At 40.8% G+C, this 551,671-nt stretch overlaps 14 protein-coding genes, 1 long non-coding RNA gene and 1 pseudogene across 20 annotated transcripts; 9 read left to right on the top strand and 7 right to left on the bottom strand.

The window, feature by feature from the left end:
- Window positions 1-907: 907 nt before the first annotated feature.
- LOC146683250 (catenin beta-1-like) lies at window positions 908-12,076 on the top strand. Of its 3 annotated transcripts, none has more exons than XM_085445358.1 (17): window positions 908-1,048; window positions 2,036-2,085; window positions 2,821-3,030; window positions 3,649-3,899; window positions 4,009-4,247; window positions 6,440-6,641; window positions 6,755-6,899; window positions 7,058-7,161; window positions 7,286-7,420; window positions 7,535-7,738; window positions 7,849-8,007; window positions 8,126-8,245; window positions 8,601-8,751; window positions 8,843-8,964; window positions 9,109-9,169; window positions 10,805-11,000; window positions 11,101-12,076. In XM_085445358.1, exons 2-16 carry the CDS (start codon window positions 2,073-2,075, stop codon window positions 10,993-10,995), a joined length of 2,307 nt encoding a protein of 768 aa, XP_085301484.1. In that variant the 5' UTR covers window positions 908-1,048; window positions 2,036-2,072; the 3' UTR covers window positions 10,996-11,000; window positions 11,101-12,076. The 3 variants fall into 3 exon arrangements, with proteins under 3 accessions (XP_085301484.1, XP_085301485.1, XP_085301482.1); XM_085445359.1 differs by having other exon boundaries at window positions 2,036-2,716; XM_085445356.1 differs by having other exon boundaries at window positions 2,036-3,030.
- Window positions 12,077-18,252: 6,176 nt separating this feature from the next.
- On the bottom strand, window positions 18,253-19,667 carry LOC146683249 (uncharacterized). Its single transcript, XM_085445541.1, has 3 exons — window positions 19,512-19,667; window positions 18,968-19,063; window positions 18,253-18,879 (listed from the first exon to the last, which is right to left on the bottom strand). The coding sequence occupies exons 1-3, from the start codon at window positions 19,665-19,667 to the stop codon at window positions 18,253-18,255; spliced, it is 879 nt and encodes a 292-aa protein (XP_085301667.1).
- A 3,887-nt stretch (window positions 19,668-23,554) lies between these two features.
- Window positions 23,555-24,645, top strand: LOC146683248 (uncharacterized). The gene is made up of 3 exons (XM_085445645.1): window positions 23,555-23,749; window positions 23,858-23,950; window positions 24,031-24,645. Exons 1-3 carry the CDS (start codon window positions 23,555-23,557, stop codon window positions 24,643-24,645), a joined length of 903 nt encoding a protein of 300 aa, XP_085301771.1.
- A 12,990-nt stretch (window positions 24,646-37,635) lies between these two features.
- On the top strand, window positions 37,636-51,158 carry ndrg1a (N-myc downstream regulated 1a). The gene is made up of 16 exons (XM_085447132.1): window positions 37,636-37,787; window positions 41,656-41,730; window positions 42,241-42,276; window positions 44,710-44,815; window positions 45,224-45,344; window positions 45,639-45,701; window positions 45,805-45,865; window positions 46,333-46,419; window positions 46,547-46,603; window positions 46,744-46,847; window positions 47,068-47,124; window positions 47,219-47,270; window positions 47,664-47,711; window positions 48,111-48,146; window positions 48,489-48,540; window positions 49,712-51,158. Exons 2-16 carry the CDS (start codon window positions 41,674-41,676, stop codon window positions 49,999-50,001), a joined length of 1,227 nt encoding a protein of 408 aa, XP_085303258.1. The 5' UTR covers window positions 37,636-37,787; window positions 41,656-41,673; the 3' UTR covers window positions 50,002-51,158.
- ccn4a (cellular communication network factor 4a) lies at window positions 50,439-57,740 on the bottom strand. Its single transcript, XM_085447133.1, has 5 exons — window positions 57,396-57,740; window positions 54,494-54,782; window positions 53,268-53,522; window positions 52,022-52,215; window positions 50,439-51,935 (listed from the first exon to the last, which is right to left on the bottom strand). Exons 1-5 carry the CDS (start codon window positions 57,441-57,443, stop codon window positions 51,636-51,638), a joined length of 1,086 nt encoding a protein of 361 aa, XP_085303259.1. The 5' UTR covers window positions 57,444-57,740; the 3' UTR covers window positions 50,439-51,635.
- An 18,150-nt stretch (window positions 57,741-75,890) lies between these two features.
- sla1a (Src like adaptor 1a) lies at window positions 75,891-81,847 on the top strand. The gene is made up of 8 exons (XM_085446466.1): window positions 75,891-76,084; window positions 76,485-76,581; window positions 76,925-77,024; window positions 77,228-77,314; window positions 77,571-77,674; window positions 78,231-78,362; window positions 78,844-78,973; window positions 80,472-81,847. The coding sequence occupies exons 2-8, from the start codon at window positions 76,509-76,511 to the stop codon at window positions 80,671-80,673; spliced, it is 828 nt and encodes a 275-aa protein (XP_085302592.1). The 5' UTR covers window positions 75,891-76,084; window positions 76,485-76,508; the 3' UTR covers window positions 80,674-81,847.
- A 9,750-nt stretch (window positions 81,848-91,597) lies between these two features.
- Window positions 91,598-94,968, top strand: abitram (actin binding transcription modulator). Its single transcript, XM_085445222.1, has 6 exons — window positions 91,598-91,775; window positions 91,965-92,016; window positions 93,342-93,471; window positions 93,551-93,627; window positions 93,706-93,775; window positions 94,032-94,968. Exons 1-6 carry the CDS (start codon window positions 91,694-91,696, stop codon window positions 94,167-94,169), a joined length of 549 nt encoding a protein of 182 aa, XP_085301348.1. The 5' UTR covers window positions 91,598-91,693; the 3' UTR covers window positions 94,170-94,968.
- On the bottom strand, window positions 94,515-151,248 carry ctnnal1 (catenin (cadherin-associated protein), alpha-like 1). 4 transcript variants are annotated; one of them, XM_085445219.1, is made up of 20 exons: window positions 150,825-151,246; window positions 118,709-118,898; window positions 112,872-113,059; window positions 110,447-110,566; window positions 108,969-109,058; window positions 108,540-108,710; window positions 107,773-107,973; window positions 105,037-105,123; window positions 104,602-104,760; window positions 103,685-103,777; window positions 102,582-102,732; window positions 101,954-101,991; window positions 101,813-101,863; window positions 101,293-101,447; window positions 99,694-99,742; window positions 99,091-99,147; window positions 97,678-97,797; window positions 96,892-96,975; window positions 96,628-96,689; window positions 94,515-96,062 (listed from the first exon to the last, which is right to left on the bottom strand). In XM_085445219.1, exons 1-20 carry the CDS (start codon window positions 150,918-150,920, stop codon window positions 95,837-95,839), a joined length of 2,388 nt encoding a protein of 795 aa, XP_085301345.1. In that variant the 5' UTR covers window positions 150,921-151,246; the 3' UTR covers window positions 94,515-95,836. The 4 variants fall into 4 exon arrangements, 3 of the variants coding, with proteins under 3 accessions (XP_085301345.1, XP_085301346.1, XP_085301347.1); XM_085445220.1 differs by lacking the exon at window positions 150,825-151,246 and adding an exon at window positions 121,579-122,839; XR_014917375.1 differs by having other exon boundaries at window positions 96,000-96,062; window positions 96,380-96,689; window positions 150,825-151,248.
- A 5,890-nt stretch (window positions 151,249-157,138) lies between these two features.
- Window positions 157,139-190,778, top strand: elp2 (elongator acetyltransferase complex subunit 2). Its single transcript, XM_085446151.1, has 22 exons — window positions 157,139-157,278; window positions 157,406-157,484; window positions 157,857-157,930; window positions 158,144-158,288; window positions 160,088-160,165; window positions 160,555-160,619; window positions 160,741-160,807; window positions 163,998-164,144; window positions 164,399-164,494; window positions 165,456-165,556; window positions 171,971-172,102; window positions 172,584-172,733; window positions 174,774-174,965; window positions 175,172-175,241; window positions 175,389-175,484; window positions 177,899-177,956; window positions 178,896-178,968; window positions 182,650-182,842; window positions 188,165-188,286; window positions 188,393-188,532; window positions 188,967-189,077; window positions 189,982-190,778. Exons 1-22 carry the CDS (start codon window positions 157,147-157,149, stop codon window positions 190,175-190,177), a joined length of 2,517 nt encoding a protein of 838 aa, XP_085302277.1. The 5' UTR covers window positions 157,139-157,146; the 3' UTR covers window positions 190,178-190,778.
- A 9,111-nt stretch (window positions 190,779-199,889) lies between these two features.
- LOC146683241 (uncharacterized) lies at window positions 199,890-200,536 on the top strand (annotated as a pseudogene).
- A 487-nt stretch (window positions 200,537-201,023) lies between these two features.
- Window positions 201,024-421,913, bottom strand: gabbr2 (gamma-aminobutyric acid (GABA) B receptor, 2). The gene is made up of 19 exons (XM_085445503.1): window positions 420,831-421,913; window positions 369,677-369,814; window positions 316,504-316,674; window positions 307,773-307,874; window positions 293,434-293,499; window positions 292,932-293,120; window positions 289,467-289,709; window positions 277,618-277,678; window positions 262,520-262,600; window positions 261,687-261,837; window positions 259,644-259,776; window positions 257,692-257,799; window positions 253,116-253,238; window positions 217,342-217,452; window positions 213,287-213,511; window positions 212,893-213,075; window positions 212,402-212,531; window positions 207,614-207,731; window positions 201,024-204,818 (listed from the first exon to the last, which is right to left on the bottom strand). The coding sequence occupies exons 1-19, from the start codon at window positions 421,143-421,145 to the stop codon at window positions 204,653-204,655; spliced, it is 2,814 nt and encodes a 937-aa protein (XP_085301629.1). The 5' UTR covers window positions 421,146-421,913; the 3' UTR covers window positions 201,024-204,652.
- Window positions 421,914-448,308: 26,395 nt separating this feature from the next.
- galnt12 (UDP-N-acetyl-alpha-D-galactosamine:polypeptide N-acetylgalactosaminyltransferase 12) lies at window positions 448,309-467,124 on the bottom strand. The gene is made up of 10 exons (XM_085446181.1): window positions 466,222-467,124; window positions 465,703-465,872; window positions 463,714-463,903; window positions 463,217-463,402; window positions 462,885-463,002; window positions 462,243-462,419; window positions 458,892-459,023; window positions 458,694-458,807; window positions 455,979-456,134; window positions 448,309-451,830 (listed from the first exon to the last, which is right to left on the bottom strand). Exons 1-10 carry the CDS (start codon window positions 466,566-466,568, stop codon window positions 451,693-451,695), a joined length of 1,728 nt encoding a protein of 575 aa, XP_085302307.1. The 5' UTR covers window positions 466,569-467,124; the 3' UTR covers window positions 448,309-451,692.
- Window positions 467,125-470,631: 3,507 nt separating this feature from the next.
- On the bottom strand, window positions 470,632-488,421 carry galnt4 (polypeptide N-acetylgalactosaminyltransferase 4). The gene is made up of 11 exons (XM_085445934.1): window positions 488,237-488,421; window positions 484,951-485,403; window positions 482,944-483,113; window positions 481,468-481,657; window positions 481,137-481,322; window positions 479,605-479,722; window positions 476,311-476,487; window positions 474,698-474,829; window positions 473,669-473,779; window positions 472,324-472,476; window positions 470,632-472,241 (listed from the first exon to the last, which is right to left on the bottom strand). The coding sequence occupies exons 2-11, from the start codon at window positions 485,334-485,336 to the stop codon at window positions 472,110-472,112; spliced, it is 1,755 nt and encodes a 584-aa protein (XP_085302060.1). The 5' UTR covers window positions 485,337-485,403; window positions 488,237-488,421; the 3' UTR covers window positions 470,632-472,109.
- A 25,509-nt stretch (window positions 488,422-513,930) lies between these two features.
- On the bottom strand, window positions 513,931-517,302 carry LOC146683237 (uncharacterized). Its single transcript, XR_014917569.1, has 3 exons — window positions 516,832-517,302; window positions 515,986-516,028; window positions 513,931-515,602 (listed from the first exon to the last, which is right to left on the bottom strand). It is a non-coding gene; the product is annotated as an uncharacterized LOC146683237 (long non-coding RNA).
- A 1,127-nt stretch (window positions 517,303-518,429) lies between these two features.
- rmp24 (ribonuclease MRP subunit p24) lies at window positions 518,430-540,375 on the top strand. Its single transcript, XM_085445836.1, has 5 exons — window positions 518,430-518,767; window positions 524,562-524,584; window positions 525,692-525,912; window positions 538,687-538,880; window positions 539,184-540,375. Exons 1-5 carry the CDS (start codon window positions 518,673-518,675, stop codon window positions 539,368-539,370), a joined length of 720 nt encoding a protein of 239 aa, XP_085301962.1. The 5' UTR covers window positions 518,430-518,672; the 3' UTR covers window positions 539,371-540,375.
- A 970-nt stretch (window positions 540,376-541,345) lies between these two features.
- Window positions 541,346-549,696, top strand: rp9 (RP9 pre-mRNA splicing factor). The gene is made up of 6 exons (XM_085446516.1): window positions 541,346-541,663; window positions 541,868-541,898; window positions 542,011-542,140; window positions 544,868-544,959; window positions 545,377-545,438; window positions 548,425-549,696. The coding sequence occupies exons 1-6, from the start codon at window positions 541,518-541,520 to the stop codon at window positions 548,633-548,635; spliced, it is 672 nt and encodes a 223-aa protein (XP_085302642.1). The 5' UTR covers window positions 541,346-541,517; the 3' UTR covers window positions 548,636-549,696.
- Window positions 549,697-551,671: the final 1,975 nt, after the last annotated feature.

Below are 551,671 nucleotides of genomic sequence, written 5' to 3'. Positions count from 1 at the left end.
TCATATCAACAGCCTCTCTCATTTTATGACTCTTAAATGGGGGAAATTGAGCTCTGCAGTCGATTAACTGTAATTCTTTTGATGCTTGTGTGTATGCAATCCTAAGAAGCTTAAGCACAGGCAGGAATGTATTAAAAGCATAAGTGAATGTTTGACTATTAGACTGATACACTGCCTGTGCATACCAAATACATATACAGCTGCCCAGAATAAAATGCACATATTAGCAATGTTCCGATAATTTCAAAATAATCAAAATATTAAATGATCCTAAGACTTGTAAACCTCATGTATCAGTTCAAGATCACTTAATGCCTCCTGGAAAGTACAATGTGGTCGATTTAATTATGTAATTATTATAGGAATTTTATATAGCGTGTAGCTGACTCTGTCCCTCCATCCCCTCTCCTATCCACCCTCCTCTTCTTCCATTAACTACTGCAGTCAAGCATTTGCAAAATCCCTCTTTAACTGTATACAGGTGTAGAAAGTGCTCGGACCATGCTTGCCAAAACTGCGACTTAATTCACTCATTAAGTAAATGAACGTAGAGTCCTATTAGCGGAAATGTTTGTGCCTTTTTCATTTGCTGCATGTTAATCAAAGCGCTCTGTCATATTAGCACCCGCTGAATCTCATTCCTGTCTAATGAAGGCACCTCGCCTTCCCCTCCACTACCCCACCGCCGCTTCCCACATGAAAAACTCTCATTACCTTGCTATAAGACCTAAGAGCCAACACAGCCCTTGTTCTTAAAACAAAAAGACACCACTACCTGGCTATTACGGTAAAACTGTGATTTTTGATGCTACAACTTTGTTTAAATCCGAGGCCCTAGTTTTCCAAGTGCGGAAGAATACTGTATTTCTCCGTTCGCCATCTTGATGTTTGATTGCACTGGCGGAAGCAACATCTTCGGCGGCGCAGCAGCGGGTGTGGTTCGGACTTCTACGGGTGGTTCACCTAGCAGCCCTTCTCCTATTTTCAGCTAAGAGAAAGGGGATTTCTTTTCTCCTGACAAGAACCACGGAGGTGCCGCTCGATTCTGGTAAATATGCTACGCTTATTACCACTTTTATACAATATCGTACAGTGCGTCAGGTTATGGTTTAGCAAAGAAAATCGTCTTTGGCTAGGGAGGGGGCTCCGGTGGGGTTTTCTGATTTGGCTGGCAGCACAGCAGGTTTTGTACGGTGGCGCTTGGAACTACTTTTCATACGTCCTGGCTAGCTGTGCTTATCAAATCAGAAATTTAAAAATGGGAGCGTGCTTGAAAGTCGGGATTGTACTAATGGATTTGTTTGTGAAAAATAACGGCTATCAATATTGGTTGCTTCTCAGGACGGCTCATGCGCATTTTTAGACAGTGGTCAAATTCCTAAACAGTGTTTGTTTATGTTAGCTAACTAGCGGATAGGTTAGCTGCGCACGTTAGGCTAGCATAACGAGCTTTCAAGGTAAGCTAGCCAACCTGTTAGCTAATAGGGGTGGCTAATACACGCTAGTCCTTGAATTGTGTACAAATAAAATATATTTGGTGATTGGTGAGACCATCCATTTAGGGTTTTTTTTTTTTCTCGATTAGTTGTGATTAGCCAGCTTGTTACGCTTGTAGTTGGACCCACCATGAGAGGAGGAGTCATTGAAGTGATTGCGGGGCGGAGGGGGGGGGGGTAGTTTCTCTCATTGGAAACCCAAGCTGCGAGGTCGGAACTTGGCCGTGGTAGGGGGAGGGGGAGAAATATGCCTTTGATGTTCTTTGCCGCTGAATGGTGAATTGTGTTCGTGCTGGCCTGGAAATACCCACCGCTTTACTCACTCGTTTGGAGGTGGAGGCTCGGCATTTCCCCTCAAAGCTAAGATAGCAAACCAAACAAGCATCTCGATCACTTATACAGGTAGAGCAGTAGACTGTGACTTTAATATTGAGTGGTCGCTGGAGAAACCCAGAGCTTGACGGTTTGGTTTTGCCAGAAATGAAGTTGAGTTTGAGTTGGTAGTTTTTCCTGAGTGTGCGAAACATTTTTTTTTACAGGTATATCTGCTGTGCGGGCTGAGGGCAGGCAAGAACAATGGCTACCCAGTGTAAGTATGGAGAACTGATCATTTTCAAGACTTTTGTTTTAAGATCTCAGTATAAAGCTCATTTGAGAAAAGGAGAAGCATGACCAGATTTCACGGTATCTTAAATAATTTGTTTTTAGGTTTTTCTTTCATCTAGTTTTCTTTCAGTAAACTAAGTGTGTGTGTGTGTGTGTGTGTGTGTGTGTGTGTGTGTACACATATTTTAATTTGTAAAATATGTGTACACACACACACGTAGAAAAATATTTGGTATACACATCCAGAAATGCATATACTATTATATATTGTACATATATTTATTAGTTTCAGATGTAGCCATTCTTGTATTTTGCTTGTTTACATTATTGTATTTTGCACAACTCTGTTGCTTGTGAAGCTCGCACACAAGAATTTCACTCACATGTGCTGTACCAATGTACCTGCACATGTGATGTGACAATAAAAGTGATTTGATTTGATTTAAATGCACCTTAAGTTGGTATGACGAGAAATGTTAAAATTACCAGCAAAGTACCCTAGAGTATCACATGTAGAGAGAGATATTTCTTTTTGGTTTCAGTTAAACAAATGTATACTTGTCAATTTAATTTTCCCGCTCTTTATTTTCCTACAACAAACTTCCATAAATAAGGTTGGTGAAAGATCTTATTTGAAAACTATGCTTAAAGTTGGTGAAGTAAATATTTTTTCTCATGTATTCCTTCTTGTGTCTCACTTTGTCCTTTTTTTGCACAGCTGATTTGATGGAGTTGGACATGGCAATAGGTGACAGCAAGGTTGTTGTAAGTCAGTGGCAGCAGCAGTCCTATCTGGACTCAGGCATTCAGTCTGGCGTCACAACCACAGCACCATCCCTGAGCGGTAAAGGGAACCCAGATGCTGAAGAGGATGATCCAACTCTTTATGACTGGGAGTTCAACCAGCCTTTCACTCCAGAGGCTACAGGTATGAGATACTAATGTAGGCACAGGAGCCAAAATATTATATCCACTCAAATGTTCACTCATTTGTACTCAGGAAATATGTTAGTCAATATGGTGAATGTAAGATAAAATGGAAACATAAAGACAAACAATTTTGAGAAGAGTCAAATGATGCTAAGACGGCTGTAGTGATCCTGAGTCATAAAGGCTTATCCTGTAGTGAGTACCAACAGACAATGATTCGAGGAAGGACCAACTACAAGCTCACGCTGTGGCAAGTCTGATTCATGCCAACTACAACTTGGAAATTACAGGACTTAAAGGATTATGAACTGTCTTGGTATCAGATATCAAAGGACACCTTCAGAGGTCTTTTGGTGTCCATGCCTGAGGCTCTGAGCTGGTTTGGTTATGTGGCATGTACTGTTAGGCACTGATTGGGTTTCGCGTGGTGCTTTTACTCTTGTGTATTGTGAAATTACTACTCTTTTAAAAAATTGATCAGGAATAAATTAATTTAATAAAAATTCATTTAAAATAAAAACGGCAGGCTTGATTGTACATGATTGAAATGCTAAAAGAAAAACTGTTCTTTATATTTCTGTAGCGTAATTGTATTGTAATTTTCCATTTCTGTCAGACATTGAGGGCTATGCCATGACCCGGGCCCAGCGTGTACGCGCTGCCATGTTCCCTGAGACTTTGGAGGAGGGCATCCAGATCCCACCTACTCAGCTGGATGCAGCCCATCCAACTGCTGTGCAGCGTCTTGCAGAGCCATCGCAAATGCTAAAGCATGCTGTAGTTAACCTCATTAACTATCAAGATGATGCTGAGCTGGCCACTCGTGCGATCCCTGAGCTCACTAAACTGCTTAATGATGAGGACCAGGTATGCTTAACATGTTAATAAAATCAGATGCCGACAAGGTAACTTCTGATATCGTTGTAGTTGGTAGCAATACAGCTGGCATCACTAACAAACATATTCTTTGTCCTAGGTTGTTGTGAATAAAGCAGCTGTAATGGTGCATCAGTTGTCAAAGAAAGAGGCATCTCGCCATGCCCTTATGCGTTCACCACAAATGGTTTCAGCAGTTGTTCGCGCCATGCAAAATAGTGGTGATGTGGAGACTGCTCGTTGTTCTGCTGGCACCTTACACAACCTTTCCCACCATCGAGAGGGTCTCCTTGCTATCTTCAAATCTGGAGGCATCCCTGCCCTGGTCAAGATGCTGAGGTAAGAAATGGGATTTTAGTGACAAAATCAAAATTGTAATATGTGCTGCAGCCAGCCCCTTCAACCTTTAGTACAGATTATGTAATGGAGAATGTCAATGAGACATTTGGTGACTAGAATACAGAACACCTGACTGAAGCAATTTCCACACTTGGCATTGCAGTCCTGAACTTTACAGACATTTACAGGTTGAGGTGCATGTGTGAATGCAAATGTAGTGGCATCAGATGTTAGGTCGTTAATCTACTATCTCCCTTGGACTTATTCTGTGCAATGTCCAGTTGTGCAAATGTGAGATTGGTAGAGGCTAGCTAATAGTTTAACAATGAGGTTTTCCAATTGTCAAATTAAGTACAGAGCATTTTTCTGTACTTTTATTCCTCTTGAAATTGAGTAAATGTTCAATTCACAGCTAGTAGGTTTTCTTTATACTTTTCTTACTTCTTACTTTTCTGCTTGATGTGTCCAACTTGCCTAATTTGATGTTTCTGGTCGCGTTTGCTATATGTGAGAAAAGACACTCTAGGATGGTGTTCCAGTGCCCAGTCCAGGATGTTCAGCATTGTATAGAACATTTCTTTAAATCTTTGGTTGCCCTTTTATTATAATTTCCTGCTATTAAGGTATTGGCAAGTGCTTAATTCATCATTTATATAACATTACTCCTACTTAACATGGCATTTATAAATATACATATATTATGACTGATTAAAAGCAGCGATTGCTGTATAGTGTACATTAACAGATGGGTAGTACTTGTATGTATCAGTACAATTACATCTGTATTTATAAATTACATTCTAAGGAGATGTAGTGATATATAAATGATGGATTTAGTGATCCCTAATACCTTACTAATGCTTAGTAGTGAGACATTACAAAGTGCTACCCAATGTGCTATGTAGTGCTGCTTTATAGCTTGTAATGTCTGCTTGGTATAGTTTTAGATGATTACTTCAGTCCTGTACGACTAAAGTTATTTGCAGAATATCTTTATTTTAAGATCATCTGTTCTCAGATGCTTGAGCTTTCCACAGTCTGCTGTGCAAGTCTGTACAATGCAACAGTGTGTTCTGCTGTAAGTCTTATCAATTATGACCAAGCAAATACACTGAAAATGTTGACACTATTATAATTTTCCATAACTATGTACAGTTTAGCACGCGTACTTTGATGTGGGCTAAACAGATTGACAAATGTTGGTTGTGTTACAATATAGCCAATCCAGACATTCACAACCAGACAAATTTCAAAAGAAAAGGTCCTGCAACTCAGTTGAAATGTCTGCCCTCCTTCCTTTCTTTTAGTGTTTGCGTTTCTTCATGAAAAGCCTAAACACACAGCCAAAACAGTTGGATCTCTGGCAAGTTACAGCCTGTTGGATGGCGCACATGTGTTTGAATTTGTTCCTGGAATCATATTACTAATGGTTTAAGTGAAAGATGGAGCAGTACATCAAGAAGAAAGGAACTGCCACCTTTTTGTAAAACTGCTGAATAAACTTGCATATAGGTACCATTTTAAAGTTTTTAGGGCTTTAATGGTTTGACCGTGAGGTTTTTATCCATTTTGCAGTGAGCATTTCTCTGTACTGCTTTTATTGCTCTTGAAATTATGTAAATGTTGCCTTGAGATTGGATGAGAGATGAGAACAGAAAGGGAAAAGTGATGTACTGGTTCAGTTCTCTTAAGTATCAGCATTAATTTGCAAATGGCTTTACAGTAGATGTGAGTCCTGGTAAAATAATGTTGTTGGTTTTTTTTTTTTTTTTTTTTTTTTTTTTTTTTTTTTTTGTGCTGAGTCATTTCCAATTGCTAAACTTAACTGGACAATTAATAGGCTTTGGAGACTTAATAAAACTGCTGTTGAATTGCACTATTAATGGTTGTATAATCTTTGGAAGTTATAGTTAAAACAATTTTGATTATTCATAAAATGTGGTCTTGCATCTGTTGCTTATGCAAACAACTCAAAATGTGTAATGGCACTTGGTGTATCTTATTTTTTTCTTTTAATTTTTTTGTTTTTATTGGCATCTAAGCCGAGTCATAATGCCCTGTGTATGACAAACTTGCACTCTGTGTGTGTGAATGTGTGGCATGCTTGTTTGCATTTTACTGTTACGTAGATTCTTTAAAGATGAGTCAACTTTTCCATAACTACTTTTCCTTTATTTTCCCCTCCCCTTTAGTTCACCGGTGGACAGCGTTTTGTTCTATGCTATCACCACACTCCACAACCTGTTGTTGCATCAGGAAGGGGCAAAAATGGCAGTGCGCCTAGCTGGAGGATTGCAGAAGATGGTGGCACTGTTGTCCAACACTAATGTCAAGTTTCTGGCCATCACTACTGACTGCCTGCAGATCTTGGCATATGGCAATCAGGAAAGCAAGGTATTGGAGCTCTGACTAATTTATCAACTTGAGTACATTGTCTTCGTACTTGTCTGCTAAAACAACCAGCAGTTTGTATGCCAGTATAAACATAAACTTGTCTTTATTCTTAGCTGATCATTCTGGCCAGCGGTGGACCCCAGGCTCTGGTCAACATCATGAGGACTTTCACATATGAGAAACTGCTGTGGACCACAAGCAGGGTGCTCAAGGTTCTCTCAGTCTGCTCAAGCAACAAGCCTGCCATTGTAGAGGCTGGTATGTAAAAAATAAATACAAATTAAAAATGTATGCTGTATTTAAATCATTGCAGTACAACTGTGGGCATTATTACAGGTCTCGCTTGTTTACTGTTATGCTTTTCTTCAGTGCAGAAGGGCTTCTAATAGTAAAATGTTGTCTGACCTTGTTTGTAGGAGGCATGCAGGCTTTGGGACTTCATCTGACAGACCCCAGCCAGCGTCTGGTCCAGAACTGCCTCTGGACTCTGAGGAATCTTTCAGATGCTGCCACTAAACAGGTAAACATACAAGGGTCGCCTCCTTAAAAGAATCCCACTTAATGTAACTTCTTGAATAAAACTCATAAATTCTGATAGTCTACTTTATTTAGATGTCTTTTCTGTCCTGTCCTCTGCTCTCTAGGAGGGGATGGAAGGTCTCTTGGGCACTCTAGTCCAGCTGCTGGGCAGTGATGACATCAATGTCGTAACATGTGCCGCAGGCATCCTCTCCAACCTAACCTGCAACAATTATAGTAACAAACTCATGGTCTGTCAGGTAAGTAAACGCACAGCTTCTTAGAAAATATAAAAATGCTGTGGTGTGGAAATGAATTTAAAAAAGAAAAAATCTTTATCTGGCACTAACCCCCCCCCCCCCCCCCCATGTTAGGTTGGTGGCATTGAGGCTTTAGTGCGAACAGTACTTCGAGCTGGTGACAGAGAGGACATCACAGAGCCTGCGGTCTGTGCACTTCGTCACCTGACTTCCCGCCATCAGGATGCTGAGATGGCCCAGAATGCTGTTCGCCTTCACTATGGCCTGCCTGTGGTGGTCAAATTGCTGCACCCTCCATCCCACTGGCCTTTAATCAAGGTTGTTATTCCTTTACTTTTACATATTTCCAGATGACTGGTAAAATCACTCTCAGAATTCATGAAGATATATTCCAACTCTAAATATGCCAAATATTCCTTCCCTTATAGGCCACAGTTGGTCTGATTCGCAACCTGGCTCTCTGCCCAGCCAACCACAGTGCTTTGCGGGAGCAAGGCGCTATCCCTCGACTGGTACAGCTGCTTGTCAGAGCTCATCAGGACACCCAGAGGCGCACTAGCATGGGAGGCAACCAGCAGCAGTTTGTGGTGTGTAACAAGCTAGATGTTTTCTTTATCTGAACATCAAGAATGTGGTGTTTTTTTTTTTTTTGGTTTTTTTTTCTCCCTTTCTCCCTTTCATCTCATGAAAACTTGAATCATACAGGAGGGTGTGCGCATGGAGGAAATAGTGGAAGGTTGCACAGGAGCTCTGCACATCTTGGCCCGAGATGTGCACAACAGAATCGTCATCAGAGGGCTCAACACCATTCCACTTTTTGTCCAGGTGAGGATAAAACCCCAACTTCCAGTTCCACGCCCAGTGTTTTGTTTTGTTTTTAAAAATCAATCTTAAGTTTGTTTGTGACACTTAAAAATTTCCAAAATACTTATTTTGAACCTGATGCCAGATTTAATTTTTTTTAATTTAAAAAAAAAAAGAAGCTGGGACAGGGTTTTTTTTTTTTGTCGTTTGTTTTTTTTTTGTTGTTTGTTTTTTAACACTTATCATTGCTATAATCCCTTATTTCGGTCCCTATAGTCTCATTAGTTTGTTTGTTTTTTTTGTTTTTTGCACCATTTGTCCACTACTTACACTAATTGTATTAACTATGTTGTTCATTGTCTGCTTTTGTTTTCAGTTGCTTTATTCTCCAGTGGAGAATATCCAGCGTGTGGCAGCAGGTGTGCTGTGTGAACTGGCCCAGGATAAAGAAGCTGCTGAGGCAATCGAAGCTGAAGGAGCCACTGCACCTCTCACTGAGCTGCTGCACTCCCGTAATGAGGGAGTTGGTGAGTGTGCAAGGAACAAAATACAAACTGTACACATTTTTGCTAGTGGTAGCTTGAAATCTCTGACTGTTGCTGTGCATTCTTCTTGTAGCAACCTATGCTGCAGCTGTCCTGTTCCGCATGTCTGAGGATAAGCCCCAGGACTACAAGAAACGCCTTTCTGTGGAGCTGACCAGCTCTTTGTTCAGAACTGAGCCTATGGCCTGGAATGATGTACGTGCACATTAATATCTTTAACTTTTGCATTTTTCCCCATTGAAACAAGAAAATGAGGCAATTTATGATCAATTTGCCTTAATCTATTTTGCTGGTTTACCTCAAATTGTACAACTCACTCAATTCTTAATCTTTCTATAGACCGGAGACCTGGGATTGGATATAGGTGCACAGGGAGACCCTCTTGCTTATAGGCAGGATGGTGAGTACTTCATTTTTGTTCATTTATGTGTTTATTTCTTATGTGCAGCTCTGTAAGTTGACTTAAAAAATTAATTGCACAACTTGCTGTGATAGCAATTTTTTTTTCTTCCAAAACGTAATCTTATAATTGCAGCATGCATGTGCATATTGAAATTCTACTTGTACTATTTGCTTAACTAAAAATGTAATTGTTATTTCTAACCATTGGTTATTTCTAGAAATGCTTACCCAGTATTAGTGGCACTCAAACCTGGACTAAGAAAATAGTTTTTGTTCTTTGTTTGTTTTTTGTAAACGGACCAAAAGCAATAAGATTGCATAATAACTGTTCTTGTAAACGATCAAAAATGATTTGACCCCCCCGTTTCTGTTTTTTGCTTTTGTGCAATGCATATATGCTTGAGGTGTGTCAGTAAAATTTGAAGGGCAGAAAAGATAAAGTGCTTTGACAGAAGTTCAAAACAAGATTATTTAAATGCACAATTTAACAAGTGACACATGACAAAAAAAGCTGATAAGAAACAAGGTGGCCTTAAAGTAGCATGAGATTTATCACACATACCCATGCTAGAGTATTGTTTGGACTGCTCATGCTGTTTGCAAATGATACTTAATCTCACTGAGAATTTTAAATAAAAAAAAAAAGGTGTGTATATAATCCCCTTGATAGGTGGTTGCCCAGCAGGTTGATGGCATCACATCTGGGGAATAAATCAGATGTTATTTTGTATCTACAAAATAAAAATAAATTGCTTTTATAAGGTGTTACTGGTGCATAAATGCTTAAATTGGTCATTTTATCCCATTGCAGGGTCCTTGCTGGGCAGCATGATGCTGTAATATTTGATAGTTATAACTTGCGTTTGCTCAGCTCCTGATCTAACAAGAGTTGGTGGACAAAGAAATAAATACATTTTTAATGTATTATAAGATTTGCTTATGTCCCACAGTGCCATTTAACCACATCTACCAAATCGTGTTAAATAAGTTGTATAAAAGAGGGACGTGACCTCTGTGATGTCAGCCGCTGGTTTGTTAAGCCCCACTCTGCAGTAACTGAGTATTTATACAATTGCCAGGTGATAATTGAGGGTTATATCTGACTAAAGCTGCACGGTCTGCATATTCCAGACCAGGGAGCAACATAGTATTATAGGACCTATCTGTGGTTAAATCGCCTTATAGCTAAATAGTGTAACACAAACCTTAAATTAGTGTTTCACGTTTTAGCCGTTAAAATCTGCTTTGACGTGAGTGGGGAAACGAGGGGCTACCTTTAATTTGAGCCCTCTGTGACTAGTAAGTGTGCCTGGCACTGATCAGTCTTCAAAGTAAACAAGACACTATCAAGAACTTAATTGTTACTGCACTAATATTTAGATTTTTGGTTTGCAGACACTGCATAAAGGCTTTTATTAATTTGAAGTGTGACTATACACTACAACCCACAATTTTTTATTTTTAATGATCAAAATGATTTGTGCATCACTTCATCATTTGTTCAAGATCACATGCTGATATTTACCACTGTTGGCTGTTCATTTTGCTGTTTAAGAGTAAAACGACTAAACTGCAGTGTGTTTATACTTTGGACCCGTTATCACTTACTGTACTTTTCTCTTTTGCTTTTCAGATGCAGCCTACCGGGCCTACCCACCAGCTTACGGTCAGGATACCCTGTTAGACCCTATGATGGAAGGTGCTGACTACCATGCTGACACTCTGCCCGACCTGGGTCACCACACTGATCCATTGCCAGACCTCGGCCACACCCAGGACCTAATGGACAGCAACCAGCTGGCCTGGTTTGACACAGACCTGTAGAATTGGTAAGTTGGACTTGATTATCAGTTAGCAGTAAAGCTTCTTCTTATATCACCAGGACGATATTAATATGTCATCTTTGTCCTATGCTTCTTTTTTTTGCAGTTGTATTCTGATAGAACCTGCATTGTGATTGGCCTGTATTTTCTGAAGCAGCATTATGATTGGCCTGTGTGTTAAAGGTAAAGAGAGGAGTAAGGGGTATTAGAAAGTGCCTGACACAAGAAAACTAAGATGGTTGCCACAGGAATGTTTAAGCAAGTTGAAAGTGTGTGTGTGTGGGGGGGGGTGGAGAAGGGTTAAAGGATCAGATGTGGAATCACTCATTGGAGGTCTTGGAGCAGGTTACCATTATGGATGAGTGCAACAGAGATGGATTTTAAAGTTTGAAACACAATTGTTTTAGCCTTGCCTGTATTATCAGTTTTTTTTTGTTTTGTTTTTTTAAATTTTGTTTCTATTTTTCTTATACATTTTTTATTTCTTTTTTGTATTACTCATTCTGTTATGGTACTGACCCAGCTTGCCTTCACTAGCCATGTTCATTTCCTTTTCAATGCTAATCATTTGTAATTTTTTTTTTTTTTTTTTTTTAAACGTATATTACATGTAGTGTTAAGTTATAGTGATATTATACAATGTTCCTTTGGTTTATGGTCGAATGTGTAGAACACTAATAATCAGTTGAATTGTACTCTGACTTAAAGTGTAACATTGTGTAGTTTTTTTTATAAGCTCGAAAATGGAGAATTATGCATTCTTTATGTGCTTGTTTAAGCATAAAATATGTCGGTGTCACAAATGTTCTAAAGAGGGATGCGGGTGAAATTGAGGGTGGGTTGGGGATAAATTTAGAGACAAGTGTTTTATATACAGTATCACTGGTAGGTTAACAACTATTTTGTATGCTATCATTGGTTGTCTGATAGAAAAGTTTAACGCTATCGTTGGTGGTCTTATAAAACCTGGTTTTATGTGCTATCAAAGGTAGCTAGGTTGATGAACAGTTGTAGTCCTGCTGTGCTTATTTTGGAGACGAGGTTGTGACACGGCTGAACAATAAAATTACATTTTATTTCAACTGGTGTCTGTTCAGTTTCTTTACTTAAAGTTTAGAGCATGTTTTTTGTCAATTGTTAAGACTACCATCGTCAAATGATGTCCGTTGGATAATCACAGTAATCAGCACTTATTTGCAAATGTGTTTTTTTTTTTTTTTTTTTTTTTTTTTTTAGATGCAGATGTGCTAACGTCTGGCCCACATTGAATTTAAAGGTGCACTATGTTATAAGCAGTACTATAGATTATCAAAAATCCCTTTTGAATGCACATTCATGAGAATTGAGGCTATTACCCTACTGTAGTATTAGCGGTTGCTAATATTGTTGGTTAAAGATGGTCCCTTTTTCATTAAAAGAGCTGAAATGAAGTTTGGTTTTTTGTTTTTTTCTCTCTCCCCCCTCTTGTGCGTTTCACTTGTTAGTTGGTATATAACACAATTGATGAGCTCATGTTGTCAGCCTGTAAAAGCAGCCCTCGCATATATTAAACGGCAAAGGTAGGACAGTTATCACAATAGAAACTATCTTTTCACATGCAGCCAACAATTTTGTAAGAGCACTGATGAGTTGAAAAGCAAAGAAAACCAAAGTATCAATATAAACTGGTCACAGAGTAAGACATGACAAAGCCCTGCTCAGTGAGCAGTTTAAGGTGGATTATGGAGGAAAGATGTTTGAAGTTCACTTCTCAATAGGAAGGGTGATGCTTTCTGTGAGCTTTTGACACTGAAGAAAACTAACAAAGGAGCGACTTAATGGTCTGCTTTAGTGGTTTGAACATAGTTGTTAAAGAATAATGCACTGTGCTTTTTATACTCTGACTAAAGTCAGTGTTTTTTAAGTCTGTCTTTACGAACCCTGAAGTAGCCAAACGTTGAATTGAAATTGTATTGTAATGTGTATTCCATGTTAATGGAAATGTACTGATAGTGAGAACGTCTGAATCCTTGGGTGGGGTCATCTACATAATCAAAGGCTTAACTTCTGAAGTGGCAGCTGTGCTAAAGCTCCAACGCCCAAAAACGGGAAGAACCCAATCTACATATCAAATGTGCCCCTAGACAAAGCATGTATATACTGACTGCATCACCTAAAACTGGACAGATTATAAAGTTCCACTATATGTTTAATTCATAGTTCTCTCTTGTGAAAGCTTAACTTTATTTATGTAGTGCATGTTTTCCTTATGAATTACATTTCAGCTGCAAAAATGTTCTCTATGTTACATTCCACTGATTAAAAAATGACAGTGGGCATCTTTTTAAATCATGAACACCAAGATAGCTCACTTGTACTTCCTGACCCTGCTGTGATTTGTGGAAACTGTGGGAACCTGTTGACATCAACTACAAAACACTTTATCAGCAAGATGAGTATACTGCCTGGACTGTGGATCTAAGCAGTGCTGCCAGTGACTTCGCAGAGCAAAGGCCAGAAATGTGAAGCTCTGACGGCTTTTGTCTTTGCTTTTCTAAAGGATTGAAACATCGTTAAATTTATATGTTGAAAATACGCACTCGTACTGTAATATGCGTGTGATATATGTAGACCCTGGCCCACTGAAAACGATTGATGAGTGAGCTTGTTATACGGCGACCACGTCCAGGCAGTCTGTGAGGACCTGTTAATGGACGTCTTTCTTTTGTCCTATATGGTTACAAACATTACACTTGTCTTTGTTACTTTTGAGAGGCTAAATCTGTTTTGAGGTCATTACCTAAGCAACTTTGTCCATTTCACCGACCCCTGCTGTCTATGGTGCTGCTTGAAAGCTGGAGTGATGATATTGATATTAATTATTCCTATACAATGTTATTTTTTGCACTTACACACTGTGTGTGTCTGCATGTTTGTGTGACAGGGAGAGAGAAAATGTAACATAGCGTGTTTGCTCAGGTACTATGTGGCAGTAACAACCCAAAAAATCAGCCATGGGGTTTATTGCAGAGTTGTTAACCCTGTGACAATAATAGATCTAGTCAAGTGGCTCATTATGGCTTTGTCACTTGTTTTGTTTATGTTAAATGTTGATGCATTTTTTTAAACCACCACACTGGCTTTTTCCAACGTGCATATTAAGTAAATATAAAATATGAACAGAACAGAGACTTGTTCTTTTATAATTAATGGAGGTGGAACTCCAATCACATCATTTCTATTTACAAGTAACTTAAATTGACAAAAAAAAAACATGGGAATGTTGAGCTGTCTCCAAGCTTTAATATCCCCCTGTTGTTCCAAAGGACATACGCACAGTTTACTGCGTAAGGTCCACATCAGCACACTGAGCAAGGTTGTAATTGCAGTACTCTGTGGAATTACACTCTTCAAGAAACATGATGCAGATAAGGAAGTTTGGAGCTCTGGTGTATCAGCTAAGTCTGCTCAGAGAGAGCACCCCCCCCACCTGGAAGCCTTCCAAAATGCTGCAGGCTCGATGCAAACTTTAACTCTGGTGGGAGTTAAAAGAAACTTTTAATTATCTCAGTTATCTTTAAGAACTATTTCAAGGCTTTCATTTTCAGTCTGGTATTTTGTAGTAGACAAGATGAAGCTGCTAATCTCTGATAATGCGTCTTAGAGTCTCTATCTGTTTATCTATTTTTTTATACTATATTAACTCTTATTTAAACTGCTTAAAAAACAACAAAACCAAGACCTGGTTGTATTAGCTGAAGTATACTGGATCTCCCCCCCCGCCCCCCAGGTATAGTGCTCCCAAAAATCACTGGAGAGAGCTGTGGGAAACTTGACTCCAGTCACTCCTAGTCAGATCACAGCAAAGATCACAGCATTGTTACTTCAAAGCAAGCTCTGTTCGAGGCCCACACACAGACAAGTCGGGGCAGCGTGGCGCTTCATCTGGGACTCTGAGGAGCCTCTGCTCCTTCAAACTTCAGCCGGGAAAGTTTGCTGAGGGAATAAGGTTCACTTATTCCCTCAGCAGATGGAAGGACACAACAAGGAACCCATTGCTGTGAAGCTGTGGAGCCCACCAAGGGGACGCCTGTGCCCGGACCCTTCCCCCTCCATTGCCCTCTGCATTTCTCCAACCCACACACAGCAGTTACCTCTGAAAATTTGCTAAAAGTAATAAGTAGCTCTCTGATTATATAAGTCAGTTTCATCCAGTGTAATACAACAAGTTAACACTTTCATCTATTCCTAAAAGATACCTCAATTTTTCTCCACAATTTGACAATCATCCTTGTGGCCTTCAGGAGTCCAAAGTCAATTCAGTCATTCAGACTAGAGTGTTTTTGCACCACAAACCGGTTTATGTCCGACAATACTTTCAGGGACCGGCCTTTAAGGTGTCGCGGATAAATACAACAAAATAAAACCAGTACTGGTGATACCAAGATAGATAAAACCTGTCTTTGGATCAATAAATATTTCTTCTTTATTAAAAAATAGTATGGTTATTTCATTTTGTTAGTTAGTTTTGGGCTTAAAAAGTGTGAGTTTACCAGCGTTATCCAACTTCAAACACACACAGAAGGTCCTTTTTTAATTATTGAGTACCAAAAAGAATTAAAAAATAATAATAATTAAATAAATATTTAGATATGTTATTGATGAATAGAATTGGAAATAAGTTCTCAAATATTGTAAAAATGAAATTAATTCATATTTAATCATTTCTATATTTAATTAGTTATTTTCAATTTTAATTTATTAATGGCACATTTAGTATTTAATGATGTATTTATTTATATTCTTTTGGCACTTGTGGCCCTCCATACTGTTCACGCCTGCACTCAGCCCACTTTGATGGACCAACTCTGAGCCGCTAATCAGCCAGTCTGTCATCATTGGACTAATGCCTGGTACCTGCTGTGTCTCCTCTCTTGAGTCTTGTAATCAGTCTAAATCCTTGTGATGTCTGTTTTCAAAAAAATAAAATTTGGGGGTGGGGTGCATGTTGTCACTCTGTCAGCAAAATAAAAGGATTTATATGCTGAGAAGCCTAAGATATTGTGTATTTTTTTCCTGCATTTTAAAGTGTAGTCATAAGCACACCTTCCAGGTATCCGTGATGCAGAGAGTCAAGGTCAAAGGGATAACTGTAGGAGGAAGTATGTGAATTGTGCATGCTGTATAGAGAAGCTGAAGTATGTAATAATGATAAAGAGTGAGGGAATTGCAGACAAACACTAAAGAGACTAAAGCATCCTGGGTAATTGTTAGTACAGAGTTGTATAGCTGCTGTGTGGATTGGTGAAATAAGGGGCGCGGGCTCTGGGGAAGACACTGGGCTCAGGGTACACAGGTATCCTCTTGAGACTCTGGATTAGCTGAACCCCTGCTGTGTAGACTAAGGTTTTCCACTTATAGTCTGCAGGAGGAAGGGCCAGGAGACTTCCCTTTGTTGGGACCTGTGTGTAGGATGCATAAGGCTGCTGCTCCACTCTGAGGGGAACACTGGAGCGAAGACAAGCTCTGGTGTCCTGAGCAGAGTCGTTGGAGAAAAGGACCACTGAACTGAACAGATAGCTCTGGGAGTCCAGAGAGCTTAGTGGTGCTGCAATGGTTGGCAGAAGAATGATGCATGTGTGGCCCTGCCAAGAGGTGACTTCTTTTTTGAAATTAAGACAAACACTGCATTTGGAAATCTACAGTTGCTGTTACAAGCAGCTTTATTAACTATGCAAAAAAATATCAATGAATTTTTTTTTTTAAAAAACAAAAAACAAAAACCCCCAACAAAAAAAACAGGTTGGTTCGACTAAAAAGTTCAGTTAAGAAACAAGGAGACAGACAGAGGTTGCAGCACAGTGTGGAGCACTATTCAGTTACTACACTCTAATTCTGTGATCCCACTCTACTGCACACAATTCAGCTACTTCATTTACTTCAGTACTACTCCCAGAGAAGCTCCCAGGTAACCTACAAGGGACAGCATGACCAGGGTTAAAATATCACTGGCACAATCACTAAAATAACACAGAAAAAAAGGAAAAAGAAACAGTTAAAAAAAATTCCAGTGGAAAATATTCGACACTTGACTGGAATTTCAAAAGAAACAACAGTTAGAATCATGCACAGCATTAACACAACAAACATGAAAAAAAAAATTGAATTTGAATTGCATTAATGCATCAAACATGTTCAATAATTAACAAACTCCCCATAGTTCAGGCAGCTACAGGTCAAGACTCCCGAGTGCTTTAACATTGATCTGTATAAATACAAACACAATGGTACGTTACTGACACTAGTTTGTCTTGTTTTTTTTCCTTAAAGTTTATGACATACCTTCAAGAAAATCATACAGCCCCCAAGTTATCAGTTAATCACCTATAGTGACTCATGTAGCCTTAGAAGAGACATTTACTGCACATAGCTTAGAGGACTGTGTTGAATCAACCCGTACGCTGAGCAAGACAAAAGCCTGCTACACCTGGTGGATGGCCTTTTGTTACCCAAGCACCTTCCCTTTAATACGCCCACTATTCTCAATCACTATTCTCCATAGGACATTCTAGGGAGCTGGGCATTCCCGTACACTACACATGCCATGTTCAAAACAATGGTTTACAATTCCCCTAATAATTATACTTTGTAACTTGTACAGTGAAGAACAAAAAAATATAGTAAGACAACATAGTATTTACAATACAGTAAAATATGCCCGCTACCACAATGTCCAGCTAGCTTATCCTGCCTTTTCCTGAGAATTGTACCCACAATCCTCTGCATCAGGTACACATACATCAAGAGAGGCAGAGTTCAGGGCACAATCTTGAGAATGTAATGATTTCATAAGGGCAGAAAGATCTAAACACAGACTGGAGCAGTTCAAAGGATTTTTTACAACATGGAAATTTGGCAAAGGGGTTACCTTCAGAGCTACAAGGCTCACAGATGACGGGGCTGGCAGGGAAGAAATCCAAGGTTTCTGAATCAAAGTCGAATTAAGTCGAAGTGGGTACTGGGTAAATCCTACTGAGCAGACAACACACCAGGAGCTTCCTGGAGACGAGAAGTTGCCTGTTTTCTGTCCCTGTCCTAGCTTCAAACGTGACCGCTAGAGAGGGCAGAACAACCTAGTGAAAATCAAGGGGAGAAACTGTTTCTTAAATATTCCAGGTGAGTGGTTTGCTGGTAACCGCAAATCCAGAGGCATCTACAAATGACTGAGCACAGAAGAGGAGAGATGTAGGGAGGGAGAAACAGAGGGTGGGGAGAAGGATTACAACCAAAAACCTCGAGCATCATGCATGAATGCTGGTACAGATGTTGCATAACTGCCATGTGGGGTGGCGTAATAAGAGGCACTGGGTCTGGGGAAGGCTGTGGGCTCAGGGTAAGTAGGCATCGTCTTGATGGGGTGAACAGCTCCACATCCAAAATAACCTCTGCCATCAGCTAAGTAGATGGGGGAAGTTACAGCTGCAGCTTTTAGGGCGAGAGACTCCCGAGAGTCGCAGCTGAAGCTTCTCTTTGTTCCAGCTTGTTTGGACGGTGTATAATAAGGCGGCTGTTCCACTCTGAGAGGAACACCAGAGAGAGGAGAAGCTCCGGGGTTCTGAGCAGAGTGTTCATCAGTTTTTAGGAGGGAATCAATGGAGAAAGGACCTCTGAACTTCACCTCACGCTGGATACGAACAGATCTGCGAGCTTCAAGTTCATGGGAGCTGGGAGTTGCGCAATGCTGCGATTGTTTGCTCAGGTTCTCCTTTTGCATCTTGCAGGCCAGTTCGGGGAAGAGCTGCAGGATGCCTCTAAAGTGCCGGCGCATCATCTTCGCTGTGATCTGAGTCAAGTCCAACTTCCAGTAGTTTCTCTTACTATTGAGTGAATATGGCACAATTGGAACCTGAAAAAAATATCTCAGTCAACTGAACAGAAACTTGCTTCTCGAAGTAGTTCTTACAACATCATTTATTAAATATGTAAAATCTTACCTTGACAAAACATTTGTTTGTTGATAAACAAACTCTGACGTTGTTCTCAATAGATTTTTGATCCTCAGAGAAGAACAGGGTCAGCTTGTCCATCAGCTGCACATACATCACAATGCAGGTTAGTGCTTGACATGTGAAAGACATTACTGTTGAGCATAGCAATTTCAAATCCCCACTATCTTATGTTTTTAGATTCTCCTCATGAGGTATTTAGAAAAAAAATGACCTTTCCTGTCTGACTGATTGGGAGGGAAAAAAAGCCAATCCACGACCTCTCGTCTGTTTTATTTACATGCAGCTTTATTGCTACTCTTTGCCTATTTCCAGTTCTACTTTCATTTTGAAGCAAACAAATTTCTGGTCTAGTTTCTTGCCATTGCACTCTCTTTTTTATAGCATTTCCTACTGCTGGTTGCAAGCAACCACCCTTCTGTTTCCTGCTTACATCAGCACACACAGGCCGTGTACAGCAGCAATCAACATGATAGCGAAGAAAAAAAGGGTGCAGAGTGCAAATAGCTTTGTAATTCTGAATCTTTGTTACCTGAGTAAAGGTGAGCATCTTGTCTGGAGCATCATGAAGAACAATGGCAATCTTAGCCAGGTAGGTGGTGGTGTTGCTGAGCAGAGCCTTCTGAGCACTGCTGGCCGGATCCGAGAGAGACAACGGACTGCCCAAGTTCCCTGTCTGGTTCTCCATCTCGTTTGCTGGAGAGTAAAGCTCTGCACAGGAGAGTGTTGTCGCAGTCCTCACTTGGTGATGATGTGTCCCTGAAGTGGTCAGCCCAGGCTATATGTCTTGCTGGAACAATTCATTAGGGTGTTCCTGACGATCGCCTTTTCATGTGAAGATGAGTCGTTAATGTTGGAGGAGCAGCCACTGCGGTAATCCTAAATGTGAATAAGGCCATCAGGTTGTCCATGTTCACGCTTTAGGAGATTTCTTAATTTTCTTACTGATTTGAGGCCTTCTTGTTCAAGACATCAAGTAGAGACCGTCTATGATGGATGTTTGAATCAAAGTTTGCTGAAGGCTACATCTTTAGAGGCTTAAACAACCCTCCTTGTTAACAAATATAAAAATCACTGGAAGACCGAGGCTGTGTGGGTGAGGTGATATCGCTGTCACTGCTATTCATTAGTTAAAATGGCTCACTATCACAAACAGTGTGTCTAATTTGAATGTGACTAGAAAGAGTATAAAGTTACATTCCAGCGGTTTACGACTCGGGTGGGAAGAAAGTCTGGGCCTCTGACACATTTAGGTCAGTGCACTCAAAAGATTTCTTCAGCACTAACACAGTTTTTATTTCTACATGAATTCATGTTAGATGACAAAGATTATGTTAACGCTATTAAATAACTTTTCTTAATACTAATAATTATAACAGTCATCTGCTTATCCCTATTGTCACTGTGTGAGAGGGGTGCTACTTCCAGGGCAGTTTCCATACCTTTACAGAGCCGAGACAAGGAGACAGACAACATTTCACACTATTTTTCACCAATCTTGAACTAACAAATAACCTATTATACATGTCAACACAACACAGACTGCCTTAAGGTTTTAACCTGGAACCTTCCCAACATGTGGCAACAGTGCTAAATGGTGCACTGCTGTGCAATCCATTCAATTTATTATCTTTGACATTTAGAATATTATCTAATATAATATTTCTCTCTCCTCCTGTCATTGTCCCCAAACCTCATCACCATAGAGACTACACCATAGAAACAAAAGTTAAAACAAATTAAACATTCAAAATTCACAAAGAAAGACTCATAATACCCCGAACTACACCTAAATAAATTAAAGGTGGAGTATTAAAAATTATGTTACAGTCAGTAGATGCAGACTGTGTGGAGTGGAGAATAGAGGACGCAAATACAGACAAAACAAAGTGTAGAAACAAACTTAAAATTAACTGAAAGCGAGCCATTTATTAAAGGCTGGTTTTAGCTGCATGAAACAAGTTGCAAAGGCAAAACTAAACACTTAGTTCACCCAGTTTAGGTTAAGGCGAAACATAAAAAACCATGAACATGGAAATCCTGACAGGAAAAACCTGAAATGTGACGACTTAGCATGAATACATGAAAACCCTGGAGAGCATGGCAGAATAGCAGGACAAACAGACAAGGACTAAATACACACATTTAGGTGATCAGGGGAAGTGGAAAGACACGGTGGAAACAGCTGATTAGCTTGAACATAATGATGCCACAGTGGAAGTGAAACTAGAAACTGAACATGGAAACACCAGATTCTTCACAATAAAACAGGAAACATAATGAGAGGCAGACAACATGGAACACGCAGACATGAAACACATGGCAGACTAAAACATGCACTATAAACACACAGAGGAAACAACGGTACTGGAGATGAGACAGACATACAGTAACCAAAACAGAACATAGCTGCGGAAAAACACACATGACGGGCGGAAAGGAGCACGAGGGAAAACATGTAAACAAGAGGAGAAGATGGGAGACAACGACATTACTGAAACACATGAAGGGCACGGAAGACAAACACAAGGGGTGAAGACACAAGGAGAATCTAATAGATAATAAAGTATAACAGGGCAAGGAAGGCAAAATAGAAATGAGCTTAGATTACTAAATGAGACTTATACATAAACAATGAATATCAAAATATAAGAAAACGTAATACACTGGGTCAAATGACCCAGGACCGTGACACAGTCTAAGTTTGTGTTAATATGATTTAATAATTGATCAACACAGTGATTTACTTGGCCTTTCAGAGACCTTGTAATAGCTGGATGAATATATGTTAGTTGAAATTAATCAACACCCCAGAAACAGCACTAATAAAGGTTACAAGTTATATTCCTATGGGCTTTAACAGTGGACTCAACTTTGTGCTTGTCCTGTTAGACCTCAGTGCAGCACTTGATTCCACCAATCACAAAGATTTGGTGCAGCGATTAGGACACACTGTGGGTGTTAAAAGAAATGTGGTAGTCACAAAGTTCCCCAGAGTTTTGTCCTTTTTAGCTTCTTTCTGTTATTGCTATAATAAATAAAGCTACATTTAATTGAATATGGTAAAAGTAGCTCCTGGATAAACATTTTCACCTAAATTCAGATCTAAATTCAGTGTATATTTATTCAAATTAACCACAATCAGCACCTTGGCTGGGTTGTGTGGACAAGGATGTATGACTATGAAATACCTGAAACAATGACCTCAGGTTATACCAGTGAAGATGAGTCTGTCTTAAAAACCTTCTTCGTTATTAATAAAGGAATAACTCTAAGAAATGTCATGAATTAGTCAGCTGAGAATTTGCACTTTGTATTAGTAGAAACCCTTTTTTATTGCTCTTTCACAACAGAAGGACATATTTTATTGCCTCTTATTGTTTCCCCCAATGCTTCAGTCCCTCTCTGAATAACTGTATCAGAATTGGTCTGTGTATGATGCTGTATGATGTGTAAGCTTGTTTTCTCCAAATTATCTTTTTTATCTTTTCTAAAATACATGTGGAAATCTTGAGGGTCAGCAGGGTTTTACAGATCCCTTGGTGAGTCTGTTCCTTGGACCAGACCCCAGAGCAGCTGAATAGCACACCTTTAATCAGAGACAAGTGAAAACACATGGGTCAGGGTTGCAGCCTTACAACCATCCACCAGAGTAAAGCTGTAATCCTGCTTTCAGTGCAGGTTATGGGTGGAGGAATCTGAAAAGGGGTCGTTGATTTAAATAACGACTGTGGAGCAAAAGGCTGCTGGTTTGACTTTAAATGAGAGGTGCAGTAAATTGTACTGTTAGCATGTGAATAGATTGCTTATTGGTTTGACAACTTTACTCGATTATGTATTCTGTGTAATTGAACCACCAGCGTGCATGTGGTGTGTCTCAAATCAACTTTAGAAACTAAACTAAGTGTAAGGAGAAACGACTATAGGTGAGGGGAAGATTTTCTGAAATTAACCTTCAGCTGCTGGAAGGCTGTTCCTCTACGTTGAAACAACTTTCAAAGTGAGTTCTGTGCTGCTAGGTTTGTATTTAATTAAAAGGTTGGCTACTTCTGAGGCGACGCAACGTGGCGAAGACAAAAAGAGTGTTACAATCTAACCAGAGCATTTCAATGCAGTTTCTGTTCACAATTTAATTTACTCAACACATTTTTGCCAGGTTTTAAGTTCATGTTACTGGACACTTAAGTCATAGCAAAATTAAACATTCCTCAAAACAAGACAAATTACTTCAAGTTAGTTTTTTCTTATCAAGAAGAATTTGAGTTATTTGCACAATTTCAGTGCTACACTAATGGCAAAAAATTGTGTTTTCCTTTTAGTCTAATTTTGCTGATTTGGTTGAGGTCTGAAGTTTTAACAGTTCTGTAAATGAAAAGTTTAGTATTAAATGTTTATGAATGTTTCAATGAAGTTTAATAAACTTCATTGAAACATTCAGCATGGAGCCAGACTCCAGCACTTGTGGACCTGGTTTATCATCTTATAAAAAACATGCTCATTTGCCTGAAGTTGTCCACCCTGAAATCCCCTTTTTGTTCCAGAGCTGACCGCTTCAGGTGCAAACTGGTAAAGTTTATGACGACACTGAAAGGGACTCGACTTGACTCTCCAAAGAAGATGCAGGACAAAGATGAGAAGTCTGGAGATGACAAATCTCTGACTGATCTATCTAACCCTCTGAGTGCGTTCTGTAGCAAAAATACCACTTACCTGGCTAAGCTTGCCATCCTTCTCCAGTATTCTCCACATAAGATGCTGACTTTTACTCAGGTAAGAAATAAGTGTGGTGTTTATTGTTGCTGCTGTTATGATAAATGCAAACACCCAATATGAAACACAAGTTTCCATTTTAAAGCCTTCCACTTGATGTTCTTATAGATGAAAAACAAGATTTCAGTGATTGATAAGGATGAAAGGAATGCTTACAACAACATCAGTTGGTATTTAACAGGTTACAAATGTTTCGTCAAGGTAAGCATCTTTTCCAAAATTTATTTAAATCAAACACACAAAGGGCTGTAAATATAACTCGTGTACTGTTTGCTTTTCAGATTCTAGTTCCGGGCACAATGAATCGTGAGCTTGTGTACTGGATGCTGGACTGCAGGGAGATAACAACAGAGATGGTGCATGAACACTTCTTGGAAATTCTCCATCTCTTCCCTGTTCTGGTCTCCAGACTGGAGACCAAGAACCTGAGCTGTCCGCCTAGGCCTCTCCACTCTCTAGAGCCCGCACCACGCAGTACTGCTCAGATCAAACCTGAGGTGAAGTTTAATGGCCCTTTCTCTATTGACTCAATCCTGAAGAGAGACTTCACCTCTGCTCAAGCCTACACTCCCACACTCAGTCTGCCAGTCCGGGTGGAGCACTTTACTCAGCCTACACAGCGACGAACTGGGACAAAAAGGTGCTTCGGCTGGGACACAGATCAGCATCTCATCCTACAAGCTTCAGCTGGATGTTCTCCTGTCTGCACGGGAGGGGGCAGCACACACCACTGGGCCACTGCTGATGGAACTACTACACCCGTCAAACGGATACCTGTGTATTCTGTTCCCTCGCTCCAGGTTCACCCGGGAGCTGTCCCTTTGTTTACCAGCCCGCAGAGCAGTGGCCTCACTTACGCCCTTCCAGCACTTACCCCCGGTGTTCCCCGTTTTTGATAGTTAAAAAAAAATCTTCCTATTAAAATACACTTTCATGTTTTGAAGGGGATATGCTAGTTTATTGGAAAAAACAGAAATATGGCTTTATATCAAAGTGGGCATGTAGTTTAATGTCGAGTGTTTGTAATATGTCTTTATTTTTGGCTGTAGACTTTTTAGTTGTAGATAATTGATGGTTTAGGGAAAATACTGATGTTTCCTGGAGTTAAAAAAAAAAAAAATTGTGGCTTATCACGGTTTTTTGTGATTGCGGCCACTACGTTTTATACATGTCTGAAGTCACTACAGACTGACCACAAGGGGGCAGTAGAGTTTTACTTTGAACTCCCAAACGCACTACCTTGTATTAAAATCAACACAATTAAGTGGGGGGTTTTTTTTTATACCTATATATTTGTCCATTTTGTGGTGTTTAATGCAGTTTTGCTGACCATTACAACAGTCTTTATTACACTACAGAAGATATTCTAACAGAATGCATAGACAATGCTTTGTTAGGTTGTGAAAAATTTAATGTCTGTAAGTGGGGAAAAATCTAGATACAATGAATCATGCAAGATATCAGGTCTTTCATTTGTTCCCAGAGGTTGCATAGTTGGTTGAGTTGGGCAAATATGCAGCGCATGAAATCTGTTTGCTTTTCTATTTTCAGCACACATGACCTGCACCTTGCTGAACCATAACCTAGCCGGCAATGTGATTAGCATGGTTAACACTGGAGGTTGCTAGAGTAGTATGCTTTGAAATGTTTTTGTTTTTTTTAAGAGGGAAAAAGACCATAACGTGAAAGCATGTGCCCTGTGCAGTCATGTCAGTAGCCAGCAATCAGGTCACTGAGGTCTGGGACTGAGAAGCTCTCGTTTAGCCGAGCGCATGCTTAGGTCAGTTTGGACTTGTGAATTAGCGTCCACGTCAGGCAAGAGTTCTGGAATGGGCCAAAAGGGCAGGTGCAGCCCCTTGCATCTGCACTCTGAAAATGCATTACATTGCAGCAGGTGTCCATGTGTCAGATGTCAAGCTTTCTACCTTTTAATGGAGGGAACTTGAGAAAAACAGTGTTTTGGTCACAAATCACCGAAACATAATTAATGCATACAACATGATGCAAGCAGCTTGCATACTTTTCAGTGCGGTAAGGAAAGAGATCCACCCTTTGCCATTATTCACCCTGACCCTGCAGCTTCAAACAGGCTGTGGGCTGCAGAGTGGATTTTAGTTCAGACATGTACAATAGAACATAAAAAGCAAAGAATCAGGGATTATGAGTGTCCTACTCTACATTGTTTTGACACAAACCGTGCAGTACAAATGCTCAAGGGTACACAATCCTTGTACTAGTGATTGAAACTGAAGGTCAAGCAGGACAGTATTTCAGTCTCCACCACCATGTCCTACTGTAAGGACACCAAGTCGTGCAGATTATGCAAGTCATGAGCCCAGGCAGGACGGGTGCTGCGTGACCCTCTCAAACGCGATGCTTCCAAACAGCTTTTTTTGGGAACAGGTGAAGCGTGACTGTAAAAGGATGTGCAAGCAGTTGAGATTGCCAGAAATGTTTTGAGTTTTAACTGAAGAAAGCCCACATGGAACCATGAAGGTAGTGAAGGTGGTGTTTTTATTTCGACATTTAGGTTTTTGCTGTAAACTATGACAGAACACAAGAATTGTGCAGATTCCTGACACAGCAAACATTTAATATCAGGTCAACAATAAAAAACTGCATCCTCTTCAAATGAAGAACATTTACGACATAGCCTTTAAAGTAAAACAGTAAACAAGTATTTGTCCTCTTCCTGATTTTGATTTAGTTTTTTGCATATTTGTCACAATTTTAAAATGAAAAAAGCAATCCAAACCTAACTGGCCCTGTGTTAAAAAGTACTGTCCCCCTGTTAAACGATGAATGATGAAATGATGATTAATCACATTTCTTGGAATGCAAGAAACCGATTTCACTGGAAAACACGCAGTCTTGATTACTGCCAAATCTGATAGAACCTGTCTGACAAAGCATGACAAAAGATCTCAAAAAGCAACACATCAAACTTGATCTAAACAAACTCAATCATTGACATCTATGAAAAGGGTTATAAAGCCTTTGGAACTCCAGTGAACCAGAGTGAGAGCCATTATTCACCAATGGAAAAAACTTGGAATGGTGGTGAATCTTCCTGGGATTAGCCGGCCTGCTAAATTACTCCAAGAGCACATTGAATACTCATCCATGAGGTCACAAAAGAAGCCAGGACAACACCTCAGTTAAGGTCAGTGCTCATGATTCATCAATAAGAAACAGACTGGGCAAAAAATAACAATAATGGGAGAATTCCATTATTTGTTTGCCAAAAAACATCTTGATGAACACCAAGACTCTTTACTTTGTGGAGAGACAAAAGCTGAACCTTTTGGAAGGTTTGAGTCTCGTTACATCTGAAATAAAACTAACACAGCATTTCATGAAAAGAACATCACGGTGGTCGTGTGAGGGTCTGGAGCTGCTTTGCTGCTTCAGGATGACTTGCAGTAATTGATGGTACCATGAATATCTGACTATGGATTCATACCCTGAATGCCAATAGCACCTTGGTCATGCAGCAGGAAAGTGATCTGAAACGCACCAGCAAGTCCACCTCTCAAGAGCTCAGCGCTAACAAAACAAAGGTTTTGGAGTGGCCTAGTCAAAGGCCAGATTTAAAAGCAATCAAAATGCTTTAATATGACCTTAAACAGATGTTCATGCACCAAACCCTGCAATGTAGCTGCAAAGAAGAGTGGACCAGAATTCCTCCACAGCGATGTGAAACATCGGTGTCAGTCATCACAGATGTTGGATTGCAGTTCTTGCTGCCAAGGCTGGCGCAACCAGTTATTACTCTTCGGGTTCAATAAGTTAATGAAAGCATCATTTCAAAATTGCATTTTTTATTACTAAGGTTGCCTTTGTCTAATTTTTAAATAGGTATGTTGATATGAAACTTGAGAAATATTAAATAAAATACTAATCAGGAAGGGCATTATGTACTTTTTCACACCTTTGTATCTCCATCCTGAATCATCAGCTTGGCAAGAACTCTGTTTTAGGGCTTACGCAGCGCTTTTGAATTACAAACTTATCAGATGGACTGAATGATCAACTAATACCCCCTACTTGGGGAATTTCTAGCAGATATCATCGGAGCATGTGAGTCGAGGGCAAACTGAGGGAGGTCTGTCATGAGACAAGAATTTAGCGAACAGAGGCACAAGGAAGAGGAGTTGGCTGAGCTCAGCATTTGGCAGTGAATGCCCACAACAGAACCTCCACCCTGTGGGATTACTAGTGGACGACCTAGATTGCGACACAGTCCTCCATCTTTTTTTTTTTGCCCTCGCTCCCTCCTCTGACTGGTCAACAGAGATTACACTCAGAGAATGAGCCTGGCAGTCAGACAGAATCACTAAGCATGTGACTGAGTGACACACAGAGGGACGGGAGACAAAACAGCATTTCTCTTTCTTCACTGCCTCACATCTCTTCCCTAATTTATGCTTCATTTTGTGCACTTTGTGTTTTTAAGCTCCGGATTTTACAACAACAGACAAAGTTTCATATGAATATCAAACAAAAAAAACAAAACAAAATACAAAAGGAGTGGCAAGATTTGTTATAAGTGCACAGTGAGAGGAAACTGGAGCTCGTCAGCCCGTCGACTGTGAAAGATTAACTTGCAGGTTTCTGTTTACTGATTGAGTAAACTGGTTCAAGCTTTAATCCCCTGAACGGTATATCGTGCAGAGAATCCTCACCGGCATATTAAACTAGTACTGATACGTTGATCTCTGGGTGTCGAGGACTTCCTTACTTTACACTAATGTAACATATCGGATCACACACACATACCAATCCCACCAAGCTGTGAAGATTTGTTTCACTAACAAAACCAAACTGCATGTCTGTGTGTGTGAGGATGCACCGGATTAATCTCCACACGGTTTTTCTGCCGCTTGTTTACAAGTAGGCCAGGACACATGGCCGCTCCACTAGGGGAAAATGAGCTAATATTAGCCCTCATACATCCACATCCTCTCATAAGACTGCCTGCCTCTAGTGTATTACACAAATATTTTACTGTCATTATTGCTTAATGCCTTAGTTTTTCCATTAAAGACTACTAAACCTACTTAACTGGGCAGATCAGTCACACCATTCAAATGGCTCTGTAATAGTCAGCTGTTTGTTTTTATTTTGGGGGTTTTCACTGGTTTGTCTGTAATAGTGTGTCAAACTAATTTTTCACTGTGGGCCAACTACAACCCAAGCAGGTCGGACCAATTCATTTCACTTCAGCTCACTTTATTTCATTTATATAGCAACAAATCACAACTGTAACCTCAAAGCCAGCAAAACCCCCCTTTCTGTAAGTTTAAAGACATTAACTAATTGCTGAGTTAATATTATTTTTTATTAGTTAATACTAGTTTCTCTAGATAATAAAGAAATGCTTCTTTAGTAAATGAAAGACATGTACCAGCACTATAGTGTTGTGAGAAATAATTAAAAAAAAATACAGAAATGTTATTGTTTTCTGTTACTTATTACTTCAGTGTAGTATCAATGTAGCAAAAGCTGTAAAAGAAAATACAGTGCAATGCAATGCAAAGGGGCAAGACTGGAGTTTTTGCAGGGTTGATTCTGGACCCTGGGCCTTATTTTTGACACCCATGGTTTATAATAATAAATCATATAGCATCTTTACATGAGATAGGCTGTTTCAAAGTTGAGGTTAGGTGAGGCTACATTACACCCCTGTCACTATCACTGATTTCACACGTGTGGGACTAAAAAACCCTCGAGGTTTGCGTCGCCTTTTCCTGGAGCTTCGCCCCTTTTCGAACCTCTCTGAAGTTTAGCAGAGAGCAGCTGATGAGTCCTCTGAACCTGCTCGTCGTCCCGACTAAGCAGCTACTGAGGTTTCCTGAAGGTGTGTCACTCTGACGTAAGAGGATAAATATGCACAACGTAGACATCCTTTCACAGCGCTGGGCAGTCACGTCGCACTCGTCTTCCTCGTCTGGGGTCACGCCTAGCTCCGCCCACAGCAGCTGGCGTCACCCTCGAAGCACTTTGTCATCCTGTCGGATCAGCCCGCGGAGATGCGCTGCAGACAGGGTAGAAAACAAAACAAAACACCCATATGCGGATATTTTGGTCATGCCCCTGTTTAACCTGTGACTGTTTGTTTATGTTGTGCACTGATTCTTGTGAAAGTGAAGCAAGCACAAGCTTTGTTTGTATGGACTACACAGAATTACGCAGACGTTTAAAAAGATGTAAACAATAGGCCTTAACCTACATTTTATTAAAATAAATATTCCTAATCTTTCATTTTTCTGTGTGAATTGTGTGAAAAGCGGTGACCAAATGCAGTGTTTAGCACTACAGGAAGTTGTGAAAGTCTTGAGTAGTGCTTTATTTCTTGTCTTGAGCAATAGTTCTTCAGGATTTCTGAAGGTCTTTCAAAGTTTTTTATTTCGACATTGGCTGCTTTTCAGTCCCGTCCTTGTACCTGACCATTTCAGAGGTATGTTGTTTTTGTTTGGTAAGCCAATCGACCCTGACCTTTGAACCATTCAAGCATGAAAAGGGCACCCAACTCAAGGAACCAACCAGCATTGTGATACACACGACAACATAACAAGCAAAAGACAAGTTTTAAACTGTATTTTCAGAAACGTTTTTCTACTAATCTGTTTTTTTGTTGACAAAAATGAGAAATGTATTGTTTAAGAGGCATAAAATAGTATTTTTGCAACCAGCAAGATGATCCTTAAAGAGCTGTTAGCCAAAAACAACAACAACATAAAAAAAACCCCCAAACTTGGCATGATGTGGAGTTTGTGCTTAAATAATGAGGAAACTAGACAGGTGGAGGACAAAAGAAGAATTGTTAGGCCTGAAAAACTACCTACAACAGATGAACAGTATCTGAAAGTCATGTCCTTAAGAAAGTGGGAAAAAAATCCAACAAACATCTGACATGGGACCTAAGAAATGCCGTTCACATGAGCCAACTGCTGTTCACTGAAGCCCCATTTCTTAGGGTCTTTGACCTACAATAAAAGTGCCCACTGTGGTTGTGATTTTGAGCTACATAAATAAAATGGTCTCAGTGGACGGCTGTAAAGATGCCATTCTTGAGGAAGGGAAACAGGGAATAAAGGCAGAGGTATTCCACATTATACAAGAACTGGACTGAAAATCAGTGGCAACAGATCTGATTGGGTGATGAATCCAAATTTGACATTTTTCCTTGAAATCATTACATGCATAACTTCATGGCTTCATGAGTGTGGTAAAAAAAAAAAGTTACAGCATTATGTTGTTCAAACACAAGTTCCTTTTATTCATGTTAATGATTTTCATGTCTTCAGTCAGACTTGCACACAGCAGCAGTGGAGAGTGCCACGGTGGGTGGGCAAGTGGGTCAAGTCACATATTATGTGAGTTCAAAGTTTTCTCATGAACACATGGGGGACGTGCTATACGGACACGTTTGTGTTAGTGTTACTGCTTTTCAGGACTTTTCTCCTCTTTACTTTTTCAGTTTCAGTTTAGTCGTTGAGGCCTGACTTTACAGTTTGGTGGATCCAGTGCAGAAGTAAAGCATGACTCCATGGGTCTTTGTTTTTAAAAAAATTTGACTTATCAGAGAAAAGGCTCTGGGGAGGACACCTGTTGCAAGGGGCATATTAGCAGAAAAACCAATGTCCCCATTGTCTCAGGAGCTTGGAAAGAAAGTCCAACTGGTGCCAGCTGGTGGAGAGCTCTCCACCAGTTGCTCTTAGAACTGAAGAAGCTTCTCGGATGAGAGGTGAAATGTCTTCAAGAAACTTAAAGAAGTCCAGACGCTTTTCTTTCCAATCTCCTTAAACTACAGTGACCTGGATAACCGAGAACCTTCAGACAAAGTCCCCATTCCATGTGCTAATTGCACGTTCAAGTCCTTTGCACCTCATAGTACTTTTAAAATAACTTTTATCAACAGTACTGAGCATAGCACTGACCTTTGATTTACAGCGGTCATATTTTGGCAATACATGACATGCTTTTTTCAAGGGCGGTGTTTGTTTATCCTCACCGTGTGCCTAACAAGGGATCATTAACATCTGGGCTATTTGGGTCACCTCCTCATTCTCCTTGGTTTACCCACTCCAGAACTGACAATCATTGATCTGAAAACATGGCAGACAATTTTCTCCTTCAAGTAGTCATGTGTAATTTAGCCAGCGCCGAGTTAATCAATTGTAAATTTTCCATTACGCGTGAGGGCACGTGCTTAACCAAAACAACCTTCAGACACAGAGCCATGCAAGAGTCTCCTTTTAAAGGTTTGCCATCAACTTTTAAGTACCCTGTAAAGCTGTTTGGCTAGTTGGGAAATATATTCTTTGTTTTCATGCCGCAAGATGGGTGAGAGTGTCATTGCATCTCTTGTAGATGTTTTTTTAAATATATATCAAAGCAGCCAGACATTTCGCCCGGCTTTGTCAGAAGATAACAAAATCCCCGCATGTTTCTTAAAGAGGAGTCGAAATTTCCTGCAATTGCCACTGGTTGCCTGACAAGACTAGACTAGCCTTAAAGGTGTGAGTTGGAAGACCACTTTGGGTTTAGCTTTTACATCCTATACAGCCTTGAAACTATATAGCCATGTCCACTATTTCCAGTGGTGGTAGATAGTGAACACGGCTCTGACTTTTGACATGAGGTGAATGAGGTGCGTTCTCTAAATAGTCACAATTTTGAGTCAGTGCAGTCCATAATTTCTTTAATTCCCACACCAGTGACCCTCACCTACTTTCCATTCTACTGATGCCTATATCAACAGCTACACCCATCCATCCTTTCCTTATCTATATTGCTGGACACCACCTTAACCACAACCCAGTTATCCAAGCAGCCGTGCACTCTGTTTATATATAAACACAGTTTTCCTGTTGCGCATCAACTTTTCCTGTGTGAAGGGCAAGTTAGAGCTGAAACCCACCCGCAACACAGCAGGGGCTGTTATCACAGTCTCCCCTCAGTATGCCACAGACCACAGACCCTCCCATTAAAAGATATTACTCCAGCCATTACCTCCAACAATACTTGCAAACTTACTAAGTAATTAAATTGTGCAGTGGAATGAATATCTGCCCAACAGTCCGCATGCATCCCTTTAGTGGGGTGCAGTCTTGCCTGCCAGCTAATATCCTGGCATTCTGACCTCACATATTTTACTCAGGAACCAAAACACAGGCTGGTTAAGGTGCAGTTTCCACTTTAGCGAGCGGTCCAACTTTGTCAGTCGAGGCTGATCTGTGGCTGTTGCTGGAATGTGATGCTGCTGCCAAGATTCACTGTAAAAAAAAAAAATAGAAGAAGAATTAGGTGGGATTTCCACATTCCTGAAAAAGTTACATTTGTGGGAGAGACGCCATGTAATAGAGCGCAAGAGGCAACAGAGACGCTTTAAAGGGGTTGCACCAATCCTAAGCCTGTACACAACTGCGATTTAAGTGTGGCACTGTGTGAAAACCCACTGAGAGTGTTACTGCAGCTTTGTTTAGCTGTGTCATCAGTACTGGCATGTTTACTGTGTCTAAACTTGGTGCTGGCGATAAAGATATTAGGCCTATGATGGAGAGCTTGACGAACAGTGACTGTGGCTTTGAGGGGATTAGGGTTAGCTCAATTACGCTCACTGTTTGCATCTTGTTCTGTATGAACCGAGTGTACTCAGGTACGTGCTTGTGCTTCATATAAACGATTTTTAAACGAGCTGCATAGTTGGGTAGCCACTGTTTTGCCTTTTGTTAATAATTTAATGAAATTATGGTTGACTTTAAAGGGCAGTGCACATAACTGGTTATTTGTTAAACTTGATATGTTACCAGTCTTGTGCTTTCGGCTTGTGTAGATAAAAGCCAAAGGTTGCTGATTCCATTTTTAAGAGTGGGACAAACATTGTGGTTTGTCCCACTCCTTTGAGAATGAGTCAGCTGACTGTCTGGTTGTGACTTTCTCTATGTGACTAAACTACTTTCAACAATGTCTGACAAACGGCTTTCGTGTAAGAAGACTGCTCCTTCTCTCTCTTAAGCTGCAATAAAATTAGCTGACAATTATAAATACCTGAAGACAAAGGCATACTTCAGTGGGCAAGGTTTAACTTTTGCCCCCAGGAGGTCACAGGCAGAGACAAACAGTGCTATTAGGATGTTAATGTTCCCTGATTCTATATATCAGGAACGTTTGCCTTGGTTAGTCACTCAGTAACAACCTTATCAACATCAAGAGGACGGTCTTATCAGAGCACTTACTGCACCTTATTGAGACAATCAATATTGAATACAGGTCAGGCTCAAATTTATGATTCAAGAGATGAGAACATGACTACTGATAACATCTCTTTACAATCAAATAAAATGCAACAGTTTGTTTTGTTTGTTGGCGTGTGATGTGTGATAGCAATTGCACAAATTCACTAAACATGTGGATGCTCTCTTTAAAGGACTAAAACGATAACCACACAAAGCAAGTCTGCTCATTTTTTACACTTAAATGCTTCAAATCTTTAAACAAATGTTAATATTAGACAGGGAGCGATTGTGTCAATTATCATGGAAGCTGAGTTCAGTTTCACTAAACACATCCAGACTTGATTACTGTCATACCTGTTGAATCAACAAATCACTTGAAAAGCATCTGTGTGACTAAGTAAGGTACGCTGTAAGATCTGAAAAAGCAACACAAAGCCATTTCCAAGTTCCTGGGACTCCAGTGAACCACAGTGAGAACCATTATCCACCAGTGGCGAAACGTTGGAACAGTGGTGAATCTTGTGGGAGTTGACAGCCTACCGGTTACTCTAAGAGTGCATTGATGACTCATCCAGAAGGTCACAAAAGAGCCAAGAACAACATCTAAAGAACAGTAAAGGTCAGAGTTCATGATTCAAAAATAAGAAAGATACTGGGCAAAAGTGGCATCCACGAGAGAGAACAAGGTGACCAAGAAGGACACAAAGGCTCGTCTCAAATCTCTCCCCAAAAAAGTGGAAAAGCCTGTGCAGATGTGCAGATGAGACAAAAGTTTAACTTTTTGTGAGATTCAAGTCCTCTTACACCTGGCATAAAACTAACACAGCAATTCATGAAAAGAACATCATAACAGCTAAACATGGTGGTGGTATATGCAGCTATTAGTTCATGCCCTGAATTCAAAAGCACTTGATCTGATGATCAGTAATCTGAAACTCAGCCTCAAGTCCACTCAAAAGCAGTGAGTGTGGCCTATTCAAAGTCTAGATTTAAACCAAATTTAAACGCTTTGCTATGACCATTAACAGGATGTTTATGATCAGAAATCCTAAAGTGTGGCTAAAATAAAACAACTATGCAAAGAAAAGTGGACCAAATATGAACTGAAATGTGCAAATACGTACTTTAATGGCAGTGTATGTCAGTCATTTCCCTGTGTCTTCAGTCTTTATGCTAAGCTACCAAAGTGATCGTAGCTTCAAATGCAGAACATTTGAAGTGGAATCTTTTCATTTTTTATTTCAGGTGTATTTTCCACAAATATTGAACTATTCTTTTAAAGCTCTCCTTGACCCACGAGAGGCAAAGGTAGCCAGCACACTGCGTTTAATGATTCATCTGCACCCTACTGGTAACTTTGAAAAGTCACTTTTCCACTTTGATCATTTTCGAAAAAGTTTATAAACATTTACCGCTCGAGTCCACACCCATTATTCTCCAAAATATAATGCATTACTCACACATTCACAGTCTCTTACTACGTGACCTACAAACACATGTCATGTGTGTCTGAATCACCTTTTTTTTTTCAGGCTTGTTGCATCATCTCAATTTTCATGACCAGTTGAATCTAGCTCAGAGTCATGCAAACAACCTGGTTTAGGTGTGCGAAATGAATAAAGCAGAGGAAAAACAGATGTGAGGAAACAGCCTACAGTCATGCTGTATATGGTGTAAATACACTTCTGCTGACCAACAGCTGTCAGGGCGATCTTTGACTTTCAGTACAGAAAGCTAACTTTCTGCTCTGTTTGCACTGAACAGCAGCCATGAACTGAGAGATCAAGTACTCTTCAACCCGTTGACCCATTAAAGCCTTGCAAAAAGACAGAGGGCACAAAACAGATTTCCCCTATGACACCACTGTATAGTCCTACTGTATTAGAAATAGAGCTAAAAGTAAAAGAGAAACAAGAATGGAAAGATCTAACGTCCTTGAGTGCTCCTTTGTTTACGTTATTTATTCCCATATCAGTCTTTTGCTTTATGACAGGCCTTACACTCTGTCTCCTTAGACTATCTCAAGTTTTATTGTTCTTTCCTCAACACTGTGTAAAAAGAATGAACGAACACAAACTCACTCAACACAAACAGCAAAATGGAAAGAGAGTGAACCTGACTGTTAAAACAAGTGGGTTTTTTTTTTGGTTTTTTTTTAAAACATTCATCTTAATTACCTTAATTCTTCCAAACAACCCGTGGATGGTTGCAGGATGTGCTGGAAGAGTTTTATTTCATTTATATTGCCAAAAGAAGTCACCAGCTGCTCCCACAAACACAGCCAGGTGAAAGTCCACTGGTTTTATCGTGTACCGAGACACCACGACCTACATATGCTGCACTAAATCGCTCACAGCAGTCTTTCAAAGGTTGTCAGTGCTTCAAAATAATAAGTGGGATGAAGATACAGAACTAGGAAGATGCTCCACAAATACAGGAAATGCTGCATTCTGTTTATACACATTAAGGTGTCGGGTATATATTTTGCTTGTTTGAACTATGCCCATCAGCACTTTTGGTGGTGTCTTGCAGTGTAAGTGACTGACCTGAAATTAGCATAGTGCTCATATTTTTCCCCCCTCCAATGCGCCTATTATCCGATGTGTTCCTATTGAGGGCCTCACATTACAAGTCCACAGTAGTGCTATTGTATCCTGACAAGGACCTTTCACACAGTCATTGCCAATACTAGCACTTATTAGCAGATCCACAGTATAGCAGTCACAGTTTTGCAGATGTGGAAATTTCCACACACGAAAAAAGACCCCTCCACGTTTAACTATGCTCCATGAATGAAAAACCTTTAAAGACAGACTTCACACCAGATGTGTCTGAAATCATTTGTATCGGGGGCTTAAAAGATGTTTCACGCAGTTTCTTGAAGTAACATCTCCACATCTACTCACACAGAAAAAAAAAACACATCCTCCACCATGCTATTGATTATATAGGACAGACCAGCTTTGATTAGTCAATATCCATGCGTTATCAAGGAAAGGCGTTATGATCTAACGCGAGGGAAGGGCTTCCCTTTGTACAGACTTATCTCCTCTTGGCCTCAAATCAAGGTTGCAGGCCTGGCTACCTTCCTAACTCGGCAGACAATGGCTCAGACACATCTTAAAAAACGGTCACATGCTGCGACTGCAAGAATGTGGAAACACTCGCTTAGTTACAGCAGAGATAATTTGTAGGTTGGTCTAAGAAAAATAAAAAATAAAATATAAGCATGCATGTTAGAGTCTTTGCACAGCGGAGAAAAGGGGCACACTTGACAGAACTATTAAAGGACAACGTGGGTCTTTAGAAGTTGCAATGCACGTAGTAAGAATGTATACAAAGGACAGATCAGAGGGAGATAAAATATCACACAGTCACTTTAACATTTGAGCTGCGGGGTAGCCCCCCAAATTCCTAAAAATAGGAAGGCAAAAGTCCTAAAATAAAGTCGGCTGTCACCGGGGATAAATCGGGTGGGCGTTCTTTTTTCGTGCATCTCACCCGAGAGTCACAGCTTCCTGGTCATGCAACCGCTGGAAAGCTGCATTCTCAAATCCCACAGCTGGTGTTGCCCAATAGAGGCGGCGGTGGGGAAAGTGGGCCGGGCTGCACGCCCCCAAGCTTTATAAAATTCCCTCATACATCCGCCTGGCGCAACACGTAAACAAAGCAACGCTGCTGTTTCAAAGAGAAAGAAGGAGAGAGAGAGAGAGATTGCAAAAGTTTTGAGGACTTTTTTTCTCCATCTCTTCAGGAAGTTTTCATTTCAGGACAATCATCTGCTAAACCAACAGGTAGGTTTCTTTTTGGAATTATGAACTCTACTATGAACTCCTTTTTTATGGGTTCCAAGGAATTGTGCGCTCACTTCCTACTCAGTTTCCCCGTTATTGACGTTGTCTGTGCGCAACCGCTGAAACACAACTAAAATAAGAAACTAAGGCTGCATTATTTCTTTCCTTTTTCTAACCCCTTTATAGAAACTGGAACCACATTTTTATTTTTGCACATTTAAAAAATGCTTTCTATTACATGTCCACGTGCATTTTCCGAGAGAGCTTTCTCGCACTTTTGGGCATGTTTCTCAAAAAAAGATCAAATAATCTGTGGAATGTGTTTCATAGCAAGGAAGGTGCCATGTGTGCAAAGTGTAAAAGATCTTCGCAGATCAACGTTCATGTCACACGTGACACTGGTGGCACGCGAGCACACGGGAAACATGCAGTTTTATGTCAAATGTTGCACTCATCGTGAGGCCAGATAGTTGCATAACAAATCCTCTTTGCTTTCTAGCCTTGGTATTAATGTAACAAACAAACAAACAAACAAACATGCACGAGGGTGGGGGCTGGAGGAGGGAGAGAGACTGGGCTGTGGCTGATGCTGATCGAAGTATTAAACATTTTCTTTATTGACTTAAGGTATTAACAGCAAGTGTTCCAAAATGCATAAATAAATAAATCTTTGCTAGAAAAACAAGACTGCTCCCCATCAGATCTGCGTGACCCCTCCTCACCAACTTCACTATAGAGAGGAAGACGCCCACAATTTGCTATCTCTTACAGTGAAAATGTAGGTCTGTATGAGCTTAGTCCAGCAGGCCTGCTGCTGCTCTGCTGATATTCCAGAACCAGGGATTTGACAGATTAAGCGAGTTCCCAAAGATTAGGGAAGCAATCATTGTTTCTGCAGATGGATGCAGCAGGCTCGTGGATTTAAAAGTATATGGAGGCAGAGGAGTGAAGGGATGACCTGCCCTTGATTCTGGCTCTCTGAAATTGAGACTCTGTCCAAATCTAATCACTACATATGCTTCTTTCTGTCAGTGAACAAAGAGAGTTTGAGCCCATGCTTGTTTTGTAACTTGGATGTTGTGGCTTAAAGCAGCGCACCCCATCTCCTGGATTTACTGTGGAAAACAAGCGCTGATGTTTTACGTAGACCTGAGCCAGAGTTGTTGTTTTCCTCTAAAGCTCAAACCGCAGCATCTCATTGTCAGGTGATATTTTTTAATATTCAGAAAGCCAACAACTGCCCTAATCAGTCATCGAAACCAGTCGGTGTCGAAGCTTGAAAAACTAAAACCTTGACATGAAGTCAAACTGTCAACAAATAAAAATGCTTCAAATAATTTCGAGTTTGTGGTTTTTTTTGGGGTTTTTTTTTCTGAGCTACACTTTTAGGATCATCTCTTAGAAACGTATATCCTCCCACTGTTTCCTGTTTAAGATTGCATAACAGTCTCACTTCTGCCAAGCCAAAGCTGTTTCAGTTACTGCTTTTGTTTCGTTTCTTTCCTTCTGCAATGACATTTTTCTAACAGGAGCCTTTGCATGCAGGGACAACTGCTGCCACTGGCACCTCTTTGTGCTGAGGCCGGTTTTAAAGAAGGCACCGAAGGCAAATTCCTGTGAGGGAACACGCTCATCTTAAAATCTGAGAATAGTCTTTTACCCAATGTGGCCAAATTTGAGGAAGCGATTGTGCTCGGTGTGCCACAATATTAAGAGCAGCAGAGCAGCCTTGCGTTCAGTGTTATTCACTCCATCTCATGTTATTCATCGACATTATAAATACATTTTAAGTGTAATGGGCCACTGTTGAATATTTATCTCTTTCCATGACAGTCGTTTGAAATCATTTCATAAAACATGTCACAGCAGCAGCACTCCTATCGTGTTGCTTAGGCTCAGACTCTGGCGTGGGTAAACTAACACTTCCCCTTTCTGCACTCCTCTCAAAGAGGTGAAACATTAGCTCAGCTTGGCTAACACCACAGGTGTAAACAGCAGGTGACCTAGTTGTCTTAGCCTGCTGCTCTGTCAGAGCTTCTCTCTGATGTCGACATGCTGGCAGGTAGTGACTGGTAGCCAAGCTTGAAAAGAGATGCGTGCTTTTATTTCATTAATTTAGTTTCTGTTGTTTTCCATTTGGTCCCACGTTGTCATTTACTCACCAAAGTGAGTAAATCAAAGTACAGCACACCTGTAAGTCCCATAAGATTTACAAAAAGAAAAAGAGACACCAGATATGATAAATGTTGCTTTTCCATATGGGTGAACTTACTTGTCTGGTTTTATTTTTTGCTGTTTGCAAAAAAAGGCTTAAAAACAGAAAACAGGCCGAGAGGTTTGCTCATGTTGACATGGGAAATTACATCCCCCCCCCTCCATTTTTTTTCAAATTATATAATCAAAAATGGCCTGAGCATTTTCTTTTTCTTTCGATATTATGAAAATCATAAACATGGTTTCTGTTACATGGCTGTGGAATCTCAGCGGGGGCTGCTCTCTTGTCCTCTTCAACAAAGCTCCTGCAGTGTAACCGCAGCCATGTTTTTGGAAGGGCCGCAGTGAACAAACGAACCTGTTGTTTGATACTCCTCTTCCTCTGCGGCGCTGTGAGAGCTGCCTGGCGCTGGTGTGTGTTCTCCTCATCAGAGAAACACAGGCATACAGGTGTTTGTGTGTACCCAGGGCGTATTCTGCCAGACACCCATATCTGAAACATGAGTTGCTTCCTCTAAATGGCAAACTTGCTCTGATGAGCACTCTGCAATTCTGAAGGTTGATTAAGTTTTTTTTTTTCTATTTTCTATTTTTGCTGGCACAAAAGACATTGTCAAAGCCTGGAAATGGCAAACGGAGAGACTTCACCCAAACAGAAACCAAGATAAACACAGAAAGTGACAGGAAGCGCAAGCAGGGCGCTGAAAAGAAGCTGGGAAGTTTAGATGGGAACCAGGGTGTCAGTTGCTTCCTGTATATGGATGTGTGTCTTGGTCATCATGGCCCCCCCGCTTCAGCTGTGGGAGAGAAGTGGGCAAGCCCCTGGCCTGCTGCGGCCAGTGGACAAAGGGCTCTCTTAACTGGCTAATTTGATTTGCATGCAGAGTCACAGCCTACATGCTCTATTCCAACACAGCATCATGATCTGCACAGCCTGGCTTCTCTTCCAGTTTTCTGCCCCTCTGTACAACTCTTCATCTTTCTTTTCCTTTTAATGTTGTCATTAAGCCCCACTTTGATGTTATTTTATGAAATGTCTTCCCAATCCCGAAACCTGGATTTAGGGAGGGTCTTTTTCAGCTCTAAGTTCAGTGGATAATTAACTTGAGTCCAATCTTCAAAGTGCATGTGTAGTAGATCTTTTTTTTTCTTTTAAATCTTTCAGCAGGGTGAGAATTACCCAAAAATCACACTTCCTCTTCCCCTCACAGCCAAACCTTGCTTTGTGCCTGTCAGCCACCTTGCGCACTGTCTTTCAGGTTATCCACGTGTTTCTCATGTAGGTGGTTCGCAGGTGTGGTCCGTTATGTGAGCCGCATGTTACTGCAGATAACTGCTGCAAGCCTCTGCATGTTGCGAGTGTGTCTTGGACTATATTAAACTTAAGCCCTCTTTACTTTCGTGTGGAGAAACACACCCAGCCAAAGTTCAAGCAGGCCTCATTCTATTGTCTGCAACTCCTCAATTCTGACAAAAGTCTCCCAGCAGTCCCCTTAAAGACGCTTAGGAGCAAAAGAAAGGGACAAATCTGTACTTTAACAGGCCTTTAATCACTCTTTTATTTTAAAATACAGTAATGCATATAAAAACCTTGATCCTCGTACACAGAAATATGCTGAACCAGTCATTAACTAATTGCTCCGATCTCTCCCAGGCTCTGCAGCTCTTTGAAATGGATGATATCCAGGTTGTTGAGTCCAAACCCCTGCTGGTTGACAGGGAGCTGCCGGTATGTTTTGTGCAAAGTTTTGTTTAACGGTGACTCTCAGATAAATCTTAAGCTGTTGGAGTTCTATGCTGTCAAGCTTTGTATGCTTTTTGCTGATTTATTTGTGCCTCTTAGCTTGACTTTTCTTTAGATATAACTTTTGGGATATTGGTGCTTTTATATGAGAACGTAATCACTGAACACTTCATAAATTTCTATACACAGATTTCCAAAATATGCACAGTAAAAGACAATTAAGCTGTCTGTGGTCGGCTGTGTGTTAGAAAAATGGAACTAGTGCAATAAGAAAATCATGCATATGCACCAGAATACCACAGTATGATTCGCTTTCACATAATTTCACAGAATGTTCTTCATGTTTGATGCATTATGTTGACTGTGCAGTCAAAATTATACTTGATTCAGGTTGGGTTCAGTGATGGGAACCGACTTTGGGATATTAGATTATAGCTTGTTGCACCGTAATCATGTTATCTTTTATGTTTTCATTCCTCTTTTCTCTCTTTCCAGGGCTTGAGAGAGGCTGTGCAGCAGCTTGTAACCAAGGTATGTTTGCATAAACACACATTAAACACTTTATCATTCTGACAAGTTGCAACATTTTGTTTTAGCAGTTAAATCCACTGCTTGGTATCTCATAACTTTACCTTGAATAGTACCATCTAGTGGCTGATAAAATGAAATACTTTGATAATTATTAACATAGCTGTGGCACTACCTCATTGACCTTTTATCTGCTGTGATTTTATTAGGACAGAAACCTAATTAGGGTTCCACTAACTGAGTCAGCTACAGGAAGTGATGAAATGCATGTTGAACTGGATTTGATGATGCAGCCTATCGGGAGAAACTGCATGTGTTTTGGTGCTGCTGAGTCTGGGGGCGATCCTAACACCCTGTACAGAGCTCCTTATAGTCAGAAAACATTTGCTGCCTCTTGAATCTGTGTTGTTTTTAAATAACAGTAGGTGTGAGAAGTGCATTGGTTTCAACTTAAAAAAATCTTTTCTTCAAACTTCATGCGAATTTAAGGGTTTTGTGCTCAGGCAGTGTGTGGATGGGGTTCTTTTACTGAGAGTCTGAGCTCCATCAGAGTCCTTCTGACTTTCTTTGCTGTGACACTGACAGATTGGTTGACCTAAAGTATCCAGGGCAAGTGTTTGATGTCTCTGTGGGGACTAAGCTTCCAACAGTCAGTCGCGCAGGATTAGTTGGCTCTGATGATATTCCCTGATTTTTATTAGCGAATGCATTCATGACACCTGGACACACACACACATACACAAAAAAGAAATTCCACTGTAAGTTTCACAGATGTGCGTGTGTGCTTATGAACACTCTGTACACACAGACACATGCTCGCTGCCTTGCAGGATTATCTCCACTGCGTAGTCTCCACGTTTGAGTGTGCCCTGCAAAGCGTGGGTGGAGCGAGCTGTGGTGAATCCTGTACATTACATTTCGTAAATAGGTTTTACCTCCTTGCTGGATGTTCCTGACAAGTAGATCCCATGCAGTTAGAACTGGTTTGGGGGTAAAAAACAAACTACCTAATAGGTTGTCTCGTGACATACCCTTGACCTGCTGATGGATCACCATAGAGCTGCTGTTGGTTAATAATAAACCTTCATATAAACAGTTTAAGTTTAAAATTAGTAGAAATAAAGAAATGAATGACAATGTAAAAGCAATTTTTAGCTAATAATCACTCTACATATTTAGATTTTATAGAAAAAAACTTTTTTTAAAGGAGTTAAATGTTTTTTTTTAGTCTAGTTCTTAAAACTGATTTATTCATGGATTATGGCAGTATTTATATTTGGAGAAATTTTTAAAACTTCGTTTCACTATTTAACTAAATTTTTAATGTATTATGGGTGAGTTTTAACCAAATACCGAATGTGTAATTTAGAAACAAATCAAAGATTTTCATCAAAAGGGCTCAGTCTAGTCTCGAAAGACTGTTTGCTGCCGTATATCGTGCAGGATCTATATTTAATTACCAACACTAAGTTAAGTCTTTGTTTTTGTAAATCTTCTCCCCTAAATATTACTGAATAATAGCTGCTGCCTCATTTATTCATCATGTTTTGCCACTCATCACATGCTCATACTTATCATGTCAGCGCAGTAGCTGATGCCCCTCTCTGACATTGGCTGATCCAATTTAAGGATATCTTCATCTAGAATTAGCTTGTTTTGACCAGCCTGCAAGGCACCATGGGAGGCCAGGAGCTTAGGCCAACTGGTAAGCAGCAGGGGTATAAAATGCAGTTCTCACTGAAGGGCTGAACGACTTCAGAGGCTTACCAGCTCTTGGATCTATAGCTCAGAGAGCCACTGTAACTACAGTTTTCAGTAGCAAGCAGTGTTTAACTCTATTCCTGCAAACATGGTTCTGGAGGATCCTGATGTGGAAATGATTGTCGCTGAGATTGAAGTGAGCGTGAGTAGACTAAAAGCTTTATTAAAATGTTTGCTGTAGTTTCCAGCGGATTTGTGGGATTATGCTGCCTGCTGGACAATCGATACTAAAGTTGGAGTTGTTGCACAGGTGCTAAACGGGGAAAAAAAATATTCTTCTTTTGTGGCTCATGTGGAAAAAATGTGTTGTGTTTTACAGTGGCCAGCCTTTTGAAATGGCTTTGCTTACTTTTCAGTTGGTAAAGTAGATAGAAAACTAATATATTTAATGGAATGATAAACCTCTGTAACGAGATGCGGCATGGTTGGGTAAATTATTCCTGGTGAAGAGCCTATCATTTAGATTTTCCATCAAAAAAACAGGCTAATTATTGGAGGTTGTATTTAACAAAAGTATTTCAAATATTACTGCAACAGCTTTACGTTGTCATATTGACTATGCAGCCCTGTTGCACCAGCATCAAGGAGTAACTTTAAAGAAATATATATAAATATATTTATGTATTTTTTGTAACCTGGAGCTATAAAAGTATGGTCATGTCTGTGTATCTATAGGAGCACGATGTGGAGACTCCTAATGGAAGAATTCACTGTACAATGAAGGGGGTTCCCAAGGGGGACAGACCAGTCATTCTCACCTTCCATGACGTCGGCCTGAACTGTAAGCCTACCTCATTATTTCCTTTATCTTGGTGAAACGTGCTGTGGTACCGAAGGCCTTGTGTGTTTTGAATGATCATACCAATTAAAATGAAATTAGTTTCTCTGAACTACCTTTATATTAAGTCTATCTAAGTATCTAAGCTGGACTTATAACCCTTGTATCCACGCTATCATTTTACGCTCGGTCATGTTTGTGTATCTGTAGGAGGAGGTGTGGAGACTCCTCGTGGAGTCTTCCATGATTTCTTTTTTCTTTTTTTTGTAATGAAGTCAGATTTTGTAAGATGATTGCTCACGGCACCTCCAAACCTGAGATTTGCTCATCTATTCAGGCGGTTTGAGTTCTTCTTTCCCCCTCTATTAAGAACCACTCATCCAACTCCACCATCTTTTCACTGTTTTCCAGACAAAACCTGCTGGAACACGCTCTTCGACCATGAGGACATGGCGGAAATCATGCAGCACTTTGCTGTGTGTCACGTCGATGCCCCGGGGCAGCATGAAGGAGCAAACACCTTTTCCACTGGGTGAGCCAGATGCACACATGCATGTGCGCACACAGTCACAAACAGAGAGACACTTAATGTATGTCAAGCAGTCTGTGACCTCAGAATCAACAGGTAGATCACTGTGAATGTGCTTAAGGTGACCTAATTTGACAAGTATTATCTCTTGTTCAGCCTAATCTCTGCTTTAATGGTGAGACTTTGCCTTATGTTAAGATTAGCTGAACACAAACTGCTGTCAGGAGTTGATAACGGTAATATAAGACCATTGCTGATTAGATAGTGTCTGTAACAATACTCTTTTTGTTTCCCCAGATATGAGTACCCTTCTATGGACCAACTCGCTGAGTCTCTCCCACTGGTCTTAAAGCATTTTGGGTAAATTGAGCTCCAGTTCCCAGCCTGACACTTCACCCTTTATATTTGAGACACTTTCTAACCGGTTGTTCTAACAGTACCCCTCTACTTTTATGCACTCTAGCCTGAAAAGTGTGATTGGCATGGGCATGGGAGCCGGGGCCTACATTCTGTCCAGATTTGCTGTGAGTTTACCCCACGCTCTCTCAGTCACACTTAATATTTTCAGTATTACCGTAATCAATCTTGGATTAGCAGAGCTGGCTAATGGGTTTCTGCTCTTGGCTGATTTTTGGCAACACACTGCCGCTTATTGCTTGAGCCTGCAGAGCCATGAAAGCCTCAGGAATGTACAAGATCAGCTCACCACTAACACTGTGCTCAATAGTAAGCCCCCCTCCCCGCTGACACAAAGCTGGCAAAGATGCAACATTTAACTCTTTGCAGCCTTTACTTTAACTAGTTCTATATTGTTCAACAGGGCACGATATAACATTAAAGAGCTTTAGATTAAAACCTAACCCTCACCAAATTGGGAAACAATAAATAAATAGATGGGCTATACAAAATATTTTTTTAAATCGGTTGTGGGGCACATATTTAGCGAAATGTGTCGTGGTTTATTTCTAAAGTTCATTTATGTATCTTTTAGCTGGACTACCCAAATATGGTAGAAGGCCTTGTTCTCATCAACATCAACTCGTGTGCTGAGGGATGGATGGACTGGGCTGCACACAAGGTAATGCGCGTATAAACACACATATGAGCACCTACAACTGTTCAAACCATTTCCAAAAACTGTGGTAACTTTGACTTTTGGATTTGCAGAACCATTAAAGCTAAACATAGCTTTTTCTGTTTTTTAGATCAGTGGCTGGACTCACGCACAGCCCGACATGATCATCACCCACCTGTTTGGAAAGGTAAAGATTCAAATTCTCATTATTAAATTAATTAATATCTTCATTACGCTTAAAGTACCTCTGTAAACTGAAACTAGGATTTTAGTTAGATTCATTTGTAGGTCGTGGGTTTAACCCGTCTTTTGTTTTGGGTACCGCAGGAGGAAATTCAGCACAACCATGATCTAATTGCCACATACCGCCACCACATCATGAATGACATGAACCTGTTTAACCTGCATCTCTTTGTCAAGTCCTATGAAAGGTAAGCACAGCATCTAGTTTATGTAAATGTTTCATGATATAATCTTGGTGTTTGAGTTCATACACTCTAATGGAAAGTGTGGTGGCTCCTTAGTGTAGTGCTGTACACATTTGAGATACCGATCCCTGTGGAGTTGAGTCAGGGAGGCCATCGGGTGCAAAAATTAGGGAGCAGCCGAAAGTAGCGTGTTCTGCGCACTAACAGATGTGTCTGTCTACAGTCGAAGGGATCTGGAAATTGAGAGGCCAGTCCCTGGAAGCCATGCCAGAACCCTCAAGTAAGTTGTTCTCAAAAACGGCATCAGCTTAAATGAAACAATGTTATTTCTAACACGGAAACATTCACTGTGTGGTTGTGTGTCCTTTATCCAGGTGCCCTTCTCTGCTGGTGGTTGGCGATAGCTCTCCTGCCGTGGAGGCCGTGGTGAGTTCACATGGCTCAAGTGCTAATGATTAGACTTCCCACTGCCGTTAACACGGTTCAACTTGTGCTGGACGTGTTTTCCATTCGCTTCAGTCGTCTGCTTAAGCCCAAGAGATATGCAAGGATAAGTGCTTAAGGACAACAGTTTAGCATGTCTTAGGCAAGAACCGAATTGGAAACAGAAACGGAGTGATGCAGATCAGCTTTAATCTGTTAAAGTTAAGAGATTTGTGTGACTGCTGCTGCTTTCAGCTGCAAACAGGTCCCAAATCCAAAACGTATTTGTTAGTATATATTATCCATAGGAATAACTGGATTAAGCACACAACATTAAAAACTTGTTGGTCATCACACATCATTTGCCTAATAAATGTTTTGCGTTTGTTCCTGCAGGTTGAGTGCAACACTAAGCTGGACCCCACAAAGGCCACCCTTCTTAAGGTGAGGGCCCCACTCATTCCCTCTGTTGTGGCCTTTACCCCACACCTCCTGTCTCATCCAGATTATAACCACCTTGACGACAACTCATCTGCTGATAAGATTCCACTGGCTCAGCATTTACCTGGTGATATATTAACCAGTGGTATGACAGCTGAGCGTTTCCCCAGAGCTCACTGACCTACTTCGGCTGGCCTGTGGCGAGCTTTTTATGAACCGCATCTCAAATCAAATGGCTGTTTGACTTAAAGTGGTGCCTTTTACTGGGGTTAATGGTTCTGCGTGTTCAAATTGGACTTAATGAGCGCTGTGGGGGGTTATGGAGTGTGCACGATGCTGCACGAATACACAAGTGACAACATGCAAAATTCTAATTTTGTGTTCTTTTACTCTTCTCCCCAGATGGCCGACTGCGGTGGCATGCCCCAGGTTGACCAGGTGTGTATGTGTGAGAAAGAAAATAGGGAGGGGGAAATGACATGAGAGACATTGATGCTGTAGAACAGGCTGGACAGGGCTGGATAATCAGCACACGGGGTCAGGTGGAGGGGTGGATGGCGTAGGAGGGTGGCACTTAAGAGCATTAACAAGTACCAGACATGAACCACAGTTGTCAGGTTGTAATCCTCCAAACTGCACAGCACCTGTTCATAACAGCTGTCATATCACAAACCCTGGGAAGTAAGCTGGTGGCTGAGAGCTTGAACCTGTCAATGTTATGCAAACAAATATAATAATTACTGAAAAGAGGACTGATTATCTTTATGTTCTTCTCTGCAGCCTGGCAAGCTGACCGAGGCGTTCAAGTACTTCATTCAGGGCATGGGATACAGTAAGTATCACATACTTTCACTTTGTTTTACTGAGATATGTTCAGATTAAAGTTTCTTCTTCCAACGTGCATGAAAATAAAAACGACACAGAAAAAAATGCCTGCCATCACCGGTGCTTACAGATGTAAAAGATGTATATTCTGCCACCTTGTGGTGAGAGAAAGATCTCTTAGCCTTCGAGTTCACCTCATCCAGTGTTGAAAATCAAACACTCTGAAAACATTAATGCACTAATTAATTTTGTTAGGCTCCTCATTACGTTGCTGAGACCAGTAATATAATTTCTAGTTTAGAATAGCACATTAAACCTTACGTATTCCCACACATCAGCACAAACGGCTACCCTAAGAAGGACATGCACAAGATCTGAGCACTCGAGTGTCACATTCTTGTCTCTTTACGTGCCAAAATTTATTATTTATGATGAACTGCACTGAGAATGCCCCCTTTGAGAATTTTTGCAATTCGTCAAATGCGCTCCACAAAGTGAGTTCAACGCATGTTTGATTATTCAGATACTTTAGGATCTTGTGTAACTCTTGCAGGTGACTCAGTTGTTTGATTTCTGACTGTAATGTGATTAATGAATTTGGGAACGGGAATGCTTGACTGTACCAATGTACACACAAATATAAGGTGATTATAATAATGCCCCAACACAGCCTTCGCACCCCTTGTTTTTATGATTGATTAGGGCATGTACTCACTATGATGTAACTAATGCTCAAAGGACAGACCATATGTGCACCCACTGGCAACTTTATTATACACAGCCATTCAGCTGATTTAATAACTAATCAGCCAATCACACGGGAACAGTTCAGTTAATTTGGGCATGTAGACATGGTCAAGACAGCCTGCTGAAGGTCGAATTGAATTTGACAACTTTGCACTACTGCTCTCAAGCATAAAGTATTCGCTGTTTAGTTTAAATGGTGTCCGTGTGAACTTTCATTTGACTGACACGTTTGCATTTGCTGATGACAGTAGAACCAATTTTAATTGTCTGCATCTGTTTGGATGGCTTGCTTTCATTGTAACAACACGTGGCAATTTATATGCTCGCCATACATTTATTACAAAATTCTGCAAATCTTCTTGAAGGTTGTGATGAAAGGTAGTGAGCAATGGGAAAGTGGACGTCAGTAAATTCTTTTCCTCTTCCCTCAGTGCCTGCTGCCAGCATGACCCGCCTTGTTCGCTCCCGCACTGCCTCTGGCTCTAGCGTCACCTCGTTCGACGGCAACCGCTCCCGCTCCCACACCAGCGAGGGAAACCGCTCCCGCTCCCACACCAACGAGGGAAACCGCTCCCGCTCCCACACCAACGAGGGCAGCCGCAGCCGCAGCCACACGACTGAGAATCCGCACGGCCGCTCCCACACAGACAGCTCCATGGACACCACGGCCAACAACAACGTGGACCAAGGCGTGAGCAAGTCCGCCGAAGTGTCCTGCTAAATAACCCTCCACTCAGCAGACATCCAAACCTCTCAAGGATCCCCTTCAGTCTCTGCTGCGCTACCTCTAATTCACACCTGGCCCATCAACCTGGAATTGTTTAAAAGAGAGGGGAAAAAAAGAAATAAAAAAACGCACAATACACACTCACCTGCAGATTTCTCAGTGCAGATGAGTTGCCCTAGTTTGGAAATATGTTTGAGTAAGAAGTTGAGGTCGTGTTTATTGATTGCAAGCAGAAAATGTTTGGGGCCACAGTGTAATTGGAGGCAACGCAGCATTTGGGGACATCGAAGCAGAGAATGTCGGAGAAAGCTGTGGCTAAGAGTACACCAGCTTGTAATATATCCCTCATAATCTCGCATACAAAAAAAAACAACCTCCCCTTCATCTTTCCCTCCAACCTCATTTTTTTTGGTCCATTTTTACCCTACTGACGCAGCTTTCTCAAATTTACCCGACTGTAAATGTGTTTCCTGTTCTCACTGTAATTGTTCGATCATTTATCCGTTTATTTTTCATGTATGAGTTATTGTTCGTATGTAGGAGCAGACTTGTAGATGTGGAGAGTGAATGGGGAGGCACTACACGTATATCTTTGAAAATTGAAAGGGCAGACCTAAAGTATATCATGCACAGCAAATTGTTTGACCTTGCAAATGTCATTTATTTCCCCCCCTGTGAATTTTCTTTCCCCCAAAAGATTGTTGAAATAGCAGTTTGCAGGTGAATTTAAAATTAATCTAAATTGTATGCTTTGTCGTCAATCAAAACACTGAAAAACCAATGCTAAAGCTTCAGGATCACATGGTTTATTAATGGATCAAAAACGGTTCTCTCTTAATGATTTTTATGATGATTTCTATGCAATCAATGTGCCATGAAATTGTTCACCTTTGTTAGATTGTGCTGCTCCTGTGTGTGGATTCTTGAGTGAGTGATAAAAGAGAGGTCCACATGTAAACACGAGGATAGCCATAGAACTTACCTGATACTTTCTACTCTTTCTTCTGTATTTTACTTGCACTACAAAAACATTTGGCTCTGTAGAACACGTACATACAGCTTTGTAAATACACAACCTTCTAATGCTGTAGAAAAGCATTAAAATGACATAACCGTTTGTATTTATTAAAAAATGACAAAAAAAAGTGTAACAGCTTCCCTGATTATCCTTATTTCATATGAATATGTAGTCTTGGGGATCTTTGTTCATCTCTTAACACTTATAGGGAGAATTTAATGAAATAGATGAAGAAAAACCTACAACCTCCGTTGATATGGGAGTTTAAAGGCAGGCAAGCAATGTCCTTGTGAGACGTCGTCCAAAAAACATAGCATGCCAGTACATATGCCAAAAGCCTCATAAATAAATTAAACCTTCAGTATTTCACATGCGTTGTTGAATATTTTCATTTGCAAACACTTCTTTAAATAGTCTTCAAAAGCACACCATGCTTTATGAATACACATATGTGATATTTACAGATTTTTCCAATAGGAAAAAGAAAACAGAACAAAATCCCTTGTACATGATTGGACTAAAAAAGGAAAGGAAAAAACTGCATAGGAAATGAAAGTCAGGAAAAAGTTCTAAAGCTCTTTACAGATGGGACAAACCGACAGGTCGCTTCTTAGTTCATAACCTCTGGATAACCGTAATAATTCTCCAGGTCAGCAAAGATGTCATTGGGGCTTCTGCAGCTGAGGTTGCAGAAGCAGGCCTGAACCCACAACATCTTCCAGGTGAATCCCGTCCCGTTGGGACACTCAAACTCCACGTCAATGGTTTTGGATTTGTAGGGGATGCAGCAGCGTTCGTCGGTGCAGACGCCGCAGTATTTGGGCCGGTACGCTTTCTTGCTGGAGCAGCCGGAGATGGTGAGGTTTGTTGGCTGATCTTCCCTGTAGATATTAAGACATTTCTTCCCTGGCTGAGGGAGCAAAGAAACAGGAAGATTTTAAATATAAAAACCATTTCAGTTTGATCAGTTATTGTACGTGTTTGTGAGACTACTACCTTGATGTGTTTGGTGATGTCGACCTCGCACGGCCGCAGGTTACAGAGACGAGACTCTTTAAACAGCTCGCATCGCTCATTGGCATTGGAGATCCTCATGGACAGGCCGCGGCCGCAGGTCTTTGAGCACGGGCTCCATGAGGTAGTCTGGGTAATGCAGTTTTTGTGCCAGCTCGTGGTCTCGGCTGGGAAAACTAGACAGCAGCATAGACAGAGAGGTGTGCAACTAAATTACGTTCAGCGCCATTTCATTGTCAAAGTGCTCCAGGTCGCGACAACTCTACTCCATTTGGCAAACCAAGAGTTAAATATAGACAGTTTTAATTAAAGTTTTAATGAAATTAAAAATTCACAATATTTCAACCAATCGTTTGGTTATTAGAGACCAAAAAAAAAAGTCAAAACAAGGATTGTTTTTCCAGCTGCAGTTAAATTTAGCAGCATGGCTCCCCGGCAGACCCCAGCATAATACAGAGCAGTGATAAAAGATGTAACAGGAGTCAGCTTTATAATAACTGGATCAATAAATAAACGGATCAATTAAGGAATTTCAGGAGAACAATTCCACTCAATCAACCAATCACATATCCTCTTGTTTTAAAATTGTCTTTTAGCAACATGAATATACTTGTTTAACATTCAGATCATTCAGATCCTGCACATGTAATGTCGGAGAGAACACGAGAAGCACAGTATGACTGTCTCCCCTCGTGTCGCATCTGTTTTTAATCCAAACTGTTAAATTGTGTCTGCCTAGAAGTCTGGATCTAATTTGTTTCCTTATGCAGCACAAAGAGATCTTCATTCACATTCTTGCCTCCACTGGCTTCCACAGGAAAGGATCGATTTGTCACTCACACGCTTACGACAAACACATACTTCACGATGCGTCTGGACTACCAGCTTTACTTGCACAGCTACTTTGTGAGATGCAGTTTCAAACAGAGCAGATTCTGTTACTTCTAAAGATTTATACTGGTGTAAATAACACCACTCAATATCAGAAATATTCACGGTGTACTGTATGTATGTCTACATTTCTGTGCAAACAATACTGCCCAAGAGAGCTCCAATTAGTCATGTAAAATCCTCACATTTTTAAGAATACTGAGGGCTTCCTAGTAATTTGTTCACTATATTTGTACTTGAAGCATTCCCTTCCATTTAAATGACCTCTCAGCCATCAACTCTGAACATTAGATTTAGGGGTTAAAACATACAATATTTTTTATCCAAAGCTTCCTACCCTCGACTGCATGTCGCAGCGCTGTCTTGCGCCCTCTCCTGGGCTCGTCACAGATCCACTGCTCGCAGCACTGTCCCCGGACTTTGATTCGTCGTGGGGTCTGGCACCAAACACGGGGAGGCTGAGACTCTGTGCACAGCCCCACACAGCCAATAGCACCGTTAACACACACGCACTGGTATTTACAGTTGGGCTGGAAACTCTCCCCGTTACGGTAGATCACGCCATTGTGCTCGCAGCCGATTCCCACCATGTCTGCCAGAGAGGGATGACAAGCAGGAATATATTATAAAAGCAGGGCAAACACACAAAAGCTTGGACTTGTGCGTTGCTGCTGAACTGCGTCCGCCATTATTAGGAGGACATTTGTCTTGCAGAGCTTGGAAAATAAAAGCAATCGATAAATGAAAAATTTTGCACTTCAGAAATGTTTGAAAACTGTTATATTAGTCTCCATTTTTTATTTTCTTATTCCATCTTCAAACTGTCATCAGATCATGTGTAGGTAGGTTTTAAATGAACCTTCTATTAGAGATGGAAAATCTGTGACACCATAGGTCTGTTTTTACTATTTTTTTAGCAGCAGACATCATTTAGTGGGAGGTAAGTATTTCATTTCTCCACAGCTTATTCCAAAAAATAAAGTCCTTAAAAGTGAGCACAACAAGCAGCGAATGAACAAAAGAGAATAATTAAAAAAGGGGAAAAATGGTGTGAGTGAAACTAAAATGATAAATGGTATGAAAATAACAACACATAGACGTATTAAAATACAAAAAACATGTAATGCAATAATTACATTAGAAGCTAGTGCTGTGCAATATCTGGGATAGATTTGATCTCGACATCAGGCAACGATTAAGTCTGCACAGTCTGCAAAAATGTAGAACAAAGGCAAAATAATAAAATGAAAACATGAAAACATGAATAACACAAAAAGTTATTTGCATGTTGGAGACTTGGATATAAAACTTGCAGATATGTCCCTAGACTGAGGTCAGTAATTTTCTTCCATGTGTGCTCTGTGCTCTTTGTTGAATAATGTGCACATGCTGCCTGTGCCATGAAACCAAACCAAAAATAGCTTTTTCTAATATTCTCTACTCAAGTCTGTGCTGTGCTGCAGTTTGTGTGCAGTTTGGACAATGAACGTGACTTGCAACATTACAAAAATGAACTTTTGATGCGGTGTACAGCGGTAGTTTGTTTTGGTGAGTGACACTTACATGCACACACTCCTTTTTCGTACCTAGGCTTGTCTGAGCTGTAGTCGCAGTACAGTCCCTTGTGGTAGTCACACATGTCTGCCTCGTTGCACACCTCGCCCACCTGCCGGGCGCAGGTCTTGCAGCAGTCGCAGCCATCCATGAGGAGGCTTACACCTGGCGGGCACTTAGGGGGGGTCTCTGGACACTCGCAGGGCCACTTGCAGTACTGTGTGCGGTTGTACAGGTCTACAAATGGGGATGTGACAGCTGTGGCAGGCAGCATGGTGGTGGAATTCAGGGAGTAGGCCTGCAGAGAGGAAAGGGGAAAGAAAATGAGATTCCCAGTTCATATACTCTATATTTTATTAATCTAATATGTCCAATAGCTTTCACATCATGGATACAGCTTATGTCACATCATCAAGCCTGAGCCTTTGTTACAGTGATTGCACAAAATAAGTCATCTGCAACTACTCTTTCAACCTGTTTGTCCGGAATTTTTTTTTATTGCACAAAAGGTATTTGACCCCTTGTGTGGGGGCAATATTTTTAATGCCCTTAATCATGATTTTTTTTTTCATCTAGCCCTCTTTGGTAACCATGTCTCAGCAAGTAATGGACTTGAAAGGTTTAAAATCCCTTACTTGTACACTTCTGCTTCAGTGCTAACATGTGTTCGTGCTGTGCGATAAATTAAATAAGACTATATAAATGAATTAAACACCCAGTGGAGATAATCTTATTAAATCACCATCGCGCCCTGGTGTCTTATGTATTAACACTGGTTTCCGTTGCCATATTTCAAACAAGAACTGTGCTACTTACAGTTATAAAAATCCTGACAATGAAATGAATTTCATCTCCCTTGGCATTATGACTCTTACAATCTGCTCTGTGTAGCCAAGATCACACAGTAAAGAGCTTTGCAGCTCTTAAAAGCAGATGTTCTCACAGCAACGCTGCACATAAGGCACATTAACAGCCCAGAGCTTAGAGGTTAGCTTTGGACAGAGAATGCATGAGCCTCAACTGATGAAAGTTTGGGAATGTGAATGTTTTTTGTTATTGTTTTTTGTAAAAAATAATAGATGGTTGAGTCTGAACTGAATTCTTTTTGTTTTGAGAGCATGGTGTGCTTGAGAAAGGAGCAGGAAATGATCTCCAGGTTGTTACTTCGTGTGACAGAAACCGAAACTTCCCTCTCAGGGAAAGTGAAGTCATGTTGCATTTATGATGCAAATCGAGCAAAACTTCAAACGCAGATGAGTCAGTTTTGTAGCAATAATAAACCACAAAGGCTCTTTATGAATAAGACTTCAGCTGAAGCAGATACCGTGTCCATCCTAATTAAAAGTACAGTATGTGGTCGGGGCTGGGCGAGAAGTGAAACATATAAAATTAGCTCCAGTATTGTCTCTACAGCCATAAATACTTATAGCAGAGCTCTTAAATGGGGAGCTTGAAAGATACACGTGCGTGCACACTCTGTCCGCGGTTAACTGTGCGAAAAGATGCTTAATCATCTTAAGCACGGTGGATCCGTTTTCCTCGGCTTGTTCTCAGCACTTCAGTAGAATTATGGTCATATTAAAGATAATGCAGATGAACGACTTTTAGTCACAGTCGTGCCACAAAGCTGTTTTATCAAAAGACTTAATTTATTCTGCAGCCATGAGGCTAATTTGCAAAGTGGCATACATATTGTTCCCGCTAAGGAAATCATCACCCTGACACAGAAAAAGGAGATCATGGAAATCAAGATGTGAGTGCTTCATAAATTAATTATAAAAGCTGGGCTGGGATTGATACAAACATCTTATTGAAATCATTTATCTCTGATGAACACATTTTGCATGTAGGACATTTAACAATACCAAGACAGAGAGATTATTTAGTGAGCTATTTGTGGTTATCATCATCATCTTTTTCCCCCCTTTTTAAATGCTTTCTAACGTGACCTCAAATACTTGTCATATTTTTGTGGCAGCTGGTTACAAAGAGATTACAAGTGCTGATGACCCTGGCTCCACTCCTGGTTTAATCTCTTCTTCCTGTCAGCCTGCAGTCAGGTCAGATGACCCGCGGGGAGGTGTTGGCTTGATTTACCCTTCCTCAGAGCAGAGGAGAAAGGACTTTTCCCAGGGGAAACTGTCACTCAGGCGTTGTTGTTATTTCCCTCCAAACCACATGAGTTTATTATGCAATAATGAGAATATATTTAATACTGACTATTCACAACCACACTGTTTAGGGGTATATTTGACATTGATGCTGAATAACCCAAATCTTACAAAAACTAAGAATATCGCCGTGTTTAACGTGTTTAACACAAAATATCATTAATTTAAACACTCAGTTTCTGAGGTTAGACCACAAACTGATGTCTTTATGAGTAGAAAGGCTCTGAGGAGGCAGTGGGATACAAGAAAGCACATGAGTACCCCCAAATATCCACCAGGTGGCACTAAAATATAACCGAACGAGCCTAGACACAACTTTGAGCATCCCACAGTGCAAAATTAAAGCCAGATAACGGATAATAATAAATAAAGGATAATAGGATAATAAAGGACAACAATCAGTTTTTAAGCAGATTTTAATGGAAATATTTATTCAGCCAAAGGTTAAAAAAACTATTTTTTTCTCTTTTTTTTTTTTTTTTTTGCCATAACCTGACGAATAAATGGGGGGGGGGGGGGGGGGGGGGGGCTAAAACGGAGGAAACACTGATTTCGTTTATTACGTTTAAATGAGCTTGTCGTATAGTGTATCTCAGCCTACCTTACTAACTTTAAAATAACCCCCTATGTCTTCTGCAACTTGCATTAAACGTCTGAGTTACATGCAACCTGGACGTTAAAAGAAAGAAAGAAAAACAAAAGACAAAAAGGTACTTTGGGAAATCTGTCCTCCATCCCACCTCTTGAATCCCGGCTGCTGTTACAATCCACAACAGGAGCCAACTCATCACTGGTGAGGAACTGCACACGCATTGAATCCAGAATTAGTTCCGTCTCTCAAACGCGCCACACGCCGCTCTCCTCAGGTGTGCTACATCCTCGTCCCCTCGCTGACATCTCGGCGCCCTTCGGTTTGCGCTGACAGCCTGTTAATAAGAGTCCGGACCCGCATAGCCTGCCCTCAGGTTTCCTCTCTTCCCCTCAGCTCCACTTTCACCCGAACCTCCTCTTCTCCAGAGCGCTGGCAGCTGTGGTGGTTAGGGCGTGTCTGGAATAGTCTCTGGAAGGACTCTGACACTCCTATTACTGCTGCTTAATTTAAAGGCTCCAGATATTTCCAAGTCAGTCTGAAAAGCAGTGCGCGTATGCTTACGTAGGCTACAGAATCATTGCCCTCTACTCCACAAGTCATAATAAGTTCCTTTGAGGATTTCAGTGTAGTTAATGGGTCATTCTGCACATGCAAAATAGAGATTCAAGTTACTGTCTTTGTTGCATGTGAGTCTCCTATTAAGATAGGCCTCACATACACAGACATTACAAATACAATCATGTAGTTTACACTGAGGCCTGGACTTTGTGTAATGGTCCCGATTTGGCTTCCTCTGAACTTATTTACTTCAGCAAACATATTTGGAATTATTTATCATGCGCCTGTCATTGCATGAGAGCATTTTCTTTTAACACCACTGTAACTACAGCAGGTCGCCTACCTCTCGCCCATTGTGTCTATTTTAAGGCTCCGACTGTGCCTGGCCTCCAGATGTTTAGTTTAAATCAAATGATGTCATCTATCTCACAGTCTGCTACTTTGCTTTCCTTTCATTTTTCTGGAAATTTGAATGTGTCACATTGAGGAGATGCAGGTGAGCACCAAATGCGCCATATGGAAACTCTCTTGTATTTGAGTAATGCTGCACCTTTTACCACAGCACCTTTTGCTTTTAGTCTGCTGAGTCTCACCCAGAATAACCAAACGTCTGTGAGAATTCGACCCCACAGGCAACAGAGAGAAGGAAAGAGTGATGGATGAGAAATGAACACTTTGTCAAAGAGCAAAGTGCCCCAGGTCTGAACCCCTATTATTTACAGGCAGTCGTCTAATCCCTGTCAGAGAGCTGTCAGCTTCTGGACTGATCTGAGCAGGCTTTCCTCTTTGCCCTGACCAGGATGACCCGCCCCATCCACAGCACAATGCACTCTGTCTCTCTCTTCTTTCCTTACTCTAAAACTCAGCTTCTCTTTACTTTCCATCTCTGCTGGTCTCCCCACCTTCTCATCCTTACTCCTGCTGAAGCAGGGCTGAAGCCCGTTAACCTCCAACCTCCAATTTCAGTTGTTATCAAAGGTTTTTTCCCCATCATCTAAGATTGTGTATCTTTTCATTTCTTTCGTTTCCTAAGACATTACCTTTGTCTTTTTTTCCTCTTTGAAAGCTGTGAGGTAAAATCTTTCATGAGTAATGATGGGGGAATTCAACACTGTGAGAAACTAGTGCTGATATTAATTATTGCCTTTAGGTGGCAGTCAATTAAAGTAGACACTGTGTGGGTTCATGGTCACTTTTAGGAACCATTTTCAGCGAACGCAGCTTTTGCTCCATCCATAAAGGTCAGCTAAAAATGTACCAGAAAAAGAAAGAAAATTACATATATAAACCACACCTGCATATAAAACACAGACAGAGCCATGCTGAGGTTTTCCACTAGGTTTAGATTCTGCATTTTAAAATCAGGCTTTTATCAGTGATTTCTATCAGTGAACTATAGCAAAGCTACTGAGGCTACAGTCATGTGAGGAAAGAACGTGCACCCTCTTTCAATTCCATGGTTAATAAAACAAAATAATCCTCTGGTCCCTCTCGAAATTATTTAAATACAAACTTTATTATATATTATGTTATTTATTGAACAAAAAAGACGATGAAGAAGCAGTGTGTGACAAAGTATGTGGCATGATTCAGGACCTCGTAGAACCACTTTTCTCAGCAATAAGTTAAAGAAATCATTTCCAGTGTGACTTCGACAGTCTCTCACATCATTGAGAAATAATTTTGGTCAGTTGTTCTTTACAACGTTGCTTCAGTTTTTGAGGTTTGTGGGCATTTGTTTATGCGCAGCTCTGTCAAGGTCCCGCATCAGCGTTTGAGCAATTGGGTTGAGGTCTGCACTATGACAGGGTCATTGCAACACTTTGATTCTTTTCTTTTTCAGTTCATGGTTGATTCAGTGACAGCAAGGTGCCCGAATTATCACCCGTCCACCACCGTGCTTCACCGTTTATGTCTTGATCTTTGTACTGATGTTCTGTGTTTGTCTTTTGCTTAATGCAGCACTGTGCATTATGACCAAACACTTGGTCTCCACTTTGGTCTGGTCTGTCCAAAGGACGTTGCTCCAGAAGTGTTGTGGTTTGCTCAGATGTAGTTTTGCAAACGTAAGCACTGCTGCCAGGTTCTTTTAAGAGAGAAGATGCTTTCCTCTGCAAACACTTGCAAGCAAGCAAAACTTGTTCAGGCGTTTTCTAATCGTATTGTGATGAAGTTTAACATTAAACATGTAGATTTTAGGTGTGTTGGAGCTTCTCTTAGCGTGACACGCTCTGACCTTGAGATGAATTTGCTGGGACGACTGACAGCTATCTTCAGTATTTTCTAGTTATGAATAGTCTTTCTCACTGTATAATGACAGTGTAAAATTTCATGTGTTATTCTAGGACATTAGTTCTTAATGTCCTAATAAGGAAACCTTAGATCTGAAAAGGCGTCTTTCACTTTCACATGACTTTATCTCAACAGACGCTGTGCTAGTGGCAGAGTGTATCCTGGATAGGGTTAGAAGTCTATCACTAACGCAGTGATAACACAGGAAGACATTTACAGCCATTCACACTCACATCTACACCTACAGCCAGTTTAAAATTACCAGTTAACCTAACCTCCCTACAAACCAAGAACCTTCTTGCTGTGATACAACCACAATGCCACCTTCAGGGTCTAAACGATTTGTTCATATTTCCATTTTACTCAGTGTTCCAGCTTTCTCTGAAACACAGGAATCTAAAACCACTTGTTTAGCATCATTTAGACAATTCTGAAGTTGTACTTTTCCAAGAAATTCTTTTGATTCCTTTTTTCCCTTTCATGGCTTCCTTGTGTATAACAGTGATCTGTAAGGAACTACTGTACCATTACCCTGACGAGATCAGGACTCAGGCTTAGATGTGTACTTATGCAGTTGCATAAGAGACAAGTAGTAGAAATCATAGAACTTACAAAATCCATTATACATGGTTGTCTTAATTTCACAAGTTAATAAGGCCAAAAGCAAAACTATAGACCCCAAAAAATGCTGTTTGCTCATTGTCTTCATTAGTGCTCCTGATGCTTCTCTCTTTAATTCTCTAAAACGAACACAGGCTGCCTCTTTGAACAATGCAAAACCTCTTCTGAAACAATTCAGAGAAAGAAAACGAGCCGTAGCTTGTTCGTGCTCTCATATTTCATGTTTGCATTTGTCTTCTATTTTCGGTTCTGATATGGTAACTAACCTATAAACGGACCAACAGCAAGAATAATTAGATGTTTGAGTAGTATGAGCTCAGTAGTGTACTACTTATTTTTGCATGTTGAGGTCAATTGAACAGAAATAGCTAAAAATGAAAACCAGGTCTGAGGTGACGGCTGCTCTGTTTTCAATATAGCTCCGTGTTCTCGGCTCACTTGAATTATGGGTGTTCAATGACTCAGATGGTGCTAAGAGGCGGGGGATCTCAAACATTTTACAAGTAACAGCCTTTATTTGGGCGCAACACCCAGATCAAACCTGCATTTATAAAACTGTACAATTCTAAAAATGTGATATGTGTATTTTTGCCAAGAGCTTTGCCTTAATAAGGATAAACAACTGAAGAAAGAGCTGCTTTAAAAGCTTTATAAGTGGACGTCACCGCCTTAAAGGCTTCAGAGCAAGTCAAGCTGTTTCCTAGTGTTTCAAGTCTTTAATGTAATCTAAATGTGGCATTATTGCTTTAATCCCAACATGCATTAAGCAGGAAACAGACACATTTCTGTCACCCATTCATGCAAATTCAGTCTCAGTTTGTGTCATTGTGTATTGAAATCCTTGACAGAAACATCTCCGAACACAACTATTGCTGACCCACATTATGCCCTCTATTACTACCCCAAGTGTCATGTGGGTGAGGTAGTTCAGGTTAAAAAAAAGTGTGACAGATGACCTGATTCTAGAAACTGACCATCTACCACTCAAGTCCTGCATAGCTGGTCAAACCGAAAATCCCCTCATTAAAATCCCCTCATTAAAATCCCCTCAACTCCCAGAGAAGCCTTGAAGTCAAACCATGTTTTGGAAATCTTACAGCTTCAAAGTCAAGTGGAGTCGGTAATCCTCCTTAGAACGGGAGAATGAGTTTACAACACCTCGAGGCGAACAGACACCGCTAAGGTGATGCATAAAAAAGTTCTTTCGTGGTACAGTACATGTGTGGGAACATTTTCCTTTGTAGCTACTGGCCTCAAAATCAAAGACATACAGACTGCACTTTCAAAAAAAAAGGTTAAGAGGTCATTAAAGTTAGAGTAACTTTAGCAGCAATAAATAAAATCAAATAAGAATAAAGAGATGATCATTCTGAACAAATGTGCTTTTTAAACAACAGGCTGAGATTTTGTTTTTCTTTCCGCTGGCACTTCAAAGGTGCAATATGTACGATTATCACCTGAAGCTGTCACTATAACCACCTAGCACTATAAGTAAAAGTAACTAAGCACAAGTTATTTATATAAAGCTTTTAAAGAAAAGAACCAGTCACAAGGTGCTTTGAAATGAGAACACCTGGACTAAAGCCCGACTGAATTTATCAGCGTAGTTTCCAGTCAGTTTGGTTTTTGGCCCATAGCACCGCTTGCTGCACTTATGTTTCCTCTCTCATTGCTCTCAACATCCCCTACCCTGGGAAACAGTGAGCGATAAGGGCCCCAGCATACCCACCGCAATCGTCGCTTTGCATGCTGCACACACTCGCTGCAGTATTCTCCTGAGCGACAGGTATCAGGCAGCACTGACACAGCGCTGGTATATGAGCAGAAGGAATTTTCCACAAAGTCTCATCTTTTCAAACTGTTGCAACATCTCCCCTGTAAAGTGTGAGTCTCTGAGCTTCTGCATCGATATATCGCAAACCAACACGATCGTACAAGGTGCCAGGTTACAAAAATCGAGAGAACCAGCAGAAACAGCAGCGGCTAGCAGCAGTGGATGTCACTTCAATTTGTTATCAAGGCCCTAAAACTGATCCCTACAGCAAGCCAATATCACGTAGCTTGAATTTTGTGAACCATATGTAGGTCTTGCTTAAAGTGTACAGGGGATTTGTGTATATGTGTGTGTGTTTGCCAGAAAAAGGGCATGGCACGCCGTGCTCAGACTGGTCCAGTAATTATACTGTCTTTATATAGCTGTGGTCTGAGACTGCTGGACTGAGGAAAACATCTGCTGAGCTCCAAGAGTCTCACATAAGGTTGGGGCAGTTTAATAGGCAACGATTGCTCACGATGGAGGCATTTGTGAACACTGTTTACCGGCTAATGCGGGATAATTGACGGCTGTTGACCTTCCAAGAAAAACCAGCAGCACATGTGTACTGGTCAAATCGAAACTAAGCTCAAATTATTCCACATCCAATTCAGCTAATTAACTCTTAATTTAATGGGTGAATTGCACACACTGGTCTTATTCTCGTCAGATTGCACAACTTTATAAATGATACTGTCTTTAGTGAATTAAAATGATGAATACAGACATTTATATGAAAGCTGACTTTCCATTCATGCCTGTTTTTGTTGTTAAGTGGATAGGCTATTAAGTCACAGCTGTGCCAAAAGCATCTTTGATTTTAGATTTCGATCCAGTGCTGCTGACTCCGTATAATTGACTTCAGATGAATAGTGAAATGCTGGCCTGTATGTGCAAACACACGCTGCATTTCCACTCGTGTAACTGAGCTTTTATACAAATTCCCAAAAATCGTAATGTTGTAACTACCCGGTTAGACTATAACAGATTATTCAACATATTATAATAATCGACATGCTGCATGGAAACAAAAAGAGAAAAAAATTGTAGCTCTCAGGTTTGAGACCCATTTTAAGATTTTATTTTATTGATTGTTGATTGTTTTTTCTCTTCTCACTTAAGTATATGTTCATCACATTTAGCCCTTTTCCATTGGGGTTGTCTCAGCACGGCACGGCTCACCTCTGTTTTTAGGGTTTTCCATTAGGTGAACCATCAGGTACTTTTTTATTCAATTCAGTTTTATTTATACAGCGCCAAATCACAACAACAGTCGCCTCAAGGTGCTTTATATTAGAAGGTAGACCCTACAATAATACATACAGAGAAAAACCATCAATCATATGACCCCATATGAGCAAGCACTTTGGCGACAGTGGGAAGGAAAAACTCCCTTTTAACAGGAAGAAACCTCCGGCAGAACCAGGCTGAGGGAGGGGCGGCCGTCTGATGTGACCAGCTGGGGTGAGAGAACGAAGACAGGATAAAAGACATGCTGTGGAAGAGAGACAGAGATTAATAACAATGCAGAGAGGTCTATGAACACATAGTGAGTGAAAAAGGTGACATCATGGAAATCCCCCAGCAGCCTTCATCTATTGCAGCATAACTAAGGGAGGATTCAGGGTCACCTGACCCAACCTTAACTATATGCTTAAGCAAAAAGGAACAATTTAAGCCTAATCTTAAAAGTAGAGATAGTGTCTGTCTCCCGAATCCAAACTGGAAGCTGGTTCCACAGAAGAGGGGCCTGAAAACTGAAGTCTCTCCCTCCCATTCTACTTTTAAATACTCTAGGAACAACAGGTAAGCCTGCAGTGTGAGAGCGAAGTGCTCTGATGGGGTGATATGGTACTACAAGGTCATTAAGATAAGATGGGGACTGATTATTCAAGATCTTCAATGTGAGAAGGAGGATTTTGAATTCAATTCTGGATTTAACAGGGGGCCAATCAAGGGAAGCCAATGTAGGAGAAATATGCTCGCTCTTTCTAGTCCCTGTCAGCACTCTTGCTGTAGCATTTTGGATGAACTGAATGCTTTTCAAGGAGATTTTTTTAGTACCTACTCGGCTGGGGTTCCAAGTGATCCCAGGCGATCCGAAAACATGATGTCAGTAGACTGCATGCCACTGATTGGTGTTATGGTTCAAAAATATTGGAGATGGACACCAGAGGAAAAACCCACAATAACAACACTGGTCCGGTCGGGTTGAGTCAAACGATGATTTAATGATCACACACGTGGGAGATGGACACTGTATGCAGACAGTCTCAGATCTCATCTCAAAAAACACATCTCCATAGTTTTATGAAATCAGGGTATTAGAACGCCCCCTCATGCGTAGTGACAGGTGTAATACAATCAATGTTGACAATTTTATTTAACACAAAGAATAACATTGTCTCCTTCCCGAGGGCAGACGCTAACTGCCCCCCTCTCCTGGAACCGTCTGTACCCTGCTAAGACACAACATGGCAACTACAAGGACTCTTTCATTTATTAAGACCATCAGTGTGTATTGCTCTAAATCAAGTATATAATATTAAATGAATATTGCTGGATCAGCTACTTCTACTTAAAACATATTAAAACATGACTAAGCACAAAATCACCAAGAATGACATCTTATAAGTGCTGTGTAAGCGCGTGCGGCCTTCCAAGCTCAAAGCCTTTGCCCTCCATAGATCAGCCAGACTCGCGCTGGCTGTAGCTTTTAACCTTTAATTACCTTGAGCACAACTCTAGAATGAGCAACAAACTGCAATGTGTATGGAATGATCATGGTTACATCTGCAATGGAAAATCATGTTATTATTCTGGTACCTGTAAAAAAAGATCAAACTAAAGTTATCACCATCACTGTAATGCAAAGAATAATGTAAGATCAAAAACTTCAATTTATGCTTAATGCAAAGCTGGTTATATACTTCTAATGAACTAATAATGGCATATTAAAATATTAAATGATAATGAGAAAAACATCCCCTCCTTATTCTACATTGGCTAGTCAGTGGCGTCACTCAATGAGTCATGAGAAAGACTCCTTCCCAAAATCAAAACCCGCCATTTTTAAAATGATGTCATGGGACTTTCGACCGCATTGTTATAACGACCCTGTGCACATCAGGTGGTTCTTGACTGTAAAGGAAAACCAGCAAGACTGATCATGTCTAGCTGAGTAGGTACTAGTGGAAAATGGCTATGAGACTGTAAGGTGGACGTGGTATAAAAAGTGAAGCTAGTTAATGCAGACCTTGAAACATGCGTTCTTCATAATATCCAGTAGGAGGCAGGTCATCTGGTTGCATAACAGTCTGCGGTAAAAGAATCCTACTTCTCTTCTTGATTTAAATGTTTTCTTCACGAGTTTACGATCTCAAATGTTCATTTCGAGTCTTCTCCTTCAATACAGCACGACACTCATTTTGTAAATTATGGTCTCATTTAGTGTGAAAAAAAAGATAAAGAAGGGCATACTCTGGGGTGCAGCTTCCTTGTGATTCACACGTTGCTTTGGCGAGAGATGCTTTAATTTAAGTCAGCTCACCCTTAAAAACAAGATGGCGACAGATGAAATGGGATGTTAGACTAATGTTTTCAACAATGTTTTAAAAACGTATTTGTCTTCTTAACACTAACTTGTTAAAGCCTAAAAATACAGAGGGGGTGAATACTTTCTCGTTGCACTGTAGGTTTGCGAGACAATGTGCCTGCACCCAGCTGCTGCAGTGCTTTGTTCATTTGTTTGGTTTTTGGCCGGCAAGAGGTGGATTTAGGATGCTTTATGATGCCGACTGCTCTCAAGATCACCACTTTAAACAAAAGTCCTCTTTTATAGTATCTGTGTGTAGATCAGCAATAAGCAGCCCAGTGAGGCATACACATTTCAGCTCACTATGACTTTGGCTGCAATTCAAACCAAACACTGGCTTATGTTTCCTTTAGCTCTGTGCAGACTTTGACTTCTATGGTTGAAAAACACAAACATGATGCTGTTTTGGGATATGCCTTGGTCGTAAATGAACATTTTGTTGAAGTCTTGGCATTTCTTAACGTATGGGCCAAGCCCGCCCTTGGAATGCTTTGTCTTGGAGTGTTAATCCTGACTGATCCCTTATCTCAAAAGGGCTGGCTGGCCTCGGGATATGTGATTTTGAAGACCTCATTTGTTCTGTGCTGGTTATAGAGATCAGGCCTTTGCTTAGATTTTTCACCAGATGTCGATCTATTGATACCTCCTATGTGTGTACACACACGCGCGCGCACACAGAGTTCAGCTAACACCAAATGGGCTATAAAATGCTGTGGATTCAGTAATTCACATTTATTTGGCTATTTACCACTCACTCTGACCCTATCAAACTAATGGTTTCTGAATAATGAATGGCTTAAAATGGAAATGCATTGTGTTACTGTTGAAATGACACCATGCACTGGGTCTAACATTTGAAAGGGTTTAAAACCTGCAAAACCTCATTGCAAGGGCTCAGAGAAATTCAAAAGGTTAGAGGAATCTTGGAACCGTCGTGAGGTGAATGGATTTTCTCAAAAGCAAAGCGAAGTCGTAAACACGATTTAAAGCTGAGCACATCCCCAGAAAACCCACCACAACTCAAACCACGCTTTCAACATCTGTCTGCAGTCACAACCGAAAACCTGCAGGGACCAGTTAAAGCCGCGATGGTACAACAGCGATTCTTTTTTTGGATCCTTTTAAGACAGAGCATTACACAGCACCAGTCTATTTTTTCCTCTACCCTATTCTGGTCTGTAAAGCTGGTAATGGGAAGGAATGAGGTCCAATTAAACACGGGGTGGAAAACAACAAAAAGTGGACGTCTCTTCAGGAGTGTCAACACAGAGCCATGTAATATGTTCCTGCACAGCGGTTAATAGCTGCACACAATGTCTGCATACAGTTGTGACCTGAGGGCAGACCCTCTCCGAAGTACCTCCGAAGGTGGCTGTAGCTCAGGTGGCAGAGCAGGTCAGCCACTAATCAGAAGGTCGGTGGTTCGATCCCAGGCTGCATCCTGGCTGCATGCCAAATATCCTTGGGCAAGATACTAACCCCATGTTTGCCTACTGGTGGTGGTCAGAGGGCCCGGTGGCGCCTTTGTCCGGCAGCCTCGCCTCTGTCAGTGCGCCCCAGGGCAGCTGTGGCTACAATGTAGCTTGCTATCGCCAGTGTGTGAATGTGTGTGTGAATGGGTGGATGACTGAATGTAGTGTGAAGCGCTTTGGGGTCCTATGGACTAGAAAAGCGCTATACAAATGCAGGCCATTTGCCATTTACCATCTCAAGTGTTTTTGTTTATTACTGAAAATACCACGGCCATCTTTCTCATCTGTTTAATGTTGCAAAACCTAACTCTAAAGATACCTCATTTTGGAGGCTGATAATTATAACAGATACAATACAACCCTGTGCTCTGATTAAATAATGCAAGTGTGCGTTGGTCAGTCGCGGCTTCATATTCAGATGGCATCTAATTGTCTTTTATATTGGGCTCAAAGGCAACTTTTTAACTGTTCACAATTAGCTAATCAGCATGTGGCAATAACAGGATACTGTTAGAAACTCTAAAAAGCAGAACTAATTCAGTAATGTCAGCATAGCAATTTTCTCGATTTCTCGGTATCTAATATTAGCGACGTCAAACTACTGAACATACCAATATGAAATACGGATGTAGCCTTCTGAAAACATGTGTGTCCTTTTATTTCTAAGATAGGATTATGTTTTGTCCAGAGTTGTATAGATTCACTTTAAAGAATGCAGACTGTTAGGTTATGTCTACAAAGGCTTGAGTGTTACAAAGACTTTTATTTCATGCATATATTAGTCTGCTTTGTGCCAAGCATCACAGTCTGTCTAACATCAAGCACACCAGTGTTGTGCGTTCATATGTGGTCTATATTCTAATAGGCTGATAAGCTTTAACAGTCATGGCTGCACAGTAAGTAGAGTGTAAATTAAAGAACTGTTGGTAGTAAATTTTCACTGCTCCACTGAGGACTGTTTCTCAGAAAAGTAATAAAGCCAATAATCAGCCTGGAGTACCAGCAGGTCCTCAATGATCTGTAAAGCAGCCAGTGGAAAAAACATTTTGAGGGCTTCCTGTATTATGTAACTCTCACTTGGCTTAACTTTTCCTTCAAAAGTACAATCATCTGCTACTTATTTGCTACTCAACATAACCCCAAAAGACTCAGTGTTGTTTGTGTTCATTCATATTCCTTCTCTTTACTTGAACTAGTAAGATCACTTTCCACCAGTGATTTCACTGAACTTAAAATATGTTATTATTTGTCTTTACAAACATCACTCTCGAAAAATATACCCTTCTACCAAGATAGCAAAGATCACAGCGCTTAGATGACAAAATCTGCTCAATTATTACATTCCACACATTTGTACATCACTCAGTATATGTTTCAAGTTACTAAACACATGCTGCACATCAGATCTGGCTCTGGGGCTTTTAGGGATTTAGATGTCTTGGAAACAGCAGTGTGCCTTCAGTGGGTGGACATACTTTTGCAGGTGCACAGCGAAGACATGCGGCACGAAAACAGCCCACAGCCCTGTAATAAGTGGGTAACAGATGATGATGCAGCGATAAACTGTAAACTCCCATCTGCGTTGCTGAAGGGAGTGAGTGAGTCCACTGATGCAGACTCTCATTATGGGCTTGACAGGGCTGGCTGGCAAAGTAACCAATAGTTACCCAACCCTGCACGTGAAGACTGGCATTATCCTCACTGTGTGCATGTGTGAGTGTGCACATGAAACTGGAGGGTGTGGCTGACATAAAAATACACAGGTGACCCTAATGGAAGCACTGGTTACAGAGCTTAAAGAGCTTAAATGATGGAACACTTTTACTATTTGCAGAGCACAGCTTTAGGGATTAGAGTGCAGGTGGAACTGTTAATTTAATGGCACGATTACAGCAAGACCGCACCTCATACTTGCTTGCACAATGTCACATCTGTCCTGGAAAACCTTGGATACCCTTACTGTCTTGAAGAGATTTTATGCTGATCACTTTACTTGTTATACTCAGACAGAAACTCACCAGACACTTTATTACCGACACTTTCCTAGTGCTGAGTTGGACCACGTTTTGCCCTCAGAACTGTATTAATTCTTTATGGCACAGATTCAAAAAGCTGCTGGAAACTTACCTCAGAGATGTTGGTCCATATTTACATGATAGCATCACACAGGTCCTGCAAATGTTTTGGCTGCACATCCAGTTCCACCTCCTGTTCCACCAGTCCAAAGGTGCTCTGTTGGATTTAGATTTCGTGACTGTGGAGGGTATTTAAGTAGCTTCGTGCTCACTACTATATTGGAAGCAGCCACCACGGTCAGCAAAAATGCACAGGTAGGCCATGGTGTTTAAAAGATGCTCAGTTGGTTCCAAGCGACTGAAAGTGTGCCAAGAAAAACATCCTCTACATAATTATACCACAAACAGCAGCCTGATGATGACACTAGACAGAATGGATCCATGCTTTCATGTTGTATATGTCAAACTATGACCCTGCCACCTAAACATTATTGCAGGAGTTAAGACTCCTCAGACAAGCAACTTATAACCTCAGTTTGCTGTTCTTCACTGGGAGGAGTGGCACCTGGTGTGGTCTTCTACCGCTGTGACCCATCTGCTTCAAGGGTCGACATGCTGTTTCAGCCCTGTTTACCTTTCTCATAATGACTGGTTATTTAAGTTACTGTTGCCTTTCTTTCAGTTGGAAACAGTCTCCTCTGACCTCTGGCATCAACAAGAAATGTTCTTCCAGAGAACTGCTGCTCACTGGGTATTTTCTCTTTTTCAGAAAATTCTGAGGAAAAATTGTGTTGGAAAATCCCAGCAGATCATCAGTTTCTGAAATACTCAGACGAGCCTGTCTGACACCAACAAACACGCCACATTTAAATTCATTCTTTCCCATTCTAAAGCTAGGTTTGAACTTCAGCAGGTCACCTTGACTGACTCTGGGTGCCTAAATGTACCCAGGTGCTGCCAAGTGATTGGCTCATGAGATATTAACAAGCAGGTAACCTGGTAGCTTGTGAGTGTTAACAGAAGCGTGTTTCACTCAGCCTGTAAAATTGTTGTGAAACTTCAAGAAAATAACCTGAATGAAATATTCAGGTAACAAAGAATGAGACGAGATTTTCATAAGAAGCAGCCTGGAGTTACGATCTGTGATATGTGTCATCATGTATTTAGACCTAGGTACAAAAAACTAATAGAATACTTACAAATTACGTATTCAATTTATAAGTTTAATGTTTTTCATGACATTTACAGCAGCAGCTGTGTTTTCTGGCTATTTCCTAGATATCAATATAAGTCAAATGATGAAAGCTGAACCTTTGGATCTGAACTAGAAGCTTTTGGATGATTTTAAATACACTGGCTTCATTATTTGACACTTTGACCACATTTACTATATAAACATTTAACTATGCACAAAGTATTTACTGTATATATACGGCACATATAACAAAAAGAAAGGAAAATTGTAACTGGCACCCTATAAGAAATAAGTGAAAATGCAGTTTCACAAATCAACAAACACTTGCTGATAATGTAAAATTAAACAGGATATCAGCTGAGCTATCACACGCCATCACAAGCTGCATGCTTTTATCACTAGATATAGGCAGTGCTGACATGGAAACTGGATGGCAAGCAGGTTTGCATGCACATGCATACATTGTACAGACAGACATAGTGCGCATACACAGGCATGTGAAACCAACCCCAATAAAACTGCCTTTGCTGACCCTGCAGTAAAACTGGTTTTAGTATTTGAGTTCAGATAATACAGTTATTTTGACAAAAGGTAAAAAGGTAGCCACAGTTCTGCTTAACACAATGCCATCCACATTTCCCAGTAGTGTTTTGTCTTTATAGTGGTCACAGTTCATAGTAATGTTAGTGATGTAATTGTCATGAGTAATACTTTCCTATGGCGTCATGTCAGGCTTCATTTATTGTAGCTGACTGGACTTAATGTTTAAGGACCGGCGAGGAATTCATGTCTAAGACGTTGTTGTTGTTAATTCTCTGTGGAAGTCTGCTTCTGCTTCACTGGCAGCCAGGAGAGATTATACAGTGGGCGACTTTTCAGTTCTGTGCCCTCTTTCGTCACAAAGTCCATGATAATGATACAGTGGGTTGCAAAAACACATTTCTGCATGCAATTTTGTCCAATTATGTTGCCATTAAAATCCCCAAAACGGGTCTGCTGAAACAGACTTTGGGGAAAACTCTTGGTCAATACGATTATTTTGATTTGTTAAATTAGCAAATAGAAATAACACTGCTGCCAAAATTCAAAGGAATATCATTGGAAGTTCAGAGGAATGCATTAATAGATGGGAGAAGCAGGGAGGGACGATTACTCCCACAGACGGTTTAGTGGATAAGATGCTCCAGATGCCTGAATGACCCACATACAGTGACTACATTATATTAATAATAACAGGTTAACTGCTGAAGGATTTTAGCTTTTTTTGCACGCATAATTTGGATTTTGTTTTTTAAAACGTAAAAGTGCTACAAACATATAAAGCCTGTGGATAAAAACTGTTCTCAAAAAACATTAAAAATGTTCAGATATATTCAGAAGCAAATGTAAGCAGTTCACGCCCGTTCCTGTCAGTTCTGTGGTTTAGAGTCCAGTGGGGTCAGTTTTGCTTCTGTATTTAGATACTGCTTATTACTGTGGGAGAGCACAGCGACCACATAAACACCAAGTCTCGGTGTCCAAACAAGAGGAATGTGTATTGTTTTTTAGGAAAAAGAGGAACTGTGGAGCGATTCATTACAGCAGCGCTCACATCTTGCTTTAACAGGTTCAAGGCATCCGAGTGTGTCTTGATTTAGAGGAAAAAAAATATGATGGGAATTCCTCACAGCTAGTAATTTAGTAATTTTAGAAAGAGGGCGTGGCGGTCAATTCTCCTTGAAATGTTCAAACACATCCAGACTGCAGCACAGTAGCCTCTGGCAGCAGAGGCCAGCGTCAGCCACAGACAGACAGCTTTTGTCTTTATGAGAGTCGGAGTAAAAAAAAACAAAAATGGTGTTACTCTCTTCCCCAAACCCCCATAAAAACAGTGCTTACAAATCATCGACCATCTTCAAAGCGAAACCTCACAACTTCCCCAACACGCGTTATACACCAGCACTGGTGCATCAATCACTTGAAAACTATTTTACTTTTATCAAAGATGGGAAACTGACTGGCAGCAAAAGATAATAACACAGCCAGTGTGACACCTCTACATACAGCAGCTGTATGCAGCTTTTGAATAAAGACATGTTTTTTTATACGACCCAGATCTAAGGGTACTGATGGGCTGATATGCATATTTTAGCAAATATGCCTTTACAGCTGTGTAGAATGGTTGCACAGTAGTTAGTACTATTTCCTCACAGCAGGCGGGTGAGGGGAGGGTTCGACTCCAACATCTGGCCAGGGTCTTTCTGTGTGAAGTTTATATGTTCTCCTTGTGTCTGTGTGGGTTCTCTGGGTTCCTCCTAAAGTCATGCAGTTAGTGGGTTTAGACTAATTAGTGATTTTAAACTGACACTAAGTGTGAGTGCTATCAGACCAGTGACCTGTCCTGGATGTACCCTGCTTCTTGCCCCTTGACAGCTGGGATAGGTTCCATCCCCCTCCACCATGACGCTGAATCAGATAAATGTAAAACGTCTGGACTTCTTTAAGTTGCTTTAAGACATTTCACCTCTCATCCGAGAAGCTTCTTCAGTTCTAGGCTACAATGACCTGGATGACTGAGAACCTTCACAGACATAAATGTAAAACAATGGATTATCCGATGAATGATCTACAGGATATATTTATGACTTCACAGACAACATCTTGAAATAGGTCTTTTTATTTAAGAAATGTACAATAAAGGAAATATTTTCCCGAGCCAACTGAACCAAGGCAGTTGTCTTGGAATTTTAACTGACCTTTATGTGCTCCTGAGTGGGATGGAAGAAGTCGCCATGGAGGGGAAAACCTGGACTTCTCTGCTTAAACTGCAGCACCTGCAATACATATGAAGTGTTTCACCATCTATGTATATTTCCTCCACTGGTAACTGGGTAAGCAGGAGAAGATAAATGGTTGGATGTATGGATAAATAATAAAGAACAATGTATAAGAGATCATAGAACGCAGATCTCAGTAAAAACAGGACTGGGTTTCAAGTCATTGTTTTACAAGTAATGGAAACAATAACAGCGTTTGGTGGTGTAATGCCCACTTATAATTTCATTTCCTATGTTTTTAAATAACTGCACTAGCCCACCCACTGTTGTTAGTCTAAATGACCAAGTAAACAAATACTTAGTCTAGAAAGATCTCAAAAGGAAGACATGTGATGGAGAATGAATTGCCTTAAAGAAGAGGGGAAATAAATATCTGATCTTTAAGTAACAAAGAGGCTCATTGAAGTGAGGCTAATGTGGACAGCCCCGCTGGTTCACGTGTGTAATGTCTGATGAAAGTATGATTCACTCAAAAACACACATCGCCCTGGCACTGCAAGAGACAGCAACCAGGACCTGAAGAAGTAGAAAGTCTGTGTAATGAAAGAAAAAAGAAAAATGTTCCAGGCTTTACAGAATTATCGATTACCTTTGTGTGCTCTAATACTACTTACATCTTTTACTACTTACATCTTTTACTACTTACATCTTTTTCAGCTTCATTCATACAAATTGTTTTTTAAACTAACATTTTATATTGGTATCACTTTTCCAACTTTTTCAACATTTCTTTACACTACTTTACGCCCTGCCACGTTTATAGCGGGTAACACTCTAATAGTACAGCTATAGTTAGCTTAGTGTGAAATGTGATGCATGTCACACTGCTAAACCTTCTTCTCTATTTAGTCATCCACATATGACTGTTAATGCCTGAATAGGACAGAGATGGCATAACAGATAACTGTCCTGTGAAAGCTAAAAAAAAAAAAAAAACTACATAGAAGTGCTAAAAATTCTAAAGATAAAAGTAAATTTGGTCAGCACACAAACTACCTGGTATTTATTTTCATTCTAAGCTGGTGGAGACTTCCTTCCTGGCAACCACAGCTGTTAGAGTCCTGGAGTCTCACGGTAGCCACCAAGCCACAGTATCTGCTGCTACGCAGAACAGAACTGCGTAAAGCATGGTTTAGTCGCAGTTCAGTTGGTACATGATGTGATGCATGACTCTGTGTACTTCCTCTTAGGAATTTTATCACTCAGAGCTAACCTTATCCCCCTTTCCACCAAAAACCAAAAGGAAGGACTAACTCAGTCTTTTAAAGATTTCACTAAAGCGTAGTTTTGAAGAAGAATAATCCAGGTTTTAATATGAAAAATACAGTTACATAACCATATTTTGTACTACATTTTTAAACATTAGCTGAGATTCTAAATAGCTGTCCAGAGTTAGTTGGTTGAATTAAGGCACATAGGAGACACATACTGGGCTCTGCCAGTGCCGGGGGCCTGCCAAGCACTTTTTGGCATTTTTGTGGTACCCCACATGTTCCATTTGTGGGATCAGAAATAAAAGGATACAATACCGCAGCCTCACGTTCCCAGTTTGTCACATTGGGATGTTTGGTACCATTGTAACACATCTTCAGTGCCGCTTTTCAACATGCAGGGTAATATGAGTTCCTGCCTGAGACAAACACCTCGAGACTGCAAGAAAAACACTTGTGATGTCACAAGTGTTGCACGACTGCCAGAGAAGCTTGTGTGTATTTTTTTATATATATTTTTTTCATGTAACATGGAATATAAGCTATAGGCTATTATAAACTTTGTATATGATTTGAAAATACGGACAGTTGTTGTAAAAGCAGTGTTGCCTAACAGTCAGATGTTTCTCTCTGGATACTTAATTCCCACAGTCTACAAACAATAAGGGTAGTTTTGCTGATTCTGTCAAAGTATTCTTATTCTTCCCTTGAGGGGTTTTCAAGAAGAGAACTACACTGATATGATTTTAGCATTTTGAATACTACTGGTTTCACCTAACCAAGTTTGAAACTTCCCCATGGGGCTTGAATGATTTGAACAGATTATTACTGTCATCGTTATTTTGGGGGAAAAGCACACTCACTATTGGCGATCAGCACTGACTTTGTGAAACCAAAACATTATGAAAGAAAGCCCACCTATAAATTTAAAATGTCAACAACAAAAAACCCCAGCGGCGCTTTTGGTTTCCCTAACAGCGAGGCTGTTGTGAAGTCTCTTCTTGCATGTTTCACCGTGTTTCTCAACAACACTCTTGCCTGCTCTCTTCCTCATTTCATTACAGGAAGTGAGTTTGCAGTCAGATGCAGAGCTGTCACCCCAGTGGGTGACATATCATTCCTGTAAACTCTTGTGAAGATGGTGCCGTTCTAGTTCCAGATTCTGCTGCTGCTGTGATGCCCTGTTTGGGTCATCATCTCTCTCGCTGGCCTTGATGCCATCGGAAACAACGAGCCACAAATTTTGCAAGTAAGTGTTCACACTTTGCTGAGCTGCATCTGCTCAAGCGGACCTGTCGCTTCTTCATACTAGCCAGCTGTCTTGCTACATACTGTGACTTATAAATACAGGCAGGATCTGTCGAAATGCTTTCATGGATTAATCATAATATGCGTTATGTAAGATCATTTGAAGTTTAGGTATATGATGTGGCAATATCTAAATTCACAGTCTGTTAGTTAGTACACAAAGCTCGGTGCTGCAATGGAAAAATAGGTTCGATAACATCTAGCCTCAGCTTCCCCATTTTGCAACAAATGTGTCAGTTGAGATATAGCTCAATGGTCAGTATGTAGACTACAAGATCAAGAGCAGAGAGACGTGTACTAGTGATTCCTGTCTGTCTATTTTCTTTTTGTCCTGACTTCAGGCTGGAGTCTAGTCCATCTGGAGGATGGGGAATGTGATGCGAGGTGTGAGTGCTGAGAACAAGGTCAACACCGGAAACCCTGAAACCTCTCTGAAGGGTAAGATGTCCTTTTAGTGTATAAATAGCGCAGGCTGATAAAAACTACAGATTGGGAGCTTTCTGCACTCTTGGCAGCAACAACAGTCACTGTGATAATCCCTGACCGAAGAGACACTGATATCTTGAATACCAGAATTTACTGTTTCGCCATGTTTCATTATGCATGCCTATGATGATGTGGCAATTGAACCTAGGCAATTAAACACAAATCACGAGTACACATACATAAGAAATCACAAATCTAGTCTTAAAAACTGATTTCGGACAGTTTTAGTTATTTCTAAATCACAACGGCAACATTTGGCTGCCAGTAAAGGCTGCAAATATTACTGTTTTTGCAGGCACAGAAGACGAGGTGGTGGTGGTGCTCCAGGACTATCCTGCTCCTGAAATCAGCGAGCCGATCTACAGACTGGGAGAAAAGCTCAAAGTGGTTGCGCAGTAAGTTCATGTGCTTGCTTTTCTAATTGAAAAAAAGAAAAGAAAAGAAAAGAGAAAAGTTTTGGAGATTATGTGCAGCAAAAGGAAACCAAAGTCAAAAAGAAAGGTTTGTTTGTAATGGAGTGTTCTAAATGTGTAATTTAGAGAAGTGGCTCGGCAAAAGGTCAGTTTTTAATTCCTCTTTGCTTCTGTGTCGTTGTCAGGGAGGCTTATTGGTGGAGAGTGCGCTCTATCCAAACGGGGAAGGAGAACTACATACCCGGCAGCCATGTAGCACGAGTGTACCATGGGTAAGTAACACCTCACTGACACTATCTTCCGTTCCACTGGTCTGGTTGGTTTGCTTGAACTTGATAAAAATAGGTCCTTCTGCTTTACGAGCTGTCGTTTTAATAGAATGGGCATGACATATTGGTGATGCGCCCTATATTACAGCTGCGTTTGTGCTGATTTAATAAATATGGTGATTTATATTATTATCCCCACTAGTATTTAATCTGGAATTAAATACTCATTTGGGTTTTATTTTTCTTTTGGTTCAATCAGCTGGCTGTTTGAAGGTGTGGAGAGGCAGAAGGCGGAAGAACTGCTTCTTCTACCCGGGAACAGAGTGGGTTCTTTTCTGGTCCGAGAAAGCACAAGGGAGAGAGGTAAGAACAAGTAAACGACTACTTTCATTTGATTCCAATTCTTGGTTTCTGTGAATAAGTTAAAAGCAATCGTGAACTACCTCTGAGACTTAACTACCGACACAGGACATCAGCATAGTCACACCATTAACCGCTCAGTTAACCATAGCTGGAAAGGGGAGGAAGCAGCAAGCTGCTACTGAGGTCTAGATAAAGCAGGCCAATGACTGCTAAGCTAAGCTGAGCCAAATGCCTGCTGGTTGCATCTTTAGGCTGAATGGAAAGCAAACAGCCTATCTCCCAAAATGTCAAACTATATCTGTAAAGACACGTAAAAAGGGAAATGACTTCTAACTGGGCCAAAGTCCCATTGACCTGTGATAAATAAATAAATCCAATGACTAAACTTGACAGGAGATGGAAACTACACCACATGACTGAACTTCACGTTGCTTCTGCTTTGTCTCAAAGCCGTAGTTATTGATGTTATTGTTATTAATCATATGGTCTTGTTTCAAGATTGATGTCATTATTGAAAGCCTGTCTTCAAAGCATGCGATGCGTGTCACATCCTCAGGTCTGTATTCGCTCTCAGTGAGGCACAGGAGTGTAAAGCACTATCGTATCTTCAGACTTGACAACAGCTGGTACTACATCTCCCCACGTCTCACTTTCCAATGCCTTGAAGATATGATCAATCATTATTCTGGTGAGTAGATACGTAAATATGTTGCTTTCTCATAGACCTTTAGTTCACATGTGAGACAGTAAACAAACTCATCATGTGTAGGGGCACACACACACACATATAAGTACTAACGAACTTCAGAAACCACACACGCTTAGATGAACAAAAATACAGTTTCATGTTCTTAATATAGAAGTATTTGTTATCAGTGTTTCAGCCTCTATGTATATTTCCTCCACTGAAAGAATATTTTTGGAACACAACGGGAAATGAGATACAACTTGCATGTTTGATAAGCACTGTTGTGTACACAGTGAGGAAAAGCGGTTGTGATAATTGCTGAAGTAGTGCAATACTCTTGACACATATATAAGTTTGCTTTGTATGTTTGCTAGAGCGGTCAAGTGTTGAGTGGTTCATGCAAATTTTGCAACTTTATGTTTGTTCTTTGCTCGTCTTGCCTGGGGGCTGTATTTTACTTCCCCTATTGTTGCATTTTCAGATTCTGCAGATGGGTTATGCTGTGTGCTGACCTCGCCCTGCCTGTCTGGCACGATTCAGCCGCCAGATGCAAGTCTTGGAGCTCCACCTGTAGTGATGCGACGCAACTTTGACTGGAACAAAGTAGACAGGTACAGATGAGATTCAAATAAATATTTTGCTATGAAGGCGACAGCCATGAAGTGTGTTTATTTGAATATTTGTGAGCCAGAATTGCACAAAAGCTGCCCAGTGGAGGAGCATGTGCAGGGAAGAACTGGGGGGAAAAGTCTGTCCACTTTATTTTAAAACTGCAACATTGGGAGCTGGCCTTTGTCAGAAGATCAAGTTAGAAGCATGTTAGTGTGACAGTGCATGTTGTGTGCCCCTCCCTGAAGCTGGTTCTTCGGTCTTCCTGTTAAAAGGGAGGTTTTCCTTCCCACTGATGCCAAGTGTTGCCTCATAGAGGGTGGTCTGATTAATAAGGTTCTCTTGTATTACTGTAGGGTTTTTACCTTACTGTACAAAGTGCATTGAGGTGACTATTATGGTGATTTGGCACGATATAAATAACACTGAGCTGAACTGAACTGAATAAAATTCAAAATTGCCATCTTTGTCCCGCCTTAACGTTAAGCCTTTGAGATACAATTTTAATGCATTTTAATGAAAAACACATTTAAGCACTGTTAAAAAAAAATCTACAGCCAGCATCTAACCAACTTTGTGCAACAGTATCATGGGGATATATTTGAGCTTCAACAACAGAAAGCTCACAGTGGAGTAACAGAACAAAGCACTGTTGCCCTGGATGTTCTGTTTCTGTTAATTCACCGTAACTGTTTACACTGTTTATTCTTTATTTATTATTGTATGGAGGGCATTTGTCAGAGGCAAGATTTAGGAAAAGCAGGAAAAAAACAGCTGACACTCAGGAGCCACAATCAACATGTCCACCAGTGTCTCATCTGACAAGCTGTAATTAAATCTTTACCAAACGAACAAATACTAAAACCCATGATACAGTATTTCCTCATTATTTTCAATTTATGTTACATATTTTTCTAAGATCACAAAATTGTTTCCATTCATGTTTTTTTTTTCAAAAGTCTATTTTTCACTTTAATTTTGGTTTTCAGAAATTATTATTTTTTAATATTTAGTTTCCATTTAAGTTTTAAGTTACATTTTAAGTTTAGTTATAATAACCATGGTATGACGGTTATAAGTTTACTTTTTTTAATCTTTATTAAATATGCAAAAGATATTTTATAAAGAAATCGGTGAATCATGACACTAAACAAGAGGCAGCAATGAATATCTGAGGCAGCTGTGGAGGTGGAGCCTGGTTAACGGTTAAATGTGAAGGTCAGTGGTTCAGCCTCTGGCTCCATTTTGAAATTTCTTTGGGCGACAGACTGAACTTTGAATTGTCCCTAATGCACCTGTTTAAATGTTAGGTTAAAAGTGCTTACGTATGTGAAGAAGAAAAAATGTGTGAATGAGGCTACAGGTTAGAAAACACATTAAATGCTGAAACTGAGTAAAAAAAACAAAGAACCTGACCACTGCACTCAAATCCAGCATTTTACTGAAGGTTTGTCCTTATTCTAAGGTGGGATTAATTGTATTCTTCTCTACACTTTACAGGAACCAGCTGGTCAGCACAGACGCCTGCAACGAAAACATGGTGAGCTATGGAGTCAGGAACAGCATCGCTGCCTACCTGTCCTTTGCTGGCGATCAAGACCCTTCACGGGTGAAATCAGATAACAGGAAGAAGAAAAGCAAATCGCTGTATGTGCTTCCTGAAAATGGCCTTCCGAACACTGACTATGACGAGGACTTCTAGATGCAACAGTGAAGCTAAAAAGACCGGACTATTTTTAAGTGGAGGCCAGTAGACAACTTCCTCTGAAATCTACTAACGATTCCTTCAGAGCCAGCAGAGAACAGTACTGAGCCGAAACTATTACCCCAAAACATCGAGGCGTTTCATTGTTTCTACTTTGAGCACTTTGAAGTACTTTTAACAATAACGCAAATCGCATGACCAATTACACTTGTGAAGTAGTTGAACTGGATGACGGTGCAATTTAGATGTGAATACCCGAACGCAGGGCGGAAAAACAAAGCTTGGCATTATGGTGTGATGAGTGATGTGGGAGAGATTCTAATTATATGCATATGGCTTTTTGTGGCTTTCAAACTATTTTAAGTTTTATTACTATGGTAAAATGGTCATATTGAGACACAGGCAAACTCAGATCATTTGAATTTGGGGGCTAAATTGATGCATTGAAGATGAAGATCATATAATGAGTGTGTCTCAACCAGTGATTTATTCACACACAAATATAGGGGGGATTGAGCGAAATGTGGCTTCCTCTTATAGTTGCCATCCTACGATTTGTCATTCAATATTAATTCTCACTATGAGATTCACTACACAAGCCAGTGTCGCAGTTATCAACAACCAACCTCTAATTAATGGCTTTCATTGTGGTGTGACCCACCGATCAAGAGAGTGAGACCATGTGTATAGACAGAGGTTGTAAAAAATATAATCCGCTTTAGTAATTTGAGTGAACTGGCCCTTTAAATATCCCCAGAGGGTGGAAAATAATCACTTCTGTGAAGCACGATAAGGCTCCAAATGGTTTATCAATAATATATGCTGTGTGGGTTGTTCACAAAATAGTTTTTTTTCTTCTTCTTGTAATTTTCTTTTAGTTTATTAATGTTTCCTAAACACTGAAATGTATGTTCCTGTGTAATAATTTATCTAACTTGAGCAACTCAGGTTACAAATATCGTTACCGGGCTTGGTAACAATATTTTAGTGTTACTAGTGCAACAGGATCGTGTGAATACTGTATATAATTAATATGTACCAGTTATCATGTTTCATGTATCAATCAATTACAGGTATGGCTGTTATGGTAATAGTCTGATGCTTTTTTGCCTTATGTTTTATTTAATGTTTCATGGGAATAAAGACCAGTCAACTGCAATACTAACCATTAGAGAGGTCACAGTATTTCTGGTAAACATCGGTGTACTGCATGTTTAAATTTAAGCAGAAAAACACGCACATGATCTAAAAGTAAGACAAAAATATCCCACCAGCTGTGAAGGTGTGTGAAGCTCAGGACTCAACCCGAGGACGACTGCTGCGTATAAAAACCCCAAAAACAACAACATCAAAAAAGCATATTGTGATTCAAGGTTAGGTTTACTGTTAACGTAACAGTTCACTGAACCAAATTAGCGAATAGTCATCAATTAGTTTCATTACCAATCTCTTATCATCATGCTTGTCTGTGCACCATTTGCAACTCATGCATATATTTTGCACTTTCTGCACCAGTGCTGAAAAATGGAGAGAAAAAAGATATTAAAAAAAAAAAAAGACTGCCCCTTTTGAGAAAATGAGCTGTTAACCAAATAGAAAGGGATTTGGGCTTCCCCCTATTTAGCATGAGATTTCTTTAGGCAAATGTGAGCCCATGAGAACAAAAGTCAAAGCATCCTGTTTTTCATTCACCCTCTCAGATTTAATACTGTACCCACTGTTCATCTGATGTGGCGGCATGATGGGAAATTTCTGAGAACTTCTGAATTCTGATTTCTTCACAAACACACAGTCGGCCTATTGATATTTGCTCAACTTCCGCTATTCTGCAACGTCTTATGGAACAACTTCTTTTTAATAAGATCATATCTTACTGCAAATCTGCAATGAACCCGAGCAAAACTGCCGATGTTTTCGAGTCTGAAACTAAGAATGACGAACGCGTCCGAGGAAGCAAGCAGAAGAGCTGTCGAATCAGTCAGATGTGTGGGAAAATTTCAACTACGTGTAGTGCATTATGGCTGAAAAAGGAACAGTGTCCTAGAGGTTAAAGCACAGGTCTGCGTTTGGCCTGTGTTTGCATACAGAAAATAACAAAAATATATGAAATACTGGACTGTTTGACCTCTTTTACATTCTGAAATATTTAAAAAAAAATGATGAAATGATTTTGATGAAGAGGAAAGGGTTTAGAGAAAATGAAATGAGCCTTGGAGCATTTGCAGAGAATGTATGTTGTAGAAGAATAGTTCAGGAAATTGCTTTACGTTCCAGAACATATGCGCTACAACTTTGGCGACCTTGCCAAATTGTATTTATTTGTTTTTTTGTGAAATTTATGAGCCAACTGTGTGTAATCAGTACAGGCAAACTCAGCACGTTCTTCTCTGTTAAAGAGCAAGATCAAATAGTTCTGTTGGCTTGTTTTAAAGTCTCGTAAAATATCTGCAAGTGGGGTTACACGGTGTATGCGCGTGAGTGTGTGTGTGTTGAATGGAACAATCAGTGATGCAGACACACACGTCTGGTAGCCTACTGCTGCACCATGCAGAGACTGCTTTCCAGTCAGCGTTAGTGACTTCTCACATAAGGCCCCCTCTGCAGACCATGTGCAACCAGTTGAGAAAAGACTGGAGGCTAAAGCATAGGAAGATTGCGCGCTGAGCGACTTTGCTGTTTTGCTGTTAGTGCGCTTTGTCCACATGACACATTTTCTGCTTAAAGTTGAACAACTGAGGTGAAGAAAGCGGGTTGAAGAGTTCAACTTGGAATCAGAATGAAGGCAGAGCCATGGGAAGCATGGTCCATCAAAGGTCACTTATACATTCAAAACAAACTCTGCCTCTGATCACTCTGTTCATCCATATGCAAATCAGTGAAGATCCAACACAGAAAAAACAGCTGTTCCCTGAAACCATGCAAGCACTTACTGTAACACTAATGCAGATAAGAAAGGTGATACCCCGTCACCCTGCCAATCATCACACTTTTGTTGTACATGGTGAAAACAATTGCCCTCAGTGAGGCGCAGAGAGGAAAAAATACAGCTCAAACTTAACGTAACCAGATCCGTGCAGCTCATGCCGACTTACGAGAAACCCCCGGGTTCTGTGACTTTATGATGAGCAAAAGGGATTCAAGCTTGAGTCTCCTGTTCTCAACTTGATTTTTGTTTGATGTTGCAGTGGATGTTAGAACCAAGAAAAACACTCCAACAACGCACTCTGGCCTCTTTTCTTCTTCCTGAATGAAAACAAAAAGAGGAAGAAGAGTTGAAGCCTGCTCATAACTCGGCCTCTAAAAATGGGATCAAGGCACAGAACAAAAAGGGGGATAAGTGAAGGAAATGAAGAGATGGATGGGGATCCCTTATCCTACAGCCTGCTTTCTGTTAATCACGTTCTTCTGATCACATCACATCCTTTCCACTACCCCTAAGGCCCAGCTATAAAAACCTCTGACTTTGCCACTGCGGGACCCAGTGCTTGTTTGTGAGCTCCTAAAAATCCACATAAATGTTTCCTTTGCTTAATTAGAAATATTCTGTTTTAATTTACATTGCTGCTTTCCTTCTCCAAACTATCACTTTCATTATGGCTTATTTTTTAACTTCTATATGGTCTTAATAATCAACTTTAGGAATTTTGCTCATTTAAGTGTTGATCGTGTCATCAGAGCAGCTCTGGCTTTGACTCTCTGGCTCTGGCTTTTTCCACCACATTCCTTTTAATGCTATATCAAAGTAGGACGTGGGGAATTTGAATGCTGGGTTGTTGTCTTGAATCCTTTGTCTGCTCGTTGCATCAGTCATCATCGGTTTTTAAGTATTTTTTTTCTTTGTTTGTTTTTTTTCACCCAGGACTTGTTGCATTGCAAAGATAAGATGATCATTGTTACGCACTTCAGCTTCCTCAGTGTCGTAGCAGATCAGTGTATGGTGCAGATAGACATTAGTATGTTCATTTCCTGTCTGAAAACCTCACACTGCGAGCTGACGTTACCCTGTGCTTATTTTGGTGTGAAAAGTGGCTTCCCGCTCTAACTTTAACTCTTACCACTTCCTGCAGACATAGAATAAAAATCAGCCTAACCCTGAGTTTGAAATTGAACATTTTCTGTTTAGTTTGAGTACATACTCCAAGTATATGTTATTGCAAATGATTGGGACATATATTGTACTGCTTTGCCACTGCTGTGCCATGACACTGACCCTATGAACTGTAACTCTTTTGCTCACATTTTACAGATAACAAGGGCACTTAGTAACTTTTGCAGTATTAGTTTAAACACCTGTCTGTGGACTGATGTGGCAAATGTCACAAATGGCTGGCTTGCCTACTTCAAGATTTGGCAGGATGTGGTAGTAGAATACTGGCATTTTGGCATATTTCATTTCATGTTATTTTCACATGGTTATTAGGACAAACCCCAAATGTTTATCCCATAGGCTCAAAACAGACACGAACAAGGTAGCTGCACATTGAAAGATAATAATAAGGTTTTACTAAGAAGCCAGTGGTTCAATAATTACACTAATCAAGTGTAAATGCTTTTGACAGTTTCTCCTAATCCGGTGAAAAACCTCCTCCAAAGAGTAATGTCAACAGCACTGAGTGTTCTTCTCAGAAACAGCACATGAGAACATGGCCTTTAATGTTGAACCAGGGGCCTCAGCCAATACACACAACCAAATCCAAGGCTGTCCAGAGACCAAGAAGAAAACAAACAAGAACCGAACAGTCACTAGAGAAAAACTCCAAAGGTCCACATCTTCGCCAGGGAATGGGAAGGTCTTATGTGCGCTGCTAGGAATCTCTATCTACTTCCATTTCTGAAGCTTTTTTCACATAAATACCAAAGAATGAGGAAGTGATGTGCATGATCATTACAGAATTACTTTTTCACATGTTTAATATAGAAAGGTTACAAAAAAAGCCAAAGTAAACACAGTGACAGATGCTATTACCCACAAGCGCCATGCTGTGCACTTTCTGTGGTAATCCTGGAGGGGACGGCTTTGTAATATCATTTTCCACATAACAAAAAAAACGTTGCTTTTAACACCTTATTATCCAGACTTGAGTGACTTAGTTCACAGTTATTAGGTGCGATTGGTGTCTTTCATTCACAGCCAGTTACCACCATAACATAGCTAAACAATACAGGCACGTTTTATTTGCCAAATAAAATGTTGTGAAATCTGCAAAGCCTGCTTTAATGGGCAAAAAAACCTAAGAGGGTAAATATGATGAAAACAGCCACTTGAATCTGGGAAAAGTCAGCCTGAGGCATAAATTATTTTCTGGAAGTAGTTGAAGGATAGGTATTCGGAGAGGGGGGGGGGAAAGGATAACTCGGCTCTGCTGTCACTCAGTCGCCAGCTGAGTAAAAGCTCAGAGCATCCTTGCCTGCTGCGCTATACAGCCATTACAAGAGGTGGATGGGTCCTCTTGGAAAAAAGCTCATTTTCAGTGAGGAGATTTTCGAGCAGCTGTTTGCCACGTGGCTTCTTCTAAATAATTAACACAAGCTTTCCACAGGCACTTTCTAAATGGGAATTCAGTTGTTGGTAAACCTAAATAAGCCCAGTTGGTGACTTAATATGCAAGCATACACTGCCTTCAGCATGCTATAAAAAGTCTTGTTAAATTTTCACTGCTCTGGCAGGTGAAACCATGTGTCAAGAATTTAAACATTTAATATCTCAATACCTGTGAAAAATTGCTTAAACGTGCAAGAGGACTTTGTGTCACTCTTTCCGTTGTCTTCAGCTCCCGTTGAAGCCCATCGCTCTCTGGCAGTGAAAAGCAGGATGGCAGTTGTGAGCATATTAGCGTCAGGAACAAGTCTGACGCACTTCCTAGTCAGTGAAATGAAGAAAAATAAAAGGCAGTTAAGATGGATGGGTTTCAGGTCAGACTCTGGGCTGGAGATGAATGCTCGATTAATAAAAAATACAGAGTTGATGAGAGGGAGAAATGTCAAGACAACTACTGGGACATTAATCTATCACATAGCTTACGTGACCACTCATACTTGACATTACAATGGCACAAAAGACTGAATCATAGTTCACCTTCAGTGCAAGAGGACAGAATGCAAACAAAGTAAGCTGCAGCTTTTTTTGTCTTCACACTTCAGTGGTCACATTGAAATGACGTCACCACTGGACCAACTTCAGAAACAAATTGCCTTTGTGCTCCAATTTTTTATCAATCCAACTAGAGAGCCCTGAACAGCTCTGGAGAGATCCTGAAAGTACAGCCACTACCAGGAACACCTAATCTGCTTCTCTTAACTCATTCACTGCCAGCCATTGGCAGTGAATGAGTTAAAAGCTCGCATTTAAATATTTAAATACTGCTCTCTGCGTTTAGCGTTCTAATTCGATGCAGGTGTGAAAGTTCCTGGCAGCGGTCATGCTTTCTGAATATTACCATGTTCCTCATGCAAACTACTGCACCATCAGAGACATTTTGGGCAGCGCACATGGTGATGGAAAGTTATACAAATATCTCATATGAACCCACTTAAATATGCGGGGACAGGCGGCTGCTGAGATTCAAACTCTGAGATGTGCCTTCACACTTTCCTTTTGATTCAGCATTAGGTGCACTTCGGCACATTATTTTTTTTGCTGCTCAGAAATCCCCATTAACAGAACAAAAAGGTAAAAATTTCAAGAGCTCAAAGACATTACTGCCACTGCGAGAATGTGATTACTTTCTAAACAGCCAACCACATATTCATCCCCTCTAAAACATTTGCTTGTAAACTATCTTCCTGCTAAAGACACTGACCTGTTGACTGACACGTAAGCGCACACATACACACGCACACTTTTCAGTGCCTGTGGCTGTGCTGCTTTTGGAGAAAGACCAGAAACAACAGAAAAGCTCTGACATGGTTGTTTGCACCTTTGGCTGCTGATTACCGCACAGATAGTTCCAGGAAGAATAACATGGCTTATCACAAGTTTCTCAAAGTGATCACTCCACTCTGCAAATACAATCTCTTTATTAAAAAAATAAGAGATCTCCAGATTAAGGCGCTCTGGAGTTTCTATGGTGTTGCGTTTTAGCAGATTAACCATTTAAATCTATCAGTTGTAGAAAAGTATTCTTTTAGTTGTGATACTGACGATTCCTTGATTTAGAGCATTTCATGTATGCAGAAAGTTACACGTGACAACATTAAAACAAAAAACAGTATAACATTTACCTTTCTTATTTGTTTTCACCTTTTTTTTCACACGCAATCGTGAATCAAGGGCTTAAATGTGCATTTTGGCAGCATGTGACCCAGTCTGTTTAATGTCAGATACAGATGTGCCGTGGCGCTTTCCAGGGAAAGAAAAAAGACAGGCAGTATGTCTAAGAGCAGCATACCTCCTGTTTTCCTGGACTTTTATTGAATGATGAAAAGTGAAGAACAAACCTGGATTTCATAAAATGTCTCTCCCTGATAATGAACTGCTGGATGTCTTTCTGACGCCTTGTCTGCATGAACCACTTCCATCCCCTCCCCCATAATAATTCTTTTTAGGTAAGTGCAGAAGAAGCCAGAGTTTTGATAAGCCACGCAGGCATCACCTCCTTCTTGGTTGGAGCCCTAGTCTTCCCTTATCAGGCAGTCATCTGGCAAAGGGAACTATCTGGGGAAGGACTGCTGGAGCCAAACAGACAAATAGCCGCCCAGAGAAGAATGGCTGCTTGCTATTGCAGTAGCTGACGTGGACCTACGTGTGCATCCCACACAGAAGCCCGTGCTGCTGGAGGCCCTAGAGATGCTTGTCTAACAGCCTGCAAGTGAACCTCGACATCGACTCTGAGAGTGGAGAAGTGAGCAGTATTTTGTTCCAGTAATCAGTGTTAAATGGGATGGAAATGTACACAAACTGACAAGTACATATGGGGATAGGCAGACTGATACACAGATGCAGACACACACCACAAGGAAACATTTAAAGTGAGGTCATACAGTGCAAACCTCTTTCATTATGATATAACAATCGGAGATGAGAAGAAATTGGGCATTTTTGTGGGTTTCACAGATTGTCCTCTGATGTGACAAAAGACCGCATAACATGACAAATGCAGGGTTCATAAGGAGCAATGTTAGTTTATATTAGGTATGGATATGTTTATTGGGCATGACTCCATTTTTACTGGCTCTGCAGCCACTCTTTCTACGATAGTTTTGTCTTTTCATTGCAAATTAATTGCAGACTAGAGCATACCACAGGCGAAAGAGTAATGGAAACACTCATTAGGATGGATCTTGACAGCAAAACTTTCCAAGTCTGGGTAGTGGTGGTGAGCAGATAAATGGAAAACTCACGTTGTGAATCCAAACGTCAGCCGAGTCTCACTCTCTCTCTCCCAAGTACGTGCCCTAGATGAAGTCATCATTACTGCCCCGTGCCAATACCAGTGCCCCAAAACTGTTCTCTCAGCAGTGTCCACAGTGTACGAGTGGCATTTCATGCCAGATATGTCCAGCATGTGGATGAGAGAAGCTATTTATCAGGTCTAGAGAGGGAAACATTCCTTCATTCCTCCATCCATTTTCTCCCAGATCTCTTGATTACATAATAAGGATGCAGACTCAACATACTTATACGCCATCTGCAAGAATCATTAGAGCTACGTGAAAAGAAAAATTACGTGCAGTTCAAAGTATGGAAATTAAACAAAATGGGCCAAACTGGGAATCTGTGATGTGGCAATAGAGCAATATTATGCCTCCTGGCGCTGGTTTACATAGAAACTAATTGGTGCTGATTAAATGTGAAAATATTTATCTGGAAATAAAATAATACATTTCTTTCATATAGATGGTTATGCTTCTGGCGAGAAGTTAAGTTGCATTAACAGTACTGTACTCTGGTTGTTTGCCGTTGCCTGACATCTAGTGGGCATTGTGAAAAATCATGATGACAATAGTGTTTTCCACATGTGCAGCTCAACCTCACTTTACCACAGAATGAGCATGGTGAATGAATCTGCGATTGGATCAGCGTTTAAAAATAAGGTTGGGTTTCTCCTGGTTTTGCAATAGAAAAAATAACAAAGTGGCAGTGATTCTGACATTGGGCCCCACCTCGAGACACTTTAAGCCTTGCCTGGTCAGGCTTTATGGAGACTTGAGCTCTCGCTTTTTCAAAAATGACTACAGTACTCTGTACTGGTTTTAAATATTGAAAGGATTATGGATACAGATTGAAGATGATTACTGCTGCTGTTCTAAGAAAATTTAGTACAAAGGAATTCATGTTCAGGTGAGGGCCACAGTGCTTCTACAACAGTGGCTCTCAAGCTGATACGGCATAAAGGCATGAGGCATGGATGACCATAAAATATAAATATATATATATATATATATATATATATATATATATATATATATATATATATATATATATATATTTTTTTTTTAAGTGAAATAACATTAACCCTTACATACTGTTCTTATTGTATGCCTTCACAATATGTTTTTTTTTTTTTTTTTTTTACCCAGGTCTAAGAATTCCCTCATAATAATTGTCTATAACTAATTTCAAACTGCAGGTCTGTTTAGAATGCATTACTAGCCTGTCTGACATCAATAAATGGAGTATTAATCCTTAATTAATGTTTCCAAGAGCAGGGAGAGTTTATTTACATTAAGGTTTTACAAGAATTGTTTTTTGTCAGAAAACATCATCATGTCCTGTTTTATCTAAGACCTAAAAATACAACAGCTATAAAGATTACATGATGAGATGCAAAATCTATCTGTGTGCCAGTTGAGAACCTCAAATAACATGCATGTTTTGGACTGTGGGACGAAGCCAGAATATCTACCCAGATATGCAAAATACACACAGGCAGGATGTGAAACTGTAATGCTTTTCCTGGGAAGCAACAGTGCTGACCATCCCACTTTTGTTCTGCCCTATTTCAAGTCCTGTGTCTGTGTGGAAGCACCATCTTTCAAGGCACACTCTGACCTCTGTTTCATGGGTGGATCATATATGATCACTCTTGGCTTTTTACTAATTCACTATTCAAAGATTCCACCGTGATTCTTCAGAGACCAGCAGGTTCTTGTCTCTGAAGGAACCAATATGGCAAATGCTGTGGGAATGCATACAATTCTAATGACAGTGTCAAGATCAACCACTGTTCCATTAAAAATATGCACAGCCATAATATGTATAGTTTCACAATTTCACAAACATTCTTCTAAAATCACAATTTTCCTTGATTTGACCCACATTTGACATTTGTGTATCTAAAATTTAAGCAGGTACTGGTCAAGTTTGACTCAGAGCAGTCTTAAGGTGCAGAAATGTGCAGCTCCTGTACAACCTTATGAAATGTTTATGTATGTATGTATGTATGTATGTATGTATGTATGTATGTATGTATGTATGTATGTATGTATGTATGTATGTATGTATGTATATATATATATATATATATATATATATATATATATATATATACACACACACACACACACACACACACACACACACACTTACTTGTAAATAAATGTACTTGTGTGTTTATTCCACTATAACTTAATGTGGATTTCCCTTTTTTCTGTTGTTTAAGATTTGAACGCTTAAAGCACGTTTCCATGCATAGAAATAATAAAGACCGTTTTTTTTAAGTTTTGAAAGACCTTTTTTCTGGAGGGTTGAAGTTTTTTTGTTTTGTCTCAATCTTATATATTGTGATTAGTGAAAAGTGAGAGACTGTTCAAAAGATACTATCTGTAGTTAGTTACCAGCTCTTCTGGTGAACATATTAAACTTAATAATTTATTGTTTATTGCTGTCAATGAAGATTCACTACAAAGAAATGCGAATCGCTGTACAAAACAAAAGAACAGCCAGAATTATTTGCCTTTGGGGTTTTCGGATATATTTCAAGGACGGACTGCCCGGTGCTGCACTATTTACTGTCCGACAAGACAAGTTGACGCCAAGCTAATACCTTAAATTAATTTTCCAGTGTTATTATTTTACATGGAGAGCGTGGAACATGAAGATACCAAAGCAAATGCTCCTTCAGTTATCGACCGATATTACACACGCTGGTACAGAGCCGGTAAATAACGTCCATGTGAACGTGTCTCATCTATACTTGCTAAGTAGCTAAGCTAAGTGAGCTAACGTTAGGTGAACTTAAGTGTTCAGGGGGAGATGGCGTTAACTTTTAGTTTTAGTCTGAATAGATGGGTTTTTTTTAATTTTGCTTTTAATGTCACGAACACCTTTTTTCATTTTTTGTTTTTAGACATGAAGGGAAAGCCATGCGAGGACCATTGCATCTTACAGCATTCAAACAGGTAACAGGAGGTTGACCAAGTGACCATGAGTCACACCAATTGCTATGATTCACTGTATGTTAATGGCCCTTTTGTATGTTTGATTTGGCTAAGATTTTACGCTGGATGCTCTTCCTGACGCATGAGAGAAGACAGGTGGTGAATTAGGGAGTGAGAATAGCCATGAAAAAGATGAAGAGTGGAAAGGAAGTTGGTCCAGAAGACATACCCGTGGAGGTATGGAATTGTCTTGGACTAAGATTTGTTTGGCACGATCTTGGAAAGTCAGAGAATACCTGAGGAATACAGAAGACGTGTATTGGTACAGATTTTCAAGAACAAGTGTGAGCTTTAGTTACTGCAGAGGGGTAAAGTTGATGAGCCATACCATGAAGATATGGGAAAGATTTATTGAAGCTATGTTAAGAAGAGAGGAAGTACGCTAAGAAAGAGCACTACAGTTACAAATATGCTTTGAGAGTGATGAAGGAGTACAGGGAAGGTCAGGAGTTGGATCAAGAAAAAGAATGTGATACAGTGCCAAGAGATGAAGTGCGGTACTACATGAGGAAATCAGGGGTAGGAGAGAAGTATGTGAGAGTGGTGCAGAACATGTATGAGGACCGGGAGACAACAGTGAGGTCTTTGGTAGGACTCGCAGATGAGTTCAAGGTAGCAGTGGCATGGCATGACATCACCACTCTGAGCCCCTTCCTTGTTTGCAGTGGTAATGGACAGGTTCACAGATGAGGTCAGCCAGGGGTCTCTGTGGACTATGATGTTTGCAGACAACATTGTGCTCTATAGGGCGCAGGTGAAAGAGAACCTGATAAGGTAGACATACGCATTGGTGAGAAGAGGGATGAAAGTCAGTTGACGCGAGACTTGATATGTGTGTGAATGAAAATGAAGACAGATGGAAAGATGAACATGCAAGGAGTAGAGGTAGTGACAGTAGAAGAGTATAAATACCTGGTGTCAAAAGCAACAGACAGCACAAAAAAGAGGTGAAGAAGAGAGTGCAAGCGGGGTGGAGATGAATGTCAGAGGTGATTTGTGGCAGAGTGATAGCAGCAAGAGTGAAAGGGAATATTTTTCTGATCGTAGTGAGACCTACTATGATGTATGGTTGGAGACGGTGGCTTTGACAAAAAGACAGGAAGCTCTGAGCTGGAGGTGTTAAGATTTTCATTGGGAGTGACCTGAATAGACAAGATTAGAAATGAGTTCATTGGAGGGACAGTTCAAGTTGAGTGGTTTGAAGAAACCCCTAAAGGGAACAGCTAAAAGAAGAACAGCAGCTTTAAAAGGCGCTTGATAGATTCTTAAAATGTTTTTCTTGGCAGAATATGTGTCATCACTTTAGCAGAGACTCACCCAATTCTACAAAACGGACGCACAATCAAAAGCATCAATTACCAGATCAGTAATGGCTGCAGTCGGCTGGAAAATAAAGTCTCTGGGAAGTCCAAGCGGGTAAGTTAATAAAGCTCTGGATTTTGGTCTGTGTGCTCGTACATTTATCCTAACATTCCTTTTTTGGCCTGTACGACAGGGGGGACAGTTCCTTACTGATTTTGCACCGTTATGCAGGATAACATGCACAGATGAAACAGAGTACACAATCTACAGGTAAAAGTCTGTCTTTGACTGTTAAAGTATATATTTATCTTCCACGTGCTCATACATCTTCATCACTGGCTGTTTTAGCTGCATTCGGGGTCGTCTTCTGGAAGTCAATGAGAACATTTTAGAAACTCCGAATCTCTTGCTGGAAAAGGTAAAACCTACAATTTTACCTTACACATGTAAATGTAAAGTACATTACATGTCATCTTTAACATGTCTCCATCTGCATACTATTACTGCGTACTGTACCTTTTTTTTTCCCTGTTAAACACCCTTACATGAGTAGTTGACATTAATTTAGCATACCTGATGGTGACACGGCTTCATATGCCTATGAGGAGATTAGATAACACTAGTAAAGGTTCATAAACACATGTAACAATGCTTGGTTTGTCAAATCTCTACAGCCATCCACCGAAGGATACATCGCCGTCATCCTGCCAAAGTTTGAAGAGAGCAAGAGCATCACAGAAAATCTTCTAAACAGAGACGAGTTTGAGAACATCGTCTCCAAACGCAGCTCTGCCCAGTCCCAACCATCTTGACAGTTCCCCACATTCCTGCCTTATTCAAGCCCGTTCTATTGTGGGAGAGTTTCTTTCCCTCATGCACTTAAAAGTTAGCAGAAGACTGAAAGGCTTTTGTTTATAATGAAGCACTGTGTATCTAGGTTATTCTATATTTTTCCTTTTTTTTTTTAAAGTGTTTAACATTTTAAGGATCCAAGAAGCAGTCAGATTTCAAGTAATTTGTCTATGCTTGGATTTGCCAATTTGATAAATATAATAAGGAACTAGTAGAACGCATGAACAGTGGCTTTTATTTTCTTGTTACATACTAATCATGAGTTTGAAGTATTTCTGTCGAATATAAAGAAAGACAAACAATAATTTAAGAAAAATATTGTTTATTTTTTTGTGTCACTTTTATTAACCTTTGAATCGTCAAAAGAAACGGTGGTCCAAAACTAGATACGATTTCGTCACATCTCTGGCGACACTACGTTACCCAGCAGTCTTAGCTGCTCTCACACTGTACAGTGATTCTCTAAAGCTTCCTGTGTGGTTATACATTTCATTCATTCTAACTCCCTCTCCTAGTACCAAAGTGATTACCTCGGGATACATATGCTTCAAGTACCAAGTAATATATACCATTTAATACATAATGGTCTGTTAGGCAGCTTCACAATGATAGTCTTCATAACAAGTACACTTCAAGGTTCCACTTTACACGTGTGCCAGTTCAAACTTGTTTCATTTCTTTGAGAGAAAGTATGCCATGTAGACTGGTTCGTATAATTCTCAGGACAATATAAACAGAGGTTCGATCAAGTCGAGAAACCCGGCTTAAATAAAAGTGTCTCCATTAACACTGGAGGACTATGTTTTATATTTTATAACAGTAAGAAGACGCAAGAACAATCGTATTTGGCATTTGTTTTTGTTTTTTTTTGTTTTTTTGCATTTTCCTACTAGCATGGCACATGGGGAATGTCGTACAATAATGGCTATTAGACATCCATTGCATGTTATGTAGTGTGGTCAGCTTGTAAAACCTAATGTAAATGAGGTGCTCAATATAATGCAAGTGATCGTGGTGTACTGCTGTGGCGCGCATTACAAAGAAAGTGTCACATTACAAGGCTGTGACCACAGGAGACTCAAACACGGGGGTTTGGTAATGATGGCGTCATGCATTGTGGATCTTAATTTTACTTTTTTTTTTACATAACTTGTGCAACACAATTACAGAACACCACAAAACACAGAGGCTTGTCACACAGAGGCACATAGTGAAGATAGATGTATGGCTGAGCTGAGCATCAAGTGGAGTTCTCTCCTGACTTTTAATTAGTTTATTAATTCAGAAGCAAGAAAAAATATAAAAAAAAAAAAAATCAGGTTTGTGACAGGCCTCACTTTTTTTGAAAACTTTTTTTTGTGTGTGTGTAGTAATAACTCCATCTTGTGGACTGGGGTGGAACTGGTGCTTCAGGTGAAACGCTACCTTGGATTAAATCAACCTCAGTGGGAAAGAGAGCATAGACTTGCTTTTCCTTTTTTTTTTCCTTGTGCAAACATCATCCAGGCAGGAAATGCAAATTCCGGTTGAGCCAAGTCAACCATCTTTACCAGACTAGTACTGAATGACGGATGGGGGTGGGGACTGGGGCTATTTCTAAGATCATATTTTCTCCAGAGAGGTGAGGTCAGCTATGTGCTGCTTTATCGGGAAGAGTGGACAAAGGAAGAGATTGCCTGGGATTATTTGCTCTCAAGGAGGTTGAGACCAGCCATGTGCTGCTCCAAAGATTTAACGCCAAATCCGTTGCTGTTCTTGGTGTTGAGAGCTCCTTCCTCTTTGACAGGTGTGGATGCGTCTTGCCTTTCTCTCCAATCCTGCGGGGAACTGAGGCTGTTCCTCTCTGACTTGTACTGAAAGTAAATGACACAGGAGAGTAAAAGTGAAAAAACAAACAAACGGCAAAATACAATGGCTCGTTTCTAACTGTTTATACACACAAAGCTGGCATAATCAATATTTTTATATGAAATATTGATTGCTTGTACTGGAGTCAGTTCTTTTTATGTTGCTGTGTTTATGTTATTAAAAAAAACCAAAAAAAACTACATCACCAAGCTTTTTTTTTTCCAGATATTAGTTTAAAATCTATACCATCTCTGGATGCAACTTTAAAGCGTCTTGAGGCAACTGTTTTATAAATAAAACTGAATTTAATTGAACTCACTACCTAGCCGGTAACATAGCACTCCTTCACGCGCTGGTGTAGATGCGGTCACTTGTGGCTCTCGAAAATCATGATGTGTTGAACTTAAAGCCCAAAGAGTGGCTTCGAGTAAAAAGTTGCCAATGCCAGCTGCAGCTTTCTGCTTACAGTCTACGGTTTGATCTTGTGAATGTGCTTCAGTGGCAATCAGTCCAACAACTGACACCTTTTAGCTTCAACAAGGATTTCAGCTCAAAATCGCAGACACTTACCAACTCACTGGAGACTTTTTTGATAGACAGCAAAAAAAGGAGGCAAAGATATTGACCATCCCCTGCAAAACATAGCTAGAAATGAACACAGGCGCTGCTGTATATCTGCTGCGTGCTAAAAATAAAAGGTACATGTTTGCAAGTGTCAGCGTGCTGTGATGTTTGCATATGTATCTGGATAATAAGATCTCCAAGCTTTTTCTATACTTTCGTATATATGTTCAAGCTGCCTGTCAATAAAGTGTCCAGGTCAGTGGATGTCACCTTTCTATTGAGCTTGTTAAAGCATGGCAGGAGGGAGAGGACCACACTCAGGATGCTCCTGGTTGCCTGAATGAATGAGTCCACCTGAAAGCACAGACGTAAAATAATACATCACTAAGGGTCCACGCATAGAGATTCACTGCAGCAGCAGCACTAAACTACACTGACCCTGTAATTTAACGTTTCCTCATCCATGTCCTACCAACCCCCGTAAGACAGGCTCTCTCTACCGTTCGAGATAAATGATACGGTCGATGTGAAGGTAAAGAGATATAGAGGCGGGAGCCAATACATATAAAAGAGGCACTAATTAATCAGCCTTGAGCATGCTACTCTTCATCGTGTCCTTTTGATTCCAAACCAGCGCCTTTATTACAAGGTGAGCAAAGGCAGCTCATCCCCGTCCAAGGTGCTCATTAATTCCTCATAGACATTCATTAACCCAGCATCCTGCGTTAGATGTTCGTATTACTCAAAGATAACTGAAAGATTATTCTGAAGCCAGTAATGAACACAATTAGTCATGCCCTATTGTGTGTTCAGCGCTTTAATGATACCCATTGGTTGTTGGGGTGATAGTTGTGATAGTGTCAGAGCTTCTTCGGTCCTTCAGTGGAAACACTCTTTATCTGCTTTGTTCGATCTCTGTGATATTACTTATTTAACGTCCACCAAACCGAACAGACTTCAGGCAAAAATAAGTAATTGGTTTTCTTTTTTCCTAATAAAGAGTGCAGACACTAACAAGAAGAGAGATAAAAACACAGACAGGTGTAGTATGGTTACCTTCTGGAAGGTGGCAGCCTTGCCCTGTACAGGAGTCTTAGCCCCCATCTGCAGCTGTTGGCACAAAGCCAGCAGCTTCTCCATTTCTGTCATCACCACAGTCTTTTCCTCATCAACCAACTGGAACAGAGAGAGGTACACACAGAGGGAGGGTGGGATGTCTTTCAGAACAGAAGACACTGTTTTATAACGGCACTTCGCTGGGAGAGTTAATATGTGCAGACGTTGATAGATTTACTGAACGAGATTCACAGGGCTCGTGGTCAAATACAAATTAAGCATCGGGAAAAGGAGAAGTGGATTAAAGAAAAAGACGGTTTTTTTTTAAAAAAAAAGGGCTGCTTGATGTAATCCATCAGCAATAGCCATGATCTGCTGCTTAAGTCTGTTATCCATCCGAGTTAATCCCCAGATCGTAGTCTACACAGATACATGCCACCAATGACCCAAGACCTCAATCCCTTGTCATTCATGCCCAGCAACAACATATAAAACCTCTTAAACCTTAGTAAGAAAAAAAATGCTTAATCTCATCTGCATAATTAGAGCTACACAGATGTGCTTTGTGTGTTTGGTGCCAAAGAACTACAGGAGTGGAGGGTGAGACAGAGGGACTCCATTAGCACCAGTTTGTTTGATGTAATTAATCAGAAAGCATGAAGGAAGCTGAAGAGCCGGGCCTCCTGATTATGAATTGCTCCTGGGCGGTCGCAGTCAACCCACCTCCCCCTCCGCTCTCACCCCCCTCTGCCCATTCACATGTGCGCAAACACACGCAGCCTCGGACACACGGCGGTGACAAATGGCAGTCGTTAAAGGCTGTCAAAAGGGGCCATTTAATTAAACTTGGAGGACCTGAGGAAGAAGTTTGTTGAGAGCTAAAAGGAAGGAAAGCACCAAGGCTACTTTTGTTGAAACTGGAGTCTGAGAGGAGGACAAGAGGATGGTGAAAGTGTGTGACAGCCTTAATTTCCTGCTCTCGCTGTGTGATTTATAAGCCAGACCTGGCACCGTGGCATGCCACAACGTGTGATACGGGTGTGTATTAGTATCGGAGGGTGTGTGTGTGTGTGTGCACAGAGTTGGTTAGTATCTCCCCATTTTCAGGAGAAAATAAACAATTCTTTCATTATAGCTTTGCTATAACGATCTCCTTAGCTCTGTCTTACTACGCTGCAGCCAATCACATGCTACAAGACAAGCAAGAAAATACTGTGCATAAAGTGAACTTCTCTCCTGGTTCATACTCAACTGTATTCATTTTATTTCTACTTGGAAAAAAAACCCTTTTGTTCTTTATATTAGATTTCTTTATAAATGCCTACTGTAGAAAAAAAACATTATTTGGAATTGCATTATATGAATCGTTGTGCTTTGGTGTGTTCAAGATAGATTAATTGCATGGGAATATACCTGAGAGGAAAAAGTGCGGAGAGATGAGCACAGCTGGAGCCCCTCTTCAGAAAGAACCTTAAGAGTAGGTCAGAAAAGAGACAAAAATCAAACAACTTGCACACACACACAGAAGAAAAACTAAAGCTCTCTTAACTAAAAAGAAGCCTAGTCAGTAAATACTATGATTTTTCTTGGCTCTTCTTATCAGTGTGCCTTCCCGTCTCTTTCCCCTCTCGCTCCTCTTCCTCGCTTATCTCCCCTGCTCAACACAAATTGAATAAATCCTGTCTGACATTTCGGTCCCTGATTCTACAAATGACTGTACATTACTGGCAAAGATCCCAGTTCAATAGGAAACACTCGTACGCACAAACCTTGTTACACCATGTGCCAGAGATGGCCGGGAATCTGCCACGCTATATTCCCACTGCACTCATAAATCCCCGTAATGCCCGGTGAAATCTGCATTTCAGGGTCGTGAATGAAGGGATCCTTGCATTTACTAACCTATCGATCTGCGAGCTTCAGCGTGTATCAGGTGGAACGGGACGATAGATGCGTTCATTTACAACTTCAATAAAATAGAAGGAAAACAAACAGAGCAAGCTTAATGAAAAATACCTCAGCTTGATGAAAAAGATCTAGCGTTGTTTTCAACAGTCCCTCCCCTCTGTGGATCAATCATGCAGGAAATAATAAAGAGAAGCTCGGATTAGAAATATGCACAAGGGCAAACATCTTCCAAAGCAATCAACTCTGTTTAGAAAATATCTGTGAAAATACAGTACCGTGCAGAAGTCTTGAGACAAGCCACATTTCTTTAGAATTTGCTTCAAATGACTGAAATGTTCTTGTAAGTTTTTAAAGGTGGTCTTGAGCAATAGTTCTCCAGGCTTTCTGAAGGTCTCCAAAAGTTGGTTTTTTGGACATTGGCTGCTTTTTCACTCATTTCCAGTCCAGTCCTTGTACCGGACCATTTTCAGTACAATGTTTTTGCTGTTTATTTGTTAATGGACGTTACACTTTATGAATCATTTAAGCATAAAAAGTCACCTAAATCAAGCGATGAACCAGTGTTGCATCTGCACATAACTGACAACTTAGCAAATTGTGTTTTTAGACACTTTGTTACTAGCAGCCTGTTGGAAAATTTAAAAAAAAAAAAAAAAAGTTCCCATTTATAAGTCGAATCCAGAAAAAAAACCGTCAAAGATAACACAGTCTGACAGGCATGAAATAGCATTTTTGCACCAAGAGAAGAAATAGCACGGCTAAAAAAAAAATACTATCTACAGCAGATGAAAAGTAGCTCAAAGTCGTGTCTTTAAGAAATGGGAACAAAACACAACCCAAGACCTGAGATGCATCTGGACCTTGTTCTTGGTGGAAGTGTGTCTGTCAAGGCAATCCTTCAAGAAGGGAAAGTGGGATAAAAGACTGAGGTGTGCTAAATTACACAAGACCTCAATTGAAAAATGAGTGACAACGGGTCTTATAGTGTGGTAAATGGTAAATGGATTGGTTCTTATATAGCGCTTTTCTACTTTACTAGAGCACTCAAAGTACTTTGTATAACATTCACCCATTCACCTCCATTCATATGGCACTTTTTTCTATGCCTAAGTACTTTCTAACTTTCACGCTGCAATGAATGCATTTGGAGAACAACCTGGGATTTAGCATCGTGCTCAAACTCCTGAGCTACAGCCACCCCAAGAGAGTGATGAATCAAAATTTGAATCTAATGGCTCGAATCACTGTCCATATGTACAGAGGAAGTCAGAAGAGAGCTACAACACTGAATGTCTACATTCATCTGTAAAAACACTGCTGTTGTTGGGTTTGGGGATCTTCTTAAAACACTAAGATCAATGATTAATGGTCTTTGATCAGTCACTTGAATAAATGACGAAACATTTCTCCCACTGAAAACGCTACGTCCAGATGAACAGAATCAACCTTTTGGGAGTTATGAACACAGTTCACGTTTTTGCAGTAGCATTTGGGAAGTGTCTGAGTGGCTTCAGTTTCATTTTTCAGCACGATAATGATCACAGACACATTTTCCTAGCAAAATATAAAGAGTGGTGGCTCAAGACTTTTGCTCTGTATGTCTCTTAAGAGATTAACGGGGATGATTAAGGGGATTGACAACACTGAGCTTTAAAATAATATAAAAAAAATTTGTGTGCATGTGTCAGTGCGATACTAGAAGGCTACCTGGTGAACAGGTACATGTTGTAGGCCATACTGGCGAGGCTCTGGCTCTGCCGGACAATTTCATGCTCCTGGTCCTCCCACTTTTCCACCTCTGTGTCTACATCTGACGACAGAAGACGAAGTTCCAGACCCAGCTTGGCCATACTTGTCTGCTCCTGGGCACGCAGAAGCGCAAAAGGAAAAAATAAATAAATAAAAAATTTAAAAACCACACAAATCTTTTTGATGAAGTGTAATTGATGTCTTTTTAAAAGTGTATATTAGCCAGCAGGGTACTTTTCACTTGTTTACACACTCGGAAAGCCTGTAATCAGCATAATCCTGCTTTCTGTGGCGGTACAGCGTGTGAAAAAGTGCTGCCCAACAAAATTGCAGCACATTACCATACAAACTCGATCAATTCTTCAAGAGAGTGACACAATGTTTCCTAGAGATGAATATACTGCTGCCAAAAGATGGTACAAGATGAGACGTGATGTATTGTGCTGAAAGCCCGAGGATTTGGTGGTGTGTGCGCTACCTCTGCATCCAACTTGACAGCCTTGGCAGTCTTCATGTTCGCCAAGTGCTTCTGTGGAGAAAAAGAGAGCGGTATTAATCAGAGGATTACAAACGTTTGTATCATTGAGACATTTATGAGGATGAATGGTGTGACACTCACCCCAGGTCTAGGAAGTGACAAATAAGGCCTTTTGTCTCCTAGGAAGAAAGAGTTATTGTTGTTATAAGGACAGCGTGTAAAAGTACTTGGATCTAACTTTCAAACAAATACGTGCACACAGACTTCTGCGCAGCACACGTGAATACACTCGAGTATCTACTTTCTGTCTCTGCGTGTGTGACCGAGTGTGCAAACAGCAGAGCTCGTCAGAGCGGTTGTCCATGACTCGGACACTTCTGGTTATTGGCACAATAATAAATAGAGAAAGTGTAAAGAGGTGGAATGAATACAGGGATGTTCAATGGCATTGATGTTACTCCTTTGATAGAAAGCTTCCCACGGTCTGTGATGACTAATTTTGAAAAGATACATTCATACTGCCTGCCTTAAGTTTTATTAATACAGCTGAAAATTTCAAGAAGAAAATGATTCATCAAGGTTTCTCATAGAATTGGATCTTCTTTTCTTTCCTTTCTTTTTTTTGTCCCCCCCCCCAAAGTTAAGACACCACAGATGGCACATTGACCTCTACTCCCTTGCCCTTTATAACTCACCCATACTTGTACTCTCCTTTTACCACAACTCACCTGAATGGACACAGACAACCAATGAAGTGATTTCAACTGACCTCGCCTGCCTTCAAAGACGTCGTTGATCTCTCTCAGCAGCAGAGCCATGTCACAGAGCTGCGACTCCCAGGCCTCGCAGAACACTTCCAGGTTCTCCTTTGCAATTTTACTAGATGGGTGGAGAGCCAGCGTCTGGGCTGCTGAGATGATCTGAGCAGAAGAGTGAACAATTCTGATACATTCTACATTCATACATATGCTGCTGTTGATCTAAAATGTAAACCAAGTGCCTGTGAATGAAGCTCATAAATTGAGCTTGTATAACTGTTAAGTATTTAAGGACTTATCATCATAAAATGGGTTCAGGCAGCTAAGTACAGTTCAGCATGAGTCACGCTGAAGCGGTTTCACACATATGTAGCAATTTATATCTACACTTCTGGTCCTGACATCAAACTGACGTACGATGTTCGAAAAATTTGACAAATATGAAACATGACCACCAGCGCACTTATTCACCACCTCCCTTCCCCCAATGTCCATCCTCTACAGTGTCGTATTTAATAGCCAATTACCCTCTGGGCCACCCCCGCATTACTCTGGGTGCAGAGAGAGAGAGAGAGAGATATCACCACTACCACCATCATGCCGCACGGTTATTGATTGGCTGACCTTTGAACTTAGGAGCGGATTCATTACTGCGGAGTCATGTGGGGCCTGACATTAGCGCTGCAAGGCGGGAACATTCTACATTGCCGGATAATTACGGGCATGGATGGTTTCTAAGAGCAAACATAATTAGATCTGGGATGAGGGACTAAGTGGACAGCATGTTCTCAGCCAAGGACTGAAGATGTGGGAGGAAGACGGAGGAGATGGGAAGTTAAGCGTCTACTTTTCCTCCGTATTAAGAAGACTATTACCCATGTTTGATTTTTACACCTGAACCACAGAATGACCAGTTTGACTTAATAGACACACAATTAAAGTGCTGAATGGAACGACCCGTATCTGCAGTTTAATTAAGTCAACTTTTATTACTTACCAGACTCTTTACTCCCATCTACTGCTATTTACACATTCGGTCAAGGGCGTATATTAATAGTGCTGAATTTAATAAAGTAATTATTTATACGGATAATGTTTAGACAGATTGTGTTACCTGTGGACCAATGACATGGAAGGTCTCCTCAGCGTGTATGCAGGTGATCTCTAATGGCTCTGTGCCCGACACATGGCACAACAGCCGACACGTCTGGAGTGAAACAGATGGAAAATAAAGCTTCTGACACAAAGCATACATGAGGCAATCCCTAAAAAGAGCAGTATGTATACCCCCAGCACAAAAAGTCCACAGCTCTAAATTAAGAATGTGCAATTCTTTTTTTAAAATACTTGACATGTTTGTGTGAAGATTGTGACGATCCAGTTTTGCCCTCTCCCACAATGGTAAACAATCCTTCCAAAAAATTCCTGGCTGCAAATCTGAATCAGCTCCACTTCCATTTAATCACTTCTATTTGGACCAATCTCTTAAAATGAGGCCAACCTGGTGAAGTTTTCATGCAAATCTGTCCTTAATGTTTTTTGAGTAATTGGTAACAAACCTGTCAGATCACATGACCTTGTTGGCAGAGGAACATGCTAACGGCATGACACTCGGCGGCAAAAACGCAATCATTTGGCCAAATGATTAAAATTATAGACAAAAGTCTTGCATAAACTACCCTTTGTGCTCAAGCATTGTGGAATCTCACCTATTAGAAACAAAATCCCTTCCATTTTCACCAATAATCCACTCAAAGTCATCTTCTGAGCACCTCAATGATCAGTATTGTTTTTGATTTTTAACATTTTAAAACATTTTTTTTCTTTTAAGCACCTGTTTTTTTTAATGTGCTATTTTAATTTTTTTATTTTATGAGTATGTTTTCCTAAAAAGGCGCAGTGATTACTGTGACATCAGAAGGTAATGAACCAGATAAATACAAACATTACTACTGATTTCCATCCACAGATTCAAGTAGCCGTCACCCTCCTACTAGTTCCTCTGCTCCCTGTGCCCCTGATCCCACCTACCTCCACCAGCTGCTCCTTCTGCTCAGTGAGCGTGCGCGAATACTCTGCCACTTCCTCCAGGTTTCCCTCGGCGCCTGCTGCTTTGAGAGCCCGCAGAGGCAGCTGCTCCCCATGAACTTTCAGCAAATCTGAGGCTCGGCCCACCGCAACCTTGTGGAGCTGACGGAGTCAACAAAGGTTAAATAAAAGAGCTTTTAAAAAAAGGCACAAATGAGAATGATCATTTGAAGAGAAACGGGGACAAAAAAACCAAACAAAAAAAAGGTAAGAAGAGCAGAGGTGACACAGGCAGCAGCAGGTGGGCTGAGGTGCTGGGAAAATAAAAGCGAGGAAAGCAGCTACAGAGGCACCACCAGCAAGTCAGAGGCATTTCAGTTATGTCCGATTCTGTAACCGGGAACATCTTTTCACAGTCAGCAACAGACTGCTGCTCACCTCACGTCTGAGGTCGCTGACACTCTGGGACGTCTTCAGGATGGCCACCTCCATGTCCTTTGTGGCCTCTTTGGCGTGGACAGACTGCTGCTCCGATGACAGAAGAAGAGGAGAATAAAACATGAGACACCGTGTGCTTTTACATGCTCCATCCATTAGATAAACATGCAGCAGAAGACTAACACAAACACAAATTTACATGAGTAGAGTATGAGATATGACTGGAAAAAGAGAGGAATTGAGTGCATTAGCAGCACAGGTTTTGATATTTTAATTACATTTGTGGCTCATTATATCCTGGATATGAGGAGAGAAGAAGGCATTAGAGCGCATGATTCAGTGCAATATGAATAAAAAGATTCAAAGCAATTACATAATTGAAGTAATTCACTGCAATTTCTCCAAATTTCAGACAGAAATGCTGCTAAATGTGCTACAACAACACTGAAAAGCACAAATTAAAGATCCTAGAGTATTTGCACATCTTTCTCAGCAGTTTGAAAACATTGCAGTGTTCCAGTCCCCACACGACCTTCAGCTGCAAAGGCTTGATGAGGCAGTACTGTACAGTTTTGCAGCAGTAGCATCTCTGTGTACTCCGAGTACACTGGGAAAAAAAAAGTTTACAACTAGAAACTGCAACATAATGACTTGCGTTTCGCAAGTCCATCAATTCTGAAGGCCAAGGAGCCACCGCTGAATGAGGAGGAACACAACATTTTCTTTCACAGCTCAATGAGCCTCGGTAAAAACAGTGATTCAGGTGGGTTATTATGCTATGTTGTTCCAGGAGAGATGTGTGAAAAGAAACTGAGGAGGCAAGGTGAATGAGTAAGTGAGTTTGTAGGAGGAGGGGGGCCTAATGTTAATGTGTGTGGGTCTGCCTGTATGAGTTTCTGTCTGCGGAGCTGTGTTTAAACAGCCACACTGCATGCTGCGCAGAGATAAACACAAGATTGTTTCCACTTGAGAATACATTTATCAAAGCCTGACTATTATGTTCTTTAACAATTTCTTAATATTTTAATTTTTCAAATCTATTACATTTTGACTTCAGAATTTATCTGAGGTCACTGTGGTGGTTTAAATGTGCTTGTTTTGTCTGACTAATAGACTAAAAACAAATGCAGTGAATGTTCATACAGTACTGGCTCCAAGGAGCCAGACTGCTTTTGTAAAATGGTATTAAGCAATAGTTCTTCAAGCTTTCTGAAGTTTTTCTTTTGACATGGGCTGTTTAAAACTCATTTTCCGTCCAGTCCTTGTGCCTGACCATTTTTTTGTTTGTTAAGTCAAGAGGCCTATCAATCATTCAAACATAAAAAGGGATCAAACTACGCTTAGCAGACAACTTAGCAAAGAATCAAAGTTAAAATGCATCATCAGACACTGTTAGTAAAAGCCAGTCACCAAAACACATCATTTGTTCCCCAAAAAAATATTTCTGGACCAACCTAAAGAGCTATTAACGGAAAACTCTGCATCTCTCATAATTGTGTGCAGTGTCTCTTTAAAAAAAATGAGGAAATTGTGTGGAGGATTGGAGAAGTGTCGGGTTTTAAAAATAAAAATTAGATGAACAGTGTCTGCAGGTCAAGCAATAGGAAAAAAAACCCAACCGACACAGAACCTGTTAGTGGTAAGGTGATCTTTTCATCAGCACTGTTGGTCAAAGCCTTATCAGAATTGGTCTGAGGTTTGCCAAATTACACAAGAACTTAACTGAAAATCAGTAGCAACTGGTCTGAAGTTGGGAGAAAAGTGCAACAGTAATAGTCTACAACCATCTGCAAAACATGGTGGAGGCTCCGTCTGTCTACAATCTGATTTGATCCACCATGTAATAGCATCTGGAAAACATCATCGGTGCAGTAAAAGCATACTTAGATAGGAAAACACAGAAAGCAGCACTATCAGTCATGGATTCACCTCTCCAGAGTCTGTACCGCAACATTTTTTAAGCATCTTGGGATGTGATCATGATGACAGAGAACAGAACTAATGGCAGCCAACATCCAAAGAAGGGCTTTGAATGTTCCTCAAGTAGCCTCGACGTCTATTCCCGAAGACTATTTCAACAAATTACAAGAAAGCTGCCTAAGAGAGTTCAGAACAAAAGTCGTCATGCCAAATATTGATATTCAGGCTTATTAGAATTGTTCTCGCCTTATATTCTGCATTTCCATATATGTTTGCAGATGTTTTTTTAATTACTGCACCCATTTCCTATTTTCGTAGCAAAATATAAAGAAATTAGGGCTGCTCAAGTCTTCTGTACAGTCCTGTATATGATAAACAGCAGTCTTAAAAGGATCAGAATAAATACATATTGTATTTTCTTTGCAATAACTCAACATCAGCATCTATAGCTCCTACTCTTTGCATCTTTTTAACCTACCAATACTTGAAGCCTCTTACAGAATACTTGAAATGTGCAATTCCCTTGGATTCTTTTTCTATTTATCCCTTTGTATACTCTGTATTTATATATGTCTCTGTATTTATATATCTGTATATATGGTATATTTCTGCTCACATTCTGTAACTTCTGTCGGTGCTGTGCTATTGGAAACCGAATTTCCCGGAGGAACCCACCCGAGGGATTAATAAAGTTTTATCTAATCGAATCTGATAAGAACTTGTGGATAGTCTTTATACAGAAATGTATGGTTTTTTATGAATATTCCTGTGTCTCTGTGTACATCTGTGAAAGCCTGTCTGCATGTGCCAACATACCGCCTCAACCCAGGCGTGTACCAGCTGCTGGGTGTCCTGGCGCGCCAGCTGGCACAGTCCAAGGATGGCCTGACGCTGCTCATGACTGGTGTAGGCCGAATCAGTGAAGTCCTCTGTCCGCTCGACCAGAGCCTCCAGCTGGCTGGACATGCTCTGTGGTGACAAGGAGTATAGGTTCTCCCGCAGGCACTCCACGCCGGACTGCAGAAGGCAGGGTGGGGGGAAAGTTGGGAATTGCGGTGAATTGAAGGAGCATTTGGAGAGTAGATGAGAAGAGATTAAAAGCAGCCGGGACGATCATTAAAAGCAATAAGCATCTCAGGTCTTTTCATTAAAATACTTTCCTCTTTCTTTTATCTCAGTGGAAAAAACCCCTCCTTAAAAATGTTTTTACAAGTATTCGTTTGTTTCATCTGCACATCAGCGCACACGGAGGAGAGAGAAGATTAGTAAGCATGAGGTAGGTTTACTGGTGATTCACTCAACCGTATGAGCCAAATTACTAAATGAGTAGGTCTGCTCCTCTGTGTTGATTGTTTGAGTCACATCTGAAGCTACAGCAAACACCGTGAATGCAACAAATGCCAATTGTGCGACCACAAATCAACACTCCAAAAATCTGATGATGAGTAACTGCTGTGACGCTTAAATAGCGCTTTGCATTAACAAAAGAGGATCACTACTTAACTTCACGGGCTAACACACGTCAGCGTCATTAATCTGAAGCCTTCACCATGACTCGTGCGAAGTGTAATCTCTAAACCTACCTTAAATTCCTTGATGCCATTGTAGATGCTGGCAGGAAGGATCCTGTTCTCCCCACAGCTCCGTGCTTCAGTGACAATCTCGATGACCTGCTCCAGGGCACAGCGCATTCGGTGGAACACGGCGTCTTTGTTGATCCGCGCCGACTCACAGTCTGGGTGCCTCAGGCAAGTCTTTGGTAGGGATAAGATGTGAAATGTCAAACCTACACCCTGTCGTGCTCTTCTGAACTTCTGTCATTTTTCATGTTTTTCAACCACAGATAGTATTTTTCTTTTATGATGATGTGACTTTGGTTGGTGTTAATAATAAAGCCAAAGTGGGCCAAAAATCTTGAGTCTTGAGAAACCCGAGAAGGCTTTAAATCTTTAAGGCGAACAGAATTTATAAACCTTGCCTCGAGGCCCAGTGTTGGTGGGCCGGCGGTTTACCTTGGAGGCTGTGAGGAGCATCATGGTGCACTTCTCCAGCACTGCTCTAGCTGCTGCCATCCGGGCTTTCTTCTTCTCATCCTTCAAGTCCTGCAGCGCAAACGCACACACACACACCAGATGGCTTTGGGTGGCTTTACTTAAGTTACGGCGTCTTAGAACTCTCAGGGTGAGCAAGGGACATGAAGCATCAAAGCTATTCAACAAATCTTTCATGCTGTGTGAAGGGACGCCCAAACGAAACACAGATCCGTTTCCAAGTTACACACATGAAACTTAATAGGTGAGCTGTCATCTATCAAAAAGAGATGCTACCGGAATAGAAAAGAACATACACTGTGGCTGACCTGCCGCATCTTCTTTGTGTACTCCGCTCAGAAATAGGCAGCTTGAATTATGTAGATACTGGATTTGGAAAAGGCAGCTGAATCAACTCCTTTCTGGGCACTTCGCCATAGATTACAAAGACGGTGTGATTATCTGTCATTATTTTTGCCTCTGTGCTCGCCTGGCCTCAATAGATGAAGATGGTAGATTTTCTAAAGCAATGTGTGCGCGTGTGAGTGTTTGAGCTGGAGTTGACACTCACACACACACACACACACACACACACACACACAAAACAGGGTGGCAAATGAGGGGAGAGAGCATTAACAGCAACGAGGAGCGTTGGAGAGAGACGTGACGTGTGTGTCAAAACACGAGACCTGATGAAATTCAGAAAGAGGGATGGTCGATCCTCCCCTCCCTGTAGAGATATCGCAGCCGTTGCACTTTGCATCAACTTCTGCAGGCAAAGCGCTTTAGCTGCAGAGGCTGGATGTATGGATCAAAATAGGATTAGCACTCTCTGACAGTACAAAGTTAGCTGCCTGAAGTTGGACTGTTTTTGAAGCTTTGAGCAAAAGTTTTGTCTTGCAAATTTGGATAGCTGATAAACTGCAAAGAGAAAGGACTGCTAAAAGCACAGCTCAGACTCGTGTTGCAAACTGTATTTGAGAGATGTGAGTCATAACTGACCAGTGCATTTCTTTTATGGATTGAGACATTGGTTGGGAGAATAAATAGACACTGAAAGAGATGAAGAAACTTGATGGAAACAAAAGAAACCAGAGGAAGCCTTGTTACTCTGTAATTGTTTGATTTGCTGGGGAGTGTAAATATTTGACACGTGTGTTATTGATTTGTTCTGAGTTTGCCGGCACATTCACAGTGTAGGTACATGAGGTTTTAAAGTGCAATTTCATCGCCTGCTTTCACATTCAGAAAATCACGTTTACGAAATCAATGTTTGCAAGATTAGGCCGATATGAATAAACAAACATGTTTTTCAGTGTTGCAGAATTGAAAAGACTTCGGATACAAATTTGCAAGCGTTTTCATTTAATGAGGGATTTTTTTTTTTTTTAAGTAAACTGAGGATTTTTATCCTCTTCAAGCAAAAAGAACCAGATTGTGTTTCTTAAGATGCCACTCACATTCTGTCTGTCTCCCGTCAGGTGAGCAAACTCCACCATCTCGTTGCCAAACTGGCTGAAAATCTGAACAAATTCCTGGAAGGTGCTGACTCTTTCCAGATGATCGAGCGTTACCAGAACCTGAAAGCAGGAAGAACATCAGAGTAGCACTGGAAATGGCCACATAGTTTGGTATCATAGGCAGTATAAAACCTGGTCGTTGCTTTTGGGTTAGAAAGATGAAGCCACTGTGGAAGTGCTTTAAACCTGGATTCTACTTGAAGGCCACCGAATGGTGACCGGTTTTACAAACACATGTCACACTCTGAACGCATGACAATCATGGGTGACAGTTTAGGATCAAGTAAATAAGGACTCGGTCAAAAGGCCGAGAGGCAGGTCTGCAATCATTTGGCAACCACCAGTTGTGAACAGTGTTTATTACGTCAAGCAATAATTTTCATCCACGACCACTTTTTATGAAAAAACAAGACGATCACTTAATAAAAACAAATGCACGAGCTCAGACGCAATGTTGAAGTGTCCTGACACTTTCATCAATGAATAAAAACAAGATGAAAATGTTCTGAAAAGACAATTTCCAATCAGAACTAAGTTTGGATTGAAGGTGATCTAATCAGATGTAATCCCCTTCGTGCAGTAAGGTCAGACGCACACATTTAATCTGCTGTTGACAAACAGGGTGCGAAGGAGCCAAGCTCCTTGTTTGTCACCCACCATGTGGAGCAACTCTCACGGTAAAAACACAAAACTAAAAATAAATAGAATTCGGAGGCTTAAATTATGACTAAACCTAAATGTAATTTTAGTCAAAAGACTAAAGCTAAAGCAAAACCAAAAACAGCTGTCAAAATTAACACCAGTTGTGAAGAAAAAACAAATATTCCCCGAATAGTTGGTGAATGGTTGCTGAGGCAGTCGTGTGGAAAATGAGTGCCAAAGTCGGAGTCATGCAGGTTGGCTAGGACCTGCCTGTGAGGAAAAATAAGAAGTCCCCAGTCAGTTAGCAAATAACTTTGGTTGCTAGCATATTGATGTGGAAGAAATGGACTTCTCTACAAACACTGTCCAGCTACCCTCTGAGCTGCAGTGAAACTTCATGGTTAAAAAGGTGCAACTTTTATTTTTGAAGATGAAACCTCTCCATTTCCGATGCGTGTCCCACTTGCAGACAAACACGAAAAAACTACAGGAAACCACGGCAATCTGGTAGCAACCAAAGCAGTCACTAGGATGTCTTTGGTGTAGCACTTTCTTTTCAACCAATTTCATCCAGCAATAGTCACAAACCTTCAGGATCCACTGCCAGCAATGCCAATAATTACCAGTTGGAGAATAAAAATGTTTCCCATAACAACTGGTGGTATCATACGCAATGGCCAACAATTGAGCAATGAGTGCAAGACATCATACGAGAAACCTGAATTGAAGTTTGAGGGAAAGAATGCCTTGACATGACCTCTGTTAGAAAGTTCCTCGTGACTTTGTGGACCCAGTCACTCATTTTGGGTCATATTGAACAAAAAATTAAGTCTATTTTCAAATCTTAGTCAGTGGATACCGGAAGATTATCCATGGTAAGCTCATTGGCTATTGACAAGTGATTCCCAGTTAGCCAATGAGCAAGCTATTTCACACTCCTTGCCGCAGTCGGGTTTTTGAAACCAAATTGGCAACATTTAAAATGATCTCTGTGCTTCAGAAAACGGTAAAAAAAAAAAAAATTCATGGCAGCGACATTCATCTTTTATACTGTCTATGTTGATGAGAATATTAGTAGGGAGACTAAAAACATGATTTGCCATACTAGAGTAAATATATGCTTTTATTTCTGTCAACCTCATCCTGCCGTTTGTTGCATTGACAGTTCAATGTGATAGAAGTGTATTAGCAGTATCTTTTTTACATTGATTTGCATTACATTTATGCTAGCCAATGAGGCCATGCTAGCATACCGAGCATAAGCAGCTTTTATCCATGCCATGCAAAGAGGAGGAAGAGGTATAATTGCGTTTGCCAATAATGGAGAGCAGGGGGCTGTCGACTGTCTGTCGAAACGAGGCTAACCAGTCATGATTAGGGCCCATTTCCATTCTTGACTCATTCTACAGAGCTACATCTGTATCACATTGTCTGGCTAAGAGCATAGCCAGGTACGACAGAGAGAGACAGTCTCTGGTTCTGCGTTTTTATGTGGTTGCTAAATGTGCCGTTTCCCTTCAATTACCTCCAGAGCACTTCTTCAGAGAGCCAGTGCTTATCTGTTAGGACATAAAGGACTCAGGATGGAGTTTGCTAGTGTGTGCGCGTGCGCACGTGCATGTGTGCGTATTTCTGTGTGGACCAAAACGTGTAGAAGATAAACAAAGCAAGCAAACCCATTCATGTGGTTATATGGCTATGGCTCACGTCCGTTATGACTCACCTTGTTGCGTGATGTGATTATCTGTTTGATGACGATGCGGTCGGCCAGCACCAGGACTTTGGTGACAGAAGAGAGGAGCAATCGAGCAGCCTTCACCATCGCTGTCCTATCACTGAACACTGTGACACGTCCATCCAACTGGGAAGGCAAGGCCGAGCCAACATCTGTCAGCTGGGCTATGGCATCACCTGTGAGGGACAGCGTGGGTCATCAAGCCACAATGGTAGAACTTTAAACCATCTGAGATGATACACTGTTTGACATTACTTCACCTGCAGATAAAGATGAATGCTATATTAACTGTTATGAGTGTTCTTTTTTATTCTCATCCAAAAAAAGCCTAATTGTATGTTAAAATAAAAGTAGTTTCACTAAACTTAATCTCTAAGATCAAACACAGCTTCACACATGAAAATTAAATATAGTTTGTTTTTTTGACATCAGTTCTTTATAAGCTTGTGTATATTGTAATTATACCAACAGAGGTTTTTTTTGCTATCCACCATCTGTTTTAGAGGGGGGTTGTTTCTACACCTCGCCAAATACGTGAGCTGGAAACAAAAAGAAAACAGGTTATTTTGAAATGATCTATTGGCCGAGAAGCAGGGGGGGGAAAGAAGAAAAAAAAAAAAAGTTGTGCTCGGTACAAGTCTGCTTTTTAAATGCTTTTAATGTGTTTATGTTATGTAAGAAGTCCAGTTCTAGTTGGGCTATATCCAGCAGGGACATTTTTTGGACTTTTTAACTCTGTTTATAAAAACTGAAAAATCAGATTAGGCAGTGAAAGGTCAAGTCACACGGCCCAAAAGCTCACTTTGAAGAGGCCATGGAAACTTGGTTGGCCCTGAACACTTTCTGACTTTGTGTCAGGCTATCCAAAAAGGATCTTATCCTATTTGTGGAGTCAGGCACAGAACATGCTGCAGGGTTTACATATCCCATCTGGCCTGGAAGTACTCAGAAGGATTTGCAGGATGTGGCAGGAAGAAACACCTCTAGGGCTATTTTTCTGTTGCCTTCTGTCACTGAGATCTGGACCCAGATAGGAGGAAGAAATTGGACGGATGGCCAGTCAATTGATCATGGCCTGTTAGTTATGACACTGTTATGTTGCTCCAGTGTGTCACTCTTCACCTCTGGCAGTAAAGTCTTGGACAGACTGGAACTTAGCACATTAGCATGTCTGCTATTACAACACAGCCCCCAACTTACTGGTATGCTTCCAATGTGACTTGTTTTAAGAGTTAAAAAAAAGTAGTTAGTTCAGATAATACTAATACATAATGCTCCAACCCCCCACCCCACCCCCCAACCAGAAAATAATAATTGCTCATGTCACTAATAAATGAAGGAAACAACTGAGAAACTGACTTTATTCCAGCCTATGGTTCAGTAAGTGTTATTATCTTTATAGACCACATACAACGGACCTGATGTTGTACCCAACTTTATTACAGTTGCACAATGGTTAAAAGATTGCCGGCATCACACACCACATTGCCGGCTCCTTTAGATGATCAGACAACTATTTAGACAGATATGGCTAACAACACAAAAAGGACTCACAGCAGTGTTTCTCTTCGGCTGGGCGGTTGGTCTGTGCTTATGAGAAAGCTGCGAGCAGCTATACCAGAGGTCAAGCAATCAGCCAGTTCCGAATGGGCACACTTTGGAACAGACTGTGCACTAGAACTACCCCCAAAAGGGAAGAATGTAGAGTTATACAGAGCAGGCTGAAAACCCATTACCAAAATATCCTCTATCAAGAGGAAAATGTACAGAGTTAAGAAATCCCAGCAAGAGTTCAGAGTTCAGAAAGGAAAGGGAAGGGGATAGGTCGCTAGCAAGTGCTGCAGCTTAGCTGTCCATTATGTTTGGCTGGTCCTTTAAAAGAAGCTGCAGTGAGGAACTGATTGCATCCGACAGGCTGCTTTTCAGTGCCAGCTCTGCTAACCAGTTAAAACATTTGAGGCCCGCCTCACAAAGAATGCTGCACAACCCCCCCGTGACCACGACCAGGGTAGATAACAGAGGCCTGATCCAACTCTCGCCTCTCCATTAGCAGAATATAAATTGTGCCCGGCACAGATTTTCATAATCTTGAGTTGAAATCAAACCTATCCTACTGAGCCTTTACGTGTCAAATCTATCTGTTCATGTACAAAGCAGTTTTGCCCAACACAAAAAGTTGTGTGCCGTGTGAATGAATTCTGCTTTTTTTCCCTGAATCATCGACTCTTTATTGATAAGTGAAAACCAGACGGTGTAGTCTGTTGTATGCTGGTATATTGCCTGGATCAGGCACATTACACTTAGAATCTTATATAATCTCACTTTCAACTACATAACAACTTACAAAATTAATATGTACCCCACCACCTCAGTTGTACTGTGTGTAGTGCAGGCTAGTGCAAGTGATAACAACTATCTAAACTAAGGGTTGTGAGAACATTTGGAATCTGACATCTGACAGGAAGCCAGAGTGTGTATAGGTGCCAACATTGCTGTAGCCGTGTTTCTGTGTCATTCATATGTCATATGCTACTTAGATAAAACATTTTGATAGTTTACTTTACGCAAATTCATTCTCATCCTGATCCCATCTACCCTTCTTTGACATCTTGGGAAGAAAGGGAAAGGCAGAAATCCGGGAAATGTGAGAATGACACTAAGAAACTGAGTGAAACTGACAGAGACAGAGATCCAGCACAGATTGCCTTCACTGACCTGCCTCATTGGATCCCTGCGACGCGCCGATGATGGGTAGCATCTAATTAAACTAGTGCTTTCAGCCTGCTTTTATTTCATTCATTACAGCGCACACAAGGCTGAAGCCTGCCTGATTAAACTCTCCCTGCGGCTAGGTATTAGAGAAATGTCAATCCTTCACTAACTAGCCCTGCTTTCTCCCAGAGACTTTAACAAAATCTAAGAGAAAAGACCTTTTTTATCATCCCTCAAGACGCCTCCATTATTTTATTTTATTTTTTTAAATAGTCAGAGACTAGGAAAAAAAAGGGGGGGAAAGTTTTTTTTTTAAATCAGGGAACAATTGTACCGACTGTCAGTATAAGTATGAGGGAAAACTGTGAAAACACCTCCCTGAGAGGAAAGCAAGAACTGGAATAAATTAGTCACAGTGGGCAAGCAACACACACGCACACACAGGTGCACACATACACTTTACTTGGTTTTACCTCAGCGCACACAGCTTCACAAACACACACACACACACTTTCTCATCAGTCTATTCTCCTCCTCCCACCAGCGCTCTCTTTGTTTGAGTTTTAGCAGTCTTTACAAATCAGCACTGTGAGAGGATTAAAGCTACACAAGCTGGTTCCCACAACATAAACCTATTATCACAGCGTTGAGGCTAAATTCTTATCCGCTGCGATATTGTTTCCGGTTTGCTCTGTAGAAGGCTAAATGAGGTCCTTGTTTTGTCTGATAAGATTGCAAGAGTTGGCAGAGATGAAGAAAAGTTACACTTGCAAGTGATAACAACTATCTAAACTAAGGGTTGTGAGAACATTTGGACTGACAGGAAGCCAGAGAGTCTATATTTTTAGACAGGATCTTAAAAAGGCAATACAAAGGGAAGTGCTAAAAACAGTGGGAAAAGCAAATCTCTCACAAAAACATCACCTTGTCTTTTCCATCTTCAGTTAGAGCTAACAGTTCGCTCTTTCTTGTCTTTTAACACTGGTGGCTACTTTTTTGACCTCCTCCTAGCATCTCTCATCAAACCCCAGGTACAGGTTTCAGTGTCAACAGATATGTTATGCATTTCTAGCTTAGTCATAAAGAAATAAATAAAAAGACCGTAGCCTTGCAATGAGCAGGAAGAAAAAAATTAATAAATGAAAATGAGACTGGCAGCCTGTCCAGGGTGTACCTTGCCTTTTGCCCTATGATAGCTGGGATAGCCCCCGACCCTGATAAACATAAGCAGAAGAGGACGGATGGATGGAAAAAAAATGAGGGGTTTCCTGGTGGGTGGTAACCTGTCTTCAAACAACTGTCTGTCAGACAGACTGCTGAAGGTTTACAAACAAATGCCATTTAATTGCCAACACGTTGCAATCAGTCTGAGCTGAGGAACACGACTCGTCTGCAACCCGTCTCCTTACTACAGGAGACTCAAATCAACTTTTTCTTGGTATATTCCTACATAAAACAATAGTTGCAGATTGCGTAAGTCAGCAACTATGTCACTATTTCTGGAGGAATTTCTGTTTCAGATGTATGAGAATCAAACTGGACTCTGAATGTAAGTAATTAATGTGAATTTCTGTGTATGTAGACAGCAACAGATTTTCAAAAGATGCTACCAGACTTACAGTTTGTGCTGATTTATCACCGTAAACTGCTGTATTATAGAAAACCGACTGCATGTAACACAACCCAAACTAATACCAGACTGATAACAGACTAGCTGCGCCTGGCTGCGAGTGGTCGCAAACTTCGATCCTCTTTTCAAAGCCAATACTTTAAATGGCAAAGAGATTACAAGCTGGGGCGGTAACAAAATATTGACCATGTGCTATAGTCTCCAACCTCCATCTCAATAATGAGATGGAGGTTAAAGCAGGTTTAAATAGCATGCATATGAAATTTGCCGAAAACATCCAAACAAATCTGCTCCGATCTGCTCAGGGTTATGAAGAAATGGTTTGCACTGCATCCCGGGAGAGAGGGCAACTATTAAATGCTCAACTCAACTCCAGGACCTCATGAGCATGTTTTAGAACTTGGGCTGAAACCCTGAAATGTTCAGCATAATAACTTTATCAGAAAAATCCCATTAGGGTATCCAATATTATATAATCTGTAGTATTGCTACTACTACTAATACCACTAATCTTAATATAATGATTGTAGTGTATGTTTGTATGTCTGTGCCTTAACATAAGACACATTACATAGAATGTTTCATCCATAATAATTAAACTTCCAAGGACACCAGGATTATCCACATCGATATAGCTTTTGGGAAGAATATTTACAGAACACTTAGATCTTTACAAATGTAGAGATGTTAGTAGAGAATCTCTCTTTAGAGATGCAGCCGTGGAGAGAAATCAACACAGAAAAGGTCAATTAATATAAATCGATGGGAAAATATGATTGGTTCTTCAAACAGGTTATAAATATGTATCTGCATAACAAAGAAACTATCAATTTCTGTTTGAGGTGCTGAATATTAGGGGAACTACAACCCTTTTAATCTCACCAACAGCCTGCTGCATAAAGTCTCCTATTTCCTTCTATCAGAATCCATTATGCAGTGCTTCCCAAGCCCACATACACACGTTAATTCCCTCACTCTACACAGCACCCTTGGGTGCAGCAGCACTTTTTCATATTTTACTTCCAACCTAATAACGGCAATGTGTTTAGAGCACTCTGGAGGTCCTCTGGTGTAATACTGTTTGACAGCCAGGCTGTTCAGACTAATCGAAATTTGATAAAATTTGATAAGACTGAAGCCTGAATGTGATGCTCGATGCTTTATGAAACTGCCGTTGGTTGTCTTAACAAAACACTGATGAGAAGCCTGCAGCTTATTGGATAACCAGGTCAATACACCCTCAGTGGAAAAAACAGAGCATCATAAAGAAATGACCAAGTTTACTACAGGAAAATAAAGGATCCATCACGAAGAAGCCTTTACGATAAAAAAAAAAAAACAACCCAACAACACTTACTTTATACATCAAACACATAAAAAGGAGTGAAAGCTAGAAAACAAACACTCCACTATGTGCTACGTTTATGTGCAGCAGTTCAGTAAAAATGTCAAGTAAGAACGAGGCCCAACCAAAGATGCTCACCTGCTCTGCGAGCTTCGAAGCAGGCTTGACCCATCTCATCCTTCAGCTCCTGGTTCTCTGCGGCGATGGCCTCCCCGACTGCTACAAAACGCCCCACTGCTACACTCACCGCCTGGCCCACCCTGTGTATAGCTGCCAGGGTGCGCTCTGACTTCTTTGGCTTGTCTTTGTGGTTGATCAGAGTGGTGATCTGCAGGAACGAGTGGAGAAAGGAAAAAACAGGAAAGCAGGACAGCCTTGTTAGAAAACAGATTCGGCTGTAATTCTCGTGCTTTTGTTTAAAAAACAGTGAGGAGGGGGTGAGTCTTTGAGCAACGGGCCAGTTTTTGAGGCTGTAATATAGTTTATCCTATAGCATACACCATCTTCTATAAACAATATATAGCATCTGCCATATGTGTCTGTGGGACATGCACCCAGTACGATAGAAGACCAGTTACAAACACCAGTTTGCTCATGTTTACGCACATCTTCTGTGACCTATACACAGAAACGCGTGCACAGAGACAAGTCAGGTGGGCCCTTTAGTGGTAATTGAGAATATTAATAATAAATGAGCTGGACCAATTAGCATCCATTATTTATTGATCGCTTCTATTCTCTCCAGTTGTTACTATCATCATCATCACTTTGAGTATGTGGCTACGAATGAGGGGCACGTGTGTGTGCCAAACCATTTGGGTCAGGAAATGGCGGGTGGTGATTTTAATTGGTCTATGGCTGTAGGTGGTCCAAGTAGGGGTGGGGGGGCTTTTGTGGTAAAGTCTTTGAGGGGCTGCAGAACCTATGCTGCCTCTGCTGAGTTCAGATGGCTGAACAAACAGCATCCTGACACAGGAATGTTACGCAGCAGGTTGTGGATTTTCCTCTGCCAAAAGATTCTGAATGAGACCCTTTGAAATGTGACCTGATAGATTTAAACGACTATAACACATTTAAATATCAGATGTCTTGAAAAGCTGTTTCTTTTAATAAAAAGAAATTTAAAAAAAAAACATAAAAAAAACCCCCACAAGTGTGTCATCAGGAAAACTGTTACTTTCTTACTCGTACATTTGTAATGTAAGGTGTGAAATGCATTCGGCGTGACTGTCAACGACCAGCGCCATCTCATTCTGTGCAGGATTCTTTAATGTTTGCTCAGATTTTCCAACATTCAGTTCATCTTTTTTTTGTGTACATTGCAAATCATTTTAAAATATGTTTCATGCAGCTTTTTCTGCACAAAACACATATCTAGAACGTTCATAACCTAAACCATTGAAAAAAATACTTATGTACTTCACAAATTTACAAATATTTATCTGCATGACAAAGAAACTATACATTTCTGTGCAAGACTTATACAGAAAAACTCAGCCTTACTGTAAAATCTAAGTATCTGTGTAGATTAAACTGTGCTTTGGCAGTCCATTTCAATGGAGTGGGACAATGGAGCCCTTTCTCTTGAAGAGACACTCTTTGAAACATTGCGTGGAACATTTTTGCCATGTAACTTGTAATTTATTTTGCCGTCTTATTTTAAGATTTTATTGGTGTTCACTTCGGTGCCGATTCACCCAATGTCAATTTAGATTTGATTAACTTCAGCACCAGGAAGATAAAACAAAGAATTCTACAAGAAAATTGCCTGTAAAGACAATTTTAATGTTTTATTTTCGTTTGTGCACACTGTACACAACCTCTCATCATTTCCTTACAACAAAAAAATAGGACAAGGATGCATGTGTGTTTGTCCTTTTTTCCCCCTTTGAGTGCTGTTTACTGTTCAGTGATTTGTGTTACTTTGACCCTTTTGCACTCCAACACATTTGGGGGTTATCCTTTCATTTTAGTGTCCTCTGTGGGTTACACAAAGGTAGAAGCCGAGGTAGAACATGTCCGGTATTTCATTCAGACTTAGTGTTTCTCAGACCCTCATGATGACTTGGAAGTCTTTTGTTTGCTCGTAGAAAATACTAAAAATATATTTTACTTGAAGACGAAGTACCTTGATAATAATTATCACGATTACATTTCCACCACATAATCTTAAGCAAGGATTTTCTTCTACCTGCCCCACCGCAGGGTGGGCAGTCAGCAGCTTGAAGCGCTCCTTTGTAAACCTACAACCAGCTTTATGAGCCAAACAGCACATCCAACAAGGCCACAAAGTTGAGTAGTTTAAGCACCACAATATACAAGCAAAACACACCACAATATACAAGCAAAACACACACCACCTGGATTTGTTCAACAGAGTTATACTGGAAGGTATAAAAGGTGGTTTCTTGTCCCTCCATTGTAATGATAATAACTTATATCAACAGAAAGAGCAGATGACATAAATTTGCAGTTCTGACAATGTCAAAAATTTAGACGTAAACATTCACCAGACACTTAATTAGCTACACTGGCTCAATAATGCAAATCTAATCAGCCAATCTCAAGGCAGCAACTTGTATTTAGGCAGGTAGACATGGTAAGAAAGCAACACTGACTCAAATAACTACTCATTACAACCAAGGCAGAGGACCTTTGAATGTACAGCGTGTCAAACTTTGAAGCAGATGGGCTACAGCAGCTGGAGATTGAGACTACAATTCACACAGCCCAAAACTGGATATTAGAGGATTGAAAAAATGTTGTCTGGTCTGATGAATCTCAACATTCAAATGGAAAAGTGAGAATTTTGGCATAAACAACATGAAAGCATGAATCCATCCTGTCTTGTATCAACGGTTCAGGCTGATACAAGCGTAATGGTGCGGATCACATTTTCTTGGCACACTTTGACACCCTTGGAACCAGCTGAACATTGTTTGGGCATCAGACCCTACCCGAGTATTGTGCTGAACATGTCCATCTCTTTATAATCACAGTGTGCCCACCTTCTGATGGTTGCTTCCAGCAGGATAATACTGCATCTCAATCCAAAAGATCATCTTTGAGATTTTGTTGGAACAGGAGATTCATATCATGGATGTGCAACCGATGAATCTGCAGCAACTGTGTGATGCTATCACCTATATACACACGGGCCAAAATCTCTGAGGACTGCTTCCACTACCTTGTTGAAGCTATACAATAAGGAATTAAAGCAGTTCTGAAGGGTCCAACCCAGTACTAATAAAGTGGTCTCTGAATATATATACCGTAATTGTCGGGCTATAAGCCGCTACTTTTTGCACAAGCTTTGAACCCTGCGGCTTTTAGTCAGGTGCGGCTTTTCTATGGATTGTCCATGATTTTTGTGATATCGTAAGACGATTTGTTTTGTTTGTTCTGCTGTTGTACGGCACTACGTTGCCTGGCGGAAGGATCGGGGTTCAAGAGTGGTATGTTGGTCACATGTCCATCCGCCAGGCAACATAGTGCCGTACAAGTAGCGCGAAAAACAAACTTCAAAGTAGCGCTACGCGTTCAGCGGGAGTCGTGGATGACGAGCGGCGATAAACTTGCGAAAAGCAAGTTATGCTCAACACCACCAGTGGATTCTGACAGCGTGGAAAAGTGTGAAAACATCCACGATCACCAACGGATTTCGAAGGGCTGGACTGCTGCATGATAAAGAGGAGGACACCGCCACGGCCCTTCAGAGGGTGTTCGACTCTGACAACGAGGATTTCTTTGGTTTTGAAAGTGACAACGAAGGAAAGAAGCTGAGAGTGGATGACGAAGCCATCCTGAGCCTGTTCGTTTCCGACACTGGAGAAGAGGACTTTGGTGGTTTTAGTGCGCAGGAAGATGGTGGTGAATGACTGACTTTTCTTCTTGTTAAAGCCGTGTCACTGCACCTGAGCCTAAAAGGTAGTCCGAATCTATTTTTCTGGTGTGCTGTAGGTTACTGTTATGTACTACATTTGTTACTCATTTATGAAGCACAGCACATGTGCAAATATGTACCCATAACTTGTTTTTCAAAATATTAATAAAAGGGGTGTGTCTCCAAACAGCCATCTCTTTCCTGACAATTCGCTTTGTGCATATTCTCTTACATATGATAAGTCAACATTGAAACACCTGCGGCTTTTGGTCAGGTGCGGCTAATGTATGTACAAAACAGGATTTTCCCCTGATTTTAGCTTGTGCGGCTAATATTCAGGTGCGCTTTGTAGTCCGGGAAATACGGTACACTATTGGTTTCACATGATAAGCTGTACTGGCAGCTACAAGGCTGAAATAAATCATCTGTGCCTTGATTCTCTGTTGTTTTTCTCTACACGTACCCCTCTTTCACTTGTCACAATTTTTCCCCTCATTCTCCATCCGATGACACACTATTGTTTTCAAGCAAGATCATGACCCTGAAGCGCTCTTAAAGCCCTTCTTTTAGTCTGTCACTCGTCACTTTATATATTGCCTTAGTACAAGAGGCTCTCTTCCTGCAAGCCTAGTGTTTTTCACTGAGTCATCCACACAGAGTGGGATACTCCTAACGAAAAAAAACAGTGCTGTCTGGCTGGACATTATGCAGCCTATCAGAAGATATTAGATCACTGTGACACATGATTCACATCTACGTCATAAAGAGACTGTTGTTCAATATTAAGTGGAGTTCATGTTATACAACAGACCTAATTGTTGCTTTTGTGATGTAAAATGCATTTCTGATGACTGAAGCGTTTCACTCAGCAGGGTGCATGCATGTCTGCACAACACGGTGCGCATGCTTTTCCTAAAAGACTTGTACAAGGAAAGGGACGTGAACACACACGGCACGAATCCAAAAACAAGCTTCCGATCACAGCGAGAGCACAATGGAGGGAGCTAGACTTTCAAGTGAGAGGAGAGGAAGAGAAAGTGACGGAGGGAAACTGTGTGAAACAGACAGAGTGAAACAAAAAGAAGGTTAAAAGTGACACAGAAAGACACCTCCAGTACAGCTTCCTGTGTTAACAAAAAAGCTGCAGCTGAGGTTGAAAGAGTCGAACAAATTTAACACGGCGGGTCTCTGAGAAACAAATAGAGACGAAAAGATCTCAGCGAATCACAAAGGGAGAGTTGGATTTCCTCCATTAGGGATTACTAGGTGGGTACGTTTACTGGGCTGTGCAAACAGGAACAGAGCAGGGTGGAGAAAGCATAATATTGATACAGTGCCATCGCAGAAGAGAGGCCTCTGTGTTTGTGTGTCAGAGGAACTTGACACAAACACAGAGGGAGGAGAGTTCATGTTCATTTTACATTTATTTTTAAAAAAGATTAAATTTTCAGGTTTTTGAAAAAACTAAATGGCATTTTTTTAGGTGTTTTAACTTATAGCTACTGGAAATCCAGTGGATACTTTTGCATCCCAAATGTCACCTTCATATGACTTTATATTTAGGCCCATTTATAGAAATTACCTCTAGACCTGAGCAATACTTTCTGATGTCTTGATTTGAAGAATTAAAACTATTTTGAGGTCAAAGGTTATGATTTGACTGTATTTTACACACCTGAATACTCTCTTACAAGTTCAGCCTTCTTCACTTCACTCCTCTGACACACACGCACGCACGCTGTGTCTGAATGCCAATGAGCACTGAACCAAGCAGCATCGGGCCCAAAGCCTCCAAACCCCACTGAAGATTTACATAGTATGAAATCCAATGAATGAGCACAAACGTTGCTCTAGATCAGGGGTGCCCAATCCCGGTCCTCGAGAGCTACCGTCCTGCAGCTTTTAGATGCATCCCTACTCCAACACAGCTGAATCAAATGGTTTGATTACCTCTTCAGCATGCCATCGTGTTTGGCAAAGGCCTGATAACAAGCCATTCATTTGATTCAGCTGTGTTGGAGTAGGGATGCATCTAACGTAGCCTTAAAAAAAAGCTGCAGGATAGTAGCTCTCGAGGACTGGGATTGGGCAGCCCTGCTCTAGATGAAAAAGTCAAAAACCCTGACAGATCTGTTTATGGACGGGGATAACTGAATACCTCTGCAACCTAAAAAAACAAAATTAAAAAACCGCACATCCTCCCTCCTGTAATAGTTGAGTCCTTGCGCTTTACTGACGTGAATACTGAAGGCTTTGCTGTGGGGGAAAAACAGCTTAATCTTCCATGTGACTTGATGAATGCGTGGAGCCAGGCTGCAATGCACATGTTGCTATTTGAAGTGGTCCATTTACCCTTGGTACTCTCTTACACACAGTGTGTACAGTACACACAGAGTTCTGTATACACGTTTTCCCCTCTCACAATAACACTGGTTCGCAACCAGTTAATTCCAAACCATTTACCTCTCTTCTCTTGTGAATAATTACGATAGCAATTACAAGGTCATAAAAGAAATGATAACAGCATACACTTAGCAACACAATACACAGAGTCCACCCACTGGTAAGCAGGAAATCTAGACTAACACCTCAAGGACACAGTGACTGACTATAAATCAGAGGGTAACAAAAGCTGGGAACATTTGCGGCTGCTTCCCGTGGCTACTGACTGAATGGCAGTACTAGGTGAAAGTTTGGCATTATCTGAGTCATTCTTTTCTTTTTCTCTGCCTGTTTTTTTTCTGTTCTCATTTAGATGTATGAACGTCTAGATAAATGGGTGTTGCTGTGGAGGAGAAATCGAATTTACTCAAAACAGATCAATTCAGAGCCTCTTCTCCGATGGCAAATTTGCATCAATCTTGTCATTTAATAAAAGCAAAGGCAGCAAGATAAACGTGAGTATGAACAAGCTGATCCTACAGCCCTGATGGGGCCCTATTAAACACACATTGTTGACATTTATTACAATAATTGCTTGCTCGGCAAGTGTTGTGTTGGTCTCCTTATTCATCTAATTTATATCTGTGCTTCTAAGCTTCACTTTCCCTCCCGATAAAGGGAATTTATCTGAAGCAAAGAGACTTTTTTCTAGAGTTTAGACAGAAATAGCTACAAATCCAGCTAATGGAACTATGTGGGGGGAAAAAATACCCATCCATGTGTGGTGACAGCAGAGCTCTTTTCCCCTTTTTTGCCCCCGTAAGCATTTGCATGCATATTTGCAGATACAGGTATTTGATTTGCTGGAGAACTGCTGCATGTTTTTTTCCTCCCTTTTTGGGTACAAAAGAAGGAGGTGACAGCTCGTGAAAAGAGAAGCGGATGAGGTGGAAAGAACTAAAAAGAGAGTTTTGACATCTTGGTCATATTTAGCTGCTGAATGGATGAAAATGAGTTTTGTTGTGCTTTTTCCTTTAATCTGACTGTCTTTTTGTGTTTGTCCTTGTTGATATGTAAAGAAAAAAATACGTTCCATCTGTTAAAACTTTGGCAGCCGTCTGTTTGTGTGCGCCTAAGATTGTATCTCTCATTAAATAGACTCTACAGCCTATGGATCACTGTGAAATGGGAAAAAGAACACTTCCAGGTCTCATTTCAGCCTATTACAGCACAAAGGAATCATTGTTGCGAGGAGTACTGCACCCAAAAGGACGCCATAAGTGTTTGTGTTTTCCACTATTTTTGTTTCCCCCCCTGCTTTCCCCGTCTTTGAATATGAGCAGTGGTACCCTTGAAAAATCCAAGTTTCAGTTTGGTCTTTATTGATGCAAGGAGAGACGGGCTGGTTGTTCACCCAGGACAGCGAGAGAGAGGAAGAGAAGGAAGAAAAACACATAAGAGGAAAGGGATGAAAGTCGCAGTGAACATGCGCTTTAATGGGTGAGCAATTCCTTCCAAATTGGCCGCAAGCAGACAGGAGTTCGATGCTGCGCTGGTTGACTGCCAGACTCTAATATATGAAGAGATGAAAAGAGAGACAAGGGAGTTGGAAGTAGCGCGAACGCAGATAGATGAGGAGAGGTGAAGGGAAGAAAAGAATAAAGTCAAGGACATGTCACATCTACATCGCTCTTTACCTCGTCTTTATTTCTTCCTCAATGAATACCTACAGTCATCCTCTGTTTCACACTTCCTTCCTCTGTGACTTTAGAAGTCTTCCGTCTCCCCTTCTACCTCCATCCCTCTCTTCTTTACACTCCTGTGTGCAGCAAGTGATTTTAGTCTGTCCCTAGAGCTGCACTGCTGCAGTACATACAGTACAGTAACAGCTTGCAGTGCTTAAGCTGCATCCTTAAGGGTACACCGTACATGTGCATAACTGCACCATCCTACTCTTACTCTGCATTAACACATTACTTAGACAGCATATGCACATTCATCCCTTGTGATTTCAATGTACAAGTGATTAAACTAAGCACACACACACGCACACTGACTGGGAAAGTGGCCCATATGGATATGGACAGTGTTCAGGACAGCACCGGTCATTACTAAACACAAACACTGCTAAACAATGGCCAGTGGCCAGTTAACAGGAATATTCTGCATTAACGCGTCATGCCCACGTCTAACAAAGATATAAAAACACTAAATTTAATCCCTTACAGCTGCCTACAAATACAACAGTAAGCGCTACAGAGTCAGCTAATGCAGCAAAATTCACCTTTCGCACCAGAAGTTTTTTGTGGTGGACTTTGTTAAATTACAACCACAAGGCTGCAGTTCAATTTAGCATTAAAGCCGAGCTAAACCACATCCATATGTAGTCTCGACTAGTCATGCATTCTTCGGGAATTAGACCGCATATGCAGAGCTATTTTCATTTAGCACACTCACACACACACCTGCAGGAACCATCACACCTACTGTACCACAAGTCTGTCTGTGCTATATAACACCCTGAGGAGTGTAAATTTTAATCTTTATGCTGTTTTTAAAGCCTTATTTTGGCACCATGCCCAAACCACTTGTACTGTAAGGAAAAGTAACAGAAGCGAGGAAGAACACTGCAGCTTAAAGAAGTTAATAAGCCCTCGAATCGAGGCTGGAATATCCATCTGTCTCTCCGTCCATGGTTATTTGGTAGAGATGCATACTATATACCTGTCACTTACAGATATGCATTATTACTCTTTATAACATGTAAGTGCGTAGGGGAAGATCAGCTACAGAAACAGAGGAGAACAAAGTGACAGAAAAAGTAGGTCTTATCAGCACACACAGCTGTGCTTGCTGTAATGAACTTGCAGAGGCCACGCAGAAAGCTACAGGTTTATGACCTTGGAAATCTTTTTCGGAGACCAACTTCAGATCACTTCGATTTGGTGGCCCCATTAAAAGCTCCCGAAGCCCGAGACGGCAGCCTTCAGACCAGAACCTCAGTTTATGCCCGCTGATGCCTCCCTTGTCACAAAATGTACTTCACGGGCCGAAAGCACAAGACTGTGAGCGTGACTGTCTTTTTTTTCTTTTTTTTTTTTTTTTTTTAATGACATCAGAAACAGCAGTATGCGACATTACGTGATGGCAGAGCTTCAGTTCATCCTTTGTCATTTTTTTTTTTTTTTTTTTTAAATAAATAGGACAGGGGGAATGAATGAGAGAAAGAGGGGGAGAGAAAGAAAGAAAACCAAAGGGGAGAAGAGACGGTGAGAAGGGGGGGGGGGGAAGAGAGAGAAAAAAAAAAAAAAGAACTCCTGGGTCACCTGTATGGAGAAAAAAAACAAAACAAACAAAAAAAACAAACAGAGGAGACAGCAAACAACAAAGAGCAACATAATAATAGAGAAAACAAAGCACCATCACAATAAACTAGCTAGCCATAGATATCAATATTTACTAAATAATAAACGATATTGTGCAGCACGCAAGATAGACAGCGCACAGTGTGCTTTGAGGCAGCAGCCAAGAAAGCTTTAGTCCGCGTCTGTGAATACCCATGTGTGCATACCTGTGTGGATCAGCATGCTTGCATTCCAAAGGTTTCTCCATGTAATGATCTGCTAGGGAGTGTGGGGGGGCCACAGCCCCGTCCTCCAGGGTGTGAAGCGGGTATGGAGGAGATCAAAACTCCAGACATCCAGAGGCCCCCAGAACACAAGAGACCATGGAAGACCAACAGAGGGGCAGCCGCGCCACTGTTCCAGTAAGAGCTGAGGAGAGTCCCAGATGAGGGCTCGCCCAGCAGCCGCGGAGCAGAAGTCAGGGGGAGTTGCAGTGACGCGCCCGTGAGCTCCGCCGGCCCCCAGCTGCGCCTGAGTGACCGAGCCCCAGGCCGAGAGGCCGGGGGCACCCCACCTCCAAAGGGGCCCGAGCGAACCCCAGGCCCCAGGCCCCGACAAGCGGCCGCCAAGGAGTGAGCCGGTGTGTACCCGGACGCCCACCCCCAGACACAAAGAACCACCAACACACCGACACCTGAGGGAGTCCGCCACCGGCAGGGGAAGTGGTGGTGGGTGGAGATAGGCCTCCAAACCTTGGAGGGCCTGAGGTGTCCCCAGAGAGCGTGACTGTGTCTCTAGAGGGATCCCTACACTCCATCGATGTGGGAGCACAGGGATTCCCAGATGGCACTGAGCTCACAGAGGAACACGATTACAACAACAGGAAAAGATGAGATTTTCTGAAACAGACTGTGTTAAAACCGGCCTCTGAAGTGAGCCAAACAGAATACCAAAACATCTGGTAAAATTTCAATTCCCTCACGAATGACAAATGTAAGCCATAAAATGTCATACTAAAGATATAATAATTACAGTACAATTTTATAGAGTCAGTAAATGTTGGTAAATGTTGGTATTGGATTGCTGCCCATAGTATTTATCAAGATTTTTTACACCTGGCGCCTCGGGTCATTTTGAAGGAACAGTTCAAAATTTTGTAAAATAACTGCATCTTCCTGAACTTTTGTACTTGTACTGTTATGTTGGCAAGAAACCAGAAAAGGCCGAAGGGAAGTTGCTGGTTCTAGCAAAAGAACCGATTCTCACCTCCACAAATTGTCCTCAAAAGGTTCCAGTATTTAGATTTTTGTTATTTTCGGACAAAGCCAATGTAGCTGGTTCCCTTGCTTCCAGTGTTTATACTGAACTGAGCTGACAACCTGTCAAACTGGCTTTGAATTGAGCATTCCCTGTTGTGGTGAATACCAGGGCTCCCTCAGTGTATTTTTATATAATTCTGTTATTATTGCTCAAGCGAGCTTTAATAAGCTGGGTTTTTTTGTTTTACACAGTCGTGTTTTCTTGTTTGTCAGTCGAAATTGTTAAATCTGTAACTCACTGTGTTACTTTCCTTTGTTTGATTAAAGTCTAGACGCGAGTGACGAAGGTCACGAGTCAGAAGACGAGAACATGGCATGAACCGTAGCCCACTCGCTCATGTATGCCAACAGAGATGAAGCTGATGAGACAGACAAGCATGCGGGGACACTGATGGAGGTAGACAGGGAGAAGTGGGGGCGTAATGAGGCTTGCAGATGCAGAGGCAGGCAAACAGAAAGAAGGGCTCTTTGACAGTAAAGACAACCTGAACAGAATACAGTGTAGCAGTTGAATGAGGTTGGATTTTCATCAGACTGTACCCCATCTGAGTTGTATGAGAAAAGGGCACTCTTTGGCCTTCAAGCTCTCGCTTAGCAATGAGAGGTGACATTTGAATATGTGGACAGACAGATTGAATCCACAGCAAACATCAGCGAGAAAGGTTATCGCTGATGAATAAAAACTAGCTGCATCCCACTGCGTTTAAGCAGCTGCTCAAGAAGGACAATAGAGTATCATGTCTGCAAAGTGTGTTTGTCACAGGCTTTTATGGTTTTTTTGTCAGGGAAAAAAAAAGTGCTAATATATGATATATTCTTGTTACAAATCTTTTTTAAAAAAATCGTGAAAATGGTCTGGAGTTGAATTAAGAGTGCAGTTTTCATGTCATCTATAAGTTTCCATCACTGCAAAATGAATATAAACAGTTCATTGAATCCTTTTCTCATCGCACGCCGTTCAGATTTCCAGAAAAAAAAAAAAAAAAAAAAAATTGTCTGCACATTAAAAGAAAGCAGCTGTGAAAAATAAATCTAACCTTCTCAAATCTCTTGTTTTTTGAGGTAATTCTTACCCTTTTTTGATAATTAAAGACTGGTGTGTCTTCATCATCACTGTAAAGTAGTCAGATGGCTCCATTTCAAGACTGCACAGAAGAAAAAAGCGACATTGCTGTCTAAATGGTAGTTTTAGTGGACGCAGTTTGCCAACTTGGACTCTGATGCAAAACCTATACAGTAACCAGAGTGTACGTTGCAATTTCACTGGGCTAACTTCCACTCTCCACATGATTCAGTGAGTAAAATAACTTGTGTACAAGTGTGACTGTTGAAATGGAGCCTCTGTGTGCGCTGCAAGCAACACTGGACTTATGACATGATGAAAAGGGCGGTAAATACAATGGTGCTTAAAACACATCCCTTTCTCCTCTGACCACTGTAGCATGCTAAGGCCGCAATGTCTGCATAGCGGTAGAGGATGGCAGCTACTCGAACACAAACACACGCAGCTCGCATTCAAAAGAACACAATACATCTTTTCATTCCTCTTGCTCACGTAATTCGGTGGATAGTCGGTGGGAGGGAGACGGAGAGAGAGGGAGGGAGAGAGAAATGGAGAGAGACAAAGAGAAAGTCAGCGAGTGGGGTCAACCAAGGAGAGCAGAGGGGTGATCTGAACATAGTGTAACTGTTGGGTCAAACTCACTTCGGCTGTCTCAACTGTTCACCTCCTCCCCCAGTGTACTTGGGGGATGTAGCCTAGGAATACGTGTGCTGCGGGGGTTAGCACCCCGTACAGAACGCCCCGAGGCGGCGGCTCATCTCGTTTCCTAACCTTTTCTTCCTGACTGTCGCACTCATATGTTAGGTTGCTATGTTACATTTCAAAATGTACCAAAATTGCATTTGTTTTCTAGGATAAGCATTCGTGAAGATTAACATGATGGTTGTTCTGCATTATAGCACTTTTATGTTCCAATCGGTTATCAAAAGTATTTCTTCTTCTTTTCATCCCTTCTACATAATGACACAGCAACTGTTTGCAAATGCATTAAAAAGGAGAACTGAAATATCCTATTGGCATAAGTATGCATACATTTTACTCGCTCCTTAACGGAAGCACTTTTAGCAGTGATAAAATTTGTCAATCTCTGCAGAAATTTTTTTTTTCATGCTGACGACGAGTCTCTTGTTGGGGCACTCAGAGACATTGACAGACTTGTACCTACACTTTCTCCAGCGTCGTCTTAGCTGTGTGGGTAGGCTCGATGTAAAGCAAACTAATAAAACACCAAAGTCGCACAGCTTTTATATCCATGAGGCCTGATGGCTTTAACATGCAAGAGGAAACATGGTACTTTACAGGACATTTAATAACTTAATTAAAACATTTCCCTTTACTGTATGTGCGAAACATATGTGAACAGCAAAGGGGTACAAATACATTAGAAATTGAATCAGTATTCTGGCACATTGTGTTTTATAAACTAAACTTGTTTTTTTCGGAGCACAACAGCAAGCGCTTCATCAGCTTTTGTGTGTGAAAGGAACTCAGCCTTGGCTAGATTAGCTGACTCTGCAGGGAGCCCTTTGAATACAATAAAAAAAATGCAAATATGTTTAACTGGACAAAGAACTTGAAGCAATTAAACAAGGGGGTGAATCAATCAAAAATATTTTTAATGCTGACTACACAGATTTCTTTAAAACTTTTTTTTTGGCTCTGCCTCAAAAACAACCCCCAAAAACTACATTTATGATGTTCCATAAATCATCTTTTTTCAACTGTTCCCTTTAGTGGTCTCCTGGGCGGATCACCTACCTCCATCTCGCTCTCCCTCCTCCTCTGTCACACCAACCCTGTGCAAGTCCTCCTTCATTACATCCACAAATCATCTCTGAGGTTTTCCTCCTGCCTGGCAGGTCCATCTTCACCATCCTTCCTGTCCATATGTCCAGACCATCTCAGCCTTGCCTCTCTAGCTTTAACTCCAAACCTCTCAACCTGAGCTGTCTATCTGATGTTCATTCTGGTCACTCCCGATAAAATCCTTCTAAATCCTTCCCTAAAACCACGCATCATAACAGTCTCACTACACTCTAGTAAATCATCCCTTTCACTCCTGCTGCTATCCTTCTGTCATAAATCCCCCCTGACGCTTATCTTCACCTACTGTCTGTTGCTTTGGATGGTTGACCCCAGGTATTTAAACTCAGTCACCTTCAATACCTCTGCTCTTTGCATATTCATCTTTTTTTTAATTTTACCTGTCTGCCTTTTTTCTCACACACACACACACACACACACACACTCACGCACGCACGCACACGCACACAGATACATTCTGTCCTGCTTTTACTGACTTTCATTTCTCTTCTCTCCAGAGCATACCTCCAGCACTCCAGGTTGTCTTTTACCAGCTCCCTGCCCTCACTACAGATCACTATGCCGTGTGCAAACATCATAGTCCAATGAGACTCCTGCCTGACCTCATGTGTCAGCCTGTCCATCACCATTTCAAACAAGAAGCGTCTCAGAGCCGATCCCTGATGTCATACCACCCCCACCTTGAACACATCTGTCCCTTCTACCACAACACTCTTCACACCCTTTGATATTATTCTATCATGTTCCCAAAATTAAACAAAGCAAAAATGAAATGTTAGAATTAAACATCTTTGGATTCTCGTCTTATTTTGCAGCTGGTATGATTACGAAGAGCAAGTGGGTCCACATTGTATCAGTGTGACAGTTAATCAGATCTGTCTGGCCGCGAATATGCAGAGGAAAGCAGAGTAGCCGAATAGATTGCATGGCTGGCACACAGTAGACAAACCAATAAACTGAGCTCATATTTTCCAAGGGACCATTCACTGTCAAATAAACGACAAATATAATCCCACTTATTGCCTGGAATTATTGCTTGGCATCGATCCGCCGTGTTCTGCCACGGTTCAAGTGTTCAAAGCTGCTCTGAAACCTCTTAGAGACAGATTTCCAAATAGAGGGATGGAAGCATGGCCCGGGGTTTCCAGATTACATTTTTGTGATTGTTTCACATGAAGAAGCATTTATCTCTGGGGCTTTGCAGCAGACTGGCTTAGTGTTTGTGTGCCATTGTTGGGCAGTGCTTCCACACAGGAAGCAAGAAGCTCAGAGGAAAGCAGAAATGGGTGTGTGCTACCTGGTACTCCATCACTGCAGTCTAAAAATAATGGGAAATCTATCAAGTCTTAAGTGGGGCTCATTGAGTGGGCTGAGCACAGAGCTCTCCAGAGTCACTCTGAGGTTCAGGCAGTCTGTGAGTTGACAATTTTATTTTTTTTCCCCCCACAAACCAAAGCAAATCAAAGGTTATTAAACCAATGACCATTTTACACCTTTATTAAGCTGCTTAGTGCTAACGTGCTTCCTTGACATTTGAGTAGATGAACTACTTAACTAAGTAGAAAACAGTTTGTGCATGCACTGACAGTAACACATAGTCTATTGAAAGCAAAGCGCTGCTACAGTGTAATCAGTACGGCTGATATGAGGTGCAGGAAGTCTAGAGGAACCAGCAGCTGATAAGAGAGAATGATAAACCTGGGAGAGAAACAGATGGACAGCTGTGATGAAGAGATAGAAAGGAGAATGAAGAGGATATACAGTAAATAAGGAAAAGGGTAGAGAACTAAGGCAGGAACACAAAAGATATGACCGAGAGGAGGCACGGAGCCAAAAACTCTACATTATCTGAAAACTTTCTGAGAGATATTGCTCTTTTTCCATTAAGAGCAAGTTTAGAGAATAGAGTGTATGAGGCAGTGTGTGGAGAGTGACCTCTGATTCAGTAGTCCTTGCTGGGGGGTAGACAAACAAACCATAGCTGCGGATCAATTTTTGCTCTGTTAACCACAATCCAAGGTTAACCAAGATGGGAAGGAGAGCAGAGAAGGGAATCGATCCCTTCGGTTTGTAGAGCACTAGACCATGACACAAAGTGCTGTTGTGGTTCACGACCTTGTTTTGCTTTGAAACCCTTTACAGTCGCAGCACAATAATAGTATTTATTTTTTTTAATCTGCAAATTTATTGTCAGCTATTAATAATAATAACGTATACTTTATTGATCCCAGTGGGGAAATTCTTCTCTGCATTTAACCCATTCACTCAAGTGAAGCAGTGGGCAGCCACTGGGCGCCCGGGGAGCAGGAACGGTACCTTGCTCAGGGGTACCTCAGGGTAGCTGTTCAGGGGAATCAAACCACTAACCTTCCGATCATGAAGCCACCACTCTACCTACTGAGCTATCCCTGCCCCCTAATCACACAGCCTCACTGAAAAGTGAAACCCTTTATAATGATTTTAAAAAGCTACACGTTATGAAAAGACCCCTTGCGCTGGCTTTACTGCTGTGCACGTGGAGCCATTAGAATTTACTGCAGAGTTCGATTTGCACATTCTCCCTGTGTTTGCATGGGTTCACTCCAGGTACTCTGGCTTCCTCCCACAGTCCAAAGATTGCTCGGTGTCTTTCTGCAACAGCCTGCCAACATATGTAGGGTGTGGTCACGGGCTGACCCTAAACTGGATAAGTAGAAGAAAATCAACTGTTTGTATAGATAAAATAACTAGAAGTTTTAATATTTTCATATCAAAATTAAGAGCACTGAAGTTATAGCCACCAGTTAGTTAGCATAAAGTCTGGGAAATCGTTAGCATCACGCGCATAGCTGCAGCTATTCTAGGCTTGGGATTCGTGAGACTGCTGACTTTACAAAACTGTAATTTTAGATTAAAGTTCCTTACAGCTTCATTTGGACAAATTCACACCATCATATGTGCCACAGACTTGCAATTAGGACATCATCTCTCTTTACGGGTAGCGACGCTGGTTAACATTTAGCTCATTATCTTTACTAAGAGCAGTGTTTTGTTTTGTTTTTTTTGTGCATCTGAGTGTGTGCTATGTGTTGCAACTGCTGTATCAAGACATATTGCATATAGACATAAATTAGGATTCAAAGAATAATAATAAAAACAGTGTCAATGTAGCCATTTTTCTTTGTTCTGAGTTTTTATGCCAAGCTGAAGCTTCGGATTTGCTTTTTTTGGAATAACAGGAGGCAGTTTTATCACCTACCCTCAGTTTCAAGATTGAATCGCATACTGAATGCTGCTTACATGTGAATATGATAAATTATTCAGTAACATCTGTACAGTATTACTGAGACCATTTTCTGTCCTACGTGATGCAGAGTGGATTCAGGTTTTTGCAAGTGAAGTGTGAAAAATGTTTTGGGGGAGTCAAAAAAAGTCACCTACTGAAAAGCAGTATTCATAAAGAGTACAAAAAGTAATTTGCTAAAACCATCTGAGAGTTTATAGCTGAGAGAGAGACACTTTTATTATTGAGCAAAACACAATGCAGATGAAGTTCTTCTTTCAAAAGAATATTAAATAATGAAATCAAAACATATCTCCTTTCATATTTTATAAGAGTGGCTCCGGCCTGAATGGTGCTAAAGTATTTTTTTCTCAGCATCATAATGCTGGCACACCTGTAACAGACTACCACTTACAAATAGTATAACAAATATATTTTGGATGAATTTAAAAAAGAGAGAAAAAAAGCTTAGATTTTCCTACTTACATCAAAAAGATGGCCAAAAGCCTCATCTACTGAAAGCTTCTAGGAGGCATATCCTAGTCTCAGAGTGTAAACCATGCCGTGTCAGCTTCTAACCAACTCAAAACAGACAGAAAGAATAGCGGACAATGACGCTAATTACTTGGATCTAACTGTTTTTACATGGATCAAGCTGTTATCAAAGTAAAACCAAGACAGCCAGCCTGGCAGCACAGATATCTTTGATCTAAGCACGTTTTTGCAAAACATCCAAGATGCAATATCAAAGACATCTCTGGCTCAGGCAGCGAGGCAATGCAGATGAGATCCCACCCATTTGGAAACGTACACCATATGCAGCTAGAGATTTCTCCAGGCTACACTGAGCTCTTTGTTCCATTGAAGACCGAGGAGTTTCATAGTGACGTCCACCCCATGGCCCCAAACCCCCTCCCTACCCCACCCCAAGAAAGCCTCACCAGAGTACAGCAGTTATTTAATCTGGCAAGTCAATGTCACAAAGACGGCAAAACACTGAAGAAAAAAAAACCATCGAGACATCACTCATGATATCTAAATGTGAAGTCTTCAATCTCTTTTCACATCCAGAAGCAGGTTAGAAATTCCAGACGGTGTTGCTCAGAAGCCTTTGCTTAGACACTAAGTCTTGTTTTGTTTCGTAACATTCATTTTGGGCAAGTCATTGCATATCAAGGAGTAGTAAAAAAATATATATATATACCATTTTAGTGGATGTCTTCATTTGCAGACATGGTCCGTTGTTGGTGTGCATAAACAGACCAAAATTTCCAACTGATAAATAACTTAAACCTGCAGTCTAAAAGCTGTCTGGTATTCTGTAGCGGGTATAACAGCAGAGAAGTGGCACAAAGTCAAACATGGAAACAATTTTCTTCCTAGAAGTTAAATATTTTAGTCAATTTCACCCTACATACACCTTCAAAAGAAACATGGGGTGTAGAAATTCAAATGGACTGTGGCAAATTGTTTTCTTTGAAACCTCTGAACCCATAAAAAAAAGAAAAAAAGAAAAACCAAACACAACGTGGCCCTAAGCACTGTATCTGCTTTGTCCTTGCATCTGACTTCCCTCTAAGATTTATCTTTGTTGTTGAAACATTTGAAAGCACATGAAAAAGGCAAACTCCAACTCCTGATGAGTCTTTTATCGTAGTCCTCATTCTGCCCTTTAATTATCTCAATCAAGACCTCCTGAGCCACCACTAAAGATTGATGAGTATCTTGTGTACAAGGAAAATAAAAGTTGGAATAATAACCGTAAGCAACCTGCTAGAAATACATCTCCAGATCCATCATCAAGCAACATCTATTTAGATGAAACCACGAGTATAACCCAAAACAATCAGGGGTATTAAAGCTTATATTCTCACATCATCACAAGCTCGCAAACCAACATCCTGCGAGTAAAACAAAGACAGGAGAGTTTGCTTAGAAGTGTTGACTTATTTTTTAGCCTGGAACATTGCAGCTAATATTTGTCTTTGGGTGATTTTCTTGAATGCGGTGTTGCATGACGACGACTGCCCCCCTACGAAACCCGAAGTTATGAACAATACAACCAAAACACATGAAAGTCACCCCCCTCAGGTTGTCCTCATGCTGAGCCATGTTTAATGACTGGGTAATTGTATAAAATCCTCAACAGGAAAATCCGAACTGCTTGCCAACTTGGCCTGGAAAACATTCCATCAGTCATCATAATTGGTAATTACAAGTAATTACAAGTAATGGACAACTAATACAAGTAGTAGTGTGCAGTGAAAAGTGTGTGAAAGCGGCCTAACCAGGCTCTGTGACGGCCTCACTCAGCAACAGCATGTTCTGCAGGAGCAGGGGAAGCTGACCAAATGCACCTGTCAGAAACACTGGTCTGTTCCGAAACTAATCACGGCTTGTGAATGAAAAAGCAAAGTGACAAAGAAAAATGTGCTTCATTTCTCAGCTGCCTATTGAAGGTCAAATCTGATGAAAACCACCAAAATGATTTCCACAAGCTACCTCTGGGAATTCTGGGCTACTGCGTTTTTTGGAGGGGGGGGAGAGGGTTTGGGTCAACTTCTTACAAATTGAAAGGAAGCATTTAGAAATGCGAGTTGTCGGGTGTAGACAAAAGCCAACGCAGCTACAAACTAGCCCCAGAGCAAGAGACATTCTCGAACAGACGGAGATAAATTCCTAAGAATGTTGTCTTGAAGGTTTGACATGTGAGAAGAAAGGGACTCTAGAAAGTGAAGTACTGCATTAATAAAGCAATGAAGTGTGTCAGACCAAACATCAGAAGCCACAACACGGAACGTTATACGCTGAGCTGGAGGATTCACCGATGAATGAAGGGGGGGGGGGGGGGGGGGCAGACAAACACATGCATACCAGCCAGAATCAAGGTTTTTGCCCTTTGAGACTTTGACTTTTGACCTCAGTCGTGATGCCCTTTAAAGAACATGGAGGCACAATTTCAGACACCACACACACATGCACACACGCACATTGTGGGAGCTCGAAACTTGAGCCCTTAAAGGAATGCAGCCCCCCCTAACTGCAGGCTGTATAAAGGCCTGTGTTGTGACACACACAGACTCCCTAACACATTCTCACAGGGGCTTCGGGAACGTGCTTTCACTACATGACACATACCTATGTCTTCAAGTGGTTTGAGGTCCATCGGTGCAGAATTTAAACATCAAACGACATTAACATGAACCAGTACCTGCAACCCATAGACGAGTGTTTACTGACGATGCAGTAAACACTCTTTTCTAAAATCACTAACTCTCACACTCACATTTTAATATTAGTTTTCATATCAAGAGCTCTTTTCAGTCATTCAGATAGCAGATCCAGAGAAATGCCCAGAACAACTAGAACTTTATTTATAGGAGTAGAGTGACTTTAACTTATTTATAGGTGTTGGTCCTGGGTGTATGTGTTCTTAAGTACACATGTACACACTGGGCTATGAATCCCGGCTGACTGGCCCCAGCTGTCACCCGCTGGCTCCAGTCATCTAGAAACGGTGACAAGATGAGAACATCTTCCTCATACCAAGAGCTAGGTGTCAGAGTGTTTGCCGCACACGAACTTTACCTGGCAGGCTGCCCAGGTATATTGATAGCCACCTGAGTGTATAGGGGACTTACTTTTCATGCAACTGAGATAATGCCATCTGCCATCGATGCCTCACTGTTATTCTGAAAGTTTTGGTGCTGCTAATCAGACTGCTGTGGCGAGATTGCTGGGGTGGTCCTTGATTTCTTTTTGCTGCTTCTAGGAAAGGATGTTGTTGTACGCCACTTTTATCCACTGCACCTGTTGACAGACGTTCTGCTCTAACCAGAACATTCAGAAGCTGGTTATCCATTTCATGGGCTCCTACACAGAGCCCACAGAACAAGAACTACCATCTCCAGCTGTAGTCTAAAGTTGTACCCACACTGGTAGTGGTTCAGTCGTCGTGCATTGCTGTGAAGCTGACAGCTGGTCGCTCACAGACATCCTAGCCTCCTGGTGCCTAGGTAACCTATTAATGCATTTACTATAAGGTCATTTGTCAATCAGCAGTATGGTACATTCTCATTGGCTGACTTATAACTTGAGAAAAGTTCATCTTGGGTCCCTCCCACTTTGTGCCGCCAGTGGGTATTTTTGCTCATAGTTTCATTCACTTTATACGGTCGCCACATCACTTCCAGTGTGAACGCAGCATTAGGCAATCGCACTGGAGCTCATCAAAAGGATAAAAGTCTGCTTGAGAGGCAGGGTGTAATGGAGACCAGGGGGGTATTGTTAGTGATTAATTGTTGGATTAGGAATTTAAAATAGGGTAATAAAGAAAACACATTAGTTCTTATGGAGTCTTTTATTAGGTTATTTGACATATGATTAAATTGACAGCTTTTAACTGAAAAGAGACAGTGGGACTGGCCATTCTACCTGTGTCGGAGAAGAGCCAAAGTTAGAGCTGTTTGCAGTTAATCATTTATCAATAACCTAAACATATGTGAAATGAGAACTTGTAAAGGTACTCACCTGTCCTGGTTGCTTCTTGCAGGATGTGGAGCAAAAGAGTGAAAGTGGCTCAATCACCTGTTTAAGAGCTCTTGGAGCAGACCAATGTGCCAGGTTAGGGAGTATGGTTAAAGAGGGTTTTAATTTAGATAGAAATGGGTGAAGCTTATGTTATTGGTTTGTTTATAGTATGTGTTGGAAATATGTATATGTTTGTGATGTTCTTTAATGTTATTGTATGTTTGTTTGTGTGGAGGGTTATGTTTTCATGTTGATTAGTTAACCCCCATACTTGGGCTATTCCGGATGTTCACCTGAAAAGGTAGAGTATAAAAGGAAGCCATTTGGTTTAGTTGTAGTTAGTGTTTGTGCTGTTATCATGCTCCTTCTTTAATAAAGTGCCAATCCATGGAGGTCTTTTACTCCAGTCTCACGTCATATTATTGGACAGAACCTATGACCGCCGGCCAAAACTGACACAGGGGAATGTATTGCTTTTCCATTTCATTATAGTTAGCCCATGGAAATCTGACAATTACAAACATAGCTCAATCCTGCAAGTTAAAATTATATAAACCCATTCTTGATACAAAGTCTTTTCAAAATGTCCAAGATCCTATCTCTTTACAGCTGTGCTTTCAACATTGCATTCCTTTCAGAAAACATTTCCCCTGAAGATATGTGACGCTCAGACAAAACGTGGTAAGAATAGCATCATCTTCATCCATTCTATGTCAGAGAAAGAGACGGCCAAATCTGGCTCAGCTGGTTACATGCTATTCCCATTAGTGTTCTTCAGAATGGATGCAGTCCCGAAGATTGCGTCTCATTTTACGGTAGAGAAGAAAGAGGGAAAGATCCAAAGAAATGATTGGGCTGAGCTATTCAGCTGAGGCTATACCTGCAGCCTCTAGCTAGGTTTTCAGCAAGCTGCATAATTAATGAGGTGATATAGAGCCCCTAACTCTCTGGAGAAGTTGAGATTAATAGTTAGAAAACTGAAAGGTAAGTGGAGAGTGGTGAGAAGAAAACAGGCACAAGGCTAAAGGCAGAACTAAAGACCAAAAGAGAAAGGGGTGTGACAGGAAAACGAAATCAGGAAATTGGGCAGAGCAACAGAGGAAGGGTGGAAGACATACAAACGAGGTGCTACAGCATCTTACACACTGATACTTCCTTACAGACACACCCTGAATCACCCCACAAAGTGAGGTGATCTGGCAGTCACTCAACACGACTGCTTGAGGTTGAAGTAGTCACTAAAAGTGATATCGCACTGAATTAAAAGTGGCATGCTTGCCAATTTAGCATAAAGTGAAATTTATCATTTAAGTAATCAAAAGATTAACAAAGAAACTAAAATTAAAAAAAAAATCAATTTTTAATCAAACAGTGCAGACATTAAGTGATGGCAAAGGTGACACGGCAACTTTGAAATTGTTCTGAATTACAGAAAATGTTTGGTATTCTATGTTCCCTGTGTCCTTCACACTGTCTTTGTTCTGTCATGTCAAACCTCATCTTTTTAAAAGAGCTCATTATCGAGGGGGGGAGAAGTTCAAAGACGCTTGAAGAAAGCAATTAACACATACAAGCCAGGCTGAAGGATTCCTCGGAGGTAAAGTTAGCAATGTTGCTGATGGGGAAGGAGAGAAGAACAAACAGGAAGACTTGGACAGCTCTGGGATGAGTGTCAGAAAACCTTTATAGATAATACATGATCAAAAAGATAATTATACTTATATCCAACTAATGCTTAAAGACTGCTTCGTTTCCTAGACTTGGTTTTGTTTTTCACTTTGAGATATTTCTACATTCCTTACAATGCAAGCCAGGAGGACAGAGGTAAGAAGATCGTGACAAGGACCGGCTGATCAAGTACAGAAAGGAATAGTAACACTGACTGGTGCGATATTTTCAGTGACAGCAACCTCCACTTTCATATAAAGACGTCACCCTTACCATGAAACTATAGGATGGTGCAATGGTTTACCTGGAAACGTAGAAAGGGTTCCTGTCATAACCAGGATTTGCAGAGCTTAACCTCTAAACCCCACAGTGTGTAAAACTGTCAGGTCAATGTCATGGGCTCAAGACCAGAATGATCACAATGCTCAGCCACAGACACACAAAGAGGAAAACAACAAGAAACAAACAGCTGCCTGCCAAACAGTGGTGTGTTTACCTGCGGTTGTCCAGGCAGCAGATAATATAGATATATCATGTCATATCTCTAGCAGTACATGACAAGGCAAATAGGAGAGTGCATGCCTACAAGATTACAGTAAGAGGCCTGTCCTGTCTCACTCTTCAGTCTGCATGTCCTAACAGCATGTACAGCAACACTATATCTTACTTCTTAGCGAGCACAGTTTAAAAAACAGAGAAAGTTATTCAACCTGTATCTGTGCTATTTTAGTAAAATATTCCTTATGTACAGCTACAGAATGAGAGCCTAGGAAACGGTTGTGAGGTTTCTTAATACATATGTCCTTGTTTGTGCTTCAGCCATGTGTTTATACATCCATCTTAATCCGCAGGGTGTGAGGCTGGACAACACAAAACATCACGCCACATTAGGCATCACATCTTCACCGACAGAGAGATTTCCTCCTGTGTGCTCATACTTATGAGATGTCCCATCACTACCTCATCATCATAACTCAGAAAAATATACTGTAAGCACAGGGCGGCAATGGGCCAGACAATCACTTGATATTAAACAGGAATAATAAGCACCTAAGAGCCTCTGCAGGTCTTGGAGGATCATTCACACACAGTGCGTGAACACGGTGGCAGATCATATTAACAGTGAGCTCAGGGAAGTTGCGGTGATAACAGAATTTTAAAAAATTTATAGTAATTTGCAAAAAAGAAAAAAAAAAATGCATGGCAACATATCTTTACAAAAATAATATCCTGGTTAGTCGAGATAAGAATCCACTGACAGCAGTTTTGTTATTGTCACTTCTTCTCTCAGGAATCTGACGGCGGAAAATTGTAAAACCTTGACGGATAAAAACCAAACACTCAGTGTTACTGCAGACAACTAGGACCCAAGTTTTCACAAACTGACAAAATGAGTCTGTTCCCCATTTTCATTTGATGGTCAATGAAAGACTGAATGAAAGCAATTTGAGGCTGACTGATGATGGGAGAGGGGCTTAATCAATACTTTATCAGCCTTCAGGATATAGCCATACATCTCGGTCAGAGGCAGTGGCTTCTCCTTAGACAATTAAAAGCACCTTCTGCTATTAGCCTCACCTTTCAAATAAGTTAAATTGCAGAGCGTGAGATTGCCTTCTTGCACCATTAAATTAACTCTGCTGTTCCCTCTAGGTGACTGATCCCATTGGGCCAGGTTATTTGGAGGTTTCAGGTGCGCACACACATAAATGAAGACATACACACACACACACACACACACACACACACAGGCAAAAAAAAAGAAGCACTTTTCTCATCTGGAAGTATATTAACCGAGGAAAGGTCAACGGCTCGACATGTAAGACAGACCCTTTTATCTGCACTTAAAGAGAACAGCAATCTGTAATGACTCCCCTGATAGCAATAATGAAAAGACCGCTCGAGGGGACAAGGGGGAAACACCGATCATTTAAGCTCTGCACATGTGTGTTTACATGACACTGAGTGTGTGTTTGTGTTAGAGAAATGCAATGAAAAGTGAATATGAGTCAGGGTGGGAGGCTTAGAAGAGTGGATTTAATCATCAGAAGAGAGAATGTGGATTCTCCAAATTGACAAAGTTAGCTGCCTAATGCAACCACTTTACTAGAAAACAAGGGGAGCCGAGTGGAATTGCATCTCATTTCACTTTGATGAAACAGGCTTGTTGACTGTTTACTTCCTACTGCTGAACAAGGACATGCCAAAGAGCGTCATTTATTCAACAATAATGCGAGTCAGGCTCACTGCAATTCATATATTAGATCTTTAAACCAGCTGAGAGCCCATGTGTAGAACCAACCTGCAAAACCGCACGATCTCCCAGTTTCTTTAGAGGGGAAAAGGGTATATAGTGTAGGACTGTGCGATATGACCAAAATCTCATATCCCGATATAAGAATTCTATCGTCCCGATAACGATATAAAATCAAAATTTAACATTTTCTGTAAATTCTGTGACTCTCGGGCAGCTCAACTTTCATGAAGTGTTTCCAGCTGGGCGTCGTGTACCTGGAGTCGAGTGTTTTAACCGATACATTTAGAAATAAGTTGTAACGGCCGCAGTTTTCTTTGTGAGTATTTATTACACAGCGTGCTGTGGGGAAAAGCCTGTTCTAACGTTTGAGTCTAAGGTTTATTTTTTAGCACCTGGCGTCTCTTTTTTACTCCTCATCTGTAAATAATCTGCCTACTCTTTCACTTGATTCAGTTTATTTTGAAAAGTCTCAACAGGATCTTGAGCTTTATTGTGAAAGGTTTATGTGGAAAATAAACGAGCGGACACGCGATGGTTTTACCATCGTTGTTGTTAACGACAACGCATAAAAACAGGCGCTTGTCCGTCCGTAGTGTAGTTATATTAAATATAAGAGAAAGAGAGAACTTTAAGAAATTAATATAGCCACTACAGTGACCATCAAAACAATGAAAAAATATTGCTGTAAACTGTTTATTTTGTGACACCACGAAACAACGATAGCGTAAAATGAAACTATAGACGTTTTTATATCGTCATCCCATATATATCGTTATATTGAACAGCCCTAATATACTGTATGGAAATATGAGTGATTGGCAGTGTTGGGGAGTAACAGAATACATGTACCAGCGTTACGTATTTAAAATACACAATAAGAGTAACTGTATTCCGTTACAGTTACCCAAAAAAAGATGATAATTGGAATACAGTTACTTTGTTGAAATAAATGGATTTCACAGCGGTCTTTTCCTGTTTCATATGTTAGGCTATCCCCTCTCTAATTCTGGTAATTCCACGCATTGTCGGAATTAGAGGCTCTAATGTAAGCGTCATGTTAATCCTGGTGGCATCAGTTACACAATGGACCCAGAGCCAGCAGTGTACAGGCAGGAATGCATTTCTTACTTGGAAATTCTGACACCACTTCACATTTAAAGAAAAAAAAAGGGATGGGCCAAATCTGACCGTGCAATGCAAACTTTGTTTGCCAGCAACCAAGCTACTTTCAGCGTCAAAAGCCTCCACCTCCAACCCAAAGAAACATCTGAAAGTAAGTTCACTAGCCTACTGCAACTATTATGTTTTAGTTGTGGTAGCTACCTGGGTTATGTGCCACTTCAATGTACTATTGCTGTGTGATTTATTACTATTACTAAAAGCTACCCGCCACCAAGCTAACATTGTTAGCTGGCGTTAGTTCATAGACTGCTGACTGTTAGACTTGGATAACATTAAAAACCTGCTAGCTGCAAATAATCATGTGCAGTTCGGAAAGCAGTCTATGAACTAACCTCAGCTAACAATGTTAGCTTGGTGGCAAGTAACCTTCAGTAATAGTAATAAATCACACAGCAATAGTACATTCATGTAGTTGTAAAAAGCATGACATTATATTAAGTAATCTAAAGTATTCAGAATACGTTCCTTGCATTGAGTAACTTAACAAAATATGTTACAAACTACATTTTGGGGGCATGTATTCTGTAATCTGTAGTGGAATATATTTTACCTTCCCAACACTGGTGATTGGGAGTGTTTGTGTAAATAGCGTGGCCATTAATCAGCATCTTTCACTGATACTGACGTAACAGGAAAAAAGGTTGCTCTCAAATTGTGTTATCAGGCGTTCTGTTTTAGTCACCACCACAGTGGGTTGAACTTGGACGGGGTGACAACCTGTAGCAGCAGAACACAAAACAGACGATGACACATGAAAACCACAATCCCACCACCACAGATCTGTGTAGATTCTGTTATCCGTGAGCAGACAATCACACACATCAGAGTACACAGATACAAAGACGCTCAAACCACTGTGGAATTCCCCACCCATCTCCCACATATACAATAAAGGCACATGTTGTCCCAATCATGTTATATTTATATGCTCTGATTTATGAGTGTGTATTCACGTGAAAGCTTGGAGTGCGTTGCTATCCTCATGTGGTTTTACTTTCATGCCAGGGACCCATTTGTCTCCATTATCATCATACAACTCGAGGACGGAGATCTGTTAGGGCTCATGGCAACAGTAATGCCTCTGTCTAGATATAAAAAACAACTTCACTACCTGGACGTTTGTCATGTCACTCTACTATAGGACCAGGAACATTAGGAAGGAAATAGAGCCTCGTACCTCAGTAAAATTCAATTTCCAGTATTTCCAGAGGGCGGAACGGAAATTTGACTGATGGCCGTGCTTACGAAGCCGTTAAGTTTGGAGTATGTTTATGAAGCGTGTTTTGTCAGCTTTTTTGTTTAATGTTGAAATTTATGGCAAAATGGCAAAGCTTTGAGAAAAATCACATCCTCCGACTTTCCCCTGAGCATTTGTTTGGGTGATAAATATGCCATTTCAATCCAGGTTGAGAGCAAAAAGAACACGGGAAAGCTTTTTTCTCCCCCCCCACAGTGTTCTATAACACTTCAGAAAGCAAAACTGCAACCACCACAGAACCCCTGGAAGCATGACAAAGTCGATGCTAACAAACGCAGACAGAGAACGGATTTTCCAGGCCCAATTATAGGAGAAAATCTTTTAAGAAACTCCTGGCTCGGGCCTGAAGAAAAATGATGGAGACAGCTGAGCTATGTAATCACAAGGCCAGGGTGTCACGAGTGTTTAACGTACACCAATCTGATCAAAGTCTTAGAGATTATTCCCAAGCTCCTATTCGTTCCCACAAGTCTTTGCTTCAAAACAGCACCTTTACACTTCATCAGTGTGGACCACCATGTCCGCACCCAGACTGGGCTGCTGCGTTTTTAATAGGAAAACACACCTCAATTATAAAAGCCCAGGAACATAACTGTTTTTTCCCCCCACTAATTACCACTTCAAAACAGGAATCGGATCTCAAGGAAAAAGCATCCAGAGTATTGCTAATTGCCTTCCAGCTGGCTATAGGCCACATCACAGGTAGCACGCACACACAACAGCAGACGTGTTTGCTTTAGTTTCCCCTTCTCTCTGCATGATGGCCATTACATTTTGACCACCACCAGAGCAATTCATTAGCCTCACCATGTCCCTGAATACAAAACCGATGGCAAAGGTGAAGCAAAGCATATTACAAAATTTGTATTAACATAGGAGAATGTGTCGTTTAGAAATCAAGAAAATGCATTTTGTAGTTTGAAAAAAAGAAGTCGAAGGAGAAAAGGAAGGAACTGGTCAAAATGATAAAGAACGCGGCCCGAAAGCATCCAGGTGGTCCATTAAGAAAACAGGACTCATTTAAATTGCAGAATCTCAGACCAGCTGGAAAGTTGGGAATGACTCTGACCTACTGGTGCAAAAAAAAAAAAAAAAAAAAAAACCCCAGACAAACACAAAAAAAAAAAATGCATACACAAAATAATCAGTATGCATAAAAAGGAAAGACGTAGGTGGGACTGCGTGCATCTATCCAGTTTGTGTATATGTATGAAGTTCAAGACGGGGAGGTTTCCCTGGCCTATAATTACACCCTGGTGGGAGTGAAGCTGATAACAGAGGCCTGAGGATATCAACGTCAACAAGGCGAGAGGAGAGGAAATAAATAATTAAAAAATAAAAGGGGAGAGTAAACAACATAAAACCTTATCAAACGTAGGCTCTCAGACTGACACTGCTTTTTCATTTCCGCTTTGATAGTTATGAGATCCACACACACACACACACACACACACACACACGCGCGCGCATGCATACAACACTCCTTAAGAAGACAAGCTGCAGAGCACAGCCCTCACAGTCAGTGTTTCTAAGTACACTAATTCAATTGATGCGCATGTATGGCAATACTCATTCTCAGAAATGTCACATAACGCCGTTAACAAAGTTATCATACACACCTGAAGCCAGGTAATTTTATTATCACAGCTGGGTTAACCATCAGCCTTTCTACTGACTTTTCTCGCAAAGCGATTTCTTTTTCTCTCATTCAGTGCATACACAAAAACACACATAAACAGCAAGTGTCCAGGATTGTTTTCCTGTAATTTACGGTGAAGTTCTTGCAAATATATTAGCCGTTATTTTCCAGCGTACCTACTGTAATCTACAACAGCAGTTTCTTACTGGAAAAACTATTTAGAATACTAACAGTTGTTTTGTTGCCAATAATTTTTGCACATTCATTGTGGAATCTCAATAAGCAGTTTATTATCATACTGCAAGTCACCATCCTTACAATCAGAATAAAGTTTACGGTCCTTCTTGAATTATGACAAGACAGCAGCTTTGTTGCTTTTCTATTCACTGCATTTTAGACAGAAAATGAAGGCTAGCTGGTCACGATTACTCAAATCAGAGTCCCAATTGTTACGAACTATAACCTAGCACTGTCCTAGCGTGCACAAACACCAAAAACCACATATTTACAACCACCAGTGTCAGAATAACCATCATGACCTTTCAAAATTAATGATTTGACTTAAAAAATGTTATAATTTCATTCAATTTATCTGATTATTTACAATCTGTAAAAAAAAAAAAAAAAAAAAAAAAAAAACTACCACACCTAATGCTTGAGATTTACTAAGCAATCCATGTAAAATCCAACTAAGTGACTCCGTAAAGAAGTTCACTATAACATACGTTTTTTGTTGGGGGTTTTTATGGAAACTATTTCTAGGAAATCAGAATCATACAAACAATTTTCTACCTTCAGCAATTATTCTTTGAATCAATTGCATCTCCACAAACAGCAGAAAAGGCTGACTTAAGCCCCCAGAGGACGTCTAATTTCAAAATCTAAATTCAAATAACATCCATTGTCAGAATCAGATTGTCAAAATTATTACTTCGGTAAAATAGACTAATCATTTCATGCTCAGAATCATTTCTTTAAAAAAAATAATAATAATAAAAATAAAAGGAAAAGTTGTGCATTTTTGCACACAAAGAGGAACCTGTGTATCAGTTAACAGTGACCTTGATCTTATGACAAAACAACAACAAAATGTTACATATGGAGTTGACGGTCCTTGAAAATGTGGTTTCTTTCAGCATTGCAGAGCTCTGTTGCTATGGGGACAGGCCTTACACTGAGAAAAAAAGAAAATTAGGAAACACTGTCCTTGAGGCCCTCTATGGACTGTAATAAGCTGAATGCATATTACAGTTTACCCCTCTACAGACGGGAGCCCAGCCAATAACTCAGCAGGCAGGAGTGCACCATAAGTTTGCTGGACAGCAAATATTACACTAACACAAGGGATGGGACATTTATTGTACACTTTTGCGCATTATTACAGCAGTACTTAGTGTGAATATTGTTCCCCAAACTCCTGCTTGCACTGCCGGTATACGCTCGCACAGATTTAGCCCTGAGTTATCATACTACAATGGAAAGCACATCCCTCTAACAGATGTCCTTTTCTGATAAGTAACCCATATCTATTCGGGACAGGATGACCTTATATCTTTCAAATGAGCCTGTGCAATGAGAGGGAGGAAGCAGGTTGCCAGTGAGCACAGGAGGGGCAGGGACAGTGTCATGGGCCTCCCAGTGTGGTATTATCCAGACTCTGTTCACCCAGCAGTGAGATGCTGATTTCTCCCACTGTCTTTCAAGTGAAAACCACAACCCTGTCCTACAAAACAGGGGGATATTAGCATTTATAAGACTAGTGGTCACTTCCCTATTCAGGAGCAGACGACTTCCCCATTTTTGTGACATGCTGGAAACAAGAGCGGAAGATAGTCATGCAAATTAAAGCCTAAAATGGCCCAAACAGCCTCCAGCTTCTAACCAACATACAATAAAACGATTCATTAACTTATTGACCTAAGCTCCTTGTTTTGTTTAATCCGGGGACTGTTAAAGTGTGTAAGAGTGGAGAGTTGCTGAGGGAGTGCAGTGGCCTTAAGTGGGTCCTTCATTTTCCTGTGTTTATTGAAAAACAAAGCACGTGCTTCAAAGTGGCTCAATTAGAGAAGAGAGAGCCACAGCTCGGGAACAGCTCTGGAGTGGCGAAGGAGGACTTCAGGGAAAACTTACGGCTTCTGGGCTACTCTCTGAAGAGTGTGAAGACTTCCTGGAGAGTTTGTGATCGTCTCAAAAAGATAAAGAACCATCATCATAATTCATTTTATTGCCTTCTGGGTGTGAACAGTTTCACTACCCTGCATTATTCTAGTCTGTTATGTAATTCTGTAAATCACAAACTTCCCAAGTTACCCGTTCAGCGTATCCACAGCTTATTTTCCTCAGACTTGGCTGTGCCCACCTTTGTAACTTAAGACAACTTTGAGTATCGTTACTTTTTCCGTTTTCTACAACAGTTACAGGACTACCACAGTGTCGTAACTTGATAAACTATTCGCACGTGGGACTGCTTTTAAACGCAGCACGGGAAGGAAGCACGCACTGCAGACACAGTGCACAAATAGGTAAACAACAGAATCGGTGTCATGTGCTCGACACAGCTGTAAAGTCGAAGTGTGGTTTGAGAGCACAAGGGCTTCGAATGCGATAACTAAACGTCACGGTTTAGGTTTCCGGAGTACTCACCTGCGAAACTAAAGGAATAAGCGTCTGCTCCACCGAGCGAGTTTTGATTTCCAGACCGGAATCAAAGTTACTGTTGCCGCACGGAGATGAAGCCATTCCCGCCGAGCTTTCTCTCCCTCTCTCCCTGATTGACACACACTCTCACACACACATACACGCACACACAATGCACGCCACTAACTGAGTTTACCGACAGCCTCTGCTTTGCTGTTTCGCATTTGCAAACTGGTATAACGGACTTGGGATTACACTCCGGGGGTTTCGCAGTCGGTCGTCGAGTGGCTCTCCACGCACGCACGCAGTTTTAATCCACTCCAGCTCGGTGGTTGTGCCGCTGCGCCCGCTAATGTCCATGTACTTTACTCAACTACGGCAGGGAGCGGACTGCAGCACACCACTGTGGGCAACCACGCACAGAGCACGCACACGCAGTCGGGTTTTCACTGCTGACTGCTTAAGTGGGGAGCGCTGAGCAGTTCATCATTGCGTGCACTGCACAGTGACGAGCTATTTATGTTTTAATATACAGTACGTGTTCACGCACGTGGCAATTACACTTACGTCATTTAAGTATTAATTACATTTCAAAATGATCTATAGTGCGCCTCGTGTGCAACAGAAGGGACATTATAAAGGGAAATGTATCATTAATTGATGTAAATGTACTTTTTTTTATTGCTTTTGAAAATGAATGGAGATTTCATGGTTCTGAGCATCAGAGAGGAAGGGGCATTGCCTCCCTCACACCACAGCTCTGGTTTGATCTCTGAGACACAGAATCATATGTTATCCCCTGGAGTGTGAGAATGCCTTACTCTCCCTCTGGAAAGCCTCACCAGATATACCAATTAAAACCAGGCAGCACTAAAGCACATGGACTGGGATCTTATGAAGTTACAAATGTTTCCCTTTGTCTGTCTTGAGGGAAAACATTCATTTTCATGATGTACCATTTGATGTCCTCTAGGCTGTGAAACTAAAAAGGGATCTCGAGTGACTGCATTGGTAAGCCTGCAGTAAAGTTCTTGTGTTTTAATTCTGCCTCCTTATTTTGGTGGAAATCAGCTAAACGGCACTGAACGCCGATATTTTGTTGTCTGGATCTGCCTGAATTCCTACAATGAAAACAAGTATTTCCTACTCAGACTTTAATAAATGACTGAAAATTTAGTTATGAAAGCTTTGCATCACTAATGACAGTCATTTCAGTTAGAGGTGTTGCTGACTTCCTTTTACAACCCTTTCCCCCCCTCTGCTTTTCATTATTTGGCCATGAGAGAGAGTCAAAATATGTATCTCTACTGAACTTACCCAGATGTATCTCCCAAATGTCCAGTCCTTTTACAGATCACAGCCTATGTTTGAATTCTACAAACCTGAGGCTCTTTAAATCTTTTCTTTCACACTCCGAAATGAGGAGGAAACGTCTCATCCTTGTAATGCCTCTTCTTATTTCGTAACCTGGTGACTTGTATCCGCAGAACAGAACCGAGTGTACTTTATGGTTGCCTGTATCCGAGGCCGACCAAACGACTGCCAAAATTCTCAGTTTCCTCAAGCAGGTCCGGAAGCTATTTCTAACTTTACAAGTGCAGTCAGTGGATGACAAGTGGTGAGAAACGATTCACATTACAAACACAGCAGATGGCAGAGACCAGATACGGCTTATAAGCACCGTGGCACTGTTAGTGACGCCTTTTGCTGCCTGCTTTATCATCACCTATGGTGGCTGGCTGGCACTCTTGTGTCAGCAGTGGAGACAACTATTGTGTTTGTGTGAGTGTATGTGTCTGCCACTGTCAGGCCTAGCCAGTATTTATTTAAAGCCCCAGAGCTATGCTTTAGTCTAACCCTCCCTGTTTACATTGGTTTCACTCCACACACATACACACATATATACACAAGCAGACATGTACACACCCACACAAATACACACGTTTGCAATGCATCATTATGAAGGCATGCAAGTAGGTTGGCTGTTGTGTGGACAAGGTTCTGTTCCATCTTGATGAATGGCTCTACTACCAGCTAGATAGTATCTGTATGTTTCTTGGTAATCTGCACTGAGGCTCTTTTCCAGCTGATAAGGCGATAAACTCCACTTGGGCTCCTTTTTGCATTGTGGTGTATTAGCTCGCTTTGGCTGAAATTATGCTGGTCACAGCTTTTAAGTTCGAGTGGAAGACTGAGATAAGAAATATGATACATCCTGTAACATTTTGACTGAAATAGATTAGTTATCACCAAGACGGATAGCTTCGAGTACACAATCTCAACCAAACGCAGTTGCGTGTCTGTTCTTGTTTCTTTCCCTTTTTTGTCATCGCCACATCTGAGCTGTGACACTGACTTGTTTTTCTAAACAGCATCTCATTTGTTCTGGAATGTTCAATATTTGCTCTTTTGCCTCTAATCTCTTTGAGGCATGCTCCATTTTTGACAATTTGCCTGAAACGGCACATAAGCAGGGAGTCCCTGATGTGTATGTTCGTCTCGCACAGTCCAAGCTCATTAAATAAAAGATGCTTGTGCGTGGTGTGATTGTGTTGCTAACAGCTGCTACTGTCTCTTCCCGTGCTTTAGAAGTGCTGACTTCCCTCTCTCGCTGGATCATTCCTTCTGGTCGTACAGCTCCTGGGACGGGAACTGCTGAGGCTAAAGAGATAGTGATTTCGCAGTCTACAAGATGTAAAATGAGTGCACTCAGTCATAGTCCCCTGCTGGATAAGTAGATTGAAATTTGGGGATTTCAAAGGGAGGATTGTAGTGGAATGTTGATGGATTTTTTTTCCCCTTGCATTTTTTTAAAACAGTAGAACATTTTCAGCTGGAGGAAACAACCCATGCCTGCACGAAAGCATGCTTTTAACGCGCACGTTTGTGATCACAATCTTCCTCACACATTCGTACAACATTATTTTTCATTGTTTTTCTTAGCAGCTTAATGCAGTTTTTATGCACAGCTTAGAAATTCATGTAACCTACAGCGCGCCGATCAGATGAACTTAGGTCTTGCACGTAAAGCTGCCGTGGCCTTGACAGAGACCTGCAGCTGAACTCATCCCCTTAGCACGATACAGTGACCGCGGAGACCTCTGTGAAAGAGAGGAGTTCAGGCTGAGGTCAGGCGTCCTGTTTGGCTGTTCAGCTGGATTTGCATTGACTTTATTTAACTTACCTATGGTTATGTTACGGCTTAAAGGTTTCAGTTGTTTGTAATGTTAGATGAGTTTAATCCCAGGTGTTTATGTTAATACAAGCTGTGGTGGTCAGAGGATATTGCACTGCCTGAGTGAAAACAATATGCAGAGAATAACACACTGGCTGGAAAGACATTTTAATATGTTCAAAATAAAAAGGAGAGTTAAGTACAAGTGCTAATAAGAAGCGGGTCATGCTATCCTTCTGCCAAGGAGGCGCCCTCGGGGACAAGACAAATTTAATTGTACATAAACAAAACCAGGCAGCAGCAAAGTGGCATGCAGACACCCCGGCCCTGCAATCTCGGCTTTTCCACGTCTCTATTTCTGCTGTTACATAATCGCGGACACCTCACATAGCCTCATTATCATTCTGTTTTCATCCAGACCATCTTTTTTCCTTTCCCCCCCCCCTTTTTCTGAAGGCTGCCTCGCTTGTCAGAGATGCTTTCTGCTGTTTGAAATAACAAACACATGGGGCCGTGTGGAGATGACACACATAAATGGTTATTAGTTTAATTTGCATTCTCGCACGCAAGTGCGCACCAAGATAATCCCACTCCTTTCACCTTGAAGAAAGAGCTCGGAGAAAGTATTCACAGTAAGCTGTTGCAAAATGCTGTTATCACTTGGGAGTTTGGAATTGTAAAAGCATGACTATAGACTCATTAGGTGTGCTTTTGTAGACTCTTGCAACCACAGAGGCAAAGTATGCCTTTTTCTGGGTTTGAAAAACCAGAACACTATTTTATTAGATATTTAAAAAATATATTAGGTCTCTTCATCATCCATCAGCCCATAAGTACTCTTGTAGAATATAAAATTTAATCCAGTGATTCCATAATTTGCTATATTCTAACAAAACTATCTTCAGAGATCCTTGGTTGCACCTGTAGGTAACAAATGGTACAATAAAATGAATGAGTGGAACATTTAAAGACATTTTGTGCATTCATTCATCCTTGTGAGATTTTCACAATTTTGTAGACATTATTTAGAAGTGTGTTTATACATTTCTGTCACAATTCAGACTTTCTGAAGTAACAACAGAAAGAATAGTATTAAGTTTATCATTAATGTAACATGAAAAGTTCTATATTTAATGAAAACACAGAAAAAGTAAAGAAACCTGCATTTATATCCACAACATTTGTCATGATACAGACTCCAGACTCTGTTATATAATCATAAATCCATTACTGTGGATTTCTTATCAAACTGACCTTGCTGACATACACAGAATAGCAGGAAACAACGTTTTTATCTTCCAATCATAACCACATGATGAGGCCATCAGAACTGATGCAGAGTGCATCAGCTGGATAAATTAAAGTACTTTCTTTGTAAATTGAATTACAAGAGTTTGTACTGTGTAAAGATGTGTTCACATAACCATATACACCCCGTTTTCCACTTTATGAGAGATGAATGGGATCTTTCCTAAGTAAATCTCCCCTCTCCTCCAATGACCTGTTACATTTGATCAAATTAATCATGCATTATGTAAGCAACCACAGAGACACAAGCGGATGAGAGATAATACAGATACTTCGTCACAGATGAAGCTCTTTGGCTGCATCTGAAAATGGCTTTTCTGCCACTCATGAGCTGACACTCCAAAGATGAGAGCCATAGGGTATCCTCCACATGGCGTGCGCCCCATAGAGAGGTTGTCTCACCCTGCCAAGTCTGTCTAAATCCTGCTTCACTGTGAATGAGGAGGGACAACAATAGCAAGTCGGGCATAATCTATTTTCTGCTGAAGTGTTGGTGACAGGGTGTCTGTTTTGTCTTTGTCACACCCGTATACCGTAAGTCAGCTTGGTCAGAGGTGAGCCAACACAGGCCCAACACTCTCCCTTTCTTCATCCTTTCTCTCTTTCCTTATTATTTGGGCCTGTTCCTGTTTGTCTTTGCTACACTGTCATTTATGATATGACTTAAGGCCTCACAGTCACCATCATTTTCCCCTCTGATCCTGTCAAATAGGTGCCCCGAAAACTCCTTGTTACAAAAGTGTCAGCTGTGCAAGCCCAAAAGACCCAGGGGGCTTTTTTCTTTTTCTTTTTTTTTCATTACAAGTAAGGTTGTCTGGCTAGCAGCTAGCTCAGCTGCGATCACTCACCCTCAATATAGAGTGACAAGTAGATGATGCAGTCTGACACAGCTCTGTGCTTATGCTATGGCGTGTTGATTGTTGAGAGAGAGTTTTAATTGAGATTTTGATTGAAATGGCACTCACTTGCCCTATAAGAGCTAGCGTCTCTATAGTACATACACATATTTTATACAAATCCACAGTTGTATATATTTGTACATTGTCTGATGCAGTGTGACTGTCCTTCAGGCACAAGACAAGAGAAAATCTCCAATCATCCATCCTGCTAAAATATCTCCAAATAAGGCTCTAAATCTCCAACAGTTTTGTTTTTGTCTGGCCTTCAAAATTCCCTGTAGGGGAGATGAAACGAAATCTCCACAGAATAACAAATAATCACCTCACTGTTATCCTATTTTACTTTAATTCAGCCATGCTAGAGATCGAAGATCAAACAAATAGCTTATTATGTATACTATTTTATTAATGTTATAATATCAATACAATACAAATTAGAGCATATTATGCATAAGGTGTTACAATGAGTTATAAAATGTCCTTTGTGACTTAATAAAGGGGAAAACCCTTCCCTTCCTGTCTTAGTGATGTTTTGAGGCAGCTTCAGTGCATCTTGGCATTAATTCTTCACTTTTCGCTCCTACTACTCTAGTCAACAGTGTCGCTCGATATTCTCACTTCAGGAGTCAAAAGTTCAGGTTTTGCCTTCAAATTGTTGCGCGTCTGTAGCGTGTCTATGGATTTGTGATAGCATTACGCCATCTACTGGACTCCAATCGGTAGCGCAACTACAACTAATCCTCCCCGAGATATCTGTCACTAGTCCACAGTAAGCACCCATATTGTAATTAAAATATTAATATTATTAAAATAAGTCACGTTATAGACGTGTGTAAATTGTTTAAAAAAAAAACATTCACTGTGCTCAAAATGTGGAACCGTTGTCACAACGGTACCGTTTAGCCCCGGCCACATTTACAGTAACTCCACAACTTCAGCTTTCAAGATGGCGGCGGCCGTAATTGAAACATGCCATGTAGCTTGTTGTGCAAACAGGACGCCAAATGTTGTTTCTTGGGGTCGCGGAGGAACTATCGCTTATGGGACATGTAACTCGGTGGCTCTATACGACCCAGAGGTAGGACAGGCCGTCACTTTCTACTGAGAACCCGCTGTTAGCTGTCACAGCCAGCGACGAGCATGCTGAAGTTTTAAATGGGCCGATATTTGTTTTTATTACTCCAGTAAACTTGTTCTTTCTTTAGGAGAGGAGAGTTGTAGCTCTTCTAAACGGACACACCAGCAGAGTTAATGCGGTCCAGTGGGTTCACAGAGAGGACAGCGGTGAGTGTGGAGAGAATGGAGCTGATGGCTGTCAAACTGCTTGTGTGTGTGTGTGTGTGTGTGTGTGTGTGTGTGTTTGTTTGTTTGTTTCCGTTGTTGATCCAATGCTGCTCGTGCTGCCACAAAGGCAGCTGTTCTTTAAGAGCCTCGCAGAGGTTGCACTCGTGTTGAGCTATATTCCTGTCAGGACACTGTGCAGGTTAGTCACCTTATTCTGCAGGAAGCCTACAGCGAGCTCTTCAGAGACTCCTGGCACATTGAGAAACTATATTCCAAAAACGGTGCCATATGCTACAAGATTTATGTTTACAGTAGTTGTTACTGTGTTATGTGCGCCAAACCATCAAAACCGTGTTACTGTTATTGTCACAGCTCCAGAGGGTCATCTAGTCTCAGGAGGATCAGACAATCGGCTCATCCTCTGGGAAGCTCAACAGGATGGAAAGGTGAAGCAGCCGCAGCACATATTGCTCATACTGTTTCTTACACCTTGCCACCTCTTTAAACAGCTAGTAAAGCAAGTGCATGCTCCTTGGAGAAATGTTTGATTCCTCTCCATAATAATGGCCATACTTTCTGAAGTGATCTCCATCATGATTTGGCAGCATATAGGGTAGCACAGGTGGATTAAAAAAATAAATAAAATGTGATGTTTCCAGTTTATCCAGTCTGTTGAGTGTAAGGGCCACACTGGTCCAGTATGTGCTGCTGATGCCATCTACGTGGAGGACTCAAAGATACTGGTGGCCTCCTCAGCATCAGACTCCACAGTTAAACTCTGGCTCTGCTGTGATGCCAAACAAGGTAAGAGACAAAAAAAAGAGTGACTGATTTATTCATCAATTACAGTTGCTGTGATTCCTGAAATTGATAGTTACACTACAATTCTACTTATATTAAACTTGAATGATGTTCCCATAGAGAGGAACAGCCCCTCAGCTTGGATTTCCTGCTTAGGATGTTGAAGCAGCCCCAAGAACCCAGAGTTAATAGTCCGAGATGGCTGCAATGACCATAAACAGTAGTAAACACATAATAATATTCTGTCCTGCCACTGTTGTGTATTTGTGGCTCACTAAATAAGCCGAATAAGCTAAATACGCTTTTCCTGGAATTCATTAACTCAGGAGTAACTCCCGAGTTCCCAACAGCTAACTTCCTTTGTAACTGGAAGGCAGCATAATCACAGAAGCCCGACACAAAATCAAGAGTAATTGAATTAAAAGGAGAGAAGCTAGAAGATCTTATTTCATACAGTGGATGAACTGAGGGGCTGCGTCAAGACCAAAGATAAGCTAAATGAGGATAATTTTGAACGATGAATCATTCAAAGCTACTGCAGTTCAGTCTGAAACAATATGGAGCTGGTTAAGAGTGTGATTAGTCAGAAGTTATGTCTTCTTCTTATGAGGCATGGCTACTCTAAAGATCTATAGTTCTCTTCACATATTGTTTGATGTGTTTCAACAGAGATCCCTAAAGTGGTAGCACTGCAAAGCGTTTACCACAAAGAAAAAGCAATCATTTGTGAAGAGCTTTAAAAGAACAACATTTTTGTGTCCTTTAAGATTTCACAAGATATTAACTAAATTACATGACCTGGAAACGTAGGGGGTCTACAGCCACAAGCTAGAATGCTTCAGCATCCTTTCCCCTCTATATACCAACTATTAACTGACATATAAAATGTTAATTATTTGAGTTTATCATACTGTTTCTGATTACCTGTCTAGTAATGGCTTTCAGAGAGCATGGCAATGTTTGTAACTTGATTAGCGCTGTGCTGCAAAACTATTTAGGCTTGTCATGTATGCCACAGCACTTACAGTAGACTGTCTTCATGGTTCAGTGGACTTACTTACATTTAAGAAGAATTAGATGTATTTATTTGTAAAGCTTTACCTTCAAAGCTTCCAAACTAACTCACTCTTCTCTCTGATATAAATCTTAAAACTAAGTCACCATGTGCACAATAATTGGTTACAGGTACCGATCACCTTGCAAACTGAATGAGCCTCAGACTTTCCTAACTAGAGTCATAAATTCCCCTTGAACATCTAAAGGCTTCATTATCTGATTGTTCTTCTAAAGGGTAACGTGTATGTTTATAAACGTAGGTAAAACAACTTGCTGGTGATTTAAAAAAGAAATAAAAAGGCCAAATTTTAGATGGAATTTTTTATACCCCGTATCATACAAAGCTGTAGAATTATCCCTGGTAAAAACTGTGAGCATCTTTCGTGTTCCTGTCTGTCATCCATGATCCTTCCCTTGTTTCTAGCTGTCCCCCGTAACGTCTCCTCTTTGCTGAGAGTTCTCGTCCAGGTCTCAGTGCAGAAAAACATTAATGAAGCCTGACAGTTGTCGAGCTCAAGCGTGCGTTTTTGTGCACTAGGCATCACCTTGGGTTATATTCCCAGTTAAGAATACAGTCTATTTCAGATCGGTGCTGTTTGAAGAGCAGTGGCTCGAAATGTACTCTCTTCATCGGCGGGGGGAAAACTCTGTGTCCACATGTATAATGTCATCTGTATTATCTTAAATTATTTCCTGTTATTACATCGTGTTTAAAGTTTAATTTCATGTATGTTTCCTTTCCTCAGCTGAGTGCCTCCATAACTTGTCCTTTGGCAGCGGTTTCATGATGGATGTCTCTCTGGTACTGTTGCCAGGCAGCAGAGGTAAGCCTAAGCCGTTCATCCATAGACATCTCTTAAGTTATGAGACACACACACTCACACATACATTCTTTTTTCCTCTCTTGTCATCCATCTCAATTTACACGACTGCTTTAGAGCCTGTAACTGAACGTCATATTCAAACATTCAAAACTCTGTCTCCGTTTGAAGTGTCTCGCGTCATTTTGCCTCGCAATTTTACACGCTTTTCTGTCTGATTCATGCTGTGCTGCTTCCTTTCCATTCCGCTTCTGTTTATAAAACCTAGATGGGGATGTAAATGCATGAAGCCTGCTGTGAGAGCGAGAGTGTGTGTGTGTGTGTGTGTGTGTGTGTGTGTGTGTGTGTGTATGCGCGTGCTTTTGTGACTGTGTGAAAACTTCTTCTCACAGTTCCCATATTGGCCTGTGGGGGTGATGACTCTCGGGTGCATCTCTATGTGCAGGCCGATGGGCAGGTAAGCTCGGGTTGATATTTCTTTCAGGAAATGCTCTTTTATGTTCTTTGTGTGTACGCTTTCCTTTGAATTTCCACAGTTAGAGGGCAGTGTCTGACCCTTTTTAATCCCTCTACAATAGCTGCAGAGAGCCATGTCCCTGCAAGGACATGAAGACTGGGTTCGTGGAGTGGAGTGGGCATCTACAGGTGAGTGGTAATGTGTGTAGACTCTTTGTATCAGCTGTATAAGAAGGTTATTATCGTAGTAGAGTGTACGTGTGACACATTTAATTAAAAATCAAAGTACAGTAAGTCTTGAGCGATCTCTCACTTCATTTTATTATAATAGTTATAATAGCTGCAACAATTGATTGAAACGTTTGCAGTTATATATGTAAACACAGTATGTAAGGCAAACAAAGTCAGCCGTTGGTATGGCCACCTTTATTCTTCAACATAGGCTGAACTCTTTCGAGCTCTCTTGTAATTTCTTTATGTAGTTTTAGGAATATTTCAAAAACCTTCTTGAAGGACATTTAAAGCTCTTCTTTGGATGTTTGCCAAGGAATAACTTTGAAGACCTGGAAAACTATTGCTAAAGACGGCTTTGAAAAACTGGAAGTCTTTCTCCTTAGAAGCAAAATGTAAAGATCTGAGGGCTGACTAAAAGGTTTTGCACAAAGACACAATCATGCTGAATCAACATTCAGTAACAATCATTATTTTATCATTTTTAGTTATTAAAAATTGAATAAAATAATGTTTGTTACTGGTCAAAGAGTTCTGTGGGTAATAAATGTACTAAGCTTACTAAAAAGGGACCTGTTACGGGCACCGAACATATTAAAGAAAAAAGGACTTGATAACTTTGTGGTCTGGAGTCCCTTTATCCCTTTATTTACCCTTTTTATCTTATTTTCTTTTTTCTGTTATGGTAGTGTTTTATCTTCCAGAGCTTGAAAAGCATGCGCTTGATTTCTCACTTATCTTTAGTCGATCTTAAGAAAGCGGGATAATGCAGTTTCTGGGCTTTGAAAGAGTTAGATAACATGTTGCTGAGTAAATGCTGAGAGGTGGGAGTAGATTTCCTGTCCTGGCCTTTAACCAATTTGACAAGAAAGGCTGACATGTGGTCTTTGACCTTTGCAAATTGAAAAACAAAGAAGTGGAAAGGCAATTTTCTCCTCGCAGACCCAGAAAATGTCTAAAGCATGCATGTGGTTTCCATCTTTCCATGCCAAAGTCCAGCCTCACCATCCACTGCATTCAGACTATTTTGATAGCACCCGGTAATGCATGGATCCAATCCAGGCTCTACTAATTGTGTAACCCTCTTCAAGGGCACTTCATTACTGCACTGTTCTGACTGTGTAAAAGCTATTTCATCTCCTTAACCAACCCTCTTCACCAGTGTCTCCTTCCTACTCACAGTCTATGACCTACCTTGCTGCCAAGCTACGAGCCAAAAAAGAGAGAGAATGAAGTTTGTTTATATGAAGTATTCTCACAGGAATGACAAAAACCCTCTCTCTGCTGCGAGGGTAGTTAAATAAATCAGTCTGTTCTTTTATGATTCGACAGATGGCAAATTGGAGCAGTAGAGGAGCAGTTTATCATAGCTGTACAATATTGGGGTTCAGAACATGATTTCTAGTTTTGTATTTCTCTCTTTTAATCTGTTTTTTTTTCACTAGGTTTAATTATACGTTACTTTAAAATCAGCTTGACATCTGTCATGCACTAAAAGCTTTGTAGAAAGAAGTCTCACTTGAAAGGCTTTTAATATGTTTGCTATTTTTCCTCATAATTAAATGGTCAGAAAACATGGCCGTGTTGGCCTTTTCGCAGACTGTGCAGAAACTGCAAGATTAAGATAGTGAAAGTATCATAAATTAAAAGTCAAAGTTAAAAATGACTTTGATGCCCAGTTCTCGTTTTAAAAACACTGTTGCATAAGAAGTAGTCACCACTGCGCGTCGTTTCGGCACAGTTTGAGGCGAGTAGCAAAACAAATCATGGCTGTCGTTATCATTAGTGTCATTATGCTATGATTGACAAACTATAATGGCTTCATCCTTCTTATCCCAGCATTCTGGAGGCCTTTGGTGGTAGCAACACAGGACTTTTTTTTTTGTTATATCTGTTTATCTTGGCAGAGATAAAAATGGAACGGTGGCTACTGCACTAAAACTAAAACACCAGTGTGAGAGACGGGCACACTCAGGAATAGTGGCATGTGCTTTGTTTGCCACTTGTCGGCGCGTATTTGACCCGCACACCTGTGTTCTGACTGGCTACATCACACTCAGCAGCAATCTTCTCCTAACTAACAGATAAGTGATCAAAGTGAAATTAAACATCTAGCTGAGGCTTTAATGCTCATTACAAGGCTGAAAACTAAGGCTCAGTATTTAATTGTCCCACGTGGCTCGGCTTTGACCACTTTAAGCACGATGAGCTCTGCTTGAAACTGAGTGCTGAAGCACTCTGACTTCTGTTAGAAATCAGTGGAAGTTTTATTCAAAGGTGCTATAAATAATGATTTTAAATTTATGATGAATCAAATGACTGTCTGTGGGAAATTAGCCTACACTCTGCATAACTTTATATATTTTGTTTTAGCCACCAACAAGCTTCTGGCATAATTCTGACTGGATATTTGCCACTCTTCTGCCAAATATCCGCATTTTAACCATCTAGTTGTTGTTTTGCAGTGAAGTTGAAGAATTTGAAGGTATTCTTCCAACTTTGTTATTCCATCTCATTCATTCCATCCCGTGCATCTAATGCTACCACCACCATGCTTTCCAGTTCATGAAGGGGTTGAGCCTTGATGGTTCATGGGTTGCTTCTAACCAACTTCGTCTTATTTGAGGGTAACAGTTTGGGTCTTCTTCCAGACCTTGGCAAAGTTTTGACATGCCCAGATAAGTTGTACAGTTCTATAAACTGGTGATTGTGGAATCTGCAGCTGTTTAGAAAAGCTTCTGAAAGAGACTTGTCTAAGCCCTGACCTCAACCCTATTGAAAATCTGTGGACTACGCTTAAAAGCCGGGTCTGTGGACACCAATCTCAAATAATTTTAAATTTGTACACCCAGTTCTTGTTATTTAAAGTCACGGAAGATGTACAATTATTCCACACAGAACAGTACAAAGACGTTCAAGTATACTAATGTGTCTGATCTCTCTATGGTTTTTTGGACTGTCATTGCTTCTGTTCGCACCAAAACAATACCACTATATTTCATAATACCACACATTTCATTGAAGGATATGATCTGATTAAATAAAACGATGCAAAGTGAGGATAGATTCTGCAATAGAATATTTTAAGAGCCGACACAAAATAACTTTGTAGTGAAGGTTTTTGGGTTTTTAACTCTCACTCATTCAGGTGGGGAGCTGTTATTAGCCAGCTGTTCGCAGGACTCTCTCATCAGAGTGTGGAGGCTGTGTGCCAAGTCTGGCACAGACACCCATGCAGAGGACAATCACAGCATCATCAAAATGAAAGAGGACATTTTTGAAGTGAAGGAGAGAGGTGAGTGGGCCACCCAGGCTTGATTATAAAAGGGGCACTAATTAGCCAAATGAAGAGAGAAGGTTTTTGAAGGTTTAATGGCACATGATGGTTACAGACCTGTATGTATGTTTATACATAATTGTTTTTTTGTGTGTGGAATTTTTCAAATTTCATGCAGTTGTTCTCGTAATCAGACACTATTTCCTGTGGAGGTTTTTTTGTTGTTGTTTTTAAGCTGTTTTTTTTAGGCTTCATTTGTGTTCTTTCTACAGATAAGTCCTCGGTGTATGCTGTGTCCCTTGAAACGGTGCTGGCAGGCCATGAGAACTGGGTGTATGGGGTTCACTGGCAGCCTCCTCTCTATCAAGGTACCTTGATTAAAACCTGGGAGGAAATGCCTGCTATGACGCCCATTTTTGGGCATGCACTTGCATAAATTTGCCAGTAGGTCATTGCTACAATCTATTAGTTAGTCAAAAACACAATCAGACCATTTATTATAGATTCAGAGAAAAAAACATTTCAATCACTTACTCAATTTCCACAGCTGGTGGAAGTAAATGAATTGGCTTGGACACAAGAGGCATGTTTTTTTCCCCTTTTGTCTTTCAGTCTTGGCTTACAAAAGCCAGCGAGAGACTGTGACATTTTAAAAGGAAAAAGAAAAATAGAAGTGTTAAAAGTTATTGACTTAATTAGTCCTCAAAGGAATGACCGATGTATGCGATAAATTCTTGCTTTAAACTCTGGTTTACATATATCTTTGCTTTAGATACATCAATACAAACAATCTTTTATTTTTAATTTATAAGTCAACATAAGTTACAATAATTATGATGCAGACACATGTGTCCAAACTGAAAAACACTTCACGAAATGACAGTTGCACTCTCCCTGCAGTTTGGTGGTCTTTGCATGGAAAGCAGTCATGCCTGCAGCTATCTGTGTGTTTGGGGAGCAGAGAGCTTTTAACCACAGCACCATCATTTGTGATCTTGTCTTGTTCTTGGTGTTTGTTGTAAATAGAGAGCAGTCAGTTTGAAAAGAGCAAAACATGTTCATCAGTACTCCTTGAGTTTTTGTGCTGCACTAAAAGTAAAGAGGTCGCTGAGATGATTAAAATAAGTAGTTAAAAAAAAACATGCTATGAAAATTTGACTGTTCAAATAATTTGCACATGCGGCCGAGAACAAAGGATGTTGGGAGTAGGATGTACTTCAGCTGAAACGTGATAAAGATGGAGAAGCACTGGGCTAATGATCAACTGTTAAGCAATTTTTTGATCTCCATGCTTTTCCTGAAAATAGATCTCTTTATCTCCTCCTGCAGGTGGCGAGCTGCAACAGCGTCTCTGTTTGCTCTCCGCCTCTATGGACAAAACCATGATCCTCTGGGCTCCTGAGGAGGGTTCTGGAGTGTGGATAGAGAAGGTCAGTGTTGTGCATGCAGGTCCACAGAGCCTACACACATATACAATAAGTGAATTCAGTCATTCTTGATAGTCAGCACAGGGTTTGTTCACACATCCACGGAGACTCGCACACCCACCTCCTCAGTCTATTTTGGCCAGTTTTCCTTTCAGTTGCTTGTGACATGATCTGGAGCCTGAATCCCCCCACCCCCCACCCTGCACCCTCCGTCCACAGTATCCCTTCTCCTGCTGTCAGTGCCCTTGCGTCAGTTTCCACTCTCCCTGACATTGAAGTGTCAGGAATAGAAGTGATAGACAGTGATGAAGAGGCGCTGAGCCCAGCACTGTGAGTTTAGCAAAGCCGGTGTTGTCCTCCCCCCATCCTCCCTTCTATTACTTACTCACACTGAGCCCCCCTTTTTTAACAGCCCATTCCCTAACACATCCAACAAGAGATGGAGAGGCTGCTGGTGGAAGATGTGCCATAGCCTCTGACTGCAGCACCTTTCCTATTTTTTTCTTTTTTAATCATCAGTCTTTCTTTTTGACTCTTTACACCCACCTTTCATAATGTTCTCCTCCCTTTCTTTTTCTATCCCCTTCTGACATCATCTCTGGCCTCCTTTTCTTCCTCCCCCCTCCACCTCGTGTCTTTGGTGCCCAAACAGCTGCTGTTGTGCTAGAATGAGACTAAATTTAACTCAAGTGTGGATGGCAAAGAAAAAACAGTTCTCTGCCCATCTGCCCCACAGCTTTTTCTTTTTTTGTGCAAAGCCTATTCTCATGTGGTTCAGGGCTACCTCAGAGTACCTTCCTTCATACCTGACACTTACTGCATAGGCGTCTGATACAAACTACTGCCAAAGATATGCTCGGACGCAGAGGCATCCCAGAATGGTGGACCAAAAATGCTCTCACACACACATCGCACTCATCCAGTTGAACAGAAGTGGCTGACCTCGTCATGGCAGGCACCTCGGCTGTGATCACATTCTGCAGTAATGAATAAGATTCCACACTTGATCAGTTGCATTTTTGCACCTTTGATCTCATCGTCCACATTCAGAGCGACGAGCAACAAAGACTACAGAAAGGAGAAAATTCTAAAAGTCTAGAATCCGACAAAGGGACGATGATTACGACCTGAAGCGAGCATTGATGTCACAAATTCTTCCCAGTATGATTAGACTAAAGAATAAGCAGCGATGGGCGTCAAGTTTAGTGCAGCCAATCTCCCTCCATAGCCAGATTTTTTTCTCTTGATACCAAGAATAAAGAAATAACCCCCATACCTGAAATAAGCTTTTTGCTGAATGTAAGAGTGCATAGCATACGAGTCTCTTCCTCTCTTTGCTCTCCCCTCCATTTCTTTTTGAGATTCAAACCCTTTGAACTGACAGTTTCCCCTGCCTGCAGACGCTTTGTCACTTACACCAGAAACACACAGGTACAACAATGACACCTTGAATTGAATTAAACTCAATTTATATAATGATATGTTTTTGGGAATTAAAGGCATTTGAGTGTTTTCTCTACCCTCACAAAGGTTTTCTTTTTTGAGACTAGCATTTTTTTGGGGGGGGGGTCCCACAGAGCTAAATGACCAGCCATGTGTGCCTTAATTAGCTGTTTTTTACAAAGAAGCGCTCCACTTCTTTACGCTGATTAGAGTAATTGGTGAGATTTAATGGAGAGCAGGGCTAGCAGTGGGATGGTTGGGGCCCACCGCTGCGTAAAGCACATCTCACTAACGAGGCACACTGGTAATTAACATCTTCAACTGACCACAGTGGGCCACCACAACGCCTAGAGGGATTATCAGTTTGTGTGTGCGTGTGTGTCTGAAGATAACCTTTTATTTAGACCTTGGCGTATGTATCCTCCTCAGGGTACACTTAGTCGCATGGCAGATCACAGAAAGCAACAAAGTCCAAAGAGAGTTCTGTTTTATAGATGACGCTACAAGTAGTTCATTTCATGCAAAGTGAGTCTGTAGTTAAAAAAAAATCAGCAAGTCAACCGTGTCAGTAATGCAAAACATGTGATTTTTATTATTTTCTTTTTGCAAAAATCTTGAGCTACATGCCATTTCTTTATATTTTTTCCAAGGACCCAGACTTTCTTGTAAGTTTTTAAAGAGGTCTTGAGCAATAGTTCTTCGAGGTTTGTACATGACCATTTTCATAGGAATGTGTTTGTTTTAAGTTTATGATAAGCTACCTAATGTTGACCTACGAATCATTCAGGCACAAAAAGGGCACCTAATTTGAGAAATGAACCACACATGACAAACAACGCAGCAAACAACCATTTTTAACTTGCATCTTTAGACCCTTTATTACTAGCAGTCTGTCACAAAAGCACATATTCTGCCGTTACGTTAGTTGGAAAATACCAAAGGAAGAAATAAAGCAAAGACCTGATGGAGGCATTTGGAATTTCTGCATCGTCTTTGTGTCTGCTCTTCACTGAAGACTCATCAGAAATGGTCTCAGTGGAAAGGTGGCTGTCAAGGTTTAGGTGTGGCATTAGAAAGGAGGTACAATAGTGAGTATCTACAGCCATGCTTTTCATGGTTTGGAGCTGCATTTCACCAGCATGATCCATATTGCAACACGATCAGGCTGCGCTGAAGAACAAACCAAATATTAATTTTAAAGTTCGTTAAAATGGTCGTTTGTTCCTTACGTACTGTTTTTCCATGTAGTTTTGTATGTTTCATGAAATCACTGCAGCCATTTCCCATCATTCTTGAGCAAAATTAAGAAACGATAGGCGGCCCAAGACTTTTGCACACTACTGCGTTACTGAAAATTGAAAACCTGAAGAAGTTGCATTGGGTTCTGAGATGTATATCAGTTTTCTCTAAAAATTAAAGACATTAGTTTCTGTTGCTGTTAACATTATGTGTACACAAGCGTTAAAGTACTAAAAAAGTGTTTTTAAAAAGAATTAACAAAGACAAAACCAAATCATAAACACAAAAAGCTAAAAAAAAATATTCTTTTACACGAAAACATTTTTATCTGTACTTCCTAATGAACCACTTTCAAGTTGAAAATGAATTGCCAAATAATATTTCAAGTAATAACCCACACGTGACAGTCTGAACTCAGTTAAACACCCTGCAAACTTTATACTGAGAGCACTGTAATAAATAGGCGGCCCTTTTCTGTTACAAATAGTGTACACGTCATTGATTCATTCTTATTCTGTCAGATCTTTTCTGAGGCAAGCACAAATATTCCCACACTGTAGATTATGCTAAATGTCTGCCAAGATAATTAAGAGAAGTCCATTTTTGCATATATCATGGAAATAATCATTCACTATATCTTTTATTATATTTTACATGCATTGTATTTTTTTACAGGACTGAGAAAAACCGAAAAGCCGCTCTCACCATCTTTCAGTGTTGCTCCAAAAAAAAAAAAAAATGTGGGTTTTAATACCTGTGCTTCATGCTGAATGGGTTTTCTCAGTATGGCTAAGCTCTCTCTCTCTGAGAATGATATATACCTCCCCATTTTTACCGTCCTTGTTCTATTACTCCCAAATACTCCCACTACCCACTGTCCAGCGATAAGGCACACCACACATCCATATTGTTCCTGCTCTCGTAAACAAGACAGATGACGGCTTTTTGCCTCTGCGAGTTTTTACATGATTTACGGCTGCCCCTTGTGTGCAGAATTTTAAAATCAATCTGCTTAATGTTGCATCCCGTTCTCTCTCAATCTCGGCATCTATGTTTCTTCCAGGCGGTCTCTCTTTCCTCTCTCTTACTCTGTCTCTTTCTAGATGGCTGGAAGATTGTGCCATTCAAAGTAAAGGCATGCCTTTATCGCTGCCATTAGTTCCGCTGTGTTTCAGCCTGCATACGGGCATTATTTTGAAGGTCACTGTTGACCAGTATATGCAGGCGAGAACGTAGGATGATTGAGATCCTCAGTTTACTTCCACATACAGTACACTGCCGTAGCTAAATTATGTATGTTCTGCTGATACTGTGTTTTTGCGTAGCCTCTTAAGGTCTTTGTTTGATACACATTGTTCACTGTGTGTTCTGCAGTTTGCCTCAGGTCACTGGTGACAATAAACTACCCTTTTAAAAAAAAACAAAACAAAGGTTACTGACCAAGCTGTACAATAGGGGAAAAAGTGTGAATTTAGCAATTCTCAAATTTCCTCATAGCCAGTACATATATCATTTTAAGGCATGGGCTAATTAAAGATGGAAGAGATACCTGGATACAGAACACAGTGCTGCTGAGGGAGCAGCGTAACACTCGAGGTTTGGTTTGACTGCTATCGATTTGAATAGATCTCCCCTTTGGGCCCAGTTTGCCTCCAAGGCCTGAAGGCCCAATAAAGCTTTTAATTGTTTGAATTCTTCATGGCAGTGAGAAGTTAACCTGGTCTGCAATATGCCCGCTGTCCTTGAAGTGTACAGACTCGGTGTGTCTATCACTGTTGAAGGATGAAGGTAGTTCTGGTTGCATCACTTGACAGCTCATGGTTAAAACGGCTCCCTGTGGCCTGAATACTCTGATTAATTTCTGCATTGTTTTTAAGTTATTTCTGTCGCGTAATCCCACATTGAATTGTACTGGTTATATAAGCAACAGCACAATACTAATATTGTCGTCTATTTCAGGATGTAATTTAAATTTTCTTTGGGTATTAATTTCAATGAATGGTTGAATTAATCCAGAATCCAGTGCAGTTTATCTTTGGAACTAAAGCAAAGCTTTATAGTCTGTATTCTTGTTGCCATCTAGTTCTTGTGGAATATAATTTTTTGTTGTTGCAGTTCTCCTTTAACTTCTTATATCAAACTTGATTTATGTATTTCGCTTCTTTTCTCTTCTTGCCTTAGAATAAACTTAAAGTGAGTTCGGATGACCTCATAGGTTTAAACAGTGAATTTTCATTTGTTTGGGTAATTGGTAACTGCACTTAAATCAAAATGGGTTTTCTGTTACAGGCAGCGATTTGAATCCACAAAATTCAATACAAAACTGTCTGTATGCACAAAGGCAAGGTGCACATGATTGGACAGGTGATGAAAATCCTAAAGGAGTCAGTCGTTTTTCTGGCCATGATTACTGGTCATTTTAAAATTGGATGTCTTTTATACTGCGAGCTCACACCACATGGAGGGTTTAGTCTCTATATAGCATGATGTACGGGTCACGAGCTCTCAACCAAATCCAATTTATGCAAATCTCTCAGTGTTTTTAAGCTCAAACATTTTTCATCATTATTTGTTTAATGTGATACGCTGGGCTGCAATTGCATTCATTATGTATTAGACAAATGTATTTGTTTGGAGGGGGGCAGAGTTTATTCAACTCAATTTTTATTATTTAAATTTTTAATTTCTTATTATTATTCAATGAGACTAATAAGTCTCATTTTACATAATTTCTCATCTGGCTCGCTGGCTTAATTTGTTAGGTTTTTATTTTTTTCCTGCTTCTGTCTGCTATTACGGAGTCTGTTAGTTAATAAGTCTTAGAGGGAGACTGAGAAGAGCTTTGACAATCCTAACTTCTCCCTCCCTCAACCTGTTTTGCATAAACCTCAGCGTGTAGGCTTACATAGAACCAAGAGGAGACACATGAGCTTTATGCACTACTGCATGTGAGATTGTTATATGCAGCAGGATCCTTTCTTTACGCCGCTGCTATTTCTCTGTATGTGACACTTAATGCACGTTAATGTCAGCGATGATTGTTGAGTCAAGTTTACTTATATAGAAATCTACTATACATCTTAAATAATCAAATAACATAAAAGCATGGGACAAATTGACATAGTTTAAGAAAGGAAACATAAGATGAGCAACCCTCACACACAAAAGGCTCGCAGCTCATTCTGATTTAAAAGCCAAAGAATACAAAAGGGTCCAGATGTGAAGAGGCAGTTTGGCAGCCACATTTTGTGAGTAGAGCAACTGCAAAGGCCTGATCTCCTCCATGCTTTAATCTGGACCTCTGTACAGATAGGAGCATTTGCAGACCTCTGTGATATGTTGAAAGATCAGAGAGCCAAGAAGGCCCCAACCCATATAATGCCTTAAAAGCGAATAATAAAATCTTGACTTTTATTTTGAACTCACAGGCAACCAGTATAGGGACACTGAGATAATGTGGGAGATATGTGGGGTCTCAATTGCACGTGCCAGTTGATAACCACGCAGCAGTGCTTTGGAGCAGCTGCAGTCGGCTAAGCAGTGACACACTGACACATGAATAAAGCTTATTACAGTAGTCGAGTCGAAACAGAGGAGTGGCTTCACTTTTGTGAGTAGACTGAGATAAAAAGAAGCTAGTTTTAGCATTACTTCTAGGTTCCTCGCAAAGTTTTTTTTTTAAATAATGCATCCCAATAAGTTTGCCCTCAGTTATTTTTTTTCCTTTCCCGCCAGGTGCGTGTTGGGGAGGTTGGTGGTAAAACTTTAGGCTTCTACGGCTGCCAGATGAGTGCAGACGGCTCCATGATTCTAGCTCATGCTTTTCACGGTGCACTACATCTCTGGTGCAAGGACCTAGACAAAGAGGTGAGAGCCATAGATGTGGTGATTATACTCAAACTTTCAAGTCAATGTCCTTTACTTAGTTGCATCTTAACGTTTTTTTCCCCCATTATTTCCAGAAGAAGTATACATCGTTTTTATGTTGAAGCAGAGTGGCAGTTCAATTTGAAATAAGATTCACTGTTTGTGCATTTCCCCTCGGCTTCACTGTGAGAGTGTATTTGAGTGTAATTAGTCACACCAGGTTTCCTGCCTGCCACTCAGTATGACTGAGCATTTGTCTTTGTTGCTTGTCCCTGAAATTGAATAAATGTCTCAAGGCCCAATGATTTAATTCTGAGACAACTGGGTTTACATTTATACCCAGTTGGAACTTACATTTACAGTTCAACACAAACCTGAGGTTGTGTTTTAAAATAAATTTGCCTCTGAGACAGGAACATGTACCACTGATATAGCTGTTAATGTCTAAAACCAGCTGAGCAGTTAGGATCCTTTCTTCCAGGGAGAGTGGAGACCTGGAGTTGTGATATCAGGTCACTTTAATGCAGTTCAGGACCTGAGCTGGGATCCTGAGGGTGAGTTCATCCTCAGTGTGGGCTCTGACCAGACCACCAGGCTCTTTACTCCATGGAGGACACAAGAGAGCAAAAAGGTAAAAACAGATGCAAAATTAGCAGCATTGAATCATAACAACAGCAGTTACAGTGACCTTTCCGTCTCACTATATGGCTTTAGAGATATGATACCATGAAAATGTGTTTGAGGTATATTAGTTATTTCTTTTTTTCTCGCTGCTCAACAAAAATTCAAGCTTCGTTTAGCATAAACCCTACAATCCGTGCCGTGTCGAACATGCACACATTCAGTGTTTCCCTGAAATAATCCAACAGCAGCCAATCCTTCAATCTCAGTTCCAGAAATCATTCGTTTCTGAAAGCTTGACCGAAAAGTTATGTCTTCTACTTAGATTTAAAAATGGTCAGCTGATACTTGTCTGAGGTGTTTTGGTCTTGTACCGGCATATCTACCACATTTGCCGGTACAAGACCATATAAGGCTTTAAACAGAAACAGCACCACTTTTTAACTCTGTAATGCACAAGGAGGCAGTGCAAGGCTCTCTTGGTTCTTGGTTTTTTATTTTTGGACTCATTGAAAAGGGGTAAAAGATGATTGACTAACTCCAGTGTATCACAGCAGTCCAGTTTAGATGTAACAAAACATGCACAACATCCACAGTATTTTTTTTGTCTCTCAGATGTCAAATTTGTGTTAAAGATTATCCCAAGGTTCTTAACTTGTGTTGAACCACATGATTAATGACTTACTACTTCTCAGGCCCCAGTCACACAGGCCTAGAGACCAGTGGGAGGTCTTACATTTCAGGGAATGGTACTTTATACAGGAATGCTATGGGGAATGTGTGTACTCTGCACACTTTTTCAAGTTTCACTCCAGCTCAGAGAAAAAATGGCAAGTGTGCGCAAGCCAGAGTCTTCCATGCAAACAAGGGGCAACTGCAGCAGTCTGCTTGCCATCAAAGTAATCACAGGAATGATTTCATCCAGTATCTGGCAGCGATTAGATGTTAACAGGAGTTGCTGACCATGACTGTGTGACTTTAGAATTAAATAAAATTGCCAAATGGTAATCTTTGTCTAGTGATTTGGATACATGTTAAATCTCACATTGTCATGAAATAAAACCGTTCTGATTTCTACGTGTATCCTCATTCAGTGGCAAGATTAAAGAAATAGGTGCCCAGTTATTAACAGTACAGTAATATTTCACAGTTTAATTATACTTTGCTCGCTCTATATGATGAATGCTTGGGATACACTGATAATAGAAAACATACCCATCAAAAGTTCATATTCCTTACAGTAAATTCAGATTTAATTAAGATTTAGAATTTTAGTTAAAAAACGACTACTTGTGGCCGCACTGCATTTATTTTTTTTCATCATTTAATATATCAATCATATTTCATGCACTTGTATTTAATGAATATCGTTGCCATTCAAATGATTTGCTTCGTCTTGGCTCGTCCTAACAGTTGCTACTTAGCGTGTTGTTCTTTTTTGGCGTAGGCCGTTTGCCTACGCCAAAATATATATGCAGGTTCTAGTGTATTATTCTTTCCATTTTTTTAAAATGTCTTTAGGCTATATCTAATTTAGTTTCAACACTATATATATTCTAAGATGACTCAGCTGGGACTGAAACCAATATTGCAGTGGGGTAATATATTAAAGTAAAAGATTACACTTCTAAATTGCCAATATAGTCATCCACCTAGCATTTTAGAAGCAGGGCAAGACATACCAGTTTAGCATTCAGTTGGGGTAGAAACATTTGTAGTCACGCTTCCTGCTTCCACTACATTATTCAAGTTGCCAGTTTGGATTATTGCCACAATACCACCTGATTCTAGTGCCAAATGAAATCTAGTTATCACAATGGAGGCTTCCATCGTCCCCTGTGAGAACACTTTGAATCTTAAGCTGGAAATGTTTCACTTGCACGAGAGAATCAATGGTGTATTTGGCGTCGTTTCAAAGGCCTGGGTTTTGGGCCAAGAAAATAAATCCCCAAACATCAGAGATCTATCGAAAAGGGAGGCACTGCCCAACGCGACCAAATGAACAGAGCCACGTGTTCAGCATATGTTTTTGTGGCTGTCATCACTGCAGGTCACGTGGCATGAAATCTCTCGGCCGCAGATCCATGGATACGACATGCAGTGTCTGGCCATGATCGGGAGGTTTCAGTTTGTGTCTGGAGCTGATGAGAAGGTCCTGAGAGTATTTCAAGCACCTCGTAACTTTGTGGAGAACTTTGCTAATATATCTGGGACTTCAAAAGAAACTCTGTTAACATCCTGTGTAAGTGTTCAGCTAAATGTGTATCTAAAGAATATTTGATTTTATTCTGAAGGTATATTATTCCCATTGGTGGAAATGTTTGGAATTAAATCTTACGAAAGCTTTATTCTCTGAAAAGTACTTAATGGACTGTTCAGTCCCCTTAAAAAGCCTTTGCAGTCTCTAACACATGAATATACCTTCTGCGTTTGTTTCAACTATGTCAGGACTCTGCCGACCTCCCAGAAGGAGCCAGCACACCTGCCCTCGGGCTGTCCAACAAGGCTGTATTTCAGGGTAAAATAAAAAAATTACACCGCAGTTTTGTTTGATGATTTCCATCAAAAATCAATTTCGCTTCACTCTGTAGTTTGAGAAAGCTTATTCATATGCGGGTTTGTTCATCGCTTTTGCATAATGTAACAGTATAATTTCAATTTCCAGGTGACCTTGTGCCAAAAAACAAAGAAGAGGGGGAGCAGTTCAACAGGGTATCTGACCAATACCAGGAGTCTTACTTCCACCCACTCAACCTGACAGGTACTGCTGCATGATCTACACTTTCAAGTATTTTTACAGATGACCTAGTCTCACTTAAAATGTGGTAAACCTCTCTGATAAATAATTTTGAAGCCAAAAGGGCATCCCTGTTTCCCTCTCGAGTCTAAAAGCCTGAGTCATACTCGTCATTTAAGAGTTTGAGAGATATGCCTATTGCTGGTTGCTCTTATAAGAGCCGATGATATGCAGTTAGTTAGAGCTTTATTTATAGAGTCCACTGTGTTTTCTCTTGGGGAGGTGGGCTGCTGAAGGCTGATGGTATCACAGCAGGAGAAAGTTTGGAAAAAGAAGAGCGGTCTGGAGCCAGTAATGCGAGCAGAAGCAACAAGAAAATAAATTAATAAAGACAGGAGCCAGAAAAAAAGTTTGAAAACTGATCATTTAAAAACAGAGAAGGTTTAAAACGGTCACCGAGGAAAAGGAAAACTAGGGGAACAAAAGAGAAGGTAATTGTAGGAAACAGGCAAATGGGAATTGAACGAGAGTCAAATGAAAAGAAAGTAGTGCAGCCTTTTAAAACCCCTGGGCTAGAGGGTGTCAAGGGCTGTCATCAGCATGATTGAAGCCACTCCTTAATCTGCAATGCTAATTAGAAAGCGGGTTTATGTGATTGCAAAGTTTAAGTATTGATGACCCCGGGCTATGTCGGGAGCAACCAAGTGTGGAGACCGCTGTTAACAATGCATTTTTACTTGTTTGATTGGGTTCTGCGGGCAAGGAGAGAAATGAATAATCAGGCTAAAAGGGGAGCCCATGTCCGATAGCAAAAACGCAAAAAGTGCAGCTATCGACTACATGCCTCAGAAAGGGAAACTGAACTTGTGCAGATCCGGTGATGTGAGGGATCATTTAATCCCCCATGAACACCAGCAAATGTTAAGAAACACACAGTAGAAAGAAACAGGTTGTTATTGCAAAATAATGTGTTGCTTTTAGGGTGATGGGTTTTATTTCTCAGGATTTCATGCAATTAAATGTAAACATGCGAATGTGAGACATTGTCTTGAGCTGATTATCATGTTCTTAGTGTTTCTCCTTTTCAGTCTGTATCATAAACCTTTTTGAAAGGGGATAGTCACACACTTCTGTCATAGTTACAGCCTAACCACAAACCCTTCTGAAACACTACACCCTAACCTAATGTGCACCAGAGCTCCTTCAGTGCGAGACTGCTGCATCCTCGATGCATGTCCTTCCTCCCTGCAGCTGTCAGACTGTACAATCAGAACTGCTCCCAACAAACATAGATGTTTACATCAGCGCTGTAGCAACTTCTACTGTTATAACTGCGCATTACTTTTCTCAGCTTGTATATACACTAACTTATTGGACGTTACATGTCTACTTTTTAATGCACAGGTACAATACACAATCTGCACTTTTCTAATTATTCTAAATATTCTTAAGTATTTAAACATCTTTCAGTATCCTGCCCTGTTTGCACACTATCTGTACGCTAATAAACAGCTTGAGTCTAGGTTGAATTTAGACTAAAGCTTAGTTTTAGTCTAAATTCCAATTTTCTGAGAGCATTTGAGTGTGCCTACCTAATGTCTGAAAGTGCAGCCTGTTCACAAGTTAAGAAAACAAAATTTGGCAAGAGCAGGAGACACCTGTTTCCAGTCTCCCTCTCCCCCAAAGAACTCCTTTGAATTCTAAAAAATATATTATAATTTTATTTTCTGCAAATAGTATAAAATCTTAGGATCAGATTTTTTTTCTTATGCTCAACAAACTTTCTGGTGAAGTGTTAACAAACTGAATAACCAACTTGTTATTCTGATTTCTGCAGTTTAAAAGTCTTTGAGTTTCTTACATATCTGCAGCATCGGACATCAACAGAATCAAAAAACATTGCCACTCATTTATTCACACCACATCTGGAAGCTGTTTAAATACCTTCAGAAATTATCCCTGACTTGGAGACGGGATCGATCAGGATCTGAAAGCAAATGATGATGTGTGCTTAGTCACAGTTTGTAATCTACAGTCTCGTAATCGTCTTATTCAGTCTACTAAACTCTGGAGCGTGTGTGTTTACATGCCTGTAACTATCAAAGCAGCTATTAACACGTAGCTGTGTCCCAGTGTAGCTACTGAGTGTGGTACATTATGTTCCGCAAATACTAGTGATGTTGTTTCTGAAAGGGCTTTACTAAACCCCCTTATAATCCTTTAAGGTCTTTCTTTGCTCTTTAATTTGTGTGGATTCCAGATACACATTTAAATTCAGATTATAACAGTCATTCCTTGTTTATTCAGCTGATTGTTGATTATTTTTGAACAACTAAGATTTCAGGGCATTACAAATAACAGCAAACTATTTGTATTGTGTGTGTGTGTGTGTGTGTGTGTGTGTGTGTGTGTGTGTGTGTGTGTGTGTGTGTGTGCAGAGCCACCACCAGAGGATCATCTTCTCCAGAACACACTTTGGCCTGAGGTCCAGAAACTGTGAGTATCTAAATCTTACATGTATTTTCTGTTACCTGCTGTAAGTGAAATGCTGACATACTTATTGATATATTTGTGTCTATAAAGACATCAGTGTTTCCTTGTGTCTTCTATTGAAAAGTTTCTACTCTATCTGAAAATAATAGATTTCCCTACATAGACTTCTTTGTTACCCCCTCACCTCTGCACCCACAACTCCAGCGGCATATTCATCAGTCAGAATCCAGCTACTCGGCTTCCCATGAGCCACTTCTCCAGATTGAATATATTGCCACACTTTGGCCAATGTTAAATCCATTTACCGGTCATTCCACCATAAACATGACAGACGACACGGCCATTTATTTGAGGTGCGAACACTGTGTGTGTTGAAAAGCATTTTTCTACCTTCATTTGGCTTCATCCCTTGAATCATTTAGTGCAGAATAGAAACATTAAAATGAGTAAGTGACTAAATTATTTTTTGTGGCATAAATAATCCTCTCCCTGTTGTGGCCAAATTGCTGCAGTGTTTGAAAGCTGGCTGGTAGAGGCTGGAAATTCTTTCCACTGAGTTGCAGACTGCAGTTTGAGCTTGTTGGCATTTTAAAACAACCAGGTGATGGCAAGCTAAAAGCAATTAGGCCGTGAGTGATTAGCTAGAGCATCATCATTGTTCATCTGTGTCAGCAGAAGGACTAGTCATCACAGATCAGTATTTTAATTTCACACTCTAATTATTTACCTGTCAGCAAGTGGCGACGGCTCGAGCCTGGAAGCTTGTTGGAGTGACACTCTGGAATAAAAGAATATTTAATTTACTGTCACACTGGGAGCTCTTCCTCTGTTCTGCCTCACCATGCATCCCTTCCCTGTCTGTCTGTAACATATATCTGTCCTTCTGCACAGTCAGAGTGGCTGTTCATGGTTAACCTCTGTATGATTGTCCCCTGTCCACAGGTACGGGCACGGCTTTGAGATGTTCTGTCTTGCGTCTGACAGCAGCAGAACAGTGGTGGCATCTGCATGCAAGGTCAGTTTGATAAGCTCCAGGCCGGACTGCATGTCACAGTCAGCCCTGCAATTGCAGTCGAAAGTTTAATTACAGTCATCATACAAATGATTGCCAAGGCAATATCAGGCTTTCAATGCTTTCTTTGACCTTTTATGGGGCTCAATGATTGGGCAAAACCCACAGTTAGGAATAAAAAGATTGCCGCCCCAATACATACAGAATCACAATTATACATGGAAGACACTTAATATATTTCCAGTTTAATATTTGAATACTCTTATAAGCACAGTTTCACAGAGTCCTGTGAAAAACCAAGTACAACCATCATTCAGTAGCTTGTAGAACCACCTTAACAGCAATAACTCGAAATAATCGTTTTCTGTGTGACGTCGCCTTGTTCTTTTTAGAGAGAAGAGGCAGCCTCAGTCTTCTTCTAATTGTGCTGTCATAACATGGCAACTGAGGTCTGTAGAGTCTGAGATATAGCTCTAAAGTGTTTTTGTTTGTTTGTTTTAAATATAATTTCTCTGAGCATTGTGTGGTTTGACCTTGGGACATCCACTGGTGGAATTGTGTTCACACATACCCAAATGCTCCAGACCAGCAAACTGCCAAGACTCACACCTGCTGATGATCAATTAATCGCATGCATTTGATCAGCAACATCTGGCTGCTGCTTACCCTCTTAATTCCTTTGGAAGCATCGAGGTATACTTTGACTTTCACATGGCTGTAAGCACAGTCCACACACTTTTAAATAAGTTTGAGGACAGGACTTTGGCTGTTTTACTTATTCCACAACCACATTTAATGTGTGTTTGGGCTCAGTGACCTTTTGAAGCACCCACTGTGTTCAAGCTTCAACTGTCAGGCTGATGGTTTGAAGTTATGTTGAAGATTTCTGAGGTAGTTTGCCTTAATTACTACAACCACGTATGCCAGTCCCACAGATTCTATTGCCCAGCACTATGATACCTTTACTTCACTAGATTTATTTGTCCAGTTATGTAAATTTGTGCATTTTCGTTGCTTAAGAGATTGTTTTCATTTACCCAAATGGGTTTTATTAGATTCCCCTCAATAACCATGTAAATTTTAATTGATTTTCTTTTTTAATAGATTCAATTAGTTCAACACTAATCATCGGGTCATTAGATCTTTAGATGAAAAACCTTCAAAGCAAAAACCAGATGTAAAAATAAAAACCTATATGCTAATAAATGTACACATCTGACAGAACCATCTAACTAACCTTTACCACTTCATTTGACTATTTTCTTACAATAAATGTAAATAAAGCCAATCCCCAATTATGCGCACACCAAGCAGTAGTGCGTCATTTTTACTTTATTTACTCAAATGTATCTGAATTATTCAGAGAAAAGGCTGAATTATGTCGTTCTTTTTAACCACTCTTCACCATAAGCCCATAATTTCCTGTATACAAAGTTTGTGACAAAGTGACCCAAATGTGCTTTAAATACAGTTAATTTTTATTTTCATCACTCTGTGCACGTATATCTCAAAAATTCTGGACTGCTGCTGCTCTTGTTGCTTTGTGGGTCTTTTTAACGCTCTGCTTGGCAAATCAGACTGCAGTTTGGTTCTACTTGGTTTGCTTTCCAGTCCGTATGTTGATTTATTTTCCTCTAGGTCCCAATATTTTCTAAAATCCCAGGCTGACCTGACAATACTTGTAGCCAAACAACTTAATTTTGGTCTCATCTGATCATAACACTTTCCTTCAGAGGTTTTATTTCTTCGTCCATGTGGTCAGCTACAAGCATTAGCATTAGCTACGAGCCAGGTCCTTCTTTATTGGACAGCAGCCTGTCCTTACGTAGCCATGTAAGACTCACTTGAGAGTAGACAGCAATGTCCAGCAGCTTCCAGTTTATGCAGGCCTGTACCTTTGTGGTGTCTGGATTGTTTCTGACCACCCAAACCAACTTCCTTATAACTGAGGGTGTTTTCAGATCTTGTGCAGCTGTTTGAACAGATCATCTTGAATTATGCAGAAAGAGACATTACTAACTTGTCTAAATCTGTGATCCTCTTTCTCGGATCCTCACTGAGATCCTTGAACGTTAACATTTTACTGTGTGAGCTGTGAAACCCTTTATGTTTGCACAAATAAATTACCAGCTGTAGTTAATCACGGATACTTCATAGACCATTAAGAGGCACTACGTTAAGATATTCTCTTAATTTCAGCAACACCAGATTTATTTCTATGTGGGTGAATGTATATTTTTGATCCAGTATTTATTAAATGGAATCCCTTTACTCTTCAAGATATATTTTGTGCAAAACATCAGACTCAGACAGAATTATTAAGCCCCTGTGAAATTGAAGGTTTTTGTCAAAAATGTTCAGTGTTTTTTTCTTTTCAACAGACCGTGGGATTTTCAACATAGTATTTCTAGACTTTTTTTAAAAAGTTTTCTTTAGAAAGCATAAATCATTTTTGTTTGCACACAATAACAGAATTATTTCAGGAAAAAAAACGAGATTATCAGGGTCTATATTATTAGACCCCCTGAAAAACGGACCTCTTTGAGTCAAAGCAGAAACCACTGCTGTGCAATGGTGTACTTTAACTTTGTAATGCTCAAAGCTTCTAAAAATCAAGTTCAAACTGAGAGTTATCTTCCAATTTACACACTATAAAAACTTCAGTGAGAGTTTGATCAGTTACTTGAGAAAGCATCATGCCCAAAACAAAATCAATCAGTTTAGATTTGATAAAAAGATTTGTTGATGCTCACAAAGCAGAGATGGATATGCAAAGTTATAACATCCAAGTGTTAAGATCTGGAGTGAGAAGTATCATCACAGAGTACCACACAGTACAAAACAAATTTGGCAGAGGGTAGGAAGCAAAAGGTTTGAAAGACTCTGGAAAGAAAACAAGTGTGAGTCTAAAGACACCAGAACAACTGCTAAGATATCATTGAATGACTTAGCCAGGTCAGGAACTGTGGTCTCAAAGAAGACAACCACTAGATCCCTGCACTGGAATGAAGTGTGAGGTTGCATACCAAGGAAACTTCTGCAGATGAGACAGCTTGAATCTAGACTAAAGTAAGAAAGAACGACCTGCAGAAAGTTTATGCGTACTGGAAACGAGAGCTCTTTGGCCACAGAGGCACTGTTTATGTTTGAAAGAAGAAGAGAAAGGTGTACAACCCAAACCCCCGTCCTCACAGTGAAACACGGAGGTGGATGTATTATGGGGATGCTATAATATGTAAAGATTTTGAAAGACAACCTCAAGTAGTTGGCAGCAAAACTGGGTCTGGGTTGTCTCTTTGTCTTTTAACACAACAACCACCTAAAACATACGTCGCTCCTGGTGAAGAACTACCTCCATAAGACCAAAGTAAATGTTACTGAGTGGCCTGCAAGAAGCCCCAACTTGAATTCCACTGAAAACCTGTAAGGTGCACCGAAGACCAAAGTCCATGCCAGAAGACCATCAAATCTGGAGGAGCTTGAGAAAATGATACAGAACTGACTGTTAGCATCAGGGGTGCTAATTGTTTTGATCGTGGTAGTTTTTGTTTTTTGTGAAATAATCTTGTTTCATTGTGGAACACTTCAACTGTGGAAGTAGCTTATAAAGTAGACACAGGTGCTTTTATAAAGCATTGTGTGTTTTATGTCTGACAATGAACTGACCCCTTACTATCTTTCCAGGCATCCAAAGCTGAGCATGCAGCAGTGCTGCTGTGGAGTACAACCACATGGCGTCAGCTGCAGGTTCTTCCATGTCACACCCTCACGGTTACCCAAATGGCCTTTTCACCTGATGCACAGCTCCTGTTGGCTGTTTCCCGAGATCGCACTTGGTCTTTATGGAGAAGGAATCTCCCCACACCTGAAAGTCCAGGTGAGAAATGAGGACAACACAGACTAATAAGGAAGTCTGTTTTACAGGGTTATTAGTGTTTGGTCTTCAGGATTAGATTTTCAAATGCAGCGTGACTCAGGATGAGACGTTAGTTCCTCATAATGCTTTGTAAATAAATTCAGTTTAATTAAAAAATGTGCTTGAGTGAATATTAAGAAAAAACGACAATGCCGGAGCCCTTCTGGCACATGGAATTGCTCCCCTAATTCCAAATAATTAAAATAAGGTAAACCCACAGAGCAGATTTCCTCCAAATTGAATTTCGAGTCAAGCTGGCCTTATTGGAAGGACTCCCCTCATTAATACTATGAAGAGCCAAACAAGTGATGCACTGAATGAATCGAGTCCAAAATGGATTTAATATAGGAAAGATTTGAAACTGACCAGACTGACCAAAATGAACGATTGGTGCTTACTTCCCTCCTTCAAGGCTTATAATTCCACATTTGTAGGTAGAGCAGTGATTTGAAACAGGCTTTCAAATGGGTAATTACCATGCAGAATACATCAAATCCTCTGCGGTGGATTGCAGAGATCTCATCAAATCTATGCTCTCTGGGATGAAGCTTGAAAAGAAAATTCTGAAGTAACACTTTGAATAAATACAGACATAAAGCACGATGCAGTAGCCTTTGCATGCGCTGATAAAGACAAACCACAATGATATTTATAGTTTCGTGTTAAACTGGGATTTGTGATATTGGGGGTAGCGCTCTGTGGGGCTCTGATCTGTGAAATTGTAGAGAAGTAAATGAGAAAACACTGAAGGTACATGAACGGTTTGTGAATATAAAGAGGCCTCTGTGTGTTTGCCAACTTCAGCTAAAGCCACAAAAACTGTCTTTCCCACTTCCAGTGGTGTTTGTGGGTCAGTGTAGGTGCTAAAATGTTTAAAAAGTGTGATCTTCAGATTGTGTGCTGTGTGCAAAAAGCCAGTTTAACCCATAAAGAGGATACTTTGATGCTTCCTTGCGGTAGGTGTGAGATTTGTTTACGCACTTTGAGAGCTGGTGTCTTGCACTAAAAATGTGATGGTTGGCAAATCCTGTCATTAGACAGGATTTGCCGACCATCACTCACTGATGGTGACTCACTGAAAACTATTAAATATTAAACTATTAAGAGCAAATTTAAGAGTGTATACACTGCTGAAAGTGGAGATAATGAGGTTAAATATCCCCCAATTACCTTGAAGAGTAGTCATGCTGCGGTCAGCTACAGATGAAATTGGCCCAATTTAACCCAGCAAATATCAGCTGAAAAGTCTCAGTTTTAGCGCTCTCTCAGTCATTTTGTCAATTTCTTTTGACCTTTACCCTCCTTTGTGACTTAACTCAGTGGTTTTGACATGGTCAGAGAAATAGATTTGTCTCTCTAAGGTCAACACTGTCAGGATTCACATTGGGTGAGAGCTTTCTGAGTGAGAAATCGTCTCTGGACTCAAATCTTAAACGATGCCATGGAACAACCATCCAATAAAACAGTCTCACTTTGCTTGTCTTTTTAATGTTTTTTTTTTTTTTTGCCTTTTTATGATCTATTAAATAAATAAATTTGTTGATTTCATTTTATTACATAATCAGTACAACTTAGATTCTAACCAGTCACATCTGGCATAAGGTATCTGTTTGGTCCCAGATTTATTCAGTCAGAGTCTCCAGACACACGAGCAGAGTGATAAAGGGTGATAAATATTCACTGATGATAAAAAGGAGCTCTGCCAGAAGTGGTATGAAGCTGTAATCCCGACATTACAGAGTTTTTAGCTCATCCAGCTGAAAGATCATCATCTGTCTGTTCACCCGGCAGTCACAGAGTACAAACCTCGGCTAAGGCAGCTCGCTTTCTGGGCAGCATTTACTTTTAAGGCAACATTGTTGTGTTTTCTGTATATTCATTTTGTTTTGTTTTCTTTGCTCTTTTTAGACATACTTTAAAAACTGTGGAATTAAAATCAGATAAAGGTAGCATGACAGATACTCTAATTGTACGAACATCATGAAGGAGTAGGTAATACTACGTAATAGGCAATGATTTGTAAATAACTGGACATAAATAAATTGAGCTTACTATATTTGTCTACTACATCTACTATCTAGTATCTAGAAATGTACCACAATATATTTCTAACTAACTAGGCAGCTTATTTACTTTCTCTTAACAATACTTTCTTGAAACATATAATGCATTTTGGAGTCAACTTGAAAGAAAGACAGATGTAAAATGTAAAAGTGAGACATTTTATGGCCTTATTTGACCTTGAAGAAGAGGCCAGGGATTAAGCCTGTATGCTTTAAATATAAACTGATAGAAAGAAAGGTTTTTTTAAATAACTATATAGTGTTATCACTTTGACCTTTAGATGACTCTATTGGCCTTGAAGAAGAGGTCAGAGTTCAAATGTAGCATATTTAAAATCTTTATAGGGTTCTTTCTATATTATGACATTACACATCTCACTTGTCAAAAACATAGGTTTAACATAAGTTATAAAACTTTTTCTGAATTTTCAACCATAAATCATAGTTGAATTTGAAGACATTGGTGGATAAAAGCCAAATTGTAATAGATTGCACTGGAGGATTGGTCAGAATTTAATCAAAATTGCACACAGTGATCACCTAATGGATCTTCACCCAAGCTGTGCTTTGTTGTTTTGCAAACATTTCTCCATTTTCACAGCATATGCTTCATGCACACTACTTACAATTACAAGTTCTCGCTCCTAGTGTACTGAGCAATATTAATATGGCAAAGTCATTAGCATGAGATTTTTGGTGTTGATACATGTTTCATGTATGAAGTGATATCACTTTGCTACAGATTTTCCATACGACTTGTATCCTCTTAGATGATGATAATCAACTGATAGGTTATGATCATGGGGGCGTGGTCTTACTGGTTGACCACATCCTCGAATTGTTAGAGCCTTCCTGTCACCATCAGTAACATCAGTAATACAGTCAGTGCTCTGACATGCCGAGGTATTGACATGTTTTTATACTTTTTATGATCATTGTTACTACCGACCATGTCCTCATAATACTTCTGAATTCAGAGTAAGTAGAGATCTGATCTAGGTTATTGTATTAAGATTTGGGACACATCGTCAGTAGTGGACCTTGGATTCATCGGGTGTTTCGGCCATTATCATTAGACACCCTCATCCAAGGAGGCCCTGCTGGGGTTGATCAGGGTTGAGTGTGTCACTGGTTTATGTTAAATTGTTATTTCTCTTGTTCTTTCTTCTGTTTAGTTTTCTACAGTTTATTTGCTCCTATCTATTCACTGCAACTGAGAAATAATACTTACCTCTTTAGCATTTATGGAGCTTCACTTGTTCAAAGGGATAGAAAAGGTGATAGAGAGAAGTGAGACAAAAGGGACGAGATGGGAGAGAGCAAAGAGGAGAGCCGGAAGGGGGGGGCGCCCGATCTGGCTTCCCACACCTCCCCTACATATATGTGTTTACTAATGGTGTGATACTGTGAGAGGTGCTCTTAATTTTATACTTTCACTCTAAGTAGGTAGAAAACATCTCCCAAATCTAATTCTCAAACATCTGAAACATTGTGAATATAGATCCAGATAATCAATAAACCTTGAGAAACAATACATTTGAAAACAATCAAACATTTTATTTAAAAGAGAAAGAAAAAACTAGCTCAGATATTGGATTTCTGTTGGCCTAAGTTCTGTGTAGAGCTGTTGCTGTTGTCAACAGGAGTGTGTTCTTGGAGAGGATGTTTATATGAGAGAACCTCAGCACACAGACTCTACAAATAACTCAATCCTGCATTTAAGGTGAACAGAAAACGACATTTAAGCCCTAAGGATTACCTCCTCCTGCACCTGGTAAAGCATCTTATGTTTCTCTTGGCTTCTCCGGATGGTGTTAATGGGCACTGACAGAGGCGTCCCGCACTCCTCTGTTCGCCTGAATGGTGGGCTACGCAGAGGCAGGGTGGTATGTGTGTGTGTGTTCCTGTCTAGCTATCTTTGTGAGGACCGAAATCTGCATTCTACTATACTTGTGAGAACCAACAGTCACTTGTGAGGGCACACTAACCGGTCTTCACAGGTTTAAAGGCCTTTTTGAGGCTCAAAATGTGGTTTTAGTATCAGGGTTACAATTAGGTTTTGGTTAGGTTTAGGGTTAGGCATTCATTTTTAATGGTTAGGGTAAGGGGCTAGGAAAACCATTATGTCAATGAAGGTCCTCACTAAGATAGCTGAATGGGTGTGTGTTGGTCTTTGGTTTCTCTTAAGAGAAATGGCAAGGGATTACAGGGTTTTTTGTTTTTTTGCTTTTTCCAGGGGCGGGGGGCTCCCCGTCTGTTCTGGTTGACTGCTGAATCACTCAAGGTGATTGTGAGGAGCACGCACGAGGACACGCACAGTCTCCTACCTTCAGACTAGGGAAGGTTAAATGAAGTCAGAGCTGATCAAACAAATGACTACCTCTATTCTATTCACACATCTTCTGGCCCCTACCTGTTTTGCCTGAGCGTTTCCCTCCACCGCCCTATTTTGTCTTGGCCTTGGAGACATTGTCACCTTCTCTCTCCTCCTCCTTTTTGTTTTTTTAAACCTGAGTGGGCTTTTATATGTTCTACCTTTTAGTCTTCTTGATACATTTTGTGTGTTTTATCAAAATGGACACTTTCTCTATAGTCTGTGTCTCCAGTCCCCATCTGTGTGTGATGTGATATAGCTCAACAGCCAGTCGTGTTAATGAAAGATTGTGAAGGAGGGAGAAGGAGAATCCTTTGAACACAAACCTCAACACTTTGGTTAACTCGGATTTTTGTGGCAGTGCTGATGTTTTACAATAATTATGCTATGTGTGTGTGTGTGCGTGTGTGAGAGAGAGCCAGTGGAGAGCAGGACTACTGCAGACATGCAGGCAGGCAGCTGCCAGCAGCATACAAACAAGCTCTCTAGGGAAACCAATCTGGAGGCTGAAATGACTTAGGCTAGGGAAATAAACAGCAGCAGGTCATAAACCAAAACTGAGTGAAATGGAGGGCTGGAATGAGGTTCTCTGTCTTGTTCGGTTGTTTATTTGTCGCTCGGGAGAGTCTTTGTTGCTACTGAGCTGTGAGGCAGGGATCTAAACGTGCTGATGTCATGCTGCAGTAATCATAACGCAAAGTTTTGCTACCAGCTCATCCTCTGTTGGAAAAGTGTTGTTGTGGAGATGAAATGTGACACAATACATGTAGTGCCGGCACTCATACCATCGTTTGAATGCAGTTGTTTGTATGATCTCTCTTGCTCTTTGTTCCCGTTTCCATATAGAGCCCCTGTTCTCGCTGTATGCGCACACAGAGAAGGACACAGCCATACACAGCCGAATCATCTGGTCATGTGACTGGAGCCCTGACGGCAAATTCTTTGTAACATCAAGTCGAGACAAGAAGGTAATTTTTAAATGTTGCGTCACATTATGCGTTGACAATAATACCACCTGGTTGCACCCTTGAGTTGTAGCATTTTTTTCTAAACAAAGTGTGTGTGTGTGTCCAGGTGATAGTATGGGGCCCATGTAGTTTGGACTCTGGAGACCCTGTGCTGCCTCCTGAGATTAAACCGTGCTCTTCCATCTTAGATGTGGGCGATTCTGCTACTGCTATAGCGTTCTGCCCTGTACTCTGCTCTAGTGACAGGTTTGTGTTACATGACATCCAACTACCGTCATATCGACTGGCCAGGTCTTATATCTGTCTTCGGTACTTTGGAAGTTTGTTTCATTAATTTGAAGCTGCAGTTTTGAACTATTTTCTTCTCCCTTAAACTGCTCATCAGTTAACTGATTGTTTAATTGGTTTAGAAGCTGTTAACCTCACATAAAGAAACATTATATCCAATTAATTTAAACACATGACATGACTGTGGCTGACACTAAACTGCTTCATGTTCTCATCTAAAGACCCCGGAGGTTCAGTCATACTGTGCTGAAATGGAATTAAATGTGGTAAAAATGTCTAACTCTTGTAGCGAAGAGTGACAGTACTGGTTCAAGACATCTAGGTCAGAGCAAAGGAAAACGAGGTCTGCTCTGAAGTTCGATTTTGTTGTGTTTCCTTCCTACTTTCCGCAGCTACCTGCTTGCAGTTGGCCTGGAGTGTGGCAGGATCCGGCTGTACAGGTGGAGCCCTGGCAGCGAGCCTGCAGGAGACGACTGGAGCTGCTGCGGAGAAACAGACACCTCGTATCCTTACTGCACACATGCAGTCGATCTGAGGTTCATCACAGTGTCAGTTGTGGGTCTTCACTCTGATTGCTGTTGAGAACCAGAAGCTTTCTGTCATTTACCATTTAAATAATAATAATAATAAAAAATTAGATAAGCGTGATGGAGATTATGTCTGCTTCCTTTTGAAGAGGAGATGCAGATGGCATCAACCGGTACCTTAATTTTGGTTCTGTCGATGTTTTATCTCACACTGGTCTATGCCACTATAGTCTGTAAAGATCAAGATAGGTTGCACAGTCTTTGTATCAGGAAGTCACACCTCAGATACGCCTTTTTTTCATATTTTAAGATGATATATAAGTTGGAAAATTCATTGGTTACTGCAGGTAAAAATGAACAACATATAACAAAAGAACTTTAATATGTATTATAATAATATAAATACAAATCAAAGGTACTTTCTTGCCACATTTACGGCCCCTGGAACCACTGAGCATTGTTTCTACTTAACTGCCTATTGTTGCAGACCAAGTCCATCCCTTTATGACCACAGTGTACCCATTTTCTGATGGCTGCTTCCAGCAGGATAACACACCATGTCACAAAGCTCAAATCATCTTAAACTGGTTTCTTAAACATGAGAATGAGACCACATTACTCATATGACCTCTGAGGATTGTTTAAACACCTTGCTGAATCTTTGCCAAGAACAATTAAGGTAGTTGTGAAGGGAAAAGATGGTCAAACCCAGGTGTAGCAAAATATACCAAACAAAGTTTTTGTGTTGTGTGTTTAACAGAAAAATTATGGTTTAGTGTAAAATAGATGGGATGTCAGTTGTGTAGATTTTGTCTGAAAGCTTGTTTTGTCATCCAGACAAGTATTCTGTTGTCTCCTTTCATCACACATCCTCTCACAGACAAAGCCACACTCTGGCAGTAAAACGGCTCCGCTGGAGGCCCAAGACTGGCCGAGCAGGTCGGGGGAATGGCAAGAAGGATGGACAGGGTGATGGAGAGAGTGAAATCGAGGAGGAGAGCTCCTGGGTCCAGCTCGCCAGCGCTAGTGCCGACCACTCTGTCAAAATCTTCAACATCAACAAACGGGCTCTTTAGCACCACCAACACTGACACTATTATGTCTCTCACACCCAGAGAGACACTTTGACTGAGGGCCACAGGCCTAACTGAGGCACCGAGGCCACAGCTGCTTGCTGGCATGCCATGCAGTCCCTGTGACAGCCAGTTAAGTCATGGGTCAGTCACAGGACAAACCCACAGCACACATGCCCTGCAGTCTGTCTGCACACAGCTGAACGGATTTGATGGGTGGAAGCAAGATGGTAAAAACACCATGACCTTTGGGCGGTATTTTGCTTAGACACTTCAAAGTGTTTTAGATTCAAAGAAGAAGACTCAGCAGGATTTCTATACAGACTGCGTATTTATACAGGTCATCCAAGTAACCATTGGCATGGCGAACTGTATTCTTGAAGGAACAATTCAATTCTGAGTGCCATCAGAGGCAGGGCTTGTGTTGCATGTTTGTGCCTTGGGATCAGTTGATTAAATGTCTTTCATGTATGTCACGTATGTGTATAGGTAGTGTGCAAGCAGTCCAGTACGCAGCAATGATATATGACTGCTAGACACTAGGGATCACATTTTTATCCTCTGTGGAAACGTGAGTGTATTAAAGATGACCATTTTGCAAATATTGCTGCTGTCTCTTGACTTTTTAATAGATTTCTCCTACCTTGCAGGCATTCTGTAATCCAGTGCACTCAACATATTTTTGTGAAAAATTACAGTAAAGTGCTTTACAAAGGAAGTCCAAAATTTGACTTAGAAAAAATGATGGAAAGTTTTTAGCATGTTTCGAGGAGTTTTTTTTTTTTTTTTCTTTCTCGTGAAATGAAACCAGGTAAGATTGTCTGTCGCCGGGCTGTTCTCATGGTAAATGGTTGTCCTCTCTAGCTGAGCACTCAATGCGCTTTATGCAACTTGTCTCTTTCATCCATTCACACAGGCACTTTTGTCTGTTTTTTTGTTTTTTCCTTACGTAAGTGCTTTCTAACATTTGATGGATGGATGCATTAGAGAGCAATTTAGGGTTAGTATGTTGCTCAAGGATATTCGGCATGCATACTAGAGCAGCCAGGGATCGAACCAACAACCTTCCGATTAGTATGTGACCTCGTACCTCCTGAGCTACAGCCACGTCATCATCAAGCACAGTGGGTGAAATAATTGATCCCCTGCTGTATTTGTAAGTTTGGTAATTTGCAACAAAATGAACAACAACAACAAAAAAACACATTACAAGCACCATGTGCCGTCTTCTGCAGGGGAACCTTGCGGGCACTGCAAGATTTCAGTACATTATGGTGTTGTGTATTACCAGTGGTGTTCTTGGTCTCTGTGGTCCCAAGTGGCTTCAAATCATTATCAAGCTCTTCCCCAGGGGCGTAATTTCCATGGGGGTTAGGGGGGGTTATGACTCCGCCAATAATCAGACCCAACCAATATAAGCCCCCCCCCCAATAAAATTATAATTTATCTTGCGTAAATATTCTGTTGATTTTCTTTACTCGTTTCAGGTATTACCAGCAAAACAGTTGCATGTTTAATCATCTGGGAATTTACCCAGATTTATTTAGACAGAGATCTTGACCGCCCCGGAGTTCAGCACAAAGTTACGCCGATGCTCTTCCCATGTAGTTTTGGGTTGTTCCACCACCACCACCTTTCATGATCATCCTCAGCCCATGAGGCGAGATCTTGCCTTATGGGCTCGCCAGACTGAGAGCGACTGAAGGTCATTTTATATTTCTTCTGTTTCTGAATAATCTCACCAACAGTTGTCACCTTCTCATCAAGTTTCTTGCTGGCCAATCTGTGAGAGTCAGAATTCCTGCTAGGTTGTAGACGATCAGTTTCTGTCTCTCTCCATTAATATTCAGCTATCGTAAACCTTTGAGACTGTTAGTTTCTTTGTGAGTAAACTTACAAATTCAGCGATAACTGTTACCTCCACTGTACACCTGGATTCTGGTCGGTGGTGTAATAGGCTGGACATTTCTGACTTGTATCTGTTTTTGGTTTTCCACAAACTTCTGAGTGTAAAATCCTGCTCTCTAGTAGAAAAACTCCCCACTGTGTTCACCAAACTAGTTTTTATCTGTATTTTTTCTTCTCTCACCCTTTTTTTTTGGAAAACATCGTATTGTATGGTAGTCACGGACAATACTGTAGGTTTAATGGAGCTTTTTTCACAACCTCACAAATCAAAAAATGACCTGCTAAAATGCTGGTAAAAAAGGATGGATAAATCTAAACAGGGCTAGTTTTGAACCCAGATTTTGATTTAGGCTACATCTGCTTTTGGCCAATGAGGATCAGAACTGAATTCTCAAGGACAGGAGAATTCCATGTCACGGATTTATTGTGAGCTCATCCGGGTGTGCCGTCATTATATGTTAGCCATAAATGTATCTGCAGGAGACTGTAACTACTGGCCATAACTCTCCCTCTAATCACATATCCTGGTAAATGCAGAGGCATCAGTCAACCCAGGCTACACACTGCTCCTCCAGGAAATGGCTGTTTTTCAAAAGTAAAAAGAGGTTTTGGGACAAGGCGGCCATTTCTCGAGAGATTTTCTACATCATATATAACATAATGTAATAATTAAATCATTATCACTATGTTTCCATTTAAATATGAGAGATTATCTTGTTAAGGATATTCAAGAACACATTTGTTGTAAGAGCTCTTATGGCTTAAATGTTCTGCCTAGCATACTAATGCATGAGGCATATATGCGCACGTTTTCTCCAGCGTGTCCTTGATCACTCATCTGAGGTGGATTGCCATAATATAATATAGACAGATTAAAAGTATCACCTAGAAAGCCTTTAATGCTGAAGATTAATGGAAAAAATTAAAAGAAATTGTGACCATTCACTCAGTAAATAAACCAATAAGAAACTTCAGGACCAGTGCTTTAAAAAAGGGACTGAACAGGGGAATACTTGGGATGATTATATCATTATGCTTTGGTGTCAGTCTGTTCTCCCAGGCAAATAATCACAGATTTTAATGACTATTTTTTACACAGTCTAAATGATAATATTGCGCAGAGTGTATCTACTGTTTACTTGGCGAAGTTTCTGAATAGGTCATGTCTTAGTGTGTTTGCTTGAGGGTACTGATATATTTTCCCGCCTCAAAGTAAAGAAAAATTGGTTTTTATGGAGAGGTACACTTGAAATTAGTTGCCAATGGGTGTGGGCTACAGATTGATCAAATTCAGACATTACATCCAAACATAATTATTACAAAATCCAATTTAAAGTGGTTTGAATGTTTAGTCTATTACGTCTAATAGGATGTAAAATAGCCCTGTTCTCACAATTGTGCTAATTATGGAGTTCCACAGGGTTCTGTGCTAGGACCTGTTCTACGCTATATTGCGAAAAGTATTAATTCATCCATCCAAGTAATCAAATTCAGGTTTTCAATCACTTCCACGACCACAACTGTATAAAATCAAACACCCAGGCATGCAGGTGTTTCTACAGATTTTTTTACGATGTTTGCGAAAGAATTGGTCGCTCTCTCCTCTAAGTTCCTGCTTCTAAATTCAGATAAAACTGTGGTTATTGTAGTTAGTTCTAAAAACCTTAGATACATAACCTGATAGTTGCTCTGGATGGCATTACTTTGACCTCCAGTAACACTGTGAGGAATCATTTTTGACCAGGATATGTCCTTCAATGTGCATATTAAACAAATATTTAGGATTTCTTTCTTGCATTTGCACAATATCTCTAAACATCCCATCTCAGAATAATGCTGAAAACTTAGTCCATGCATTTATTACTTCTAGGTAATAAATGCATGGATCAGGTTGTCCTAAAAGTTCCCGGAAAAGTCTTCAGTTGATCCAAAATGCTGCAGCAAGATTACTGACAGGGACCAGAAAGAGAGAACATATTTTTCCCGTATTAGCATCTCCTCATTGGTTCCCTTTTAAATCTAGAATCAAATTAAAATACTCCGGGGTGTTTAAAAGTAGAATGTGATGCAGAGTCTTCAGTTTTCAGTCTCATCCTCAATAGAACCAGCTCCTTGTTTGAACTGTAGACAGACACCCTCTTTTAAGATAAGGTTTAAAGCTTTTATTTTCGGTCAATCTTAGTTAGGAATTTCTTGCATTTGCACATCTGAGCATTGAGGTTTCTTCCTGTAAAAAGGGAGTTTTTCCTTCCCGCTGTCGCCAAGTGCTTGCTTAATAAGGGGTCATCCGATTGTTGGAGTTTTCTCCCTATTATTGTAGGGTCTTTGCTTTACAACATAAAGCTGCTTGAGGAGATTGTTGTTGTAAATAGGTACTATGTAAAATATAACATTGAATTGAACAGATTTGGGGACTTTGGAGGAAAAAAAAGTAAAAAATAACTACCCTTTGATTTTTACTCACCGCTTAATATAAGTAAATTAATTAGCAGAGCTCTCAGCTGTACATAAAATGAGATGAAACTTCAATAGTTAAGAGTCAAGTACTTCCGCTGTACCTTGGTAACTCGGGGCTAATGGCAACATTCTGATTTTAAGCTGATATAGTTTAGCCTGCCTCCACTATCACAGCATGTTAACATCTGCTAATTAGATTAAAGCTGATGGGAATGTCCTAAACCAAAGTGCCAGACAGACTGAACATTTGAACAGACAATGCTAGACAGAAGAGTTGTTTAGAAATTTCACTCTAGGCTATAAATGTCACCTCGTGGTAGAACCAGATGAAATGTCAGGGGGTCATTAAAGTGATTATGATCAGGACAATATGTCCCAATGTCCTTATCACTTTGGCAGATGTAGGCTTTGAGTCTCAAAAGTGAACTGCCTTAATCCTGCATTGTCTGACCAGCAGAGGGCGACACCTCTGACTGAAAAATAGACTTCATAGAAGAAATTTACTCACTCTTTTCTTGATTATTGACCTCAATAACAAATTCCTATTGGGTTTAGTTGCTGGTTTTAAGTCATCTATAAATACACTATGACGCTCACTTTGTAAACTCGTGGGTGACATCACGGTCGCTATAACCACATGATTTCTTCTGTATCTGTCCCTCTCTATTACAATCTTTAGATCAATGATATTAATGTGTGTGCACGAGTTCGATAAATTGGATAGAGTACTGGCTTGCATACTTTCCATTTTATTCTGCAGCCAGGCTTAATTTCTGCAATGGAGCCATCACACGAAGGAGGATACATAGACGCTTCCCTTCCACTGACACTTAGGTCAACTTAATCAATCTGTCTTCCATTTGCACAGCACGATCCCGCTGAGACAAGAGAGAAGGTCATGAAGCATTTACACACACTGGAGCATGTCTTCCTGCCAAAGCCTTTCTGTGAAATGCGTGGATATCTCTGAATCAGTAAGCAGCAGAACAGACATCTGATGTATTTAAAAGCTTGATTCATCAATTCATCAGTTGATCACTTGATGTCCTGCTACGTTCCCTGAAAAACAATTATAGTTATTGCAAAGTTATCAGTTTTCTTGTAAAGGCCTTTGAAAATCTATCTCATCTGAGAATTAAAGGAAGAGTTACAATTTATTTTTGCACACATGCAGCTTTTGCTTTCATGCAACATTTAGAAGAACAGGACCACTTCTTTATCTGGACACTACCTAGTAAGGGTCAAGGCACACTGCTAGACTTTCTCCAAGAACTAAAAAGGTTCACATGCTAGAATCTATGAAGTTAAATACTTAGCACTCCATAGCTTTTTCCTAGAGCGGTATTGATCTTTACATGATCAATACTAAAAACTAAAATGGTCTTTAAGCATTCATGATGTTTAAATTAGAATTTTAGATTTCTGGATCTACTCAAATCATTTTCCATGTTAATCTGGGATTTTCTATAAAGTAGAGTACTCACACAATCCACAGGTTATTTTTTGTAAATTAGTGGCTAACAGTTCAACAGCATCAGAAACAGAGTTTTTAACCAGCATTTGTCCATTGGACAATACTACGCAAAAGTTGTGAGCCATTTCCTTAAATTTCAGTGATTTATTGAAAAGTCCAAACATACATGTAAATATTTCATGTAAAGCAAAAAAAAAAAAAAAAGAGTTTGTACAATTCTAAAGTGCCTCTAAGTCAATATTTAATAAGACCACCTCTGCTCTTCAACACAGCCCAAACACTCTTATGCAACTTTTCTTGTAATTCTTTTAACTAGTCTTGAAGGTCAAAACTCATCTTTATTTGTTGGCTGTCTTTTTTTTCTCTTCCCCACTGCTTCAATAATGTTAAGGTCTGGGCTCTGGATGGGCCAATCGTTGACTGATGGTGTTTTATTGTGCGTTTTTCTATCCAGATATGCCTCTACTGGATTGGCAGTGTGTTATGGATCGTTGTCATGCTGAAAAATGAAGCACTTGTCAATCAGATGCCTTCAGATGATGTTGTAGGGTGGAACAAATTCAGATGGTACTTTTTGTGTTCATAATTTCATCATTTTTGACAAGATCCCCAACATCACTGGCTGAAATAAACCCCAATCAATGATAGAGCCTCCACCGTGTTTTACAGGTGGCTGTAGACACTTGCTGCTGCATGTCTTTCCTGACCTCCTCTATATATTTTAGTTTCAGATTTCATTACTCCATAAGACCCGTTACCACTGATTTTCGGTCCAGTTCTTCTGTAATTTGGCATACCTCAGCCTTGTTTCACTTAACTGAGAAAGCATCTTGACAGCCACTGACACCATTTTCTGATGAGGCTTCAGTTAACAATACATTAACTACAGGGCCAGATGGAGCTCTCATGACACACTCCACATCATGCTGAGATATGCCAAGGTTTTATATAATACCTCTTTGTGAATCACCTTGTTGGTGCCAACATACTATTTTATACTTGTCGGACTATGTTATTGCTGGTATTTTTAATAGATTCAGCTGAAGAAATTAGAACAAATTTTGTGTTTCTGTGACATTCCACTAGTAACAAAGTCCCTAAAGAAACAAGTTAAAAAACAAATTAAAAATGTCTAAATTCTGTTAGACACACCAGTTCAATCCTTCATCCCTCTGAAAATATCAACTGCAATGGCTGGGCTGAAAATCAGTGAAAAAGCAACTGGTGTCCAAAGAAAAACTTCAAAAGATTTTGGAAAACCACTTTAAAAAATCTAAAAAAATTCTTTCTGCTTGGAAGCAACAAATATCAAAATATGAGCACTGGCCAAAGACTTTTGCACAGTACCCTTTTCAGAGGGGAAAAGTGAAGCCTTGGGTGAATTAAACCTAAATTATGTCTACATACACTACCAGTCAAAGGTTTGGACGCAGCTTCTCATTTATTGTTTTTTCTTTATTTTTACTACGTTCTACATTGTAGATACATAATTAAGACATCAAATATATGAATAAAGATATATGGAATCATGTCGCAAATAAAAAATAACTCTAAATATTTCTTATATTTTATATTCTTGAAAGTAGCCACCCTTTGTTAACAGCACTGCAAACCCTGGGCCTTCTCTAAGTGAGCTTCATGATGTAGTTCCCTAAGATGGTTTTCACTTCCAGCCCAGATAAATGCCACACAGAGTTCCAGTAGCAGACACATCTCTACATCAACTGCTCAGAGGAGACTGCACGAATCAGGCCTTTATGGTCTAATAGCTGCTAAGAAACCACGACTAAGGAAAAACGACAAGCAGAAGAGATTTGTTTGGACCAAAAAACACAAGAAATGTACATTAGACCAGTGGAAATCTGTGCATTGGTCTGATGAATCCAAATTTGAGATCTTTGATTCCACCCACTGTGTCTTTGTGTGATGTGGAACAGGTGAACGGATGATCTCTGCATGCATGGTTCCCACCATGGAGGTGTGATTGTGTGGGGGTGCTTTGCTGGAGACACTGTTGGGCATTTATTCAAAATTGAAAGCACAGTGAACCAACATGGCTCCTGCAGTGGCAGGATGCTGTGGTATTTTTCAACAGGACAATGACCCCAAACACACCTCCAGGCTGTGTAAGGGCTATGTAACCAAGAAGCAGAGTGATGGAGTGCTGGGCCAGATGGCCTGTCCTCCACAGTCACCTGACTTAAAACAAGTCAAGATGGTTTGGAGTGAGATGGACCGCAGAGTGAAGGCAAGACTTTTTCACATTTAGACTTAATGACTTAATTTAGACTTAATGAAGGCTGCACTCGGTGTAGAACAGTCAGTTCATGGTATGCAGTCAGCCACAGTCGCAACCGGCTGCTCTATTGGTTCTCTGTGTGGAGCACAATGCTGCAACCATGTTCAGGCTCAATATTTGCAAATGATAAACAAGCTTATTTAAATGAGTCATAAATGCAAATGCAAAAACAAACACACTGTGACCCTGTCAGTAACACACTCTCCTTCATCCTGTGTGCCACTGGGTTTCTTCTCACGGTTCAATTATTTATCAAACTCAGTGTACAAGACTTTTCTTTGTACATTTATTCTTTGCACTTTGCTTTCATGTTTGAGGACAGCAGATTTCACTGTGGGCCCTTGCATGGCCTTGATGTTGACTGGCCAGTGTATCACATCCACACTTTCTTGTGCTTTGGAATCAAATTGAATGTTTGCTGTATCTGCAGTGCTGAGGTTTCTGCAGTTGTCTTCACAACAGTGGTATTGGCCTTTTTTGCTAATTCTGTGTATGCTAAGTGTTTCACTGACACAGTATTGCAACTAATTGTTCACCCCCATGCCTTTCCTACTGTGACGAATTGAACACCCTTAGTAAAGGGGAGATTTTATTAGTTATTTATTATGAACATGCAGTTCTTACATTTTACTGACTATTCACTGGAGGAGATGGAAGAAATACCAGCAATTTCTTATTTCTTCGCAATTAAAGTTATTCTGTTTGTATCTAGTCCAAACCATGTGCAGCAAAGGCAGTAAGGTTTTGTTTTCTGTATGTAATGAACATCAGAGCGATTTTTGATAAGTGTAACGCTATGAGCAACATAATTGCTTAGCTTAGCTATTAGCTAAGAAATTGTAAGTACATATTACTAAATCGCACAATACTGACTGAAAATGTCATTTTTTTTAAATGCACGACAGCATGGGTCACCGTTCACACAGCCTGATGTACATAATATATATTTAATTCTGGAGAACAAGCTCTGTTCATAAGGTTAATAGCTATTAGTAATTATAGCATTAGCTTCAAAGGCACATTCATTACCCAACATTTGACTTTTGCTGTCTATAGGTAGAAATTACTCTGAATCACAGCTCCGCTGGCAATAACACTCTTGGCCATGAGTGAACTAAAGAAACCATCCATCTTCTTCCCGCTGTCCAATTCACGGTCGTGTGGAGGGGTCTGGAGCCTATCCCAACTTCCATGGGTTGAGAGGCGGGGTACATGGTCAACAGGTCGCCAACTAGTGTTTGCACCTATTGTTTCCTGGCCAGGTGGCTACTCAAGGATCTACTTAGGAAGATCCTGTGTTTTGTGGTGGCTACACACTGGCTGTCACTTGGTGTTCGCTCTCTCTGCGGTAGGGTATCACTCCCTGTTCCTGTTCCAACACACAGTGGTGTGTTTGAGTAGCTTATCTGCATAGCAATTTAATTAAACACATTTAGATACCTTCTTTTTTCATAGTATAATCTTCATGTGCTTCATCCAAAGCACACTCTCTGTGTACTCACTCCTTAATTTATTGCCAAAGTATTCACTCACTGTGTCTTTACTGTTTCACTAGCTTAGCTTGTAGCCGACTCGCTAGCAGCATGGCCTCTTCACCTGTTCCTCCTGCACTTTCCTGCTCATTGTGTCAGATATCTAGTTACTCCTTGGCCTCCTTTAGCAGTAATGATACTTGTAATAAATGTAGCCTCTTTGCAGCTCTGGAGGCCAGGATTACTGAATTGGAGACTCGGCTTCACACCCTTGATACACCTGTAGCTAGCCAGGCCCCTATAGGCGGTGCAGCCGAAGGTAGCGTAGGCCCCGGCAGACCCCGAGCAGCAGGGGAAAGAGAACGGCTGGGTGACGGTAAGGAGGAAGCATAGTCTTAAACAGAAGCTGCAGGTACACCACCAACCTGTTCATGTGTCTAACCGTTTTTCCCCACTCGGCGACACACCCGCCGGGGATCAAACTCTGGTAATTGACAATTCTATTCTCAGACATGTGAAGCTAGAGACACCGGCAACCATAGCCAATTGTTTTCCAGGGGCCAGAGCAGGCGACACTGAGGGAAATTTAAAACTGCTGGCTAAGGGTAAACGTAAATTCTGTAAAATTATAATTCACGTCGGCAGTAATGACACCCAGTTACGTCAATAAAATAAATATTGAATCGGTGTGTAAATTTGCCAAAACAATGTCGGACTCTGTAGTTTTCTCTGGTGTTGCTATCAGTGTGTGAAGAGTGGGAGAAGAGGGTTGCATTGACAATCCAACACAATGGGCAGCACATTGAACACATTTTATAAGTGGTCAGAAACTTGTAAATAACTCATGAAAGAATAAAGTTACGTTGAAACCAAGCACACCATTGTTTTTCTTGTGACATTACCAATAAGTATGATGTGTCACATGGCCCTCTTCCTACTGAAAAAACAAAAGTTGTATCCAAGATGGCCGACTTCTAAATGGCCACCATGGTCACCACCCATCTTGAGGAGTTTGCCCCCTCGCATATACTAATGTGCCACAAACAGGCCTTTAATATCACCAACCATTCCCATGTTATTACGGTGTAGCCATATAAATGGCCCAACCTGTATTTTGGATCTCTAGCATTTCTAAAAGCATAAACTGATTTCACCACTGATCTTTAAATCAAAATTGTACCATAAAACTGTAATTGTACCACATCCAAGACATGCACGAAAATAAAAACAACCAATACATGATTTTCGGTCTCACTTTATTTAATGATGATGTGAAAAGTAAAGGCTGTCCATAACATTCAGACAACAAAAGAAGAATGTTTTTTTTCTCCAAAGTCCCCCCCCCATAACAACTAATGGCTCCAAAAATGTTCAGGTGTTCCAAGTGTGATACTTATTTTATACAACTTCTTCATATCTAGACCTCATCTGTACATAACATAGTTACAGATACTGTAAATTAAAAAAAATGACTTCCAAGTATCCTTGTGGCATTTTGTGAAACATTTTCCTATGTAAAAATGAAAATGTACGTAAAGATCTTTACATATACATATATATAGTTCTCTATTCTTTCTGTAATAAGAAAACAATTTATTGCCCCTCTTAAACATGTTGCATTTAACATAGGTTTTGTTTATCATTTTAAACTCTTAATTGAACTTAATGCCATGTGATACCACATATCAAACCGACAAAACAGTAACAGTATGGACCTCTGTGTTGTTCCACTTAATATATTTGTCATATTACTATATTTTTGGACATGTATGTTTTGTGTTCTCCAGAAACCCTGATGATGACACATACAACGATATAATATATATACGTACATGTCACTTTGATCTTCAAACTTAAAAGACCTGTGGCAAATACAAATCATCAGCATGACTTTATTCATTACAGGAATTTATGAGCCCTTGACCTTCCACGATTGCATCTGCTGAACAATTTTTCATTCATGTTCAAAAGAATTGAAATGGTTCATAAAAGAATAAAAATCAGGGCACCTTACAAAATATATCGAACAACAACTGATGATCTGCATTTGGTATTTTTGAATGGACTAAAAGGAAAAAAAAGTAATTTGATAAATTGGTAAATGCCAGGAGTGGTTTATTAAGATTGATCGTTTGCTACTACTTTCACTTTATTGCCCTCGGTGAATTGTTGCTAAACCAGTAGCATATTCGATATGATGATGTTGAGTTTACCCACTGAGAATCTTGGCATTGACGTGTGTGAGCTGATCAAACAGGTTAAGAGAACCTAAATCCATGAGCAAATACACGTAAAACCAAATCGCAGGTGAGAGGATGAAACTACAGAGTGGATTTGTCACAACAGTTGCAAAAACAGAGGTAACTCTGTGAATTATACATTTTATTTCATGCCGTCTTGAGAAAGCCAAATACCAAATATTCCATACATGGACACCATCATCAGGGTATCAGCAAATTGTACACAATCACATTTAATGTAATATATAAAATGTGCGGTTGGTTTGTTTTATCTCCTGAAGGAAGAACCAACCCTCTGACAATGTCTCTCACTCACTTGTCAAGTGATCGTGATTCTCTGGTTGGCAAAGGTGCAGGAGAAGCTGTGACTCCTTGGGTATCTGTGCTCAGGGTTTTCCCTGCTCCTGTACTAAGCAGGAGCTGGAAGGGGAGGAGCTCTCATAGGGGGGGAGTCACCGTGATATGTCCCCATAGCAGGCGGGTCCCTGCTTGGTTGTCTCTTGCTCCAACTCGGTCGCAGGAGAGATCCACTCCAGCTGAGGTGGAGTATTTGCCAAGTACTCCCAAACTGTCCCGTTCACCGAGGCATGGAATTGAAATTAATCTATGACACGTTGTACACTTTACAGATGTGCGGCCAATGTTGTGGGTCAGCGCATTTACCACACTGTGTATGTACTGTGGGTCCTGCAGGCTACAATATAAGACAACAGGCACAGCGCTCAACAAACGCCTTAAAAACTAAAAACCAAGACACCAATGGTGAAACAATATGCTGAGGACAAACCTTCTCACGCTCGATAAAAAAGTCCTTTGTTTGTCCGGAGTCATTACTTGCTTTTCTCCTGCATGAGGAAAGTTTTACAAAAAACTGTCGATGACCGTTGTGCTCAATGCGGTTCAGCGGCACTGAACATTACATTTCCATAGCAACCGAGGTATGTTCACTGTTGCTAAGTGTGAAGTGGGTTTTCATGACACTCGATATTATCTGTGAAGAAAGCCCTGTGTCTGTGCTGTATCACTGTGTCCAGCAGTGGCGGCATCACCGTCTTGGAACTGTAAGCTACAGTCGGTAGGGGCTTATTACTTGAGACTCCCTTGTGTTTACTGTCTTTACTACCACTCATGGAAATTCAGGTCAGCCCGCTTAATCCAGACTAGCTGTGGAACCGGAAAACCTACATCCTTTCCACCATCACTTCTCGAGTTTGATCTCTTCTGACAAAGCAGCTTTTTATTCATTTCAGAGTCTTGTGCCTTTTTTTGTGCCATTGACTCCCCCATCGCCCTTAACTGTGCCGGTTAGCTGTAAGGGCTAGATCGGACGGACATCTTAACAGTCTATGGAGACCAATCTGTGGGGATCAATAAGACCAGGCCCGTCACTAAAGCAGTGTCTGAAAAGCACCCGATCTCATGAGGCGCTCTCATATGAGCGTGTCTTTGCGTGTGCACTTCTTGGCGTATTAACACACATAAACGACATCTGTGGAACACTCTCATGGCGTTCTATTTTCTAACATACGCAGCCTTTGAGACATTTTAAAAAGGCATAGCACTGATATTCTGTATAACATGCTTTCTGAAGACATATTGAGCAGACTGTAAAATATGAAGGCTTATGCAAAGTCTGATGTGAAATCTCTGATGAAAACAAAAAACAGCGGTACAGATAAGCAAAGTGGAAAAAACAAAATAAAAATAAAAAAAGAACCAAGTTGTTTAAATTTCAAATAAATGGGCACTGGTGCATTTTGATATTTGGTGACTCAGACTTTGATGTATCTTACTTTGCTGCCCACAAGCTAATTGATTAACAGTTACACAAAAATCTATATCTCTCATACATATGTCTAATTTGTAGGATGCCATGTTTTATACGCTTTTCATCTGAAATTGTCATGCCTACCTGCCTCTGTTATAAGCCTCACGCTTAGAACCAACTTAATTGTCCATTCACAGCATATACAAAGCTTACAGTACATCAATGTTAAAAATGATGATATTTACATATCTGGACAAGATTGGGAAAGGGTAAAGCAGTAAATTTGATGATTTCCTTTTGTTGGATTTTGCAGATTCCTCATCTCCAAACCATTATCCAGTCACTGAAGCAGTGAAATACTCAAGTTAGATGACAAACTTACGTGTTGCTGCGAGCACATACATACAACAGATTAGGAACAGAAACAGACAATCCCCTCTGAAGCAGATAAGGCTACACATCATTAGGGTTGGTCCACCACAGCTATTGGGGTGTCGCTATATTTGTGCATGTGTGTGTATTTGTATATAGCCTATCTGTGTTTGACTGTGCATATGTGTATATGCCTAGGCAGGCGGGGGGGCAAATGGACAAGGGGATGTTAATTAAAGGAGTTTTTAAGGGTCATCCAGTGCTCACTCTGTCTCCTCATACCCCATCCTGACTGAGGATATCAGTTTACAAGAAGACCAAGGTGAAGAGGTATGAAGAGTGAACCCCCCTCCCCCCCTCCCTTCTCTCCCTGTCCTCCTTGATCCGAGACAAAATACGCACTTACGCTGATGATATCAGTCTATTGTAGAAAAAAAGAATCACATATGTCTCCTCTGCAAAGAGCCAGGTGGGGGAGTGAATGAAGCTCACAGGCCAGAGACCATTACCCGGTAGGAGGGGGGCATGTGTCTGTGCCTTGGGCTCGAACCAGGGCTGCCATTAGGGCTGGTGCAGCTAGCATCTACCCCTCCTATGGAAGGTAAGTAGGCATGATGGAGGATGGGCAGCTGCAAAGACAGTCGACGCTGTATGCTGCAGATAGAGAAGGAAAGGAACAATGTCAGTGATTACAGCACATTTACTGAAGTATTATGTTATAGTCAGCAGTCTGCTCTTTCTTTTCTTGTCATTACTTACAATATAATTTCTTTGCATATCCCATGGATGCTGAAGAATGTGGATTTTTTTTTTTCACTGACTTGAAATTGTTATTTCGGGCTGACAGATCACACGCTCCTTGTCCTCCACCTGCTTTCTTCTTTTTCTTGTAATCTGTTTGCCTTTTTTCATGTCAACTTTGACATGAAAAAAGGCATGTGCTTTTCTCCCACATGAGTCACAGTGAGTGTCTCTGGGGAAATGCTATTTGGAATCTCATGGAAACTCTTTGTAGAGCTGTGCCTTTTCTTTGTACACAGCTGTTTCAGTTTCTTTAGTCAGACTTTCTGTTTCTTTCTTGCCTCAGAAGTGCAGGGTTCTCTCTCGCAACGTCTCGCAACGTCACCAATTTCTTGTCTTTTCCTGAAGGTAAATGTATTTCCGTATATAGAAATATCAGGGCGTAGCAGTATGGAGACGATAATCAGGCTGTATGCAGATTGCACAAGTCTGTTGGTTCAGAATGATTCTGATTTACTGACATACCCACAGTGGTGAGAACATACGTTTCATAAATCTGATGGTAATTTTGCGTAAGCCGTTTTCTGCACGGGATAAGAACAGATATTAATAAATGAGAACCAATGTGTCTGTCTATCACGTTGGATCGCTTTGTTGTATAAATCTAACCAGGGCTGGATCATTTTGCTTCTAATAATGAATTTACCCCATTTTTACTCTTGCTGACCCTCTGCCAGAGTTCCGAGTCAGTATTTGTCATTTGCAAATTAGTGTCTTTGTAAGTTCAAATGTGCGTTCGCAGCTGTGCCCCGGACAGTGCACTTCATCTGCTTTTAGTGATTCCTCTTGCATGATTTATCTGAGCATCATATGGGATATGCAGAGCTAAATTCAGTTCATCTCAGGTTATCAGCACCAACCGCAGCAGTTTTTTCCCCCACAAATTAATTAACACATTAGCCATAAAGCTAGTGACGGAATTGAATTCCTCACTAAGCAGTAAGCATCTTATTTTTCATTAATTTTAGCAATGGAGCTCTTTCAGGCAGATCTGATCCTGGAAAGGCTTCAATAAAATGCTGTGTTTTAGCAATATGGCCATATGAGCTGGATGTTGCTGTCAATACAACAATTTTGTCACAGTCTGGAAGTGGCATATGCAGTGGTCTTGCTCGATTTACTATTAAAATGTTCGCTACACACTTTCACACATATCAAGTTACAGTGAGAAACTGAACATGGCGAACAGAAAAGATGGATCATAAAAGACTGGCATCTGGCATTGCACAGCTTCCCACAAGCCTTCAGCAATTTCTTTAATTGTTTTCTGTGTATTCTTTAGCATCCTCCTCTCTAGCTTCTTCTTCTTACTAAGCCCCTAATCCACCGTTCCCCTTTCCACCGTCGCTTCTGGGATCGTCTGACGTAAAAGAACATTTCATGCTTCCGCCTGGTGTGACAGTTTGCACCCTACCTCGCCAGAGCCATTGCCACTGCCAGCCATTTTCAAGAAAGTTACATAAGCATTTGGTTGTGTAAAAAATTAAGAGGGGCTAATAAGATTCAAGCTTGTTCTGCATTAAACGTAGTAAAATGTCTTAATTAGGAAAACTTAAATATTAATGGTCCTCAGGCCTTTTCAGTTATTCTGACCCGTTCTACTTTATGTGATGAAAACACAACAGCTTATGAAGGAATTTCGGGATATTTTTTGGAATATCATATAGGACACGGGTGCTACACTTCACAATAACACACCCCTGCATTTTTCATGCCACAAAATATTTATACAGCTCGATCTCTCTCTATTCATAACTCTTTTGTAACTTATTTATATTTGTCTCTTCTTTCTCTTCTCTTTCTCTCCCTTCATCTCTCTTCCCTCCATGTGATCAAACATTCATGTGGCATGGGAACAGCTCCAAGTGTTCCTTTACTTCTGTTCTCCTCCCTGTCTATTTTCAGAGCTGCTTCCAATGCGGGCTGTAAATCAGTGGTTACATAAGCCTCTGCGAGTCTCTACCTTCTTCTTTCTCCCCTCCTTCTTATCTCTGCCTTTCTTATCTATCTAAACATATTTTTTCTCTTTAAACATCTTCTCTGTGTAACTGCCCTCTCCTCTGCATTGTATCCTCCTTGCCTCTTGTCTCCGCTTTCTTCATCCATCCATCCCTCTACATCCTGCATTCTTCTCCTGGTTCTGGTTAAACGTGTGTGGGAGGGAAACTTCTCAATGATGCATGAAGTGTCCCCCCCCCCCCCCCCCTCCCCATTGATGAAGTTGACATCCCTCAGCTTTGCTGCCTTATGAATAATAAGTGAATGCAGATCTGCATTTGAATGTTTTGAGAGTTCATCTTCCTTTAAAAGTTGAGAAAACAAATCAATTACCTGCGTGTATATGCATGCAAAATGGACATGTGTGTTTTTGTGTGTCCGGCTGTAAGTAAGCTGCAGGACGTTCAGCATACTTGGAGAATACACTTGCACTCTGTGACGTGATATGCATGTTGGTGGTTGATGGTATGTGCGTTGCGTGGGAGAGAAAAGTAGAGGGCCAGTCCATGCTTTCATAAGGCTCTGTTGCCAGAGCAACTGCCTGAGAGCTGCTGGTGGTTGTGCTACATGTGACATGTCGTCTGATGAGAAAGCTGACAAGACAGAGGGAAAAAAGGGGAGAGAGGGGCTAAGGAAATGGGAGAGCTCACTGTTCTGGTGAGTTGATATCCTCGAGAGGACCTCTGTTTATTCTGGAAGGATCCATGGAGCCCCACTGCGCCTGTGGTTTCTGCTCTAGGTGGTTCTTCAGTATCGACTTTTCTCCATCTGCATGAAAACATGTGTAGACAATAAAGAAAATTGCAGGCTGTCACCTGGACTTTCATATTTTGTCAGTGTAAGTTGAACATGACTAGGATTTCAAATAAGGCATTGGCCTTCAGTCCTAACATTGGGCTTTCCAACCGTGCAAAAAATAGCAACAAATGCTAATAAATCAGCTAATGCTAGGTGTGTATTGTATGTCAACACACACCTAGCAAAGTTAGTCTGTGAAGGATCATGTCAGCTCAGATGTCCATGCTCACTGCATATGCTTCATTGACACTAAGAAGTTAAACCAAGTGTGTTGACATTCAGTATGAAGAGACCGCTTTTGCATGATGTGCAGACTAGCGTTACAGATTAGTTCAAAAGGAGCAGGTGAAAATGGCTAAAAAAACTAGTCAAAAATTTCTCGCTCAACTATCTGCATGCTAGACAAATTACACAAGTCAGACTATGTTTTGGACAGAGATGCAAAAAACAAACCTGCTTTGCTCAAACTTTGAAAGTGGACGCTAACACTTGGACCAGATTCATTTCAGAAGTGGGGACTGGGTGATATCACAACAGAACAAGTGCACTGAGTCACCAGCTGAAGATGCCAGGATTCAAACCACTGGCCCTGAGGACTGAGGCTTTAAGTGCTCTACCACCAAACACACAGCCACCAAAACATTACTGTTTGTGAGTGCCAGTAATCTAAGGCTATCTCTTTACAACAGGGAGAAAAACACTCCCGCTGCATTAAGTAGCACCACATGAGCCGTCTTCTTTCTTAAACGGGACTGGAAGAAAAAGAAAATGTATATCTAATAGTTTAAACCTGAGAAGAATTAATTCAAACGGGAATAATTGGATCTTGTGAGGTGAAAAGCAGGCAAATACTCCTTGTGTACCGTCCTATCATAGGGCAAGAAAATGTTTCAATGAAAAAATAATTTAATGGTATTTAAAGCCTGAAAATTCGCAAATATTCCACAAGTAAAAAAACAAAACAAAAACACTGTAAAGTATAAAATATTTTGTCTTTCTTTCAGTGCTGTTAATCTATACATAACAGCATTTAACTTATCATGCTAAAATCAGGCCATGGCTGTCAACCTGTCAGAAAACCGCACCTTAACTGTCATCTCCTGGTGTTCTCCAGCATCGCCATGTGCTTCTACATATTCATGAAGACAGCTAGAGCGAGGGAGAGGTGGAGTGTCGCGTCTCACCCTTTGTGAGTGAGCGTAATCGCTGTTGACACAGCGTTCTTCCCTTATAACAGCCAATCATTCACAGCCCCCAATACATTTAGACCAGCTCTCTTATGAATACTGATGACTACAGTTAGAAGCCAGTGGTGATGATGATGATGACCGTCAAGCATAAGTAGAATGAAGCTGGGAAAAGTTTATGTGCCGATGATCTTTAAAGGAAGCTTAACTACCTGTGATTTTATTGTCAGAACGTGTGTCAGGCTGACATTTGTGAGCAGCGCCTTACGCGCGCTCTCTCTTTCTTATTGTCTCCATAAGAGAGAATTTCAGCAACCCAGCAGCTGATACGCTGTAACCCAAACATAAAAATATTTTCTCATTTAGAGAAAACTATTTTTTCATATATACTTTGATCATCTTTTAATTTTTGAAAGGTTTAAAAGAAATTATTTCCAATAACCTACATCTTCTTTGACATATCTAATTTATTGGGCTCCTTTGACGATATAAGCGAGGAAGCACTAGAAAAGGCTGTGTCTTAAAATAGACCCAGTTTTATGAGCCCACACAATCTGAATTTGACTTCATTACACTGAACCTGATGTCAGCTGCCAGCTGCTGCCTCCAATTTCGACAGATTTTTTCCCTCAGCAAGTGTAAAACAACAGGTAAAATGATGCATTTTTATGAATTGAACTACACTGTGGGATCCATTGATTTGACCTTTGAAACCACGCATGCTAAAATAGACAAACTAAAATAAGCTCAGTAAGGAAGATTCACACTGTATCCACTCATCTGCCTGAATTCCTGGGTGTTCAAGCTGCTACTCTATTCCTTACATCACTGTCAAATGTAACTCTGTCATCATCACACTGGCCCAATCATTTTTTGGGTAACTTTCTGTGAACCAATCAGCCTCTGTCCTGGCTCTTGTTCAGTCTCATTTGTGTGACCCACCTCCACTCCATTTCCACCAGAGATCTTTGTCCAGGTCTCCAACTGCTTCATCTCTGCCACCACTAGTGTTTTTCTTCCAGGTGCTCCCTTTAGGGATCACCACAGCAGACCATTTGCCTCCATCTCACCCCACCTCTGAAACAAGCTACATCTCTGCATACTTTCAAAAACAGAATCAAAACTTTTTTTGATCCAGGCTGACACGTAATAGATGTTGATTTTCTTTGCTTTGTTGTAGTTGCTGTTTTCAAAGAAATGTGCTACATAAATAAAATTGCGATAGCCAAAGCCATCCTTATATACATCCATGAATCTCCTCTGTGATCTTCTTTTCCTCCTGCCTGACAGCTCCATATTCAACAGCCACTATCACATATCTATATAAAATCTATCCTTGTATCCTCGGCACCGTCATATAATATCAATAAATAACTTAAAGTAATTTTAAAGCCAAACTATATTTAGTTTCAGACAGGAGGGCGTACACTTATTTTTAGCACAAACACAAAAGGCAGGGGCAGAGAATACGCTAAAACACACAAAAAGAAGCATTACACACATTTCTGTGTGAATGTGCTCATTAACAGCCATCAGTTCACTGCGTAACTATGAACTTTCACAGATGAGGAACTTCTCAAACAATTCCAACACGCTCTGCTCCCAATTGGCAGAATGAGCGCAGCTGTTGTGCTCTTTTACCTTCCCGAGCTCAGACAGATCCATTAGACACCCCTGAGAGCAGCTTTGTGCTGGCGTGTGCAGCAGACACGCTGGATCCGGCTGCTGTACATCAGCGTCACTCTGCGACTCTTAAAATGGTGCCTAATGCAAAGCGACGCTGCTGGGCTGTAACGATTCGCTGATTCAATTTGAGGCAGCAGACTTCATAATGTCTGCCATACATGCATCGTTTAAACAGCACAGGCAGAAGTTTGGAGGACTGATGGGACATGCATCTTTATATTTCAGCAAATTAGGATTTGCTCTTCGTGTTTCCATAAACTAGTCTCGCCCGATGATGACTCACCTCACCTGCTCTCAAACTTTTCTTTACTCTTATCTGGTTCTCGACTTTGTTTCACAGACACTAAACTACCGTACGCCCCAAACAAGAAATAATTAGGTATAAAACCGAGTGTACACCAGGGTTTGAAAGTGAGGCGAGAATGACGTGTGACTACAATATGTGCTAAATTTGACAAACAGCAGTGGAGCATACGTGTACTGAGGTGCTGTAGCTAATCTCATGACTCATTACAGACGTCACAGATGCTCCTGTGTCCCTCGTGCTGACAGGTGCTCCAGCAATGGGAAAAAAAGAAAGATATTCCTTCATCCAGCTGCTCTAAAAGCAGAATTAAAATCCTTTACTAAAACCACTGAATATGGAAATGCACCGTAACGGTGGCAAAGAATTAGTATTAGATAACGTATGTGAGGATTACTTTGAAACTGAAGCCAGTTCAGGATTTTATGATAGTCCTGAAATTGTGATACAAACCACTAAAATGTAAATTACACTCGCTAATGTGTAACACAACGGAACCACAAAATGATACTAGCACAGTGCACGATCACAACATGATATCAAAGTGCATACATTACAACAGAACTAAACAAAAGCAGTTTTGATCTCTATAGCTTATTTCCTGCTTCATGATTAATGTTCGTTTTTTTAAATAACTAACTAGTTCATGCACTATAGTGGCACCACTGTGTAAAGAGGCGTGGCCTCTTAAAGTGACTTACAGATTAGGGATATCAAACTCATTTCACATCATCGGATGCTTAGAGCCTACGTTGATCCTAAATAGGCCAAACCGCTCAAACGCCACTTTCTGTCACTGAAAAGTCGTTTAACTGCACATTCAATCTCTGAGATTTCTCAATATATGAAAAAGTGGTGCACTTTCATCTCAGCGCACCTCAGTTTTTTTTTAAATGATAAAAAAAAAAGGCTGCCGTAGTAAATCAAAGAAATCTGTCAGCTTGACTTTTTGCAGTGTAAATTACAGAAAATGTTTTGGTAACTCATTGCTCAAACTGTCCTGTAATCATACAGCAGAGACTTTTTGTAAATTCTTATAAAACGCCCTATTTTATTTATTTATTTATTTAATCATTCATTTTACTGTGGACACATTTAAAAAAACAAAAAACAAAATATTTCTACAGTTAATAGTAACAAAAGCTCATTACTGTAGTATGAATGGCTGTGCGCAAGGTCATTATTGTTAGGAGAAGCTGTAAAATTAAAATAAAACACATGCCCCCGTTTACACTTTCCAAAAATGTCCGGTGGGCTGGATCAGGGACGATTCTGGCTGCTTGGCTTTAGGTTTGACACCCCTGCTACAGATGGTTCTGTGAGTGAAACAATTTTTCACTAATATGGGATATTTCCCATGTGCCTCAAATGCTTATTGTCAGACAGATATAAAAACAGAGCTATAAAAACAGTATGGCAGTAGTTGACCAGGGCTAAATGAAAGCATGCAGCGAGTATCTCACCTTTGCCATCTGTAAAGTTGCGTATGCTGAGAATGTTGTTGGCATCCGAATAATGGTTCTGTTTAATGTAGGGAGTTTTCTCCGGCGTGTCCTGCAGCTGCATGGTCACTTCCTCCAGCTCTTTGTCCAACTTTTTACCCAGAAAAAAATGTTCTGTTAGTTCATTGAGTATTACAGTTGATCACTTAAAGTAAGTACATTCTCACCCATCACTTAACTATTGTTTCACACCAAGGTTTCATTAATTATCCACAGACAGCCTATCTTACACACTGTGAGGTTATCAGCCAGAAATGAACCTAAATTAAGGTTTGTCTGGGTGTGACTGACTGCTGCAAATGCTACTTTGCCAAAATGATGAAGAAATCTTCAAAGAAATCTTTTTTAAAGTGTAACAGAACATTTACTCTTTGTGCCCACTGCATCGCTGTCCTGTCTGAAAGGTGATGAATGGTTAAAAGATGAAAACAAAGAAGCTGTAACTGGCTGACCTCTGTTATCCTCATACGGAGGCGGTGGTTATCAGTCTGAAGGCCGTCCAGTCGAGAAGTGTTGGCTTGGTTGACGCTGGTGACTGAGGTGGAGGTCTTGGAGTCTTCTTTCTTCTGATTCTGGGTGAACTTTAATCTGCGGTTCTGGGTGGCTGCGTCTGGGTTTGTTCTCATCGTAATTAGCTGAAAGTGGAGTTATGGGCATTAGTCACAGCTGCACTCTCGCACTCTAAAATTGCATGAGTGCAAAAAAAAAATCAACACCTAACTGTTTACGCTGCGTTTTCAGCTTTCAGGACTTAGCTGAGTGATAATTAAAAGCTCTAGTTTATGTCATTGCAGAGTCTTTCAGCCACGCTCACACACACACCCTCTCTGTCCTATAAAAACTGACCTTGGGAACGAAGACCAGACAGAGCGTGATGGTGCTACAAAAGATGATCACCAGCGCTACAATGCAGAACTGGACATTGGGCTGGTCCCTCGTCAGAAAAGACACCGCGGCGCCAATGATGCACATGATGCCGACGTTGTACACGCTCATTCCGATATATTTGCTATCGTTCAGAGCGGGAATGCTCACATTCCTGGTCTCCCATGCCAGAAAGCACCCAAACAGCTGTAAGAGAAGAGAAAAGGAAGAATATGAGTTATGTTTAAGAGAAGATCACACAAAGATCTGAGAACAAATGAATGACTTTGGTCATAGAAAGTCTGGACTTGTCTTTCTCCATCAGTGACGATTAAGCAGCTCTCATTTTCCTCCTGCTTGTTTACATTTCTGTCTGAGGTCTTTCAGAAGAATTATTCATTCTTAATTTATTTCTGATTGTTCATGGAGTGGGGGTTGTGTAATTTCACTTAGCTGAAAGCAGACAAAAATAAACTTCATTATATGATGACGTGGTAAAGGGCTGAGATACAATCTAAAGAGACAGCAGTTAGTTTCACGTCTGGAAAATTTTATGTGCGAGTGAATTGTTTGTTGCAGCAGCAGCAGACTGCTGAATAATTCACAGTGAGCTGTGTAAGAGGGCTGCCTGCTTATTCAAAGTCTAAATCAGAGTTTGTGGAATGACAAGCAGAAGAATTAATAGAGCAGTCATCGAGGCTTAGTGCACCTGAGGTGTGCGAGCATGTGGATGTCAGGTACGGCTGCAGTGTACTTGTATGTGTCCATATGTGAGTTTGCATTAGGGCTGAACGATTATGGAAAATAATCTAATTGCGATTTTTTGCCCCAATATTGCGATTGCGATGCGATATGCGATTATTTTTTAAGGTCTTTGTCTTCTGTATTATTAAACAAAGACAAGCAATACATCATATAGTATGGCCAATACTATATTACATTAATTTTAAACTGTTCTTTCCTGGAAGACAGACCTCTGTTATGATGACATGAGGTGATGCATGAATTGATGACTGACATTTTTATTTAACTTCTTCAATCACAACAGTATATTTGAACATACACAATAGTTTATTTTTAGCTTACAAACATCTGAGCATAAAGTGCTGACAAGGAACCCTGGTGTAAACATTAAAATGAAAGTCAGTACAATGTGCAGATTGCAGAAATATACATAAAAAAAATCAGTGGCTTTACCACACTCAGTTTTTCGACATCTGTGAACTACTAGACAGTCATTCAATTAAAAAATAATATTAAATAAATAAAACTAATAAATAAAAAATACACATATCTTACTGATCTCTGCAGTCAGTAACATTACACATAAAGTGCAAACATAATAGCAATTGTATAAACACACACACAAACACGCCTTTAAAATTTAAAGGCGTGAAATTGGACGGTCTAGTTCTGATTAGCGTCACCGCTGTCTCGGTGGAGTTTAATAAACTCGGCCGTCTGCTTCTTGCTATCTAAAATATAACCAGACACTGGTGTAAATTCTCGACTGTCTCATACTTCTGTTTAATAAGTTTTCTGTTTGACGTTTAGTCAGCTGTGTGAAAACCAAGGAGGAACCAACCCGGGGGATTAATAAAGTTTTATTTTATCTAATCTAATAACTTTAATCTCAGCCAAACCGATTTACTCACGAACAAACAAAACACTGAAAAAAGCCCAACAATAACATTTTTAGGTTGTCTAAGTGACTTATATATTACGTTTAACCCGAGCAGCGAAACTCCGCGGTGATCTGAAAATGATGTGCCGGGAGTTGTGCCGTTCTCGGCCGCATCAGTAACCCTCGAGCTCCCGGCTAGCTGTCGAGCTGGTGGGTAGCAGACGCCTCTGAAAACGTCGAAGCACTTTTGCAAATATGGGATATCTTGATAAACCGAGCAGATATTTGATGTTTACACAACTACTTTCTCGCCTGAAAATATGTTAAAAGTTTATTTTGTGACCCAGAAAGATTAGTATGAGTAATTTTAAAACTTAGTAGCGGCCGCCATTGCTGGAAACTGGAGTTTGGCTGGGCCGCGCTATGAATTCTGGGATATGGTAGTAATTTGGACAGCCTTCGGCGCGTCGCTGTGACGTAATCGGTCTACAAATGCGGCCTCAGGAGGATGCAGCCCATGAATTTGGACATGTCCAGAGTATCATCGCAGCCTTTGCGGTTAGAAAATTGCACTTGATCATGTCGCGATATTATCGCAAATGCGATATATCGTTCAGCCCTAGTTTGCATGCATGTAAAAGCAGGGATGACTCAAGCCATAAACGTTTTGGTGTTGCGCTGTACCTCCCGGTGCCTCGCGGAGTTGACGGCTCCTGTCAATTACATCACTTTAACTTTCTGTACCGCTAAACTTCTTTGTTCCTGTCTTATTATTTTACAAGAAAGTATCTTGGCTTATTCCTCTACCATCTCCTCATTCCTTCCATCTTTCCTTTTTGGGAACTTTTAGGTAGTATTTTTAGCCAGGCTACTCTGTATTCTTTCAATCTGCTTAAGATGAGTCATACATCACCAGAATCTAGCTTTTACTAACACCTAATAATGAGGAACATTTAGTACATGCTTTCATTTTCTTCAGTCTTGATTATTGCAACTCACTCCCTTTTCACATGCGTCTTTCAGCAAGCCCTAGCCCATTTTTAACTGGTCCAAAATGCAGCAGCTAGGCTGCTAAAAAAAACTATTCAGCCCTCACACATCACTCCTATCCTTACTGCCCTTCACTGGCTTCCGTGGAAATTCAGAATTCCCTTTAAAATATTGTTAATAGCATACAAAGCCCTTCATAGCCAGGCTCCTTGCTATAAGGCAGACCTGCTGAGACCTTATTTCAGCAGTTGGCCTCTTCGATTATTCGATCAGAGTCTTTTAACTGTTCCAAGCTCTTACTTTAAAACTAGAGGTGACCACAGAGGTTTTCTTAAACTTTGTAACAGCTGAATTAGATCAGCAGAATCTGTGGTTTGTTTTAAAGATTAGCTTTTTCTTTAAGCTTTTTCCCAATATTTTTGGGTCTTGTTTTTCCATTTAGAATGAATGTTTGACTGTGTGTTTGTATAGCTGGACATGTGCAGCACACTTATCTTTAATGGTCTATCTTCAGTGTCTCTCTTTTTGTGGCAGGCATTATACAGTTTCTCCTTCTTCATGGAGATTTTAAAGCACATATTATCTAGCTATTAGCTAGCTGATAATAACTACACATTCAGAGTTTGAAGCTCTGCTGATGAGCTTAAAGTAACACAGAGTTTTCAAATGAAATCACTGAGGAAAACCATTTAGTCTAAAGTAACTCAATATCGCTGATCCAAAAAACAAAAACAAAAAAAACCAAACAGAAATTTACTTTAATGTCTGTAAGTGTTAAATCAGTAGCAGTTAGAAAAAGAGGCAGTCATACCATAAACTCATACAAGTGCAAATGAAACAAGTAGCTTGACATATTGCAAACTGCGTGCTTTCATTCAGCTTCTCAAGAGTTAGATGAGAAACTCTGTCATATTTGTTTTCTGAAACTGTTAAGGAAAGTATAAAGTCAGGAAAAAAGGAAGCCATTATCCACTCTCATTTCCTCCCCCTTTTTTAATCAAAGCTTCTCCTGTGTTATTGAAGATTGTTTTCTTTCCAGGTCTTTGTATTGGAGAGAAGGGTCCTTCCTGATCCTCCAAAATATTCACCTAAAGTTTTAGGGAAAAAAATCAAAATAAAGCTGAAAGTCTGCACTTCAATCACATGTTCATTGTTTGAGGAACAATCCAGTGTTGTGGCGTACAGAAGCAAAATTACAAAAATTGTGTTTTTGTCCTAATCATCTATTGCATGTCTGTCCAAAATGGGTCTCTTGTTCCTTCTGCACTTTTCTTTGTTTTTCCTGATTAAAAGGTGTTTTATATAGACTTGTTGGTAAATGTAAAGTATACACTAGAGATAGATTGCAAAAGAAAATCCAAGCCACATCAGCAGACACATCTGCAGATCAATCTTTACATTTGACGAAATCCTGTTTCCTCACCATTAGTAGCCCCTTGTAGGCATAGACGATGCCCAGCCAAATGGTCATGTGGGTGTTCTCACAGTGCTCCAAGAAAGGTCGGATGGCAATGTCTCGGCCTTGGGGGTCGGCCTGTTGACAAAACAACAAATAGACAAGAAAAAAAAACTGAGTACAGCTCCCACAAAAGTACCAATCTCATCCCAGAGATTGAAACATTGCTGTTAACTCATAACCGCCTGGTTATGAGTAGGAAAAGATTGCTGTTTTGGTTCCTTCAAAACATTAACCCGACATGTTTGAAGACAACATTTAACTGTGACGGCAAGGCGAGTGCCACCCACTTTGCTATTGCATTGACAAACACTGTCACTGGAAGAAATGATAAAACCAACAGAGAAACACTCTAAATAAGCTCTACATAAAGAAAGCCCTCAGTGAGCCTTTCGGCTGTTCTCACATTAGTTTTCGCTTTGTGGCTTACTTCACAAAGGAAATACAGACTATCCAATGCTCCTGCAAATTCAGGGTGTCTGTGATCAGCTATCCAGGTGTGAAATCAAACTGTTTCCCCATCACGGCCACTGGGCCTCTCCAAAGTCAGCTAAAGTTAAATTAATCTGTGCTTAGGATGCTAATGGGCACACCTAATGAAGCTTATTCATTAATGTGATTTACACCTCCTCCTTTCTTTCTTGTTTCTCACTCAGTCTCCGTCACGCTATCTCTTAATCCTGCCATCGTCTCTCCGTTCCTTCCAGCTTTCTCTTCGCTTCCACTTGTCTTTCGCCACAGCTCATGACACGAGTGACTTGCAGAGCAAATTAGCACCTGTGGTGGATATTAATACGCTAAAACACGTCACCTCCCCTTTCCCTTTTTCCCCTCTCGCTACCTTTGAAAAGCCTTTAATAAGAGCATTAGCTTGGCTGCATGGACTCATCTGAGGCCACTCTAATATATCAACTGTGAGACACCTGGGGCGAGGCCGGGCACAATGCCATGATGCTCTCCAGGTGTGTGCATGTTTAGTATTCGCAATTAGACATGTCTAATGTCTCAGCAGATGGTGTGTGAGCGTATGTGTGTATAAGCAAACCCAATAACATTTTTCACGAAACGTAGTCTATAATCGAAATTCCTGGGAAACAAAAAAAGAAGAGTAAACAAAGGGAAAAGAAATACACTGAAAAGATTGCCTCGTTTCCATCCTCATACCTATGACACTGTACTTTTTATTAATGCTCTCAACCATTCACAAATGCACACCTACACATACACACCCCAAAATACCTTGTGCACTTGTCATTCTGACATGAATATTCTCCATTCAGCTTGCATTAATTTAGATTACAGCTATTCATGCCTCCCTTCATGACCTTGATGAATTTATATTAGAGGTTCTCTATAGGATGATGGCTTAAAATGGGAAATTGGTGCTTAAAAAGGTGCCCTGACTCACCCGAAAGAAAGAAAAGAAAAGAAAATGGGCCCATAACACATCATGTCTGGGTATCCTTGGCGAGTTATATCATAGTACAGTTTCCTAGCTTTTATTCCCATGCCTCTATCGTAGAAATACAACTTCCACAGTGTTCCCTACTCAGCTTCTCTTCACTGCTCTTTCTGTTTCAAATGTTCAGCTCTGCACAGGATTACATATGCAGTTAGTTAAACATTGCAAACGGTTTGCAAAAAAAAAAGAAATAAAAAAGAAAATACACGACACAAACCTTCCCTCCCCCCACAACAACTTCTCCACAATCTTCAAAACTTCTGATGTCGCAAAGCAGAAACATACTGAAGACTGAGGATCGCTTCGGTGGCAGCGAGTTCACACACTTTGTCAAAGCACTCTCGTACCCCTTCTGAGAGTTTCCGTGGCAGCCGCGTGGTTCGTGTCGCAAGCGGCTGAGAATATTCTGGGACTTGAGTTTTGGATTCTTGTTAGCTTTAGGTGAAGGACTGATGGAACGGGGTTTCTGCTTTAAAAGCCATCAGAGGTAGACACTCGGGAAAGTGGGACAGGAGATGACGCACAGAAAGGCTTTTTTTTTTCTTCTTTTTTTCTACATGGAACCACAATTAGGAAAAGGAATCCTAAGATTTTCATCGTGCAGCTACAGGGAGCTTCTACTTTCATTTTATTTTTAGCTTAGTAATGCTGTGAGCATGAGAATATCTGTGCATCCCTTATGCATGAGATGTCCTGGTTTTTGCCAAGTCGCAGGGCAGTAGCAGGTTACTGGTTTCATCTCCGGTCATGGGAAGTAATGCGGTTTTTAAACAATGAAAACAAGCAATCTGCAACCTGCTGACTACATCGCAGAGAAGGGCAGTATTTGTATGCACGATACAAACAATGCTTAAGTGAAATACATTTTTTTTTCTTTTCTTTTTTTTTACAGAAGACAACATGTTTGAAGCATTTTCAGCAATTTTTGTAATTATGTACTGTCAGACCTATATTGAAACAAAATCCTAAAATTATCTGATGAAGCCTGTGAAAAAACTAACAATGAGTCTCCTTTGATCTAACTTTCCACTCCTTCTCCTTGTTCTTCTGATGTCAAATATCCACAAGCAGTAAACAGCCTGTAAAGACTAAGCCTTGAGACATTTACGTAACGGCCGCCCATGAAAGACAAATGCTGATTACACCAGCAGATAAAGTCAGCGATGTTACATTCCGTTTTAGAAAAGACCGCTGACAAGTTGTTAAGATCGATTAAGACATTATTTTAATTCGATAACACGACATAACAGGCGATGCATGATGTAATTTCACAGCATTTACTGTCTAACTCCTCAGAATTTATGGTGTTATTATACTTGTACAAATCAGCAGCTGAATTATGTAGCATCTCCATTAATGCCTCTTGGCATACGTTCTATGTATCTCTTGTGTTCCGCTTCTGTGATGAAGTTGCAGTGCACTGTTTGCGGCAACATTTAAATACGCACAGATGCGGAAAAGTGCAAGTATCTTAGTTTCCTGATTTTTTACTTTAATTTATCGACCAATGCAGCTGTGCTCAGTGTAAAGGATCTAAAGGATTCAGAGACGAGCTTGAATAGACAAAAATGAACCTAAATATCAGATATTTATTACGAACCTTTAAGTTGTTTTGTTTGATCTATGTTGTCAGACCTCTTGAGAGCTTTTCTACAGAACAGCTTTACTCCATCGTTCTCCAGCATCTTTGTCATTTTTGTATATTTGTGTTTTTGGCTGAGCAGCCTCTTATTCCAACAACAATGCTCCAGGAAGTCACACTTCTTGCAAATCAATTTATTCATTCACTACGAGAGACGCATTCTGCATCGGCGCGCTTTGCATAGTCGCAGCTCCGAGCAAACTTGTGTCACTAACAACTAAATGATAAGACAAAATGAGATATAATGCTTATTAGGCTTGGCTCTCTATCGCAGCAGAGCAGACAGGAGTTCTCGCCTTTTGGAGAAAAGCTGTCTGGGGAGTTGCCAGGCAACAGGGCTGTTGGCGGCAGGCGGTGGTGATGGCGGTAAAAGTGCCGGTTCGCTGTCATTTTTCAGAGCATTAGCCTTCTAACGGGATCACTCTGGGAGGGCTGCAGCGAGCACAGTGGTGGCAGATTGTCTATGGAGAGATGGATCTAGATGAAGCGACTGAGGGAGTGATAGAAGAGGGGAGAAGAAACGAAGGGTGCGATGGAAAGACGACCGGAGCATGAAGTATGGATGGAAAGATTGAGTGTGAAATAAGTGGAGTAATCAAGGGGACGAACAGATCGAGAAGTAGATGATGCTGATCCTGTTTTCTCAAAGGGAAAGCTTGAGGAAATCAGAAAGAGCTATGAAAAGGTGGAGATAAAGATTAGGATTCCAACTATCTGATACACAAGTCATGGTTTTGCACAGGGATGAACATTTACTGTTTATTGTCGTAGCTCACTTACTACACTAGCACAAGTGGCAAAAACCAGACTTGAAAGCACAAAACTAAATTTAGAAATTCCTATTGTTGGCCATTTCGTCTTCCAGCTTCTGTAACTAAGCTTATGAACGGGATTCTGTTCAGCAAGTGACTGAAGTTTCCTGTTACCACGCAACAACGATGAGCCCTTGTACAAAAATAAAACTAGACATGAATATGCTCATTGTGATGAATTATCTATCTCAAAAAGAAGTCTATTTCCCCCACTCCCCACCCCAAGTCGATTATTATACTGAACTGAATTAATTAAAAGACAGAGCTGCCTGAAAGGAAGGTTTCAAAAACCTAAACTGAATGATGTGTTTGGAAAATTTCACTTGTTCACTAAACCCTCATTAAATACTGTCATGTTCCTTTGAAGTCGTTTAAAAGATGAAAAGAGCTCAGACAAAAACTACAGCCGCATGGAGAATCCTGCCTTTCTGTTTTCCCATGACTCCAAAAGTAGAGCTACTGGGGCTTGTTCTAAGATATGGATCTCGATCTGACTGTATCACGCCCTCTGGCCCACTGGACAGCAAGAATAGATAGACCAGTATGTGAGGGGAGGTGGAGAGCTCACTCATTGTCACCTGCAGCTACTTCACACAGAGGTGTGTCAGTGTGAAACATATGTCACTGTGGGTGCCAACTTGTGCACATTCTGGCTGTTTGTGCGCTGTGTATGCATGTGTGTAGAAATGAGCTATTAGGTAAAAACTGAACAGAAGAACTCCATCCCTCAAACCAGCCATTAAAACGCAGGAGATTTTCACCACTGTGAAAGAATGAGGGAGAGATGAGGACAAAAATAATATAGGTCTCTTGGCTGGAATTTTAGACTACTGCAACAGTCTGTGTCAGTGTAACGTTGGGCAAAAGAGATGAAAATGACTGTGGTGGAAAAAAGACATGAAAAGCACCGGAAATGGGATTTAGTGAAAAGATAACTGTCTACAGTGGCCATTTTTTAATCCCTTTTTAACATTACTTTGTTGTGATTACTGCAGAGATTAAATATTTTATATATATATATATATATATATATATATATATATATATATATATATATATATACATAACACTAGAACATTTGAACTTTATTTGAAAACATCAAGCAATATTATATGATGTAGATCTCGTAATAATAGAACTGCTTGGATTTTGTGATTTGTGATTGGTAATGTGTTGAACGTCAGCGGGTGGCATTACGGCTTTCTGATGCCAAGGGAATCGGCCCAGCCAACTGTTTGCCTGGGCACGGGGACAGAGAGAGAAACACTGATACTGTGCTGTCTGATGGATAGAGATGTCAGACAAACACATTATCCTGTGAGCCATACACTGTTTTCAGACATGAAAACATAGTTGGGTTTTTTTGTGCAATTATAGCTTTAAAATGGCTTTTGGAGATACCCAGGAAGTTCTATGTATACTGCAATATAGTTTATTTCATACTGAGGAAAGTGTAAAAATCAACTGGAAGTATTTAGCATACTGATCATAAGTGAAAAGGATGTAGGTGCTTAAAGGAATGAATGAAAAAGACATGAAAAAAAGGAGCATGAGAAATTGGAAGAGTGGCAGGTGGAAAAAACCACATCAAAAACCCCAGAAGGCAAAAGGATGAGAAGATAAAAGACATCCTGGCGCCAGAGTAATTTGTAGGAACTCATTTGAGAAAGAGCCAGGACCGTTTTCATGAACCCCCTAAGAAATTTTGAACAGCAGTAAAGGCCTTTAGACAAGCAGAAAGAAGCAGTGCATAGTTGGTAATTAGCTCAGCTAGTCGGACATGGAAGATGACACCAGTTCATGCCAAAAAAAGAGACCATTTAGGAACTTTTATTTCTAGATCCTACAACAGAAACAACTACAGATCCATGCATAAGCCAGATGTCAACCTTTGCATGAATAAATGATGATTTGTGACACATCACTGGAAGCTTATTCCCAATATAACTTTTCACACAACACTTTTGTAAGTCTACCGTAAGATCAGGACTAACTTCCAAACTGGTCACTGACACTTATAAGAAAAATGAGTTTTAGTTACCATCTGAACATGCATCAGACGCACCAGTAACCAAAACACAAGTTTTGAGTGGAGGACTTTAAACACAACATCTTGGAATTCATCCTGCATTATCCAACATACTTTTTCCAAGTTTTATTTTATGTCCTAAATGGAACAGTTGGCTGCCTGCAACTGTCGTTACTATTGGATTCTAGGCAATCAAATTCTTATACTTTCTATATTTTACCTGCAGCCAAAAAGAAATATTTTCACACTGTGCACTGTGATCTGATACTGCAGTAACACTGGCAACAAGAAACAAAGCCATCGTCAAAACTGTTGGATTTGACTTTTAAAACTTTTTTAGCCTTTAACACATAAAAATCTGCCATTTTCCTTCTTGTATACATAATGTAATACTTACATTTCCCTCCAAATTTAAGTGTATGTGTAAAAATACACCAAATGTCTTTTTTTTCATAAATTTTTAAATAGATACACATATGTGCACTATATCCAAAAAAGAGTAGAAAGCCAGATTGAAGATCTAAAACAATAGCAGGGGGTATCGTGTGTGTTTTTAATGCAGGGTATTGCCAATGCTGAATTGCATATTTTTTTTATCTGACTGCTTTTCAAAGCAACAACAAAGACATTTGTCATACTGCCATAAATAGAGTGATGCTGAAAGCTTGTAATTCTGAATCTCATCTCACCTCTCCACAGAGGTGATGAGATTAATAACAGACATTTCCACACTTATCCTGAGGTTATCAGGTACTTTGCTGTTCTGTGGCAGCAAAGCACCTGACTGTGTCACTTGATGTGGCTCATCACTTGAGTGTCAGATGACAAACATGGGATGACGCACAAAAGTCATCTGTCAGGGTCTAAAAGACAGAAATCAGTGGTAAATGGACTGGTTCTTACATAGTGCATTTTACTCTGTATGAATACTGATTTACTGTAAGACACATTCATCTATTCACATAGATTTTCTTTCTTACTCTATGAATCAGGCAAATTCTAACGATCACAAATTCACCCCCTGATAGATGCATTGGGGCCTCAGTCTCTTGCCCAGGGAAACTTCAATGCATGGACACGAGGAGGCAGGGATTAAACCACTGCCCTTCTGCCTGATAGAGGAGCTGCTCTATCTCCTGAGCCAAGGCTGATAACTTTAGGCCTAACTTATACTTGAGTTGTACTCTGACTTTTGCTCTTTGGCTAGTAGCTGGAAACACTTTTTTCTCCACAGAGAATCTTCACTTTTTTAAAGTTAACCTTGTTTACAGCTGTGATACCATGGTAACATAAACATCCAAATGAGAACATAACATAATTATCACAGTGTGAACTGAGGTCACATCAGATAAGCAGTGTGACCATTTTCTGGTTCACTCTTTGTAACCAGAGGGGATGCCTACTGCTGGCCATCAGCATAAATGCAGTTTTAAGCAACTTGCCTGAGCTTCAGTTTTGAGATCCTGAGGCTAGGCCCTTATCATGCTGTACCATACCATTTTATTTATGAAGCACTTTTTAAAACAAAAACAGGGCTGACCAAAGTGCTGAACAATAACACCAAACATAAAAGGCCAGAGGGTAAAAAATAAAGAGGCACAAAGAGCTGTAGACGTTAAACAATAAAGGAGTAACTTAAAATCACAGTCAGCATCTCACACTGGGTCAAAGGCCAGGGAGTGAAAGTCTGTATTTAAGCAAGATTTAGTGAAGGAGACTGCCTGAATGATAGTGGCAAATCATTCAACAGTTTTGGAGCTGCAACTGTTAAAGCTCTTTGAGTTTGCATTGCGTCACTGGAAGCAGTAAAAGCATCTAGTCTGCTGAGCTTAGGAAGAACAAGATGGGACACATAGGTCAAGCAGTTCAGACAGATTAAAATGAGACGCGATCATTAAGAGATATGTTTAAAAAACAGAAGCCAGTAAAGGGAAGCTAAAACTGGAGTGATGCACTTTTGCGCGCTTGCACCAGATAAAAATCAAGCATGGGTATTTTGCACAAGCTGTAGGTGAGCAATGGAGGGCTGACTCATTCCTATAAAAAGCACATTGCAGCAAAAGAGATGAGACATAAAAGAATGTATTAGAGTTTCAAGGTTGGATTTGGATGGATAAGGGTTGATTTTTGACACCAGCCTCAACTGGATAAAGCAATCATTTCCCCAATGTGTTTATATGAGTATTGAGCTTTAGAGTAGGATCCATTTTATACCTAGTGTAAATTGGTGATAAGGATTTTGTTATATGGGGCTTTTTGGAAAATAGCACCAAATGGGAGCAGGTATAAAGAGAAAAGGAGAGGTCCAAGAATCGAGCCTTGTGGTACCCCCAGGGGAGTTCAGCAGAGGTGGATGTAAAGTCAACAGCGCTAACAGAGATGGGTGTCTTTCCCAAAATGTCAAACAGGACAGTTGGTATCATATTTATATGCACTGCATCATTCATTAGTACGTAGGGTTATTGTTTTGAGGGGCACATTTTAACCCAAAACACAATCTTTCCCTCCACCTCATGAGTGAAAGCAAAAGTAAACTGTGGTCTCTCTTACTGAAAACAGGACAGCACGTTCTCAGCGTGAGAATGAGAAATGAGCAGAAGTATAGAAAAAAATAAGCCATCAGGGAAGGGCAGGAAGGAGCTGAGGGAGATAGCTGAGGGAGGGAAGGGGTGGCCCAGAGAGGCTGACCTACATGCAGAGGGGGCATGGTGGCAGGGCAGCAACATGCCGCTGGCACTCCAAGTTGTGGGTCTCAGCCGTCCTTCACAGTATATGTGAACACCATATAACTGTATGAGCGCGCATGTGTGTATATGTGTGTGTGTGACTGGGTGAAAGAGCTTGTGTGGGTTTTACTGTAGTGTCCTAGTCATATCAGATGGGTGACTAGGATATTCCACTCCAGTGCATCTTCACAGATATTATTCTGCCTCACTTCAGAGGGAGAACTGAAGGTAGAGGTGGAATGAAAGAGGGAAAAAAACAACAGAGATAACGAAACACGAGTTCACTGTCCTCTGTGCTGTCTCCACACATGCATACGCTTTAAACTGTTCGGTCTTTAATCTTCATTAAACTATAGAATTCACATCTCACCATTCAGTTTCCATCCCTCTTAAGACAGTCTCCTCCTCTTCCTTTCGACTTCCCCACTAATGAAGATAAAGCGATCTCTTTACTTAAATGTGTCTGTCTGCATTTCAATATTTCTGCTCTCTTGCTTGCTTGAGCATCCACCCCCTTTTCTTCCTTTTTTCATACTAGCCTGTAATCCCATTTGAGGACTAATCCCTCTGATAGAACCGTGGCCCAACAACCTTCTAACCACTACTGGGCCAAATTGGCATAAACTGTGAAAGGGTTTTTTCTCCCCTTCCTTCTTTCTGTTGTTCTCATCTTTGCAAAGAAAAGGGCACAATAATATTTTGACAAAAGACTGATTTCATGTTGTTCAGATAACTGGCTGAACTGCTATTGCTCGACAAAGCAGAAAAAAAACCTTCAGCTTCAGGCAGAGAAATTAACCACTGGTTATGGGTTCATATTCTCAGTGATGATTGTCTGTGGCTACAGGAGCCTGTACTTCCTGTATCCCCCCCGCCGGGTACCAGTAGATGCTGTATCATCTATCTGTGTAAGAGTGTGCTTTAATCTGAAGCATTAAATTGGTCTTGTTGTATCAGTAGCATGTGTCAAGTTGAACGTTTTTTACCTGAGATTCACATATTTGTATTTTTACCAGCATCTGAGGGCTATGAATTGAAAAATTCATGAATCGTCACATTATCAACAAAGTCAGAAGTGTGCTGCGATCCCTGGTTAGTAGCACTAAAACATTTACTGCAGAATGCTGCGTTTTATTAGCACTGTCATCACCAGATTCATTTTCACAGTGTGATACGTTTTGGGTGTTTTGTGCAAGAGTTGTGCAACCAAACATGAGAGGTTTACTTTGTTAATATTTGGCAATAATTAAATAAAAATAAATAATGTAATAATTATAATAATAATTATTATTATCAAATAACTAGATGACTTTCTCCAGTGCTTTTGAGCAACCTGACTGTATCCTATATAGTTACATAAAGAAAAGCTAACTAATATATGCAGTGCAAAGAGAAAGTAGTAAAAGGTGATATATGAATTAAAGTAAAATTGTAACAGACAACTCAATAGTGATCGGTCATATTTTCAGTCTGAGAGGTAAAATGCAATGTTGTTTTTTGTCCTAACAAAATATGTTAAGAGAAGGTTCTGCTCCTTCCACTGTCACCATTTAAGCACATGAAAGTCACACAAACATACACACATGCGCACAAGTGAAGTGAAGTCTAAAAAAAACAGACATTATGGCACAAGTACTAAAATAGAAACAAGTAGATGAGCGCTCCCAAACAGACTTATTTACTCACTAATGCATTCGTATTATTACGGCACAATGACACACACGAACACACAAAGCTACATTATAATGAAATATGCACGCACTCACACTGGTGCAGCTCCCTGGGCTCCGACGGGGAGCTGCCTTAACTGATTTATTAAGAGCTAAACGCGTCATTAGTGTAAGCGGCTAACCCTGAACGTTGGACTCATTAGAATATGCAAATGCTGCGGTATAGCCTCACATTCTTTTGCGATCAAAGGCTCCAAATGCTTATGTGGCTGCTGTTCTTTAACACAACTCCCCGCCATAACCCTAGCTTACATCAAACTGCCCATCTGTGTTGCTGTATGTTGGGCGCAACTGTAACTGCCTTATGTCGCTGTTGCTGCCGTTTTCATCATTATGAAAGTTTGTACATTGCTGGGGAATTCCATGTACTTGTGGGAAGTGGTAGCATGACAGAGAAATGGGAATAGTGTTAATGAGATCTGTGTACTGCTGGGAAGCAGGTGCATCCTTTTAGAGGCATGATTTTATATTCTGGGTTTATACATAGATAAGAATATCCAGTGATCTAGAAACTTAAAGTATATCCTGGTACACTCAAAGCTCACTGGCTGCACAAAAATGGCAGAACTAGACTAGAAGCTGCTGTAGCATCAGTCAGAGCTAAACAGGAGAGTATTTGGTCAGTGAAGGAAGAACAAAGAAAAGCACTTATTTTTTCTAATGACTGCCTTTGGATTTAACCACTGGGATCACGTGATGCTGTGATGCATTGATGAATTGTTGATATTTGTGTCTAAACTCATTCTGTGTATGGGGCAAAAGTGACTGCATTGCTAACATGTGAAACATGGAAATAAGCTACAATTTCCACTCACATGTCCCTCCCCATTATCTAAACTTTTAAAATCCAGTCCACTCAAAGACACGCCCCTTTAACACCTCGGTGGACTTCTTCATCTGAAGGGCCACAATCAGGGTTTGTAACTCAGTGGATTCAGTGAGAAATGAAAGCCACGTAGAACTTGAAGGATAAGCCATCTAATATGACGAGTTACTCTCATACATCACCTCACTCTTAAGAATTTCCTCTTTTTTTCTTTCCAACTCTGATTTCCCTTAGCGCCATCTCTCTTTCAGCTCCATGTTTCACCTGGTGCTTGAAAAAAGGCCCATTTTCCAGTTTGCAGACAGGTCAGTGTTTGATGACTCCAAACTTCATCTTCAGATATGCTCTTCTCTAGGACAGATTGGCCCTCAATGTCCCTTTAAATCATAGGTCCCATATATTAGTGAAAGTTTGAGCACCCAAGCACTACATATTTTACTCCACATTTTCCAGCAACAAACACCCACATAGCCCTGCACAATTTCCAAAGCTTAATTTAACTTTAGCTCCTGATTGAAGTACTGAGAATTGCAATTACTGATGCCCTTTTCAGCCTTCTCTCAGCTTTTTCTTGATCCTTTGCCCGCTTTCTTTCTAAAGGCACAAAATTCACAATTTGGTTTAATACCTGGAGAGTCTTTGGTGGCATTGGGTTTTCTTGTAAACCAGTCTTAGTCATTACACACCGCATTACACTGAAATAAAAGCCCATCATTATGTCATCAATAACCCTTTTCCATTCTACCTGCTTCACTACATTTCCCATCATCCTTTGTCAAACAAACCCGTGCCAAAAAAATGGGGGTTTGCTGTCAGGAATTAATTTCCGTTCATTTTCTCTTCCTGCTTGTTTACAGTGTCTGACAGAACACCATCCTCATATATCATATAAAGTCTTCCTCAGGAAATTACTGGAAATGACCTGTCGTGTTAAACATTAATTGAACAGAGAAGAGCTATTCTATCTGAACCCGCCATGAGCAAGTGCACTATGTTCACAGAATGACTTAATCTGCTTACGGACACATTCATCTCCAGCACCTAATAACATCAAATGCAACAGTGATTTCACACAATATGAAAGCAGACTATAAATGACCTATTTGCAAATATCCATTTATCTTTATACAGGATGAAACTGGGGCAGGAAATCCCCATAAGGTAGTTCCCTATTTAAAGAATCCAACTGTTATTCTCCTCGAACACGTAGTCATTATTAATGATCACCCATAATGCATATGGGTGCCAAGCAGAATCTTTGTACTTCCAGCATGAAGAGAACACACTATCCTCTTTTCAGGAATCTCTCCCTATACGTATTTTTCTCTCTACCTCATCCTCTGTCCTTCCAAACCGAGAACAGTAATTGAGTCCTCCGAGGCCTCAAGTTGCCATGAGCCCTGTGTTGTGGCTGCTTAATTGGCTGTGTTATTCACAAGTGAATCATGTTGTACTGTACTGTGTCAGTGGTGGAGGCCTTTGAGAAGTGTTTGTCTTCTTCACCAAGGGAGCAGATGGAAAAATTTATACTAACTATATATTTCCTAGTCAATGCATGTGTGTCTAGGAACTGTGCTTTATACTCTGCTTTCATTCTCATAATCTTCATACTTGTTAACATGATAACTGTATCCTGTACATTTTCCTTAGCATTGCCATTAAAAAAAATCTGTCTTCTTATATATCTTTCTCTAAACAGATATTTGCATATTAATGTGGACAATCTGTAGGCAAGGGCCGAGATTTTTGGACTGAAATAAATCTTTAACTCCGTGACCCATGTGTGGTCGCCTTGATTATCTCTCTTCGAGCCAAGTTGTGACAAGACACTCTTGAACAGCGTGTAAAGATGGATATTTTCTGCCTTGCTTGCTTCACGCACTGAAGTGTGTGTGTGTGTGATTGCATGTGGAGACTAATAGGAGCAGACAGCATAATGCATCCCTTCTCCACTTCACCCTTCCATAAGCTGGCTTCGCCTACAGGACTCAGGTGTTTCTTGACGTACAGTCAAAATGCAAAAAATGTCCAATGGCTGCACATGGATTTGGAATTGAAGAATATTATCTTGGCACATGTGAAACAGCCAACCATGTGAAAACCTTATGTAATCACTTGCTTTGTTAAAGGTCTCTCAGCAGGTGGAAGGACATTAGACCTAATGCAATTATTCCACCTCAGTGGTAGCCATATTAAGAATTTTAAAGGATGAAAATCATTTAAAAAATGGATTAACAATTTTATTTGCATTGCAGAGCCTGGCATCCACCACCTGTTCTCCACCTGCCCTTCTTGTTTCTTTTTTCTCCTTACTATATACCCCCCATTTTTTAGCTTCCTTCTCCATTCCTATCCTCTCTCTATTCTCTCCGTTCCCTAGTTTCAATCTATTGCCTGCGGGGTCCAGCCTCGTGCTCAACTTTTGGGAGAGACCTAATGATGCAGAAATGCTCTGCAGGATCTCCATGATGCTCTGTGAGAGCAGGAAGGAAGCGCACACCCTCATACAAAAACACAAACACAGGCACACATACAAAATGCACACTCAGGCACAGCTGCAGAGCAACAATTGCAAGTGCCCCCCAGATGCCCCCATACACATGTCAGGGGCAAGTAGTGACAAGAATGTGAACAGTGTGTCACACTGAGAGAAGGAAGAGAAAGTTATATGATAGGAGCATCAATAGCAGCCTGCAGGGGCTGACACAATGAGTTCAACGCCACTGGCTTAATGTGACAGTCCTGCCAGCACCTTGCAGCCTCTGCATGGAAGACATACACACACACACGCACACACACACACACACACACACACACACACACACACATGCACATGGACATTTCCACATAAGCTTGGGTGAGTCAACACTCCCAGGGGGCATCTCTCCACCTAGCTGAAACTTGGCTCTGACAAACACAACACCTTATGGTTAGCTACTGGTGGTGCCCAAGGAGGGACAGCAACACAGGCACCGTTCTTATTCCATGTCTCTAACATCTCTAATAATGCACAAAGCACAAACAGCGCTTCGTGCAGCAATCTCCGTGCACTCCTATTCAGTGCAACATACCCTTTAACATAAGCCAGCAAAGGTTTCTCGCCTTTCGTTGTTTGTGTTTGAGAAAGAGAGACAGAAAGCAGTGTGTATACAGTGCAGGTTGATCAGCCCTCTGCTACATCAGCAGCAGGCAGGAAATCCATAGGAGCTTGACAGTCAATTACTTCAACTGTCATTGGCCTGCCATTGCTGGCCTCCCCAAGGACAGAAACCAGTCACTCCAAAGAATGATGCAAGAGCACCAATCCAAGCAAAGTAGTATCCCACCTGAGCCACGGAGGGCAGGTGCATTCTCAGGTGGGAAAGAGAAAATAGGTATTGATCATTACATTACTGGGATGGTTGTTTTTGGCCTGCCGATGTGCATGTAAATAATAAATAAGTAATTAATGCAGAATGCTAGACCATAAAATACCTGAAGAGAAGCAGATTCCAGCCCTGTGAGGCCTGTAAAAACACTCATGTGTTGCATAAAAATATATTTGTGTTAGATGAGGTCACACAAATATCTTCTACTGAAAATGAAACTAGTCAAAAAAGTATTTTTGAAACTGACTGTCCTCAAGGTGGAAACTTAGCGCAATCAGATTGCAAAAGCTTCCCGCTTCTTTGTGATGACACAGAAACACACACTCAGGCATGCACACTGAAGCACACCTTTACTTTTTGTCAAATTCTCAACCTTTTTCCTTGCTAATCCAAAATATCTCCTCTACAACTCTGGAAACAAGCCCACTGGCTCTTTTCTCTATCGCTGCGTTCCAGTCAAAATGTAAAAAAGGTACACAGACAATTCCTGTTAGGAAAGACAAGCAAAGACAAGTTCAGGATATCATGTGTCTAATCAGTTATTCACTCTCTCATCAGCAACTAATCTAGGAAGTTTTCAATGCATCAAATCAGCATCAAGATCTAGTTCCTGGTAGCAGGAGATCGGCTCTTGATTTCATTTTATTGATAGAGTTGTTGATTTTTCATTTGTTGATTCGTGTGTAACATTAGATAGTTTAATCATGCCACAAAACACTACCCAAGACGGCTGTCCAATTTCAGGACAGCACCCTGCTGCATGACCAAAGATTGTCAGCAGTTACAACAATTCCTTGAAGCCTTTAAGTTTCACTCCAGGGTTCTTTCTTTTTTTCTATTCTTTTTCTTTTCACCTCATTGAGAATTCTGTTGCAGTTTTTGAGGTTACACATCCAGGGATTGTTGCCTATTTACAGAATATAGCATTAACAAGTTGAACAAAAGATGGATGATAGCAGAAATCCCAGCAGAGAAGAGTAATATCTTCTCTCTAATGTGCCGGCCACATGGAACTGGCAGTATGACAGAGATTATTATTATCATCAGATGGTCAGATGGTGCTTGTTTTCATGGCTCAGCTGGTTGAGTTTGGCCATCGGGACCATCACCAGGTGCTGCCACGTCCTCTCTCAGCACAGACCTACCATTGGAGGGCACTGCAGGGTAAGTGCATTCCCTAGCAGGCAACAATGTGACTAGAATTATGTGGGAAGCATATGATGATTTTTTTTTTTTACCCTTGGAGGATAGTATCAGATTTAGATCATATCAGTTTATCTAAATGTAGATGGATTTTATAAAAGCTTGTAAGGAATAAAGGGAGGCAGAAGTAAAGTTCATAAACAAAGAACAACACTCACACTAGGAACAAAAAAAAGCAAGGAGAGTCCAAAGGGAAAAGAAAAAAGTCTATAGCACACAATCTGTGGGCATGTGATGCTGGAGTGTCTTTGAATTAATTTAGTCCAAAATGTAAGAATAGAATTTCTACTCTGATTGAGGCAGATTAATTAAAAACCAAAGCCTTGTTAATTATACCCAGCTATCTCAGACAGATGAGGCCTCTGATGCGTTGCCTGTCGCTCCCTGTAAAGCTCACCTCAGCTCCTCTGGCGCTGTCCCACTTTAGTTCCAGCTCCCCTGTCTCTAACACATTTTGCAGCTGGGAACATAAGTTCACGCCGCAGATAAAACAACAGCCCCACTTTGACCCTTGTTAAAATGATTCCTGTACTTTAATTCTATTCTCACTCATAATTTGTACTTTTCAATCTATGCATTAGTAATAAGTGAAGGTTTACACTTTTCTTTGACAGCTTTTTTTATTCTACTTCTTTTTTTTTAAGTGGATACTGTGATAGGCACGACGCTAAATACTTGAGGGTCGAGTTGGGACTGTGCCGCAACAAAATGCTACTACTCCCTTGCTGCCACTTCTCATTTCTTTCCTTTTATAGGTGTAATGAAGAACAGCGAATACATCTCGCTCCCTCCCTCTCATTCTTGCTCTCTCCCATCTTTCGTCTCTCCATTTCTCTGCCACCTTATCGATCCTCCAATCCAATCAGGCTCTTGCGGCTACGTGAATCTCATTCTGAGGACATGGCAGCACATTTAATCTGAACACAAATCAATAGCAGTATGTCTTGTGAAGGAATGCAAACTGTATATGTATTTATGCATAGGAAATGTGTGCGTATATAAAGCTGGAAACAAGAAAAATGCTGCATATTATTAGTATGATTTTAACCATTCAGGCCTATATTTAAAATGTTCTAATAACTAAGAATCTGTAATCTAAATTTAAAAACTTCCACTTTATACTAAAGTGCTGCCTCCTTAGTGAGTGATTAGGATAAGAAAAGGTGATATACTGGCAATGTGTAGATAAAATGATGCAGATAAGTGAAGTAACAAGAAATGTAGCTTTCCGTAGGTGCTTGCAACCTGACACCTTGCTGCAGATAATATAAAAAAAATACTGCACTGCTGTTAGGACTGTTTTGAAACTGCTGTGTAATTCTTTCAATATTACAAACACACATACACACCTCTCCTATGGTTGCAGTATAGACTAAGTTTGCTTTTTTACCTTCAGAAACAAGATTCCACTCATACGTCCTCTCTGTCTTTGCTCTTCTGTCATGTACAGTTACTGTGCACTATAAAATGCTTTAACGGAGCGCTGTTATTTCTTATTTCTTATTTATTTGTTTTCACTGTGCATCAGATTACATCTCAGCAATGAACACGGACACAAATTGTCACGCATGGAGCACAGACCCATTAGGATCAGAGCCTGGAGAAATAAAGTCATAGGCAGGCAGAGCAAACACGTACACACACACAGTTTTCAGTAAAGGCAGTCAATGTTGCACAGTATGTCATTCAGGTTAATTACCGGACAGATGGTTGTCAGCGCGACTGGGTGGGTGTGGATGTGCATAACAGGGAGGTGGCGTGCCTGTAGCATAACGACACCTCTTCTGTAAACATACATATGCAATGCATTTACAGTGGTAGGTGAGAAGTACAGTACAGTGCACTGAACACGCCGACGTAAACTGACTGACAATCAGTAGACTCTGTTTGCAGCAATGGAAAGATCTCCTCCTGCCTAATCATTTCCAAACTACTTTGTCGCTCTCCCTCTCGCCATCACCTCTTCTTGCTCTTTCTCTCTTTTATGCACTCCTAACACCCCTTCTGCGTCGCCGCGCTCTCACTAATCCACAGTGACACATCTCACCATTCGAATCTCACACAGAGACCGCCTGCCTTGCTGCAGCTGATAATGTGCAATGCGCCACAGAGAAGCAATCAGACGATTTAACACAGAAATAAACAAGCAGTTCGCACATGACAGGTAATTCGTCATTAATGACTGTAATTTTCAGCAGTCGTATCTACTTCTGGACCGCTATAGTTAACATGTCAACATGCAGCTGTTGCTCAATTCCATTGTGAAAATCACATATTAAAAAAGCCAGAAGCATATGGGCTTAAGCTATATTGTCATATAACGTTAAATGAAGCGGAGCTAGGACGATGTGTTTCGTTTCTAAATCTGGAAATTATGATAACAAATCTGTGATGCATAGCACTGGGAGATCTCATGCTAATTGCAGCAAGATGCTAAATGTTTTCACCCTGAGTAGAGGCACTAACGTTCTCCTGATGTACTGTATTTAACTTTGTGAAGGATATAACTCTAATTTTTTGTCTTATATACATACAATTACATGCTGGATGTCAATAAATATGGCCAAAGACTGAAATTAATGAGGTCACCATATGTATAAAAAAATCTAAGTATAGGTAGAGCTTACAACTTAATACATCATCTCAGTCCAAAGAAACCTCTGACATGTTGTTCAGACCTTCTGTTTGAGAGGAGGAGCCAATCAGAAGAAAGTAAGCTGAAAGGAGGGGTAGATAAGCTTAGTTCAAATAGTGGCTGAACTGAGGGGCTACACCAAGCCATAGTACAAAATAAATAAGGCCATTTTAAACTGGATCGTGCAAAGCTTCTCCAGTATTATTTAACAATAAAACTATAAATGACTTTCTGAAGAGCAAAACCCCCCAAAAGGAGCAAAAAAGCACTATAAAGGGCAGTAGGACACTTAAGTGGATGAGGTATAGTTCAAGTAGCACCATATAGTTTACATCCCGCCCTCCCAGTGCTCCTTGTGAGCTTATTGATCCGGGACATTCATAATCGCTCTCTGCTCTTTGTGTTTCCGGAGGTTTGCAATGGCAGAGGTGGCTGCATACACCAGAGGACAGACAAATAAAGGGAGGGAAACCAGGCACAAGGACAGCCTGTCACATTCACTCAAGTGAGAAGACCACAATAAATAGGACATATTTATTGCTACATTACATAAGGATAACTTAACGTGTTCTTTGGCAGGGATGGTGCATTTAAAGAAGACAGGAGGCAGTCAGGTGTAAAACACACCCTAAGCATTGCCAAGTTAAGATGATAAATTTGACACAGGTACGTTAACACAGAAACTTGTGTGGCTTTTATACATTTAAAATGCTTCACATCAGATTATCACTTAATTGGAACCAATTTCCTCCTCAGTGTTTTGTTCCTATCACCTACACCAACCCCTCGTTTTTATGTAAAGAGCATTATTAATATCGGTTAAAGCAGCGTGTGCAGGCTTGTCTGTAAAAAAAGATGCTTGCAGATCAAAGTGAGTGGAAAATTCACACAGGTCAAATCCAATCTCAACCATGCTACTTACTCTTTGAAGAGTTGACTTTGGAAATGACAGTGAATAAAATCACAGGTTGGAAAGAGTTTAAATAGAGGTGAAATTCACATGCGCACAAACACCACATGCTACAGATCACAGACAGATAAGAGGAGGGAGGGTTATTTACTACATATATCCTGAGTGAGTGAACCTGAAAAAAAGACTCTCTCTGGAGAACTGGGTTACATGACTCAGGCGTGTATATATATTTATATATACATATCTAAAACCTCTCCCTTTTATATACAAATATTAAACGCAAACATGTGGACAACAATAGTTTGTCACAGCTACCGCTGATGATTTATAGGCGGGAGCAGGACGGGCGTAGTGCCAGGTTCCTGCAGCTGCGCTGGGTTTAATTATCTGACCTTCTCGTCGACTGGCTTGCAGGATTCCTGCCGATGGCAAGCGCTAATCAATGTCACCCTCGGCAGTGTGATGATAAGTAGCCATGACACCCTTTATTCCCCCCTTCCCTGTCTCACTTTGTCTCTCATCACATATCTTCAACTTCTTCTCCTCTAATGTCTCCATCTCATAATTCTAGCTGGTATAGACCTCTCACATTTTAGCTCCCGTGCCCCCTGTAGCTCTTCAGCCTTCTCTCTCTCTCCTCCAGCTCTGCCCTTGTCTCTTTTCACTCTCCCTTAAGTCCCCGGTCCCTCCTCCCCATTCCTACTATCTTCAGGTCTCTATACTGCTAGTGTCTGCAGCGTGCCAAAAGCTCAAGGTCTTGTGTAAAAGAACCTTTGCACTTAGTGGGATGTATTTGTATGCCTGGGCTATAATGCTGAGGCCGTGCTGGTAGTTTGTTCAAGCAGCACAGAAGTGCTCTCAGCTCCCCATCACTGGCAGACCTTGGTCGTCTTCTATATCTGACTTCTCTGCATACTGGTATATGTGTGCTTAGGTGTTAGTACATAAATTTGGAGGGTTGGCTGGGTCAGTGATTAACCTTTCTGTAATTGCCCCCTCCCCCTTACTGTGTCACTAAGTCTCTCAGTGGTGGCTCGTTGTCCTTGAGGTGAACCCAGCTCGGTCAAGGCAGTGCGGTGTCGCTGCAGTTTGTAACAGCTTGTGGCCTCGCATGAAAAGTAATTAGCGAAAGAATAAATCTCCAGTAGATCTCACCATAACATAGTTCACACCTCAAACACAGCTGTTACTTTAACTTATCAGAATTTAGATTATCATTTATTATTCATTCACATCAGCCCGCACCAAAGTCAGCAAAAGCACCACCTTGATTGAGGACCTGGGATGTATCAAAGAAAGAAAGCAATCCTCTTCCTGACTCAATCCCTGGCAGCAGTATTTTCAGCTTAGCCAAGGGCTGGGTTGCAAGCCAGCAAAGGTCACAGTGACTACTATTGGTCGGTCTTTCTATCCTGTCTCACGCTGTCTAGACAAAGAGTAGAGATTAGTAGCTATAAAGACCATAGTATTAGGTCACTGGAGATTGAAAAGGGTGTGAAAAAAACACACTACTTTTCTAAGCTTTATAACATCATTTTCTTTTTTGAGGGAAAACATTTCTTACAAGTAGTATCAGTTTAGCAGTGCAGGGTTAGTGGCAGGAAAGTAATTAGCATTTCTGCATCAAGCATACTGTTCAGTTTAGACTGGTAGCAAACTTGAGCTCAGTGGTAATCCTGGCAGAATAGCTGATCACAACATCAGACCACATCAGCTGATTACTCAGCTGATACCATTTTGCAAGCTGACAAGTCTTACATAGAGCAAGCTATTCAAAATCCTTTAGTGTGCCTACACTTAGTCCTTGTTTTTCTCTGCAAGCTGCTTTGCAACCCACCTCCAACCCACTATTGCAGTTTTCTTGCTGCTCTCTCCAACTCCCCAACTCCACGCCTACAAATGAAATTACTGGGAGGTCTCAGACCACAGCTGTCCAGATGATACACAATTACTGCTAATGGAAATAAAAATCAACTTTGAACTGTAGTGCTGATCAAAACAAAATGTTCTTAAAACTCATCAGACCACAAACAACAAATTTGTCATTAAACTAAGTGACAACTCAAATATTCCAATCTGATCAAGTAAAAGGATAGCCCCATGCACTCTTATTTGATCCCTGGCATATCTGCAAATTGTCTATGTTATTCCCTGTTCCCGTTTAATTTCTCTCTAGGTGTCCCTCATCATCACCTGACTGCTTCTGGGACCACAATCATCATCATCTTTGCTATCCTGACTATCATTACCATCATCATCATCATAATCATCATCGCCATCACAAAAAGTCACTGGCATCATCAAATGCTGCATCTCTATCTGGAGTTAATAACTAATCATAGCTGTGCCCCTGGCCAGATGAGATAGAGCTGCCTTTCCCTAATCTGTGAATGTGTGTGTGTGTGTGTGTGTGTGTGTGTGTGTGTGTGTGTGTGTGTGTGTGTGTGTGTGTGTTAGCCACCAAGCCTTAATGGAATCCTCAGGGCTGTGTATGAGCAGACGAGGAGCATTGATGAATGCGCCTGGTCATTGATAGGAGGTGTCTCTGGTATCAACGAAAGACAGAGGGAGGCAGGAAGATGGAAAGATGAGGGTAAGGCCAATTGTATGGATAGAAGAAATGTGAGAAGGGATAAGAGTCAAGGGAAAGAAAGAAACCCAGAAGAGTGCAAGAAACGGACAGCACAATATTGATAGAAATACGAGGGAGGGGAAGCTGCATATTACAGCTGAGTGTTTGCATAAGTGAGATTACAGTCAAGCATACTATTTCATACTAAAGCCTCAAAAACAGACGTAATCACTTCAACAGTGATATTTACAGGCACACACACATGCACAGAAGTACATACCCATATTATTTTGTATGCGTACATATGAGATTCATGCAAATTCAAATATGCAGACAGTATATCAACAACCAGTGTCCACACTACAGCGGTTAAAGCCGTAGCTGTAAGTGTGGAAACTCTTGACACCACTTTTCATTTAAAAGACTTCTAATTGGTCAATTGCATACCCCTCATGCTCAATCAGCTGTTGCCTAGCAACTGCAGTCCAGGGAGCAAGGAGAGAGAAGTCGAGAAAAAAAAAAGGTTCGGGAAAAGAGTGAGAGGAGAGTAAAAGAGGTGCAGGTGACGGTGGAGGTCGGGGGTAATTCACTGTTTGTGCTTATTTTGCGAGAATGAAAGACAGCTACACGAGGAGGTGAGTGAAGAAAGGGAGGGACAGACAGAGAGAGGGAGAGAAATCACACAGCACATACAGATGGAGCAGAAAGCAAAAGGAAGCAAATGCTGCCAACGAATTCCATATTCGACAGATTCACTTGAACAGGCTCAGTCATGCACAACCACATGTCCAATTTACCAGCTAGAGTGTCAACAAATACTGCACCTGCGAAGCAGTCCTAAGAGTGCTCTCCCGCATGATTCAACGATAACGCTGTCAGCTTACACCTACAGTATACTGTTGTCCCTCACAAGACAAATACCACTGCATTGCCAAACCATAAAAAAAACATACTGGGCAAATAATCTTCACAAAATGATGAAATCCTGTGTAAACTACAACCTCTTTTGACTTGGCTAGATGTCCGGGTTCCCCTCTTCTTCCCCTCCCAAAACAGACTGAAGCAGAGAGGAAATAAATCAAAAACGCAGGAAACATGAAAATGCTTTCAAACTTCAAACAGCTTTATGCAGGGGTAAATCATAGAGGAGCTAACATATCTGACAAGACACGTGGAGCTAAATCAGCTTTAAATATAGAAACATGGAGGCGGAACTCCATTGATTTATTTATTTTTGAATATTCAGACATTCAGAAGGTACAGCGTGCACTCATAATCTTCTCACAAACATGATTTCCCATATGGAAAAGAAATAGTAAAAACATATATGATTTACTCATGAAAGTGGCCACTTTCTCATTACTTTCATATATTTTTTTAGTAAGTATACAAAACATACAAATTTCATTATATAATTTTCCAAGGGATCTTATATGTGTTTTCACTCTTGTATGCTTTTCATACAAGTTTCACACAAGACAGATACAAACTTTATAAGATTTATATATATCTTTTCCATATGGGTTCAAGTGCAGCACAATATACTTTCATCAGCTGGCACAGTTTGATGGTTACGAAGAGAATAACTTAATCTCAATCTATCAGTGGTCTTTAATTTCTAATTGGCTTGCTCCAGTAGCTTTCTGGTCCATAAATCAATTAATTAACAGTTAACATTTAGACCACAGTTGCAAAATCGATGTCCCTTCACAAAACATTTGGCCCTAAAAACAAATTCAGCTTGAGTTTTCATTAGCACATAATGCAGCACTCTTTATATAGGTTGGGGCATGCGTCCTGTCCAGGTGGAGATTAGATTAAACTTGCTGCTGGCTGGGACATTCAAATACAGGCATAACTATAAATAGAAATAGGACGTCCCTCAGGGAAGACCTGTCACACAGTTACTTAGAGTACCACAAAATAACAGGCCAATGACAAAGGCACCATGTTGTGCCGGGACCTACAGCATGTACAGCAGAGTAGCTGCACAGTATGTGTAGAAATGGGTACACAGAAATGTGATCGTCAAAGAGTCACTTGCAACTGGGTCTTTTTCAACAGTTAACTATCCAGTTACTTAGAGGAGAGCACCTTGTCATTCATTCAAAACACTAATTTAACACAAGTAAAATATAACACAGCACACACAGTAACAACACCTTATTATACATGTAACAACACAGAGCTTGCCTATCTATTAGGCAAACTCTCAGATGCTCATGCAGCCATGCAAAGCACCAAGGAATGTGTGAGGTCTGTGTACCCTTCCCTTTTATTCTCTCCCTCATATCCTGCTTCCCTCTGGAGAGGGTCGATGAGAAGAGGCCTAGGTGGGTGGCGGTTATCCCTTAATGACCCGGTTTACTTTGAAAAAGCATTGATCTCAGCCAGAGCTTTAATGCTAACAAAGGAGAGTCAAAACCCATATTAGCACCACCTTGGCAATGCTGCTGCTGCGTGGATAATGCGGCAGATGATGTTCTCCTTCATTATGAGTGAAGACTTTGTGACTCTCATTGCTTGTCCTGTGATCACTCATTGGTAAATCCCTGTATAATTTACTTTTAAAAGAAATCCAACAAGCCAACCAGAGTGCAATAAATACAAAACAGGAGTTGATTTGGGCTCTAGCAATGCTTTGATAGTGAAAGGAGAGCATAGTGTCCTTCAGATGGCATTCACATAATCAACAGTTGACTGAAATGGATCAACTAAAACATCGATTTTTAAGATGTCTTAGTTGATTAAAATCGATTCTAGCTTGGATAACGTGATATCGGTTCATTAAAATCCTGAATCGATTTTTTAATATAAATTTATTTTGCCCGAAAAGCCAGAATCTCAGGTTAAACCTCACAAAATTTCAACAACCACCAAACAGTAAATGAGAGCAGGTACACGGATTCTGCACAAAGACGTAAACACAAAGCGCGGACCCGCCGACGGATCAGAATCAGTGAGATGTCACCTTTCTTACCGGATGGCACGGACTGGCTGATTCTGATGTTTCGGCGGGTCCCCGCTTTGTGTATACGTATTTTTTTTTGCGCTAGATTCTGAAGCTGCAGGTTTTATCTCTCTCCAACCAAAATTCACTGAACCAGCAGCAAAAGAAGCAGCAAACTACACTTCACATTTGATAAACATTGTCATGAATTCCCTCTTACTTTTACTGTTTTGCTTCCACCCAGGGGCGCATCTAGAGAAACTTTCTTAGGGTGGCATGAGGGTGGCAAAGAAATCAAATGGGGGTGGCAAAATCAAAGCCTTTATTCCCCCCCAAACACGTTTTTCATATAAATATAGTCTATAACTTAATTATTGTCTGTAGCTGACATGATTACACACTTTAGTTACATAAAACATGTGAGTTTTGATTTTATGTACTGTATAGCCTGTATAATAAATAAATATGTAACCCAATAAGTGTAAAATCCAGAAAGCTACACAACATGGGGCGGTTCATTTACAAACACAAGTCTAACTCCAAAAAACAGTCTCACACTGTTTTTTGGAGTTTATACATGCTTCGTCTCCAGGGCCCACTGTATATATTTATATCTAAACATATATAAATAAAACCACGTTTGTTTACATTAGTAATTCTTTTTGTGCATAATTTTATATTGTTGTTAATAATAAATTAATTAAAGCAACAAAGCAACCTGAAGAGCCCGTTGGGAGCCGAAAGAGCCGGTTCTCTAAAAAGAGCCGAAAATCCCATCACTATTGTTTACAGCGCTGTCGGCCGCTGCTTTTTTCCTTTTACTTACTTCCGAAAAGAAAGCCTCATTTCTGTTGTTCAATAGGCTACTGAACAAATTTAAACTTTTTAAAACTATGCAAAATTGCAAAACGCTTAGCTGTGTCTCTAATAAAACCTCTGTAACTTTGCTCTGCTTCCCTTCAGCAGCATCAGGTAATGTTCATATGTTGATTAAGGGTTTTCTTTCGTTTTTGATCTACTGCAGAACATTTTTATAAAATCCCAGGCCGGGAAAATCACCTTCATGTTTTTCTGTGTTTTATCCTCAGCTACTTTGACACAAAGGCATCTGCTGTAATGCTCACACCTTTGATAAAGTCTCGCAAGTGTCAGCTTTCTTTTTATAGATATAAAAATATGGAAATGTACTGATGCATGATCTGAATTATAATATTTCTGACTGTCTAAGGCAAAATTTCCCTGATTCACATCGAATCGAATCAAACCGAATTGAATTGAATCGAATCTTCGGGACCTTGTGAATCGGAATTGAATCGATTTTAGAAATCAGTGATGATACCCAGCCCTAGTAATTAGTTCTGAGTCCATTTTGGAAAATAGTAGAAAACAACCGGTGCTCGATGGAAGATACAGTCATGTGAAAAAGGAAACTTTTGCAGGACTCCATGCATGTGAAAAACTAAGTTCCTTACTGCTACCAAAGGAATCCAGACGGTAAGTAGCAACTAGGTACCAGTAATAAAATGCACTTGATAAACTGATCATAAGCTATAGCACATCTATAAATTATTAATATAAATATAATATAATATTTAATAATTTTCTCTAAAAAGAACATGGCAGCATGGAGTAAGCTTGTAGAGTTGCATCTGAAAAAAAAGAAACCTACTTTGGACAGTAGTCCAAAGTAGGTTTGGAGACGATTGGTCACACTGCACAAAACCACATTTGTCAAAAACCAAACACAGCATATCAGCACAAAAATTTCATAAAACTGTCAGCATGGTGGCGGAGGGGTGATGATTTTCGCTTGTTTTGCAGCCACAGGAACGGAGCACCTTGCAGTCACTGAGTCAACCATGAACTCCTCTGCTTATCAAACTACTCTACAGTCAAATGTAAGGCCATCTATCAAGTAGCCAAAGCTTGGCCAAAACTGAATCGTCTAACATGACAAAGAAGTACAGCAGCAAATCTACACCACAATGAATGCATGCAGGTTGTTACGATGGACCAGTCAAGGTCCAGCCCTCAACCTAAATGAAATGCTGTTGCGGGACCTGAACTGAAGCAATGTTGAAAGAAGAGGGGGCCAAAATTCCTCCACAATAATGTGAGACTAATAAAGTTATATAGAAAATGATTAATTCAAGTTATTGTTGCTAAAGGTTGCTTTAAAAGCTACTGAATCACTGGGAGTTGTATTTAGTTTTTCACAGGACTGCAGAAGCATGTTAGACCAAGAGGATCAAACACATTTTAGTTCATGGCCCCATAAAGTTCAATTTGACCTCAAGTGGGCAAGACAAGTAAAAACACTGGATAAAAGCTGACAAGACATGAAAAAAAATCTAAAACCATAAGCCTAAAGCCTATTTCCCCCAAATTCACAGTCTGTCATATATTCTACAATTTACAGAGCCTAACAGAAAGTCATAAAGTATTCACATGTGCATGAGTATTTTACATATATAGTTACAAAAAAAACCTTGTCTAAATCTAAAAATACTATAATCTTTCCTTATGTTACAAATTCCTGTGCAAAACTATCCAGTGGGCTGAATTTGACCCTTTGAACCAGCTGCTAGTTTAACACCTCTGACTTAACTGTCAGAGTAGAAGCCACACACACCACTAGCGAAACAGAAACATGACCTTTGCCCACATAAATCTAAAATGTTTCTGTTTAGTCTTGGCAGCTTTTCTTAGATCAATGAGCACCCACGAGGAAGAGGTTTCTAAAACAATCGTCTGACCACAACAGTGTGATGGATCTGAAATTTTTGACACAACTAAAAGCTGATTTTATTAATGAGGTCACATAACCCACAGGCTGCTCCGACTACAGAATCAGAGTTTAGAGAGAATACATTTATACATATAAATGTAACACCCATGTAAGGTGCAAAAAAAGGGTGACCAATAACAATAAAAACTCAAATAGCCTCAGTGACCTTGACACACAGATTCCCACTGGAGTAGTACACGCGTTCTCTGACTCAAGGAAATTTGCTGGCACATGTCTCACTCCCTCTGGCCACACTCGCTACTTTCCCCAACTCGGCCCATCAGCACCAAATCCTGACCGGAATTGGGCCAGATGTTGATCCCTCCCTTTGAAGAGGTGGAATTGAGAAACTACACAGAAGATGGTGAACTGAGAGTAGAAAAAAGGAAAAGAAACACCAGAATCAAATGAGACAGAGAAAAGGGGGTGATGAAGAGAGGTAAAAAAAATTGAGGATGGGGGAAAAAAAAAAAGAGTGGTTCAGTCCAGCCTGAGTTTCATCCACTGGCACTGCTGTCAGAAAGCACTTTTTTTCATCCCCTGCTTTTTTAGCACACTCCCAAAGGGTAATAGCTGGACAAATAAAGAAAAGCAGAAGAGGGGTAGAGGATAGGCTGGGAGTCATGGAATAAATAAGGAGGTTTGGCAAACAGAACAGGGGCTGGTGACATGATTCTGATGGTTAAATGTCTAACATAGGTAGAAGGCAATTCAAAAAGTAAACAATATAAGCGCATGGTGATGAAAAAACAACATGAAATGAAATGTGTGGACTGAATGTGAGAAAACCTTATACCTGTGGGTGCAGGAGAGTGTGTGCGAGTGTGTTCGTTAAGTCTGTGTCTGAATCTGGATATAAACACATTAAGTATTAACCTCTCTACTTGATATTCATATGAATGAATAATTTAATGCAATTTACTATCACATGGGGGTGATGGATGCAACATGCCACATTAATACAGCATATGCAGTCAAATGCAACGGAGCGAAATAATGGGGACAAATGTCAAGAATGAAGAGTGAAATGATTCAGCAGGACAAGTGGCAGGCAGTAGCAATGCAAACAGCACAGCAAAAACTGCCAGGACTGCTTTGCAGAGTGACTCTAAAGTGTGGAGTCACATTGATAGCAGGTGCCTGCTGTCAGACTGGTCTGATGTCATTATTAATAGAAATTACAACAGATGCAAAAACTGGCCTTCTTATTTGTTGCCCACAGTGTGACTGTTGTCTGCGGTTACCTTTCCTCTCTTTTATTTAGAAATGATGTGAACAAAAATGTTTTTTTTCTCCATCTTTTAAAAATAGCATTTTTAAGTATTACAAGAACAGATGGCATTTTACAGCCTCCCGCCAAGAGAAATGGCTGTGTAATCTGAGTAATTGCCTTACTTAAGATGTATTTTCATAGCACAACTTTTTTTTTTAAACAGCGCTCAAATGCATTTATGTTTGGGGCAAATAATGAAGACCATAGCAGCGTCCTTTAGCCTCTGGTCAGATTAGTTATGCATCTTAACCCTCGCCGCTTTTGTCTGAGCCTGGCAGTGAAGACCCTGTCTCGATTTCCATTGCTGATAATGGGGGCTCCCATTCAAGCTAATCAGCATCATATCATCGCTGCATAAAGATGAATATTTCCACATTAAATGCTAGTGGTGAGTCATACTTTGCTTGCTCCTCCGATGATATGATACTGGGACCAGGTGAGTGCATTGACAAAGCACCGGGATTAAATTCCCTCCACCCCCCTTTCTCTCCTCGTCTTGCTGCATACAGGTGGGGCAGCAGAGGCAGAGAAGCAGAGGTAAACTCTCAGAGATCTTCTGGAAGAAAATCCGCATGCATGAATATGTATGTGTTGATAAATCTGTTCTGCTTCGATCAGCCATTGACGATCTATCAGCCTTGGGCATGTATTTCTGTGTGGATGCTTAAAGTTTTCCCAGCATGCGTTGTCATGCTGAGACGGGTGCCTCAACCCATTATTTTTGTCTCGTGAATCAACAGTGCCGCTCTCTGCGTTATGGATGTCAGGAACCATGGCCGTTGCCATGGCGATGCCACACTGCAATATTCTTTTGCAGCTCTCCTGCCCGCTGATGCTTGCAGCAGCTTCCAGGCTGCAAAAAAAATAAATAAAAAAAATACACGACAGAGGAGGGAGGGGAAGAAAGAGAGGAGAGGAGAGGAGAGTAGAGGGGGTCTGCGGCAGGATTCACCAGAATGCTAATCATCCTTTCTTGACAGTTTGTCCTTCATTATGCGGGGGGGACAATACCCTGGATCCACAAGAGTGGATATGAATGCATCCGTAAACACACAGGCACTCATACAAAAACACATCTGCGTATGACTTGCCACATTCCACACGTGTGTACACTGACACTACAGCATGTGTCAGTACTGCAGGGCTTAATTTCTAGCAGCCAGCAGCTGCTGAAACATCCATGCCATTAAGGAATGGACAATTATTAACGAGCCACAGAAGGGATTTTAATTGCTCACTGCAGCCCAACAATTCCATCAGCATTCCCAGGATATTTGGGGGAGCGGTCAGAACGATTCCTGCTTTCTGTACATTAAGTTTAAAAGGGAGGGCTGTAATTATCATCTTAGTCCATCTACATTCCACTTTGTTTTGTTTTGTGCTTTTCTATATTCAGCATGTGAGTCTTTATTTCATAGTATAGTATATAGTAAAAGCAGAGGAAAATTTCTTATAGTATCAAGGTCAAAAGTCATTTTTTGGGAGAGCACCATCATCCATGTAGTGCAATTAAAACTACAGGCTTGAAGTGGAGCCATAAAATATGACTGGGGGGTGTAAGGTTACTTTCCTCCCATTTGAAAGACTTAAAGACTTAACTCCCCGCACGATCTTTGGCTCTTCTTTACTTTTATTTGGGAGGGTATTAAATCAGTGATGTTTTATGAAGTGTTCCACAAGGATCTATTGTCAGCCTCTTTAGTTTCATCTTCTTGTTAATGCTAATAAAGGATGCAAAGGGGAATGGCCCAGTTTTGTGAATGGTAGCTCATTAAGCTTAGCTTGCTAGATTCAGCAGTGGGATTAACCCTGCGGAACTGAATTTTTCCAAGTTACCCATGTACATCGCAAGCCCAATCATTTCATCCAAAATCTGCGATAGCCACTGACTTTGGCCACACACTCTCTTTGACTGTGTCTATTAAATTAAAGAAAGAAAAAGAAAAACTGAATACGCTTGTTGTTTAGCAAAGACACCCTCCGGTGAAGTGGTACAAACAGCAAAACTGGCAAACTAGGTAGCACCGTGACAGTTCAATAACACTGCACTGACATACAATGTATCCTTGGATACAGCAGGTGGGTACAGCTTAGCGAACCCAAGGTCAACTTCAATTCTCCACAGAGGTGAAATGTGAGGGGGTGTAGGGGAGTTTCTGACAAAGACAGAGCGAGAAAGAGAGAGGGAATGAAAAAAAAGAAAACGAAAAAGAATGTTGGCCAAGCATGATGCGGTAGTTCACAGGAAACTGGGTAACTAATAGTCCTTCTCTTTGAGCAATTTACTATTAGTGAGTCAGTCACTGGCTCCTGAGCTCCATGGAGACCGTTTACCACGGTCCTATTCCCCATCCCCTCAAACAGTCAGACTTAATCTACCTTTCAGATCAGAAACAACACACACAAACAAACACACACACGCGTATGCACACACACTGGACTACAACTGCAGGAGATAATGTAATAGTACTGGGGAGAAAATGAAATATGATGGGATCACTCTGCATTGTTTATTATTATCTTCTTTTTAATTGTCTTTCATTTTCATTGGATACTAGTAGATCACAACACCAACTGTTCCAACACCTCACTGAACCCAGTGGAAACGCTGAGTTATTTATTGCAGTGCTTATGCCATTATGTACATGGCTTAAAACCCTTCTGCCTCTGTTTATAAAGCAATATTCTCTGTTAGTTTTGCTTTAAAATTATTGTTACAACCACAGCTATTGATGAGTTATCGTTATCTCCTAACCTCTCTTTGCTTCTTGTCTACTTTCAGTTTATTTGGGTTGCCTTCTGGTTTGTGGTCCCACGTGGCAGGCCTGGAGGCCCAGGGTGCAGATGAGCTCCAGACTGTCTCTTCCCTCAGCTGAGCCCCAAGGGTCCACTGGTGCCGGTGTTTGAAATCTGGCAGGCAAGGCAGGTTTGTGGACCCTATGCCTCAGCCCAGGCATGCAGATTCATAACCTCAGGGGAAATGCAGACTCCAGCACTCAGTGGTTTATATATATTCACAACCCTCCACTGGCCAGGACATAAAGTCTGAGACTACTCCATAAGGAGTCAGCTGCCCATGCTGATAACATTCACAAATACTAAGCAAGGCTTTGTTTTCCTCTTTCAGCAGGCTTAAATATATAAGTGGCTATATAACACAAAAGAAATACAGCTTTCTCTAGAGTTGTGTAAATACCTTTCATTGTAGATCAGAAGTAGTCAAATAATACTGCCAATATAATACTGCCAATATAATTTACATGTTTTCATCAGGGTTCGCAAACTGGAATCTTTTTATCCAGGACTCAGAGAGAGAGAGGCTCTCTGACCTGCTACTCTTTGATAAGCGCTATTTATCACTTCACAAGATTTTCATCTAATTGAAGAAAGTCAAAATTGGGTGCAAGGTACCTTTCCACCCCCACAGGACCTTGGCAACAAGCTGGCAAACAAGAAGAAAATCTATTCAGGATGATCAAAAGAAGTCTCCAACAACAGACCCAGATTTTCACCGCACCAGACTTCTGGCAACCTCTGTTTAGCAGCAGGGTCAATGAGTATGCAGCTAATGCTGTCAGTTTCTGAGGATTCCTAGGGTGCAGTTAGCCATCTTGTGGCCTGCATACAGAACTCTGTGGAACTCTTTGCTCATTAGGTGAAATGTCATCTTCGTACTAGCCGTAATCTCCTGTTTGTAATTTGAAAGAAGCAACAGTAAAGTAAATGTAATCGCGCTGTTCCACTGAGTTTTTAGCCAACACATAAAGAGAATAATACACTGTAGCATTAATGGAAAGCAGATTGTTTTTAAATAGTGTTTTCAATTCAACATACCTGGGACCTGTAGTACTACGCAGGTTCAGAATATCTAGGATATCTTTCTGCCATCTGAGTTCACTTAAGCTAACAATAGCAGTCACCTACTGTATGTGATGGTGGTGATAAACTCAATAATTCAAAACAGAGCTTCACAATCTATCTATGACGATGGTTGGTGGTATGTTTTAGGAAGACTGTGGAAGTTAATCAAGCAATAATATTAGGACAAAATTAATAACCCAACTTCAGTTGTTCCTTTGAATTAACAGGGTATGTTGTTTGAAAGCCTTATTCCTTCAGCTGCAGCCTGGAGAACCTCGTGCAAATTGTTAGTGCAAAGTGTTTATACCCAACATTCTGTGCACGGAATGTTCATGCGAAATGTTCGTACCCGAATGTTCGGGCAGAATGTTCGTACGTGCGGAATGTTTGTACCCAAAATTCTGTTCACGGAATGTTTGGGCGGAATGTTCGTGCAAAGTGCTTGTGCCCAACGTTCTGTGGGCGGAATGTTCAGGCAGAATGTTCGTACCCAACATTCTGTGGGCGGAATGTTCGTACGTGCGGAATGTTCGTACCCAATATTCTGTACACGGAATGTTCGTGCAGAATGTTCGTACCCAACATTCTGTGGGCGGAATGTTCGTACGTGCGGAATGTTCGTACCCAACATTCTGTACACGGAATGTTCATGCAGAATGTTCGTACCCAACATTCTGTGGACGGAATATTCGTGCGAAATGTTCGTGCCAAGTCTTTGTCCCCAACATTCTGTGCATGGAATGTTCGTGCGAAGTGTTTGTGGCCAACATTCTGTGCACGGAATGTTCGGGCAGAATGTTCGTACGTGCGGAATGTTCGTACCCAACATTCTGTACACGGAATGTTCATGCAGAATGTTCGTACCCAACATTCTGTGGACAGAATATTCGTGCGAAATGTTTGTGCCAAGTCTTTGTCCCCAACATTCTGTGCATGGAATGTTCGTGCGAAGTGTTTGTGGCCAACATTCTGTGCACGGAATGTTCGGGCAGAATGTTCGTACGTGCGGAATGTTCGTACCCAACATTCTGTGGACGGAATGTTCGTGAGGAATGTTCGTACCCAACATTCTGTGCACAGAATGTTCTGTGCACAGAATGTTTGGGCAGAATGTTCGTGCGAAATGTTCGTGCCAAGTCATTGTCCCCAACATTCTGTGCATGGAATGTTCGTGCGAAGTGTTTGTGGCCAAAATTCTGTGAGAGTATGTTCGTGCGGAGTGTTCGTACCCAACATTCTGTGCACGGAATGTTTGTGCAGAATGTTCATACGCAACATTCTGTGCACAGAATGCTCAGGCGGAATGTTCGTGCAAAGTGTTTTTGCCCAACATTCTGTGCACGGAATATTCGGGCAGAATGTTCGTACGTGCGGAATGTTCGTACCCAACATTCTGTACACGAAATGTTTGTGCCCAACATTCTGTACATGGAATGTTCGTGCAAAGTGTCTGTGGCCAAAATTCTGTGCTAGTATGTTCATGGGAAATGTTCTTACCCAAAATTCTGTACACGGAATGTTCGGGCGGAGTGTTCGTACCCAACAATCTGTGCACGGAATGTTTGTGCTGAATGTTCGTGCAAAGTGTTTTTGCCCAACATTCTGTGCATGGAATATTTGTGCGGAATGTTTGTACCCAACATTCTGTTCGCGGAATGTTCAAGCAGAATGTTCGTACCTAACATTCTGTGCACAGAATGTTTGGGCAGAATGTTCGTGTGGAATGTTAGTGCAAAGTCCTTGTTCGCAACATTCTGTGCTTGGAATATTCATGTGAAGTGTTTGTGCCCAACATTCTGTGCCAGTATGTTCAGATCCATATCCAGTTAAGCAGAAAAAACAAATCTTCACTTGAAATTTCTTGCCTGGCTACAGTTTTTGAGTGAAGAGTTGTTCTTTAATACACTCAGATTATAAAAACTACAACTGGATTATGGATTTGAAGTATCCCTTGGCCTAACATATTCCATCATCTTATGTATCTGATAATTTGATTAGGTTAACAGACTTGGTTAAACCAGTGAATTTTGTAATCATCTATATGTTATTGATTTATCATCTATTTTGAGACTATCTGCATCGATATTTGCAGATATTCTCAAAAACAACAACAACATGCACAGCTTGAAGTGTCCCTGGTTGAAGTTTCATGTGGAGCAAAGTGAGCAGATGTACTCAAACAATTAGCTTTCCTAAACCACAGCTGCTGTATACTTCATTAATAAATCACTATTATAGCCAGATCCTTTCGCCAGTGGGTCCTCACTGCACCAGTGATAAAAAAAAAGGGCACTCCTACTGACTTCAGGCAGTATGCTCAACACAGAAATATGAAATAAAAAATAAATCACCCAATTCAACCAAAGCGACTAATACCTCTGAGTATAGAAATATTCACTTGCCTTGCTAATGTGTGGATTCCCTTAATATCACTGATAGTTATGTGCTAATATGCTATGCCTAACTGAAAACACACTTCACACATCATCAACCTCTAATGCCAGAGCTACAGTATGTTCAATTGAGCCAATTGCGCGCAAAGCTAGACTAATCCTGCACCAATCTCAGAGAATCTCAGTCTCTTTACAGTCACAGTATACTGTAGCAGTTTTAATTTCTGCTCCCTGCCATGCCAACTCTCCAGCGAAGATGAAACGATGCCAAGTGCCTCTTTTCCAGTGGAGCTTGCCAAAGTCTCCCATTCAAGCTGGCAAATGTCCGGCCACGGGATGGGCACAGGAGGCAGCAATGGCTAACATCCTGACCCAAAAATAACAGGCACAACAAAGATGCTCGTGCAGGAGCCTATAGCAGACATTTTGTTTGGTTAAACTCAAAACACTCAGGCATTTTTAGCAAGACTTTATGTCACCAAGACTCCCCACCAGCTAAGGTAAGCTTCATTACCAAAAGCGCTGCAAGTGACCACAAGTTTAGACAAGATGACTGACCTCCAGGCTGTATTCCTCCACAGTCCTCCTAAGTGGGTCCACAATCTGCCAGCAGATGAGGATGCATAAGTCGATTAGCAGCATCCCGCCAACGATAATCAACAGCTTCTGGTCCTTTATGATCTGAAGAGGGAAGAGAAAATTAGGTGCTTTTATTAGCTAAATAGCCCACACCTGCTAATGTTATATGATAATGCAAGTATCTGTTCTTATTGACCACACTAATTATGTGAAGTGAGTTATTCACATCCCATCTGAGGTCCTAGACCCCTGCTGTTTTCATTTTAACCATCTAATCAGGGTCTGGTAATAATGTATTTAACTGCAAATGACCACCTGCTGGGATCGGAATCCAGCCAGGCCTGTGAGTCCAAAAGACCAAGGCCTGGTTCAACATTCGATAAAGACATGTAGCGTATTTAGCAGACTGTAATCATCCCGGGGGTGTAAACCACGAGTTGACATTCAGTTGTGTCAATACTATGCCACCAACAAGCAACAGTTTTGTTACCTTGTGGTGAGAGAATGTGGAAAAGATCCACCAAACAAGAGCCACTGCAACCACAAAAGCTCCTCTTTTGTACCCTGAACTTTAGAGGGATGAAAGCTGTGACCTGTTTGTGATCTTTATTTATAATAGCGTTTGACTGTCTGGAACCGCAGATCAAAGGAAAGGTCAGGGGACGCAGGCTGGGCTGTGTTTGGTGAGTATCACATAGCCCAGATGCAACTCAGCAGTGTTGTGCAGGTCTCCACCCATAAGTGGGCCCAGGATGAGATAAATAATGGGACTGTGTTTTTTGATCTGCCATCTTTTGATGCAGTGCTTTTGAGCAGATGTATGTCGGCAAGGCAAAACAAGGTATGTGCTCTGTTATTGTTTATCACATTGCTTCGGGCCATTTAGGACAACATGAAGAAGAAAATCAACATATATTACATATACTGATTAAAATTCTATAAATCTAACAAGTAATTAGACATGTTATATTTCTGAGAAATGTACTCTACCCTACACCATCTGCTAAACTGTGATATGTTACTCTGCCAAGGCAGTAATTAATCTAAATTACCTGAAGTGTTGTCTGTTTTCTTTCCACCAGTCACACCAGTAAGGCTCCAGTGTGGCTGTAGTTACTAATTTGAGGAAAAAGCCCAAATAATTTAGAGCCACCACAGAGCTATGTTCTTAAAATGATCCTTTTTGTTGATTTTTCAGGATCATTTTTATGTTGCATCCACATCTGCATTGTGTTGTGATGTGTGAAAATCTGTCTACAGGTAGATGTATATATAAATATACATTTCATTACTGAAAACTGCCTCTGTGGCACTTCCATGACTGTATCCTGCTTGGTTCGGTACTTTCTTGGCAAAATATTTCTAAAGACAGACAGATTTTCTTTTCTCCCTCTACATGAATTGTGAGTCCATGGTACTGGGGACATAGATGGTTGCTTCTTTTATTTTTTTAAAGTCATGTTTAGAGTACCAACATCTGACAGCACTGGTAGTTATCATGACATTATCCATGCGATCTACCTCAGTAACACTACAGTAAAGAGAGGGCTGTCTTTGCAACTAGGAAAAACTGGAGGTTACCTTGGTGATTACATTGCATTTTTTCTCATTTGGCAACTGGTTGCAAGTAGCTGTGGTAACCAAAGGTTGAGTGTGCAACACCTTCAGTCCCTGGGTGTCAGCTTTTGATTAAAGGTGATAGCACATATCGCATGTTGGGAGGCAACCTGTGACTCAGATGGACTGGCAGAGGTTACAAATAACTGCTGTACAAATGCAGATAGTCGACAAAAGCAGCATAGTCAACTCAACACAACTAGTTGAGGTGCTAGTTGGTTATATTCTTATTGTACTCTTAGAAAAAGGCAGGTCTGCTAGGTGCCTATACCATTTTGCCATCCTGCAGCAACTGTGTCAGTATTTGTGGAGGAATTATTGAATTTCTGTTCAATATTGAGAAATCTACAAGGTCTACAATGGACTCTGAACAGAAGTAGTAAATGTGAATTTCTTTGTCTGTAAACTGCAACAAATTTGCAGTTTTCATCGATTTGTCACAGGTAATTGCTGCATTTTCAGAAACAGATTGCATGTAACCACCTTGAGCTCATTTAATCACAAGCAGACTGATTCTTTGTTATTGCTGTTTCATCACCATCTTAAAACACCAAATTTGCTTTGAAGATTTGCCAACTGATTCCAAGTGGACGCAGGACCAGTCTCTGTCCATGCAGCAGTCACTTCAAAGGCATCAAGACTCCAAGCCAATTACACATGGCCACAATACTTTTGCTTGTGCCGCAGTCTCCAATCAATTGTTTTAGCGACTGTAGGACATTTTGCCTCAGAGCTAATTCAAATTTACAGGGTTACTGATATGATTGATATGAGACCCTGAAAGTCAATGAATTACTTAAAAACTATCAATAATTTCAGATACAGAGATGAGATTTGGTTAGGACCAAATAAATCACAGTCTACACTTATCTACACGTCAGACTTGAGGAGCTGATCATGCACAGAGTCACAGTTTTACAGTTAAAATATTTGTTGCATGACTTCCATCCTCCATTTTTGCTTTTTCTTGACACCACTGTTTTCCCATTGTTATTAAATTAAGAAAACAATATTTGCAGCAGTGATTTTGTGCATTGTATCTTTCATGTATGTTTATCAGTTAGGAAGCAATCCATCTAATCCCTGAAATAATGATCAAAATGTGGAAGCAGTAAAAACAACATGTTTAATCTCTACTTTTAGGTTTTAAATCACACACTCGTACACAGGGGGACTTTTGTGAGCACATACTGTATGCTTATCTGTGTTTATGTGTTTGGAATAATAGGACATTGATTGGCTCTCCTCTCTCTGCATCGTCTGTGGCACTGAGCTTTTAAAGAAGTGAACAAGTGCCAGCTACAGCCCACCAAGTGGAACCTTTATTGAGCTCACCCTTGATTTACAATCCCTGCTCTCCTACAGAGAAAAAAAAAGATGAAGGGGAGGATAGGGGAAGAAGTGAGGGATGCAGTTCCAATCCCACAGTTTGAAGAAAAGATGTGTTTGTCCCTCCCCTGACAGCAGTTGGCAGACATTTCAGGACACCACCAGCAACTATCACTCTAGTGAAGCCAAAGCCCCTGCACTCAATCAGTGTGGGTGAAGTGGGATGTGTGTCTGTCCTGCTCACACAAACCCAGGCCTTGAACCATCAGAAAACACACCCTGAGGGCCTGAATACTACTTCTGGAGAAACATTTGTTATGTCTCTGTTAGCAAGGGAAAGAGGATGAGAGGATGGGAACGGAGCAAAACAATTGGCTGTGAAAGGTCAGAGAGGAAAAAACTCTTTTGTTTTCATTAAATGATCACTTTGAAAAAGACAGTGAATTACAGAAATGTAAAAGGCCGGGACCAAAGTCACACATTACAAAAAATGATTACAAATGTGTTGTGACTGAACTGCAGTGGAAACTCAATCTAAACTGGGCCTCAGTTCTTGGATTCTCTTTATCTTAATCTATCATTTGCCCTCTTTTCTCGGCGCCCCCTTTTCTTTTCATAGAGTCCAACCTACTTTTTTTTTTGCCATTTGGGCCATGTTGTTTGTCTTGTCCCTTTCTCTGCCACGCTTTGCCTTTCCCCTTCTGTCTCTCCCTTCTGCCACTATTTCCCTGCATCCCTCCAACCTCTTCCACTCTTCGATCCTTCCTCTTTCCTCCTTCTCTTCCTGCTTTCTCTCTGGCAGGCCACCCACATGTCCTCCAATATGCAAGAGGGTGAGAGAAAGGGAGAGAGAAACAGAGGGGAGAGCGAGGTCTATAAATACAAAAAGGCCAAGCAGAGTTGCAACACTTGGTGAGCTCGACACCGCTTTTATATAACTGGGCCAGCAAAGCAGATTGTGTTAGATGTTTAAAAAGCCATTTGTATTTCTAGATCCTTTTTCTCACAGAGAAGATTCTAAAAGCAGGTGCCATGGGGCTGCCAGTCTTTCAGTTTGTAAAAAGCACGAGTAGCACTGATGCACTGAATACAATCACCCACACACCAGCGATGGGGTTATAAAAGGCATGCGAAGCCTCCTGGAAAAGACTGTCATGTGCCAACAGATACGACTGTGGTTGTATCAACCGCCAGTTATGCCATCCAACAGATGTAGGTAATGTCATGAAAAATATAAGGTTAAAAACCTCGAGAAAGCATATGGCCGTTTAAGTGGAAAGCTGCAGATTTGTTTGATATAAACAAATTTGAATATAAATGAAAAATCAAACCACGTTTTTAAGGAGGAGGAATCATTACTGCAAATCTATGAAGCAGGAGTGTGTGGGCCATGTTTCAATCACATCAGAAAAATGAGAAGATATAGACTGGATGGAGTGGTGAGGAGTACTTCCCTGCCTTTTGTCTTGTGGTAACTGGGATAGGCACCAGACCACCCTACAACCCTAAGGTGGATAACCAGCTAAAGCGATTAAGAAAATGGATTAGGTTAGACCCACTGAGTTACCTTTATAAAAATATTTCAAAAAATCATAATATTTTTCAATACCTTCTTCTTCATCTTCACATTTTTGAAGATGGCGTGTACCCTCCAGGTCTTGGCAAACATGGCTCCGAAAGCTGTTGTGTATCCAACAATGAGGATCCACGTCCGAACCTATCAGAACAACAGTGAGACATGAAATTGTGTCATGTCATAAACTGGTGATCAAGGCTGGAAACAACATCTGATCTGACAGCTATTTGCATTTTTCTCCAGAAGTTCATTCAAAGTAGCATTATGAAGCATTCTAAAAATAAGGTGCTGTCAGATTTATTTCCCATCTCTGAAGCTCTGGGAGAACATCCTGGACTATGAAGCTGTCACACTCCTGAGCGCATTTCAATTTTAATGAAAAACAAAATGTAGATCTCTTACTTCCACGGCACAAATGGCACCGCTGATGTGTTTTTAAAGCTTCAAGTGCAACTATAACTGAGAAAACCCTAATACAGCCACAGAGACCCTGTGTGCACGATTTCATGTTTTGTATTTGATTACTGTATACGGTACATATTTTCTTTTTACCTGTGTATCTGTGTACAAGCTCTCTATATCTGCATACACATATGAGAAAGCAACAAAATGTGGCACAGCGGTAAAGAAAAGAAGAAGACAGCAAAAAAACAATTACGCCATTTGTTCTCAAAGCAACCAGCAGATATTGATCGGTAGCAGTGAATGGATAAACCTCTGTGCTCCTCTGCTGCAGCACCCGAAGTCTGAAGTGACAAACTCTGTTGTGGCTCTGCAGCAGAGCTTGAACCAGGTGACAGAAGTTCAAGACGTGCTCTGCCTAACACCTCTTTGGTACACATGTGCATATTTGTGTCTCTATATCTGAACAGGGTGGGTGTCTCAGTGGAAACCAGTTATCACTGTAATCAAAACTCTTTAATTAATCCAGTATCTACACAGTCACACAGTAATGCTACCTGAGGGGAGATACTTAATATGCAGCATGCTTACAAAAGGCCTGCAGAGAGAGATTCTGTTAGTTTTCACACAGTCACATGTGAATACGATTCATCTTTTGGTAGTGCTTTCCATTCTTTAGAAACCGTTATATGACATAAGATTCTGGGGATGAGAAGTGACCCAGCAAAGACTTCTGTCTGGCCCACTGAAGGTGTAGGAGGGCAGCAATTCCGGTTTATTAATTGTATTTTCCTACGTTTTACCGTTTTTCCTACAGATAAAGCCCATTCATACTACACCAAAATAACTAAGCACCTGATAAACAATTACATGATAGAAAAGTTTTTCACTATATACTATTTTTTTTAAAATCCATAGTAAAACAAAAAGAATAAATAAAAGAAAATAAATTCTGTAAAATAACAAAAACTTTGTTTTATTATTATACGGCAGTCAGAGAGCTACAAGAACTTTTTGCAAATTTAAGCCCAAACAGTCACGCTGACAGCTGTCTTTCATTTACTGCAGCAGCATTTTGTTATCATGCAGAAACACTGCGATGATAAATCTTATTTTAAAATATCTGAGGTATTCAATAAAAAGTTAAATTCCTTTACACTGACAGCAAGGAGAGTTTCACGTAATATCAAAGTGGGCTGTATGAGTTTGACATTACTGACATAAGATGAGAGCAAACATGGCCAGAAGAGAATTTCATATTTGTATACACATATTCAGATAAGATGTGTACACTGTTTATAATAAAGGTTTCGCCTCCTCTGGACACGATTGAGTCCATTTCTTTTTTAAAAACCAATCAACTTGAACCAACGAGTGCTCACAGAATATGTTTGGTTAATATGCTGATAAATTGATTTAAAACAAAGACATAAAGCTTGCATCTCTTTTTTGACTAATAAAATATACTTTGGTGGTGTGGCAGTGGATGGGTATTTTTTTCTCCTTTTTAATTGAGGCAAATTTTAAATTCTTGCCTTTATTCATTATTTTATTTATAGGAGAACACTCTTAAGAGGACTCACGGTGCAGAGGGTCTCAAACTCTTTGTCAGAAACAAAACCTCCGTCCAGACCAAACAGGAAGATAGATGCATAGGAGAGCATGCCTCCCAGGATGATCAGGTTATTCATGTAGGGACTGGACATCTTGATTAATCTGAAAAGAAAAGAATAAAGGATTAGAGGAGATTCAAATGATGATAGAGTAGAGTTTAATCTTATACAAAGTGAGAGCTGCTAAATAATAGTATTTCTCCAGAAATAGTTCATCATTATGCTCATGCTTCATCATTTTTTGATTTCAATACTAGAGATGGACCGATCTGATATTACGTATCGGTATTGGCCCGATACTGACCTAAATTACTGGATCGGATATCGGAGAGAAATAAATAATGTAATCCGATCCGAAGTATCACAAAATCACCTCACAAAACGCGCTACTTGGCGTAACCCAGCTCGGCACATCGGAGCAGTATGTGTCACGTGATAGAGCGGCTGTTGTCTGCGAGACCTGTCGGCGGTCTGTTGGAGCATTTGGAGCGTCGCTACATGCTTCCTAACCGCGGCATTTCATCTCGGCGAAAACTATCCCAGAGAAGTAAAACAAGTGTGTAAGTTCATCCCTGAATGTTTGCATAGTATTTCCACGTTAAGCTTAACAACTGATATATGGAGCCACAGCTGGACTGGCCATCGGAGTTCCATATTGAGGTGAAAAGGAAGCGATTTGTCCCGTACTTCAGCTAGAATTAAAAAATGGACACAAAGCTGGAGTTATTCTGTCTTTTCTGCGCAGTTGCATCTACTTCTCTCATTCTCTCCTTCCTCTCCTGTTATTACTTCAAACATGAAACTGATCAATGATCAGCTGATCGGCTTTTCTGCCGCAAGTCCCGTCTTTCTTGTTTGTTTATCGCCCACTTTGCGCTAGAAAGAGGAGACCAGCGGCTAAACAACAGCAGCGCATTTAAGCTTGATCAGCTGTTGTTAGAATGTATTTAATATTACTTTCTAGTATCAGCTGATGTTTGCTGGAGCCACAGCTGTAAAAAGTGCTGGTCATGATATCGGTTTGGTTATCTGGTGAGAGGGAAACATGAAGATGAAACCAGGAGATGTCCTTACTGAATCATCAGAGCTGAACAGGTGATGGAGAAACAGGTTTACCTTATAGGTGACATGAATGGGTTGAAGGGAAGTTATGAATTGTTTCTGAGAAATAACACCAGGATCCTTTTCTAAGTAGCTGACAGCTGGTAACTGTGCAGGGGCGGATCTAGCAAAGTTTTGTGGGGGGCAAAGTAGGGCATTAACAGGGAAAGGGGGGCACAAAGAAATACTTTTCTTTGTTATGTGATTTAAAAACTTTGAATAAATAATTATCTGAATCTTACAACAAAAGTGGTCATCTGATTACATGTATAGAAATCCATTATTGTATATAGTAACTAATAAGTCTAATATACACCCTAGTAAGCTATAGTACTTTTTCCTTTGGGAAGGTACCATCTGTGCAATCTGCAATTCTGTTGAAGAAAGATGTTGAATCTATTTAAATATTGTAGAAAAATAATTGATTTTATACTTGCATTAAATTAAAGTTGATTAATTCGATTAAGGGCTGGGGGTGGTTCCCTAATATTTTTGCTGGGAGTTGGCAACCCTATTAGTTAGTTTATCAGATTGATCAGTGTTGTTGAACTATAAAATGTTTTGGGTGGAGTGTATTTTTTTGCATACAGGTATAACAGAATAGCTTCAGTCTCTTGTTTTTTAAAACTTATACAAAATGCACAAGATATTTATAAAAAACAGTTTTATTGATTACAAAATACGCTATATCGGATTCATATCGGTATCGGCAGATATCCAAATTTATGATATCGGAATCGGTATCGGACATTAAAAAGTGGTATCGTGCCATCTCTTTTCAATACCATTCAGTCTCCTCAGATTCTTCTACCACTACTTCTCTCTTCCTACTAGTCCATAATTTACCTTCTTCCTTCCACTCTACATTGAAAAATTTCACCTTTGCTGGCTAGTTGTACAACTTGTGCTGACCTGTGATTCCGATTCTTGATGTTGAAGAACAGGAAGGCCCCAGCCATGAGCATGCCCAGTATGGTGATGGTGGACAGGATGCTGTAGAGCGGCACGTTGATGTGGCGCCTCTGCAGACGCACAAACGTCCGATCCTTCGGTGGCTCTACACCTACAAGAAAGAAGGTTTGTGATACAAGGAAAAGAGTTATTTTATCATACTAAAGCATAAAATAAAACTGTCTTAACTTCAGTTCTTCCAATGAATAGTGATGCTGCAGTAGCACCGGTTATTTTTAGAGATAATTTCCTGGTCCCCCAGTTTCCACTAGTTAAGTGTCTCTATGATAATGGCTCTTAGGATGCTGCACTTTCTTTTCCCCTTTTTTTTGCTGTATTTTTCTATCTCCAGTATGCCAATCGATCGTAATAGCATCATCTTACATATTTCCACTTACTGTGGTCAGCGATGTGGAAACAAGCTTTTTAGAAGCTACAGTCTTAGACTTTCTGTATGTGGAGAAAGGCTCAGAAAATGGCTTTGAGCATCGCACAAATTACAAAGTATGTCAACACAGGGAAACATGGGAGGGGTTGAAGAAAAATGTACTGGTAAATAATTTAGCTGTGAGAGAACAGTTTAGGGAGGTGAGTTCCTTCACTGAGTGGTGGTGTTGTCTGAGTGGGTCTGTATATTTATGTTAGTTGGAAGGAGTTTGGGTTCAAGAGCATAAGTGAGCATAAAAGGAGCTGCTAAGTTTTTAGTCTTTACTGAAACATCCTGGTTAAAAAAAAATTGGAATAATCAACAGATTTTCTTTAGTGAGTTTTAGATTCCTCACACAGCCACATACCTTGGAACCTGATGGAGTTGTTGATGAGGTCCAGCACATCAGCAATTGCATTGTATTCACCGACTTTCACTTCCTGTCCCTCTGTTGAAACAGAAAAAAAGCACAGATATGTAGGCATCAACATAAATATATGTAAATAAACTCTCCAAGCATCATATAAAAATGCATACAGTTAAACCCAGTTTTGAAAGCTTGCAGCTCTATCTGACACTGACACTGCAGGTTCACAATGACAGTACGCTAATGTTCAGCAAGTAATTTTACTCATGTTTTTTTTTTTTTTTTTTTTTTTTTCATCATTGTTTTTATTGCAGATTTTCCTTTAACACGACAGTGTCTCGACAGTAGACACAGAACAACAAAACAGTACAAACACAAAACGTACACAACAGCTCTTAAATAAGGCATAATACAAGATACAAAATACAAAATATAACATACAAGAGGTGGTGAGTCAGTCTTACAGCGCCCGGGTGGTGATCACGTGTGTAGTAGTCCTTTGAATAAGATAGCGGAAAGGTCCGGTCCAATATAGTCCAAAAAGGGGTGCCACATCCCATAGAACTGACCCACACTGTGGTGTATAACGTGTGTGAAGTATTCCAGAGGAATCAGTTCAAAAACTATTTTGCGCCAGCCACAGACAGTGGGAGTCCTATCGTTGATCCATTGTAAGAGGATATTTTTCCTGGCTGCAAATGTTAGAGTGTTATACAATCTTTTGTTGGCCGCCGCTTTTAGGCGGTCACTTGGAAGACCTAGAATCAGGGACAAAGGGTCCATCTCTATATCAACGTGGAAGATTTTCCCCAGTTCACCTGTAATGTCAGCCCAGTATTCTTGAAGCTTATAACAGGACCAAAAACAGTGAGTTAAAGTCCCTACATCAGTTTTGCACTTAAGGCACACAGGGGAAAGAGAGCGGCTGAAGAGGTGTCTGCGGTGAGGGGATACGTGTAATCTGTGTAAAATCTTAAATTGGATTGCTCTTGTCCGAGTACAAATTGAAATCCTTTTTGCGAGAGACCAAACGGTATCCCACTTATCTTCATCTATGGTTACCGACAGTTCCCTCTCCCACACACCTCTAATCCCCTGCGCATCAGTGGTAGTCAAAGCATTAAGCACATGGTAAAATGAACTCTGAGACACCGTCAGCTGTTGCCCAAACAAAACCCTCTCAACATCAGATACTTCAGGGTGCTCAGCAAGGGTTGTATTGTGAGTGATATAGTGTCGTATTTGCAAAAAACGAAAGAAATCCTGTCCAGGCAAGCCGTAACTGTTGGTAAGCTGTTCAAACGACATGAGTTCACCACCCGAGAAAAGGTCACCAAGAGACTTAATATTCTTATCAGACCATCGTTGAAAGCCGGGGTCCAAAGAACCCGGAGGGAAAGCAGGGTTATTCATTATAGGGGTAAAGGTTGATGTTATTCTCGATCTTCCCTCAAGACGGCGGACAATTCGCCACGCTTTTAGGGTGTTGATTGTTACAGGATTTGTACAAAGGGCCTTAATTCCGTTAAAATCATTACAAAATAATAGATCGCTCAGTTTGCATTGTGACAGAGCTGTCTCAATATCCGACCAGATTGAGGTTTTACCCCTAACCCAGTCGCTCACAAATCTTAAATGGGCAGAAAGCTGATACAATCTAATATTAGGTAGATCCAAGCCGCCCCTGGAGCTTGGCAGATGCAACACTGCCATCTTGAGTCTGGGTCTGCGCTTGTTCCAGATGAAAGAGGTGAGCCAACCATTTATGTCCTTCAGTACTCTCTTAGAGAACAAGACGGGGATCATTTGGATAGGATACAATAGCCTGGGCAGCACATTCATTTTGATCAGGGCAATGCGTCCTAGCCAGGAGACAGGAAGTGACGCCCACCGCTCTAGGTCCTGTTTGAGTTTGCCAAATAAGGGTGTGAAGTTGGCTTTGTACAATTGGTCGAGAGACGGGGTAATAAAGATCCCCAAATACACAAATCCATTAGGAGACCATTTAAAAGGAAAGGAAGGAACAGTAGCCGGCATTGTGAAAAGAGTACCGAGAGGCATGGCCTCTGACTTAGCCAAATTGATTCTATAGCCAGAGAAATGGCTAAACCTGTCAATCACCTCAATGAGACTGGGTACGGATGTTACAGGGTTAGTCAAAAGAATCAAGATGTCGTCCGCGTATAAGGTTATTTTATGACACAGCTGTCCAATCTCTAAACTACGTATTGTGGGCGTCGCCCTTATGGCCTCAGCAAGAGGCTCTATGGCCAGAGCGAATAGAAGGGGCGATAAGGGGCAGCCCTGCATAACTCCCCTATGAGTGTTGAAGTAATCAGACCTAAGTCCATTAGTCAGGACTGCTGCCTGTGGATTATTGTAGATAACTTTGACCCATTTTATAAAATTCTCCCCTAAGCCGAATTTGCCCAGAGTATACAACAAATAAGACCACTCAATTCTGTCAAATGCTTTCTCCGCATCGAGAGAAAGCACCAGGCCGTCAATAGATTTTTGCTTGAAAGCTACAATAGCGTTCAGTAAGCGTCTAACATTGGTGGCTGAGTTTCGACCCTTTATAAAGCCTGTCTGGTCCTCCCTTATCAGCACAGGTAAAAAATTTTCTAAGCGGGTGGCCAGAATTTTAGAAAGCAGTTTCCTATCTACATTCAAGAGGGCTATAGGTCTATAGGATCCGCACAAATCAGGACACTTCCCTTTCTTTAGAATTAGGGAAATGTTGGCTTCCTTCAGTGTCTGCGGGAATTCACCCGTAATGAAGGAGTGGTTGAACATATCAAGAAGCGGTTCCACAATAATATCCCGAAACTGTTTATAAAATTCACAACAGAAGCCATCAGGCCCTGGCGACTTTCCACTTCGCAGTGATTTAATAGCCTTAAACACTTCGGTCTTAGTTATAGGGCTGTTAAGGGCAGTCTTCTGTTCCTCTGACAAATTTGGTAAGTCGAATTGGGTGAAGAAATTATGCATCAGCTGCACCCCCTCCGGGACTTGTTGAGAAGAGTACAAGGCTTCGTAGAACTTCTTAACACAGTCATTTATCAGTTTGTTTTCATATATCTTGTGGCCACCTTCATCAGATATCGCTGCAATGGTATTCGATTCTGCGCGCTTCTTAACATAGTACGCCAGACATTTACCGGCCTTATCTCCATGCTCGTAGAACCTCTGTCTGGTGTATTTAAGTTTCTTCTCTGCATCTCTGGTAAGAAGGCAATTCAGCGCTGACCTGAGTGCGGTTATTTCTTGCCATAATGGTGGTGATGGGGAGGCAATATATGTTTTCTCCTTATCCATCAATTCGCTCTCTAAAGATTTTTGTTCCTCCATCCGTTGTCGCTTCTTTGTCGCAGAATACGAAATAATTAGGCCCCTCGCATAAGCTTTGCATGTTTCCCACAAAACAGAGGCAGTAGTAGCTGAGGGGGTGTTGATATCCAAAAACGCTTTAAATTCTGCAGAGAAGTGAGAGGTAAATTCCTCATCCTTAAGAATAATGGTATTAAGCCTCCAGTGGCGGGACCTATGAAGCGCAGCTTTAAGATCGAGATCCATGATTACCCTAGCGTGATCTGAGATGATTATACTTGTTATGTCGCACGATACTACTGAACCTAAGTCAGTTTTCGGGAGAAAAAAGTAATCAATTCTAGTTTGGGACCTATGCGGAGCCGAAAAAAATGTGTATTGCTTATCGGAGGGGTGAGTATATCTCCAAGCATCCACAAGTCCAAACTCGTCGCATAGAGCATGAAGCGCTTTGGCCTGAGGAGAAGGAGTTGCAATGCTGTGTGGAAATCTGTCCATAAGCGGATTTAACATTAAGTTGAAATCACCACCAATAATAACGGTAGAGTTAGGAAGAAATGGGGCTAATTCCAGAAACATTTTGGTAAGAAAGGTAGTTGGGTGGGCAGGTGGAAAATAAACATTCAGTAATAAGATATTTTGGCCTTGCAAAATCCCTTTGACTATCACGTAGCGGCCCTTCAGATCCTTAACGCAATCAGTTACTACAAAAGGTACATTTTTCCTAATCAACACTGCCACTCCTCTACTTCTTGTAGTGAAGGATGAAAAAAACACTTGTCCATATAATCCTTGTTGCAACTTCAAGTGTTCATTATTATCAAGATGTGTCTCTTGTAACATAGCAACATCTACACCGTCCTTTCTTAGACAAGTAAATATCTTCCTCCTCTTAATAGGGCTGTGAACCCCTCGTACATTCCAGGTGCATATTCGCAGCCTACTCATTATTAGACTTATTCATGTATCACACAAAGCATATTGAGCCAAAGGGTTCACCACACCCTGGTTGAAAAAATAAATAAATAAAATAAAAATAAAAAAGGCATGAAAGAGCTGTGTGACGGAACATTCAAAGAACAGTGATTTGGCAACAGCCCTACTAAACATGTAGGGAAAAACCAATCTCCTCCTGCCCGTCGGGAAAGCCGAAGGGCATTGCACGCGCGTAACTCACGCCTACCCATAGACGAAAACACAGTCCGTCCGGTGCCCGATGGGGTGGAAGATTTCACCTGGTCGCTTATAAGCAGCGAGGACGAAAAAAAAGAGTCACATACGCCTAGATTCGGCAAGTACTCACACCGGTTAATTAAGGCATAGTGTGAAGAAAAGGAGTACTCCGGTGGTTACGGGGATTCAGGGCAGCGAGTCCGCATAGGACGCAGCTGCCTCCGGTGTGTTAAATCTCTTCTCCTTGCCGTTGGCAAACAGCCTCAGTGTGGCGGGGTAGAGAAGCGCATAATCCACATTCTTCTTCCTCAGGCAGCTTTTCACCTCGTCGAAAGCCTTGCGTTTCTTGGCTACCGCCGCTGAATAATCATTAAAGAAGGAGACTTTGATCCGACTTGTTGGTTGGTTCGGCTGCGTAGCCAGGCGCCGAGCTGCGGCCATCACACGTTGTTTATCAGCAAAGTTGTGAAGCTTCATAATGATGGGTCTGGCGCGCTGGCTGGGGCCCGGCCTCGGTGCTAGAGAGCGGTGAGCGCGGTCTAGTTTGATCTTCCCATTTTTAGTTGTGAGCTCGAGATAGGAGGGGAGCCATGACTCCATGAAGGCGACAACATCATTTCCCTCCGTGCCCTCGGGAAGCCCGACCAGGCGAAGGTTACATCTGCGGCTGCGGTTCTCTAAATCGTCCATGTGGTCTGCCATGTCAGTTACTTGTTTTTCGAGTCGAGCCACTTTCGCCTGCAATACACCTGCCGTGTCTTCCACGCCTGAAATCCGTATCTCGGCGTCTCCCACCCGTGTCAATTTTACTCATGTTAACAGTCTTAGTTTAGCTTGACAATGTGCTAAGGCTTTCTATTTAGCACTGTAAAATTTACAGCTGAGACTGATAAGAGAACTAATAATTGCTCAGGAAACCAAAACATTACATGGCCCAATGATGGTGCAAAAGTAAAGGAGACATTCACTCAAATGCAAAGACCACGAACGGAAAATGAATGTCTGTGTTAAATACATCTGCGTTCCATCTAGAAGTAGTAGAGACATTTCACTAGAAACCCTTAATTTCATTCTCACTGTTTTGGTCTAATAAAAGTCACCTGGAGGTCAAAGTCACTGAGGCTCTGTGGGAATCTTTTCATTATTTTTTGTTTCGTTCCAATACATCAAGTAGATGTTCAGATATCACAGCAATTCATCCATGACCTTCTGACTAACTCAGCAGGCAAACTGGCATCACCATCCCTCCAGACATATTGTTAGTATGACATTAACTCCTTTGTCCCACACGCCATCAGACTGTTTAACTCCTCTCTGGAGGGGAGAGGGAGGGGAAACAGGAGGACAAAGGAGGGGGGAACAACTAAGCTGTAGTGCCTCTGCACCTCACTGTACAATACCTTGTGCAATACTTTTTGTAAATAGTCAACAGTGCAATAGACGCAATACTTGAAATGTGCAATTCACTTGTATTTTTATTTTTTATTCCTATTTATTCTATTTATCCCCTTTGTATATTTTATTTATATTTGTCTCTGTATTTATATATGTGTGTGTGTGTGTGTGTGTGTGTGTGTGTGTATATATATATATATAACAGTTCTGTAACTGTAACTTTGGTCGTTGCTGTGCTTTTTTTGGAAGTCGAATTTCCCAGAGGAACCCACCCGAGGGATTAATAAAGTTCTATCTTATCTTATCTTATCTTATCTTAATTGGTTAGATCAATTAATGTGTAATCATTCAGGTAGTCATGTTAAAATCCATCAGAACTGTGTTTTGGTGAGTTTTACTTTTGTTTGATGTTTGACCTTTACTGTGCCAAATGATTTATTCTTCAGTTCCGGAAACTTGGCACCAATGTGAAATGCCACTTTTTTGGGCAGTTATTGTGGAGCATTAGTTAAAGTCACTGTAATTTCAATGGTCAGCAGAACATAAAAACTGCATGCCTTTGCTGCTGCAGACACACTTTTCAATTCAGCATTCTTTGAGAGTCATGTCTCCGTGTCTTTGATTTATTGTGCCTGAAAGAAGAAGCAGTAGTGTGGAAGGCCTGCTTCAACAGACAACTTCAGTGAAGTCTGATATGGAAACTTGAATCTTGCTTTTTACATACACTGAGAATCCAGTAGCTAAAGTTAGCTGAATGCAGTGACACATATCAGTTTTCATTCATCTACAGAGGTAGGACGACATTTCATTTTTTAAATCGGACTCATTTATGAACAAAAAAAGAGACAAATTATTAGTGCAAGTAGGATATTTTATAGATCTTTGCAGACGTCTGGATGGGTTCTTTAATTATAAGAAGCACCATGCTGGGTTTATAAAATGTTGGACCAAGTGTTTCACATTTGGAGAAAATGAGATAGAGGAACAAATAAAATTCACACATTAATCTGACATAGTGAATAACCCAGCTTTAAGCTCTATCGCTACACACAGTAATACAACCTCAAAGAGAGCTTTGAGCCCCAAGATTTTCCAAGGGCCATTAGTGATTTAACAAAATATCCATAACACTAAATTTTAAGACACTCAGCATGATTACCTACATTTAAAATTCTCAAACGGCAGCTTTCATTTTCACCCTAAAATGGCCAGAAAGTGATCTTATTGTTTTATATAGTTTTAATTCCTTGTGTATTATACGTCAGTGAAACCAGGAGTTTAACGGAAAGCAGATACTGTAGAATCCAGTCAGCAAACAAAGAAATAAAAACCTGACAAATGCAGCAAAAAGCATACTTCAAAGGGTAGTTACGTCTATTTCTTACTTATTTTAGAGCAAACAATAATTATATTTTTTTTTATTACACTATCAGGTTGCTGTAGTGTTTTCTGATTACATTCAGGGGATAGCAAACTGCAGTAACCCCACCCCATAAACACCATCAGCCTCTCCGGAGCTGTGCTCAAACAAAGCTATTTCAGAGTTTACAGTTTTTTCTTTTAGAAGCAACGATGAGTCTCTCAGGTGTAATACAGGAGGAAGCGTAACCTTGTCAGACAGACCTGGGTACTCACTCATAAAGATTACTCAGATTACACAAGGGGGACAGAGAGAGGGGACAGATTATCCAGATCTTTTTTTTTCTTTGTAAGTACTACAAACAACCCGCAATTTCTCGTGCTGCAGATGTCAAATCTCTCTGATCCTCGCTGCTATCACTCTTTTGCTGGCCCACTGAACTCTTCCGCAGCAATGCCCTTGAATGGAAAATGACAAACATCACCTACTGCAGCATCACAGGGCTCTTTTTTCTCTCTAAATGACCTCAAGTGACCTGAAGTTTTCCCATCAACCCATCAGCGATTGTTGAAAATGACTATTTGACAATTTTACAGTGCAGTAAATGTGCTTAGGCAATAAGATTTGCATTTCTCAACCCTCTCACAGTGACTCAGGGCCACTGACTAATTTCTCTTGACTGCGTCCTAAACAGCAGAAGGGACTATATATCAGCATTCCTCCTTTCAAAGGCTGCAATGCTATCACAGCATTCTGTCCCCAGAGGAATACGGATGGCTGCAGCAGGATGTTAAATTCAACCTGTCGCTCAGTCTGTGGCCTGACATTTAATTGTCTTTTGTTTGATTAGTCAACATAACACAATTGAAAAGTCAGTGAAAATGTCATTAAAATGTAGAAGTTCGATAATAATAAAAATGAAAATGAATATCAAAATTATTAACACCTGCATAGTTAATATTCTTTCATTTTTATGCTTTTTTCCCCATTACAGCCATATCATTACCGTCCATCTCCTGAGTATAATTGTTCTAATTACCTTGGAGTATGTTAGAATAACAAATTGTTACAATTTAACTTTGAAGAAATCCATAAGAAAGCACTTAAACTTAAACAGTCATCCAGCATTCAGTGTTACAGGTGTTCAAGGTGTCTCAAAAGCTGACGAGGACTCTTTTTATTACACAAAAAAGGCAATGGTTTAAAGTGGGACTACCAAGACACTTCAAGTTCCAGGAGACACCAGCTGGCAAAATCAGTTCAAATTCAGGGAGCAGGTTTTCATGGATGTGAAAGAAAGAAAAATTCTAGATGTTAGAAAACAAGAGATGAGTAGAAACTGAATCACTAAAGATTTGCAGGAGAACCTGCTGAAGGCGGTCTGTACAGACACTCCATTCATGACCAACAGTGCTCAAAAGAAAAACAAATAGCTTGTGTACTTGTGGTGTGAGATCTCTGGTATAAGAATGATATGGACCATAATAACAAGGGGATTATCTCTCCTAGGATTCTTTGAAATATGAGTTAAGAAGAATATAATTGCTTAAGAATAAGCAAGTTTATTATTTAGTGAGTTCATTTCTTAGTACAATACCAAGTATCAGTGCCAAAGATCAGTACCTAAATGTGCCTAAGAGTCCTCCCTTTAACTAGTAAATGCAGAAGCCCCGCCCACCTGAGGTTTAAACCTTCTGTTTGCAAAGAGCAGCCAATCTGAAGACAGCTGGTTTTAATGGAGAAGAGATAAAACAGCTTGTTTCAGACAATGAATGAACTGAGGGGTCGCACCTAGAAATAAATAAAGATTATTATGAACTGTGAATTATGTAAAGAAGTTCAACTAGAGTCCAAGAATCAATAACGAGCTGGCAATTAGCATTAAAGGTTTAAAGGCTGGACAAATTTAAAGCATTTTCGAGTCAGGGCCTCTCTGCTGGAATCTATTGCCTGAAGGTCCAAGATATAACTGGCATGATAACATGATTTTTTAAAAAGCCTTTCTGAAACTTACCCTTAAAAAATGTTCAGTTTAGCATTATGAAAAATACTTTTCCCCCCACTGATGCACCAGCATCATAATCACAGACGATCCTCATGCTGGTTTGAAAATTACAAAATGGAAATTGCCGGTACTCTTTTACTATAACTCTCTCTGCTGATTACCAAGGATCAGACCGCTTTTTATGAACACAGTCTGACCCATTTTTGTAGCAGTGTTTGTAAATGTAATCAAGGTTGTTTGGGCTTGTTTTTGTGTGAGCTTCACTTTAGACTGCCTTTAATCATGTTAACTGTATTTTTGTCATGTCTGATCTGTTAAATTCAAACAGAAAAAAATAGAAAATTCCTGATTCCTTCAAAACACTGGTGATACAGTAGTCTTAAGAGCTATTTTAGTTGAAAGTTATGCTAAAACACTATTACCTGGAGGTACGCTGACAGTAGCAGGTTGTTCTTATTCTAAATTCCCGCAAGACATGATGGAAAAGCAAGAAATTCAGAAATCCAAATGCATCCCCTTACACTGATATGATATGGTGGCTCTGTTGTGGGGGACATTTTCTGGTTTTGTTTAAATCCATTTGTCGCCAATTCAATACAAAGTTTTTCCAAGTGATCACTTTTATCCTGTAACGAAACATTTCTATCCTGGTTCGCTGTAAGGATGAATGTTTTGATCCAAAGCGCTGGAGAGGTCACTAAAAAGTGGGGTAAGAATGAATAAATGATGTGAATCATACTCTATGACCTCGCAGTCAGATCGAGATTTAAACACATGTGGGAGACTTTGGAGCAACATGTTAGACTTCACTTTTCAAACCACCAAATGAGGGAATATGTTTTGAAGAACAGTCCCTCTAGTATAGTGCAGAAAACTTACACACACATATATATATATATGTGTGACATTTTCTACAGAAAAAGAAAATAATGGTTCCTTATCTACCATGCATGTAAGTGTGTTGATTCAAAATCTGTACTCAGAAGTACAGCAACTGAGATCAAGACCTCTAGTAGAGAGGGATCTCTTATTCCCATGAGAGAGTGGGAATAAAAGCCGTCGAGGCCCCTGACTAAGAAAGCCTGACAGGGGAAAATGGAGGATCAGAGGAGAAAACAGATGATAGGGTCATGTTGGGGATTGCTCCCTTTTGAAATATTCAAGCTGGGGCTGTCCCTGCATGCCTGGTGTGACAAAAGGGTAACACAGTTACGAACCCTGACAAGTGAGGAAGAGGTGATTGGTGAAGGTTAAGAGGGGTGGAGGAAATACAGTATCATAAGACCAAGAGAAGATAGTGAGAGATGCGAATATAAGAAAATGACTTGATGGAGGAAAGCGGGAGAGACACGGAAAACAAGTTGAGGAACAAGGGTGATAGATAAACACAGAAGGGGTTAGGAATTCTGCATATCAGAAATTTTGAATATGCATAGAAATATGTTGCCAGTCCTGTATTTTTAATGTTGCTATTTGTCATTGTGGTTTGGGGTTTTACTGTACTGCTATGTTATTTAAACTCTTGCTTATATTTTCTAACAAATTGATATGTTCTTACAAACTTATAATTAATCCATTAATAATACAAAGCAGGGGGCACAGATTTGTGGAGGCAGCTATGTCGGCCCACCATCTTGAATACGGTGACCAAGATAGACACCAGTGTTTCACCTAATCACGTTTTATGCATGTGGCTATAAACCAACCCCATACACACCAAAGTAGAGGACAAGGGACTTGTAAGCCAAACTCAAATTTTAATCCACCACCGCACCTTCAGATACAAGATATGAAGGATCATACCTACATTTATCTTCACCAAAGAAGCAAAAATGCAAATGAAAGAGACAAAAAAAGTTTCTCTTTTGGATGACAAAAGCATAATCACAGGCATAATACTATAATTCATTTTACCAGCCTTACTGGTACCATTAGAAAGGTTCCTTTTTGTGACCGAAAACAGATTTCACTTCCTAACAATCCAATTCATAACTACCGTTTTCACAAGAGAAAGTTACAGTTTATAACTCAGAAAACTTTGATCCTTAAATATTTTGTTTGTCGGCGGTCACCGCAGCGAGGATTACTCTCTTGAATTATGGAGCAGTAAGCAAACTGAACTGACTGCGATCTGCAATCTACTGACATTTAGTGGTGAGATTTTACACACTGTACCTTTAAAAGAAAGAAGACAAAAATTATACTGTGTGTACTTTTTTTTTAGTAATGAGTTCACCTTGCTTCTTCACTCTCCCACCCACCAACACACACACACACACACACACACACACACACACACACACACACACACACACACACACACACACACACACACACTTTTTACATTGTAATTACACATTACTGTTAGGGGTATGGACTGTATTACAGAGGATCCTAATATTACTGGGAATCTGCTGTACAAGGAGGGTAAACACTCTCCTCATAAAAATGCAGCATCAATTGTTTCTCAACTCCAAATTCAGATAAATTACATCGTAAATGTTGGGGAAATTAGTTCATAAGTCACAGGCTGTATTATCATATACCACCACTGCTTTTTCAAGGGATATTTTTAACACTATTCGAGTTTTTTTCCAAGTAAGCTGTGATGCCCCAAATGGTTAGACGAATCTTCTGTTCATTTAAAAACACTTTCTTTGTGTTAGTTTTATTAGATGTATTTATTTAATCCTTATTTATAATTGTTTGATGATTTAAGTGAATTTTGCTGTGCTAAGTGAATTTATAGGTGTATAAAAGGCTGACTCCTAGTTACTATGATTTTGAATCAGTTTGATTCCTTGCATGCAGCTCCCAAAGCAGTGTGGTCAATATCACAAAAACTGCTTTGTTACTTTCAGACCCAATTAAACCCAGGTATAGGGCACTTGCACATAACACTTTCCTGCAGTTTTTCCTATAACATACTAGAGATGGACCGATCCGATATTACGTATCAGTATCAGTCCGATACTGATGTAAATTACTGGATCGGATATCGGAGAGAAATAAAAAAAATGTAATCCGATCCATTAAATATCAAAAAAGCACCTCACAAAACTTGCGACACGGCGTAACTCGCCTCATAACCGTAGCACGTTGGAGCAGTGTGCTCACGTGATAGAGCGGTTGTGTGTATTTGTAGCCTCGCTACCAAACCAGCATTTCATCTCCGAGAAAGTTATCCCAGAGAGAAGTAAAGCAAGTGTGTAAGTTCATCTCTGAATGTTTGTAAAGCATTCCAGCGTTAAGCTTAACAACCGATACATGGAGCGACTGCCTCTCTCTCTCCCTCCCTCTCCTGCTGCTACTTCAAATGTTAAACTGATCAATGATCAGCTGATCGGCTTTTCTGTCGCGAGTCCGTCTCTCTTCTTTGTTTTTGGCCCACGTTGCACCAGAAAGAGGAAACCAGCGGCTGAACAACAGCAGCACGTTTAAGCTTGATAAGCTGTTGTTAGAATTTATTTAATATTACTTTCTACACCAGGATCTTTTTCTACGTAGCTGACAGCTGGTAACTGTGCAGGGGCGGATCTAGAAAAGTTTAGCCAGGGGGGCCGATAAGGCATGAACGGGGAAAATGGGGCACAAAGACATACTTTTCTTTCTTATTCTCATTTAAAATGTCTAGCTTTTAATAAATAATTACCTGAATCTTACACCCAAAGTTTTAATCTGATGTAAAATGTATAGAAGTCCATTACTGTATATAGTAACTATTAAGTCTAATATATCCTAGTAAGCTATAGTACATTTTCCTTTGGGAAGGTACCACCTGTGCAGTCTGCAATTCTGTTGAAGAAAGATGTTGAATCCATTTAATTATTCTTGAAAAATAATTTATTTCTGTGCATTTTTTTTCACACTGCATCAAATTAAAGTTGATTACGTCAATTAAGCTTCATGAGGTGGAGGGTGAGGGGTGGTTCCCTATTTTTTTTGCTGAGAGTTTGCAACCCTATTAGTTTGGTTGCTTAATATTTCTGCTAAGTACACTTTAAAATACCAGAATAGGGAGGATAGACTAGGTTTAAGTTTATTAGATTGATCAGTGTTGCTGAACTATGAAATATTTTGGGTGGAGTGTATTTTTTGCATACAGGTATAGCAGAATAGCTTTAGTGTTGTTGTTTATTTAAACTTTAGTATGAACTTATACAAAATGCAGCAAGATATTAAAAAAAAAAACGTTTTATTGATTAAAAAACACACTATATCGGATTTATATCGGTATCGGCCGATATCCAAATTTATGATATCGGTATCGGACTTAAAAAAGTGGTATCGTACCATCTCTATTACATACTAACTATACACTTTTTTAGGACAGCTGTCTGCGCTCAATCACCAACAAAGGCACACAAACCAGAAAGTGCATTCATATACTGCCTTTTATATTTCTTCAACTGTCAGGGATAGAAACACACACAAACACACACACAAAGAGTGTGATGCAAACCGCCAGAGGGATCAAGCCCCTCTGCAGTCAGGAAGATAAGATGGTGAGGCAGAGAAGACTGAACAGCGCCATGCAGTGTGCTACATATAGTCTGGGAAGCCTGGGAGCTGGGGATCCCCTGCACCAAGATGCAATCTCTGGGTTATTCTCCCACTCAGCAGGCCCCATTGGCTCAAAACAACCTCAGGATGATGCCATATGAGGACAAAGACTACTGAGGCATGCTTCTCATATACATGTCCGTGCACAAATCCTATAATACCAAAGGAGTAAAGGCCATAGTTAAAAGTTTTGCAATTTATTGTTCATCTTATGTGTCTTATGTGACCACACAGATAGTCCTGTGGAAGCTTTCCACACCAGAAATACAAATGTTCTAAACAATTCATGCCTATTTTTGTGGAAAACAGTTCTTACAGCAAATTTTTCTCTCCAGAAAAATAATAGAAATATGTGAACAAAGCATCTAACTTCCAACGTGGAAATATTCTCAGCCTCTCTTTCTTCTGAATAGGTGTCTGCTGCAGCTATAGACAATGGTATGAACAATGGCAGCCTTTTAATTGGAACCAGATGGCTGTGATAATACAGCAAAACAACTTCAGTTCTTATTGAACAGAGATGTGAGTAATTCGCATTCAACAAATGATAGCAATATACTTCTAGAGTCTGGAGTCATGTTACGAATAAGTGTGGATGGCTACAGGAGGGTGTGACACAGGAAATGTAGTGAGCGTTAAATATAAATCAATTTGTTCTGTATTTTTCTCATATAACACATATTGTGTTGTGAAATTTTAAATGATTAAATACTTAATTGCTATGCTAGTAGCATTGAAATAAGGTTCTAAAAGTGTTTTCTTCTCTGTCACCAACACATCCATGCCTGTGGAGGGAATCGAGCGATGGAACCACAAAAGCAGCAAAAAGTGGGCCACTTGCACTTATTTAGTATTTATTTATTTATTGTCATTGTCAGAGAACAATGAAATTGCATTTGGGGCTTCCGTACAACCCGTATACCGAGCCACCCTCACTGCTTCACACCAAGAAGGCTACTTTTGTCAACATCCTGGTCAGCCTGGGCTCTTTTCTGTGTGGAGTTTGCAGGCTCTCGACCTGCTTGCATAAGTTTCCTCTAGTCGAAAAAATATACGTGCATTTCTAAATTGGCTGTATGAGTGGATGTGACAGTGTGTTTTTGTCTCTCGTTCTCCCTCTCTATGTGGCCCTGTGACAGGTCCCCTTTCCAAAGTGTACTCTTCCCTTTTGGCCTGTGTCAGCTATGATAGGCTCCACACACTCCAGGAGCCTAATTTATAGTAAAAAAACAAAACAAAAAAAGAGACAGGTGGTGATATCACACATACCTTGAAACTGGTTGAATTTTATTGTGCCCATTCTCTCTCCATTACGAAACATGACTTGGCCCTGGAAAAAAAAGGAAACACAAGAAGAAGAATATAACATCATTAATTTAACTCAAATCATTCCATAACCATTTTAAATTGTTAAAACATACTCCGCTGATGAAGATCTTGCAGCCTAAGGTATAAATTGAACTAAGCAGTAAAAAAAAGGGAAAAAAATAGAAGCTTACTTCAACTAAATTTATGCACAGTGCTTTCCTGATACTGGAGTGTTGACAGGAAAAGTCTCGGCTCCTGCACTCTGCATCTCATTTGATTAGAACTGGCCAAAATTGATCTGTTTATAGAAGTAAACAAAATTATCCTTCAGCCAATTCATTTACTAATATCTTTGGAACGAGATTGGGTCAGCACAGCAGAATGATTTAACTGTGTTTACTCACTTAGCAGTGGTGCAAATCTGAGCTCAGAGAGCAGTTTAAAAAACGATTCTTTAAGTGCATCTCATCTGTGGCTAAGAAAAAAAAAGCTGTTGTAGCTGTTCGTGACCGAAATGCATTTTTGTCAAGGTGTGCTTTTACTGGTCGAACAACCACCTGACAATAGCTAAAAATAACAATGGAAACTTTCTGATTTCATCTTCAAAGGAATAAAATAAGCAGTTTCAGGCCAGGGAGTGTCTGGCAAATTTAGACAGGATGGAGCAAAATTCAACTTTTGGCAGTATCATAAGACATATTCAAACCAATTGTGTCTTTGTGACTTCCACCTTATTTTCCCTTTTTTCTTCTTCTATATTCTTCTTCCCACTCCATCCTTTCTTTATCTCTGTCTCCCTCTTGATGCATCAACACTGTTCAATTAATTCAGCCCACCATCTGCTTACAGAGGTCCTTAATTACGCATTTAACTGGGTTTTATATTAGATAGATAGATAGATAGATAGATAGATAGATAGATAGATAGATAGATAGATAGATAGATAGATAGATAGATAGATAGATAGATAGATAGATAGATAGATAGATAGATAGATAGATAGATAGATAGATAGATAGATAGATAGATAGATTTAAAAAAGAGCTGAGGGGAATGTAGGGGACGGAAGCCTGAGCCAATTTTGCCTCAAAAAGATGGAAAGCTTTGAAGTAGCTGTGCAAGATCCCACCCCTCTGTTTGAATCCGAGTCTTTGTGTGGCATCTTTGATGTTTGCAGGAGTGTGTATGCACATCCATGCATGTCTATGTGTATGCACTTAAAATGATGCCACATCATGCCTATGTGCATGTATGTGCCCACCCGATAACGCATGCATGTCTGAGATACTCCTGGGACACCGTCTCCAGCGCTACTTTTACCTTGGCAATGTAAAACAGATCCTCTGCTAATTTTACACCACAGTGTCAATCTGACTTGTCAAGGCTAACAAGTTCCTTTTGTCACACACAGCACTTTTCTACAATATGCTACGCAATTATTTCTGAAGCCTAAGGAGGATCGTACAGCGTAATGCAGTTCAGCTCATTAGGCATTACACTGAGATAACTGTGGTGTGTAAACAGGGTCAGACAATGTGAGTTGAAAACAGGGGAACTTGACTTGAACCCATAATGACTCTAAGTGTATGCATCCAGGTTTCTAGAGTAGCTGCATGCTGCACATGCTCTCACTCAACATTAGCATAACCACCATAATTGCCCTTCATATCAGCAAAAGTGGAGCTATCACAAACCTCAGTGAAATGGTGTGTAGTTGTTTTTAACAGCCCCCAAGTTGTCGCCTCTAAAGTGTATGCAATGTCTCAAGAATATGCAGAGAATTCCAAATGTTTAGAGGAACAAAGACTTTGATCATCTTAATTGGTAATACAGTAAATGTCTGCGCTATAAAGACTGCATTATGAACTTATTGTTCGGGTCTTTCTACAACGTATCATGATAATATGAAGTTTTGGCAACCTCACTAGACTGTATTGACTCAGCCAGGTATTTTTAGGCTAGTACTGAAAGGAAATTCAGTGCTGTGCCACAGTGGTGGCTGATGGAGCAATCACTGTGTCCAGACATGTATGTGTGTGTGAAAAAAGTCTTTCTGAGGTGAGATGGTGGAGGCGGCCATGTATCACTTTGTCTGTTGAGGTGAGAATACTGTCAGTGACAGGAGTGCTGGGGTCAAATGAGATGTCAGTCTGTGTGCTGCAGGTGTAACATCCTGTGAGAATTCGAGGTTTGAGGTGGGAATGCACACACACACACACACACACACACATTAAAAGTGGCAAAACAAATACACGTAACCCCTCCGTGCTGTCTCTTCTGAGTATTTGTGTTTGAGGTGACTGTCAAGCCTCAAGCTGTGCTACTCACCATTACTAGGAAACACACTGATACCAACTCTATGACCACTGACCACATAAAAAAAGAGCAACAGACCTAAACCCACAGACATGTCAACCACCAATCACAATCTGCTGCGACTTCCCTCCCACATGAATTCCAGTGTCCATCATTCCTTGGTTCTTGCAGCTATCTGCACTCTATGCTCTGGAGGTCTCTCCCAGCTAATGTCAGCCGTCTTCTCCAAATCAATACTATGGAGCCTTCGATGATCACTCTCCTGCTGCTGCGGTTGACTCTGCTACTGATTCAGCAGAAGGACTGAGATCACGCACAGAACAGTTTAGTCCCTCGAGACGAGTGTGTACACACAGCGCAGAATCGTGACAGCAGGAAAAACACAAAGCTCAAGCCAGGTATTATCCTATAGGATCAAGCACACATGTGCACACATAGAATTTAAACAGGGAGAATTTGCCTTTTCACCAGTGCTTGCACATGGATTAATTCTTTTTGTAAACCTGGCACAAGTCACTGCAATTCACAACAAAATTGAGCGAGTTGTGTAACAGCTGCTTCCTTCTTAAATCAGAATTTGAAAATAACATAAAAAGAAGCATGCAGTGAAGAATTGCCTCCCTAAGTCGTTGTCATGTGTGGGTGGAGGTTTCTATATGCTACGTGTGTGCTACATACAGGGCGCACTTTGATCTAATTTCATGTAATCCGTTAAAAGAAAAGCCATAATTGTTGACGGATGCGTTTAATTATTCTGCAAAGCCACTTTTTTTTTACGCTGTTTACTATATGCACAATATTCCCGCTCACAGTTGTAAACTTCCGGCGATTGTTGTTGGTATTATAAAATTAATTTTACTAGCAAAAGAAGCATCTATGTGCAAGGACATCAACAAAATGAGACCATGTAGATTAATTGTATCTACCCTCACAAAGATAGCTGCTAAATCGCTGCCTCGTAATGGCAAACTCGAACTCTCGGGGTCATAGGATTCACTGACAGAGTCAGACGTGATGGCTCGCTTAAGTCAAAAGTTATTAAATATTGAATATTTAAACAGTATGCTGAATTTAGATGTAATGTACAATAACTTTGTTCCTGTATTTCAATTCAAATTTGTCATCTTTTACTACTTTAAGAGGAAAAAAAACTCAGAAATTTGAATTCCTTTTACAATTTTCTCCTTTTATGTTTATCAATACATTTACTAAAGTAAAGAATGTAAAGTAGATGCTCCACAGGGAACAGGTACATGCAGGATCAATATAAATCGATATACATTTGAATGGGGAGATAGGGTTGCTAGTCTACTCAAACAGCATCAGGACCTCATCTTCGTTCGTGTGCTTGGAATAAAAAGAGAGTGAAATGTTACGTGGCCATTGATATTCCCGCTTTGCTTTGCTTCCCTGAGTCTCTCGGGAAAGCCTCAATGTCAGCCTGCTCCTGATCAGCAGGCCGGACTAGGTCTGCACTGAGAGAGATGAGAGCAGAGGGATGAGAAATAATAAATTGCATATAGTCCTACAACACACATACCCCCTGGGACATCAGTCACAAAGGAGCCTCACAATAATAAGGAGCCTGTGCTGAATTTCACTGAGGCTATTTTCTCTTCTTTTATTTCTTTCTTTAGCGTTCTCTCAGCAACTATACTGTCCTGTGAATCTTTAATCTGGACTTTATTGATGTTTATGAGCAAAATTACTAACTAATGCACCTCTGCAATTTCCAACATAGTCCATTCTTTTTTAATCCTCAGTTGCAGTTTAACCCAGTTATGAATATGATATAATAGGAGTAATGTGCTGCTGAGTGAGGCCCTGCATGCCTACCGGCTGTCTAGGCTGAGAGCAGTGTGGCATCCTCTAATAATTGAGTGGCCTTTACAAGGGAACAGGAGATATCCTGTAACAGCTCAATAGGAAGCAAGCGCGAGCACACTCACGCATCCGAGCACACACATACGGTATACACGCTGCTTGCAGCTAGCATAGCCACCAGGATCAATCCTGAATGCAGTGGAGTGTTTCTGCAGCACCAAATGACATCACTTTAGGAGAAACAAGGAGAACGATCATAGCAGTGTTGTATTACCTCTGTGCGCTGCTCTGACATTCCACACAGTTTATGCGCATGATAACTATCAGAAAGAATAATATGATTTTATTGTGTAAGCCATCACATGCCAAACAGCCCATCAGAGTGATGATCAGTGTCAATGGAAAATTGTATTTAGTAGTCAGTATAATCTTTTAGTGATATAAGTTTGCATATGGTAGAATACTGCATGTAGTTATTTGTATTAGGAAATATTCAACCATGTATACTTAGAGGCATATAATTAATTGTGTGTGATCACTAACAGGCTACAGGCTTGGGGTGCACCCCAGGAATGCACCCCCACGTCCTGGGAGCACGAGAGAGCTTGTACCTGGTTTTATTGTTTTATGGCAGGATTAACGTAGTTACGTTTGTTTTAGTCTAAGTGCTCTTTGTTTAGATGAACTGCAGGTAGGGCTGCTCGATTATGGCAAAAATGATAATCACGATTATTTTCACTGAAATTGAGATCACGATTATTTGACGATATTTATTTAACCCTTTAAGACCTACTATAGAACCAAGTCCACCAGAGCTTATATTATTTTTATTTTTATTTTTTTACATGCTGTAGTGCCATTTGTGGGAGCATTTCAAGTTGCTATACATCAATACAACTGTTATAGCCCATATTTTAATAATATGTATGCATTAAGTGCATAGTAATTACATAAATTGCAAAAAAAGTGCAATAAACTACAAAAAAAATTGAAAATCGCTTTTGTTTTGTTTACATATATTTCTACTTGGAGAAATTTAAGAGGTTTATCCCTCAAAACTTTAAATACAATAAAGTTGCAAAAAATAGTTTACAACAACAGGAAATTTATTTTGAGTGTCTTCATAGTTTTATTTTGGAGATACAGCAATTTTTATATACTGCAGGAAAAACAAAAAACAATCCTATGATGCAAATTTGCAAAGAAAACAGCATGTGCATCATTTCACTGTGGGAAGTGTTACGAACAGCTGATAGGAACGGCAAAGCGTGTTTCTGGAATATTATGTTTTTGTTCCTGCAAGCGCTTTTTATGCAATTTTTGCAAGGCTATATGTGGAACGAAACCGTGACCGAGGACAAGCTGATGGCATCAGATGTAAGTACAACTCCTCCGGTTTCATATGCAAAACAAATTATTGCGCTAGCTTACTCGGTTCAGGTTCTACAGGGATTTAAAAATAGTTACGCAAAACGGAGCATGCTGCTCTGACCGGCTTTAAAGGGTTAACAATGACTTTAAAATAATAATATAAAATGGTGTGCAACACCACTGAAGTTTTTTTTTTTTTAACTCTCTTTTCAACCAACGGCAGTCACTCTCCAAATAACTTCTGCTTAGCTTTCCGAGCTTCCCTCGGGTCCTCTTAATCAGCGGTCTCCAACCTTTTTTGCGCCACGGACCGGTTTATGCCCGACAATATTTTCACGGACCGGCCTTTAAGGTGTCGCGGATAAATGAGGGAGGGGCTAATAATCGGCTCAGTCATTTTTAATGATCGTTGAAAGCCCAGATCGTAATCGTGATTAAAATTCGATTAATTGAGCAGCCCTAACTGCAGGACTTCCTCACCGTGTTATCTAGGGTGAACCATTTAGGGTGAGGGGGAGGCTACCCTCTTCCTGACCAAGGATGTTTGACCCTTTGATCAGCAGTAACACACACACACACACACACACACACACACACACACACTGAAGTATAAATAAAGACCGGGGCAGTTTCTTAGTGCGAGTCTCTCAGTAGGGAGCTGCCCTTGCTAGCAAGAACTCTGTGTGTTTCTCTTCTCTGAGTCTTTACTGAAGAAGCGTTTTAGAATATTTTCCCTAACATTATTTGGTCCTTCGTAGCCGGAGCAGAAAATATCAGAATTGTTATCTGTGACTCTGTTCCAAGATCCAGCACTGATTCCTGACGCCGTGGGGAGCCAGCACCGAAGCCTGTGCACAGCCCTCTTGGACGAGGAGAGAGCCCCAGGACATTAAATTCGGGTCTGGGCCGGTGTTATAATCTGGTCCACGGCGGTGGGATTCAGTCCAATGATCTGAATCACCAGTGGGACGTCAGGGGTGAGAAACACTATTTTGGTATATAAGACGGCTGCAAAAGTTTAAAGAAATGTGATTAAAAAAAGGGGGGTTTAAGTTCGCCAAAAGACCTGTGTTTTGACCAGTTTTAGAGGTAGCTGAAATTATCTCGTGACAAATTAGGTTTAAGTTCGCCAAAAGGAACTGTGTTTCGACCAGTTTTAGAGGTAGCTGAAATTATCTCGTGACAAATTAGCGCGCAAATGTTTATGTGTGTGTATGTGTCTGGAAGTAAGTTGATTTTACAGCACAATACGCTGCTGAACTACTTCCATTTTTGTTTTCTTTGCTGAGGCTCACGTGCTGGTGACAGGAGAACGGTTGAGTTTGGGGCTTGTTGGGTTGCACCTGCGCTCACATCACATCACAAAATAAAATGTATAAAATAACAAATAAAATAACATATGATAAAATAACGTGTTAAATGGGTGGAAATCCCTAGATCAATGTTTAAATTAACACTCACGCATTGACTCTGTCGGCTATGTTTTGCCATGCATGCTCCCTTTCTTTTGCAGCTGAGGCTGTGTTACTTTTTTTCTGCAAAATTTGCATGTTATCGGCATATGCTGCCATCAGAATTTCGGCCTCAAGCGCTGTAAAATACATTGACCGCGCCTTCTTTCCCTCCGTCTCCATGGTGACTCGCTTAATCTGTGCTCCACTAATCAGGGCTTTATGTATCCTCGTGCGCGCACTTAATTTGGGGTTAAAGCAACTCCGCGTTGACTGAACTACTTGTTATCAGCCTTTCTGAAACCGAATATTCCGAGTTGGACAGTTCGGGGTTACTCAACCCTGAGTATCGTTTTTCATTCTGAGTTTTCTAAACCGGCTTCCTGAAATAGGGCCCTGCTCTTGTTCATCTCTGTTCTGTCCTCATTCTCCTCTCTCTCCCTCTCTGCTCCTCTCTCTCCCTCTTTGTGCTGACAATCATCAAATATACAGTTGAAACCAGATAATTACACACTCTTCAGATCAAAACACAAACACTTTTTTAATTGTAACATCAAATCAGACTAAATGTTTATTTTTTTAGATTGATAAATATAAAAAACATATTTGTTAACTTTAAGAGTAAAGAGAGAAACTATCTGTATTTCTTAATTGTAAATGGCACCAAATTGTATTCAAAATTGAGCCACACTTATGGAGCTCCACAGTTCTTTTCCTGGTGTTTTGGTTGACATCTCTTGATTTTCCCATTTCAAAGAAACAGGCTCTGTGTTTTGCCTTATATGCATCCACAGCTGTGCCACCAATTTACTCACATGGACTCTACTGACCTATCACAAGCTTCTTCAGGTCAGAATGGAATCGTCCGGAGTTTTCTTATTAATTAACAATAAACTTAGTGTACATGTACTCCTAAATTTGATGAAAGTGATAAAAAATAGACAGCTCTGTCTCTCTTTATTCTGACATTTAACTAATTCAAAAGATATTTCAAATTTATTTATCCAAAACAAGTTTACTCTAAATTGATGTTGCACAGTAAAAAAAAATTTTGTGTTTTCCATAAAGTGTATGTAAATATCTGGTTTAAACTGTGAATATACTGCTGTGTATTGAAGTTCCTCTTGTTTTGCATAGAAAAATACTGAACAACATACAAAGCATAATATATAAAATACTACCAGAGTTTTTTTCTTTGAAAGAAGCCCCTTATGTCCATTCTTGTATATCAGTGCATTACTGAAACCGGTTTATTTAGCCGTGGAGGGAAACAACTGAAAATATGAAATAAACACACATGTAAGCTAAGACTCTCTAAAGCAGGGGTGTCAAACTCAAATACACAGTGGGCCAAAATTCAAAACTAGAACAAGGTCGCAGGCTAAAATTAATATTTATTGAAAAATATTTAGTATTTAGTATTTATTTATTTATTGTCATTGTCAAGAACAATGAAATTGCGTTTGGGGCTTCCATACAACCCCAAAAAAAGAAGAAAATAATAAATACCCCTTAAAACCCAAGTGTACATATTTAACCCAGTGTGACTCCAATGCAATAAGACAATCCTTAGCAATAATGTTCGTAGAAATTCAGACAAAGACCTGAGAAACATGACAAAATACAACAATGCAACCCATTCAATATTATTGTACTGTGAGATATGATATCAGATATGATAGTTATCTATTTAAGAAAGAGGGGGGGGGGGCAGGAGGGGGAAGAGAATAAAGATATGATGCACCAATGCAGACCAGTTCATTGCTATTAAGAAGTTGGATATGGTTATTGTCCGTGAGAGGGGGGCAGAGAGTTCAGGAGCCTCACAGCCTGTGGATACAGGCTGTTGGCCAGTCTGGATGTTCTGGCCTGTATAGACCTGTACCTTCTCCCTGAGGGCAGCAGATGGAAAAGGTGGCGCGCAGGGTGATGTTGGTCCCGCAGGATACTGTGCACCCTCCTCAGACAGCGAGTGGGGAAGATATTACTGATCTCTGGCAGACTTGTTCCAATAATTCTGCCAGCTTCTTTCACCACCCGCTGGAGTGCTTGCTGATCGGCCTTGGTGCAGCTGGGGAACCACACTAGAAATCCATACGTCAGAACGCTGCTGATGGCACAGTTGTAGAAGTTCAACATCAGAGATCTGGGAATGTGTGCGCTCCGCAGTCTCCTCAGGTAGTAGAGGCGCTGTTGGGCCTTCCGTACAACTGAGGTGATATGGTTGCCCCAGGACAGGTCCTCGGTCACAGTTACCCCCAAGAATTTAAAACTGCTCACCCTCTCCACCGCCTCACTGCCAATGAAGAGAGGCAGATGGTTGTTATGACCCCTCTTCCGGAAATCTACAATGATCTCCTTGGTCTTTTTGGTGTTTAAGACCAAGTTATTGTCGTGGCACCATGACTCTAGTTGTTGCACCTCTGTCCTATAGTTTGTCTCATCATTGTTGGATATAAGTCCGAGCACTGTAGTGTCATCTGCAAACTTAACAATGAGATTGGACGCGCAGGAGGAAATACAGTCATGGGTGAAGAGAGTGTATAGCAGAGGGCTCAGAACACACCCCTGAGGGGCACCGGTGTTGACCACAAGGGTGGAAGAGGTGTTCTTACCCACTCTGACACTCTGTCTACGGTTAGTGAGGAAGTCCACAATCCAGTTGCACAGAGAGGAGTTAAGTCCCAGTTGGTGGAGTTTGGGACGGAGTTTGTATGGCCGGATGGTATTAAAAGCCGAGCTGTAGTCTACAAAGAGGAGCCGTGCATAGGTGTTCCTGTGTTCCAAGTGCTTCAGTAATGTGTGCAGCACTGTGGCGATCGCATCCTCGGTTGACCGGTTCTCCCTGTATGCAAACTGGTGCGAGTCCAGGGATGGTGGAAAAGCAGCTCTGATGTGTTTAATGACCAGTCTCTCCAGGCATTTGGCGGGAATGGGGGTGAGTGCCACAGGTCTGAAATCATTCAGACATGTGACATTTGACTGTTTTGGGATGGGAACGATGGTTGCTGCTTTGAAACAGGATGGTACAAGTGAACAGGACAACGAGGTGTTATATATAGAGGTGAAGACGTCCGCCAGGTCCGCAGCACAGTCTTTTAGCACCCGACCCAGCACTGGGTGAACCATCTAGGGTGAGGGGGAGGCTACCCTCTTCCTGACCAAGGATGTTTGACCCTTTGATCAGCAGTAACACACACACACACACACACACACACACACACACACACACACACACACACACACTGAAGTATAAATAAAGACCGGGGCAGTTTCTTAGTGCGAGTCTCAGTCTGGAGGCTGCCCTTGCTAGCAAGAAGTTCTGTGTGTTTCTCTTCTCTGAGTCTTTACTGAAGAAGTGTTTTAGAATATTTTCCCTAACAATCAGTCATTCCTATAACTGTTTTTTTATTGTAACATACAGTTGCTGTAATTAGTTTACTGTATTGTGTGACCATTAGAGGAAAGGTATTCGTTTCCTAATAATGCTTGCAGATGTAAATGCTCTATTTCTTAAAATAACAAATACACAGTAAATACAACACTCACTTTGATTAAATCACTCTGTCAAATGTAGCCATACATATACATATGTTTGTTATAAAGAAGTATCAGAGTCCACTGGCACTCTGGCAAGTTGAAGATGTGACATTGTAGAGTAGTGATTAAGGATTGAATCATAAAAGCCTAGAAATCGGCTGGTAAACAAAAGTCACGAGGAAAACATGTGTATTCCCTAACCGGTTGGTGAGTAGTTGCTGGAAGTTGAGGCCAATCACTGAGAAATGAGTTGCCTAAGCCCCAGTCACGACCATCTAACAACGTCAGGTAGTTAGGGAAAAATGTGCATCCCCCAACAGGCTGGCAAAAACCTTGTTTCGGTTGCTTTGATCACCAACAGATTTTCACAGCCATCTGCAGTTTGCATTGAAGACACCGACGTGTCTGCAAATACTCATCAGCTCCTCTCTGAGCGGCAGTGAAACTGAAAATTGCGACACAAACTGGAGACAGAGGTCATATGCCTGCAGAGTAAAAGTCACACCTTTTGAAAGGTGTTGGCTGCAGTGCTGAAGCACAGCTTTTAATTTGAAAGGGAACATTCTTTATTTCCAGTTTGTGTAGCACCTTTTCGAGATTTATCACCACTTAGCTTGTAGTCAGACAAGTTGGCATTTTCCATGCAAAGTATGGGTGACCATGACGATCTGCTGGCTACTAAAATAGTCAAAAGGAAGTTTCTGGTGCAGCACCCTCTTTGCACATGATTTCACCATCAAACTGCAGAAACCACTCACCAGCCTGTCAGGGAATACACATTTCTTTCCTTACGACCAGTTGATGTATCACATCAGATATGCCAAGCAATACGTATGTAGGTAATGTGAGAAACACCTATAAAGTTACACTTTATGAAAGCAGTTTATCCATTTTGGTTCCTATTACTAATTTATTAAAATTAATTCAATGTTTTGGAGGGTTTGCTGAGTGGGAAATATATCTTTAAGAATGTTATGTGAAAGTTACCAAAGCAACTGAGAAAAACTGAAAACTTTCAGAAACCTTTGGTCTTTTTTGGACTGGGATGTTGTCTGTACATGCACTTTATACATAAAAGTCTTTCTACTTGTCCACTGGTCTTAACCAGTATTAGGGAGAACTTTTTGCCTACACACAGTGCATTGAATTTCGGTGTCTTTCTGTTTGTCAGTTTGTCTGATGGTGCTAGCTTCACCATATGAAAGTGAGTCAAGTAAAAGAAATCAATTTCACCTCTACACATGTCAGACTATCACTGCTATGTGCTATAGATTCACAAACTAAACAACAGCCCGCTTCCTAACTTACCGTAACACCAAAGAAGTTGGTTTCATTCATGACGTCCAGCACCATTTTTCCTACTTCACGGTCGTCCACGGTGAAGTTGTGGTGCATGTTTTGCCGTTGTTTTATCCGCAGCAGTTCCATCGCTCTCGTCAACGTTTTGGCAATGACCCAGATCCCATCGTAAGCGAAACCATGAAACTTGCTTGCCTCCACGCCTTTCTGCTGAAGTTCTCTGCTATACTCCCTCTCGTACTCCTTAGGGGTCTGGAAGGAGGGTAAGAGAGAGGACATTAAACAGAGAAAGTGTCCTTCTCCTAACTTTATAGGATTTTATTTCTTTTCTGTGGAAAAACACTGTTCTGTTAAGTCAAACTCATTGGAACAGTTGTAGTGTGGCCCAAAGTAAATGATTCATTTGCCACAAATAACGATACAAAATTAATTGGAAATAAGAGCACTTTGGATCCCACGATTCATTTAGGCTAAGCTCTCTAGTTTAAAAACATGCATCAGGGATGTCTTTCTGAAATTAAGCGCTGTCTCCAAAGAGTCTTCAAAACACTATTACAGGACTACTTTAAAGTAGAGTTGCAATGATTTGTCAGCATAATCGATAACATCGACTATAAAAATTAAACGATGCGGAATTTTATTGTTAAGCGTCATATACTAATATTTGGGTTTTTTAAAATTTGTTTTTGTAACTGCAATAAACTACAGGAAGCTATGGGGGCAGTATCACTTATATCGTCGGCCAAAACTGCACTCAGTAGTGATGGGATTTCCGGCTCTTTTTATAGAACCGGCTCTTTTGTTTTGGCTCACTAAAAAGAACCGGATCTTCCGGCTCCGAACCGGCTCTTCAGGTTGTTTTGTTGCTTTAATTAATTTATTATTAACAATAATATACAATTATGCACAAAAGGAATTACTAATGTAAAAAAAAGCGGTTTTATTTAAATATGTTCATATATAAATATATGTGGTGGCCCCTAGAGACAAAGCACGTACAAACTCCAAAAAGCACGTACAAACTCCAAAACACATTCCTAGAGTTAACTGAACTTCCAAAACAGAGCTACCTAGATCACTTAAATTACACAATTGAAAGCATATGTGTATGGTTTGTGTATTTATACACAAGCACTCATATATATATATTCAAATAATTAAAAAAAAAAAAGTTCATTTACCTGTTACTACCAAATCAAGTCGTTGGTACTTGCTGGCTTGTGTAGCCACTAGGTAACAAAAGCTCAACACTGCGCCTAGCATCTTGGAGCACCTCTGTTGTGTTTTGTACATGTTTTGGAGTTTTTACGTGTTTTGAAGTTTGTACGTGCTTTGTCTCTAGGGGCCACCGTAAATATACTTTTATTTACCCACTCCACATAAAATGTAATGAATAAATCATATAATACAAAAACCAGCTATTCACATTTCAACTTTTAACTATTTAAATTTTCAGCTTTTTCCTTTTAAACAAATTTAAAGTGAAACAACACAAAACACTGCAAACCACAACACAATTAAATATGAATTACAATATGAAAACCAAAAGAAGATGCACATTCTCTGTCATATGGGCCTGCATGAATAAACTTTCTGAATCCTTTATCATCCACAACTAGATTACTATACCTTTCTAATGTGACTTTGTTCTCCCTGGCTCTCTTTTATGGAACGCCAGGACTGCCATAATGAATTAATTAAATACACCATTAAATAATTAATTAAATGTGTCAATAATTAATTAAAATTGGAATTAATTAATTAAATAAATAGTTATGACACATGTAATTAATTAATTATTGACACATTTAATTAATTATTTATGTATTTCACATTTTAATTAATTATTGACACATTTAATTAATTATTGCCACATTTAATTAATTATTTAATGGTGTATTTAATTAATTCATTATGGCAGTCCTGGCGTTCCATACTCTTTCTCTCTCTCCCTCCTACTCTGTTCCTGCGCTACTGCGTGTGTAACTACCGCCCCTCCCCCTTCTGCCCAGCGCAAAGCACAAGGCTTGCATGCGGAGTGAAGCGGAAGAAGTGCGAGAGAGGGTTAGAGAAAGAAAAAAAACAACCCATGGCTTGGTGTTGTGCCAAAAAGTGATTGTCTGCCAAAAACTGATTTCCAGTGTTTCTGTGTATTTTTTATGTGTAATATCTTTACGTATGTTCGTAAATAGACTTCGGTGAACAGGGGATACAAAGGGGTTACATAAAGAATTAAAAAATTATCTGTTTTTTAAGTATCTTTACAACTTGTACTTACATTATAACCAATCCGGTCCTTTATCCCCACTTAAAATATTTTTACAGAACTATTGTAATATTTGCTGCCATTTCTGCTGTCCTGTTGGGCAACTTACTCTTACAAAATACATTTTTAATGTTAATGAGATTTTTTTTTACTGCATAAATAAAGGTTATATAAAAGTCGCTGCCAAAAACTGATTGCGGCTTGTATCTTGCTACACGAATGTTGTTTGTGGCTCAAGATGACTTTATGTCATCCATAAGGGATGCATTTGACATATGTTTAACATATTATAGCCCAACAAGTTACTTATAGCACTTTAAATATGAGCAATCGCTTTTTGGCAAATACCGGAAATCAGTTTTTGGCAGACAATCACTTTTTGGCACAACACCGGCTCACGTCGTTCACGTCAAAGACCTGGCTCTAAGAGCCATTTCGTTCGCGAGCGACACATCACTAGCACTCAGTACTAAAGAGGGAGAATATGGCACCCATGGCAAAACAGGAGGATGAAAAAAATATGGAAACAAAGATTTTTAAAAATGTCAAAGCATTTCACAGAAAGTTAAATGCAGACTGTGGAAAGCTGAGCTTTGCTTTCACTACAGCACTACTGCAGTGCACGAGCATTTAAAAAGCTGGCACCCTGGAGCTCTGACGTCAAATTCCATCTAACATTATCAATAATTAATTATTTATATAATTAGTTAAATAGTTTAATTGGCATTGAACACTACGCCATCTGAGAAGCTGTAAGTAACAGTCATTTCTAATGTTTATTTAATTTTTATTCTGACCATCCTGAGAAATATTAAAAATAGCTTTGATTATCTTCAAATTTATATGTTTACTGGGTCATTATTTTAATGTACTGAGGGACGAGACAACAGGTTGATATTCACAGGTGGGCAGACTTGAGCAGGTGACATAATGGAGCCTAGAACAGGAGGTTTGCCCACAGGAAGTGGAGATAAGAGTTATAAAAAATAAGCGTTGACTAATCAATGAAAAATTTGTTACAGCCCTACTTTAACGAACTACAATCAAACTTTATTTAAAAAAAATTAAACTTGACTTAAAAAACTTCCCTAAGCTTTATGAATGAAGACCTTCAGACAAAAATTATTCTATTTACCTCACGTTTTTAAGTATACAGTATAAAATTACCTTCTGCACATCAGAGTGTAGTTGAGATGTATGTCACTCACCCTGCCAGAGATGCCCTTGATTTGCCGAGCGCTGAGTGGCTCAAAGTCCACGCTAATGTATCCCTCCATGGCAGTGAGAAGCTTCTTGGTGGTGCAGTTGGTGTTGTTGGCCTGTTCCCACCAGTTGCCCTGATACCAGCCAGGGATAATCCACTGATATTTACTCCCAAACATGTTCAGGTTATACGCCTGGTTTGGGCACAATAATCAGAGGTTGGAGCAATGGAAAATCAGAGAGATTCAGATTAACAACTAATCTTGTTGTTCTTAAAAGAAAGGAAAATGACACTTTGAAATCCAACCATCTAAAGTCCAAATTCTGTGCATCTAATGATATATTTAATTACTCCTTATTGAAACAGGATTAAAAAAAGCATGTCAGCTTTGTTCATAATTATGACACAATGCATTTTACTAATAGCGCCAACTGTGTATAAGACTATTTCTATCATTTAAAATAAAATGCCAAGACAACAGAAGGCAACATCATAAAGAAACTTACACAGCAGAAGACTCTGGAGGCCAGGTTCTCATCAAACTGGCCAATGATGATCCTCACATCATTGTCCTAAAAAAAATACGTATTTACTTAAATGGAAACATTTAACTTTATTCAAACAGAGAAAGAAATCAGGATTATGCTGCACTACAATCTTATTATACAATCTCAATTTACAATCCTAATGTAATCGTGCAAGCTTTTTATTGTGATCTTTTGACTCCCTGGCTTTAATGGTGAAAAGCTGTCACAGCTGTCTTTTGGTGAAACTACATGGGTCTATATGCTATGGGATCAGTTTTGCTGTGTGTGAGTCTACCATAACTCCAAACAGTTAACAAACACACAGAATCAGAGATGTTGTATTTACTTTACTGTACATACTCATTACTATGTGTAATCCTCTAATCTGTACCTAGAAGGGATGTGGGACCTGAGGCACAAACCAGTTGTTGAGAGGCTAAGGCATTACCAAATTGCGAAGTCCTTCTATTAGAACGGAGACAATGTCAGCAGGCAGAACTGCTTGCAAACCAGGCTGAACTTGCTTGAGTATTCGAGGCACATGGCCTGGTAATTGTCTCTGTAAATAATTCAGAGTCCCCGGGTGGAAATTCAGCATGTTTCATGGTGGGGAAAAAAGATCAGGCTCTGCCATTTAGTGAGCACAGACATATGTGTAGTCCTAAACACAAGCACAGACCTACATGCAATCACACTGTGTGTCCACAGACAGTAGAACTAAACTAAACTCACCACTAAAAATACACACACATAAAATTGTCCCAAACCTAACCAAATAATATTGATATAGGTTAACTCAGTGTATATAACTTGTACAAAAACACAATTAACTGAGTTTTAATCTCATGATTTTGGCACAATATTTGACATGTGTGCTCCATCAATAGCAAATCAAGTGTTCCCTTTATACCGTGCAGCTTGAAGTTTCCTGGACTAGTCTGGATGAGTAACAATAAGTTAAAAGATATATAACAAATAACAATGTCTGGCACAGCAGAAAGCAAAGAGTTTGTCCCTTAAAGCTGATCATCATCCTTTGTTTGGGTATACAAACAAAAGCTGCGATATAATAAATGCATGAAGGCCAAGAAAAACAAGGGAAGCTAATGTGAACCATCCAATATCAACTAAGAACTCCACAAGCGAGCCTGTGCAGTCTGTGCATTCATCCAGGTTGCAAAGACGCACTGAAATCACCAACGCAAATGTTTTTCATTTGGGCAAAGACAGGTACCCAATAAACACTACAGGGAGTGCAGAATTATTAGGCAAATGAGTATTTTGTCCACATCATCCTCTTCATGCATGTTGTCTTACTCCAAGCTGTATAGGCTCGAAAGCCTACTACCAATTAAGCATATTAGATGATGTGCATCTCTGTAATGAGAAGGGGTGTGGTCTAATGACATCAACACCCTATATCAGGTGTGCATAATTATTAGGCAACGTCCTTTCCTTTGGCAAAATGGGTCAAAAGAAGGACTTGACAGGCTCAGAAAAGTCAAAAATAGTGAGATATCTTGCAGAGGGATGCAGCAGTCTCAAAATTCCAAAGCTTCTGAAGCGTGATAATCGAACAATCAAGCGTTTCATTCAAAATAGTCAACAGGGTCGCAAGAAGCGTGTGGAAAAACCAAGGCGCAAAATAACTGCCCATGAACTGAGAAAAGTCAAGCGTGCAGCTGCCAAGATGCCACTTGCCACCAGTTTGGCCATATTTCAGAGCTGCAACATCACTGGAGTGCCCAAAAGCACAAGGTGTGCAATACTCAGAGACATGGCCAAGGTAAGAAAGGCTGAAAGACGACCACCACTGAACAAGACACACAAGCTGAAACGTCAAGACTGGGCCAAGAAATATCTCAAGACTGATTTTTCTAAGGTTTTATGGACTGATGAAATGAGAGTGAGTCTTGGTGGGCCAGATGGATGGGCCCGTGGCTGGATTGGTAAAGGGCAGAGAGCTCCAGTCCGACTCAGACGCCAGCAAGGTGGAGGTGGAGTACTGGTTTGGGCTGGTATCATCAAAGATGAGCTTGTGGGGCCTTTTCGGGTTGAGGATGGAGTCAAGCTCAACTCCCAGTCCTACTGCCAGTTCCTGGAAGACACCTACCTTCTTCAAGCAGTGGTACAGGACGAAGTCTGCATCCTTCAAGAAAAACATGATTTTCATGCAGGACAATGCTCCATCACACGCGTCCAAGTACTCCACAGCGTGGCTGGCAAGAAAGGGTATAAAAGAAGAAAAACTAATGACATGGCCACCTTGTTCACCTGATCTGAACCCCATTGAGAACCTGTGGTCCATCATCAAATGTGAGATTTACAAGGAGGGAAAACAGTACACCTCTCTAAACAGTGTCTGGGAGGCTGTGGTTGCTGCTGCACGCAATGTTGATGGTGAACAGATCAAAACACTGACAGAATCCATGGATGGCAGGCTTTTGAGTGTCCTTGCAAAGAAAGGTGGCTATATTGGTCGCTGATTTGTTTTGGTTTTGTTTTTGAATGTCAGAAATGTATATTTGTGAATGTGGAGATGTTATATTGGTTTCACTGGTAAAAATAAATAATTGAAATGGGTATATATTTGTTTTTTGTTAAGTTGCCTAATAATTATGCACAGTAATAGTCACCTGCACACACAGATATCCCCCTAAAATAGCTAAAACTAAAAACAAACTAAAAACTACTTCCAAAAACATTCAGCTTTGATATTAATGAGTTTTTTGGGTTCATTGAGAACATGGTTGTTGTTCAATAATAAAATTATTCCTCAAAAATACAACTTGCCTAATAATTCTGCACTCCCTGTATGAGTAATGAGGGCTTCATGAAAATGTTCCACTTACTGGACAAAAGATCTTCTCCCTTCATTCAATTGTTTTGGATTATTTTGTACTGTACGCAAAACGGGGAAAAGAGATTGGTCGCTACAAGTTTTGTTAAGATCCACAAATTCACAGGTGCAAGGAATAGAGTGAAAAACTATATTTTGCTTTTAGAATATTCACTTATTCCAGGTGAAAAAACGCCTTATTTGTCTGCAGAGATGAAGTATTTTTTCAAATGTGTTTTCTACGTTTGCACTGAGCTTAGGTGAAGAAAGAGGACCAATTTTATTTCACATTCGTACAAATCATGTGAAATGATGGGAAAGCAGTGTTCTGCTTGGACGGCAATGGATAATAATCATAAATAATCGGGATATCAATATTGATCAAAACTATCATAATTGTCATTATAAGCAATCTTATTGTCAGGAGTAGTGTCGTGGACGAGAGAAGGAGGACCCAATCGCTGGACTCACAGGCAGGTAGGTGAAGGTGGATGTTTATTGCCGAAGGAGTGAGCAAACAGTACAGAGGGAGGAAATGGCTGGCTGGCTGGCTGGCTGGCTGGCTGACTGACTGAATGAATGAATGAATGAACAAAGGACTGGCTGGCTAACTGAACATACAGACGACACTAACATCAGACGTACATCAATGACACGACAAGGATCGGATGGAACTGAGGACTTAAATACACGCTGGGTGATGAATGATTAGAAACCGGTGAGTACGCAGATGAACTTAGTCTGACTAATGATATATGGAAATAACTGGAACACAATACGCAGGCGGTATGCTGGCACAGAAAACACAGATGTGAAAATAAACTGAACATGACAAAACAGAAAACACTGGGTCAACGACCCAGGAACCCTGACAGTACCCCCCCTCCAAAGGCCGGCACCCGACGGCCAAAAGAAAAAAAACCAGAACAGGGCGGGCGGAGGGGGCCCAGGACGGAGGGACGGAGTCCACACAGAGCCAGTTCAGGCGGGCGGCCATGCGGCCAGTGGCTGAGCCCATACAGTTCAGGTGGGCGGCCACGCGGCCAGTGGCTGAGCCCATACAGTTCAGGTGGGCGGCCACGCAGCCGGCAGAGACGCTGAAGTCGATCCGGTGGGCGGCAGCGAGGAAGACGGCGGCGGCCACTGAGCCGGTGCGGTGGTCGACCACACCGGCGACGAGGAGAAGGCGGCCAAGGAGCAGCTGCAGAAGGCGGCGCGGGAGCCGGCGGAGACTGAGGAGCAGCTGTAGGGCCAGGCAAAGCAGAAGCCGAAGCTGAGTCTGAGGCTGGACCAGGCGAAGCAGAAGCCGAGGCTGAGTCTGAGGCCGGACCAGGCGAAGCAGAGGCCGAGGCAGAGTCTGAGGCCGGACCAGGCGAAGCAGAAGCAGAGGCTGGACCAGGCGTAGCAGCAGTGTTGGGAAGGTTACTTTTAAAATGTATTCCATTACAGAATACAGAATACATGCCCCAAAATGTATTTTGTAACGTATTCCGTTACGTTACTCAATGACAGTAACATATTCTGAATACTTTGGATTACTTAATATATTATCATGCTTTTTACAACAACGTGAATGTACTATTGCTGTGTGATTTATTACTATTACTGAAGGTCCGCGACTCCGAACTGTAGTAAAGGGACCTCTGACTAATACGGCGGGGTCCCTGTCGGCTCGTAGCCGAAAAATAGCTTTACTTTGTTGTGTGGGTCAACTTTTCTTGGAGAGACAGAGAGAGGCGTTGAAAGGCTGCTCCAACGGAACTTATTGTTTTCGGAGGAAAACACAAACACGGTGTACAGTCGAGTCTTAATAGCTTACTTACAACTGGGCTCGTAAGGCACTCTTCTTGGCTGAAGTGGTTATTATTATATTTACATGCTTCCAGCTCCCGTTTTTCCTCGATGACAACACGTACCTTTCCACTCCCCTTTTTCTCCCTCCTCGCGTCCATTCTCCCTGCAACACGGACTACACTGCCCATGATGCTACATTCTTTAGAGCTATGCTTGTAGCATTCTGCCTGTTAGCTTAGCACAACAACAACAACAACGAAAAGGCGCTCTCTCACCCAGGAAACACACAGTCGCAGTGAGAGAGAGAGAGCGTTGCCCTGTAACCATGGCAACCGTAACGCTGCCGCCTGGAACAACAGAACGTAGCTGTCAAACAAAACCCAAACAGTCCTGACCCGCGACAAAATGAAACAGGAAAGTACCGCAGTGTAATCCATTTATTTCAACAAAGTAACTGTATTCTGAATACCACCTGTTTAAACGGTAACTGTAACGGAATACATTTACTCATATTTTGTATTTTAAATACGTAACGGCGGTACATGTATTCCGTTACTCCCCAACACTGCGTAGCAGAAGCAGAGGCTGGACCAGGCGAGGCACAGGCTGAAGCTGGACCAGGCGAAGCAGAAGCAGAGCTAGGTGACAGTGAGGCAGCCGCAGGTGGTGGCTGGACGGGCTCCTCGGGCCCTCCAGCTGACGTGGCAGGAGGCTGGACGGGCTCCTCGAACCCTCCAGCTGACGTGGCAGGAGGCTGGACGGGCCCCTCGGACCCTCCAGCGGAGATGGGAGGCTGAACGGGCCCCTCGGACCCTCCAGCGGAGACGGGAGGCTGAACGGGCCCCTCGGACCCTCCAGCGGAGACGGGTGGCTGAACGGGCTCCTCGGGCCCTCCAGCTGACGAGGCATGAGGCTGGTGCGGTTCTCCTGAACCCCCAGCTGACGAGGAAGGTTGCTGGACGGGCTCCTCGGGCCCTCCAGCTGACGAGGCATGAGGCTGGACGGGCTCCTCGGGCCCTCCAGCGAAAACGATCTCAGAACCAGTGGGCACTGGAGCCCCTGGCACACACAGGACAGAACCAGCAGGTGCGGGGACCTCTGGCAGGGAAGTGGCCGGGCCAGCGGGTGCGGAAACCCCTGGCTGAGAAGCAGGGTAGCTCACAGCTGGCTCTGGGTGCTGTGGCTGCAGGTCCGGGAACTGAACAGGATGGTGGATGGGCGACTGGACTACTGACTGGAGGACAGGAGGCGACTGGACTACTGACTGGAGGACAGGAGGCGACTGGACTACTGACTGGAGGGCAGGAGCGGACTACCCTACAGGGGACTGGAGGGCAGGAGCGGACTGGACTACAGGGGACTGAAGGGCAGGAGACTGGACTACAGGGGACTGGAGTGGAAGCTGAACAGCAGGTGAGGGAACTGACTGGAGTGGAGATGCTAAGGGATGAACAGAGGTAGGCGAGGCTGACGACGGAGCTGAGGTTGGTGTGGCTAATGGTTGAGCTACAGACTGAGCTAGTGACGGAGATAAGGCTACAGCTTGGGCTAGTAAGGCTGGTGCCTGGGCAGGGGACAGTTCAGCTAATCTAACTAGGGATAGTGCGAGGGCGTGAAAGGCTGGGTCAGGAGGTGGATGAAGTGGTGAGGTAGCAGGTGAACCGGTTAGCTCTTCCAAGCCGCTAGGGAGTTCTGGCTGGGTTCTGGCTGCCCTCAGCCTGGGCGCTGGGACAGGCACGGGAGGTGGCTGGACACCAGTCACCCCCACCCGAGAAACAGGAGCGGGCGTGGAGGTAGACTGGGTCGCAGCTGCCCTCCTCCTGGGAGCTGGCACTGGAGTGGGTGTAGCCTGACTGACGGGAGTGGAGATAACGACCGGGTGTGTGATACTGGCAGGTTTCTCTGGGATTGTTCTGGTCCTCCTGCCACCACTATTTACAGTCTTTGACTGAACAGTTTTTGGGGGAGCAGAGCAGAAAAATTTGTCCCAGTCTACGTCCTCGTCTAGGAGGGAGACCCCCCATGAATCAGAGATAAGTCTATTAGTTATTTGAGGTGAAGAATCAAATGAGGAGGGTGGAAAACAGTCACTAGAACTCACCACCGGGAGTAGCTCTGCACACGGCCATAAACAACCAGAAGAGTCTGTTCAGTGACAGGTTGCTTCTCCCAAAGACAAGAACTAACAGACTTAAAAACTCCTTTGTCCCACATGCCATCAGACTGTTTAACTCCTCCCTGGAGGGGAGAGGGAGGGGAAACAGGAGGACAAAGGAGGGGGGAACAACTAAGCTGTAGTGCCTCTTCACCTCACTGTGCAATACCTTTTGTGCAATACTTTTGTAAATAGTCAACGGTGCAATAGACTCAATACTTGAAATGTGCAATTCACTTGTATTTTTATTTTTATTCCTATTTATTCTATTTATCCCCTTCGTATATTTTATTTATATTGTCTCTGTATTTATATATATATATATATATGTGTGTGTGTGTGTGTGTGTATTATATATATATATATATATATATAATATTCTGTAACTCTGTAACTTCTGTCGGTGCTGTGCTTTTTTGGAAATCGAATTTCCCAGAGGAACCCACCCGAGGGATTAATAAAGTTCTATCTAATCTAATCTAATCTAATCTAGCTGAAAATAGTCCTTGTTATGGTGGCGTGTGCGCCGCTTTTTCCGGGAAGAGGAAGCGGGTGGGGTACACAACCGAGCTTCTGGCGCGGGAGCCTCCATTGAGCCGAGGTGGTAGGCGGAGCCGCTGTGCCATGGCGAGGGTGAAGTTCCAGTGAGTAAAACGGCTGGCGGGCGAGCGAGGAGCGGAGCGGCGGGAGAGCGAGCAGCCAAAGCTTGGCCTGTGACGCCCGCTCTCCGCGGCGAATGCTCCGGTGCAGGTGAGGCAGCAGGTGGGGGAACGCGGCGTCTCCGAGGCCCGCCCAGAGCCAGGCGAGTCCCCTCGAAGACGTGCTCTCTCTCCGCGAAGAGCCGCTGTTTTCCCCGAAGCCCCTCCGTCCAGCGAAGGAGCGCTGCCTCCTGCCGCTCGAAAAGTTCAGAGTCCGCTGGGTCCACAACGCGGGTTCGTGTCATTCTGTCAGGAGTAGTGTCGTGGACGAGAGAAGGAGGACCCAATCGCTGGACTCACAGGCAGGTAGGTGAAGGTGGATGTTTATTGCCGAAGGAGTGAGCAAACAGTACAGAGGGAGGAAATGGCTGGCTGGCTGGCTGGCTGGCTGGCTGGCTGGCTGGCTGAATGAATGAATGAATGAATGAATGAATGAATGAATGAATGAATGAATGAATGAATGAATGAAGGACTGGCTGGCTAACTGAACATACAGACGACACTAACATCAGACGTACATCAATGACACGACAAGGATCGGATGGAACTGAGGACTTAAATACACGCTGGGTGATGAATGATTAGAAACCGGTGAGTACGCAGCTGAACTTAGTCTGACTAATGATATATGGAAATAACTGGAACACAATACGCAGGCGGTATGCTGGCACAGAAAACACAGATGTGAAAATAAACTGAACATGACAAAACAGAAAACACTGGGTCAACGACCCAGGAACCCTGACACTTATGCAGGCCCAAATGATAGGAATCAATTCTGTTACTGAAAATTAAACTGAATGGAAGAACAACTGTGTTAGTAACAGTTACCTTGTAATAACAGGATCTCATTTCTTAGCAAAATATACTTGAACACTAAATGTGGGTAGCTACTACTGCTTATAACACATAAGCAGTTCTGAAATGTATCCGTCTAATAAAGGCTGGGTATAGAAGCTCTAAATGGCAAAGAATTGTATATCAGTACCTTTCAAGAAATATGTATGAACATGTTTTATAGTCTGGGTTGAAGTGTAATGTAGAATGTGACTAACGCGAGCTAGATTTTCACACACACAACCTGTGTTATACTGCCATTGCCCTGGGAACCCACAAATACAGTTCATTAGGTCACCCCTCAGGCAGTCGCTACCATATGTCATGCATTCCAAGATCAGAAGGAGCGGCCAGTCACTGAAATTTACCTCCAAGACCCTGAGGCTAAGATAGATAGAAAGATAAATAGATAGATAGAGTGTGTGTGTGTGTGTGTGTGTGTGTGTGTGCGAGAGAGAGAGAGAGAGAGAGAGAGAGAGAAACACACACACGTGCCGGCAGCTACTCGATAACACTGTTCTTCCCTGAAGAAAAGGCACTTAACCCAAATGACTCCAACTATGGCCGTGGGCCACAGCCTCAGTATAAATTCTAGCCTGCCTGGCAACAACATGAAAACGCTGTGTAGTTGTGGGCAAGGGCATGAGTGAGTGTATGGTGTTGTGTTGCACTGCAGATGGACTGGGGCACTACAGAGCCCCAAATTACCCTCATTGCTTAAGCTTTTATATAACTGTTACCATAATAGTTCTGAATCAGGGTATAGTGTTAAGGGCAGCCTTGACTGCTTTATCTGTGACAGGGTTGTTCGTAACTTTACAGCAGTCATTTGTCTGTTTGAGTAATATTGTAACTCGTAATCCCAATCAGGCACTTTTAAGGCTTATTAGGCACCGCACACACATATAAACACTGTACTAATGATGGTCTTTTACGAGCTAGTGGGAGATGTGATTTGTGTACTGGGCTACGTGTTGTTGCTATTACTAAAACCGTACCCCCATCTGTTTGATTACTGTGCAGCGCATGTGTGGTGTGCAGATATGATGAAATATAAACTCTTGCAGGGATGTGTCTGATCACTAATTCACTCAAGGTGAACACAAGGCTATCGTTTGAAGTTTTGGCACTAATAACTGAACAACAATTATCAGTGTGAGGATTTCAAAATAAAAGTCTTTAAAATGGAATGCGAAGAGGTTCTAGTGTTTGATCTCTGCAGCAGGATATTCTTTTTGCAGCTCTGTGCCATTTGGGGATGTGGGCCAGCAGAGGTGCTTCATCAGTTTCATGAGTATCAATAAGAGGCCTTACAAAATAGGCAAACTTATGATTACACTATCAGTGTGAACCATTCATCTTGAGCTGATCCACAGTGTCTATAGAGCCAAATGTTAGTTTATATTTGCTACACAAGTTGTATTATTACAGTATAAGTTGTACAACACTGAGCAAACAGGTGAAAGAGGTTTGAGATTAGGTTGCTTCTAGTTTATTGTTGAGAAGTGGTGCCGTCGTGTTAGTTTTAGGTTAAACAGAATTTTGAATACAAGGTTTGGCTGTGAGTTTGTTGGTTTTAAAGCCACTAAGTCCATGCCAGATGTCTGAGTTTTAGATCACAATCATTTTACGACCTGACAAAGTTAATATCAATAAAAATGTCATTAAAACAATGACAATGTCGCCGGAGCTGTGGGCGGGTGGGTGCAGGGGGGCTCAGCCCCAGTGCAGGGGACCTCTGGTGCATCGGCCCAACTAGGGGGCTCTCTAACTGGTGGGGAGGCTGTTATATCTTTGTAGGTGGTCTCCTCTCTACAGGAGCTCACTCTGCAGGTGGGGGAGAGATATAGGAGAGGCAGAGAATGAACCCAACCTGGGTGTCTATTGTCTTGTGTAGTTTGGGAGATGATTGGATGATGGGGTGGGTGCAGTTTTCTCTGGGGTGGAGTCGGGTGGGCTGCCCCGGACTCTGTGGGGCTGGGCGGTGCTGCTGCTGCGGGCTCCGGTCCGGATGGGCCTGGGCCCCCTTGCGCTGGTGGGTTCCAGAGTGTGGGGGTGCCTACTGGGGTCAGCGGGGGAGCTGGCCCCAGGGAGGTGCCACTTGCCCCTCCCTTTCTTCCCTCTCCATCCTCAGCTGCCTCCCTATTCCCGCTCTACAACACCCACCCACACACGCAGGGCTTGGGGTCCAGGTATGTCACCAGGGTGCAGGGGAGGCACTCCCCCTCTGTCCCCTTCTGGCCGCCTGTGCCTCAATTTTATTCTGCAACCTAGACATCCACATTACTCACACTCTCACATAACACATACATATAGGGCCTTGGGGGTGGGCACGTTCTACAGCATCCAGAGGATGGTCAGTGTACTCCAACCCACCTCTGGCGCTGGTGCCCTACCCTCAACTTTAAATGCACATAGACACTAAGGGTTTTCAGGAGGAGCCGTGCTGCTCTCTGAGAGGAAGCAGGAACCATGCTCTCCTGTGTTTTAAATGCACTTTAGAACAGCACACAGCAACACTACATATGAGCGAGCATTGGGAGGTTTGGGGTCTTCACTCACCCCGGTTCTGTTAGCCGTCAGGGCTGGGGGGCTGGGAGGAGGTGCTGGCCGTCAGATTGGGGTCTGGGATGCGGGGCCTCCCTGTTACTGCAGATAAGGAGGTGGTCCGCTTGCGTCCACCCCAGAGAGAAGGGTTACATCTCCTGGGTCTAGGTGCGGCTTGCCCCTCTGGGGGCGGGGTTACCTGGACCTGGGATATAGAGTATGTTTGGGGAGTGCGACTGTCTGTGCAGTGTCTATTTGTGTCTGTCTACACGTTGGGTGAGTGCCGAGTATTTGGTTGTGTATATGGGGTGGGAATGCATGTTTGTGTCCGCGTGTGCCTGTTCGTCTGTGTCTATATGTCAGGTTGGGTCTTAGACTCAACCTCTCTGGGTACATCTCAGGCCCTCTAAAGTACGGAGGCCTATCTCCCCTCACCACACTCCCTGCCGGTGGCTGATGCCCTCAGACGTTGGTGTGTTGGTGGTCCTTGTCGACTGGGGCTGGGCGCTCATGTATGTACCGGCTCACATCAGTGGCCCGGCTGGGCCCCTTCCGGGGGGTGGGATGCCCTCCGGCTTCTGGCCTCTGGGCCTGAAGCTCGGCCCTCTCTGGCACAGCTGGCTGCTGGCAGAGTCCACGGGCACACCACTGCAACCCCCTCTGGCCTCTGCTCTGTAGCTGCTGGGTGACCTCTCGTTTGGGGCTCTACTCAGCTCTTCCCAGGAGGGTGGCACGGTTCCCCCCCCTTTTGGTGGTCCTCCTCGGGTCCTCGTACTCTGGGGCCTCTGGATATCTGGGGCCTGGATCTCCTCCATACCTGCTTCATACCCTGGGGGACGGGGCTATGGCTCCCCACACTTCCTAGCAGATCGTTACATGGAGAAACCTTTGGAATACAAGCATGCTGATCCACACAGGTGTGCACACAGGTGTACACACGGGTGTTCACAGACGCGGACTACACCTTTCTATCTTGCGTGCTGCACAATATTGTTTAATGTTTAGTATCTACTGTTATCTACTGCTAGCTAGATTATTGTGATGGTGCTGTTTTTTTATTATGTTGCTCTTTTTTTGTTTGCTTTCTCTTCTGTTTTTTTTCTCCATACAGGTGATCCAGGTGTTTTGTTTGTTTTTCTTTCTTTCTTCCCCACTTTCTCACCGTCTCCTCTCCCCTTGGTTTTCTTTCTCTCCCTCTCTTTCTTTCATTCTTTCTGTCACGGCGAGTGAGATGAGCCGTGTGGAAAATAAAGGAGGATCCAAACGCAGGCACTTGTATGGGTGTGAGGGTGGTTTATTAAACACAAAAAGGAAATGGACAAACGGCGAACGGAGCAATGACTAAACTAAACTGGGAACAAACTAACTACAGAACACGAACCTGGACATGAATGAGAGCGGGCGGAAACAGATGATGGTTGACTGCAGGGAAACACACAGATGAAGCAGGGTGGAAACACAGACGGACCAGCAACTACAATGACGGAAGACATGACTTAAATACACAGAGAACCACAGGGGAATTACACACAGGTGGTGGACACAGCTGGGAATAATCAACAAGACGAGACAAAGGTAAAACTGAACACACTCACAAGAGACGCAGACCTTCACAATAAAACAGGAACAAGAAACCATCACACTAAGACGCAGACTTGACATAGAGAGACAGACAGAAAATGACACATGAAACTAAACCCACACAAAACATGAGGGCACAAATCTTAACCCCAAATAAACAGAAGCATGGAACTCTAACAATAATAATAATAATCGTAATCAAAACCACAACAATCATTCAAAAAATAAACTAACAATCAAAACTCAAAACACTGGTTAGAAACTGACCCAGAACCGTGACACTTTCTCCCCGTCCTATCCCCCAGTCATGTCTGTCCCGTTTGTAAAATAAACACATAATTATAATAAAGGTCAATCAAATGGACCAATATGGCAAGGCCATGATGATCCACTCGGTAAAATAAATCCGCTTGGCATCTTTCTTGGCCTTAAGACAACAATTCTGATGGCTAAAGATCCAAACGGGACACAAAAACAAACAAACAAACAAAAAAAAACCAATGACAAAAAACACCCTGCTACCTCAGTGAGACAAAAAAGTAAAGTGTAACAAAAAATGAACCATCCCTTGGTGTGTCTCATACTTGAGGGGGAAGAGTTCTGAATGTACGATAAATAATTAAGGCATAATAAATAATAAATTTTTTTGGTCTTCATTTAGATTTCAGGACATTTTTTCTCATGTGGCTTTCTATTGGATGCAAGCTGCCTAAACTGGCTCTCTGTCACAAAAAATAAAAAAGCTCTTGGAGGTCCTAGCTTGTGTTCAAACTAAAGATTACTAAAATTAGAAGTGCTATGTATGCGTGTCTGCCTTTGTTTTCTGATGCTGTGTTTGTCAACCTGTCCAGCAATAAACGGGGAACTTGGGACGGAGAACGAGGGATAAAGATTAAAAAAAAAAAAAAGCGACTGAGAGGGCTGTTACAATGCCCAGCAGCAGCGAAGCCTGTCTCCTTTTTGAATATTTCAAAAAGAATATCGCAGATGTGAGTGCTCTATTTGTGGATCACAAAGTGACGCCATGGGCCTTTACCCTCACATGGATTGTCACATTACCAACAGTGTCCCGTGAAAAAAACCCATAAAAATAAAGAAACAAAATTCCAGCCTTGACAACGAAATCTGTGTCACTCTCTTCCCCCATCATATTATGTAGCTGTTGGAGAGACAGCAAACCACTGTTGTGTGATGAGCGGGAAAAAGACCCATTAGAGTGTAAGAACCCCCCCCCCATCCACCTAACCATCCACCCGATCCAATTGTTCCGTAAAGATTTCAGCACTGTGGATTGCATATTTAGAGTTGATCAAGGAAGGGTGATGTCAGCTTAAAATGTCAGCGCTTAAGACACAGATTTACACATATATTTTAGGAACGACGGCTTATCTTCCTGTTCCTTCTTCGTTCTTCTCTCTCATCATCTCATGTTTCTTTCAACCTGCTCCATCTTGTATACGTCATATATTCCACCAACATATCAGTAGGGGGAAAAAAGTGTTACTCCCCCTCCACTCTCTTCACTTCTATTTTTTTTTACTCTTACTGTGCCACTCTCTACTAAAAATGCACTAGACAGTATTTAAATATCGATTTTATGCATCCTTTTTTTTTTAAATCTTGCAAAATTTGTATGCAAAAAAACCTTGTATGCATGTGTTTGTATGTATATGGTTAAATGGCCACTGTCAAGACAGAGGGAGACATCCACTTGATAAAATACTAAAGAATTTACTTTACACAGTATGAAAAATAGTAGCTAATATGAAAACCTAATGGGTATTTTGTCATTTTGTTTTAACTGGGAATTCTACAGGTTGAACTGGTCTTGGATCATTTCCTTAAGTTTCTAGGTTGCTTCACCTACCTTCAGCTTTTTGACATTGCCACAGGGATCATTGGAGAAACTCTCTGTGTCTGCAATCTCAATGTTTGCTTTCTCCAGCTCATTTGTGAGATCGTTCCTCACCTGCAAAACAGAAAGAGAGAATACACAAATGTTGTTGAGAAATTACAAAAACATTTCCAAAAAAGTTGGGACACTGTGTAAAATTTAAATAAAACCAATGATTTCCAAACGTCATAAACCCATATTTTATTCACAGTAGAACAAAGCAAACATATCAAATGATTAAAGTGAGAAAATGTATAATTAAAAAAAAAAATTGAATCTGATGACAGCAATCTGAGGCAACAAAGAGCTGGAAAAGTAAGTGGTAGTAAAATGAAACAGCTGGAGGAACATTTTGTGACTAATTAGGTTATTTGACAATGGGTCAGAAACATGACTGGGTATATTCAAAGGGCATCTTAGAGAGGCAGAGTTTCTCAGAAGTAAAGATGGGCAGAGGTTCCCCATTCTGCAAAAACTGTGGAACAACTTTATGTTCCTCAGCATACATAATATCATCCAAAGAGCCTGAGAATCTGTAGAAAACCCTGTGCACGAGGGGCAAGGCAAAACAGGCATGAGTCTGTCCTGCAAATCACTGAATGGGCTCAGGAAGACTTCCAAGAACATTTGTCTGTCGCACTTCACCCTGCTATCCACAAATGCAGGTTAAAGGTCTACCGTGCAAAGAAGAAGCTACATGTGAGCAAGAACCAGAGAAACACTGCTATCTATTCTGGGCCAAAGCGCAGTTAAAATGGACTGAGGCAAAGTACAAAAAAACTGTTCTGAGGTCAGATGAGTTGAAATTTAAAATTCTTCTCAGAAAACGCACCCTTCTCATCTGACTTGTTAGCCATGCTCAGTGTCAAAAGCCTGCATCTCAGATCATATGAGGGCACATCAGTGCAGCTTCATATTATCAGCTTGCACAGCTGACAATGCTGAAAGATGTAGTAAAAAAGTTGTGTCTACTGTAGAAGAATGTAAGTGTGGTCAGAGGTTCAATAAGTTATACATGCTCATAAAATATCAGCCAGCATGACAATTGCAGTCAAATGTGCAAATGTGCTTTTATTAAGTAACCTACCAGAGTTTATTTGAGACAATGTTACCATTTACACACTGCACAATAAACTTCACAACAGTGTAATAACTTAAATCACATAGCCTATAGGAAACAAATACTGTGGTACTATGACGGAGCAGCTATTAAAAATATGGAAAAAGGGAGGAAATGCAGTTTTATAAAGTATATTAAACATTAGATTCATTAAATCATGTATGCATAAATCACAGAGAGAAAATCAATCATTTAGCTCAATGCTGTGATAGATGCAAATAAAAACTGAATGTGTGAATATATTTCTGCTGGCTTAAAGCAGATGAAATCATGTCGCAATATACATATAGTATTCTGTACACAGCATTATAAAGCAATAAAGTGAGATGGATGCAGGCCATCTAATGTTCTGAAATGGTGCATGCATATTCTACCATGAACTGTGAATGAAAAGACAGAAAGACAAGCAGCTTGTCATTTTAGCATGGCGGACACATACATCAGATCTGTCATCCTCCTGATTTGCCTCAGCCCGTTCAATGAGGAGTTGTAATTTTCGCAATATACCGAGCGTGCATTTGTCACAGCGATATGAGTTTGTTTTTCGCTAAATAAGACACAAAAGAACAAATGTACACTTCAAATAATCTTCGCTGGTTATCCAGGGCTTGACAAAAAGTAGACAAATGTGCAGTGCTGTAGATGTATCTGCAGCAGCTGTATGTCTGCTGTGATGTATTGAGCCAGTAGAATGGTGGGTAATTCAATCTGAGAAGATGGAGAATGGAGCAGGTACCCCACTGGGATGGCAAGCTTGAGGTGTTTTATCATACCGCCTCTCACTTTTTCTCGGCCATCACATACACACATGCTACGAGTCGGCCCTCTTGCTTCCCTCCTTTAATCCACAATTTTAGAAAAGCCCTTTTTCACAGCTGACATTTTGACTTCTCATAGCAGGAAAACCACAGGTGTGACTAATACCATTAATAATGGCTCTGTTCCAGTAAGGCAACACACTGAGACATCACGACAACACCATGGCTCTGACATGGAATGCAGTTGTACCTACGTCGAAAAAGTCAAAATATGGTATAAAGTCCTGTGGTGTTCATGCTGGATTTCACTGATGTCCACGGGCCATGCCCCGCAGCCATCAGTGTCTCCACCCCAACCCAAGAGCCATGTTGACACGTCAGAGAGTTGGCAGTGACAACATATAACAGCTAACAGAAGTCCTGTGTGTTTCCTCTTACTGTGCTTTAATATGTTCATCCTGTAATTATGTGTTCTAAATTGCTTCAGCTACATGGTGGTTGTATATTCACATTTCTATACAAAAGTCTCCTTACAGTGTCACCTTCAATTGACTTATAATAATACTTAGAGACTGTACTGCAGTGTTTCAAAGATTCAGTTGAGTATTTGGATAAAAATTATAATCTTTGCTCTTTTGCAAGATGAACTGTGAAGTATACAGGGCTATACACCCAGCTCAGATTTAGCAAAATGCTGCAAAACTGAGCAGATAGTGTTTCATAGTTTAAATTGATAATGCCTCAAAGCATACTGCAAAAAAAAAAAGAAAAGAAAAAAAAAGGGATGTGGCCCAGTCAGTCACCTGGCCTCATCCCAACAGAGCAGCTTTTCAGATTTTCAAATACAAGAGTGAAAAAAGCAGGTGGTGGCTGGAGTAAAGTATTACAGTAAAAACAATTTTTATACTGAAAACTTTGTCTGACCAAGTCTGGCAAGTACTCTTGAGCCTCTGAAAATGGGGTACTATGTGTAAAAATTGCTGTAATTCCTAAACAATGCAATACTTTCACTAAAAGCTGAAAAGTCGGCACTTCAATCACAAACTGATTATATGAATGGTGTGGTGGAGGAGACAGGCTCAATTACAAAAATTGTATATTTCTCCGAATATTTATGGACCTAACTGTAGATGGGACATAAATAAATAAATAAAAACTGTGGAAAAATTAGTGAAAAATTGGTATTTCTTCTCAAAATACCAAGCACCGGCCAATCATCAGCCCGTTAGTTCAAAGTGGCGCCAGGATTTGAACCGTAAAAGCTACTATCAGTATTATTGCTATTGATACTCCTGTTAAAATTAGCCAACTGCAGCTTAAAATTAGTCATTACAACAGTTTTGTGCTATCAACTAAGATTTCTGACATCTAAAAATCAATAACTCTGAACAACCTCAACTTTATTTCCCTCATGTCTCCAAATGTCTGCTTTCATAATCGCCTTCTCCTCTGGTACCCCCGGAGGAAGCTCTAAATCACTCTGTACATCACTCACTGCTGTACAAACATTCTCTCCAATGTACTGCTCGCTGAGCTGAAACAACAGGGAGGCCGATGTGAATCAATACAACCAAATTTTGCTCTTGAGTAACAACTGGCTTGGTGGTCTGGACGAGGTACAATGTCCTGTTGTGTTGTGTTGCGTTGAGTGTTGATCCTAAAGGATAAAAGGAAACGAACTTCAGTGTGAAAAGGGACAGCAGCTGGTTAGCCTGTTGTTTGTAAAAGGTGTGTGGGTCAAACACAAATGGGTTTCTGGGAAAATATATACCAACCACTCACACGCAAGACATGGAGAGTTGCACAAAATTTCTGCTGTACTACAAAATACACTCACAAAGAGCACAGAGGCTGACAGACAAAGCCATTGACTTGCAGGAGTAAAACCCTTGTCACAAAAGGATTTTATTGGTTTGATTTTGTGTTTCTTCCACCGAGATGGAAAAATGCATCCGTATTCTGCTGGACTCACTCGGTTAGACAGAGCGAGAGAGACGGAGGGGACAGATGGATTGAAAGCTAGTAGGAGGGGGAAAAGTGAGCAGCTTTCCTGCGTAACAAAAGCATCCACCATTGTTTGGGGCAGCCTGGGAATCCCCGACAGCAAATGCAGAAGAGAAATAATCCTATTGCACTTGTGAGCATGGGTCCACGCACACAAAAAAAGAGTGTCACGTGCACCCAGGGCATGTAAAATACTAGAATTCAGAAAGCACATTGATTGATTGAATCTTTATTTTGAACATGTTAAAAAAGTACAACAACATAGAATTAAAAAGAGACAAACAAACAAAAGGAAAACGAGCAACCACAACTACAAATAACTTTCATGTTCAAAAAGGAGCAGGAAGAAGCATAAACTTATTTAATCCCACTCCCTTTCCACTATCTAGTAATCAATAGACTGCAGAAATATCTCTACATTAACACAATACTAATATGTGCATCATATATATATGAACAGAAACTATATCAAAATGACTGTGGGAGATGAGGATGTTGAGAAAATCCATTGTACGCTTTCTGGTAGGCATATGACATAATTATTTATCATCAAAGGGAAATATATATTTAAATCAGCTGAAGATTAAAAACATACGGTGAACCACTGTGTTTCAGAAACGGTCAAGCCTCCTTGTTTGGCAACGTCAACAACAGCTTTGATTTTCTTTGTATGATGTCATTCTACGCTGGTTCACTGTCCCAGCATCACCAAGCTTCACCTGGCAGCCAGCTACTCTTAACACTGACCCGTGGGATTATCTTGGGAATTACTTTTCCACTCTATGACGCCAAGCTGTTCGGGACCAAAATCACATGTTGAGTCATTGAGTCATTTGATGCAAAGAAAAGTGTATCTCTTGTCTATTCAGTTGTGGGACAAACAGGCTATACCAGTAATTCGTCTGAGACATGAGTCATCATCAATGATAACCCCACTGCTTGTGCTTTGGAAACAACATTTCTAGGAATACTGTTTATGGGATGTAACATAATGAAACAGGAACTGAGTGAGAGTGGATGCTAGGATGGTAACGTATGCTAGAGTTATCAGTCGTCATAGTTTATTTAAACGTTTAAGCTCTGAGGGGTGCAGACAGAGGACAGAGTCTTAATCCTGCTCTCAGTCAGGTCTGTCATCTGACTGACAGGTGATTGCTGCTCCTGTTCCTGAGTGAGCCCTGTTTGTCTGGCTGTCTCAATAATGTTGATTGCTCTGTGTGTGTGTGTGTGTGTGTGTGTGTGTGTGTGTGTGTGTGTGTGTGTGTGTGTAGTGTAGATTGTCATCTTCATTCCCAAATACTTACATTAGCTGTTATTCTTTGTTACTCTGTTATTCTTATTTCTCAATACAATGAGCCACAAACCATTGTAGAAAGTCAGTGTTCATCCATAAAGTCGATATGCATGTGTGTGTGTGTGTCTCTGTGTGTGTTACACCGGTGCCTAAAAATAACAGTGATGAGCACGCTTTTTCTTACAGGTTACACTCTCAGGGGACACCATACTGTATGTTTGCTGCCTGTGATGTGCAAGCCACTGACTGAATCTGTAACAAGTGTTACATAACATTAACCTTGTGAGCAGTCTCCCAGGGAAAGCACACTGTAGGTCAGCAGGGGGACGGAGTATGTCACAGGGTGATGAATGCTGGGGTAGAGGTGATGGAAATTAAAATAATGTCAGTAGTATACTCATTACATAGATGCAAATGCCTCTGTGCACGCATGCATGATTTATGGTACATTCAGTACTGTAGAATACTTCTAGGAATATCAATTTGAATCTAAATCCAACTTTAATAGATCACAAAGAAATTGTGTTTTTGCATATTTCTTTGCAAGGGCTAAGATAAAAAAAAATAAAAAATCTGTTCAAAAACCACAAAATCAGCTTGCAAAGGTATGAAACTTTCTTAAAGTGGAAAATACGTGTTTTTTTCTTTAGGACAGTGCTTAGAATTTCTCATTATATTTGTTAAATGTGAAGAATTAATTAAATCTTTAAAAAAAAGTATCTTCACAAGAAATATTTCTGACTAGCTCTGCCCACTCTTGTGCTGATTCTGTCTATTTGTGTATTGGTGTATTTGTATATTTTCACATTCAAGAAGTGGGAGGACACTGGCTTTCTGTGTTTTTAGATCCTAGGAAAGAAATGTTTAAACTGACAAGTGACACTAAAACAGTTGTGAAGGTTAAGAGTATAACATATGAACTTCATATAATTTATTTGAAGTTCATAAAATTCATATAAAAATGTTTATGAATTAAATGTAAAACTGGAATAGTGTTATTAGTAGGTAAAAATGACATTTTTACTATTAATGTCTGTTTTCCTGCATTATTCAAATAACATTTACTTCTATATCTCTTCTTTTTCTGGTAGCGAGCTGGAGTAATTTCTCGATGAACCAAAGAACAGTAAGCTCTGAACTCGACAGAGGATTGTGTGAATCATAAAGTACGGAAGCAATGCTTGCATATTTGTAAATCGGGATTAGAGGCCAATCTCGTGGCAGGTTGATTGAATCGTGCCGTCTGTCTTGCACCCGTCCTAAGCTCCTTGGTGCTTTCAGGAGGGGAGCGATAAAGGGATTTGGTCTCTCTGAGATTTGCAGTGAGAATTCTTATACACACCCCCACTTCCACAACACACCCTTTAGCCGCTGAGCACTTTGTTTTCAACCAGTGCCTGGAGGCAAGAGCTCACAATATGTTTCTCAAATTCATGCTTTCAATGCCTCTGACAAGGCTCTTTTAGGAGAATGTTCCTGTGCTGCCGACGTAATATGTTTTTGCCATGAGTTGGTGTAGTTCTCCAAACGTGTGATAAATCGATATGTTTCCTAATGTTCAACCCTCCTACAAACAGGAATGTGTTTGTCTCGCTAGTTAGCATCCATTTTGGTATAATATGATTTTAAGCTTTTAATACCTTTAGCTAATGGTGTGGATCAATTTGAATGTTGTTTCTCCCATTTCTCTTATATTAAAAAGCTGCTAGCTGCTTTTAATAATAGAAGGGATTTTTGCATGGTGTGCAAACGATTGTGCGCCTCCTGTTCCTGAGCTGAAATCCAACTTGCCACAGCTTCCAAAATACGTCCTCCAGCTTTGAGATATATTTCAGCTCCAACATTGTCATAAGAGAGTTAGCTACAAGTGCTGAGTCAACACAGATAATGTTCTTCATCTATCCATGCATTACTTCTGCCAGCTCTAGTAATGTAGGCTGGATTCAGCATTCTGCGTATTTAATGGGAGAGGAACATCAAAAAGAACAGATGGAACGTAGTAAATATAATAGGAACTAAATATCATGCAGTTCTCAGAATTTGCTTCCAGCTGGAGCAGCAATTCAGTTTTGGAGGCGATGCAGGACATATTTTAGAAATATTTTCCCAGCGCGTCACCGTCTTTGATGTCGAGGGCTGGTTTATCTTCAGTAAGAACTATCTCTTTATACATGCAATAAACTGTATTTATATTTATTTTTGAACTGCAACCTGTTTCTCAGGTCTTTGTCTGAATTTCTACGAACATTATTGCTAAGGATTGTCTTATTGCATTGGAGTCACACTGGGTTAAATATGTACACTTGGGTTTTAAGGGGTATTTATTATTTTCTTCTTTTTTTGGGGTTGTATGGAAGCCCCAAACGCAATTTCATTGTTCTTGACAATGACAATAAATAAATACTACTACTACTACTACAACAACGGAAGTCTAAGGGACATGGGTGTTAAAAATAAGGATATAAGTGTGGTTGGTCTCAGTTATATACACAGAAGCTACTACAGATATATATGTTCAAATGGAGAGCTAGAGAGAGCAGCAGGATGTGAATGTCAACTCATTCGTTTTAGTAAGTTAGAGAAAAACACAATCACACGCACAGACAGGAGGTGCACACGACGCCTCCATTTGGTCAAAAGAAGTGGAAAAATCTGTGTCGGATTTCTGGAGGTGGAGCCAACAAACTGGGACATTGCCCTCAACTACAAGTCATGTTTTTTGGTTTTGTTCTGCCTTCATCTGTTCCTTGACCAGTGGATGGAAATGTTTGTTCATCTTTTGTTTTAACCTTTACATTCCCTAATAATCCAGTGTGCATCCTTTCATGTGACTGGAGAATAATCATTCATTAGTGACAGCTGTACAGTGCACAAAGCCTAAATAATTTCCATCTAATCCATCTACATGTGAGTGGTGATTTGTTTTAAAGTAGTAATAAGAGTGTTATTTCTACTGGCTTCCTCATCTGAATAAGCCAAGATGGAAATCTCCTTGAATGATAATATAGTCACTGTTTTGTGATTTAACCTCTACCTTCAGAAAATAAAAACATGTCTCCCAGTGAGAGGCGATAGGAGGACGGCACACATAAACGCTGGTAAACAGCACTGTTATCGCGCAAACTTAAAAAAGAACAAATGCCTGCTAAACAAGAATCCCTGTTGGGACTGAGAGTGCTGAAGGCAATAATGCAAAGCCATGTTATTAATTATGTGCATATCCTTCGACCAGTGGGAGATTTTAACTCCTCTCACACCTGGTAAATGTATATTTTATCCACAATAAGTAGAAATGTAATAAGAAAAAGTATTCATTCCAACCGTTAAGGGTATTTTCACTATCAATCAAATACACTGAACTTCACCTAGTTTTAGTATTAATGACAAGGTGGTGCCACTGTAGTCTTTGATATAGATGATGGATTTGTTTTAGTGAACTGCTTGAACTTTTGGTCAATACTAAACATGGAGCATTAACAGCGTTGGAAAAAAAAGAAAAGTATATTTATGAAAACAGCACGAACTGACCTCTGAGAACCTCTGAACGTCCTGTGTGAGGGTCCCCACACGGCTCCAGTTGTAGTAGTTGAGAAACTTCACCACCGCTGGGTTCACGGCATTGTCTGACGGAACAGTGCGGAAGAAGTTGGGGTATTTTTTCTTGTCTGCTAGAACAGGAGTTGTCGCTGCAAAGGATAGCTGTAATGGAAAAAAGGAAGAAGTAATATAGTGAGCATGGAGTCCATCAGTTAGGGGTAAACGTAACAATCACGAGTAATCCCGACAGCAAAATGTCAGACTGTGTTGGTTTCACTTGAGCTACTGTTGTTAGTGGCACTGTTTAAGAATGTGTCGTTGACTCTTATGAAGTGGAAGGCAGGTTCAGTGACCGCTGTCAGTTCAGGGTTTAAATCATGAGAATGTGACACTCATTCATAAAGAACTGATGACCCGCAAATGGATGACTTTTCATACTGGTTGTGTATTTATGTGTCTTCTAGTGTCCAGAATGCTATTTGTCTGCCATGTAGGACAGGTAGAGTACTGTGCAAAGCTCTTTACACACCTCCACCCCCATTTCTTTATGTTGAGGTATTTTGTTGCTAGCAGTCTGCTGCAAAAACTAAGAATTTCTTCCATTTTCAATAGCTGATAACTCAGTTTGACAGGCATAAAATATTATTTTGGCACCAACAAAGTGACTCGCAAACAGCTATTAGCTGAAAACTTGGCATATCTCTCTCTGCACTGCGTGGAGTGTGTTTTTTGAGGAAGCTGGACGAGTGGAGGACAAAAGAAGAAATGCGAGGCCAAAATAAATAAACGTCTACGGCAGATTACCAGTATCTGAAAGTCATGTTCTTAAGAAATCCAGCAAAAAGCTGATGAAGTACCCGAGAGATGTATCTTTCCCTTAAGTTGATCCACCTACTATTCACTGAAGCCTCATCGGAAATAGTCTCAATGCACGGGTATGTGTCAAGAAGCTGTTTTTAAGGAAGGAAAACAGGGAGCAAAGGCTGAGGTATGCCAAATTACACAAGAACTGGACTGAAAATCAGTGGCAAGAGGTCTTATAGATTAATGAATCCAAATTTGAAACTGTTGGTACGAACTGTTGTCGATATGTGTGGGACGTCAGGAGAGAGGTAAAAGAGTGAGCATCTACAGACATCTGTAAAACATGGTGGATTTTCTGTCATGGTTTGGGGTTCCTGACAAAATATTAAGAAATGAGTAGGGACTCAAGACTTTTGCGCAGTATTACACAAAGGATCTTCACTTTTGTCTGTCTTTTTTGATGGTGTTGTAGCTTTAAAGGACACCATGCTGTGTTTTTAGGTCAGCCTTTGTCGTGTTTCTCTCTGGTGTTGAATGTAGAGATGCCTTATGATGGAGTTATTCTCACTTCTGATGACATGGCCTAGCTAACACCATCATCTCCACATCAGAATGGTGTTTATGCTCTATTTTTCTGCAGTGGGTTACCAGGTCTCTGCAAGAGAAATGGTTTACTAGAAAATGCCTAGAATCTCCTGAGGCTTTCGCTGGGAGATGTTGACAGTTGGTTGAGGAAGCTGTCTGTCATCCTCAAGCAGTCTGGACCACACGGCAGCTCGAATATGGTAGGTTTAGATTTGTGGGTGCCCGTTCTTATGTGTTTATGTACGTTTTGATGAAAAGGGAAAAGCAGCTTAGCAATTTAATTCATCTCCGTGTTGGTAAGTTAAAAGCATTTCTTGTCTTCAAATGTAGGCATTTTGAATCAGCACTGACAAACACACACAGACACCCACTTAAATAAAAATCAAATGTGCTGAACCTCACTCAATAATTGCCTTTTTACAGACAAGTCTGCATCAACAGATGCAGTCTAAGCATTTTTGAGGCACATCTCTGGTAAATCAAAGGCTCACAAAGACAAAGTGGACCCGACTATGTAGTATTTTTCCATAGCTGATGAAATGAAATCGGGATGTGGCAAGCGAGCATAACCCATATGGCAGTATACTTGGGTGTATAACTAAAAGTTGAGAGTTATTTAGTAATTTGTTTCATGAAACCATGTTCTTGATGCATTTCCCCTGCACAGCTGCCTCTCTAAAATACAAGTATATCCATTTAAAGCCTCCTCTCAGTCTAAAACAAGCTATTTACCAACAAAAGTCACAACTCTCCACCCACCCCACCTTTCATTTGTCATTTCTATGCTAATCAAGTTTTATTCTCTCTCTCCCACATTGTAGCACATTTTCAACAATAGGTCATAAATTTCATCCAAAGGCAAACATGGCTGTAATTAATTTTTGCATTAGCATTAGAATTTCCCATATAAGAAACAGCGTGCGCCCACACAGACAAAGACCTGTCATTTTATCATTTAATTTAGCCTTTCACATTTCGTTTGAATGTATAGTACTACCGTACAGGAAGCATCATATCATTATATTCCGAAAATTGTGACACCATCGCCACCGTGGCTTTTAAATAATGGACACAGGCATGTCTTTGATATTGTGCATACGTCTTTAAAAGCCATGAATAACTGTCAGAGCAGAGATTTGAGAGGTACTTTAACATTTAGGCACCAGCAGCTGAGCTGAGATAATAAGACAGTGTGCTCTATTTTCAATGTCCTATTTGTGTTAATTTAATGAGCGATATGAATCAGCGCAGGGTTAATTACATACTTTGTAGAGATTAAGCAGAACTTGTGATTCATGATAGTGATCAACCCAAGGATATTATTCTGACTGAGACCAAAAGGTGCATCAGTAGATTTCCGAAAAGTGTACTAAAGCGTTGAGGAGTTCAAGCACCTCCTAACTTTGGTGATGAATGTGATCTTCTCATTAAGCCTCCATCCACTTCTAGACATCTTCACTCTTCATTAGTTGCTGTGCTGCAGTTATAATAGTACACTTGCTGATGACTTGTTATTACTGGAAATGTACTTTAGCATTGTTTAAAGGTAACTGACTGAGAATATGAGAGCGTAACTTAAAGATCAAGTCAAATATAGTTCAAAAGTAAAGCAATTTTAAAAGAGGACTGGATATCCTAATATTGTGGTTAAACAGTAATGTGATGAAAAGGGTTTGTGCTTCTTAAAAGCAAATAAAAAACAAAAACAACATCTGACCCATTTACAGTACCCAAATTGCAGGGTTTCCATTACAGCAGATCCCCAAATATAAAAGTCTTCCTCCAACCAGTAGGAGACCCTCAGTTTGGCCCACTAAATCACCACTTTCTGCACAGAGCCACAGGGGTTTGTGTTCGCACATCAGTGAGACAGGTTTTTAAAACAACACATGGATTACAGCCATCAATTAGGCAGAAAGAAAGGCCTTTATCTCGCAACCACTGCTAAATCCAAAATTACACACCAGTCTTAAAGGGCTTCAAGGGGTCTTTCCAGCATTGCCTTAATCTCCATTTAGCTAAGGCTATTTGGTACACCCACACTGGGAGATACGTCCACGGATCTACAATAAGAGCTAATGGAATTTTTAAACCAGTCCTCTTATGATTGCTTCTCTGCAACATTTTTCGCCATCCCCAAGGTGTTTTAGGTTCACAGGGGTTATTCTCTTTTGCAGGAGTTGTTTGTGCTCTTTGTACAATTTTATTTTTGCTTCATCTGTTATAACGCTTAACAGAAAGTCTCAGGAGACTGACAGAAAGACCAGCAAACCCATGCTTTTGTTGCTGGTCAACCAATAAATTTTTGTTTGGAGAGAAAATAACATAAGTGGTAGATTTCATCGAGTCATGAGCAATTGTAACCGTTGACCCCTCTGGTATTATCAGTTTATGAGGTCAGTTAAGGGCTGAGAAAAGGCTTTACAAAACATGAAATCAATCATAAAAAAAAAAAAAAAATCAGCAATGCAGCATCATTCTGTCAGCATGTTTCGGTGTCACAAAAATATCGGAGAAACACATTTGGGATAAAATATTCTTTTTTTTTTCCACTTTTCACAAGGAAAGCATGCTTTTCGGTTCATGTTAACACACAGAAAAATGCAATTAAAACATAGCATTTACAAGTAATCAATTTGTCATTCTTGTGTTCTTAGGGGTAAAACTTGATCTTTTAGAGATCATAAATACGCGGCCATAGATGTGTTTGAGTAATAAAGGTGTAATATCATTTTTATTAAATAAACTCAGTGCTGGCACAGAATCATTTGGTCCTCTCAGTGTAAATAAAAACTGGCCATGAAAAGCAAACAGTAATATCAAGGTCTAACCATGTCATCAGGCATATTAACACTCTCTTAAAAGCAATTCTTTTTGCACACTGAATCCAGGTCAGAGGGTTCAAAGGACGCAAGTGGCTTAAGTCCACATGCAAGCAGGAGCAGGGCTTGATTTTACTTATTTTTAGCATTTATTCAGTTGCATTTTTTGTTTGGTTGGAAGACTATTTTTTAAAGACCTTTTTTTTTATAAACCTTTTTCTTCTCTAGTTTTCAGTTCATTAGCTTTTCCTGACATTTCAACGAACCACAGCATTATTTAAAGACAGCGCTGCCGCTAACTGGAGCTTGGGCAATTCAGGACAGTGTATTAAAAGTGTAAAGATGAGAGGGATATCCAGCGTATTATTTAAAGGATAGACAAGTCTTTGTCTAACTCTGACTAGCCTTTTTCAGAGGAAAAACCAAAAATAGTTCTATGATATCACACATCTGAGAGTAGTGGGTTATGTAAGAGGTTTAAAAGAGGACCGTCACAAATAGAAGGGTTTTTGGTGGAGAGCACTGATGTCAGATTTACACTACAGTGTGCATGTACACTCAGATCATGGACAGGTTAAGGCTTATGCATTCACATACTGACACAAACAATCACACTAAGGCCATCTTTCTTTCAGATCCCACCAAACTACAAAATAATTCAAACTGTGGCAACGGGCTCCCGGCAGGTTCTTCCTCTCATCACCCTACAAGGTCACATGCTCTCAGTAACACGACTGGGGATCCGCCTGGCCCTACTGAGAAATAATGTTAGTCTGAAGACGAGGTGAATCACGGATACATCACAGTGGTGATCTATTTAGACTTTCTGAACACACAGCTGCTTATCACAGTCTATTTAAAGTGAATACAAAAGCTTGGCTGCTTCTCAGTTTGAACTTATTCAAGGCACAATCAAGCTAGTTTTATGTTCATGTTTGAATGAAAAAATGACAGGAGGGCCCAGAATAGAAAATAAAAGGTAGCAAGATAGGAATTTTGCTGCTTATTCATTATAGTTCAGTGAATATGTGTTTCTGCATCTAATTGCCTGGCACTTAACTTCTCAGCCTGTCACTTGTTGTTTCTCTGTTGCCTGATACCAGACCGAAGTGTCAACACGTTTCACTCTGTTTCCATCTTCATTCATACATTGCCTTCATGTTAACTGATTTCCACGGTGGAGGGGGCTTAATTTCCCCTAACCAATCACCAGAAACCACAGCTCACTGCTTAACAGCAGTGACAGCGATGATAGTCCGACTTCTGTTGCTCACAGTCTAATCATTGCTTCTCCTCTAATTTTCTGGAGCCAATCAGCTCAGTGAAGTGAGTGGAGTCAAATATTTTAGGCTTAGGTAGGTGCTTATATTATGTCTATAACCATGTAATAACACAGCCACTGAATATTACAGCTAACGGGCACATAGTAATAGAGCCAGGCTGATATATCTGTCATGCAATATTACTAGGCCATGCTGGCCTATCAAAGATAGACAGCAGCATCAGTCTATATGTTACAATATGAAAACTGAAAGGTAAGTTGATAGCCTGTGAATGTGGTGCTGGAAACTTAATAAATTGTAACACATTGTGTGTCTGCAGCAACATAAAAATGCAGACTAAAGGGCAGATCACCTTGGTTAGTTCTTAAACTGTCTCTTTGCATCATCTGCAATGCATTTTCCCGATTTGGCATGGGATTGGTTATCAATGATGTACAAATTAAAGTGCAATTATAGCCGTACCACCATAAGAAATAAGGAAAATGCATGAGTGTAACTGTTTATATTTGGCAGGCCTAATAGGATTGATTGTCCCTAGTGGGACTGTTTTGCAAAAGGATCTGCTGGTGCTAATTGTGAGGTTGGCCTTTGGCTTTCACAGAGAAGTTGGATAAAACATGAATGATAGCTAAACAACACCAATGATACCTCGCATGTTTTTGTACCAACAGTTTATTTGGACAACAGACAGAATGCACCAATGAGTACTACACAGAAAAAGACATATAGTTGCACAAAAACTGGGCATATGGCTCACACTTAGAGGAAATGTATGTTATCTGATTAATGTTTAACTCTGATCCAGTAGCTGTTAAGTGAAGATATCAATAAGTCCAAGTGTTGGGGAAAAGCAGTGCTCAATATTTCAACACAGAGCATGTGCACAACTAAAACACATGTTTTAAAAATCCCACTGCTCTCAACGTAAAAATGTTTAACTATATAATTTTTCCCTTACAAGTCAGTATATCAGTGAGATATAATTAGAAGCAAAAGTCATTCACAAGGCAATGAATGATCTCTACTAACATTCAGTCATTCAGTCATATTCAGTCGATGAATCGGCTTAAAGTCAATTCAACATGGTGCTAAAGGAAGCACTCCTGGACAAAATATTCAATGATGAATTCTGAATATGGATGTTTTGCAATATTAGCGATCTTGCAAAAAGAAGTACTTTATGAATTTCCTGCATAATATAGCTTCTATTTCTGCGGGCAGTCTGGGGCCACAGTGAATGTTATATACAAGCAATCAAGTACATGCATGCAATCGAGTATGAGACATTGATCAAGTACTTTCTAAAGGTACTTTCTATAGCTGAGAGGGAAGGCTTTGTAATCAAAATGGAATTGCATAAAACAACCTCAAATGCTCAACCTGCCTGTGTCTATTATCTCTACCTTCACTCACAACACAACAGATTCAAAGCCCATCCATCCTCCAGAGCACCAGGCCCCCGTGCAGAGTAATAGTTAGAAAATAGTGGCGATGTTGATTAGAAAGCACGGAGGTGGTCGTGGGGTTTATTCAATATTCAAGAGAGGCATTTGGTGCACCATGGGAGCACCCAGTTGGGGAGGCAACAGTAAGGAGAAGCTTTGAACCCCACACAGACCACAGACCCAAATTCATTATGGATGTGATGGAGGAGGGAGAAAAAGAAGAATACTGCAGGTAGATAGTGGAGAAATTTAGCGAGAAGCGAGAGGTGATAAAAGAATCATGTATGAAAGTGGAGAGAAAGCAAAAGGACTGAAAGATGCGAACAAGGGGAAAAGAAAAGAAAAGAAAAGATATAGTGCTCTTCGTGTCACACTGCTCTACACGCACACAAGCATATGATCACATCATACCAGATCATCATATAGCTCAGTCAAGCGTGTGCTAGAGAAAAACAGCAACCCATTTCCTCCAGTTATAGAAACGGGCAGTAGGCAGCTCAGCAAAGTCATCTCATTTTAGTCGGGTAAGTTAGATGTTTAATGGAGAGGAGTCAGTCGGCTCAACTTCACTGCAAATTAGCTCTGCAACATGAGCACGATGGAAAACATACTACTGCTTGGATACCAGGAAAGATCTGATGTGCTTGTAGCACACACAATAAGGAAAGCGAAAGTTCACGCAAGCGTTACAGCTCCCTACACAAGCTTGAAAAACTTTGTGTCAGTACATAGTGAGGTACACAGCACATACAAACAGTCTATCATTAAGCCTTTTACAGTTTACACCATCTGGCTTTTGACTTACTTATACAGCTGTGCAGCATGGACCACATCACCTTCATCATATTAATAATAGAATGTTTTATCAATGTCAATAGCACTATTACTTAATCACCTTAAAACTAATTTTACTACCACTAATAATAATAATAATAATCATAAACTGGACCTTAACGTATTTCAATTCCAAGGGCATTCCAAGGAAATTCGGTCAATATGAGGTCACCCATGTTCAAACCTCGAGCTGAGTATTTGGCTGAGAGGTTCTGACTGAGAAAGTGTGGGATACTGCACACTTGCATTGCAATGACTTGTCAGCCACAAGACTGGCCCAGGCTAAGCCTTACTTCACTTTATTCTCCTTGTGAGGATCTACAAAATTTACAGATTGAACAAGTTGTACTCAATATGAAACTACATTGAGCATAAACTAATTGGAAACTTGGTTACTGAGATGACTGATGAAAGGAACAATCACACTTTTCTTTTTTTGCAGCTAGAGGAGTCGACCTATACTGGCCATAAGAAAGAAGCCAATTTAAAGCACTTCTGCACACTTATCAAAGCTGTCATACAGAGGAATAAAAATGTAACACATCAACTGGAATGACTAATTACAAAATGAGATGTGTTTGCCTGATATTCCTATAAGTAATCTGTACACCATTTCACTGAAAAGTTCACAGAATCCAAAAAATATTTCATCCACCCTTCTTAGAGTCTCAAAAGATCTCAACCTTTTCCGTATAGTTTGACAGACACGCCTGATAACAACGTATTCCGGTACTGACACTATAGGTCGACATGTCCTTAAAAATAAATGTTGCAAGACCTGTTTTTTAAAACGCAGACCCTGTTTCAAAAAACTGTGCAGAATGTCTGTGTCATTTGTGGAGGACTCCTTATAGTCCTGAAAAAATAAATTCACGCTGTCAGCCCAGACGAGACTGTGACATGGACCCTGCCATAACGTGTAGCAGGATACTGTACATCACATACTTTACCCAATAACTAGCCTCTTGACAGCTGAGTGATGTGGTGGTCGTCTCTTTTCTCACAGTTTACGGCCTGCTGCATCCCCTGCTCTAACATGTCAATCATGTTGTAGCTAATGTTGGAGCCAACATGTACATCCACCCACACACACTGATTGACTGATGTCCTGCTTATGCTTTCTGGCCCTGCACAACACCCAACCACATTACTCTTATCTGGGGTAGGCGGCTTTCATTCTTTGCTTGTCTTATCTCTGACTGTCATTTACAGCATTTATGCTTTCCCTTACACAATTTCCTCTGGGATTAATAAATTATTTCTGATTCTGATTTTCATATCTGTATCTGGCTCAGAGTCACAAAGACATTGGACTGCCAGATGCATAGCACCTTTGTGAACAAAAGAGAGTCTAAGGATGACAACAGGAGCTGTGGTGTGGTTAAAAATATTTCTTCCTCTAAAGTTTAAGAGTAGGATTGATCTTGCGCACATGTGCATTGGCATTAAACCAGTCTTGTGAAAGAATTCAACCTTCTGTTTGAATTGCCCCGTGCATGCATTCAGTCACACATGCGCTGGCAATGAAATGCAGCCAAGAGAAGCATTCATTTACGTGTTGCAGGTACTCCAGACCTCCATGTACAGACATCTCACCTTTGTATGAAATACCTCTTTTTCTAAGCCCTCCATCCCCCGTTACCAAACCCAGACATCAAAGACATGTGCTAAAGTTTGAAGAACAACATGTTCAAAGAGAAACTGAAAAGGCTGAGAACAGAAGAAGGAAAATAGCAGGAGGACCAAATTCGGTGTTCTACCAGAGTCAATTTACAGCAGAATAATTGAAATTCCAAGGCTCAAACATCTGGTTTAATGCCTCAGTTAGTCATCAATAGGCTGATAGCTGCTCATCGCACTTACTGGTGAGTTGTAAAAGTGTTTGAGTTCAGGTTAGAATGTTACCAGTCATCCCTAAAGCTGCCCACTTAAAGCTACATCACTGGCATGGGTTGAATAGTGGAGTAAACCTGGTGACTTAATTCTAACCTCAGTGCTTGGCTTTCTGAAAATGATCACATTTGCCAAGTAGAAATACTGAGTCATTAAGTCAAGCGGCAAGTGAAATGAGACAGACGAGCAAGAAGCAGTCCCGTGTCAATTCAACAATTAATTCATAAGAGCCTTTTTGTTGTACAGTGTAGTGTAGTAGTGTATCTGCGTCGCATATTAGATATGGCATTTCCATGGAGCATTAATCAATAGAAGGTGTCACTTGTCACCAGCGTGTCTCTGGGAGTGCGAGGCAGGAAAGATCGAACATCCCCCTCTCATCACCTCTGCCACGAGATGAGCTTATACTCTAGGACTCTGCCATTCTTCATCAGCCGACAGGCTGTCCTTGAACGACGGAGATGAGTGGCAGTGAAGCATCGCTATCACAAACAAGACTGGGGAAAGCATTTTCTTATCAATCGCGGTGCCGTGTACACATCAGACGTTGACATGACTTGGTGCGAAATGAAGGGAGAGAACGCTCGTTTAAGCTACAGCTGGAAAAGTTAGCTAACAGCTGTAGCTTATACGTAAAACGGCTATGTGACATTTCATAAATGTCTAAGAGAGGGAGACAAATGTTCTTCATACATATTTCATACAAAATTTTCTTTTAAGTAAAAGTCTGGTTACATACTAGCCAAAGCCTAGACAGAAAATTCTGTGAATACTCAGGAACCTGTGGGAGGAGGGGGGCTTTGAGTGATGGTATTCTGCCAACTTGCTCCATAACTATTCTATTTATAAACCTAGATTTGATACCGTAACCTGAAATCTCACAGTGTTCCCTGCTGCTGCCACTTGGCTGCCAATGAATGATTAATGAGCAGATGCTGAACTGCAGAGACCATTATTGTTTCTTTCTGTCCTCCCTCCTCCTCCTGTGCATTGCTCTATACAGCAATTCCTTTGGCGAGGCAGGGGATTACATTGCACAAGCTTGCCCAAGTTGTACTGAACACACTGTAAAAAAAACAATGACATTATCATTTTTAAAATAAAATAAACTGATATTCCTGCCAAAGAGTATCAATCTGAAACTTGAACGGGGTTAAATTTGTAGTTTCTTCCACATACAGAATTTCATCTGCCACCAGGTTGAAAATCACTATAACCTGTCTAAATATTTAACTAGGTACTTAATTAGGAATGATGGGATTGTAAAGAAGAGACTAGTTTCTGAGAGAGTTTAAACACTTCTCGATGTTTTAGGTTGTGGTGATAAAACAGATTATTATCCCTCTCATATCTGCAACGAGAAATATAAAGTCAGCATTAAGTCCTCTATTAACCTGACTGTTGAAAGGGAAACGGTGGGTCTGGAGCCACTTGTTAGTTTTACCTTCACTCACTCTTCACTTTTGTAATAAAAAAAAAGACACGTAATTGTGAATATTAATAATTGATTGTAGAAAAAAAGCAGCACATAGTATAAAGATGATTTTCTACCAGAAAAGTTGGTGCCATTGGGATCTAACGGAGCACCGTCACCACAAAATATTGAACCCTGTGTTTGTCAAAGTAAGAACAGCTGTAGCCGTTAGCCTTTTTTGACAGGATGGTAGGGTTAGACAGGAAAGGGTGAGAAATTGAGGGGGAATGAAACACAGGAAATGATCTAAGGCAGCGGTCCCCAACCTTTTTTGTGCCACAGACCGGTTTATGTCTGACAATATTTTCACGAACCAGCCTTTTAGGTGTCGTGGATAAATACAACAAAATAAAACCAGTGCCGGTACCAAAAGATTTAAGATTTGTTCATAACACACGGGAAAAGACCCAGAGAAACCGACAATAAAATAAAAACAATTTAAAAAAAAAAAAACTATAAAAACCAATAAAACCCCTGAAAACCATAAATTTCCCAACCGAGCCTCAACTGTCGCGGCCCAGAACCAAACGAGTCACGGACCGGTGGCCCCAGGGTTGGGGACCGCTGGTCTAAGGTCAATTGAAACCCATGTCCCTTCAACAATCACACGGCTATACTGGCTCCCACTGGCCTCATATCTGAAGTTCAATAGTTGTAGCAACGCTTTTGTTTGTTTGTTTTTATATATGTTTAAATATTGGTTCATGCTAAGAGTAAGAAAACTGTTTTCATGTGATAAATTAATGACTGTAATTATGTTGGGGAAAATGCCTTAAAAATGTGTTTTTAGTTTGTTTCTTTTTTTAACAAAACAAAAAAATAGATTTTTTTAATTTTTTGTTTTATTTGGTTTCTTGGGAGTTATTCATATGTTTTTGTCAAGTTTTCCCCTTTAGTAAGGCAAAGAGCCATGTTGTTGGGAGGCTCGCACCTTTGGTGAGGTCCTCTCCACACACACTCTGGGACAGACACAGATATAACATTTTGGTTTGCAGTAAGACATATTTGGTGAGTTGTGGGTAGCACAGCGCTGCCCAAGTGGCTCCCAGCATGTCTTCATTTATTTGTTTTGGGTCGTGAAACTCTTCTTGTAGAAAAACTATAATAAATATTTTAAGTAATTCTAAGGGTTTGGTAGATTTTTAATTTTTCTTTAATGTTTCTTGACCAAATATATACTGTATTTGTGTACTTTTAGATGATTTATTTTCCTGTATAAGGAAATGGCATGGAAATTCTTCACAGGGAAAAAAAACCCTTTGCCCTGACAGGAAATGCACACCTTTACTGATGCTCAGTGAACTATTAAAATATTTGCTAGAAGAGCCAATAAACTGCACCATGTAATTTTCACTCTATAGCAGGTTATGTATGGCCAGTGCATGGGAAGCCCACACACAGGCAATTTCTGCTGTGAGTGGGCAAACATTTCACTGAAGACAGCCAGCATTCGCAAATTACTATATTTTAAGTTGCCAGACACGGAGACTCTCTCTCTCCCGCTCCCTCTAAAGAAAGCTTTTACAGCCCATACTTACAGGAATCTATCAGGCCTATTTAGCTGAATAATTTTCAGATGTGACTCTTACCCTTGCTTTTTGGTTCGGTTGCTGTTGATGGCCACAAATAAATGAAACACACAATAGACAAAACACGTAGGAGAGAATAGAAAAGAAAACACAGCTAAAGACAGAGGATGATGCTGGAAATAATAAGATAGTTTTGACTGCATTTTTTCACCCACTCTTCAAGGACACAAGATGTTTTCATGCAAAGCAGGATAAGAAAATGAGATGGCACTGATTTCTCAAACACTTAAAGCTCCACAAAATTGATCCAAATCCTTTTAACAAGAGAAACAGGTGCTTTCTGTTCCATTAAACAATGAGATGCTTTATATCACTTGTAACTTTGTTTTCTTCCTCTATTTTTCATAAAGATTATTGGTATTATAAGTCTTGACTCTGTATTTTCGCATATCCGTTAAAGCCTTACTGATTCTTATCTGGAAAAGGCCTCACACCAAATATGTCTCAGTTATAATTCCTCAATCAATGATTTTGCAGCCAACAAGATGACAAAGGTTGGGTTGGTTTAAGGAATTCATAAAGCAAATGAGTTTTTGCTGTGGTGCCAGGCCAGGATCAGTTTTAACTTGGCAGATGGCATTGAGGTTTCAAACATGTTTTCGGGGTACCGATTTAACTTTCAGATATCAAGACTGAATCAGTCTGATAAGTCCATTACTGTTCTGCCTTCACTATGTGTGTGCGTGTGTGCGCGCGTTCATTTGCCTGTACTGTATTTCTGGGTATGTGTGGATGTCGGTACCAGACTTCAGACGTGGTTGCTCATGCAAAGGATTCCATTAGAGAGGTAAGGCAATATGAAGTCTATTACAGTGCCGCCGCTCTGCTGGAGTTCCATTGATTGTCCCGAGCCTTGTGCTGAGAGGATCGGTGTAATTTGTTTATATATCCATGAAAAAAAAAATCATCCAGAAGTTAAAAGTACTCAGACCACCGAGCCTTTTTTCGTTCCCTTTCACTCTCTCCCTACTTCCATTCACAAAAAAGGTAAAACAGTGTAATCCTACAGATGTATCACAACTCTTCCTCCCCTCCTGCTCCTTCTCTTCATCTCTGTCCATTAGACAGCTAATTTGATTTGCAGGGCTAGTCTTTCTCTGCTTACAGCTGGGGAAGAGATAAAAAAAAGTATAACATGCCTTTAGATATCAGTATATCCAAGTGGAAAGGACCTCAGTAACTCTAGAAAATCTCTGTGCAGGTCAGGGCTCATGGTAGTTTGCTCTTATTAAAGTGACTGCTATGTATATGAACAGGGAAAAATGTGGGAAACACTTTTCAAAGAAGTGTTTCAAGCTGTACAGGAGGTAAAGTCTTGTGTTGCTAAAGGTGCTTGAATTTCTCAGGATGGAAATTTAACTCTTCGACTTCAGCTTTCTACTGGGATAAACATTCTTCCAGCAGCTGGTAGGCTTCATGTGATTATCCTGCTGAAAGACCCACTTCTCTTCATCTTTTGACTGGTAATTGACTGTTAATTACTGTTGCTGTTTCATGTTTGTTTAACTTGAGTTTATTCAGAGTGTTCGCTTCACTCCAATCTGTTTACCTGTGCACCTCCTACTATCACTCACAAGTCTCTATACCTACGGTGTAGCATTTATAGCACAGATTTCCACCTAAGTGATTTCACTCTTTTCTCTAACAAGTTCTTATTAATAGTGAATGCATAACATCAGTTACATTACATGTAATATTACACGAATGTTCATGCAATTGCAACAGTTATTTTGCAATTTTTAGGGACATGTTTGTGCTCTCTTAAATGCCATGCCATAATTAGGTGTTAGAAAACAGCCCTATGAATGTTATGAAGGTTAACATAATGCCAGTAATCAGTAATTTGATTTCTGCAACTTTTTTTGCCTTCACTGGATTGTGGTGATCTGCTCTTTATGAACGCACCTGGCCAGTATCTAAAGAGGTAAGACACTGTTTGTAATTTCTGTTGCCCTCTTGACCAGGTCTCTCTAGAAAAAGATCTTTTTTCTTGGCTAAATAAAGGATATAACAATAATAAATATTAATTTTCAAAGTTTATGAAACAGACGTGACGGATTTTTCCCATTGACGTGTGTACGTGGGAGTTGATTCTCAACAGTATGACTATCTCGAGTGAGGCATGGAGTTTTACCACATGCTGACTCCATCATATCACATTTATCATGAGGAAAGAGGAAGGCTGAAGATTTGCTGTGTGGGGGTTAGTTTAGCACAGAAACACTGGGTACAGTATTTTACCTGAGCTAACCCTAATGCGTCTCCACTAGCTCTGCGATAAACACATCACATGGTATTTCCTCACAACACGTGAGCAATAAAAAACAGCAACAACACTAGGAAAAGTTGAGTTTTCACCAGCAGCATGTATCAAATGATAAATGGTTTTTAAAAAGTTTTTTTTTAAAAATAGACACAAAAAGCTGTGGATAGCGTGCAGAGATTTACATTACATTCAATAATAGGGCCCCTTTAACAGCACCCTATCCATTCTAAAGACCTGAAAGCTATTCTTGTGAGCACAGATTCTGCAGTGAGTCAGTTAAAAAGTATTCATCCACAAAGCATTATTCACACGCAAAAAAAGCCTAGACAAAAACACACATCTTTGAAAAAATAAGACTCTACAAAAATGAAACTGCTAACAGAGTCGATATCTCTGATCCACTTACATCCCTGCCTGACTCCATCAGCACCACGGTGTGTGATAGGGCTGAACGATTATGGAAAATAATCTAATTGCGATTTTTTGCCCCAATATTGCGATTGCGATGCGATATGCGATTATTTTTTAAGGTCTTTGTCTTCTGTATTATTAAACAAAGACAAGCAATACATCATATAGTATGGCCAATACTATATTACATTAATTTTAAACTGTTCTTTCCTGGAAGACAGACCTCTGTTATGATGACATGAGGTGATGCATGAATTGATGACTGACATTTTTATTTAACTTCTTCAATCACAACAGTATATTTGAACATACACAATAGTTTATTTTTAGCTTACAAACATCTGAGCATAAAGTGCTGACAAGGAACCCTGGTGTAAACATTAAAATGAAAGTCAGTACAATGTGCAGATTGCAGAAATATACATAAAAAAAATCAGTGGCTTTACCACACTCAGTTTTTCGACATCTGTGAACTACTAGACAGTCATTCAATTAAAAAATAATATTAAATAAATAAAACTAATAAATAAAAAATACACACAGCTTACTGATCTCTGCAGTCAGTAACATTACACATAAAGTGCAAACATAATAGCAATTGTATAAACACACACACAAACACGCCTTTAAAATTTAAAGGCGTGAAATTGGACGGTCTAGTTCTGATTAGCGTCACCGCTGTCTCGGTGGAGTTTAATAAACTCGGCCGTCTGCTTCTTGCTATCTAAAATATAACCAGACACTGGTGTAAATTCTCGACTGTCTCATACTTCTGTTTAATAAGTTTTCTGTTTGACGTTTAGTCAGCTGTGTGAAAACCAAGGAGGAACCCACCCGGGGGATTAATAAAGTTTTATTTTATCTAATCTAATAACTTTAATCTCAGCCAAACCGATTTACTCACGAACAAACAAAACACTGAAAAAAACCCAACAATAACATTTTTAGGTTGTCTAAGTGACTTATATATTACGTTTAACCCGAGCAGCGAAACTCCGCGGTGATCTGAAAATGATGTGCCGGGAGTTGTGCCGTTCTCGGCCGCATCAGTAACCCTCGAGCTCCCGGCTAGCTGTCGAGCTGGTGGGTAGCAGACGCCTCTGAAAACGTCGAAGCACTTTTGCAAATATGGGATATCTTGATAAACCGAGCAGATATTTGATGTTTACACAACTACTTTCTCGCCTGAAAATATGTTAAAAGTTTATTTTGTGACCCAGAAAGATTAGTATGAGTCATTTTAAAACTTAGTAGCGGCCGCCATTGCTGGAAACTGGAGTTTGGCTGGGCCGCGCTATGAATTCTGGGATATGGTAGTAATTTGGACAGCCTTCGGCGCGTCGCTGTGACGTAATCGGTCTACAAATGCGGCCTCAGGAGGATGCAGCCCATGAATTTGGACATGTCCAGAGTATAATCGCAGCCTTTGCGGTTAGAAAATTGCACTTGATCATGTCGCGATATTATCGCAAATGCGATATATCGTTCAGCCCTAGTGTGTGAGTGTGGTCGCAGTGGCCCAGAAAAACACTCGAGCTGAATAAGGTTGGGGAACAGGTGTGTATAATAAAATGTGGTCAAACATGGGTACGCTGTGCAACTGTTAACAGATTATTCCTCTAGAACCCGAGGGGATCTGTGCCCTGCGGCTTCGCTCAGTCAGGGACAACACTCTCCTGAGGCTGGGTAGTGTCCTGGTTTTCAGGGTTTCTGTGTAACAAGTCCAAGCAGGCAACTAGAAAAGGAACTATTAAATCATTAGGTGAAGTGGTTATCTCATTACAGTGCTAGGAACGCTTGTGGATGCTGCTGACCAAGTGTGTACCAACATAGTGCCCTCTCCCAACAAGACAAAGAGCTCAAGGTGTAGATCCATGGTCCAATCTCCCCAGACCCCCAAACAGGTAAGCATGCCCCGGTCTTACCAGTGCTCTTTGCCAGACAATACAGGTCAAGAAGGTCGTGGCTCCTAATCTGCAAGGATTGTTCCGAAAACCTTCCTTTCACAGCCCCAAAATATCCACGTTAGGTTAATCATTGCTTCTAAATTGGCTTTAGGTGTGAATGTTTATCTGTCTCTCTGAGTTTGCACTGTGATGGTTGGGCGACCTGTCAGGGTCTCTTGCCCAGTAACAGTAAGAGGGATATTTCCTTCCCCTTTGACTGTGACTATCATCACTGAAATGATTCATTCATATCTTCTTTTACAAAACAAACTGATGCACCATTTATAGTAAAGTATCTAAGCTGACCTCACCTAAACTGGCATATAATATTTCATCCTTGATTCGTAGCCGTCTGCACTCTTATTCACAGCATATTTTCTCCTTATTCTATAGTTATAGTATAAATCTTATGACACACTGAACAACTGCCTCATAATCAGGACTTATTACTCGTAGTATATATGTATCATAAAGGAACATAAAACATATATGCCTGTGATTTACAGAAAAAGAAAAAAGAAAAGGTGCGTCTAACACAATTAAGATGCAGTGAGAGAATAAAGACCTTAACAAATCCTGTCCACAATTAGCCACTGAGACTGAGCCTGATGTGTCATTAAACGCAGCTATCTGCGTTAGCTGATTTATTGGGATTTCACTTTGCTGTAGTATTTGCTTTGTTTCCAATCTTGGCCTATCATGAAACTCACAGAAAGTATCTTCTACATTCCTCTCCACCTCCTCTGCTTTGCTTTTTCCATCTCTTCCTCCACATCGCCCTCAGCCCATGTCCAATGCACACTGCAGCTCTCAAAAGCCTTTTTGTTTTTTTGTTTATTTGTTTGTTTTCTGTAGTCAAAAACATCTTAGACCCATGGTGAATGAACCCCTCTCAAACACCAATGAGACAGTTGGACCGCTGATCATCAGCAGATTGCCCAGTTTGTACAATTACTTTTAGCTTATAGAATTAAGCTAAATTTCATTTAAATCACATAATGTCTCCTCTTCATGTTTAGTACATTCCTACACTGCCTCTGTTTTTAATCGCCAGGGATGGCCCTCTAGAGAGCACAAGAAAGAACCTGCGTTGGTTTGCAAACTGAAGAGCATCCGCCTCCTGCTCTTCCATTGGTTACATCTGCACTATCCTGGATCACTCATTGGCATCCGATAATCGTCTGATGAGTGCCACCTACACGCTTCACATAACATAGTCCTTTAAAAAAAAAAGAAAAAAGAAGAAGAAGACCACGTTTAGGGCTCTATCTTCGTTACTTGGAGTATTTTTTTTTCTACAACAGCAGCTTCACAAAGGAACAGGATAATAAAAGTGACTTCCAGTGTTGTTCTCACTGTTGTAGCTATACTGAAAACACCTCTCTGACACATGAAACTACCATTTAACACAGGCAACATGCATGCATTTAAATGATATTCCAGAGTAGCATCTCCTTTCTCCTTTTCTCATTTCTCTCTGCTGTCTGACTATATTAGTACCTTTATTTGATATTCACAAAAAGCATTATTCTGCTGTGAAACCTAATTCACCCTTAGGGGAAGCTACACTTGCTGGTTTCACCAGAGAGAAGAAGGAATTTCAGATTATCTCTTCAGCTCCAAAGCTGTTCATTCCTTTGGACAACGACTCTGCTTATCAGAACACGTGTTTTCCATAAAAACTGCTATTTTTCTTTCCATTTTCATTTTTTCATTTGTTTTCTCCCCAAGCATTCTCTTTGAGAAAACAAAGGTACTACACGTTTTTAAATTTACCCTTTGGAACTATTTGAACCCATGCTGGGAAAGGTTGTTTACTGGTGGAATTATGATTACAGGTCAAAAGGTTATGTTTTCTATTTGGGGGCTTTTTGTTGTGGATGTGGGTCAGGCTCTGTGTAGCTGAAAGGAGTCAATGAATGGATGTAGCTTGGGAGCAAAACTAGCAGCAGTAGTGGGTATCAACCATGGTGTTTTATCATGTTTCTTGGGGTTATTGATTTCCATACATGCGTTTAATATTGGGTAGAATATCTGAAAGTTTGGCTTTTCATTGTTTTCAGTGATAGAGTTATTAGAGTGAACCTTTACAGTCCTACAGTCCACTAAGGTACTCGTTTTTTTATTGTGTCATCGAACACACACATATATTTACAAAGACATGGACGTGGCTTAGATTTGAGAAGTATTTGCAGATAAATTTGTTTTCCCAGCTTGCATTTCAAATCCAGTCAAATGCACTGGAATTAAAAAAACACCAGAAAGTAGAAAAACAGCACCAAACGTTGAATAAAACATAAAGGAAGTAGAAAAAAATAGACATAGTGGAGACAATAACGCGATGTAACAGCTGGAGAAGTGACAGGAACTAAAATATGTGAAGGATTGCACTGAGGCATGTTTTAAAGAAGCAGAGGATTTTACAGTGTTGACGATAAAAAGATGCTGGTAATGTGTGTTTTTCACATGATTCATGTAATACTTTAGATTGGCTATTTGCTTTTCACTTCAGCAACTGTTCCGTCACTTTATTGTCTCCCCAAAAACACTTCTGTTGTGTTTTGTGAGTCTTTTTTTCTGGTTTTAGGAGCTTTTGTGGAATTCATTTCAATTTCTTCTGTGTTTTAATTGACTTCTATTTGTTTTGTCCTTTTTCAGCATTTTTCTATTTGTTGGTGTTTTTCAGGGCCACCACACATTTCTCTGTGAGAGCTGCACAATGAGCTTAAGCTCATCGCTGCATCTTACTTCTACTCAGTTTGACTGAGCTTTGAAGGAGTGGAAGAACCATCCACCTCCCTGGAGCATGTCTGGGGGCTGGTGAGCCCTTTGCCTTTGCAACACATGGATACATCTAAGAGAAGCAAATGGCCAAGTTTTCTCCTCACCTCCGTGGATCCGCAGTTCTTTGAGGTTTGACAGAGGTGAGTCTGAACTCAATAGGACCATGCAACACCAGGGCCACTTGAGCCACAAAGATGCATTATCCAAATCTTACTGTCACTCGTAAAAGGTCTTTCTGAGTCTACAGACAATGGAACAGCGGGTAATACAAATTCCTCAGGTAGCATTAAACGAATAGATTTCAAACATTGACCCTTATTTTGGGCATTTTGCTTTTTAGCCCTCAAGATATAGTTAAAAAAAATGTGGCTTGACAGAGAAGAAACATTTACTACAAAAGAGAGAAGAGCACTTAATTAGCCGACATGTTCCTGAGCCACTCGCAACAACTTTGTTCCTCTATTCTGGAGGAAAGTCTTGCTCTATGTGCACAACGACATAACCCTGACACAGGTTTGATGCCATATATTATACTAAGGAAAGAAAAAAGAGCTTAAATACCTCAGAAAGAAGTTAAAGATGCAAATTACCATCACAGTCAAAAGGCAGGTCACACTAGGTTTATTTTTCAATTAGCCATTTGTATCAGTCATAATAAAGTTCTCATCTCTTTGATAATTGGCTTTTCTAACCTAAGCCTCAATAGCCTGACCTAGTCTTGATACCCTGACAACATTTACCCAAATCAACCCCAAAGAAACTGCCTTTAAAAAACAAAAGGACGCATAGAAGTTCAAACTCACATGAGGATGCCAGAAATAGTTCGCATACAGAATGGCATGAAACTACTTCCCAAAAGCTGTGCAACTTATGCACCAGATGTAATACAAACATGATTTAGTCAGTCTTATTATAATCTCAGAAGTCTCTACTCAAGGTGGACTGCATCATTTCTGTACCCAGAGCCGTGAATATAAAATATTAATGGCAAGGACAAAAAACTGAAATCTGCAAAACATTTACGGGAAAATGTGCAGTGCCTTTAAATTCCCCGTGTACAAGTACTGTATCAAGTGTGGCGGATAAGTGCTGGTGAGATATTTAAAGCTGTGTCTACAGAGAAAACACAAAACAGCATGTATATTATGTGCGATATGCCCCTTAATGCACCTCTAGTCATATTTTAATTGAATTTCCTGTGTACCAGTCCTGGCCTGAGTCTGTGAACAGCTAAGTTCAACACTGTGCCTGATGTCTTCTGTGTAAACATATTCAATAGGAGCTGCTAAGCTCTTAATGTTACGCCTCCTATGCAGACCTGTTGTAAAGTAGCAAATAATGAGTGAAAATACGCCCACACCATTACATGATAGTTATAACTACATGTTGTCTTTATCGACAAAATCAAATGTCAGCCACTGCGTGGAGCAAGTCCGAAAAATTTCTTTTTTTATTCTAGCACAATTGTTTTGAAGAAGACCTTCAGCTGAGCTGCCTGCCGCGCACCTCTTCTCTCTCCTCCTTTGTCTCTTTCTTCTATAGGCTGACCGTGATTATAGCGCCATACAACACTCCGTTGCAAACGTGACTTGGATGTCAATGCTGACCATTCCCATACTCAGCATGCTGCGTATATCAGCGACTCATCTCCAAGACACAGGCTCCAAGGTCGATCAATGTGAGACATGCCATTAGGTTTCTCCCTCTCCTCCTTTTGCTGAACTCTCAGATATCACTGCTGTAACTCCTTCTTCGGTTTTTTGCGTAGATGTCATTTCCTTTGATCTTGTTTTTGTGGAGAACATAAAGGTGGATTTTGGTGGCCTTCATGATCCCTGTATCAAAGTCACATTACCCCAAAAACGTCTGGGTGCAATTTCCCATTTAAAAGCAACAATATTCTTCTACCCTGTGGTATCTCATCTTGTACCTAAAGTGCAATTTCTTTCTCTCTAGTAATCACCAGAGCAGCTAAGCTATGGCTCTCACATTTAAATACTCCAATGATGTCTTCACCTAAATGTCCTTCAGTTATGCTTGTTGCTTTGCCTCTAAACAGGTGGATGTTTGCCAACCCTCTGAAACATTTGAAGAACAGTTCAGTTGCCCTAAGGAGGGGCAGTAGAGCAGCAGGAACCTTGAGCACCAAGCTATAAGTCACTGAGGTATTAGGTACTTGAAAAGAGTCAAGTTAAGAGGACTAAACAAAAGGACTGGAAATGAGCCAGGGTTAAGACCTTTACACTGTGAGTTTCTGCCTACAGAATTTCAAATTAGGCATTCTCACACATCGAGCAGAGGAGGAAAGGACAGAGGGAAAGAAGGAAAACTTCACCATGTAAAATAGGTTCTTTCCTAAAACAAGTCCCTGTGAAGCTTGGTATGATTTGTAGATAATAGCGATGATAGGGATGGTGTCCCTAAGAAATGCAACTATTATACTACTATAATATTTGCAAGAATAACTTGTTGCACTTGTGTTTATATGCACTTATGGGAGACAGTCAACTTAGAATCACCAGTTAGCCTAACCCCACTAACTGCAGGTCTTTGGACTGTGGGAGGACGCTGGGAGAACAAGGGTGATATAGAAACCCCCTACAAAATGACTTACCTGAGAGTTGATTGGAACCCAGGGACTTCTTGTGTGAGGCAACAGTGTGCTGCCCCTCAAATTTCTGGTGACCACAGATATGTGTCTGGACCAATAAACCACTTGGTATACACAGCCAAAAGGCAATTCCTCGAGACAGTCTACTGGTCTGCTCTTCAGTATGTTAAATCTGTAATATTTGGAACAGTTAATTGGTAGATATCAGCCATCCATTTATCAAAGCAGACCTAAACCACTGTATGTTAATAGTACCAGTGCGGTAAAAGAACCATTACATAGAACAGATGTGAGAGCTGGTCTTGGAGCCCTGCAACTAAAGGAAAATTAATTACCAAGGGTCTGAGTCAATCAGCCATGGATTTTCAATTACTCTTCAAATGGTGGCCATGAAGCAGCTTTAACTGTGAAATATGCTTTTGAGAGGTCTGAAAAAACAGGAACCGGTCCGGGGATTCATTTCATTTTCAAAGACCTGCCTCCAACACAGGTAGAATTCTTCATTGAGGACATCTGATAGCATCTGGCTTCTGCAGCAGAGGGTCAGTTCATTGAGCAGCGAGCGAGAGCGAGAGAGAAGAGAAAAAGAAGTGGCCAAGATCTTGCTATAGGGGAATACAAAGGCCGTCCTGCTATATAGAAAACTCTCTCCCTCTCTTTCATGGCCTTCCTCTCTCTATCTTACCTTTGCCTGCTTCTTTACTCTCTCTGACTTTTCAATTTACAGAGACCTGCAGGGGCCAAAAGGCTGGCTCAAAGAGGACTGTCAAGTTTTAAAATTCCATCTCCTGGGTTGCAAAAAAGAGCGAAAGAGAGACACAGACAAAGCGTGAGGTGGGCTTGCAGTCCAACATTTAGTAACGTGACCCTTGAATATGATGCACCAAAGACAGAATAGGGTAGCATTACAAATGTGTTCTAATGAGATAGCATTAAATGAGTGGTGCACCATTGGAATGGTTCAGGTGAGTTGTAAATGTTGTGCATTTTATACCTGCTCTTTTACAGACTGGTTCGTCTGTCTTTAGAAAGATTGCTGTTTACACATGGCAACACGGTAAAACAGTATTTATGCAAACTACGCTCTAATACGAGTCAACACAAGGCTTTTTATTTGGGAATAAACTGTATTTATTTAATGGCATTGTGACAGTGGAAAAATGGGCCTTAGTAATTTTCACAAAAAATACTGGTCACTGTATTGGATCATCTGTTTTCTCTATTATAAATGTGTTCCACATAATCCCCATTCATAGACAAAGGAGACCCAGCTAAATGCTGATGAAGAGAACTTTACCCCCATAATCTGCAATATCCGTCTCGGAAAGCAGAGGCGTGTGTTCAAGGGTTCACTGCTTACCCCATAATTATACCAATTAAGCTGATTACTCTCTCTGTTTTCTGCCAGTGGGGGAAAAGGAAGTAATGCCACAACAGAGCCTGAAATCAAAGTTTACCTCTGCAGGATAAACACCCAGCCCAAATGAAATTTCTATTCCAACCCCATGCAAGCTCACTCTGTCACACTCACTTCCTGTCAGATCAATGAAAACAAGTTGGAGAGTTTAGGGAGGAGTCAGTACATGTGGATGATCGGTGAAAGAGGGAATTGTTCAGAAAACAAATCAATGGACAAAATAAATATTTCACCCTCACCAGTGAGCCAGTGTTTCTTTTGATTGCCTCTATGAATCCTCTCGCTGTGATTGTTTGTGATTAGTCTCAAGCACACTTCTTCATCCTTTAAAACGCCCTCTGGACTGAACGTGAGGTGAGGAGGCAAGACGGGTGATGGAAACCAGCTTGGTCTGGGTGGTCAGTTTACCATGTAAAGTTAGGTATTCTCGTATTTTTAGGTACCATCAAAGGCTCGTCTCTGTGTGTGATGTTTGCAGTGTTCCCTAATGAGATGACAGAAAATGTCAAGACTATTAATACTGTTATTATTATTATCAGCCAAGTAGCAAGCCAGGTAATGTGTGCAAGGCTCTGGCTTTCTTAAGTGTGCAAATGTGTGTGTGTGCATGCAGAAAAAGAAGAAAGCGACAGTGTGGTTACTTTCAATTATGTCCTTTTTCATATTTAATGGTGTTTATTGGAGGTAAAGGTCAGCGATGGTGTGTTTATGAGCGCTTCCGAACGCTGAGAGAGGAAGCTGGCATCCTGCTGGTTAGTGTGTGCTTTCTCTTTAAAAATGCACGACGCCACTCCACAGGGAGCAGTGACCCCCCTTGGCGTTAACCTATTGAGTGGTAAATATCAGGTAACACGGCCAATGAAATTCCACGTCTCACATCTTCCTTCGCAACCTTTTACAGTGTTTCTTGGGGATAAGTACCAGAGTGTGTTATTTAATGAAAGAAATCCATTCTGTATTATTGAAAACTGGAAAACTGGTGCATTGTATCGATTTCTTTGCATATGTACACAAGATCTGACCCTCGGCATGCTATATATATATATATATATATATATATATATATATATGTATATATATATATATATATATATATAATGATACTAATCCAAAAGTGTTTGCTGTAGTGGATCTTGTTTCAGCAGTGAAATACCTTAACCATGACAGGAAGCAGTTTAACAGTCCAAGTGCTGAGGGTACTTTGACACTAATCATCATTTAGGACGATGAATAATTACTCCAGTTTTACTGCAGTCACATTCTAGCTACATTTCATGCTTGATTCCATAAAACTAAAGACTGAAAGTTCTATCATCAGTGCAAAAGTCTTCGCACAGATGTTCTGTGAAGTACCACAGGACACCTTTGAACTAAAAATGAAGTATGACCTCTTCAGCTGCAGGAGACAACATTTAATATTGGACCACTTGCTGAATATGAAGCTTCCTGTAGGCAATAACAAAAAAACAAACATGTGATGACCCATGGGGGTGTGGCACCCCTGTGAGGGAATGACCACATTAATGTTATTTTTTGTAAACACTCATGTAACGGGACATTTTTCATTGCTATATGTATTTATTTTCAGTTCTTTAAGAGGATAGAAAATCCATGTAATAGGGATTCATTTTATGTTAGAAAGCAGTGAGGGCGGAACTTTGGTGCTTGCTCCGGGGTTTCGGGGTGCAGTAAGTGGAGCCCACCTTCCGCTGCTTCCTCAGACACGTTCTGGAGGAAAGCAGAGACGCATCGTGTCTTCCTTACTCCGCTCTTCACCTGCTTTTACAGGTAACATATTTGTCATCGTGGTCTTCATCCTTGGGACCCGTAACAAATCTTGGGGGCTCGTCCGGGATCGGCGCCACCTTGCGGTCGGGGCTGATCCATAAACGACATCTGGGACCAGGACGCGAGCTGATGCTGGCTGAGTGAGCTGAGAGTTGGAGCCGAGACTGATCCATCGTCGTGCTGAGTGGCCCATTGAGAGGGACAGCAAGGAGTTGCAGCCATGGCCGAGGGCGGGAGGAAGAGCCTAGTGTGGGACATTAGGAGAAGCCTACTCACCCTGTCAGTGGGAGAACTCTACAAGGTCGCTAAGAAGGTGGGTCCAGCGGACCCGGGTCAGCCAGAGCTCGACGCAACAGACCAGGAGGGCTGCTTTGACCACATCAGTTCTTTCATGTACAGTAAGCCACTGCTTGAGGCAGAAGATGGTGGGATGGTGGACTTGCTAATGTTAAAGGACTTCATTGATGATGTGATTGAAAATCGACAAGTATGTGATGATAGTGAGTACGCAGATTCACCTGTTACACAGACACTTACACAAACTCTGCAACCAGCTCACCCCTCAAGTGGCATGGGTGATAGTCCTACGCAACCTGTTCCGGTGACCACGATAGCTAACATGGTTAACCGGCCGCCAGTTGCAGGTACAACTAGTCTGACTGGTCTAGCCAGCTCTATCTCTGATATCACTAACACTGAGCTGCAGGAGATGTTAAATAGCTATGAGGCGCTTGGTAAAAAACTGAGACAAAGTGTAATGGTCCCCACTGAACAGTCACCTCGACAGCCAACAGGTTTGCTAGTTCAAGCTAACCTAACACAGAGCGACCCATTTCAACCCAACCCACCCGGGCAGTCACGGGCCCAGCCCACTCGTGAGGGGATGATCTCTCTGAGAGACCTCTCTTATCTCCAGAGAAGAGAATTTAGAGTACAAGGGGGTCAAGTTGGTGACCATTTATCCGACATTAGCTACAACAACATTTGCAAACAGATGGATGAGGGGATTAGAGAAGGCTTCCCTGACGCAGAGATAGTTCGTGGAGTGCTCAGGATAATAAAGCCTGGAACTTTTAAAGATATGCTAATCAATAAAGACGATTTGACTGTACTTGAACTGAAGGGGTTCCTCCAGGCCCACCTAAGAGAGAAAAATAGTACAGAACTCTTTCAGGAATTAATGTGTGCCAGACAAGACGAGAGTGAGACACCACAGCAGTTTCTCTACCGGGTGATAGGGTTGAAGCAGCGGGTCCTCTTCACATCCAAAATGTCTGATGCAGGCATAAAGTACAGTCCAGCTACTGTTCAGGATGTTTTCTTGCACTCAGTCTACCAGGGGCTTGGGTATAAGCACAGTGACATTAGGCGAGAGTTAAAACCTCTGTTGTCAAGCGGAGAGGTGAGTGATGAAACAATTTTGCGCCACATAATGAGAATCACTAGTGAGGAAAGTGAGAGGCAAAAGAGAATAGGCTCGTCCCGTCGACAGAACACAACTAACGCGCATAGTGCTCAGTCTGAGCTCAACACCATCCAGGAATGTAGTAAGCAAGACCGACCAGTTGACATAACTAAGACTGACCCGATTAAAGAACTCACAGCTAAAGTTAATGAGCTCGCTGGGCTGGTGGAGGCAATGAGACAACAGACTCTAGCACGAGCCTCAGACCTAGCGAACCCATACTCACAAAACAGATCCAGAAACAGAAAAGACAAAACCTTTGGGTGTCCAAACTGTGTTGAACAGAACCGTCCAGATTGTTGCCATTGCTTCATCTGTGGGGAAGAGGGTCACAGGGCGGTTGGCTGCTTAAAAAAATCTAAGAACCAGGGAAATGTGAACCGGTCTCTGCAGCGGGGCGCCCAGTGACCGAGTCCAAAAGAGAGCCCCACAGTGAGCGCTTAAGGGAGGTGAGGACCCAACCTAGCCTTAACAGTAGCAAACCCAGTCTCCCCTCACCAGTCACATCAGGAGTTAACCGGCAGCAGGGTGAGGCACTCGCTACGTCTGGTGTTATGACACCCCACACTAAACGTGGGGCAGTTGCTAAGCTAATCGGTAAGAAAGCTCTCATACAGTGTAATTTGAATGGCTTAGCAGTGAAAGCACTACTTGACACAGGTGCTCAAGTTAGCATCATAAGTCGAGATTGGAAAGACAGATACTTGCCTGACTTAGTCATGCGACCTCTGTCAGAGATCATCGAGGAAATTGATGAGTTGAAAGTGTGCGCAGTCAATGGGGAAACCATACCATTTGATGGCTGGGTACCCATCATGATCAACTTACCGGGGGGTGAAGACCCCAGCCTCTCCGTCAGTACTCCGGTCCTCGTCAGTACTTTGCCAATGGACAAACCATTGATTGGTTTCAATGTCTTGGAACAGATCATTGAGGGGCAACCAGAGCGGTTGATACCTACTCTTGTTACCTTGCTGTGCAATGCCATCTGTCTTCCCCCTGAGAAAGCTGAGGTGGTCGTAAGCTTCATCCAGACAGCAGAGCCAAACATGACGCAAGGGCGCTTGAGAACAGGTGAAAGGGATGTGATTATCCCTGCTGGACAGGTCACCTGGGTAAAGTGCCGGGTTCCATCATTCATGAATCCACCTGATTGTTTGGTGCTGTTTGAGGCTGATGAGGGTAATCAGGCCCTAGAGCAGTTGGATGTCTGGACGGGGTTAGTTGAAATACAGAATCCAGCTAAGCTGTACGTCGCCATTGCCCTGAGTAACGACACCAAACATGATATCACCTTGACGAGGAAGACGGCCCTGGGCACCCTACAGCCGGTTGAACGTATTGTGGAGGCCGAGGCCCCAAACGAGTCCCAACCTACCATAACAGTTCGCGAGGTAACGGTGGAGCCAGCTGAACCTCTCCCAACGTCATGGCAACCGCCAGTGAACCTTGAACATTTGGAGGAGGAACAAAAAGAGATTGTGGAGAGAATGTTGTTCGACGAGTGCAGGGCCTTTGCAAGGGATGGGAATGATATTGGTTGTAATCCTGATCTGAAAATGGTGATAAACCTAAAGGATGACATACCAGTGCAGAGAGCATATACTTCCATACCTAAGCCGCTGCTACGGGAGGTTAAAGAGTACGTGCAAGACCTCCTGGTGAAGGGATGGATAGTAAGATCCAAGTCCTCTTATGCTGCTCCCATCGTGTGTGTACGGAAGAAAGACGGTTCACTCCGTCTTTGCATAGACTACCGTCTATTGAACCAGAAAACGGTTCCGGACCGACACCCACTACCTCGGATACGCGACCTGCTTGACACCTTAGGGGGATACTCCTGGTTCAGCATCCTTGATCAAGGCAAGGCTTACCACCAGGGGTTTGTGGATGAAGGCTCCCGCCATCTCACCGCCTTCACCACACCCTGGGGCCTATACGAATGGGTGAGAATCCCGTTTGGGCTCACTAATGCACCCGCCGCCTTCCAGAGAAGTATGGAAGAGATCTTAAGTTCGCTGAGGGATGACTGTTGCGTACCATACCTTGACGACATCCTCTGTTACTCACAGTCTTTTGAAGCCCATGTCAAGGTGGTCCGCAAAGTGCTTCAGGTCCTACAGGTCCACGGTGTGAAGCTGCGGCCTGAGAAGTGTGAGCTTTTTAAAGCAGAAGTTCGTTACGTGGGGCGCTTAGTTAGCGCTGAGGGCGTCAGGATTGACCCAAAGGATCTGGAGGCTGTCTTGGCCCTGAAGACCAAGTCACCACAGACAGTAGGTGATCTGAGGCGGGTCCTGGGCTTCCTTAGCTACTATCGCTCTTTCATACAGAACTTCTCGAGGATAGCTCAGCCACTGTACGAGCTACTCCAGAGCAAGTCTTCAGAACGGCCCACTCGTGGCCATCAGAGTAAAACCAAAGGGCCCCAAATGCCATCAAGGGCGCCCATAGACTGGACTCCTGAGCATCAGAGGGTACTGGAACAACTGGTCGACATGCTAGTCCATCCTCCAGTGCTAGCATATCCAGACTTTGACCAACCCTTTGTTTTGCACACTGATGCATCCGAGCAGGGACTGGGCGCTGTACTCTACCAACAGCAGGGCGGGAAGTTGCGCGCCATTGGCTATGGATCACGAACCCTGTCGCCTGCTGAACGGAACTACCACCTGCACAGTGGCAAGTTGGAGTTCCTGGCTCTTAAATGGGCAGTGTGCGAAAAGTTCAGAGATTATCTGTTCTATGCACCACACTTCACCATTTACACAGACAATAACCCGCTTACGTATATCATGAGCACAGCTAAGCTGAACGCAGTTGGTCATCGATGGGTTGGGGAATTGTCTGATTTCCGATTTAGCACCAAATACAGGCCAGGAAAAACAAACATAGATGCCGACACGCTGTCCCGCATTCCTCTGGATGTGAACAACCTTGCGTCAGTGTGCACCAAAGAGTTGTCACAGGAGGTGGTGAGAGCGGCTTGGGAGGAAGCAAGAGTAGCCCAGCAGAAAGAAGTTGCGTGGGCGGCTGTCCTTTTAGCTTCCTCCCAGGACGTCATGCTGCAGCCAGGCGCGGCTCTCCAGGAAGTCAAACCTGATGACCTGATGCAGGCACAAAGGGATGACCCCACGATGAAGGAGGTCATCAGACTTAAAGAGTCTAATGTCAGACTCAGTGAGAGTATCAGGAGGTCGTTAGAAGGATCTGCTTGTAAACTCCTCCGCGAGTGGGACCGATTACACCTCGAAAGTGGAATCTTGTACAGACGAACACCCTGAACGGAAACAACTAGTCCTACCTCTCCTGTACCAGCCTATGGTATTGAAACATCTTCATGACCAGATGGGTCATGTCGGTACTGAGAGGGTCCTCCATCTCGCACGAGAAAGGTTCTATTGGCCTCACATGAAGAGGTGCATAGAGGACTATGTCACTAAGAAATGCTGTTGCATTAAACAAAAGAAACCCACAGTTCATGTGCGTGCACCCATGGGCAACCTGAAGTCCAACTCACCGCTTGAACACGTCTGTATAGACTACCTACATCTTGAGAAAAGCAAAGGCGGGTATGAATACATTTTGGTGGTGGTCGACCACTTTACACGGTTCGCTCAGGCCTACCCGACCAAGAACAAATCCGGGCGGACTGCAGCCGAGCGGATCTACAATGATTTTATACCTCGCTTCGGGTTCCCCAAACAACTCCATCACGATCAGGGGCGAGAGTTCGAAAATGAGCTCTTCCGAACTCTTGGGCAGCTCTCAGGGGTTGGTCATTCTCGGACATCCCCATACCACCCCCAGGGTAATCCTGCAGAACGATTCAACCGCACCTTGCTGCAGATGTTGCATACTCTGACAGACAAAGAAAAGGAAACATGGAAAGATCATCTCCCACAGGTTGTACACGCATATAACTGTACTCGTCATGAGTCCACTGGTTATTCCCCACATTTCTTGCTTTTTGGCTGTCACCCCCGCCTTCCGGTCAATCTGCTGTTCGGCCTGGTTGAGGAAACTGAACCAGTGTCGCACGGGGGGTATGCTGAAAAGTGGCGTAAGAGAATGACAGAGGCCTATCAGGCTGCCACCAAAAATAGCCTTTCGGCTAGTGCTAAGGGGAAGTCGTACTATGATCAGAAGGTGAGGGGAGTGGTACTGAAACCAGGGGACAGAGTGTTGGTGAGGAACCTAGGCGAGCGGGGTGGGCCTGGCAAATTACGCTCCTACTGGGAGAACAGGATATACAGTGGGGCAAAAAAGTATTTAGTCAGCCACCGATTGTGCAAGTTCCCCCACCTAAAATGATGACAGAGGTCAGTAATTTGCACCAGAGGTACACTGCAACTGTGAGAGACAGAATGTGAAAAAAAAAATCCATGAATCCACATGGTAGGATTTGTAAAGAATTTATTCGTAAATCAGGGTGGAAAATAAGTATTTGGTCAATAACAAAAAAACAACTCAATACTTTGTAACATAACCTTTGTTGGCAATAACAGAGGTCAAACGTTTACTATAGGTCTTTACCAGGTTTGCACACACAGTAGCTGGTATTTTGGCCCATTCCTCCATGCAGATCTTCTCGAGAGCAGTGATGTTTTGGGGCTGTCACCGAGCAACACGGACTTTCAACTCCCGCCACAGATTTTCTATGGGGTTGAGGTCTGGAGACTGGCTAGGCCACTCCAGGACTTTCAAATGCTTCTTACGGAGCCACTCCTTTGTTGCCCGGGTGGTGTGTTTTGGATCATTGTCATGTTGGAAGACCCAGCCTCGTTTCATCTTCAAAGTTCTCACTGATGGAAGGAGGTTTTGGCTCAAAATCTCACGATACATGGCCCCATTCATTCTGTCCTTAACACAGATCAGTCGTCCTGTCCCCTTGGCAGAAAAACAGCCCCATAGCATGATGTTTCCACCCCCATGCTTCACAGTAGGTATGGTGTTCTTGGGATGCAACTCAGTATTCTTCTTCCTCCAAACACGACGAGTTGAGTTTATACCAAAAAGTTCTACTTTGGTTTCATCTGACCACATGACATTCTCCCAATCCTCTGCTGTATCATCCATGTGCTCTCTGGCAAACTTCAGATGGGCCTGGACATGCACTGGCTTCAGCAGCGGAACACGTCTGGCACTGCGGGATTTGATTCCCTGCCGTTGTAGTGTGTTACTGATGGTGACCTTTGTTACTTTGGTCCCAGCTCTCTGCAGGTCATTCACCAGGTCCCCCCGTGTGGTTCTGGGATCTTTGCTCACCGTTCTCATGATCATTTTGACCCCACGGGATGAGATCTTGCGTGGAGCCCCAGATCGAGGGAGATTATCAGTGGTCTTGTATGTCTTCCATTTTCTGATGATTGCTCCCACAGTTGATTTTTTCACACCAAGCTGCTTGCCTATTGTAGATTCACTCTTCCCAGTCTGGTGCAGGTCTACAATACTTTTCCTGGTGTCCTTCGAAAGCTCTTTGGTCTTGGCCATGGCGGAGTTTGGAGTCTGACTGTTTGAGGCTGTGGACAGGTGTCTTTTATACAGATGATGAGTTCAAACAGGTGCCATTCATACAGGTAACGAGTGGGGGACAGAAAAGCTTCTTACAGAAGACGTTACAGGTCTGTGAGAGCCAGAGATTTTCCTTGTTTGAGGTGACCAAATACTTATTTTCCACCCTAATTTACGAATAAATTCTTTACAAATCCTACCATGTGAATTCATGGATTTTCTTTTCACATTCTGTCTCTCACATTTGCAGTGTACCTCTGGTGCAAATTACTGACCTCTGTCATCATTTTAAGTGGGGGAACTTGCACAATCGGTGGCTGACTAAATACTTTTTTGCCCCACTGTATGTGGTCAAGGAACAGGCTTCGGATAACCCAGTGTATGTCGTCCATCCAGAGGGTAATGACCAGGGAAGGACTCGGACCCTGCACCGGAACTTGCTCCTCTTGGTCAATGATTTGCCAGTAGAGTTCCCACCACAACCAACTAAACTAACCTTAAGATCGACTCACAAACAGACCAATGCTCGAGTGAGGGGTAAAGACAGGGAAGGACGGATAGAAAATGCTGAGACCTCTGATTCAGATGATGACCCGGGTAGTGGCTACTGGCTGAGGGTACCACCAATCCAGGCTGAGTTCAGAACAACCGTCCCTTCCGAGAAACAGGCTGTCAGCCAGGACAGATTGGAACCGGGTAGGCAGACGCAGGCTCAGTTTGAAGGAGGATCTGTTCTGAGCCCAAGAGATCTTGAAGAGCCAGGACGAAGGACACCTGTGATAGATGCCGAGGACATTGTTGAGAATCTGTCAGAGGTGGCTGGAGCCCACAAAGGAGGTCCATTAGGAAGAGGGGGTCCCATGGCACCTGAGAATGGAGATGAAGTTGAGACTCACCAGTGTGACCGTGAGGGGAGTAACAGTTCGGCAGCCCTTAGCTTGCCTCAGTCAGAAGTGGAACCTGAGTTACCTCGACATGAGTGCTGTGATGAGCAGGTAGGAGACTCTCAGTCTAACTCACCTGCCCCACTGAGGCGATCCACCCGACAGAGGCGTCCAGGCCAAATGCTCACCTATTCATCTCTAGGTCATCCAACATACCAGTCACGGCCCACTGTAAACATGGTAGATACTTACCTCGTGCCTTCGGCCACCCTGTGGCCCCCACAACCAAGCCTATCTTCATTCCAAGGCCCACCGGTCGTCCAGTTCCCATATATCTCTCTTCTCTACCCCATATGTAGTTATTAGGAAGAAGCCCTAAACTACGGTGGTTACCTAATCCTAGAGAACCAAACATTCCTAAGTGCTTGAAGTTTTAATTTAAGGGTTTTGATTATTCACTGTCTGAGATTTGACGAGAATGCAGAGATTGGAAGTGCAAATTTGTTTCAAGTGTCAGGAGCCACTTTTGTTGTAGGGGAGTGTGTGGCACCCCTGTGAGGGAATGACCACATTAATGTTATTTTGTGTAAACACTCATGTAACGGGACATTTTTCATTGCTATATGTATTTATTTTCAGTTCTTTAAGAGGATAGAAAATCCATGTAATAGGGATTCATTTTATGTTAGAAAGCAGTGAGGGCGGAACTTTGGTGCTTGCTCCGGGGTTTCGGGGTGCAGTAAGTGGAGCCCACCTTCCGCTGCTTCCTCAGACACGTTCTGGAGGAAAGCAGAGACGCATCGTGTCTTCCTTACTCCGCTCTTCACCTGCTTTTACAGGTAACATATTTGTCATCGTGGTCTTCATCCTTGGGACCCGTAACAGGGGCATAATATTAAACTAGAAAAATTTGCATTTCCTGCGAAAATGCTGTGTGGATGCCTTAACGCTGAAGATGTCTGCTGAAAAAAGCTGAAAAAATTGAAAAAAAAAAAGCAAAGAATGTTGCTCTGAGCAGGATTTGAACCTGGCCCTTCTGGTACTCAAGGCAGGTTCTCAGCTCACTGCGCCAACATCTTTCTGACAAAGATGAGGTGGAGAGACTGATAATTGTGCTGAAATGAGCAGAAGAGGCTGAGAATTGTGCTGATAAGAGGTGAATAAGAAGAATTTCTGCTGAAAAGAGTTTAATCAGCAGAATTTCTGCTGAAAAGAGTTGAATGAGCAGAATTTCTGCTGAAAAGAGGTTTTTTGCTGAAAACAGCTTAAAAAGCTTGGATTTGTGCTGAAAACATCAGAAAAAACTGAAAATTGTGCTGATAAGCGGTGAAAAAGCTGAAATTTGTGTTGAAAAGAGTTAAAAAAGTTTAACTGTTAAGTGAAAGAAATGTTGCCACAACCTGGATTTGAACCCGGGCCTCCTACTCTGAGAACGGCTGCTTATCTCACTGAGCTAAAACATGGCTCAGCCAAGCAAGCAAAACCTGTGATCACACTGATAATGTGGTCCTATTCAGCAAAATGGGCCAAAAAATGACATAAAAAGCTTAATATCTGAAAAAGTATAAAAGTTATGACTACCAAAAGTCATAGCAGGCATCAGGAGAAAGAGCTGAACAGTTTAGAGTTTGAATGGTGAAAAACGGCTGAAAACTGAGGGAGTAGTTAAGCGGCAAAGAAAGTGGCAACTTGAAGAATAACTAGAAAAAAATTGCATTTCCTGCGAAAATGCTGTGTGGATGCCTTTATGCTGAGGATGTCTGCTGAAAAAAGCTGAAAAAGTTGAAAAAAAAAATATTGCCCTGAGCGGGATTCGAACCTGGCCCTTCTGGTACTCAAGGGAGGTTCTCATCTCACTGCGCCACAGAAATTCTCACAAAGAAGAGGTGGAGAGACTGACAATTGTGCTGAAATGAGCAGAAGAGGCTTAGAATTGTGCTGATAAGAGGTGGAAAGGCTGAAAATGTTTCAGAAGAGGTGAATAAGCAGAATTTGGGCAGAAAAGAGGTGAAAACTCTGAATATTTTGCTGAAAAGGGTTCAATCAGCAAAATTTCTTCTGAAAAGAGTTCAATCAGCAGAATTTTGCTGAAAAATGTTTTTTTCTGAAAACAGCAGAAAAAACTGAAAATTTTGCTGAAAAGAGTTGAATGAGCAGAATTCTGCTGAAAAGAGTTCAATGAGCAGAATTCTGCTGAAAAGAGGTTTTTGCTGAAAACAGCTGAAAAAGCTGGTATTTGTGCTGAAAACAGCAGAAAAAACTCCAAATTTTGCTGAAAAGAGTTCAATCAGAAGAATTCTGCTGAAAAGAGGATAAGTGGTGAAAAAACTCAAAATTGTGCTGAAAAGGGGTGAAAAAGCTTAAATTTGTGTTGAAAAGAGTTAAAAAAGTTTAAGTATTGACTGAAAGAAATGTTGCCATAAGCGGGATTTGAACCCGGGCCACCCAGTTTGAGAACGGACGCTCATCTCACTGAGCTAAAACACAGGTCAAGCCGGCAAGGAAAATCAGTGAGGCCACTGATGATATGGCAGAAATGGGCAAAAAATATTGCAAAAAAAATTCAATATCTCAAAAAGTATAGAAGTTATGAGCACCAAAAGTCATAGCCGGCATTAGCAGAAAGAGCAGAATTTTTTAAAGTTTGAATGGCGAAAATCGGATGAAAACTGTGGGAGTAGTTCCACGGCGAAAAGTGTACGGAAACACCCGGAATAATAAAGAATAAAGAGAAACAGGAACTCAATAGTGTGGATGCCCATTGAGGGCATCCACACAATAAAGGATAAAGAATAAAGAGAAACAGGTAAACAATAGTGTGGATGCCTTTCGGCATCCACACAACAAGCTAATCATATTAAAAACTTACAGTTGTTTGTGAGTCTTATATTGTACCCAGAACCAAGATCCATATATATTTTTTTTTGCTAAATCTTAAAAATAAACTAGAAAAATTTGCATTTCCTGCGAAAATGCAGTGTGGATGCTTTAAGCTGAAGCTGTCTGCAAAAACTAGCTGAAAAAGCTGAAAAGTTGCAGAAATTGTAAAAACTTTGCAGAAGCAAAAGAAGTTTGCTAAAATGTAATAACTTAGCAGAACTGCAATATCTTAGAGGAAACATAATACTTGGCAGAAATACAATAGCATAGCAGAACTTAGCAGAAATATTGTGATTTACCAGAGACACTGTGATGAACTATGAATATTGTAATTTTAAATTAATACTATGTTTTAGCACAAATACTATAATTTGACAGAAATACTATCATTTGGCAGAAATACTATGTTTCAGCACAAATACTCTGGTTTAGCACAAATATTATAACATAGCATAAATACAATTATATAGCAGAAATGCTATATTTAGAAAGAAAAATATAATATAGTAGAAATAGTATGATTTAGCAGAAATACTGTATTTAGCACAAGTACCAAAAAGTAGCAGAAATACTATGATTTAGCAGAAATACTATGATTGAGCAGAAGTACTAAGATGTAGTAAAAGTACTTTGATTTTACAGAAATACAATTATAGAGGAGTAATACTTTAAAATGGGAGAAATATTGATACACACACACATACACAGAGCCTAAAGGGAAGAGTATTTGTGCCATGGAGTGTTAAGAATGTGAGGTCCATATTAGAAAAGCTGGTAAAATCATAACAGTTTGCAGAATTGTAATAAATGATGAATATGAATTACTGGTCTGTGACAGTGTATTAATTTGTAGGGAAAAAAACATGTTGACCAAGGTGGAATCGAACCCACGATCTTTGGCTTGCAGACCCGTGTCATTACCAACTGCGCCACTGGGAAAGAGAGGAGCCGTCTTGAAAAACAGGGTGATGAGGAGTCAGAATTAGATCGCGGTGAGAGGCGAAAAACGCAGTTTTTTGGAGTTACAAAACGTTGTGTAACTCAAAAACTAGGTGGACTAGAGGCATATTTCTTGTGCTGGGTGAATCAGCGGACTTTGGTGTACTTTGACTGCGATTTTCATTGCGCTTTGTACAACCGTCGCTGAGATATGACGAGAGAGGAAACGGAAGACCTCAGACATGATTGGCTGGCTGGGAAGCCGTGCAGGCCCTGATATGTGATATGTGTCTGAGTTCGCAGAGAGGATTGGCTGCCTGGCAGAAATATATAGAAATAGTATGATTAAGCATAAATACTACATTTAGCAGAAATACTATATTAAGCACAAATCCTATAAAAAGCAGAAATACTATATTAAGCACAAATCCTATTAAAAGCAGAAATAGTATATTAAGCACAAATCTTATAAAATAGCAGAAATAGTTTGATTTAGCACAATAGTAATAAGTTAAACAGAAAAATTGGAAAAGCAAAATGGACAGCTGAAAAAATGCTGAACATGCTGAGAGTCCCTCAAATATACTTGTTAAATGAAAAAAATCAGCAAAAAAAATATATAACAGCCACACAATCAGAAATATGTACACAGAAGGAAACACACATGCACAGAGAGACACACACACAAGATCCAATTCAGTCAACCAGTCTAAATATATTGAATTTGAATCTTAGAATGAGATCATCCCATTAAAAGCCTTTCTCTCTCTCTCTCTCACACGCACACACACACACACACACACACACACACACACACACACACACACACACACACAGGGAGAGAGAAGTAAGTTTCTAGGTCAGCCTGGGAGCTGCTGAATTTGAATCCACCAATCAGAGTGGCTGTTTACGTTTTCCCGCCAAAACAGGTGCATCTGTTTACACAGGCAGCACAGAGAGGCACAGGATTATTGCAGTCTATTTCTCATAGTGACGACTCCCCTCAAACAAATGACCATAATTTCCTAACCGTAGGGGCTAGAGCGGTCATTCTTACACCGTTTTGTTCAGAAGAGATGGGGGAATCTTCCAGTGTTAACAATTTATCATTAAAATATGAATTATTAAAGATATTTGACTTGTAATGCACCATAACTGAGTAGAGTGAAGCAAAAACTGCCTTGACTTGCCCTCAAACAACGCTTTGTAACTCGAAATCTATTTGGAGCATTGATATCATTCTTTCACCGTAAGAGACAGCAGGCTTTGGTGAACAGTCATGGAAATTTTCAGGTCTCTGTGGAAATCCAACAAAAAGTTATGACGAGAGAAAAAAGTGGTTCATTTCCAGAGTTTGAAATCTGAAGAAATCTGTGCGACGGACGAATTTCCTACCCTCAAACAAGTCCAACTCATTTCAGAACGGTAATAGGTGAGAAAGAAATTCTTGAATTGTGAGCGTCAGGAGTGTCTGAAGATATACCGGGACAAGCCTCATGTCTTAAAGTCGCTTCGTTAAGGAGATATGACGATTCAAATATGCCTCTCATTACAGAAATCCAGCGATGATTTTGAACAAGCTCTCCATTGACTTTCTATGCAGAGTTTTGAGAGTTTGTGTTGGTCTGAGGAGATTTGCCAAAATTCTATAAATCCCACAACAATGATAGTGACATTTCCTGAAAGCCAGCAAAAATACCTACGTTTTGATGTATAATTTGTGGAAGTTGAGTGAAAATTGAGCAAGTAGCAAACAGTTGTTCGGACATGAAGAGAAGACTGCAAAAGCTTCAGTGGCACACTGGAAGCCAAGAGCATAGCAACCATAACAACGCATGTATTTTGTGAAAAATCACAATTGTGCAACTCAAAACTTTAAGAGGCATAAAAGTAAAACGGTAAAAGATTTGAAAAAGCTGAATCACACATGAATAGCCCAATAATTTGTGAACATTTTAAAGTTTGAATGCTTGTTCTACGTGAAAATATGAGGAAGTAGTTAAGTTTCAGAAACAAGCAAATTTTAGCAGAATTGCAGAAGTTTCCCATTCATTTCAATGGGACAAATTAAGCTTAATATTTTAAAAAGTATAATAGTGAAAAATACCAAAAGACATAGCACACATTAGCAGAAATAGCAGAATAGTTTAAAATTTGAACGGTGAAAATCGGCTGAAAATTGCGGAAGTAGTTAAGTGCCAAAAAGTGTACGGAAGTCCCAAGAGGAACTCAATAGTGTGGATGCTTAAAGCATCCACACAATAAACAGACGCAGATAATTATTCATGCATGAATAAAATAATGACATTCAGCTTAACAGAACCAAAAAAAAAAAAACTATCTCCATGTTTAATGCATGAAATGTATCTAAAAAAAGAAGACAAAGCAGCAGATGTGACAAAACCTGCTAAAACCCAATATATAGCATGGTTAACATTACAAAACACTAAATAACACTGAAACAAGTTCTATCAAGTAAAATCTATTGTTGTATGATGGAAGTTAGTTCTAAGTCAAGTCATTTTTTGTTTTTAAAAGATAGCAGTAGCTAAAAAGCAGCAGCCAACAGAAGACAGCATGACAGGAAACAGTTCTGATGCATTAGGATGTAAAAAAGCTCAGAGCTCCACATCAAACACAAACTCGCTTTTAATACCACAGGGGTATTTATAAATTTAAAGGTTGGTACAAGCTGAGAATGCATCTACCTAGACAGTGAGTCTGTGAGTGTGTGTATATGCGTTGTTGTTCAAGGAGATCCAACCATATGCACATTTTGAGCTCAGTGTTTAAGAACATTCTGCCCCACTTTCCCTTTTTTCTTCTGCCAACCTGTGGAGTTCAGCAGTCATCAGATATGCGAATACACAACAAGGCAGCTTGCGTTATAATGTGGAGGTATATGTATGAGAAAAGCCACATACATACACAGTACATGTGTTTTTGTTTGGGCACGGAATCATCTGTGCACCTGTGTGATGTTTTTTTGTGCACATAGCCATACGTAAGTTTATTGTAGGCACACCGATGAGTGTGAGAGAGACATGTTCAAAGACAGACAAACTCCACTCTGCACTAATGAGCTGGCTGTGCTGCTCTCCCTGCTTTGTCTCCCAGGCCCTCCTGCTTGCAAACCACTAAAAGGTTTGAATTAAAATTTTAAACAGTGCACTGTGCAGTGCTGCCAGCAACTCAGGGTATTTATATATAAAACACACTTCACATACCCCAAAGCAATGGCAGTTATATAGTGTGTAGAAGACCTTCCAGTATTCTTGCAGCTGTTTAGACAGCTCGTCTTCTTAACAAATTCCAGACTAAGATCTCCAATGTGGATAGAAATCAACTTGCTAAACAGAAAATCTGTTATGCTGAGTTTTGTTATTTATTAATGATTTTGTTGACAGGAAATTAGGTCTGCGGCACTTAAACCAAGTGTATTTCCATAAATTCATTATTAATTCAGTTCAATTCACTGTTATTTATATAGCACCAAATCACAACAGGAGTTGCCTCAAAGCACTTTATATTGTAAGGTAAAGATTCTACAATAGAGAAAACCCAAACAATCAAACAACCCCCTGTGAACAAGGAATTGGCAACAGTGGGAAGAAGAAACTCCCTTTTAACGAGAAGAAAACTCGAGCAGAACCGGTTGGGGCTGATGGGAAGAAGGCAGAACAAAAAATAGATTTTAAAAAATCCCATGGAATAGATTTATATCTGAATTTAGAAAGATGAAATTGGAGGTCATCCAGGTCTTTATTGTGTTAAGACATTCTTGCATTCTTAAGACATTCTTATATCATCTGCATAGCAATAAAAATGTACAGTGGCTTTCAAAAGTATTCGCCCCCCCTTGAACTTTCCCACATTTTGTCACATTACAGCCACAAACATGAATCAATTGTATTGGATTTCCACGTGAAAGACCAATACAAAGTGGTGTACATGTGAGAAGTGGAACGAAAATCATACATGCTTCCAAACATTTTTTACAAATAAATAACTGCAAAGTGGGGTGTGCGTAATTATTCAGAGTGCTGTCAGTTGCCCATAGACATTGCCTGATGAGTGCTAATAGAGTGCACCTGTGTGTGATCTAATGTCAGTACAAATACAGCTGCTCTGTGACGGCCTCAGAGGTTGTCTAAGAGAATATTGGGAGCAACAACACCATGAAGTCCAAAGAACACACCAGACAGGTCAGGAATAAAGTTATTGAGAAATTTAAAGCAGGCTTAGGCTACAAAAAGATTTCCCAAGCTTTGAACATCCCACAGAGCACTGTTTAAGCCATCATTCAGAAATAGAAGGAGTATGGCACAACTGTATACCTACCAAGACAAGGCCGTCCACCTAAACTCACAGGCTGAACAAGGAGAGCGCTGATCAGAAATGCAGCCAAGAGGCCCATGGTGACTCTGGACGAGCTGCAGAGATCTACAGCTCAGGTGGGGAATCTGTCCATAGGACAACTATTAGTCGTGCACTGCACAAAGTTGGTTTTTATGGAAGAGTGGCAAGAAGAAAGCCATTGTTAACAAAAAACCATAAGATGTCCCGTTTGGAGTTTGCCACAAGCCATGTGGGGGACACAGCAAACATGTGGAAGAAGGTGATCTGGTCAGATGAGACCAAAATGGAACTTTTTGGCCAAAATGGAAAACGCTATGTGTGGCAGAAAACTAACTCTGCACATCACTCTGAACACACCAAGATGGATGGAGCCAAATACAGGGCAATCTTGGAAGAAAACCTCTTGGAGTCTGTAAAAGACTTGATACTGGGGCGGAGGTTCACCTTCCAGCAGGACATCAGATGATATGAGAGTGTATTTTGAGTAGCTACTGTGCTTCAAATAAACCAAAACATTCTGTGGGGCGCGGGGAAATATACTGGTAGATGTGTTACATTTTCAATCTCGTATGCATGCTGTGAAGGATAGAATCATAAAGAAATGCCTGCCGTAAAGCAACATAACGGTATCAGGTAGAAACCATAAAGCAAACTTTAAAGGGTTCAATTTGAAGTTGTCTACCTTCGTGCTACACAAAGAAACTGCCCTGTCATTTTCAGCATGCACATCATGCTACCGATTTGCATGTGAATGTGATGCTGCGGCTACAAAGCAAAATCTTTTGACAAATGTGACACTTAAACTCACCGTAATGCAGCAGAGAGCATGTTATGACTATTCATGAGTAGTGAGTAGTTTCCTTGCCATGTTTGTCTGCATTCTGAAATGGTGCAAGCCCATATTTCTGTCAGCATAATTGGAATATGAGAGTTCCTCATGCCAAACGCTTCACCACGTTTTTGCCAATTATAGCAATTCCTGCTTTTTGTGCCCAAGGTTTTCTGAGGCCCTTTGAAAAGGAAGACCCCTTTTGTTACAGGAAAGACTGAGATGGGGGAGGAAAAAGAGCGAGAGAGAGAGAGAGCGAAGAGGACTAGAAAGAAAAGAAGGGAGAGAGAGAGTGATGTGAGCGATGGCATTGGGAAATGTGCAAGCCAGTCTACATGCAAATTGCACATGCACATATCTGCTTCTGCATCTGTGCAAGTATGGGCTAGTTTATTTATTCATCTGAGCAATTGTTTGTCTGCCTGAATCTAAGCCTGAGTGCCACAGCTGTTCAAAGAGGACACCAACTGGCAGTAGGATTCGAGAAAAGTTGTTAGCCTAAAGAGAAGCGTGTCTTCACCATGGAACCTATACAGAATCATTTAAGATAGAAAAAGAACTAGCATTGATGAAAACTGGAGAAATAACTACACAAAGGGTATTCGATCTTTAAAACAATCAAAGATATGAATGACCTGTGTAACTTTGTATGCGAATATAGCCAGAAAATAGCGTTTACACAATTTTGTTAGGTGTTCGTCTTTTGGGAATAAGTTAAAGTGGCCTAAAGCTAGAAAGACATTATCGTTTATCATGACTTATCATACTGGATTCCATTTGTAGCCGCAGGTGAAAAGGAAAGGTATTCAATGACTGCACCAGTAGGGAATAAAAATAGCATTGAGCTCAGTATCAATCTCAAGGAGGCTTAACGCTTCCGCATTCTGATGCCCCGATAAAGAGAAAGAGGATCGCGTGGGAGGAAAGAACGGCAGAATAAAGTGACAAAAAGGGAAAAGGAATTTAATCAAGTAAGGAGGTGGAGAGAATCTTTAAGCCTCTCTGCCTAGATCTGGTGTTTGTCAAACAAAACACTTTCATCAGTTTTCAGACGGGTGCAATTTTATATGGGAGTGATATTACAGTTTGAGTGCAGTTAGCATAATAGGTTCGTGCAAGCATCACATGCACAGCTGCTTATTGTGCAATACTTTGCTGTACATGTTGCTATGTTTGAAATTAAAAGCAGGAATGAAAATGTATACATCATAAGTTAAAGCAGTTTTCCCGTCTGCATAAGTAGATGCTCATCATCTAGTTCGATAGCGTGTTGGTGCTAATGTGTGCTGTGTGTATAGGGAAAGAATTATGCTTATGGCTGTTCTACTGTAAAATCAGGTTATATTATCACAGTACAAGAATACTGTACATCAGGGATTGGTGAGAGAAGGAAGACAAAGGGGAGCAATGGAGGATGGAAAGCACTCAGTAATAAGAGTCTTTCCCGCTTTCCATTTCCGCTCTCTTATCCACTAACTTCTATTTTTTTCTCTCTCATTCATTTTATCCCCCCCCCCCCCCCTCTCTCTCCTTCAGTCTCTCTCTGAATGAGAGTTGATGCCTCAGATATTAGTGAGCTGTGTCAGACAGTTAAACTGCCCTTTATCGATCCTCTAAGCTTCACTCTTTCCAAGCAGCCGTTATGGTTTTAATGGCTTGTAATGGAGCTGGGTTCTCTTTGATGTTCAATTGCTCAGCTAGTCTGCCCTTGTTTTTGATATAGTTTCAAAGGATCTTCCTAATGCCTGCCTCAGAGAAGCTAATTTCCAACAACAAATTTTTGGGTTCCATGATTCTAAACTGTCCTTAAAGTGGAGGAAAAAAACTGAAGGAAATGGAGTTGAATGGGGTAACAACATTCTTTTAAGGGGTTTGTAAAGGTTTTCTGACTACATGAAATGTTAAAAAAATCGTTTTTTAAAACGGCCTAAATACCATTAATTAGATTCAAGAAAAGACCAAAAAGTTGTTCACCTGAAGAGGTACACAGACACCAACATTAGGCATAATCCAAAACTGTGATATAAACCACAGAGGCAAGTTATAGATTAATGACATTGGTTTTACTGGATTTTCTCTACTTTGCAACTAAGAAAACCTTTTCCAAACTTGTTTGTCTTCTTTATTTACTCCTACTGTGAAATTATTTGTATTCCTGGCATTCTTTTGCTGATATTTTGGAATAAACCTTGATTTTACCCTCTAAAATATCTTTAAAATACTTGTGTTTGTGTTGCCTAATGTATGTTTTTTCTGCTGAGTTCTCTTTTTGTTTCTACACTGTGCCCTGAAATAATTTCTCCTTCAGGTTCTCTCTTGTGGTGCCTTTTTAAAAACTAACTATATTGTAGCCTGATTAAAAAAAGTGAAGTATCTTGCTAAAAAAAAAAAAGATGCATATTGTCCTGCTAAATCAAAGCAGAGTCAACTTTTACATGCGTCTGATCTCAAGTTATTACAGTCAATTAATTTTAGATAAAGATTAATAACAAATTAAATTTATCAGAGGATTTTCTTGTTCAAAGCTTTATTTTCATCTAGAAGGGAAAGTTGTATACACCCAGCTATCTTTTCAAAGTGCTATGGAGTCTATGACCTAAATAAGAAATATCAAAGCCTGGAAACCCCAAAAGAGAAAAGTGAGAAACGGGAAAAGAACCGGGATTGGGGGGCACACAAAAAGAGGGGTGGGTGGGTGTGCATGTTAAAGTCCCTGTGCGAAACATCAAAAACAAGCACGAACTATGAATGCATCTAGTTTGTTTATTGGTGCTTGTGGCTGGCACGTCCCGCACCATCATTAGTGCTATGAATGTGACACGATGATTTTCTTTTTACACACCCTCCACCAGAAAACTACTGGGAGAATGATACTCGAATGCCAGGGTGGAATTCAGCATGTACTCATTGTGTATTCTTTTTGAATGTGTCTCGTAGACCTTGGTGTTGAAGAGTTGTGTCAGTGATAAAGAGCAAGAAAGAAGAACTGTTTCCACTTGTTGTTTCCACTTCCTCAGGAAGAAAAGAAGCAGCAAGAGCTTCTGTCAAAGCTCTTGTTCTTTTTGAGTGCCTCTGAACTAGCATGTTTATTCAATATGTGACACCAACAGTTGCAACACGTTAGCGCCGTATTCAACAAATGTTCCTAATTAACTAATGACTGTGTTTCCTGTCAAATCGCGTGCATTCGACACTGTGAATAGGTACAACTGTGTGTGTGTGTGTGTGAGAGAGAGAGAGATCTGCTTTACGCTACATGCTGGTGTTTCTCCAACAGCACACAGCATTCATGACCAAGCATGTCTGATTAATGCACAGTAAAGCATGTAATTAATCTTTTCTTCAGCCCCATTTTTTTTTTTGTTGTTGTTGCCTCTGGTGACAAATTACAGAAACTCTGACACAGTCACTCAATGAAAAAACACATACGAAGTCTTCCTATTTTTACATACACTCACCAGCTGCCAAAGTGCACATGCAGCTCAGTGCATTTTTGCATGTAGACATGGTCAAGAGCAGGGGTGTCGAACTCCAGGCCTCGAGGGCCGGTGTCCTGCAGGTTTCAGATCTCACCCTGGGTCAACACACCTGAATCACATGATGAGTTCATTACCAGGCCTCTGGAGAACTTCAAGACATGTTGAGGAGGTCATTTAGCCATTTAAATCAGCTGTGTTGAATCAAGGACACACATGAAACCTGCAGGACACCGGCCCTCGAGGCCTGGAGTTCGACACCTGTGGTCAAGAGGATCTGCTGAAGTTCAAATTGGGCATCAGAATGAGTTTTTAAGAAACTGCTGATCGGCTGGGATTGTCCTGCACAATCATCACTTTGATTTACACAGAAGAATCCAAAAAAGAGAAAAAATATCCAGTGAGCGCCAGTTCTCTGGGTGAAGATGCCAGAGGTGACAGGCGGAGACTCGCCACACTGCTTGTAACTGATAGACGGGTAACAGTGACACAAATAACCACTCATTACCACCAAGGTTTGCAGGAGAGCATCTCACACAGCATGTCGAACCTTGAAGCAGAGGGGCTATAGCAGCACAAGAGCACAATGGGTGTCGTGTAGGATTAGGAAACTGAGCCTACAATTCATACTGGCTCACTAAAACTGGACAATATAAAACTGAAAAATGTTGCCCGCTCTAATGAGTATCGATGTGAATCACAGGGTCGCAATTTTGTAAACGACATAAAAGAATAGATCCATCCTTTCTTGTATCAACAGCTCAGGCTGCTGCTGATGGTATAACAGCATAGGGGATATTTTCGTGGCACACTTTGGTACAAAGTGAGCATCACTTAGCACAGCCTACTAGACTATTATTGCTAACCAAGTCCATCCCTTTATGACCACAGTAAACCCATCTCTGATGGCTGCTTCCGGCAGGATAACACACCATGTCACAAAGCTCAAATGATCTCAAACTGGTTTCTTGTACATTTCAATGAGTTCACTGCACTCAAATGACCTCCACAGTCACTGATCTCAATCCAAAAGAGCACATTTTCAATGCAGTGTTATGGGAGATTCATATCGTGGATGTGTAAATGACAAATCTACAGTAACTGTGTGATGCTATCATGTCAATACAGACCAAAATCTCTGAGGCACGTGTCCAGCACCTTGTTGAATCTGTGCCATGACAAATTAAGGCAAAAATGGAGTACGACATAGTGCTGACACGGTGTACCTAATAAAGTAGCTGTTGAGAATATGGCTGTTTTGCTTTAGAATTGGCATTGCTTTAAATGTCAACATTTCCCTCGTTTAACCTCATCAGCAGTCTGTCCCATAAATCTGGACTAGTTCACAGCTTATGACAAAGGCTGTTGACTCATCCTCCCACTCGTTTTCCAAATGTTAACTCCACATATAGGCCTGTGCATTACACAACAGAATCAAGCCTCTGTCCGTTCAAAGGTAACAGTGACGTCAAGCGCTTCTCCGGCCAGTTCAGGCAATAACTTAAATCTAATCTTGGCTCAGAGAGAGTGAGGGACACCACTTCTTACTTCCCCCGGGTGTCGCCTTTTTTGTTCTGTCAAGCAGTTTGTATTTTTTTCTCATATAGTCCTCTTCACGAGGGCCCAACATCAAGGAAGATATTGATGATCAGAAATCAGACTGTGCTACTACTTAGCAAGCAGAAAGCATTTGGGGAAGTCATGAAACTTTTACTCACCCACTGACTAAAACAAAGAACGCACTCAGAACACGGGCGAAATAATAAACTGGACTTCACACGTGTAATTTTGCGATATATGATGATCTGTTGTGATGCTCACACCAGCTCTGCCCGTGCACTCTGTTATTTTAGCCTAAACTCTGAAAGTGATGAAATATTGATACGGTACACAGGAGGATTTGACGTAAGTAAGGCAGAATACTGCAGTGCTAGGCATCGCATGTTTTATTGAAACACCCAGTGTAGCACTCAAGGAGAGTGAACAAAATAAAACTGGGGGGGAAAAAGACACCAAAGAGATAGTGCAGCCTTAAAAGACAACAATGCTGCACTCATAAAGGAGGGATGCAACTTCTGTGTCCCTAAATTGCCTGGTTTAATGAAGCGTTGCCAATCAATATGGAAGATGCCGAAGAAAAATGAGCTTCATATGCGGGTAAATATTAGCTCTATGTCCAGGTCTTGACCAAAATACTTTCAGAAAGCGCATCCACTTTTTCCTCCTCCAAAATATTGACTTCATTATTCAGTGTCCCCGGAAGATAAATAAATCACAGGTTTAGCGCTTTACATCACGGCGAGGGACACTGGGGAATAGCTCATCTAAAAACAGTGACAGAGCTAATGGTGAGGTAGGATTTCTGTTCATGTTTAACCTAGTTTGCTTTGCAATTAACATATAAAACATGTCACCAAAGCTGTGCTCTAAAACATGTATCAGATTTATCAGTTATGAAGGACGGAGCTCCTTTGTCTTTTCTTTCTCGACCAAATTACAAGAGGCAAAATGATCAGGAAGCATAATTTTTCATTACACACTTGACGTGGCTGAAAAATGAACAGTGCGACCGCTGATAGGCCTAATTGGTGAGTGAGCAGGGGCAAGCAACTGGAGCCAGGATGGGCCATGGCTACTTCCTGGCACGCAGTGAACCATTTACAGAAAATAGGCGCAACTGCTGCTGCTGCGAAGAAAAAAAGACCTCCGAACTTAAAACGATGGGGGGGGAAAGGAGAGAGAGAGCGTGAAGAGCATGCTGCAGATATCTGTGCCAGCAACTATTTAAAAACCTTGCCAAATGCTTTCTGGCATTATATAATTTCATGGTGAGGAGAACACAAGGTTAATCACTCACCAAGATGGTTGCCAAGAAGATGGCTTCAACATCCATTGTCTCACAGATATAAAAACACAGCAATCAGCTGCATTTGTGGCTGATAGCGGCTCACAAACGCAGCTGCGTCTTGCCCCGCTTCTTTGAATTTCAATTTTAGCCTATTAAAGTCTTTCTGCCCCTGCCTGTCTGTTCCTCCATCATTCCCTCAATCTATTCCACGCCATCTGTCCACTGGCCCGGGTAGTATTCTTATCCACCATTTTAATTTCCTTGGGCAGTCATTTTAGCACATGTACAGTACGCATTACAAAATGTGACTGTAAATAAAGAGCCTAGCAAAGCCGCTTGGGGAAGGAGGTCGGCGAACAGGCATCTCCGACACGAGCCATGAGTCAGAATCCAAACATCCGCTGAACGCATCAGTCCTCTAGTACTGTACAGGAAAAGCGTAACAATATGCTACTAGCAGACTGGTCACCATCTAGATGTGATACATGCTGGATTTTTTTTTTTTTCATTTACCTCCAGCAAAAGACTCTTAAAATTTTAAAGGGGACCGCTGACCACCAGGCTTTTATAAAAGGTGGACATAGTCTCACTCTGGGCCTTTTAAAAGGCAGCAAGGGTCGACTCCTCTGAGAGCAAAAAATTAGATATTGGAAAAATGACCCAGTTTCTCACTGGATTTATGACATCAGTAAACATTTTCTTATTGAGTTCATAATCTCAATTGCTTTTTTTTCATGGCCTCATTTAGAGTCAAATAACCCCGAAGCAGGGTGTTCTTTACGGTGTGGCTACCTTGTCAATTATAAGTGGCTACTTATATGAGAGTGCATACGTTTCTCAGTCATTGCATCTCATTCAGTTTGAGGCTTCAAACAAATTGGTGAAATTATGGTGGCTACGTCTACCTTTTATTTAAAGTCTGTCCAACTGCAAAGCAGAGACCAGGTGATAACCACACAGCACCCACAGCCACTAATAGTGTTATCCCATTGTCTGATTTTAGTTAAGTATTTTTAAAAATGAACAGATTTGAGAGGGGAACAGTTACAAAAAATGACATTTATGTTCTTTAACTATCTTGGCATTGGTCTGCACTCATTCGTTTTGTGGTATTTCTGCAGACTGATATACTAGGAACAGTTAGTGGAACTTTTCTGCTGACTGAGCTCTCGGGATTTGCAAGGGGGAAACTTGATAATTAAATTGTAACACAGAATGCAGAAAACTATTTTTGAAGGGATCATGGCTTGAGGTTTTGGCTTTATCATGGATAAACTGTCAAATTGCGCAGAGAAGATAAGTTACTGTACAAATTGGCTTCTTGAATATTTTTTGCTCTTTCCTCCATCGTTTCATAACTCTGCTTATCCCTAACACTCTTACAGGAGGTCTCTTATGTTTGTAGACACCATTTTATTGATTGCCAATAAGAAAATACTGGCTACTGAATCTCTGGCTAAAAATTATAAACACTGATCTACATCTGCTCTGCATTAAATGCAAGTATGTACATCCAAGTCTTGCGTGTAGACTGCAGTGAAAGGACGTGCAGTCAGAGTTTATTTTTGTTGAGCCGTTTCAAGCTGACTTCATTAGGCATCAACACTGATTGAACGCTATTTTTATGGGTGTATGATTAAGCTTCTTACAGGAGTAGTTGTTCTCTCAGCTATCGCCACTGTAGATAGTATCTGCCAGCTCCCTGTTTTGATGTGGAAATGATGAGCTTGTTAAGCCTGGCCCATAAAATCACGATGGAAAATTCTCCAGCTCAAGTTTTGTAGAAGCAGTGCCAGGGCTTGGTAATAAGTAAGCAGGGTGACAGAATTCACAGCTTTAAAAACAGACTCCCATTGACATGGCACATTAAAAATTGTGAGGTGCAGGATTCAAACCTTTCTCGTTTCATCATTTCTCATCCCCTCTTCCATTCCTCTTTGGGTTCCCTTTGTTAGACCCTTCCTTTCAATCCCTCTTTTTCAACCCCTGTTTTTAGTTTGAAGTAATACCACCAAACAAGTTGCATGTCTCTCATAATAATGTAAGCCTTCACTCAGTTTCACACACATGCATATACACAAACACCGTGTGCAGAAAACACTGATTAGGAGCACACAGGCCTGTGTCTAACTAACCTCAATGCACGCTCCAGCTAACGAAATAGAAAGCTGCCACCTTACTCTGCATTTAGGGTCTGTAAAACAAACAAAACCTATGTGGTGTGTTTTCTATGTCCAGGGACAAATATTGAGCAGATTTCCAGCTCACAGTATGGCTGGTTGATGACTCATACTCTAATGAGGATGCAGCTTAGGCCTGCAAAGATAGCTCACATCTGAGAACAGTAACCTCAACTTCTGATACCACACCTACAAACGAGAATGTACAATTCTATATATAAACACCTACTTGCCTATAAAGAGATGCACACAGATTAGATCCTTTAATTTAAAAAAAACAGCAGATAATTATGACTCGTGCTTTTAAAAAGACACCTGTAACAAGATAAGTTAAGTCTTAGTATTATGCTGGACAGATGCTGATTGAAAAATTTATTTAATCAAAGTTTCCTTGCACCTGCATGTCTGCTGTCCCAAAAAGAAAAGGCTATTTGATTGCTTTGGTTTTAGCTATTCATTTAAAACTCTCTCCCAGTCACTTGCTATGTGATATTCAGACATAGTCACTGTGTGCATTTGGGATCAGGCTGACATGAATTTGTTGGTGTTGCTCTTTGTAATGACAGCAGAAAATGGGCTACTTGGTAAAGTGCTCTGTGGAACAAACTGTACCAACACAGTGTTCTGCAGAGCAGAAGATTGCATCTCTAAGGTATCACTGTCAAAAAAAAAGCAAGTGAATAGATAAGCAATTAGACATACATGCAAACCAACAGATAAACACTTAACATTCAACTATGACCTGAACCATCTTTCTCAACTGGGATCATTACCACCAAAAGAAAGCAAACACAGCGTAAAAAACCCCCCAAAACAATTAGTCATCCTTTTATTCCTAACTCTTTTCACTCATGAGTGACCCGAACAAGACAGTGAGCAAAAAACGGACTGTGTAAAGCATTCACAGCAACCGCAAATGGAGGAAATATATTCCACGTAATGTGACATTCAGTTCAAAACACAGCCTCTTGAATTACACTATCTCTTCCAAGCACAAACTCCACTTCTTTCTTATCTGTGCTTGATAACCTTTGCAGCATTTGCAGACAATGAATTGTATTCTTTGAAAGCATGCGTTTCCCCTCTTTGGTAGAGCAAATGTAGGCACAAGCAATAACTCTGGGGGTCAAAAGTTTTCCCGATACAAGAATTAGTGACGTTTAATATCCACACAGAGCAACCACAACACGTAACTCACAACAGTTAATGGCACAAAATGCTATTTAGAAATTGGAAGGAAGCAGTATGACAGGATCACTTTTATTATATTGCCTAAGAAGTTTATTGGCCAAAACACTTTAGCTCATACCAATCATAAAACACCCCAAAATATATCTTTTCACCTGTGCAAGGCAACATTTTACTGCAATGTGATCAGTCTGTCTCATGATTTGACAATCATTTTATAACGTGTTTCCTCTACTTAAGCCTAAGTGTTAAGTAAAATGGTTCTCACATTTTTCACAACTGATTTTTGGTCATGGTACTGTTGGTTCAAACCATTTTGACTCTGCCTCTGATTGTAAAATGGGAGGGGGATTTCGAGGATTACAGCATTGCCAATTAGACATTCACCCTGGCAAGGTTAATGAAGGATTAAGCTATGAGTTGGAACCCCTTTGAAATCTTAAGACCTATCTGTCCACCAAAACACCTACAGAATAGGAATTTCTAGAACCTAAGCAGCTTTTAAACACCAAAGTCAGGTTTCCTGGAAATACCCAGATTTCTTTTTTTAAAGTGTGTAGACAGGAGTTCACGTGTAATAACATGATATTAAGACTACATACTGTACACAGTCATACACACTCGTGCATGATGACATGGAGTACAGCTCCTACCTGCACCAGATTCCATCCTTCCAAGGACTCTGCAATGATGGATGTTACAGAGGGGCAGACGCCGCCGAAGATCATCAGGTGTTTGGGCCCGTAACAAATGGCATCAAAGAAGGCCCTCAGCCCCTTGGCATTGTCGCACTGCAAACACAGAGAGAGGCGTCGTGAGCTACAGCGAGGCAGAAGATGAAGAGAGAAGATGAAGTCATGGAGAAAGGGGATCTTTGTATTTAGTTATTGTTGTAAAAACAGTAATGGTAACGGGGAAAGGAAGTGATAAGTCAAATGTAAAACAATGTAGCTCACAGGCTGCAGGAGCGTTCCCCTGCTCCAGCCCAACGCTGCAAAATGCAGCCATTTTACGTCACTATAGCAACAAGAGGAAAAGATTGTGTGAAAGGAGGAGAGAGAGAAAAATGAGCAGAGAGGGAAAAACACTGTGTAGGTTTCAATTGATTGTTATATGAACTGGCTAACCAGTTTTGCTGCGATTCTTTGATTTCCACAGTTGTAATGATATTCCTATCAGCAGTAAACACTCCAAACCTCAATCTTCTATTATTGTTACTCAATTCAGAGATGGAGTGACTGACTGGCAGGTGGTGTGTGTATATGTCTGTATTTGTTTCCTCTGACACAGTCCATCTTATCCGGAGAGTCATTTGACCTTGTTAGCCATCAACCAGCTACTGAATGAAATTTTCCACTGAGCAAACGCGCTCCACAACGCAGATTGAAAAACTGAAAATCGAATGTGAAGGAATGAGATTTCTAACCAACAAATGCTTTGATACGTGAACAAGGCTATTAAGTTGTGTTGCAGGTGTCATGGCTTCACTTTACGTGATCATTTCTGCCCTTGTATCCATGGTTTCTTTCTTCTTTTTCCCTTATTTTTGATAGGAACATGATAATCTGGGACACCTCAAATCATTTGCCAGGTCAAGCTGCAGTGGAGGACACAAACAACTTCCTTGTAAGTCGCACCATCAACTGCTGGACCAACATTCTTGCATTCAGTAGGATTTAATCATGTGCTAGGACCAACTCAGACTCTTTTGTTGCCTTTGTTGTTTTTAAAGTAGATGACAGTTAACTGGTAGAGATACGTTTTCCTCTATGCATCCCAGTAGAGAAAAATCCATGCTATAATGGCGGTCAAAAATAGACACAATTGCAAATATGCCTCGAGTGAAATGAGAGGGAGAAGATGTGATTAGACACAGTGGGTATTTCTTATCCTCGCAATACAGCTGAATGAAACAGCAGGCTATTAAAGAAAATATTCATTTCCCTGCATCTGGCCATAACAAGGTGGGCTGGTACTGAAGGATTGTGACTTTTAATTGGTTACCAAGCAACATGAAAAGAAATGTGGGCAACTAAACTTGTCATCATGAGCACAATAGGGCTTGGAGATACAGTAGGCTTAAGCTGATTTATTATGAGAAGTGACAATGTACTGTAGGTGGCAAAGAATAATGTTCTTTAGTCTTTCTGCACCAAATAAAACTGTCTTGCAACAACAGCACAGTCTACTTGTGTACAAGTACATGTGCATACATATGCATCAAAGTGCATTGGTTAAGACAAGAGCATGTTAACGTAGCCTCCATGTTGTCACCCACCAGATTATGAACTCATATTCTGAATCCTCAGTTTTAGCATTGAGTCCAGAAGAGACGATATTTGAGAATATCAACAAATATTTGAGTAACATCTGACTAAAACACACAAGTTCTTTGTTCATGCGTGTTTCTTTGCCCGAAAACTCCTCTTGGACCAGCAGGAGCTAATAGTTCTTATCTAATTCAAATATTATGACATAGTCATGTTGCCTAGCTACCACCTAGCACCAGACTAAGATAATAGATCATAAGGTGGTATGTATGAGGTATATTTTCCGCATTTACACACCTGTTACACTTTATAAAGGTATCCTATCATTTTAACTTCATAAAAATCAAATCAAATCTATATCTACTATCTAGGTTGAATTATGCATGATATATTAGCAACATGCTAAAATGACCCCCCCAAACAGATTTTTTGCACAGTCCTTTTGCACAGTTAGTTAAATGCTAGTATTTGTAGCTACATTAAAACCACACCAGAAAGCAGTACAATGTTCACATAGGTGAGGTGATACCTAGCAGGAGAGCGATCATTTACACTTACAGTTAAACAGCTGTGTCCTGATAAGGGTATAACAGAAAAACTTGCCTCCTTATAAAGGTGACACAAAGGGGGATATTAGCTGTAAAACCACAGCTGCTTTTGTGCCATGCTGTCAACATTTTTATTTCTGCTTCGAATTAAGAAGTTTGATCTGGAAATCTGTGAGGATTTGCTCTTTTTTTTGGAGTGGGCCTCAGTTTGACTTTGGAGGAACTGCAACCACCGTAAAGCATGGAGAAGGAAAACTGTGAAAGAAACAAACAAACAAAGAACATTTCTAAATTGCTTCTCTTTCCTAGCTATCACAAATATCCAAAGATCTTGCAAACTTGCAAAATTAAGCAGCTGGGACTAAAGAGTGTTTTGGATTATTGCTTGATCAATGGCTTAAACAATTACATGACTTAAGCGATTGATTGAGGCTTGTTTCTCTTTCAGCAAATTACTTCATCAGCTGATCATTCAGCTTTCCACTTTTCATTCATGTGCTCTTAAATCTGAAGGCCATGCATGCCCGCAATCTACTGTGCTCTACTCACAGAGCCTTGACCAGTGTGTTGTCATGCCAACGGCGTGACTATTCACACTTTTGTGCGCTAGATGAGTGAGGTGCCGCGGCAGGGCCGTTGTAGCAACGGCTATATTTAGTCTCTCGTTAGGTAGCACAACGACCCAGACATTAATCAATACTTATTCATCTCCAGTAACACCGTAGAAGTTGGACAGACAAAGCAGGATAAACAGGAGAGGCAGCCGAGTATAATAAGCCACAAAGAGTAACGACACAGTGAAAGTGATGGTGGGTGAAGCAAGCAGTTGAATAGAGGGTGAGAAAGACAGGAGAGAAGAGGTATGAGCCTGATATTAGCCATACACTAATAAAGCATTCAACCAGTGTTATGAGCCTGCCCTCCATTATAAGCTCACAATAGAGTAATTCGTGCGCGTGAGATTCATTCACAGGCTCTCTGTGATGCTTAGAAGTCACACAATGCACATTTGCCTACAGTCCATTAAGTAGGGAAAAAGTACATTTAAATGTCAAACCTAAAGTAGTTTTTAAGTGATTATATTTAAAATCTTTGAATCTCATAATGGCATTCGTTTCCAATACACAACCATTTTCTCTGTGCACAACTCTGTTCTATAGTGATGACTTTTTCGAGGCTTTCTAATAGGTTACAAACAGGTTTTGGTAGAGACGTGGCACTCAAGGACTCGTGAATAGAAATCTATCAGAGAACACTGTAACAGCAAAGATGGCGGCTATCCAGCCCCTGCCCCCAAAGAGTCACTCATTTTGTTGCATAGACAAACGGTGGTGGTCCACAACTTTGCATATCCACTTGTTAGCATAGTGTCGTACTTCTCATGGCTTACTTACACTTAAGAAGCCTAATTAACTGTGCTCATGAATAGCACAGCATTTCCCCTTTTTCTGCGGAAAAGTGTTTTTTCAATCCGTTTTCATTCCACAGACTCTGACATTTCACATTTTTTCAGGTAGGGTGTTTAAAATAAATTCCCAAATAACTGCCCAGAGGCATTTCAAAGATGGCTGCTGAGTGGTGAGACTTGCTTCCACCAGGACTTGGATGGAGTCTGTATCTTTGATGCTAGTTTATTCTAAATAGAGTAAAAGCTGTCACAGATATCATTCTCATGTAAAACATACATAAGCTCCAAAACTGCTACAACGGGAAAGTATAGCAGCACTTAACTCAGTAGGAGAGCAGTAAGAAATACTACAGCACTTTATTTCCCTCTCCTCCAGTCTGAAATCTAATTCCTGGCATTTGGAGGCCATTCGGAGCAGATCGATGGGGTTAACGTCCGTAGTAATCTGTTTGACTGCCTTGGGAGACAGCCAAGGAAGGTTTGTGTGCTGTTGGTGTTGGGTGTGGGGTGGGGGTTAATGGCAGAAGAACCTAGAAATGGGACTCAAGGGATGCATGTCAGTCTGATCACAGAATCGTACAACATGCGCCCTTCGTACAGCACAAACACGAAAACCTCACAGGTGTTTGAATTCACTTGCTGGATTTAGAAAATATTTTTAAAGATATATAAATAGTCTGAGTTGTTGCATTTGTTTTTACAAAAATCTTCTCCCTCAGATTAATATTTAAGATTTCAGTGCGATGAGATTGCACCACAACCCTTCCATTGACAGTATATTACAGAAAGACCAGTTTATTTCAAATGCTCCTCAACACTATTGTCACTACTGCATCTCCTCCACGATGACCTTTACACAAAGCTACTGATATTCATCCTTGTTGTTCAGTGTACAATGACATTAACCTGCTGCTATTGTGCTAGTAACAAACTAAAGTCAATTAGCCTGTGAGGAAATAGCCTCTCCGTGTGTCATGGTGAAATACATTTTTACTTGTTCCATGTGATAAATTACATGCATCATTTAATTTTAATCAAAACCTTGGGTAATAGCACGCCTTTAAAGATAAGCATGCATCAATGCCTGTTTATACCATAATCCAGCAATAGTTACAGAGCATTAAAGGAAGTATATAACATCCTTTTAAGGCACTTTACAATATGATTCCAAATGCACTTAATAAACCTTAATAGAAAAAACTCAGGAATAATTTTAAAAAAAGAAGATCACTTTTGGGGACTGTTTTTTTAAGGCTCAGCAATTACTCAAATTCCTAAGTGATAATTAATTACTCCTTAATTAATTTCCACAGGTAAATTAACCTGCCCTCCCTACGAAGAGCCAGCCACATTTCTACAAGCATAATAAGCTAAACGCTTGAGAGTGAAATTTTCCAACTCACTGTCACTACACGCAGGAAGACACTGCAGAGGCCACCAAGGTGTATCTATGCTTGTCGTCTGTAGGTGTGCATATGCGTGTTTTTGAGAATAGAACAAGAGCTGATCAGAGCACCAGGCTGGAGCTAACCATGATGAAATGCCTTGTTAACGCTCCAGAGGCAGCTGCACCTGTCCCTCATCTAATGGCAATTTACTGAACCCAAATCAGCAACCTGAGGCCCTGTATAGCACATTCACATACATGCGAGGGCGAGTGATAAAGACAGAGGACAATAGAGAGAAACAGAGAGGGAAGAGCCTGATCTGATGTCAGAAGCATTCTGCTCTGCTCTGCTCATACTACTGCTCATTTTTTCCTGACAAGGTCAACAGCACAGGTGATCATTGACAGCAAACTCCCACCTCAGAATATATGGCTTTATGAATTAAGTTTATGCACATGTTATTACAATAGCATCATGCATATTTCATCAGCGGTTGCCTGGTGACTGAACTGATTTTTTTTTCATTGTTCATGGTTTCCTAGAGGTTGAAAATGCAACACCCTCAACCTCTGGGTGACCAGTTTTTCTGTCTCCAAAGAGTCACATACCAACTTGGACAGGCTGCAATCTATCTCAGACAGATCAGCAAAGGACTGCAAAATAACCATATATAACAAGGGACTTGACCCAGCTTCCTGACAACTGGTTGAATTCTGGTTACAGTACTAGTTATAGTCCTAAAAGCAAAGTTTTCTGTCAAATCTCAGCACGTTGTCACTGTCACATCTGCATCACAATGGCCTTTACACAAAGCTACTGATATTCGTCCTTGCTGATCTCTGTACGATGTCATTAGCCTGCGCTATTGTGCTTCTCATAAACTACACTCACTCAATTAGCCTGTGAGGAAATAGTCTCTCTCTCTGTGTCACGGTAAAATGCATTTTTACTTGTTCCATGTGATAAATTGCATGCATCATTTAATTTTAATCAAAACCTTGCATAATAGCGTCGCAGCCTGTTTACGCCATAATCTGTCGATAGTTACAGAGGGTTAAAGCAAGTATAATTCAGAGCTGGACTCTTAGTTAGTTGATGTGAACTTTTGGTTATTGTGAATTTCTGTGTATTTAGACAGCAGCACATTCGCGATTTGCAGTATTATCACAAATCCTAACGTCAATGTAAAATGACCCTATTCAACCTCAAATCAACAGCACACTGAGAGCAGACTGACTCCATGTCAATTCTATTTTATTGCCATCTCGATGCATCAAAATTGCTTGGAAGACAGCAACTAGCTGTGAGTGTTTAAAGCAAACATCTCAAAGGCAGCATGGTCGCAATTTCACTGCAAGCTCTCGCAGAAATTTTGATTGTGCATTTTGGTCTACAACCACTGTTTTTCTTAGTGTTACTGTAGCATGCTGTTGAAGTCCTTTTAAAGGTACACAGATACACATCCACCCTGCCTGCCTCATGCAGCATGCTTTCCTGTCCATCCAGCACTGGCACAGCACATGAAGCTGGACTCTTGTACCAGCTGCCTCCTGCACACACTCCACACTGAATTACTTTCACATCCCCGAGCCAGGAGAGGAAATGTGCGCCAGGATGAATCCAGCGATTGCTAAAACATATGCTTGGCATTATAAAGCCCTATAGAGTTAGCACCCAATAGGTCAGATCTAAAGAAGATTATCTCTTTCACCATGTACAAACCCAACTAATCCTCTAAACTGTCATGGCTGTCAATACCAGCTACCGTCGGAAGAGGAGGAAGAATCACGAGTATGGACTGCTGCACTGAATTAGTCTGCAGCAGTCCAATGAAGGCCTACAATTTCAGCATAAAGACAGTGACGGTATAATATCTTCACCACATGCTACTTTGAGTTCATGTGGTGTCATTTAAGGTCAGTGTTTCCTGCTGCTTATCTCTCCAGGATACATCTGCACCTAAGATCTTCAAGAAGCTAGAGCGATTTGTTCCCCATCACTGAACTCTTGGGCAATTCAGAGGTCCACTGGGGTGTAACACATCACCCACCATGCCTCCTTTTCTTTCTCTTTCTTAAATGACCAAGGGAAGATAAGGCTGACAGGTAATTCACAGTCTTAGGGAGCCAACAGACAAAGCTTTCGTTCAGATACTTGGAAAAGTGCTACAAGAAAGTGAAAACAGGGGGAACAAGTGGAGAGAATCACAAATCACTAAATCAAATCACTTTTTTTTATTGTCACATCACATGTGCAGGCACACTGGCACAGCACATGCGAGTGAAATTCTTGTGTGCGAGCCCCACAAGCAACAGAGATGTGCAAACACAACAACTCAAACGAGCAAAATACAAGAATGGCCAACCTGAAACTAATAAATATATGTACAATATATAATAGTGTATGCGTGTATAAGAATGAAGATGACTTCAGTATGCTGCAAGCATAGGCAAGACTCCTTGTGGTAACATTTAAACAGCAGGCCCCGGAGTATCCGAACAGAGTACACATTGATTGAGTGAGAGTGGATGAAGTAAACTGAGAGCAGGAAGGAGTGATGGAGTTGGGCTTTTTTTCCCCCTCAATCTGTTCCCTTAACAATGCATGCCTGCAACACACAGGGAAAAAAACTGAGGCACCCACTTCTTGTCTGGGGAGAGACTGGCCTTTAAAATCCACTGCTAGAGACTGACTGGGCTGCTCAAGCTGATAGTTGTTTGCCCTCCATCTCCTCCTCTCTCTGTGCCGTCTGGCTCTTGTTATTGCAGTCAATCTATCTCTCGCTTTCTGGAGAGCTCAGATGGCCACCAGGATAACCATGATGGCATGTTGGAAGCCTCTTTAGTGGTGACAAGTCTCTTTCGCTCTTTTTCACTTTCCTTCACTCCCACACACAAAATTCTCCCTCTGTGCTCATGCTCATCCTCAAACAAAACCAACTAGATAAATTATCATCCTTACCTAAATTTCATGCAAAATTTTAATCTCTGACAAACAATAACACGCACATCTGCTCACTCACGAATCAGAGAAAACCTCAAATTGGCCAATGGAACTAAAATCAGAGTGAACACATTGCACCTTTATTAGCAATCTGAGCAGAGCAGAAAGCAGACGCTGTGTTAAGCCTATTACAGGCTGTTGTGCTTTCGACAAGGCCTGACAACAGCTGGAACATGTTGTGCTGCCCAGTGAGAGGGACAGACCAAAGTGAAATCCACCTCAAATGATTAGTCCCCGAGGAGGTGATGGATGCAGATGAGATGAGGGAGGACTGAGGGAAAAAATCAAACTTTTTCTTTTTCATTATGCAGTTTGTTTACAGGGAAAATGTGCACAGATTTTAGGGCGCTAATAACAACACAGAGCTATTTCCTTTTGCTACTTTGTAGTTCAATAAAGGATTTTAAATATATGTATAATATTTATAGCGCTGTGCAAAAGTCTTAAGCCACCCCTAGTTTCTCTAATTATTGTTAGAAAATGCAAAATAGGTTCAACCATTGCAGACATACATAGAAGTCTCTTGTAGTTTCTTTAAGTAGACTTCAGTACTCCAGGTGTCTTGAAAGACATCCCAAAGCTCTTCTTTGTTTCGCAGATAGCTGTAGACAAATACATATTAATGATCATTCCAACCAAAAACCTGTTGCCGCTGATTTTATGTCTTTTCTTCTTAGCCACCCTTCCACTGAGACCATTTCTGATGAAGTTTCAGTGAGTCATACATACAAAATGAAGGGCAAGATGCATCTCTCAGATCCTATGTTAGGGCTTCGCTGGATTTCTACTTATTATTTTGTAAGGACATGACTTTCAGATACTGTTCATCTGCTGTAGATAGTTTATTAGGCCTGCCGCTTCTTTGTCCTCCACTTGAAATGGGAACAAATTTTGTGTTTTTGTCAAATGCATAAAGATATAATGGGTTTTTAGCGAAATTGTCTATTATATATAGACATATTACTTGTTTTCCTAATAAGCTAGGCGCCTTTTTTATGCTTGAATCCTTTACAGATCAGTTTTAAGTGGCTTGACAAACAAAAATCATTCTTTTAAAAGTGGTCAGGTAAAAAAAAACAGATGAATGTCCATGGAGACACTCTGGAAGACCTTGAGAAATCCTGGAGACCATTTTTTTAAATTAAAAAAAAATCTGTCTCCATGGAAGCAAAATATAAACAACTTCAGGGTGACTGAAGACTTTTATACAGTACTTATGCTGAGTGATTGGCCAGTTCATGCACATAAAAATATATTATTTTTGTCCTGTTTTGAATTCTATGTATAAATTTCATTCACTATATATGTGTTGTCCCTCAAAATCAGGGAAAAGAGTATGATGGAAAATACAGTGGTATTACGCACTTTTGGACTCAAGGTGAGCACTCAAAGCACTTTCAATTAAATAAGTGCTTTTTTTCTATGCCTAAGCACTTTTAACTTAAGGTTCACGCATCCATCACACCAAGAATACTTACCCAAAGATACTTGGGCATGCAGGCTGGTGCCCCAGCTGAAGAATCTGCTAAATAGTAAAGGAGAAGAGTAATATGGATGAAGAGTGTGAGGAAGAAAGAAGGAGGGAGCCCATTATCAAGTCAATTATTTTGTGGCCCCCAAAGACCCTTCACTTTGTCCCATGGATGAATTCAGTAATGCAGAGGAGGTAAAAGAGAAAGAGGTGGAACAAAGGAGGACAGTTCTGGTTAACAGTGCAATATCTGTCCATTCTTACGGCAGAGAGAGGACATCCCAGCAAATTTGGTAACACTTCTTTTTTTAGGGGAGGCGGGAGAGGTTCTCTGCTACAAATTGCACCATGCTCGGTTTTGGATTAGGGCATTTCTCGTATCAGCTTTTATTTGTTTTATCGCTGACAGCACAACCTAAAATGAACTCCACATGAAAAATTGTTACCCTTCAAGATAGTTGTTAGATAATGTTTGAGTTTTTGTCAACTGAAAAAGCCTGTAAAATGAGCACATAAAATTCCTCATATATGTCTTGTCAATTGGGGATATTAAAGCTTTATGGACAACAACTGTGTGAAAGTATGAAACCAATCCAATCCCAGTGCCTCAGCCTCGCAATCTTTATGAATCTCTCAGAGCGAAAAATTTACAAGTCCTCCTGGATGTTGCTGCCCTTTGCTTTCAAACGTTTCACATTTAAAAGTCCCTGCCTCCACTTTTATAAGCCCCCTCCAACGTATTTACCTCATATAATGCTGTCTGCAAAACGTGCAGACCGTCACTCGCTTTCACTCATTAGATAAGGAAAAAGAGGTGAAATACCACTTTGAAAAGATACAGGAACAAGGCGGTCTGCATCAATTCAACTGCCCAATAGACTATGACCTGGAGAGTGAAGCTGAAGAGCCAGGTTTGATGTTTTCCATAGTTTAAATGTAGCAGTTAAGTTAACAAGCCACCAGAAAACTTCTAACTTATACAAATATATGGCAATGTTTAAAGGTTAGTCAGTCCTTCTGTATGACAATGTATTGCTAAATGTCAAATAATTTCTGTGTATTAATTCTGTTTTGTTCAACTAATTAGCCTATTTATCAACTCAACTTATGGACATTAGCATGACAGCCAAGGTTTTGTGGTTAACACTGCTAAACTACACTTTCTAAGAAACTATAGAATACTGTATCTAAAGTGCAAGTTACTGTCAATATGATTTTTTTACCGGACGTGAAAACACATGGTGCAAATTAAGACACTTCAGACTACTTCAGCAATTTATTAAAGAAGGGTAAATTAGATTTATCAGCCTGGTAAAAATGCAGGGTTGCAGTCAAATAGTCAGTTTTGGTTAGGAAGGTGACCTGGAAGTGACCTGGAAGTACCTGTGTGGCAGCTACGTTAAGAGCTAGTATCATTCTGTTAGTGCACAGTGTTACCTCGTTAAACTTAGGATACACTGGATCTTTTATGAAAGGAAAGCCGATAACACTGTACTTCATGCTGAAGCTAAACACCATCCAACCATTGTGAAAATCAAAAACTCAACAGGGATCATCATGTGATGTGCTTCTTCTTCTTCTACCATAAATAAATCGATGTGTCTGGTAAGCTTAATGTTGCCCTTTTTTAAAGTTACAGTCTTGGCAATGAAGTGACACGTCTTTCATTCATCTTTCATGGACATTTTCTATCAGGGTTAAGAAAACGTAGGAAAAAAGACAAAGGAAGTCATTATTTTGACTATTCGACCACAGCCCAGATCTTTCTAACTCAATGTCTCCTAGTTTGAGATAACCTTTGTGACACCACCTGGGTTATTCCGGAAAAAGCTGCTCCAGAGCCAGACTAAAATCAGTTCAGGAAGAATAGAGTGGGTAAATGGTTAAATGATGCGAGGAAAAACAGGGGAGTTCAAAACAGTTCATGCGCTTTTCTTTTCTGCAGCTTCACCTATCACGATTTTGACACGATGTTTTCATTAATGTCTAACATGTGACCCATAATGGGAATTTACTCGCAATTTAGTTTAGCTTCGTCTCTTCGAAAGGCACTTTTAATTATTACACAAGTCGTGTTTAAGACTCTGTGTCCAGATGACATTGCCAGTAGTCCTTCCTATTACTTTACTACTGGTTATTTCACAGCTGCCCGTCGAGCGAAGAAAGATGCAGACATTACTGTTGACATTTAGTCAGGCCTCAAAGGACAGACAATGGCAGATTAGTCATCCTACTCCAAATTACGAGGACCATCTACTGACAACTTTTTAAAGAAGAGTCAACTTTTTATTCCACGGAAGACAGATGGGAGTCTGGCAAGTGTGGGCATAAGTGTAGTGTAGAGCTGGATTCAAAAAACTGAGTGGGTGCATGGAGGCGTGCGTGTGTGTGTGTGTGTGTGTGTGTGTGTGTGTGTGTGTGTGTGTGTGTGTGTGTGTGTGTGTGTGTGTGTGTGCCTAGTACAATAGAGCAGAACACAGTTCAGGCTGTCCCTCTCTGCAGCCTAAGGATCCTTCTGTCCACGCACATCAATCTTGTTACAGCACAACGTCGCCTCCCAGGAATCCTGGCCTTGTATATTTAAGACCTATCTTTCATTCTTTAAACTTTTCTCCTCCACCAAGTCTTCTTTCACGATCTCATTTTCATCATCATTTTTTTATCCTCTCTTCTCTTTTTCTGTCTTACAGTTTCTCACATCTCTAGTCCTGTGCCACCCGCTGCTCTCTCTGTTTCAACTATCGCACGCAACCGCTCGTCGGCCCCTTCCCTCCCTCTCTCCTCTGGTCTCCAGGAGGTTTAAAGTTATTAAGGGTCACGGCTGCAAGCGTTGCATCATTAACGCATCTTGTCTAGATGTCAGCGTTGCAGTTTTCTGCTCGGTCCAATTAGTTTTTTAGTTAATCACCTAACCTTATTTTTTCAAAGGGTGTTTTGAAAGAGCGGACTGGTGTAATATGGAAAGCAAATGTGCTTATCAATCATCAGCATTAGTTAAGAACTGATTAAATAGTCGGTGGCAGGAAAGCACAGAGGACTGCAGATTGGTTGTTGAATGTGATGGATGATGACATCTTGGTGAGAGGGAGAAAATAGAGATGTGAAGCGCAGCATGCAGAACGAGTACGAGGGATTTCTAACTAATCTTAACGCCTTTACCGATTTTTTGCTTTACCAGAATGAATGTTGTTATTAACTCAAAAAATGCGATTTTTTTAAGACCAAGTCATTACTGAGCCTCTAGCACATACTAGCACACGTGTACTCCCTGTCACTGACACATGCAGACACACACTCGCGCACACACAAACAACATGAGCCCTGGGCTTCATCAACCAGTGCATATTTAACCAAGCTGGGGGCTATGCCAACAGTGTCCACAAACAATCATCAATCATGAGGAGCAACGCACAAACACTCACACATGCACACGCATACACACAAACCATCCAACCAGGTGGTCGACTATTGTCTCACAATGGCTAATTTCCGGACCAAATAAACACTCCAGTTAAAGACACTGACTGTGAGCGCTTGTCTTTTCTAATGAATCGCTTATTGACTAGCCTCCATTGAGGTGACTGGAAAGCCACTGGAGACCCGACCCCTTCTCTCGCCCTACAGGGTGACAGTGAAGCAGGAATGTGACAGCCCGAGCACTTGGACAATGCCGTCTGGTTTGAGAAGCTGACGTACAATACTGTGTTTCCATAGCTACCAAGAAAAAGAGAGAGGGGTGATGGGAAGAGGAGGGAGAGAAGGGCCTAGACTGCAAAGGAAAATTAATTTATGTACAAGGCCATGTCACAAAGAAAATTGCATTTTTCCCTTAGATGGGGACAGAGGAAGAAGCAGTTGTTAGCCCAGTGTGTGTGTGTGTGTGTGTGTATGCACCTGTCTACAGCCAGCCAGATGCCATCTCAGTAGATTGTGGGCAGAAGTGTTGCAGGATGTCAGAAGGCTCTTATTACAGAGGCTTTTAAATAAAACAGGCTGAATGGCTTGAACTAAGCTCCATCCAATGAAGCAGGACACATACTTTAATGCAAAGTAAAGGGAGAAATTTAAGCAGTGAAAGCACGCTCTGGTTACTCCGTACTTTATGTATGTGCGACCGTGTGAAAGCCCTTGCTCATTAACACCAGCAGGCAACAAAAAAAAAAGTGCACAGGGGCGCGCACACTCTGAATACATCACTGTGTCATACACACAAACAGAAAGTGAGAGAAAGATTTTCCTCCTTTTTTGTGCCATGACGACTCGTCTGAATTCCATGGCTCTCTAAGTAGGTCATGCAGCGTTTTCAGGGTTCCACTCCTCCCCACGCTGCATCAAAAATGCATAAATCCCTGCACATTCTCCTGCTAGCAGCTTCCCAGGCTGGCTATAGCACATCTTTAGTGATTCTAATCCCATCCAAGGTGGTTCTGCTGGTATGTAAACACAACATGGGATAAAAATGCAATCTCTGGCGGTTACATTCATGATGGCTCCTCATTTTCTGGAGGATGTTTATGAAGTTATAGTGCAGTTATAATCCGTTTAGTGAATACGTGCCGGTGTGAGTGAGCTTGTAAGAAATGCGCAGTTTAGCTCAAGTCCAGCTAAAATAAAAGCGAGAGAATTATTTTGTTTCGTATCAACAAAGCTGGGCTGGTTGGCGATGCTATCTCTAAAGATACACTCTACTGCCAGATGAGCTGAATGACTTGAATAGTGAGGTTACAAAGTGAACACTGGTGAGATAAGTGCCGACATGCCTCCTGACAATAGAGAAGCAATCAAGACATGTTACCTTTGCACAGTGGGGCAATGTTACAAGGACTTTTGTAAAGGCTTTATTACCGTACATCCAAGAATTAAATTAAGGACACGAAATTCTACTGAAAGAATGTAATGTTCCCTTTATAAACGCTCTGAAAGCACATTTCGTTTAGAGATTCACTGCTATGTTTCCTGTCAACCGAGCATTCTCTCCGCCTCACTCCGGGTATTGAGTTCATCCATAGATTAATAATTGAGTAGATCACAATTATAGTCTCCCTCTGTTACATCCCAATCTCTGACCACTGATCCACCCAGGGGACCACAAATGACAGTCATCGCCAGTGACTCTTTGTAACTGCATCACTGCATGCGTGTGTGCGTGTGAATTACTTAAAAGAGAGTAAAAGGGCTAATTTTAAATTGCATGTAAGAAACCACATAGAGGACAGCTTTTAATGCAAGACTGGAAAAAATAAACGAGATAAAGCTAATCAATTCATCCAGTTTATTTCTAATAACTGTACATCTGTTTATAGTGAGTCTTGCAGTTTAAGTCGTTTTGTTTTGACAAAAAGAGAGAGAAAAGAAAATCTCTGAAACATTTGCAATGTCTCCTTCTGAATCCTTGGCAAGCTGCTGCATAACAGGGAAATTTATCAGATGTTATGGTCGTGTCGGTGCGCAAGTTAAAGTCAGTCGGAAAGATGGCAGAGAGGATGGCCTTTAACACTGTGGTATTTCACGTCACCGTGTGCCCAGGTGATACGTGTCTGTCAGCTGCTCAGAAGCTCTACCCCAGCAAATATAGGCCCTAGGGGACCTGTGTGGGGGAACTGTGGGCAGACCCACAAGACCCACAGTGGGCAGCCCACTCTGTGCCCGAGGACTGAGATCACATGTAGGGCACATCTGGGCCCTGTATATATTATAAAATGATACAATTGCTTCACAGCCCTAACTGCTACGTGGCTTTTAGAGTCTCGGAGAAAGAAAGAGGTGTGTTGTTCGTTATAAGGTGGAGAAAAGCTCCCAACGACCTTACCGTGCACCTAATCTACTCGGAGGTAAGTGTACGGCAGGCTGAGTTCTTCCTCAGCATTATATGAGGTAACTAATATGTACCAACAGGTCCGATGGAGTGATGAATCCTAATTTCAAATATTTGGTTCAATTCTGCTGCAGCAGCTGTTACAAAATAGGTACAACAGTGAGTGTCTACAGCCATCTGTAAAACACAGTGGAGGCTCTGTCATAGTTTCGGGCTGCACGTCAGCCAGTGCTGTTGGCCGTTGTTTAAAATTGTTAAAATTCTGAATGCAGAAAAGTGCCTTTAGAATTTAATCCACCATGCAATAGCATCTGCAAAGAGTCTGATTGCAACGACTTCTATTTTTCATCAAGACAATGCTTCCAAACACATCAGCAGTGCAGTAAAAGCACACCAGGATAGAAAAACACACAGTGGACCACTATTAGTCATGGATCGGCCTCCCCAGAGTCTGGACCTTAACATTACTGAAGCAGTGTGAGATAATCTTGATGGAGATGAGTATAAAAGACAGCCAACATCCACAGAAGAGCTTTGAATGTTCTCCAAGAAGCCTGGAGACATGACAGAAACACTTTTCTAAGAGAGTTCAAGCTGTGTTAAATAATAAAGTTAGTCATACCAAACATATATATATAAAAACATCCCTTATATGCTGTATTTCCAAGTAACTTTCCACACGTTTCAATAAATCACTGCACATGTTTTCCCATCACTGAGAGCGAGGTTTTTCACAGTACTGTTTCAGTACTGGGTGCAGTTTGAGACAGTGCAGGAGAATTATTTCTCGTGTCATCAGAACCTCTTTTTTTTGCCAGACCTATTAGATCCAAACTAAGTAAATGTTAAAAAGTGCAATCTATGCACACAGTATTTCGCTGTAGTCCTGAAAAGATGCATTTTTGAAACTCCAGTTGAAAATCAGAAATCTGCCACAGCACAAACAATCACTGTCTTCCTGCCAAAGGTGGAGATAAAAGTAAAGAGAATATTTTTGGTAAAGTAGAAAACTACAGGTATCCTCTGGGGATTCGTATCTGTCAGAATATCACAATTTTATATTAATAAAGTGCACAAATGCTGTCAATAAGAATACACTGTAAGAGGCTAGGCTTAAAGACAGGCTTAGGGCCAGCATCGAATGCCACCTCATAAATAAATCAAATAGTGCTAGCCGCCTTCAGTTTCTGTGCCAACAAAAGTCAGCAGGACTGCATATAGGAGAGACAGAGATGTGTGTGCATAGGAGGGGAATGAAGCAAGAGGGAAACATATTTCATATTTCAGTATTGTCCCTAGCGTGTCACTGATGGACAGTCAACACACACTGACACCAACAATGTCACACTGGGCACATGCTCTCAGAAAATTGCACTTTTAACTCCTAAAATATATGTGTAATATGCACCTATTTAGTATTGAATTTACTAGATTTGTCTACATATCATCTTAGCAAACAAAGGAGTCAAAGTCCTTTTGCATGTGCTGACATCTTGACCTCTGACCTCTCTGTGAAAGAGAAAATAAAAATTTGAAAAATCAATAAGGAATCCGTTCCTTCCTCGGCATTCTTGGCCTTGCCTTCAATAAAGCAACAGAAGATATATGATCCTGGATTTAGACATATGGATCTCTGCAGTGAAATGTACATGCCACATCTTAAGTGACTTAGGCTACCTTCACACTGCAGGCAAAAGCGCCTCAAATCCGACTTTTTTGACCCTATGCGACCCATATCCGATCATGGTATGACAGTTTGAACGGCACAAATCCGATATTTTCAAATCCGATCTAGGTCACTTTTGTATGTGGTACTGAATCCGATACATATCTGATGTTTTAGAAAGTGACTGCTGCTTGAATGGTCATGTCTCATTAAATCCGTCTTTTACGTCACTGACACAAGATAGAAGCCAATTATCAGCGTCAGAAAAGACAAACGAGAAAGCATGGCGGCGGAAACTGGAGACGGTGCGAGTCAATGGACAGAAACTGAGGTTTTGGACTTGATTAGCATATGGGGAGATGACTCCGTGTCCATATATACCTCTGCACGGAGGTAGCAGCCACTGCTCAAAACAAGACCATTGTTAAAGCACGGGTTCTCTTTTTTCTCAGTGTCCTTCTTTCTCTAATTAATTTGTCTAAATTCTGTCGGTGCAGACTGTGCAGAAATAGACTGCTGCAACAACACCTGCTAGCTCTGTAGCCGCCATTTTTACTTCCGTAAACAGCGCGCGTTGTGTGTGACGTCTTCTTTTGCGCATGCGGGCCGCTTTGAGGGCCGTGAACCGTTCACACTAGAGCGCGTTTGCTGCCACATTTTATTTGTAGTGTGAACAACCAGAAAAATAAATCGGATTTGATCAATTAAGGCCTGCAGTGTGAACGTAGCCTTATTCTTAACATATTTTCCAGTAAGTGTAGCTCCGGACTGAACAGCCATCATATTATTTATTCAGCCTGAAATAAAAAGTCTGTTTAGTAAGGTGGGGTCATATTTTGTGTTTTTTCTGTAGCTATATATGAATATCAGATCGACATCGTTTTTTTCACACCTAAAATTTGTGACTGCACGACTGTTTCTGTATCATTGACAGCAATATGGCAATCTGAATCACTCAACAAACTGCAGATGCAGGTTGTGTTGTTTGACATGTGGGAACAGGACATTAAGAACTCACAGCAGTGTCACCAGAACATATTCTAGTCAATCAGAATGAACGCACTTTTCAAATTTTGGCAGACGCTCTGAAACAAAAAGCTTTTACTCAACAATGGGTACAAAGTCGAGCCGTGTAAAACCGGCGTACAGGCTCACGCTCGGCTCTTGCGTCAGATAATGAAAGAAGGAACTGATGCAACTAGACAAAAACTTCACAGCTAAAGGAAAGGGACTGATGAAATGTGTAGATATTGTGCACGGCAAACAATACACGTGTCAGCATAATAATACCTCAGCTTGTATTTCATGTAAAAAGAACAAAAAAAGTCACACGTTTTCATGTCTTTGAAGAATAATGACAACCTTTATAGTCACAGCTAACAGCATGAGGAGGTAGTGGTCAGTAAAGCAAGCACAAAACATGCTATTTCAAACACATTGGGGGGGGGTTTTCACGCACTCCTTTTTTGGCTGATTTTTTAAAACTTTTTAAGCATTTTTTTAATCAGACAAAGAGCTTTAAAATACTTTTTAATGTTGAAAAGATCTTAAAATACCAGAAAAATCTCTGAATCTCTGCTGTACTTCAGTGAGTGGCAAAACAGGCTCAGAGTGGTATCATCCAGGTCTATATAACTCATTGCAAGCATGCAATTTAACAACAATCCAAATCAGAGCTACGCTAATTGTTTTAACTGAAGACTGTTGTTTGCATTTAAGTCCAACATTTCAGCACATTACCTTGCAGAGTATCACTCTCTAAAAGCAGCCTTAGACTGCTCTTACAATATGACCCTGCATGCCTGACCACAGTGAAGGCAAATCAAAACTTATTTACATCTCAGGAAAAAGCCAGGGAGATATAATCTAATTCAGAGGGTGTTTTGGCCTGCAGGCGGAGGGTTAGGAGTCTCCTCTGGTTTGAATCTCCCAAACTTTTACAGCAAAGGCAGCTCAGCTTAATGAGTGTTGCTGAGCTCTGGTAAGCATGGGCTACCAGGCAGCTACAGAACACTCCTTCTCTTCTTCACCTCCTTTCTTGACTCCACAATGCCCAGTGGCTTTTTTTTTGTTTTGTTTCGCAGTGAACCAACAGCCCCTCACATGAAACCTGTCATACCAAGACAAAGAAGCAACATTGAAATAACGACACCTCAAGGGCTTGAACACAGTGCTCTGCTGCCCCTTTGTGCTTGCCACCTTTTCCTCTTTGCATTTCAGTTTGTGTGCACACGTGCACCTCACGCTGTTTGCGCAAGTGAGAAAATCCGAAAATCCTCAACGGCAACTGGCCCGGGGGTTCACTCCTAATTGCCCCCGCCACAAGTAAGGAGAGGAGAGGCAATCGTGTCAAAGTGACAGAATACGAGACAAACACAAAGCAGACAAGCGCCACCGCAGGCAGCAGGGTTCTTATACTTCCATTTAATCCTCAGACGGCTTCAGAGCTACTATTTAAAGACGTGTTTAAAAGCCTCAACCATCTGTAATGGGCCTAAGTGGCATGCAATATAAATAGGAGATGTATGAAGCAGATAACCAAGAATAACCATTAAGGGGCAAAAATAATGACAAAAAACTGAGATTTTAAAAAGAGGAAAAAGATAAGAGGGGACACAACATTACATAAAGATGTTTACTGTGTTGTTTGCTGCTTATCTGCCCATCATGTGTGCATGTGTGTGTGTGTGTGTGTGTGTGTGTTCCCCTCGTCGACAAGCAGTAATGAATAAAATAACAGTGGAGGAAGGTGAACTGCTTCCTCTGTGAACTCATCAGGCAGACATTGGCATGCACCACTGAGTCCAAGATGGCTGCATCTCTGCACCCCTCCTTGTGAATGTTTGCTACAGATGTCAATATGAAAGCACACTGCAGGTGAGATTATGGTAGAATACATTATGGAGCACGTGAGATGTTCCTACGAATATGCGGCACGGGTGGATAGGAGACGTACTGTTGCATCATTCCTAACAAACCATAGCATAGAAAAAAAATCTGTGCTGCTCAAAAAAACTAGAGAAAAGAAAAAGACAAACAGCTTCACTTCTTCAAAGCGTAGAATTGTTTTCTTTCAGCGGCTCTTCTGACTTGCTGAAGAAAACATTCATGTTCTGCTTGCTGATCCGATCAAACTCAGAAGTGAAAGCTGCATTTAAATATGCAGTCGTGCCTTAAAGCGCCATAAAAGTCGAACACAACGACACAAAAGAATCTGTGGCCGTTCCAGCAAGTTTTTTTTCACAAAGCTTCACTGGAAATACCTGCCATTCAGCTATGATGATAAATGTGGACTCCTGTGATGGAGGGAAAGGAGTGCAACTCTGGAGGTTCTTCTTTCATGTGTTTGATGTGTCTCCAGAAGGATGGCAATGCCCCCAGGGGAGCAGGCCTTGCCAGAAGGCCTTTGATGAGGTACCTCCACTGGGTTGTGATCGGATAAAACTGCTCGCGTCTCATTTTCACCCGCTCGTGATGCTATAGCTCTGATAGCGTAATGGAGTTGCTGAATATTGTAGGGGTTGTGTGCTATTGTACTGAGGACTGAGCTTAGCTACTGTGTTGTGGAAAAATGTGTATTGTTGAAATTCAGAGCTATATGTTCACACTAGCGGCTTTAAAAAAAAAAAAAAAAAGCTCTGTAGTTGAATATTGTAACTATATACCTCCCTTTTGTATCACATAATGATGCTTTTTCCATCTCGAGGTTACTTTACTAGAAAAAGCTTTAACAGAAGTACTGTGACGACATTCCATTGACAGTGGAGACTCCAAATTCTCATAGACAATCTCTGAGTTTTGCTGTGAAGGAGGCAAATGGTTGATACACACACAAACACACACAAACACACACACACAGAGACAGAGAATCTTTTTTTTTTTTTTAATGTGCTCTATATCAGAAAAACAGCGTGAGGGTGGGATGGAGGACAGAATTAAACAAAGAAAAAAAATGTCAGAATGAAGAAGGTAGAGTTCAGGAATGACAAACAAAGAGTGTGCGAGAAACAAAAGGTGCAAATAGTGGAAGGAAGCGTGACAGGAAGAGAACATGAAGAGAGAACGAGAAAACGAGCAAGGGAGGAGGCAGAAAAGTTCCATCGCTGTTGCGATAATGTGGGTGGAAGGCAGCGCGTGGGCAGAAACATGGGAGAGAAGAATACAGAGGGAACTGGCTCATGACTCTGTCTTTCTCTGACTCGCATCCGCTCATCCACAGAGATGCAGAAGAAGCACGAGGCTGCTCGAACTAACCAGTGGTAAGATAATGATGGCCACAGTCACTGGGGTGGAGAGGTGGTGGGGGTGGAGGGGTAACAAGGGTAAACTGTGCCACTGATTGCGTGAACGTGCATGCGAGTTGGTTGTTTTTCACAGAACAAAGAGTAATGTCAGTCACAAAGGAACAACCCCGCCCCTCACTTACGGCCGGTTTCATCATTGGTGGAAGTGATGAGATACTTAACACGTTGACACATGAGCTCATTCACTTTCTGCACGCAAATACAAACACATGCACCCGAGCCATCTGATGTTTCTGGATGTCTCCACCGGTCGCCGAGGAAAAAGGGTTTTTTCTTTTTAGTCACATCCTGCTCGGTCAGCCTGCAGCACGTTGCCATGGCAACAGAGAACCTGTTGAAGGGGTTAACTGCATTGCTGGTGTTTAGGAGAAAGGGTTTTGTGTGACGGCATTTGCAGCACCCATGTGTTTGTGCCTTTGTTAAGCGCGCGTGTGTGCGTTGCGTGACGTGCACTGACGTGTTTTGGGTTCTTTTCTCGTCTGCGGGTTTTTCTGCGTGTGAGAAAGCAGAGGCTGACAGCAATGATAGAAAGAACGTGAGTAACAATGAAAGCGCCCCCTCCAAAAAAAATAAAAATAAAAATTTCACTGGATGCTGCCGTCTCCATGGTTGCAAAAGTTCAAAATATTTTAAGTGAACCAACTCATCACAAAACTGCACACGGGTGTTTGTCACACAGGCGCCGCCTGAGCTTGTTGCCGATAACCAGAAATGTTTGAAATGCTCAGAGGCACTGGCAATTAGAGCCATGACTGTTATCACTGCAGCCCACTCTCGCACATATGTACGCACAGAGATCGATATTCTGACTTTGTGCACATGAAGCTGCCCACTCACTGTAACAATCGCTATCTGTAGACTTTAATCTGTGATGTCATTCCTTTGGAAAATATAATCACCTATTGTGAGTCAACCAAAGGCCTGTATGCATTTCCAAAAACTATTTGGACAGAGAACTGCCTTCTCAGAACTTGAGAATTGGATACGTGGCCATTATGTCTAAGAATAAATGCAGATAAAGATGTTAATTTTACACAATTTCCTCTGTCAGTCAGAATTGTTTCTCTGCCTTGTCCACACCGTAAACTTGTCCCCACGCTCGAACAGTGAGCTCAGTAACTGTACTGCAATATTCTGGCCATTAAGCTTTATAAACTCCATGCATCAGCCAGACATGAGGGAGAGATCATAACCAAATTTTCCTCTAAAGACACAAAAAAGGGTAAATTAATCTGCACTGTACTATAGATGAAAAATGCATTATTATACCTATGCATTTTCAAAGCATAGAAGACTAGGGGGGAAAGATCCATGAAAATAATGTCCAATATTAAGAAAGTAAAGTGCTATCTTGCTAAAATTAATCTTTTTATTTCAATAAAATTAAGCGTGGCTTGTTTGTAGTTGGTTTTTGTTTTTTGAACACGGCTGTTGTGTCAGCTTGAGCCAGCTAGCAACCTTTAGCAGGGTGCAAAAAAAAGGCAGAAGCAACAGAAACCCAGGAGTTTCCTTTTTTTTTCTTCTTGTTAATTAAGTGTCAGTTTATCAATGACAGGCCGTTCAACAACAAGGCACAACATTAAAAGCAACAGACTAATATCGTGTTTCTTCACCTTGTGCCGCCAGAACAGCCTTTTCTACTTAGGCCTTGATCTCCAGCACAGATGCATGACTAGACGTGACATCTGGGAAATATTGGAGGGGTCACATCAACACCTTGAACTCATGTTTGTGTGATGTTCCACAAATTATTCATGCACAATCTGCAGGTTCGGAGATCCTCTGTCATGGGCACATTTTTTCACGCTCCCCGTACATCAACTTAAAACAAATGCTCATTTGAAATGATCTCACTTCCCTTGACTTTTTCACAAGTAGGTTCAAAAACAGTATGTTCATTTTGCCCTTCAAACATAAATCCCACCTACAACAAAAGAAAGCTGTAGCTTACAAGACATTCTGGGACTCGTGATGCCTGAGGTTGCTCTTTTTTGATGTTGGACGAAGTGACTGAAAATGCTTATTCTGTTGTTTGTTGCAGTGAAGTAATGTTAGTCACACACAGAGAAGTTTACCAGTCCCCAGGGTTAAAACGTTCTTTATGGCCAAATGATGATGCAGGTTCAAAGTGCTGATGCTCTAGCTTCTCTCACATGCATATACTTGAATGCTATGTTAATGTAATCCTGTTCATTATACATACAAGCGCCTTACATAGAACACATGCGACACTTTTTGGCATTAATGTTTCCAAGTGTCATTCTGTGCTCTATGGTGTCACCAGGTCTGGTCTCAGAGAAGAGCGAAGTCAGCCTAAGGCACTTAGTGCACAGTATATCTGATCCAACTACGCATGCAGAGTGGGGATGCTGCAAGTGACTGTGTAATACAGTTGTTAGCATACTGAGATGATGAGCTTGGAAAGGGACCAATAATGTGTGACTGGAAACACGGACCATTATTTCCAGGCTGCATATAGACAGTGGCAACCAATGACGTAATATCACTGCATGCTGTTGAAACCCTATATGAACTGGTTTTTAAAGCAGGCAGACTTCTCTGGCCATTTCTGTGGGTTAAACATGGCTGGTGTACACTGCACTTGTTATAAATAAACGGAAACATCTCAAAAGCTTTTCTCAGGGGATGTACAATCAGATGCATGACTCATACAAAGACACACACGCACGCACACACAGAGGCATAGAGAGGGATCGATAATAATATCCTCTATCACAAATCATCACCAGTAAAAATGTTTCAAGAGAGTGTGTTTCATCAGGAAGGAAATGAGCCTACACAAAGTGTGCCTCTGTGCACGCTATAGCTCCACGTGTCAAAGAAAATCTCTGCTTTTATTCTTTTGGTTTCAACTCGTCATCAAAACCAGCTCCGCGAGCTTGACGTCACCTGTTACTTCTGTTTTTTAACTGTCCGTGAAAATGAGACCTCAGCTTCAGTCAAATCAAGTCATTTTATTTTTAGAGCGCATTTTAAAACAAGAAGCGTTAACACAACTGCTTCACCGCGAGATGAAATGACGAGCAGAAACACACATAAATTGGAGGAAGTAAGTACGCCGAGCAACTAGAAATCTCTGGCAATACAAAAAAGCTGTAAAGAAATACGACAGAGACAGACAAATAACTTATAGTATAGAATCTTTCTACAGTAAAAGAAATGGTGAAAAATAGACTTGGCTTTCTTCATATTAACAATGTAAAACATGCATTCAACACAAAACACTGCAGGTTCGCAGCTACTGCAAAGATGTTGAGGTCGACTGAAGCAAACCAATGAACCAATAACAAAGAATGACACTGAAAAACAGATCGCGGGCTCCATCTCCAATTTAGACTTGTCCTCTCTTTTCAGAGAAGGACGGAGACGAGCCGTGACAGTGATGTGTCCTGACATCCTACAAACAGAACCTGTGTCTGTCAGTACACGCACGTCTTCCCACGTGCACGTTAGCTTATATGAATCTGTGTGCGCACGTGGATGGATGCATGATTGTGTACGCGGTTTATTCATTTGGTGATGAATCACTAGGCTCTGGGGGTCCCAGCTGACTTCCTTTTGCCATGCCAGTTCCCACTGATCTTTGCCTCAGTCCCTCGCTTCCTGCCCTCAGTGTCTCTGTTGTCTCAAGAAGACACTTTGAATTGTGAGGAATTAGAAAAAGAAGATGTCTGCCAAGGTGATTCTCCCCCATCCCTATTTAGTTTGACACCTAGCATAGACAAAAAGTGAAATATCAAAAAACCAGGAAGCAAAAACAGAGCAATACAGACAACAGCCTAAAGTGGAAATACACAACGAAGAACCAATAAAGTGAAACCATCAAAACTTGCATGCATGTCATTACTGTCAGCTGAAAATAACACAACACAAAGTATAATTATGAATAATAACAAGAGCAGCAGAGTTTCAAGTGTTGACAGCAGTAACAATAATATTTGAATTAGTAATTAAATAATTAAATAAAGACAATGGTAAAAAAAAAAAAATAGGATAAAGGAGGGTTGTTAGTTGAATGTGTAAACATATTGAAGACGCTGTTTGAGCTGAGCGAAAAATGAGTTTGTTGCAAGTATATATATACAATGTCTTTCAGTCTATTGGTCCCTGTGTGCTCACAATTATCAATACCTCACTGGTTTCTGGTCAGGTCCCTGTTTATTGTAAGAATGCTGTTATTCACCCACTGTTAAAAAAAAAACCTAAGTTTGCTGCTTCTCTTCTCAGTAGCTACAGACCGATTTCAAAATTACCGTTCATTTCTAAGATTTTAGAAAAGGTTGTGGCTAAGCAGCTTATAGCTGTTCTAGATGAATACAGCATTCTGGATAAATTCCAATCTGGCTTTCGTAGAGCTCACTCTACTGAAACTACACTTCTTAGAGTCTCCGACGACATTTTGATGAGATGTGATGCAGGAGAATGCTCCGTTCTGTTGATGTTGGACCTGACCTCCGCCTTTGATACTGTGGACAATCATATTCTGCTAGATAGGCTGAGACACTGGGTGGGTATATCAGGGGCTGCTTTGGACTGGTTTGAATCCTATTTGCATGAACGATCCTTTTCTGTGGCTACCTCTAAGTACAGTTCCTCTTCTACTTTTCTTGCCTATGGTGTGCCACAAGGTTCAGTTTTGGGGCCTTTATTGTTCTTACTGTATTAACTTCTTCTTCAACACTTATTGAGCACTTTTAAGGACATTTCATATCACTGCTATGCAGATGATATTCGGTTATATATCTCCTTTAAGCCCCATGATGTTTCCAAGCTACAGATTTTGCATAAGTGCATAGATTCCATTAGATGTTGGATGGCTGGAAACTTTCTTCAACTAAATGAGGAGAAGACTGAAGTTCTTGTTTGTGCTCCTAAAAATTTTGTACCTAGTGTTATGGAAAACTTGGGTCCACTTGCTACATTTGCAAAACCATCTATCAGGAGCCTTGGTGTTAGTATTGACTCAGCTCTGACTTTGGATGCCCATGTAAAATCTTTGGTTCGCTCCTGTTTTTATCACTTGAGAAACATTGCTAAGCTGAGTCCCATTGTATCGCACTCCGAATTAGAAATTGTCATTCATGCATTTGTTTCATCTCGTCTGGACTATTGTAATTCTTTGTTTACTTGTTTATGTAAAGCCTCTTTGGAGCGTCTACAAGTTGTTCAGAACGCTGCTGCAAAGCTTCTGACCAAGTCCTCCAAGTTTTCCCATGTCACACCCCTGCTGATTCAGCTGCACTGGCTCCCCGTTAAATTCACAATCCAGTTTAAGGTTTTGACCTTGACTTTCAGGGCTCTGCATGGACAAGCACCAACATATATAAGTGAACTTTTACATCCATACATTCCCAGCAGGTCCCTGAGGTCATGTGACCAGGGCTTGCTTGTTGTCCAACACACGAGGCTGAAAACAAAAGGCGACAAAGCTTTTGGAACTGTGGCCCCCAGATTGTGGAACTCTCTCCCTTTGAGCCTGAGATCTGTGGACTCTTGTGGGCTTTTAAAAAACAGCTAAAAACCCATCTTTTTAAACTTGCTTTTGGTTGATTTTTATTTTTAGGTTTTAGCTTCTGTGAAGCACTTTGTGATTTTTATCTTGAAAGGTGCTATATAAATAAAGTTTTACTTACTTACTTACATATATATTAGGGGTGCAACGATACACAAAATTCACGGTTCGGTTTGATACTTTGGTGTCACAGTTCAATATTTTTTCGATACAAAAAAATGTTCATGCCTTTTTAATTTGTCATTTATTAAAATTATAAATATATATTTTAACTCAAAAGTACAGTTTTTAAATTTAATGTTGCTGAAACAACAAAATAATAAAAAAAAATCTATCTGATCGAGAAATCACTCATCTTTGGAAAAGAGAGTTTATTACAGAGAAATGGCTCTTTCAAAAATAAAAGCTATACTATACGCTTCTTCTGGGCAATATTCTCAGCAGCATATTAAACATATCGGGTCCCCATAAGCAGAGATGGGCAGTAACGCGTTACTGTAATCTGATTACTTTTTTCGAGTAACGAGTAAAGTAAGGGATTACTATTGCAAAATCGGTAATTAGATTACCATTACTTTACCGTAGGAACGCTGCGTTACTGCGTTACTAAAACCGTGATTTTTTGCGAGAATGTCTCACGGCAGTGACGTAAGCAAGTGCGCCGTTAGTGACAACAGCTGTGTGCAGATCAACAATGGATCACATATCGAGTGCGGGAGAGAGTATGAGCATGCAGCGTTTAAAGCGTGGAAGTACTGACCTTACTTTGAGTTTGATTCCATAAAAAGTGACAAAAACATTAGCGTCCATCGTGCGTGGGAAGAAAACTTCTTTTTACAGCGAAAAAAACCCCTAAACTTCCGAGCAACGACGTAATGGGAAACTCACAGAGACACTGCCGTATCCTTCCACTGACCGCTGCACACCTGCACCAGGGTAAACCTCCGCCTACTGCAGTCCTGCTTTACAGGTGAAAATAGAGCAACAGGACCGCTGAGTCTTTGACTTTATTTATGTTCTGCTGTGTTTTACTTGCATCTATTTGAAAGAGTGAGTGAAAACACAAAAAATTATTTTATTTTATGTGCTGGAATGTGCAGAAAATAGGTTTAAATGTTAAACTCGTTTATTCAACTCAGAGAATGTTGCATATAATTAAATTTTTGCTTGATGCATAAAGTTAAAAGATTAAAAATGATAAAACAAGTTAAAAAAAGAGACTTTTCCATTTGATTACATTTTGTATGATGGATTATGTAGAAAAAGTAGAATTGGGCTGAAAGATCTATCACTTTATCACCTCTTCAGGTTGTAAATCGTGTTTTTAAAAAGTAACTAAGTAACTAAGTAATTAATTACTTTTGAAAATAAGTAATCAGTAAAGTAACGGGATTACTTTTTTGGGGAAGTAATCAGTAATTAGTTACTGATTACTTTTTTCAAGTAACTTGACCAACACTGCCCATAAGGATAATCATGTGCTAACGGCTGTCTAAATGACTCGGGTTTGTAGCATGTGTGCTTGTTGTTTTTGTCTGCTTCCACTTGTCTTTGCACTAGGATGATGTCGGAGTAAATGTGCAGTCATATTCGTTGTGTTCCCACTAGTGCTGTCAGCGTTAATCTCGTTAAAATGACATTAACCCCATAACGCGGCAAATCTCCGTTAACGAGTTACCGCGGATCGCCCCGTGCGTGGGACTGGACGGCGTCAACAAGCTAACTGCACTAACGCACTAGTTCCCACCAAATGAGCATTGCGTGGCACATCCAACATACTGTTTTACTTTTGTCCATGATGCTCTTACCATCAGGGTCATGCTACACATGAAAACCAAGATAGTTCCAAACGCCAGATCTGAATGAGGGTGGGGGAGGTTCAATTTCGGGTAGCGTTGAGGCAGTTGCCATGTTGCAACGAGCTTAGCTTCTGTCTCGCTAGCTTGCGCTGCGCTCAGTGGATCTGCGCTCGACAGTGCAGCCTAGGCGGGCAGAGTAGTCGAACGCAGATCCACTGAGCGCTCAACACAGACAGCATCGTCAGAAGAAAAGTTGATAAAATAAATCAGAAATTTTGTATTGTTCGATACACATGCTTACCGAACCGAAAGCACTGTATCGAACGGTTCAATATCGATGCGAGTATTGTTGCACCCCTAATATATGTATATATGTATATATATACATATATGTAAATATGAATTCCTGAATTGGATAAGCAGAAGTGAATAGGTGGATGGAAAATTTTACAAAACACAAGATCAGGCAGAGAAAGAACAGGAGAAAAAAAGGCAAAGGCAGGTGGTTGAAGGAGGTGGATAAAAATGCAATACAAACAGATATGATACTGATTGACTGTTTTTAGTGAAATGCAATCTGTTTGTAAGGATTTTCCCCCCACTGTGCAATACTACAGGGATTCTTCTGTGTTCCAAGTATGAAACTTAAAATTATTCACAAAGGTGAGGATACGCAGGAGTAGGGTGGTAAAAATGTTGCAGAGTAAAAAGAACTGGAAATAAGCATTTAGCAGTAACACAGAAACATAAAAATGGTGGGGTTTTACTGCTGGAATAACAACAAAAATGAGTGCCATGCTGTTTAGGATGAGTACTCTGTGTCAACTATTCGGTAAGCCCAACAATCTGCATGGAAAATATTTTCCCACCCCTCTGTAAGCCCTTTGGAGATGCCTCTTTGTGGCTTCGTCACAAGCAACTGAGTGCTTCGTTCCGACATCACTAGAGAAACAGGATGTTTTATCAGACAAGAGCCAGTGGGGACTTGGACTGTCTGCCCTCTGATCTGTGTTCTCATCAGTTGGGCCAAGCTGCTGGACTAATGGGCATCTGGACAGATATTAGAGTGTTGTGCTAACTTAATGAGAAAACACTAGTTCCCCATACTCCTCCTGACAGAGAAGGCTGGAAGAAGGGGGAAAAAACAATGAAGAGAGAAGAGGACAAACAGGAGGGCGCTAATTAGAGAGCATGAAAAGGGGAATTGTGAAGATATAAAAAGATGATGAATTTATTGTAATTTTTTAAAAGAGATTATTTTAAGTGCGGTTTTTCCACAACCAAGATGATCTGACTTTGCGGTCCTTGTAGCTTTAGCAAAGCAATATTTTTTTTTCTCTGTTTGCAGCAGCCATAAATCACTAACACGCACCAACATCCCTCTCTTTCTCTCTCCAGCCTCAAATCTGACTATCCACTTCTGGCTAAATTGTTCAGGTCTGATGAATAAACCAGTGCTGTGACTCTCAACCCAGGAGAGGGCCGTGCATTACTGCTATGAAATGTTAAATGACTTGCAGAAGGAGCGAGGACTATAAAAGCAGCAGCATCAGCAGCACTTGGAAGGGGAGGAGCGAGGGAGGGGGAGCTGGCTGTGTTTGCTCTTCCTCTCCTCGGCACAAGTGTCAGCTGCGCTCCCCGTCTTTTTAGCCACTGGTGTGGAACGGGGCCCGGCTTGTTGGGGGTTTGAGCAGAGTGTGTGTTTGTGTAAGCGGGAAAGAGTTTTCGAGGGGTGTGCGTGCTTGATTCCGGCCATGTGTGTGCGTGTGGTGTAACTACAACCTCAGCTGCCAGCAAAGGGCCCCTCCGGCTGGGTTCAGGTGCGTGTATTATCTTCTGAACTCTTCCCTCTGTCTTCCCTCCTACTTTTTTTACGCTGTTTTTCCCCCTTACTATTTTCGTGCCTTTCTCGCTGTTTTCTCTCCTCTCTTGTGATACATTGCTCTGGGATACTGACTGAGTTAATGAAACTTGGGACTACGGCTTGGTAGAAACACGCTCGCCTCCCTCCTAACTGTCATGCCCAAGCACTGCGGGAGAGATCGTCTGCCTTCCACACACACGAAGAACAAAACAAAACATGCCCAGAAAAACAACACACCAAGGAAATGTATGATGGCAGACACACACAGACAAAAGAAAACACACTTTAGTAGCAATCCTGGCTCATTAGAGCTTTCCTATCTCTCAGCCCTGCAGGTTAAAAACACTTCATATTAGCCATGCTTCAAACAGCCATGCTGAAGGAAGAGGGGGGAGAGAAAATTTACAGATTTTCATTATTCATGTTTTTATGCAAAGGGCAATTTGCACACCCAGGGTATTGTGTGGAGAGAAATGATACACTGTATGTTATTTAAACACACAAATATGAGTATAGATGAAAGACGGAGTCAACTGAACATGCACGGAGCTACTGGCATGTGTATATAAGGTATATTTTGGCAGGAGATACAAAGGAAAGTCTAGTTAGATACTGGCGCTGCTACCGGGTGTACAGCTCTGTGTTTTTGATTAGGAAAATCATGTAAAGACACACAGGCAAAAAAAAGAGATGCTGTGTTTGTGCTGTAATGCATTCAAGTAGTGCAACCGAGTAATAAGACCAAGCTTTGAATCATAGCTACACATATATATAGCACTACCATACTTATGGCAGTTGTGAGCCAGATGAATGGGCTTGACCGGGCAAGACAAATAGGGCTGACAAATGAGGAGTGAGTGTGTGTGTGTGGGGGGGGGGACCTTAGCCAGATCCCCTAGGGGAGGAAAGCCCCAGGAATATCCTTTCATTTCATATTTGTCCCTCAAGTTCCCCTCCACACATGAAAAATAGAGCCCTTCATCACTCTGTGAATCTTTGAAAGCATGAAAGAGGTGCTTGAACTTAAACCCACCTTGATGTTTTTGGGCTATGTGGGATAAGTGATGAAGTAGAAAGAATTATTGTTGTGATAAAAAATAAATAAATGAAACTCTCGACTCAGTGCGGTCGTCAAAACTTGAATCCATCACTGGTATCGGGGTCCAAGGATAAGTCCGCAGCAAATTTTGCCTTTCGGGATGAAAACAGCAGTGCAACATGAGTATGGTTAAAATGTATTTATATGAGACACTCATCGTAATTTCACATAAAAAAAGACCGTTGTCTGGGGCTCGAGAAAATAACATATTTGAGATATCTCGCAGTTTGTCAGCCATAACTGCACAACACAGCGAGTTTTATGGCCGTGATAATAAGAGTGACAGTTTCAGCCTGTAGAATTAATCAGCTGTGTGAATGGGAGCCGTAAGGAAGTGTGGTGTCAACAGCTTCATTAAAAGAGAGCAAGTTAGTGTGACCTCCACTAACCCACTGACCAAAAGCCCCACCCCAGATGAAAATCTCATAAATTTTGAATGAAGACTAAAAGTATTCCTCCAGCTTTTTGTCTTATTTCTTCCCACAGTTCTCACTTCACTTTGCTCCCTCATCCCTCTCTGCGTTCATGTCTCTCCAGCCTTCTCTCTGTCTCATTCTAAACCATCACCCACTAATCTCACCAAGGGCCAAATCAGCAGATTAGAAAGAGAGTGATTCTCTCTCAGACTTTGCAAAGCAGTTTAATGCTCTGTTCAGAGAAAGTTAGAAGCAGATTAAATCCAAGAAATCTCTTTCTCTCCTTCCTTTTCAATCCCAGCACAGGAGCGCAGACACGCAACAAGAAACAACAAATGTTCCTCGGTGCCGACCAGCTGCTTAAAATTACCCATTTTAAAGGATGTTGCCAAGTGTTTAGTCGCATTCATTATTATTATTATTATCATTACTGACCTCTGTTGACACCAGAGATTGTATCTGCTTAATTGTATACTGGAAATGTGATAATCTCAGTTGGAGGGTTATTATGTAAATTTAATTGCCAAAAAACATTTTCAGGTGATCGTGGCTCAAGAGTTGGGAGTTCATCTTGTAATTGGAAGGTTGACGGACAGTCTCGGTCGCTGTGTCCTTGGCCAATACACTTCACCCGTTGCCTACTGGTGGTGGTCAGAGGGCCTGATGGTGCCAGTGTCCAGCAGCCTCGCCTCACCCACACCGCTTCAATAATGTTGAGGTTTGTTCTCTGGGGAGTCCAATCCATGACTGATAGTTTTTCTGTCTAGGTATGCTTTTTATTGCATTAGCATCTTTAGGAACAGATGTTTTCTAGATGGTAAAATATAAAATAAATTTTCCACATTCATAATTTCATCAGTTTGGAGAGGATCCCTAAAACAGCCTCAAACCATGACAGAGCCTCCACCATGTTTTACAGATGGCTTCGCCTTCACAGTTGCGGTGATTTGAATCAAACTTTGGTAAATGGTAAATGGCCTGTATTTATATAGCGCTTTACTAGTCCCTAAGGACCCCAAAGCACTTTACATATCCAGTCATCCACCCATTCACGCACACATTCTCACACTGGTGATGGCAAGCTACATTGTAGCCACAGCCACCCTGGGGCGCACTGACAGAGGCGAGGCTGCTGGACACTGGCGCCACCGGGCCCTCTGACCACCACCAGTAGGCAACGGGTGAAGTGTCTTGCCCAAGGACACAACGACCGAGACTGTCCAAGCCGGGGTTCGAACCGGCAACCTTCCGATTACAAGGCGAACTCCCAACTCTTGAGCCATGATCGCCCACATGGATCATGAAACTTTGGATTCAAAATTTGGATTTATCAGTCTGTGAGAGCTGTCACCGATGGTTTTAAATCAAGTTCTTGTGTAATTTGGCCTTTTTCCCTGTTTCCTTTAGAAACGACTTCTTGGCAGCATCCTTTCCACTGAGACCATTTTTGTTAAAGTTTTGACAAACACAAGATTTGTCACATCTTTGCTGGAATTTTTCCTATTATTCAAGGACATGTCATCTTATCATTTAGGATGCTCTGTGCACCATGCTAATAGTTCTTTGGGGTTCACCTTGTTCATGCAAACATTCTATTTTTATGCCTGTTAAACTGTTATCATTTTTAATAAATTCCACTAAAAAATGGGGGCTATAACATTTTGGTTTGTTTGTTTGTTTGTTTTTGTTTGCAAACATATCTGTCATGTGTAGACACAACACTGGTTCATCCCTTGAGTTAGGTCACTATTAAGTCGCTTAACCAACAAAGAAAACAGCCTCTGAAAATGGTCAGGTACGGGACTGAAAATGAGTGACAAAGCAGCCAATGTCCTCCATTAAGTCTGGAGAACAAAATCATTTTAAGAATTACAACAATGTCCGGCTGCCTGGAAGCAAATAAAATAAATTAAAAGAGGAGTGACTCCACAGTGCTCTCTGTTGCAGCTTAGATTCTTTTAATTTTATTAATATATATTTTGCATAACTTCAATTTCTATTTTGTTTCTTCTATTCTTAGTCTTGTTCTTTACAGTCGTTTCTGTTTTTTAATGATCATTTATTCTCTTTCTCTTTTTATAATGTGTATTTTTAATAGAAAAAATCTATTGTACAGTTAAATGCTTGTTTTTTGGGGGTTTTACTGTGCATAGGACATTAATGCTCTGAAACTGGAAATACACTCTGTATTTATTGCTTAATAAATAATCAGTCAAGACCTCTTAATGCCACCCCCTCTAGCAGTGACCCATGTGAACAAAAGGAGCATTACTTTAAAGGCATTGATTCTGTGGGTGTGTTAATCAATAGTGCAACAGGTTTTAACACATAGTGCAATGGGAGAAGGCAAATATTTGCAAAATGACACCACAGAGAGTGGTGGCAGCAAAAGGGTTGCATTAGGTTAATCAATCACTTACATAATAATCAGGAAACATGACAGCATGAGGGTTCTTGGCTTAAACACTAATAATCTTGATGTGTGGCAGAATATTTCCTCCAGGCTGCTGTACAACACACTCAGCAGACATTCATCACTACCAAAAAAGAGGTGGCAGAGGGAAGGGCAGCCAAAGGGATGGATGGGGGTGAAGAAATTAAAGAGGGAACAAGGGATGTTGTAATACAAGTGTGGGGGTGTGGATTGCTGGTTGCCTAGAGGATCAAACACCGAGCAGGAAGGGTGATGGGGAAACGGTGGTCTTCAAAGAAGTGAGGGTTGTTCGCATTTATGGGTTTAAAAAAAAGGCAGGTGTTTCTATGGGAACCTCGTCTGCGCTTCTGTGTATTACTGCTCACACTGAGCGTACTGACATGTACTTTACATTCAGGAAAAGCATGAATGCACACACAGCCAGGCTTCCTCTGGAGATTATAGAGCTCCATGTTTTCCTCTTTCTTAATTTTACTTTTCCTAATCCTGCTGTGTTTCTCTGCTGCTCGCTCTCGCTCTGTATTTATAATCCATTTTTAGATATTTCTCAAGTGAATCTGAAATGCAGAAGTAACTCATTTACATACAGAATATATTCCCCCTTTTCTGTGACACACTGAGCCTACATGTGTCTGTGTTCCTTTGATCTTACTTGAGATGCCTCTTGATCTAAATGAGACCGGGCATCATTTAAAAAGCCCCGCACCTGTCGGTCCTGCTATTAATAGTACATTTCAAAGAAGGGAACAGTTCTTGTTTTGGTTTGGTTTTGTTTTTTCACACAATGCCAAATAAGAAAAATAATATAGAAACTACTGTTCGCGTATATAAAAATCCCAAACTAGAGAAGTTTTTCCTTTTGTGAAAAAACTGAACCTACGCTTAAAGGCAGGCTTAAATAAAGAGTGTTCAATGAAGGACTGTTAATCTGAACATCAAAATGTACTTGGTAACGCAACCTCATCCATGTATAAAACCAGAAAACAGTGCAAGTGCATTTGCATCATAACTAAAATTAAATTAATTAAATGCATTTTTTAAGCCAGTTTTTTGGAGGAAAAAATACAAACAAAGAAAAAATGTGTATGTCAATATGCGAGGTGATGCATAGCTTCAATACCACGCATAACGTGTAAGGAATACATCTCTCTCTCTCTCTCTCTGGCACGCACAGGCAGAGAGTGCTACTACTATAATTGTTAGTGGCAGATCCATCTCCCCGCGTTTCATTTTTTCCCTCTGATAAAGCCTGAGGAATAAACGCCAGCTTTGCAGCCATCCTGCTCATCCAGCCCCCACGCCCACAGTCCCTGTAGGTGGTGTTTTCCTCGCCCGCCTACCGCTCGCCCGTTACAGTGCCAAGCGCGACATGTGACAGTAGCAGCACATGGCCTCCGAGCTCCCCCACCCTCCACCCCAATCCTCTGCAGGCCTGCCCCCCTCCCCACGCCTGTCTGAGAACACCCCTCAACAAGCTCCACACACTTGTCTTGTTTCTTTTCGCTCCCCAGCCAGCAACCCCAAATGACTACCTTAGAGGCACAGACAACCGTGCACACCACACGCACAGACGCATATCAGTGCAATTAACTCCCAAAATGACACACGGATGCTGAAATGTTGGAGAACCTAAAGCCATGTGCCTGAAAAGAGAAGGCTAGGTGTGTTCGCATCAAACTGTTCTCAGATGCAAAAGTGTTGTGCCTCTGTCTGATTTTCACTGCCTTGTTCCGGCGCTGCTCTCGTGGCGTTAGAAAGGGGTAAACATGCCAGGTTGTGTTCATACCAGTCACATCCAGCTGTCGCTCATTTCTGACTAAGCTACCATCCTCCTCTCCCCAAAATCCTCTTTTCTCTAAACCGTCTTCACATCACATCTTCTCTCCTCTCCTCACCTGTGCTCTTTGTGCTTATTACCCCACCATATCCTCCTCTTCTTCTTCTTCACTTGAGATTGTGTTTTCACCATTACTCAGGCTTTAAATTATTTAGATCGCTTTAACAACTGATATCTTATATAAATCAAATTTCAAACAGTCCAAGGGATGGTGTCACGTGTGTAAATAAAACATAATTTCCTCAGTGAGTCGAGCAGGATCTGAGCATTGAAGACATTCGGTCTCAGGTGTCGAGCCTGCCATGTTAATATTTCAATTACCCTCATGAATAAATTGATTAAATAGGCGCTAACATTATTCTTGGTCTGCCTTTGTTGTGGTGGGAGAAAGCTGTGACATGCAACATGACTTCACCCAAAACTTTCTCTTCTAATATGTTCAGACTGAAGAGCTGTAAATCCACAGTGATTTGGGAGCTACGGGTGGTAAAATCTTCTCCAGATTTGCAATTTTTCTCATTATTTTGGGGTTTTTCTTTGATGTTTTTAGCCTTGTTTTTCTTCCTTTCCTTTCCTTGTTTTGTTTTTGCATGTATTTTTACTTTTGCATTTAATCACCAGAAAATTAAGCATCAAATACACCTCATTTTGAATCTTTACCGGAAGCTCGATTGCCAAATTTACTGCACACCTGATAATCATAGTACCACTAGCTTATTGGCACAGTGCTACACTTCAAATTAGTAGTTCTGCTTCCAGTCATGCCTTGCTTTGCCTCTCTCCATGTTGCCACCTTCTTTTCTCCTAGTATTAACTCTGTTCCTCTCAGCTTCGCCTCCATAAATTGTGGCTGGCAATGCTTTTTTCCATCTGTCACAGCTTATTCCATGTACCATCAGAGATTAGAAGACCTTTCTTTTTCAGACATCGTTGGCATTTACCATTGCCCTCCATCAAAAAAAGAACGAAAGATATGGTCGCGAACCCGCAGTCCTTTTGCCGCCGTTGAGGAATAGCCGGGCTAACGCTGATTCCCTCTTCGATGCAACGTCATTGACAGCTTGAAAAGAGTATGCAGGCATATTTCAATATAATAACATTATAAAAACCTAGGTCTAACCCTTTTAACACTTGTTTTTTAACATTAAAGTACAACTATTAAACAATAGCAATACTGTCATTACAGTGTGCCTCCTTTTATTTACACTCTAAGTCCACTTTTTGTTCACTTTGCGACAAGAAATTTAAAATGTGACACATAAAAGCCTCTTCCACAAAACTAGAGCGAATAACAGGAAAATCCACTGGCTAAAGTTAAGTAAAGTTAAATAGCGGCGTACTTGAGGAAACACGCACAGAAGGAGGCGTTTTGAACAAAAAAAGCAGTGGAAGGCCCATTTTTGAAAATGCGATTCCTGTTAGCTTAAGAAGTCAGCATGAAGGCCTTCTAGAAATCAATAGAAGCTCCCTTGTGTGTAAGAGCAAGTCAACAGAGCAGCACAGAGTCGGGGCACACAGATAATATTTATGTAGAGGGAGGCTGCCAACAACCACCGGGGACCATGTATAATTCTGATTCATGCATCATAAAAGCAGTGATGTTGTAAATATGAGGCACGTTTACTTATTCAATAAGAATACACGCAGCAACAGGTCAGCACCGGAGAGTTGTTTAGCATGCCACCTTTAAATATTCATGCGCACAACCTCTGGATAGTGTGCCTTGCTTTTTGTAAAATTCAGAGATTGTCAACGAGCGCACAAAAACTCGAGCACACACTCATCCTTTCGGGTCCGTGCGCCTTTGTTTGCGGACTAAGTGTGAGGTTGTATGATCAAAGCTCCAACATTATGTAGAGCAGACGACGTGCATCAGCTGTGATCACGTCCACCTCTACCTCTGCGGTATATGCAGTTAGCAGGTTTACCAACCTCACGAACAAACGCATGGCATGTGCAGAGCGCTTCCCCTACACGATGCCCCGTTTCAACATAATTTACATACGTTCGAAAGACATATTACACCTTTTACCCATTTGTGTGCTGAACATTGGAAACAACTAATAAAACATACATGTTACATGTTCCTGTTTTCCTCTTTTAAGCCTCGCTGCAGGAGATCCTTCTGGTTTTAATGGTTATTTTAATTGCTGATGTTCCACTAGAATACTAATAAGGGTAGTAATTAGTGCAACATGAACTGTAGCTCAGTGTGGACATGAGTTGGTTTTTCCTTTTAAAGAGTCTGCAAAATGGAACTAGAGCCCCTGGCATGGAGAGGACCTTTAAAATTAGCATTTGGATTGTTTGGTTTGCAAATTTTACACTGTAAAAACTACTGCAACTCCAAGAATGTCACAGTTGACCGAACAGGCAGCTTGTTGCGCTTTGCCTTGAATTATATCCTTTACTTGGAATAATGAAATCTCACTCACTATCCAACTGCTTTCTATTGAATTAACGTGATAGACATCCTTACTTCTCACAGCTTGGGGTGTCATCAGCCTAACCAGCTATCCCTGTTCATTGGCCACATCAATCTAAGGCAATAAATGGTTCTGAAAGCCAAATAACCATCACAGCAGGAAACGCAGGAATGATACATGACAGGGAGATTCTTGCACTGTAAAACGCCAGTTTCCTCCCAGAATGAACTTTTACTTTTATGTCACTTCAGCACTTCGATTTATTGTATACCTTGGGGGTTTAATTGCTTTACAGTATATAGCTGAGTGATTATCGTTAGTGATGTTCACCCAAGATGATCATTTTCTTTACAATTTCAAACATAATTGAAGGGTTTAATAAAAGATGGCTGACAAGGCCAGTTCTATGGCAGCATTGGTGAAAACCCCAGGAGTTCATTTCTAAGGCGTTTCACTGCGGCTATGAAATACTATTGAAAAATGTCCTGTCAGATATCAAATGAAAATAGGACACATTTAAAGGACTACTTAAAATGTGATTTAGCTGATGGTATATAATGAATGAAAGAAAAGGTGTAGGTGAATTCATACTGCCAACAAGCTGCCCGTTTTTAAGTCGTAGCAAAAAGGGTGGCAGCAGTTGTTCTTGGATGTTTCCCAATAGGAAGAATGGAACAGGCGTTCTGCCATCACCCTGTTTTTAGCCATGAAATCAATACACACGAACAGAAGAGCTGCTTTCTGGCAAAGACTGGTCTGCATTTGGATGGAGGCATGAAATCAGCATGGAAGTGAGAGCATCTAATCAGGAAAATAGTGTTATCACCAGATAAGACCGTCTGAGATGAGGCTTATTAGATTATACTATGTATATCCGCTCAGTCTATATTAAACATGTCAATTACCATTTCCTGATTTTACTTTTAAAAACATAGAAATATATTTAGATGTTTAAACTTTCTAAAAGTATTTTTAAATCCTGCTTATCAATGTGTTATTTAAGGTCTTTAGAAATGATGTGAAAAAATCTGCTGAAACTGTCGATGCATTAGTTGTTGTTCATCCAGCTTTTTTTTAATGTGTGGGTATGAATTAATATTATCCATATACATATATTAATATCTAAAGGGCTTTCAAATGCTTACGCTTATACTTTAGTGTAAGGATTCAGAAGATGTTCAGTGTTCAGAGGATGATTTACACATAATCTAGGTCAGAAAGTGCATTTCATGATTGCACTCATCTTCTTCAAGTGCACTTCTTGAAGTACAGACTGAATCCTCCAGAGCATACTGTGGGGTCCTTTTGATTCTTGAGATTGCAATTTATTTGCAAGACGTCAAAAAGGCGCTCGTTTGCATCCTGCATATCCGAAGACATTTGCTCAAGTCGACAATCCATCGGTCCAGACAGACTGCTGATCGACGTGAGCATCACAGGAAACTCTAAGATGGCAAGGATACTAGTGTTTCTATCCCTTGATCATTGGTCAAATATTTGCCTGCATCTATTCGGTTTAATCACCATGTAGATTTGGTCCAAAGTACATCTAAGCATTTGGGATTGAATGCTAAAAAGCTGACATCTGTGGCTCTCAGCTTCATCGCTAAAAATCACTTTCACTATCCTTTTACGTTATGAAGCATTAGGTTGCTGCTTAACACCTAATCACACACATTCTGTCGTGATCGATGTGAGTACACAAAACCTGAACAAACACTTGACTCGAAGATGTTCCTGCAAGGTTCAGTTTGAGACAACATTTCCCAACAGATCGCGTCTGTGGTTTATTTTAGGCTCTTTATAAAGCCTGAGCGATCAACAGTTCTGGGCTTAGGTTTGTTGCACGTGTATGTTCATTTGTGCAAAGGAATGAGCCGACTGGTAAAAACATACACTGCCGCTCCTCTTCTCTCTATAAAAAGGGTAATAAAAGGCTCCTGGCTTACAGTAAAAACATACACTGCCGCTCCTCTTCTCTCTATAAAAAGGGTAATAAAAGGCTCCTGGCTTACAGTAGCAGTTCATTAGTCAGACGGGCAACTGCAGGTCAGTCCAACCAGGGCCCCGATCCCGATCTATCAGCAACAAGCTCTGTAACACTAACTGCTCTTTACAGCCTCAGTCCCTGCTCTATTGCCTGTAACATGGTTTGTTTAGCAATGTATTAACTTTTTTTTTCATTGCAACATGTAGAGCAGCCAAGAGCAACTTTTGCAGTGTAGCGGCAGTGTGCAATGGTGTGAGTAACGGTATGCTGTGTGTGTGTGTGTGTGTGTGTGTGTGTGTGTGTGTGTGTGTGTGTGTGTGTGTGTGTGTGTGTGTGTCTGTATGTGTGTGTGAGAGAGGCTGTGCATTGGGGTTTGTTTGCCAAATGGAAATGCTTAAAGCAAAACGCTCTGACAAAACACAATTCCACTGATATAACATAAGAAAGAACAATGTAATCTGTTTTGCTATTCATTTATCAAACTATCCATCCATGATGACACACACATGTGCACACACACGCACACGCAGAAACATATACATGCACAAAGATTAGGACTGAGTCACAGCAGATAGAGCCTGGTTGGAAATAATCTCTTATCATCATTGCACAGCCTTTTGTGATCGCATACGACATGATTGCCTGCTTTGGATGGGCATGACAGATGTGTATACCATTGCTACTGAGCATGGGCACTTAGGCAGAGTGGCTGGGTGTGTGTGTGTGTGTGTGTGTGTGTGTGTGTGTGCGTGTGTGCGTGTGTGCGTGTGTGTGTGTGTGTGTGTGTGTGTGTGCAGGTTACATCTGTGATTCTACTGTCTGTTGTTATCGCTCTTGGCTCACAATGGGCTCACCAACTGCTTTTCGCTAACAGGGCCCAGTAATCGCGGATGGGGAAATAGTATCCACCATGTGCGGACGGCAAATGGACAAAGGTCTGATGTGTATCAGAGACTGCCGAGCAGAGATGTGCAGTGTGGCACGTGGATGCACGCTGGAGTCCACTACCTGAAACAAATCCTGACGGTTACATTTTCGATGCTCATTTTCAGCACATGTAATAAGTCAAAATGTAATTATATCAATTACAAGAAAAACATGCCAAACCACAATGTTTGATGGCCACAAAATATAAACTGCACACAAAAGAAATGGAAGCATGATATATTGTTCAAAAAGCTAATATACAATACTGTGCAAAAGTCTTAAGGCAGCCCTCGTTTATTTATATTTTGCTAGGAAAATAGAGGAAAAAAACTTAAAATGTACAATCATAAATGGAATTACAGTATATACGACAAAACACTTTGTTATTTCTTCAAGTAGTCTTCAGGAATAGTCTTCCAGGCTTCTTGAAGGGCATTCAAAGTTCTTGAAAGACCTCCAGAAAGACTAGAGAACTATTGCTCACAACCACTTTAAAAATTTGATGCGAAAATTCTCCTAGTCTCCTGTATATTACCATAATTTGTTCTCCAGAGTCATCATGTATACATCATGTATACAATGTATACATCATAGAGTTCAGTATTCACATTATTGTTTAATAGTTTAATGGCATTCTTTAATTGCTTTTCAACAGTAGTAGGCTTCCATTATAGGCTCCACTGCTGTGTTCTACTGGAACATTGCGAGAAAAGCTATGTGAACCATTGGAGAACAACAATTACTCACTAATATGTTTCATGATGGTATCACGTGGATAAATAATCATATTGTGTGGAAACAGATGGTAGTAAAACGCCATTTGAGCAAAGCGTTTTGACCAAACTGCACTGGACCTTTGGGCCGTGTTACGAAGAGAGATTGATGGTTTAACAAGGTGTGCTGAGCATAAAGTCAGACAATTCAATGTCACATGGGCAGCTCTTCTTTCTCTTTGGCAAGTTGTGCTCTTATGTTAACATTATGTTAACAGGTTATGTTGAAACTTTTGGTTTTCAAGGGTCTAAAAGTGCCACATTTTCTCTTATCTTTTGATAATAGACTCCAACAGTAACAGAGATTCTCAGCTGAGAGAATAGCTTATATCCAGTATGCCAACCTGTTGAGCCATGCATTAGTAACAAGGGTGTGGTAAATCAATAAGATCAATTTTACTTTGATTTGGCAAAAAAACAAAACAAAATGTTTTTAATATTGACTTCATGACAGTATCAGACCTAAATGCACTTCTTGAGAGATAATGTTTAAATGGATCCAGTTTAATGTTTCAGAGCTCTAATGTGCAGCTATCACGTTAGAAATAAACACCAGCACCGAGAGTGCACTGGTAAAATCAATATATTAACTTATTTAACGAGACTGATAATCTTCCACTGCGTTGCTCTCTTGCTTTATCTGCAGCACACGAATTACTGTTTTTGTTTTTTGTGAGGGGGGTTCAGATCTTTTATAACTGTCCATGACCTGTTCCTTTTTAATGGACTATCAGCTTAATTTGTATGGAACATGATTCAAATGCCCCCTTTTATGTGAGAGCCCGAAGCAGAAAACTCGATATCCATTATCTGTTATTAGGTTTTATGTTTTGTTGAGCTAGCTAACGCAAAGCCAAGTCGAACTTGCTTCATAGTACATAGTCCTGCCCTCTTAACTGGTCAAGTGTGCTGGGTTATCAGCAAGTAATACACATTTTCTTGCAATAACATGTTTTTATATTATCTTTGTTAGTGCAACAGCAGTAGCTGATCAAGTCTAGTGTGTGTGTGTGTGTGTGTGTGTGTGTGTGTATGTGCAGCCATGATAGAGAAAGCCTCCAAGACTATCTGCAAGTGTAGATGGCGATTAAGCAAGAAAGGCTATTATTCTTTGGCGTGAAGTGGCTGAAAACGTCCACCTGTATGAAGTCACTTTCTCATGGCGGGCATACTTTAGGCCAGGTCACACGACTGTGTACCCACATGCGTGCATCTCCTCCCAAGACGCAGGCAATATTTTGTTGGCTTTTTGGCCAAGAATTACACGAGCTTTAATGTAATTACAGGAGCAGAAAGGACAGACTCTCTCTGCTTATTGCTCTTTGCTGGGTCCCCTTGAGAGAGCGACAGACAGGGACATGCACAGAGTATTTGTCCAATCTCTAATGACAACAGCACACCCATTCCACGGTAATCCTTTCATTTCTGTCCACTCACGGGAGAAAGACAGGGAGGTGAATGCGATGTCTGTGAGTATGTGTGCGTACGTGAGGGGGTGGAGGATTGATGAGGAGTGAGAGAAGCGGACAGTGATGGAGTGAGGGGATGGAAAATTTGCAGGACTGAGGCATAATAACAGCTGACAAGGGCGATATTGGGCAGAACACAAGTCATTATTTAAAAAGGTCATCTGCAGTAGTAGGACCTTGGTCACGGTCTGCTTTTTGGGGGGGTTAAAGACGAAATAATTACAAGAGAAGGAATTTTATGTGTGTCACCCTTGCATACATACGAGGCCGTTTAGTGATGGAAATTCTCCAGACGTGCCGCAGCAAGAAACCTCTCTTGGGGTTGGTAACCATAAGCACGCAAACACATATTTTCCTGGTCCTCTTTAGAGGTCTTGTTTGCAGAAAACAGGATCAATAAATAGATTAGAACATCTTAAGTATTATTTGGAAACCTAAAAAGTGCAGAAACCATCGTGCGCACGCCACATTTGGGAGCTAAGAGTGACTTTTTAAACAGTTTGCAGTACAGTAGCAGATAAACATTTGCTGTGCTAATTGCCTGCGCAAATGGCTTGGCTGGTGATCAGTGGCAACTTTATAGATGCACCAGCAGAGGCAGCCAGACAGACTGACGTAGTGTTGTGCTCAACATGGCAGCAGCCATCTTGTCAGTGTTTTCAGCAGCACTGAATAAAGATGAGAGATTTTCATCCATTTCCCAGCTTTTTAAACTTGTATTTTTTCTCCCGTTTAGCCGCCTCACGCTATATCTCCCTTAACTCGTCCTCCTCAAGTCACTATTTTCTGCCTCTCCCACCTCCCCATTGATCCTCCCACCCATTTTCTACCTCCTGGGTGTCCGTCATTCAGCTGTACGGTTTGTACTGAAATTGTTTGTTTAATGTTAATGGCAACCAGATGCCTGGTTTGCCACCTTTTGGAGTCATTGTGCATCTCAATGACAGTAGAGTCATTGAAGAAAGAAAGAAAAAGATGAGTAAGGGGGGCATGCCAACAGATGTCTCATCATAGCATCTGCTGCGAAAGCACAATAGGAAGGCATAAAGAAAGGAAGATTAAAATTTGACAATGACAAATTAATTTGAAAACTAATTGATTATCACGAGCTGAATTCATTAACGCTTTTACTACACCACCGCTCCGACTGGCTGTAATTAAGATGCAGTGAAGTCAGAGCGACGTATGCAGATTTAGATGCTGGATTCATTGTTTAAGGTGACACACAATGCTAGAGTATATTTAGATATAGCGACAGATCATTATTGGGGTTTAGTGTTTTTGGTAAAGACGGTTACCCAAGTGCTTGCACTGATATATACTCGCATATGCCCATTTATGGAACACCAAAATGATTGCACACACTACAGCACAGTCCACTGACTACAACATCAACAATCTTGGACTAAAAATAGGCTACTTGGCTCTATATGTTCTATTTCAGTGTGCTAATAAAGATCTAAATTAACAAGAATATACTTTTAACAATGTGATGCCTGATGCCTTTAACAGCAGCAGTTTTGCTGTGTTCTATTTCAGTGGAAGGCTCCAGTGTAATTGCCTGATTTTAACAATATCAGCGCGGGGTGATTCAGTCCATCACCATTCGGTCAATCACGTTCACCAACCACAGAGATATACATAAGTACCTCCACCCACACATCCAGTGCACAGACTATTTCCCATCCTTTCCCCAACCTCCAGCAGCACTCAAGTGCAAACACACATTCTGATTGCTTTGCAAGCAACCAACAGGACTTGCTTAGAGTGCTTTTACAATGGAATTACGCCGCTGCCTCTCACGTGATTAGCCTGATTGGGTCAGCGCATCGGGCATAAAAGCAGCATGAAAGCGCAGACAATATATACAAGACCGTGCAAGCTCTCTTACGCCATCAAATTAGCAACACACAAGCGCAAACAATAAGAATCCGTCAAACATGCTTTAATCTGCACTAGGCAAATGCAAGCTGCGGGCTCTAATTTGTTTTTGCCACACTTGAACTCGCTCATTGAATTTTAGTGGTCAAAACACCAGCAATGTCAAATACAGCATTGTGCAATTAAGACATTAGAAAGGAGGTCTGTGTGAAGCAATGTACCAGATAAAAGAAGAAGTCAAACAGGGCTTTTTTTCTCTTTGTAAGCTTTGGAATAACATCTGGGAGAAGCAGAAAAGTGTGGTCAAAAGGTCAGGTCCATTGTGATTAAAAAGTGTTGGTGTATAAGAGATGGGCACAGGGAACAAGTAGTTCTGAAAGTTCTGGAGTGTGGATGCTCAAAAAAAAGGCATTTTTTATTGTCTTTCATGCAAACTTTGCATCCTTTGACAAATATTTACATTAATCATTCAGTGTATTTAAGATGCATGGTACAAAAGATTTTTTAAATGATTTTCCAAGGCTTTTCCTGGCTCACAGTAGGTCCTTAGGGGGTAATAACATGGTAGTAAGCATGATTCTAGGGATAACAGACAATGAGCGTGCTATCTTTCTTTGACAGAAATCATTCCATTTTCTTATTATTTCCAACCATTTGATAGTAAAAAAATACAACAGGGAGGAGACTTAAATCTGTCAAGGAAAAGCCCAAATTGACGTTGCATAACTCGGTCTGATGAACCCGCGGGTCCATTTTCCTTTTTCCGGAGATGAACAACACTTCATGTCTAACTGCTCAAGTGACTACAATATCCTGACCTCAGGCAGTGCTGCAGGGGTGCCAATCGACAACAGCCGTGACCATATGTAGGCGTGAATGCGCTGCATGCCTGTTTGTGTGTTTCATTTATGCGAAATATTCTGTGTGTACTTGTGTGTCACAATATCTGTTGTAAAGCCAGCTTCGGGGCGCGTAAAGAGCCTTTCATCAAGAAAGTTCACATTTGCTATTTGTCTCGCTCAAGCCCTCCAGGCCACTGGCAGGCTGACTCAGACAAAGGTCAGCAATTAATGCTCAGATTTGGCATATTTATTAAACTGTGACCCATGCTTCTTTCATTTTGTTAAATCACAGTGTGAAAACATTCAAATAAAGAAAACACTGTGATCAATTTCTGAGGGGATATACGTAACACAAGATCTTTGGAGCCTGTTACGGATCTATTATACATACCTCATTACATGCAGTAATTGCTTTCTCTCTTTTTTTCTTTTTTCTTTTTTTTCCCAAATAGCCATTAAAGTACTTGCCTGACAGAAACAATGCAAACAGCATTACATTAGGATCCAATATGAATTAAGAGGCTGGCCATTTCCTCTTCCTGCACAGAAGATGATATAATCCTATTTCGGGATCTCCATCTAACAGCCCTACGCATCTCTTTCCCTCTCGCCTCACTCTCTGATTCTCCCCTGAGATCCTGTTCGTTCTATGAGAAGGGCCGCTGCGCATTGATCCCCACTATCTGTGTCGGGTCAGTGAATACAACCACACTCAGCACTTTCTATATGCCCAGAGAGCGCCAGAACTGCCACATGCTGCTTTTCCCTGCTCACGCTGAACATTCACCCTCTCCCAGGAATGGTGACAGGCAATCTTTGCTGACCCTCCCAGGTCACCACTTTGGCACTAAATGCTGCAGGTGTCACACATTTAAATAACACATGGCATACATCAGACCCCTTTTGAAAATACAAGACTTTTAAAGGTGGAACTTCATTTGTATGTGTAAGGTTATTATACAAAGAATCTTAAAGCTGAGTTCAGCGTGTGAAACAGTAAGTTGGATGGTACTCTAAGAGGCTCTCCCCCCAAATAACTACAAAAATAAATGGCCAACAAAACAAACAAAGAGCTGTTGCTAAAACAAATTTTCCTCAACCCCACCAAGAGTATCAGCATTGAACCAACTCGCTTTGACTCAAGACCTATGCTTAGCAGAACAGTAACCTCCATTATGAAAATGGCTTTTCACTGAAAACGTAACTTCTTGTGACAAAATGACAGAATGCCTTACACACACTAAGCGGGGGGTGGGGGTGCTCAGCATCCCGTGGACAAGACTACTGTACTGTGGTTTCGGGCTCGCCATCACAAGCTTAAATGTGACATGTCGCATTTAGCCCTCTGAGAAGAAAAGGGGAAGCGGCTTATACTGCAGCTGTGTGCGGCGTCTCTAAACATAGGTCACTTCTAGCAGAACAGAAATAGCTGTATACTGTACGCGGTGCACTGGACACGGTCAAGATGCGCATCTCAAACTGCAACAAACTCGTTGTCGTTGTGTTTCTACTGATGAGTTCACTCTTCGCTGTAAGAATATAGGTATCAAAGTCCAGCGATTACCCTAGAGTTCTAAGTGTGTATGAATGAATTATTTCAAATTCACAACGCTTCACTTAGAATTTTCACGGTATTAACCTTTGCCTTGTTGATTTTATAGCTTTTTGTCTCATACGATTCAAGCTGAATAAAAGTTGTCACTGCAATTCAAAAACTTTCCATCACCGTTCTGCTAAAATGGGATATTTCCCTGAGTGGCCCCTCTCAAGGGCCTGTCACTCATCCTATAAGCCGGTGAACTAGCGTAGCTTAGCCTAGAACCCTTTCATTGCCCAAAGTCTCCCTTCCATCCTCTTCCAGTGCCTCCTGTCCTCTCCAAAGCTTTGATCCTCTAAGCCTGCAGAGTTACAGTATCAGTCCATGGTTACACTAAAAATCCACACTCACACATCTAGCTGCAGTAAAGGACCAACTCCTGCTCCACCGCTAAGCCTTCTAGTTGATATAATCCATCCTGCTTCTTTTCTACCTCAAATGCTCTGTTTTTTTGTTTTTTTTAAGTAAGGCTGTATTTTCATGTGAAATTGTCTCAGCCTGCTGAATTGTCTGTGCTGCTGAAACATCTCAAGAGTTGGTTGTCAGTCTGATCAGACTAATTTGAAACCACCAAGGCAGAATATCTGCTCTACTTCCATTAGCTGCCTCTTCAATCCACCAAACACTAGCTCACCAGCCTCAACTCTGCGGCCTTTTACTGCAGGACAGCTCCTGAGTGCCTCACTGTCATCTACACCACCACCACCCAGCCCCACACTGCACAAGGATGGACCAGGCCTGCTCAGTTAACCCATGGCTCCACTGACAGGGGATAAAGGGATAAAGAGCCTGTGCTCGGGGACTGATTACTTACATCTGCAGGGCTAAATCCCAGTGCCCACACAAACATAGACACATGTGTACAAGCACAACGCAGGCACACACTTGGCCTGCTGCTAGCTGCAACAAACGCACTCATGCATGTATTATTTTCTGACAAGCATGTGCTTGGTGGAAAGTTGGGTCCATCCCTTTGTTTGTGAGTGTGTGTTTAGGTCATTCGTTTGTGTGTAAGTTAAAAATGATATTGCAAGAAATGTACAATGAAAACGCATATATAGGCAATAGCACAACCATCACGGATGTCACATTATTGGTCCTATAAGTGAGTCAGCGGGTGAAAGCAATATAATCAGCACTACAGTGATATCCCCCTCCCAGGCAAAGGTCTTCTCTAGCTGTACATGCTTATTATTGTTCAGACACAAACAAGTGTTCACAAACAATAATAGCATCTTATATCTTCAGATGTTAGTGGAATCATATTTTCCCCAAAGTCTCAGTTTCTTTATTTTCTGCAAACATACAATAAGAATATTCAGTAGCGGTGATATGCTTCAATTTGCACTTGGCCTCTTGTTTACTTTAACCACAGCGTCCTGAGCCACATGATTCCACATGTAAATATACTATAAGCTATTTGGAGGACATTCTTTTTCTCTCTTTTTTAATTTTATTTTTTCCTAGTTTTTACAACCAAGGATGCCTGCAGTCTGTTAGCAGCTTAACAACGCATTTATGAGATCTGCTGTTAAAAGAATAATACAGAAGTTTCACTGCTGGCATCTAATAGTCTTACTTAGTCGTTTTCGAAAACATGACCAGAACTTGGGAGTTTCATTTGCCCCATCTGGGAAAACCACCCTGAAATGCCATTGGGTTTTTATAGAGCAATGGAGTTTAGCCTTTGGCCACAAAGTGATCAACTAAAAATGTTCTCATGCCTTCCCAGTATTAGAAAGCTGGCATCACTACCAGACATTTCCAGCAAGCATGTGTCAGGCTGGCCCACTGACCTCTTGCTTCCAGCTCATCTTTCTCTCCAGGGGAATAGAAGGAGAAAAATCATAACTCTCATAACAGCACATTAATCCCAAGGTCTGGGCACATGCGCCTCTGAGGGCTTACCCCTGTCAACAGAGATGCGCGTGCTCTTTCACATGGACACACCTGTGCCCACACGGTAAGGAAAACCTGCTGATTTCTAAGGCAGCGGGACAGGTGGCACAATAAAACAGATCTGGCTCGACCTATAAAACAGATGAATAGAGTTGCAGTTCATTCAACCTCTACTTGTCTCGCTGAAATTCATAGAAATTTGACAAACTATCAAGGAAGCAGGTTGATGGTAAATTAAACCCCTCAGCTGCACAGTGTGCGCTCAAAAGCATAGACGTTACTTAAGCCTAAAGGACCACTATACTGTTGAGTCAAATAACTGAAGTGTAAATAGATTATGGAGAACAAGCTATTGTCTACACTTTTGGCAACTTCAAGAGGACTTCAGCTGGAGTTGTTAGCGTTATCAAATAAATTGATCTTAATTTGGAGCTTGAACACTGTGATGTTCTGCTCTTTTCAAGGGTGCCAGGATTCAGGAGAAATCGTACAACCAATTACCGCCATCTTCAGGCACGAGGAGAACCAGCCCCTTTAATCGTTAGAAAGCTACACTGATTCATGACTGAAAGCCCGCTTATAAAGTGGCCACTGCAGAAACAAAGATCGGATGCTGTGATTTAAAAAAAAATTTAAAATAAAAAACGTTAAATCACTGGTTGGTGATGGCGAATAGCAGAGATTGCAGTAACCATTAAAGCATTGAAAAGTGTGCCTCTAGAGTACCCAGATAAAGCAGAGCCTTGTGATGGCACCTTGCATTTTAAATGCCCTATCAACTACCAGCGACAGCAGCTAAAATGAGGAGGACGAGGCAGACACGTACATCATGTTCGTGAGTGTGTGTGTGTGTGTGGGGGGGGGGGGGCACACCTACAGTTGACTTTTGCGCACTGAAGAAGAAAAAAACACCTTCGCCAAAAACAACGAGGCTTCGCAGATGCCAAGCATAACAGAACCCCTTTGGAGGGACACTCGGTGGAGCTCTGCGGGGCAATGCGCGCGCCATACACACGTGCACAAGCTGACTGTTCGCGCGCGCGCCCCCACATAGGCAAATACACACATACAAGCCATATACAAATGTTTCAAGCACGCCCGAGCCAGCCGGCTGCAGCTTAGTGAGCAGATTTAGTCTGCATGTTTACCTCGGTGTCGTATATTTTGGTGATGAGTGAGAACGAGTACTTCCCGGACTCCCTTATGTGTTGGATGGCCAGCTGAACCGCCGGCTCGATTCCTTGGCTGATGCTGCTCATCAGGGCCGACTCGTTCATGGGCATAAGAACCATTATGGGCAAGTTTTCCCCGTCCCTGGTGAACCAGCTGTTGTCCTGTCCGTGTTTGGTGCGGTCGTTGCACACCTTGGTTAGAGCAGGGTGAAATAGCAAAACAGAGAGGAGCAGACATCCCGTCGGGAGGAACATCTCCCAGCCGCTGCAGTCCCTCCGGGCTGGAGCCATGCTACTGTACAGGGTGACCAAATGAAATCCCACCGTGCCCTCACTGCTCGGGCATTGCAAATTCGGGCTCGTCCGGGATCCTCACGCGCCCGTCCGTCAAGGAGATATGAATTCAAAACAGAACAGACGCAAAAGCCGCAGCAGCCCCTGCAGTGGGCAAACTCGTCCCGTGGATTACGACTGCAAACTGAGAAAATATTTCTACTGTGTAACCGTGCCTCTGTGAGAATATTCCAAGGGCGCAGAGATTCGCTTTGCAGAGGGAGAGCTACTGCCTCTCGGTGTCCGTCATCCAAACGATCTCCTGTCCAAACAACCCTCTCATTCTACAACCCCCCCTTTTCACCTTTAATCTGAACCACTTGTATAAAGAACAAAAACTGTTCTGAAGGATGCCCCCCCTCCCCCCCTAAAAAAATAATTAAAAAAAAATCTGGCAATTTCGGGATACAAATTAATCACTCGTGTTGACAGTTCTTGCAGATACAAAATCAACTCCGAAGTAAATTCCCAGCCAAGAGATGCCAACTGTGGGCATCCCCACCAAATACGGCGCTCAGGCGGACAAATGTCAAGATAAGGGAGGGAGATGGGGGGAAAAGACTAAAAACAAACAAGGCTGATGCTGAAAGCTTGACCGCAGAGGTCTGGGGAGGAGATGTCGAGAGCGTCTGCGTTGACAGCCTGTGGGACTGTGAATCTCCTCTCCGATGGTGCGTCAGAGAAGCGCTGAAGCCTTTGCTGCTGCCGCTGCTGCTGCTCACCGTACGCGCAAGAGGGAGCACTGAATGTGGAGGAGGAGAGGAAACGAGAAAGGGAAGGGGAGGAGGGTGAGACGGATATACAGCAGCGTGGTGGGAAGGCTGCATAGGTTTTATGCAGGACAGACTCGTCGGAGGCCTGACAGCCGAGGGTGTTTTACTGGGCTATTACATCTAAGAGACAGGCCACATGTCAGACATGCATGGAGCAGGCCAGTTAAAACCTATGAGGTGTATGCACGTGGAGGCTCGTAGCTGTGAATTGTACTGTCACAAGTGACATCAAAAGTAATTCTTGTATTTTTAGTTACTCATTAGGAATGCCGAACCTCGTGATATGATGGCGTCAGTCTGGAAACCACTGTTAAACAAACAACACATACAGAATCTGGGATGGATGGATGGATGGATGGATGTGAGAGGAATTATTATTATTATTATTATTATTATTATTATTATTATTATTATTATTATTATTACCAACAATAATTAAAAAAATAACTACATAAATATGTAAAATACTTGGAAAACACTGCAATATATTGGAGTAACGAGGAAGTATTTCAGCACCATGGACAGCGCACGGTACGGAATAGCATTCGGCGGTAGCGTAGCTGAAGTTGTCTCTTCTTCCATTGTCACGTGTACATTAGCCCTTTACCTGTACAGCCTCAGGGCAGAGGATACGCTTTCTTATTCATGTCCAATATGTGCAAACATTACATTTCTCCGGCAGGAAAGGAAAGTGGTTCCCCCTCCCCAATAAAAAAGAAAAAAGCCAGTCGACGCAATAGCTCGCAGCACATTTCCTGGTATTGTTAAACACGCGTGGGAAGAGAAGAGAATATGCTGCCGCGGGTAACTCTTCACCACATGTGGGAAAAAATACGGAGGCCTTTCAAGTCATCAGCTTCAAACGTATCTCAAAACAAAGGCAGTTTGACCTACACAGTCACAGTATCACATCCACAGTTACAATGAACATTACATTTTAAAAAATGAAAAAAAAAAATTGGGGGGGGGGGGGGGGAGAGGAGCATATGAATGAAGCACAAATGAGAATATAATGTATTTTCCCAATGTGGCGCATGGCACGAATATTGTCTCATTGGAAAGTCAGAGGTGCGAACTGAGCTTTGCTCTACATTTGCAAAACAACGGGGATGAGGCAACAGCTTTACTTCCATGATGAGTTGTCCAAAGTGCAACACAGCTGAAAACATGCGGGTCTTTCCCATTTTAAACAATGCTGGTAATTCCGTATTTTTAATCATCCTTCCAAGGATAAGCAGATAAGCAGTAGCATTAAAATAAACCACATGAAAGCATTACATCTTTCCAAATGAACTCCCTCTGTAGGCTCAGCTGGCATCAAAAAGTGGGCAGTATGAAATAAGCTTTGCATAGAAAACACTCCTGATCATGATCTGAATCTAACGCCTTAACACAGCCAATTTCCTTCACCGTTATGGATTTAAAGCATTGAACTCTCACGGTCAATAGGCCTCTGCCATATTGACCATAGTTCTTACAACATGGGTCACTTATTACAAGTCCAACAAGCTCCAATCACATGTCACACAAAGGAAATTTGTTATAGCCCTGGAGGAATGCTGGAATCTACATCTCTCTCTTTCTGTCTTTCTGACCAGTATATGATTTGCAGGAAATGTTTACCTAAAATAAGACATCTTAATTGTGGGAACACCAATAGTAAAACACATTTTTTGTCTGAGGCTGATTACTGTTTTGACCCACCTTTTGGCCTGTGAGGTCAGACACATTTAAGCTAATCAACAACGAGCTAAAAATAGAAGAAAAACTCAAGTTGGCTCCAATTAAAGGTCAAAAGAGTACAAAACAGTCAAGAAAACGCTCAAATAAAGGAAGTGAGTTAAATCAAAAATAATAAATAATATATGCTTTGCATTCATCCACACAGCGCTATATTTTCCCTCTTCTTGATAGTTTTCCTTTTTTTCTACTCAGAAGTCCAGATGAAGAAGTAGGTCAAGTCACTGGCCCATCTGTTTGTTTTGCACAAAACAACAATCCTCCGCTCAAAACAACCGTCCAGTACTGAGATGGCTTCAAACATGAAATATGAAGTACAGTAGAAATGATGTGGACCTCAAATCCATGAGCAACGTAACTCTTTAAATCCAAGGCGAGGAAAAAGTACTTCAACTGGAAATAACATGTGCTGGAAATTTGCAAATAAAATATGGATTATATTTTAACAGTGCCTACAGACATTTTCAGGTATAATCAATCAAGACCTCTACATAGAAATTGCTACTTTTCTTTTTTCCAAATGTAGAAATGCTGTCCGGCTAATGGGGTGTCCAGCTAATGATTGCAGATTCAAATGAAAATGTACATTTCATTTCTGATTATGAATCATTCATTAAGGTTTCAATCACAGCCTTCCAATCTACCCGTCCTCACTAAGCGAGATGTCAAACCAATATATCATCACTAATGAGAACATACTCGCACGGTATGAAGGGCACGCAGTGAAATAATTATGCAGATGTTGGTACTTGAGCAATCAAAGATGAAATTTTATGACTGCGGATTCAGTGACATGTAACAGCTTGGACAACAGCTTTTGCGTAGGGTGAATGTGTTTGACTATATCAGATTTGTTTGGTTTGGGGTAATAATGCATTTAGAGATCACCAGGAAACAAAACAAAAACAAGTTTTTATGCAAATTTACAAAGTCTCTCAAATGCATCATCCAATCCACGTACACAGATATAGATGTGGCTGACATCGTCCCTGTTTAATAGAGATTAATGGGGTGGCCTGTGGACATCTCTCACCAAAACTCTGACAATATGCTACAGGATGCTCTATGAATTCTAAATGCCAGCCATTCAGAATGAGATAAATAGTTCATATGGTTGTGCTTGAGTATATCTTGAGTCAGTTTTGTATGTAAGAAAGCAGAAATCAAACAGCCTAAACTTAAGGCTGATTTACTGGACACCCAATCAGTAACTTTTTTTTTCTTATAATTCAATCACACTGAATATTTCTGCAGAGTCTGAAGTGGGGGAAGGTGGAAAGGCTACATATCCATCCATCCTGTCCCTAATTCACCATTTAACCGCAGAGGGCTGTTATGTTAATTTCTATTTGTAAGTAATAGAGGCTCAGTTTAACTTGGCATCACATTCCACATCCTTGAACATAAAAACAGCACCATGAAAAGGCTGCACTGATATGCCAGGAAGCAAAAGATAGGGCGGACCTTCATTTAGTCCAGATCAGCATCGTGGTTTCGAGTCATCCCAGATATGACAGATTTTAAAACTCCAATCCAAGGACACGGACTTTATCTCAGAATGCAAATCCACTGCATAGGGAGGGCACATTTTATTATGAATCTCTGAGATGCTTCTTTCCCTTGTTCTCGACACGCTTGCCCTGCCAGTTACAGTGGCAGCTATTTGAATAATTGGTTTCAGAATCTGCAGTCACAGTCCTGCAAATTCCATGCATACCAACAAGTTGAAGAGCGATTTTTCAGCACAGCGTGCTCCATGCAAGGCAGTAGAGAATGCATGTTTTATGAAAAGACCACAGACTATCAACTAAGAAATTTCCCTCTGGGTTCAAGAAAAAGGCATGTATCGCATTGGATTTGTTGGAAAACTTGCCACTGAAACTTCTTATGACCTTGATTTACCCACTTACTGTATATGTCATGTGTGACCATATGCTTTTTATTAGTTTCTGTAGCATACTGTTACAGTGGTGTATGTTCCTATTAAACATAGGCAAAGTTTAAAATATTTATACCAGCATATGTGCATGCAATTTATTGCTTCAAACTGCTTTAAATTCTCAACTTCAGGCAGTTTTTCGTATTGTGTAATCACAGTGGGAGTGGATATCCTTCTTTGCAGTCAAAAGGTCATCGCAGGCAAACAGTTCTGGCTCTAATCATCCCCAACTACTTCCTGTTTAAACCTTTTTGGTTGCGAGGGACAGCCAATTAATAGAAAGAAAGGGAGGAGCTAAAAAAAAAAGCTTTTTTGGACACTGAATTAATTGAGAACCTGCATCAAGGCTCACAGTAAGATAATGAAATTAGCACAATAAGTCCCTTTAAAATATCCCACAAGGATAATATTAACCATTCGTAAATATACTCATATAGGGATAGTTTAGGCCCATGGCACACCAAGTTTTCAGCAGGTTAAAGAATACATAAAAGAAGCGTATTTTAAAATGTTCAAGAAAAAAGCTTTTAGGTTCTTCATAACTGCATTAATCCAATCCAATGCAGCTGTCTTGAAATACAAGAAACTGAATTTAAACATCACACCACCATGTAGTGATCAGATTACAGACCACTAACAGCAGGACACGGCCTTGTAACCTGGGGCTAAGGGTACTGGTCTTATAGGGCTGTGTATATCCTCACTTTTAGCAGCCATTCGGCTTAGAATTGACTCAAGCTAAAGCTGGACAGAGTGATGCTGAAATAAGGTGCTTTTACTCAATGTTATAAAATACATTTTACCAACAACCTGTATCTACAGTACTGATCCAAGACAGGATGGATCCAATGGTTTCATGTTGTTTACATCAAATTTTGATGCTACCTTCTGAATGTTGCCTTGTTGTCACCAACAAGCATGCCACATTCAGAGTCACTTAGATCTCTTTCCCATTCTTCTCAATTTGAACTTCAGTAAGATGTCTTGGCCATGTCTACTTGTCTAAATGCACTGAATTGCTTTTCAGTAGCTGTTGTATAATATACCAAGAGTCCAAAGGTAGCTAGACTGAATTCATCAGACAGATTCAATTCAATCCAATTTTATTTGTATAGCACCGAATTATAACAACAGTCGCCTCATATTGTCAGGTAACCGCCCAACAATAACAGAGAGTAAACCCCAAACAATCATATAACCCTCTATGAGCAAGCACTTGGTGACAGTGGGAAGGGAAAACTCCCTTTTAATAGGAAGAACCCTCTGATAAAACCAGGGGAGGAGGGGCATCTGTTGAGACCAGCTGGGGGTGAAGGACAAAAAAGATGTTACCAGTTGGCAGTAGATCAATCTCACTGCTAGGTTTAAAACTTGATAGTAATTGTCAAGCTAATGTGACTAGCTTAACACTTAATATCAAGAATTAAAACAGCTAACCAAGCAAAGAACTAAGTAAGTAAGTTAGTAAAATTTTGCACAGTACAGTGACTATACTTTTATATATATTAAATAGATTAGAACTGCTAAATTTAGTTCTAATATATCCTTATTTGTTAGGTAGCATTATCATTAAAGACTTTGATTCAGCTGAAACATAAATCAGCCCGTAGATATCAAGGTAGAGAAAACTACTAAACACCGAAAGTAACTGGGGCGTACAGTTAGGGCTTTGCTCCATTACACATGAGCAGGTTTCCTCTGTTTGTCAGCAAACCAGGATAATTTTGTGTAATAGTTTAGTATTTTTACTGTGTGAGTATTATTTTTACTATAATGTATTATAGTTGATAATTTTAAGTATGTCTGTGAAGGTTCTCAGTCATCCAGGTCATCGTAGTCAAAGAAGCTTGCAAAGAAAAGCGTCTGGACTTCTTTAAGTTGCTTGAAGACGTTTCACCTCTCATCCGAGAAGCTTCTTCAGTTCTAAGGTCAAATGGTGGAGAGTCCCAGATATAAACCTAGTGGGAGTAACCCCCCACAGAGGGACAAAAGGACCCCCTGATGATCCTCTAATCGCCTGAGCCAAGGTGTGAAACTGGGTGTGGGTCCCAATCAGCCAGGGTTTCCCGAAACCCTTTGAATAATTTTAAGTACTATCACAGGATCCAGTGTCACTACAGGCGTTTGTTTGGTTTAAGTCAACTTGGGAAATAAGTAACATTTTGCCAGAATTGGAATATTATCACATTCTGCAGACATAAAACAAATATATAGCATTTTATTCAGCAGCAACTGTTGTCTGTGTCCTACAGGGGTTTTCAGTGTGGCTGCTATTTATCTTCAACAAGAAAAACAGATGCTTAGATATGTGGCCAGCAGGGGTGTTGGAAATTAGAGAATTCTATCAAAAATAAATACCAGGGAAATCACTTAGAAATTGCTTGGAAATTCAGCAAATTATAATGATTTTAATTGTGAGCGGAACTCCTACCTACAAAAACACTATTAGGAGACGTAGCTACCCTGTAACAATATGGCAACTGCATGATTCAACTGGGAGGTAATGAAGCTGACAAAATGCAGTCTGGTTTCAACTTGTGCTACTGAACAGTAGGCAATAAGAACAATGTCTCACAACCCTTTGTTTTAGAGGTTCATCACTGCAAAGTATAGGAGTTTAGGAATGGCAGGCAGTGGACCAAACCACTGTGAAGCACATGAGGGGGAGTCCACTTTTTCCAAACTTCAGAATGTATTGTTTTGCGCATATAATCACCATCACAGCTGAGAGTACACATATTATATTATTTAATGTTATATGGTTATCTCTATAATCATGCATAGAGGAGGACAGAATTGTTTTCCCAGAAAATAAGGGGATTCTCATCCACTTGCCCACCTTGTAATGGTTGAATTGATATGGCAACACATTTTTTTCCTTCAGCCCAGGCACCTGGTAGCTTGAATGTAATAATTACAGCAAAAGTGTCAAAACATGACATGCAGTGTGGCCAATTTCTTGAACAAACACCACTATAGAAAATAAAGCCTGTAGGATTTTGCAGGCCCATTGTCTCCAAATGGCCCCAAAAAATACACTGTGTGTTTCTGATTTAAAGGTTGCTCTCTGCTGTGCACCCTGGAGAGATAATCTTGAATGGGCAGGCTACATTTGTCCTGGTCAAAGGGGTTATCGCAGCCTTTCTTATTCCACTCTGAAATTAAATCAAGAGTATGAGAAGAGACTGCATAAAGTAGGCCACTGCCTTCAAAGGAGCTTCAGTTGCAGCTGTGCTGTGGGAGGACACTATTTTGATTACTGTCAAGTCCTAGTAATAGCAAGAACCGTGTCTTACATAATCACACTTACAATGAATCTTTCTAACGTCATCTACAGCATAGGAGCTCCAAGAGCAAAGATGATCATTTTAACAGCAATTCCACATGCCTGAAGGTTGAACGTATCGCAAGTAAATGTGACTGTGTATACAAAGCAAATATGCAGATCGTATTTTCATCAAAATATTGCGTTTGGTGTAACGGTGAACCATGGATTTGCAAAAAGTGTGTATGATAGCTGCAAAGGTTCTTCTTGAAGGGAAAACAAGGAAATTATCTGCTTTTGGACAAAGAAAACAGACAGAAGCTGGATCCACAAAATAAGATATCATCGTTTCAGTATATGTGTATGCTAATGAGTGTACTTCATACTTACTATAGCAACATGTGGCAGCAGTATTATCATACCACATTTGGAATGAAATCAATAATACATAGGCTAGTGAAAGGCTACCACACCCACTGTCCACTGCCCTCTTATCTCTGATTGATTGATCTCTTCCGTCATGCAGAATTCTCTGAAAGCATAATCTGCAAACTATTAATTATATATACAAGCAATGAATTTTCTGTTCAAAGATTTTCAGATATAGGAGAACCCAGTTTTATCATACAGTTTCTAAGCAAATGTTCATAAATTCTTAGGCACGACTAGCAAAGATAAAACCAGTCTGTGGAATGGAGCATAACCTCAAGTTTAAAAAGATCCAGGCTAAAGTTGGACGTGACAATATGTCAATGTGTCGTCTCTGTTTTAGTGGTCGGATGTCAGATCGTCAGCTCGATAATTAGGGCCCAGGGTGACCAGAGAGCACAGTGAACGAGCTCACAAGAAAGCCAGAGTCACGCTTTTGCACATTAGCCCCAAACTATTAATAGAAACTGTCATTCTAATTAGTGGGTATGAAGAGATCCAAACACACAAAGGCAAGCAAAAAGAATACATATATATATATATATATATATATATATATATATATATATATGATGAACACACTCACATTCATCGCAAGCATAATATTCTTCACCAAACAAATTCTGAGTAGGAAGTGTACTGTAGGAGAGTGAAAGGGCGATAAGGAGAAGAGCAAAGAGAGAGCAGAGAGTTCAAAAGGAGGAATCGAGGGGGAAATGAGAGAGAGTTGGAGAATAAGTTGCAGACAAAAGAGGCACAGGAAAAGAAATCAAGGCATTTCTCTGGGTCAAGTTAATGACAGATGCTGATGCGTGAGCATGTGCCGCCCTGCAGCGCACATGCTCAGAGATAGAAGGGGTGTGCGGCAGATTTCTAAGACCTAACACCTCGACTCACCCCACCAGCATTAATTATACACAACCATCTTTCCATCCAGCAAGACAAAGAGGTGCGTGCTCTAAAGGGGTTAAAACCCACTGGATGATTTATGTGTGGGCTGATCGGCGTGGCTCTCTGTGATAAAGATGTAGTGAATGAAGAGCACTTGGGGAAATTGTATTAATGGACACAAGACATGCCCCAACGCCTCTGAGAACCAGCACGTATATTGATCACTGATTGCTTGTGGATTGCTTCCTGATGATTTCATCCTAATGGCTCCGTAATGTTTTTTTGTCTCTAGAAATCCATTACAGTCTCTGTGATCAGCTACTTTACAAACAAAGGCCTTAGAGAGGATGGATTAAAAACAAGATGCCACACTTGTGAACTTTTTCTAAAATACAGTTTTGATTTGATTTTATGGCTACAAAGTAAATTAAGTAAAATTTCAGTAGATGAAATGCCCTTTGAACTTGACATTTGAATCATCCCTAACTAACCCTGTCCAATCCTGTAAAGGTTTAAAAGTTCCACAAATCTATTAAATAAAAATAATAACCATAAAGTATTAGAAATATTTATATCACATCAATGACCAACCCTCCTACTACTGTGTGCCCATATTTACTGTGCAAACAGCAACAGGATGAACAGCAGAAGAAGGACCGTTTGTGCTTAAGTCAGCCATTATTACTCATGTGATGCACAACCTTTTCAACTATATGATCAAAATTACAAGAAATACAAGTTTATACTGTAAATAGCGGCAACGGGGTGGACAGGTTATGCTTTAATACATCTGTGAATCATTCTGAAACAGAAAAAAATAGCATTTGTTGTGTGTTGTGAATTTAAAAATGTCAAACGTGGGGGATTTTTATGATTTATATCAGCAACTGAGAAAAGATGAATTTAGGCTATTGTGCTAATAAATTAATAAATTAGTGATTATTGCAAAATAAATAATTTTATAATTGTATGATTGATTTTTCCATGCTAGAGGGGGGTTAAACTGAGTAATGATCATATGGTCAGTTCTGTCATCAGGAATACTAGGAATGATCAACATAATCAAACCAAACATGTTCAATTCAATTCAATTCAATTTTATGTATATAGCGCCAAATCACAACAAAAGTCGCCTCAAGGCGCTTCATAGATACAGAGAAAAACCCAACAATCATATGACCCCCTATGAGCAAGCACTTTGGCGACAGTGGGAAGGAAAAACTCCCTTTTAACAGGAAGAAACCTCCAGCAGAACCAGGCTCAGGGAGGAGCGGCCATCTGCTGCGACCGGTTGGGGTGAGAGAAGGAAGACAGGATAAAAGACATGCTGTGGAAGAGAGACAGAGGTTAATAACAGATATGATTCAATGCAGAGAGGTCTATTAATACATAGTGAGTGAGAAAGGTGACTGGAAAGGAAAAACTCAATGCATCATGGGAATCCCCCGGCAGCCTACGTCTATTGCAGCATAACTAAGGGAGGATTCAGGGTCACCTGGTCCAGCCCTAACTATATGCTTTAGCAAAAAGGAAAGTTTTAAGTCTAATCTTAAAAGCAGAGATAGTGTCTGTCTCCCGAATCCAAACTGGAAGCTGGTTCCACAGAAGAGGGGCCTGAAAACTGAAGGCTCTGACTCCCATTTTACTTTTAAATACTCTAGGAACAACAAGTAGGCCTGCAGAGCGAGACCGAAGTGCTCTAATAGGGTGATATGGTACTACAAGGTCATTAAGATAAGATGGGGCCTGATTATTTAAGACCTTGTATGTGAGGAGCAGGATTTTGAATTCAATTCTGGATTTAACAGGAAGCCAATGAAGGGAAGCCAAAACAGGAGAAATATGCTCTCTCTTTCTAGTCCCTGTCAGCACTCTTGCTGCAGCATTTTGGATTAGCTGAAGGCTTTTCAGTGAGTTTTTTGGACATCCTGATAATAATGAATTACAGTAGTCCAGCCTGGAAGTAATAAAAGCATGAACTAGTTTTTCAGCGTCACTCTGAGATGCTGGATGGCTTTCTTACGAGCTCGTTCACTGTGCTCTCTGGTCACCCCGGGCCCTAATTATCGAGCTGACGATCTGTTCACCAGTTCAGATTTATAGAAAACTTCTGGGCAGCCATGTTGCCGACATTCCACTTGTTTGCACACTGTATCTGCTGTTCATCTCTTTAAACCACAGTAGCATTCCTAAACTAAATGCTCTGAATGATCTGAGATATTAAACGCTGGATGGCACAGACTGTAATAGTTACTGGCCCTGATGCATCAACCACACACACACATCTAAACATCTGAGCTCCTCACTAATGAAGTTAGGCCAATATTGTAAAAACCTTGGTGTCTTTGACAACCACCTCAGCTTTTATAAGCATGTCACTTATCTCACCCATGTTATTTTAGTAAGTTAAGCTCAGCTTCATCAAAAATAAATCCGGAGACATTGATACATGTTTTTATCTCTGGATTAAACTGCTACAAGTCACTATACACTTGCCTGAGCCAAAAAAGTTAATACAAACTGTACCTGATCCACTCTTATTTTAGCTTCTCTTCAGTGGCTACCCGTTCATTTTAGACCTGATTTAAAGATTCTAGAGCTCATACCAAACTGTATTTCACATACACCCATGGTCATGACCTGAGGTCTTCAGCCAAGGCTCTGCTGGTCATCCCACACCAGGCTTTTTCTGAACTACTAGTCTGAGGAGATGAGATCAACAAGCTCAAGCTAGTCCTCTAAATCCCTCATAAAGACATATTTTCATAGGCTTTCTCTGTGCTGGTTTTGAGTTATTACTACATCATCCTTTGTAACTGTTCAATCACCTTCTCCAAGTGATAATTTTTAATTTATTTTATATTTGCCTTGAATTAAAAAAAATTGTTCTTCACTTTTAATCTCCATGTGCTGCCAGTACTCCTGTATACGGTGAACATTTTAGGACATCGTCAGGTCTCAAGAAAAAAGTTGTCAGGTATCAGACAAAAAAATGTCAGGTCTCAGTTCTCAAGAAAAAAGTTGTCAGGTATCAGAACACAAGGTACCAGAGAGAAAATCTTCCTGCAGGTGGTGGTGTTGTCATGTCCCACCCAGTGTTGCCAACTTAGCGACTTTGTTGCTATATTTAGCGAGTTTTCAGACCACCTTAGCGACTTTTTTTCTGAAACGTGACTAGCAACAAATCTGGCGACTTTTTCTGGCGTTATTAGAGACTTATTTATGACGACTTTTTGACATGAAAGCTCGTATCGCTCTTACTCTCAATAAGCAGCGGGTGCTGCGGTGGGCACCTCGCCCGTGCCAAAGCGCTCACAGGCGGAGGATAGCCCTCCCCCAGCTGCTATCAGGGCAGGGCTCCTGCACTGACTGTAACGCAGTCAGTTCTTTTACTGTTATGTTGTTTTGTGGACCACAAAGTTTAAAACTACACACACACAATAACTCCACCAGAGTGCCTGTTTCGGGTCACTTTTGCCGGTCCAAGCTCGGATAAAGGAGCAGGGTTGGAATTGTGACATTAAAAAAACAATAATTGCTAAAAGAAATTTAATTTGTAGTTCTAAATAAATTCTAAATGCATTTAAGACGTTTTTTACTGACTTTATGTCTCTACCGCGATGTTATTTCTCTCTCCAACAGCGTAGGTTACAATTATATTAGCATGAACAATTATGCAAATTAGGAAATGACATCATTTAGCGACTTCTAGTGACTTTTAGGTCAACCAATAGCGATTTTTCTTACTGAGGAGTTGGCAACACTGGTCCCACCCGAATTGATTTCCAAATACGTCATCAACGTGTGACAGTGGGAGAGCGTAAGGTCATTGACCTCACCAGAGTTTTACTGCGGTTCAGGCTCCTAACGACACAATTCAGGGTCTGCAGCCTTAAAGTGCACAGCCTTAACGGTCCACAAGGGCCGCTTAAAGGCCGGAAGTGAGAGGCTTGTCAAATGGGACCAGTGTTGCCAACTCCTCAGTAAGGAAAATCGCTATTGGCTGTCCTAAAAGTCGCTAGAAGTCGCTAAATGACGTCATTGCCTAATTTGCATAATTGGTCATGCTAATGTAATTGTAACCTATGTTGTAGGACAGAAAAAAAGAAGAGACATAAAGTGAGTAAAAAAACGTCCTAAATGCATTTAGAATTTATTTAGAATTACAAATTAAATTTCTTTTAGTGATCTTTGGGGGGGTTTTTATGTCACAATTCCAACCCTGCCCCTGCTTCTTATATTAAGTTGCGGTTACAGTATGTTGTGAAAGTTACATATCAGAGAAGGAAAGCTAGTTTTGTACGAAACCAAATCAGTACTATTTTTGTCTGGCTAATTCATTCTAGCTAGCGACAGTGGTGAAATGTGATTTTTTTGTTTTTTATTCGGAGATGTTTCTGTTTTATTAGGAGACTGTCTCACCCCAACATCGTCAGACTCATGGCAGTTGCCTGCACTGAGTCCTGCTTTTTGTTGGCAGCTGAATACATTCATGGCGCAACCCTGCAGCAAGTGCTTCACACAGACAGCTGCTACTCTAATAGTCTGTGTTATTGAAGGATTCAGCACTTCTTTTGGTTTTTTTTTTATCCATTTTTAGACAGCGATGAGATCGGCTACACACTCCACAGAAGCCCAGAGTTACTGTTAATATCAAAAATATAATGCTGTCCTTTGAGATTTTAACATTTAAGACTGAGTGTAATGGATCTAAAACTGTTTAAATCTCTAGTCTACATCCTGGTAACATGGAAACTTTAAAAACAGCAGCAGAAGGTTTCAATAGTGTAGTCTAATGTGTTTTTTTCATTTAATAATAATCCATATTATGTATAACAGCTACATTCACCCTGGAGAGAAACTAGTGAGGGAGACCATCAGGACCAAGCTGGGTTTCTGGGTCCAGAGGTTTGGAGAAACTTCTTCCCTTTCTTTCATCACAGCTGTCCTGTGCCAGAAGTTCTGTTGACCCACTGAAAGAGGCATCATTTAAGAAACACCAGGAACACTGAAGCTCATCGCATTGATCAAGCAGACTCATGATCTTCACCAGCAGCTCCCTCACAGGGAAATCTTCAGAGCTCCTCTGTAGACCCGCCCCAGAAGATGGATAAACCCAGCATTTCATGAACACTGTGATGGAGACCTTTGGTTTGTGTAATGTTATAAATACTCGGATACTCCCCAGAGGCTCCGGACTTTTACATAAAGATATTATATTCAGTCCTGTAGAAAGTTATATATTTAAAAAGATATGATCCTCTCTGGTTACTCTGGCATGAATAACTCTGCATCACTTTATGGTAAATAACACACTATCTGCAAAAAACTGTGAAAACTGTGACCTTTGACCTTCATCAGGTTTTATTTAATTGTGTTAGAGAAACTCAGACATGCTCTTTATGCAGCTGAGTACATCAGGTGTTTAAAACGGAAGCTGTGCAGGTCTGAGATACAAACTGAGGTCCTGTTAATGCTGATATATAGTGACACAGTTACATGGGTGATTAATCCTTTTGTTTTTTTGTGTTTAACTTTATCAATAAAACAGCTGCAGCTTTCACTACAGCACATGTGGTACTGTTTTCATCAGGTCATTTTGCAGTTAAAATTTTAAAGATGCCGAGGAGCAGCTCAACAAAACCTTAAAAGAGCTGAAGGCAAAAGAAAAGCAAGCCGAGGACAGGAGGGGATTCTGGAGCAGACTGCTGAGAAAGAAGTGACCCAGCAGCATCGAGTTTGAGGACATCAATAGTTTCTTCCCCCTCTCTCCACCTTTCTTTCACCCCATCCTTCTTCTTGGGACGTTTGTTTGTTTTTTAAAAACTCTAATCTAAATACATGTACTGAAACACACAAATAAAATTGCCATAACTTGACCTCATGTTGCCTGCTTCTTTTCTTGTGTGTCTGTGAATGAAAAACAGTAACACACTTTCTGCTCTGTGTGTCTTTAATTGTAAATAAATGCAATATGTTTTCATTTTAAAATGCAGTGCAAAAAACTTCTGCTCTAAATCTTTTTTTTTGAGCAAAAAGCTTTTTTTTTGCCTGTTGTGGAAGTTTTCCATTTAAATAAAGCCTGCAGACGAGCGGTGAGCGATAGCTAACATTCTTTAATCAAACACACAGAGAACAGACAACCAAGCTTGATGAAGTCCCTGCATGACTGCGGGACAGACGGTCAGCAGAGTCTCCCTGAGCCTAGCATGGCTCTCAGTTAAATACCTTCTCCAGGAACAAAAGGCAGTACACAGCTGTTTCACACCTTAACACTAGAATTACTGAGCCTTTTTTTCCCTGGTGCGAGTCCCTACTACTAGATTTACTAGCCCTGCGCAAATTTGCGTAAATTCCACTGGCACTGCGTTGTCTTTACAGTCCCTGGCACAGCAGCTGCAGCAGCTTCAGCAGCCTGCGTCTGTGCTAATATTTCCTTGTGCTACATGAATCGGCAACAAAGTTCCTGAGCTAGAAGACTCAGAAACAATCTTCTTTTGCCTGTCCACCCTGTACATGCCTTGTACAAAATGTAGGCATTCACCGCACAAGTTGAGTAAGTTCATGCCAGACTTTATTCACCGTGCCCCATAACGGCGTTTTGCGCTGCAGCAGTCTGTGCGACAGTGACAGTGAAGTAAAGAAATTGTCTGTTGTGACGTTTCTCCCATCATCCAAAAACGGCTCCATCAGTTTCATGACCACGTTCTTGATCCCAAATTTGTCTGGCTTGGTTGCGATATACTGTGTGAATGGACAACAAACCTTGGTAGGGAACAGCTGTTCATCTATGGTCATGTGTTCTCCTGGAGTGAAACTCTTAGCACAGTTCTTGTTGAAGCGTGTCCAGATGTCGGAGATCGCCGCAAATTTATCTGTTTTCACCTGTTCTGCCCGCGTGTCCTTGTCATCAAATCGAAGGTGTTGCATAATTGAAATGAATCTATCTTGGGGCATTGTCTCTTTGATTACTGGCACCAGATATCTTTATGACCAGCAATCCACAATGGCACCAACAGGACACATGATTGCTCTTACAAACAGGATTGAAATGAATGCCATCAGTTCATGAACTGACAAATTCCAGTCCGGCTCTGTTCTGTGGGCTTGATGGACCGTACACTCCCTGATGGTCTGCAGCATTCACACGTCTAACAGGCAAAGGAAGCTTTGGAGAACACTTGTAATCTTACGCTGTCAGAAGATAAACAAATAGAGAATGGTAAATTTACATGGACCTCACTCTAAATGGGTTTATATAAATATCAGATGTAATATGGCTGTGACAAACCTTAGCAGACTCTGTGGGTCCAGCTTGTGCAGTGAAGCACGAGCGATTTGCTACTGCACTGGGCATTCCAATGTCCAATGTTTTTTCTTGAGAACTGAGACCTGACAATTTTTTGTCTGACACCTGACAAATTTTTTCTTGAGACCTGGCGATGTCCTAAAATGTATACCGTACCTGTAGCCAATGTTGTTTCACCTTTATCTCCTCTTAAATATTTTATTTGCTGTTTCCCATCTCAGCTTGCGAAACACAAACTTCGTTTTTGAAAGGTGCTCATTAAATAAAGTTTATTATATATAATACAATGAATTGTATTGCCCATAGGTGTGAATGTGCGAGTGAATGTGAGTGCGAATGGTTGTCTGTCTCTGTGTGTTGGCCCTGCAACAGACTGGCGACCTGTCCAGGGTGTACCCCGCCTCTCGCCCTATGACGGCTGGGATAGGCTCCAGCGCCCCCCGCGACCCTGAAAAGGATAAGCGGATGCGAATGGATGGATGGATGGACAATGAATTTTATTACATGCATTATATTCGATGCACATGCATTATATCATGGCACATTTGTCATGAGCCAGTGAAAATACATAATACATGCTGAACGATACTCCCCTTTAACACGAAAGCACTGTAAGCTGATATGCAAACATGTTTAACAACAGTATGCACATAAAACATTTGAGTTCATTCACCCTCTCACTAATGCATGGTAAGTGACAAGAAGGTGTACAAAGGCACATGCACAAATGCATGCACAGGCAGCCTACTATTGCATAAAGAGACACAAACTAACTCACTCAGCATAAGTAAAAGGGACAAGCTCACAGACAGAGTAAATTGTTCACTTACACTCTCCAGCACATTAAACTATTGTATATTATGTAGTCTTAATCATGACGCCACGCAAAAAGGCTGATGAACATTTTACCTATCAGTGATAGTTAAAATCAGTGATGTTCATCAGTGATGAAGAGACATGTACGCAAAGGTTTTAACTATATACACGATCACATAACCCGGGACATTACGTTCAGTTCACTAATAGAGTGGCCGCTGCTGTTTGAGCACATTATTCACAACAGTAAGGGAACATCCAAAAATATTTTCGCAGGCAAATAGCTTAACAAATGAAATCCATGAAAGATAGATGAGGAAGTCAGCGCTTCATTCATATTTGATAGCTAAGGCTTAAGATGCATTACCCAACCAACACAGCATGCCACACAGTGACAGTCCCAGAAATAATGAGCCTGAAGGAGCATCTGTGATGGCAGAGGTGTGTGTGTATGTGTGCATGTGGTGGCGACGGTGGAGGCGGGGGTGGGTGGGGGGTGTTGGGGGTCTGAACATGACATAAATCTGTACACACAGTCACATTGTGGGTACCCACCTTCCTCTGGGGTACAAAAACTATTCCCACAACATAAATCATCAGTTTTTTCAGGAAGACGTGGTTTAAGGTTAGGGTACGGGTTGAGATTATTAACAGTCATTAGAGACAGCGTTACAGTAAGCCTGCAAAAGAAATTTAAAAATAATGTAATTTGATGTGATGCCCTTTGAAGTGATGGAAACGTGGCTACACAGTCACAGCGTGTGTGATTATGCCGGACAGTAGATAAGGAATGCATTCTTGCAGTGTGACAGGCAGTGGACAGCTGTTGTCTCCGCTGCCTCCTCTTTTTATGTTGCTGCAACAAAAGATGAGAAAGCGGTTTAACATTGAAGAAAGTGACTCATATAATACAGCACCCACTCAAATAAGCACGTCTCCAAGTGCTCCGTAGTAGTTTCCGCCACCACAGCAAGTCACAAAGGAAGTAAACGCACGATCCTCCAACACATATCAAAATCTGAACATTACAGGCACGTTGTTTTCTGTTTGTCTGGCCCCAGGTGCCCATTAAGGCCATCCCTATTCTGCCAGTCAAGATGGCATCAGATCAGATGATGTGGCTGGATCGATAAGCAGGCAGGCAGACTCTTCATTAGGAGTCCCTGGGGCCAGGCCACCTGCCACTCACTCACTGGCTACTCTCTGGCAGGAGCTCCGTAGTCTTCCTCTGTGTTCACTCAATAGACTGTGTGTCCCCATTTCACATCTTGCGTGTGTTTGCATCATGAAACTTTCCTAGTAGAGAAAGGAATACACTTCCTGTTTACAACATTGACGTCTACTGAGACTTTGTTTGGGATCTGCAAGGACCAGAGACAGATGTGACTAGGTGCCCTGCAATAGCCCTGGCGCAGATTAAAAAATCTGAGGGCAAATAGCATTAAAGGTTTAAAGCAGAACAACAAAAGTGATGACTTTAAAGAACAGAAGAAGAATTAAAATGTGTGTTCACGTGTTTTACATAAGGCGGTGACTCATGAAAGTGGATTCCACTCGCTTGTACAATCAATTATGTAAGAAGTGAAACCTTTTATTGTTCTCATCCTGAGAAAAAGACTTCATTTCAGATGTTTCGTTTACACATGTGCACGGTGGAAGGCAGTTGTCATTGTGTTATCTGGTGCAGAATTACCGCTTCAGAATCTGCAACATGGACTGATAGTGTTGCATTCGAGGGATTTATCGGCAAAGCGACACACAAGACGTTAAACTAAAAGGGACCGCGTTTATTCATGCAATATGTTTAAGAAATCAAAATGCTTCAGGCTAATCATCATTTTGAGTAGTTAATCAAAGAGCTGCTGTGGGAAGCAGTTTGGAAGTAACCTAGCCAACCGTGCTGGCACATTCAGCTTCCCCCCCTTAAACATTGCACAAAGGTCTAATAGCTATGACACTTGAGCTTGATGAAAGCAGGGCAATGAAAGCAGAGTTAGGCAGTAAGAGGAGTTGGCCCTGCTCGCTGCCACTCCTCCACATGTCTGCAGGCTCATTACCAGCATGCGGGGCTCAATGAGCGCGGTCCTACATGCACCATTTACATACCACTACCCGCTGAGCATTGCTCACCTGTCACTTTGGAGTACTGAACTGGGCATTTATAAAGAGCTGCGTCCTCTGCACTACACTTGTAGTTTAGCTTTCAAGGGTGAAAAGAACGTACAAAATGTTCCTATCCAGCGAGATTGTGTTCCCTTTAATAACACACATTATTTCTCAGCACAGTATTTACACAAGGCTTATTCGACTCAAAAGTATAAAAAGTACATTATGGTTACTACTTACTATCCTTGTATTGTAAAGAGCTTGTGTAAAGTATCTACACCATGTATGCCATCTTACGTTACCCAGCAGATATGCTTTGAACTTCCCCCACGATTTGGGGACCCACGCTCCACAGAAGGACCCAGGAGGCAGGAGGGGGGGCTCTGTCATACCATGGAGACCCCCACCAAGCAGGAACAGGTGAGGTGAGCAACCAAAGGCAATTAGCCATCATCTGACAGTGGGAGCCTCCTGCTTCTTGTCTCTCTGCTGAGAGGATTCCGGAGCCCTGCATTGCTAAGCCTTATCGATCAGCACGCTGGAAAGGTCAGTGACTTGGCTCACTGACAGAGCACCCCCCTGTTTTGGCATTCATGGAACTCTGCACCCATAATGCTTTGCTGCCAAACACACTGGTTCCATGTGTTAAGATCAGCATCCTTTATAGTCTATAGGTAAGAGTCTACAACCAGTGCTATCTGTATGCAGCCGAGTTCAGAAGCACAGAAGGCCTTTGAAACACTCTTATATTCACGTACGGTGCCATTTATGAAATTGTGAGGCGCATCTCTGCTATGAGGTGTCAGGGTTCAAACCCATTCATATATATTGGATTTCAACCCTTTCGCTGTCCTGGTAATAGATTAGACAGGAAAAGTGGGAGAAAAAGAGAGAAGAAAAACAGGCCTACCAGCTCAACCAACTGAGCTACACCAGCCTTGCATTGCTCCAGATTTTTCAGCTGCACATCCGTGATGCAGCCTTTTTCTTGCCTTTGTAAAAATAAATAAATAAATCAAACTGCTTGAAAAGCTGCTGAAAACCACAGTCTGTATGTAATGATGGATGCACACACATGGGCATTGTTTTTTGGCGCTTGGATACTAAACTTTGTCAGCAAGCTGCATTCATGATCTGTGCCAGATCATACTTGAGGATCATGAGATTGAAAGCCCCTTATTAACAGAAAAGAGCATGTTAAAATGTTAGGACTTCAAGAGAAATGACCGCATAAATGATGGAAGAGCTGCAGAAGGAGTTTTAGTGGGGGGGGAATAACTAAATAACTAAAAACTGCTTCATTTAGAAAGGATACTCACAAAAAAAAGCATCATTTATGGGAGAATAACCACATTGAGACATCTGATTAATCAGCTCAATGATTTAAATGATTAACACCGTGTGTGCTGTATCAATCTAAGTTACATTTCCATTGCCAGGGTATGTTGGTTGTCTGTCTGACCGAGCACATCATCACCACATCAGCAATGAATTATGCAGAAGTAGAGATAGTTTTTTTTCTTCCTTTTCCCCTCCTCCCAGACTTGGTGGCTGCTAAAGAACTCTAAGTGCTGCTTCTCCCTTTAAAGAACATTAGCCATCTCCCAGCTTGGAGCTTGACTGCTCCTACTTCTTTCTTTTTTTGTTCCTACTCAGTTTTTATCCATTGCCTCTGCACCAACAGATAAGATTAATAGACTACAATAATTAATTCCCTGCGAGTAAAATACATTTTCACTCAGAATATGCCCTAAATCTGGTAATACCGCATCTCAAGCAGACCGCTGAGTAAAACATAACACGGATAACACGTTTCTGAGACCAGCGTGTCAGGCTGCAGTCGGCACACAAACACACACTCATGCATGCTCGTGTTTGCGTGTGTGTTCCACATGTGATAGACAATCACAATTAGCTTACACAGCTGACGCAGCCTCTGCAAAGTGATGAGGCGTTAAATTCACACATGAATAAACCCAGACAGCAAGGGATCTGTTCATTTGACCTGCATCACTAACCTCCCCCACCCCCCACCTTAAGTGAAAAAGCGCCTCAAGAGAAGGCAGAATTCAATTTAATCATACACTGTGAAAAGCAATGTCAGTGTCTTTAGCACTTGGATTCAGGAGCACGTCAAGGCGTAAGACTTATTTCATCTCTCGGGAACACAATGAGAGCACAGCGTTAAACGGGGGGATCTTGTCCGGCCTTTTTCTGAGCAGCGCTGTATTCACATAATTTCACAAGTCTACGAGTTACATTATATCAATAGCCTTGCACCTAGGTCGTTAATGGTCTGGCTCAGAGAGAGATAATCCATTTTCCTTTGAGTGTGCTACATGCTGAATTAGTTTGATATTTTTGGAATAAGTACACTTTTTTTTTTTTTGAGGAGGAGGAGGAGGAAACAGCTGGCCTGGGTCTTTTAAGTGATAACAAAATCTGCTCACCAGATCCTCTGAAGCTCACTAACTCGCACACACAACTGCAACTTACCTTTTTTTGTTTTTGTTTTTTTTATACAGATTTAACTTACATAACAGACAGAACCTCATTATTAATGAGCTTTATTTTGAGCTGGATTTTGTTGCCTCTCGACCAGCTGCTTCCTCATACTTCCAGTCTTGGATTTCATGGTCATATATATATTCATTACCCCGTGCTTCGTGTTTGTGTCGCCGTGGGGTTTGAACCACAATGTAGAAGAACAACTATTGGATTGGAAGAAAAGTACGAATCCCTGTTTAATTCATTTATACTTTATAAAGTAGAGACAGTTCAAAAATTTCACTATTCACAGCCTGAAACTCCAAAAACAGCTCAGGGCCACTGTGTGGACCTACATATAAAATATCTCTTGGAATTATATAAACCCGCGGCTCAAACCTGAAGTTCAGTTGACTGAACTGAACTAAGACTGATGAAATGCCTAAAAGCACAGTATGCGAGGGAAAATAAATCAACCCTCTGTCACTTTGTCCAAAGGAAATACATACAGTGTATTTTCCTGGAGGAGAGAGGCAGTCCATTTAGCAAGCAATCAAGTAATCTGATGAAGTGAAATGAATGGGAGTGGGGTGGAATGGTTAATCGCCTGTGGAAGCATTTTATCTCGTAGGAACACATTAAAGAGGTATTCTGTCCATGTAGGCTATGTTGGGGGAGGCTGTGAAAAATCACAGTCTGCCGGCGTGTGAATTGATATGACTCTGGTGTTCTCTTTTAGCAAAATAACATCATTTTTTGTTCAGTATGATTTGCTCTTAGACAGGCTTCAACATGGCATCCAGCAGGAAAGAAAACAGCACGAAGCAACTCCGCTAAAGTCGGAAGGGGTTGACTTCAACATAGAAAATGAGCACAAAAAGGAACCAAAGTATAGTGTAGAGTTATTTACATTATAAATAACACCTGTTTATTTTTTTTAGGCTCTCCCACGTCACTCTGCTGTGGGAGAGAAACAGAGTGACAGGCTCCATTTATTAGACGACAGGTGTGATATGTGCTGTTCTCCTCTTTCCCACCGTGGAAGTGCTTCTCATAATTAAAACCGTCTGCAGTGTCACCATAAATATCCCATGCGATCTTTATTGTGCTGTTTTACAAAGCCAACAACAAACTGCATAATTCGTCGTTATTAAATGTGCCTCACACGACTGCAGTGTTTTACTCTAGATTTGGCCACACAGCTGAAACCGAAGGCTCTAAAATAATAGATTTATTGCTCACCAGGCTCACGGCCATGTCAGAGGAGCAAAGGAGAGCGAAATACAGCAGACAGTTCTGCGGAGTAAATAGAGATGAACATTTTAGACCGACAGCACTGATCTACAGCCCAAAACACTTCTGAAATAGGTGTAGTCAAACTTTGCTATTTTGGAGTAACTGAAACTGAAAATGTAGGCTCTAGACCAGGGGTCCCCAATCCCAGTCCACAAAGACCGGTGTCCCTGCAGGTTTTAGGTCTCACCCTGGGTCAACACACCTGAATAAAATGGTTAGCTCATTACCAGGCCTCTGGAGAACTTCAAGACATGTTGAGAAGGTAATTTATCCATTTAAATCAGCTGTGATGGATCAAGGACACATCTAAAACCTGCAGGGACACCGGCCCTCGCGGACTGGGATTGGGGACCTCTGCTCTAGACCCACCCACCCCCAACCCTGACAAGGATAAGCAGAAGAAAATGGATGGATGGATGAATCTGAAAATGATGCTGGTTGGTGCTAGTTTTCATGGTATGTTGCTAGGTGAGAATTCACAGTAAGATCATAACTTAACTGAAGCCAGAAATTAATTAATTACATTTTGACACCTGGAAAATGCCCTAAATCAGGATAGGTGCCTGTTTTCAAATGGCCAATTTCTAAACTACCCATTCAGTATTGATGAAACTGTGCACAAAGAGTTTTAAAAAAGAAATGTAATGATCAAATGTCCATTATTATCTCTATTTAAACTTTGGACCTCTAATCTGACCTTTTTCTGTCTGAGAAGCAGGAAATCAATAATGCCGCAAAGTAAAGCACTACTGTGACAAAAAAAACCACTCACAATCAAATACATATGTCCTTTGTATTTGTGTTTGTGGTGACATCCATTGACAGAAATGTAGTCAAGTGATGATGACACTAGCATATATTCATGGCATAATATATCTAGACTGTTTTCTGAATAAATAAAGAGACTTTTTCAGATTTTTTAAATTGTTCCATAATAAAAAGAAAAAGGAAAAAAAGCCATAACATAATCATATGAAGTGATTACAAACAGATGAAAAAACATATGCTTATAATTTATGATTAGAATTCAAACACTGTGCTAGGCTAAAATCCAAAACATAAAATATCTTGGTCGCATAGCCGATCAGCTCATTTAAATTTTCACATTTGACTGCACATCAAAATCGATAACCATCAGATTTTATTTCTGAAGTGGGAAAGTCCTATAAAAAACCCCACACACGTCATGATTGCAGGCTGTAAAACAAATAGCTATGTTAGCACTGTTATCATAACCTTGCTACCTGTATCAGCTAATGCTAGCAAGGTTGTTCAACAAGTTACACTGATAGACCTTATGGGTACAGGGCCCGGACACACATTTCTGCTAATTAATAAGTACCTGACATGATATTAGATCTTCACTCACCAGAAACTGAATGACAATCCCCTAAAAAGGTGTTACAAGCCGTACAATTTTTAGATAATTGCTCCAAAAGATAATACACACCGAAAGCAGGTTTCGGACTAGGATGTTAAAATTTTCATTTTATATTGTAAAATAGGAAAATTTTACAAGGTTTATATCCAAGAGTTATAAGTAAGGGCTAACTTTAGCAAAAGTTAAGCTTTAATTTGTGTACCCATCATGTAGAAGATGTGAAAATAAATTGACCTGCTGGTGACAGGAAAAATCAAGTGATCACCAAAGTCATTAGTATTCATCAATTATATCTGGAACCAATTTCATGGCAATTTACCAAACAGTTTAGATATGTCAGCCTTAAACATGGGGGGGGGGTCCCTCTCTGCCACCATGGATAAAACCTCCAGATGCATCAAATCAAGAACAGCTTCAACATGACGATCATGGTTGAAAAGAAAAACCACCTGTTGTCACTCTGCAACAGAGCATTGTTGATCAGAATCAGCTGTGTAAGTGACAAGTGACTCATTGCGAATGCCTAGTCCACTCATGTCTTTTTTTGGTCTGCTAATTTACAGCTTCGCTCCGACTGTGACAATAATTGAAAAACTGTGGCTCATGATTAAAGTCAAATATTCCCTTTTACTGGTTTTAATGATTTATACTTATGTTCAAACAGTTGAGACTGAGAATTAGATCATAAAAATTGTTCAGTGGGAAAATGAAAGTTTGGTAAATTATCAATTAACTCCAGGAAGGCCTTGGCTGTGTGTGTAAATCTTGGATTGAAATCACTGCATCGCACACACACAAAACTTCATTGCATTTGGAAAAGCCAAGATTACTAAAATATTCCTTGAGCGAGTTTTTGGTCTAGTCCAATTCTACTGGAAAACAGTAGGGGTGATTAAAGCCCAATAAGCAACAAGTACTCTGCCTTTGATGCTGTATTGGCCGATTTCACAGACGTGGATTAGAGGAGTTTGATCCTTACATTGAAGTAGGCTGGAAACGGCTTTAAATTGAGGCACACTGGTGAATTCGACCCAGGAAGTATTTAGAAACGTATCATCAAACATTTGTTTCCTTGTTCTGTGTGTTCTCATAAGACTCTTTTTAAACACTCACATTAACTTTTATTTGAAGACGGCTCGCCTTGATTTTCTGCACAGTAAATTGCATTAAGTCTTTGAACAGCTGCATTAACGCTTTTGTACTTCTGTAGCATTAAAATTTGGGAAAGTTAATTACTTTCCATGTTTCTCTCTCCTAAGCCGAATTCGAGGATAATGAAAATGAGACGACCAAGCAAATATTGCTACAACGCTGCACGAACGGCTGCTGAAGTGAAGGAAGAGTTGGTGCTGGTTGTTACAGATTTTACCAACTGAGAGACTTCACGGACGTCGTGCTGCTTTCTTCTTTGATTCTATCTCTGTATCTAGGCCTCACATGTTTTCCGCACAGTCTGGCGCCCCTCCTGAAAGTGAAAGTGTGTCATCTAATGTACGCTGCCAGCAGCCACTGCTCCTGAGCCGTTCTGGGTATTGCGGATTACATAAACCAAACTGACATGCAGTGTGAAAAAGGCTTCCAATCAGTGTGTTTGAGAGTGTGTGTGTGTGTGTGTTCCTCCTCCTATAGTTTCTTTTGCATCCCTGACAACTGAAGCCTGAGCATCTCCAAAGACTTGCACCGCAGGGAGCCTTGTTTTGTATTATCATTAAAGACACATATGGGGTGTGAGAGAGTGTAGTGCTGCATGTATGCCACACTGGATCAAAAATTAGCTCTACACTGAGCGAACAGACTGTGACAACATACAGTGCTACTGCGGGCGCATTTTAAATTTTTCAGAAATTCAACAAAAGGGCTATTTTGTACCACTTATTTCAAAGAGAGGTACACAAAAGATTAGGACAAGACAATACCAGAGACGGCAGCATCAAAGACTTCTGCAGCTCTTACCAGGAAGCAGCTGATTGCTGGCATGCCAGCATTTTCAGAATATGACGTTTTGGCAAGTTTTCCATCAGAGTATGCGCGAGAGAAACAAGCTCGTCTCGTGCCGTTTTTTCCCACCAAACACTGGCATAGAACTACATTTTCTGTTTCGGTGAAAGAGCAACAAGTTGTGTATTGTTAGCATGTCTAATTGAATATAAAAGCTTCCTAAAAAGGAAAAACAAAGTTGCAAGTAGTGACACAAAGACACACCCTGTAATCCTAAAAAGCCGCGCACCATCAATGACTAATTGAGAGAGACTGCAGGGCAGAGTGTCAATATCGAAGGCAACAGCGACTTGGCACGGGTGCAACATTTTACCATCTCGCTCAGCAGCTGGTGATCATTCCAATCAGATATGGTTGGAAAAACTTACCCCCCCCATATCTTCCCTTTTCTTCTCTCATTATCCTCTGAGCATCTTGATTTGCATCTCCAGCAGTTTCGTGTGAATGATAGCCTGTTTTAATCATAGTGGATGTGGATGAGTCACAGCTTAATTGATAAGACAATGGGAGATGGTGAAAATATTTTTCGTATGTTTTGTTGAAGCGTTTCCAATGTTAATACACATTTCAAAAGACAAAAAAGACATGTTAGGAAATGATAAATCACAACAATTTATATATATATATATATATATATATATATATATATATATATATATATATATATTAAAAAAAAGCCGGCACAATGACATCAAATGTAGTCCATTTATTAGATCTACTAATTATTAAAAGAAAAAAAAACAATTCATTCATTACATTCGTCAATTATTTAATTACAATATAAGGCCACTGGAGTTACTGACGGCATTATTACAGCAGACATGGTCTTTGAATTCTTGCATTATTATTAGTGCATATTTACCACATTAGTAAACGGAAGGCCAAAAGACGGTATTTTTTGCATGATATCATACAATAGCGCTGCATGGTCACAATGCAATCATCCACTTTACAGGTTCAAGTGCTACAACAGATCCCCGGAAAATCTGTATTAATGACATGCATTTGGTTGATATAAAACTCTATATGTCCTGCCGCAGAGATATAACTCTAAACTCTCAAAATATCAATGTTATTGCTGCAGCTTGCACCGTAACAAATTAGCATACAAAAATATAACATCACAGTAAAAATGTTTTACTACATAGGGCATGGTTGGAATAACAGATGGCTACAGGGGACAATAAATAACCCTTTTTAATACCGAGAGAATATTTACCCTCCACTTAGGCCAAAGATGTAAACTGATGGAAAATTGAAGAGCTGCCACTTCTTAAGTGTTTAACACATAAAGCATTAGCAATGCATCAAACGGGCTATTTCACCGATCATGCATGATCGACACTAAAGCCGTGGAAAGCTAGGCAAAGAAGAGCCTAAGATTGCCGTGGACTATGAATTCCATGCAAGATGCTTCAAACTTACAAAAGGCATAGAGTGCTCTTCTATGGAGAGCAGGTCGACCCACTATCACCGTTTTAGCCTTACAACATATACAGTCCTGAGTCAAATTTCCTCCTTTTGTGAAGTTTCCTACTGATCATTTGGTACACTTCACGTATCACTTAGCACTGTCCACACAATAATGTACTATGCATACTCTTAAAAAAACTTTTATGGACTACTGTAAACTTAAACCCATTATTTTTTTTAAATCTACTGTTTTTTTCTGACTTGATATGCAATAAATGTGCGATGGTTCAAGTTAAAAGCTGCACAGTGCAATGAAACTGTCAATGCACGTTCAGAGCTGCAGACTCTTGTAGCATCTTATCATCTTAGGCCTGAATCACACAGGCCTAAGGGGCCGGTCAGTGAACCACTGGCAACCTCTGGTTGCTAAGACAAAATGTGTACTCCCCAACTAGTTGGCAAAAGGTTTCTAGGAGTTGCTGACTGTCGCTAGGTCAGATTATTTTCAAAAAGGGTGGTGCACCAAAAACATTCTTGCAATTGTTTTGGTCAGTTTTCATAAAATACACCGACTTGTCTGCGAACACACTGTGAAACTTGAAAGAATGTGATGCAAACCAGAGAAAAAGAACATTTGCCTTCAAAGAAAAAGTTGTGCCTTACCACTGCAACTAACATTTTTTGAAAGGTGCTTTAAAGGTAAACGTTCTCCATGTCTTGTTTGCGTCACACTGGTCACAGTTTCACAACCACTTGACAAATAGTGTGTGAGTATTTCTAGCCAAGATTACATTTACCAACCAACTAGCGACAAACTGCCTGCAACCGAAGCAAACTCAAGGTTTTCACTCACTGACCGGTCTCTTGGGCCTGTTTCCATCAATTTCACAGCCACTGCTAGCATCCTCCAGCAACCATCTGCAACCTGTCGAGGAATACACATTTTTCCCTTGTGACCGGTTGTTGCCAGATGGTCACCAACAGGTCTTTATGCCTGTGTGACTGAGGCCTTATATTCATTCAATTTGGCAACAGAAGGGATCTTGACTGCTCAAGTCACAGCAATGACACTGTATAAAATGTCTTTTTCTTTTCCTACTCTTTCATTTTATGAGCATATATTCTCAATCAATAACAAAAATCCATTTCAGCACAAAAGTCCCCTAACATCAGTTTATAACAGAACTCCTTTCAGACTGATGGGCAAACAGCCTGAGAAGGTTAATGGTGAGAAAAAGGTCGCAAATTGCTTCATTCAATCTCCTCCATTATCTGCTTCTGCTGTCACAAACTCTGCTCTTTATGTCTTATGTTCATAAATCAAACCCAAAGCACACAAGTATACAAGTATTCATCTGAGGAGGATTTGGCTGGCGCGAGTCCAAAAGATAAGCCCTCCACTGAACACCTTTGACACACACAGAAAGAAGGGGTGATAAAGAATTTGAAGAGGACCAGAGAATCAATCAGGAAACCATCTGGCATCCCAGCAGCCTGAAGACACCGACAACCGTCTGCTCCTCCACTGTGTTCCCCTTGGACTCCCTGCAGAGCCTGCAGGGCAGCCACACTAGTGACCACAGCGGCGCTTCAGAGGGATCTATAGTTTTCTGAGCCTAACAGATGGACACAGAACGAGATCAGGGCAACCCCACAGAGCGATTCGTAAGCGCTTCCACGTCTGTGCATACGAATTGCCTCAAAATTACACAATAATTAAACTCATCTCTAAAATAAATCATTTAAAAACATACTTGACACACCACATGAAGTGAATCCTTAAATTATGGCTATAATTTAGTCTTTTCAAGCTGCATTTCATTAAAGAGCACAAAACAGAATTATGCTGGGGAAAAAAATTATTTTAAAAGCTAGCAAAACGGTCTAAGCCATTTTTACCTCAGATTCATATTCCTACAAAGCACACAAGAACAGAATACATATGGAGATTCTCCTGTTATCAGTAGTTGGTGATTACGTTGAAGAGGTACTAGGTACTTGCACAATGCCTTTTTTTTTTTATTAAGTCCCTGGTACGTAGCAAGGAGTGACAAGCACTTTAAATGTCCTGAAAAGGCTCTCAACTAAATACCTGAAAAATTGTTCCACTTCCTACTCAGAAAGAGAGCCCAATACAAGAAGGGAATGTACAGAAAGGAGATTTAGCCCCCTCTAGAGGATAAGACAAGAATATAAAATAACGCCTCATGACATGCCTCTGAACATCACTGCAATTCCAGATGCTAGCTCGTAAGATGGTCAGAGTTTGCTGACAGATTTATGAAGCCGCTGTTTTCTTTCTATATGGATGCACAGCTTTCTTTGTGCCTTTCCCTCTTTCTGGGTAAAGCTTTGCATGCAAACTAAAAGACTGCAACAGGCGTGGAGTAGGTAAATGAAAAACAGCCCCCCAAAAATATTCCCATGTGCAAAGCAGCACTAGTTTCCAAACATCTCTTTAATGAGAAAAATAATGCATAGTCCTATAGGCTTGGTTTTCCCAACAAGTGTATATGCAGTATCCAGTAAGTACTGTAGAAAGTAAATACAGATAGATTTCACCCAGTGAGCAAGAATTTATAGGAGGTTTAAGTTTGAAAGGAAGCACAACCTCATTTGACGTCCGTTAAGGTTAAGAAAAACATATCCTAGGGTTGGAGTATTACATTTTCTCTTCAAAGAACCACTTCTGGTGGAGGCTATCAGAGCAGGGTTGGAGTGAGGGTGCTGGTGTCCCGTTGTCTGTATTGTCTATTGCCTCAACACACTTCTGGCTGTGGACGTGGTACAAACTCCCATCCTGAAAAATTGGCAAAGTATTTTCAAAATGGATATTAGCAATACATGTCTAAAGAACAAAGAGCAGATCTGCTGTTACTTTCATTATTCTTTATACATCAGAGTTTTAGGAGCATCAGAGCGTACAGAACACAGAGGACCTGCCCAGATTGATCTGTACTTTTATTTTTTGCTTCACTTTTCATTTTCCCTCCTTCTACTGTCCAATTTCCCCCTCCTCAAAGACATACCCCACATACCCCGTTTTACATTCATTCAATGTTTTTAGGATCCATTTACATTTAGACTGTGTCATGTCCCGACATTCAAATCACACTAACTTCCAGTATTGTGTTTTGAATCCTCAGCTTGCTACTAACACACAATAAAAAAATAAAAAAATATATATATATATTAGGGGTGCAACATACTCGTATCGATATTAAACCGTTCGATACAGTGCTTTCGGTTCGGTTCGCATATGTATGAACAATACAAAATTTGTAATTTATTTTATCAACTTTCCTTCTGACGATGCTGTCTGTGTTGAGCGCAGATCCACTGAGCGTTCAACACAGACAGCATCTTCAGAAGGAAGAGCGCAGGGCAAGCTAGCGAGACAGAAGTTAAGCTCTCCTTGCAACATGGAAAATTGAACCTCCCCCACCCTCATTCAGATCTGGCGTTTGGAATTATTTTGGTTTTCATGTGACATATGACCCTGAAGGTAAGCGCGTCATGGACTAAAGTAAAACAGTATGTTGGATGTGCCACGCAATGCTCAATTACATGGGTGGGAATTAGTGGGTTAGCGCAGTTAGCTCGTTAACGTGTTGGCCATCTAGCCCCACGCACAGGGCGATCAGGGGTAGCTCGTTAACGGAGATTTGCCGTGTTGTGGCGTTAACGTCATTTCAACGAGATTAACGCTGACAGCACTAGTGGGAACACAACGAATATGACTGCACATTTACGCCGACATCATCCTAGTGCAAAGACAAGTGGAAGCAGACAAAAACAACAAGCATGCATGCTACAAATTTTACCCGAGTCATTTAGACAGCCGTTAGCACATGATTCTCCTTATGGGGACCTGATATGTTTAATATTGTGGCGAGCTGAGACAAGGAGGAGACGGAGGTGTCGTTTGGTCTTGCTTCCCGTGAGCTAGCCAGGGAGCACAGCCGTTTATTGACATCTGCAGAAGAACACTGCCGCTAGCTAACTGCTCAGTGCGGCAACCGCACAGCAGCAACAACAACAACACACAGGGCGCCCTCTGACCCCGGAAGGACACACCGTCGCAGCGAGAGGGCGTCACCCGTCACTATGGCAACATAAACAAAACATAACTGTACAAACAGAACCCCGAACAGCCCTGACCCGCTACAATATGCTGCTAAGAATATAGCCCAGAAGAAGCGTATAGTATAGCTTTTATTTTGGAAAGAGCCATTTCTCTGTAATAAACTCTCTTTTCCAAAGATGAGTGATTCCTCGATCAGATACAGGGCTCGCAATATCGCTAGCCCGACGTCCCGGGGCTAGCGATTTTTCCAGTCGGGCTACCAAAATCTATCTCTGCCCTGCCCGTCGGGCTATTGTAGGAAGGAAAAATATATGTCAATGCTTTTGCATTCTTTCAGAAATGTAGCTGGGTAATTATGTCATTGGCATCGGTGAGCCACTGTCAATATGTGACATATTGAAATCGCGTTTGAATTTATTCTTATTGTATTCTAATTTTTGCCTCATAACTTTTGCACTGTCCACTTCCTGCTGTGACAAAACAAATTTCCCACGTGTGGGACTAATAAAGGTTATCTTATCTTATCTTATCTTAATTTGCGCTTGTTTTTTTCTTTCACTTTGCAATCGCGCGAACTGTGTATAGAGAGCGACAGTACTGATTGGTGAGTGATGATAATTTGCGCACCAATTCCTCTGACATCGTCTTGTCAATCGTTAGCTTACTATGCAAACATGACAAGTGAAATCTCCCGCAGCAAGCTTAAACATGTGAGAGGTTGATCGCGCAGAGAATCGCTGAGCTTATGTGAGTGCGTGTGTAAAAGCAGCGGGATATAAATTTTAGTTCTGCTGAGCCAAATAAGACAGGTCAGGGTGAAGAAGTGACAGCCAAAGAAAAGCTTACCACAAAACGGAAAAGTTATGACAAATGAGACTATAAGGCAAAAAGAAAGTGCAGCTTTATGGTTTCATGGACAAAAGAATTTCTGTGGCTGCAATATGACGAGCTATATAACCGCGGCTGCACATAAGTGGTCCGCAGGTGCGCATTCGCTGTCAAAATGGGAAAAAAAAACGCGCACAAGATATGAGGTTGCAACGCCTGTTTGCATACATAAGATTTTCTGGAGGAGGACAGACATTTGTTTAAAACTCTTAAAGATGTCGAAGAAGCTCCTTTAAGCAATTACTTTGGTGTTCCTCCACCTCCAAACAAATGTCAGAAGGAGTCCGAACCACAAAAGAAGCGCGTATTCTCGGAAAAGTGGTTGCAGGAGGTGAGCTGGCTTCAAACAAATGATGAACGCACAGAGATGTGGTGCGGAATGTGCCCACTCTAGCGGACAAAAACAGTGCTTTTTATATGGACGCAAACGCGCGTTGCAACTTCTTATCTGGTGCGCGTCTTTTATTTTGACAGCGAATGCGCACATGCGGACCACTTATGTGCACCCGTGTAAATAACATAATGTTCTGCCGGGTGTGTTGTTAGTTTTCTCTCGATTTCTGAGTCGACAAGCGCCTTTGTTACTGGGACCAGTCAAGAAAGGCCCCCATTAGAACCCATGAGAAATGCAAGAAATGCATTATTGCTCAGTCTGCAATATCTTTCCCAGAACAAACACCAATTGCAAATAACATACTAAAAATAAACCTGAAAAATCTGTTTAGAACAGCGTACTATGTTGCAAAGAGTGAACTACCACTGGCAAAATTTAGCAGTCTTTGCAAACTTCAAAAAGCAAATGTCCTAGATCTTGGTTCCACTTGTCTCTTACCCGTGACTTCAGTGGAAATTTCAAATTCAGGATCTGACACAGACTGATTCATGTCCTACACAGTTCTTACAAGTTCATAGAAATTTCTGTTCAATTAGAACCAAGTATTTGAGTTCATGATTGTAATTTTTATACAATGTTGTAATTTGTTTTTCAACAATTTTTGATTAATGTTTTGTTTCCTTTACAATATTATACTTTAATGTATAATATTGTAAAGGAAACAAAACATCAATCAAAAAATTGCTCTCTTTTTTATTCGGGCTACTTACATTTATTTTGGGCTACCAAAAACTGAAGAGTCCCTGCCCGAAGGGCTACCAGGGATTTTGAAATTTTGCGAGCCCTGAGATATATTTATTTTTTTAATTACTTTTGTTTCAGCAACATTAAATTTAAAAACTGTACTTTTGAGTTAAAATATATATTTATAATTTTAATAAATGACAAATTAAAAAGGCATGAACATTTTTTTTGTATCGAAAAAATATCGAACCGTGACACCAAAGTATCAAACCGAACCATGAATTTCGTGTATCGTTGCACCCCTAATATCTATCTATCTATCTATATAGATAGATATAGATAGATATATCTATATCTATCTATAGATATAGATATAGATATATAGTTATCATCTGAAACAAACATAAACATAAATTTGAATTCAGTGTGTTTTAAAAACAGAAAAAATGACATGTATTGTTAAAAGCCTAGGGCACTTTCAGAATTTGAATTGTACAGTGTGTACTACTTTCTCTCTGAAGGGATAATAGTTGATGGAACAAGAGAAACTAAGTGGCTGGTTAAAAGGTCACTGTAAGAGTGAGGAACTATAGAGTCAATCATTTAATTCAGTGTTGGGTGCTCATCTTTTAAAACATTAGTGGCAGTTCAAAAAGGAAAATAAGTAGAAATCTGAAATCAACAAAATGTAACAGAAAATTCAACAAAGAACTATATTTTAGACGTTGATTTTATATTCCACATCTTCTCTTCCAGACAGCAACTCAAAAATTAATGACATGCTACAATTTCAGGGCCACCACATTAATTTCCTTTTTAACACTATTAGTTAAAATGTGGACTTAGATAGGGATAAACACAGAAACTCACTAGACTAAAATACTTTACATCTTACCTTTTTGAAGACAAATTTCTGGTCTGAAGGTACAGGCTGCCCTCGTTTTCTGCACAGCTGGACAGTCAAGTAGGTACTGATGCTGTCACCCACGATGCATCCAGCAGGTTCCCTTGTGTTGTAAGAGATCTCACCATTCACAGAGTATTCAAAGAACTGTAGGATGAGACAAAACAACTGGGGTCACTGGGTCACTTTATTAGATACACCTGTTAAACTACTTGTTAATGCACATATCTAAACAGCCAATCGAGACACATAGGTTAGTCGAAGTCAATATGATCTGCTGAAGTTCAATCCGAGCATCAAAATTGGGAAAGAAACGCGATTTTAGCGAATTTGAACGGGGCATTGTTGTTGATGTCAGACAGGCTTGTCTGATTATTTCAGAAACTGCTGATCTACTGGGATTTTCCCCACGCAGCTCTCTCTAGGGTTTACAGAGAATGATATAAAAAATAGAAATTATCCAGTGAGCACTAAATCTCTGGATGAAAATGCATTGTTGATGGCAGAGGCTGCTTGAAGCTGATGGAAAGCAGCCGTAAGTCATTACAACAAATTTATAATACAGAAGAGCATCTCTGAATGCAGAACACTTCAAACCTACAAGCAGACGAGCTACAGCAGCAGAAAACCGCACTGGGTGCAGCTCCTGTCAGCTAAGAACAGGAGACCAAGGCTACAATTCGGAGAGGCTCACCAAAATAAGATAACACAACGTCAGAGAAACAGAAATATAAAAGCATGGATCCACCCTGCCTTGAATAAACAATTTAGGCTGTTGTTGGTGGCATATTAATAGGAGGAAATACTTTTTTGGTACCATCACAGCCTACACGAGTATCGTTTCTGACCATCTTCCTGAAGCCTGCTTTCAGCAGAATAATGTGACATGTTGAAATTCAAATAATTTCTAGCTTGCTCCTTGAACATGACAGTGAGTTCACTGTACTCAAATGGCCTCCACAGTCACCAGATCTCAATCTAATAGAGCACATTTTAGGATGTGCTGGAATGTGAGATTCACATCATGTTCCGTTGACAAATCTGCAGTAACTGTCTGATGCTGTCATGTCAATATGGAGCAAAATCTCCAAGGAATATTTCCAGCACCTTGTTGAATCTATGCCACAAAAGATTAAAGCAGCTCTGCGAGCAAAAGGCAAACCAACCAAGCATTAGCATGGTGTTCCTAATAGAAAAAATGCAACAATTTCAGTTAGCCTAAATTCAGTTAAAACAGAAGAATGGCACTGTTAGGGATCTATATTTAGGACAGAGAGATGGCTTGAGCGTGTGTTTCGTCTCTGTAGCATGCCCAGTAGTCTCATAAGGCAGCTATCCCCACTTTCTACAATAATAACATCAGTTTGTGTCCACAGAGATGTTCTGGAATAACAATGCTAAATTTCACAGTGCTTCCTGGATTACTGAATATCACAAAGGAAAAGGCACTGGGAAATGTGAATTCCCTTTGTATCAACAAAGCCATCACATAATTTTGCAGCCTGGAATAACAGATGATATTCATTATTCCCAGGTCTGTAAGAGTACACAACACGATTCTTGTAGTCCGAGAGGAAATAGGATGACTATATGTTTAATCTGAAAGAAATTGAGATGCTATTTATATCCATGATTACCTTTGTCTATGATAAATGTAAAACAGGGAGTAGTGAAGAACAGAAGGAGAAGACATGGAAGGAGATAAATGGATCTGCCACGGAGATCAAAAGCAGTTTGTAATTATTGCTATCAAACATTAATGCCACTGGATGCAAAAGTTGTAGATAATAGTCAGGAACCCAGAAGAGTCGCTCTACAAGCAGACAAACCCATAAACTACAGTGGTCATGAAGCAATCTGATTAACTTTAACTAGTCAGTAATGCCTCCCAAAGGTGTGACAATGATCACTTAATGTTATAAAGTGCTTTACAAAACTAAATAAAACCAGACATGGGCCAATAAACTAAGAATATGGCCAAAGAACCTGAGCACAGTGGAGGCAATAAAATAAAACACTCTAAATCAAAAACATATCACACATTTCCAAAAGATTTTAAAAACAAAACTCTTTATACACAGATGGTACGAAGGCTCTTTTCACAAAAGTCTAATCAGCCTTTATTACAAGCCTTGACCTGAGAGAAATCAGCTGGGCTCCACACTCTGATCTAAAGGGTCCAGAAGGCATTTATTAGGTCAATAAATCAGAGATGTATAGCGAAGCTGTTAAAGGGCAAAAGACTGACAAACACGATTGTAAGGTCAGTTTTTAAAGCCATGAGTGTCCTCTCAATCATTAGAATTGTGCCAACTGAAGATGATGGAGACAATATTTGTTTGTTTGGAATGTTTGGAGAAATAAATGTCCGAATTGTGTTTCTCCAAACATTATTTTTCTCTTTTCAAATAGCTCAGAGGACATTCATATTAGATTGATTAATGGCAGTCTTCAAGAGTGCCAGGATTAACTGAACAAGAGTAAACAAATGATCGCCGAAGCTCACATATAAAAGGGCAAACAGTGTGCTGTGTTCAAAAACCAACATTCAATTAAAATCTAACTGAAAGCTGCGTTTCACATGATTGAAAATGGGCTGTAACCAAGTAGCTAATCAGCAAACTAGCTTGTAAACCTGTTTTAAGTTTAGTGAGCTGTTCAGCAAAGGAAGATGCAAGTGGTTTTTTTATCACTGGCATTACTTACTTGGTTCTGGCCCATTCCATGACACAGATAGAGGATGACCCTTTGGCCCACCACTGCATTCTCATCTGTAGGATTGTAGTCAAAACAGTAGTTGGTCTTGCCCCGGTTCTTAAGCTAGCAAAAGGCAGCAACAAAATATAATTAGGTAGTGGTACAACCTGGCTTGCAGAAGCTCATAAGGTCTTACTTTGTTCTCACCATTCCAAACATGCCTGGCCGATCATGTGGGACGTGGATATCGGGATAAATGTTATCCAAGTACCACTTGAAGCTCTTGCAGCCCAACTTCTCTCGGAGCATCCTCCGCTCCGTTACATCTCCAAAGGCCTCCTGGAGACAAACATGGCAAATGACAGTTCAACATGATTATTTTATTTTCACTTTTCTGCCTTGGCAAGCTAAAATAAAATTAAGAAGCACAGAATTGCTCTGCATTTCTAAAAAAATAAAAATGAATTACCAGTGATATCTCATATTCAAATGAAAATTTTAAGTGAGAGCGCTGTCGATGCAGCCACCATCAGACAGCTGTTGTGTCCGATGAAGTATTCATAATATACCAGTGGCCTGAAATGGAATACAATAGCACCATCTATGGTCCATTACTCTATACAAATGCAGTTCACTCCAAGCAATAGCTCCCCCTCAAACAAACAGAACTTCCAACAGTCAAACAGGATACATGTGTCAATTTTACAAGAGTCTCCGTGTGTGTGCGCAAACAGTTCGTGCCTGTGTAAACACTTTTATGCATACAAAGTTACACATGTACACACCACGCTGATAAAGACTAGTTAATTAGATTATGAGAAAGAACACAGTCTCCACTTTAATGTGCCAGTGAGCATATGCTCACCACACCTTCCCTGCTGCAAGAAAGATTCAGCAGCACTGCAGGATGATGGATGATGGTGGCCTGCCCAAACACAGCTCTAATTGGCTATTCATCAGTCTATTTAGTGAGAAGAAAGATTCCCAAAGGACGCAGTGCTTTGTCAATGGCTAGGACCAGCATGGACTATCAGAACAATGAGGACTAGTCCAGGACACTTACCAGGATAATAAGACTTAAATTAAGGATCAGTAAAGGTCCTGATAAAATGCAAAGGTAAGGGCAACCAGCCCAGTGACAGTGCAACCTATATGGATGAATAAACGGTCACAGGAAACGACCTAAGGGAGCAACTAGGAACCGAGAGCACAGAGGTGCCAATTAGTGAAACAGCGGTGGAAAACAAGAGCTAATGATTCCAGAGGGCTGTACTACAAAGCAAGTTAGCCAACTTTTAAAGGCAACTCCTACAGCAACTTTGTAGCCTAAGGTATGACTTCCAGAGCTCACTGCCTATTAACCAGTATACTCTCTTTAAAAAAAAAAAAAGCATCAGCTTTCCTAGAAGATCCTGTGAAGCTTGGTGCATCTATAGGAAGATGGCCCTCTGGATTTCTCTGCGAACATCAATGAGGATTACAAATGTTCAGTGTCGGGAACTTAATTCCTTGAGTCTTTTCTATCCTGTTAGGACGAAGCAATTTCAAAGACAATCCATGGTTTGCTAGGACTCTATATAGCAAAATACAGTAAATCCTAAAACAGACAGTGTTAAATCCTGGTAGATTACTTGCTGACCTCATAGGAGAGTTGAAGCTGAAAGATTAAGGCTAAATTTGTTGTACATGTTATTAAAATACAGCTAAGCGACACATTTAGTTTGCAGAATACACAACTATAATTACAGTCAGCATATCCATGCCTTATTAATGAGGCAGTGATTAAAAAGCCTATTAACTTTCAGTCTGCATTTTCCTTTTTTTTTGCCAGCTGTCCTTTCTGGCTTTTGCTGCAACAATTGTTTTGCTGCAATTTCTCATATTTATATTTTTTAGTTATATTTAGGATATATTTGCTCTTTTTTGTGAAAAATATGCGTCTCTAGACCTGTCGTTGTTTGCAACTGATCTCTAGCAAGCTCATAACTTAAACCAAAATTTAACGACATCAATTCATATCTTAATTACGATTGCAGTACCCGGATTTTCCCCTCAATCATCCAGTGTTAATAAAGAGTGCCCCTTCAGTTGAGTACAGTTCTCAGTCATTCCTTCACCCTGCACCATTTCATATGTAGATTATTTAGGTTTTATGGTGCCTTGTTACTAATTAACAAGCTATAAAAATAGCTCACATGGACTGGCACGTAACCCATGTTGACAGCCACGCGGACCTGCCCTTCTACAAATCCTAAAAGACTTCCAGATCTCACTGCCTGCTGGCTGTTTTTTCTTTTTTTTTGGTTTGATTTGGGGATTTCTTGCTTTGTCTGGGAGTGTCGGAGTGAAAGTGTCACAGGCTGTCAGAATGTCAGGGGAACGGCACGTTTAAAAAAAAAAAAAAAAAAAAAGCAACCATGAATTTGTTAGTCTAAGGTTATTTTGTTCAAAATCTACAAAGCAGGGCTGCAATGATTCGAGCTCATTTCTGTAATCACCAGAAAAACCTTTACTGGGAAAAAGATGCAGGAATTCCGTTAAAAACATTCAACAAGCTCCAGTGTGAGAAGAGAACTTTGTAGCTGCTCCCATACACTCCTGCTTGTTTTAGTTAGCAAAAATCTACAGTTAAGCTACAGAAGCTAAAATTAAATATGCAGATGAACTGTTAACTTCATCTGATATGACGTTAAAATTACGCAGGTTGCAGGTGGCTTTTTCAGATTTAAAAAGAATATAAATATCATATTAATATTTATATGTTAAATTATTGATTTCTATATTGATATATTAATTAAATTGTATTAATATTTTAAAATCAAAGCAGTCATACACACACCCCTGGGTAAGCTATGACATTAATGGGCAAAGACAGACTACAGACTATAAACAGGCACAGTACATTCATCCAGGAGACTAGTATAACTTTGTGCCAAGCAAAATTGTAAAATTGTAACTTCCTTGTAAGATATGTTCGTTTATAGATATAAACCTTATCTAGTATTGTTAGTGTGTATAAACACATGTTCAGCTGTGAATCAAACAGGATGAGCAAAAACAGTGTTTGTTTGGAGGGTATGATGAATTTTTTGGCAAAGCTACCTTATCTCATGGAGATAAGTGCTAGCTGATCTGTGCTTAGAGAGCATTTCCTGTTAACTACACTATCACTCACGCACACACACACAAAATCAGGGCACCCCCATGGGTCGGCACTGCTCTCACCGTGTCAAGGACAGGTGGGTGACACCCGCTGGCACCAAGTAGCACAGAAAGGTGGTAATCGCACACCGGAATGCCCTGACCCCTGTCACCTTGGGTGTCTGCTGCTCATATATCCCCCGTGTCACTTAATCAGGTGAGCTTTTGCAGCGTGCGTGTGTGCGAGCGCGTTTTGGGAGAAGGCAGAGTATTTTTGATATTTTTTCGCATACCGAGAGTGAGTTCACTGGTGAAATGAAGGGGTTAATGAGACAGTGCTGTGGTGAATGCAGCTATTTAAAAAGAGAAAGAAAGAAATATTCTGCCTTCACATTCACATCATCTGCACACACTCACCAGGCGTGCGTGGGGATTACGATGATAGTAGATCTCCTTGTATTCATCCAGCCAGACCTCAGCTGCTCTCACGCTGTTTGCCAACGCTTTGCTCCGTGAGTAAGGTGCCTTTTTCGGGAAGACGTGACCCACGTGGGAGCACGGGTGGACCTCCAGGCTGCCCCCACACTGCCAAATCTAAGACACATCAATAACACCACCACGAGGATTTGGTTAGCCTCTCAGCCATGATTCAATCAGGAAACAAAGCACAGTCTTGTTGCGGAGGAGCTTGGGAACAGAAAAGCTAGCCTGTTGTTGGAAAATATTTTTGGTTTCTTCCCTTTGGGAAATTACAGTTATTGTAGGGAAGGGATGTTTAAATTCTTTGCTGCAATTAAAGTATTAAGCTCTTCGGCCTGCTTTCACTCCATGTTTAGTTTTATTTTCATTGCAGATTCCACATAAATTGAGCAGCAGTCATATGGTTCAACAAATCTAAAGCAGACACTCCTGCCTTTTTTAGTGGCTTGCACTATGAATTGGGCCATAATCCCAAAAGGAGTGCAAACTTAATGTCAATTTGGACATAACACGTGCTTTACCTATGTTATCATTACATAAATAATACTGTATATGTCCATGAAAACACACAGCTCTTACCCTGAAAGAGAATTCCAGGTTCTCTCCTCCCCACACCTCCATTCCTGTGTCATATGTTCCCAAATAATGGAAGAAGTCCTTCCTCACAGCAAACAGACCACCTGCCATAGTAGGAGACCTCAAGACACCAAAAAATAAAAATTATATTACAGGATAACGAGCTCCATCTTATATGAGACAGATGTAATTATCTCAGTATGAAGAAAAAAGTATGATATGTCAGCAGTGCAGTTTCTGTAATAATGTAGCTGCCACACTCAAAGTTACATTCCCAAATACTCATATGGGATTTTTTTTCTATTTTTGGGTAATAAAGAGTCCTTAAAACACACCTGATGACATCTACGGGTGAACGTCGGCGTTTCTGTTCGTAGTCTGGGATGGTGTGCCAGGTAAAGACCAACCGCCAATCAAACCCTCCGATTTGAGGTTCCCCAGCATGGCCTAAATACTGGAAGGTGTTCCAGTCTATCACGTCGATGACGGGGCACACCACGGCCTCCGGCTCCTCTTTGATCCTTGGCGAGAAAAAAGGAAAGGAGAAAAAGGCGAATGTCAGGAGGGAGCAGTGTTACAAAGCAAGCAATTTGTTTATCTATAAAAGTCTCCATACAAACGTTGGTGCTGCCCTTGTTTGAAAGGCTGGAGCACCGAGACAGTGAGTCAGACACGGCTACATAACAGTGCTCCTGCAGCTGGCTGATAGAGATTCAGAGCTTCACACTCTGTGACAGCTGGACTAAAAGACAGCCTTTCTAAAGGCCGCACTTTGACAAAATAATCAAGGAGAGAAGGCATTTCTTTTTTTCCCTGGCGGGCGCTCTCTCACCTGTGGAGCACAGGCTCTAACCAGCCGTCGTGACACTCGCAATGACAATCCAGGAAGGTCAGAACCTCGCCTGTGGTGATGGATGCCCCGAGCAACCGGGCCCGCACCAGCCCCTCCCTCTTTGTGGCCCGGATCAGACGCACCTTATTCAAACCTGAGACGTACTTGTCCAGTGGCTCCTTGAGATGAGCTTTCAGAAAATAAACAGATGAGCAGATAAACCAAAATAAACAATCAGGTTGTTTTTTTTATGTGTTTGTATCAAGAGTTGTTTCTCAAAATCACAACAAATACAAAACTAGAGAAAAATCTATCAGCTACAGCTGGAAGTTTCTTCCCATAAGGCAAATTTTTTAGCGTTTCTTGATCAGTATTCCATGTGAGGGGATAAAAAGCAAGCACAGACAGACAGTCGTTTTGTTATCTCTGAGTCCAATCACATTGTAAAATCTGAGAGGGGACAAAGCTGGCATGTGGCTCAGGTGTCAGAAGCGTCACAGCGCAACGTGAGACTGTTAGAAAAACAAGTCAGCATTGATAAAAGAAGGTGATAAGCTATCTGGCACACATTTCCAATGCATTTGGAAGAGGCTCCGAATTCCCACCTCTAGAGGAAAGAGAGTAAAACTGTTTGATACACATTTGCCATATTCACTAGAAAATGGTGAGCTTTCTTTGAAGCAGGTAAACAAGACACACCCACCAGTCTTTTTAGGATAAAATTACTTCCTTTTATGCTCTCAGCCAAATACGCATTAATCCAAAAGGCGAAAGTTACATCATTGTTTGATTTACTCAAGCTCAACACTTAGTAAGTAAATATAACCACGAGCAGATGTTAGTGTTGAGGGAGAGGTAGGCATTGCTTCATTTATACATTCATGATCGAAAACACTTTAGAAGCATTAAAAGTTTCTCAACTCGTACAAAACAAAAACCCCAACAGGAATAAACACTGCATATAGTATATTATTTACTTTTATTATAGGTTTATTTGAATATACTCATAGAAGATGTAAAAAATATAACACTGATGCAGGAGATTTCCCTTTATCTATATCTTAGTTTATAACTAAAACTACTGATTGTTTTAGTAATCAAGTATTCTGCTGATTAACCCACTGATTGATGAGAAACACTTTTTGTCTTACTAATGAGCAATAATAATTACTTACTACTTGCTTATTTGCTCATTGATATTATTACAAATGGAAACCAATATTTTTAATAATTTAATTGGATACAACATCTGTCAAAACACTTTCATCGTGTTTATGCGGCATATTTAAGTCATATTTGCTAAAGAAAACATATTCATTAGTGCGAAAATAAATAATCACAAATGTCAAAATGTAAATAAATAAAAGGTTTACATGTCACCTAAGCTAAACTAAGGCAGAAATCAGTCTTTACTCTGTCTTCTTGGAAAGACGGAGTAAAGACCAACCCAGATTGAAGGTTTTTGCATGTATACCTTTTCATTTATTTTTGCATTAGACAAAATGTTTTCTTCAAATACAATGTGAGTTTAATACAGCACATGAACACAATGAAAGGGTTTAGTTTGTTTTTGTTTTCTTTGGTTTACAGATGTATTTTTTTAAGCTGAAGCCTGTTGAACAGGTTTGATTAAGGACTTCCACCGGCTTTTTTCCAGCGAAAGTTTTATTGGTGGTTGGAGCAACGCTTTGTGTAGTGGGACAGACTCCGCCTCCAAGTTGAACTACTTACATTGTGATGACTGAGGCTATAGAGTTGTGGATTAAACTAAAAATCAAAGCACAAAAATTTGCATCCAGTATTTTTTTATAATTCGATGAGCATATTTTCCAGTATCTCTGTTTGACTTGCCTAACTGATAACATGTCAGTATATCCTCCTCCACCCATCTAACTGCTACCTGTCTGTGTGCACCTGTAACAGCTCCTGACTGTCAGCCTGCCACCATTCTTGCCCACTGCCTGTCCATCAGTCTGTCTGTGCCTGTACCTTTGTCACTGTAGTCATCCACCAGCACCACCTCTTTCAGCAGGATGTCAGGAGACGTCTCCAGCACACTGTGAACAGTCCTCAGCAGGGTGGACCAGGCCTCGTTGTAGAAAGCAATCACCACAGAGGTCGTGGGCAAGGACCTGTAGTCATACTTCAGCTCTTTGCAGCTGGAGAGAGAGAAGACTTGGTTGTTAGAATGCAGACTAAAAAAAATTGGAGGTGAGGCTGGGTGGCTGGAATGACACTGCACAATGAGAGCTGGCTGTGTAAATTTGCATGTAAAGCTGGATCGTGGTTAACCTTCATACTTTTAAGATTTGATGACCAATAGAAGTAAACACAGAGCATTTATTATTCCATCTTAACAGCAGATGACTCAGTTTACGAGTTACACGTCCTCTGAGGTATTTACTGAGCCGTGTAATAGTGTTGCTGGGGCATCCAAACTGCAAAGGCTTCTTTTAAACTTTAGATCTGGGCTTTAACATTGCTAACAATAGACAACAGGTTACTTACAGTGGGTTCCATCTCTCTGGCAGCCTGCGGTGCAGTGATATTTTATCACTGACATAAGTGTTAATCTGGTGCGCTTTGATACTTTCCTCTTCTTTTCTTTTCTCCTCTTCGTTCAGATTCAGTTTCACGGCTCTGCCCAGTTCTCCCAGAGCGTTTAAATCCAAGGGGGGCTTCTCGTAGACTGGCTTCTTAAGGAGCTCATACTCTTCCTCTCCTGTGACTTCCCGTCGGTTCGTCAAGCTCACTTCCCCCGACTTGCGTTTGAAAAATGTAACATATCCCAGCAAAATGGCACCAACTATTAAAATAAGTAACTTGGGCCGTTTCCTCCTTCCGTATGCAGCCATCGTTTCGTTTCTTTGCAAGGCGCAAAGTTGGAGGCTCTCATGCCCCGATGAGCTGCACTGTGCTCAACCTTTGCTGTCCAAGTTGGTTTTGCTAGACTCCACAGCCGCGTCACCTTTCCGTTTGACTACTTCCAAGTTTCTCCTCCATAGTTCAGGCAAAGTGTAACTCTATCTACGTACAGAGTCCCCAAACTGGGTGAGTCTTCTCAGTCAAACGGAGAACGGTGGTCACTCCTCCTCAATTCCGTTACCCTGCCTGCTGCTGGAGTGAAGAGGGAAAGGATTAACTAACTCAGATTAGATTAGCTAACAAGTATCTCTTCGGATTAGAGAGCCACCTAACTGCTGGAGGAAAGGAAAACTAGGTCAAATCAAAAGCCTCGTATGCTGTTTCTTTCAGTTCACTCACTGAGAAAATCAAATATTATAATTAAAAAGATTTTTTTTTCGTTCTCAATCAAGTCTTTATGAATATAGTTTGTGTCCAACCGGTTCATCAAGTGCCATCGAGGAACCGGGATTAACGACATTTACGTGAACAGCAGTAGAAGTTCAAGTCAACTTTTAGTAGCAGAATTAGCAACTAGTTTCCGGTTATCAAATTAAAACTCCGTTCCCTTTCAAACTACCCCGGAATAACGCCACGTAAAATACTGCACAGATATTATTATTATTATTATTATTATTATTATTATTATTATTATTATTACTGTTATTATTATTATTATTTTTTATTATTTATTTTTTTTTTGTTCGAAGACTTCAAAAATTCGTAAAATGACTGCCAGGGGTACACTAGCTTGTATAAGTAAAATAAGTCACTTCCGCTTTCGATTTTTTTAATCATCAAAGATTGGTTCTGGTAATTTCTCAGTTTTCGAGTTTGTTGGGCACCACTGCTTTATATTATGTCACAAAGCGTTGCAAAAGTTTGTAGGCTTTTAATTTGAAAGCCTGAAAAAATGAAGTTTATGATAAGCAGTCATTTTATTTCTATATCCAAGTGATCTTTTTATAGGTTCTCATTCATACGAGGCCCCTTGTCACTCATATGAAACCGATATGAAAACTCTTGACACGAAAGATGAAATCTGACACAAAATGTATGTTTAAGCAAATTAAAATGCTAAATAATTAAGGCGATCTTTCGAGGCGAGAAGGTAATTTGAGTGGCGCACTGTTTGATCGAGTACCCATATTGTGAAAACCACAAAGAGACACGGGAAGGTAACAAGTCAGCCGGAGTGTTGTAATATACCACGGTAGACTGCCCTTGTCGTGTCTGTCAGAGACTCAACATTCATGTGAGTGCATGAATGAGGGCGTTCTCATTTAGGACGAGATGATGGATAACATTTTCCATGCAATAGATAGCCTACTGTAATAGGTGCAAATATTAAAACGGAAATTAAAACACTTATTAGTTGCACCTTTGGGGTTTGGGCTGACTTGAACAGAGGTTCCTGTAACGTGACTGGGATTAGCTCTGACCTCACCATAACTGGTCCAACTTGACTGTATTGTTGATCACCCAGTAAGCCTAGGCTATATTTAATCAGTACATTTGTGTTTTACTAGGGAGGGGCAGGAGAGAAATCGGGGAAACTTGGGCCTTCACTATGTGCAGCAGTATATACATTTCTACTTTTTAAATTTTGCAGTGATGTTAAATGGCATCATTCTGAGATAGCACTTTCCAACTCTCCTTGACACTCGTAGCGTTTTATACAACTTCAACCAAGCACTTTTTTTTGCTTTCTAACATTCCCACACATTCATACTCCAGTGAACACATCTGAGAACAAAATGTTGGGGTTCAGTATCTCATTCAAGCATACTTAAGACCGGAGGAATCAAACTACCAACCTTTCCGAGCTACAGCCACCCCATGTGATATCATGGGAGGCATCTTTTTAGCATGGTGTGTTCCTATAGGACTGGTGTGGATCCGGGCTTCCTCTCCCCCCTAGGCTACTTTTAATGATCCCACATTTTAAAATATGAATTTACTGAATAAAGTTTGTCATTTCATCTGCACTTTTTGTGGTCACACCTTGTTTTCAGGTCTGTGACAGATCATTAATTATTACACTATTCATAAAATTATAGTTGGGTGTATCTTGGGAATGTATCAGTCATTAAAGCGTAGGAGTAACTGGGCTTGTTTTATTCAGTACATTAGAATACAATAGGAACAACCACATGAAAACAGACTGCATATTGTTCCAGTTACAGGGGTTTTATCATGTAAGATCTGTTCAGTTGAAACACACCCTTGTCAGCCTTTCACGACACATCTTGTCATGAAAGCCAAGTGACACAAATGCCCGTGGACCTGTGGATGAAAAAACAACATAGGAACCATGACTGAGTTTTCTAATGACTAATGCATTTTTAAAAGAAAAGAAAACACAGCACCCAGCTGTCACTGAACCACTAAAAGTTGCCTATCTTTGTTGCATCCTATAGCTTTATTGTGTATATTGTGTTACCTTAAAAGAGTATTCTGTTATTTTGTTAGCTTTTTTATACCACATACTTAGAATAAGTGTACTTTAGAAAGGTTTTTTTCTTAAGTAAGAAGGTCCAAGGATATATTAGTGATACATCATCTTGAATATCCAAATTTATTACATCTATAATTATAAGATCTGTTGGGCCATTGTCATCATTCAGCCTCTAAACATCAAAAACCCTCCATACACCAATGCAGATGCTTACCAATGATGTCCTCTGCATGCCTATGTAGATATCCAATTCAAAATAACTTATGATTAATGTTCGAACCATCCATTCTCTTCCGCTTATCCTTTTCAGGGTCACGGGGAGACTGGAACCTACCTCAGCTACCATAGGGCGAGAGGCAGGGTACACCCTGGACAGGGCGCCAGTCTGTCACAGGTTTCACACCCACTTTCACAAGTATGGCAATTTAGAATGACCAATTAATCTAACCCCACTAACTAATTAGTGATTAATGATTCTATGAATAATTGTAATTCCTGATCAGTTTTATATAATATTAAAACAAACGTGCTTTTCTTTCAAAAACAGGGACTTTTAAGTGATGCTGAACATTTCAGCTGTCGTGTGTTTCCTACCTCCTTTTTAAATTGTTCTGCTCCCTCTGTCTCACCCAACATTTTGCAACAGCACTCGGCAATTAGATAAAACATACATACAGTACCAATAGATTTTTTTTTAGTGAAAATATAATGCAGTGGTTCTATGCTGTGGGGCAAAAGGTCACTCCAGGAGGCAAACCTGGCTGAGTGAATAAGATTTTTATAGAAAAAAAATAGAACAACAAAGTTTGCCGATGGCATCTTGCTGGCCTTTCCTTTGATAAAATTCAACCTGGATCAGTTTCTATTAATAACTAATAGAAAATATTGGGTGTAGGCATCGACTTTTTCTCTATTCTGAATTAGGGCATGGTAGAAAATATCTGAAAACCACTAAAACAACCCAGGTAACCAATGAATATTGTATCACCCAAACTATGAAAGATGACATTCTCACATAATATTTCTAGATTTACTGAAACATGAATTGAGAACGGAGAGAGCAAACCACATATTGTTGCTTGTGTACATTTGTGAGCCCAGAGACAGGGAGGGGGGGAGTGAAAAGTAAACTAGATATTAGCCAGAACATTTAATATCATTTTGGTTTTGTTTCCACAGTTGGCAATCAAGATCCTTCTCTGTCGCCTGCCATTAGCGGTCAGTACTGATTTGCTACCAGTAGGTGGTGCCAAATTATTATGAATGCTGCAGTCCGTGAGTGCAGGGGTGAGCTGTGTGGATTGCAGGCAGCAGATTGCAATAGCAGCTTTTCAGTCTTTGGTTGTTCAAATGTGAAATGCATGTTGTCGCTTATACCATGACAACAACAACAAAAATAAAAAGTACACATTCACACCTAGTATAGCTGCAGCAGCTCACACTTTTCTCCTTTTGCTACACCTGGCATTTCATATAACAAAAAAACTTCTTCCTCATTCCTGACAGTTTAACTGTGCAATGCGCTGTTTGTGCAGGCGAGTAAAACAAAAGGCATGTGTGTTTGTGGTTAGTCTTTTATTCTTTCAATCATCCCAGCAGTCATTTTATTTAGAAAAATCCTTCCCCATCCCCAACAGTCCAACCTCTTCTTCATATCAAGTAATCAACTTCCCTTTTGCCTCATCAGTAGTTTTTACTGGTCCCTTTAACCAAGCATTATTTACAAAGCTAACACACAAAAGGAGTCATCTCACAATTTATCAACTAGTTTGAATATCACATATTCATAAATTCAAACTGCCATTGAGACCAAATGTAATTCAGTGGGAATGAATAGCAAAAAAAATGCTATTCACCAGTCATTTTACCAACAGTTTCACTGAATCTCTTGGTCCTTTGATCCCAGTAGAAACACTAATGTGGTCTTGAGTGGAAAAAAAGAAGAAAAGAAAGCCTAACAGGAGTGTTTTTGATGTAGTTTCAAGTACAGCTTACACACAAGACTCTTAAGAGAACTGGCACAGAGCTGCTCCCTTTAAGGATTCTTGTGACTAAACAAAAAACAGGCTCTAGTGAGTGTTGTTTGTAGTTTTATAGAATTGAAAAAGCTCTAAATAAATACGCTGGCACATTTCATTTCGGCACGCACGGGTTTGTGAGGGATGACAGGTTCTCAAAAGCAAAGTGACAGATGGGTTTAGAGGGTATTCTTAATTTAACACAACAGGGGAGAATAGATCACAACATCCGTGTCAACTTGATAAACCATCTGAGGCAAAATACACTTTAATAAATACTTCCAATCTCATTCAGAAGGTATTCTACCACGAAACTAGCTCCATAGACAAAAGCTAGAATTGAGAGGCAGTCTAGTATGACCACAGCTCCTTCCTCTCACATGATGGAGCACGTTAGGAAGCAGCAGGTTTGGGGCAAAATGCTGCTGACCTTACATTCCTAATCCATTGTTTTCCAGCAGCCTGTTTTTTCACAATTTTTTTAAAAACAAATATGAGGACATAATAAAAATAATCAATATTAATTGCACTTTAAGGCATTATTCTATAGTGCATGGTGATTTTCCGATCATGTTTCCGATCAAGAAACTGGCTTTAATCTCTTTGAAGGCACTGCTTCGTGTGCTACACATCTCGCTGCTTTCAAGTTGTTGCAAAACCCCGAGACGGCAATGACACTTCAGGTGTGCTGTGTACTCCACTCTGGCTGTAGAGGCACTTGGATGAAAACAACAACAACAAAAAAAGTCTTAAATTCAGCTGGTGTTCTTTAAAAAAAGACCTCACCTCTGTAGGTATTCACAAAGGTTTAAAAGCACTGGACTGGGTGAGTCATTGGCTTAAAGTGACTTTCTCCAACACCTCTTTTTTTTCTTTTTTTCCCCCCATTTCCATTCAGTGCAGACTTGAAAAGTAACAGAAATGGGAGCAGCGGGGGTCATACCTCCGCTACAGTATTTGCACTGTGGTCACGGAAGGCCACTTAAGGTTCCCTGCTACTATCTAGCTTCCTCCCACTACCACTCAAACTTCCACTGCTGGGTTTTGTCCCCTGGGACGCAGCGCCTCATCTGGGCATCCGTGCGGCCCGTCGTTGTGCGGTAGGCTGTCACGCACATGTCTGAGTGTGGATGATAGATGGTCCTGTCCTGAAAGGTTGGAAGTTGAAAGCGTGGAGTCAGTTTACAGGAAAATGTGAACCTGTGGCACACACATTCATGAATCCCTTACCTCTTTGAACTCCCAGATGAGACTGGGAGGTCTGACTTCCTCATCACGAGGGCAGTGCCTCATTCCGATGGAGGTCTGTCCTTCCAGTACTTCGGCACACAGCTCTGTCACAGAGTTGAAACGGATCTCCTTTTGAGATGTGTATTCAAAGTACTGGAGAGAGAAAGAGACAGTTATTTGGCCATTTTTTCTCCATTTACAGTTAAAATGTATTTCTTTGACACAAGCTTGTATTCACACATTTCTCTGAAAAGAAGCAGAGACTAAGAGATTAAAACTTTTCCTTCTTCTTTCTTCAGCTACATCTGTCTTTTGTTTAGAAAGCCAATTAGTGCAGTTTGGTATTTTTTTTCTTACCCACTAGGATTACAGGATGTTTTACTCTGCTGTTGCGCCACGGCTATAAATGCACTATATGATGCGTCGGCGAGTGTGTCGAGGGATCTCATGAGCAAAGACGGGGCCTTGGCCCTTTCAATCAAGCAGACATGAGCACAAACCCGACTCTTCCCCTCTGGTGTCATTTCAACAACCTGGTCCAGTGGGACAAAAGATGCAATGCTCCCTGTGCTACCCGTTAAGCGGAGGGTCAGGTAATCAATCTTTATACTTCCCCATCCTTTTCTTCACATCTCATACATCTTTCAGTTGCACTGGGGCCCCGTTATGGTCGTTTCTAACAAAAGACTTACTCGGGGTCCACTGTCTCTGGCTTCAAACTTATTTATCCAGGCTGTGCCATTCATTCTGCCCATGAGGCTCATGTATCTTTTAAATGGAACGTGGTTCTTATGTGGGCCAGGGAAAGGGGCAGGAGGGAGGTGGTGAAGGGCCCTCAGGTTTTTGTTTCACCGAGAAGCCATTCAAACATTGATTTTCAGTCACACATGGCGCTTTTTGTGACTGAGGACACCTGATGAGGTGCATCAATGGGGTAATCAGAGATAACAGCCAGGTTGAAGATCCACAGAAAGAAGTTCTGCCTATTGTCTGACTCCAACATTAAATATACATCCTCGTAGATAAATAATCTGGTGCCTTCTAAACCAGCCGTTACTGGAATTGGAAAAAAAAAAAAGAAAAAAAAAAAAAGCGCCTGTGATTCATGTGCACCTTTTTTTCCAGCTATCTGTGGATGCAATACCACATTCAGCTTTCCATTCATTACATTCAAGTCATGTTGGACACACCAGCAGAGAGTAATTTTCTGGTGTGAATCAACTGTGGCAGCTTGTTTTAGGGGTTAGCAGAAAGTCTTGACATTTCAAGATATATCTCCCACGGGGGCCACGAGAAGCTGTGGGATTGTGTCAAGAAAGAATAAACACTGAAATGCCTGACGTACCTGGTTGCCTCCTTGGCCGTGGCAGCCGAAAAGAGAAATCTGGGAACCTGTGGGACTGTGCTCTGGAGCGTTGTAGTCAAGGCACTCTGAATGTATTCCTGAGCTACGCACCTGGCAGGAAGAGAGCAGTAAATATTAATAACAAGTGAAATGCGGCACTGTATATCGATTCCTGTGAGGACTCTTATTTTCTTGGATTTATTCTTTGCTGGCAGGTTAGACTTTAAGGCCACGTAGGATGCAACAGCCCTGAAGATGGTGGATTCAGTCATCTGATTAAATCATTAAATGACGGTATATCACCAGGAAGCGAAAACAAATTGAACCTTTGCCATTTTGCTTATTTTCCACATCAGTACACATATATTAATCAATATGAAATAAAACTTACTTTCGCCCAGTTTCATAAGAAAATGTAAATTTTTCTTTGTCTGAGTAATGCCGTTCTTTCAGGTTTTGTCACCGTGTACCTGTAGTGTGGGTGTGCATGCAAATTTTAGACAGTTCTGACAGCAGAACATTTGAGACTTTGGACGATGCCCTCGCTGTAGCATTTGACTTCACAGCTGTCACTGGGAAATGTGTGTCGACGTGGACAGGTGGTGGATTTTTGGACATTATAACTAAAGAAGAAATCTTTGAGGGAATTTTCTTTTTCGCTTCAGAAAAAAACAGAGACATTGCTGTGGCTAAAATGTAATTGTTTTAAAATCCAACACTGAGCCAAGAGCAATTTTTCTGTAAAGCATTTTATAACAGGAGACTTCACCAGATGTCTGAATTAGAAAGGTCTTGAGCCCAGTCAAATGGATTTCAAAGCCTTCCCACTTTCAACGGAGTTTTCTCATATCACGTCTCACCCGAATACTTTTGTTTCACACTTGAATGATGAATGAAGACACAGCCGCATTGCTGTCTTTTATAAATCACAACAAGATCTGCCATCAGTCCAAAAACTAAATAATTAATCTTGCACTAACAGGATCAATAACAGAATTCAGACACAGCATCTGAAAAGGAGACACTTACAGCCCCGTGCCAGCCCTCCCTGTCCTCGGGTACATGTAGTTCAGGATAGATGTTCTTCAGATACCACTCAAAGCTGTTGCATTTCAGCTTCTCCCTCAAAAGTAGCCGTTCTGAAATATTCCCATATTTCTCCTGTGAAGCAACCACACAATGCATGAGTCACTGCTGTGGGTGAAAAAGCTGGTTAGATTTAGGAGAGTTTATTAAGAATGTACATTTATGGACAGTATCGCTTTATTTATACATTGCAGCTACATTTTAATCATTAGAGCATGCACACTTTTCTTTAAATATACACTGTATGGACAAAACTACTGGGTCACTAACACATTACACCTACAGGAACTACTGGAAACCATGCAATGAAGTTCCTTGTGCAGTTTTTCTGTAGATGTTAATGCCAGAGGGTGTTTGGAGCTCAGCAGAGCATTATTTTATAAGCAAATTTGGAGCATTTTTAGGCTTTATTAGCCTTACAGTACATGTCTGCTCAACCTTGTGAGTTAAACCGATTCTCAGGGCCCATTACTTTTGTACATACAATTTACATAAGATTTTTGACAACACAATTGATGGGTGTTTTCATAAAGGACACAGTTAGACTTTTAAAGCAAATATTTACATCCTGGATTTGAGAGGTGAATCCGGCTCCTGTAACTCCAAAAATCGAGTTCAAATAAGAATCTCAGGAAGCCAACTAGCAGATTATTGCCAACAGCATGTTTTAAATAGCTGTGTTTGCTAAGGCGTGAAGTCTACCCTAGGAGTCTAGAGTTCCTTTGGCATGTTTGAGGATGGATTATAACAAGACCGCCTAACACACACACACACACACACACACACACACACACACACACACACACACACACACACACACACACACACACACACACACACACACACACACACACACACTAAACTAATTCAATCATAAGATTTCTGATCTATCGAGTACTTTTTCTTTGTGATCCTTACTGCATTGTGCTCCCAATCTCAAAATTAACAAGAAAAAAATATTTAAAATAAATGAACAAAAAAACAACATAAAACAATAATTCCTTATAAAAAAACACATTTATAACAGCTATTCTTTCTTTAGAAAAGTGTAAAGAAAAGTTGGAATATCAACATGATTAAATGTATTCAATGAAAATTATATAACTCATTAATCAAACTAGTCACACGTCTATCGCTCTATAGCTGCATGACAAATTATGACAGCAACGTAATAGACTTGGAGCTGATGATCTTGGTCTGTGCTGTGTTCAATCTCCCCTGACCAGGTAATTTATTGTTTGATCAAAGATCCCTGACATTAATAATGCACTTTTTTCAGATAGTTGAAACTGAGATACATGAATCTTTGATGGTGCCCAATACTCAGAACCTGAGAGGCACAGCACTCACACCATACACACACATGTGAACAGCCTCAGTACCTCAATACACCTAACCCACTCAGTCAGATACTGATCTTATATCCACACCTACAGGGGGCAGTTAGATGAATCATCTAAATCTGACACCAAAAATAACTATTCAATTTACTGTCTACACATGGTGCTGGATAGTGTGACAACATATCAGTGCATGAAACACGCAAAGTGTCTTACCTTTCTGGCTGGAGGGTTCCTGTTGTAGAAGTGCTTTTTGTAAGAGTCCATCCAGACCTCTGCAGCTCGGACAGTATTCTGGAGGAAGTTGGGCCGCGCGTAAGGGGCTTTTTTAGGGAACACATGTCCCACGTGCGAGCAGGGATGAATCTCCAGGCTGCCCCCACACTGCCACACCTAAGGGTGGCAGATATGCAATTAAGTAAAGTAAAATGTATTTATATATCACCTTTCTAGATAACAACTGTGTCACAACAACAATTAAGAAATAAAAAAAAATACAAATATTAAAACAAACTCTTTAGTGGAGTCCACAGATCTCAAATGTTAATGTTACCTCATTTCAAGTGAAGTTTCTTCAATATGTTAACGTGTTCACAACACGAGTAAAAAAACAAACACAATCACGTTTCCAGGATTGTGTTTGTCAGGAAAATTAAGGTCAAGTACAAAGATGGCTGCTGAGCAGCCCAAGCACAAACAATGTGTAAAGTGGGCTAAAAGTAAAGTGCGACGGAGCAAGTGTCCCTCTCACCTGATGCCTCTAATTGTTTTTATTTTGTAACGTATTTCTCTCTCTCATGCAAGTATCTTTATCTAGTACTTAAACCATAGATGGGTGTGAGATGTGTGCCCCACCAGTAACACATGTTCTCAGTATTCATGGGTTATCACACCTATCTTCGAACTCAGCCTTACACACATGTCAGGCGACTGCATGCTTTGCATGCTTGTGTTACTTTTGTCTTTTCCCTAATTTATGTCTTCTCTGCCCTTCATCGTCCTGCCTGCGACCTGGAAATTAATCTCAGTATGCCTTGTTGAAGGACGCCTCAATTCCTACAGGGAAGGAAGGAAGACAGACAAGAGAGGAGGGTTGCTGGAGGAGCTATAATCAAGAATGCACAAGTGTTTTCTTTGCTAGAGTATTTTTACCTTCAATGTATAAAAAAACCCCACGCTACTCAGGTAGAATATGTAAACAATAGTAGGAAGAGGACACTTTTAAACAACCAGTCTTTTTTTATTCATACATTTCTTTCAGCGGATGATCAAACAGTCTGCCCTTCACTTCTTATGTGTGATTAAAATGAGCCATATTGCAAATTTAATCAAAAGTAGCCGGTAACATAAAACATCATGAACACTGTTACACCTGCAGTCATAAAAATGCAGCAGCGGTTGGGCTATAACAAAACAATTTACGACCCAGCTTTGCCACATCTTGGATTAAACTGACATTGAGTTAAAATGAGGCTCCAAGGCAAGGATGTCTCATATTGTTAAAACACCTGTTGCCTCAGCTCCTTGATCCTCGTGTCCTTTCTTCCTCACATCTTTAGTGGGAAGGATTAAGATGCAAGGAAAAGGAGTCGAGAATGTAAAATTTGAGTAATGGGAAACGGAAATACCTGTCCACAGGCAGACATATAAAGATTTATCAAAGGTGCCTGTGAAGGTTGTTTCCACTGCTGAAGATTTTTCCAAAACAACATTTTGCAAAAACTCACAAAGTAAAAACATTACCAGCTTCACCTCACTGCTGGTAAACGATTATAGACCACATGGAGACCCTTCACATGTGGGACAGGGGAGGGTTGGGGGATTACTAACACTTGGGCCACCTATTTCCTGTACATTTGACCTAATGGACCTCAACCATCTTCAATCTCGGCCTTTGACACCTGTGTAAGTTTTTTCTTTTTTAGACTGCATCATCCACAATGGATCTTTTTCCCAGCAGCCATTCTGACATGAAATCATGGGCAAAGACAGCTGTTACTAATCGCCTTAATGAGGGCTCAGCACTGAAACAGATCAGAACCGTCATGACTGCAGTAGTAACAACTGTGTTTGACTACTACATTTTGTCCAATGGCTGCTGTGAAACAAGTCTATTGTGGTGTGTTTTGACAATAACACTGTGCACAGTTTTGTATCAAATATTACCAAAATGGTGATTCAGCTTCTTAACATTATTTTTAAGTCCTTATATTATAGGAACAGCTTGAGAGAGACAGGTCATGGGGAAAAAACAGAGGTGGTGGTAAGCCGCACAGTTGCTGCTGTTAGTTGGTGTAAGGTTGGTGCACTGGGCATGTGCTGTATCTGTAAGCTGTTGGTCGCCACATGATTCTGTTTAACTTTATGTGTATCGGTCCACCTTGTCTTGATGTTCCTTTTAAGCAAAGATTACAAAACAAGATCTACTACAGGTATTATCTGAATGAAGAAACTGCTTTATCAATCTTACCACAAAGGTTCAACACATACTTTTGTGAGTCATACAACTGCATTTATACTAGAACCTACACAGACAATATCTTTTTACCTTACATTAATGGCTGGATCGTTCACCATTGATCGAACAAAAGATTAACATCCTTAAAGAAATGGTCTGGTATTGATTTAGTGCTTTTCTACACAAGTCCTATTTACATTTACCCACACATTCACCTAAGTGCTTTTTTAATTCCCACACTCGCACTCCGCATTGGGGTTCAGTTTCTTACCTAAAGATAATTTGACATGCAGGTTGGAGGTGCCAGAGATCAAAATACTGACCTTGTGATTAGTAAATGACCCACTCTACCGCCTCCTACACAAGGCAAAGCCATTATCATAAGTCCATAGGCAAACAGCTAATGCAAGACAGTCCTTTCCATCTTAATTCAGAAAGCATTTTACGCCGCACCACTATTTTTCAACACTCCAAAAAAAAGAGACCTAGAAACCAATTCACTAAACATAAATTATGTATGGGAAAAAGTCCCGGTGAGAGGCATTTTTGTTTCCACATGCATAACATATCACTCAGCTGAACAGCCCATTCTTCTTCACAATGCAGACAAATACACACTATAAATCATACACACACAATTTACATTCCTAATCTTGCATGCTCCTGCTTAAAATCTGTGCCAGCTTGATTGACGCCAGCAAGTGAAAAGTGACACCAACATCACAACAAGGTATCAGCCAATATAAGGCTGCAGTTTCACATACCCTGACTGACTGTGATCTGACACTGACTCACGCCAACTACGTACCAGCGGGCACAGGATAAACATTTTCCAACTAAATTTAATGATCTTTCTCTCTGCTCTCTATCGCAGTAAAAAAAAGCTGAGTAAAGATATGGTTTGTCTGGATCTGGTAACAAAGCAACTCAGATTAGTGAGTCTTTCGCAAAATGTTTTAAAAGAACCACTCAGGTCTAATATCGATTAAGTGGCCCTGTGGGGGCTAAGCAGACACTTCACTGTGATTCTGAGTGATGGAAAATTAACTCACCCTGAAAGAGAGCTCCAGGTTTTCTCCTCCCCACACATCCATGCCCATGTCATACGTGCCCAGATACTCAAAGTAGGCCTTGCTAACAGCAAATAATCCCCCGGCCATAGTAGGAGACCTGTGAGAATACAAGAAAAACAAGATCATTTTTATCATGGCCATGTTCAATCCCGTTACACAGAAAAACTCAGCGATTCCCTCTGCGCAAGTAGTTGACGATAGTGGGGAGAAAAAAAAAAACAAACTTCCTTCAACAGGAAGAAATGTCTGGCTGAAACAGGCTTAAGGAGGGCAGCCATTTACCTTGAGCAGTTGGGGTGAAACAAAAATTACAGAAAGGGACAGAAAAAAAGATGACAGGGAGAAAAATAACAAATTATGGAACAGAAGATACAACGTTACTGAACTGTAACAGTGTCATACAAGTGAACATCGGTATGTAACCTTTCACTCAATGAATCCAATCAGTTCCAACCAAATCCATGCATACTTGCAGAGACTGACATATGGATGGTTTAGGGTTTCCTAGCAAACTATAAGGTTCAAAACACCTTAAAAGTGGAGCTAGTGCCAGTCTCTGAATTAAATAGGGAGCTGGTTCCCCAGGAAAGAGGTTTATAGTCGAAGGCTCTAAGAACCACAAGTGAACCTGCCCTCTGGCAGCAGAGTGCTCTACTGGGATAAAACGGTACCACTGTCCTTAAGATATGGTGGGGTTTTGGTTTATTAAAGGCTTTATGTGTGAGGAGTATACCAATGAGGAAGCCAATGACATTAAGATAATTTGGGAGATATATCATTTCTTATGCTTTATTCTGATTATCTGAAAGCTTATAAGAGAACTGCTGCGACATCTTGATATTAACAAGTGTAAATAGTCCAACTTAGAAGTTAAAAAAAGCTATAATTAAGTCCATAAGTTTCTGGATAATGACAGGACTTTTGTAATTTTTGTAATTGCAGACTTTTAACTTTTATTCAACTGTTTTAGCAACTGTTTAGGAAATTGCGCATGTAAGACAAACTGGAAACTGATGAATACAAACTAAACTGTCCTGGTGAGGCTAATTTAATATCAGTGTTTTTTTACCTGTATTAAAATGTTGTGTCAGTGGTGCCAAATGCAGCAAAGAGATGGGAGGACGAGAATATAGACAAGTTGATTAACTGAGGCTATGAGAAAATGATAAGGTAGCAGGAAGCATAATGGATTTCCCAGTGTTTTAAAGATCAATCACACAGTGAGGATTTCTCCTGACTCAAAATGGGCATTTGGGGAATAACTATGAATACAAACACTACTGGTCTCATTAAAGTTAAAACAGTCTCTGTTACCTCACTTAACAGTGGTCTATCTAGTTTCATATTACTCTGGCCATTCAGTGTTGCATGTTAATCTTGAGTAAATGAAATCCTCCTTTAAAAAAAACAGCCACGATGCTTTTTCTTTGGGGGATCTCTTCACTGACATGTGTCAAGCTGATAAAGTGATCTCTCATGACAGTAGGCCTTGGAAAGTACCATACTGTTACCTGATGGGGTCGATGCGAGACTTGCGCCTCTTGCGTTCCATTTCAGGGACAGAGTGCCACTGAAAGGTGAGTCTCCAGTCAAATCCTCCGATCATTGGCTCATCTGTTTGCATGTAAAACTCAAACGTGTTCCAGTCGATGGTGTCGATCACAGGGCACACGATGGTACTCGCATTCTCAGAAATCCTAAGAGACCATAACAGGCAGAAAGGAGGGTGGCAGGAAAAAATGAAAAGAAGGGGGGAAGAAAAGTTGATTCAATGTGAGTCTTAAAGCTTAAAAACAATTTCTTCCTTTTTCGGATAAGGTTGTTAAAAATGTATTTAGGCACCTTTCCAACAGAGGCTCAATCCAGCCAGGAACACACTCACAGTGGCAGTCAAGAAATGTCAGCACGTCACCGGTGGCATAGGTGGCGCCAATGAGACGTGCACGAACCAGCCCCTCCCTTTTGTTGGTGCGGATAAGACGCACACGTTGCAGATCACTGATGTAGTCGGCTAGCTTGGATTTCAGGTAGCCTATTTTTGTAATGCAAACACAAAGAAATCATGATATCAAATGATTTAGTATTAAAACAAGTGGACAGACACACAGGTACTTCTATATTTATGGATTATGAAGTGAAATGTTCATCAGCTCTTGACACAAAACAATCATCTTGTCACCAACTTATTACTCCTTCATTTGTGTTTTATTGGCTGCTCACCATGCGTCATTACCTACAGAACTGCATACTAGTCCCTGATGATTTGGGAAATACCAGCACTCTGTTTTATTGCACATTTATCATGTTTATTGAGGCAACGCTGGTATCAAAAATAGTAGTAGGTAGGTGATTCATGCAGTTTTAAACACACGTCAACACTAAAACTTGATATTCTAGATCCGGTTTAGCCAGCTTTAAAGGGGAAAGCTGTCACTCCTCCAGCAGCCGGCTGTCTGGTTTAGGAGTGGCATGTCTAACATTCCAATTGGTCAGAGTGGCTGGAGGAAAGGAAATGATGTCACTGCAACTCAGTGCTCACTGAGGTCATCTTTATGGTGTAATGTCTCTGATCCGCACAGACTAGACTTGCTGTGACCAAATACTAATTCCATTAAGACAGACAGACATCAAGCACCTCCTATATCCAGTTTCTGAGGTGTAGTAGTATCATTCTTAGAGTCAGCACAAGTCAGCAGACGATCCATTTACTGATGAAAACTGCAAGATGTGACTGAAAGCACCTCAAAAGCCAGGGGGCAGATGCAGAGTGTAGACTGTTTTGCTACTGTTGTGCTGTTCCTGAGGTCCAAATGTTCCTGCTTAAGTTCCCGACTTGCTTATAAAGATGCTGGCTAAAGATTTATATTGCTTTGTTCTTAAAATGACAAAATAACAAAATTTACTGGAAAAAACCCACACAATCACAATTTTAAACACAACTTTTTTTTTTAATTTAATTACCTGGCCAAGTTTTAAATTTCTTATCCTTCCTGAGCAGATTTATCTGCTCTGGGAATATTTTCAGGACAGGAAATGTGTCAGGACTTGTTTCAGAGGACTGTTTTTTTTCTAATTGCTCTATTCAAAGGCATTCACTATTCATCCCACTATAGACAGCATCTTTATTTCTATATATAGCAGGCTCCTTCTTGAATCGTCTTTTGTACTTTGTCACTGTGCCAAAATCAAAGCGGCACACAAATGAGGTTTGGTTCAACTGGTTTACTAAACTAGGCCGAGCTGTCAGTCATCTTTGTTGCACAGCTCGTATGACAACATTTTACTTGTACAGAGACAAAATTACACACGCTTACAAACCTCGGTCACTGAAGTCATCGACGAGGATGATCTCTTTCAAGAGGACGGCAGGCGTGGCTTCCAGCACGCTGTGAATGGTCCTCAGCAGGGTGGACCAGGCCTCGTTGTAGAAGGCTATGATCACAGAGGTGGTAGGTAAATGTCGGTAGTCAAACTTCTTACTTCGGCATCTGAGGCATGCAAGTGTGTTTGTGTGGGTGGAGGGAGAGACAGAGTTGACACAAGCTTTAGTTTACTGTATTTTCATGGAGACACAACAGCACTGTAAATGAACTCATACGGGCATGAAATTATTTTTCATATGGCCAGAGCAGGCTCAGCGACAAGTGTGGCAGGAGGAGGCTTCTGGTCCTAATCCAGATGGCACTCATTAAAACAATAAAGAGAAGCAGAAATATGGATGGGGGTAGGGAGCGTATTACACCAATGAGCAACATACCACAGCAGCGCTCTGGGAGGGGGGGGTGAAAAAAAAAGAAAGAAAAAATTGGGACCAAATCAAAAGCTGGAAACTGGACAAAGAGAGAGCAAAATATGACACAGAAAGTCAGGAGAAACACGAAAAACAAAAAGGGTAAAATGTTTCTGTAAGCTCAAGACTGTGAAAGCACAAAATTGGCACAGATTTTTAGCAGTTTTGTAGCCAGAGTTCCAATTTACAAATATGACATTGCTGGAAGTGAGTTGGACACAACAAATCAAATGAGCTACTTCGCCCTCCCCTCAGAAGCACTGTGTTTATAGTGCTGCAGTTTCATCTCAAGAGAGCCTAAAGCTAATCCGCTAAAAAAAAAAAAAAAAAAAAAAAAAAAAAAAACACCTGCTGGAGGAAACGGGAAAATAGTAATGGACTAGGTGCAGAACTACAACAAACATATACACCACTTCAAAATTAATAAACCTGGGAGGACATGACCCATTTGCTTACAGATTTACAAGCCCTAAAGCCAAACAAAAAGACTAGCGCATCTGGAGCAGTCTGACAAGAAGAATGAGAATTTACTGTTCTCAGATCTTACTGAGTGTAATAACAGCCAGTCGTGGCCATAATTTAGTCCTACGGCATGTTATCTGACAAGCAGCGGAAGTATATCAGCTGACATAACAACAAAACAAGTGCATAAAAATCTATAATATGTTCATACAGAAAACACCCAGAGCACTGCTGCATCCTGTGTCACATCTGCACTCGTCAAATGTCCCTCTGCCACTGCTAGGCCCACGTCACCCATCGTTACAAGGAGTTACTTTCAGCCACTGAGACATTTTCCTCCACCCGGCGAGAGCATCTTTGTGTGTGTGTGTGTCGCAGTGGTGACAAGGGTTACTCCAGTTACACCTAGGTGACCCAGGAGACTCATTTTTCCAGCTCCAGTTTAAATAACATTTAGCTTGGGGTGTTCAATGAGCATAAATAGAACAATTGTATTTAGCTGTGATTGCAAATTTGATGCTAGAAATAATCTATAATGCTTTACAAATATACTCCAGGGCATTTAAAATAAACACACGGCCTTTACACAATCGAATGACGGTTCTCGCCAAGTTGATGCTGATGCAACATCTGGGTTTCATTAGCATGAGAGGCAGTAAGCGAAGAGACAAAAGGCCAAAGGGCCGAAGGAGAAACTGCTAATAAAAGACATCACACGGTGTATTTGAGCTGCTGACAACAACCGAGGATGAAATGAATCAATTCAGCCAAAAAGCCTCTTACAACAACTTCACCAAGCCCTGCACTGGATCACACGAGCCTTCATGCTTGTCTCTAACTGTCAGTGAAAACGTGATTCCAGTAAAGAGTTCAACTTAATCTCTACTGAGTAATTTGTAACCGTTGTAGCACTGAAGATGCTCCAGGCAATATTCAAGGCCTCATGTATTAGCAAGGAAAATAGAAAGCATTAAAAAAACAAAGCAATTTAAGTGAGTTTTCTTTCGACTGGTTGTCAGATGCCATCACTCAGTAAGTAACTAATGGATTATTCTTGTTTTTTCTGTACTCACTCTTTCATCCTGTGGTCCTGGATGTGCCGATGAAGGGAGATCTTGTCGCTGACATAAATATTGATGGCGTAGTGCTCCACACTGTCCTGCTCCTGCTTCTTTTCTTCAGGGCTCAGGTTGAGGTGTGTGGTCCGGCCCCACTCCCCTGGTGCATTGTTGTCTGGTGGTGGTTTAATGTACAGAGGCCTAGCCAGCTGCTCATCATTCCCACTCTCCTCTGAGACCAGCTGTCGTTCCTTAAGATTTTGGTCTTTAACCTCATCCTCCACAGAGGAAGAGAAAGGGAAAGAGGAGCGCTCCAACAGCAGATAGCCAAGCCACAGCACCCACAGGAGGAAACCAGCCTTGGCCAGCAAGCCCAGCTTTCGAGAAACACGCCCCCTCATGACAGGAACCACCAAGGAAGGACAGTGACAGGCTGAGCTTCAAGGTGCCCTTACAGGACACAAGCCTCTGGAGGAAAGAAAGAAATAGACAAAAGTTTATAATCACACACATTTTATGTCACATTTTAAAGCAAACCACAAAAGGAGGCGGCTGAGAAACACCGCTGACAGGAGCAGACTATCGGAACTCATCTCAACAAAGCTCTCCCATTAGATAAGGCTTAATCAAGTAAGAACCCAAGTTCTTAATCTAAACACTTACATCCACAAAAGATCGTATCTGCCTCTAAATGCACAAGTGCCCTGAGGACATCGCTCCCATTGACCAGACCAGCGGTAATCAACGCCGACATCATAAATATGCTTGCATGCTCAGGGCCACATTAAGATGCTCATTAAATACAAATTGCAAAGATGGAAGAGGCTAAATTATGGCTCACACGGCAATGTGCTGAATAAATTAAGTCTGTGATGCACTCCAACGAGAGATATGTCAGCCTGATAAAATTAATTAAAACTGAGCTGTTTTATTCCCAGTGAATCGCACTGAGTCTTACCGGAAATGTTTCTCACATCTGTGCCTCATATACAGTCAGATTTTTTCCCCCTAAATCCAAAAGTTATATCAAGTCTTTTAAACTTTCACCTTTTATAATTTTCCTTCCTTTTCATTTTTGAATACCCTAAACCTATATGACACATATTTGCAGCAAAGCAGAAAACACATATTTAAAGACAGTGGTCAAACAGCCAGGTTTAAGCATGCCTTTTGTTTAGATTTGGGTTTAATTCATTGTTAACTAGGAAACCTTTTAAAAGACTTGATTTTTTAAGAACCTGGTCTTTTGAAGGATTTCTCATTTTAAGACTTGTGTTCTCTTCCACTCGGCCAAATTCAAGGCTGATTGGAAGAAACCTTAAAAAACATTAAAAAAAACAAACAAACAATTGGAATAGGAAAAAAAAAATTATTTTTTGGCTTTTTTGAAAAACAGGATTTTCCCGGGTTTATCGGTACATAAAGACAGCAGTTTTGACATTTGCATTGGCTTAGCCTGCCAAAAGCTAGAAGAAGCCTGTGGTAAAAACAGACCACTTAGCTATGTTGACACTGATCTGGATGTAATCACATAATTGTGTTGCATTAATATTAGAGCAGGGTGCCATTTGCCGTAGTGCCAGCTAATGTCAGACAGGCTTAGTGGCAATAATGATTCACACACACACATACATACACAGTCCCACACACCACAGCAGGGCTTCTCCCTCCTCACAGAACAGGCTAATGATGGTTATTTCCAACTTTTACCAGAAGAAAAATGCAAATTATGAGAAAAGCTTGGCTTAAAATGGCCTTTGAGGAAACGCTTTAAAAGCAAATAGAAAAATCAAAGAGTGCACGCATCCGCAGTGCAGAGTAAAAAAGAAACTCAATTGCCAATGGGAGTCCTTCAAGGCAGCAGCGCAGCCTTTTCACTCCAGTCTGGGCTGTGGCCAGAGAACTCTGGACTCCTGAGGTTTCAAAATGGAGACGCCTGCAAACAAAACCCCCTTTTATTAGCAGTCCATCACACCTTCCACTCTCTCTGAATCTGATAGCCTTACCCAGGGCAGCTGCTTGGATCAAGCAGGATGGGGGCAGAGGGCTAAGATGCAACGTTAATCCTGACCTGCTTTTTGGTCATGAAACAAAAACACACAAAAAGAAGGGAGACGAGGGATAACATTGGTTTCCTGGGGTGCATTTTCTGCTGCATGTCCCACCCAGAGAGCAGTGAAAGGATGGGTCAATAGCTGATAAAATAAGACTCTATGTTAGAGTCACTTAAAATTCTGATGTCATGAAGCCCCGACTTCTCTCCACGGTCAGCCTGGAATGAACACTATGTACTGCATACATTGCACGCTTCATTTCCTTGTCAACCAGTCCAGAAACGACAAATAGCTGTAAATGGTGTAATATCCAAGAGGCACTAGCTGAACAGGTTACACAAACAATGCTTGACAAAGCAAAGCAACTCTTCCCCACCAACCGACTGGCTCTATTTCATTTTAAGAAGACAGGGATCACTGACTCATCGGAGCAACACAAGCAGCTCTCAGCTGCACTCTGTGTATATGGTACTGACAGAAAGGAGCCTGGGTGGGATGAGTGATGATGGCAGGCTTAATTTAACTGTTGTCTCTGACACACAAACAAACCCAAACACACTTGAAACACACTTTAAAACAACGCTTCCCCTCCTCGCTTTATTAAAGCTGATAGGTGCTCCAAATGAAAGCAAAAGTAAATCTCGAGTAAACCCCTAACACTGCCATCTCTCTCCCCACGGCCTAGCTGATGATCAAACTTTTATCTTAATTTGTATTTATGAAGAAAGGGGAGCTTTGAGGAAAAGAGAAATAGCAGTGGAGAGAGCGCCTGTCTCGAAAGCTGCAGTCGTAACACGCAAGTTCAGCAACAGGTCTCCGGATCTGTCAAACTAAATCAGTGTTTGGCTCCTAACTAGTCGTACAGTCAGCAGAGAGAGCAAAAGCCTCCGCTGACCCCCCCTGGATGAAGGTCGCATTAAACACACGCATAGCACAGCAGCAGCAGCGCGCGCGCGTGTGTATGTGAATGTTTGTGTGGGAAGAATAACCTCAACTTTCTACAAAGCCTCCACTTGAATTAGCAGCTACTAGAGGCTAAATGACAACCTCTTCCTACTTTCAAAGAAAGTCCACATTAGTTGTGGTGCCAAAGTTTTTTAAGTTTAATTACTGCTAAACGAGTGAGGAGCGCAAATAGATTTTATCGACATCGTCAACAGACAAACTGTACTTTGAACTTGACGACACATTGTAGCTGGGAGAGCATTTCTGTGAAGAAAGACGAGGTTAGCTTGTGTTGAGTTTACCTTCGCAACAAGTTACATGTCTCGGAGTTACTTCGAGAGTTGAGGCCGTTGTCTGTCAGCCTGGCTGCGGTCTTCTCACACTCAAACCTCTGGCTTGCAGATGTCAGCATACCCACATCCTTTCCTCCACACTGGGTTTCTGACCTCTGTCAAGACAAACTGAAAAACTACAGCGGTTCCGTCGTAACCTTTCAAAATAAAAGTCCAACAATGACAGGAGTTTAACAATAAGTATACATAGGAATAAAACATTAAAAAACATCTTTATATGTACAGAAGTATATGTTTATATATGGTATCATTAACCATTAATGTACGTTACATAAACGTCAATGTGAATTTTTTTCAATAACCTAAATTATTCAATGAATAACACACGTAATTGTTCGTTTAAGCTATACGGTACCCCATGGTTTGTACTTATGTGTGTTGTCTACAATAGATTTTTACGTCTTGACATTTCGTCATATTAACTTCCTCATACAAAATCGCGGGGGGTGGGGTGGGGTTGTAGTTGGTACTTCCGGTGTTGTTAGCAACGTCTCCAGTTAAATTGACGAAGTACTTCATGCTAGCCTGTTAGCTATTCATTTGGCTCTGTCTACAACTGAAACCCCCACAGGTTTTTAATAACTTTAAACTTTGTATGTGACTGTCTTTGTATGTAACTTTGGAGTGATGACTATAAACGTTATATCCTGACTCTGTACAATGTGAAAACAATCTGACGTGAGTTTGTCTAAACTTTAATTTGTGCAAAAACTCCGATACCTTTCGAGATAAACACTCGACCTGCACTTGAAAACAATGATCTGAAGCACTTCGTCATTTTACCATGACTTTATAAGAGCCCAAAATGTTTGGCTCATGTGTCGCTGCTTTCTAAAAACAGTCATTTTACAAAACGCTACACCCACTTAGAAACTCCTGCCACGTTTGTAGTACGTTTATGAGCTGATAACATCATCTGAATGAATGAACCTTCTATCCAGATGTAAAGAGTGTCACTGTTTGCATATCATGAAGACATAGCAGACATAATGCAAGAGAAAAAAATAACATGAGCTGGTGTTTTACCACAGCAGCAACTGCAACTTTTAATCTTCTTTAAAGAGTTAATTGAATTTAATAGCAGGCTTACAGGTTTGTAATTTTGATGCAACGAGAATTGCATGGAGATCAAAAACTCCAAAGCATGCAATAAAGTCTGTTCAGTGGATTGATGTCAGAATACATGAGGCAAAAAGACTGTAGGTATTGCTTTTTGGTTTGATCGTGATGCCATGTAGTGTCTGACCCCCCAAAAGAGCAAATGAGAAACCACTGTGATGTTCACAGGAATGCCGAAAGGATCTATGCGCCCCACTGTACAAAGGGACTGTGTAATCCACACAGATACATGCACCAACAGCCCTTCCCTCTGTGCTCTCGCTATTATGAGCTTGGTTTGTTTTCTCATAGTTCCTGGTTCCTGCTCAGGCTGGACCACACTTGCCTAGAGTGTGCAAAGCGCTAGTGCAGCCTGTTTTTTAGGCAGACACCTGCACGGCTTGGTAACTTGCCAATATCCTTTATTCCTCTTGCTCTTTACTTTTCCTTTCCGTCTCCCCATTTGAAACCAATTGACACCTCTCTCTGTGAGGGTGATGTGCCCTCATCCGGAACTGAAAAGGGTCCCATTTCCCTGATAGGGATCTCAGGCTTTCACAGCTACAAGGAGGGCTGTTGTACAGGTCTTTCCTCTATTCAAGCTGTCATTTAGTTCACATATGCAACGTGCCCCATTTCCTCTTCATTCTCAAGTTAGTGGCAAAAGTGATTTAATCAGTGTGGAATCTAGTCTTGTTATGGTTTTTTCAATGTGAGGGAGCTTCAGATTTTCATCAACCTACATTTAAATTTCCTTTAAGCTTATAGCTTAACCTAATTGTGTTATTTGTCATAGGTGCACTACACTGAAATTAAAGAAAGGAGACCCATTTCTTAAGAGATTTTATTAAAATCCGGAGCAATCCCTGTGTTTTTGGCTCTGTAGGGCCTCTTGATTTATTGGTCATAGGCTGACTAAGCCTATCGCCGTCCTTTAAGATAATCTGCATTTGGACTCAGTTCAGTAGCTGCAGAGCTTATGATTGAGATCGTTCTCATTTGACAGACTTGGAGAACACAAGTCTAGGGGGTAGAAATACTGGCAACAGGATTTGACCTGGTGCCATAGGCTGCAGGATCAAATGAAAACAGTTCAAGTCAAGAGCGCCATCTAGTGACTGCAAAGAATACATCTGTTATAATTACACTTGACATTGGACTAATGCCATACCACCTTAATGCAATTAACAAACTGAATACAAAAGGTTGGTGCCCTTAAACAGCTTTGTGTTTCAAACCGTAGAGCCCATTCAGATGGAAACTAACTTGGTCCCATCACCCTTTGTGTTGCTACTCTTGTAGAATATTAAATAAGGACAACTATCCTCCCCTGTTTTTTAATAGACATAGATACCTCTGGGCGCTTCTAATCTTTTGGAGCTGAAATAGTCATGTGGCACTGATGCGTTACTTTGTCAGATTCTGTTTCCCAACTAATGAGTGCCGTTTAATTTGAGCAACTCATTTAACCTCTAAAATTAGAAGAACAGAGATGTCATACATGCTGAGTTAAATGGCTGCGGTAACTGTAGACTTATAAACTGCTAGACCTTCACAAAGGTGATTCAAAGGAATGTGTGTCTGGGCCTTTACATATCTACAGCTGTATTCAACTACTGCTCCATTCTCCTCTTAACTGGCTTAACGGTTGGGCTGATGATTTCATTAGCCGCATGTCCTTTGTGCTTAATGTTCATTTACTTTGTTCATACAATAAATCATAGTGAATAGAGGTCACATTGTGGGACCAGGCTCCTTTAATTTAATGGAGATGGATTCCAGCTCATACTCTTCCTTAGATTATTAGCTCCCCATAGAGAAGAAGACACAGTGACCTTCATCCATAAGGACAGAATATGGTTATCAATTAGTGACTGATGGTGAACGTTAGGCCTCTTTTATGACCTTGGATATGAGGGAATAGGCTATTATTGCATGAAGTAGAAAGATCTTACACATTGATTTGTGTGTGAAAGAGAATCCATTAGATATGTAACATAATGGCGATGGCACTGGTTAAAAACTAACATTTTATTCCTCAGAGAACTTGGCAGATCTGCAGTCTATTTAGGTAGTAGGCATATACATCAATGCTTTACACTAAGACACAAAAAAGAGACATCCTTGAATTTTATTAATTAGGAATGTAGCACTTCAAAATTCTAATACAACATCAAGGCTTTGCACATGAATAAGGCTGTGATCAGATACCGATGAAAATATAGCAAAAGTCTAATTAGGAAGAAATATATGCACCCACTTCTATATGAGCTTTGTTCACTTTGAAACACTCAGGAAAGCTCGGACAATAAAGTTGGCAGCAATGGGAAGACACCTTCAGCAGAACCAGACTCAGGGTTGGGCAGCCATCTGTCATGACCGATTTGAGGTGATGTATTAAATGTTCCAAAAAGAGACTTTTGAGTTAGTAACACTAACAGTTTGATTAGTTTTATTTTGTGATCACAGTTTTTGTTTGCTGTTGCAGACAGTTTGGTCTTTTTGAGGTACAGCTGGCTTGGCATCTTGTGTCACATGAAAGTGTATTACAGATCTTTTTGCGGCTGTCAAATGTTACAAATTGAAATCTCAATGGACCCTTTTTTGTGACCTTTTGACACTGAAGAAAAAGCACTGAAACAATTTTCAATTTGCTGATTTTCATTTTGCATTAGCGGTCTGTTGTTCAATTCAGTTTTATTAATATAGCCTTAATTCACTGTGACAGTTGTCTGAAAGCACTGTAGAGAGAGAAACCCTGTATGACAAAGCATTTAGCAACAGTAGGAAGGAAGAACTCCCTTTTAAGAGAAAAGAGACCACCGCCAGGACCATATGACAATCTCTGGAGCTGATGAAGACAAAAATTGCATCCACTTGAGGCTAGCTCCAATATGAAGTGAATCCCATAGGCTTATATATATTATAACCAACCCAACATTATAGCATTAAAGAAAATATTTAGAGCACAGTAAAAAAAAAAATTGGCCTCAATGGATAGATTCTCCCTTCATAAGAACTCTAAGTAGGGTGATTTATTTTTTGCTTGTTTGTTTGTTTGTTTGTTTGTTTGTTTGCTGTTCATTTCTTTCAGGGAGAATGTACAAAATTCATTAATCACACAAAAACAGAAAAATGCTTTGTGCCAGATTTAGCTACTAGCTAATTTCCATCACACACTCACATACCTGCATGTGTGCAAATACACACACACACGCAAGCACAGATAATAACTAATTGAAAACAACATGCATATCAAAATGTTAATCGCAGGTATAGAATTATATAAAACAAGGTTAAGCATGAGAGAAGATATGGAAATCTGCACAGGTTTTCTAATTATTTGGAAGGATATTCCAAGCTTTAATTGTGTTATAGCAGAAAGCAATTAGCATTCTCGTATAAAGCAATATAGAAGCCTGATAGCAGTATCCACCTGGATAGTAGAGTTACAACCGTGGCTGCATTGATTAACAGGTGACCCAACACACACAGCAGGAGCTGTCCGCTAGGCCTCAGCTCAACTACTTTGAGTCAAACCAGACCTCTTTGCTGTGCCTATGTGTGTGCTCTTGGATTTTCTGAGTAATAGTATGGCTTCCTGTGTGGTACAGACCATCTTAGGAGTTTGTCCTTCAGTTCTTGGTGAGTGAGAGCCTTGTTTGTTAGTCCATTACTTCGATGTGTGCATCTGTACTTTACACTCACACAGTTTATGACTGTGTGGAGCCCAAAACCAGTGAGTCACACGATGGTGGCTACATCCATCTTTTATGCTGTGAGTGGTCAGAGTGCGGTTCATGGTGGAGCAGTCGTCTATGTGACTTGTTCAGGGGATGAGTAGAAGAGAAGAGACAAAATGAGAGCATAGCATAGATCAGTGACTCCCAAAGTGTGCACCAGGGCTCACTGGTGGAGTGCAAAGGTACTGCAGGTTGGCATTATATTGTCAATTTCACTAGTACAAAAGCCCACAATGCAATACTATTACATGATATAATCATGATTATGATCATATCACAATGTAGAGGTTATACTCTATAGCTGTGACACACCATACCTAATATCTAGAGGAGAATAGATGTCCCTAAAAAGAAACAGCAGTAATAATGTAATAATAATGATGTTGTATCATTATTTTGTTTTAATAATGTCTCATTTAGCTCTATGATTGGCTTTAAACTGCTGTCTGACATTTGCCCCAGTGATTTTCTTTTTCATCACAGGTTTAACTTCCATTCATTTCTCATTTGATAAGCAGCACAATGAGGGCTACTTGGCAAAGCAGTGACTTGGCTAAGTAAACTTAATGGAGGGAATTGATTTGGGGCAAGTTTGAATAAAATATCGGCATTAAGTGTCAATCTATCAGTAATAACAAAAGGAAGTGGATTTTTGGAGGGGATGTAGTTATTTTGTCCCACCCCAGTACCACCTGAGCTCTTCCTGATATAACAAGTAAAGGCACTGTGAAAAGATGTGGTGTGGTAAATAAGCATGTATGGATCTGAAGGCAGTGGAGGGAAAGGCCACTGTTCAAATTTGACATGTTTTTACTGTCACGCAACGCTGAGCTGAAGCTGGAGCAGGAATTGTGTGATGAACTGCATTCTGATTGTGCATGGAACAAAACTGAGGTCAAGTGTGCCATTCTCATAAGTGGTTGCCCCCAAAGACTGACTGTGTTTCTGTGCATCGCTTTTTTTCGTTGAAGCGTGCATGCTGGATGATACCAAGGTTGCAGGACAAAGCGCCATCCACTTGTTTATGCAGCTGAAGTAGACCCGGAGCAGAACGTATCATCAGCATTACGGCGTGAGAGAGGAGGAAGAATAGAGGGGAGATGAGGAGAGAGGAAGATTGGAGGGTGTTGTCTATGTGCCAATCAGCCCACTCAGCAGTCAGTCCTCGGCAGCCAGGGGGGCCCAGTGGGAGTGTCTTAAAGACACATACAAACACAACCACCTCTTCACTTTTCTCCATCTCTCATCCAGCACCAGACTCCTTAGGCCTGTCCCTCCGTCACCAAGGCAACTCATCACATTCAGTCCAGTGAGCCATCTAACTTGTTTGTTTCACTTCTCATCCACAGTTTGAGGGGATTGTGTGCTAAGAAAGGGAGACAGACAGGGATCGAGAGGGGTGGAAAAGGGTGAGCAGGAAAACAGAGGAGAGGTGTATGCAGACGAAGCTGCTATGCCAGAAACGGGCGCAGAGTTTTGTGTGCCAGGCAGAATGCCACGTCTGCTCCTTTGAAACACGATCTGTTGAGAAATGAGTACGACTGTCAGATTTCTTTAATTAGCTCCTTCTTGAATAAGCGTGACGGCTGTCGGTGGTTTATTCTGACGAAAAGGAGGTTCGGGGGGGGGCTCTCTTTCTTTTGGGACATCACATGGGTAGCAAACACCCAGACTGGTAGAGTTGAAGAGAAGGCTGTTCATGCATCAGCCTAATTTGTAGGGAAATGGCGTAATATTTGCAATTAGGAGCAAGTGAGATTATCATCATAGGGAATTATCGCACAGCTGCCAAAGATAAAAGCACATGTCTTGACTTTAAATAACGATAGTGTTTGCGGTTGCACAGTCTTCAAAGGAGCTCCGCAGATCAGGCAAATAAGCCACTGCACTTATCTCGTTATATCACTTCAAAAAATTTAGAATGATGCGAACATGAGCAAGTTTCCTTAATTTTTTATTTTTTTTTTTGAGATGTGGTTGGTAAAACAAATGGATTTTGACACCAAGGTCAAACCAATCAGCAGTTAAGTGCAGAGGGAGAGAGATTTTCAATCACGAGGTAAACACAGAAACACAATTCTCTCCAACCCAGCTGTGAGCACAGGAACAACAAGCACATGTAGGTAAACAGAGACATAACCCACACCAGACACTATCGGTCCAGTAGTGGGAATGGCAGCCAGGCAGCATATGGACCTGCTGATGGGGCCCCTGCTGAGCTTGAGGGCCCCTTGTTTGCCTCTGTTTGCTCCTGATAACACTGCTGGAATTGTTCCCCAGCAACCCTTCACATTAATCAAAAGCCCCAGGACAATACGATTGTTCAGAGCCGGTCCACGCAGCGGTGCTTTCACGGCCGCTGGCCTCATAAAAACATCCTCGCCCTCACAGTCGACACATAATGTGTGTCATCAGCGGCTGTGGCACCAAAGTCCTGCTCCCAAATGAGAGACTGGCAACTGCTGGTGCATGACTGAGGATTTTTAATATCTTCCTTTCCGCTCCAGTTGGAGCAGCCATCACACGGCAGCTTCTTATCAGGTTTAGCTTTTAGAAGTTCCAGAAAATATCTGGCTCCTTTGTCTGGCACATGCATTATTTCCACCAGGTTTACTTTCGATTTTAGTCTTTTTGGAGTGGTTTGGATGTACTGCGAGGTGATAAACTGAATGTATTGATAATGGTGAAGAGAATTGTGCCTTAACAGTAAATTATAATGAGTCTTACTTTACCCCTCCAAATCTTTTTTTTTTTTTGACGACCTGAACACATTAAAATTGCATTTAACTGATATATGACAATCATTATGTCTTTCAATAGAAAAGCAGGCTCTGCTGAAAACACATTATCCCAGACAGATGGGAAAATGCAGCAATCCATCACTTTCGCCCTCGTCTTAGCCGTTTTTAAAAACCCTGTGCCTTTAAGGAACACCCTCATTATTGGCCTCGCATCATTTCTGAGTGAATCTGACAGGGTGTCAATATTTGCACGTTCCCTCGACTCAACTGGTGAGATTTCCCTCAGTGAATGTACACAGCAATTTTTACAGCCCAGCAAGGATTATCATACGTTGTCTTTGTGCAAGTAAAGCTTAATTTGAGTTTGCCCTGCAGGGGACCTTTTTTACCCTTTAAAGTTTTGTGTGATTTCAGAACGGATGAATAAACCATAATGACAGCATGCCAGTGGGAGCTGCGAGCTGAAAGTGAACACCTGTCACTGTCAGCAGTCTGCAGCTTCCCGCCACCAACAGACAGATCAGAAAAGATCACCTTGTGTCTGTAGGACCTGATCGGGGGACTGGCAGTTGATAACTCAGCACTGGATTATACTCCCACTGAGGATAGAGAGGGGGACACTTATCACAGCTGACCCCTATCTGCTGTCAACTGCAGATTCATTTCTCATCTTCTGAAGCTTGAATCACTCTCTGTCCTCTGTTTCTCCTCCTCTGTCTTGTGTCTTTCTACCCCCCCCCCCCACCCCCACCCTAATGAACTTTTGGGCTTTTTTTGCAGTCTAGCTTTTCTTCAACATGTCAGTTTTCTTTTATGTTTCTCTGGATTTTGTTTTTCTCAAATGCACGCATTGCTTTTTCCATTTATACTGCTCCTTCTTTTCTCACTGGCTCTACTTGCCTTCCTGTGAATGGCAGCTTTCAGTGCTTCTGCTTTTTTTAACTGTATTTTACCCATTTCTTTCCACTTCACCTAACTGAGAGCCTTGCTTTTCCCTGCCTGTCTGACTGCATACACACAGCACACAGACTCCTCCCTACCACACACACCCTTGAGCTGGAGCACTTGCACTTATAGGAGGTGACATGGAGAGAAACAGTGGTCATCTAATCCATGACAGAAGATGAGAAAGGACATTTTTCTCTGATGTAGTTTATTCCTGTCGGTTGACAGCAGACTGCTGTGAATATGGCATCCAAATGAAAAACTGTTATTTACTCTGGATAAATAGCTTGGGTCTGGGAAATGAAGTTCAGGTCTATTTACTTTCAGTGCAAAGAGACATCCCCTGAAATGTCGTGCGGATTTTTAATCTGTCCCCCATAACCAAAGGGAGCATCGAATTGATTTCACCTGAGGTGTCAACACAGCGATGAAATATGGGGTTTCATTAAAATCACAAGCAAATTTTCCCAAACTACAAGCCATCAGCCCAGCGAGGCTTAGCGTATGTTGATATTTGCATTATCAAAGTCACATTCTAGCAGAATCCAGGGACACTGCAAAATGTCTGACTGCCTGTTCCTACGACACAGTCCAGTGAGTTTACAGAGGAATTTGTGATCCAAATCGCTTCATCGACTCAATGAACCTTTCAAGGGCAACCCCGAGTGTGAGTGCACGTAGACAGGTGGAAGAATCCCTGAGTTATGAAATCCTCAAATCGCTGTTGTTTCTTCTCTCCTGCTAACTCTAAAATACCTTGACTCTGAGCAAACCCCACCAAATATTTTGATGTTGAATGCAAGAGCAGCCCATCCACTCCCATTATCTGAGGATCTGGAGTGGATAGCTAGAAAAGTTTTGAATTAATTCCAATAAACCTTTGTAGGGGTGTAGAGTGGGGTTGTGTTAGCAATCCATTACATTTTGGCTTACATCATCTAAGGCCATCAAGGTCAGCTCTGTGATTTATTGGTTAAAAACTGACAAAAAGCCTTATTACTTAGAAACTATTATTCTTAGGTATGGTGTGTATTGTCCATATATAGAAAGTACTGTATAACAATTTTAAATATTTTGTCAAATTTAACCTCTGACCTCTCCTTCAAGGTTAATAGATTGATTTGAAAGTCAATTTGTAATAATGTTAAATAGCAATGTTTAAAACTATGTTCCTTACTGCTTTTGTTTGTATTGACAACATATAGACTCGATATATTGGAGATTCTAAATATCACCTCACTTTCGACCTCTGACCTCTCTTCAAAGTCAAATAAGGTCAAACTATCATAAAAATGTCCTTTATCTTTTAAAACTATACTTGAAATTCTACCACCTTAGTTTCTGTTGGCAACATTTTCAAAATGATACTGGTATATGGTGATTATAGTTTGCATCCAAATATCATGTGACATTTAACCTCACTTTTACATTTCACCACCTTTCTCTCAAGTCAACCCCAAAATGTTTTATTAAAACTGAGCTACAGACTTAAGGATGCTTAAAAAGAAGTATACACTACTCCCTTAAAAATAAATAACTCGAGAGTGGCAACTCTCGGGCAACTCACTTTCTATTAAACTTATGAGATCAGTTTGAAACCAGGCAACAAAGACTGGCCGTGGCTTTCTGTGTTTTCATTTTAGATTTTATGTTCAGCCGACTTTTAATCAACCTGTACTTCTTTGTGTTCCAACATAGTACTGTATTTTTTTTTCCAGCGAAATTTCCAATGAGAGTATTATTTCCATTTACATATTTCATATGTAACTGTTAATATAAAATAGTGAAAAAGTAGTGAGTAGCATTGTCAAAGGAGCTTGCAAAGAAAGGCATCTGGACTTCTTTAAATTACTTGAAGACCGCCTCTGTTCAAAGATGGTCGCTCACAAGAAGCCATCTATGTCCACTGTGAGCGACCATCTTTGAACAGAGGCGGGGGTTTACGACACCAACTCTCTGCCATCTATAATCCAGTTTTGAGATCCCTTCCCAGACGCCTTAACGCCCACTCACATCCTGGGCCATCTGATCTCAGGAATTCGCATGATAAGGTGGGGCCAGGTTTCACAATGAACTCACCCGAAACTCTGGCTGATTGGGACCCACACTCAGTTTCACACCTTGGCTCAGGCGATTAGAGGATCATTAGAGGGTCCTTTTGTCCCTCTGTGGGGGGTTACTCCCACTAGGTTTATATCTGGGACTCTCCACCATTTGACCTTAGAACTGAAGAAGCTTCTCGGATGAGAGGTGAAACGTCTTCAAGTAATTTAAAGAAGTCCAGAAGCCTTTCTTTGCAAGCTCCTTTGACTACGATGACCTGGATGACTGAGAACCTTCACAGACATAGTGAGTAGCATGTTAACCACCAGTTCCTTACATGAACTGTAGTGTAAAAATCTGTAATTATAACCACGACTTTACCTGATATTCTTCTTCTTCTTCTGAGTTATGCTATACTCACACTCTGGAAAACAAAGGTCAGACTGTGTGCAGTCAACTTGCAGTCATGTTTTCTTTGAAATGCTTGCTTCAGCACCAATCTGTGACCACTCCCCTGCTGTCTTCGAAGCAACTTTGATGCGTTAAAACACCAATAAGACTGAGTCAGTCTTTTACCAGTTTGCAGTCTGTGTCAATACAACAATTACCTGATAAATCTTCAGAAATCTGTTGTGTCTACATACACAGAAATTCATATTAAACAAAAATTCTTGTCAACTACTTACATTCAGCCAGAACCTCGTAGAGTTGAAACAGGTATTCAGAAACTCTTCTCGAAACAGAGACATAGCTGCAGGACAATGACGTAACTGCAAAATGATATAGGTTATTTTTTACATAAGAATATAATCAGAATAAAACCAGCTGAGTCAGCACCCCTAATGCAAAGTGACTCGCAGATGAGTTGTACTCATAGACGTAGACTAACTCAGATTACTTGCACCATGTTAGGAATCTGTGCATTCATAAATTAGATGCTGATTATTTGGAAAGCTTAGCCAAACCGTCTGAGAGTGATTGCAGTCACTGTGATTCAGACTGAAATTGTTTGGACAGGTTGCCTCTGACCATACGACCGTGCAGTCACCTTTCAATCCGGTTGTTCAGTCTGACGTCACTAGCCGTGTCTGGACCTAAACTCCGCTGCAGGTCCATATATCAAACGATCACTATGGCATTACTGAGAGTTGAAAAACTGTCTAAAGTCTTTCATCTTTAATAAAATGATCAGCGTTCTGCTCTACCAGGTGTAACAATTGAGTTTAACATCCAGGCATCCATGAAAACGGAATTTATGACATTTAACGGAGTTAGAAGTTAGCAGGAAGTTAGCTCGCTAGCTTCTATCTAAATACAATATAGCATGTCCTGACTGCGGGGTTTTGGAAACAAATTAAAACATACAGCTCTGCTATCACTTCCAGCATAAATGAAGACAGAAAACTAAAAAGCAGTGACGTTTGTAGGGTTACTGAAGTTGGGCTAGCTGGTATATAATGATGTGCTACGTGACCGCTAGTGACACAGCTATGTTAGCATAATATAAACAAGCTAACTTTTTTTCCACTCGATAAAAGTTAACGTGAGTGTTGTCGGTGGTCAGGAACAAATGTAATCGCATGGCAGGATGCTGTAAAAGGACCAAACTTCAGCCAGGAGAACAACTGAGATAATCCATCCACAATACGAGGTTAGTCATTCATATACTGCAGCATGGGCTGGGCTGTAGTTACATCCTAAGGTTTTAAAAACTGAGCTTAAATAAATGATTAGCGGTAATAAAAGCCGAGGGAGGTCAACAGTGATCACTGACTGTTTTAGGAGGTTTATGAGATCAAATAGAAGAAAATACAAAACATTAAACATGTTAACAACACAAAAGCCATATTAAACGCAGACTACTTTAGGCCCGGAAGTAGGATTCGTCGTGTCATCACTGAACAACCGGATTGAAATTGGTTGAGCGTGATATACGCTCAAACTCTTGGTGAATGGTTGCTGGAAATCAATCACTAAAAGTAGAAATAGAATTCAAGTTTTACTTGTCACAAGTAGCTTGGCATCTGATTTTTACTGTACACTGACTGAGCCATTCAGCTTGTTGTCTTGAGTTATTTGTTATTCAAGCTCCTTTTACACAGTTCTTGGTGTTTTATTATGTATTCTAACATTGAAGATATTCCACCAGTTCGGAGTGGGTCCCTGCTGCCCCGGCCAATTGAATGTGCTATGCTGCTGTCACTGGCTTCTATTCTCCATCACTCACCTCTTCCTAGATGTCAGCAGCTGCAGTTCAATTTAAAGTTAAGACACTGAAACAGCCCATTTGGAGCAGGGCTAAAGGTGAGGGACCTGTGAGATGTCTTGAGCTAAAACTTGGAAAGCACATTTTACTGCTTTAACATCTTATAACCAGCCTATGTGGTGCTGTTTATAATTCTCAGTAAGATGCTACAAAATCTATTATCCACTGTGTTTTTATTTTGTGGGAAAGATAAATACCACGCAATTTCAGAAGGCTTATGGTGGCAATTGTTGTTTTGTGCCCTGCCGATGCTGCGCTGGTTCAAAATGTTTCCTGGCTATTCCTCCTCTCGAGCTGCTTATTGCACTTCAGAATGACTGGGAGAGTCTCTTTGCTTGCATTGAGATTTTTGCCTGTTTTCTCAGCAGTGGGTAAACACGCTCATTGAAAACACAGGGAACACAAAATTGGAAAAGGTGTGTGCTGGCGGTCGAGCCCTCACTCTTCTTTGTATACCGACTACTACAACACCACTGGGATATATAAAGAATAATTTTGTGTCTTTGTGTTTTCTGGTTGTGTACAGCCTCAAAGACCTCCACTGCCAGATAATTGTACATTGTTCAGAAGTTTCTTTCATTGAAGACTTGGGCACAGTTTTTGTTTCTATTGACTGATGTGTCACTCTCAGTCACCCTGTCTGAAACTCATTGAAAAGTAGCGACAGTCTCTGAAGGGCTGCCTCACTCAGTTTTAATAAATCATCCCCAGCTACTCTATTCTCCACTTTCTCTCTGAGACCGGAGAGTCTGCCTCTCTAACTTCGTCCCTTTCACTGCTTATCTAGGCCTGCTGCCTTTCCTTCCTTGCCACTCACTATCTCTGTTTTGCCACTCTCTTTCCCTTCATTTACTTTCCCCTTTCTGCTTGTCTGTCTTTATCTCTCTCAGCTGCCAATCTTTTTGTCCCTTTCCTACCATCTCTCACTCTAATGTCTCTGCTTTAATAGTTAGTTTCCTCTTCCCGCACTCTCTCTCTACTTTACAGTGTCTCTTTAGAACCTCTTATCAATGCTAAGTTTCTCTGAAAGACTCCCTCCTGTGTCATCTCCCCAGCGAGTGTTGGCACATTGTTCTAAAAGCTCGAGAAGCGTCCGCACTAATTTGTTGTTGTTTCCGACAACAAAAATGGTGCTTTAAGATGAAACTGATCTTTGCCCAGACAAACCGTTTACCATTCCAGAAATAATCCCAAGCCTATGTTAACAGGCCTCTAAGTACAGCACGGTAACCACCTTGTTGCCCATGTAAACAGGTAGCAGATCGGTTGCATGTAGGAATTTTCTCTGATAAGGGTGTACAAGTACAAGGCAGTCATAGCTATGGAAAACATGGCAACTGGAAAACTGCCTGACTCAGATGATGAAAAGGATCTTAGAGTCGTACCAGAAAGATTATGCTTCACCAGAAATGGAGAATGGAGAAAAAAATAACTACGAAGACAGAATCAATCATCTAAAATTTAAGGTCTAGCCATTAATGTTGCTTGATGTTGGTGCTGGTGACTCATAAGAACCAGTCAGAAAAGAAATTGGGGGGTCTGCATCATAAATTTCCAGAAGTCTCGATTTTAGAGGTCCTAAAACACCAGAGTAATTTGGATGTTGGGTGTAAATGCAGTAGCTTCTGCCTTTAGGGGTCACCACAGCAGATCATTTGTGTCCATCTCACCCTATCCCTTGCATCTTCCTCTGTCACACCAGCCTTTTCCATGTCCAAACTTGCTCCGAGGTCTTCCTCTTTTCCTCCTGCTTGTACTCCAGCTCCACCACCTCTCTCTTTGTCAGTGCAACTGTCTCAAAACCATACATGATGGCAGGTCTCAATACCATCATGTAAAACTTCCCTTTAATTCAGGCTGCTGTCAGTCACAAGTAAAACGTGTATGTCTTATAGCTAAAAAAGTAGCTCAGCTGTATCGCCAGGGTTGAAGGAGCCCAAGATGTGGCTGTCTCACATTTTGTAAAGTAACAACAGAAGCATATAATTAATAGAGGACTAGCTCTCTGCTGCACACTCTGCCCTTTCTTCAGTATGTTTTCTCTCCTTTTATTGCTTTTTATTCCCCACCTCTCCTCCTTTGGCTTTCTCACCCTTTGTAATGGGCACCAAAACACAAAACACATTATGACCTTGTGTGTGTGTGTGTGTGTGTGTGTGTGTGTGTGTGTGTGTGTGTGTGTGTGTGTGTGTGTGTGTGTGTGTGTATCTTCAGCTCCTGGAATAGACTGAGGAATTGATTTCGTGGCCACATACTCCATCTCGTAAATGAGCCTGATCTGTATTGGCAATGCTTTATCACAGTGAGCAAGCTTGACTTTATGAGTCCTCGTTGTCCACTCTTTTGTCTTTGGCAATATTTGATTGATTGATTGATTGAATCTTTATTTTGAACATGTTGAAAAAGTATAAAATAAAAAAAATAGAATTAAAAGAGACAAATGAACAAAGCAAACAAAAGGAAAACAAGCAACCACAACTCCAAATAACGTCCATGTTCAAAAAGGAGCAGGAAGAAGCATAAGCTTATTTAATCCCACCCCTTTTCCACTATCTAGTATCAATAGACTACAGAAATACCTCCTTGTAATTACATTATATGTTATGTGTAATTTTTTTTTTTTTTTTTTTTTAATATATACACATATATGTTTCTATCTATCCATACCTACGTATATACACACATACGCACATATACACATTTTCAATAACCCCATTAACACCTGAAGGATACACAACCTACAATTTTATATATACATATATATATATATATATGGTAAATGGTAAATGGCCTGCATTTGTATAGCGCTTTTCTAGTCCATAGGACCCCAAAGCGCTTTACACTACATTCAGTCATCCACCCATTCACACACACATTCACACACTGGCGATAGCAAGCTACATTGTAGCCACAGTTGCCCTGGGGCGCACTGACAGAGGCGAGGCTGCCGGACACAGGCGCCACCGGGCCCTCTGACCACCACCAGTAGGCAAACACGGGGTTAGTATCTTGCCCAAGGATATTTGGCATGCAGCCAGGGTGCAGCCTGGGATCGAACTACCGACCTTCTGATTAGTGGCTGACCTGCTCTGCCACCTGAGCTATATATATATATATATATATATATACATATACACATACACATATACATATATATACATATACATATATACATACACATACACACACACACATATACACATACACACATATATATATATATATATATATATATATATATATACATATACATGTACATGTGTATATACACATATATATATATATTTAACACACTATAATTGATTATATGATTATTATCACTATATCACTTGGAGTATACCTACAATTCAGTGTTCCTGCACATAGCCATTTTTATTACCAGAAATTCACCTGAAGTAAATAAGAGGGAGGCATAGATAACTTACTGTTTATTTTGTGATAAAACCCACAAAACTGGTACATGTACGGCTCAATATTTTACCTCTTAGAATATTACCTTGCGATTTTTGGCCCTGCACAGGAGCTTAATACACATGTGGACTGCATGATGATGCTGAAAGTCCCCAATAGCTTTTTAGGCTTCTTTTGAATACAAAATATTCACAAGTATTAATTTAAGTTTTTTATGTTGTAAATATTTTTCAAAATTGTCTTTAAATGTTATATTTTCCTAACGTGTCTACTGACAACAGTACAGGATAGAATGAAAAGAGGTTTAATGTCCAATGTTGTTGATGTCATGATGCTGCACTGCACTCACACAGTGGTGTTGGCGCTTCAGCAGCCTGACTTGCCATTAATAGACTAATAAGACTAATGTTGCTGCGGCCAAAAGAAGACGAAGAGGTAATTTCATAACACAAATCAGTAGTGCAGATTTAAAACACAATTTAACCAAAACACAGCAACAGTTCAAACTGTTCTGATAATGTGGGGACATCGCTGTGACTTCTAAAGTCTAAAGTTTATTTGTTCTCTAAATAGCATCAATAACGTTTGCTAATGTAGCTTAAATCACTAAATATTAACTTTTCAACCACCAGTCTGCTGGGATATCGTGGGTTTCCAGCCAAGAAAATGTTGGTCAAAATTTCTAGTCCTATTCTGGTCGAATTGGGCTTCGGGAGTTTGTTCACAGTACAACTCCAGATCCAGGTGACTGTAAGTCAAAATGATGTTACCTGTCTATGTCCAGCTGTAGTCTGTAATCAGGTTGGATATTGCTATAAACTGATATATCTTTTATTGACTGTAACATTTAACTTTTGGGTGATGGCACAAAGCTTGAGAGTGGACATGTGGTCAACATCACCAAAAAAGATAAAACTGTAGTTTCTGTTTTACCCACATTCGTTGATGATGAGTTCACATAACTGAGCAGTTTCCTGTACTGCTCAGTACTCTATGTGATTAAGAGACAGAAATAATTTTGTGCATATTTGTCATCTTATCTGCTTTGCCACAAATAGTTCTTTAACTTCTTTAATGGCTGAGCCTTTGCCTCAGGTTTGATAACCAAAGGCTCCGCCCTAAAATGGGTGGAAATCTCTTATTCACTCTGAATTATTCTTAGACATTTTGAAATAATAGATGCCACGACCACAAGTGTGAAAGATCGCGATTGCCAAACAGTTTTGTCATCAAAATATCAGTCAACACGTGCTAAATTTGCTGATATTTATCACAATATGAACAACACAGCAACCGTTAGCATGACCTGAGCTGTGCCGCAGCAGATGTGATGAAACTCATTTTTTCTTACTTTATCACTCCCACTTAAATTCTGTTTTCTTTTACTTTGAGCGCAACCCTGGCTTTATTTCACCTCATGTCATCATCAATCAAATGTCAGTGTCTTAACCCGGTGCCGTGACATTCAGCCAGGGGTGCCTACCACTGCACAAATATCTAATATAACACAAAGTGATAAGACACCTGTGACAAGACCTTTCAACTCCTGATCCTGCTTTCAGACCCCGTCTCCATCTCTCCTGCTGTGAACTGAATGCATTTCTTGACTCGATATTGTTGCCGTGGCATTACCATACCAAGTCGGCTGTTGGATGGGGAGTTTAGACCACAGTGGGAGGGGAATAGCTCTCTCGTTCAAGCTGTAACTGCTGATTGCAGACACAAAGTATACTGATGTAGAAAAATCTGTAGCACAGCAAATCCAACCTTAAGACCTGGCAATCTGTTAGAACAGATCTGCTCTTCTGCCTCTCTTACTTCTTCTTTGTGTGCAGGTTTTTCCTTTTTTTCATTTAGTTATCTGGCTTCAGCGTTAGCTTTCGGTTACAGTTGTGTTTTAGTGCTTTAGACTGTGTGTTTTCAGTCAAAGATGAGGAAAAAAACATTCCAGTACAACTTTAGGCTCACAAATTAGTATATCGTATCTTCTTCATATAATCTATACAAACAATTTTTTACCCAAGGCAGGTAACAAACAGATCATGCAGGAAAACGTCACTCCCAAACTTGAAATAGTTCAGCAATGTAACAAAACTTACAGACATATAAACTGCACATTTTTAGTGCTGCTGGTAGGTGAATCTTCTCACAATTAAAGTCAGATTTGCCGTTTTCCCCCGTTGCTCAGTGAAGCCGACATGCTGCTGCTAGAAGCTGCTGTAACAGCGCTTTCATATTTTACAGAGCATATTTTCCAGGATGTTAAACTTTTCTTTCATTTAGTCTTCAGAAAGAGCGTGCTGAGCTCATTTGCATTCAATTAGTCAGCTATAAACAGTGAATCCAAGCAGAAAAAAAAGTTCCCAGGGCAGTGAAAATAAGGAGTCATTTCCCTTTAAGGCTACTTTATGATCAGGTCATTGAAGGTATGTTAAATATATTTTTTAATCTGTATACTTCTGAGACGTGTATGAACGCAGGGTAAACACAGTCAGCCAATATCAGCTCGCGCAGCATTCAGCACACAGCCTCCTTTCAATCCCTCTGGTAAACAATCCGTGTGGGGGGAGATTGAAAAACAGCAAGAGCCCGCGTCCAGATTTACATTCTAATCAGGTGACACCCCCTGTCTACTCTGAAGCACACGCACTCTCGCACACTTTCCATTATTACAAAGTTGCACACACAGAAACCCAGAACACCCGATGTGCACAAACACTTCCTTTCACCCCACTATCTCTCTATTTTTCTGTCTCCCACAAACACACACACACGCTGACCAAGTCTGAGTGACAGCACAAGGTGAGTGGATATATCTGGTAGCAGGAGGCACTGTACAGCATGTCTGTCCTTTTCCTGCTGCCTTTGCTTCTTTATCTCTCACTTCTGGAGTCGTCTCTGCTCTATCTAATTTTCAGCTATACTGTTCATTTACATGTGGGGAACAGAGGATGCATTTAAAGGGGCTCAGACACCCTGTGCGTGCCTCCACAGCATCTGCCCGTCTCGCATAGAGGAGCACCACTGTTGACCTTGTCAAGAGCTACTGCTTCATAATAACATTTCTTCCCTGGAAATGCCAGAAGTGCTGCTTCATTTGATGCGAGACACAGATTAATAAAAAGCTATTTGGCTTGCCTCGTGTTTATAGTTTGAAAAGTATAATAATCTTGATGGCTCTAGCTCTGCTTCCGATGTCACAGTGCAAATGTTAACAGGGAGCTGTTCTCAATGGACTGCAGCTGTACGCTTGGTGAGACATCCCATTATGATGCAAAAAACACTCCACTGTTATCATGACAAACACAACGAGGAACATTTCTGCTGAAGTAGTTTATTTGCTTTAAACTGTGGGAGAGAACATATTTAGATATGGGATAACTACACAGAATGACAGTGATTAGGCTCAAGCTAGCGGTAAGATGGGGAGCTGTGTCGGCAGGTCCACGGCTGATAAGATCCGTCCACTCCTGGAGCTCACGCGTCATCAGTGGGCAGACAGGCAGCTCCACTGGCTGCAACACAAGACACGAGCGGGGAGGAGAGGCAGGACCCATGTCCTGTGTTGCAGCCGTTGGCCCAGCCAGCAAGTCACCTTCAGCTCTGGCCAGCAACAGCTGATCCACTGTGGAGATGAAGACTAGGAGACACAGGGGAAGAAAATTTGAGGGAAGGGGCGGGGTGGGGGGTGGGGTAGGGGGTGGGGATAAAGTCAGTTACAATCCATTCTGTGTGAGCGACATAAGGAGCAGATGGGAGAAAATGAGAGGAGGAGGGCGATAGAGAGCGGTGGGACCGGAGAATAAAGCGGTGACCTGAGGGGAAAATGAATGGGAGCAATAGAATGAAGGAAAATACTAATGGAGTGCAAATGAGAGCAAGAAACAGAGGCACAAGGACGATGTGCCACACCGCGGACACCGAATTTATCAAACGGCCGATAAAAATGTCCCTTTTCACCTTGTAAAGAAGATGTTGGCCTTCCTGTCTACAAGTCACATCCAGCTTGCTGGAAGAGAAACACTCCTCTGCCCCAAATTGCCTGACTAGAAGGTTAATGACTGCTAGTGCCATGGGCCCACAGAGAAAGATCTGTGCGAGGTGTCCTTATATAGACGCCCCGTGGTAGAATTGGCGCACGTCATTCGGAATAAACGTAATCACTACTTTAGCTGTGCATTGCACAGTGAAAAGAAATTTAATCTGTTGGGTGTGACTGAGGGGGAAGAATTACACATGCATGCCAGCAAACCAAATATTTATTCCATGTATTGGTCTCATGGGTAAGTGGTTTGTCATCAGAAAGGCAGAAAGCATGCAATCAATTCCCAAACTACCCCCAAGCTCCAGATATTCTCGATCATTTTCTGCTCTTCTCTCTCTGGGAGTCTGCCATGTAACAGGCATTAAAAGGTCAAACCTGAGCAAACTCTAAGCGGCGTGTAACACAAAGGTCTGAAAATGTCACGGTTTCACAGATATGTCTTCATATCTGCGTCAGCAGGCAAAACAACAAAAAATAATCAAGGGAAGCCTTTTTTCAATGACATTTCTTCTAAATTTCTGATGTGCTGTGTTTCCTGTCAGGTTAAATCTCCGGTCTCCTAACCCTTTCAAAGATGCTTACATCAGCCTCACCGGTTACACCAGGCTCCTGCTTTGGTGATGCACTATGGTTTGGCAATTACACGATTATCTTTCCCTCGCCTAGTTCCGCGTATGAAAATGGGTCCAACCTAGATTCAAAACTTCAGGGAGATGAACTCAGAGGACACATGAAAGGAGCTGAAGGACGAAGCAAGCAAAGAAAGTAATAGAAAGCCAGGGGCAGAATTCAATTCATTTAACCTTTTTTTTCTATTCTGAATAAAAAAGCACGTAAGAAGAAAAGTAGAATACCATGCAACTGGGACTCTGAATATTTTGAGGGAGGTAGAGGTTTTGAAGTTTGAAAGTTTTAGAGGTAACAATGTCAAATATAATTGCACAGATATTTTTTTAGGAAGACAGAAATGGCTTCCATTAACACTTGAGAACAATCCTTTTTAAGTGTGTTTTCATGAATATCTGACTGCCTACAAGTATGTATGGCATTACTGGGCACCAGCTCCTTTTCTAATCAAGACTGCAGGGCATTAATAAGACATATGACAAAAACGGTGACTACTAATGGTTGACATACTACTGGAAACTGCCCAAGGCAACTTGGCTTTGGTGAGAAAGAAGCCACCCTGATTCTACATTTAATCATTTACGTGAATTGCCTTTCATTACGGCAGCAACAATGGGTTCTGGCACTACTGAAATGACTTTGCCAGACAAAAATCCTGCAGACACAGAGTGCAGTTATTTGGAATTGTAGGTGAAATATTGATTATAGGTAATAAGTGCCATTTATTCTCCATAAACAGAACAATGATCGCGCAGAGCGTCGTCTATCCCTTCACCAAAACCTCGCCATTGGAAAAGATCCTACACTATTGAACGATTCACACAAAAGGAGGCTCTACAATGCTGTATTGTGCCAGCGCTAACAATGGTCTGGCTATTCTGATCACTCTCTGATAGGGAGACAGAATCCTTGCCGGAAGATCATGAGGAAATGGTACGAGGAAAATCTGCATACTCGATATCCTAATTTACATAATGCTAGTGCCCCTTTCTTGCCCCTGCTCAATAGACGGTTTATGCTCATTAACAAAATTGCTGTATAAACTTGCTTATGACAAGAAAAAAAAGTCAGGGCATAGCTGAAAAAATTCTGATACAGATATCAGATTAAAAATGTCAATTACCCAGTCTGTTTAATATCACATCAGCAAAGGTCATCATCACTGAGTCCACAGTGTAGCACAGATTCCCTTATGTGCATGTGTAACATGCCTGTGTACATGTACAACTGTGTCTGTATGCGTGAGGACCTTGAGAATGTAGACTGGCTCTTCAACCACCCTTTGCTTATCTAGGCTTTGACTTAAAAGAGAAAAAAAAAAAACACACTGAAAACCACTCCGAATATGACACAGCACAGCCAAAGGTAAAAGAAAAAAGAAAAAAGAAATATGAGACGTGTGATGTTTTCATAAGATATCACACCATGTACATACAAAGTGGTACTATTCTGCTTTTCCTTTCATATGTAAAAAAAAAAAAAAAAAAAAGTATAGAACCAACCCTCATTTCTTTTTATCTTCCTAGGAAAAATGAGGAGAACGCGCAGCAATTTATTCAAACATGCAAACATCCATGACTGATAGTGTTCCATTCTGTGTTTTTCTATCCAGATATGCTTTTACTGCACTAGCAGTACATTTGGGATCATTGTCATGCTGAAAAATGAAACTGTTGCCAATCAGTTGCTTTCCAGATGGTATTACATGGTGGATTAAAATCTGATGGCACTGTTCTCTCTTCATAATGCCACTGGTTTTGACAAGATCTCCAACACCACTGGCTGGCATACAGCCCCAAACCCTGACAGAGCATCCACGATGTTTACAGACAGCTGACAAATCAGAAATCTTACATTTGGATTCATTACTCCATCAGACCTGTTCCCACTGATTTACAGCCCAGTTCTTGTATTGTTTGACATACCTCAGCCTTTTCTTCCTATTTCCCTTCATTAAGAACGGCTTGTTGGAAGCCACCCTTCCACTGCGACTATTTCTAATGAGGCTTTACTGAACAGTAGATGGATTGTGATGACATCAGCCACACATAGGTAAAACGAGTCCATTCGTTCACTTTATTAGTTTGGTTTGCAGTTGCTTCACTAATATAATTCACCATTTTACTTGAACCTAACACTGATATTATGAAGCGCACGGATAGTAGCATTGTGTGGTTTTTCTAAAAATGTTTTCTGTTATATTAATTATGTTTCTCTTTCTTTGAGTTACCTGGTTTGGGATGGTGGCTGTTTCCTGTCTGGGCAAAAGGTGTGGCTGAGGACTTTAAGAACAAAATGCCTGCTCAGCAGGACCAACCATGTGCTTATCAGAAACAGGGGTGTTTTAGGTTTACTTCTGTTATTCTGTGCTTAGTTAGTATTAGTATTTATTTTTGTTTCCCCCCTATTGTGTGTAATAGGGTTTGGCCGAACCACTATAAAAGCTACCCTCTTGTGTCTTTGTAATTAGGTCAGTTTGTGAGCTAAGTTGCCCACTTTGTTTGTTTAAGTTTCTGGAAATTACTTTTTGCAGAGTTATATTTAGTTGACCTCTTTTATGGGCCCACTAATTATATTTTAGAATTTTGTCTTTTTGAACTGTTTTCGAGGGTTAAAATATAGAAAACCCATTTTGAAGAAAAGTTTTTCTGTGTCCTCTATGCCTTGGCTGCTTGGTCCCTCACATGGATCAATTGAAGGTCTAGGTGTAACTCTCAAGTCCTGTGTCTGGTTTTTGCTGGATTTTTTTCTTACTTTGCTTGGACAAAAACACAACTTTGTGCCCATCAAAACTGTTTTAACTTAGACATTTTTCACGTAAAGAGACTGTCAACAAATGATGTGTAACAAAGTGCCTTAAGATCAAATATGAAGTTGATTCTTTGCTGAATGTTGATGTGTTCATACAACACTTGTTCATCCCTTGAGTTAGGAGCATTATATATGATTGGATGATTAATAGATCAGTGTTAAATGGCTTAACAGACCAACAAAAAATAACTGAAGGTCTTTCACAAAACAACCAATGTGAAAGACCGTCAGAAAGCCTGGTGAAAACTGTTGCTGAAGACCACTTTTAAAAAAAACTACCAGAAAGTGGAGCTTCTTGAAAAATGAAGGAAAAGGCAAAGAAATGAGGGCTGGTTCAAAAAGGGATATTCCTTCTGTGACCACAGCAGCTCCATCCACCTTCTGTTTACAAGGGGCATCTAGCCAAAGACAATTTTCCCAAACAGAGAGGAGCTAAAACAGCTTGTTTCAGGCAGATGAACATAGGGGCTGCAGTAAAGCTCAGTATAACATCAGTAAGGCTTATTCTGAACTCTCAATCAAGCAAAGCTACTTTAGTTTCTGAGCTGAAATAAAACACTATATTGCCAAAAGTGTTCACTCACCCATCCAGTGACTTCCATGGTGCATAAAATCAGGCACCAAGCGTTGCAGACTGATTCTACAAACATTTTTGAAAGGATGAGTTGCTCTCAGGAGCTCAGTTAATTCCAGTGTGGTACTCTGTTAACTCTTGTAGGATGCCACATGTGCATCAAATCCATTCCTGAAATATCGAAATATTCTAAATAATATAAAGCCACTAAATATTCCACAGTTAGTGTTATTTAAACAAAGTAGAAGTTATTGGTCAAGACAGCAATTCAGTCATGAAGCAGTAGGGTATGTAAAAATCACAGAGCAGGGTCAGCAGATGCTGAGGCGCATAGTGTGTGTGAGGTCACCAACTGGTGGCAGACCTCCTTCAGGTTAGCTGAAGAACAGTGCGTATAGAACTTCATGGAATGGGTTCCCATGGCACGCTGCCACTGGACTCGGAACAGTGGGGAAGTTTTCTCTGGAGTGACGAATTACGCTTCTCCGTCTGGCAATCTGATGGATGAGTCTGGGTTTGGCGGTTGCCATGAAAACGGTGCATTATGGTGTGGGTTTCTTTTTAAGAGGTTGGGCTCAGCCCCTTAACTTCCAGTGAAAGGAACTCTTAATCCTCCAGCGACAATTTCATGCTCCCAAGTTTGTGGGAACAGTTCTGGGATGGCCCCTTCCTGTTCCAACATGACTGTGTGCCAGTGCACAAATCGAGATAAAGACAAGAAGGAGTTAATTTGGTGTAGAAGAACTTGCCTGGCCTGCACAGAGTCCTGACCTCAACCCAACAGACCACCTTTGAGATGAATTAGGGAGGAGACTGCAAGCCAGGCCTTCTCATCCAACATCAGTGTCTGACCTCGCAAATGTCAGTCTGAGTGAATGATAACAAATTCCTATGAGCACACTCCACAACCTTGTGGAAAGTCTTTCCAGAAGAGTCGAAGCTATTATAACTGCAAAACTTGGCCCAATATATTAAACCCAATGGACTAAGAATGGGATGTCACTCAAGTACATCTGCAAATGAGTGAATACTTTTGGGACTATTGTGTATTTGCAAACATATTAACATATTAAAATTAAAATTAAACATATTAAAAGGCAACATGTTTGGTAATATGTAAAGAGGTTTAAATGATTATCATTTTACCAGGGAAGTTTTGTTTACCTATAAGAAGGATTCTAGTGTTTTTCCAGGCATGTCTTTGAAGAGAAACTGGCTACAAATCCCTTTTATTATGAACAGCACATAATGGACGAAGGCTTTTCTATTCCTCACTTTTCCTCTCCTTGTTATTCTCTAGGGATACACAACCTTTATAAAAAGACCTTAGCTGGTCCCTGCTCTGGGTCCCTTCTCTTGATGTTGTGTGAATGAGCCACTGTTCTCTCGGGTTCTGGATGCTGGGATCGTCCTGATTCAAACAAACAGTGTTTGTAGAACATCTTTGTTCTCCTCAACCAGATTTACATGGTGCAGTATTCTGTACCAGCAGCTTTGGCTCACAAACAAACACACACACACACACCAGCCACAGCGCTTATATACACAAACACATACAAATATACACATGCATGCACACACTTACAATGATGTTCTGCCTCTGGCTTGTACACAGAAAGCACACATGCTCTCATTGTCTAAAAATTGACATCAATAAATGATTATGCTGTAAGGCAATGTTTAAAAAAAAGTTGATATAAGAGGAATATGTAACAAGGTCAGATAACCAGATCACCTCCTTTTAGGTTTTCCCGTCTACAAGCGTAGTATAAGCGATGAGAAGGTTGGTTGAAAATAGCACAAGAAGAAAGTCTGTTGGCCTGTACAAGTGCAGCTTCCAGTAACAGTTAAGTGACTCAGCCTTCTTCACAAATAATCTCAGCGGAGGAAATAATCACTTCAAAAAAAACTTAATTTTTTCATTTCAAAGCAGCTTTATGAAATAGCATTTCAAAGCCACCAGACTATTGATTGTAAATGAAGCCGAATGAGCTGCCATCCTTGAAGTAATGTGTGTGCGAGTGTGTGATAATTCCCAGAAAAGCACCAACAACATCCAGCTTGCGTTCAAACCAAATTCTTGAGCAAGTGAGGCTGTGACCTTGATCTTCTTTTTCTCTCGCTCTGTTTTTCTGCAGACTATTCATCTACACTGTGGATTGCGATTAAATGCATCACAAGCTGGGTGTGTTTGAAGAGCTCACACTCTGAACGATGCATTTACAAAGGAAATGCTTCCATAACTCGAAGACAGGGTCTGCCTGCACATGCATCCGTGTTTGCACTGATACAAAAAGAGAAAACCAGAAGCACTTGCTGATTAAAAAGTAGCAAATAAGCTCAGTTTTAACAAGACTGCACTGACAAGATGACTGCACACAGAACATTTAAACAAACGCAGCCAGTTATAAGGATGCAGCATACAAACTGACTCTCTGAGTGACCTTAACACTATTAATTTTTAATTCAAGTATATAATTAGCCTTGTTACTGAATGGGCTGTTCAAGTCAGCAGAATTCCAGCTTGAGACATGTTTAGTCAAATGTCTGCAGGGGAATGCCCTCATATAACAACTGCAGACCAATTAATATCAGTAATATGCATCACTGTGTAGGGGGAAACTGCTTAAAGTAGACTCTTGAGTTGTGACCACTCTGTAGCTGACATGTGCATGCATTTTAAGCACACGTGCATTTACAGTAGCACAGCGCATTGTGCCTTTTCTCTTGAGCTATCTCAGCACTATTGGAGTTGGTGTTGCATTTCAGAAGCGATAGCTGGCTCGATAGCTCATGCCGATGCTGCTGCTGCTGCTCGGATTGGCGTTTCCCTGCAGATGCTGACAGAACACTTTGGGGGGTGTCTCTGCTCCCCACTGCGAGGTCCATACGTGGAAGAAAAGTCCCTCTGGCACCAGACCTGCCTCACCACTGCATTACGGAGACAGGTGTGGTTCTACATGGCTCAACGAGTAGTGCATCAGTGCCGTCAGGGCTGCAGGTTCCATCCTCTGTGAGTCAGCAGAGCACAGACAATTTCAACTACCTTCTGGTGAAACTAATTCTAACAGTCTGCAAAAATGTATGCTGAAAAGCTGCCGGCAATATGTTTTCTAATGTTCTCCTGCAAATATAAATGTCCTCACTTTCACACCGCCTTCAGAGACTTGCTAACACCACAATACTGCCTGGCAGTTATGTGATCACTCTCTATAGGCTTCAGGTTTCCTGTGCCCTGCAGGAAAATTGTTACTGTTCAGGTCAGGGGAGAAGTATTCCACAAGTCTTTGATCGTTCAAGCTGAATTTATTTGGCTCATCACAGCAGCAACATTCATCTCTGCCAATTTACTGCTACATTTCAGTGTTAGTGAAAATGAAAGCAAAATGCCTACCTTCCCATCCCCGTCCAGGTCCAATTTTATTTCTGCTGCACGCCTGTAAAGAGGGGATGAGGATGTAGTCGTACTTTATAGCACCATAGCAACCTCTCTGACTGTCTTTGTGTCGCCCAGTCTGACTCTCCCTCGGACTCGCGAGTCAATTTAGTCCTGCAGTGAGAGGAGAATCCCTTTATCCGTGGACTACACTTTACGCGGAAGGCACCGACTTGAACATTTCATTCTTGCGTGGAGGCGCCTGCCTGCCGGACCCTGATAAAGTGGAGATTTACTCGCGCACCAAGTGAGGAGCTATCCCTCACACTCCAGCTTACTCGGTCAGTTTCTGAAAGCTCTATGGCCCAGTGATTTAATGTCGTTTCAGCGTCTGGTGGCAGACCTCCTAGCCCCCCACTTGCCTCCCTAAACGAACGAATGCAAGCGCGCATACGCACGCGTGACCACAACCTGTGAAGATAAATAACTTCTGTGTTAATGGGCCGTCAAATTCACAACAGAAAGAAAATTGAAAAATAAAACTGAATATCTAAAACATCCGCAATGGCCGAGATAGTAATCGGTGGCTGATATAAATTCAAAGTCAAATAAAAAAAAAAATAGACACTGTAAGATGATGCCCCAAACTCTACATTATACTGTAATATTAAAATTAAACTTCTTCAAGGGAAATGATGTTGAACTTATCAGCTGAGGGGATGTCGTCAGAGGTTATTGCGCCTTTCAGGTTCACGTGGGACCGTGATAATTTAGAGAAGGCTAAACAGTATTCCTTTGACTTGAATGTCAGTATTTGTACAACACGAAGGCTTGGAAACCTACCGAGAGACCGAATCGACATACCTGAAAAGGATATGCGTAAAACCCATCGGTCCGACAGTCAGTGCTTGGACACGCTGGGACGAGAGGGAGACTGTGTTGTCGCTGGTGGTGAATAAAATCTCTTATGTCGTGTAAAACCTCCTTGTAAACTTCTCTCTTGTCATCTTCGGTCTGTGTTCTGTTCATCAAGCGTTATATCTGACTGACCGGCTCGCTTCTTTTGATGTCGGTGGTAGGAGGGTACCCAGAGGCGCGCACTGGGGAGATTCTTCCTCCCCTCTGCCGCTTCAAAATATCCAATTTCACACACTGACTCTTTTTTTCTCCCCGCATAATTCCCTTCTGGAGCAGGTGCAATAATTTCACTGGATCCACCCGGAGTTTTATCAGAGTTAAGAACCCGAATCCATGTCGCATATATGTGTGGTTTCTTTCATGGTTTTGCAAGGTTTTCTATTGCTTTGGTAAGCTCTGAACACAGAAAAAGGGGATATTAACATATCTCATGGCCATTTAACGTTGGTAAGTCATGATATCCAATAAGCTTCAAGGAATGATGACATCAAAGGGTATCTGTTCAGTACTGGGATGACTGCACTTGCGCAATTACGTTTTGGGTTTTTGTTTTGTTTTTTACCTTAGTTAATGACATTTAACTCAGTAATTGTTGACTCCAAACAGGGCCATTACAGTCATTGATGATACCTTAGACTAAATAGCCTTTATCGTTTAAACTTCGAATTTTAACATTCAATTAATTCCCAGTGTCAAGTGATATGCGATTATTTTTTTATTGTAGTTTTTTAGTTTTAGTCTTTGAAGGAAACTGTTTCCAGGGCCTACTCCGTGGATCGGCTTCCTCCGAGGCGTGGACGTCTATCAGCAGAGAATGTACCTTCACCTATCAGCAGAGAATGTCCCTTAGTCTGTAACACAGTCAAATATATTCTCAAGTAATGTTCAAGCATGCCATTCAGCGTGTTAGTACGAGCAGCTCGGGAGCAGCTTGGGAGAACAAGAAAACAGAGACTGCTTTAGATTGTCTTCCCAAAGTGACTCAACTTTATTCACAAGTACAACAGTTTATATAGAGGGTAAAATTCATGAGACAGCAGATTATCAGTTTAAACCAGTACAGACCAAGATAAGGCAGCGTCTTCCTGCCCTTGGGTGAAGAAGCATCCTTTGTGTAGTTTATTAGTTCAGCTACAATTGTGATTATCTCAGCGACATATTTTCAAGGCACAAAACGAAGAGTTCTTACATTAGTGAAATCTGAAACAAACCATTTGGCCTTCAACAGGCGTCTAAAAGATTAAGAAACTAATGTAGCTGAGGGAGTGATCTCTGTGGTATTTCAACCTTGTACCAGCCTGTGATTCTCACACATCAATTCTTGGGTCAAAGAGAAAAATAACTAAAACAAAAGGGGCCTTATTGAATGACAGAGTTTTCCTGCATAATGTCACTATAAAACAATATCCAGTAAATGCTCCCATGGTACTAAAATACCTAACAGTCTTCTTCTTCTTTTTTTTTTTGCAATATCAAATGAGAGAATGGTGTTGAAATCAATACGCTCCGCCATGTGTTCCCTAACTACTCCGTTTCCCATAATCCAATGCAAGTAACGTCAGAATCTCGCGACCGGAGGTGGCTAACTGGAACGCTAGTTAGCTCAATGCAGACTTGATGAGAATTAGAATTTTCTACAGTCGTTCCGCTGCAGCTTCTCCAGTAGTGGAAAGGACGCCTGTCTAGTCTCCACTTTGTACTTGTTAAGCCGGCTAATCATTTACGGAGGAAGTTTTTATTTGCATTCGCAGGAGAGTTTCCGTTTTCTCACGTGCATCATCAGAAAAATGGAGATTTCTCCTGAGATAAAATCAAACAGCTTTCTGCTGGACGCTTCTCTGCTGTATAAGGATAGCTGCCCGGAGTTATCGCGCTTCTACATGTAAGATACTTCACTATAACCAAACACGAATACCACTTAAAAGTATATTTTACTTGCAGTCCTTTATTGTTGTGATGCTAGCAAGTGGACGCTAGGTGGAGGTGTTCGCCCAGTGTGACCGGGAAAGTTTCTAGCTCGACGATGATGTCAGGGAAAATTATGATTGTAGCCCCCATTATAGTTCCTTATTACTCAGGCTATAGTTTCGCAGTTATAAGGAACTATAGCTTTGTAACTGATGTCCTGTCAATCATTTTGGGATTGGTTGAGCTCTGACGTCTAACATATTAAGCCACTGTTTAATTCTCATTCTTTTTTCACACGTTAATTTAAATAAGAATGGGTTATGTGCTCGTGCTTTCATTGCTTTTTTATAACTTTTTGTGTTACAGTCACCTCGAGGATAATCGGATCACTGGTGGCTACAGTGAAACTGCAGAAACACATAATACAGTGAAGTCTAAAAATAAGATGTGGCTGCTGCTTACGTTGGTCTTTAGTGGTGCCTCAGGTGTCAATAGTGTTGAAGTTTTGGAGCATGAATTGTTGTACTTTTCCACTGAAGTTTAGCCTGCTGTAGTTCTTCTACAACAGTGACTTACTGTAGCTGGACATGAGCCCATGTGAGAGTCCCAGCCGTGGCTGCTTGTGTTTGTGGGCAAGTTTGCAATGCCTCAGTGATATTTTCAATTTAAATGAATTACAGTTTGGTGAAATGGTTTCAATTGGTGAGAACGAGACACCTTCCTAACAAGCTCTGAAATCAAAGCACAAGGAAGTAAACAAAGTGGTGGTGGTGGTGCAGACAGTCCCTCTAATCATCGGGTAAGAGAGCCAGGCAGTATGTAAGCCTCAGCCTCATCCTTGTATGGTTGGTAAACAAACCCAAACAGAGCCCTGATCCAGCATTCCCAAGGTGTCTTATTCTTTTTAGATTCCTGTAATTAAGTCTTTGAATTTTTACTCAGAATTAAACACATTAGTTATTATAGCCACTTTATGATTTTATTCATCATTTACAGTTCACTTCTTGAACTTCAAAATTTTGGTGTCTGATAGCCGTTCCAGACATTGGTGATTGCCGTGTTGTGGTGAAAGCTGGAAGTAATTTCAAGAGAAATCCTCTTAAGCCTTTGTCTGTATGTGTGTGTGTGTGCGCGCGCTCATGCATGCGCTCAGGCTGTGCCCACTTGCTGGTATACAGACTTTTCTTCTTTATTAGGGTTTAAATTGAGCATTAATGCATCTAAAATGTTTTAAAATGTGCATATGTGTGTGTAGGCTCTTTCCACAATCCTTAGACTGTGCATATATGTGTGGACTCCTGCGATTCGTGCATTAGTTGGGTTTCAGCCATGTCCCTGTGTCCTTTGGCTTGTCTTCTCTCTTACCTGAGCCAGGAAATTTGTGGGCAGAACCATGAATGGAAAGAAAAACAGAGGTTTTAATGGTGAAAACCCCAGTCCGGGTCGTTTTCCGGATGTGTGTGAACCCACTGCTGCTTTAATAACATTGATCTGTTCCCCAGATTCCCCGGCTATGATTAGCTGTGGTATTTGAGAACATTTTGAACACGTTTAACTCTGACCAGCTGTCCAGCAGGCAGGACACAAATCTAAATGTTTGGCTTTGTAACTCAGAGACCTCACTGGTTTTATGCCAAAGTGCCTGGCAGAGAAGACACAATGAACAGCCACTGCCAAAATGTACACTTAGCGCCATGAGCTAATTAAGTGATCCGAGTGATAATATGAGAGGCAGCATACAGGAAGGAACTCATGCTACGAATGAAAGCCTCAGACGCATGCTTTGAATGCACAACTGATCAAACCGTGCACCCGCAACAGGAGAGGAACTGAAAATATTTGAGTCGGCATACATTGGTGTACGTGATCAGAGTGCATTGATGTTCTGAATCCTGAGGAATTACGACCATGTCCATGTGTTCCTTTGGGGGTTTCCACTGTCTCCACTTTCTGCAGGCCAATGCGTCACTGGAGTGTTTGTTCTGTGGGTGCGCAATTACTCATACGCTCATACTCCGCATATTTGTAGGAGATGGTGCCTTCTGGCACAGTCTTCACCTTCTGCCAGGCCAATGACTGAATGAGTTAGTATGTATGTTTGCATGGGGCATTACACCTATTGTTGAATTCGATGTACAAGTACTTGGTGTGCTTATTGTGGCTCACGTTGTTGAATCAGTGAAGCTTTTTCCAGTAAGTTCGTAATCATAGTTGCGTGTCTGGTAACTAGACCTTGACTGGCTGTTCTGATTACCAAAACAAATATGCATGTCGTCTGCTGGACAAACAATTTGGAAACTTGTTTTGGTTTCTTGTTTTGTCTTTTATTGTCCTCACACAGGCCTCACATGGTTTTCAGTCTAGAAGTACAGCTGCAATTGCTGTGTGTTGGTTAATATTATTGGAACTCTTGAGTAATTAGTGTGGGAGAAATATATAGCAAAAGCAAGAGGGCTTCAAGGCATGATTGTTCCTTAATAACTTCTGATTGTTTTCTTCATTTTGGCTGTGACATACCACATTCCCAAAAGAAATCACCTACTTAGTCGGCCTAACAAACCTAATTCAGGACCAATGTAGTCAAAAGAAGGTTAATATTTCCATCTGCAGTAGTTTATATTTGGTGGCGTGGCTCTGTTTTGGGACCTCCCTGCCTCTCCATGTGAATATGTGGAGTGCATAAGGCAACTGAGTGTAGGCTGAGGTATCTTTTGATAGAATGCCCTATATCAGATTTACACGTAGATTTGTAGAAGGATATCAGCCACGTGTTGTCAGCTCACCCTGGGATCAACTTATATGCCACATTTGCAAAGTAAACAGAGAAATCTAACCCTCTTGTTTGCTAGCTTGAAGCAATGATTTTGTTGCCTTTTTTTGTTTTTTGTTCACCAGTTGACCTGCCAACAAAGCATTTTTGTTATTTTTATTTCAACTCATATCTGCCATTTCTTGATGTATGCTCTATCATCAAGGTAAGGAAAGGTAAGTCGATTCTGGTCATCTGGACACTGTTTTTAGCGGGAGAAAACGTCTTCAGTGTGGACCTCTTCAGCCTCTTCAGAGCCTCAGCCCCAGTAAGCTGTGTAGGCAGAGATCATCCTCACCGATCTTTGATGCCCACCCAGTCATTTCGTTCTAGAAGCAGGCCTGAAATATGACAAACCTCTCATTAAAAAAAAGAATTATCCAAAGGGCAAAGAATTAAAGGTTAATCCAGATATGCTTGGATTGCATTCTCTTAAGCCTCTTTTTCATTAGTACCTACTCAACTTGACTCCAATATGCGTAGGGCCATTACAGCAAGGAGGTCGAAAGTCCTCTGACATCATTTGTATACGACACAGGCTATATTTATTGCTTTTTTTCCAGACTCGGTTACCACGGTGTTGTTTTTTATGTAGCCATTTCCCTCATCGCTGCGTTTCAACAGTACCAGTTTTGATTTTTGTCACTCTTATGAGTGCTCGAGTAACTCCACTGACTAGCCAATGCTGATGGACGCCCATGGAACTCCGGGCAAGTGGCTACAAAAAAAATATTTGGTCCTAGGTATTACCACCTAATGGGAAACCATAAAAACAGAGTTGCGTCAAGCCAAGCCGAGCTATTGCTGACTGTCCTCACTGACCACTCGAGTGCTTAAGTCAAAAAGCTACATTTATTCAAAACACTTTATGAAGCTCACATCCAGAACCGATTCTAGAATCACCAGTTATCCTAACATGCATGTCTTTGGATTGCGGCATGAAGTTCAAATTCAACCATCCAGGAGATTTGAACCCAGTCTTCCTCCTGTAGGGCAGCATCACTAAGCATGGCATCGCTGTTTGTCACCACCTTTTAAAGGCCTTTTTCCCTCTTCCGTTCCCTTTATCCAACACTTGCCCTCATTTCCTCTCGTACTGTATCACTCCTGTTACATCTTCTCTCAGCAGGAGCAAATGATCCTCAGACTGAGAAGGACCTGCTGGCCTCTTTCGCTGTAAGGTCCAGGTGATGAATGAAACCATGTGAATCGGTGCTGTAGAGGGGCATACTTTCTAGACTATTTCAAGGACTGATTGTGAAGCTGCTACCTGTGCTAGGCCTTTGTGTCTAAATATCTGAATGAGTTACAATCTCCGGTGAAGGTTTTTCAAGACATGCCAGCGGCCCTGTTGTTTTCCCTGATGGTAGCAATAAAATATTCATAATGCTTTTCATTTCATGCTGCAGACAGCACTTCTGTCTATAATCACATTATTACCTTGTAGCCGACACATAATTTCCCCTCACTGCCCTACTGCATCCTCTAGCGCTTCGTTGATCTCCCAGCTGTCAGCAGTTCATCCGTAGGACGCGTATCTTCAGCGTTTATCGCCACAACCGAGCATGCACTTAAAAGGAGATGCATGACAAGTATGTTAATAAGATTTGCACACTGGAAGCAGTCTTTGCGGTGCAGCCTTTCGGAGAGCTGGCTCATTCAGGAAGCTGTGGTAAGGGAGAAAAAGATTCCCTAAAAACATTCCTCATCTCCGAACTTGAGTCATTCAGTTGTTTTTAGCAGGCTGGTTGTTGGAGGATTGTCTTTCATCTCATGCCAACAAAAAGCTCTTGCTTTTGTTATCAATATGTATACTGTATAGTGGTGATGTGAACTACCATGGGAAATGTAAATCAACTAACTTCCTGAAAAGGATTTTTTTTTTTTTTTTTAAATGTCAGCAGAGAATGATTAAATAGCTTTCCGAACAACTAACTGCATTTCTGGAATTGTTCAAGGTCCATGAGTCATTATCACTTCACAACAGAGTGACAATCCACCACATCGGCCTCATACAGTTTCTCTTCATTTCCTGTATTATCTGCTGACAGGTCGTCTATATAATCTGACAGCTTAATCCAGTCACTGATTATTAAATTGGGGGTAGTATCTAGAGACAGTGATTCAGACTGTGCAGTGACTGATGACAGATATGTTGCAAAGCCCACAGCGTGCTCAGCTGTATCTGAAATCATCCATCAGTACGATGCACCGTTTCACATATGGCGCAGTTGAGAATGCCGGCGGAGCGTATAAACAAACGTCTGCCACCAGACGCCGCGGCAAAGGCCCGTAGGTTAACTCCAGATTAAAGCCGACCCCGCGCGCCCTCCTCCCTTTCCATAAGCAGACAGCCCTATTTCTGTCTGTCCCTGACACACGTGCAGCCGGACAATAAATGTCCCTTTATCGATTTAAGCCCTGAGCTAATTTTAGTGTGGCTTAGTTGTGACTCAGTTAAAATATCTCATTGCGAGTGTTCCCAAAGCGGGGGCAGCCGCATGGGCGGTGAAGCCACTGAATTGGTTTGGAAAGCTGCCCCGTATTGTTTGGGAGAGACCAGTTTTTCCGGTTGCATGTTTTCCACTCCACATAATGGGAATAGATAGTCTTTTTTTCCCGTCCCCAAAAATTGTTTCCATCTTGTAATTTGTGTGTTTGCAAACATCTATTTTATGCAAATATGCAAGCAATAAACATATTTATTTCAATATTTTCCATCACACTGTCTCTTACCTTGTTTCTTTCACTGGTCCAGCGTTACAGGAGTTGTTGTGATGTAAATTGAGAGGAGCATTTCAGGATACATGCACGTTAAATGACAAATAAAGTATTTTAAAAATGCACATATACAAGATGTACATTATTAAAATGATGCCTCATGATCGTGTTGTTGTGTTTTGACATAAACTCGGTTATAATTGAAGTCTCAAACTCGTCTCCTCTTTCTCATTCCCAGGCAGGGGTCTTTGAAGGCTAACGGTAAGTTCACGGAGACGTGAGTCCTTGAACGAACTCCCGTTTCATTAAAATTTCTTCTTCCTGTTTCACTTTTGCATGTTTTCATCAGTTCTGCCCCAGAGTGTAATAAGCACGCACAGAATGCAGTAGTAAGTAGGACCTTGTCACTGGCTTGTCAAGGTTGATAAAACTCACTAAATCCTCCGCCAAATACTCAGAGGCAGCCAGCTGTCTCAAACAGACTGCCCAGTGGAATCAAACACCCACACGTAGACACTCACAGACACACAAACTCTCAGACCCATGCCAGCCGAAACCACATAAAACGGGAGTGGTGCCATTTAGTAAGACTCCTCAGACTTTTCTCCTTAAATAGCACAAAGACTCGTCCCAAACTAAGTAACGTGGTGTTTGTTTGGAGTTCTATTAAAATGATCACATTTTTCTATGGAAATAGAAATATCGACTATTAAATGATAATTCCAAGATCAAACTATCACCTTTCTGTTATAAATCTCATTTCCTCGTTGTTTAAATTGTAAGGGGCCAGTCTCACGCTTGCATATAGTATTGTGCAAAAACCTTGAGCTACCCCTCGCTTCTTTATATTTGGAAATGTTTGTACAATTCTAACGAGTCTGAAAGTCAATATCTGGTGTGATCTCCTTTATTCTTTAACACAACCTGAACTCTCTGAGATAGCTTTCATTTTTTTTAAGTAGTCTTCAGGAATAAAAACCAAAAAAACAACTAGTTATTGGCCAAAGAAAAACCTTGAAAGACCTTAAGCAAGCCTGGAGAACTATTGCTCAAGAGCACTTTCAAAATTCCAAGAAAATCTAGTTACTTGGAAGATAATGTAAGACAAAAAGGAGGGTGGCTCAAGACTTTCAATTCAATTTATTCAATTCAATATTTATATAGCGCCAAATCACAACAACAGTCGCCTCAAGGCGCTTTATATTGTAGTGTGGACCCTACAATAATACATACAGAGAAAAACCCAACAATCAAATGATCAAAAGACTTTTGTGCAGTACTGTCCATTTCAGCAATTTTTGGTTGTTTGATTGTTATTTTGTTCAAAAGATACGTTTTAGATTGTCTGTGTCTTTCATTTGCTTTCAGGACCTCTGAAACAAAAGTTCTCCAGTATGCTGCACAACACTGGGGTGTGTCCGTACTGTTGCCAGTGGCTCCACCCTGACAATCACCATGTGCGGCTGAGGCCCAAGCAGCGTCCATCAGCACGGGTGCAAAGTGTCCTGCTCAGGAAGGCCAGAGGCAAACGGCTCAGCCTGGTGCAGAAAAATCTGCTGTGCCGCTTCCAGAAGTCCTCGTCGGTACTGGTGAGAAGGCAAACAAACTACAAATCTAAGCACCTGATTATGTGTTTTACTGCACTGCAGCATATTGTTCAGGAGTACAATGGAAGTGACAATTCAAAACCAAGGCAACACAAGGTGCTTTACATAAAACATGCAGGGCCAAAGGAACATAAAAGAAAGGCACACATGTATTTACAAAGAATAAAAAATAAGATAGCACCAAACACAAGAGTAAACATCACGGACGAGTCCAGTGCAGTGCGAGATATAAAGAAATCTCTCCAAAAAAGGAAGCAACGCATGGCAAACATGGATTTAAAAGAGCAGAGCACACCTCTGGTTATGTCTGGGAGTTTGTTCTGGTTATATGATGCATGCTTCTCCGTGTTGAGTCTTTACTCGGTTTAACCAAGTAATCCCAGCTTTAAGGCTGAACAGTTTCCTCAGCTGTAGTGATGTTAAACTAAAGGTCAGTAGTTATTTTGTGATATGTGGGATAGCTGCTGATATGTGATTTATTTGTGAAATCTGTATTTTTTTAATTGTTGGTAATACGGCTGCTTCTGATAACCCGCCATATTCTAATGATTGTATTCTCTTAAATATCACTTGGACTTTAGTGTGGACTTGACTGCTTATTCTGTAGCTATTATTGACCTCAGAGCATAAATGAGCCAGGGGAGATCTACACTGCCCTGCCTCTCGCTTTTGTAGAGCGAGAGGCAGGGTACACCCTGGACAAGTCATCCGTCTGTCACAGGGCTAACACAGAGGGACAGACAACCGTTCATCCTCTCATTCACACCTACAGCCAATTTAGCATCACCGGGTTTCCTAACATGCATGTCTTAAGATTGCGGGAGGAAGCCAGAGTATCTGAAGAGAAACCTCACAGACACATGAAGTACAGGAAAACTCCACAAGAAAAGCAGAAGCCTGGATGCAAAAGAAAAAGAAGAAAAAGAATGATCAGTTTATTATAACTTAACTAGTCCTGCATTGTCTCATAATCTATTTTTTGAGCCATTTTTGCCATTTAAATCGATGAAGTCATTAGTATTCATTCCACAGAAAGTGTCTGGTATCATTATGGCGCTCCACTTACTGCTCCAGCCTTACAGTTGTCCCATTAGGCTTAACTGTAAGAGCTAATGTTGCTAGAGAGTGCTTTGTCAACATTCACTCTGTTCACCCCACAGTCCTCTCCCAAATTGTTATAGTGGTCCCCTTTGTCTGTCGTCTTAATGGATGGCACCAAGCAAGAATAAAATGTAAAAACAGATTTTGGCCAGCACACACCCACTCTACTGATAAACCCATTTAGATGAGGAAGCTAGTGATGGAGCATGCAGCTATAGGGTCATTTTCCCCAGCACCGGTGATAGCACTGAAGAGCCCCTCTAGCGATCTGACATCAGCCTAATGAAGAGCAGCTTTAGTGGAAATGCTGCTGCATCATTAAAATCTGGTCTGGTTCATTTAGTATGCAGGTATTCACGACACAAAGCACTTTGAACCCACTCTCCACTTTGTATCTGTTGACTCTGAGGGCTAAGAGGTAGATAGAGAATGAGAGCGGTAGCAGGATTAAAAAAAAAGAAAGATAGTGAGAGGAATAAATGCAGAATGAAGTTCGAAATATTAAAAGGGGCAAGAGGGAGAAAGGCAGGTAGATGAGGTGAAAGGAGTCAAATCATGGACTGCAAAAAGAGCTGGGACCTTGTGTTATAATTTCTAATGCAGCACTTCTACTTTTAAGGGCTGTTGTGAAGGTGAGATTGGGGGTCTGATAAAGAGATTTATCAGATCCTGGATCAAGGAAGGATACACAACATGATAGTAAGGTGAACAAGCTATACTTGCTATACTTGTTAGATAAAATAACAACAAAGAAATAAAGGGCTGGGCACAATGTCTGTGTAGGTTTCTGCGGTAGTGTCTGTGGTAGTCTTAGGAGCTTGAAAAGAACTATCACGCCATGTTAAAAAGCTCAAATCAAACTCAAGTCATGCTCAAACTGGTTTCTTTAACATGACAATTAGTTCACTGTATTTTAATGGCCTCCAAAGCCAGCGCATGGGTCGTGGGATCATGGATCTGCTGTCACACATGTGGTCCAATCAGTCCCAGACATCCTGTCCTTAAGCGTGTGTGGCTCCCCTGTTATTAAACTCGTAGCTAAACAGAACTATGCTGTGTGTTTTATACTGAAGGCCACTCTTAAAGACATTGAGCCGTGATTATTCACGTTTCCGCCGACTCATTTGTCAACAATCATCACGATGAACAGTGTGGATGTTTGTCCATCACATGACTTCCTCGTAAACCAATATGGCGCCAAGAATGTCCTCCAAGGTATTTTTAACCTCTGTTTTCATGGTCACTAGCCTGCCCAATGTTCAAAAGACAGCAAGTCAAGCCACACATGCGGGTCATGATAGACTTGTGCTCAGTAAAAGGGCGATAGCAAGCTGATATGCTTAAAATGCACATTGATAGAGTCGTGACGATAAGAGGTGGAATGTGAAAAGCTTCCTTTGCTTTTCCTCCTTGACACGACGCTGATGAAAAGAGCAAAGCAGCTCTGACAGGAAGAAGGGCTCAGCACGAGCTTGGATAAAAAGATTGGCATCCACTTGGTTTCATAGTTAGAGCATAAAAGGGGAATCATTATTTTATTATTTTCCAAATGCATGAAAAATAATCCACAGAATGAGAAATGAAATGTGTCACAGTGACCATTGAATTTGGCACCTGTTGTTGTTGTTGTTTCATTTTTTAATTGCTTCATTTCAGTGGGCCAGAGTCAAGTGTTATGGCTGTGTACACAGTATATTAGTCTCCTCTTACGGTCAGCCACGTAAGTCTGTTGTGTAAATTTACCTTTGTGTGTTTTTTTTATCTTGAGCAGGAGACAGGTGTTTATTTTAAACAACGTATGACTATTTGTAGATGCAAAGACTCATTTCTCTTGTGCGCTCATTTGTTTTCAGAAGCATCAGAACAGTTACGGGGCCTTTTTGTGGATGAGATTTGTTGTCAATAATGTCAATATTTTTATCGATCTTTTATAGTTTCATATTTGCATTTCTCTCACTTACCTGCATTTAGAAAGTCTTTGCACGAATTATCAGTTAAACTCTTTAACATTGAAGCAGTGTGAATAATCTTGAACATGCACGCTATATGCATGCTCCACCCTATATGCATGCTCCACCCTATATGCATGCTGCACCCTATATGCATGCTGCACCCTATGTGCATGCTCCACCCTATGTGCATGCTCCACCCTATGTGCATGCTTCACCCTATGTGCATGCTCCACCCTATGTGCATGCTGCACCCTATATGGATGCTGCACCCTGCTGTAATAGGTGCCATTTTCAATGCACATGCCTTAAAACAGTGTATTTTTGCAGTAAATTTAAAAGAGCAGCTTTTCTAGCTAAAATGTAAGCATGCAAACATCAGAAGGGACCACTGGACCAGTAAATACAAATTTATAGTCATGCACACAAGCGATTTGCAGCGTTTATACTCCAGGGTGTAAATCCCCTTGATTTCACACTGTATTGCTATTGCCGTTTGGTGTGTGTGTGTGTGTGTGTGTGTGTGTGTGTGCGCGCGTGCTGCCCTTATGGTGGGATGCCAGTGCATGACAGGCTTTCCTCAGCCCTGTGAAGTTGTCTTAGTGCTGCGATAAATCACTTTGTTTATGCGTGCTGAGCGGGTTATCCAGCAGTGGATCTGGGAATAGGTTGGATGCAGCGCCACAAAAGAGGCAGAGACCCTAAATGGAGCGAAGAATAGCCTATTGTCCTCCTGCATTCTTCTCTTCTTCCTCCTTGAGTTTAGTTTTAGACTTTCTATCAGAGTTGCTTGTCACAAGGAAAATGTATTCTGTGCTTTCATGTTTTTTCAGGTGATTAGTGCATGTCTGCATTAGGAAAAATATTTCTGTTGGTCCTTTTATTCATTCTCATTCAGTTCGTTTTCAGAATACAAGATGAACCAGATATGAAGGAGCAAAGTGACAGACCATAGGTCGTTCTGTTTTTGGCACATTACACACAGAGCCATCTTTCTGATGCGACTCAAATCTGTGATTTATTTTTTAAGTCACCACTTCTTCTTGACCTCACTGACCAGCTCTCATTCTAGTACCTTTACACACTCCAGTCTCTCTTGTTACTTCTCTCTTAAGTTCTATCTCAGCTCATCTACCCGACCACAATCTGACCTCTCACATTATGCTTTCTCCATTTCTCCTTCCTTTCTTGGCCATGTCTTCACCACATTTCGCTTTCATTTATCTTTAGTGGAAAATGTGCCGCTTGAGGCCATGACAGGAAACAGGAGGCAGCGATGTCTAGCTGGTGTTTTGCCTGTTTGCTGTCAGGGAGCAGAAAAGGTTCCGCTGAGGGGGAGCAGGATTACAAGAGGGGAAAAAATATTGGGAAAGACAGATGATTAGAGATGAAAGCATTTTTTCGATACAAACAGAGGAGTCACAGTGGGAGGTGGAAACACTCACTCTTGTGCCACGTGTGTGGGTATTTAAGTAAAGCATTTGAAATATGTTAACATCTACATACTGTACGTAGCAATGGCAGGAGTCACGGGAAACTGATGCCAGCTGAACTGACATCCTTGAAGAGCAAACGAAAACCAAAATATGCATAATGTAACATACAGTTTAATTATTTTAAGCATCCACACTTTCTTCTCTCCACTGTCATCATGTCTGTAGTTGAGTAGACATGCGGGATAAACCCCATATAGAGAACTTAAAGTGGTACCACTGCAGCATGTCATCTCTCAATTAACGTCTTGATGCAACTATTAAAAAGTCTGCTTTGGAACTTGGCGTTCCCTCTGTTCGGCTTTCGCATCCTCACTCACCAGCATTTGAATCATACGCTTTCTGAAATTGAATCTGTCAGCACGTGTGTGCATTAATGGCATTCGCTGCATGTCTTCTGTAAAGCCAAGTACGGGCCATTCGTCATCTCTATAATAATCAGGGCAGAGTTCTAAATCCAGATCTGTCTCTGGGCTCTTTTCTTTATTCCTCAGCCTCAAAACTTCACCTGTGTTTTGAACAGCCTGATGGGTGGAGATATATCTCCAAGGTAAAGATTTTTGTAAATTTAAATGCAGACTGTACTCTGTGGTTGTGTTTGTTTGTTTGTTTGTTTTAAACTTACAAATGCAGACAGCTCTAGGTCATCAAATGTTGCTATTGTATTCTCAAACTACTCAGAACTGCATGATTTTATAAATATATTAAAAGTATGTAGTGCCTGGTTTGCATAAACTTCAACAGATAATGTCTGAGGGACTTTGACAAGTATTTCTGTCACTTTTTTTTATTATTATTATTTATTCAGAGCTCTTTTTGAATGTTGGCTGCCTTTTCTTCTGTTCTCTGTCTCTCATGCTGCTTTAATAATATTGTGTTCTGGGCTGTTGGTAGGCCTGCCCATGACTGATGGTGTTCCATTATGTGTTTTTATATCCAGCTATGCTTTTATTGCATTAGCAGTATGTTTGGGATACCTGGATTTAAAGGGATCATGTATTGTTGGAACATGGGAGTCGTTGCCAATTAGATCCTTTCCAGGTGGTTTTTCATGGTCTAGCAAACTCTGACGGTACTTTTCTGTTTTCATAATTCTTGTTTTGACAAGATGTCCAACACCACTGGCTCAAACGCAGCCCCAAGCCATGACAGAGCCTCCACCATGTGTTTATAGATGGCTGTAGACACTCACTGTTGTACGTCTCTCATAACCAGTGTTGGGCAAGTTACTTTGAAAAAGTCATTAATTATAGTTACTAGTTACTTCTTCAAAAGAAAAACCTGAGTTACAAGATACAAGTAATTAATTACTTGAAAAGTAACTATTGCTTTACTTGAAAAATGAGGGTATAATTGGCCATTTTTGACTACTTTTGATTTTCCCTCTACATTTCACCTTTAAAAACTATTTACTTTGTCAGCTTCAACCGTCTGTTTGTTGAAAAATAGTAACGCGACCGCACCGCATTGTCTTGTTAGTAACGGTAGCGGCCTTGTAAAGATAGGTATAGTAATTAGTTAGATTACTCATTACTGAAAAAAGTAACGCCGTTAGTAATGCCATTACTTGTAACGCTGTTATTCCCATCACTGCTCATAACCACCTCCCTACAAGAGCTTTTCTTTTATACATATAAACAAAAAGAAAAGGATTACAGATGATCTGTACATTCAGGGTAATTAGCCCGTACCTTTAAGGCTGTGAAATAAAAGGAAAAAAGAAGGAAAAAGGGAAATGAAGAGAAGCAAAAACGAGAAATATAAACATTTGTATGATATTTCCCAAAGAAACATAATCGCTGCAAAATAATCCCATTCATTTACTGACTACAATTCAAAAATTTCAAGTTAGGATTCATCACTCCATCAGATCTGTTGCCACTGATTTTCAGTCCAGTTCTTGTGTCATTTGTCATACCTCAGCCTTCTCTCCTTGTTCCCCTTTCTCCAGAATGGCTTCTTGACAGCCACTCTTCCACTGAGACCATTTCCAATCCGGGTTGAGGTAGTAGATAGATTTAAGTGAATGTCCAGATGGATCTCTCAGGTCCTGTGACACGTTTGCTGGATTTTTTCTGTCAGCACACACTGCACACCGTGCCCAGATTTTCATTTTTGCCATGTGTTTTTGTGACGGGATGATAGTGCCTAAAACTACAATTTGGGTTCTCTGCTGTGTGTTATGTGTAGATGCAACATTGGGCTGTCCCTTGAGTTAGCTGCTTGTGTTAAAGATTCACAGGTCAGTGTTAAGTGGCTTCATGAATAAGAAAACAGTCCTCTTAGAAAAACAACAAATGTCTAAAGAAAAGCTTTGAAAGACGCTCGAAAGCCTGCAGAACTATTGTTTAAGACCACTTTAAAAGTTACAAGAAAGTCTGGCACCTTGGAAGCAAAATATAAATAAATCAGGCATGCCTCAAGACTTTATACATTACTGTAGTTTTTTTTCCTCTCCATATCTAAAAGAACCTGCAAACACTTTTCACTCTGGAGTATTAGAAATCAGATTAGCATAGGCAGCAGATGTTGATAAAAACTCACATGGGAGTTATTATGAAGAATTAGAATGTTGTTTTTTTTTCTTTATCTAATCTGGCTGACTGGAAATAAGTTTGTTGAGGACTGCGGGTAAACCATCATTTCACGTCTTTGAAGCTGTTTCCCGGCGTTTGCTGTTTTTGGCTCTTGAGGCTGACCGGCTTGTGCGACGCAGGACAAAATGTGACCTTTATCACTGACAAGAGAGCGAGAAAGAAAGAGAGAAACAGATATGTTTTTATGGCAGCATGCAGGAGATCTGCATTCAGATCAGGTGTCTGTGTATTTACCAGCCTGCCTGCCTCCAGACAGTGTGACTAAGTGGCTGCATGCACCCAATCACAGAGCAAGGCCATGGCGAGAGGAAAGTTTATACTTCTTGCCTCGTATTGATCCCCAACTGCTCTTCTGCTTTCAGCTTTATTGCGTTGTATTGATGCGGTCTCGAATGACTTTCACACACAGCGTATGTGGATAATCATACTTTGATGTTCACAAAAACAGAACCATCTCATCACACGATAGACATTTAGCACTGATAAACAATTATATGACTTATATTTCTACTTTAGGAGTCCTAACAGACGCTTCATTCTGTGACTCACTCTGCTACTCTACTCATCTTCCTCCTCTTGGGCAGTATTGCACTGCTGAGGTCAGATTAATCAACCAAAGCTGACCTCTGACAGCAGAGAGAAAGCTAGGAAGGGAGGTATTTATGGAGCAGAGGCTATTATTAGCAGGAAAGGTCCATCTGCAGAATTGATGTGTGTGTGTGTGTGTGTGTGTGTGTGTGTGTGTGTGTGTGTGTGTGTGTGTGTGTGTGTGTGTGTGTGTGTGTGTGTGTGTGTGTGTGTCAACAATGTTGACTGCAAACAATGTTGACTACTTATAATCATGAAAATGAGCAATTGCAAAGTGCAGGAATGTTTGTCGTATGCTGGGAGAGAAGTACAGTATGCTCTGGAAGAGAAAATAAAAGTTCTGGCCGATTATTTGATTCGATTTTTTGTTTTAGACTCAGAGAATGTTAAACTCTGTTCTCATTTGTCACAGTATTGGGTTACACACAACAGTCAGCTTGCCAGAGATTGAACTACAAGAATTACAGCTGCAGGATCTCATTGATCTCAGGTTATTTAAATTGAAAGTTTTCACCTTTGTGAACTATCTAACAGTCTATTTGCTCATTTAAAGTTCAAACCATTACACCGTTCGTAACTTAGACCTGCGTTCTTTCGTTCAGGAAGTCGTGCATTAATCTATGACTTGAGCTTTATTATTTTTACATGCAGAAAGAGCCGCTGCAAGACTGCACAGTTTAGAGGCAATTACACACTCCTGGCATTAAAATCATGGCATGAAATTGAACGGGAACCTTACTTTCTGCAAAAAAATAAATAAATAAAATGCTTAATATCCCTTGGGGTGTATATAGGTGGTTGTTTATCCGCATTAGCCTTATGCTTGGTTGGCCAATGCGCTGGTTTGTCTGCTGCCAGAATGCCAAGATGAGGAAATCAGATCTCTCTCTGCCACCGATTCACGTGTGGCTCTGCAAGTGCATACGCCGCATGTCGAAGGATTAGCGTAAATTAAACAGGTACACGTGACTAGGATTGCGTTTTAGGTTGTCATGATTTCTTATCACTATGCAACAACCTTACCGTCACTGTCGTCTGAGAGTGGACAGCGTCATTTCCTAGGCACTTTCCAGTTGCTGATTAGCATCTCCGCTGTGCACTTACATGCACACACTTTTTTATTAGGGAAAGATTTTTAGATCCTGTCATATCAGCGCTTCATTCGAGCTGGCTAATGACAGCGAGGCCAGGAGAGGATAAACAGCATGAGGTCATCCTAGTTGTAAACATCCATCTGCAACCAGCTGTCTCTCTGTGTTTGATCTAGCCCACCATTAACTATGTGCACCCCTCCCTCCCCTGGAGTAATCATTTGAAGAAATCATAGTCGTCAAAAGTTGAAACACGAAAATCTGCGCTGTCACCTAAATGTCTCCAGCTCTTATTACTTACAGCATGTGTTACAATTGAAGCTATATCATCTATAACAGAACAGCAATTAGTTTTCTGCTTAATGATATACCCCCATACCCCCTGTTATGATTTGGTTAGATAAAAATTTAATGATGTATGGGAAGAAATTGTTTGATCATTGCAGAAACAGGAAGTGGTGATGGAAAGATTATATGAAAGTGCAATAAAGCAAACGGTACGCATCACAACATTTATGTAAGTGGATAGGAGGAGGTTAAAACTGGAACTATCCACATTGAATTTGGCGGTTTCACATCCCGTAACTCAAACACGATTGGAGGTCACTGCCAGGAATCTGCCAAAACTTACAACCCTCTATTCAAGTGCATCACAGTAATGATGCAACTGCATGCAAGGAGTGTTTATGAACTATTTTACATTGCTGCAAAAAAACTATGTTATTTAAAAAGTCAGTTACTCCAACTCCAACCAAATATTGTTTTCAGTGGTTTGTGCCATGCAAATATTTTAACTGTGAAAACGAAATTCATAACTAATCAGATCTAATCTGTTTGGCCTGAGGGGAAAAAGCAGGATGGATTCTTCCTGCAAAACTAATATAACTATTTTATCCATTTGTCTAAAATGTCTCTATGTGACCAGAAACTAGTTCCAGTATAACATCTTTATACACCTGCACCTTTTTAATATTAGTGCATTACTTTGCTTATAGATACTCCAGACTTTGTGTGCCTACTTTACTGAACAGCACCAGTTATTCCAAGTTTGGAATACTTTGTTTGAGGAAAGGTTTTTTTTTTCACTGTTGAATGTCCTCTCTCAGCTGAATGTGCCTTTCTACATTTATTTTAGACTCCTTATAAGATAACTGCAGTTTAGGAGATATCCATCCATCTATCCATCGAGGGCTGGAGCCTGTCTGAGCTGTCATACAGCAGGAGGTGGCGTACACTCAGAAGAGGTCACCAGTGCATCACAGGGCTACTCAAAAACCATCAATAATAAAATCTTCATATTCAAACCACATACAATGCATAGATTAGAAATTCCACATTTCTAAAATACTGACCCAAGATAACTTCTTAAAAGGCAGCCAGTTATGCCTTTCCTTATTTTTGTGTCCTACATGTACTGCTACAATGGTGAGTGCTCATACTAAACATGGATTAATGTTTCAATTAGTGAGCACACGCACAACGCATGTGCTTTGCCTCATCTCGGGGTACAGAGTTATATCTAAGCACAGTTGACGTCAGATTTAAACCTTCAGTTTGCAAGAGGCAGCCAGTCAGAAGAAAGGTGGCTTAAAGGCCAGAGGAAACTACCTAAAATGTCTTATTTCAATCAGATCCAGCCCGTCATGTCAATCAGATGACGTGATGGGCCACACCAAGCACATTTATTTAAACAGAAATAATGATTATAGTGCACTATTATTGTGCTTTATTAATTGCTGCATGTTAGGTGTGTTTATGCAAAGCTACTCCTGTTCAGTACAGGTTTTTTATTTATATTATTTTTTATTTTTGCTTGAACACAAAATTCTTTGTGGTTTGAATCTGTTTCACGTTACATCTAGAGTACAAGTAAATAATAAACAGCATTTAAATTATCAGTTATTCAGCAGTATTTACTAAATGCAAGTGTTCTGAGTTTGGATCTTTTGTTAACAAATAGACTTAATCAAAAGATCTTGCATGCACTAGTAACACTGCGATCCATCCTCTAGAGAAAGTCTGGGGTTATTTAGTCCATCTGCTTCACAGAGCATTGGTCAGTCCTCATTGAGCCACACCCCTATGCACAGATGGGTGGGTCAGTTGCTTGGCTTTGTCACTATAAAGCGGGACTGGCAGGCTCCTTTAGTAAACACTTCTCTAACGGTGCGGTAAAAACGAAGAGGAACCCAGAACTAAGTGCTGGTTCACTGAAACCCAACTCTCCAACACTCGGCAGTAGACACCTGTCAGAATCTGAAATGGCTACATTTGTGTCGGTGAGTTTTCCATCTCCTCAGCATTCAGGACTGTCAACAGTTTGGCTCAGATTTGCTGACCTCTGCAGCGGTGGTCTGTTCAAACCAGTTCTAATGTTGTGGCAACTCTGGATAGCTTCTGTCACTACTGGGATTTTTTTATGCTTAGATTTTGGAGGGATATTGAGGTTTTATTGAACACTGTGCACTGCATTTGCTACTTTAAATAAAGTTTTACTTAAGAGGAAAAAAAGTGTAAATGGCTCTTCTGTTCAAGATTTTTATTTTTCCTGTGCTGGAGTTAGCTGAAGTTATTTGACATTTGTTAAAACAGCAGAAAAAAATGGCATATCTTATAATTATAGCAGGGTCATGATGCTGGGATGATTTTCTATATTGTTACCATCACTCAGTTCATTCTGTGGTGTCTTATAATGGGCTGCAATTGATAAGAAGTCCTGCCTAATACTGAAGAGTATATATAAAGTAATTGTGGCTTACAATAGCAGTCAGTTGTTTTGTTTTTTATCTGTTTGTCCGAGTCACATTATGATTCCATAACTTATTTGATTAATCATTGATGGTTTATTAACAGCCTGTGTGCACACCATGACATGTACTGCTGTTTCATGCACCATTTCACTTGGACACACAGTCATAGGCCAAGAGTTATTATGCATGTTGTCTTAAATTGCAAGGATCTCCTGACCTGTAGTTCTACCTTGCAACTTTCCTGCTACTTGTTTTGCCTTACATGGAGTTTATATTTTATTTGAATGCAGTGTGTCTTATTTTGAATTACATAAAACAGTAGGCTCAGCTCAAGCATCAGAGAAGTTGTAGGGGAAAAAATGTTATAGAGTTAAACTAGAAAGAACTAGCCAACAGCTCTGATAGCATCTGCGAATCATGCACAGCTACACCTTTAAATCACAGAATAAGAATATGAAGCTGAATGTGAGCATGGTACATCTAATTTATTGATTAGTACAGTTTTGTTTTTCTTGAGCACAAAGTTCTGCGAGTCTTTGATCTGTTACCCGTTGTAACCTTTCCACATTGCAGTGTACCCTGAATAGGCGAAATTGCATGGCAACAGCCCCACCTTGCCGTCTCATAGGCTGAACACATTGTTTTCCCATCCTGCTTCAAGCAGTCCAACTATTTTCATGTCTGCAATGTTCATTGGTAAAATTATCTTTGGCACAGCCAGTGGGAAGAGCCTCAGCTGTTAAGTGAATCTCCTGTCATTAGTAAGCTTCCTCTACCTCATTGTAAACTTTTCCTCAGCTTTGAGATGTCAGTACGTGTCCCTGACATCTGTGAGGCTTGCGGGTTGGCCTGCGTCACCTGTGGCATGTGCACCATTTTTATTACAGCTAGTCAGGCCCAAGTCCACACCAAACTGTTGTGCGTCCCAGAGAAAGCCATTAAACTGTGGAAATGGTGAGTTTTGATGAAAAATAATAGCTAGAATGACAAAAAGCTTCACCTTCCTCTCTAGGATTTACATAATTTGTTGAAATTATACACAAGAAGTTTCAACGGATTTCCTTCCAAGTACTCCTCTGGGGATGCCATGTATGCCTTCACCTCAAAACCTCATTGTGTATGAGCGCAGTGTAGACGCAGAGCATGCATTATTAATGGATATGTTCCTTTCCTTCTCCTTATCCCAGATGGCCACCTGCCATGCCTGCAATAAGACATCCAGGTACAAGGGGGTGAACAGGGATTTTATAGCTACCTTCGCTAAGACCCACAACACACCAGGGAGTGCTGGCAAGCACAAAACCCCACAGTCAACCAGCAGATCCAGCATGAATGCCCACAAGACTCCTGGCAAGGACAGGGCGCCTGCTCATACACCGAGGTAAGTTTATTTTGGTTTGCTGTTACTAATATGCGCAGAGCCAAAAGTTTAGTTACAGCCTTGCTTGATTAAACTTAGTTGGTTCTGCAGACATATGAGACAGTGATGTGTCAGGCATGTTGGGATTTGAGTGATTGAGTTTCTATTAAGTCAGCATTAAGGGAACAAGATGTGCGGGCGGCACGTGTTGGTTCCACGTTTTTCGGATCGTGTCGCTGGTGATAGCTTGCTTTTAACATTTCCTGCTAACCAACAAAATCTTAAGTTACTGTAACTCTTAACTGAACTCTTCCTTCTCGCTAGATTCTCCTCCTCCTCCTCCACCTCCACCTCCACTACTACCACTTCAGGATCAGGCTCAGGCTCAGCTTCCTCCAAGCCTCCTAAAATTAGAAACTGGTTTGTCCGACATCTAAGCAAGATTCTCCAGCGAGAGGACAACCAGGGCACCAAGAAGGGGGGCTTGAAAGATTTTCTCTCCTCACTTTGAGCATCTTAAGATTATATGCGCTTTATCTTTGTGAATACTCTTAAAAAACAAAGAAATGGGAGGAGGCCCGTGTCGTAATCTGTGTAATCCAGAGCATCAGAACTTGAGAAACTAGTTGAGTTTCCAAGCCAGTGAAAAGGCACACAGTTTGTCCAACAGCGCGACAGTTGCTGGGCGGATTGGAGCGGCGCTCCTAGAATCCTGAATTGTAACCGGGGGCACCGAGGTCGCTATTTCAGCTGTCAGTCAGTTTCTGCATCTTCTGCACAGTCAGAAAGATGGGCGGACTTCTTTTCATCTAATTTAACACATCCCCCGTTTGTAAACTCCCGAACTGTGGATGTTGAAGGATTATAAAGTATTTATTTATCAAATTGCCGAAGCATCACAGGAAATCCGGCTTTTCTCTGTGGTGGCATTTGTGGCATGACGAGCTGGTTTACATATATATTTTCTCCATTTTCTAATGTTACAAAAATAGATTTATATAGAAAATATATACCTTTAACTACAATTCATGCTATTTGATGTTCAAACTTTTGTATTTGATTTATTTACTTATTTCAGCTTTCAGTTCTCTCCAGTGGGAACATTTTTCTGTTTTTGTTTTTTTTTTATTACAAAGTTGAAATATAGAAGTGATAAATGTAAATATCTCATTGTTACATATTTGTAAATGCATACAAATCAATCACCAATGAAAATATTAGATTATCATTCAGAATGGGACTCACCAGTCACTGTTTACAATGAAAAGGCACATCTGCCAAACATCTGTAGACTTACAATTAGTGTCATCTAAACTTTACATTTTCTTTTGATACTTTCTTTGGCTACATGCTTTTGCACCATTGCTCTATTAAATATGACTTGTGTGTTTTTTGTAATGTCTGATTACTTACGGTTGTAGATTAGCTGTTCAGTGAACACACATTTGTTTAAATCCTGAAATACCTCACATTTATATTTCACTGTGAAATACCTGAAATAAAACTGTGACTTTCAGTCTGTGAAAGTAGGCTCTTTACTTTGTTGCTCTGTTTACTGCTGCTTTTATGTACTGTCTGCTGATAAATGCACATATTATATGACTATATATTTGGTATTCAGTATGCAATATCAGTTCTTGCCTACAATCTAGAAACTGAGCAATGTTTAAGACACTAAGATGTGGCTGCAAGAAAAGTGTGATCAATAACTTTAGAAAAATTAGCTTAAAAAAAAAGAAATAAATACACTCATCAGCCACTTTATTAGGTACACCTTGCTAGTGCCAGGTTGGATACTCTTTGGATATTTTCTCCTTTTCAGGTTATTGTCAGTAAACTCTTCTGTGGGAAAATACGAGTGGATCGGAAGCTTCTGACATATGCCATCATGTCCTCTTGAACATGTCTATATGCCTAAATGCAGTTTTAAAAGAATGTATTTATAGAGATCTTTAATGCCCTCATGGGGGAAAAGGCTTTGCAGACACTAGTCCGACGTAATATATATATTTAAAACTTAGATCCAAATGAACTCCGATGTCACCATGACTCAAATTATTCAAAATGTATTTAATAACGCAATAAGCAGATTGGAGCCATCTGAATCTATTACTAATTTTTAGGAAAGCCAAACCTTTACCTTCAAATGGAAGCATTTGAAACGCAACATGCATGAAAAGATGCTAAAGGCGCACGCTGATGGTTTGTTCCGTTGATGTTAAAGGTCACTTAAACGAGGCACAGATGATCTAAAACATACAGTGACATTTTGTTTCCAGTATCCTGTTATTAAGATTAAAACTGCCAAACTAGAAAATCATAGAAAATGGGTTGGGAAACGGATTCAATAAGGGAAGAATAAACATTTTTATCAGTGTTTACGGCTGAGAGAAACTGTCGTTTGTGTTTAAAAATAAAAAGAGAGAGAAAGAGAATCCAGGCGCACTTCCTGTGTTACCGCCGGTGTCCTGCAGGTGGCGCCGGACTTTAACAATCGAATCTGACTGCACAGGAAGTGCAGAAGCGCTGGAGCGGCGTTTGCTAGTTAGCTGCATGTTAGCACGATTCATCTTCATGGAATTAATAACGTAAAAGCTCCGCATGCACTTTTAATAACAACGGTATTTTTTGTCGGGTGATCATTTTGTTCAAAGCAAGATGTCGGACAGAAAGCGAGCAAGAGAGAAGGAGGACAGACGACACCACAAGAGGGACAAGATACCAAAAGATGATTTGGAGAAACTGAAGAAGCACACGAAAAAAGTCAGCCAAGAAGTCCAGAAACTGAAACACATCGAGACATTGTGAGTAACTCCAGTTTCACTCTGGCTTTTCCTCTTTAATCCCGCAAACTTGTGCATGAATTATAAATGCGTCTTAATTGACACCCGTTTTCAAGTTGATCAAGCTTATCCGCAATAAGCGAGGGGCAGCAACTTCATGTTGTTATTTTTTGTTTTAATGTTTTTGGCAGCATACTAACCATTTTTAATCTCTCTCTCATGCAGCTATGAGAAACCTCCACCGGGATTTATTAAGGTAACGTGTTCGCAGTAATAGACAGCTAAGAGTAAGAAGTAAATTACATGTGGCTTTTTTCAGGTAAAGACAAATCGTGAGAATTGGTGACAGTGATCGGTTTGTGTTGCAGGAGCATGAAGAAAAACCAGAGGACTGTATCCCTGCAGAACCAGGAAATGAAGAAGCCAGAAGCTTCCTGGCCCACGCTCCCACGAAAGGGCTGTGGATGCCTCTAGGGAGGGAGGTGAAGGTGATGCAGTGTGAGTATAGTGTGCCCGAGTTTGCACTGACGGGAATAAACATGCTGTTTACAGTTCTGCTCATGCAAATGCAGTCTTTAACTGAGTTTTTCACATCCCTCGGGAATCTTTTCACAGCTACAGGAGTTAGGTGTTGATATCAGAGGTGACACTCATTGCTAATTAGGCAAACAGAAGGAAATCTATCCCAGGAGGCAGCCTCTTGCCTTTAGAACAGGGGGCATAAGACACATGACAGTAGTGATTACTCAGCTGCTCACTTCAGCGTGTTTATTTTAAAATTTTATGCTTGTCTTCAGTGCTGACTCTAACATATTTTCATTATTAATCTCCTAGAGCTGTGCAGTGTTTTTGGCCTGGCAAGTTTCAGTCCTTTAGTTTATGTTTTTAATTTACAGTGCATACACTACAGGGTGTCTGCAAGTCCTATAAATGTTTGAAATGTGGTTTGCTGAGAACCTAAATGATTTCAAGTACAGCCATTCCACTCCTTATTAATATTTTTATCTGTAACAGAAATTGTAATCTTATTGATAGTATTTATTTCTCATGCTTCTTTACTTAAAATGAATTATTTGAAAAATTAAAAATCTGTTAAACAAGCTCACATGGATGCTGGGAAATGTTTTGAGTACGGTTTATTAGTGAGGTACCAGCAGCACTTATAGGTCTGGAACTGTAGGTGGGAGTAAATCTCCACTGTGAGTAGGCAGCAGTTATGATAGGTGATAAATGTTAACTGCGAGATCTTGACATTTATCACTGTGTCTATTGTTTTTATGACAAGAGTGATGGACCGAAGACTAATAATTGGTGTTGCAGAGATTATCTTCTGTCTGTTTTTCCCAAAACAATGAATGTCATTATGTTCAGTGTCCATTCATTCTTTCGTCCCACACATTTTCATGCTGCGAACAGCAAGAGCTCAGACACAAACATGCACACGCAAACAAAAAAGTGGTGTTTGTGTCTTTTTTTTTTTTTTTTCCCTCAATCCTTTGTGAAAAACTTGTACATTTGTCGTCCTGCTTAAAGGAACGGCGAGAAATTACTTCTTTTACGTGGTGAACAGAATTCCTGCAGACTCGCATTAAAAACACTCAAGTCGTTCACAGATGCTACGCTGCCACTTGAGCAGTTAATCGGTGTGAAACTTGGATAGAAATTGCTGATTTGTTTTCAGGGCAGAAAAAGTGATAATGAATTTGAGATGATCTGTCACTGATAATCAGGCGCCTCATCATGAGCAGCGTGTTTTTTCGTGTGCGACTCTTGAGTTGCTGTTGCGTGGGGTTGTTGCGTCCCTCGCCGACTGCTGTTCAACAAAATCCAATTTAATAAAATAATATTTCTTTCAGGATTTTTTTTTTTACAGTTTGTGTCTTTTAATGCAGTTTGAGTTGTCCTTGATTTGCTTTATTAGCTAGATGATGAGTGGTCTAGACTGGGCTTACATACATATCCACCAGTCAATTTATTAGGTACGCTTTGCTAATACCAGCTTGGAACCCCTTTTGACTTCAGAACTGTTTTGATTCATCATGCTGTAGGCCTGTCTACATGTACACAGGGATTTTTGCATACGTAGGTTTTTCAGTAAGTTTTGGTCAGTTTTAGATGTTCGGTCAGTTTTAGATGCCTAAACGGAGCTTTTGAAAAGCTCCTTTCAGGGTGAGGCTTTCCAGTAACTCTGCGGTTACATATGGACAACAAAAATGGGGATTTTTGTCTTGCAACATCAAAGGTGTGCGACTTTTTGACGTCAGACTGTGGCCATGTTATTGTTTGTAAGGTTTTTGATTGGCCAGTATTTCTGTACAGTTGGGGTTATAACACCACATGTTCGCTTGGAAAGCACTTGACACCACTTGAAGTTGTTTTTGGTGTTTTCATGTGGACCGAAATGTTTTTTCAGAATGAATGCGGAAAAATCCTTGTTAGTATACATGAACGTAGCCATAGATTCAACAAGGCGCTGGAAACATTCCTCAGAGAACCATGTTACACCAACAACAACCTAAACTGTTGAAACAGTGCAGGGTGGATTCCTGCTTTTGTGTTGTTTGCACTAAATTCTGAACCCGACCAAGTGTTGCAGCAGAAGGACTCCTCAGACCAGGAAACATTTTTCCAATCTTCTTCTGTTCATTTTTCACCAGCGTTTGTAAACTTTACCTTGGTTGTAACAAGTGGTTATTGAGTTAGTGTTGGCTTCTTATCAGCTTCAAGCAGTCTGTCCATTCTCCTCTGACATTAACAAAGCACTTTACCAAGGACAACTGCTAATCCCTTGATATTTCCCTTTTTTTCAGACCCAACACTGGTTGTCTGGGGAAAAACCCAGTAGATCAACAATTTCTGAAATACTCAGACGAGCCCATCTGGCACCAACAATCATGCCACGTTCAAACACATTAAGAACTTCAGCTGCTTGTCTTGATCATTTCTGCATGTCTGAATGCACATGATGGCTGCCACATGATTGGTGACCAGTTGGTGCATCTGCGTAGTCATTTATGGCAACTCGCGATAACCATGACACTGAGCATATTCTATCGAACTACTGTTGAAAGCACCATGAGTTCGGGTTATTTTGGCAAACTAAAGTTCTTGAGATGAGGAAAATCAGTTTTACGTGGGACGTCTGTTTAATAGCAACTCTGCTGCCATGTACGTGAAATGTCTGATTCGTTAGACAAACAATGATTTTTGTTTCCTTTTGTAAAGGCTGGAGGTGCAAGCGCTACGGCCACAGGACAGGTGATCGGGAGTGTCCTTTCTTCATCACAGGCAACCAGAAACTGGAGCACTTCAGAGTGGTGAGTTTGTTTACTGCTGTAGAATGGTTGGCCCACCCACGGTTCCTTGCAGTAGAAAAATGCGTGAATGCAGTAGAAAAAAGTTAGTAGTCGCGTTTATGTCGTGGAGCTATGACAGAGACAGTTTGTGTCTGAGACTAAAGTTAAGTAAGGTCAGATTTAGTTTACACATGTGGGCAGCAGATCTCTGCACACAGCTCGTTCCAGTGTACTTTTAATGAAACAGTGCTCGCTGCAGGAACGCTCAGCCCCTGCAATGATTACCATAAATGCAACTGTGTCATATTTTCCTTCCTTCTATTGTCTCGATATTCCTAAAAGTGCTGACACAACACAGTTTGGAATGTATAGTTCCTGGATATAGTGTGAATTGTAGCACCTTACCTTTTTTTTGTGTGACATTGTGTACTTTATTAGGCACACGAAGACCCAATGTACGACCTGATTCGGGAAAACAAAAGGAATGAGAAGGAAACCAGGTATGTACAGTCATTTTCCTGCTGTGTGCATGTTAATTTCCCAGAGAAAGACTCATAATTTTCCACCGCTATTAAAGGACCCACTCGTGATACTCAGATCATATACTTGAAAACTCAGTTTTCCACTGTGTCCTCTCGCTGGAGTGGGACAATCTCAGATGACCTGGAAAGTCTCTCATGGTTGCTGGCTGCTTGTTCCAGTTTCTAGCAAATACTGTTTGACACCGGGATGTTTGAATTTGAGGCTAGTTCAGGAAGAAGAGCGTGCGCGATTGTGCGCGCACACATGCTTGTGTATTTTTGCATGCATATCAAAAAGGTTATTTAAAGGCCAGTGGCGCTTTGAAGTCTTACTTGCGTGTCTGTGCCACATTCATTTTGGCATCTTCTTTGAAAGGGGAGTGAAACAGTCCAACCTCTGCCAGCCTGCTTTCTAATTGCATGTAAGGTGCTGTCTATTAAATTGTGCTTGATGCGGTAGCCTTGTGTCACAATTGGGTAACGATGAAGAAGTTAGGAAATGAGAGTTTTGTTTTTTGTTAGAATTACTTTTTGGCTTATTATTTGAGTGTATGACTTTTAATTTTATCATATATGTCGCCCAAATAGTTTTTTGGGGGGGCCACATTTTTGCGTTGAATATGATGACGTTTTTCTCTCAGAGCACCGCTTCAGTTCAAGAAATAGGGGACAAAATCTGAAGCCGCCATCCTGTTCAGAAATTCACTCCAGAGTTTGGCTGAGCCTGACGTGAAGCAGTAACAGTCTTACTAAGCTAAAGAGGGGTGGTATTTTCAGAGTTACAGTCCATTTAGGACAAATTTCCCTGGAAAGAAGTGCCGTACCACGCTGCAGCAGAAGGATTCTACTGGAGCCGTGTAAGTTTTGTTGTCACCTTGCTGCTCACGTGTTACAGCGTGACTCAGAAATGCAGTATGAACACTAATATTTATGCCAGACATTGAATAGCGTACTCTGACACGTGCTTCGATAACAAAATCTAATCGTGCTGCAGCTTCTTTAGCACAAATATCCTGCTTAGCTTCATGTTATTTATTAAATTTACTCTGGTGATAATTCACACATGCCATTTGTCTTTTTTTGCATTTGAATTGTCAGCTGCTGTACGCACAACTGATCGTAGCACAGCAGTGTCCTTCAGCCTTATCCTCGCAGTGTGTCTCAAGCTGATGCAATTGTTTTCTAAGAAATGGGCTTTTGCAGACATAGTGTTGATGCCCAGTTGAAGCAATTTCTCAGTGGAAATCTGTGGACAACGTTTGCTAGCTCTTTCTTCCTCCAATAACATCGTCAGTACACACAAACTCTACTCTGTATCTGGTACAAGGCAGCAAGAAATTGAGTCTGTTTGAGGACAAGACAAACCGCTGCACTTTATTAGGTACACCTGTCCATCCTGCTGTGTATCAGGCTGCTGGTGGAGATGTAATGGTGTGGGGGAATATTTTCTTTGGGTCCCTGAGTACCAGATGAGCGTCATTGAAATCCAGTTTGCCTGAGTATTGTTGGCATTTCCATCTCTTTATGACCACAGTGTACCCATCATCTAATGTTTTGTAACCCAAAGTCACAAAATATTAAAGATACACTGTTAAATCTGTAAAGTACAAATTCTGTTCCAAATTATAGCCAGGATGTGCAGGAAGTCTTTGGTGTTACTGGACAAGTAGCCCAAAATCACCTTTTAAAATCTTGCAGTGGAGCTTGTTTTAGAAGGACCTTACCTCCTGCACCAGCACCACCATCACCACCTGGATGGTTCAGGCTTTAGAAGACCGACTCTGTGACAGGAGTCTTTGGCCTTGTTCGGTGTGATTGGCTTAGAGGAGAGAGGGGAGAGCTGCATGGTCTCGTTTAAATCCTGTTTGTTTTTGTTGTTTTTTTTGTTTTTGTTTTTTCCTAGCTTTCTGTGTACTGCAGGTTTTAGTGTGAGCACAATCAAGTAAAGGAATTATAACTAAAAAGCTGTTTTAGCACCTCAGTTTAAAGGTCATGTAGACATGTAGACCAAAACATGGCTGTTTTGGCTTCTTTCTGATGATTATTTTTTGATCATTTTAGACTGTTTAGACAAAGACATTGTAATTTTTCTGAAGATTATTCTAATTCTTCTCATCCACTCTGCTTTAGAGTCCTTTAGAGCTTGTGTATTTTTTTCTAAGGGAGTCCTGCATCACTGAAGGGCCCTCCAATACACTTTTTTTTCTTTGAGTCCTGCCCTTCAGTCTGTGTTGTCTGATTGGCTGCCTAGCCCAGTTTAAGAAAGCAGCTAGAGACACCAGTAGTCTCAGTTCTGTGAGTCTGAGCCTTCATTTGTGATGCACTTGTCTTCTCAGTGTGTTTCATGTAAAAGAGAATACATCGAAGCATGCAGGTGCTAAAGATATAATAATATGTAAGTCTTTTTGAATGTTTCCATAGTAGTCTAAGATTTGTTGTGTTCTTATTAAACTAAACCCCAAATCATACGTGTGTGCAGAATATTTTCTTACAAAACTGAGCACTCCAACAAAAGTGAACATTTAAATTAAAATGAGTTTTACTTGTTTGGTAAAGATAAAGATATCTGTGAGACTTCCCAAAAAACTTAGAAGAAACCATTTAAAAATGCCTGAAACAAAATTGACGATGAAGTCATTATTGTCTCCTCCATTTTGGATTTAAGCAATAATGGACACCTTTTAAAAAAGATTAATTGAAAACTAAATATGTGCCCAAGACCTGCAGTTTTAATTGTTACTTGGACAGGGTTGCTAACATTACTAGAAATACGCAACCACAAGCGGGCACGTGGCTCACTCTGCCTTCTGGAAATGCTGGTACTGGGACAAAGACCGTGTGCTGCTCAGTGACATTTGAGATGCTTGCCAACCTGGGCATCAGTATGCCTCGGCTGTACTTTCCTCCCTGCACTTGACTTAAATACCACATCCTCTTCTCTCCTGCCTTCCCTCCTTGTCTGTAGGATCCAGCAGCTGCAGCAACTGCTCCAGGACACCACTTCCTCTTCCGCCTCCGACTCAGACAGCTCCTCCTCTTCTTCATCCTCCTCCTCTGATCACCATCCCAGAAAGAAGAGGAAAAAGAAGAAGGACAAAAAGAAGAAAGACAAAAAGAAGAGCAAGAGGAAGCGAAAGCACAAGTCCAAAACTAATGACTCCTCCGATTCAGACTGAGGGCATGCTGATACGCGAACTTGAGTATTACGTGTTTTGCACATAAAAAAGGAAAGAGACTGAAATGCAGCACAGCGAGACCTGCACCCTGAAGACGCCCCCATAAGCTTTTCCCCCTCAGGTTAAAAGCTGTTTATGCACCAAGCATGATGACTTCTCCCTCACATTTCTTTCCCCCCCAGGGCGACAACTCGCCTTTACGTCCTCTCTGTCGGCTCACACAGCACAGAGTCCGATGGAACAGCAGCTTAAGTATGAATGTGTGCCTTGGTACATATGTTTGTCAAAAAGGATTTGCTGCATGGGCAGTGACTCTTCAGCGAGTATGGAATGAGCCTTCTGGTTTAAGAGAATGTTCTTACATCGATTCTGGTAAGGTCATATTCAGAGATTGTATTTTTCTCTGGCATTGCATTCTTATTAAAAACTTTGTAGAGTGCATTAAATGAAAATGGGTGGAAAAAATGTAAACGTTGGGGTGCTGTTAGAATGTTTTTCCACACGAGCCAAAATGTTTGAATGCTTGTGACTGTACATAAACATTTGGAAAGATTTGAGGTTGGAATATGCTTATGTGCTCTGAGGAAGCCACAGAAATGTGGAAAGAATCTTTTGAGATCTCTGTATAGCCGTATACAGAGACATGCACTGCAGTACTAAAGTTTTCAAGGCATCTTTAAGTATAACCATCAGGCTTTGCAATGCTCTAGATCGGGTTTCAAATGTGAGGCCCATGGGCCAGAATCGGCCTGGCAAGAACTCCCATCCGGCCCACTGGATGGCTTTGGAAAATGTAAAGGAGGGCTTAAATTTCACTGTATTTTAATACATTTTACTGCATTTCCTACTGCTAAAATCCTTCCTCATGAGCATTCATACAACACCAAAGTAATTATGTCAAAAATAAACAACTAAATGACAGAAAAGTTCCCATTTTTTCACCAATTCCAATAGAAATTCCCTTTTTTTTCTTTTTTTTTTTAAATTTATATATTACAATGAGTCCACAGTAAGATGAATAAAACCATAACAGAAAACTTTCTGTGAATTAAAAACTGATTATGAAACAATGAAGTATCAGAACTTTTTCTCTAGTCTTAGACATTTATTTTTTACAATTCCGAGTCCAAAGAATCGTGATGACAGATCTCCATCCAGCCCTTCGCTCATCCTTTTCAGGGTCGCGGGGGGGCGCTGGAGCCTATCCCAGCTGTCATAGGGCGAGAGGCGGGGTACACCCTGGACAGGTCGCCAGTCTGTCGCAGGGCCAACACACAGGGACAGACACTCACATTCACATCTAGTGGCAATTTGGATTATCCAATTAACCTATCCCCACAAGTTGCATGTCTTTGAACGGTGGGAGGAAGCCGGAATACCTGGAGGGAACCCACGCAAGCACGGGGAGAACATGCAAACTCCACACAGAAAGACCCCGGCCTGATGGTGGAATTAAACTCAGGACCTCGATGACAGATCTTTCATTTGAAATTGTACTTCCCTTTTCTTCTATTAAGATATCTGAGGGATTAAATGTGTAGTCCAACTTCTTTACACTGACAAAAAGGGGAGATTCCCTCTGCCCCTGCTCTGTGGACAGGGTTGTTGTTGTTGTTGTTTGGGTTTTTTTGATGATTTCTGTGAGAGGGGATGTCTTTAATATGACCCTGTCGGAGACCACAGCTGTAGCTGAGTGCAGAATCTCCACCCACCTACTGTTCAAACTACCTGAAAGACATCAAATCAAAAGCCTTAAACGAAGCAAGGAGGAGAGAGGAAAAGGCTCATTTCAGGCAGCGAATGAACTGAGAGTTTGCACCAAGTATGGTGTAAATAATGAATGTTTTTAAACTTCAATGCAAAGAAAATCTGGTGGTGTCTATGCATAAAAATGTGCAACAGGAAATGAGCATAATAGGTTCTCTAGAAACATTCCAGCTCTATAGTGACAAAGTCTGTGAGAAAGGGATCATTTCAGGGAATTCACAAAGTTATTGTCATGTGTCATGGGCGCTGTCGCCGGGCGTCACTCCTTCCCGAAACCGGATGAGTGTTTCCAGGTGGGCGATTCAGGGATGTGATTGTTCCGACACTGTCTGGCCTTCATGTGAGATAATAGTTTTTGACTCTATAGCTCATGTTGCCTTTGACTTGATGTTTTTTTGTTTTGTTTTGTTTTTTTAGAAACTTCACAGAGAGGCTGTCCATTAAAAATTACACAGCACAGTAATGGGGTGACCTTTATAGCCAAGCAACATTTTTCTTTTGATCTTGTCCTGCTAGCGGTCTGACGATACTTAAACTGAATAGTTTTAGTACACACTGGACAGGAATCCCTGCTCTCTGTACTCAGCTACCATCAAGAAGTCTTCAAATTGACTTCTCTAGGAGCAGATTTGCATGCAGACCAACAGTAGCTACTTAAAACAAGCATTACTCTTTAAGCTGCAGTTGAGGAAGTCTGCTGCTTCTCTTCTTCTAAACTACACACATTCCCTCTTCCTAATGACCCTGACAGAGACAATTACAGTAGACCTACAGGGAATAAGCAGGCAAGATTTCCATTTAGATTTGAGACTTAGGCTTTCTGAATAGCTCGTACACAGGGGACTGTATGTGTTTGTGAGAAATTACAGCTCCATCAAAGAGTAACAGATAATGCAGCCATGAGAGCGTTTTAGTTGCTTATTGAGAGCATAGATCCAAGTTTTCTCTCGTCATACTTGACTCTTCTCACTTGCTTTCTGTGGCAAATTTCTTTTTTTCTAGACGCTTGGACCAATAAACGAGGATAAATCAGCTTCCCTGAAACATTTTGTTCCGTGTTGACTTCTCTCTCTCTCTCTCTCCCTGTCTCTCGCTTCGTCTTTGAGTAGCACAATGAATCTCCCAGATGAGGTGCAGTCACAGAAAGCAGCTCTGAGGGAGGTTATGCCACGTAGAGAGAATTTGGTCAGTGGAGAGGCTTTTTATTAAAGCGCTCCGTCTTTTTGGACAGGGTGCAGGTCAGACAGGCTGCCAGACCCGAATCTCTGT

The sequence above is a fragment of the Copadichromis virginalis genome, linkage group LG22, assembly GCF_057382275.1.
Source record: "Copadichromis virginalis isolate Kocher_CV1m ecotype Utaka linkage group LG22, C_Virginalis_male_GT1.1, whole genome shotgun sequence".
Classification (NCBI taxonomy): domain Eukaryota; kingdom Metazoa; phylum Chordata; class Actinopteri; order Cichliformes; family Cichlidae; genus Copadichromis; species Copadichromis virginalis.
The sequence above is the reverse complement of the archived record's forward strand: the minus strand, read 5'-3'. Positions and strand labels throughout refer to the sequence as shown.

Bases quoted from the DNA above. Each gene is read 5' to 3' on its own strand.
- LOC146683249 (XM_085445541.1), bottom strand. From the start codon at position 19,667: ATGGAGAACCAGACAGGGAACTTGGGCAGTCCGTTGTCTCTCTCGGAT. The intron at 19,064-19,511 runs GTAACAAAGATT...ATGTATGTGCAG, and splicing joins AGATGCTCACCTTTACTCAG to CTGATGGACAAGCTGACCCT. The intron at 18,880-18,967 runs GTAAGATTTTAC...TATTTTTTTCAG, and splicing joins CAAACAAATGTTTTGTCAAG to GTTCCAATTGTGCCATATTC.
- ccn4a (XM_085447133.1), bottom strand. From the start codon at position 57,443: ATGAGTTGGCTCCTGTTGTGGATTGTAACAGCAGCCGGGATTCAAGAG. The intron at 53,523-54,493 runs GTAAGTGTCACT...CCTCTCTGGCAG, and splicing joins CGAAAAAGGAGTGTGTGCAT to ACATGGTGGGAATCGGCTGC. The intron at 52,216-53,267 runs GTAGGAAGCTTT...GCTGCTGTCTAG, and splicing joins GCTGCGACATGCAGTCGAGG to TTTTCCCAGCCGAGACCACG.
- ctnnal1 (XM_085445219.1), bottom strand. From the start codon at position 150,920: ATGGCTTCATCTCCGTGCGGCAACAGTAACTTTGATTCCGGTCTGGAA. The intron at 113,060-118,708 runs GTGAGCATCTTT...TGTCCCTCACAG, and splicing joins CTTCGAAGCTCGCAGAGCAG to GTGATGCCATAGCCCAGCTG. The intron at 105,124-107,772 runs GTATGTTGGCAC...TCATCGGAGCAG, and splicing joins TACACGCCTGGGTTGAGGCG to CAGTCTGTCCACGCCAAAGA.
- LOC146683248 (XM_085445645.1), top strand. From the start codon at position 23,555: ATGACGACACTGAAAGGGACTCGACTTGACTCTCCAAAGAAGATGCAG. The intron at 23,750-23,857 runs GTAAGAAATAAG...ATGTTCTTATAG, and splicing joins AGATGCTGACTTTTACTCAG to ATGAAAAACAAGATTTCAGT. The intron at 23,951-24,030 runs GTAAGCATCTTT...TTTGCTTTTCAG, and splicing joins GTTACAAATGTTTCGTCAAG to ATTCTAGTTCCGGGCACAAT.
- gabbr2 (XM_085445503.1), bottom strand. From the start codon at position 421,145: ATGGCTCCAGCCCGGAGGGACTGCAGCGGCTGGGAGATGTTCCTCCCG. The intron at 261,838-262,519 runs GTATGTGGCTGT...TCTTTCTTGTAG, and splicing joins CAACTCCATCAGGTTCCAAG to GTGTAGAGCCACCGAAGGAT. The intron at 213,512-217,341 runs GTGAGGAAACAG...CTTCTCTTACAG, and splicing joins CCTACAAGGGGCTACTAATG to CTGTTTGGGTGCTTTCTGGC.
- abitram (XM_085445222.1), top strand. From the start codon at position 91,694: ATGGAGAGCGTGGAACATGAAGATACCAAAGCAAATGCTCCTTCAGTT. The intron at 93,628-93,705 runs GTAAAAGTCTGT...TGGCTGTTTTAG, and splicing joins ACAGAGTACACAATCTACAG to CTGCATTCGGGGTCGTCTTC. The intron at 93,776-94,031 runs GTAAAACCTACA...AAATCTCTACAG, and splicing joins CGAATCTCTTGCTGGAAAAG to CCATCCACCGAAGGATACAT.
- galnt4 (XM_085445934.1), bottom strand. From the start codon at position 485,336: ATGAGGGGGCGTGTTTCTCGAAAGCTGGGCTTGCTGGCCAAGGCTGGT. The intron at 473,780-474,697 runs GTAAGTGTCTCC...TCTTCCTGCCAG, and splicing joins GGGAGGGCTGGCACGGGGCT to GTGCGTAGCTCAGGAATACA. The intron at 472,477-473,668 runs GTACGTCAGGCA...TTCTCTCTCCAG, and splicing joins ACGGCCAAGGAGGCAACCAG to TACTTTGAATACACATCTCA.
- rp9 (XM_085446516.1), top strand. From the start codon at position 541,518: ATGTCGGACAGAAAGCGAGCAAGAGAGAAGGAGGACAGACGACACCAC. The intron at 541,664-541,867 runs GTGAGTAACTCC...TCTCTCATGCAG, and splicing joins CTGAAACACATCGAGACATT to CTATGAGAAACCTCCACCGG. The intron at 545,439-548,424 runs GTATGTACAGTC...CCTTGTCTGTAG, and splicing joins AGGAATGAGAAGGAAACCAG to GATCCAGCAGCTGCAGCAAC.
- LOC146683250 (XM_085445356.1), top strand. From the start codon at position 2,778: ATGTATTCCTTCTTGTGTCTCACTTTGTCCTTTTTTTGCACAGCTGAT. The intron at 3,031-3,648 runs GTATGAGATACT...CATTTCTGTCAG, and splicing joins TTTCACTCCAGAGGCTACAG to ACATTGAGGGCTATGCCATG. The intron at 3,900-4,008 runs GTATGCTTAACA...TCTTTGTCCTAG, and splicing joins TGCTTAATGATGAGGACCAG to GTTGTTGTGAATAAAGCAGC.
- elp2 (XM_085446151.1), top strand. From the start codon at position 157,147: ATGGCGGCGGCCGTAATTGAAACATGCCATGTAGCTTGTTGTGCAAAC. The intron at 158,289-160,087 runs GTAAGAGACAAA...TCCTTTCCTCAG, and splicing joins CTGCTGTGATGCCAAACAAG to CTGAGTGCCTCCATAACTTG. The intron at 174,966-175,171 runs GTAAGTGTTCAG...CAACTATGTCAG, and splicing joins AAACTCTGTTAACATCCTGT to GACTCTGCCGACCTCCCAGA.
- ndrg1a (XM_085447132.1), top strand. From the start codon at position 41,674: ATGGATGATATCCAGGTTGTTGAGTCCAAACCCCTGCTGGTTGACAGG. The intron at 41,731-42,240 runs GTATGTTTTGTG...CTCTCTTTCCAG, and splicing joins TGGTTGACAGGGAGCTGCCG to GGCTTGAGAGAGGCTGTGCA. The intron at 42,277-44,709 runs GTATGTTTGCAT...GTGTATCTATAG, and splicing joins TGCAGCAGCTTGTAACCAAG to GAGCACGATGTGGAGACTCC.
- galnt12 (XM_085446181.1), bottom strand. From the start codon at position 466,568: ATGGCTGCATACGGAAGGAGGAAACGGCCCAAGTTACTTATTTTAATA. The intron at 459,024-462,242 runs GTGAGTGTGTGC...GTTTGTCTCCAG, and splicing joins GTAATCCCCACGCACGCCTG to GAGGCCTTTGGAGATGTAAC. The intron at 451,831-455,978 runs GTAAGATGTAAA...CCAATTTTTCAG, and splicing joins AGAAATTTGTCTTCAAAAAG to GATGGGAGTTTGTACCACGT.
- rmp24 (XM_085445836.1), top strand. From the start codon at position 518,673: ATGGAGATTTCTCCTGAGATAAAATCAAACAGCTTTCTGCTGGACGCT. The intron at 524,585-525,691 runs GTAAGTTCACGG...ATTTGCTTTCAG, and splicing joins GGGGTCTTTGAAGGCTAACG to GACCTCTGAAACAAAAGTTC. The intron at 538,881-539,183 runs GTAAGTTTATTT...CCTTCTCGCTAG, and splicing joins GCGCCTGCTCATACACCGAG to ATTCTCCTCCTCCTCCTCCA.
- sla1a (XM_085446466.1), top strand. From the start codon at position 76,509: ATGGGGAATGTGATGCGAGGTGTGAGTGCTGAGAACAAGGTCAACACC. The intron at 78,363-78,843 runs GTGAGTAGATAC...TTGCATTTTCAG, and splicing joins TATGATCAATCATTATTCTG to ATTCTGCAGATGGGTTATGC. The intron at 78,974-80,471 runs GTACAGATGAGA...TACACTTTACAG, and splicing joins GACTGGAACAAAGTAGACAG to GAACCAGCTGGTCAGCACAG.